The 576716-nt window shown below is 33.2% G+C and overlaps 1 protein-coding gene, 2 non-coding genes and 1 pseudogene across 3 annotated transcripts; all 4 read right to left on the bottom strand.

The window, feature by feature from the left end:
* Window positions 1-128445: 128445 nt before the first annotated feature.
* LOC149426144 (uncharacterized) lies at window positions 128446-129735 on the bottom strand (annotated as a pseudogene).
* A 7804-nt stretch (window positions 129736-137539) lies between these two features.
* Window positions 137540-395011, bottom strand: CCHa1-R (CCHamide-1 receptor). Its single transcript, XM_089639267.1, has 7 exons — window positions 394910-395011; window positions 268759-269154; window positions 215217-215443; window positions 160134-160264; window positions 158579-158767; window positions 139284-139387; window positions 137540-137681 (listed from the first exon to the last, which is right to left on the bottom strand). The coding sequence occupies exons 2-7, from the start codon at window positions 269022-269024 to the stop codon at window positions 137540-137542; spliced, it is 1059 nt and encodes a 352-aa protein (XP_089495393.1). The 5' UTR covers window positions 269025-269154; window positions 394910-395011.
* A 143770-nt stretch (window positions 395012-538781) lies between these two features.
* Window positions 538782-538900, bottom strand: LOC149426142 (5S ribosomal RNA). The gene has a single exon (XR_016303230.1). It is a non-coding gene; the product is annotated as a 5S ribosomal RNA (ribosomal RNA).
* A 322-nt stretch (window positions 538901-539222) lies between these two features.
* LOC149426141 (5S ribosomal RNA) lies at window positions 539223-539341 on the bottom strand. The gene has a single exon (XR_016303266.1). It is a non-coding gene; the product is annotated as a 5S ribosomal RNA (ribosomal RNA).
* Between the last annotated feature and the right edge of the window lie 37375 nt (window positions 539342-576716).

Genomic DNA, 576716 nt, shown 5'->3' with positions numbered 1-576716 from the left:
AGTGAAAGTTCATGTATAAGTATATAAATTAAAATTTCGACCCCAAAAAACGTTTTATATGATTTAAAATACAAGTAATTAAAACAGTTCACATGCTTAGTGGATATTTTCCACATACTTTGATTATCTCGAATTATTTTGTTGCGTATTTTGGCCTCAAATTCAAAATTAAGTTTTGTATGAAAAAGTTGGCGCAGCTTTACCTTTTAACTTTCATAGTCATTTTTGGGTTGTTAGATGGTGATATTTTGTGAAGAAATATTTAAAACGGTCATTTTGAACGTACGAATCCACAATATCAGTCTCGTTTAAAAAATAATTCTTTTTAGCTTTAAATACGGTCACCGTTTTAGACAGGACCATTTGTAAGTTTTAGATATAACGAAAAACATATTTAACGAAATTTTAAATTTAGAACTCGTAGCTTTAAACGAAATGATTTTTGGTAATGGGTGATGTTTTTGGAAATGAATTTACCGCTAATGGCCAAAGTGCTCCAATTTAGTGCGGAAATCTAACCTTAGGCAAAGGAAATTAATATTGATTTTCCTACGTCTTCGAAATTCGCTTTTCGGTGTGGTTTTTTAATAGACTTTCTTCAAAATCGAGGAACATTCCAAGGTTACGAATAATATGACAGTTTTTGAGCTCATTCTATGAACATTTAATGACCTGAAAATGTTGCAGTAAATATACAGAAAATAGGATATGGATAATACGAACATTTACTAGAAAAACTACCATGCATCAGTTAGATAACGATGATAAGTTAGTATTTAAGTTTCCGAAAATGGAACATTGTGAATTTTAGTAAGAGAAAAACGAACAATTTGACGTCTCTTCTTGACTCAATATTTGAACTGTTTTTTTAGGCTAGTATTTTGTTTATTATTTATTTATATTTTAATTTAACCCAAACTGACAACCTAAGAACCTTTTTTAGGGTTATAGGTTCATCGTTTTGTTTATAAAGATAAAAAAATCTTAAAACTTTCACATCAAAAACAATGGCCGCCAAGTAAAAGTCTATTAAAATATTTTATTTTCCATTTCAGGAAACTGAAATACTTATTTCTCATTATTATCTTTATACTACAAAGTATTTAAAAAAATGTGCTAATTGTATTCCAGTTTTCTGTATATTTATCAATGTTGCTTGTGCAGTGATGAAGGACGTAGCTAGCAGATGATTGAACCCACGATCAGGACGAGTAAAGTTTCGTAATGCTTTTCATAACTCTTTTGAATACACGCGCAATAACAATGTCCACTGTCCATCATCACGGTATTTATATGCTGTGTCTTCACGTTCTGCCTATACAGAACTATGTGGCTGACACAAAGAGAGAAATTACAATGGAGCTTAAAGTGGCATCACCATATTATGAAGGCATAGTTACACACCAGTAAACATTATCAGTCTTTCTAAAAAAAACGTGGTATAAATATTATGCGCCGCTTACAGTAAAAACAATAAAAAAAAATTAGGGCGTTGGTTTGTTTAAATCGGTCTTAAAACATGCTCGAAGCAGGCTTTACCACACCAACGTTGAATGGACGTGAAAGAATCTAATTAGTAAGATGGTAAGTGCGGAAAAACTAAAACAAGCAGGCATATTTCGTCTTTAGTATCGTAAACCATGTCACGTTCATTATCTTTTTAGCATTTAGTATTCTAAACTGTGCCAAGTTCACTATTGTTTTTGTTCTTTAGTCTTTGGTTTCCTACACCGTGTCACGTTTATTAAGTTTTTAGACCAAAACTCACGGATGGTTAGTAAAAATAACGATATTGAATGTAGTTTTTAAATACATCTCTTTCAATATCACTTTTGTTTTTGTGAATGAACGTAAATCTTGGAAGTGATAATTAACCCACTTCCTGACATCCGATCGAGATGAAACTCAATTGATAAACTCGTTGGTTTTTTTGGTTGCAATCACGCGTACACACGCGGACATATACATATTGTTACGAAATTGGATGACATAACAGTAGTCGATGTACGAAATAATAGTTAGTCCTACTCGATAGGGATTTGGTGTAGTTGTTATCGCGGTTGATAATAAGAGATGACATTTCATCTTTTTTATGAAGACGAAAGATTTACTTTACCTAAAATAAAGATCAGATGAGAATATATAATATTTATATGCAATGAAGTGTGATGTTTACGAAAAGTACCCAATAGGCACTCTAGGAAATCCTGAAAGGATTATGTTACCTTTGACAAGTTATTAAGAAGGGTCGATAAATACCGAGTCCTAAAAAACAAGTATGTCGATTTCCTCGACGGTGTTATTAGGCATTGCGCAACTGCTATTTTATAAATATAATAAAACAAGATCTTTTCAATCAGCCAACTTCAACATCGATGTGTATAGTAACACTCACAAATAATGTACGTATTTAACCTTTAAGTACCGACGTATAGTCTGACAGACACCTCGACCAGAGAAATAATTATTTTATTAAACTAAAGATATATAGACATCACGTGAGAAGAAAATTTATTGAGATATACTGGAAAATCACTGCCACTGGTTATTAAGCTGGGGTAGACTTTCAGACTTACGTTACTCAAATAGCACGTCGGTATTTAAAGGTTAAATGTACCTAAGCAACTCTGAAGATGCAGGATGTAGACTGTGAAATCAAATGAGATTAAAGAAAAACAGACAAAGTAATGAAATGTACACCAAATATAAAGTTATTTGACCAAATAGCTCATATAATTAATTATTAGTAGAAAAAGACGGTTGAAAGTTGGCAGAGAGATGCGATGATTTGACACATCTCATAATGTTATTTATTTACAAATACTTCTAAATACAGCATGAAACATATTTTACAAAAAAATATACTGTAGAACTAATATTATTCAAATTTAAAAAAAAATTACAATCTATAGGAAACAAAATACTACAACTAATAGCTTATAAGCAATAATTATTAGCCGGAAACACACATACAAATTCAAAAATCTTGAGAAATGAACCCGCAGCCATTCTGATTGCGGGTCAATGTGTTGGGCTAATAATAATTTGTAATACTTTGCACTATATCTCGTCTTGAAAATTGTAAAAATTCGTTTATCATTAAAAAATAATAATATATTGAGTTTTCAAAAATTTTGTAAAATTTTTTTTTGTATGTTTTTTCAGTACTATCAAACATATCAGCTATTTCTGCATATTGGTTACCTCAGCTGTATATGAGTGGTTAGTCCCAGCGAAAGCTCGTAAGGACGTTATCGATGTTCGTCGTTTTCCTTCTCATGCGTCTTGTTTGGAAACGAAAAAAGACAGAAGATACTAGAATGATTACTCGCGTACGATATTTTGCTGGGACTAGCTTGTAAGGGCGTTTATTAGTTTATTGGGAAATAACTAAAATAACATTAAACTTGTTTATGCAGTAACTTAAGGATTAAAATAACATTAAACTTGTTTATGCAGTAACTTAAGGATTAAAATTTCAAATTGTAATATTTAATTATTGATGGTATTGTAATTTTTAAAACGAAAATTTGACACAGAAATAGGATCATACATAAAAATAGCGGCCAGTAAAATGTGCGGTAGTAAAATAAAGATAATGTTGGTAGTCCTTATTCTAAGTATGATACAGTTAAATATGACGGTACGATATAGGGTCCCATTAACTCAGTTGGTAGAGCAGCGCGGCGCCCCGAAAAGGCCAAAGTCCTGGGTTCATGTCTTAGATGCTACCTATCTTTTCACAATTTTTCTGTTTCAAATTTTCTCTAAATAGTATAAAACAAAATCGCTATCCGCGTCGGTCTGTTTGTACGCTTAGTTTTTCTAAATTACTCAACGGATTTTGATAGGTTTTTCATTATCTTTTAGAAAATTTCCTCGAAATGGTTTATACTCGCATATTATATTTACAGAAAGTAAAAGTCAATGTTTTTTAATCAAGCCGTTAAAAAAATATTTTCGGGCGATTACATTGTTAATTTATTGTTATTAAGTTTAATTTGTAGAACTCCATTTTAATTTTAATTTTTTATATATTCAATAATATTGTTATTGTATTAACAGCTGTCACGCGTAATAATAATTACACAGCAGAACTTGTTTAAAAATAAACTGTTTTTATAAACCCAATAACAATATTATTGAATATATAAAAAAAAAGATTACATTGTTAACGCTGGCTAAACCTTAAACAAATCAAAATAATATACGTATTTCTTAAAGAGGCCTATTAAAAATATTTGATTTATGTATTTTTACAAATCAAAATATCACAGATTTTACCTATTCATATTTGTAAATTAATTCACCATGTTATCAAATTTTCATAATTTTTTTAGTAACTTGTTTATAAATTTCCTTAGACTTTCACGTCAATAATCGACATTTGTAGGGGAGATAAAAAAAGGATTTGGACATACTTTATAAAAATGTTAATCAAGCTACTTGGTAAATGTTTCGTTATTGGATCGCGTCAGAAGCAGCCACACATGTGGCAAAAATCCTTAAAGTTCTATTCAAATAAAGGTAATAAAATTCCCGGAGAGATAACTACCAATCTGCTATTCAAATCTCTTATTTTACTATCTCTAATTCTATTTTTATGTACTTTAACTTCTGCTATAATATTACAAAATGCTATTCAACGTAGAGCTCCACCATAAAGGAAATAATGCAGTTTGACGTGGACGTAGGTATACCAAATTCAAATGTGTAAATGTTGCTGGGACTGTCATATAGTTATAATATGGTTTGAAGCAGCTTCTAGATGTAAATGATACTCCGAGATAGATGACTTCGTTTATTATTAATCTATTTAAAGGCGAGTTTGGATACCGTCTTCCCGGGAACCATTTATTGTATAAGCAACACCTCTACTATGTCCTGGTGCCATGGTTCACTACGTTTAATGATTTAGTAGGGGTGCCCGGGTTCATCGGGTGAGGTGTTTAGGATGCGGCTGGGCACCATGGCGTGTCAGATTGGGAGAGGCTGATTTGGGGAGACCCTCTGACCTCTCCAACTGGTCTCTCGATCCATCGCCTTGCGCCGTAGTAGGAGTGATATATTCGTATGTCCATCCCTCCTGGATACACTGATCCCTAGATTCCTACCCAATCCTCATACCATTAACCTTCCCAGAACTTTTTCTCCTTCGTTTCTTTTACAAAGGCCCTACACACAGCATCCTTAAGATGACATCATTCAAGAATTTTATGAATTTTTCAAATTATGTGAATCAACCCTTCCTTACTTTTCTTATTATCTTTCGCGACAATTTTATCAGTAATAATTAAATTAATCTTAAAACGTACTTGTAATACGTTCAGATTCAAAAATATTATGTTTATAATAAAAATATATGTTATAGGATCATGAAATAACCTTTTTGCATTAAATGAGATTATTGGTATTAAAATTAAATAAATTCATTCTTTGAACAAGTGCTCAAGTTTATGATGGGTTGATGGAAAACAAAATGAAAACTTGCTGATGTTAAAACAAAACTTAGTATTTATTATTTTCGACATTTGCCCAATACGAACTGTTAAAGAACGACAACATTGATAAACTTATAGAACAACAACAAAACTAAATAAGTTCTCAATAAAAACATTTTATTTTTAAATTTTACAGTCTTCGGAATAATAATACCTATAAGTTTCCAATTATATCATTTACAAAATACTCAATTCTAACCTCCTACTGATTTTAAGCCTTTCTTGAACTCTTTATTTATATATATTCCCCGTAACCCCCATCCCGCCAATAATCCACCTGTCAAAATCACTTAGCAATGTACAAGCTTAACTGTCAGGTATGACTGAATTTTGTGATTTCAGTTAAAAATAAGTTTTCCTTTCGTTAATTCCTTTTTTCACCTGACCAGGCATGATAAATTTTTACCATACAGATGTGGGTAGCTGCATATACAGAAAAATTGAAATTACGATAGGTAAAAGTCTTTTATAAAAGCACCTACCCATATTTCAAAAGAAACCTTATATATATATATATATATGTGGGAAGCATAGAATGAGGACAGTTTTTCGAGCGCGCCCATACTTCGGGGACATTTGTATAGTTTGGGGACAGGCCCAAAGTATCTGTCCCCAAACTAACACTTTGCATTATATACGCAACGCATAGATTGAAGCCAATTTTAAAATTATGCAGAAGGCATGCTTTGAGCCATACATTACTAAAATATCCATAGATGCCACTAACGTATCGTTCTCAGATTTTTGAAATTTTCTATTGTGAATTTTCGAATTAGCAAAGGCTCGGTACCTATTTACCTAATTTATGTTTGTATTCTTTTTCGCTTGCTTTTGTCGGAGATTGTCGCATTTTTAAACCCGGTGTCCGCAAATATTTTATTTATTTAATTGTTGGTATTATGTTTTCTCATTAGATAATAATAAAATTAATATGCTCGTACATAATATGATGGTGTATTAAAAAATGATTTTAAAATAATCTAATAAAAATAATTACAAATTATTTAAATTATTTGTGCAAACATAAAAAAAAAACTTTCATATTTTTTAATCATATTACAGATACATGTATTTTCAAAATAAATTTATTTTCATACTTTGACAATGTGGGCTTCACTACCCGTACTGAGTTTTATACTTTTTATTTTTATAGTTTTTTTTCTAGTTACCTATTTAAAAGTATAAATTAATGTATGTAAAATAATAATGAGAGGTACATACTTCCTACTCTCATGTAACGTGAATAATGCAATAATAATATAACTATAAAAAAATAATTCTGAAATCGCGGGTTCAAATTACGGCGTGCAATTTGCATAATTTCACAATATTTATTTGTTTAAATAATACGTTAGTCTATATGGTATATTATAAATAATTGAGATTACGATCCTAGGCTACGAATTCGGAGGTCGCGGGTTCAAATTACGGCGTGCGCAAGTAAATTTTATTTGATAAATTTCTATAATTTCACAATATTTATTTGTTTAAATAATACGTTAGTACCTATATGGTATATTTGCGGCAAGTTCAAGAATGGTAGATAGGTACTTTCAGTATCGCCATGTTACGTGAAAAATGCAATATTTTAAATAACTACAAAATAATTGTTATTTTTTTAGCCGTTGAGATTGAGATTACGATCCTTGACTACGAATTAGGAGGTCGCGGGTTCAAATTAGGGCGTGCGCAAGTAAATTTTAATTGATAAATTTCTATAATTACACAATATTTATTAGTTTTAAATAATTCATTCGTACCTATATGGTATATTTGCGGCAAGTTCAAGAATGGTAGATAGGTACTTTCAGTATCTCCATGTTACGTGAAAAATGCAATATTTTAAATAACTATAGTTTTTCATTGTTTCGCCGTTGAGATTGAGATTACGATCCTTGGCTACGAATTCGGAGGTCGCGGGTTCAAATTACGGCGTGCGCAAGTAAATTTTATTTGATAAATTTCTATAATTTCACAATATTTATTTGTTTAAATAATACGTTAGTACCTATATGGTATATTTGCGGCAAGTTCAAGAATGGTAGATAGGTACTTTCAGTATCGCCATGTTACGTGAAAAATGCAATATTTTAAATAACTACAAAATAATTGTTATTTTTTTAGCCGTTGAGATTGAGATTACGATCCTTGACTACGAATTAGGAGGTCGCGGGTTCAAATTAGGGCGTGCGCAAGTAAATTTCATTTGATAAATTTCTATAATTACACAATATTTATTAGTTTTAAATAATTCATTCGTACCTATATGGTATATTTGCGGCAAGTTCAAGAATGGTAGATAGGTACTTTCAGTATCGCCATGTTACGTGAATAATGCAATATTTTAAATAACTACAAAATAGTTTTTCATTGTTTCACCGTTGAGATTGAGATTACGATCCTTGGCTACGAATTCGGAGGTCGCGGGTTCAAATTACGTCGTGCGCAAGTAAATTTTATCTGATAAATTTGTATAATTTCACAATATTTATTTGTTTAAATAATACGTTAGTACCTATATGGTATATTTGCGGCAAGTTCAAGAATGGTAGATAGGTACTTTCAGTATCGCCATGTTACGTGAATAATGCAATATTTTAAATAACTACAAAATAGTTGTTCATTGTTTCACCGTTGAGATTTAGATTACGATCCTTGGCTATGAATTCGGAGGTCGCGGGATCAAATTACGGCGTGCGCAAGAAAAAAATATTTGCTAAATTGGTGTAATTAACAGTTTATTAAGTTTACTTAATACGTTGGTACCTATACTATAATATATTTCCGGCACTTTCACTTTGCACTGGCACTTTCGGAACATTTGTAAATGTGTACCTACTTTCAGTGTCGCCAGAGGGTTAGAGCAGACTGATTGATTGAGACGAGTGATTTTTTTTTGAATACCACCTATCTTTCACAAAAACAGCGCAATATAAATAAAATGATTCATATTTTATTACCATGATGCGCTCCGCTCAGACTTGTTGGGAGGCCCCGAGGAAAATATTTTCTCTCATGGTTTATGACATCTTTGAGAGGAAGGATTGAACAAGGCACTGGAAGAGACCCATGTTGTAGGAGGGAGGAAACACAGAGGCCGGCAAATCGTCCCACAGCCGAGCTGTTGAACTCAAGAACCAGTCGTAGATACGAAACGAGAAGGTACCGAAGAGATCAATGATGCTGGTTCTTCAGAGCATCTTTCATTGTAATACCGGTAGATCAATAAGAGCACACATACTTCACGGCTGTGCTCTAAAGATAGTTTTCTGCACAGGGGAAAAGGTCTTTTCAATTATTTTGGGGCTCTTGGCTATTTGGCTAGCGATTTGTACAACAGTGGGGCCCACGTAATATTTTAAACAGAGACAATCATACCCAGGTGACGAATAACTTGACAATCTTTAAATATATCCCACTACTATCACAGTAAGCGGAAAATGTTGCTTGTGTCATGATGGAGGACTTAGCCAGCCGAGGAATTGAATTCACTAAGCCTAGGTAGGAACCAGACGCGATGTCAACTCAGCCTCTGACCGGTCTGAAATGACTCGTTACGAATAAAAATAATATTGTAATAGACAAATGTATTATAAAAATTACTGCCACCTAACTTTTTGTTGATTCATAATGAATCGTTTTAGGAGAGGAAGATCTAGGACGGAAAAAGGTATGAGGGTTTGTTTGGTAGTAATCTGGGGGTCAGTGTGTCCAGGAGTGACAGATGTTTAAACTCATTACTCCCAATTCGGTACAAGGCAATGGGTCGAGAGAGTTAAACAGAGAGGTAAATAGATCTCCTTCAACCGGTCTCTCTAAATCCGGCCCCTCACACAGAACGACAGATGCATCCGCAGCCAAGACCTAAACAATGGTGTCTCTGCTAAGTCACCAAACTTAGCGAACCACGTGACCTACGGCAGAGGTGTTGGTTATCCAATAAATGGTACCCATACCCACCTCCCAAATACCAAGTTGGCTCGACTCTACAGATGTTGTGGCGGGCATCTCTACAGTTAATAATTGGCCTTCAAAACAAGAGTATAATATATTAGATTTCGGAAACTAATACCCGGGCAACGCTGGGGACTCCAGGTAATCTAAAATATTCACACAAAGCAATTAAATATAGATTTCCCCGTAAAACCGTAATACCTAAAGGGTAATTATTACATACATAGATAGATCTATTTTAATAAGAAGCAGATACTTTGTGTTTTGACATTATAATTAAAAATATAATAGTGCCAGATGTATCAATAGTCTGGTACTTCTTTACCTTCCTCTTTCTCATCTCCTTCCCTTCCCCGTACCTGGTACTAGTAAACGTTCGTAACATAACTACATTCCTACAAATTGTCGTAAAATATATAATCTAAATTCTAAATCATGAAACAATCGGACCATGAGAAATGCACCTATCAATAGGTACTTATGGTAATATAATATTATCATTTCTATAATTTGGTAAAAATGTCCGATCCCGAATTTGTTTAGCATCGACTTGTAACTACATGTCCCAACCAAATATGTAGGTACATGTAGATAGGTACTTTCAGCCAGCCCTAGCGATCACGCATGGATCACGCGCCTAAAACGTGTTATAGGATGGTTCACATATTAACCTAGCTCACTTAAAAATAATTCATTGCTTCTTATATCCTATCTACTAACTTTACTTCACCTCCCCGCAGTGTTAGAGCGAGGTTTAAGTATTTTTTGCATTCAGATACGATATAGATTGTGTATTTGTTTGGTCCGTACAAATTTAGTATATAACATAGGTACTTTTTGCTATTTCTCGAAATTCCCCTATCTTTCTGTACTTTGTATTTATGGAGTTTGTGTAAGTTGGGGGGTAAATGGATATAAAAAAAACATTCTAAGTATAGTTATTGTTATTGTTATGGCCTAAAACATGAAGGTTTCTTTTAAGAAAATCAACATACCTGTAGATTAGATCAAATTAGATTAAATCATGACATAACACCCTTACAACATACTGCAATCCGCCTCGGAACAAGAATACCCAGTGAGGAGGTCTTTGAATAAAATTCGTTGCCTTGTGTTTTTAATATAGCGATTACTAAAAATAAAATAATAATGAAATGGATGCGACCACTTTTGGTAATAGGCCTAACCCCGAGGTTCGTAAGAAAGAAAAATATTTTAAATCTTGTTTTATTTAAATTTGGAACAAAAAATAAAATTACTGCTAAACCAGTGCATTTCTGAACATTTTAGATGGATACAGAAAGTGTTCTATTTGGCCCATTTGTTATAATGTTTGAATTTTTATTATTTAGCCATGTAAACCTTTTTTACTGTTAACTTTTCGGCTTCGGCCAAATCTGAACTTGACTCGATGCTAGTTTCTTATTAGATTAAAAATATTTATTTTTTATTTTAAAGAAAAGTAAATATTGTGTACTAAAAAATATAAAATGAGGCTTTTATAATAATAATAATAAAAGAAATCATAAGAATTTATTTCATAAAAGATATTATTTGTTTCGGTTATCTCAATATTTCGTGAACATTTGTAAATGATTAAAACATTTCATTAGTAAAAGTTTAGTAAACATTTTTAAATACTAACAAAATTATTAATTTTAATATTAAAATAAAAACAGAAAAAATCAAATAAAATTACATATTGAAGATCTCTTTGTATGTTTGGAAACACCCAGTGCAACAGTGCCGATGTAGAGAGGATTGCAAACACATCCTGGGTTGCAAACTCTTCGGTTTCTCAACTCAACTCAAGTTTTTTCTGAATTGGTTATTTTGCGGGAAGAACTTATATTTTGTGTATAGAATGCGGGGGTCTAGACATTTCTCGATTATCCAACAACATTAAAAATAATATTAACAATAATTGTGAGAATGTATAATTTGGTTTTCTTTAGCAGTAAATATTCAAAGAAATTTCTACTTTTAAAGCCTGAACGAAAGAAAAAAGCCGAAAATGACTAGATGGTAAAAAAAAAACTAATTTCGTAGAATTTCGTTTGTAAAATTATTTTATTTAAACATTTGAACTAATATTGTTGGTTTTTAATGCATTTGCATCGGCAACCCTGCACAAAGTATTATGTGCTATTATGCCAACATGGCCTTTTTAGGTTCATGTTGTGCGTGCACAAAGGTCATTGCCCATAAAACCGGCCCTATAGAAATTTTCCAAATATTATTATTAACTTCTTCAAATTTTGCAAATAAAAATAATAATTAATATTTTTCATTATTATTATTAAAATTACATACCCAATGTAACCCGCGCAGTATGCATATGGCATACGCTCGTCGACGGTCGGCACGCTTCCATGCCATACCTCCATTACTTCTATTGTATAAATACTTATAAAACAGTTAAATTACACATAAATGGAAACAAGAAATACAGGCCATGAACCGTTGAAAAGTCGATGAATAGTTTGTGGGTCGTGTCTAGTACTGGGCGTTGACGATAATTCCATCCAACGCCAACGTCGTTATCGTTAGCGATTTTCAACTGTTGAAAATAACGCCGACGTTAACGCAACTATAATTGATTATTTGTAATGATTTATTAGCTCAGGTCTGTTTTCAGTGCTTAATTCTCCATACTCGATGAAACCTCATTCATCACATATGTTATTATATTTTTATAGATAATTTAGTAATTACGGTTTTTAAATTATTTTAATTTAGAAACGGTTCCGTGTTGACCACATTCGCTGGATATATGAGCTCCAAGCAAAGAAAATTCAATCGGGTGCTTTTGCTTTAAATGGCATTTTAGATTGGAAATTGTTGATTTGTGTGAGAGTGCACGCTTACAAACGTTACATTTTGCAGTTTTTGTCTTTCCATCAGATTATAAATACTTCCACAAATCACTCTGATTATTGTTCGCCATTGATATTTGATATCTATTTAGGAAAGCACTTCAACTGTTTAGTATATAACGTTATACGCAGCGCTAAGGAACAATCAAATTTATCAACGACAAGCAAAATATATCTTCAATGTCTTTAATATTTCAATAGGGTAATGTTTTCAACACCGAAATGAATGTCTTCCAACAGTTTCAACTTTTAACTTTATTATAGGATTATTATTACGTGTATAGAGATAATCATAATGGATCAATTATCTGGGGAACAACCCGTTAATAGGGATTCTAATACGATTTTGATCTATTTTTTGTTTGTTTTTTTGTTAGTATCGTTTCGATCTCTTATACGTTTAGTTTGATTGTACTGGCTTGTCGCGCGTCTATTCAATCTGTTTTTGTTAATTGTTTTACTTATAAAGTAAAAATACAAGTGTATGTATGAAGTGACGCCAACATAGTTCACTTATATATTAATTCTATGCAAATCGCATCTTCGCCCCTATATACCAAACTTATAACCTGTGCAGTATAGCCTATACTCGATGACAGTTATTCTAATGTTTCTAATATATATGAATAAAACCATGTAGGTACCTATAATAAAGCTAAATTAAACATGGACGGAAATAATGAAGATAGGCCACAAACTGTTTTTTTTTGTTTGTGTGTAGTGTCGCCAAAATCTAATATGCATTTATAAAAATATTATGTTTATGTTATATTTCTCAGTCAGATATAAAGCATCCTTAGAGTGGTGTACGCAAAATCGGCGCTATAAAAATACTGTTCACAAGAAATGACACAGTAAGTTTTCGAAGCGAAATTACAAACGCTACTGTTTAGATACTTTCTAATTCAGCCATCGGAAATATGAGAACGTAAAAGATGTTCCAAGCTCACCTATGATAATTTTTTTGTGAAACCAAGTGACACGCAAAATACGCGTGATTATTTTTTGCTATAGAATGCGCTCACGGGCGCACAGTGATTTTATTTTGAAAATTACTGGCCTATACTTTCATGTCTTCATTTTTATGGTTACTATTATTATTGTTTACAACGCAAATAAAATAAAATAAAAATGATTTGACAGACAAGGAAATAATTTTTATCGCATTTTAAATAAATAAAAAATATCATATTTTGTATAAGTAGGTCTACAAAGAGTAATTAATGAAAATATTTGAATAGGAAGCAGATACTTTGTGATGTGACATTATAATTCAAAATATAACAATTCGCCAGTGAATACATAGCCGCTCTGTGATTCAATCACCTCAATGGCGCTTACAGTATTATTTATTGGTAGCCTCTTCTAGTATTTTTATTATCTTTTTCAAACCAGATGGCTTCTGAACTTTCCAGAGTGGAAAATACTCTCAGTATCACCCTTGTGTAAGACCACCAGTCTTGAAACGTGGCTTGAAATGGCTTTAACTGTATTTGGTTACCAGATCTGAATAGCCAAGTACTTCCCCACCTTCCTCTTCCCCTCCCCAGTATTATCAGCCTCGCAACATACCCCAATTGGGGATTTCATAGTCTCACCGGCTACAGATGGTTTGGAGCAGTTGGGGCTCTTATGCGGGTTAATATTAACATAAATAAAAAATAGATTAAATGGCAGGCCATTTCAAGAATTTGAAAAACGTTAAAAATTAATGAAAAAATTATTTACATTACACCAAGAAAAAATGTTTCGATCTGCAGTTTACAGTTTGCAGTTTACAGTGGTAATTACTGCAAAAGATAAATTTAAAAAAAAAATGCTTGGAAGCTAATGCTGCTGCAACATAAATCAGTTTGTGTGGTAAAACCATGAATGCTCGTGTGAGAAATGTGGAGATCCGCAAATAGCGCAAAGCTGATGTGTAATGAGTAAAATCAAGAAATGGACGCTTAAATGGTTTGGGCATTAGAGCGAATGAGCGAAGATAGGAGTGTAAGGAGAATATATGATACAAATGTGAATGGTAGCAGAAGTCGGGGACGCCCGAGGAAGATGTGGCACGATCGAGTGAATCAGATACTAGAGTCGGGCAATGTAAAGATTCAGAATAATAGAAGAGTATGTATGAATGTGAATGAGGCAAGAAGTGTGTGCCAAGAACGAGTTGTTTTGCGGTCCGCCCTCTCTGCCTACCCCTGCGGTAAAACGGCGAGATGGTTGGTAAGTTAGTTTAGCAATAGAAAAGCAAAACACCAAAATATAAATAGGTACCTACTAAACATTTTATACATTGTTTATAAATATGTTTCCAAGCAAGGTGCTTTTCGGTCCTGGAAAGTATAGTTGATTCTTCAAAAAATTGCCTGGAATCATAGACACTATGTCTGTGCCTGGAATGGACGCTAAAAATATTTTCGTTCTTACCTCTTCCGTATTTTTTTGATATAGTGACATACGAGCTTCTGTTTCCGTGCGTATGGTTTGTCTAGTCTGCGCGGGGCAAGTAATTTTAAAATTATAAAGTAGTCATCTGCAATAAGTAAAAAGCGCCAGGCGGGATCTCCCGTCGAACACTAACTGAAACTAACTCTTTTTAACAGGTGGACTTTTTAACTACCGGTGGTTTTTGACAACTCGCGGTCGAGAACGCGTCAACTTTTAACTGCCGATAATTCTGCAACTTTAAGGATTACTGATTAATATCAATTTTTTTATAAAATTAAATTTTGGAAATTTATTTTAATACGGAAAACCAACATTTATTATATTTTACAATGTATAGTAAAAGGGTGCGTATAAACAGGCAAAGCTTTATCGAGTCGAACCACGAATTAGGGAAAGGAACGAAAATACCGCAATTGGCATCAATCTTTTAATAGCTCTTTTTTATCTTATCTTCGGATATATATTTTGTTTTCTAAATTTTTGAAATAATCTATTATCTTTTTGAACTATACAACGGTTACAATTTTATTTAAATCATATATTAAACCAAAATCAGGTAAAAAATGAAAACGGAGGTAGGTAGGTATCAAAGATATTAGAAACTCTACTATTAGAACTTATACTTACAAAGATATTAGAAATTCTACTATTTGAAATTATATTTACCAAAGATATTAGAAATTATACTTATCAAATATATTAGAAATTCTTATATCTTTGGTAAGTATAGTGTGGCTTCTGGAAATTAAAAAAAAATGCAATTTAATATTTTATTTGCGTAGTGCGGGCGCAACAACAATATTTAAATAAATATGGTCAGCAAACTTTCATCAAATTAAATGAACTAGTTATTAAAAACAAAACAAAACCAAAAATTGGATTATACGCATATAACGCGGGTCTACTATTCCTTCGAATATTTTATCGTGTTCTTTCTTGCTTACATGGATATTTGTTTTTATTTTACTATATATCTCATTATACTATAAAAACTCATTATTAGACCATAAATGCAAACGTAAGGTATATTTTCTATAAGAAATAAATCATTAAACAGCTAATAAGCAATAAACCTAACGGTTCCGGTATTTTGAAATAGAAAAATCAACCCGTAAAAAGTTCGTCTACTAAATATATGAAACATCTGTTTTTATCAAAAGATGTATTTGAAAATATTTTTTTTGGTTTGATTAAGGATTGAATCTTCCTCTCCAAGGACTGGAATTTATATTAACTGCTGTAATGTCATTCAATTTCAGAAAAATGCAAATATGTCCGCGTGTATTCACGTGATTGCCGCCAGTTCATTGTAATCAACAACGAGTCTATCTGCCGAATTTCAGCTTTATTGGATATTGGAAAATGGGTGAATTTCCACTTCATTCATACATTAATTTAAGAAAACGCATGTGAAATTCAAGAAGGTGTATTTAAAAGTATAAAAAAATAATATTTAAAAAAAAACACACGAACATATCTTCACAGTTTGAGAACTAATAATAATTGTACACAAAAAATGTCAACAACGAAAAAAACAGTAAAAAAAACATCTGCACATCCGGTCATCGCGCATCGGCAGTGTAACCGTATTATTATTCAAAAAGTAATATTATCTCATTTGTGTTTCTTTTGCGGCAATTTTTGAAACAAATAATGTCTATTATTAAAGCCCGAACGAAACAGAAAATACAAAAATGACTATTACCAGTTTCTACTTTGAGATTGAGATAACAATCCTTGGCTATGAATTCGGAGGTCGCGGGTTCAAATTACGGCGTGCAATTGTGAATTTTAATTGATAAATTTGTATAATTTCACAATATTTATTAGTTTAAAATAATACGTTAATAACTATATTTGCGGCATGTTGAAGAATGAAAATGGGTACTTTCAGTATCGCCATGTTAAATTAATAATGCAATATTTTAAAAACTACAAAATATTGTTAATAGTATGAGGTTGAGATTACGATCCTTGGGTACGCATTTTGAGGTCGCGGATTCGAATTCCGGCGTGCGCAAGTAAATTTGTTTTGATAAAATCGTTCCACAGCCGAGCTGTTGAACTCAAGAACCAGTGGTAAAACGAAACGACAAGGTGCCGAAGGGATCAATGATGCTGGTTCCTCGGCGCATCTTTTAAGAAAGAAAAAAAGTTAATTTTTGTCACAGAAATCTTAGCCATAATTATGTGTGTTTTTCTAGTTACTCATGTGCGTTCTTATGATAAAATACAGTTTTTAGTATTTTACAATTATATTTTAAAATTATACAATGATACAAAGTAATTGAACAAATATATGTTAATTCCACTCAAGCAAAAGGATAGGAAAAACTTTATCAAAAGCATATTTATTGGTGTTCACCTTGTAAACCGAGTCGAATAATAGAGATACTTACATCACTGATTCGTAGTAAAGATACATTTACAGATGGTCGCTATGGTAGAACGATGGTATAATAGTAATTTATGTGAATACATCACAAGAGTCCCGAGTGCTCCCAACCGCCTGGAGCCAGTGAGATTGCAGTGAGGGCATCCACAATAATTGGGGTATGTTTTTATATACATATATGTGACACCTCACAAGAGCGTCCCTGCCTGTGCAGGGTACAGACAGGGGAACTATGTCACCACCCGGTTGGGCGGCGTTGTGAGGCGGAAAAAGTTAGGGGCTGTAGGAAGGGATTTGTTAATGCGGGCCTTGAAGAGGCTCGGATTATAGGAGGGAGGAAAAACAGATGCCGGTAGCTCGAAATTGCTTGTTGAAAAGCTAAAAGTATTGGAGAGAGGAAGGAGATGTGGAAGAGAAAGGTGGGGAAGTACCTGGTCACCAAACACGGCTAAAGCCATTTCAATCAAAATTTCAATTCTGAATGATGGTATTACACCAGGGCAATACTGAGAGTACCCTCCAATCTGGAACGTATCGCAAATATACCTTATATTATTTTTAAAGATAAATTGTGAAAAAATACAATGCCATATCTGCTTTGTTACTTTTATCTATGGGTAAAACCATCTAGGTGCCTACCTAACACAAAAGTTAAAATGTGTAACGGAACAACGAAGATAGGCCATTAATCGTTGATAGTTTGTGTGTAGTGTCGCCAACATCATATAACCTAACAATGCCCTGCATCTACACTCCTACATAGTCACCAAACGTACAACCCGTGCAGTATGGTCCAAGCTCGATGACAGTTCGCAAGCTTCCATGCCATATCTGCTTTGTTTCAATTATCTATGGGTAAAGCCATTTAGGTACCTACCTAACACATAAGTCAAAATGTGTAACGGAACAGGGAAGATAGGCCATTAATCGTTGATAGTTTGTGTGTAGTGTCGCCAACATCATATAACCTTACAATGCCCTGCATCTACACTCCTACATAGTCACCAAACGTACAACCCGTGCAGTATGGTCCAAGCTCGATGACAGTTCGCAAGCTTCCATGCCATATCTGCTTTGTTTCAATTATCTATGGGTAAAGCCATTTAGGTACCTACCTAACACATAAGTCAAAATGTGTAACGGAACAGGGAAGATAGGCCATTAATCGTTGATAGTTTGTGTGTAGTGTCGCCAACATCATATAACCTAACAATACCCTGCATCTACACTCCTACATAGTCACCAAACGTACAACCCGTGCAGTATGGTCCAAGCTCGATGACAGTTCGCAAGCTTCCATGCCATATCTGCTTTGTTTCAATTATCTATGGGTAAAGCCATTTAGGTACCTACCTAACACATAAGTCAAAATGTGTAACGGAACAGGGAAGATAGGCCATTAATCGTTGATAGTTTGTGTGTAGTGTCGCCAACATCACATAACCTTACAATGCCCTGCATCTACACTCCTACATAGTCACCAAACGTACAACCCGTGCAGTATGGTCTAAGCTCGATGACAGTTGGCAAGCTTCCATGCCATATCCGCTTTGTTTCTATTATCTATGGGTAAAACCATGTAGGTACCTACCCAACACATAAGTTAAAATGTGTAACGGAACAGGGAAGATAGCCCATTAATCGTTGATAGTTTGTGTGTAGTGTCGCCAACATCATATAACCTAACAATACCCTGCATCTACACTCCTACATAGTCACCAAACGTACAACCCGTGCAGTATGGTCCAAGCTCGATGACAGTTCGCAAGCTTCCATGCCATATCTGCTTTGTTTCAATTATCTATGGGTAAAGCCATTTAGGTACCTACCTAACACATAAGTCAAAATGTGTAACGGAACAGGGAAGATAGGCCATTAATCGTTGATAGTTTGTGTGTAGTGTCGCCAACATCACATAACCTTACAATGCCCTGCATCTACACTCCTACATAGTCACCAAACGTACAACCCGTGCAGTATGGTCTAAGCTCGATGACAGTTGGCAAGCTTCCATGCCATATCCGCTTTGTTTCTATTATCTATGGGTAAAACCATGTAGGTACCTACCCAACACATAAGTTAAAATGTGTAACGGAACAGGGAAGATAGCCCATTAATCGTTGATAGTTTGTGTGTAGTGTCGCCAACATCATATAACCTTACAATGCCCTGCATCTACACTCCTACATAGTCACCAAACGTACAACCCGTGCAGTATGGTCTAAGCTCGATGACAGTAGGCAAGCTTCCATGCCATATCCGCTTTGTTTCTATTATCTATGGGTAAAACCATGTAGGTACCTACCCAACACATAAGTTAAAATGTGTAACGGAACAGGGAAGATAGCCCATTAATCGTTGATAGTTTGTGTGTAGTGTCGCCAACATCATATAACCTTACAATGCCCTGCATCTACACTCCTACATAGTCACCAAACGTACAACCCGTGCAGTATGGTCTAAGCTCGATGACAGTTGGCAAGCTTCCATGCCATATCCGCTTTGTTTCTATTATCTATGGGTAAAACCATGTAGGTACCTACCCAACACATAAGTTAAAATGTGTAACGGAACAGGGAAGATAGCCCATTAATCGTTGATAGTTTGTGTGTAGTGTCGCCAACATCATATAACCTTACAATGCCCTGCATCTACACTCCTACATAGTCACCAAACGTACAACCCGTGCAGTATGGTCTAAGCTCGATGACAGTAGGCAAGCTTCCATGCCATATCCGCTTTGTTTCTATTATCTATGGGTAAAACCATGTAGGTACCTACCCAACACATAAGTTAAAATGTGTAACGGAACAGGGAAGATAGCCCATTAATCGTTGATAGTTTGTGTGTAGTGTCGCCAACATCATATAACCTTACAATGCCCTGCATCTACACTCCTACATAGTCACCAAACGTACAACCCGTGCAGTATGGTCTAAGCTCGATGACAGTTGGCAAGCTTCCATGCCATATCCGCTTTGTTTCTATTATCTATGGGTAAAACCATGTAGGTACCTACCCAACACATAAGTTAAAATGTGTAACGGAACAGGGATGATAGGCCATTAATCGTTCTTAGTTTGTGTGTAGTGTCGCCAACATCATATAACTTAACAATGCCCTGCATCTAAACTCCTACATAGTCACCAAACGTACAACCCGTGCAGTATGATCTAAGCTCGATGACAGTTGGCACGCTTCCATGCCATATCCGCTTTGTTTCTATTATCTATGGGTAAAAGTTTGTTGGTACCTATAAAAAAGCTAAAATTAACAACAAGTATTGAAAATTATTTTTTTCGAGATGGATGAAATTTTTCACTCTTTTATCTTTCGAAAAACTCAGCGAAAAAGTTTCGATTTGACTTGAAGACGAAACATTACTTTATCATAATGTACCAAATTCACAGCGCGTAAATATCTACATATTTGATATTATTATTTGTGCCATCTGGCGTCAAAAATATTAATAATTACACATTATTCCAATGGAAGTTTCCTACTTACCATAGGTCCAAAGTATGCTTTATGTACACGAAACACCTCTCTGTGAAAAGCATTATTTGAGACCACGACGGGAAATTATATATAACGCATACATTGAGGACTGTCTTCAAACTATTGTCTGTACAGAATAAAAATATGTCTTCAAAGTATGCTCTAGATGTATGTATCGATATATATATTAAACGGTACATCATAGACGTATATAGCTGTGAGGGGGTAGTTTTTAAGGGTTGATTAAACAAAATGGCATTAAAAAAAAAGTGTATTTAATGTGGCTCAAAGTATGCTTTATACAAATATATATATATATATATATATATACCTACGAGCTACGAGTACGAAATGATTGGAAATAACTTTGTTTAACATTAAACACTGTTTTTGATTTTATATTGCAAGCCTTAGGTATAACTTAAATACATCAAAAAATAGAGTTAGTGAGCTGTAAGTATCGAACTTGATACCCGACTGTTGACTCACCATTTTTACTTCTTCTTCTTCGTTCATGTGGTGGGAGGTCAGAGGAGAACATCTATATCAGTGAGCCAGTCTAATGCCTCAGGCGTCTGCTGACTTTGTCAATCCCGCCGGGGAATGAATAAAGTGGGCTTCGTTGACTACATGTTCAGTGATCTGCACCGCACCGCATTCACATATCGTCGACTCTTTAAGGCCCCACATCTGCATCATGTGGAGGACCTTATCCTATTGATGACGGACCAGAGTTTTACGAGGCAGCAATAATCAAGGCTGTTTCTCAGTGAGGTAGTGCACGAGAAGGGCTTTTCTAACGTCGGCCGATTGCCACTCAAGTTTTCACCTATCTTCTGGAGTAAGATGTAATCCGAGGAACCACTCTACTTCCATCCAGAGGGTTTTTCGGGGCTTCAAGCTGTAATGGACCTGTTTGGGGTAAAGGAACGTAAAGATTTTTTTTATATAAATTAAAATACGTTCAGAGAATAGGGAGAAACGAACAGACTATGGACATCTTTGGGACATACTAGAAGCTTTATTATAGAAACCTACGTCGGTAATAGGTGTTAACCACGTAATAATTGAAAAGAGGCGTGATGGAGCTCAACGAATCAGATCATTCCCAAAATCAATTAAATAATTTTTCGCCAATCACGGAGACTAAGGGCGGTCTAAAGACACGAAACACTCTAGGTTGATTTACTGTTGAGCTAACCTTGGGATCCGGTCTCACGATGCGTGTAAGGGCACTTGGAGAACGACGATAAATTTGCATTCTAAGGTAGAAACGAAGCGATACCCAACCATCGATAACGAAACAGGGGGGTGACGGTTTGGCGAAAGAAGATGGTTTTTTAGAATGTTTTGGTCCAGAAGACATATTACGAGGTGATCCTCATAGCGAGAATTGTTTACGATCGCTGAAGTTCTGAGTGCTATTTCAAGTGTTGACAATGGACATGAATTTTAACTTAAGATAGGACGTTTGGCCGAAATTGCCTAATTATATTAACACGGAGGAGATGCAAGTTGGGTAATTAAGAAAAGACATAAAAGTTAATGGGTCACGAAGTCTTTGATTAACGATCAAAATTTTACGACCTTTTTTGCGCGTAAACAAAGTTACGAGGATAATATATTGAAATTCCTGGATGAAGCGAGAAAAGAGTATATGGGTTGGGCTAAAACTAGACGCAAAAAACTGTAAAAACAGGGATGTACTGGGCGTAGATCACCGAAAAGAAAGGACCAGGAATCAAAAAGAAACCCGAAAGGTAGTTTAGCTCGTGATGGAAGAGGTGTCACCGACTCGGGTAGTGGACAGCGATGGGTTACGAAAAATTACCAGAAGATATGCGGCGGATATCACGAAAAGAGTCAAAACAGGTAGGCGAAATTACAAAAAACGTGTCGAATCAAATTTTGGAACGAATGCCTACGTATGTCATCACCGAGAGGAAGGTATATGTGTCCTGGGATCACCCACGGATCGTGTAGACACCAATCAAATGCTAGAAGGCAGCACACAAGGAAGGATACTGGATTGCGCAAGCGCTGGACATAATAGGTGAAAAGCTTCCGTTAGTTGGGATAATTTATCGATTATATTATCGATATCAATAGCGAATTTCTCGGAAAGATTTCGAAAACAACGATATAGAAATGAGCTACACCTAGTCTATAGGCCGGAAATCAACCAATATTACGGACACAACACGCGTACGAGAAAAAATAATCAAATAATTTTGCGCAATAATCAACATCGCCGAAAATCATTTACGGGAGGGCGCCCGGAAGTCAGGTCACCGAGTACACGCCTGTACCCGTCTCGGCAGGGGGGTAGGTGTTTACCTCAACTCGGCAGGCGGGAACAAAAAAAAAACTGAAACGGGGTTATGCAATTCTAAACTTAACGGGGAGTGAAACCTCGAATTCATGAAGGCGAAAGTCGCACAAATTTTAAGTCGATTTATTCGAAAGAACATTATTAAATAGCGTTGTTTGGAGGAAATCAGGGCTTTTTTCGTTTTAACTTGGTAGGAGTCGGTCTTCGAGAACTTAACGTCGCGACAGTTTGGTGTGCTATCTTTAAACTAAACTGATAGAGTTTTAAATATAGTGAAGTTGTGGTTTTAATATTAATTGAAATAATTGAAGTGTTTTAAAATTTAATTAGATTCAACCAAAAAAAAAGGGTAAACACATAATTAGACGATACTAAATTCACGGGTTGGAGTCTCTTGGTTCAGACTAATATAGAACGATGAAACTCAACTGCAGTAATGTTTAATAATAACGCGTGTGCCATTAGAGGAGAAAAAAATAGAGAACCATAATAATTATCAAATGACCTGACGAAAACGGCTAAGACAAAGTTCTAACCTTATTGTGAAATTGAAGAGACAGTGTTTTTCTTGCGAGCACGGGAAGGATTTTAACGGTTTACACGATATAAGAATTTAGTGAAAAAAATCGAAGTGAACGTGGCAAATAATATATGAAAGGTTCTAGGGAGGGGGAGGGAGTTTGGGTAGATCTCGGCAAATGCTTACTTAGATGCTCTAAAATAGTCGTTAGGGGGAGATATCTAGATTAGGTACAGTGGAGGCCAACAGATACCGATGCATGTCAACTATCAACTTACGGTTAGGGAGGAAGAGATATTCTATTGAAAGAAATGATCCGCTTAAACATTCCGAAATCTAGTATTCGGTAATTTATGTGCTATCTACGGGGCGGCGTATGAAAGTAGAAATTTTAGCTAGAAAATTAGATCCAATACGGTTATAGTTCCTACTGGCGAGTAGACGGGTGACATAGATAATCGATTTCGAATTTAATACGAACCTTTAACGGCTGAGGGGCTTCTACTCATACCTACAGTTCCTGGACGCGGATTAATGTACATGTCGTCGATATCCCGACTGGACTGGTAATATAACGATTTTGGGTGAGTGATCTTGCATGAATATATATTTCCAGAACGTTAAAATTGCGACGAAGATGGGGCTGCAACTGATAAAATAGTATCACATTTAGAACTGTTTGCTTGCTTCTAACAGCTGTGTTTAGCACGAGGCCAATGACCTACTTATTTGTAAGCAGTTAGTGGCGACACACGACCCAAAAGGAAGAAAAGGGACCCCATAAATCACTCGACGTCCGTGCCTGACGACAAAAGTCGTACACTCTACCGAGTTGGCGGCCGCGCAGAGGCACCTCAAATCAACATGGAAGCGACTAGCTGCAACCAACTCATGCTCAAAACAAATACAAAAATAAAATTAATAATATTTGTATAACCTTATATGTTCACTAACAAATTCCTAAATACCTTTGGCCTCGGCTTAGAACTCACCGTTGGAGTATGTTGTTCGTAAGCTGTCTTGGGAAGCGCACAACTTCCCCAGCTCAGAAGATTTTCTACTTTCCTCATCACGCGATTTCGGGGCGTCAACGTTGTATGGAGAATCACGAAGAGTTTGGAAGGTCATCCCTTTTCGCGGGACCGGGTCGGATGAGAGGACACGAGAGGCAGTATGAAAATTAATGTCAAGTTGGAATGTTTGGGCCTTGGTTCGCTGCGAAGGCGTTTAATTGAACGGGCTCCAAGTCTTTCAAAATCGCGTGGAGGGGACGTCGGCGTGATGAACGAGGGTTCAAAATCGGAGGACGAACACATACTAAAGCGGGGTTTACCCGGAGGTTGATGCAACTCGACTGGAAAACCCTCGAGATCCTTTGCAGCAACCTTCGTGAGGTGGATAGTAGGCCTGGCGGCTAGTGGACGTTGAAAGCCTCACCAGAACAAACCTATTTGAAACATGCACGCGTTTAGCATCATGACAAGGGACGCAATGAAAAATTCCCCTTTTACAGTCAGTAAAGTAGTCCGTTGGAGGAAGCGGGGCGGGGTGATTTGGGATATTCCAACAGGTGCATTATCTCTCCCTCTGACGTGAGCGGTCCGGAGGTATCAAGGCGACTATAAGAAGAAGTTAGACCAGACCTCGGGGAAAGCCAGACACGTATTGGTTCTTGGGGTTTTGCATTTGGAAGAATAGCGACCATTTCATTTGGGGCAGTGAGGTGCCGACCCAGTTTGCAAAAAAAAAACCTTTTTCTCGTCATTCAATTCGTTCCCATCTCCTTTTCTCTCGTTTCCACTTCCATCCGCAACACCCAAAGTTTACTAACCACAGCTAAATCCATTTATCTAGTTTCAGTACGTCGTTACAGAGGTCGACGAGAGAGTCCCAGTACTTATGCGGAAACAGCACACTATTCAACGAAGGGTTTAATAGCCCGTACACAAGAGGGGGGGGGGGGGTACGGTTCTATGTCACAATCTAGAATTTATAAACACGGGGACATTAGGTAAGGGCGGGGATACAAGGAAATTGTAAAGATATGATATAAGCTGTTAGGTCGATTAGTAATAGGGTCCAGTATTCGAAAGTTAGGTGAGACACGTACTCGTTCCTTGTAGAACTCGCTGAGGGTCGATGGACGTTTTCCCCACGCTTTGGCTAAAAAGAACCGGGAGTTACCACAGAAAGGAGACATTAAATACCTACCACCCCATAGCGGGGGGGCTTCGAATTAACAAATCACACAACGTGAAGTTAAGGGATTTATTGTAGATCAACCCCAAAGCGAAGGCCTTATTTTACTGTGTCCAATATCGCAGGGGCGGGGGATGTTCAGAGTTAGCTAGGCTCAGCACGATATCATTTTGCAAAAGCGAACTGAACGCTGGGGATAAAGAGGTATAAAAACCTCATTCAAGCGAGTTAGGACAATTAGGAGGTCGAGTCAACACATTTGGTGCCTTGAGAACCAGGAGCCGAGAGTTTTACAAGTTGGGGTGGCTTCATTGACCTTATAAGCGATAGAGGTACGAGTATGGTGTCTCAAGAAAAAAAAAACATGTCAGGAGCGAATAGAAAAAAATAGGTCGAAACGAATGTGGGTCAGTTGTAAAATAGTCTAGACAGGTGAACAAAAATTAAGCTGGACGCACTGTTAGACTCTAGTGTCATTTATGATTTAATTACTTACGATGGAGACGGCGAGGCGCCGGACAATAGTGGAAAAAAAAAGGTTACCTACTCTTACGTATCTACAGCCGGTGGTAGATTTATCGCTCTGAACACGGCAGGGATGTCGGTCGGCTGTTTGTTGGGACTCGTGTGGCGCCGTTTTGGGTAAAGTCGCCTCAGGCGCGCCGTACAAATGAATAAAGAGAATTAATACACAATACGGTAGTTAGTAATGAATAATATAAGTTGAGTACTTTCACGAGACTAATAATAAAAGGGAAAGGTTACACAGTTAAAAGGAAAAAAAAAAACGTAAGCTGATGTTAATCAACATTTCATGAGAAAAAAAAAGAGAAAATAAATAAATAGACAAGTTAATTACGGAATCTTTATTTGAGGGAGAAAGTGTGAGATGGTAATAATAATAATGTAAACCGAAGACTAGGGAGATTTGACTTGGTTACGAATCGGGACAGCCGGGATTGTGAGAGAGGGAAGATAATAATTATTTTGTTATGTTTTCGAAAAGGTTTAAATTAAACGTAGTGAGTACAAGCAGGGATACAATACGTTTGCGTACCACGACGAGTTCATTGAACCTACAGTGAACATTACCGGTGATTACTATTACATGTTTTTCGGTGAAATAAATGCAGTGTTCTTGTGAAGTGAATAGTTACAACCATTGGATATAATCTAACTTATTATTTGAATAAAGTGAAAACAGTGATATTATGAGAAAACTACAGCGTGAAATAGTGACTAAATTCTGTGAATAAGAATAAATAAATCCGTTTCAATTAGTTCAACAAGTAAACAAAACACGTTCGGTACAATACGAATATTAAAACAAAAGATAGGTAGTCTCGCAAAGCTACTACTTGGATGACTTAGTCATATATTTGTGCGGAAATTTCGATGAACATCTAGGACACGTAAGTGCAGTTTTAGGGAGGTTGCGTGTCCAATTCAATAAACCAGATTTAATCCAATTCAAGTTTTATCAAGGCTTATTGATAACCGGCCACACATACGGATTATTATTTATTAAAGAAAACGAAAAAATTATAGTCACGCGAGAATTCAAAAAAAAAAACAGGAAAAAAAAACCACATGCAAAATAGCTACGCGTTTTAAATAGATTCATGTTGCGTGCATACCATCATGGAAAAAAAAAACATACAACCGAGACTTCAGTCAGGTACCCATAGAACTTTGCTTCGACCCTTTGGGGGTGCAACCTTAAAAACTTAGCCATAAATGTGTAGTTAAGAGGAAACACGTCTACTGACGAAGCGCCTAGAATATAAAGCAAAGTTACGAGTTTTGTGACAAATGAAACCGTGTTTCGTCTTAATGAAATCACGAGTGGTAGGAGGCGGCAGATTTATGAATGGCATTGTGCCTTACGTTTTGTTTAAAGGCATTTGAGTTAAGACACGTACAGGGGCGAACTTCGTGAGTAGCAGATAAGCCAAAAATTAACGGAAGATTGGAAAGAAAAAAAAAAGGAAAAGACCCATTCTAGAATTTATTTTGCATTTAGGGAAAATAGGAACATCTCCTCTTAGGGAGGTAAGGGGTACGCAACCTTTGGAGTACGAAAAAAAAATTTGAAAAAGGAAGAAAAATGAGTCATCTAAAACTATTGTTAGTAATGATTTCACCAACTAAACACCAAAACGTGTCTATCCGCTGTAATCCTTACTAAAGGGAGGCTGTAATGGACCTGTTTGGGGTAAAGGAACGTAAAGATTTTTTTTTATATAAATTAAAATACGTTCAGAGAATAGGGAGAAACGAACAGACTATGGACATCTTTGGGACATACTAGAAGCTTTATTATAGAAACCTACGTCGGTAATAGGTGTTAACCACGTAATAATTGAAAAGAGGCGTGATGGAGCTCAACGAATCAGATCATTCCCAAAATCAATTAAATAATTTTTCGCCAATCACGGAGACTAAGGGCGGTCTAAAGACACGAAACACTCTAGGTTGATTTACTGTTGAGCTAACCTTGGGATCCGGTCTCACGATGCGTGTAAGGGCACTTGGAGAACGACGATAAATTTGCATTCTAAGGTAGAAACGAAGCGATACCCAACCATCGATAACGAAACAGGGGGGTGACGGTTTGGCGAAAGAAGATGGTTTTTTAGAATGTTTTGGTCCAGAAGACATATTACGAGGTGATCCTCATAGCGAGAATTGTTTACGATCGCTGAAGTTCTGAGTGCTATTTCAAGTGTTGACAATGGACATGAATTTTAACTTAAGATAGGACGTTTGGCCGAAATTGCCTAATTATATTAACACGGAGGAGATGCAAGTTGGGTAATTAAGAAAAGACATAAAAGTTAATGGGTCACGAAGTCTTTGATTAACGATCAAAATTTTACGACCTTTTTTGCGCGTAAACAAAGTTACGAGGATAATATATTGAAATTCCTGGATGAAGCGAGAAAAGAGTATATGGGTTGGGCTAAAACTAGACGCAAAAAACTGTAAAAACAGGGATGTACTGGGCGTAGATCACCGAAAAGAAAGGACCAGGAATCAAAAAGAAACCCGAAAGGTAGTTTAGCTCGTGATGGAAGAGGTGTCACCGACTCGGGTAGTGGACAGCGATGGGTTACGAAAAATTACCAGAAGATATGCGGCGGATATCACGAAAAGAGTCAAAACAGGTAGGCGAAATTACAAAAAACGTGTCGAATCAAATTTTGGAACGAATGCCTACGTATGTCATCACCGAGAGGAAGGTATATGTGTCCTGGGATCACCCACGGATCGTGTAGACACCAATCAAATGCTAGAAGGCAGCACACAAGGAAGGATACTGGATTGCGCAAGCGCTGGACATAATAGGTGAAAAGCTTCCGTTAGTTGGGATAATTTATCGATTATATTATCGATATCAATAGCGAATTTCTCGGAAAGATTTCGAAAACAACGATATAGAAATGAGCTACACCTAGTCTATAGGCCGGAAATCAACCAATATTACGGACACAACACGCGTACGAGAAAAAATAATCAAATAATTTTGCGCAATAATCAACATCGCCGAAAATCATTTACGGGAGGGCGCCCGGAAGTCAGGTCACCGAGTACACGCCTGTACCCGTCTCGGCAGGGGGGTAGGTGTTTACCTCAACTCGGCAGGCGGGAACAAAAAAAAAACTGAAACGGGGTTATGCAATTCTAAACTTAACGGGGAGTGAAACCTCGAATTCATGAAGGCGAAAGTCGCACAAATTTTAAGTCGATTTATTCGAAAGAACATTATTAAATAGCGTTGTTTGGAGGAAATCAGGGCTTTTTTCGTTTTAACTTGGTAGGAGTCGGTCTTCGAGAACTTAACGTCGCGACAGTTTGGTGTGCTATCTTTAAACTAAACTGATAGAGTTTTAAATATAGTGAAGTTGTGGTTTTAATATTAATTGAAATAATTGAAGTGTTTTAAAATTTAATTAGATTCAACCAAAAAAAAAGGGTAAACTCATAATTAGACGATACTAAATTCACGGGTTGGAGTCTCTTGGTTCAGACTAATATAGAACGATGAAACTCAACTGCAGTAATGTTTAATAATAACGCGTGTGCCATTAGAGGAGAAAAAAATAGAGAACCATAATAATTATCAAATGACCTGACGAAAACGGCTAAGACAAAGTTCTAACCTTATTGTGAAATTGAAGAGACAGTGTTTTTCTTGCGAGCACGGGAAGGATTTTAACGGTTTACACGATATAAGAATTTAGTGAAAAAAATCGAAGTGAACGTGGCAAATAATATATGAAAGGTTCTAGGGAGGGGGAGGGAGTTTGGGTAGATCTCGGCAAATGCTTACTTAGATGCTCTAAAATAGTCGTTAGGGGGAGATATCTAGATTAGGTACAGTGGAGGCCAACAGATACCGATGCATGTCAACTATCAACTTACGGTTAGGGAGGAAGAGATATTCTATTGAAAGAAATGATCCGCTTAAACATTCCGAAATCTAGTATTCGGTAATTTATGTGCTATCTACGGGGCGGCGTATGAAAGTAGAAATTTTAGCTAGAAAATTAGATCCAATACGGTTATAGTTCCTACTGGCGAGTAGACGGGTGACATAGATAATCGATTTCGAATTTAATACGAACCTTTAACGGCTGAGGGGCTTCTACTCATACCTACAGTTCCTGGACGCGGATTAATGTACATGTCGTCGATATCCCGACTGGACTGGTAATATAACGATTTTGGGTGAGTGATCTTGCATGAATATATATTTCCAGAACGTTAAAATTGCGACGAAGATGGGGCTGCAACTGATAAAATAGTATCACATTTAGAACTGTTTGCTTGCTTCTAACAGCTGTGTTTAGCACGAGGCCAATGACCTACTTATTTGTAAGCAGTTAGTGGCGACACACGACCCAAAAGGAAGAAAAGGGACCCCATAAATCACTCGACGTCCGTGCCTGACGACAAAAGTCGTACACTCTACCGAGTTGGCGGCCGCGCAGAGGCACCTCAAATCAACATGGAAGCGACTAGCTGCAACCAACTCATGCTCAAAACAAATACAAAAATAAAATTAATAATATTTGTATAACCTTATATGTTCACTAACAAATTCCTAAATACCTTTGGCCTCGGCTTAGAACTCACCGTTGGAGTATGTTGTTCGTAAGCTGTCTTGGGAAGCGCACAACTTCCCCAGCTCAGAAGATTTTCTACTTTCCTCATCACGCGATTTCGGGGCGTCAACGTTGTATGGAGAATCACGAAGAGTTTGGAAGGTCATCCCTTTTCGCGGGACCGGGTCGGATGAGAGGACACGAGAGGCAGTATGAAAATTAATGTCAAGTTGGAATGTTTGGGCCTTGGTTCGCTGCGAAGGCGTTTAATTGAACGGGCTCCAAGTCTTTCAAAATCGCGTGGAGGGGACGTCGGCGTGATGAACGAGGGTTCAAAATCGGAGGACGAACACATACTAAAGCGGGGTTTACCCGGAGGTTGATGCAACTCGACTGGAAAACCCTCGAGATCCTTTGCAGCAACCTTCGTGAGGTGGATAGTAGGCCTGGCGGCTAGTGGACGTTGAAAGCCTCACCAGAACAAACCTATTTGAAACATGCACGCGTTTAGCATCATGACAAGGGACGCAATGAAAAATTCCCCTTTTACAGTCAGTAAAGTAGTCCGTTGGAGGAAGCGGGGCGGGGTGATTTGGGATATTCCAACAGGTGCATTATCTCTCCCTCTGACGTGAGCGGTCCGGAGGTATCAAGGCGACTATAAGAAGAAGTTAGACCAGACCTCGGGGAAAGCCAGACACGTATTGGTTCTTGGGGTTTTGCATTTGGAAGAATAGCGACCATTTCATTTGGGGCAGTGAGGTGCCGACCCAGTTTGCAAAAAAAAAACCTTTTTCTCGTCATTCAATTCGTTCCCATCTCCTTTTCTCTCGTTTCCACTTCCATCCGCAACACCCAAAGTTTACTAACCACAGCTAAATCCATTTATCTAGTTTCAGTACGTCGTTACAGAGGTCGACGAGAGAGTCCCAGTACTTATGCGGAAACAGCACACTATTCAACGAAGGGTTTAATAGCCCGTACACAAGAGGGGGGGGGGGTACGGTTCTATGTCACAATCTAGAATTTATAAACACGGGGACATTAGGTAAGGGCGGGGATACAAGGAAATTGTAAAGATATGATATAAGCTGTTAGGTCGATTAGTAATAGGGTCCAGTATTCGAAAGTTAGGTGAGACACGTACTCGTTCCTTGTAGAACTCGCTGAGGGTCGATGGACGTTTTCCCCACGCTTTGGCTAAAAAGAACCGGGAGTTACCACAGAAAGGAGACATTAAATACCTACCACCCCATAGCGGGGGGGCTTCGAATTAACAAATCACACAACGTGAAGTTAAGGGATTTATTGTAGATCAACCCCAAAGCGAAGGCCTTATTTTACTGTGTCCAATATCGCAGGGGCGGGGGATGTTCAGAGTTAGCTAGGCTCAGCACGATATCATTTTGCAAAAGCGAACTGAACGCTGGGGATAAAGAGGTATAAAAACCTCATTCAAGCGAGTTAGGACAATTAGGAGGTCGAGTCAACACATTTGGTGCCTTGAGAACCAGGAGCCGAGAGTTTTACAAGTTGGGGTGGCTTCATTGACCTTATAAGCGATAGAGGTACGAGTATGGTGTCTCAAGAAAAAAAAAACATGTCAGGAGCGAATAGAAAAAAATAGGTCGAAACGAATGTGGGTCAGTTGTAAAATAGTCTAGACAGGTGAACAAAAATTAAGCTGGACGCACTGTTAGACTCTAGTGTCATTTATGATTTAATTACTTACGATGGAGACGGCGAGGCGCCGGACAATAGTGGAAAAAAAAAGGTTACCTACTCTTACGTATCTACAGCCGGTGGTAGATTTATCGCTCTGAACACGGCAGGGATGTCGGTCGGCTGTTTGTTGGGACTCGTGTGGCGCCGTTTTGGGTAAAGTCGCCTCAGGCGCGCCGTACAAATGAATAAAGAGAATTAATACACAATACGGTAGTTAGTAATGAATAATATAAGTTGAGTACTTTCACGAGACTAATAATAAAAGGGAAAGGTTACACAGTTAAATGGAAAAAAAAAAACGTAAGCTGATGTTAATCAACATTTCATGAGAAAAAAAAAGAGAAAATAAATAAATAGACAAGTTAATTACGGAATCTTTATTTGAGGGAGAAAGTGTGAGATGGTAATAATAATAATGTAAACCGAAGACTAGGGAGATTTGACTTGGTTACGAATCGGGACAGCCGGGATTGTGAGAGAGGGAAGATAATAATTATTTTGTTATGTTTTCGAAAAGGTTTAAATTAAACGTAGTGAGTACAAGCAGGGATACAATACGTTTGCGTACCACGACGAGTTCATTGAACCTACAGTGAACATTACCGGTGATTACTATTACATGTTTTTCGGTGAAATAAATGCAGTGTTCTTGTGAAGTGAATAGTTACAACCATTGGATATAATCTAACTTATTATTTGAATAAAGTGAAAACAGTGATATTATGAGAAAACTACAGCGTGAAATAGTGACTAAATTCTGTGAATAAGAATAAATAAATCCGTTTCAATTAGTTCAACAAGTAAACAAAACACGTTCGGTACAATACGAATATTAAAACAAAAGATAGGTAGTCTCGCAAAGCTACTACTTGGATGACTTAGTCATATATTTGTGCGGAAATTTCGATGAACATCTAGGACACGTAAGTGCAGTTTTAGGGAGGTTGCGTGTCCAATTCAATAAACCAGATTTAATCCAATTCAAGTTTTATCAAGGCTTATTGATAACCGGCCACACATACGGATTATTATTTATTAAAGAAAACGAAAAAATTATAGTCACGCGAGAATTCAAAAAAAAAAACAGGAAAAAAAAACCACATGCAAAATAGCTACGCGTTTTAAATAGATTCATGTTGCGTGCATACCATCATGGAAAAAAAAAACATACAACCGAGACTTCAGTCAGGTACCCATAGAACTTTGCTTCGACCCTTTGGGGGTGCAACCTTAAAAACTTAGCCATAAATGTGTAGTTAAGAGGAAACACGTCTACTGACGAAGCGCCTAGAATATAAAGCAAAGTTACGAGTTTTGTGACAAATGAAACCGTGTTTCGTCTTAATGAAATCACGAGTGGTAGGAGGCGGCAGATTTATGAATGGCATTGTGCCTTACGTTTTGTTTAAAGGCATTTGAGTTAAGACACGTACAGGGGCGAACTTCGTGAGTAGCAGATAAGCCAAAAATTAACGGAAGATTGGAAAGAAAAAAAAAAGGAAAAGACCCATTCTAGAATTTATTTTGCATTTAGGGAAAATAGGAACATCTCCTCTTAGGGAGGTAAGGGGTACGCAACCTTTGGAGTACGAAAAAAAAATTTGAAAAAGGAAGAAAAATGAGTCATCTAAAACTATTGTTAGTAATGATTTCACCAACTAAACACCAAAACGTGTCTATCCGCTGTAATCCTTACTAAAGGGAGGCTGTAATGGACCTGTTTGGGGTAAAGGAACGTAAAGATTTTTTTTTATATAAATTAAAATACGTTCAGAGAATAGGGAGAAACGAACAGACTATGGACATCTTTGGGACATACTAGAAGCTTTATTATAGAAACCTACGTCGGTAATAGGTGTTAACCACGTAATAATTGAAAAGAGGCGTGATGGAGCTCAACGAATCAGATCATTCCCAAAATCAATTAAATAATTTTTCGCCAATCACGGAGACTAAGGGCGGTCTAAAGACACGAAACACTCTAGGTTGATTTACTGTTGAGCTAACCTTGGGATCCGGTCTCACGATGCGTGTAAGGGCACTTGGAGAACGACGATAAATTTGCATTCTAAGGTAGAAACGAAGCGATACCCAACCATCGATAACGAAACAGGGGGGTGACGGTTTGGCGAAAGAAGATGGTTTTTTAGAATGTTTTGGTCCAGAAGACATATTACGAGGTGATCCTCATAGCGAGAATTGTTTACGATCGCTGAAGTTCTGAGTGCTATTTCAAGTGTTGACAATGGACATGAATTTTAACTTAAGATAGGACGTTTGGCCGAAATTGCCTAATTATATTAACACGGAGGAGATGCAAGTTGGGTAATTAAGAAAAGACATAAAAGTTAATGGGTCACGAAGTCTTTGATTAACGATCAAAATTTTACGACCTTTTTTGCGCGTAAACAAAGTTACGAGGATAATATATTGAAATTCCTGGATGAAGCGAGAAAAGAGTATATGGGTTGGGCTAAAACTAGACGCAAAAAACTGTAAAAACAGGGATGTACTGGGCGTAGATCACCGAAAAGAAAGGACCAGGAATCAAAAAGAAACCCGAAAGGTAGTTTAGCTCGTGATGGAAGAGGTGTCACCGACTCGGGTAGTGGACAGCGATGGGTTACGAAAAATTACCAGAAGATATGCGGCGGATATCACGAAAAGAGTCAAAACAGGTAGGCGAAATTACAAAAAACGTGTCGAATCAAATTTTGGAACGAATGCCTACGTATGTCATCACCGAGAGGAAGGTATATGTGTCCTGGGATCACCCACGGATCGTGTAGACACCAATCAAATGCTAGAAGGCAGCACACAAGGAAGGATACTGGATTGCGCAAGCGCTGGACATAATAGGTGAAAAGCTTCCGTTAGTTGGGATAATTTATCGATTATATTATCGATATCAATAGCGAATTTCTCGGAAAGATTTCGAAAACAACGATATAGAAATGAGCTACACCTAGTCTATAGGCCGGAAATCAACCAATATTACGGACACAACACGCGTACGAGAAAAAATAATCAAATAATTTTGCGCAATAATCAACATCGCCGAAAATCATTTACGGGAGGGCGCCCGGAAGTCAGGTCACCGAGTACACGCCTGTACCCGTCTCGGCAGGGGGGTAGGTGTTTACCTCAACTCGGCAGGCGGGAACAAAAAAAAAACTGAAACGGGGTTATGCAATTCTAAACTTAACGGGGAGTGAAACCTCGAATTCATGAAGGCGAAAGTCGCACAAATTTTAAGTCGATTTATTCGAAAGAACATTATTAAATAGCGTTGTTTGGAGGAAATCAGGGCTTTTTTCGTTTTAACTTGGTAGGAGTCGGTCTTCGAGAACTTAACGTCGCGACAGTTTGGTGTGCTATCTTTAAACTAAACTGATAGAGTTTTAAATATAGTGAAGTTGTGGTTTTAATATTAATTGAAATAATTGAAGTGTTTTAAAATTTAATTAGATTCAACCAAAAAAAAAGGGTAAACTCATAATTAGACGATACTAAATTCACGGGTTGGAGTCTCTTGGTTCAGACTAATATAGAACGATGAAACTCAACTGCAGTAATGTTTAATAATAACGCGTGTGCCATTAGAGGAGAAAAAAATAGAGAACCATAATAATTATCAAATGACCTGACGAAAACGGCTAAGACAAAGTTCTAACCTTATTGTGAAATTGAAGAGACAGTGTTTTTCTTGCGAGCACGGGAAGGATTTTAACGGTTTACACGATATAAGAATTTAGTGAAAAAAATCGAAGTGAACGTGGCAAATAATATATGAAAGGTTCTAGGGAGGGGGAGGGAGTTTGGGTAGATCTCGGCAAATGCTTACTTAGATGCTCTAAAATAGTCGTTAGGGGGAGATATCTTTTTTTTTTTTTTTTTTTTTTTTATAGTTAATACCTCACAAGAGTCCCAACTGCTCCCGTCTGGAGCCAGTGAGACTATGGCATCCCCAATTGGGGGATGTTGTGAGGCTGAAGGTAAGTGGGGAAGGGGAAGAGGAAGGTGGGGAAGTACCTGGCTATTCAGATCTAGTCACTAAACACGGCTAAAGCCATTTGGAGCAACGTTTCAATTCTGAATGGTGGTCTTACACCAGGGCGATACTGGTAGTATCTTCCACTCTGGAACGTGCCGCAAATATACTATATATTATTTTAATTAATTAATTGTGAAATAACACAAATTAATCAAATAAAATTTATTTGCGCACGCCGGGTTTGAACCCGCGACCTTCGGAATGGCAGTCCAATGCGTTACCACTGGACTATGCCGGCCGTCAAAGATTAGGTACAAATCTAGATTAGGTACAGTGGAGGCCAACAGATACCGATGCATGTCAACTATCAACTTACGGTTAGGGAGGAAGAGATATTCTATTGAAAGAAATGACCCGCTTAAACATTCCGAAATCTAGTATTCGGTAATTTATGTGCTATCTACGGGGCGGCGTATGAAAGTAGAAATTTTAGCTAGAAAATTAGATCCAATACGGTTATAGTTCCTACTGGCGAGTAGACGGGTGACATAGATAATCGATTTCGAATTTAATACGAACCTTTAACGGCTGAGGGGCTTCTACTCATACCTACAGTTCCTGGACGCGGATTAATGTACATGTCGTCGATATCCCGACTGGACTGGTAATATAACGATTTTGGGTGAGTGATCTTGCATGAATATATATTTCCAGAACGTTAAAATTGCGACGAAGATGGGGCTGCAACTGATAAAATAGTATCACATTTAGAACTGTTTGCTTGCTTCTAACAGCTGTGTTTAGCACGAGGCCAATGACCTACTTATTTGTAAGCAGTTAGTGGCGACACACGACCCAAAAGGAAGAAAAGGGACCCCATAAATCACTCGACGTCCGTGCCTGACGACAAAAGTCGTACACTCTACCGAGTTGGCGGCCGCGCAGAGGCACCTCAAATCAACATGGAAGCGACTAGCTGCAACCAACTCATGCTCAAAACAAATACAAAAATAAAATTAATAATATTTGTATAACCTTATATGTTCACTAACAAATTCCTAAATACCTTTGGCCTCGGCTTAGAACTCACCGTTGGAGTATGTTGTTCGTAAGCTGTCTTGGGAAGCGCACAACTTCCCCAGCTCAGAAGATTTTCTACTTTCCTCATCACGCGATTTCGGGGCGTCAACGTTGTATGGAGAATCACGAAGAGTTTGGAAGGTCATCCCTTTTCGCGGGACCGGGTCGGATGAGAGGACACGAGAGGCAGTATGAAAATTAATGTCAAGTTGGAATGTTTGGGCCTTGGTTCGCTGCGAAGGCGTTTAATTGAACGGGCTCCAAGTCTTTCAAAATCGCGTGGAGGGGACGTCGGCGTGATGAACGAGGGTTCAAAATCGGAGGACGAACACATACTAAAGCGGGGTTTACCCGGAGGTTGATGCAACTCGACTGGAAAACCCTCGAGATCCTTTGCAGCAACCTTCGTGAGGTGGATAGTAGGCCTGGCGGCTAGTGGACGTTGAAAGCCTCACCAGAACAAACCTATTTGAAACATGCACGCGTTTAGCATCATGACAAGGGACGCAATGAAAAATTCCCCTTTTACAGTCAGTAAAGTAGTCCGTTGGAGGAAGCGGGGCGGGGTGATTTGGGATATTCCAACAGGTGCATTATCTCTCCCTCTGACGTGAGCGGTCCGGAGGTATCAAGGCGACTATAAGAAGAAGTTAGACCAGACCTCGGGGAAAGCCAGACACGTATTGGTTCTTGGGGTTTTGCATTTGGAAGAATAGCGACCATTTCATTTGGGGCAGTGAGGTGCCGACCCAGTTTGCAAAAAAAAAACCTTTTTCTCGTCATTCAATTCGTTCCCATCTCCTTTTCTCTCGTTTCCACTTCCATCCGCAACACCCAAAGTTTACTAACCACAGCTAAATCCATTTATCTAGTTTCAGTACGTCGTTACAGAGGTCGACGAGAGAGTCCCAGTACTTATGCGGAAACAGCACACTATTCAACGAAGGGTTTAATAGCCCGTACACAAGAGGGGGGGGGGGGTACGGTTCTATGTCACAATCTAGAATTTATAAACACGGGGACATTAGGTAAGGGCGGGGATACAAGGAAATTGTAAAGATATGATATAAGCTGTTAGGTCGATTAGTAATAGGGTCCAGTATTCGAAAGTTAGGTGAGACACGTACTCGTTCCTTGTAGAACTCGCTGAGGGTCGATGGACGTTTTCCCCACGCTTTGGCTTAAAAGAACCGGGAGTTACCACAGAAAGGAGACATTAAATACCTACCACCCCATAGCGGGGGGGCTTCGAATTAACAAATCACACAACGTGAAGTTAAGGGATTTATTGTAGATCAACCCCAAAGCGAAGGCCTTATTTTACTGTGTCCAATATCGCAGGGGCGGGGGATGTTCAGAGTTAGCTAGGCTCAGCACGATATCATTTTGCAAAAGCGAACTGAACGCTGGGGATAAAGAGGTATAAAAACCTCATTCAAGCGAGTTAGGATAATTAGGAGGTCGAGTCAACACAAAGCGGCATGGAGAGTGAGAGACGATATGATCGTGAACAAGTACTATTCTTGTATTCCCTCAGTATTGCGATCTCTCGCCTTATATTTGGCGGGGTTATGTTTGCAAGTGTGGAGAGCCAAGGAAGAAGTATAGACTTAAGTCCCGATGATGGTTTGCATCATAGCATTACGTTGAACATCGACCATGGAAGTGTTGACGAATCAAGCCAATACTGGAGCACAGTATTCAGGTTGTTGATAAAACCAGGGTGATGGATGCCGTTATTAGGATGTTGGTACCGCATCCCTAGCGAGTTACAGCTACCTTGTTGACTTCAGCCTTGTCCTGGTTTTTTCAGACTCCTGTCCAAAGTAACTCCATCAAAATGAATCCAGAGTTTGTTATTCCTGTGAATTTGGCTTTAGTCGCCAATTGAGAAAATTCGCATTAATTGTATGTGGTGATCGTGTATTTGCGGATATGGAAGAGACCACTAGCCTGAGGGAGACACAATGAATGGTAGTATAAATGGGACGTGTGTCTTTTGTGTCTCTCTTGTCTTGGATTTCAACGTGACAATAACTTTGCATTGTACACCTTGCAGAATAAACGAACGTATAAAGTACCTACGTGTGATTATTATCTCGAAGACTAAATCTGAGTTGTTCGTCGGCCACTACTCACAATTAATTCATTGTATTTTATCAATATCCCGGCAAGACTTAAGGATCTGGTTTCGTGTCCCAGTTATTATTTTCTATGTATTTGTCTCTTTTATATGTATACATTGAGAATTGTTGATATTCTCTACTTCAATGATTAAATTTAACATTACAGTGAGGTTTATAAGCTTCAATAAGTTAATCCTAATAAATTATTTTTTTAAATAGCATGCAAAATGAATAATTACAAAATAATCAAACGTTTGTGGAAATTTCCCTTTTCTCTTGGAAGAAACTTTAACAAGATTTTCAACTCTTCAAGAGGCAGAATTAATCGAAGATTTGTTATGCGTGTAAAAGGATGAATTATATTATATCTTCGCACCCCGGTGAAATCGCTGGGAATATAATAAACCATTTAAAGTAATTCCAGATTATTTTTACGGTCATTTGCATATTAAAAAGCCTAAAAAACCGCTTATTTCCACCAAGATTTTTAGGTTCTTAACTTTTTTTTTAAATCGCGTATTTAAGTTTTGAGAAACTGCTAAAATTTGTATGTAATTCACTCATAAAAAAAGTATTATAAAAGGTATTTATTTGTATTATTTTATCACATTATTTGTATTGCAGGGAAATAAAAAATGATGACTTATCGCTTTTTTTAAACTCAGTCTTGGTGAATATCCATTTCTTTGATACTAGAAATAAACCAGTTTCTCGTGTTTCAAAAAATACGCCAACGAATAAATAACATCCAATGTTTACTATTTTGTCGCTATTCCTAGTAAGACCTACTAAAACAATAAAACAATAAACCCTTAAAACAATACTAATTGACCTAAGGATCGATATATTTATATATATAGGTCATATATATATATATAGGTCCCACAACATTTATTGCGTCCGTGCGTAAATCCGTCTTTGGGCGTCCAGCACTTCTAGTTCTTTTTTTTAGATTGTTTTTGTGAATATTGCACTATGTTTTACTCACGATAATCGCTAGTATCATATTTTTTTAATATTCATAATAATGCAGGTTTTGATGTTTATTACACTCTCATGCATTTCTAGCGTCACGTACATACTCACGTCCGGGTGTATATTTTTTGTATATTGAGGGTTCCTTTTAATATAGGTTTCACGTCCGTTCACTCTAATTTAATTGTTACGTCTGCCGTATATTGCTGACTATTCTAATAAAGGTTTCACGTCCATACTGAATAATATATTCTTGCGTCCGAGTGTATATTATTTGTTTGTTACATGGCGTTTTGAAGGTCGATTTAATTTTTACGTCTTCCGTATATACGGCCCTTAAGACTCTTGGATTTGTTTTGAGAGTTTCAAAAGGTAAATTTAGGCCGTTGTTATGCCCCTTATATTATTAAACCCCTTAGGATTACATGACTTATTCTGATATGGGAGATATATTTCACCTTAAAAATAATCAATATAAATATTGTTTATTTTAATTCTTTTATATATCGAGACAAATAGACATCTATAATTTTTGCAATCTTTTCTTTATTTTGAATATCTACTTATGTGAGACTTCTTATCATTTTTACCAATGTATCTTATTTTATTATACGCTTTTGTTGTAACATTTTATTTTTTTTCATTCTATTTTGTTTTCTCTATTGTTTTAATTTTGAAGAATTTATAATAACTGCGATACTCAACTATTAAACTAGAATGTAAACGTCTATTAGGTGTAATAAATAAATTAACAAATAAATAAACAACACAAAATATTTCTTACTTTTATAGTGAAGTTTTCACGTTCATAGTGAATTAATTAATTAATTACAGCATCTGTGGTTGAGAGATAAGACTCTCGACTCGCAATCCGAAGCCCGTAATCTGACGGTCAAACCCGGCGTGCGCAAATAAATTTTTATTTGTTTGTGTTATTTCACAATTAATACATTAAACATAATATAAAGTGTGTTTGCAGCACGTTCCAGAGTGAAATATACTCTCAGTATCGCCCTGGTGTGTGACCACCATTCCGAATGGAAACGTTATTTCCAAGCTTTTGCCGTGTTTGGTGACCAGATATAAATAGCCAGGTACTTTTCTACATTTATCTTCCTCATCTTCTTCCCCTCCCCAATACCTTCACCCTAGTACTCAGATTGGGGATGCCACAGTCTCGCTGTTCCAGACGGGAGCGGTTGAGACTCTTGTGCGGTATATAAAAAATATATGTATATATATTTATGTTTTATTTTTTTGACATCCAGAAACACACCAGACCCGACAACAAACTGTCTATTGATAGTGAGAAGTTTGAATGAATATCTTGTTGCACCTTGTATACAAACGTACCTACTGGGCGCAGGCGTGCGACAATTTTTTTTACAACGATACCCTTAGTAAAAATGTATCATTTCATAACGCGCCAGTTCGCTCCATTGCAGAGGGCGGTCGGACATTTTTAGGTCGGGATATCAATTTACCGTCCACTGTAAACCATCTTACAAAAATGTCCACCCGCGCAAGGCGCTTTTTAGTTCTGAGTGCTAAGTGGCAACGTTGTAAATGAACTTAATGTTGCCAAATCTGGGGTTTTGCTTCACCAAGGACTCAAACAATACATAAAAATGTACAAATTCGCCAACGGCCATGGGGACGCAATACTATCGACGAAATTCGTGGACGCAGCACGGCCGTCGTTATGTATACAAAATAATATCTACTCGTGATTGGTTACGAGGATACAATACCATCGACGCAGAACTTCTGTCGTTACGTATTCAATATAATAATATCTGTTTTTATATTTAACTTAATTAGTTCAACCTCAAATTGCAATATTTTAATTAATGAGTTAAACTTATTAATACCATTAAGTTCAAAATAAAAATATTTTTTTATTTTTATTTCTTAACATCTTTAGTGTTACAATATTTACAACATAATATTAAATAATATTTAAATCACTTTTCTGATAAGTAAGATGCTTGTGCTTAGGAGAGGACAACAATATATTTTTACATATTTATATTGCAAATATTATTACAAAAACTATTAATAGCCTTACAAGAAAATACAATAAACGTAATAAAAACAGGTTAGTTATAAATAATACCAAGGAATGATAAGCAGAAACATAATATGTGGAGTTTATTAAGCAGAATTGATTTGAAAGTACCTACACGGCACACACGCTCATGTAATCTTGTAAAATAAAAATGCTTGTCTTAGAAAAATATGTTCAACATATGTATAATAACATTCTCTCTGATTCTATCTTCAATGTAACCAAAATAAATATAAAAACTATATTAAAAATGTATTAAACGTGTACCAAACTGCATAAAATGTTATTATATTATGTAATGACATATATTATGTAGTATTACGTTATGATAATCTTCTGTTTTAATAATCTCCTGTTATAATAATCTCCAGTTAAAATAATCTCCCTCTTGAATAACGTTATATTTTTTACAAAATGAAACAATACTATGTTTTAAACCACTTTATATTTATTTTATACAATATTTGGGTTCAATCCAAGCCGGTCGACGAAATATAAATAAAAATAAAGTGGTTTAAAACAAAGTATTTGTTTCATTTTGTATAATGTCAAGCCACTAAGTGTTTGCTTTATTCGACAAATTTAATATTTTTTAGTTCTTGTAAGTATAGTTTTTAAATTTTTACATACATAATAGAATAGAATATTGCGGAAATCTGCAATTGGTTTCTCAGTTAGGTAAATTACACGTGTATAAATGAACCACATTGTAAACTGTTGATTTCCCTGAAATAAAATAAATAAATAAATAATTTAAAACAATAAGAAAATTTATTAGGTGGTATTAGAGAATTTTAAATTGTTTTTTTTTGTAACTGTCATAATTTTCCTCAGATATATCCAGGAGTAATTTATTGAATAATTTTATACCGTTAAATAAATAATGATGTTTTGCTGTTGTAGTTCGAACTAGTGGTACGGTTAGTCCTCCAATATAAATAATTATTTAGCTTAAAATTAATTATGGAATATTATTTTTATCAAATAAATCTTTATGTAATGATTTTTTAAATATGATTTTTATTAATATTTTTTGAATTGTCACAAGTGGACGTAGGTATGATTTATACGCACCCCCCCCCCCCCCCCCCCGCAAACCACGATTTCATATTGTAGTAGTGTAGAATGTGCAAGTGCAAAATAAATACCTTTAAGTATTTTTAATGATACAGTATTTCTAAGTCTAAAAAACATAAAGATGAGTTTTCTCATTCTGTCTACTGTGGAGTTTATTTGACTTTTCCATTTGATGTTATTATCGATTATTATTCCAAGATGTTCACACCCTAAGCACCCTGATCAAGTTTCTGAAGGAATCGCTAAGGTACCTGCTCACGCACTCTACACCTCTTTCCTTGACTGGACTATAAGGGTATAACGAGCTATGTATTCGATACATGCGATTATATTAATTGGCTAATTATTTAGATTCATTAATTGACAAACAGTTTGCGTTACATATTGGTATTTCGTTAACATTGATATCAGTAAATTTTTCTTTAGCATAGACTACAATTCCACTACTTTTATTTTTGTGATAATTTGTGACATATTGTTTGTAGTTTGGAATACTTGGTATATTTTTATGTATTGCATGCGAGTGTGCCTCGGATAGTATTAAAAAATCTGGTTGTGGACATAATGTTAAATACATAGGTATACCAGAAGTTCGTCCATGTTTCAAATTATACTCCTTATGTTTAAGTGCAAGATTGTTAGTAGATTTATTATATTGTTCTAGATTTTAGTGCATTCGCTGTATGTTTCACATACGTATTCTTCTATATTTTGATTTTTTGTTGATTTCATTTAAGTTAAGGTTTTCATTGCATTTATGAAGTTGTGATAAAATATATAGTTATAATTCTATGAATATATTAATAATAATCCTCACAATTTGTGTTACGATATTCTTGCTAGATTTCAATTTATATCTTGAGGTTTTTATTTTATTCTATAAGATTTATTTTATATTCAGATAATATTCGGGAACTTATAAATTGTTTGTTTAATTGACAACTATTTAATTTAAAATAAAACAATAACTTTGTAAACACCACTTTTATTTTTTATACTTTGTGCCGACCGGGTTTCGCTCCCAAAAAAACGCTTTTTCTTTAAAAAAAAACAACAACTGACGCAATACTACCAACGTAATGCGTAAACGCATCACAATCGTCGTTATGCATTAAAAACTACGCAGGATGCTTCTTAGTTCTTAGTGTCAAGCGGCATCGTTGTAAATTAACCCAACGTTGCCAAATCTGATGATTTACTCAACCAAACGCTCAAATAATTTATAAAAATGTACTCGTGAATGGCCATGGGGACGCAGTACTATCGAAGTAATGCGTGGACGCAGCAAAATCGTCGTTATGCATTAAAAACCACGCAAGACGATTCTTAGTTCTGAGTATCAAGCGGCATCGTTGTAAATTAACCAAATGTTGCCAAATCTGATGATTTACTCAACCAAACGCTCAAATAATATTTAACAATGTACTCCGAATGGCCACGAGGACGCAGTACTATCGACGTAATGCGCAGACGCAGCAAGACCGTCGTTATGTATTCATAATAATATTTCAACGTGATCGGCCAGGGGGACGCAATACTATCAAAGTAATGCGTGGATGCAGCATGACCGTCGTTGTATATTCAAAATAATATCTACTCGTGATCGTTCACTGGGACGCAATACTATCGACGTGATGCATGGAAGCATCATGATTGTCATTATGAGTTAAAAATAGTATATTCTCATGAGCGGCTACGGGGACGCAGTACTATCGACGTAATGCGTGGACGCAGCACGACCGTCGTTATGTATATAAAATAATATCTACTCGTAATCGGTCTTGAGGACGCAATACTAACGATGTAATGCATAGACGCAGCATGATCGTCGTTATGTATCGAAAATTATATTACTTCGTGGACGCGGCAAGATCGTAGAAATGAATAAAAACATACACTGTTCGATATATACATCGTGTAGCGAACCTGTCGGCAAAATGTCAAACGTTCAATATTCGTTTCCAGACATTCTGAGACATTTTTTGCTTCCACAAAAATTTTTGCCATACGATTCTACATGGGGTAAGCATCGTTCTGGCCAATTTTAAGGTCAAAACATTGCAGCGTCCGTATATCGGACGCTGTAAGTCGGTGGACGCTGCAATGCTATGCAGTTTTTAGGGGTCGGACGCAACAAATGTAGCGGGATATATATATATATATATATATATATGACCTGAGGCAAAGCTTTATGCAAAACAGACTGGCTGTAAAAACAATGTTTCTTTAAAAATAAATAAAAGCTCATATCTGAAGCCGGTTGGATTAAACCATGAAATAGGTGCTGTCTACAATCTATTCTAATATATGGAAAAATTACAGAGAATTTAAGATTTAAGGATATTAAAATGTCGCTGTGAATACTTTTAATCGACAAACAACATAAATAATTTGCAAGTTAACGAGATACACTTTTGACTGGACGCTGTTGGGATTCAACCAAAAACGCACAATTTATTGATATTATTGGGTGTTACTACTAAACGTGTTTTAAAATTTACACTACTAATAAATTTTTATTTATGTTGGTTGAATGATTGTTCTTCAGATATATAAAATTTAAAACACGTTTATTAGTAAGTGTGTTTATTCGAAGAACTCCTGTTTTATTTATTATTTAAGAAAATCGAATTTAACAATCTTCAAGTTCTGTACAATTTTTTTTTACTATTATGAAACCGTTTCGGCTTTCAAAGTCATTATAAAATTTTTGTTATGCCACATTGAAACGATTTATTGTCATGATATTTAATTTTTCCTACCCTCTTTTATTTGCACGACGCTTGAAGTGTTTTCCATATTATTTGCGGTAAAATTACTTTCTAAGATAATCTTTGTCACGAATTCTATTTAAGTCAATAGCCATTATTTATTATTCGGTTTTTAATAAAAATGGCAGTGTTTGTTAAGTAACTCAATAAAAAATTAAGTAACACATAAAAATGGTGTAAACTATCCCACAGTGGAAAAATACAGTACAGTAATAATTGTGGCATTTTTCAATTTTTTTTAGTTCATTGGAGAAAAAAACAGTTATTTATATTTATTAGCAATCATTAATACATAATTATAATCAAATTTAGTGTTTTTACAACAAATGCCTATATCATTGAAATACAAAATACAAGAGAGGTCTGAGATGTAATCCTTGTGGAACTCCGGAATTTTATGGAAACGTGCTTTACTTCTGTTTGTGAGATATGATTTGATCCATCTTAGAAGGTCCCCAATAATTCCAATGACATAAAATAAAGATAAAGCTTACCTGAAAACATAATATACTCTGAGTAAGTGGAATGAAAGAACAATAGTGCGAATCTGATCTATTTGTGTCTGTGAATGTATAGATATTGGGTTCGGCGCTCCCATCAAACAAACAATAACTAATTAACTAGCTGGAACAGTCTCATAATTGATTTGAGATGGGGGCGATGGACGAACAAGTTTCGGTATAAATACATTTTCGGGAAAAATGGATGAAATGATCAACTATTTTATCTTTGTAGAAGAAAATAATACTAAAAAATCCAAACGAAATATGAAACAAAATAAAGAGATAACGGTCAAATCTAGGAACCTATGTTGCCTTACCGGGACAGCGTCTTAATCACTCCCATTGGGACTTAGTTATTAAACGTCATATTTGTCGATCTCATATTTCAAATTCAGAATAAACAATATCATTTTGCAGTTAATTTTTCCCACATTTTGACAGCTACCTTTTCAAATGATCACAAAGTTCTAATGAATTGGTTTGAAATCTAGATAGTATTACTATAAATCGATTATTTTCTATTTAATTATGATGATTACATGATGAACGTAATTTAAAATTTGAATGGAATAACTTTTTTGGTAGCCTTTAAAGGTAGTATCAACCAATTAAATATTTAATCATTGAAGAAGAAGATTATTTATTGTTTTGGTGTTTAATTCGTAGAACTCCATTTATTTTTTTAAATAAATTTAAAATAAATCAAATTTAATAATGTTATAATAATTATTAAGTTCTGCAAGTATTTCTGTTATTTTTACAGTTTTTAATGTGACAGCTGTTTCGGCTTTTGAGGCCATTATCAAACTGTGGATATGTCCACACGGCGACGACTTATATATTTGATTTTTAAATTTCTATAATGGTCAAAAAAGATTCATTAAGAATTCGAATAACCAAAATATTTGGTAATCCAGCAGTGCGTGCACACCTGTTAAAATTAATGACCTAAGGGTTTTCTTAATTGTTGGTACGTGGGTTGCTATAATACACAGAGCTCAGTGCTATAATATGGTTATAACCCATCGGGACTTGAACCCGTGTTGTAAATTGGCTAGCTCAGTGAAAGGGTAAGCAGATGAGAACTCGGATACAATCAGGGGTGAGGAACTCCTTTATCCATTAGTTTGTCCGTTGGTCGGGAGTTTGGAAAAGGCCATCACAATAATAACACATGAGTAAAAGGCACAAGGTATATTAATCATCTTCTAAAGAAAACACAGGGTTGAATTGGATCTCTACTCTCTTCTCTCTCTGTAACGACCGGATGAAACGAGGATTTCACATGTATTAATGATTTGAACACAAGAAAGAGGTGTAACGGAAGCTTACAGGTTTCCAGGTTCTGGTGATGGGTAGCGGCATGGCGTGTCGAGTCGTAGATTTACTGCGTCTCCGGGGTACGCAACGGTCAATCGTTATTGCGTCACACTTGGAATTTACCGGAAGCAAGGCTCCGACGGTGAAGCTGGAGTGGAGATGTCGGCACATGTTTGTGACTTGGGTGTGTGATATTAATTATAAACTAGAACAAGATCACGTCTGTTTCTAATAATGCATAATTTGCGCGGCAATCAATGCGAGCGTTGCTGAATTTGTTCCGCGAGCGGCCACGCTGTTGAGGGGACCGGGGTCAAAATTAGACTGCCGGCTCGGCGGGCAGCGATGGGTCTCGAGCCGCGGACTCTGTGGGTGGTCCATCACGTATGCCGCGACCGTTTGCATGGGGAAAGTGGGGTTAAAGTGAGCATCCTTTTAATGTAGGGTGACTTGTATTACGTAACAGGGTGATTATGCTAAGGAATTATATTGTTTGGGTTTTTTGAAAATATTAAGCAGGGGAGAATTGATCATTTTTGTTTGATTATTAATTAGGGTTATGTTTGGATCATTAGTTATTTTATTTATCTCTAATTGTTCTAGTAAATTTAATCTAAAACACTTTCTTTCTATGTGTAAAGGTTTAGGCTCGTTGTTGTCAAGTGGGACGTGGTTTTTCTCCAAGAGGTGAGCTGCGAATTTTGAATCAATTTTATTATTTTTATAGCAACGCATATGTTCTTTGAATCTAGTTGAAAAGGCTCTCCCAGTCTTTCCAATATAAACGGCATCACAGTCTATATGGTCGCATTTTAATTCATAAATGCCGCTATTTTTAAGTTTAGGGATTTTACTTTTAGAGTTTTTGAGGTTAGTTCCCATATTATTATTAGTTTTAAAAGCAATATTTAGACCACTTTTTTTAATTTCTTTCGCTATTTTTAAAGATATTGGACCGAAAAATTATAAACATGTAAATTTATCTAACTTATTATTACGCACCGGATAAATTAAATTGATTTTATTTTTTCTTTCTTATAATTTTGTCGGTGTTATTTGCTTCGTAGCCGTTACTAACCGCGATTGTTTTGATTGTTTATTTTTCTTTTTGATATTATGCTTTATTTTCTAAGGGAATTTTAATTAATCTATGTACCATTGAATGGTAAGCTGATAATTTATGGGACCAAGGGTGAGTTGAGTTTGCATTTATTGTTGTGTCGGTAAATGTTGGTTTTCTAAATATTTCGAAGGTATGTTTATTATTATTTTTACCGATTGTTAAATCCAAAAAATTTATTTTACCTTCGATCTCGTGTTCTACTGTGAAGCAGATTTTATTATTAATGGTGTTGGCCCAATTCGTAAAAATATCTAACTGTCGGTTGGTGCCTTTCCAACATATGAGAATATCATCTACATATCTGACATAGTATATAATATGTTTTGCTAAGGGGGATTGAAGAATTATGTTTTCAACATAATCCATAAATATCTCCGCTAGAAGCGGGCTTAACGGTGATCCCATGGGAAAACCATAATTTTGTCGGTAATAGGTATCGTTGAAAAGAAAGTAATTTGTTTCAACACAAATTTTTATGAGTTGGAATAACACTTTTCTTATTATCGGGTTAATATTGCATTTTTCAAGGATTTTATCGATTATTACAAGGCATTCTTCAATGGGGATATTAGTAAAAAGGCTTTTTACATCTAGGGAAATAAATCGACAGTTATGTGGAAGATTAATGTTTTTGATTTTGTTAACTAGCTCTATCGAGTTTTTTACGCTATAACGCGGTGAAAAATTTGTGAATTTTTTGAAGAAGAAGTTAAGTTTTTTTGCTAAGTTTGCTGTATGCGCATTTATAAATGATACTACGGATCTTATTGGAATATTCTCTTTATGGATTTTAGGTTGGCCATACAGAGCTGGGGCTCTCGGGTTCATAACCCTGGCACTTTTCTTTGACCATTCGGTGGGAAAAATGGCGTTACAACTGTTTATTAAGCTGTTAACATTTTTGACAATATTATTAGTGGGATCTTTGTTTAAAATTTTAAAATCTTCTGGTACCAAGAAGTCTTCCACCTTATTTATATACTCTTTTCTATCAAGTATTACAATAGAGTTTCCTTTGTCAGCTTTTGTGATAGTTAAATCATTATTTTTAATTTTATCTTTAATATTGCTTAATATTTTAGTTTCTGAGTCGACAAAATATTTATTTTTAGTGTTAACCGTTTTGAGTTTTTTATTTAAGATATCTGCTGTGACGTGTTTTGTTAAGTTGCTATTTTTAACTTTATGCAGAGAAATTTCCGTGTCAATGGCTAATGATTCTATTTTTTTGCGAGTTACATCACTAGAAATTTTATATTTAAAGCCCTTATCCAATAGATTTTTTTCTTCCGTTTCAAATGTTGTATTTGTCAAATTCAAAGTTTTTTTATAAAATTCAATGTTTTCCGTGACTGGAATCTCGGTTATTTTCTTAGTTTTATTTTTATTGTCTATTAGATTTTTAAGTTTATTTTGTTGCCTTTTAAATTTTTTAAATATAATTCCGTTAATATGTTCACGGGTCTCAAAATCGAGAGTATCAAATTCACACGGGTGAAGTTTAAAAGTTAATTCTGAGTGGATAACCTTGATGTAGTAAAGTAGTGTGTCCCGTTTCCGACAGCACTCCTTAGTCTCTTCCTTCAGCCATATCCTCTGTGCTCTTAGCACAGTGGAGATGGCTGCCGCAGACTTACTTTTGGTGGAGATCTGCACGAACTTCGGAATCACATTACACTTCAAACCCTTTTGGTTATAATAAAACAAACACTTTTGGTTATAATAAAATAACAGAAATACTTGCAGAACTTAATAATAATTATAACATTATTAAATTTGATTTATTTTAAATTTATTTAAAAAAAAAAAAATAGAAGAAGAAGATAATACAAATAAATTGAAAAGAAACATGAAACAGAACAAGTCATAATTTAGTCGAAGATAATGTCGTTAATTCTGAATTTAAATGATAAGATCCACAATGGAGTGCTGGTACCTACCCTGATGTATGGCTTTGTGGCATGGAACTGGCAGAGGAAAGATGAAAGTATAATGAATGCTGTAGAAATGAGATCCCTGAGTCGTATTTGGGCTAAAACATGTATGATCGTGAAATGCGGAGATCTGAAAAGAATATAAGGCTAATGTAAGCGTAATGAGTTCAACGTTTATCATTTCTCTTAAACAATTCAAAGTTCTCTTTTGATCCCTAACAAAGTTGACGGCGACAAATCAAGTTTTGGCAGGATGTTTAGTTTTGCGTAGAAACAAATGAAAATTCTTACGTCTCTCAATGCTTTCTACTTAACTGTTTTCAGAGCGCTTATAATAGACCTCTTCGAGTCTGTATAGATGCAGAAAATAACAAAAGTGTTTACATTGTTTCGATTCAGTATTGTGAAATTTGATACATCTAAAATAATCTATTCATTGGTTCTGTAATACTACGCTCGAGAAACTAAACTGCCATAATTTATTCTCAGTGGTGAAATGATTCCCTTTGATTTTCGTCTGGTGCTGATCTAATTGTATCAATGGCTTATTAAATAAAATCAACAGATAATCGATTCAATCACATCGAGCTTAGTGTAAAATTAAATGTACCTTCAAACTCTAAAAGTAGGTACCTTGTTGTTTGTTTGAATAAAATAGTTTAAACTCGAGTTTGTGGAATTTAACACAGTACCAATGTGTTTTTTCGGGGGAAATTTTATGAAATCCGCAAGTTATCTCATGAATTAACCCAATTTTCTACCCTACACAATTATATGATATTAAAGTGGTTCTATCATTTGGCGTACAATATATTTAAAATATTTGCAGTATTCGTAAATATATATGTAGTTTAAATACCGATCAAAACATGTCACCAAAGTGTGTAGTTTCAAGTTAGGATATTAAATTTATATAGTTTTAAGGTGTCTCCATAGTTGTCAGTAGTAATAACAGATGGCAGAGATAACATGTCGGACATTTTGGTCTAATACCCGAATGATTACGAAGAAGGCTGATGTTAGCCTGTACAGGCGAGCATCTTCAGTAAGCGATCTTCCCGCTTCAGAGCATTCTATCGAAGGAACGTGAGACTAATTGAGTAATTATTGAAATCTCCCGATTGTTTCAATTATTGGAGAGGAAATTATCTGTACACTACGGTATTCAAAACTATACAAGTATATTATCAAAATATTATTACATATGTAATGGCCTCTAGGTACACTAGGAGTTCATCTTTAGAAACTATTTCGACGCCCTTGGAATAGATACCGGGCTGAGTACCTTTAACGTGAATGCAAATTTCTTGAGCTAGTATGTAATTTATATATAATTAGTGAACCCCGCTGTTTGTGAATTAGATGTCTTAAACCTTTCTATATTGGATTTAAGATGACACTAATCGGCAGGAGCATGAGATTCGAATTAAGATATTGCCAATTAAAACCATACTGTAAACGATTTAAATTTATATGGATTTTTAATAAACATTAATTTAAATATAAGTAGAGGTTTTGAAAAAAGAAGTCATCGGATTCAAAATTTTCTTTATATTTTTACCTCCAAATAATGTCAGGAACCACTGTTAAAGTATGTAAAGAACGTTCCTTAACACAATGTATATTATTTTTAATAAATAACATAAATTCGCTAAACAAACAAACAATATGAAATGACACATATTCATCAAATAAAATTTACTTGCGCACACCGGGATTTGATTCGGCGTCCTTCGGATGACTAGTCAAAAGCCTTAACCCTCGACCGCGGAGGCCGTCAGTGATGAAAACTAAAATACGTTTTGAATAAAAACATGAAAACTAAGAATTTTTAATTAGTGAAAGTTCCCACAGTACGTTTTGTATCAAGCAGATGTTTTACTTTAAACGACGAGTAAATAAGATAAATATGAATTCTTAATTTTCTACCCAAACCCACTTATGTTTACAGTTCTATACAGAAAAAAAACTTAACTAACCAACTAAATTGCTTGTCGTTCAACAAACATTTAATATATTTTGTTCTGCTTTCATTTCCGTATTTTTTTTTCTTTTAAAGTAGATTGATCACATTTTGAAATCACGTTTGTTGGTGCTCTCTTGCTAATGATTGATGTTCTGTTTTAATTGATATTGATTTCCTTTCATCGAAGGTTGTGTGTTCACATTAAGCTATGCTGAACAAATTGATTACGTCATCATTCCTAATTTGTTTTTTAATTGAATTTAGTCGAAGTGGTTGATTTGTAAAAGCCTTTTGAAAACCTCCGTATGAGTATTACAAGTGTTAATATTGATTGCTTTTTTTTATTTTTTCATTGAAATATTGTGTTGTGATATCTTATAAAACCACGCACACAACTCTCAACACAGAGTTTCCCAACGAGATAAGCACAGTACATTCCAATTAATATGATAATCCACAGAAAAATACTTATTACATTAAAGTTCTATCTTACCGGCTAGGCTATTTTTTTTTTAAATTAATCAGTATAACTTAAATCAATGCTAAGAATTGTCTATACAATATTATACCAAGAACAAGTGGAGTTTAAGTGAATTGACCGCTTTCCCCCCCTGGTAAAAGTAACAGACGGTTACTGCTTTAGGGCTCTTAAAGGGACTTTTTTGTGTAAATGAAGCTACACATAATTTAACTAATTTGGAACCGTAGTGATCCTGCATAGAAGAGACTACTATAAGTGTGATGAGAAATCAAATTATACTTATTATAATTATAGTAATAAAATTAAATTCAGAATGAAAAACTAATCTTTTAATGAAGACAACAAAATGAATAAAAATAATTGCTAATAAATAAATTAAAAGAAAATAATAGTTCAATGGAGTAAAACGTAATAATAAATATAAATCCTTGGTCGTACGCCGGGTCAATGGTCTAACCACCACCAAAAAGGGGAGGTCAATGGTACAGAATATATAATGAATTTAAGGATTATCTGTTCAGTACAATCCATTTCTACGAACCCACAAAACAAAATCACAAAAATATATTTTAGTTTAATCCATCCAAATTAATTAATTGAGAGGTACCAAATAGTACCTACAATTAACTCTCGGCCACCTTTGTAGCCGCAACGTTGGAGCGTGATTTTAGTCAAATTAATTACAATTCAGAGGTCACTTAGTTCGATTGATCACTGATGCCCCTAAGCCCTGAATCACACATTGCAGCGGTATTGCTGTGGTAAACTGTATCTATTGATTAATCGTTACATATAATATAACATGAAATCCCACGCAGCACTGCCAGACAAAATTTGTTCTTCGAAATTTATTATAAGTTTTAAATTATGTTTTAAAAACGCCATTGAAAATTACGATTTTTTTTTCTAATTTTTATCAAGTATAATTCGTAGTCCATGTTAATTTTAAATATCCTTTAAAATATTAAATAATATTATTATTCAATTTTTATTAATTTAAAAAAAAAAGTTAATTTGTAAGCAAGATTTGACGTGTACGGTGACAACTGTTTCGCCTTCTGAAACCATTTCATAATGACTTTGGAGACATTTTTATAACATAGTGAAACAACTTTTACGTGTAATAATGATGACTCATCAGAATTTTTTTATAAATAGAAAAATTAAATGATTTTCTGTTATAAGTTTAAAATATCAATTTGTTTTTTTAATCAATTCACTTTTCACACTTTCTTTCACTTTCTAGAATCCAATACTAACGTTATACAATATACGTATTCTTCTTCCAATAGCTTTGAGTGAGGTTCTTTCAGACCAACAGGGAGGAACGAGCCACTTTTAAGTGTAGATATTAAAATCATCACACGATTGTTCCATTCCATGTCTTGTTCTTTATTGTTCTTCATTGAAGAGACCTTAAAAAATTCTACCTTTATTATGTTCTATTAGGACGTTTTGTTAAACATACTTAAGACAAGACAATACCCTAAAATAAGTTCAGAATCGACGAAGTAAGTGTAGCAGCCGTGCACAAAAATATGCGAAGCGCGGTGTATTGGACAGACCTGCTGCGGTTGGATTTTCCGTATTAAATCGCTAAAATAAAGTGGGAATTTTATCTAAGTGATAAAGTCGTGTAAAAAAAATATTTGGCTTGCGGCCCAGCGTAATGGATGGACCTAAGGTCGACGTTGCCCTTGCTGGCCCAGAAAATCGATCTTTTCATGTGGTTTATTTTAATTATATCTGATGAACGTATTACTAAATTCTAAAAAAATCTAGAGGAATCCCTCAGGAAGTTACTAATTCATCGTCTAGACTCTAGAATAATAAAATCTTGCATTTACCGCTAATGTTATAGTTGAAAAACTTAAAACCGTTTTACATAAAATATTTTAATGGTAAGGTCCTGTTTTTAAAAATCTTACATAAGTGGGGATACCTCTATAATACGTTCATCAGAAATAATTAAAATAAACACCACAAATTTTTGAATTAGTTATAATTTTCTGAATGGATTTCATTCAGTTCAAGTAACAATTATGGCAAAATAATACTTAAATTAAGTACAGGTATTTTTTGTCATATCAATGCTTAGTGTATGGGCTTACTAGAAAACAAGGGTTTATTGGACTTCAAAATAAAATGCCTTTCATGTGACCTTTTCAACCATTTTCTAAACATGAAAAGCTGTCGGTCGAGAAAAATGAAAGGTTTTATTTTATAACCAGGCCATGAACAGAATTATAATGTTACGTTATTTTTATGAAAAGCTCCTTAGATCTAAGATCAAAACAAATAATGATTGGTTCTTCGTTATTTTTTGTTTTAATTTCAGTTTTCCAGCTTCTAAACTATTCAAACCTCAGGGAGAATGATTGACCAAGGCTTTTTAATTTAATTAAAAGCTCTTAAAGTGATTATGAAAAAAAGGTAATTTTGATATCAAAATGTAAAACCTTTGATGTTTTTGAAATTGCTGTACTTCAACATGTATCAAATAAAGTGACTCGTTTGGCTAATTAATTTTAAAGGACTAAAAAATATGCTTTTTTCTTCCGGTTCCGTATTCAAATGGCGGTTAAATAATATCGAGAAACCTTCATTTTTCAGAATGTACCCCAAAGCTATATAAGCCACTAAACGTTCATTATGATTTTTTTATAGATTTCCATCTACACCCCACCCCTTATAACGAGAAAAAATGAAATTTCTCTCTTCCGAAAAAACGAATCATTAAATATCTATCTACAAATAACTAAACACGGCGAATTCATATTTGAATACGAATTTTATGAAGATTTTTTGAAAATTGGCTTTCTTTACATTAACTCCAAATACACGAAGAAACCTTCCCGATATAAAATATTGCTAATTTATTTCAAATTTCTTCAAAGTATTTGTATTCCTAGTAAAATATCAGTAAAACACGAGTGTGTTATGGCGACTTCGGAACACGTGTTCATAAAAGTACCATTTTATGAACACGTTACCAGCCCCACGAAAAGGCGCTTAACAAATTATCCAATAATTATTATTATTATTCCTCCATGGATGTTAATTTAGGATTTGAAAACGTATCAGCACCTTAACAGGTGCTTGATATTAATAACTTGGTTTTAAAGATAAAAATATTTTACATTAATTCGGCTAATGGAATGCACTAACACACTAACACACAGTGTGACACCCCATATGACACCCCATGCATTACTCAGTGGGTGGTGAAAATTTAACATATTTGGTAAAAAAAACGTATAAATGAAAACCTTACTCATAGCTCAGAAATGCACAAAATAATTTGCAAGGCAGATAGAAATATTACACCTTTAAATTTATACGATGAGAATGCCAACATTTTTATAAATCCCAACCAGGAATTATTAGATTCCTGGTCAAATAAAATTTTACACGCAAAACACTTCAATTATCTCAACCAAACGTATGTTGACAAAATTAAGTCAAACAAATGGTTGCGTATTGGAGAGTTGATCGCAGAAATAGAAGGATTTATGCTTGCAATTCAGGATAGAGTCATTAATACTAAAAATTATAGAAAACATATAATCAAAGATACAAATCAAATTGATGATTTGTGTAGAAAATGTTTGGCTTTTCCGGAAACTATAGAACATATTATATAGGGATGTTCTATATTAGCACCGTCCGAGTATACATTTAGGCACAATCAAGTTTTAAAAATAATTCACCAAAATTTGGTAATTAAACATAACTTGATTGACTGCCGTAATGTAGTACCATATTATGAATACGAACCAAATTCATTTTTAGAAAACGAATTTTATAAAATATATTATGATAAAACTTTACTAACATACCGAGCGATTAGTCATAATAGACCCGATATAGTTTTACATGACAAAATTAAAAAAATAACTTATATCATTGATGTTGCTATTCCAAATTCCTGTAATATTCAAAAATCTGTTAGTGAAAAAATAAGAAAATACACAGATTTAGGAAATGAAATAAAAAGAATTTGGCATTCTCAGACTATAAAAATATTACCATTCGTTATTTCGGCTACTGGCATTATACCTAGCTCTTTAATTAAAAATTTTGGCGTATTAGATCTATCAAAAAATTTATATATAAAGATGCAAAAGTCGGTCATTTTGAATACATGTAGGATAACAAAAGATTTTTTAAATATTTATGTTGAGGGATCAGTAGGAATTATAGGCCCTGTTAGAAGTTCTACCGAGCCGAACCCTCTGATATGAAAATATCTGGAGACGGTGATTTTTTTTTCCCATTTGATATCTGGTGATTTGACGTGTTGTTGTTCTTGTATTGTTTTGTATTTATTTTACTTATATAATGCACTTACATAGTGTTGATTGACTAGCTGATCATTTGTGGAAAAGTGAGTGGAAGGGTTAAGTTTTTCCTTTGGGGAAGACTTAACCCGGACAACTAAATCGGAAGTTTAAAAAAAAAAAAAAAAAAAAGTAAAGTTATCTAAACTAGAGATTTGATTATTTGTTGCATAAACTTTAAATTTCTCAGCTAATTTCAGGATATTTATTAGGTATGTTTCTTACTTTTGAAGACGTAGTAAAAACAAATACCATTTTTAACAACTAGATAAAATAGAATTTTTGTTTAAGGAACAAAAAAATACATTCTGGATTCATTGTTAGTGCAATATTAATATTGATTTCTGAAATTTATATTTACCTACACATGCATAAGGAATTTATGTTACCAAAAAACATCACTTTCTTGGAATTCTTGTTCAATTCACGTGCTTTTTTGTAATATTATAAATGTCTTTATAAAATGTGTAACTAACGTTAACTAAACACTCGCCACAGCGGTGGTGTGTGGACGTATACGTAAATACTTTCGTCTTTACAATATTAGAGTATTGTTACACCGTCACTAGTATTTTGCCGCGATTGAGGTGACTGCGGTCACTAAACCCAACCCATTATGGACGTGCTACAAATAATAGAACATATTAAACTAGAAATCTCAAATATTTCTACCAAACAGGACTCCAAGGCCAAAACTAATCTGGAAACAAACATCAAACTTCTAGAAGAAAAGTGGATGCACGAAAAAACTTCATTTCAAAACGAGATTGTTTCTCTGCAAACCAAACTAATAGAAAAATTAGAAAAAAAAAATGAAAATTCAAGTTATATGGAAAAAATAACCTATGCAAGTCGACTAAAAGAAATCCCGGAATCGAAATATTCATTGATTATTAAAAGTGAAAATTCAAATATGACATCAGACGCAATAAAAGAACAAATTGTCAAAAAAATAAAAATAGCAAATTTAGGCATTGCAGTAAATGGAGTTCGTAAAGCCGCCCAAAATAATCTGATAATATCTTGCCCTACTAAAGAGCATGCAGAAAAATTGACGGATGAAATTAACAAAACGCTCAAAAAAATTATGGTTGCGGAAGAACTAAAAAAGAAAAACCCAAAAATTTTCATAAGAAATCTACAGGCAGATCTGACAGAAGAAGATATAATCGAGGCTTTGAAAACCCAAAATGAAGGTATCAAAGATAAATTGGAAAATGATACAAAAAACACTGTAAAACTAATAAAAATGTTTAAACCTAAATTACAAAATGGACTCACTAACTATATACTAGAAACCAGCGGAGCACTGAGGTCCTACCTCATTGAAAAGGAAAAAAATCAATATAGGATTCAGCAGAGTACGAGTACAAGATGCCAACCCCATGACGCAGTGCTACCACTGCTTGAAATTTGGACACACTGCACTGAAATGTTTGAGCAAAGACAAAAGCGCGACCTGCTTACATTGTGCTAAGGATCACGAATGGAAGGAATGCCCAAACAAAAATTCGGAAGAAACATGTAGCAACTGTATTTACCAAAACAATACATTTAAGATGACCCTTAACACTAATCATAAAGCAAACAACACAAACTGCACTTATTTATTTATTTATTGGACAATTTGTCTAGCGCCGCTTTTGTGAGATATCACCTCAGGGGCGCTTTACAGTTGATGCAGGTATTACAAAAAATATAAATATTACAAAAATAAACTGAATTTGAGTTAAGTAAAATGAAGTACAGAAACAGGGGACACGAAGATAGAAGATGGAGACTCTGCAGCAAGAATCCCAGGTGGTGATGAAACTGGTCCAGCTGCTGCAGCGAAAGAGTCCACCGCGTCCACCAACAGTGCCAGCACGAGGTTCGTCATCCGTTCAGGTATGTGTCTGCTGCTAACAAAGCGCTGACACAATATCCTCTCACAGATGCTAGACCTTGGCAGCACCGCTGTGACGTTCGACGAAGATATAAAATGGAGACTCTGCAGCAAGAATCTTTGGTGGTGAAGAAACTGGACCAGCTGCTGCAGCGATAGAGTCCACCGCATCCACCAACAGTGCCAGCACGAGGTTTGTCATCCGTCCAGGTGTGTGTCTGCTGCTAATAAAGAGCTGACACCTCAGATAGATAAGAGACCCTGGCAGCACTGCGGTGACGTTCGGCGAGTCCATCATTCATCTCCATGTGATCCTGTTCCTGGTGATTGTTGAAGTGGTGCATTCTGCCCGCAATAAAAAGCGACGGGATAATAAATTACCCTGGGCTTGGCAAAACACTTGCCTTCAGAGTTTCCGAGAATTCCGTTGAAAACATCTGGGGTGCATTTACCGATCGACGTTCGTTTCGAATATCGAATATTTATGAGCAAAATTTCCGAATATTCACTTTTAAAACACTGCACTCAAATCACATATTATAAAGTTCTAATAACTGGTTGTTAAGTTTATTTTTATTTAAGTTAAAATGTTATTTGATTGATTTTTAAAATAAATGAAAGGATAATTTAAGGGATTTTGACTCATTTCCCTTGAAAATACAAAAAAAAACACAAAGCGGTTGGAGGACGCGTTGGGACGCGTCCTGCTGCCACGAAGGGCGCTATACAACTAAACTAAACTAAACTTACTTTAAAAAGATGATGCATATCGCGCAAAGTCGCATAGACTATGATTAGGTATGTTTATATGTATTATTATTCTAAAAAATCAATGCTTCTAACCAAAACTTTATTTAAATACCCAACATCTTCTTCTGATAAGCACAATAATGTATATCTTTTACTTCCGAAATATGAGTATCTCATATCTTTGATATTTTTTTCTTCTTTAAATATATTATATTCTAATTTATTGTTCGGTATCTATAGTGTTAACACGGGAGTATTGAAATGTATATTGATATTAGTTTATCCTAGGTATACTCATACATGTAGAAAAAATATTTATTGTTGTCAATTATTTAATCAAAAACTTTCTGAACAAAGCAAAAATCTAACTAGGAATATATTGGTAATGTTTACTTCCGTAAAAATATTCATACAATTTATTTGCCTTGATAAATCCTCACACTTTTTTTACATACTATTGCCGCCTTTTAAAATATTATTCAATATGGGTGATTTGAACGTAGATTTTGACACCTCAGAAATTGATTATGAACGTACTCACAATTTTGAAAACTGGTCCAATAAACATGTATTAGGAAATAATAATATAACTGCCATTAACCTAAATATTCGATCCTTATCTAAATATTGGGATACTTTCCTCCTAATTATTTCTAGTTCCTTGTGAAATATTGACATAATCACGCTATGTGAAACGTCGATAAATGAAAATAATGTAAATCTCTACAAAATATCGGGTTTTAACTCTCACTACTTTTGTCGTACTAAAAGATCGGGAGGCGGAATTATTGTATACGTGAAGGATCATCTTACATTTGAAAAAATAAATATAGTAACAACTAAATTTGAATGCGTTTACGGAACTATTTATATCTACAAACATAAACGTATACATCTATTGGCAATGTATAGACCACCAAATACAAATAAAAAATAATTTCTCCATGAGCTGGAAACTGTATTGGGCAATATTGACATTAAAGAATCCATTTTAATACTTGGTGATATGAACATAAACATATTAAATGAACTCGAACCGATAGTAATCCAATATGAAAACCTAATGGCTCATTTCGGAATGATTAAAACTATAAACGATGTGACACGAGAAGCAGTATTGTCAAACTATGTAACGGCGTCTTGTCTAGATCATATCTATATAAGAGAGAGGGAGACCGTTGAAATCAGTTCATGCGTATGTGAATCAATAATAGCTGACCACTACCTAATTGCGACGACGATTTATTTCTCTACCTACGATAAACACACTTCAGACAAATCGCACGCTGAGTACTATACTGCACTCTCCGAAAAAAATGTTGAACTATTTATCTCATTCACCGACTGGAATGAAATGCTTAAATTATCAGAACTAAACGTTTTGTATGAAGTAATTAAATCAAAATTTAAAAAAATTTATGAAATAAGTAGCTTCACAAAATTAAAAACTAATAACCATCGGAATTACCAAAAAAAATGGATGAATGGAAAAAAAACTCACCTAACAACAAAAAGTATGAAATCGAATTCAAGAAATACAAAAATAAATTAAATAAACTAATATTAAATACTATAACAATAAGTTTAATCACTGTTTCAAAGACATTAAAAAAACATGGAATGAAATTAATAAAATTTTAGGAAAGAAAGATAAATCCGGTTGTGATGAAGTCATATCAAAATATTTCTTAAAGTCTAATTCGACAGATGTAGTGGCAGAAAATTTTGCAGACTTCTTTGATGAGGTAGTAAATAAGTTAGTACTGTAATGTAATGTCCGAGCGTCTAAATACGTGCAAGAATATTTACCTCATTCAATGTACCTACCTAATGCAAAGCAAATTGAATTAATAATCGGAGGTATGAAAATTTCCAAGACACCAGGCGTAGATTTAATTCGTATGTATGATTTTAAAAAGTATGTAAAATTACTTAGTCCTGTAATTACCCACTTAATTAACAGAATAATTGACACGAACCACATTCCTGATGAATTAAAATATAGCATTGTAAGGCCTATCTTTAAAACTGGAAATCACTCGTTAATAAATAATTACAGACCGATTTCTATACTACTTGAATTAGAAAAAATTTTGGAAAAATATATTTCTATAAATTTAGATAAATATTTAAAAAATCTGAGTATTATTGATGAATGCCAGTATGGTTTTCAAAAAAAAAAGTTGCGATAAATTGCTTGAAAATTTTTCTAATTATATAAATTCACAACTTAACTCTAAACAACATGTACTGGTTCTATTTATTGATTTCTCAAAAGCTTTCGATACACTCAGCCATATACAAATAATTAAAGTACTTGAAATTATAGGAATCCGGGGTAAACTCCTCTTATTCTTCAAAAACTATTTATCAAATAGAAAAATGAGTGTGAAAATTTTAAATATAATTAGTAAATCAAGACATATCAAATCAGGAGTACCGCAAGGTAAATTCTAGGTCGAAAATTATATATTATACACGGTGTCCGGAAACTCGTAGTACAAGGGGGAAACTGGAGAATCTACACCACATGGGGAACCCAAAAAAACATAAAGTTTTTTGATTTGAACATTTTCAAAAAAAAAAAAAAAACCAAAAAAAAATATTTTTCGGCTATTTTAGGGTTAAAGTTTTTTCTGGTGTTTAGGGTTGAATAACAGATGTTTTAACCCTGCAGAGCAGAAATATTTTATGATTACACCGGGTTAAATGAAGGGTGATTTCAAAATAATGCTTCAAATCCGAGTTTCTTCATTTGTTTTACTTTCAAATAGTTTTAATTAGTTGGGTACTTTGATCTTCAGTAATAATTTATAAGAATTTGATTAAAAAAAAAAAAAAAAAAAAAAAAAAATCAACTTCAAACTCGATTTACTCGATAACGAAAGCTCAAATAAAAAAAAAAAATATACTACAAAATCGACTCCAAATGTGATGTAGATTCACCAGTTTCCCGCTTGTACTACGAATTTCCGGACACCCTGTATATGTTATTGCCTCGTGTAAGATTTTCAAAAAAGCTCGTAGATTCATTTTTGATGATGATACTGCTCTTGTAGTATCAAATGAAAACCCCTTAATAGCTATACAAGAATTACAAAGAGACTTTAACGAGCTTCTCAAATGGACCCATGATGTAGGATTAATTATTAATGTTAAAAAAACTAAATGCATGTACATATATAAGATCACCGAGTTTGAAAATGTGGAATATACCTAAAATAACCGCTCTTAGCTTTGACTGTATACATAGAGAAATTGTTAATATTTGCGACTGTGAAAAAATTGATTTCATAAATTAATATACTTATCTGGGAATAATTGTTGATAATAGTTTTAAGTGGAATAAACAAGTGGCAAAAATTTGTAACCAGCTCAGATCCTTAGCTTGTAACTTTTACAATTTAAAATTTATTTTACCTCATTGCACTCTTAAACTCTTATATTTTTCTATGTTCGAATCCATCCTAAGATACGGAATTCGAACTTGGGGACACGCAAGCACTATTTACATTAAATATATTCAAAATTTACAAACTGCCATAGTAAAAAACATTGTCACATCTAATATTTACAATCAGAGACATAACTTAAAAGTACTATATGGATCAGAGAGCATGCTTACAATAAAAGGTCTCTTATGGTTCACTTTTATTATGGATAACATGGGGGAAAGCTCATACAAACACCCTCTGGTACACAAACATACCACAAGATTTAAAGGAGGAAAGAGTCTAATAACTCCTCGAATATTAAATAAATATGGAAGCCGTACTCTTTAATATGTAATTCCAGTGATTTTTAATAAAATCAATAAAAATCTTAAATTTAAAAAAAAATGAGAAATTATGTCCAAAAATGGTAAAGCTGTAGCTAATGTATGAAAATTTCATGTATCCTTGAATTTTTTTTGATGTATCTTCCTATATGTATAACTTGTTTTTAGTAGAATGTTTAATTGGTAAAACCTACAGACAAGCTGCCATATGACAGCTTTGTGGGACTACCTTAATTTTGTACAAAAATTGTTTCTATTTACTTATAAAAAAAAATAAAAAAATAAACTAAATAACAATGTCTAACGGTTGGGAAATGGTTGGGAAGTGTTCTCTATGTAACTAGGTCACTATGGTGACTAGAGATCTGGTGCTGCCATGGTGAACAATATGTATTATTTGGACATTGTTATTTGCATTTTTTCAAAATTATAGTTATTATATTTCATAATATGAAAAAATTAAAATAGAATTGTTATTGAGATAGTGACGCTTCTTTAAACACATTGTATAATTTCTCAATTAAAATAAAAAAGAAATGTAAAACACATTGTTTATAATTAAGTGGGTAGGTGTTTTTTTGGACCTGAAGTCTAATTTTACAGAACTAATGAATATTTTGTGCCGTATTTTAAAAGAATTCAACAAATCACAATAGAATGGCAAAAAGCAAGTTTGTAAAATTTAGCATTATCATTAATTTGTACGCAGAGCACTATTTGCCTAAGCGCAAAATATTACTTGCAGAAATAAAAACATTTCTAAGATCTGGACAAGATATGAAAATATTTCAAACTGCAAGGGGCGAGCAGGTGTCACGGGAACCTGCAATATTCATACGTACGGCTCACTTACCCTCCTGTCTTTTTTGAAAAAAAAAATTATTTGTAGCTTCGTGGTGGAACATAATTAAAAATTATTTTTTTTTCTATTACACCTCTCAAAAGCGCCCCTGTCTGTATAGTGTAAATACATGGGAAATATATCGCCACTGGGTTGTGCAGCGTTGTGAGGCGGGTTAAGGTTGAGGTTGTAGAAATAAATTAAATTCACCGATAGCAATACAATATACCCCGATTAGGGGTGCCGCAGTACCAATAGGTCAAGACAACCGAACAACGTACCCCCATTTATACAAAGTAGTACAAAGTTATGTTTTCAAATAGTTCGACCGCACCACGTACTGCTGATATAGAAAATGCAATCGAAATGTAATTGGGTTCTGGCGTAAGACAATAGGAAAACCTTTGTATGTGCTGACAAAGCTTATAAATAAAGCTAGCAATAAAGTTAGTCTTCTGTCGTGTTTTACCGTTGTCAAGTTTTACGACCTCTACCGTTTTCTCAGGTTTTCCTCGAATCAGGTAACGCGAACGTTTTCAGAAAATATATTCGTAAATAAAATTTTGTTTTCTTCGTAAAAAATATGGAAGACTGATTTGGTTTTTACTCAAGATATTGAGTAATAATTTATTAAGAATAATTTCTTCTAGAACATCAGCCAGATCAAATAATCTTCCAAATATTGTAGAAGCACTATTTTATATGGGTGCCGCAGGTCCAAAATACGGCACGGGAATTATAAATCTGATCTTGTAATAATAATTGTATTTTGTGTAATTGTTAATAATTGAATTATGTGTAATAAAATTTCATTGGATGTTTGAGTTTTTTTGTGAAGAATTATTGACGTGCCTGTCACGTGGGCGCTGGGTGGATACCAATGGGAGTTTGATCATAGAATAAAGAAAAGCACAGTTAATGCAATGTGAGTGTGTTTCGTGATCCAAAAGTTAGCAAAAGACTTCTTTGCTTAAATTTCAAATACAGAACAATATTTCATCATCATAAAAAAAAATAATTTTGATCAAATGTGATATGCGATGTCGCACGATGATAATGATATGAGATGTCCAGATGTGCTAGAAACAAAAGGCATAAAAGCATTGGCGACATTCGATTCCATTAAAATCTACAAGGAAGTCATTTGTAGTATGTATTATGTTTTATTCAGTGGGTTAATTTAATAGAGGCTACAATAATGTTTTCGCCCACAGGAAAAGAAGGAGGAGACAAGTTAAGTACTCAAAATTATTTATGAAAATTATCTGGCTTTAATTTGATAAATTAAATAACTGTTTTACCGCCTAACAGGCATGTTCCTTGTGTTTTTTTTTAACCCCATACAGGAGGCCCTGAGGAAAATAATTTCCCGCGGGCCCAACATCATCTTTCGGGGTGCTGTGTGGTGGTTCTTTTTTTAAAGAATGTGAGAAAGTTCTGGGAATCTAGGGATCAGTGTGGCCAGGAGTGACAAACATATGAATATATCCCCTCCAATGTGGCACAAGGGTATGGGTCGAGAGACCAGTTGGAGAGGTGAAAGGGTCTCCACAAACCAGCCTCTCCTGTTCTGGCACGCAACGCAGCTGATGGACAGGGGCATCTTGAACACACCTGAATTATGAACTCGGGCACTCCTGCTAAGCCGCTAAACTTACTGAACCACTTAGGGTTACCTATCGCAGAAGTCTTGGTTATTCAAAACCCACCTGTCAAATAAAATTAATATAATACGTGCTTTATTTTATTTTTTATGTGATTCCTCACAAGAGCGCCCTTGGCTGTACAGTGTAAAGGCAAGGGAGCTATGTCGCCTCCCGGTTGGGCATCGTTGTTAGGCGGGTTAAGGAAGGGGCTGTAGGAAGGGATTTATTATTGCAGATCTTGAAGTGGCCCGAATTATATGAACGAGGAAAAGCATCAGTTATTGGATAGAGAAACAATTTTTTTTTTCAAAGATACCTGCTAACAAAGGTTTATGTTGATTTTAAATTTAATATTTAATTATATAAAATTTTAAAAATCTATAATGAATACAAATAAAAAAAATTTCTTGCCGGTAAGCAAAACATCTTAACCTTTACATACCTACAGGAAAGATATAGTATTTTAAAATACAAACATGTATGTACGTAACAAGAACATTAAAACTAAAACACACTATAAAACAGGAGGCAGTTTGTGCTCAGAAATGAGAATCTTCTGAGCACACATTTAAAAAAGATACAATAAGGAGGCAACCGCAATCATACAATTACTGGTAGTTTGAGAATATGGCTAATAATAAAATATTGAAAAGAAGTATGAATGAAGTATCAAGATTTATGTATGGTAAAATTTTATAAATAATTTTGTTTTTAAATTCATCCAAATTCTGGAGATAAGTAAGAGCTGATGGAAGTTTTTTTTCAGATGAGCGGGCCTGTTACACAAAAAGAGCGATCATAAATGAACATTTTCATATTTGTATAATTTTGAATAATGTATTAGTTACATAATTCAACCATTTGCAAGTTTGGCCATTAAATCTGAAGGCAATACATTTTAATGCAACATAACCTAAGCTTTTCGAAATGATTACTCGATACATATTTAAGTAACAAAAAGCGCTGTGAAAGTGATCCAAAAATCATCTGTTTGTTTAGGTGAATTATGGTAGTGTGAAAAGGAACATCAATCCCAGGATAAAGCGGAAACTAATATTTACCGCCTTTTTTCCTCACTCCAAGGGATCCCAGTCCCTTGAATATCTACCCACTTAACTTAACTATAAGCAGAAGACGCGAGGTTTTTCTAAAAGAAAAAAATACAAACACTTTATGCTTATTCCAACAATCCGGTTCGTACCTAAATTGCCCTCTCCCTTGTTTTTATTCAATTTCCTAGATGTGTGCGAAAGCCTAATTTAAGAGTGATAAAAATGTACATCTATATTATGCCCATACAATATTGAAGACCAACATCAGAACTTCCAATTGAAGCAACAACATTTGTAAGGTTTCCTCCTTTCCTACTCCTATTTTTCCCTGTGATAAACAAGATTGTTTAATCTTATTTTCTTTTTGAAGTGAAACTTCTTTAGGCGCGTAATGGATTTTCGGGGACGGAGTAAAACCGAGTCAGAATCGACACGAAAATGCGGGTACTCCCACCACCGCTCACCGTTCACTGTCCCTCTCTCACCATATGCGCTTGTTGAGGTGGGGGAGCCGCTCACAAACGTTCTCTCTCTTCTCTTCTTTCCTCTCTCTCAGACACCAGCGAACTGCGCCACGCCAAGCATCAGCTGCTTGGTTAGTATACTGCGTCGTGAGTGTAATACGAGTGAAATACGTAATTGATTGTGGTTCATACGGTTAATTTGAAAATAGAGAGAGAGGAATAAATTAAATTTGAAAATAGAGAGAGAGGAATACTAGAAGTTTCACTTCTGTCTTGCGTAGGCTTGACACACCCACTTTTTAAAAATTACAGCCCATCCGTCGAGTACCAATCGATTTGGTACGCATCAGTTTGCTTTAATCAAAAATAACACCAACGTCTTTACGACCTTTGAATACGATAACAATATAAATAGAACAGTAATATAAACAGGTCATTAAAACATTTTTTTTCATGTGTGTAAATGTATTTTTGTTCAATAAATATACAAATTATTTTTACATTTTAAGGTACACAGAGAAATCTTAAACATACAATTTTGTGTTTTGTGATGGAATTGAAGGTTAAATAATAAAATTGCATAAGTAAGTCATGAAATATTGTAAATAATTATAATACAAATTTAAAAAAACCTAATATTCAACGATAACTGATTTTTAAGTGAAAATGTGTACTCTTACAGTTTTAGGTGATTTTTCAAATAAATTCACTATATCAAACTGGAAACCTTTTGATATAATGAATTTATTTGTAAGATAACACAATATTACCTAACTGTAAATCACACTATAATTATTTACTCTCATCTTATTCATATGTGAGTTTTTTTAAATATAATATCGGAAATGGTATTGATTCAAAATATGCAAAAATCAGTTTTAAGCCAGAAGTGGAGAGAAGATAAAATAAAGATCATCTGATAATAATTAATCTAGATAACGGTAGTCCTCGTTAATGTCAACCGCAATACTCAATCAATCTCAAATTGAGGTTAATCAGAGCTCAAAAAGTACTATATCTTTCTTTTAAAATACTTAATCTTGGAAGCTTAAATTAACCCACTTCCCGACATCCGATTGAGCTGAAACTCAGCCGATAGACTCTTTACAATGATTTCTATCAAATTTCGGTGCCAATCACATACACACGCAGACATAGAAACTGGATGGCAGTTAATCCATTAAATAAATATCGGTCCTACCCAATCAGCTTTTGGATAGGTTCACAATACATCCATGTTTAAATGTTTTAATAATTATTTTAAAATAGATGCTTAAAAAAAATTGTGCGGGTTGATTTTTTCTAATACGTATTAGCAAAAAATCACTATTGTCTTAATAACATTTTCTTAACATTTAACGCTAAGGAGAACTGCTCCAAATGACTATTTTTATACAGAGATAGGCACGTACCTTACACTATCACCATACGAGAAAACAGTTTATCTGTAGGTGCGGTCGAGGTTCCGCTCATATGTGCTGATATTCCATATTCCGTTCGAAATTGCTACTCGCTCCTTGTAAAACCGCGACTGCACTTAAGCAGGACTATCCATACTATGCTATTCTTGTGCCACTGCTAAAATTACACTATCGATAAACAGGCATAACTTTTACAAACTCCACACGGCTTATAATCCATTACAATAGTTTTGTAATACCTGTGGTAGTCTCTATAAAAGCGTTTCTTATTAAAATGTACATGATAAACTCACGTTTAAACTAGGAAGCATCTTTTCAGTTTATTTCGCGGGATAGTAAGTTTTTGCAAAGCCTCTAAAACAATTTTCAGGCTATACGAGTTAGTCCGAATACTAATATCTGTATTGCGTTGAAATAAATTCCTTTCTCAAAATTAATAGAATTAAGGCTATACTATCTGTTTTATTGTCCTGTTCAGGTTTATGGAACAAATAATCTCAATCTTCCAGCGTTATTTTCCCAGATGTAGACTAAGTGAGTGACATTTCACGAAGAAAAACTGACATACAAATTCCTCGAAATAAGAAAACCAGCGGGACAAGATGCCTAAGGCCTGAAATGTGAAAAGTTTTCTGAGCTTCAGACCCACGATGGTTTTTTAATGCGGTTTTTATCTGCAGTACTGGAGAAGGAGAAGCTTAAAAAACCGGAGTAACAGACTTAATTTTACAAAAGGGACCCAAAAGTATGTTTACCGGATGATATTCGAGTTTGAATGAATCGTTATTTTTACGAATATTTTGATTCGAGTAAAAATGAAAACCTCTATAGTAAATATCTCCATTCTGAGAACGCACTTTTTTTCGGTGCCGATAAATAAATTATTGACGAATAATATGTTTGATAGATTTTATTAACGTTTTTACATGTTATTATTTAAATTTGAAGATAAAGCCAAATAAATTTTGAAATATTTTTCAGATTTTGAAATATTACGTAAAGATTTTTCATGTTGAGTTTTTCTAATAACACTACCCAGAAAATAAACTCTGAATGCTTTACCTTGGTGTTTGGTCCCTTTTTCTAAATTTAATTCTTATTATATCCTTTATTTTGAATAAAATTATTATCTAAATCAAAAATTACAGCCTTACTAATAAAGTAGTAAAATTTTTATTCAATTGATAAAATACCGTGTATGTGAAAATCTTACTAATTAAAACGTTAAATTGAAACTGACATAAAATAGTTGATGGAAAGAAACAAGAAATTTACATGGCTTATCTAGTCAAAGGGGGTTGTTTATCTGTTGTATTAACTTGAAATAATTATATATATTCTCATCGAATTTCTGAACTTTTCCAAGGTATTTTAAATGTTCTATATATTTGTTCATTATTAAGATGTCGTTAAAATAAAACCATTTTCAAAACTAGATAAAATTACCTCTAAGATTTTTGCTCAATTTAAAAAATATTTAAGTATTAAAAATGTACAATATTTTAATTTAAAATTTAAGTAATTTATTTCATTTGTAAATATAATATTTTCAAATTGAACAAAAGTTTGAAAAAATCAAATCATTTTTGACCAAATATAAATATATTGAAAAATATTAATGTTATAGTAAAATTGTCATAAGAATAAGAATTTTATGCCCATTTTTTTCAAAAATGTGTTTTAAATTGCACATTACGAATCACAGATCGAAGCTGTCGTTTTTCCGAGAAAAAATAGCATTGTGGGTAACGAGCATGCATAAGGCGCATGTGCCATTTGCCAAAAGGCAATGTTGGCAGATCTTAAGCAGCCCGTTAAAGATAACTATACAAATTGTACAGTGCGTGACAAAAACACTTGTAAAGTTGTAAAGTGATTTTTTTTGGTAAGACCGTTAGAATAGGTACAGTTATGGATGGTTCAAAAAATGTAGAACATTGGAAACAAAAGCCTCAAGGTTGTACGTTTTTCTTTACCAAATATGTGTCTATCATTTCATGTCATCACTTAATATTTGCATCCCTTTGAATACGGATCCTAGAAAGGATAAAAAGTGCACGCATGGATAAATAGATCCATTCAAAGTCTCTAAAAAAATAGTATGCCTGGGAAACCTTGATGTTTGCGATTAATTTTCCTTGGCTGAAAGCTGGCACAAATGAGTAGGTTCGAAAATAATCTAAAAGGTCGCTTGTATAGTTTTTATTACATGCACCTGCAGCGGAGAACGTCAAAAATTGTTTTAGAATTATGATAATATGGTATAATAGTATAGCTTTTTAATACCTATATGACGCCCAAGTCATTTAGCGACCAATTTAATTTAATATTATAAGTAAGGCCCTTCTTCCATACGGATACGTAAGTATCCGATACTCATATTGTGTACTCACATCGTAAACAAATTATCGCGCACAGTCCGTTACGTGTCTACTGAATTTACAAGACCTGCGTCCCGTCACAACCAATCATTATTAAATTCTCGAAACATTTGTTTCGTTCCCAACTAATGTCCGACATAAGTGATGCCATGCTTAAAGTCTCGACGATGCAATAACCTTTCCCGGCTGGTCGCGGGAGACTGACAGTAAAATTTTGACGCCCTCTGTCAAATTCAGTAGACGCCTGGTAGGTGATCACTGATCGCTGTCAACAATAATATTCGAATTATTTGTGTAATTTGACTGCTCCAACTGCGCCCGAACAGATCTGACCCTTGCGTTATTTTATATATACCAACATTTAGGAGATACCACGGGATTTATTTTCATTTTATGTTTTATTTCCCCCAATCACCAATTTTTCAGTAAAAAAATATTTTTTCAAGAACATCATCACAGTATCAGTGGAAATTAATGTTTCTGTTTTATTTAAATTTCCAGTAAAGAAAAGAGACGTGCCTAGGCAAAGTAAGACATACTTTCAAGTTTCGGAAAGCTCTGGGGCAATTGCGTCAGTTAAAATCAGTTCCCTATCGGATGTTATCCCAGGTACAAAAACGCCGGACGTATTCTTTCAATTCCGTTATACATTATTAATTTAAAAAATCGCGTCTTGGGTATTAGGCAAGTTTAAATATAGATCTGAAAAATAATTGCAATGGACACACTGAGAAACATTTTAAAATACCCTTATTAAAAAAAGACAGACTGACATTTGAGAAAATGAGAAACATTTTAAAATACCTTTATTAAAATTGAAATATTTATTACATTTTAAAAAGATGCATATATTTTAAAGTTGTTTGTAACAATGTTGTTTCTACATAAATGTAAAAAAGCTGTTTGACAGTTAACGCTTTCGCCAGTTCTATCTGAGCTAACAAAACACCTATTAGACAAAAATATTAACCATCTTAGTTTTAATGTCTTAGTGTAAGAAGAGTATCCGAAAAATATATACGTTATTTTTTACATTAGCCCCAAAAAGGAGGCCTTGAAGAAAAAAAATTCCCACAGGCATTAATGTTATCACATAAATAGTTCCCGGGCGGTGGTACACCCGCCTCCCAAATTTAAAGTTCTACTGACAGAAAAGAATGGGCGCTGTTCAGTTATTCTAAAGTACGAATGTTGATTTGTTAAAACATGTTTTAAGTTATATCAGTCATTTTGCAAATGCAATAAATTTAACGCTTTCTAGATACCTGTGTATTATAAAACATAAAAAACCTTTTATATATTTGTCTTAAGACCCCGTAGTAAGCGTTTAAAGATGCTTTGAAAGGGAGATATGTAAATACGAATATTAGAGGGAGCGCGCTTATATAAAAAAACGATAATAATTAAGTGAAAATGGTGAAAATATTTAATAATACATAACTCGTTTGAAATAGATCAAAAATCTCTCGACAAATGCTTTAGTTGCATTTAAAGATACTTTTTGAATTTTTTCAGGCCCATAATATATCAAATAACAGAACAAAACATGTTTTTAATTATTTTCGGAGCTTACTTTGCGATTTTTTTTCCATCGAGGGAATTTCATATTATTAACATTTCGGCCAAACAAAGGTATAGATATTATCATTAAAAAAAACATTGTTTTTGAACTTAAAAACTTAAAGATTTAACTAGAAACTTGTTATAAATCGGTAGAAATTGGGTATGCGGGGGCACAACTACATTTTCAACTCTCCTGAACAATAAAATAATTGGTATCTATTCAAAATAATTTGTTTTCGTCAGAATATTATATTGTCCCTCAACGGTATTAACTTTAGCAAGGAATTATTGTAAATTTAATTTCCACGTAGTTATACCATTCTAAATTGACTGAAAAATAATATTTACTCGATAATAAGTTTTGAACAACGCGTTCCATTTTATAAATTGCTTTTTAATCATATTTTTTTATTAAGGATGCCTTACTGGAAAGAAAAATTCATAATAAATAGCGGCCGAAACATAATTTTGAAAATTCTGTTGTTATTGAGGTTGTTTCACAGAATTTGACCCATTTATCAAATTTCAAAGTTGATTTGGCCAGTTGTTTTACAAAACTGACATGATGACAGAACTTTAATATAACCCTCAAAGAACTTGAAAACCAACTTCTAAAATTGATGAAATGTTCAAATTCTGTGAAATAACCGGTCCTTAGAATGGTAAAGTTTTCCTAGACTATAATAATAAGACATTATTTTCCAAAAGTAAATGTTTTTAAATTTTTCTTGTCCTTTTTTTAACACAGCACAAGAGTCCCTACTGCTCCCGTTTGAAACCAGTAAGACTGGCATCATTAATTACTGAAACCTATTAAACAGTTGACCTATTGTAATTTCAGTTGGGGTAATTTATGCAAGTTAAATTATCTCCATGTGTAAATCGGTAAAAGAAAAATTGTTAAATACATTTTTTTTTTAAATATTAGAACTAAACAAGAGTCCCAACGGCCCCTGCCGTCTGGAGCCAGTTGGAAAATGGCATCCCCACTTAAGGTATACTGTGAGGCTAAAGGTAGTGATAAGGAAAATTAATGGAGAAGAGGATGATGGATAAGTAACTGTTGAGATCTGGTCACCAAACACGGCTAAAGCTATTTCACGCAACACCTCAAAATTGATTGGTAATCTTTCATAAGGGCGATATTGGGAGTATATGCCGCAAATATGGGTGAAATATTTATATCATTTCAAATTTATTTGCGCATTGCGGAATTTGCACCTGAAACTTCCAGATTGCTTTACGAGAATCTTACTCCTCGACATTCTCATAAGTATCATGTAATAGCACTTATAGTAAATTACTCCCTTTAATGACTCGAGTAAGCAAAAAAATTAACGGCGATCAACAATTTAAGTGTGTGAAAGATTGGCCTTGTTATATATTTATGGTTCTATACTTGAGATCTAGTGACTCTCAATCCACATAAAATGATCGCTATTTTTTTCATTGATCATGCCTGTGTATCACGATCGTCTTGATAAATGTAAATCTCTAATAGTTTTTTCAATCTTATTTCTTGCTGATTAATTCATCGAAGACTTAATTATGCAGTAAGTTTTTTTTATTTTTTATAGTGAATACCTCACAAGAGTCCCAACTGCTCCCGTCTGGAGCCAGTGAGACTATGGCATCCCCAATTGGGGGATGTTGTGAGGCTGAAGGTAAGTGGGGAAGGGAAAGAGGAAGGTGGGGAAGTACCTGGCTATTCAGATCTAGTCACTAAACACGACTAAAGCCATTTGGAGCAACGTTTCAATTCTGAATGGTGGTCTTACACCAGGGCGATACTGGTAGTATCTTCCACTCTGGAACGTGCCGCAAATATACTATATATTATTTTAATTAATTAATTGTGAAATAACACAAATTAATCAAATAAAATTTATTTGCGCACGCCGGGTTCGAACCCGCGACCTTCGGAATGGCAGTCCAATGCGTTACCACTGGACTATGCCGGCCGTCAGTAAGTAATAATTATAATTTTTCACTTGTAGCAAACACTTTGTGGGTATACATAATTATAATAATTAAAATAAAATAACTTTGTTTAAATACCACTTTATTGTATATATTTATAACCAACCGGTTTCAGTTCAGCCCGAACTTTCATCAGGTAAGTAAATAAACAATTAGATTTAACAAACAGCCCCATTTTAAATATATTTCCATTTCCTGCACCTATGTTTACCCCCTCTCTCCTACCTAAGTCTTCCACCCCCACCAAAGTTGATGTTCTCTCTCCCTCTTCCAGCTTAACTATAAGTACCCATACACCTCTGTAATTAATTTAATATGTTTTTATTAACCCTGATGAAGGTTCGGGCTGAACTGAAACCGGTTGGTTATAAATATATACAATAAAGTGGTATTTAAACCAACTTATTTTATTTTAATTATTATAATAATTATAAGCCTGAAACACAATAATAATTACTTTAAAAAATTTGTTATCCTCTGTGTTTTGCCTAATTGTGCCTTGTCATAAAAAAATATGGTCACAATAAAAAAATAAAAAAATACTGTTTGGTCTACGTAATGTAAGGGTGCATTGAGTAGGGAGGCTGAGTAACTAATTACCACAGATTCCATATTGCAACTGAGTATACTCGGAAACGGTTGGAATTAAATGCATTATAATATTTTTATGTCGATGGAAAGGAGGCGTGAACAATTTTGTTGAAAATGTATTTAAACTTTCGGCATCCACAATTAATTCAAAGTAATATTTTATTTTTATTTCAATAATTTCAGTGGGTGAAACAAAATATAATTATTAATAATTTTACAATGATAAATTAAAATCAATTCATTTTTTCATTTTTTAAACTATCATATTAACTCACTATTGTAATTTCCCCACCAAAGTAAATCAAGAGCAATGAGATCCCTTCTTTTTTAAATGAGAAAGAAAACCTGATAAACTAAATCGTTTATCATTGAAGACGAGGATAATATTAATAAATCAAAACGAAACATCAAACAGAACAAGACACAGAAAACAAAAAAAAGATAACGGTCACAAAAAATAAAAAGTTGTTTTTGCATGAATTTTATTACTATTGTTATTTATGAATTTTATTCATTTAGACTTTAAAAAAAGTCAATATTTATCCTGTATAAATAAAAATCGGATATTTTTATCCGAGACACTACCTAGGTTACACACCAATTCATTAGAACGTTGTGGCCGTTTATAAAGGTAGATGCCAAAAATATGGGGAAAAACTGTTTAAAGGTGATGTTGTTAATTCTGAATTTAAATTATCAGATCGACAAATATATGACTTACTTACAACTAGGTCCCAATGGTCGAGTTTTTAAGACGCTGTCCGGTAAGAAAAGAGATCCTGGGTTTGATACCTAGTTGTGACCGCTATCTTTTTTAAAATTTTCTGTGTCTAGTTCTGTTTCATGTTTAGTTTAGATTTATTAGTATTATCTTCTTCTGCAATGATATATTACATTGATGGGTATAACGTTAAAAGTTTAAAAAAAAGTTTTTGCTTAAACGGTTTTTTTCTATTTGCTTTCAAAACACAAGCTATTTAAACTATGTTCAAACCTTGATTATAAAAAAATATATTTAATAAATATTTTTATTTTAATAATGGAATCTCAATCCACAAGTTTGGAATTTAAGTTTTCAGAAAATTCAGAGAGAAAATATCGATTCTGTTCAATATCCACCGAACTAATATTTTTTAGTAAAACTATTTTAATTAGTACTTGCACAACTGTCCAAAAATATTGCAATGTAATACGCCAATAGTTTCATCAAGACGGGTCGCAAAATGTCATGAGCCCCTACCGACTAGCAAATTAAAAGCCATGAATAATATTTATTATTATTTTTGCTTCACCAAATCAGTAACACAGTAGTTTTTTATTTAACCAGACTCACATAAAAGTATATACACCCATATACACACACATACGCACTTCAAAATAAGATATAGGTACTTCAATTAATGTTCCTGAAAGCAATAATAATTGTCCTCTACCAACTCAAAAATAGTCTTACCTTGATTCATTTTGTTAAAATGCTAAATGAATTGTACGGGACATGTTTGCCTGAACAAGAAAAGACTGTAAATAATAAGCACCGGCACACATCAGTCCTCAATCTGGGTAATGATTTAAGTAAAACACCGTGAGGTGTTCTATCCAAACCATCATAAAAGAAAGACGATTCGAATCAAAATTCACATTTTAATTACAAGTATTGCACTGGTATACAGAACGTACAAAAGTGTAGCTTATAGGTAATTCCAATTTTTTACAGTCAACCCAATTCACGAGAAATAGTTATATGTATTTCAATATAACTGGGATTTAAAACACAGATAGAAAACTGATACAACCGGAATTCTTTCAGCGATAATTTCAGATTGGAGCACATTGTGCATCATCGCGCCATACGATACAGCAAATGGCGTAGGCGACTTCTGGAGCAGTGGCAATTCAAGCAGTTCAATTGGTAGCCAGCAGGAATTGGCCAGCCTCTAGGCTTCAGCATCAATGGCTAATTCAGTCGGTAGCCAGGAAGAATTGGCCAGCCTCTAGGTTTTCAGCATCAATGGCTAATTCAGTTGGTAGCCAGGAAGCATTGGCCGGCTTCTAGGTTTTCAGCATCAATGGCTAATTCAGTTGGTAGCCAGGAAGAATTGGCCGGCTTCTAGGTTGTCAGCATCAATGCAGCAGGGATTGGCCAGCCTCTAGGTGATCAGTGGCAGTAGGCAGTTCAGTCGGTAGCCAGCAGGAATTCATCAGCCTCTAGGTTGTCAGCATCAATGCAGCAGGGATTGGCCAGCCTCTAGGTGATCACCGGCAGTGGGCAGTTCAGTCGTTTGATTATAAGAGCCGGCACACGGTGACGCCCCATTATTATAATGATTACAGATGCGTCTGATTCAGCTGATAGAGTGCCGGCCGTAAACAGCTCGTTAGAAATAGTTGTAATCTTTAAAATGATTGTGCCGTGATGGAGGATTCAGTTGACACTCAGGAATTTATAATTTTTAATTATAATTAACAGATCGCAATTTAACTGGAGGTTTTCCGTCCACTCGTGTTAATTTTTAAATTTTGACGGCCGAATATTGTGGTGTTTTTAGCTATTTATAAATTCTCTACACTGAAAAAAATGAGTTAGCTAAAGTGTTAAGCTAATTGAAGTTGTGTAACCATCGCCTAAAGTTCAGCTACTTTACCTAAAATACTTTATGTGCAGATACCGTCGTTGTTTAGTAAAATGTGCTTGAGCTATTACAACTAAACTTTAATAATAGCACACTAAAAGCATACTTACCTAAACAAAATAATCGGTTTGGTTAATCAAGCTAAAGTAATTTACTAAACCTATTTCACTTTAGTAACTCAAGTTTATGTGTTACTTCCCAAAGTATTTAGCTAAATTTAACTAAACATCTAGTTTGGTTAAATGTTTTGTTCATTTAGCAAAACTGAGGTTGGAATATCTAAATTTGGTATTTTTACATAACAATTAGTTGCTTTGCACAAACTTAGGCAAAGTGCAACAAAACTTTAGTTAAAATCTCCCGAACTTTGGTAGATCTGTTTATCGCGCAGGTGTTCATTTACGACGCAGTTATCAGATCGCCACAGTTCGCACCATACGTGAATTGACGTTCGTTGCGCGCGTTGCGAATTTATTTTTGAATTGAATTGAATTTATGTTAACCGCTGTTCCTAGTTCCTAGTGATAATGGCAGACAAAACCGTGGAGGATTATTTAATTTCTTGGAATCTGGAGGCTTACATAGAAACATTTAAAGGTGAGTTTTCTTTTTTTCATTTTTTTATTGATTTAGAATTTAGATCATGGAACTATGATATTATATATTATGATAATATCCATTGATTTAGAAACTGGCACCTTCATTATTCCATGACTCAAGTACCTACGCAATAGATTTAGAAGATTTGTATTTATTATGTACCTAGTTTGAAGAGTGCGTGTTGACGCTACAACCAAGATTGTGTCAGGAGTCATGACACAAGTTACAGAGAGTGGTATATAAAAAAAAAAATAATTGGATCACTTGTATAGCGCCGTTTTTGTGCAAAATCACCTCAAGGGCGCCTTTATTTCTTTGTTTGTTTCCGCCAGTATTATTTTGTATTGAACGAATGTTGTTTGAAACTGTAGTATTTTCTAAGTTACAATTTTACCCTAGCCAGAAACTAGAACCAACCAAACTAGTTTTGAAATCGTATATATTATATTTTAATAAATGTGTATTGCAAATTATTAATTCGGACATAACATTTTGAACATTGAATTCTGTTGTTTTTTTTTTGGGAGGGATATTTTTTTTAAATACAGGGTGACCTGTATGTATATACCTGTGACCCGGTGTGTTAATGTTTACATTTGAAATTTTCATATAAATGAAATAATTTCATTATTAAAACTATTTTATCTCCGCTTGATTCATGATACAGGGTGTTCGGTATCTGCTGTTGTATAAATATACATTTTTTTAATGAATAATTTTCATTCCTTTGAAAAATAAAAATTTTATTTTCTTGTTTTGAAATTTTTTGTATTATCTCGTCGTTTTTTTTCTTTATTTCAGACTCAAGCCATAGACTCGAAAACACTCCTGATAATATCTCAAGATGATATTAAAGAATTGATTCCGACTGTAGAGCACCGGGCACTGCCTACAGCACACATTAATGCGCTCAAGGATGTTATTAATCCACCTGTCACAAGTGTAAGTTTTTAAAAGCAGTAATGATGACATATTGTTTACCTAGGCCTTTTTTGGCTAACCATTTGGAAATAGTTGTACCGGACGCGATTTTGATACAAAAATAATAGTATTTAAAATAATAATTCCTGTAATTAATGAATAAATCGACTGCCGGGGGGGTCAAGCAATTCCAAAAGGATAAAAACAAAGCTTGACCCCTTCACCCTTTCTTTCCCCTTTGTGTACATACCCGCTTTTTGTTTCAGATTGAAGATATACCTTCAACTTCCAAACAAACAACGCCCATATATTATCAACACGATGACTTCCTTGTAAATGACATTTCCTTGTTGGAAAATAAAAACAAATCACAAAGAATAACGCAAGAAGCTTTTGAAGAGCAAATTTCGAATGTAAGTTAAATAATTTTAGTAAGTTTCAGATACCTAAGTAACTTAGGTTAATTGTTTTATACATTCCGATATATGTATTTTAGTAGTGGCAGCGTAGAATAGCCATCCTGTGACTGATATTATGATGATTATAGAAGTGGTTATTAGTTATGTAATCAATATGCAATTTAATTTTGTTTTCCAGGACTTACGCAATCATCTCCTATCAATCAATGAACGGCAAGCACTTTTAATGCAGTTTGAGTCAAAGGGTCTGTTGGACAATTCTGCCAGACTGTGCAGTACTATTATAAGTAAGGAATTGCAGGGTAATCCAGATAGATCCATTACAAGCAAGAGATTTTATGAATTTGCTTTTCAAATCACCAAAGTCTTTAATAAAGAAAGCGCAGCTGTATATTTCACCCCATATGTGTGTTTTGGGCCTACCCAAAAAATTGCTGCTAAAGGTAAATTACTAGACACATACAGGCAGCGCCGAAAAGAATTTGCCAAATCAGGACACAAACATCTTTTACTATATTTAAAAAAAATTATAATAAAAAATGATAATATAAATGTGTGTATGATCAAACGTGTTTTCTTTTTTGAGGCTTTGCTGGTAGCTGTAAACGATATTTTGAAAGACGATTCTTAACAAAATAACTTTTATATGAATGAGGTTTTTAATAAGTACTTTCTAGTCTTACAAAACATAATATTTATTTATTTAGGTTTCATCTCTCAAAAGGGTTGTAATAAACTACCTGCAACTCAAAGTATTTAACCCATGATTCTGAATTATGGGTATAATCCTTCGAGTTGATGGTGGTTACATTTACCTACACCCTGTATTGTTTTCAGCTAAACTGCACTTCCTATTTAATTTAGATAATCTAACCAAAAAGCTAAGCTACAGTACCTAAAGCTAGCTAGCAGTAGAGAGCTAAAACACCTATATCGGTAGGGCTATTCCAACCGAAGTTTAGTTAATCAACCTAACCATTTTGTAATATTAACTAAATAATAAGGTTACTACATCTAAACAGTTCAGTTTTTCTAACCGAACACTACAAAATAGTTTAGGTATATAATTTTTAGTTTAGGTAACACAACTAAACACAAAGCTGTCTCAGCCGATTAGTTTAGCTAGAATACCTGAATCGTTAAGCTGTCATAAATACAGTTTAGGTAACACAACTAAACACAAAGCTGTCTCAACCGATTAGTTTAGCTAGAATATCTGAATCGTTAAGCTATCATAAATACAGTTTAGGTAACACAACTAAACACAAAGCTGTCTCAACCGATTAGTTTAGCTAGAATATCTTAATCGTTAAGCTGTCATAAATACAGTTTAGGTAACACAACTAAACACAGAAAGCTGTCTCAACCGATTAGTTTAGCTAGAATATCTGAATCGTTAAGCTGTCATAAATAAACTGCTGTTTAGCAAACAGTAGCTAAAAGTTCGGCAGTCACCACAGCAACTAAACTGTTTAGTAGATAATTACTGAAAATTTGGTAAATCGTACCTAAACATTTCTTTCAGTGTAGCAAGCCCTCTTGTGACGTCAATATCTTTACCACAACTTGTTTTCGTTTCAGACGCAGGTGTTTTTAGGTGAGAATAATAATTTCGCACAGCGACTGGTTTGTCAATATTTTGATTTTTCTCCGGCTCGATTCGCTTAGTAACGATTATTGTGGTGCATTTTTCAACTCGTAAACATTATGGTTTAGAAAAAGGAGTCATCAAACTTGCCAGGTGTTCAACCTTAGTCGCAATCGAGTCAAATGCAGTAAATCTTGTTTTCACGTTCGATACATGAATATATGTTTAGATTGTTACATAAGGGAATTATAACAAGGTTTATGGATCCGTCTACATATATTATATTATATCTATGGTTTTGGTGTGTGGCACTTTCAGCATTTACGCAATAACCGTTTTGCATCGGTTAGACTGCTGACCCTGAATTTTTTTTGGTTCACAACGGTTGCCAAACCTACGATGAGTTCACAAAACCTCAAGATTTAAATAGGAGCAACAAACCATTCCTTGTCAACAGTCTAGAGCAGCGGTCACTTTTTTGACTGGGGACCCACGAATCCACTCACTAATTGCGTCATGATATTGTATATAAAATCTGAAGCATTCATCCTTGGACTATGAGAATCCAAAAACATAATTCGATTCTGGACTTTGAGTGGCTTTAGTCTTGCGGACAACACTTAAAAGGTCAATCCAAAACTATCAAGAGGAATATTACTGTGGAAATTAAGCTGAGATGATTTGCTGTGTACAAGCTACCTACGATTAAAACATAAAACGGTATCAAACCATTCCATAAATAACACTATTACGACCGGATACTGCTCTATACCTATAAAGACCAAGACCGTCGTATTGACGGCTGATCACATGTGAGTGTAATATTTGGTATAAAATAAATAATAAAAGCTTTATCCGAAAAAATTGCTTAATTTATTTAATTATGTACACTTTTAATAGAACATAATCTATATAAACGAAACTAATATCAGTATGACATGTTTTGTATATCTTGGGTATTAACTATGTAACAATTTTTAGACATTTTTTTTTTGTTGGGTTTAATTTGACAATTAACATTTGTTACTTAAATTTTGTTTACTTTGTTTCCGGTTTCAGAACAAACGTATCCCTTCATGTAGCAAAGTAAACAAAATGTAAGTAACAAATGTGCATTGGAAAATCAAACTCAATAAAACAAAAATATCAATATTAGATACTACTAACAACTGACACCAAAGGACAGTGACCAATCATCGTACAGATCGAGCTAGAATGATACGATATACTGAAATAAAGAGATAGTCAGATTAGTACCATCATTTTGCGAGGTGGTTTTGGTATGCAGTAAACTTTAAGGAAAAAGGTTGTAAAAAACCTCAACACAATGGCCCTAACCGTCACATTGTAGTTATAGGTATAATTCATTATATTTCAAAAAGTAAATAAGATACATACCTGTTTTTCACCATAATCATTCAACAGTTTAAATAGAGGATGCAATATTTTTCAATATAAATCTTGATTACTAAAACCCCATTGTTTGACGGACAGATGCTAATATTTTGCATTGGAGCAGTCATGGCTTCTTTTTGGCAAATCTTGAAACATTAGCTTGCATTTTTAAAATTAAATGTATTTATAGTTGTTGCCCCCTAATTACACTCTAACATTATGAATTAATATGGTGATGATATGTCACCGAGACATCGGGCGTGGTTTCACTGAAGTAGGTCCAGTTGACATACATACTTTAGCGGCCCGTTTTTTGAACGCTATCTTCTCATAAGCTAACCCGTGCTACATTTTTCGTTCGATTAGCTATATAAAGGCTTTATAATTACCTTAATTACTCATAGTTGTTGCAATTACCTTCATTATCTATAGGTGTTGTAATTATTTATAGGTGTTGTAATGACTGTAATTATTTAGTGGTGTTGTAATTACTGTAATTATTTATAGGTGTTGCAATTACCTTAATTATTTATTGGCGTTGTAATTACATTAATTATTTATTTGTCTTGTAATTATCCTTATTATATATAGGTCTTGTAATTACCAAGCAAATGATGCGATGAAAGTAAACATTATGATAAAAATATATCCACAATGTTGATGGCATGGCGCCAAATAGATTACATATATTAATTACCGCTTACTTACCCAAGTTTTATTGAGATATTTAACTGCCTCAAAGGCATCACAATCATTACAGAACCTCTTCGGTATTAAACAACAAGAAAGTTGTACAAGGAAACTAACAAACCAAAAAATTCAGGCAAACTCAAAATTATTTCTACAACAAAAAACATACCTTATTATGAAATTTATCCAGATCCTTAAAATCCTTAAAAAATGCTTATGTTAAAATAATATTACTATTCAAATTATTAAATTCAGCTTCACATTTGCACCAATGTATTATTTTTATTAAATCTTTATTATTTTTACTTAACTTTAATCTTATTTGCGTAAACCAAGATATTTTTTAACATGTATTAAATGTTTGATCGTCACTTGTGTAATTTTAATTTTAAAGTGTGTGATTTATTGAGTCCCACAATGTTGCACAAACAATTGATCACCAAAGATCAACAAAATAAGATAACTTCAAGTCAGGCACACCCTTGCCGAAGTTAGTTAACTTGCGTGTCCAGACAATACTGAGCGTAAGTTTGGCGCTCACGTACGACTATATGCGGCGAAAGCGCGTTGAAAACTGAAGAAGATCGTACTCTCTGCTACGAGTGTCAGCCGGCTCTATGATTCTGCTACGAGAATCAGCCGGCTCTACAACTCTACGCCTTGCTGCTACGAGTGTGGGAAAACTCAAACAGAGAGTTCATCTGTTGAATGATAATATCACACCGGCTATTTCATCATAAATATATTCAAAATGATAATTTACGTTAAATTACACATAATTATGTACATTATTTTTTATCTCTCTTCTATAAAAGTTGACGATTGTGTTTAGGACACGATTAAACAGAATGATGCTTAGGTTTGACTCTACAATCCGAAAAATCATTTTTTAATGGCACGTATTAAACACATTTACTTATCCTTTCGAATAAAAAAATTTCACATTTTGGTTGGGTATTTTGGCCTCAAATTCAAATTTAAAGATTTTTTAATATGAAAAAGGCCGCGCAACCGCTCCCCATAACGATAGTTGATAATTCCGTAGGCTAATAACTTATTTTAGACCAAATTGACGGCTTCCGTGGTCGAGAGGTAAGGCTTTTGACCTTAACTGAAAAGCCGGAGGTTGCGGTTCAAATCAATGTTTTTTTTTAAGAATTTGTGTTGTTTCAGAATTTACTCATTTAAAACGATATATATATAGTATATTTTCGCTACGTTCCATATTGTTGTGGTGTAAGACCAGCATTCAGAATTGAAACGTTCCTTTAAATGGCTTTGGCCGTGTTTGGTGACCAGCTCTGACTAGCCAGGTACTCCCCACTACATCCAGCTCACAACATATCCCGTTTGATGGCATGTAGCAGTCAATATACGAAAAAAATGACGGTGCTATCCAACAAGGGTTTGGTATAAGTTTTAGCGTTGTTTTCTCCAGTCCCTGCAATTAAGAGTCAGTCCTTTGAGAAAAAGGTTCAATTCTCAGTCGAACAAAAAAAATGTACATTTAAATGCACATATCAACACAAATAGATGAAATGTAAAATGTGCTAAAATTATTAAATATTTAGTCATTATAATTGACAATAAACGCAATTGGAAACACCAAATTAAAGACACAAAAAATACATTTTCGCTTTCTAACTCAATCACAACCTACGGTTGAATTTAAGTGAAGGGATGTGGGAAAAACCACAATAAATCCACTATCGAAGGCATTGAAATCTATTTTAAGTGTTATTATGAATAAACCTTCCAGATATTGACGAGACGCTTTCTTCAAGGAATTCAATGTACTGCTGAATATTTGAAAAAATTACATAAAAACTATCATAATGTATGATTTAGGCAGGATAGTTTCATAAATATTATTTAAAATCTGATGATTTATTAGGAGATCCTAGTTATACAGGGTGCCGGGCAAAGTATTTTTTTTTTTCAATTTTTTAACAAATTTTTTTCCACGTTTTTCTCCTGTTCACCTTTAGTATGTTACCTTTACAAATAAATTAAATCTAAAATGGTATTTAAAAAATTTTATTGATAATAAATACCACACAATAAAAATTGATTTCATGCGTAGTGATTCTATTAGAATTTTCGATGTTCACCTAATATATATATATATATTTTTTTTTTTTAAGATAAACTTATGTTTACAAGATGAGGTTTTCAAGGAAAGCACAAATGATAACAAATTATTATAAGCAATATTTATTAGCCTAAAACTCAAATATAAATTAAAAAAACTTCCGAGAAAAAATAAATTCCGCCGAATGAACCCGCAGCCTTCTGATTGCCGGTCTTTATTTTATTGAATTATTTGTCAGTTAAAAATAATCCGACGTTGCACAGTGGCTTAGTACACCTGACCGGCAGTCAGAAGGGTGCGGGTTCGATTTCAGTCGGCTGCATTTATTTTTTCTCACATGATTTGTGTTTCAGGCTAATAATTATTTTTTCTTAAAATAAAATGATTTTTATTGTATACATTTTTTTATGCTTGGCTTAAAATATTTAAGAAGCAAATGTCAAACTGCGGTGAAGACTCTTAGATTTAAAAGCGAATGTGACTAATAAAAAAAACTGGAAGGAACATACAGGTGAAATAATTTGGAATTATTTTCAAATTAAATGGTTTGCCACATGAAAAGAGAAGAAAAGTTCAAAAAAATGAAATTTTTTATTATTAGACTAAAATTAATAATTTTTTAAAATATACTCACAATGGTATTAGTTATATGTCTTTTGAATAGGTACCTATTTATAACAACACAGCGTTTGTATGCATGATAGCACTTGTTAATAGAATTTAAGTCTTTGCGGAACTAAATTTCTTCGTCACAGTAAGAAAAATGAATTCAATTATTTTTAACCATAAGATCGCTATAATAATAACATATTGTCCTATATCAAAACCTCGGTACGAGATCAAAACAATAGTTGAATCAATACATTTAAAATGAAGTAACAATACAGTTTTCCCACTTAAATTACATTAAGACACACTGCACTGCCTTAAGCACATCTGAGCTGAGAGCAAGAGCCAAGCTGAACAACAATGCATACAGATAAGCCAGCTTCTGGAGTAGGTGATGCACGGATGTCAACCAAAGTATTTGTCGTATGGCTCAGATGTCTACTCGATTAAAGACGGATGCAGATAATGCGGCGTCCTCCCTAAGGACTTAAGGAAGGAAGGTTTATATATCTATCGTGTTTTAATTTTATTTTATTGTTTGTGTTTCTCTTCAAATTTAATAAATAATGTTTATATCTCACGCAACGTTGCAGACTTAGATTACATTATACTACCAGTCACGCTGAATAAAAAACAAAAAAATAAAAATAAAAAGAAACAAAATAGTCATGTACTACTAACTTTAGTTACCCCATTTATTCATTCATCTTCATTTATCAATTAACAACAGCAAAAACCATGATTTAAAAAGGTCCAGCCTAAACGGCACGTATCATGTTCGTTAAAATAAGATATTTATTAGAATGTAACCTATCATCCGGAAATGTGTCATATTATCTAAGAAAATGGCCAAATAATCTGCTGTGCTTACAGACTGCTTTTCCACAGAAAAAAAATAATTTCCAAAATACGTTACGTTGAAATACGTTACGTTGAAATACGTGTTAGAAACAGTTGCTTAATTTATTCCCACTTGCAAAGTTTCAAATCCGTACTTGATATTTTCGAAAAAATGTGTGCATAAATTTGCGACAAATTCACAGTTTCAATCGCAAAATCAAATTTTATCTGGAATTTCTGAATATAAAATGCGGTTTTAAATCGGCATACGGTAGCTTAATTTATTTCCATTTAACGAATTTCAAGTCCATTATACCGCATTTCAAAATAAAAAATGTGAAGACTTTGTGCGAAAAACCAAAACTTTCAAATGGTTTTTAATTAAGTTTTAATTTTCAGAATTTTCGGTTCAATTATACCAAATTTGTGAAAAAACTGAATTGACCGTATCTAGATTTATCATAACTATCTTTTCCTCTATTTCGAAGTATTATCCTTCAATTATCGCATTTAGCTATAAATTGGACACATGTGTGGAATTACATTATTTTATAAGGTTTTCAAAGTCATTCCCGAACTTTCATAAGCGAGTTTATTATCGTCTCGCAAGCTTAAATTTAATCCAGTGGGTAGATAAAGCTCCAGTTATTTAATAAAGTTACGAGTTCGACGACCATAATGTTTTTTACACTAACAGCTTTAGACTGTTGATTGTTATTATGTTGGCGGCCTATACTAAACACTCTGAACATCATCGTATGACGGAATATTATTTATAAATACCTTTTAACGACGTATCAGTTATGTGGGTTATTTTCAGGGTACATTTGAGATTGTGTCACTCAACCGGAAAACGTAGAGGGTAGAGTGCTTTTATCTACCAATATGCATTAATGATATTGTACGATATTGTATAAACTTTATCGTAATATAAATGCAACTCTACTATGAGGCCCAATCATAAAGGTAAAATTGGTATGTATTAAACTGTTTATTTTTGAGAGCAAAGATTAACCCTAGATCACTTTAGATTTGTAAGCGTTTGTCAAAATGACGAGTATTGAGGCGATGCACTACGTCGTGTAATATTTTGAATCGAGCCGCCATCAATAACACTCCTTACGTAGATGGCGATAAGTTAAACAACTTAAATTTCCGCTAAACACCATCCAGATGTTTTGATTTAGGCAAGAAAAAAACATGGCCAAAAACTGCCTTTTATTTTATTTTGTGGATGTTCAGGCATAAATATTTAATTGTTTTCTGATCATTTTATAAATAACTTAATTTTCCACATAATACAATAATACCATAACCGAAAATGGGTTCGTAAGTAGGAAATTTTGAACTTTAAAGCAGTTTTCATAGGCTTTATAAATTATGGTTTTCTGGGCTTATAAAAAGAGTTATGTAAAAAATACTGAATTATTTCAAAGGCCAAGATGTATTATACTCGCGGCATCTGAAATTTAAAGCATCTGAAAATTTAAAGCATCTGAAAGATTTCTAGGCGAACATATTTTCAAACCAAAAACACATGATTTCGCATTCCTACGTAACGTAGTGCATCGCCTTAATAAAAATCTATCGGCCTCTCTACTTCAGGGGTGGGAAACCTTTTTATCATTGGGGGCCATTTTGATTGTTGTAGTATCACCCGTGGGCCATACATACATTTTCAGAAGAAGGGTTAGTTGGGGGGGATGAAATGGATAAATACGTGACCAAGAGTAATGTTTAAAAACGAGTCTGCTACTATTAACTTAAAATTGAACTTTAATCAAATAATATTAACAATACCTCCAATTTCTGAGGTTTCCCATATATTCTGATAGCAGCGTGCTACATAGTGCCTCTCCAGCGGCAGAGGTTTTCTTCCATTCATTTAATGGATTTTATGTGAAATAATCATATTTTTTATTTTACATTAATAAAATAATAGAAATCGAAAAAGAATTTAAAAATTAGATTACCCACGTACGACCTGAAAAAATTGCATACAAAAGATCATACAATAGGCATAAGTAACAAGCACGCAGATGTAACGAATGTATTTAATTGATCATAACGTACGTACAAAAGATCATACAATAGGCATAAGTAACAAGCACGCAGAGGTAACGAATGTATTTAATTGATCATAACGTACGTACAAAAGATCATACAATAGGCATAAGTAACAAGCACGCAGAGGTAACGAATGTATTTTATTGATCATAACATACGTATAAAAGATCATACAATATGCATAAGTAACATGCACGCAGAGGTAACGAATGTATTTAATTGATCATAACGCACGTACAAAAGATCATACAATAGGCATAAGTATCAAGCACGCAGGGGTAACGAATGTATTTAATTGATCATAACGTACTTACAAAAGAGCTCTTACTGCTTTATATGGAATCATAAAAATGCTTGTTGAATCAACTATTACGGTCACCATTAAAAACCACTGCTGATTCCTACATAAATATTATTATCTAATTTTAACTACTACAATTAATAAATTGCTGACAGTTTCAATCTAAAATTTGATCTCTCAATAACTTTTATAAGCTGCAAATTATGATTTTATTTCTCAGTTCTGAATGAGATCTATTCCGATTATTTTAAAATTATTAAATATACTACAAGTAATTACATGTCTTATATTATGAGATAAGTTTTGCAAAGAAAATTCTCTCTGGGATTAAATTGACCAGAAAATTGAACTACTTGGAAAATTTACCGCCAGATGGTGCTGAAGAAAATGTCAAACAAACTCTTCGTTCAGAAATCACTCAAATTCCACTATACGGTACATTAAGACATTATTATTTTAGAATTGGAGACTGAATTTTAATGTTTAAAGATTATAATATATAATAACTATATAACGTGTTTTACAACCAAATAAAATGCAATGCTAAAATTGCTATAATAAACATAATGCAATTGAAATGATTTTGAAAGGGGTCAAATAATTTTCAAAGGGTCAGAATAACCTGGCGGACTTTTATCAAAGCTTCTCCTAAAGCCCTCTGTTAAAAATATAGTTTGTGTGAATTTGTGCTTTCATATAATGCCGTATTGCTTTTGTATCATTTGGAAAATTGTACTTTCCTCTTCATTAGTAAAACTTTTTTTTAATACAACATTATGTCAATCTAGAACGTGAAATTAAGGCTAGATGTAATAATTTTAATTGTATAATCTGCGCGTTCATAGATGGCATTAATCATATTTCTAACAAAAATAAGAAATACTCCTTCGCAAGTTATGCTTAAAATATTAAGACAAATTATTTCATCGCGCCCGTATATAACAATATGAATAAATAGATTTGTCCTTGTACAAACTCGATTATTTCAAGAAAAACATACAAGTACAATATTGGATTTAATTACCGATACGAGTATAATATTGTGTTTGCTTGTCTTTCTTGAATGGAGTTTTTATACGGACAAAACTATTAATTCATATTAATATTACTTATGTACGGGTACAAACAAATATTTCATATGTATATTATGTTTATATGTATATTTTTTAGCATAACTTGAAGAAAATATATTTGTATCAAATAAATGAATAAAAACGTCATCTGTGAGCGCGTAGATTATTACTTACGTCGCGGTTAACTTTAAGAGTTGTTTTTCTTTTTCGGTAAAACGAAGAGTTATTTCAACAATAATTTAAATTGTTGAATGAAGCTGTATACATAGGCAATTTTATCGATTTTTTAAACTTTTTTTGTAATGTATTACATATTTAACTCTCAATGGAACAAAGGTAGAGAGAGAAGCCATGTCAATATTGTAAAAGTTTTCCAGAATATATCATAGATGTCTGGACGGTAGATAGTTTTGACGAGTTATTTTAAGAAATTTTCGAAAAGTGGAATAAAGTATAATTAATTTGTTTCGAAACATATTTAAAAAACTTACATTATGAATATTATACCTACCCTTATTACCTACTTATTTTAAGTTTATTTATTCGAATTTTCTCAATTTTTATAAAAAAAAACTATTTTAATCAAATTTGAGAATATTATTATTAAGTTTCGACATTAATTATTACATTACGACAGCTGTTCCTCGTTCAAGGCCATTTTCAAACTGTAGTTAAAGGTTAGGTTTAGACGACTTAATTATATGATTCTACGTATTTCAATTTCAAATTTTATGATGTCTAAAATGAATTATTACCGGTTAAAAATATTTATTGAGAAAGTATTTGTGACAAAAAATTTTCCATTCTTTGGGGTATTTTGAAATCTTTTTTCCCCACGTTAAATGGCATTGTTTTCTTAATTGTTTAGTAATTATGTGACTGAAATTTATTTGATTGCGTTATACTGTTTAGATCTTGTGAACAAACTAAAAATAAATTAATACTTTTCCTATATTAATTAATGTTATATTAGGATCGTTTGTTCCTTTATTGATTTCCAATTATTAAAGTTAATTGAATCTAAAACCCTTTATTTATATATATACATATATAAAGGGTAATAGGCTTATTGTTGTCAAGCGGATCATGATTATTCAATAAAAAAATATTCTGCAAATTTTGAAGAAGTGCTTTTATTTTTGTAATATCGTAAATGTTCTTTAAATCTAGAGTTCAGTTTTCGTTCTGTTTGAATATTTGTATATCCCACTAAGATTACCATTAAGCTTTACACGAACTTTATCTTAGAATAACATTCTTCTGCTATTTTGTAAGATAGTAAATCTCTTTTAAACTCCCAAATATTCAATCCAGAAGCTTTATCGAATTTATTGAAATTTGTAGTTTTGAATAAACTTTTATTACAAGCCAACTAGCTTAGAAAATTAATTTTAGTGCCTAAAATGATAAGAAGCTATTTTGCTTATTCACAATTGACGGTCTACGTGGTTGAGTGGTTAAAATCACCGGTTGGGAATCTAGAGGTCTCGGATTCAGATTTCAGTATGCTGTTAGCATATTATGTGTACAGCTTCAACTAGCCAAGAACTCTCTATCTTCATTTTTTCCATAATGTCCATCAGGGCCTACGTCATCTTTGGGGATGTTGTGTGAAGAAGAAAGGTAGGAGTAGTGGGTAGGAATCTGAGGGTCAGTGTATCCCGTAAAGATTAAAGGGTACCTCAACCGGCCTCTCCCGAACCAATCCGCCACGTCCGTGGGCAGACGCATCCGGCGCTAAGACCTGGACAAAAACCACCCCATAAATCCAAACAACCCTTTTAACTCACCAAACGCAGCTAACGGCTTGAAGTGACTCAATAAATAGTTCCCGAGGAGGCGGCACCCATATGCACCTCTTAAAATGGAGAACCTTTCCCTCTTCATCCCTTTCAGCCTCACAGCACACCTCAATAATTGTAGATGCCGACGTCCCTCTGACTACGGGAGTTAGAAGTCGTGCATGGTTTTTACATTAATGTATTAAATAAAACAAAAGTATAAAAAATATTCTATGATCAGTTTATTTGTATCTAATTGTTTTCAGCTATTTACAAAAATTCGAATAATTTTTGAAAACTTATGAAATAACTTACACCTAGATATTTAAAAATATTAAAGATTTGTGAACTTAACTTAATGAAGTGAAACTTCTATTTACATATTAAATTACTAAGCGTAAAATCCCGCTTTTTTAATGTACACTTAATCACAAATAATTTGTGTATAACTCATTTAAACAATGGTCAACATTTAATATTTATAAAAGCATTAACAATATTTACATTCATGCATAATAGCACTAAACTATAAAAAATCGCTTTAAAAAATAATGTAAGGGTAAACATAACTACATTATAATCTATAAGTTCATAGATGGCATTTAATGCGACATAGGACTCAAATAAAGGGGGTTTGCTCGACGCTCACATTTGATTTATTTCTGATGAACGTATTACTAAAATCTCAAATGTTTCTAGAGGAATCACTACGGATGTAAGTTATTTATATTTAAGGTTAGTAAAAACAGGATATTATTTTATGTAAAACGGTTTGAAAAATTTATAAAATGATTTTCAACTATAAAATAAGCGGTAATCACCAGATTTTTTACTATACGATTAATTAGTAACTCCCCGAGGGATCCCTTTAGAAACATTTGACATTTTAGTAATACGTTCATCAGAAATAATTTAAAAAAACTCCACGGAAAGATCGATTTTCCAAGCCTGCTAAGGCAAAATCGACTATAAGTCCGTCCATTACGCCGGGCCGCTGGCCGAATATTGTTTTTTACTTGACTTCATCACTTATGGCGAAGATTTCCACTTTATTTAAGAGATTTGATGGAGCTAATTCAACCGCAGGTCTATCCAATAAACAGCTGCTTCACTTACATGTTTAATATATAGCTTTATTTTAAGGTATTTTCTCGTTTTCTCTCATCGTCATTTACAAAACAATTCATATAACATATATACGGGCGCAAACAAATAATCTTAAGATTTGAAAGCATAACTTGCAAAAAGTGCAAATTTATAAAATAGTTAAATTCACACTATCTGTTAAAGTGTAGATTATAACGTTTGTTGCGTTTAACTCTAGAATACAAAAAAAAATAATTAAAATGTCTGGGCAAATCGCCCCATAAACAAAAATCCCGAAATGCCGATATAATTGAAATGTCGAGAGCTAATGCATAATTTTGATAGCGCCATTTTAGTGAAATATCACTTTACAAAGCTAGAAAATACCTTAAAACGATAGATAATTACCTTAAAATATGACTTTTTGCCCGAAACTTATGTTTGATATGAAATATTATTATGTAAATTATGTTGGAGAATGAATCATTTTGTATATATATATAATAATAATAATAATAAGCCTTTTATTCTGAACTTCTAATCATTTTAAATTTCTTATTCTGAATCATTTTGTAAATAGGTTTAAAAAAACTTGGATCTTGCAAATTTGTTATTCATGAATTTGGTCATTCGGAATTTCAGCTTTTGGGAAATTGACTTTCGGAGTCGGGGATAAACTCGGATATTGGTGGAACAGTTATTAAATACGTGTGGTTTCTTTTTAACGCCGACTTATGGGTATCTATTAATTCAATTATTCTAACGTTACGCAAGTTTTGACAGTTGTCTGATGTTGTTTCTGCTTTCTGTATAAACTTATCAACTGAGAAAAGGAAAATATTTTTTTTCATAATAATTCGTTTTTAAGAACTTACATCTAATTAAAAAAAAGAGTTGTTTTATTTATCCAATTGATTTCACTTATATTTTTTCCGCTAGGTGTGAAGCTAATAATAAATAGAATATATTAGTGGGCAAACGAAATAATTTAACCGGCGATACCTGAACATGAGCATATTTGGAGTAAAAATAATAATATCAATGATGTTGTGCGATGATTTAAAAAGAAAAAATATAAAATGAAAATATTTATTTATCACACGTCGTCACTGGCTACAACCTAACGCATCACGTGATTTTTCTCCATCTCGTTCCAGAAACTACATACAGAAGAAAAAAACAGAGACGTTTGATAAAATAAGTGTTTTTAATTGAATAAAAATATCATTAATGACATCTAGAATTTTGCTCCCAACATGCTCTGGAAAAGCTGGTTAAAATCGTCGATGCGTTCTAATACACACTGTATATAGCATAAGCCATAGAAAGGTTGATGTAATGGATTTTTTTACAAAATAGAAATTTGCGTCATTCTGCAAATAGAAACCATGGAACCAAAATATCAATTTTGTGAAATCATTCACCTCGTTTCAGAAAAATGCTATTTCCAATACAATCAGATTTACGCCCATCAAAATTATCAATACCTCACCGTTTCAACGATGTGATTAATAATATGAATACATATTAATAAGAGAATGGAATAGCAAAACCTTTCTTGGCATACCTAAACCATTCTGTAGTAGGACATCAGTATGAAACATTTGCTCCATCACTGTACAGCAATTAACACCTACCAATATATTATTATTTTATGTTTCATTGTAAAATGAATTGTTTATTATTATGTACAAGCACTTAATTCTAAAACACAGCAAATTCAATAAAGGCATAAAAAACATTCCGATAAATATGATTAACAACCTAAACATAGTAATGTTTTTCATCGATATTTTTGTATGCTTCTTATATTTTACAAATATACTATATAAATTATACTGTTTCCATAAAATGTTTTTTCAAAACAGTTTAACCTCTCTATATATGCGAAAAAAAGAGCACGCCATGAATATTTACAGTAACAGATGTGACTGAATCAGTTTTTAAAAATATACGCCTCTGCAGACCTGTAAAAAAACCACGGGATAATTATTACGGGGTAATTGTTGGATTTCTTAGGCTAAAAGTTGAATCCGAAGACACATCCGAACAGGTACAATTTCTGAAGAGGAACTAAAAACACAGTCTTCTTGAGGTTCTCAAGGAAGACACTGGGTGTTTTATGTACCACGAAAGAGATGCAGAATGATCAAGAAAAACATTTACGAAAATGTACTAATTTATATTTAGGTGATTTATCACTGGTTTATTCTAGACATATCAGATCCAATTTTAAAAATGGCAATTAAAATATTTTTCTTTTAAAATATTATATTATATTTGCTTCACTCAATCAGTTACTTTCGATTTTGAAAATGACTTTTAACTTTTCTAAGTAAATCCGAGTTCCAGGGTTCATAGAACAGAATTATTTACATGACAGACACACAAATTAAATTGGTATTTTGATATAGCGCAGACTCGTGAAAAATCACGAAATAGTCTGAATTCTTGACAAATCAGTTCCAATTTTGAAAATGGAAATTGAACTATTTTACTGTTAAATGTATTATATTTGGTATATGGAGGTACTTTATCGCTTGTCTGGATTCTTTACACAATCAGTTCCAGTTTTAAAAAATATATTTAAATTCAAAACAAATTCCAGAGTTCATTGAACCATAGTTAAGCAGAAAATTCACGCAACTGAAATTAGCATTATTGATAGTATAATTTCAAATATTTATTTGTATTTCATTTGAAAAAATCATTTTCTTACACACCCATGTAGGAATAAATTTAGTTGACGCTTCGAAGAAACAAAAAAAGGTGTAAATTCGAGGGATACCTCTGCTGGAAAGTATAAATTTATATTTTATTACTATGTGAAAAAGTTATATGAAAATAATAATAAATAAGCACTTGTCCAAAATGTTCACATTTTGCTGCAAACGATGTCGTTACTAAAGTGAACAGGAAGGTTTCCATTTCCAAGTGTGGTCACTGAGGTCTCTGGACCCCCTCTGAAAAACAAAAACAAAATACAGTTAGAAAAACGTGATTTGTTAAAATTGATAACAATATATCTAGGTATGTACTTTAATGTTTGAATTAATATTCAGTAGACTTTACAAACTTGTATTCAATTCAAATTCCATTTAAAAAAAACAAAATAGGTTAGCGTGCAATGAGAACGATCAACACCATAAAAAAAAAATTGGACTTATTTAACCACCCTATAATATTAATAATGCCCACTTTTGACATTTCCCATACATTCTGATGGCAAAGTGCGACACAAGCGCATCCTAGCGGCATGAGTTGTGCGCTTGGTTTTTGTTTAATATATTTTAATGGGTTTTATTTGAAATATTATATTACTTATTTTACGTTAGTAACATAAAGAAATAAAAAAAAATATTTACCTACATTGCTTGCTTTTGCATGCAAAAATTTGAAGCGGCTAATAACTCTGTCTTTGGTTTGGGTAGTAAAATACTTACATAATTATAAGAAATGTTTCTAAATAGTTCAACTATTGAATAATACAAATACAAAACAATTTATTTTTTTGATGGAAACACATTTTACAAAAAAATCAACATTGACGATGATTTAAAACTTCAAATGGAACACAGGATGGTACAAGGAACAATCACAGCTTTGCTGAATTAACCTAACAAAATTTATAATGATATTTTTCATGGTATAATCCACTTTTTGGGTAATTAAGAATATTTTATTTACTAAGATTTAATAAACTCAGATCTTTTACGAATTAATCTCTAACATAACTACAGTCTAGGTCTTTCACCAACGAACTAAGCATCATTTTTGGGCATCCTGATGTTATTGGCTTTTGTACATTTTTTATAGGAATACCGTCCCAAGTGCTCCCAATCATCTGGAGTCTATGACATCCCCAAATGGGGTATGTTTTGAGGCTGAAAGTTATGGGGAAGGGAAGAATATGGAGAAAAGGAAGGTAGAGGAGTACCTGGCTATTCAGATATGGTCATAAAGCCATTTCAAGAAACGTTTCAATTCTGATTGGTGGTCTTACACTGAGAGTATATTCTACTCTAAAACGTGCCGCAAGTATACTATATATAATTTTTCAATTAACAAAAATAAAGTGAAATAAAACAAATTAATGAAATAAAATTTACTTTGCGCACGCCGGGATTTGATCCCGCTACCTTCGGCTTACTAGTAAAGAGATTTACCCCTCGTCCACGGAGGCCAAACATCCATTAAAAAAATAATATATATATTCAAGGACTATTGGCAGATGAAAATTATTACATTATTTCGCTGTGGTATTTCAAATCCATCAATTAAGTTGCCCGACCACTATTGGTAATCGAACACCTCAATTAATTTCGTAACTAGACCTGAATTACTTCCGTCACCTTTTCAATCCGTTCTACTTTCGTTTACCTTTTTTCTTCCAACACGTACTATAATTATACCTCCCTTCTCTCTTTCATTCCCATCTTGACTAGTAATTTTCCAGAGGTTTAGAATTTCAAACCCAAATTCATCATCTTCTCAAAGCTAAGCTTAATAATGAATACGATCGGTCGTAAGCTGAGCTTATCTTAGAGATCCGTATTTCAATCAATTATTTCTTGTACTACAACATACAATCGGAACATAAAGCAGTCAGTGAACCTTTTATAACAAAACGTTTTTAATGGAGCTTAACAGAGTTTTAACCTTTGAGGAGTGTGGAAAATAGGAATTCATGAAAAAATATTGTAGTTGGGAATGCGTAGTAATATAATAATCTTTTACTTTAAATGCCTAATACATTAGAAATAATTAGTTCAATAAAAAAAATACTGCGTAGATGTGAAGATGCGAAACGTCCTGATTAAAAATAAGGCTAATTTATTAAAAATCTATTCAAATTATTTTTATTCTGGTTAAAAAGAGGGTTGTAGACCATTAACGAATGAATTGATAGATATCCTGATAAATTTTAAGTAAAATGCCAATGTTTTAGCATGACTTCCGAATAATTTCATAAAAATCCTAACATTTTTGCATTTCGTCATGATATATTATTAAAACCAACGAAGGGGGATTAATATGTGTTCTGATATAATAACGAATTTACCATCAATACTTTATCGGTAAATAGCTTGCAGTTCCGTTTATAACAGGATGACTAATAGTTAGAGATATTAAATAAATCAACATTACTATTTTTTCTCAGTGTATTTACAAATTCATAAGGGTAAAACTAAACGCTGACGCACGATAGTCCATATCCAAGGATATTTGTTTCAGAAACAATATAATCACCAAAAGAACCATTGGCAGGTTGGTTCTAAAGACAGGAATATAGAATAACTTACGATCATGCTATTGTGTCTTCGATAGTCATCGGTAATCGGGAACGTAGCGTTCCAAAATAGCTGAATTTTCTGTACAGCCCCGCAACAATCTAAAAAAAATGGGTAGCGACATACCAACCCCTCTCTTTTGAGCTGAGAGAGCTCTTTTCTTGAAAGTGGAATCCAAGTATGCATAGAAGAAAGTTCGTTGGATATAGCCGGATGGAATCCGCGCTCCTCATGTAGAGAAATCTCAAAAACTTTTTTCTGAACCCTCTCCAACAAGGTGGAGCATCCCACTTTATGAAGATTCCAAATAACCGAGCCACACTCCAGCCTATTGCCGGCTAAAGAGAATTACAATATTCTTAGAGTTTGTGTGTCCCAAAAGACCCTGACGCTTCGGATGACAAATACTAACATTTTTAAATGTAAAATTATGCAAATTTACTTTCATTCGCAATTACAAGATATCTCATAGTAGTTATGAGTAGTTATGTGGTTATTACCGACCATACTGTACCAGCGTTAGGTGAGACTAAATACTCTAGTAAAAGACTGGACTAAGCATTTTGAGATATTGAAATGAAACTGATTTCGTAGACTCTATTCACGTACGTGGTGTGCCTCTCGGATTAGTATCGGTGACGTAATTATCATTGGCGGGGATTCTTAGTTGTCCCCAGTACATTTCATTGAATTACCGATAGAATACGAACATCATGCCACCTGAAATCTTTTAATCGGTCCATTAAGATGAAGCAGCATTCTCTAAACCTTATCCTTTCTGGATATATTCAATATCAATCGGAAAATAATGTTCAGTGAATATATTAGGTATAAACATTATGCCAAAGCTGTTCGTCATTGATTTTTGCATTATAAATTTGTTGAATTTTCGAAGTTGATTAACTAACACATAAAAATAATTATAAGGGACAACAAACATGCTGCAGACTTGCTGACTGCTGTTCAGTATGAATTGATTCAGTGAATTTTCCAGTTAATCAATGCAAATTCCATTAATTCCATTGTGTTTTCTCTCTACAGAGGTGAGAATTGATTCACATGAGAGATACGCATTGGTTTATTTTGCACGGAAAATACGTTAGTGTGATTACAATCCCTACGGCCAATAATATTGATGCTTGATTGTTGGAGAGCGTTAGTAAAGTAATAAATAAATAAAAAATCACTTTGCTGATTGACAGCGCAGGGCTGTACAAAAAAGAATAGCATTGAGACATGAACTGGTAACACCACCCATGAAACTATTCATTGGATAACCAAAATCTCTGAATCTCTGTCCTGTGTGGTTCGCTACATTTGCTGACCGATGGGTAGTCTATCGCTCCTGGTCACAACCCTAATAGCATTTTTTTCTCAGAACATCCTCTCCCTCCTTTCCTTGAAAAGACGGATGAAAAGAGACCTAGGGATCAATGTATCCAGAAGTGGCGGACTTATGAATCAACCCGTCCCGCTGTGGTGCAAGGCGATAGGTCAAAAGACCAGTTGGAGAGGTTAAAGGGTCTCCCCAAACCATTCTCTCTGGCACGCCACGCAGCTGGTGGGTTGGTTAATTCTTAACCTACCTCACTCAAGACCGGGCACCCCAGCTAAATCACCTCACGAATTGAATTACTTGGAGTGACCTAAGGCAGTGGTATTGATTATCCAATATATGGTTCTCGGGGCAGCGGTACCAAAACCACCTCCCAAATTGAAAAGAGGTAATAAGTGGTGCAATTTTGGGTATAAAAAAAATTTCTACTATCCAGAACTCTTTTTTTATATAATAATCCTCACAAAGAGTTCTAAGAATATTATCCAATATTATTTCAAACACTGATAAACCCACTTTCCACACAGTTACAAAACAAAATTTTCACCATAAAACTATTTAATACAGAATTAAAGTTTTTCGTTTCTAACACAGTTATTATTAATACTAGTAGCTTTGTGAATAGCTATGTAAACCTCGCCTATAAAAACGCATGTTTCTAATTTTCTCTTATTTAATAAAAAAAACCTAAATTTCCACTAATTTAATAATAATTGAAATCATTGGTAGGTAGGCACTTAAATACTTACCGACTTAGTAATAAACCTTAAACCTTATACGCAACATTTAAAAATAAAAAAATAGGAAACTATACAATTGGTCCAAAGAAATGAAACCATCTCAATGACAATTCTGTTTTTAAACAGTAGGTATGTCCCGTAATTTAGAAAAAAAATGCTAATAACAAGCTCAAATAAACATGACGATTTAACATTTGTAAAAAATAATCTTAGCGAACCACTGTCAAAGTTAGCCATCTAGTCAAAGTAAGGCTATTTTAAATCTAAGTATATTTTCATATTATAAAATGAAGGCCTCAGCACGCGAAAAGCCACCCAGTGAGGCCTACATTACTGGAAAACATCAATTGTAAAAAATAATGTACCAAATAAAATAAATAAAAAGGCTTGATTGAATAATAAATTCGACTAGCAGTTAAAAACCCGCTCTGCGGGTTTTTTTCTGCTAGGCCCTGCGGGCGGCTCTAAGTTAGGCTTCGCCCATTTTAAGTGATATTAACAACAGTTATATTTAATAGATAGATATTAAGACATTCACAGAGAGAGGGTGAGTATATATATTGTTAAAACACGGAACAGGAAGGAGTTAATTAATAATAATATGCTAAATTTACGCACGATAAATCGCACTAACGACGCTCACAACGCTGAGTGGCAGACAATTAAACGTAAGCCGCGTAAACGTCTTCCCATCGTTACGGGTACCAAAACGGATTCAACATTACGAGCCGTAGCTCGTAAGTTCTATATTCACGCGTGGCGATTTACCGCGGGAACAGAGGTGCCAGTTATAGAGGAATACCTAAAAACGATAGTCTCTACCGAATTTGAGGTAGTTAAATTAAACGCTCGAGGAAACTACAGCTCATTTAAGATAGGCGTCTCGGAAGAGAACCGAGAAATCTTTCTTAACCCATCAGTCTGGCCAACAGGTATTGCTGTAAGTAAATATAAATTTTTGCAAGCAGCTAATAAGGAACGTATCTAATTAAATGGCAAGCTTAGATATACTTTACCAAAATGTTCGTGGACTAAATACCAAGACGGAAGAATTTTCGAGGAATTTACTACTACAAAACTACGAAATTATCTGCCTGACGGAAACATGGTTGACCTCCTCTGTCTTCGACTCGGAACTATTCGACAAGCGCTATACAGTCTACAGGCGGGACAGAGATAACGATGCACGCGGAGGCGGTGTATGCATAGCGGTTAATAATACACTAACGTCCCAGAGAATGCAAATCCTTGAAACGGAAGGCGAACACATCTGGCTGAAGGTGACAAAAAATAAATTAACAGCGTACATATGTGTTGTATATTTCTATTGCACGGATGATTCAGAGAATCGAATAAAATTCTACGATTATGTTGATCAAGAATATCAATCGAAAATATTAAAGGATAGAAACATCATTATAATGAGCGACTTCAATTTCACTAACAAATCCGATGAGGTTATGTTAGAGCATTTATATTTTTTGAATTCTAATAATCTTAAACAACAAAATGTGATAAAAAATCATTTTGGCAATATGCTTGATTTAGTATTGAGTAACACGAATAGATGTGACGTCAGTCGATGTGATGAACCCTTGGTCCTTGAAGATAAATTTCATCCGACCTTATCAATTCTTATAAAGTTATTCAGGACAAAGTGCAACCGACGTAAGTTGCGAAATAGTACTAAACGCCCGGCACTATCTACCTACAACCATCAGTTCCAGTACAAACGAGCAAACATGCCGTTAATAAATGACATACTCTCAGAATTTAACTGGAACTACCTATACACGATATCGGATGCAAATGACGCAGTCAAGTACTTAAACAATGTTTTATTCAGTGTTTTTGGATTTGTATCCCTACTAGAAAATATGTATGTTAAAATGTTAATTATCCAGCGTGGTTCTCTAAAACAATTATAGATAAATTAAAAAGCAAAGAATCGCATCGAAGAAGGCACAAACTGCGTGGGGATCACTCAGATTACTTGTTATTTTCTGCGATGCGATCCGAGCTTAAAAAAGATATTGCAATTGCAAAACGCCAATATTTAGAAAAAGTTCAGTTTGGGATCAAAGATGATGTTAAATATTTTTGGGATTTTATTAAATCTCAAAAAGCAAATCCTCATACCCAAATAAACTTAAGCGACGGAACGGCGACTATTTCCGATCCCGAAATAGTTAGCCAAAAATTTGCTGACTATTTCAAATCAGTGTACAGCCAGACAGCCCCTCTACTAAATCTAGACTTTACTCGAACAGAGGAGCCCTGAAATATCGGAAAAATCAGTCTTGGGCTAACCTGTGCAGAGGAAGTAGATGCCTGTACTCGGACTTTAAAGCTCGATAAGGCGGCAGGCCCAGACGGAATACCCCCTAATACAATTGCTTATATGTCAAAAATCATAAGTCATCCACTGAGTTATATATATAATCTAAGCATTTCTACTGGTTGTTTCCCCCATTCCTGGAAACTCACGCGTGTGAGCCCAATTTTCAAAGCTGGAGACAAGGCTGATATTAAGAATTACAGACCTGTTGCCATTCTGTCAACTATACCCAAAATATTTGAAATGATTATTTATAAGAAATTACATCACCAAATTATGCCGTTTCTAGGAGAAAACCAACACGGTTTCATGCCAAGAAAATCCACGGTATCAAATTTGTTAACATTTTCGCGATTGGTGGCCATCGGACTGGACTCGAGACACCAAACCGATGTAGTGTATAAGGATTTTTCCAAGGCTTTTTATCGAGTTGATCATGATATTTTATTACTTAAAATGTTTAAACTTGGCTTCGATAAACTGACACTTATCTTCTTCGCGTCATATCTAAAATCCAGAAGACAATATGTATCAATAAATGGACAGGAATCTAAACAATTCCCCGCCTTGTCAGGTATTCCCCAAGGGTCAAACCTTGGTCCTCTGTTGTTCCTAATACTTATAGACGACATCCAGGTCTGTGTAAAATATAGCAGATGTCTTTTATTTGCGGATGATCTCAAACTTTTGATGGAAATAATATTTTACGAAGACTGCTTAAAAATGCAATCTGACCTTGATGCTATAGCAGAATGGTCAGATAAAAACAAACTAGAATTTAATATAAAAAAATGCGTAACAATGACATATACCCGCTCTCAGAAGCCCGTAGTTTTTGATTACACCATTAAAGGGAAAAAATTATGCCGAGTCAATAGCTATAAAGATCTCGGTATCGTCTTTGATCCCAAACTAACATTCTCGGACCACATATCACGACTTACTACAGCATACTACAAACTCATGGGATTTATCACCAGAACATGTAAACAATTTCACGACCCAGATGCAATGATAGCCATGTTTGATGGCGTCATACGAAGTAAGCTGGAGTATGCTAGTGGTGTGTGGACTCCGCACCAAACTAAGTATATTAATATGCTGGAACAAATCCAGAAAAAAATCCTCAGGTATGTCTATATGCGGATGCGTGGAACTTATCCAAGGTTCATGCACCATGTGGACTTACTTGAGGCAACAAATAGATTTAGCTTGGAAACTAGACGTAATGCAAATCTTGCAATACTTAGTTTTAACATAATCCATAACTATATTGATAGCCCGTTCCTCTTGGAATGCTATGGTTTATACGTGCCCGAAAACTTCAGCCGTAGTCGTCGACACGACTTATTCAAAATACCATACGGCAGAACAGTTATTCTAGCACAACATAGCATGACAAGAGGAATGGTGCTATTGAATGAAATCTCAGAAGCACTAGATATATATAATTCTTCTTTAAATAGCCTAAAGTTTTTTTTGTATAATAATTATCTTCATAGGTGTTAAGATTGTCAAATTGAGAATTGTACAGTAATTGGATAATCTATCTGTTGTGCAATAAATAAAATAAAAAAATAAAATAAAATAATAAGAATGACAGTTGTTTGAATAAATAAAATTTTACGTATTTGTGATGGATTATTTCAAATTAAACACTATTATTGACTACATCTCTACAACTGATATTAACTGTTATCTTAGGTACCTAATATGATTAGCTCATAGGAGACTTGCAGTGCTTAAATATGTGTTACAACCGTCAATGTCTATAAGTTGAATCAATATCGTTTAGTTTGTCACAATTAAAGATAGTTATAACAAAGTTGACTTAAATAATAGATTATTACATATTGATTAATTGTACCCGTGTTTATGAATAAAAGCAGGGTAATTGGGCGATGAGATTGGCAGTCGGTTTAATTAAAAGGTGTTAATTTTACTCCAACTGGTGGTAATTCTTTACCTACAACTGTTACTGTATCTAATAAAGTTTAAAGTTAGATTATATATACACCTTCATCAGGAAAGTAAAAATCTATATATAAAGGTAGATTATTAGAATATAGCGCCCCTGAGGTGATATCTCACAAAAGCAGCGCTATGCACATTGTCCAATAAATAAATAAATATAATGTTTACATTTTATTGTGTATACACCGAAGTCAAAAATTAAATATAGATTGCAATTGGGAAAAAAGAAGTGGAAGGAGGGGGGAGGGGTAAGAGTAGGCTGGGTTTATAATAATTAGGAATTACAATATCGTTTGACGGGAAAGACCAGTTGAGTGGGAAAATATTTAAAAGAGAGTTTATAAAAAAGTTCTTGTTAATTATATCTGCTTTTATATTAACATGTTTCCTCATTTCTAAAATTTCAAAATTATTTATTGTGAAGTATTTTAAGACCTGAAAAAAACAAATAGCATATAACCATAAAACAATATATTCATAAGACAAATAGCATTTAATAACGGTTATTCTAAGAAATTGATAGTTGAAATACTAAATAAAAAATTAAACATATTTTCTTCAAACGGTCTTTCTAAAAATAGAAATAAACAATGGCGTAGAATTCTGTTTGTGGATAACGATACTTCTAAAATTATATATAAAAACTATCCTGGTACTATTCAACTCGCGTTTTACACTAATAACAATGAAGAAATATATTCAATAAAGATAGCAAAATTCAAACAAAAAAATCAGGAGTTTAAAAACTCAATTGGGATGATTGTAATTTCTTTTACAAAGGTAGAACCAATATAAACTTTGAAGTCAGAACTAAAGAATATCTCGGGGTTCTAAATGGAAATAGTGAATCTGAGTTTGCAAATCATCTTTTGAATAATGATCACTCTTTCGATAAAAAATTCAGGTCTTAAAATACTTCACTCAGGATATAAAGCATCGCAAATAAATAATTTTGAAATTTTAGAAATTAGAAAACATGTCAATATAAAATCAGATATAATTAATAAACAAAAAAATATAATTTTTTGTATTTCTTTGGCATTCCACTATGTAACAATTTCTAGACATTTTTTGTTTTTTAATGAGTTTTATTATTCACAATGTACATTTGTTACGTATAAATTTTAATAATTAGCGACCGGTTTCGACACGTTCGTGTCATTAACTATTAAATTAAAAATTTTGTTTTTTTTTAAATAGCTATTTAATGACACGAACGTGTCGAAACCGGTCGCTAATTAATAAAATTTATACGTAACAAATGTACATTGTGAATAATAAAACTCATTAAAAAACAAAAAATGTGTTAAAAAAATATAAATAATAATGAAAAATGCCGATAAGCTTCCAGACGAAATCTTCTTTTAAACGCTTGTTAATCGTAAGTAGTCAAATATTGTGAGCTGCATATTTAAATATTCGCGCCATTCATTTGGTTCGTTTTTATACCGTCAGAGGTGCGCTCTGTCGGCCATCTAATCTATAGCCGTGCGTATCGGCCATTGAAGGAACGCGTGATTTTTTTATAAACGTCAAACATAATCACGTAACTGTGGATAATTTTCACTGTAATGTAATTAATCCAATGGATTATGAACTTTCTAAAACATATTTTCTTCGATATTATCCAAAAATTATATGAGTAGAAACGATGCTTTTGAAGAAATCTCGTATTATTATGAGGCGATCCTATTTTAGTATGAAATCGTGTCTTAATTTTGAACATATTTTCAAGTTAGCGGAATTTAACCGAAACAGACAATTTAAATTTGACCAATCAGAGGGCCTACATCGTCCAAATGCAAGAGTATTAATACTATCAGATGCAGCAGATTATCAAAACCGGAAACAGACCACATAAATAATTTTCCAGGATGAAATAGAAACTGCACAGGACTTCGCTAGGCTCAAGAAATTTCTCATTTTTTTAAATATCTCTCGGCTACGCATCTCTCAATGCAATACCCATAACAAATTACGTTAGACAGACTATAAATCAAAGTCCTACGTTTTACGTACAAGCGCTGAACTGCCAATAGCAAAAAGTGTGTGTGTGTGTGTTTTTTATTAAATACAAACACATTACAATAATTTACAAATGTACATATTTCGAGGCTGATTGCGAAAAAATTATATATTTTTTAACGAAACTGCCCACCTCAATTGAGAAATTATTTCTCGTGTTTGAGTTGGGGAGTGGCGTCATTATGGTTTATAAGATGTAAAATTTCATTGATTGATGTATATAAAAATTAACAAATAGTTTTAAATCTAGATGATTAACTTAATAGCACAATATAAATAAGAAAATAATAAAGTTAATTACAAACTTTTAGAAAATATAATTTAAATAATGTAATAGTTATTAAACTTAGAAAACATAAAATATAAACAAAAAAATGCACTTATTAGGTAAGAAATCATAGAAGGTAGGAATAGAACTGGTTGTAAATTGTTCAAAGACCGAGCTGGCAATCTTGTATGAAATGGGTACTTAATGGGTACGTAATAAAATGCAACAACAATAAACGTATATAGCTCATAAAATAAATTAAATTAATATATAGCGTTTTTTTTTTAAATATAATATTTTGTTTATATTTTTTTAACTAATCATTAATTAATTATCCGTAAATTCATAACACGATTCAATCAATAAAATTAAAAAATGGCTTATACACGGTGTCCGGAAACTCGTAGTACAAGCGGGAAACTGGAGAATCTACACCACATGGGGAAACCAAATAAACATAAAGTTTTTTGATTTGAGCATTTTCACAAAAAAAAAAAAAGCCAAAAAAATATATTTTTCGGCTATTTTAGGATTAAAGTTTTTTCTGATGTTTAGGGTTGAACAACAGATGTTTTAACCCTGCAGAGCAGAAATATTTTATGATTACACCGGATTAAATGAAGGGTGCTTTTAAAATAATGCTTCAAATCCGAGATTCTTCATTTGTTTTACTTTCAAATAGTTTTAATTAGTTGGTCACTTTGATCTTCAGTAATAATTTATAAGAATTTGATTAAAAAAAAAAAAAAAATTAAAAAAAAAAATCAACTTCTAACTCGATTTACTCGATAACGAAAGCTCAAATCAAAAAAAAATATACCACAAAATCGACTCCAAATGTGATGTAGATTCACCAGTTTCCCGCTTGTACTACGAGTTTCCGGACACCCTGTATAATCAATTATGTGAAAAATGTATCCAATGAAATTAAAATTTGTGATTACTGTTGGGTTTATCTAAAAGTTATATGATTTGTGATTTTAATGTTTTATAATTTTTTCAGTTTTGATTTTTATCCGGGAGGGAATTTTATACCCTAAAGTATAATGGTGTTGACAAGCACAAGTTTTGCATTTAGGGATTTCCAAGTTACCACGTGATTTTGATCGGTTACTTATTTTTGTATAAATTGTTTAATTGAAATGGTCTTAATGAATTTGTAACAGCGCATTCTTTTTGAAAATATTGTTTAAGCTAAGAACCCTATAAGAGTTTGATAGCTGCGTGATTGGAAAGATCGATGGTTTTCTTAGGATGACTTTCAAAATTAACCTCTGAACTTTTTCTTAATTATATCGATTTACAAGACACCTAACTGACACCGTCAAATTTACACAAGACCCCTCGACTCGTATGCCCTAGACAAACCGATCAAAATAATTATTATTACCATCAAGAAAAAATTTCAATACGTGAAAATCAAGTTTGATCAATTTTATTTCATAGTGAAATATTCTCTCTGTATCGCAGTGGTGAAGTTCACAATTCAGAATTGAAAAGTTACTTCTTATGTCTTTAGCCGTGTTTGGTGACCAGATCTTAATAGCCAGGTACTTATTCCTTCCTCTTCTCGTCTCCTTCCCTTCCCCAGTACCTTCAGCCTTGCTTACCCTATTACACCCCAATTATCTGGGATGTAATGGTCCCGTAGGCTTCATCCAGAGCAGTTAGAACTCTTTTTCAAAAAAGCTGTAAAGATAATTTTTACTTTTTTTTTGCATACAGACACACCTACAATACACCTTTATCGGTTAAATTCGCTGGTACTAAGGTACTTTGTTATTGCGTAGAAATAGTATACTTTTCATTGCGTAGACAAATATTTCGAAGCTTCCCTTTTCTAATATAGTGTTATTTTGATTCGAGACAATATTATGTTACATTTGAGGAAATAATATGTTAGTGTTCACGGAAGGAGAAAGGTTTATTATTAGGGTGAAATAATAATACATACCGTCGGCGAAGAATTCACCCACTGCCGATTAGAGGAACATACAAGGCTTACCCTCGTGCCAATTACGACTCTATTTACATGAAAGACGTTAGATAATTTGAATGTGAGGGTATGAATTGAGCGAATGAGAATGAAGATAATACTTACCCAGATCCTATTTCCAGAATTGTAAGGATGTCAACTATGACAAAGCCGAATGGAGCTACCCACACTATTTTGTAAAAATCACACGATTAGCAATCTTTTTTGGCTTTGATGCATGTTCTGGTAAAAGGAAATAAGTTGCAATTACCATCCAGTAGGGTTTAAAATTTTGTTGTGACATTTCCTGTTATGGATTGGTTTAAACAGTTTTTTATAACATATACTAGAAAAGAGACAACCATCCCTGTCGAATTCTTCTAGTTTTTAAAATCGTAAAACTTAACTAATAATGTTTGTCAAACGCAGCACGTCTTATACAAATTACATTACTTCTTTTAGTAAATATTACTGCTCAGGTGCTAAGGGAGAACTTGACTTATTTTGACCAATGATACCTGATATCATTTGGATTAAAAAATTTGAACAAAATTGTGTCTTCGGTGAAATATTTGATTTTGTTTTTCAACGAGAAAAAATAAATTCATTGACATGTTTTCACTGGTCACTAAGTAACGGGTAACCGCCCAAACCTTTTATGTGAAAAACCAAACCAAAAAACCAAACTACCCTTTTTATGTGAAAAGTCCCAACTGCTCCAAGCCGTCATATGACATTCCCAATTGGGGTATGTTATAACGCTGAACTTAGTTTGGAGGGAAAAGAATAAGGGAAGAGGAAGGTAGGGAAGTACCTAGCCATTCAGATATGGTCACATGGCCAAAGATATTTAGAGCAACCTTTCAATTCTGAATTGTGGTGAACACCAGGGCGATACTAAGAGTATCTTACGCCGGGGAGATACTGAGAGTAGGTATCTTCCACTCTAGAACGTGCCGCAAATATCCTGTGTATTATTTTAATTGAGTAAATTGTTGCTACGTTTGGTGACTTAGAAGGGTAAGGCTCTCGACTGGCAAGCCCATTTTTACGTACGTCATCTCGGCTCCATTATATTTACCAAAGACACTGTATAGAGAAGCCAGAAATGCGATGTGGGCGTTTATTCTCACTTTATTGCGACATCAAGACGTTTTAGAGCTTTCTGTGGATACTTGGCTTTTGTTTACATTTTAAAGTTCAAGCATCCAGGTACTTCCCTCCCTTCCTCTCCACTTTCTGTGATTGTACCAAAATCAGCTGAAATACTAAAATTACTTCAAACGTTGGCCTAAAATAGAAATATTATTAAAACTAATGTTTTACTTTAAATAGTATAAAATATCGGCAGAGAGGGCGGACCGCCACACAGCTAACACATATTACTCAAATAAAATGCATTATTGCTCGCTGGAATTTGAACTGGAGATCTCCGGCTTGCTAGCCGAGAGCCTTACCTCTCAAACATGGAGGCTCTAACCCAAACTCTCCAATAACTACTGATTTTTTAAACTTTCAGTTGAAAAAACAAAAATGTCAGCGATGACCTAAATTTCATTTAAAATTACCATGAGGAAAAAAATGTGTATTTGTGAAGCAATCGGGTAGCGACATTCATGCATAACCTACCTATTTTATAGAATAAATAATTAATTAAATCACCCCGAACATCCACATAAACGTTCCTCGTTTTATATGAACGTGAAATTGCTCATCAAATAGCCGTGGAAAAGCACGTAATCTACCAGGAATTTATTTTAGGGTGTATCATGTTAAATTAATTATTACAACAGAATTTTCTTTCAATTTAAAAAAATATATTTATATTTCACCAGCTAAAAACCCGTCAATAAAGATGAGATAAAAAATATCAGGTAACAAAGTATGATATCCACTCAAATTTTGAAAAATGATACAAAATAACAAAAATTTGCTTCTTAATGCAACAAAATTCTCGAACAGAAAGCTCTCCTGATGAAATTTAAACATTTTTTTTTGCTTGGAATACCACTCACTCAAGGTATACTATCGTAATTTCTATCATTATCCTTGGAGCATTAACACATGTACATTTTAATTATTTAAAAAAATATATACATTATATACAAGAAAACATGTCGAAGCTGGGTAGTAACACTACTAATTTATGGAATGAACTTTTTTTTTGAAAACCAAAATATACCTTTAATTCAATAAACGGAAGAATTTTATTAAAGCTTGACGTTGAAACTCCGTCAACGGGCAAAATAAAAAATTTCTTCACGTAACAAAATTTAAGCGTAAGACCGAAATTTTAATAAGATCTCTTCTTATTGAACTTTTCAAATTCGTAAAATATTTCCACGGCATTTAACACTTCCCAATTCCTTAAGACGAGAAAATACCATAAAATAAATCCAAAATCTTATCGACGTAAGTGAAACAGTCGTGCGCACAAATTTGCGACGTGCGGCTTGTGTATTGGATAAGACTTGCAGTTGAATTTTCCCTATCTCTATAAAATAATGTGACAATCTTAACGACGTAAGTAATGAAGAAGTGTAAAAACAATATTCGGCGAGCGGCCCAGCATAATGGACGAACCTACGGTCAAGTTTGACCGACAGGCCTGGAAAATCGATATTTCCGTCGTGTATATTTTAATCATTTCTGATTAATGTATTACTAGAATTTCAAATATTTCTATGGGGAAATAAATTCTCAGGAAATTACAATTTCTTCGCCTAGAAAAATGAAATCTGGTGTTTCACATAAAAGATTTTAATGGTAAGGTCCTGTTTTTATTAACCTTAAATATAAATTACTTACATCAATAGGGATCATTGTATAAACATTTGAGATTTAAGTAATGCGTTCATCAGAAATAACTAAATGTGAGCGTCGAGCAAACGCCGTTATCAAAGTTTTATGTCGCCTTAAATCGAACTTCTTACCATCAAATTTAAATTTTTTATTTATTTATTTATGTCTATTCTTGAATACACATTTTACAAATGATTACAGTGGTTTATATTGAAGTACAGAAAAAAGGTATAAAAATAAAGAACATAGGTTGATATAGGTAAAACTGTATGTGGGTGATATTGTATGTTACGTGAACACCTCACTAGGAGAACCTGTGCTGAGGTGTTAACGTGTTTGTGAGTGTGACAGGTATTTATGTGTAGTGTAGTAGAATTTTTTTTTTTTCACAGACGTATATTGAAACATGAAAACACACATTTATATGTGAGTGTATGTATTTTTGGATAATTCTTGAAGCACGTGTATAATATTTATTTTATTTATTATATTTTGGTTATGTTTGGTTTGGAATTATAATCTTTTGAATAAAGTGAATATCTTGATTTTTTATCCAGGTTACGATATTTTTTTGAGAAAGTTTGTAGATGTATTTGTAGTCATTAATTGTTTCAAAGTAATGGGCATACTGCTACAGAGTTTGGCTGCGTAGTATTGAAAGTGTCTTTGTCCGTGTGTGGTGTGCGTTATCGGAATGTTCAGTGTTTTATTTGTTGAGGACCTGGTTTTTATTATGGCTTTTGGTTGATTTGTAATATGAAGATTATTATGGATGAGGTGTAGGAGAGCAGTTTTAGCGTAAAATTGTCTTATAGACACGTCTATATACTGACGTCTAGTGTTTTGAAGATTTTGTTTGAGTCTGTGTAGAATGGTACTTGCAGTATGAGTTTTATTATTGCCTTTTGAATTTTTTAAATTGGGTCAATTGTTGTCTTTGTTGCGCTTACCCAAGCTAATATTCCATAAGTGGCAATGGATTGACACAGTGCAAAATATATTGATCTCAGTATTGTTAGTGGAAAAATGTTTTTAATGGATTTTATTAGGTGCAAGACTCGTTTTAGTTTATTAGTGATGAAAGTAATGTGTTCAGTCCATTGTAAGTGTGTATCAACAATAACTCCTAGGTATTTTATTTGTTTTACCCTTTTGATGTTTTCGCATTGGCAATTGGATGATGTTTGTTTACAGCCATACAAAAACAAGTCCAAGTTAGAAGGAGGTTGACCTCTTTGTGTAATACTATGTGTGATGTATTTTGTTTTGACTGTGTTAACGGTAAGAGTTTTTCTGTTTAGCCATTTTATGACAATTGACAAACATTTTTCAGCTGTTATGAATAAATTTTTCCATATGACTTCTTGACACAGAAGAAATGTATCATCAGCGAAGGTCACGATTTTACCATCAATTTCAATGTCACATAATTTGTTTATGTATATGAGGAATATTAGTGTGCCAAGTACACATTGTACATAGTATACATATTGTATTGATCCTTTTAATATAAATATTATTCATCCATCAGAACTCAAAAAATTCGGTTAAATCGTTCACTAATTGCTTTTTTGGACAGGTATAAATAATAATATTACTGTGCGACATCTCGGATAAAAGAATATGTTGACATCAAATCAACACTTTCTTTACAATTTTTCTACTGCTTAAATTATACCAAACTTCTGACATTTCCATATATTCTGGTGACAACATGCCATACTAGCGCCTCCTAGCAGCTTGAGTTGGCGCCTTGGTTTTCTTTTATACATTTTATTGGATTTTATATGTATGTAATAAATTCTTTTTTTTACGTTTACAAATAAAAAAATAAAATAAAAATGTAACCTATGAACGATTTTACCGTATTTTTTATACGTAAAAATATTTAAGCTGCTATAAACTCTGTATTTGATGGATGTAAGAGAGATTTAAGAAAATACTTATATAACTAAACCTTTTTATTTTAAATTTTTTAATTGCAGATTCGACTTTTTACGTAAGACAGAACATTCTATTTGCTAGGATTTAATGAACTATTATATTTCACCAACTATGCTGTCAATGCTTTTTGGCATCCAGAAACCAGCGATTTTATTTTATTTTTAAGAACATTTTTTAATATTTTTATTAATGTTGATCACAATACAATTTAGAAAGCGCGACATACTTCCGCCAAGTACTAAATAAATTCAATTTGCCGCCATTGAAAATAATCAAAATCAATATGCTACAATGGCACCTCTAGTGGTTACAGTCGTTGATATTGCCACTATTTCACTGGAGTTGGACGTATCATTAATATTATAAGGTATTTGATAATAAATGCGCGTATATACTCGAAATATGTGTATCATAAGTACCATGTACAATGTGACCTTAGAACGGGTTGCCCCACAAATAATAAATAATAATAATTGGATGACTTGTATAGCGCCGTTTTTGTGCAAAATCACCTCAAGGGCGCTGTACAAATTTATAATATATTTCTACAGTGATCTATGTTATTACATAACTATTTATGGAGATAATATACAGTACAATACTTACCTGGTAGGTCACTTGAGAATAACACTTAATTAACATTAACTAATTGTTTATTGGCGAAATTTGGATATAGGATTAAGGACATAATTGGAAAATTGAATATAACTGGACTTTCTCTTAGGAATTGTATATTTAATTTAAGGGTACGACAGTTTAAAATGGTAAGTTTTTAGTTAAGACCTGAATTCTGTTGAACTTGTTATGGATCTTAGTTCCGGAGGGAGTTTTTTCCAAGCCTTCGGCCCAGATATTAAACTTAGTATTTGGCCTGCGCTTAGGTTCCATCAGTCTGCCTACAGCAGATAATGTTACTGATCTAAGAGTTAACTGCCTCAGACCAGTGTTGGGTGGGGCCATTTCATTGATGGATTTAAACACCATCCAGCACAGTTTGTACTGGATTCTTCCAGGGCACTTAAGCCAGTGAAGGTAACGAAGGTGTTTTGAAATGTGCGAATATGTATAAACCCCGGTTATGAGCCGTGCTGCTGCATTAAACACTGATTGAAGTTTGTCAATTTGATATTTTGTAAGGCTGGCATAAATGCCGTTGCAGTAATCGAGACGTGAGACTACGTAAGAGTTGATAAGTAGTTTTTTTGCTTCTGTAGAAAAGTTTTTTCAGACAGACTTGAGTTGTCTTAGGTGAAAAAAAACGGTGCTTACAGTCCTATTTGACTTTTAAACGAAAAGTCTGTAGGTATCTAAATTGACACCGAGAAGTTTGACTGTTGTTTTTGGGATGATATCGCTGCTGGAAATAGTAATAGGTGAATCGTCTATGGAATGTTGACGTTTGTTTGTGGCTGCCCAGAGAAACCCACTCTTAGATGGATTGAGCTTCAGCTTGTTTAAAGACATCCAACGAGTTATTGCTTCTAGACATTCAGTTATACGGTTCTTGAGACTATTGTATTCATTTCATTTGGAGCGCAGTAAAAATAAACGTGCTGATCGTCAGCGTAGCAGTGAGACAAGAGATCAAATGACTCGATTATTTTGGCGACATCATTTGTAAAAAGGATGAAGTGAAGTAGACCCAAAACGGATCCCTTCGGTACCCCTGAAGAAAGTGTTGCGAAGTTGGAAAATTTATTTCCAACCCTCACGACTTGTAAGTGATTGGATAAATAGGATACCAGCCAATTTTTTTTATGTCGGAATTCAAATCAAATGTTTCCTCTAATCTCCTAATGAAGAATTCATGATCAATCGTGTCAAACGCTGCACTCATGTCTAGGAGTTCGATAAGCGATAACTAACCTGACTCTACGGCAAGAGTTATGTCTGATAGCATCCGAAGTAGTCCGGTTTCAGTTGAGTGGAAATTTCTGTACGCAGATTGACGTTTTGCGAATAATTTATTTGAATTCAAGTGACTGGATATTTGTGCGGCAGCAATTTTCTCCAGGATTTTTGAAATAAATGGTAAATTTGAAACGGGTCGATAATTACCTAAGTTATCGGCATCTAGTTATGAATTTCACATTCTTTTCAACAGATGTAAAAAAATATAAAAAACAAATAAATAAATTAAACGGAGTGTTTGCAATTTGGACACGGGTGTTATCATATAATTAGAAAATTAATGCAGAGCAGATTTTCTCTTTCCATGAAAGCTGATCTTCTGCCAGTAAAACTTTTAACGATATCTCCCCATTCTCATAACGGCCGCATGGAGAAGTGAATTTGGGAACTTTATTTCATAGATTATGGTGCTTCTGGGAAACATTCATTAAGCTTGCTCGATTGGAAATTAATGACGAAATTAGCAAAGATCTGTTCATGATAAGAATTTGTAAGGTACAAAACGCGTTAAGATAATTTTAGTATATACAACGGTGATGTGTTGTCACTTTTCCAGGTTTTCCAGAGAAAAAAAATTGTATTTTTATGTAATACCATATCACACTGAGATTATTTATATCAGAATACACACAAAAGATCATGATGAAAATAATTTCCCTCAAGGCCTATGTTATCTTTGAAGATGCTGTGTGGGGGGAATTTTTAAGGAAAGGAAAGAAAAACTGTTATAAGAACGGTAAAAGGTATGATGGGTAAAGAGACATCAGTTGGAGACGTCAAAAGGTCTCCCTAAACTAGGCCTCGAGGCACCCCTGCTAAATCAAAAAACGTAGCTAACTACTAGGCAGAGATGTTGGTTATCCAATAAATGGTTTCTGGGGCGGCGGTACTCAAAAATTGACTGGACTTGGCAATACGGTATCACATACATAAGCACACACTTCACCAGAATCTTTACACATCTTCCCTAATGATGGACAATGTAATGCTGCCCGAAACATAGCTAAAAAAGAATATAGTCACGGCATAATATCCCAAAAATAATACTATCATACTTTCCCTTGATTATTTTGGGCTTTTTTGTGATAACGTCTTGATTAAAATTACATCTGTCAAAAAATAATGTTTCTATTTTCTTATCTTCACTTAATTTGATGTTGACAATTTAAAAATCGGAGTATAAATAAAGTGTGGAGATTATGTAGCGAGCGTAGTAATATATACTTAAGTAGCAATATTTACATACATGGGATTCGAGCTTTTACCGACAATTTCCGGCAATTCATATTATCACTCTCATTAATGAGAAGACGATGAAACTTTTGCTCTTACGTAAGTGATGTAATTTAATTAAGCGTTTATAATAGATGATGTGAGATATTTCAATTTTATTTTTGGAATACCTTAATGATTAAAACCTGGAAGTGTAATATTTCATCAGTGAAGACAATATAAGCGATTCTTAAACGAATATTTGAAAAAGATATAAAAATGTATAGCGGCGCCCCGACAAGGCGAGCATCCTGGGTTCGAGTCCTAGATGTGACCGTATCCTTTTCTGTTTTTTCTGTTTCAAATATTCGTTTAAGAATCCCAAATATTGTCTTCAATAAGTAAACATTATATATATCATGGCTTGTCGCAACTTAATTATTATAAATGAAGTTAAATATTGAGAAGAATTGTTAATATGTGTGGGGTAAATAAATCCCAAATTTAATATCTTTATTCAAATAATTTAGACAATTCTTCATTAACTTTTTATTGACCTTTTGTCAAAAGTATCATTTAATCACTGGTTTGACAATGCTGTATTTTTGCAAATGATGCGATGTAACGAGTAGATATTATTTGTCAAATAATTACAAGCTTGACAAACTTTTATATGTAAACAATTTTCTATTTCCAATTTTAAATTACTCTTTTTTGGAAGACAATCAACATAGCTTGCCCAAACTCTCAAAACAGGTTTCCAAAATGACTACCAACACTACTGGGCAAGCCATTTTGGGGATTTGGGGAGTATTGTCAGACCGAAGCACTATGGAAACCACGATTTGGGAAGTTTTTTAGGCCGAACGATTTGGGGAGTATTACGAGGCCGAAGGACTATGCGAAGCTATTATTGCGACGAAGAAGTTTCGGAACGCAATTAGGAATGTAAGAATTTTTTTTTTCCTTTTGCATTTTTATATTTTCTTACACTTTATACTTTGTAATTATCACTTTTTACCCATGTTTATATATAATAAACTATAATACCTGCATATGTTGTGCCTTGTGTTTCTTAAATAAATAATCCCATCTTAAATTATAAAATATTTCTCTACTAACTGGGTAATTGAAATGTTCAATGAATATCATGTATTACTAAAAATTATCTTGTATTTACTTTAAAAATTATCTTGTTTTTCTTTTAAATAAATAATCCCATCTTAAATTATTAAGTATTTCTCTTCTATAATGTATACTAAAAATTATCTTGTATTTACTTTATGTATACAAAATAAAAAATACATGTACCTTCGTATTGAAGTCGCCATATTCCTCCTGTTTGATGCCCTCGAGAAGGTGCGACGAGTGTTGGTCAGCGAGAGGGAGTTTGCTCTTCTGGCTGTACTCAAATCCCTTCCTGATTTTCTACAGAGGAGATACCTGGATATAAAAAAATTATAATATATATTAATATATGAGTACCAAAACTTGTCTAATTATTTGAATAATTACGTAATTTTTTTAATCAAAAAATATATTAAGGCAAAAAAGTTTTATCACGGTAAATTCTTTCGTAATAATTATCTTCCTTCTTAAGCAGCAAACAATATTTATTTTCCATAGTTACGTCAATTTCCGTCATTGATGCGACCGACAATTGTTAATTGATTGTTTACAGAGTCAGTTGAAGCAATTGACGAGAGAATCATGGGTATTTTGATCGCGCATAGTTTAAAAAGAAGCTACAAGCCAAAAATGTGTATATTCTTGGTATACGAGTACCTTATATTGTAAGTAATATAAATCAAAATCGCTTGAAAAACGGAATCTAGAAACGTTCGATTTCAAGCAAAACACTGGTTTTTATTTATTTTGTAAATAATTTTATAAGAAAACAAAAAAGTTAATCAAGTGAAACTCTCACAGACAATCTTAACTATAATAATGTTTTTTTAAATTTGTTCCCTTTACGCTTTAATACATTTCTATTGGAAAAAAATATTTTTTAGCAGTTTACATTTATATTTTTTACTGCGTAATTTTTTATTTTTTTGTATTCTAAGGAAAGCGATAGGAAAACCTTCAATTTATCTAAAACTTATTTTTTGGTATTCATAATGTACACAAATTCGTTATAAAGATTAATCAAAATAGTGATTTAGCATTAAACTTTGCCCTAACTATGCGATTGGCAGTATGTTCAATAATGGCTCTATCTATCGAGCCCTTCGGAATTCAATTTTGTAAACGAGATTTTGTTTTGCTAATAATAGCATTATTTATATTTCAGGAGGCGGGCATGGGCACCGCCGCCCTTAAATTCATTCATTAGATAACATATAACATAAAAAAAGTTAATGTTAATACACCACAAGAGTCCAAACTGATCCCAACCGTCTGGAGCCAGTGAGACTATGGCATCCCCAATTGGGGTATCTTGTGAAGCTAAAGGTAGTGGGGAGAGAAGGAATAAAGGAATAGGAAGGTGGGAGAGTACCTGTCAATCTATCTATCTTCCATTCTGGAACGTTATGCAAGTATACTATATATTATTTTTAATGAACACATTGTGTTAATAACAAAAATTTATCAAATAAAATTTACTTGCACATGCCGGGAATCAACCGGCGACCTTTGTATTGCTAGTCGAGAGCCTTTCCTCGTGAAGTGATTCTGTACATTTGGTGACTTACCAGAGGTGCCCGGGCTCATGGGGTGAGGTTTGTCTATACCTTGGCGGTGGATGCATCTGCCCACCTATGCAAGTGGGTGGCGGGCTGGATCGAGAGAAACTGGTTGAGGGAGGTATTTTGATCTCTCTAGCCGGACTCTCTCAACCCATTGTTTTACACCGTAGTTAGAGGGATGGATTCCTACCTCTGTAACTCCTTGAAGCACTGACCTCCAGATTCTTACCCACCCTTCATAACTTTTTCCTTCTCGAAAATTCCTCTCATTCCGTTCCTTAAAAATACCCCCCACACAGCATCCCCAAGACGACGTAGGCCCTGAAGATAATAATTTTTCCCAATTTTTTTTTTTTTAATTTCAAAAAAAGTATATTCATATATTGCGATTGTATAGAGCGATGGAAAGTAAAATCAAAAGATTATTACCGTATTCGCACATTTGAGGTACTCTTTCAGGAGTTCATAAAGAAACTGGTGCTGGTGTAATGTCAGTGACGTAAGCTGTATGACAATTGACATCGATCGTCTCCGGATCCCTTTACGCGACAAGTCTGATCACAATAGATCAAGATAGTTTTGTGATGCAAGATCACAAAAATATCAGCCTGACTAATAGATTCAATCAAATTCGCGTAAAACCTAAGGAACGTGCATTATTTCCGAATTAAAAACCACATATTTCAGTGTGTCGATTAATAGAGTACAGTAGCTTAAAGATGGTCGGGGAAAATTGACATTAATCAAGATGCTCGCAATGGCTTGCGATGGATCTCTCGTGAGTTCTGCCATACCTACCTGCAATGTTTATAGTTTTTTTTTGTTTCTTTCTTACCAATAATAATTAGGTGTTATTGTTTGAAAATAAACTTTACCATGAAATATTACACTAATCTTTTTTTCTCAACTCAATTAAAATGAGATGAATATAGAAGGTTATTTCCTCAAAATTGAGCGGAAACTAGAAACATTCCGTAGATCATTCTGTAAACATTTAATTACGCTGCATTTCATTTGCCCGTTTTTAGTTGGACAGCATTTCTATTGATAATTTTTGTATAAAATATTCTATTGCACTTTGGTCCATTGTTTATTAAAACTCCGGGGAAATTGCAAATACTACAAACAGCATGCTGGAAACCGTAGATTTTAATAAAACTGGGTCGGCTCCGTTGGAAGGACACAGGTCTATATTATTCTTTATAATAACTAAAGTTTTTTTAATAATTCTGAAACTTGCATTGAAAGGAGATAAATCCAGTTTTTTAAATTTCACCAGCCCCATATAATAATTTTCTGTTTAGCAAGTTTTAATTTTAAGAAAGGCTTTTCTAGTGTAGATACCTAACGTTGGCCCCAGAAAAACGAAAAATCATTTCTCGAAATCGATAGTTTCTTTAAATTACCAAATTTTCATGCAAAATTGCAAAAAAATCTTAAGTATCGAAAAATTGACATGGGCTGTTTTTGAAGCAAGCCACAGAATTATCTAACCAATTTATCTTCCTCAATTTTTCTGTCCTAATAAACTTACATCGGTCCGTGTTACATTCTAGATTTAATTGGTTTTAGATTCAATTAAGACGTGAAGTTTGTTGATCTAAGTCCTTGTGGATATTCGTACCCACCAGAGAGAATAAACATGATGGGGTTTGCCAACTTTCCAGCGTTTAATTTAATAAAATGAAAGAATGATTTTGATAACTGATTTAATTTGACTAAAGATCATACCTAATCAATAGCTTCCATAACAAAATTTGTAGCAGAGCGGTAATATATTGCTTTAAATCCAGTTGTCATGCGGTCAAAACCTTATAATATTTAACATCCTAAACTAGCAAAAAAGGCAAGAGATGTCGCACATTATAATAAAAATGGACATATTTATCCCAAACACTATCCAGATTGCATTTAGTTCAGTAAGAATCTTGCGATCACACATACCACACAATCTTAGATCCGATGGATTTCCGTGCTTCTCTGCCTTAACTTAATTTCATTTTCTATTTAATTTTTAATTTTTTTTTTATCTCTTTTTATTTATTTTACTTTATGTAAATATTATTTGTACTTATATCCTCTATGGGATGTGTGGGATTGCACTAACCTCCCCACATCCTGGAATAAAGAATTTATTATTATTATTATAAAGATAAGAGCCAATAAAAATAGTTGATTTGAAAATTAATAAAATATTGATAGTTCTAGTCGAAGTATGATAAGTTAAATATGACCGAAAGAAATAGGGTCGGATTAGCTCAGTGGTAGAGCAGAGCCCCAGCAAAACTAATGTCCTTGGTGAATTGCCAATTGCCAAATGAACGTATATTTTTTATAATTTTTCAGTTTCAAATATTCGTTTTAGATTCATTAATATCAATGATTACATAAAAAAAGTGTATTAATTTTGAAAGGAGATACAATCCATTCAAAATCTAAATTTTAATAAATGAGTTAGCCCTAGCTCTGTTACTAGATAGGAACAACCGTATTCTTAGATAAAATTACTTATATTTCTCCAACTTTAGACTTCTTTTACTCACCCCCAAATCAGATGTGCAATAGTTCTACGGGCGGCTCCGGGTTCAATATACAATAATTACCATTCTGAAATCATTAATTACTTTTTTTTTAATGTTTTTATTTTAGTAATAGCTGAAGTCCCCGATTTTTTAAGAATGTAATGCAGAATATCAAGTAATCAAAATGTTCAATTTCGGAATAAAACTGTTGATTTGTATAAATATCCAATCAACACTGCCTGTCCTGTACACGCCCGCCATAGTGTTATTTATATAAATGGAGTTGTTAAAAAAAATGTATTTTGCAAACACAAAACAGACCGTATAATGTACCCACCGCTGTTTAGTATATAAACTTAAGAAAAATGGACACAAGAGGTAAAAAAAACAAACAGAATTAAATTATAATATGCGTTATACTTCTATCTATATAATGAAAGGTAATGCAGCGCCCTTAAGGTGATTTTTCACAAAAACTGCTATATCCAAATCATCAAATATAAAATTATTATTATTATTAATCAACCATAAAAAAAAGCGCTGAAATCATAAAGTTCTTAAAATTTCTGTATTGTTTCATGAAAACCTCGAAAAAAGGACTAAGAAATAAATTTATTATCTATGACGCAATGTTTTTTACAAGTGTGCTTCAACCTACAATAACCTCTTTCAATAAAAAAATAATATTCACATTATTTATAACAGGAAACTCCGTATAAAATATATTTTAGTATGTGGAATTACTTATACGTAGAATAAATCGTTTTGTTAAAACAATTAAAATCAAGAGATATGGCAGAATTAAGGCCTCTCTCTCACGAGTCGGTAAGCCGCATACATTTTACGTGATGTCACGCTGCCTGGACTCGCACGCGGGTGTGTGATAAATGCGGTTTACGATTTATAACAAATTATTAGTAAAAATATTTTTTTTGTATTTCAAAATTATTCATTTTGGGATTTGTAGATTTCAAACCGACCCGTGTGGGAATTACCAACTGTTAACCGACTGGGCCGAGGTACTTAAGATATCACACGTTTTTCGCAAGTTTTTGTGGGCTTTGAAAAAAAACAAACGTTTGAATATTTTTATCTATGAAAACGACAGGTATTTTCACACCTACTGGTATTTACGTTAGAAGATGAATATTTCTGAAAAGAATAAATAATCGTAGTTATTATTATATCGAAGTATAGTAGATGGCGTTGACAGATTCTGTCTTCAGTGGGTCTGCGTGAAACAAAGAGATCCAAATGTTAGTCGGACAGTCTTTACAGCAATATTCACATTTAATGTCAGCTGTCAGTGATGAAGTTACACACCTACATCGGTCCCAAACAATGGTTTCAGTATTTGATTGGTAGATGTCAAGGTTTTATAAATATTCAATATTATTTTCGTTAGTACATTTTATTCTAATAATTTGTTTAGTTTCACAGTTAATACATTAAAACAGAGATTTGAGGAATACGAGTATACGAAGACAACTGAACTTCCAGAAATGGTGCACAACTAAAGTTTATTTAATCAATTCGGGTTTATTTCAAAATTTATTTATTCGTTTTAAATAATAAATAAGATATTACGTATTATTATGGCATGTTCCAGAGTGGAATAGATACTTGGGATGGGTTGTTTCGCAAAATTTGAACAATTCATCAAATTTCAATGTTTGTTTTCGGATTATGTGAAAGTTTTATTCAAGTTTGTTATTATTTCATTATAGGCTAGTTGCTTGAAAAAACTAAAATGATAACGGAAATTGAAAAAAAAAATTCCAGAGCTCGAATATTAACTTTTAAATTTGAAGAATTGTTCACATTTCAAAATATTAGTAATCCGGTTGCAAATGGGACTGCAGGCCGCTTCCTGATAAACTTTTAGTAAGTTCGCAATAAAATCGGAAAACGTGTTCATGCAGCTGCGTTTGTCTTAATAATGAAATACAAAATTTACCAATTTTTATGAACACGTGTTCCGACATCGTGACAAAATATTGGTATTTTAAAGTTTATCAGGATACCTATTAATTCATTCATTAATGGTCTGCAATCCCGTTTTCATTTGAATTTAAAGAGATTATGTTATGATCAGTATGTTTTCACCGTGCACCATTCACAATACGGGTTTGGTGTGTATATTTATTAAATTAAATAAATTATTCGTAGGTTTGCAAGTACATGAACATTTATTTATTTATTTATTTGGTTCATTATTCATAGGTTCACGATCACTTGTTACTAGATTACCATCTCTCGGTGTCTGAAATGGAAGTCTGGGTTGGTAAAGATTTGAATTAATTAATGATGAGTTAGTACCTACTTGGGATAAATTCATTTTGAACGGAAATTTCTGCAAAATATAGGACTGTCAACGCTTTTCTACAAGGAGAAAAAATAGTATTGTTGATTTTTAATGCCCGGTTAAAAACGGGACTGCCGGCTATTTCCTGTTAAACTTTTAGTATATTGATATTATGTTTATCAAAACACGTGTTCGCATCTGCATTTGCCCTGATAATATATAATGACAAAATATAATGATATTTAAAAACACGTGCTGCATCATCGTAATAATACATTCCTTTTTTTAAATATTTTTTTACAGGAAACTTATCAATTTATTCGTTATGTGACTGCAGTCCCATTTTTAACCGGATTACAAATTATTCTTATATTACATAAGAAATTCTTAATAAATTATCAAAATTATAAAGTATTCTCCGTGTACCTTGAAAACTTAACAAATTACAACAAATAAAAATTGTGAAAAGACATAATTTAGTTTTAATTATTTCTTTTATACATACAATAATATGACTATTCAATTATTTATAAAACACAGTCTTAAAAAGTTCTGTTGTATAATTATTACTACGCGTGACAGCTGTTTCGCCTTCTGAAGGCATTATCAAATTGTGATGAAGCCACTTACGGACAATATATTTATATTATTTCCGTAAAGGTACTTATAATGTAAACCAAATTTCTTTATTTTTATTACCTTATGTATGTCATTGTCTTTTATAACTTGATAATATATATTTATCGAAATGAATTTATGCAAAGGACATGTAACTACTATAATAATAAATTTGCAAATATAGACACTCATGCTGACATATTCACTGCTAGTTACCACTACAGAATTTCATTGTATCACATTCTAACTCATATTCACGACTGTTAAATTGATTGTACCTAATATTTTAATATTAATTGCGTGGCAACTTTTCCTTATCCCTCTGCTCCCTTTTCCCGTTCCAACCTAAGTATATTTAAGTATAGGTAGTTATAATCACTTTTATTTATTGCTGTTTATGGTAGGCATATTATAGGTTTATCGTTTCTTGAATTTATATTCTTATTATTATTTTTCTTATTTGCTGCTTTATTCTGTTTTTTTTTCTATTTTTATTAAATATTCTAGTTTACAGGTTATTTTTGTGTTTCTGAATATTTATCTGTGAACATTAATAATTGCTCTCGTTTTTGTTATCCTCTTATTTATATTGTATTACTAAGACTGTTTATGTTCCTCAAATAAATAAATAGATAAATAACAATAAAGCAAACTTATTATTATTGACGAATTGCACATCTTGATAATATATGTTATAATAAATTACTAATGGCCACTATGTGATATGTATATGTATTCCCTATAGTTTTTCTCATATAAAAATACATTAGTAATTTTCATATGTTTTATATTTTTTTAAATTAAGGATTCGGTTATGGATACTGCCACCACACCTCTGCGATTCATAGGTTACCCCAAGTGGCTCGCTACGTTTGGTGACTTGAGCAGGGTTACCCTGCGAGGTGTATCCAGGGCTTGGTGACAGATGTGTCTGCCTTTGCGGGGACCGTTTGACCTCTGCAGCTTCACTTTGCATCGCCGTGGCAATGAGGTAACGTCAATCCTGGATAATAACTTTACACAGGAGGTGTATTTGTGGTAGAATGAGACGTACGTGATTAACGAAGAATGAGGTGTAAAGACAATATTTGGCTTGGAAGTGAGTGGTGGGAGAGGTCGAGGACGCCCGAGGAAGACATGGCACAATTAATGGGTTATATACAGTCAGGAGGCCCAAAAAAGGGATTTTTGAAGAATTTTTCCCGATAAGACTTTTTTATTTATTAAAGTAAAAATTCGTACACATATTATGGCAATTTTAAATAGTATTTTAAGAATTTGTATTTGTAAAAATAATTATTTTGAAAGCTGCTATAGCTGTTTTCCAGAAGCTCCTCTCAAAAAAGGCATTTTGCGAGGACCATCATATCTCTGGACTGGATTATCTAAAATGAAAAAACCAAACGGATTTCTTTATAATAATAAATATTACTCTTATTGATAGAAGGATAGAGCAAAATATTTTTTTTTTGACAAAATGGCTGGTCTCAAAAAAAAATCAACTTTTCACCAAAATTTTGGCCTTTTATTGTTTATAAAAAAAATATTTATCAGTGAGAACAGGAATTCGATTAATAACTTAAAAATATACCTAAGAAGTTTGTGTTAAAATTTGAGAATGATCGGTTGAACCGTTTCCGAGTAATCTTGGTCACCAACTTTAAAAACACACTTTTGAGAAAAACGCATAAAAATTTTGAAAAGTACTTTACATGGAGTAAAAAAAATAGTTTTTCAACTTACATCGAGTCGTCTATTCCAGAGCCATATATTACACTATATAATACACCCTCCGCCCTTTCGGCAGCTTCTTATAACTCGAGTTGGTGTTGTCTGCTGAACATTTTTCCCTTTCGTGTGCTATAATGTGCTCTGCGGTCGGAAACGGCCACGCGCTGTTTATCCTCTCTTTCGGCGTATGAATGCGCTTTGGGCCCAAGTAAAACCCCTATTACATTCATGTAATATAATAATGATGTTGTAAATTCATTAAATATGCCGGCAGCTATGTATACAGCCATTTCTACAGTTTTGGAACCGGCCTGAACTATTTTTGGAGAGATTTTCCATATCAGTTGATTGTAGCTCTCGTTGTTGTTTTGGGTGAAACCACCCACACATCTTTCTTATAATTTCTCATTGCTGAGATCTGTATAAATGGGAAGTATAGTCTCATCAAAATCTTGTGGTTATGACGAATGATGATGCTTGAAAGTGGGTAATTCATTGGCAGCTACTGCCCGTTGCCAACTGCACCATGACTCTGGTCTGATAGGGCACTTCTCGTGTTGAGGTTTTTGTCCGTTGAGCAATAATGATAATATGTGGCCCAGATAACATTATACATTTTTTTTCACGGGATCCCAATTTCTCCTAATTGCTAAGCCATAATAAACTGTCAACTTGTTGATAATTTTACCACAAAGTTTGCCTTTTCCACCAAAAGTTTTTTTTTTTTTTTTCATTTTTATTATCAACTGTTTCCACATTTTTATTCACACAATCTCGATGTCACGTGCCCATTCTCTTCTGTACGTGTCCAATACATTATTTCTTCATAACTTCTTGATCGCCGTCAGGTGCAACTTTTAAAACCCCTGAATACGTTTTGGAGTCACCGTCTCCGCTCTGACACGTCTACAAATATGCGTGTAACTACGAAAATAATAACCGGATTGACTTGAAATTTTCTGTGTGTGTACTTAAATAAATTTTTATTACGAAAATGTAATAAAAATATCGTTTTTTTGAAAATTCTAACCGTATATAACCCTTTATGTGAAACGAATACTTATTACAATGCAATATTATTATTTCCAGCTTAAGAATATACCCAGCTGTCAAGTACTCTAGAACTCATAACCTTAAAAATTTACCCCAAACCTTTTATAAGTCACCAACCAACGCCGGGTATACGTCAACTAGTATTTAATAAACCACGACTTTAAATTGATTGAAAACCTCTTACCATGTGAGTTAAGTAAGTAAAATTAAACAAACACTGTGAATTTTATTCATACCTGTAACATGTTAAATAACAAAACAGAATACACTGTGGTTTTTTTCTAGGAGGGAATTTCATATAATTAACTTTTCAAAATGGCATCGGAATAAAGATTATATAAAAAATAGCTTTTATTTTTCCAAGAGCTAACAAACTTCAAGTTTTCAAGGGAAATATGTTTTATTTCGGGGAGTCCATGTCCTGTCAACTGTGGATGGGACACTGGTGTCCTTCACACAAAAATCTAAGATTGTTTTTAAAGCGATGTTAATCTTAATGTACTAAAAAGAGTCGTTTGCGATAAATATTCTTTCAGAAAATACTTTTTATTTCATGTATGCAGGTTTTTTGACTGCTTTGAAATAAATTATTTACGATTTTCAGCGTGTCATTTTTTTCCAAGGTCACGGACGTCACAACAGTCAACTGGTTAAGGATATTCAACCCCAGTGGAAGAATAATCAACCAAGGTATAGGAAATTACATGGAGATACTTACAAGTGACTCGACTTTCATGCGGGCTTGACGCCAGTTGCATGCTAATGAGCGTGCTTACCAGCAAGCTACGCGAGTTGCTTTCGTATCGACTACTCGTTTGACAGAAATGACGTCTAAACTCGATTTGAATGTTTCATTTATTCTAGATGTGGGGAAAATTACAGATTTATAAAACGATAATTTTCCGGAATACGTAATAAAGGATTTAGCGAAAAAGGCATGGAAAGGTGTGAGGTTGGAAAGAAAATCCCATTTTAAATCATTCTCATATAGTTCCTTGGCGACAATGAATGTTCTATAATAAACATTCGCTGTATAGGTGAATGCAAAAACTTACGTTAAATAGTTTTAATGCTTGTAAATATAAAGTAGAACTATTTTTTTGTCTTCGTCGCTAGAGTCACTTGACATCGTATTAACTTGACGGCTTCACATGAAAAAATGCTCAAGACTCGGCATATTTCGGGTAGCGCCGTGCACGGAAAACAGCATTAAAGAGTAGCATATCGATAGGCTACTTGTGGTTGCGTCACAATCATGAAGATTGTAAGAAGGGACTAAGAAGTCGGTAGCTACCTACTGATAACAAGTAATTATTTTAAATAAAGTTTCCCTGTAATAAATATATTATAAAGTATCTTTTTTTCGACGACATTTTGTTTTGACTAAAAAACAAATGCTTATAACATCACTCTACGGTTATCGTTATTTAAAACCTACTGAAAACCGCCACAAAACAAGTTTTCATCACTTTGATCAAATAAAAAAAGTTTTTTTGGTTTCTTTATCAAATTGCATGAATGAATTGTAAAATAATTAATTCAGATGTCTGAAATGAGATAAAGCGTACCGACATAATACAATTATCAGTATTTTTTTTTTATTTGAGACACAAACAGGACATTTAAAGTACATTCTTAGTATAATATATATAGTATAAAATAAATTGATATACAAATATAAATGTCTCTAGACTAAAAAAATATGATTTAAGATTTTCACGGCCAAAAGTATTTTTGTTATTTGTTTTTGGGGTGTTATGCCGTGTCGCGCTAACTCCTTCTTTAGCCAACGTTTCGGACAGCATTGCAGTGTCCATCATCAGGGCAGATGTGTTATTTAAACAAAAAAAGTCTCTAGACTATGTTAGCCAAAGAACAATGAAACAGAATGTAGTTACATATAATCACACTTTGAACATGAACAAAGAACTTAATCAAATCACATATGAACTTTATTACTCGCTTTTTTTAAATTCACGTATCTCTTTTAGAAATACGAACGAATAAAAAAATATGTCATCCGTTTTGGTGGGTGAAATATGTGCGGTATATTAACATAGATATGTCTCATAAAACGAGAATATATCTATTCCCTTTCAGGTTTTCACAATCAACCCTTTCTATTTCCTTTATGTTTTTGGTTTCAAATTATTGTTTTTTCAGGGAAAATTTCTGAATAATAAAATACGAAAATCGTTTTAGAGTATAAAGCCATTTTACTTTTATTTCGACAACTTTGTTTTTTTTTCGCCAAGTAGGCTATTAATTTATAAACGTGGTAAATAAGTTTTATGAGGACTTTTATATCATTTTGAAGTCCCTTAGCTGTAAGTTTCGCATTTTTTGTATTAACAGAAGGGTACAAAATGCTTTCTTATGGTAGTTTACGTAAAGTAAGGTAAGGCCTTCTCACTAATCACAATTTAACACTGAGTTTTCGCAAAGCTTTGTTCGTGCAGAGTGATTTATGCGAATTTGAGTGGTTTTAAGCAGTTTGCATTTGAAAGAAAAGTTTATTTTCGAAATTTCATATTGCTCGTGAAAGAAAATAAAATAATTTCAGCGTCTTTTTTGAGAGTTGAATTTTTAAACCACCTTACGGAGCTTCGCAATCAGCCTCGTATTTTTTCTTATCGAAAGATTACTCAACTAGCCACCATATAATTAACCTCAAGCAACTTAGTTTAATGCAAAACATATTGTATCACTATATAATAAAGTATGAAAAATGTCTATGAATATTTATAGACTTAAAAAAAGGCATTTTACAGTATTTCACATAAAAAACTAATAAATAAATTAAAATCCTTCGGAATAAATGGAGAAGTTTTGGAATTACTTACTTAAATAAAAGACCCCAAGAATTTGAATCAATATACTTTTTAGGCCGTTTGCTATTTATCGTGTATGTTAACAATATATTTAATGTCTCTAAATATGGCAAAATTATTTCACATACAGACGCCACAGTATTGCTAATAACAAAATGGCTAATGCAGATATAAACAAACTAAAAAAAATGTGTGATGTAAATATATTGACACTAAATTCGAAAAAACTTACTATATACCATTTAACAATCCACTCTAAGATTAAGAGTCTAAGAGTCTGAGTCTAAGACATATGTATACGAAATAAATATTTACTCAGAAAAACATACTTTGCTTTCTTCAAAGGATGGGGTGGATCTTACAAAAAACACACACAACTCCTTTATATAGCACAAAATATTCTATTTAAACCATATACATATTCATCGGAACTTTTACTTAAAGTCAGAAAACTCAATACATTATACTTCTAACAATCTAACAATAGATTACTCAGAGAAACGTCAATACAACTAAATGTAGTATTTTTTACAGAAAGTATCCGAAATATAAATAACAACAAAGACTTGAAACTTCACGTTAAAAAGCACCCGTAAATATATACTGAATACTTTGGCATATTGCATAAATAACTAACAAAATGACACATCCCCCATACACACAAGCCTAGCTTTATTATGGTGGTACTTTTTATATATAAAACTAGGTGAAATAACTACTTCTTTTTTCTGTAAATTATTTAATATTATTTTTTTAATGAATATTTAATACAAACAAATAAAAAAAACTCCTATTACAAAAATCGATCGCAGACTCAAAAGTACATATTGAAGTCCTACTCTATAATTGGTGAAGCATAACGAAGCCATTGGTGTGACGTAACTACAAGAATGACAATCGCCGTGATGGAACAATAGATATGATTTAAGATTTTCACGGCCAAAAGTATTTTTTGGTTATTATTTTTTTATTCATTTATATTATACGCCCATACGAGCTTTTACAAACGTGTAGCATAGATAAAAATCTAGTTGGACAGTAATTATGAAGTAAAATTTGACTTTTAAATTATAAAGAACCCATAGAGAAGAATAAATCTATTCTTATATAAATTATTATTATTGAGGAACGTTATTATAGCCATCTTGTAATATATTCCGTACATTTGAACGCATCTACTATTTCTGCGAAAGTATTGGCAACATTATGCAATCTAGGTACAAGTTAATATCTAAATGACTCAGTCCTGATATTGTTGTTGCAATCAAAAATAACTTTGATCGATTAGTTTTGTTTGGCATGGAAGGTAATAAGGCTGAATAAATCAGGTCTGTCTATAAGTCCATTTACAAATTCAAATATAAAAGTTAAGTCGGAAACAAGTCTTCTATGTGAGTTTTAATAATATGACAGAGTCCATCATCTAGACAGATGTATATATGCGTTAACGTTTGTGAAGTAATACCGTTATGCGTGCGTTAATCCTCTATTTCAATAACATGATTATTTAAATTAATACCACCACCGTCTAGTGCTGGATTCCGGAAATGTGTATTATGTAGTTCTGAAATCCGATTTACCTACTTCGGAATAAAAGAGCATTGCGCGCCACTGGTTCGAATGTAGTACCCACTGTTAGTGTTCAAAATAACTATGCGATCAACACTAGAAAGAAAATTGATAAAAAAACGATTATAATCAGTAGGATTTTAAAATATTCAATAATACCCACAACTATCTGAATCTAATTATTTGACATCTGTCACCTGTCATTGATTTACCTATATTACGTGGAAATGTTTCGTTTCGTCATTTGGTTTTATATTCAAAATATTAATGAAAAACACTTACTGTATGTTTATTACTGATTGTGAACGTATATCTCTGTTAAGTTTTGTGAATTTTGCGTGATTTTTTTCATGATTTGTTGACGGCAACAACATACGAATGCTTTCAGGTGATCTTTGGTTATTTTCAATTTGTTGCCATTTATAGGCGTTTCCCAGTCCAAAAATTTAATTTCTTTTGCAATGGCAACTATCTGTGTACAATTATAAGTATGAACATAATTATCGTGTAAAACAAACATTTTTTATATAGATCCCGATACAGTTTCCATAATATAGGAATCGTGATGAAAAAATCCGTATGTAAAACGCCCATTACACACTTCTATTGATGCATCTCTTCAGTGGTGAGCCAGATTTTACATCACCTATTAAGAGGAACGTCTACGCGGCCTTTTCTATGCAAAATTTTAATTTGAGGCCTTAATACCCAACACAATTTTTTTTTATTGTCTAAAGCAAGGCCGTGGCCCGCGAACGAATTATAAGTGGCCCGCGTGAACCATTTTCAAAAAACCCGCCAATCCGCCAATTTGAAAAAGAACGAGAATCAGCGACGAAAAAATATAACCTGTTGAACTCATTTTTTAAACAAAAATACACCGGTTTTTGACCCCTCCCCCCCCATGGAAATCGAAAAATTGTTGTGGGGAATCACATATGATGTTTTTGGGTGCGCGGAATTTTTTCTCAGCGAAGTTCCGTAACAACCCCCCCCCCCCCATGGATTTCAAATATTTTGTGGGGAGCACTCATTTTGATTTTTTTTTGTGGGGAATTATGTTTTATAGAAATTCTCTAACAACCCCCCCCCCCCCCCCCATGTAAATAGGAACCGTCAGGTATTCAGTGGCCCGCCAGTGATTCAAAATCGTCAATTTCGCCCAACTGTTAAAAAGGTTGGGCAGCCTTGGTCTAAAGCAATCACTTTTTGGTTTGACATATTTAATAAAATAAAATACTTTTTGTTTTACAACCACGAGTTTTTAATAATTTTTAGAACCGACCGGTTTCGCTTTACTCAAGCATCTTCAGGGTACAAATTATAACTAATACCTTATTACCTAATAATTTATTTTTTGGTGTTCTAAATTTAAGAAATATGATCTATCAAAGATTACAAAACAAATATTATGAAATATAATACTAAAGAAAGTGTTTTTAATGAGCATAAATTCTAATTACAACTAACCGATTTATGTCGGAACACAAATTTTTACGTAAAAAAAGGTTTTTCATCAGCTTAAATTCTAATTGAAACCAACCGATTTATGTTGGAACACAATTTTTTACGTAAATAAAGGTTTTTCACGAGCATAAATTCTGATTGCAAGTAACCGATTTATGTTGGAACACAAATTTTGCCGTAAATAAAGATTTTTAAAGGCCAATAGATCATTATTTAAAAAAACAAATAAATTAATTATAATATATCCGAACTAGATATTTGCTATACCTTTTGATTAAAAAAAATACTGTTCACTTTGGTTGAGTATTTCGGCCTCAAATCCATAGTTAAACTTTGTATGAAAGCAGCCGTTCCACTTAAGGTATCCTTTATTGGTAAAAACCTTCTTAGCTTTTCAGAAAGCGCAAGGAGAGACAATAATATTATTCGGGCCACAATAACCGTAAATCGACTAGCATACGAAAGTTCACGACTTCCGTAATGTTTATTGGACACTTTTCCTAGCAATATAAACATATTTCGCCTCGTATTGCTGACACAGCCTGCTTAGAGACATACATACGTTTTATGGTTCCGTTCTAAAGTTGGGTACTTGGGCAAAGGAAATAATAAAATTTGTGGCATAATGCGAAATTTGAGTGCGCCATTTCGAATCTTGTTGGAATTGTCCTGTTCTCTCGTAATTTTCATAAGATATCTAACCGAATATTTTTTTGTTTTGTTCATAAAATGTGTTATATATACTTTGAGTATCGCCCTGGTGAATGACCACCATCCGAAAAGATACTTTAAATGCCATCAGACGTGTTTAATGACCAGATCTGAATAGCAAGTAGATACTTCCACACTGAGGGAATACAAGAAGGCGCTGCAAAAATGCGCAATACCTTTACACGAAAATGTCGTCTCCCACCCGGCATGCCGCTTGAAGTCCAGAAAGCCCTTCTGGGCGGAAGGAGAGAGGCTCCTCCGATTACCTCTCACCCCAAAAGATAGCTGGAAACTTGAGTGGCAAACGGCCAACGTGGGAAATGCCCATCTCATACAGGACCCCACCGAAAGACAGCCTGGGTTCTCATTGCCTCGCAAAACCTGGTCCGCCATCAATAGGTTAAGGTGCTCCCATAGCCGCTGTGCTCACATGATGCACAGATGGAGCCTTAAAGAGTCAGCGATGTGTGGATGTGGTCAACGAATGCCCGCTCCATTCATTCCCCGGCGGGATTGATGAGGTTCACATGGCGACGCCTGAGGCCCTAGAATGGCTCGCAGACATAGATGTCCCCCTCTGATCCCACCACCATACGAAGGAAGAAGACTTTCTACCCTTTCTCGTCATCATCTCTTTCCGTTCCCCAAATCCTTTACACTCACAACGTTGCCCCACTGGAGATGCCATAATCCCATTGATTCCGGACAGTTGATATTTAGTATTCACACAAACATATAAGGTTAAATTCTACTTTCGACTCTTCTACTTTTTGCAAAAAAAAACCAAACTATGAATTTTAAACTTATTTTACAGAAAATGTTCTTAGTTTGGGTTTAATTAAAAGAGAAAAAATAAATACCATAAAATCAATAACATGCTTCGTATTGAGTGTGATAGTTGAAAAAAATTACCAAATAGATATCTTTATCGGTTTTTAAACATTTTTGAGCGTTTTTGCTCGACGACAAGATTTGAATAGCCAAGTATGATCCAACCTTTATTTTTTCCTTCTCAGCCTAACAACATATTCGAATTGTTGATTACTCAGTCCTTGGGCAGTTGGGACTCTTCACAAAATAAATATTTGAAGTACCAAAAACGGTAATTCAAAACCAAAAACATTATTGGGATTGAAAAAATAAAGCTGCGTTCGCACTCACCGATTAAAGTGTTTTTTGAAGGCGCTGCTGACGCAGTAAAAAGCCACCGGGTTGATGCAACTGTTCATGAAATAGAGACAAAATAAAGTTGCGTTCGCACTCACCGATTAAAGTGTTTTCTGAAGGCGCTGCTGACGCAGTACAAGGCCACCGGGTTTATGCGACTGTTCATGAAGTAGAGACAAAATAAAGTTGCGTTCCCACTCACCGATTAAAGTGTTTTTTGAAGGCGCTGCTGACGCAGTACAAAGTCACACCGGGTTGATGCAACTGTTAATGAAGTAGAGACAAAATAAAGCTGCGTTTGCACTCACCGATTAAAGTGTTTTCTGAAGGCACCGCTGACGCAGTACAAAGCTACCGGGTTGACGCAACTGTTCATGAAGGAGAGACAAAATCCCACGATGCGGAAGATGTGCCAGAATGCGTTGTAATCTTCTTGAGCTGTTGGACTGAAATTCACAAAAAAACCATTAATTTTTTATTTGCTTACGATAAAATGAGACAAAATGTTTGTCAGTGCTGTAAGCCAAATTTATAGGTATGTGCCATTCACGTCCGAGTATGCGCTAATAAACTTTTAGAGTCTTCTCATGATCTGTATAATTACAATTAGCTATATAATGATTAACGTGAACGATGAATTTTAAAAGTTTGCGTGCATCATTCCTTCAAATATCTACAGCCGCGTACACTCATCTATGAGCTGTAACCATAAACGTAACCATTACCATTACAAGATATTATAGTATGTTCATGGCTCGCGAGCCTGCTGCCGTCGGTTTTCTCCGTGAATCAAAGGGCGCTCAACGCGCACCGGCTTACCATTACGGTGATGTGGAAAACGCGTACATACTACATCCTGGTTACTTTGTCTGCAACGGTTACAGTAACAGATCGCAGATGAATACGCGGCTTAACATTTAACACATTCCACCTCCACCTAACCGTAGAAAATAAAATTTAAAAAAGCCTTTTATTATTACAATGAATGTAAAATTCCCTCGTATAATTAATTCTCCTAACTCTGGAAAGATTGAAAAGGGTTTTTATTTTGCGACTCAAAAACTTTCTTTTTCTAATTCTCATTTTAGACCATTACTTATGTCGGGTATAAAATGTTTGAAATATAACATTTGAGTGATTTATCACATTTTGGAGCGGACTTCCTTAAAATTATTAAGACAAAACCTTTTTTAAGTTGAAGTTAAATTAGCCGAAAAGATAATGCTGCCTTAATTTTCACCTCTCTTGTCAGGAAACCTAAATTATATTTTTCTGAAATTATTTTTATCGTTATAAAATATAATTATTTTCACTGATTTCGCTTAGCAAAAAAGGGTAATTTGAATATTTACTGGATAAAAAATCATTTTATAATCTCAAATAATTATAATTTATAAAGGTCTTGTGTTCTTCCCAAACATTCCCCTTCTTTTTTCCACTCCATTCGGCTTCATAACACACCCCAATAGGGGATGACGTAGTTTTACTGGCTCCTACAGTCAGTTAAATGATTTCAGTCTCTTTTAAATGATTTACCTGTAATTGTTTAGGCCATGTTCTATAGAAAGCATTAATACTGAGAAAATTTAATTTTTTTTTTCTAAAATGTATCATTTATACTGTCAAGCTTAATTTGTAGAACTCTATTTCAATTTTTTATTTATTTTAAAACAAACAGTTTATTTATAAGCATGAACAGTGATGAAACAAAAACTTGGTAACTACGTTACGTGGTTAGCTTAGGTTTGAAGTTTTATTTTTCTTTATCGCTTTTAATGAGTTTATATCACATTTTAAAGGTATTTTGAATAGTTATTGGGTTGTGTTATCATGGAACCCGCGTTATCTTACTAAAAAAATAGTTCCAGTTCTCAAGTTTCGAGAATGTCGGCAAGAAAATGTTTCTTAGATTTACAGTAACATAAAATCTAAAAAACATTTCTTCATTTATTTAATTTGGTTAAAAGTTTAGTTACAAAAGGGGGTTTTGATTGTTGGTGTCTTGCCCGGAATTAGAGACCCGGTTTAAATAATTATTAAAAACTCACCTGTAGTAAAACCACATCATCGTAATGTGGTAAGGAAGGAAGCATATGGCGAATATCAGCACGAATGCTAATACTGTTACGGCCACCTTTCTCCTTGCTCGCACCTAGAAATATAAAGGAGATTCATACTTTCAAAAATGGGAATATACTAACAATGTAGATGTATTATGATGTATACTATATATAGTCTCCTTATATTGCATACAATTGGTAATTTACGATGTGACTGCCCTGACGCTATAAGTTTACTATCACTATATGTACCTCCGAAACATACTAGATGGTATATATTATTTAACAAAAATTTCTTCGTTTTTTTTATTTGTTTTTGGGGTGTTATGCCGTGTTGCGCTAACTCTTTCTTTAGCCAACGTTTCGGACAGCACTGCAGTGTCCATCATCATGCGCTGGGTGGTGGTGCGAATCAGCGTGTAAGTACCGATTCGTATGGAAAAAGATAGAGTGTATAAACTCAGCTGTTCCGGATGTGACAAGGTCTATGTAGGCCAGACAGAGCGGAGTATCTCCAAAAGGATCTCAGAACACTTCAGAGCTTGTAAACTCAGCCACCCTGACAAGTCGGCAATTGCCGAGCATTTGATTGACACCGGGCATTACTTTGGATTTGTTCCTGAAGTCCTGGGGAGACCCAAAACTTATAGAGCACGGCTGATTACGGAGGCCATTGAAATCCATAAAAATCCCGTAAACATTAATAGAGACGATGGAGCTAAGCTCAATAGTTCCTGGTATCCGGTAATTGACGGCTACACCAGAGCTAAACGAAGAAAACCACTTTAAATAAAAAAAAGATACGTTAATGTTAGTTCTGTACTGATGTACTGATTCGACTTTGTAGCTTGTGGATTTTGCGCAGTTTGAGGATTTTTCGTGGCTTGTAATATAGCCACAAAACTGCTTCCGTCTGGCTTGTGTTCACACAGCCAGGCCCCAACACCTTACAGCCGGCCGGAGAAATTTAGCCGGCCTGGAGCAGGCGCACGCGCCCCAACTGCCCTTTTCAAGGCAATCTTCGCAATTCACATACGTCGTCCCAACTGCCTTTCTCAAAGCATTTTGCAAATTACGCAACTAATTCAAATTTTTCTCGTTTCAGAATAAACCAACTCCAAAATGCCTTACCACCGCACACCAAGAGGAACAGCGACTTTCAAGAGAAACAAGCCCCTGCCTATGTTATTCCCGGAGGGAGCCACTGGCTGGAGAATAAACCCAGACACTCATGAGCCTGAGTTCAAGTTTGGATCGTCGCAGACCAGCTCCGGCTCGGCAACCGGTTCACCAAGAGCCACATCACCCATGGTAGAGGAATGGACGAGGGCTACGGCTTCAAAGCGCCCCCATTCCCCCCCAAAGCCCATTTTTCGTCTGGTTCACGAAAATAAATATGAACCCTTACATAAAGTAAGCGAACCAGCAGAAGAAATATCGTCGCCACCGACGAAGAAACGCCCGACGCCACCAGGACCAGTGGCATCCTCAAGCCGAGACCAGGCGCCCACCAGACAAAGACCAACGACTACAGCGACTCTTGGGAAGAGTACTCGAGTCCCGCCCGTAATCATGGCCATAGGGTCAATGACGCACGGCGACATCACGAAGGAAGTACAGAGGCACATTGGAAGTGCCAACTTCAACTTCCGGTATGCCAAAGGAGGCAAAATCAGCGTTGTGGTGAGCTCAGTAGAAGCCCACAAAAAACTGACAGCAGCCCTACGTGGAGAGGAGAAGCCGTTCCACACCTACACCACAGAAGCGGATAAATTGAAGAAAACCGTCATCAGAGGACTCCCGAAGTTGTCACCAGAGGAGATAATGCAAGACCTTGAGGATCAAGGCTTCCCGGCAAGGACTGTGGTCAAGATGACCACCCCGGGAACAGAATACCCGCTTTACCTGGCACACTTTGGCCAGGAAACAAACATGGGCCACCTGAGAGCCGCAGTGGTCTACCTGTGCCACTGCAGGATTACTTTGAGAAAGTATAGAAGCAACCACCTCCAACACGGAACACAGTGCCACAGATGCCAAAATTTCGGACATGGGTCCCGAAATTGCGCACACGTTGCCCGCTGCGTCAAATGCGAAGGCAGTCACGCCACACCGGAGTGCCCCAAAACCGATCGAGAAGAGCCGGCCGTCTGCTGCAATTGCGGCGGAGCCCATCCCGCAAACTACGGCAAATGCCCCAACAGGGTGGCATACGTAGCTGCTCTCCAGCGCAGACAGGAGCAATCCAACGCCCAGAGGCACAAAGAGGCAGAGCCCCGGGCACAGAGACCCGCGGCCCGAGTTGACGGCCGGTCCTGGGCGGACGTAGCGGGCCGAAGCAACCACCAGCAACAGGCACCTGAACAACAGGAACCACCAAGAGCCACACCGGAACAACGCCAAGCGCCAAACACCGGATCCTCTGATGACGAGGACATAATGATCCTACTGCGAGGCCTCATCAGGGTACGCGAAAAACTGGCCTCCTGCTCATCAAAGACAGAGAAACTGATTATCCTAATGGAGCTCCTCAAGGAGATCACACCGTGAAGCTCCATGAGAAAAATAACAGCGATGACGAAGAAATAGTATCCTTTTTTTAATATAACAAAATGTGTTTTTTCTCCAACAGGAATTCTCTCACAAACTTTTTTGCAGGACCACCGAAGCGAAAAGGACGCAGCCAAAACATGAAAAAATGAAATACTTAAATTCAGTAAATCACAAAGTCAAACAGCGTAAAAAGTTCAGAACTTATTGTTTTTTATTTCTTGTCATTTGTATGAGGTTTTTTATCCAGTTAAGAATTTTTCCTCATAAAACTTATTAATGTAACATAAATTCAGTCAATTAAATACAACCATCAGATGGTAATAGTAATAAGGCTAATCAGCCGCAGTACTAGTTAGTTAGAAACATGAAGGGTATTGTTATAAGCCCTAGCTAGTTAGAGGATTACGAAAGAATCCATAAAATCAAAAAAAAAAAAAAAAAAAAAACAACCTCAAATAACACATCTGCCCTGATGATGGGCACTGCAATGCTGTCCGAAACGTTGGCTAAAGAAGGAGTTTTCGCCAACACGGCATTACACCCCAAAAACAAATAACAAAAATACTTTTGGCCGTGAAAATCTTAAATCAAAATTTCTTCGTGTTCAGCTTTTCTATGGAGAGTATACATAGACTGGGCAATGTGCTTATTTAAATCTTGTTACATTCAAAGCCAAATTAGTAAAGCACTTTTGAGTCAATGTAAATAACCATATCAAGTAATCATAATTTTTGCATATGCTTAAGTATTCAAATATATTTTTTTATTACTTTTTTTTTTTTTTTTTTTTAACTTCCGATTTAGTTGTCCGGGTTAAGTCTTCCCCAAAGGAAAAACTTAACCCTTCCACTCACTTTTCCACAAATGATCAGCTAGTCAATCAACACTATGTAAGTGCATTATATAAGTAAAATAAATACAAAACAATACAAGAACAACAACACGTCAAATCACCAGATATCAAATGGGAAAAAAAAATTCACCGTCTCCAGATATTTTCATATCAGAGGGTTCGGCTCGGTAGAACTTCTAACAGGGCCTATAAATCCTACTGATCCCTCAACATAAATATTTAAAAAATCTTTTGTTATCCTACATGTATTCAAAATGACCGACTTTTGCATCTTTATATATAAATTTTTTGATAGATCTAATACGCCTAAATTTTTAATTAGAGAGCTAGGTATAATGCCAGTAGCCGAAATAACGAATGGTAATATTTTTATAGTCTGAGAATGCCAAATTCTTTTTATTTCATTTCCTAAATCTGTGTATTTTCTTATTTTTTCACTAACAGATTTTTGAATATTACAGGAATTTGGAATAGCAACATCAATGATATAAGTTATTTTTTTAATTTTGTCATGTAAAACTATATCGGGTCTATTATGACTAATCGCTCGGTCTGTTAGTATAGTTTTATCATAATATATTTTATAAAATTCGTTTTCTAAAAATGAATTTGGTTAATTAATTTAAATTTCAATTACTGCTTATAATATTATTTTTACCTGTAAACAACCGAATTTATTTTTGTAGGAAAGGCTTTGTAAGTGCTGAATTTCCTACTAAACGGCGTCGAGATATACCTATTATATCTACATTTGTTGGTGAAATATTTTGAAAAAAATATAATTACAAATTTAGTAATTGTCGATTGAAGTACTTGTAAATATTGAATTTTTTTGGCGGGTTGGGAATAAGCCGACGTAACTGAGTGGTCCAGAGATATTTCAGGAGATTAATTAATGCTTATAATATTTTTTATGAAATTATCTGTCAAAAACAGCTTTAAAAATTTGGTCTGAAAATATTTGTGAAATTTTCTTAATTATAAATTAGATATGCTTACATGGAAATCAATGGGATACTATATTTTTGCTAAGGTTGTGGAGCTGTTAAAAATATTATAAAGAAAATACGAATTTATAATTTTTGTTGATTAATTCAAATGAACAAAATATTTTATAAATTATTGTATTTTTAAATTTGATTTTTTTCATTAAATTTAATAAATCTTTAAATAATTCCAGTAACTAATTTTCAGCGATAAGGGTGATCAACTTTCGGAGATTTGAGATCTTGGACAAACGAACATTTACATTTTTATTTTTTATATTATATTTAATATAGATTGATAGATAATAAATATTTTCATCATTTTTAATTGCGGTTTTATTATTTGTGGACTAAATGCCCGCGTTTAATGCCTCATCGGTCACTTTTTCCCTTTAAGCAGGCGCTTCCTAATGCGCAATTAACTTCAGAGGCAAGAGCGCGATGATGCTGCTCTTAAAAGCTTCATAAAGGCGTAAAATTTTGAAACTCTACCAAACCGACCCTTAAAGTGTGTTATTACGACATAACACCCAAGAGTCTTCTTCCTCCTAATGTCTTGATATTAGTTCAACACGTGACATACAGTTTTTAGGTGACACGTAAAAAGCACCCAGTTATGAAATGTTATATCTACTGTGTAAAAATGCTTTGAGATTTCATTTTATTTTGTCATTTGTTTTTTTTTCCAAAATTTATTTTTAATTTGTGTGCTTCTCACACTCTTGGAGGAGTTATTTCCTCAATACACCTTAAATACATTGTGACGAATTGAATATCGTAACAAGTAAAATTGAATACATAAGAAAACTGAAGGTAGTTCTTATTTGAAGTATGATACAGCTAAACATGACCGAAGGAAATAGTGTCCCATGAGGGCAGTTGTTAGAGCAGTTGCCCTTGCAATACGCGACCGTATCTTCTCCTGATTTTAATATCAAAACTTTGTTTAAAAATCGGTTATAGTATCTTCAATAATCACTAAAAATTATAAAATAATTTCGCTATTCGCGTCTGTCTGTTGTTGTCTGTTGGGTTTAGTTCTTCTAAACTACGCAACGGATTTTAAAGAATTTTCACTATAATTTAGAGAATTTCTTCCGAAAGTCTTATGGATATAATACATTTATTATATATTTATAAATAGTAGAAAAAAGTACATGTTATATAATCAAGTCGTAAAAAAATATAATCGGACACTTACATTGCTAATGCTGGCTGAACGTTATGGGATTCAGCAAAATATCTTAAAAAAGCCTACAGAAAATTCCACGACTTTATATGTCTATCTCCCAAGGATAACACTCAGCAGCGCGGGGTACACTTCAGCTAGTTGAAAATAAGTTAAAGTTATGAAAGAGCATCTCTCGCATTGTGCATTCAAATGAAGTATTGACAGACATGGGTCGCAAGAAGTTAAGAAGGGAGAACTGCGGAGTAGAGTCCTACGAGTTCATAAAGCACGGACAGTCAAGACCGAGAGAGGAGAAAGTCAAGACCTAGACTGGAGTGGTGGTGAAACACCTTCCCCGCCCTGCGGCGTGATGCCAGGAGCTGGATGAAGAAGTTGCAGTCGAGTTCGAGAAAGTGATTCTCAAGATATGTGTTTCTCCCGGCGACCTAGAGTGGAAGTAAAGCCAAAGTGCGAAGTTCAAAGGAGTTCATAAGGAGACTCGACTAGGAGGGCTTGAGTTCAGAACTGCAGAAGCTACCATCGAGGACCTCAGCCTTATTAAGACCCACGCAGAGAACTCAGTGACAACAAGGTAGTAGCGGTTAATAATATTGTGCGTTTATTTAACATTCACGATGGAAGCAATGGAAATGCAACCCCAAACCACATGAAAACTAGTTAAGCTTTGTTAAGTACACTTAAGATTATGTATTAAAACTTGCCAAACCTCTTTAAAATCCATATTCATAATATGTAAACGGTACTTTAAAACTAAAATTCATCCTTTTTCGAACCTAAGCGACCCAAATTGGTGAGAAAGCAGAGTGGAGAAAGTACACGACTGAAAGAGTTAAGTTTAAAATTGAATTTATTTAAATATACATCATTTATTCTAAACTAGTTACCGGAGGCAATATGGAGTGTTACAATATTCCTAACATATTATTGTAATCCTTAGATATATTTCGTATATCATAAACTACTCAATACAATAATATGAAGGGTATTCCTGTGTTTTATAAGTTTTCAGAAATAAGTGAATGTGATAATGTCACGTCATATTTCAGACAAAGCAATTTGAGCGTAGGACGTTGGTTTAATTCAGTTAACCTTCAATGTATTTGTTATTTTTCCTACTAATTTCTCACGTGGGAACTCAAAGCACAGCTCTCAACCGTAAGATATGGTAATCATTTTCGTTTTTGCAGTAATCCCTTATGCCACGCACACACAGTTTAAGTAGCAGATATTTTTAATAGCACCGAAAGAACTAACAAAAAGCATTTCACCTATTTAAAAAAAAAATACTTGTAAACATTTTATTTCCTATAGCTTGATTGTAAATATATTATCATACCAATATGTTTTACGAAGTTTGAGAAATATCTATACACATAATTAAACCTATTATAAATATTGCTAGCTGACGTATATCCGGCTTTCCTGAGGGTTATTCTTAGGAGATAGACATATTCCATTGCAGCCTTATCTGTAGGCTTTTTTATGATATACAATTCTGTAGATTTGTAGAACATTATTTTGATTTATCTTTGAAGGTTTATTCAGCGCTAGTAATTTAAGCACACGAAAATATTTTTTTTACGGCTGGATTACAAAACAACGACTTTTTTCTACTTATTACTTTCAAAAACATAAAATGAATTTATATGGATAAACCTTCCGGAAAAATTTTTCTAAATGATAGTATAAACCATATCATTTATTTATTGTTTTTGTGTTTAATTCGTAGAACTCCATTTAATTTTTTTATAAATTTAATTTAGATTAAATTTGATAATATTATTATTAAGTTCTGCAAGTGTTTTAGTTTTTTATTATTGTGACAGCTGTTTCGGCTTACAAGGCCATTTTCAAACTGTATCAAACCATAAACCATATCAAAATCCGTTGCGTAGTTTGACAGACGCGGACAGTGACTTTATTTTATACAATTTAGAGATCAGTATGTTTACACTGTGTAAAATTATTTTGAAATAGTTTTTTAGGAACAAAAAAAAAATTCTATATTTAAAGGTAAATAAATACCGTTGAATTGTAGAAAATGTTCGTATTTTCTTTGATTGAAAGATTCAGGCAAGTATTATTGTATTAAATTTTCTAAATTAGTCTAAATGTGTACTGCGATTGTCATGCCAGCTTTGATAGGGGTCACAAATAATAACTCACTGCAAACTTTATTCTCATTACTAATCTTGTTCAGAACAGGTAAACCTGCAAGAACTCTGAATTACTTTAAAACTTATCTTTTCACTCCTTGCTTCATTGTAAAATATTTGACGTTAAATTTAATCCAATAATAGAAAATTGTTGCTTTATAGATATAAATAAGGGTTCTTATGCAAAATTATAAATGATTGTTTAGACTTATAAATTTTTGCAAGAACGCATAGCTTTTTTCCAAACGTATGTTGAGACTGCTACATAAAATCAGAGTAAAGATTCAATTATAGTAATATTGTTTGTTTATTTCAGCTGAACAGTGATATTAAGTTGAAAATAAAAGAAAACATATTTAGCACTTGTAATACGATAGTTTGAGGCAATCTCAATCTTCCCCATCTATGGTGTAGGGGCGTGCCCTGTCACTGGGCGACGGCCTGGACAAGAGTGTTTTCCGATCTCCGGTAGCGCTGACTCGTCATAACGTATTTCATGAATGAATCATTATTCAAATCCTTCCACCAATGATAAAATACCATAACTGAATGCCAATTTTTAAGGGAACAAAAACACATAGGTTAATGCACAGTAATTGCCAAATTATTCATATCGATTCTCACAATGATAATATCCTCTTTTAGTTATTTGATAAAAATCGCTAATAAAACAACCTGAAGATGGAGCACACTTGTTTTTTTTTAATATTTATTATGGGTTAAATAAGACAATATTAGAAATACCTGCAAAATGGAAAAAAAAACTTCGATTTGCTTCACAAATCTTTACTTTTCCACAGCGTGCCTATTTCGATCGATACGACAGTTTGTCAATTCATATTGAACAAATTGAGTTTAAGCACAAGTGATTATTACCTTTATGTTCGTTCACTCAAATGTAGTTCTAGTGATATTGATTATTATGTGGAAAATTATACTTTTATGTTCTGTGAGAAACAATAAATAAATAAACCCGTTAAAAAGGAATCTGACGAAATAATACTGGAAAAAAATTATCAGTTACGGGCATTTTCGCAAAGTGGGCGGAGTAAGAGACCGAACCATTTCATATTTTGAATATCAAGTTTCATTTCGCTGCGCCGGCCAAAATATTGCACGGTGTCACGTGGTTTAATTTCACACGGACAATTTTTATAAAATATAAACTTCAGTTATTATTAGTAAAAATAATAATTATTATTGTTAGCGTAAGTTAGTTAGTTGCAAAATTTGCATCGTGTTTGGAAACTCTTGGTATATACGTACAGTGAAAAAATATATTCATCTGCAGCATGTAAGGGATTCCAAATAATTATGAATCACAAATCGTTTTTTGGTTAGTAAATGTATATTTATTTGGTGGAAACTTTTGATAGGGGCCAAATAATTTTTATTTTTTTAATACTTCTTGCTAGCGCAATCCCGATGAGTTACAAAACTCATTGTAGGACGGGAGGAACTTATAAAACATAGGTTGGAGTTAATAGTTACAACTTTACATTGGTATCTTGATATCAAAAGTTTCACATAGGAAATAGTACAAATAAAGAAAAATATTATATTTAAGTAATGAAACTTCTACATACAAAATAGTTTTATATATATCAGATTGTATATACTACGCTTCCATTATAAGCATAATTATTTCACCGGGCTGGAATCCGCCGATTTTAGCGAGGTACTCTTCAATTTTCATGGCCATAGATATCATGACTCAGCGATCACTGTACGAGTCGGTTGTGCGCTCGAATATTGAATGTTATTTTTTCTTTTTACAGAATAAGGAACTCTCATCCATTTTTTAAATCAATATTCACACCAAAATGATTTATTAAATAAATATTCACACCAAAATGATTTATTGAATAAATATTCACACCAAAATGATGTTTTAATGCTATCTAAACACCAACATTACAACATTTGTTTTAAATGCTTATTTTTTTAATGAAGTCCCCTACCTGAGTTTTATGTATTCAATTATTATTATAGATTTGATTCAGAGAATTTATAAGTAACGCATTTAGCCAAATAATGTAATAGGATATTGGATATGTGCATAAACCATGTAATAAAATAATAAAAAGTACAAAGTACTTAGAGGATAAGCTTCAATGCAGACGTGAATACAACCTTTATGGCCTCGTCAACATTAATTTATAACTAGGCAGTGCCTGTTCTAAGAAACTAATCATGACAGGTTGGGAGCAGTTAGGACTCTTGCAAGGAGCACAACAAAATATTTTTTCAAGAAAATTCAAGATCTTATCATCCTTTTCCGCATATTAATATTATTTATAGCTCAGCAAAAATTTTATTAAGCTTTCAATAGTCTCTTTGGATTTATTATACCTCAATTACCATAAAATATGTCTAACTTACTCACCCAAATAATGCAGGTCGACAATTTAAAACCTGCTTAACATTGCAAAATATTTTACAACCCCTTTGAATGACTCCCAATAGTGTAGTTCGTTCATTACAATATGTCAATATTTCGATCCGCGTAAGAAATTACCCGTAAAAGGATATAAATTTTACCCATAAACCTTATTGATTATAATTATTATCAACATGCTTATTACAATTTTACGACAATCAGTTAAGTTCAAATTAAACAATGTTGTTTTCATTGGCCGACTTTGGTAGAAAGCGTGAGATGTCTGACATTCTGGAAAAAGAGAGATTGGTTGACGGAGACCTTTCGACCTCTCCTGCAGGACTCTTTCGGAACATCGCCTTGCACTGTGATGGAATCATACATCCGTCACTCCTGACACATTGACCCCAGATTCGTACCCACCATTCTTCCCTTTTCGTTCCCAGAATTTCCTCTCCTTCCCTTCTCAAAAAAACCTTCCACGCAGCATCAATTAATTAATGAAAATATTGGAAGCGCAAATTTACACACTTCCCGACATCCGATTGTGACAAATTCTGTCAATGGTGGCTATCATGCTAATAGCAGTTCAAACGATATAAATGTCAGTCCTACCCAATCGCGATTCAATTCAAAAGCGATCAAATTTTTTTTATTACTTTTACATAGGTAGGTAAATAAATTATAAACGGAAATAATGTTTCCAATTCCATCACTTTACTCTTATTGATTTTTTATAAGTTATCAAAGATATTATATTATTCAACTTTGTGTTATACTATGCACGTAAACGGGAAAAGAAAAAAATTCATTGGACAGTTCTGCGTGTGTGCAAATGAAAAATTTAGTTTGTCGGGTTGGTTTTGTACGTGGATTTTTTTTAAATTGGTAAACTTAAGCGAGTCCAGGTAATACAAAATGGATATTTCTATCAAAAACCTAATGTAGTCCAAGTAGTCTTGCAAACACATATGAAGACAGCAGCCAAATAACGATATGGTTGGTAGTTCGTGGATAGTAACTAATTAACAAACTAACCATCACGCCGTGCCCCTACAGGAGTTGGCAGAGAGTACAAACCGCCAAACAACTTGGCCTTGGCACACACTCCTTGCATCATGTGATGGACTCGCCCTGGGATAAATTTTTTTTATTGTTGATTTATTATGGTTAGAAAGAATTTTTCAGTTGATTTCACGAAGTAAGGGTTTACCAGATGTTGGCCTTAAAGCTGCTTTAGAAACAAGTGTTTAGATTTATTAGGGTAGAGAAAAAAATAGGAACATGCACTGTATCGTCACAGACCTCCGTGATGGTCGTTTGAATTCTTAGATTTTATTCAGTGGGGTAGTAATGGATTTGCCAGAGTAGGGGGGGGATAGGAAAAAAAAACCTAACGAGATCGATAAGAAACAATTCAACTAGGTTGAGCAATGCTACTAAGTGGCTTTCTAAGTATGAAATACGCCGTTAAATATAGTTACGTAATTTTCTAAGGATTCAGACGAATTATAATTATGAATAGCGAGGTAAATAACATTTTAACAGGACGAGTTTGGAATTTGCCTAATTAAATTAAAATCTCGCAAGAAGATTAAAAAAATAAAACTATCACATCATAATTATTTACTACATTCTAGAATTAGGTTGGTAATTTGAAAAGAGGCTAAAAACTGGTGGGCCAACACGCCACTGGACTGGGGGTAGTCAAGTTTCATCCTTTGAACAAAGAATTAGACATTTTACTGGAGAAGTAACAATTTATTGGTTTTGAAACGATTTAAAATTAATGTGACAGGTTCTAGGGCCATAATTGATGTGTTCCTTTAGTGCATTTCTGTCTTTTGAAAACAAAAAGCATTCAGAATTCAAAAGAACATAAATTAGAAATCGCATAATATGGTGATTTGGGGGGGGTTGGTTTGGGGAGGGGGGTCTGGATTTGAAAGCGCGGGGAGACGGTCGGGAGAGTCAGCGTTGAAGATCGGAAGGAGGAAGTCGATAGTCGTGGTTAAGGAGCCCGGGCGGATAGACAGTTAGCGTTGAAGAACGGGGGAAGAAAGTCGATAGTCGTGGTTAGAAAGAGCGGTTCAAGATAGTCAGGTTTTGAAAACGTTGGGAGACGATCAAATACAGTCAAGGGGGTCAGAGTTTCAAGGTCTGGGAGACGGTCAGGAATAATCAGGATCGGTCAGCGTTTTAAGATAGTCGAGTTAGTAGAAACTAGGAAGCGCGTCAACAAGAATTAATCGTCGGGACGCGAACACGGCTAAAATCATTTAGTGTAGAAGGTGCGGTTTTCTAACAGCATGAGTATTTTACTGCATGTGACTGTGTTTGTTTTTTTATAATTATTTGGATTGTTGACACTAAGATGTATCGGTAAGTCTATTATAATCTAATTATTAACACTTATTTCCCTAATGTAAACCAAATAATCCAATTGTATTTTGAAGTAAGGGTATTTAACTTGAGTACTATAGGTAATTATGTTGAAGTCTTGAACGGAAGAACTTGGGACAATGGTCCGGACCTGTTAGCAAGGGAGGCCATAAATCACCTATTGCATTGAAGTGACCGGGTCTTGGCTATTAAAAAAGGGACGAAGAGCGGTTACCCTGAAGCCGCTATAGATCATTCGACAATAGACATTGTTTATGAGTTAGACAATTTTTTTTCTGCAATTTAAAATGATTTAAAAATTCTCCAGTAATAATATTTAACGATTAGGTTATACGGAATTTATAAAATATATTTAATTAAATATAACTTATTCAAACATCACTCTTTTCATTCATTTTTCAATCGGGATAACGCAGCGGATTGAAACTAGCCGCCGAGAGAATGCATCTGTCTGGCATTCCTATTCTATCAAGTGAGATTTTCATCTTTCATAAGTTTGGCGGGGACAAGGTGTACGAATTTTCCGTAGGCTATCCTATCTTACCAAAGCGACAAAAGCGAAGGGAACGAAATTTGTAATTGGCTTGCCTAATAGGGACTTTTGTGTTAGCAAAGTCGATAACCCTGGATACCGAGATAAAGTCTATTTTCAGTAGAGTAGCGCCGGTTTTTACCCTGCTCAGGTGTGGTTGAGTTATTCCCGTAAAAAGCACCGGTTTCTGTCGAAGGTGTTGGCGGACCAGCCTTAGATAGTCACCCTGAATGGACCCCTGTTTCGAGTATTTTCAGCTGGTGAGAGGACGCTTTCACGGAGTTCAAATCGAAGGGAACGAATATTGCTAATGGGCTTTCCTACTTGAGTTAGCTGGTAGACGAAGGAACAAAGCGGATAAGGGCTATGCTATTCTTGTCTGGCGTGTGGGAAGGATTTTCTCGCTGACAGAACGAAGGGATCGTGACGAATATGAAGTTGTCTCGGCGCTCTCTGACGTCCTTCCTGTCAAATTCAATAAGTACTTACCCCACTATAGGAGGAGAAGTCATCCAGAATTAGGTTGGAAATTGACTCCGACTGAAACCGTTTGAGCTGACGGAGATCGGATGATTTCAGATTCACGACCTGATGATTCCAGTATCCCTGATCCTTAGCGCCGGAAGTCGAGGATATCAATTTCTACCATTCTTTGATATTTGAAGCGAACGGAGGGTAACAAACGATAGAGCGAATGACCATGACTTTGAAGTGGGGTAAAATCTCCCGTCTAGGAAACATTCGTTATGTCGGATGGACGCCCCGTTCAAATTAAATATTGACATGACTATTTTGAGTGTGGACGAAAGACTTGAAGTATGTTCTGTATTGTACATATGATAAATATGTGTCATTACCTCTACTGGAACGAGAAGCTGTATGGACTGGAGCCAGGAGCTATTTGGAGTAGCGTGACTGCAGAGGCGAAGTCGAACAAACTGAAGCTGAATTCATCATTATCCTTACGAGCGTAAACCAGAGGGGTGTTCACGGGACTCCCGAACTCCTGACGTTGCTGATGCAAACCACTTCAGTATATGTTTATGTTTGAGGTTAGTAGAGTGGACTCCTAATTTTCGGCATGCTGGCGAAGCTTAACTCATCATCGATTTGGGGGAGGTTGACGCGACCTAGACCTCGCGCTACCCACGTGACCCAAATGGTTCCCGACACCAGGCTATCATGCCACCGGACCGGAGCAGCCCCTTGTACCTAACGGTATAAGATGAATCTTCATCATTCATCATCAACATCAACATCAACAGTTACCACCAAGGACCCACATTCCACCTTCACCACCCTCCGGCAGGAGGCAAAACATGTCATTATTTCATCTGTCGCTGAGCGATATTCAATTCATTTCTGGAGGTGTTGGGATTGGACCATCAACTTGGCTGCTCTCGAGCTGGTCACGTTGATGGATGGGATTTGGACGGAGACCAATCGAAAGCAACACATGTTTTGTCTCTAGCTATTCCCGAAAATACCTACTCATAGAAATAACTCACAAACTAACAATCCCTAGTCAAATCATTGACTTAGAATTTTGTGCATCTTGAATTGAATTGTCTATAGCGAATTTCATGTACTTGTAATTAATTGTCTCATTATATTAGCACTTTATCGACTGCAGCATCCGGAAACGTTTGGACGAGCAAACAAGGTAGGAAAAGGTAGTTAAAATCAGGGTAGTCGGTCATTGTCTTATTTTCAAACCATACAGAATGTAACACGCCTCATCTAAAAAGAACCAAAGTTACCACAACCAATTAAAAGGATCCTTCAATGAATTAATCCCTGTCGAAACAAAAAACTGACACAACGTGACATATTAATTCGTTAAGATTGAAGGGTTGATAAACCGCGAGGAGAAGTTGCAAATCAAACGTAACAAAATATTAATCCGTTAGTAAGAACCTAGGGGAGACGGTGAAAACATTACAATCAATCACTTCATATTCTATACAGAATACTTAAACTTATGTTATTCCGACTTGACATGGCCGGACTCAAGAATCTGGTTCACTTGAGCATGCAATGTTTTCTTCGGGCATTCCCCACTTCTTCCACCATTTACATTGTATATTACCAAACCATATAAGCATCCCTTTCTTAATCTGACTTATTTCGCTTACATCAGCTTGTAACAGTTATATTTGCCACGCCTGCAACTTTATAAGAAAGAACTGTTACTGGTCCTCGACTGGCCACAAACACTTACACTAGGCTCTTTGCGCCACTCGGTTATTGTTAAATTAAAAGAAGAAGTAAGGAACGCGTGGCCCGATGGTTTTGACCGGAACCGGGAGAACTCAGTTCTCAGCTAATTTATAGTCTCATGCTAGTTTGCTTGATAATAAATATTTGTTCAACTTTATCATTCTTTTATTTGAATTCCATAGTTGGTTTATTCTAAAGATTGGTTGGCGATTATTTTTATCATATCTAATAGCTAAAACTTTTCCTTTCAATGGCGTTTAAAGCGTATTTTATTTGCTTATTAAACAACTCTCATTACAAGCTTTGCATTCTTTGCAAATCTCCACATTTCTCACACGATCATATACGGTTTTACCACACACACGTTTGAAGGATTTCATTTCTCCATTATTCAACTGTTTACATTCGTCCATCCTCTGCCAGTTCCATTGTGATACAGTTAAATATGACGGACATTGGCAGGGACAAATCAGTTCAGTTGTAAAGCAATGCCCCGGCAATGCTGGGGTCCTGGGTTCAATTCCTAGATGCGATCTAATCTTTTTCTGATTTTTCGGTTTCAAATTTTTTTTTGGAGAAATGTCAATATTTTCTTCGAAGATTAAATATCACAGCTTGAGGTTTTACAAAATAAGTTTTTCTAATGTAAAATATTAATGCAACTTATTATTTTCCTGTCGCACGTTTAGCGATTGCCTAAACCTTGATATAATATCTTAGAATGTCGATCTAGCAAGGAAACAAAAAAGTGAGAACCTTATTTTCTTAGCTCTATCAGATCACTTAGTCTAAGTAAACACTAACCCTTGTAAATTTCAAATTGTATTATTAACCTTACTTGTGAAAATGTTTATTTTTCCAAACTAATAAACCCTTTGATGTAAAGCCTACAGAATAGATCATTAGCTTTGTATTCCAGAAGTCTACAAACTATCTCCAATGAACTAATGATGCCTAGAAGTGCGATCTAAAACAAACTTTAAAAAACCTGACTAATTTATACAGGCTGTTCGGGGGTGAAGTGCACATACCACGGACAAAGTTAAAATTCTATGGATTTTTTGCATGTAAACGTATATTTTTTCCATAGAAGAATATTGTTTTTTTCCATTAAAACTTTTCAACTTTTGTACCTTTAAACTACCTTAAAACGTGAAAATTTCGAAATAAGGAATTTAAAATTTACATTGTACTATCAAGTAAAATCACCTCCAAATTTTGTGCATCTTACCCCTAGACGCCCTAGTTTTCAATCAAGCACCCTGTATAAGATATTTATTACACTTATTACCAATCCAAGTCAACGGAATTATTGTTAGTCTGCTCCAGAAATGTTTCTTATATTTACAAAAATTACAAATTGGTACTTTCTCACCTTTCTCCCCCAATCTCCTTCCCACCCCCACCATTAGATTCAGCCTCACAACATACCCCAATTAGTAATGCCACCGTCTCACTTGATCCACGCGGTTGGGGACAGTTGGGATTCCAATGCATAAATAAAAACGCCTCTATCGGTTTATATCTTCAGTGACTATTAACTAAACTAAATCAATAAATTTAACGAGAACCTTCTAGGCAGAATTATAATCTATTTTATTCAAATCGTTTTCCACTACAAATAGATTATGTAATACGATCAAATAATTAATCTTAATCAACTAATCTAACGTACAATTCTGCTCTCTAAAGCAATTTTTCTCTTATACAGTTAAGGAATTAGGCAGTGTTTGTTAAACAGTCTTAATCGTATAAAAGCTCTCTAAAACTTCGAATGCCTAGATAATATCATCACTTTAGTAATGTTTCTATTATCTCAAAAATCACACAAGGGATGTCTAAACAATAAGCGTAAACCATAGAATAAAGAAGAAAACTGAAATGCCATCCAAAGAAAAGTATCATTTAGCTCTTTTGAAAAGCCCTCAGTCTTACATACGCTCAGTCTTACATACTAAATTTTGATATTCTATGAAAATATGTAATGCTTAGAGTTCCCACCTATTTTATTAAATTCTATTTTTTATAGAACAAAAGATGAAGTCGATTAAACTTTTGGATTCTATAAACATATTTTTCTCACTGATCTATTAAATAGAGTCTATGAAATAGAACAAAGAATAGATTAGGTGAGATCCCAATCCTTACTTGAAAATCTTGTGCAGAAGCGAAATACGTTTTGGATGGAAAGATTTCGGTGATTTTTATAGTTCAACATCAAGATTTTGGGGAGAGTATTTTCAGCAACTTCTGAGTCTGAGTTTACTGTGTAACTTTACAGCTAAAAATTAAAGCATCTTTCTCCAATGGTTGTATTTCACTTAGGTATATTTAGCTTTTCTACTTGCTTTTTTCTAGTTTTATGACTCTGCGCGATGATGTAAAATAATATCTTTAATGTAGTTATTTTTGTGGACTTCCGATATTGACGTCTTTATGAACCATTAGAGTATTCATTTCTTAGTTACAGTTGCTTTATGTGATTTGGTGTTGCAGATTCCCCTCCTACTACTATCCCCATACAATTCCGCTACGGAGAGATTACCGTAAAAATCTCCGAACGGTGAACAAACTGAATGTTAAACGCAGATGGCATAAAATTGATGTCTTTGGGAAGATCATTAGTTCATCATTCACCGAAACACAAAATAATGCTTAGAATGCAGTTTTCGAAATGCAGTGTTAAAAATGTTAATACCAAAATAAACTCGGATTCAATCTTAATTAGCTTTGATAATTTAGAACTAATATATTTATGTTTATAAGTTATTCATAGTATTCTGGAATATGCATCTCAGGTATGGAACCCATTACAAAAAAATAAGAGAAAGAGTCTAAATATTCCGCCCTTTTCGATCTCGTGTTAGTAATGAAGACTTTGCAAAGTTCTTCAATATATAGATATTAATTTTCCAAAGAAATATTGCGGTAATGTTATTTAAAGATGCAAATAACTTACGGATGTAGTTGGAACTAACAAAAATAAATTGTACAAAGAAGCCAAGTTAGCAGTTCACAATGGAGTGTTGGTATCTACCCTGATGTATGGAAGTGAGGCATGGACTGGCAGAGAAAGGATGAAAGTAGACTGAATACTGTAGAAATGAGATCCCTGAGGCGTATGTGTGCTAAAACCATGTTTGATCGTGTGAGAAATGTGAAGATCCGCAAAGAGTGCAAGGCTAATTTAAGCGTAACGAATAAGATTAAGAAAGGGACGCTTAGATGGATTGGGCATTTAAAGCAAATGAGCAAAGAAAGGAGTGAAAGGAGAATATATGACGCAAATGCGAATGGTAGCAGAAGTCGGGGACGCCCGAGAAAGACATTACATGGCATTCAAATTCTGAATTTGAAATATTGTAATGACTAAAATAATTAGTTCCCAATGGTCTAGTGGATAAAGACGTTTTTCCGGTAACACGGAGATCTTGGGTTCAAATCCCAGTTGAGACCGTTATATTTTAATTTTTTTGTTTCTTGTTCACACTTCTATCATTCAATATCATCAAATAGTTAACTATTTTAAATTATAATGTCATGCCAAAAGTATCTGCTTCATATGAAAAAATGTTACATGTAATTTTAAGCAAATATGATGTGAACATTCCAAAAAACATAAATAAATAATTATTATTTTTTGGTAAACTAATGTTTAAGACAAGATTTTTTATGCATAGCACAAATTATTTTATAAGCAATAATTATAAGCCTGAAACACTCATCCACATTGAAAAATCTCCTGATAAAAGATACATGACGCCAACGGGACAAAGTTGGTTGTTTCAGGTGAAAAAATGTAACAAGCAGTAATTGTTGAATGAAACACTAGTATATATTGAATTGTTTCGCGGATAAGAGATAAGCCGCCATAGCTCAGTGGTCAGAGCTGTCGACCGGAAATCGAAAGTCCCGTTGGCGTCATGTATCTTTTATCAGGAGATTTTTCAATGTGGATGAGTGTGTCAGGCTAATAATTATTGCTAATAAAATAATAAATAACGTCACCTGTCGTGCCGCTCCGCGCAGCTCACCCGGCACGTTGCGCGCGCTGAGCACGAGGTGACGGGCCATGAGCGCGTAGAACACTCCTATGACGGCCAGGGGCAGCGCGTAGTACAGCAGAAAGCGGAGCAGTACCATCAGGCGAGGGTAACCGGGGCCCCTCTCCTCAGGGAATGGGTAACACACCAGGATCTAAACAAAACAAATAATAATATTATGACTGTATAACCTGACAAGAAAATGTACATATTTATTTTGGGTTGTTTCTATCTCTCGTCACGTTTGATAACTGATTTTTTGGCAAATGCAATATTTCAAACTCAGATTCTCATTCCGTGTTATCTTTTGATCAAATTGTTATCAGCTTCCAAGTTGGTTTAGTGGTCATGTTGTAATTGCCACGATCATAATGCGGAGATTTTCCCAACTTACCTACGTTATCGGGTTGACCTGGAACACTCGCGCGAAGGAGCCATGATCGTAATAAAAGTATTGTGCCAACTTACTTGCAATGCAACTGGTTGTCCTATTACACTCAGGCGTAAGAACCATTATCGTATTGCGTGAATTGTTCGTTGTTCCATTGACCTGGATCACTTACGCACAGGAGCCATGATCGTAAGGCAGGGATAGTACCAATTTATTTGCGTTAACCTAGAATACTCTCACATAGGAGCCATGATCGTTATACAGGTATTCTGCCAACTTACTTTCGTTAACAAGTTGACCTATTACACTCGCGCATACGAGTCATTATCGTAATGCTGGATTGTACGTTGTCGCATTGACTTGGATCACTTTCCCACAGGAGCCATAATCGTAATGTGCCAACTTACTTGCGTTGTCGGGTTGACCTGGATCACTTGTGCACAGGAGCCAAGATCGTAGTGCGGGGATTGTTTGTGCCAACTTACTTGCGTTGTCGGGTTGACCTGGATCACTTGTGCACAGGAGCCAAGATCGTAGTGCGGGGATTGTTTGTGCCAACTTACTTGCGTTGTCGGGTTGATTTGGATCACTTGCGCACTGGAGCCATCGTCGTAATGAAGGATTATGCGTTGTCGGGTTGACATGGATCATTTGCCCAAAGGAGCCATAATCCTGATTTTATTTTATTTATTTATTTGTTAAGACATACACAGTACAATAAGATACAGTTAAATATTTTTAGTTATTACATAGTTGTAGTACCTATTACGTATGTCCATAAAATATCATTACGTAATTTCGCCTGAGATTGTTATAAAAGGAAGGAAGTGTGTGGATAGATAATAATAAATTAATTGAAAACAAGAATTATAATAAGCTCACGAATTGTAATTGACTGTTAATGTTAATGAGTTTTGAAAAATGATGTGAAATTATTTTTGAAATATGTCATGCTAGGAAATTTAATAAGTTAGTTTTGTATGTTAGAAAGGAATCATGAAAGATGTCTAAATGTAGTAATTTTTCGTAATGGGTGTATGTTGTGATTGCGCCAGTAATTACTGAGTTGTTTGCTGCATTGGTATTGTTGGCTTCAATATTGGCTGATGCGAGGATAATGCTAACTTACTTGCGTTGTCGGGTTGACCTGGAACACTCGAACATAGGAGCCGGTGGCGGCAGGAGCAGCACACAGCATTGCGAGCAACCATATACACACGGCCGCCATGATCGTAATGCGGGTTGCCCTCTTCCCACCACCTGTATAAATAAAACACACACCATCATTAACCTTGATATTAAGGTATTTCATATGTGTGCAAAATTTAGTCGTTCTTTTAACCAACACCGGTACTTTTATATCTTCCGAAACTCATACCTGCACATGAAAAATATTATTTAGGTTTGCGTATTTGTTAACTTATTGCACCATGTTTACCAAACACGTACAGTATCAATAATGTTTTGTTTGTCATACCACGACCATTTGAAGTAAAATCGAAAGTAATTTTTACTTATTTTATGTCTAATCACGTGTTGAAAAGAAAATGGTTTATTCGATTAAATAACTCTAATCTTAGATTGTAAAACGATTTACGACTATTTTTATTATGTTCGTTTAAGTACCACACTGTTTTTAGCTACAACTCCATGATTATAACCACAATCTGCAATAATAAACACATTTCACGGGCAATGTGAAGTAAACGTGATAAGAATACTTTTTTACTACTGAAGTTATCCTTAGAAACTCATTAGTTTATTATGACAACTTACCCCACACTTCTTACCACTCATTTTCCTTTGTATTATGTAGTTTCCTTGAAGTGAAGCCCACATTATCAAAGAATGTTTGAACATACATAATTTTAAAAAAAACTCTTTGAATATTATAAAACTTATCATTTCTTATACATAATACGTTTTTTTTAGTTATTAATTTTATTTTATCCATTTGCACCTCGAAGTTTACAAATGTTTAATTAATTATTAATTAAACACATAATTTTTACATTTTTACTATTCATTGCATTTTATTTTTATTAATACGGCTCATATAACCAGCTTGAATCTATTAATTAGTGCAGACTTTATAGTTTCCGGTAGCGCAATTAGCAGCCTAGCAAAAATATAAGACGGTGGAGATTAACAAATAGACCCTAACTTGTACAGAAAAAGCAATTAGAATCAATTGCTAAGTTTCCGCTTTTGTATACATTATAATTTTCAAAATAATTTCGAAATTAGAATATGAATTTAGTTAACTTAATGACCATTCTTACTCCAATGTAAACATTTATCCCTTCAAAAATATATATTAAAAAATCCATATATCATAAATATAATAACGATTTGACAGTAAAATTAGGTCATTAATAATTCAAAACACTTGTAAGGTTTTTCCCTGAACAATATTGAAGTGAGCTACAAACCCAAGGAAATTAGCCCACTGGAATTACAAAAATAATCATAAATTCGACAGTCTAAAACGACTTTGTAACAAATGTAATTAATATAATTGATTAAAAACCCTTGTAGACCACCACCTTTTCCATATGTTATGTATACAAACCGTAGAATAAGAATAATTTGTACCAGTCTGACGGTGGCTTAAACGAGATGAAACCGGTTACGGTTAATAAAATTGAAGTGGAAAATGTTTTATATTTGTTTTATTATAATATATTAGACAAAAGAAGGTTTCCAGTTACAATTTCAACACTTTTTACGCCTATCCCCATCAATGTGATGATGTTTGAATCATCATCAATAAACAGTTATACACAGATTTGCAGGCTATTATTAGACATTCTACTGCATAATAACATTACAGAAAGTGTTAAAATTGTATTCATTTGTACAGTAAGCTATTTTGTGCATTGGCTTTGTCCTTTTTTGCTAGTGTAATTTCTTTGCTCTTTCTTGTATTATGTTTGTGAATATGTTGTATGTACTTTTCTTTAAGAAGTATTTTGGTAAAAGGTTGTTTATTATTTTATATATAAATATCATCGTGTTTAAGGTGATAATCTGTTCCACTCTTAGCCAATTTAGAACATTTTATTTACTGGTTATGATTGACGTGACAAGGCAAATCGTTTTCCGAAAACTGGTGCAACAAAAATGGAAAGAAAATAAAAATACAAAATAATTCTAATAATAAAGACGCACCCCCTACTATAGTGTTTCATTCAAAATCATTTTCAGTTGGAATCAGTAAAAATCTTCAAAGTAATTTATTATTGTTTTCTTATTACACCTCTGTTCTTCAAAAACTAACTAGAAAATAGGTATAAATACAAGTTTTCATTTAAAAAAAACTCCACTAACAGTATCAAAAATGTTTTACAGTGTTTATCCGTTCTTATTTTGCATTCTAAGCTTTGGAAAACTGCATGGTAATACATATCAATTGATTACTATTTTTTAAATTTATATATATACAATATAACGTCTTAGTGCCTATAAGAGTGCGCCGTCCATAAAAATTATCAGAGAAAAAAAGTAAAATACGAATTGATAAGTGTTTCAAATGCTATTGAAACATATCTCCAATGTAGTTGTAAGTTTCAGAATAAAAGTTAAAATTAAACTGAAAATTAAGACATATGAGAATAGACAAATAATGTTTTATTTAATCTTAAGTGTTGTACGAGACAATTTACCGTCCGTACAATAACTGTAAATACGAAAGAAGCTGGGTACACTTGTCAGCGTTTCAGTCTTGGTGGATGTTGCAAAGGTTTGTAGTGAAGTTTAAAGCCAAGTTCAGAAAGGAATTTATTTCCAAATCTGAGCTGACGAAAAGAATTTATTACTGGCAAAAACTGAATTTAATACTAAATAAAACACATGAAAATATTTTTTGGAGACTTGGAGATGGTTCTTCAGGAGAGAGGATTCTCTTTCAGAGGTAGTTGTTGAACTGACTTTGTTTGGAATTTGATTCTCTATTTATAGAACAAATTCAAATCGAGCCCTCTCGGAGGAGATTTTCCTCTTTAGTGAGGAGTAAATTGGTCAGGTATTTTTCCTCTCCGTAATTAGTTTACTGAGAGAAAAGTAATATCTTGATCTGATACCTTTAACCATGTCAGTTCAATCTACCAAAACCATCTCCCCAAGTCTCGTTTATTTATTTTATAATAAATTATAAAAATTTTATTTTGGGTTTGAAGTTAAATATCTTTGGTTTGAACATTTCCCAAAGAGTAACAAATATATTTAGGTATAATTTTTCATGTTATTATGTTAGCATTTAATCATTTCTTGATGGTGATATTTATTCCGTGGTTATATTTTCAATAATTTTCCCGTAAATTGAGTCTGATGTTATCACAAAGAGTCACATTTGAATTTGTAATCATTGTTTGATTAAAATCGCAATGGAATATGCTGTGCTGTGATTGGTTGAAGACGGCGGCCATCGTGGAATTCCATCCAGTGAGTAGTGGAGGGGGATCAACGTAAATACTGAGTCAGTTCCTTAGCGGTGGTCATTTCGTGGATTGGTGGCTCCGAGTGAGGTGGTGGATGGTTATTATTATATCACTATATAATTATTTTGATTAATCACATATAGCACATCATTTGATTGAGTAATTATGATGTAAAGATTTCCGATTGTATCAGCGACACGGTATCAAGCGGTTTCGGGGTTTGAGTTCTTGCAGTTTTTACGTAAATATGAATTTTCTTGAAAAATCCTGGATGTCTGGATACGTATGAGACAAGTGTCTTAATTTTCAGTAAACTAATTTCAATTTTTCTTTGTATTCTGATGAAGCAATTTTTAGTTCTGAAACAAGTCAATTTTACACGGTTTGGGTACCGCCACCCATAAATCATTTATTGGATACTATTCTGCCATAGGTCCGATCTTGCATGCCAAGCTGCGTGGCATGCAAGATTAGAAGAGGCAGGTTTAAGGAAACCTTTTGACCTCTCTAACTGATCTATCTTGACCCATCGCCTTGCGCCGCAGCATGAACGATAGATCACACGTCCATCACTCCTGAACATACCGATTCCTAGATTCCTACCTATCTCTAATACCTTTTTCCTTCACGGAACATCTTCTCCTTCCTTTCATTAAAAAAACCCTCCCCACAGCATTTCCAAAGATGACATAGGCCATAAGGGAAATTATTTTCTCGAAAGCCTCCTGTATGATAAATTTTTAGATTCTCACGGCCAAAAGCATTTTTGTTGTTTGTTTTTGGGGTGTTATGCCGTGTTGCGCTAACTCCTTCTTTAGCCGACGTTTCGGACATATACACATCTTCGGATCTACCGGATCTGCCCTGATGATGGACCCTCCTGTATGAGGTTAATTAAAATAAAAAGTTGATATTTTAAATCGAAATAGTGGATTTAAGAAATTTAACTATTTACATTTATTTTAAATTATTCCACAAAGTTAATTTACAAAAAATATTGAAGAATTAAGGAAGTTTTTTATAATTTTTTTCAATTCTAAAAATGGGATTAAAAATTAAATTATATTTGGCCCCTTTCATAGAATTTTGCTTTTTCATTTGTTTTTTATTGCTATCTAAGGAGTACCCGGCGTTGCTCGGTGTGATGAATGTTTTAGAGTAAATTTTTCAGGTTGCGAATTCTAGTGTTCATGTAAACTGGCTGCTTTCTTAAGGTGGCAATAATATTATCGTACAAATTGAAAAAGCTTACATTTTCGAAGTGTTTTTTTCACTTAAATCGTGCCAATTCTGCCTTGGGCATCCCCGACTTCTTCTACTATTCTAATCCTCGATTCTTACACTCCTGGCACTAATAAGAACGACCTTTGCAATTATCTGCGAAATCAGTCCAGTAGTTTTTCAGTCTATAGGGCACAAACAAAAAACATTTCTGTATATACATATACATAATGTAAATATAATATAATATACAATATACATTTATGTAATACATATACATAATGTATATATAATACAATATACATTCATGTATAAAAATATATATATAATTTATATATGTATAAATTTCAAATTGCAAGACCACATTTTTATGATAAGATGCAATTTGAAAGCTTGTATTTAGTAAGCTTACAGATATGTTAAAGATCATAAAGTTTTGTAAGTAAGTTCCCTTCTTCGGTACGGGAAGGTTATAGATATGTTTCGGTTTTCCATCAAATGGCCACTTCCATTCCGAAATTGCTATAATGTCCCGAGACGCGAGCATATCTCGCCTTACCTCTATCGGCATCGAATACTGAATATGTCGAACAGAAGGAAGTTACATCAAATGTGTCAACTGTTCAACTTGATGAATTCAAAGGTTCCTTCCTATCTGTTTGACAGACTGCAGTGGTCCCGTGACTCACATGCACATAGTACACGCCAAAGAGACCATTTACTTGTTCTCCCCAAACATAAAACTGCTGTTTTTGAGGGTAGTTTTAGCTACTCATCGTCAAAACTTTGGAATAAAATACCACTGCCTATTCGAACAACAACATCGTTGCAGTGCTTTAAGAAGCTCTGCAGCGAATGGTTGCTGACAGCACAGTCAACCGCACAACATCATAATTGATCGAATTTAAAATGAAAGGGACACCTACTTGTGATTATTATTATTTTTTTATTTTATCTATGTATTTTATGTTAATTTAATCCTGAATTTATATTTTATTTTATTTTAAAGAAATTTGTATTTATCGATTTATAACACATTATATTAAAGGCACTGCTGAAAACCAGCTACATTCCCGGAGAAATCCGGAATGTACAGCTGAGCAGTTGCCCTTTTGGCAATATAATCATCTAAATGTATGTGTACAAACTATATGCAAACATGTAAAAAATTATTGTCAAATAAACGTTTTTATTATTATTATTATTATTATTCCTTTCTATATTGACTTGGAAAAATAAGTGTTGATTGATCTTTCTACTTATACTTCGAACTGTCAATATCACTTAAAAAATTAAAAATGTACTTATATACCCGAGAGAATAAGTGCGATAACGGAACGTAGTTCTTGTCTAAGCCGAAGATTTGAATAAAATCTTTACCGTTGATAGACGATTCTACTGTCATACCAGTTCTCTGCCATGTTTACATTTCTATCTTGTTACCGATACCCAACCAAACAATTTTCATTTTCTATGAAGTGGTGAATCATTTTAATTTACTGATTTTAATGATAATGTTCTTTATACGAATACAATGGCGTCACAATTTTTACCTCATATGGGGGTTTAAAATGTTATCTGGCTATTATAGACTTGCATCATCATCAACCTAAGCGTCAGCACCAGCAGCCAACATAACATTTATTACATACTAGATTTTTTCCCGTTGCAGGCAACTAATGGGTAAAAGTTATTCGAGTAAGTGGATGTAAAAAATAAAAAATTACATGTATTTTGGTGTTAAATGTGGATGAAGCAAAGAATGTGTTTCGACACTTTTGCTTTTTGCCCGAAACTAATGGGTAAATATTTGTTGCGTGGTGTAGTATTTGAATGTGGATGAGGAGAGGGTGTAGGACTACAAAATTAAAGAAAAAAATGGATATTTTAAGAAAAAAAAGTGCCAAGGAGCTTACTGATCATTTTTTCACCGAGCCGTTCGGGTTTTGTAGGTCAAGACGCGTAATTTGATACTCAAAGCATTGCTCAATAAAGACGCAAAATTTTAAATATTTAAATAAAAAAATGTTAATATATGTAATATGTATGTTTGCATGTGAATGAAGCAATGAATGTGTGACCACAAATGTATTTAAATATTTGTTTGTTTAGAAAGAAATGAATATTTTGAGAAAAAAGTGCCAAGGAGTTTACTGATCATTTTTTCACCGAGCCATTCGGGTTGTGTAGGTCGAGACGCGTAATTTGATACCCATATCGTATGTACGGTTTTTGTCAGCAACACTCTTGAAAAGTCCCAGGGAGTTTTATTTTGGAAAAAGCATTGCTCAACTAACACGCAAAATTTAAAAACTTTTAAATAAAAAATGTTTATAAATTTAACATGTATGTTTGCATATGAATGAAACAATGAGTGTATGACCACAAATGTATTAAAATATATGTTTGTTTAGAAAGAAATGAATATTTTGAGATAAAATGTGCCAAGGAGCTTACTGATCATTTTTTCACCAAGCCATTCGGATTCTGTAAGTCGAGACGCGTAATTTGATACCCATATCGTATGTACGGTTTTTGTCACTGACATTCTTCAAAAGTCCCAGCGAGTTTTATTTTGGAAAAAAAACATTGCTCTATAAACACACGTAAAATGTAAAAACTTTTATTGGAAAAAATTAAATAAAAAAAAACAATTAAATAATCCGTTTTTAATAGTAAATAACTTTCTCAAACTTCTGTGCTCCTGGTAGATTACAGCGTCCTCGAGGTAATTTTTGGCAGAAATCGCTTTAAAAGAATTATCATTATGGAGGAAAAAAGTTGTTATTTCAAACATAATTTAATTTTAAAAAAATTACTGAAAAAGTATTTTCATAACGCAATTAGATACCTACTCGTTGAAAAATAAAGAGATAAAAACTTTAAATATGAACAGCTCCCAGGCTAACCTTACCCAACTTCTGCGCTCCTGGTATAACTTATAAATTTGCGGGACGCTATTGATGTTGTTTTTCACTACGGGGCGACGGTACCCATGCCAAATTATTTTTATCTGACGTTATTTTATTTCGTTCAAAAGTGTAAGAAAGGTTTTAGGTGGTACGCCTGCTTTTTGAATGTGTAAGAGCGAGATGACAGATCGATGTATAAAAGATGATGGATGCATCTGCTCGCTCTCTTTTCCCAACCGACAGCTAAGAAGATAGTAGTAAACAATCACTTCTATATTGTTAATAAACGTTCAATCCGCATACGCGTTCTATTATTGAGTACCCCCACAGACATAGGAATTAATAGACGAGAAGATAAAGGCGAGGGGTAAAATCAACTGTTGAAGAACGAAGGGAGTGAAGATGACTGTGATTCGTCAATAAATCAATCTGACAGTAAATAGGCATCTCGCATTATAATATCACCATTTACTTCTTAAAAGTAAAATCTGCTTTGAATGAATAGACATTTTTACATGGGAGCGCAAATTACTCGCCACGTTATGAACAAATTTGCGAAGTCCAAATTCGGCAAAGTAAGGCAGCTTCTATATTCAGAATCGTAGTTAGTTTCAGAGTATTTAGTTAAGACACTTTTATAAATGTTCATAATTTACTTCCCAGCAACCAACCAGCTTTGTGTTTCGCGTCCAGACGTTTCTCGATGTGATAGTAACAACTGATTCATATTATACGATGTGAATATGCTTAAAATAAAATAAAAATAATGCTTATATATGGAATGTAATACGACAATTGGGTTTATTCTCTTTTTTCGCATCTATTTTTACCAGTTTTCATAGTACAAGTAAACATTTTGCCGTGTTATTTCGTAAAATGAACCGATGATGCCTTGACCATAGTTCGCACAAGAATGATGACGTCACGTTTTCAAATATCACTTGAGGCCGTACGCGAGCCCAGCCGGCTCAATGGAACCGGTATGGGGAGTGGGGATAATACGCTTTTAATCACTTAGGGCAGGTCTACTAATATTCATATGTCTATGAGTACCCCCAAGTCTGTACATAACAAAAAGCATTATCGATTTTAAAAAGATGAACTACCAAAGTAAGTACATGAACATATTTGATCGTTTTTTTTTTTTTAAATTTTAAATCCATACGTTATTTAACAACACTACGAACCTAACCTAGAAAACGGGCTAAAACACGCTCTCAGTACCTGCCTACCTAAGACCTCTACCCGGTACCATCTGTGTAGGCACCTGCACCTACTTTTAAAATTTTACCGAAAAAATATATACATAACGCAATCAAGTACCTACATGTTAAAAAATAAAGAGATAACAACTTTAAATATGAATGGCTCCCAGGCAAACCTTACCCAACTTCCGCGCTCCTGGTATAAATTATAAATTTGCGTGACGCTATTGATGTAGTTTTTCACTACGGGGCGACGGTACCCGCGCCAAATTATTTTTATAAAACTTCATTTTATTTTGTTCAAAAGCATTGTCGATTTTAAAAAGATAAACTGCCAAAGTAACTACCTGCACAGATTTTATCGTTTCTTTGAATTCACAACACTAAAATAATAGTACAACACTTCGCTGCTAGTCTATGATTGGCTGATTTCTGATTGGCCAAAAGCCCGACTGTTTTCTTTTTTAAAATAGCATTTTTTGGTTCAAATCGCCAATGTCAAAACTTTAGCCGGTTATTGTGAGACATTTTGAACCGAGCGCCATTTGTAAGACGGTCGATTAACGTTTCTAAACCTTTGGACGACGATTTTTTTCGAAAATTTTATCCGCAGACTACGCCATTTCGACGGAATTCAATCATCAGGTTGACCATGTAGATTTGATAAAAAAAAAAGCGTACCACGTGGTTTTGAGTGACCACGTGACTAATATTTAATCCAATAATACCATTATGCAAAGAAAAACATTTCCACTTAAATTAAACCTCTTTCCCGATAAATGGGGAAATTTCGTAAAACTTTTTGTGAAATTTAAAAAAAAAATCAACGATACCTGATTAAATCAGACCCGACGCTCGATCAAAATCAATCGTCTTTTTAATTTACGTTTGAGTAATGCAAAAAACAAAACATTTTCGAGCAAAAGAGGCGAATGAAAAAAAAATAATCGCGTTCGGGGTGCGTTCGAAATTGAATAAAAATAAAACGGTGAAGGAGAAAAAGTTTTACAGATCCATAGTGATCGATGAAAACGAAACATTGCGAAAATGCATCAAAATTTAGCCGTTTCGAAACCGTGCGTGTGGCAACACTCGCGGGGAAACGTTGATTTGTCGCCGGGAAGCTGTGCCAATTAAACAGTGAAAAGTGAACGTCTCGTGTGTAGGCCATCCTGGCCTCCGAAGAGCGAACTGCGGCGCTTTTGTATGGCGCGCCGCGAGCGCTTCCAGTTTCCGCCGCCAGAGTTTCCTCAAATTTTTGTCGACATCTAGCCCCGAACGAATCCGGTCGAGTTGGTCGGGAAATATTTCCATAGAAACTCGCAACTGACTCGTTTTTTCGGTTTTTACAGACCGAATTGAACCTCGGATTCTATACGGACGGGAAGGCGTCTCGGTCGACTTTCGCCTGAAGCCCGAAACAAATGAGATCGAGTTTTTTTCGAAAAACGGGGCGCGCGAAAACAAACCTCGAGTCGAAACGACTCTAGGGAAACGGCGGGCGCTTTTCGCCTGAAGCCCGAAACAATTGAATGCGACTTTTTTCTAAACGCCGTGCAAGCGAAAACGAACCTCGAGTCGTATCGACTTAAGGGGGAGAGTGGTCGCTTTTTGCCTAAATTCCCCCGAAAAAAAACAAAGAAACTGAGTATTAATATATAGTATATATCTGTTTGTGTTGTATTGGGAGTATGAAGGAGTCAGTCATGGCCTATTTTTAGGATTTTCTCCGCATTTGTCTGTTTAATTCTATAAAAAACCTAAATAAAGAGCCAGCCAAGCAATAACAAGGAGAAACCTTTCATTTGCATTGCAAAGATCTGTATTTTTTTGTCAGAATTATTATTCCAAGATGCTGCATTAGCAGTAAAAAAGTCGTGATGGTATATTTCGCCTTCACGCAAAAAAGCCTGAACTTGTAATCGGATAACGATACAGCATAATGAGATAATAATAAAATAAATTATTATTTTCTTTTTGACTTAAGTTTGGTGATGTTTGCAGTTGCTGCTGAATTTAGGCACGACTACTCATATGAAAAAGACACTGATACGTACTACAAAGCTCACCTCCCGAAGGCTTGGATGGACGCTGTGATGATTTGTGCTGCAGAAGGGGCAGTACTCGGATCTCCATCTAATTACCTCGAAGCAAGGATCATGGAACAAGTATTCTTAAGCTACGGTTTGGTCGCACCACTCTTTTGGATTGGAATATCATCTTTGTACGCGGATGTAAATAATGGCACGTACCAAAGCGTAGACGGTAAGTAAAAATAATGAGACTTTCTTGGTTTAAATGGCTTTAGCCATACTAGGGTAGTAAGGTTATTAACAAGCCAATTACGTAGGAAGGTTCCAAGAGCCACTGAAAACCTGTTTTCATAAGTTTTCAGTAAGCTGAAGTATGCTACTGTGTATGGACACTGCACCAAACTAAGCATACAGGTTGTCCGAGGTAAAGTGTGGTAACTTCGGGAATTAACACTACATGATAGTTGAAGTAAAAAGAAAAAAAACTTTTTTTTTTCTAATTCAAAAATATTTTCCCAGAGAAGAATATTTATTTACCCATACAAACAATTATTTTTTTTACCTAAAAACTACCTTAAAATTTTGGACATCAAAAAGGCAATTTTATTCTTTTTACTCGTTCTATCATGTAGAATCACCCCCCGAAGTTAGCGCACTTTATCCCTGGACACTCTTAGTGCCAATAAGTAATTAATAATCAATAAATAGTACCAATATGCTGAAACACGTCCAGAAAAACAATACTCTGGTGCGTCTTTATGCGGACGCATGAAACTTATAAGAGGTTAATGCACCATGTAGACATACTTGAGGCAACAAATAGATTTAGCCTACAAACCAAACGCTACGCAAATCTTGAAAAACTTAGTTTTAACATAATTCATAACCCTATTGATAGCCCATTCCTCTTGGAATGACAGCCCTTTCCCCTTGGAATGATAGGCCATTCCCCTTGGAATGATAGGCCATTCCCCTTAGAATGATAGCTCATTCCCCTTGGAATGATAGACCTTTCCCCTTGGAATAATAGCCCGTTTCCCTTAGAATGATAGCCCATTCCCCCTAGTCCCGAAAACTTCAGCCGTAGTCGTCGCCACCACTTCTCAAGATACAACACGACAGTGCTTTTATAAAACCAACCTACATAAAATAGTTCATAAAAAAAATTGCTAACAGGCACACCAATGACGGATATTCTTCAAACTTGGAAAAAGGGTTATCCATCTAGTACATCAATGAACCTATGCGTCGTACTGCGTACAAGAAGCTTGGAATTGGAAAATGTAGCATGCGATATGACGAATAATTTTGTCTGCCAACACCGCAAAACAACAAGTATGTATGAAGTTTGAATACCTTAATTTTATATTTTTCTCCCTCAAAAGTTTTTAAAAAATCTTTTTCGAAATGATTTAAAAATATAGACAAATTAATAAAATGGTTTCCACATATTTTGTTACACTCCTCAAATCACTTAAAAACTTAATTCTAACTGCATTACGGCGTTAGTATCAAAGCGCGCGTACATTCTTATACACACGTGGTTCACTAACCAATCTCACCAGTCGTGTCATAATTTTTCTTATACAGAGAGTCGTAATGAAGTAATATTTCTTATTGTTATGCATGTGCGCGTTTAGAAGAGGCGTTAAAATATCGTGATACGATTAACCATCGTTCTGTACTCAAAAAGCGTAAGGATGCAACTCCAAAACACGATATGTTCAGGTGAGCCGAAAACTTATATGTTTATAGCAAAACTCTAGTTATTTTCACAAAAATTTTGAATTATGATCGAAGAAAACAATATTTCTTTCAATATTTGAATACTTATTTGCTAAAACCACATAGATTTTCGGCTCTCTAGAACATTTCATGTTTTGGAGTTTTATTTTCTCGGGTACAGAGTTATTAGCCCAATTGGTCCGGCTGTAAGTTTCAAGTACAAGCGGTAAATCTTCCTAAGATTAATCAATTCATCAACTCTTAAATAAACAATTTGTTATGCATTAATTAATTGCATAACAAGGAATTGTTTGACTGCGACTTAAATTAATTGTACGATTGATTTCGTTTCGCAAATTGGTGTTTTTTTTATATATATTTTTTTTTAATTATTAGCAACACCGGATCCAGAGCAGAGATCCGCAGGGAAGTTAAGATTTTGGTTCCGTTTCCGCTCACTGAGGAAGCGCAGAATGGACGGTTGTGCTTCAACGATTTGTCATATTTCATTTTTATTAATTTCATTATCATAATCCTGGCGGTTTAAATAATCGTGGGTTATGGTTTAATTAAACATCCCGCAATGCACTGTTTGCCAACCAGTCAATAGTTGGAATTAGAGATTCATGCTTGTGTTGAAAGAGACAAAAAATAATGGTGGGTCCTTTGAAATCACTTGTCTTGTTTTTGACTATCCGATCTTAGCGGCTGATATCGCTGTAATACAAGACGAGTTTTTGCATTACAGATACAGGAAAGTCGTTGGATCTCATCAACGTGACTTCAACGTATGTTGGTTACACAAGTGTGACGGGATCTATGGATAGCATGATCAAGGTTCATAATACCAAGACTGATTTTCTTACGGCGATGCAGACCTGCGCTAGAGAGGGATCCAAACTGGGAGGGCCACTAAATGCCATTGAACTTGACATTTACAAGCTTCTGTTAAATGAAGACGCCTGGGTTGGAGTATATAACCAAAAATTTAAATCCACAGAGATGAGTTTTCAATATATTGATGGTAAGGCTAAGCTATAAATGTTTTTTTTTCAATTTTTATGATTTATTGTAAAACTTCTGTCACGACAGGTTATTTATAAATATCGATCAAAAGAGCTATCTCCAAATTGCACTATCACGAAATTACCTTCCCTCACCCACCTTGCTTCTAGGTACAAGCCTGAGAATCTGGGACGACATTTATCTAACATGAGTTAAGCATGCCAAATTGCAGAGCATTTAGCTCTATTCTTATGTGGCTTCCTAATTGAGTTTGCTGAGAAAACCATGAAAATATGTGTTGTAATTCAATATATTTCACTGTTTTAAATTGATCAATAACAGAAATATTATTACCTGCCTTTAATTTTTCCAATAATGAATATTAAAAATATGTCGGTGCTTCGTCACGTGAATGGTTTTTTTCTGATTTTAGAAAACTTGGGTCCAAATCCCTACTTCAGTTGGCTTCAAGGTTACCCAGTTGCCGAATCTCTGAAATGGTTTGTCGCCCTTTCAAAAGAATGTCTACATTTTAATGACCTGGGTGGTGTATCTCGTTCGTTCATCTGCGCGAAGGATAAATTAATTGCTTTTCACAATAACCCACTTAATTTTCCACTTTTTAATGCTTCCGCTTCTGCCAACAGGTTTACTTGCCAATGTTTTTAAAATAAAAAATAGCACCTTTAATCTGTAAGTGAATAGTGCGAATTGATACAGTATCCTGGCATGAGTTGGTGTGGTTGTTGGTTTAACTTCTGTTTTTTTAATAATTTTTCAAGATCAATTTTTTGTCTATATGATTAACAATTTACAATAAAAATTACATGTTAAAATTACATAAATGACTTTTTTTTCAATGTTATAATTTATTACTTCGATGGCTTGAATTCATCCTAAAAAAATAAGTAAGCAAATTACACAAATGTTTCAAATTTTAACAACCGTTTTCTCTATGTATCATTTAATTAAATTAATTTAAAAAAAAACATTGTTTAAAGTTTTTTATTCTTGTTTTTATTTTTATTTCAAACAGGTTTTTTAAATTATTATTATTACGCGTCATAGCTGTTTCTCGAGGCATTATAAAACTGTCAAATACCTTCGGAAGGTGAAACAGCTGTCATCCTTAAAAATTAAACAGAAAAACTTGTTTATAAATAAATAATTACACAACTGATAAATAGCCATTAATGTAGGGTTGTTTAAAATTTGAAGCACGTTTATTAATTAATAATGAGGAAATTTTATATTGTTATTAATGAAACAGTAATATTATTGAACATATTAATAAAACGAATTAAACTTGCTAACACTAATCACATTAGTTTCTACTATCGTAGTGTTAAAACACCAAGGGAAAGCAGGAAAACACTATAGTTTACCATAAAAATGCATACGGTCTGGGTATCGATTCTCCAATTCAAGCCGCTCGCAATCGCCGTCAAAAGTACCTACAATGGTAGACACTCTTATTCTTAAGTCTCGCTAAACGTCTAAAGTCATTCGACTCGAACAACGTTCGAACGATCGAAGTGGATCGAACCTCTCGTTGTTCGAGTGGAATGACTTCGTCGAGAATCGAGGCCCTGGTTTCTCTTCGTCTTGAGCTTAGGTACGTGTATAATCTCCACGATCATTGCCCTCTAAATACTATACATTTACCTTATAACATTAGATATTTCAATATTTCCTGGTTCAATGCATTGTCACCTGTGTCCATAACAGCACCTCTAAAAAAATGTTAAATGTGAAAAAAACGTTTGATTAACGGAAGTTCTCTCTTACCCAGTTTAGATCAAATATTAAAAAACATATTTTTTAACCTTTTTACTGTCAATAATAAACAAGTTGAAAAAAGTATTTTACAAAAAAGAAAACATCTTTAAATGTATTACTCAGTTTATATATTTCTATAAAATATCTAAATTACGATAGTAGTAATAATAATAACATGGCATTTATATGGCGCAGTTTTGTTTCATTTCACTTCAAATGCGCTTTACTATGGCAAACTTAAAAATAGTAATTTAGTGTTGTGTTCATGTTTCTTAGAATTATTCCTACAGTGCGCTTTACCCGATACAGATTAAATAATATAACACAAAATGTACAGTATTTACAAAGCGATGTCAAAATAAAGAATAACAATAAAAGTGCTATAATAGCACAGGATAATAACTAGCATGACATAAAAATGTACTGTACACACAAAGTGATGATATGAGAACAAATAATTAGCAACAACAGTGCTATTAGGTATAGCACAACACAAAACAAGAATATTAAAACTAAGACATAATATAAAACAGGAGGAAGGTTTTGCTCAGAAATGAGAATATACTGAGTAGACATTTAAAAAAGTAACAATAAGAAGGAAACAATAAGGAGGCTTATTATTAAACATTGAAAAGATATTACGGATTATAAATAATAATAATATATTTCACAAAAAAATATACAATAAAACAAATGCGGAAACTTTGACTAGCCAACAAAAATAATATCTTAAAATACAAAAAAATAGTATCGAATGCTTAGGTTTAACAATGTTTGGTTATTTAAATCGCTTGCAAAAATCGAAAAACAAAACATTCTTCAAGCGTGTTTACAAAATATTATACTCAGAATGAATGACTTGAAAAAAAAAACTCAAAAGGATGCTACTCGAAAAGGATGCAGCAGATGATTAATAACAGATTGATAATTATCTTAAGTAATAACAGATTAGTATTTAGCTAGAGTAAGTGTATAAAAAGCGACATGAGAAAATGGTTGAAAAAAAATGGTTGGTTTATTTTAATAATTTTGTTTAGCCCGTATAAATTCAGCCAAATTCTGGATATTAGTAAGAGCTGAGGCAAGTGTATTCCAAATGAGCGGGCCTGTTACGCTGAAAGAGCGATCATAGTAAATGGCTCGATTTGATCTAGAAAGTTCGATTAGACGATTACTAGCATCTAGATCTGTTGACCTAGACCAGAAGTTCCCAAACTTTTTTGCCCCGTAGACCACTTGCCAAAATTTTTTTTTTTCATAGACCCTCTGCCTGCCGAATATTGAATTTTCTTAAAACTATTAACGTCCCATGTGATAATCATTTATTTTTTTCATTAAAAGATTCCCTTCCCTTGCCTGTCCAACAACCGGGTGGCGGTATAGTTCCTCTGTCTTTACTTACTTTGAATGAAGCAGAATAAGCAATGGGAATTTCTTTCTGTAGCTGTCCCTACAGAACTGCCCCTTAAGTTCTTTGTCAGTGCTTATTCCGGTCAGTTCTTCTTGTCACATGATATCCGATTCTTCAAACTTAGTATTGAAGTCTGTGTGAAGTGCATTTAAATGTTGAACATCATTATTACTGTGGACGTTTTCCAAAAACAAGTTGGGGAACTAGGAAAATTTGTGGCTTCCAATGTGCAATGTTTTGCTCGAATATAATTCTGACGAGAAAAGGAACGTAGACTCTATTTATATACCTCAATTAACAACTTAACGAAATATAAAAAAAATTGAATAAGTAATTTCTCAGTCTATTATATTTGTGTTAGATCTATTGTGTCATTTACGGAACTCCTAAATGTTGACTTGAGGTAAATGGGGGTCCGCTCGTATGTACCCCCATTTGAATCTCTGGACCCCCAAATTTTTTTCTCACTGACATAGACCCCCAGCAAGCCGATATCGACCCTTGGGGGTCCATATAGACCACTTTGGGAACCTCTGACCTAGACCATCTCAGTACGATGTGGTGTTATGTTTTATACGATCTTTAAAATCATTTTCATGTACTAAAAAACAGATAAGTCTCTAAAATAAAATAAAAACATCCAATAAAACAGTGTTTTAACCACCCCAAATAAATTAATAAATTTTATAAATTGAATTATTTATTTGGAAATATTCAATTTTTCAATATACACACAAAATGCATAAAAACGCTGCATCTTCGTCTGCCGTTCGGCAGACGACAAAACGGACGTTTCGTGACGGTGTGTTCCGTAAAGTATTGTTTAAAAATTTAATTTTATTTAATTTAATATATATAAAAATTATATATATTATTAGTGCATTTGACACAATACCTTCACTCTATAGGAAAGAATTTACACCGTGGAGTATGTTCGTGTAACTTGAAGGAAGCGTATCAATAGTAATACTATTGTGTAATTATTAAAATTTATTAATCAAACTTAAGTGAAGACTATTTTAATATATTTGTTTTTATTTCGCTTGTATTCGTTATTATTTATATAGTATTTAATGTGACTTATATTAAATTTAAAAAATATATACGGTTGAAATGTTGAATTGTCTTTGTAACATTGTCCTGTCCTACGCGGTCGAGGCTGTTCAGAACAGGTTCTGTTGTGACAGGACAATACTGTCGTTCCTTCTGTAGTGTCCTCGTGTGAAATCGTGTATACTTTTTAGTTGTATTTTGAATTCTAATCATATTTCAACGAATACAAGCGAAATAAAAAAAAAAATTAAAATACTAAATTTTAATAATTACACAATAGTATTACTTTAAATTGATACGCTTCCTTTAAGTTATAAAACATATGGGATGTAAAGAACAATTAATTATTGATTTTGTAATTCTAAAACGGATTCACTGTTCGAAAGCGTAATTAACGTACTTGCTATATAGACAACCAAAAGGTTTTCGACAGGGTCCCGCACTCGTGGCAGATCAAAATATTAAATATATATAAAATTAACCCCATTATTATTAGCTTTTTGGAAAATATTATGTTCTTTTGGAATACCAATTAACTTACCAATTTTAAAGGTGGGAAAATAGTAGAACCGGGCATTTCAATTAAAAGAGGGATTTTTTAAGGAGACTAACTGAGTCCTCTTTGGTTTTGCTTAGCATCGAATTCTCTACCTAAAATATTAATTAAAAGCAAGTTTGGAATAAAAATTAAGTTGGAATAAAATTACAAGGGAGAGTAGTGGAATTTCGAATTTATTATTTATGGATGATAGGGTAGTTCCGGGGGAGATGGCCCTGGTAACTTCAAGACTGTATTGTGAAGGAATTATGATGAATAAAACATTTAATCACTAAAGAACATAAACTTTATTTATTAATCTTATCAAATATTAAAGATAAATCACTTCAACTAATGAAAACAATATAATTTTAAACTTTAAAAAAAAACTAGGACTGGCCATCTCTCCCAGAGTGTCCGGGGGTGATGGCCATAGTGGTTGGGGGGAGATGGCCAGTACTTTTTTTGCCTTTCCCTTTGCCCTTGTGACATTTTAACTTTATTATTTTCTTTTTGCCGCAATAAGAACACATGTCCTCAAACTCGGTGCAATTTTCATGCACCCAAAGCATGCAAATATTGCATTGTATCCAATCTTCAACTAATTGTGTCCTGTAATAATTATCACCGCAACCTCTACAATTATATTTTTCTCTATCTTCAGATTCACTTTCAGAGGTATCGTTGAAAACGATGGGAATTTCTTCACAACTGCTATCAGACAACCTACGAATTGCCTTTCGTTTCTTAACAGTATTTTTTTCTTAGGTCTTTCAGTCTTAATTTCCGTTTTTATTATTTTTGTTTTTTTTTTATCTTTCTTCCCTTTTTTCCTTTTCATTTTCTTTCATTTTTCGTTTTTCCATATGCTCTTCAGACGTCAAGAGAATGCTTACTTGTTTGGCTTGTTTCCGAACCTGGTTTAGTTTTACAGGCAGTGGAGATACTCCAGGTTTTTTTTTTTTTTTTACAGTAATACCGCACAAGAGTCCCAACTGCTCCCGTCTGGAGCGAGTGAGACTATGGCATCCCCAATTGGGGTATGTTGTGAGGCTGAGGGTATTGGGGTGGGGAGGGAGATGGGGAAGAGGAAGGTGGGGAAGTACCTGGCTATTCAGATCTGGTCACCAAACACGGCTAAAGCCATTTCAAGCAACGTTTCAATTCTGAATGGTGGTCTTACACCAGGGCGATACTGAGAGTATCTTCCACTCTGGAACGTGCCGCAAATATACTATATATTATTTTTAATTTTTAATTAATTAATTGTGAAATAACACAAATTAATCAAATAAAATTTATTTGCGCACGCCGGGTTCGAACCCGCGACCTTCGGATCTGTAGTCAAAAGCGTATACCACTAGACCACGCCGGCCGTGGTTTATTTATTAGGTTATTATCACTGAGAAGGTTTATTTATTAGGTTATTATCACTGAGAATCCTCTCAAGCATTTCAAAATAGGCGTTTACTTCTGCTTTATTCATCCCTTGACTTCTAGCATATGACACCCCTTCTGATTTTCTTAATGAAATATTGGAATTCCTTCTCAAAAACAATTGAACCCAATCATAGCCCACCTTCTCAGATTTCATATTGAATCTGTGTTTAATTCCTAATTTCTCAGCATACCTACTTGAATGAAATTCTTCTTAAATCATCTTCTTAAATCAATGGAAAGCCTCTCGATTGCATGTCTTTTATATGCTTGCTCAGTCTTTTTTCGTTATCTGCACCAAAGGTTGATGATGGTCCCATAGATCCCTCTGTGTAGTTGTTTTGTTTTAACCTTCTTTCTAGTGTTTTTCTTGGGATATGGTAGACAAAAGAGGCCCTATAAACAGTCATCCCTCCACTTTGTACTTCTTCCATAGCATTTTTTAAGTCTTCTTGGCTCCAGGCACCTTGTCCAGCAGCTGCCTTCCGTATGTATTGGTTAGGCATCGGTAGAAAATATTAAATATTAAAAATAAATTAAAATTAGGACATTAAATTTGATGGCTATCTCTCCCGTAAATAGTATGGCCATCTTTGCCGATTGTCCGGGTGAGATGGCCACATGGCATAATAAAAGCAACTTCTCAATTTATTAGTTAATTTTGAGGTTAGAACACGAGAAATTTTTTTAGTTCACAAAGAAATCACGAAAACGGGCAAAAATTTGAAAACTTTAACGTAAGTATGTTAATATCTTAACCCCTTTAGTTTAAATCGAATGTGTTATTAAAAAACAATGTCAAATTACTCACCTTTCCATAATTTTTACGCACAAAACTCCGCTAATACTTGTTGCCCGTGCCGAAACGAAGCGAACTGAGTTAAAAGAAGCGCCATCTATGAATTATTCCTAGAACTTTTTTTCTATTGGCCATCTCTCCCGTACGGCCATCTCCCCCGGAATTACCCTATAAAATTATTTTCGAATTCTGAACAAAATTTAGAAAAAATGATCAAGGTAGTTTAAAATTTTTGAAATGTTTTAAAATGACTTTTGGTTTAGAACGATCCATATAGAGAAAGGCAAAATTGTAGATGGGGACGAGAATATATTAAGAAATTTCCAAATTACTAGTACGAAAAAGGATGATCCTAATCAAGTTTAAAAAATAATTCACCAAAGTTTGGTAATCAAACATAACTTGATTGACTGCCGTAATATAGTACCATATTATGAATACGAACCAAAATCATTTTAAGAAAATGAATTTTATAAAATATATTATGATAAAACTATATTAACAGACGAGAACGATTAGTCATAATAGACCCGATATAGTTTTACATGAAAAATTAAAAAAAAACTTATATCATTAATGTCGCTATTCCAAATTCCTGTAATATTGAAAAATCTGTTTCCGAAAAAATAAGAAAACCCACAGATTTGGGAAATGAGATTAAAAGAATTTGGCATTCTCAGACCATAAAAATATTACCATTTGTTATTCGGCTACTGGCATTATACCTAGCTCTCCCATTCAAAATTTTGGCTTATTAGATCTGTCAAACAATTCATATATAAAAGTGCAAAAATCAGTCATTTTCAACACATTTAGGATTACGAAAGATTTTTTAAATATTTATTTTGAGGGATCAGTAGGATTTATAGGTCAAGTTAGAAGTTTTACCGAGCCGAACCCTCGACCCCTATGAAGTCGGTGAATTATTTTCCCATTTGATCTCTGGTGAGTTGACGTATTGTTCTTGTATTTATTATGCTTATATAATTCACTTGCATAATGTGGATTGACTAGATGATCATTTGTGGAAAAGTGTGAGAAAGGGTTTACCTTTTTCTGTGGGGAATATTTAACCCAGACATAAAGTCGGAAAAACAAAACAAAATATAATTTGAAGTTCTGCAGGTTTTTATTGTTGTTACAGCTATTTCGGCTTTCATGACCATTTTTAAACTGTGGTCATTTATATGATTCTATGGTGCCCCCTTTTAATTTAAATGTTATAATGTCTAAAATGATTTATTATCGGTTAAACCGATTTACCAATAAATTAATTGTGACAATAAATATTTTAATCTGTGGAGTATTTTGAAGTCAGTTTTCCATTTGACATTTTGATAATATATTCATTTTCTTAACAAGAATTTTTTTTCCGTGAAGCAAATTAGTGAAAAATCACGGGAAAGCCTGAATTCTTAAAAAATCTGTCTATTTTTAAAAGTGGTAACTAAAATCATTTTCAGTTTAAAATATTAAATTATAGTTAATAAAATATCAAAAAGTTCTTTGAACCAAAGTTGCCCGAGACACGCCGACAACTGAAATAAGGTTATTTCAACAGTATTTTATTATTTTTTTTCCATTGTAATGTTTCTTGAAAGAGGTCGGATACAAAAGACCGATTTTTGTGATTATAAAAATTATTCTTAGTCCGCCCCTGAAAAAATTAAAATCAAACAGTGTGATTAACATTATGCAAAAGAAAACATGAAAGAAAATCAGTCAGTTAAGAAAAACGCCATTCGTTTAAAACAATGTACTGGAGCGGGTTTCTTTTGTTTTTTATTGGAATTTTAATGAGCAAGCAGTTAAAAGGTTAAATTTTTGCGTTTGACTTATTTTATTTATTTATTTATTTATTCCTTTAGATTTACACACAGTACAATATGATGCAAGATATTATTAAAATATTTTTAGTGATTATAGATTATTGTACCTTATCAGGTCGAAATTATTGGTTCCTAACTAGGCAAATTGCCCGTTCCAAGGAACCAAAATATGTGAAAGTAAGTGTGTGATTTGTCTATGTCTATAATATAAATCATTAATATTATAATTTGTGATGTTTAATCGTTAAAATCTTATGATAGAATCGAACTTGAGCTGTTGTGTATGTTTCAATTGTGTATGAGCAATAGTTACAATAGTGGAAGATACATACAGTGTGTGATTAGTCTTTGTCTATTTATTACTTGTACTTATGTGTATAAATAATTAATTTCCGTTTTGTACTTATCTACTAACACGTTTAACTCATACGTATTTAACGTGACATTGTTACATCGTTGTATCTTATATTTGTTTTTAACATATCTTGACAGTAAACGATATTTATATTACGGCTGTATTCAATATTTATAATCTGCCAGCGCATGCAATTGTTCTTAATGCCAGATTCGTGAAATTGTTACAACAAAATGGCTAAATGAGCATTACATCACAAAAAAACGCTGTACATGTATTATGGATATATATATTTTTAAGTTGTGATGATATACGCTGTAATGCTGTCAGAAACATTCAAATATTGGAAGATACTGTCAGATTTTTTACTCATAAAAATCCCGTGATATTTAATTACTACATCGATATCAATACTCTTCAAAAATTAAAGACTTAACCATCACTTTTCAATCAAATCTTTCTTTTTTAACGATATAACGGAAATTTCCAGCAAAGGCTTAAAACTGTTTGTATTTATAAATGGGTTAACTAAGTGTCAACTTGAGTAAAATTCTCGTGTCTCGAACCCACAATAATATCGTCATGTTCATTTACAAGCTATTGAAAGAATAAAAAATAAATTCTTGCTTTTTATAAATTTTAAAATGGGTATTCCAGCAATTTTTTAAACTACAACAGTCCCTTAAATGAAATGAATATGCTTAAATTGTCTGACAGAAGAATTTTCACTGACTTAGAATTTCTATATAAACTTCTAAATTATCCATTTGATAGTCCAGAATTGCTTGCATTGATAAGTTTTCGGATTTCACTACGTAATACTAGAAAATTTAACTTATTTCAGTGCAGAAATTATGGTATTCACTACCATATCGCTGCCTTAGTGCTTGTATGTTCAATAGACCACTTAGCAAATTTTACAGGAGACGTTTGTTTTGTTTTTACAGGCGAATTCTAAAAAATTCTCGATTATGGTCGTTTCGTTTTATACATATGCGTAACAGAAAATGTTTAAATACCATTTTTTGAAGATTGAAGCTATAATATGCCCATATTATGACTTTAAAGGTGGACGTTGAACATGGCTTGAAAATGATGAATGATTATTTTGGATATTGAACATATCGTCTGGAGATTGAACAATTTGGCTCCCATTAGTTTGAACTATTTTTTTTTTCAATTAGCCAATTAGTGGTTAATTCTATATACAGGGTTATTATAGGGTGCAAATGTAAAATCCCCTAAAAAGGGCCTTAGTAAAGTAATAAATAAATAAATTAATACGTTGTCATTGACAACAAAGTTAAGTTTAGTTTAGTCTGTATGTTTGGTTACGTTAGCCAAAACATAAGCTTATCTATTGCTTACTGTCGTCAATATGACTGAAATGGTAGTTTAGACTTTGTAAATAATTTTCGCAAACAAACCCATTCTGTTACAGTCTTCACCATGACTGAAATGGAGTACTATGGGCTTTGTAAATACGCACTCATGACTGTCCCTATAAATGTTGTCACATGTGACGTCACTTTTCACGTTTCAGAGGCTGCTGCTTTTAGACATGATTACAAATATGAAAACGCTACGAACACATATTACAAAGCGCACCAACAGGAGACTTGGCTGACCGCGGTTCAGATTTGCGCAGCGGAAGGAGCGTTTCTCGCATCTCCGGATAGTTTCTCGGAAGCTTCGCTGATGGTTAAAGTATTTCAAAACTTCGGATTGGATGTATCTGAATTTTGGACTGGAAGTTCGTCTATTTATTCAAATAATGCTGAAGGACCCTTTCTCACTGTTGAAGGTAATACATTTCACAATATTATTTTTTTTTATTAAATCACTTACGCCGATCTCCATGACGTACTCATTATCTCGTTACATTTTCAGGTAGGGTAAGAAATATGCACTGAAAAGATAACCGAATAGATGTTTTTTGTGGGCGTGGCGAGATGAGACGTGTGTTGATGAGACATTGGTTTTGCAATTTGATGGAAATTAATTAATTAAATTATTATTAATTCGGCACATTATTCACAATTAATTATTTATCAATTAATAATGAATAGCGCGCCGTTTCTTGCAATCAATCAACTCAAGGCCACTTGAGGGTTGATAGAAGATAAAAACAATTTAGTATCTCCCTGGTGAAAGACCACAAGTGTTTGGTGACCACTTCTGAATATCCAGCTTTTTCTCAAGCTTTCCCTTACGCATTCCCATTAAAACTATTTATTGTATTAAAAAAAATTGTTCATCACATTTCGTTTTTAAATACATATGAAAATAAGAATTATTTAATAAATATAAACAGTGGGTATATTAACTATTCAAGTACTAACCGTTGTCGCCTTGTTTAGGCAGCTTCATTGATGCTAAATGTGTCGATGTCCGATTTAATAATGTTGCAAGATTGCTGTCTCTACCGGCATGACAATTGGCAAGTTAGTCCTGCAGGCTGTTAGATAGAACAGTCAATGCTTTCGATGACGGAAAAAACTATCAGGAATATAGAAATGAATGATCCTCATGATAACCGAGTTTTCAAACCATTAACGAATCGGTTAAATGTGTAGCAATGTGTACATCCCTCCTGACTATTGATGTATACTTAGTCAATACTTCTGACCCATAAATGATTCATAAATACAAAAGAAAGTCAGTAGAATATGGCCATGGGTAGTAGACATACTCCCTTATGTAAACAATGCTCAAAAAATTTTCTGAACTCTCTCCAACATTAGAGATTACTTTACCTGGAGTGAACACCTCCACCTACAACAAATTACCGACGTGTTTTCAAGTCTACCCCTTAATAATGAATTGAAGAAAACTATAAGAATCCGGCTACCTCTAAAATTCCTTGCAGCGCATTGAACACAACCCAGCATCATCAATGAAGTGCTACAAGCCAACTCATTATGAACATGAAATCTCAGCTTACTATCAACGCACCCCAATTTGGCATGTTATGTCTCCGAATAGTAGGAAAATATTCGGACTATTTATTGTGCGGTACTAACGCAAAAAATTAAAAGCGCTAAGACGAAATCATTGTAGCGTCTGAAATCACTAATAATAATACACATACTATACATAAAATTGTACAGCTATAAATTATTATTTTATATGTGGGTTGTTATATTATTTTCTCTTGAAATGAAAACATTAATAACAGTCGTTATCGTAGAACGGTTGGAACATTTAATCGAAACAAAAATAATATGTTTAGTTATAATATGTAATCGGTTTGGGTTGTTTTACGAATTTGTTTAACAGATTTTTTCGATTTAGACTGTATATATTTATATATAAAGTCTAAATCGAAACATTTTTTTGCTGTTTGTCGTTTATCGATCTTTGAAATGAGAGATGAAATTATTTTTGACTGATAAAAATATAGTAACTCGACCGCTTGGCATTTTATCTGTCTATAAATTTATTAGTACGTTCCTTTTTTGGTTTAGAATTTTGTAGCATCCACTTTATTACTTAATCAAGCCTTACTTTGACTACTTGGCTAACTTGGAGCCTACCTACCTGAAGAAAGTTTCAAAAAGAATTGTCTTTGAAAAGGTAACGGTTCTTCGAAAAAGTTGTATCATTAATTTTTTTGAAATAAAAAATGTTCCATATAATATTCGGTGCCTGGTTCATAATAAAGCAGATAGGAATTTAAGTTTCCACTTACAAATCTTATGATTTCAAAGAAAATTTTGATTTATTGAATAAGAGAAAAACGTACTTTTTTACAGAATTACTAGTAATTTGCTTTTAATTGTGTTTGTGGTTACAGGTAAATCCATGGATAAGGTGCTCACTAATTGGGAAAAAGGGTATCCAATAAATGTTAACGTTAGTCGCTGCGTTACATTACAATCCACAACTTTGAAGATGAAAAACGTTCAATACAACAAGACGTACCCATTTATATGTCTAAAGCGCAACTATATCGGTATGTTAAATGCCTTGACTGATTATAGTATTTTCTCCGTTTCACTTTTAAAAATAGCATTACTTCGAGACTCAATGAAAACCAGCAAGAGCATATCGATAACGAAGCAATTTCGGTAGGATACATCGCTGTCGATGTTTGGTTTTCGACAGGACCGGACTTGGGTCTAGACAGGTCGAGGCCCCATGGCTAACGAATTTTGAAAAAAAATAAATAACCTTTCTTTCAATGAGTACCATTTTGGCAGCCATCCGGGACCCTTCCGAAGTCAGGAGTCTAGTAAAAAGTATGTGTCGATTTTTTGATCCAAGGTCCGCAGTGTGTATCATTTTGGCGCCTTGCCTGAGTTCCTTCCGAAGTGTTCATCTTACGCGGAGAAAAATAAGTATTGCTAATTGATTAAGAATCTGATTACATGTAAATTAATACGAATCTCTTAAAACTTATGAAAATCGGGTTAAAAACGGGATTGAATTCACATGTTTTCAGTTAAACTTTTAGTGAATGACGAATATATTATCACCATGTCAAAACGTGTGTTCATGAAAATCCTAATATATTCACATTTCGTCATAATACATTATCAAACATATTTTCCTACATATTAGAAATTAACTAAAAGTTTATCAGGAAACGGTCCTCCAATTCCGTTTTCAACCGGATTACCAAAATTGCGATACTATTTTTGTTCTGTGTAGGTAAAATTTAAATACTCCTTTCCGAATTCTGTTTCTTCACTGGGTACCATTTTCACATCATTCACAAATATGAGATTTCCAGGGAAGATTGGTTTGTATTGAAAAATAATTAAAAAGAACGACACCTGGCCGGGACACCCTCCAAGGTTTGAGCCCAAGGCACGGGCCTTGTGGGCCTAGGCGTAAGTCAGGCCCTAGTTATCGACGTCCCGAAGTGGACGATATTTGATTTTGATTGCTAGGCGAGTGGGCCAAGAGATTTTTGTTTGGCGTTTAATCCTAAAATGGCATTTTTTGATGAATGTGAGAAATAAATATCATATGTACGTTTGTTTACTTTAGAGCCAGAAAACAATTTGACTAATTACAACGTTACCACGGCGTACCTTGGATACATCGATGGCAACACTGTCAAGTCTAGTATTGACGTTTTTCTGTATCTCCTTCAAATTATCAAAAAATTAACAAAATCAACAATAGAAAATAGCTAAAAAGTGGTCAATTCATCTAAATCGAAGATTGCGCACTGTCCAGTGTATTTCTTTTCACAAAAAGTGTGTTTTTTGCACCAAAAAGAGTTTTTTGTTTTTCCTCGAGAGCTTGTGTCATAAACTCAAAAATCGGTGCCATAGTTCTTGAATATTAAAGAGTGAAGATCTCAAGTGTAGCAAAGTTATCCATCCTTAAAGGAAACAATTATTCAATAGTGCTCTTTTAGTGTGAATTTCACGCTCAGCGAATTTAGAATGAATACTCAATGTACTGCATGCGAAAAAAACATTGAAGTTCCGGCCGACTTTATAGCATGTTCTGTATGTGAAGATGGATATCACATTTTGTGTGCGGATATAGTGGAAACTTCTCGCCGAGGTGCAAAAAATCAATCTCAATCGCAACAATGGAAATGTAAGAAGTGCATTAAAATTCCAAAATCAACTAAACAGAAACTTATCGATAATAACATGAATGAACTCAATCAAGACCTGACACCTGTTGCCAAAAATCAAAAACGAATTGCACAAACAGCGAAGCTTACAACCACACCTACAATAACCAGTGAAAATCTAGCTTCATCATTCACAGATGGCTCTAATCAGCCGTTAACATTGGAAATATTCTTGAAGGAACTTGAAAAATTTAAAACAACAATGATTTCTTTTGTAGACAATAAACTAAGCATCTATGATCAAAAATATGAAGAAATATTAAAACAAAACAATGATCTACTAAAGTCATTCCAATTCATGGCGGATCAACAGGAAGATCTAAAAAAGCGTGTGACTTCTATGGAAAAATTACAGGTTAAAGATAATGCTGATCTAATCGAATTAAAAAACCAAAACAACATTTTAATTAATACAATCTCACAACAAGACGTCAAAATCGACAGACTAGAATATATGTCTCAAATATGTAATATTGAAATAAGAGGCATTCCAGAATCCATCTCTAATAACTATTTAGAAATTCTCAATAAAATAACAAAAATTATCAACTTTGAGGACTCTTCAGGAAATGTGAACTCGGTAATAAAAAAAATCTATAGAATGGGACCTAAAATTGCTGAAAAGAATCCCAGATCAATCATTGCGACCTTTAATAACACACTAGATCGAGATAATTTCTTATGCAAAATAAAAACATACACAAAGGCCACAACTCCCAGCACAAATAAATTAAATACATACATTTTCATTGCAAATACCTACGCACTATTTTGGCCACATCACTGTGTATTTCAAATGTTTTTGTATGTATTTATTTTATGTCAACATATTCTTTGCAACATCTTTACAACTTAAGTACGCTCCATGCTCTGAGCTATATTTTTTTGTTAATATCATTTAATAATTGTTGTTTTGTTAATATCATAAAATCATTGCAAATACCTGCGCACTATTTTAGTCACATTCTGTGTATTTCTAATGTTATTGAATGTATTTGTCATTTTAGTTGCGTTCTTGATGTTAACTTATTTATCTTACCAATCTATTACCACCAAAAGATCTACTACCACTCTATAACCACTTTTATTGCTATTATTCACTTTATTATAAATATTTACTTTAAGATTGATAATTATGTAAACATAATTTCCTTCGTTTGTACCTTCACGGGATATACCTACATTTTCGACAAGTTTTCACGGGCTCAAATTAATATACACCCATTATTATTCTTATTATTATTATTAATTACATCGCATATTATTTGCTTATGTTTTATGAGTCACACCACCAACAGCAACATGTATAAAAAAGTATTAATATGGATTCTATATTCGATGAAGAACTAAATGACGACAAGGAAATCAATATCAACATAGATGACCCATCAGTATGTAATGAATTTCTTAACCATTCTGCTCTCTCTATATATTGTATGAATATAAGATGCATAAAAAAAAAATTCGATGATACTATAGCTGTTCTCGACGCAATACAACATAGATTTGGCATTATCGTGTTTAGTGAGGCTTGGTTGAAAGATTCAATCTATATCCCAAGTATTATTGGATATTCATCACATAGCACCAAAATAAATTATTTACAAAATGATGGAGTTGTCGTTTACACTCGGAATGATGTCATAGTTTCTGTTGAAGAAATAACTATTCCACATGCCAACTGTCTTAAATTACAACTACCTTATAATGTATGTGTTTTAGCAGTTTATAGATCTCCTTCTCAAGCACACATTGATACCTTTCTTGACCACCTAAATGACTTACTACGTTCTGTATCAACACATAACCATGAAGTGATTTTATGTGGTGATATAAATATAAATATTCTGGATATGAACAGCATAAAAAGTGAACAATATCTTTCACTTTTGATTTACCACGGTCTAAAACCATTAATTATTTCACCGACTAGAGTAACATCAAGTACTGAGAGTTGTATTGATCACATTATGGTTAAGTCAAAAGACGATCCTCAGAGTGCTGTATTCAGGACCAGTATTACAAACCATTTTGCTACATTATTGAAATATCCTAAATCCAGAGTAACAAAATCAAAAAAAATAGACGTAAAGCTTAGACTAACTGTGGATAATGACCTACTAAATTCGACACTGAAAGAGGAAACATGGGATACAGTCTTATCCACCAGTGATGTCAATACTGCAGCTGATAATTTCATAAGACGTCTAAAATTACATATTGGAAATTGCTCATATACTAAGAGAATCCATTGTAATAAAAAGCACTTGAAACCATGGATAACTTCTGGAATTGTTAACTGCCTCATTAAACGTGACAAATTACACAAGAGTTGTCGTAAAGAACCAAATAATATCGAACTGTTTGCACATTATAAAAGATACAGAAATTGGTGTTCTAAAATTATAAAAACGACCAAACAGACATATTATAAAGGGAAGCTTCACGAGGTAAAAGGAAACATAAAGCAAGAATGGAAAATAATAAAACAAGCATTGGATTTGCAAAAGGAATCAGTGCCCATAAATAAACTGAAAGTAAATAATAACATTGTATCCATAAATGATAATCCAACAGTCATTACTAACCATGTGAATAATTTTTTTAGTGATATAGGTCAAAATTTTGCTAATCTTTTGTGTAGTGCAAATAACACCAGTGAAGAATCTTTAGTAAAAAATTATAATCCAACACAATCTATGCAAAATGCCTGCTTTGAATTCAAACCAACGAATTGTAATGAAGTTTTAAATGTGATTAATGAGCTAAAATCAGGTTTTTCGAGTGGAAATGACAATATAAGTGCAATGGTCTACAAACAAAATGCTTCTGAACTAGTAATACCTATTACACACATTGTAAATGTTAGTTTTGAGAATGGCTTGTTCCCTAATCATTGCAAAAATTCCAAAGTTATTCCTTTATTTAAAGGAGGAGATAACAAAGATGTAAATAACTATCGACCTATCTCCTTGCTAAATACGTTATCAAAAATAATAGAGAAATTAGCTAAAATTAGGTTGATGTCTTATGTAAAAAGATATGAAATTCTCTCAGATAATCAATTTGGCTTCCGAGAGAACATGGGAACAAGTGAGGCTGCATTAAAAATGATCACCACAATCGTAGAAGCTCTTGATACTGGCAAGAAAGCAATGGCCGTCTTTTTAGACTTGTCTAAGGCATTTGATACCGTATCCCACGGTTTACTCTTAAAAAAACTCAGTTCAATGGGTATTGTTAGTAAATCTTTAGATTGGTTCAGATCATATCTTGAAAATAGAACACAGAGAGTAATAATTAATGATCACATTAGCTCAAATAAATCAATTGTATATGGTGTTCCTCAAGGTAGTGTTCTGGGTCCAATTCTATTTTTGTTATACATTAACGACCTCTGTAAACTGAAATTTTCTGGATCTTCAATTGTATTTGCAGATGACACTGTCTTGGTGTTTGCTGCTGACACGTGGAACGAAACGTATGCTAAGTGCGAGGCAGGATTAAGGGCAGTCAAAAATTGGCTTGATCAAAACTTGTTAACCTTAAACATGAACAAAACTAAATATATTACTTTTAGCATTTCCTCTGTAAATCAACCATCTTTGGAACGTTCATTAAAAATACATTGTTGTGTGCAGGAGTGTAACTGTCAATCTTTGGAAAGAGTAGACAACATCAAATACCTGGGTTTAATTATTGATAAAAATTTAAAATGGAACAATCACATTACTACATTAAGAAACAAAATAAGAAGGCTAGCCTACATTTTCAAAAATCTAAGAAACATATTGGACAAAGTTACATTAAAAACTGTATATTATGCTCTAGTTCAATCAATGCTTTCATATAATGTTGTCTGTTGGGGTTCTTGTAACAAGACTACCTTAGAGCCTTTGAATGTTGCGCAAAAATTAATTTTAAAAATAATGTATAGGAGAAATTTTATGTATCCATCAAAGTTATTATATAGTGAAAGCAAAATTATGACAATAAGGCAGTTGTACATAATACAGGTTCTCTGTAAATTTTTCAACAACACTATTACTGCTAAAAGATCTCAACAAGTGCGCAGCACTAGAATGGGTTCTTCTTTAATGTATCAGCCGGTGTATACCAGAACATCCTTCGGACAAAGGAGTTTTTCATATAAAGCTCCGTTGCTATATAATATGCTTGGAGAAAATATAAAAACTATAGGTTCGTTAAATTCATTCAAGAAAATGGTCAAAATCTCCGTACTAGCTGAGAATGATGATTTTGGATCACCCATGTTGTCGCTTATATCATAATTCCTTGTGGAAGCTCTGTTTCGATACAATCCTTATTTACTTACTGCGCATGCACTTATTTACTTCTAAAATAACTTTTGGTTATTTATTATTATGTTACTTATTATTATTATTATCTACTTAATTATCGTATTAATATTTACTTTAATTATTGTCTAGCTAAAATATTTACTTACTTACTTTTTATTATAATATTATCTACTTACCTATCGGTTATTATTTACCTTTTTTTATTTAGTTATGTTTATTTTTTCTTATAATCTATTATTCATACTATCCATGTTGTAATTGTTAGTATGGTTACCCTATGCTTGTGTCTGATAAGCCAGCACAGGTACCTTGTACTTTAGTTAACAGAAGAATATTATTGTTGCCAACTTACTTAATAATGCTTCTTTTGTTGACTTTTTTTGTTTTTTGTTTTTATTTTTTTCATACATTTTTTTCATACATTTGTTAATAAAATTTTGTTTATTTTTGTCTACCGGTCTCGAAACGTCCGTGTCATAATCTTTTCTTTTTTTGTTTAAATTTAATTTAATGTTGTTATTATTTTAAATTTACATATATGTATTTTTTTAAATGATTTTATTGTAAAGCTGCACATCTTGATACAGGAATGCCCTAGTGAGATGTGCAGAGTATGCTTTTTATGTAAAAACTGTTTTTTGAATTAAATAAATAAATAAATAAATAAAATACACCAGTATATCGGATTCATTAGAATCTTTGATCAAAATATATAGGGAAAATGTAGATTTCCTGACTGCGATGCAGATCTGTGCAAGAAAGGGAAGCAAACTTGGGGCGCCCTTGAATGAAAACGAACATAAAGTGTACAAGAGTCTCATCAAGGAGGAACTATATCACTGGTTGGGCCTGGCGGATGGTTTTGGCTCTAGATATTTTAACTACATTGATGGTAAGCGTTAACATTACTCAATATTTGCAATTCATTCTGTTCAAAGGTAAATTCAATCACTTGCATAGATAATACCAGCGCCCCAGAAGCATACGGTGCTAATCTAAATCACGATATGTCCAGGAGAGCCGAAAAACAAGTATTTTAGCAAATCTCTCGTAACTTGCATAAATAAAGATAAAAATAAAATTATTGTCATTTTATATGTTCTACTTTAAAACTGAATCCTAGTAAACCTTTTCAGAAAGGATTTGCATTTCTCTACCTCTGGTGAACACCATCATCAAAAAAAATCCATCATTAACTTATTTCCTCGAAATTTGGACTAATCTGAATATGTAGTCACAATGAATAACTTATTAAGAAATGAAATTTGGACTAGCATATGTGTATATAGTGACGACGAATAACTTATTAAGAAATGAAATTTGGACCAGCTTCTGTATATGTAGTCACGATCAGAGATGTGCTTTATTTCAAATAAATCCATTTCAAATGGAAATGCAAAACGGGTATTTTCCATTTTGCATTTTAAATGCTTTTCTAAAAACCATTTTGCATTTTGCATTTTAAATTCTCTTGCTCCCTGGTAGGAGCCCTGGCAAATGAGTGATACCATGACAAAAAATACCGATTCAAATAGGTACTGAACATGGGGCCATGACGCTGTAATATTAAATGTTAGATAGCAGTTTCTATGTTTTTACGATGGCAACATTAGTCCCGCGCAAATTTATTGTGGTTTCATAATCTGTAGTTGATTTATGGTCGTGATGTTTTTGGATTTACCATCATGTAATATGTTTGTTCTACATTGATGTCCATTATTAAATGACAAAATTGTTTAAATATTCTATATTTATTTTAATTGTTTGACCTGAGAAACCATTTTGCATTTTCAATGCATTTTGAAAATAGGTATTTTGCATTTTGCATTTGAAATGCTTTTCTAAAACCCATTTTGCATTTTCAAATGGAAAAGTTTTGACCCATTTCCATTTTGCATTTCAAATGGTTTTGGGTACCCATTTTGCACATCTCTGGTCACGATGATTAACTTATTAAGAAATGAAATTTGGACTAGCATCTGTGTATGTAGTGACGACGAATTACTTATTCAGAAATGCAATTTGGACTAGCATCTGTATATGTAGTCACGCTGAATAACGTATTAAGAAGTGTAATTTGGACTAGCATCTGTTTATCTATTTAATTAAGAAATTAAAATTTTATGTAATTTTTTTTTTGGTTAAATATACCATTTTGATAAATGTGATACATCCGCGGTGAATGTAATTACATAAAAAAATCACTGTGACCATTACACAGTGTTAGTTATTCTCAGTATCGCCCTGTTTAAGGATCACTAATCAAATCATTGTTTGATATGGCTTCAGCCGTGTTTAGAGATCAAATGTAAATAGCCAATTGTTTCCTCACCTTCCATGTTTTTTTTCCTTACATTCAGCTTCTTAACATACTCCCACTGGCTCCAGTTAGCAGGGAACAGTTGAAACTTAATTTTTAGACTAGCTTCTGGCATTAGGCCCTGAGGAAAAAAAATCCTCCGAGCCAATGTCATCTTCAGGAATGCTGTATGGAGGGTTTTTGTAAGTATATGAAGGAGAGGAAGTTCTGGGAAGGAAAAAGGTATGAGACGGTGGGAATCTGGGGACAATGTGTCCAGGAGGGACGGACTTATGAATCCGTCCCTCCCATTGAGTTGCGAGGCGATGGGTCGAGAGAATTCGGCTCGTGCTGCGAATTGTGTGGAACCTATCCAAATGAAATCTTTTATTTATAAGTTTTATCGCCCATTATTGAGAAATTCAAACCTTGTAGGCTTACGTTGTGGCTTAAAAAACCCATATTCATTTACTTAGACCAATACATACTGATTCCGAATATATAAACTTCATTATATATTATTATCCGTAGAGTTTTGAATCGTCATTCAAAAACACATAAAACACACTATTTGGTTGGTACGACTGAATTTGTTAATTCTGGCATCACAACCAGTACGTGAGTAATATATCTATATTTTACAGTATCTTTTCTTTCGTAGTAATGCAGGTTTTTAAACACCCATAAATTGTTTACCGGGTGCGGTCATGCGTGTATTTTTGCACTTTGGTTCAATACAATAGCATCAATGTCGAGATGCTAATATTTTACTTGGTGTTCTTCAATGTTAAAAGCGGGTAATCTTAAAAATAAAACCGCAACGTCTCCCATAAAAATACGGCACCGGTTGAAAAAAAAGGCTTTTGGAGACCGGTGATTGGTAAAACGTCACTTCCATAAATTTGGTGCGATTTTGAGAGTCGAAAAATTAAAGCTTTTAAAAATATTTTAAGTATTAAAACTTCTCATGGCAATCAAAAATACTGGTATTTAAGTTAGAATTCTATTATGGATAATAAAATGAACAATATTTTTTAATTAGAATTTTTCTGCTTCAGATGGTGTAACTCCAAAACCGTTTTTAAATTGGAATAAAGGAGAACCAAACAACCGGAGGCATAGAAATTGGTTTGCTGCAATTAACAAAAAAGGAGGGTATGCTGATTATGCCGGAGATACACTGATGTATTTTTTTTGTGCTAAACACAGAAGCATGACCTACTACAACAATCCGAAGAATTTTGCGCCATTTTATGCAAGAGTTGACGAGAACTCCTCCAAATAGATTACGTTACGTAAAATACATTTTTTAACACTAAATTTACTACATTATACATAGTTTTATGTTTAAAGTTCTTCCGATTAAATTTCTTAAATGAATATAAAATAAAATTGGATGATAAAACGAAGATTATTCTGTTATAAGCTCGTTTCAGTGCGTATTTGAATAGACTAACAGCGTCGTACGTCGCCCCTTCCTCCATCCACTATTTCATTTTTCGTGTTCAATATGAGGCAGTCCTGCCTTGGAACACGCACGGGTTTGTTACGCTAATTCACTTTTTAAACTCGTGTTCAATTGAAGGCGCGCATCCTCGTATTTTGCACAGATTTCCAACGCACACTGCATCGTGCTCAATCAATGAGCATGTTAATTAAACGCCCGTGCTTGATTAGAGAATGCTCGCCAGAAATTGTAAATTATGCAGGGCGCTTACTAAAACCGTGTTTTTACCCACAACATCATTACATTGGATTTAGTACACATGGAACAAAAGCGTTCAGTACCCATGTGCAAAGGTATGATTTGAGATTTTCACGGCCAAAAGTATTATAGTGATTTGTTTTTGTGGTATTATGCCGTGTTGCGCATAATCAGGGCAGATCATTCAATCAACCAGATTACACATGGTTTTAGATTAGCCCTGATGATGGACATTGCAATGCTGTCCGAAACGTTGGCTAAAGAAGGAGATAGCGCAACACGGCATAATACCCCAAAACAAATCACTATTGCAACACTACAAATTTTCTAAATAAAAATGCACAATTTAAAAATAATAGAAAACTTAGACAAACTTCAATTCTCACAACTCAAAAAATGTTATAAAAACAATGGGGCAATTCAACTATAAATATATTGGAGTAAAGCTTTTTAGTACATTACAAGAAAATATCAGAAATTTAAATAACAATAAGGATTTTAAATTTCACACTGAAAATAAATTAAATACTTTAATATTAAATAAATAAATAACGAACATAATAACACATCCCCGATACACGCAAGTCCAGCTTCATGATGGTAGTGCATCTATATATCTAAAATGTGTGAAATGACTACAATGTCCATTGTGACCATTGACATAAATAAAAAGACGTATTATGTTCATACTAACAAAAGATATAGCACGATCCAGTTGCTAGCAAAATAACAAAACGAGTAAGAAAAGAATAGCCAATAACAATGCGTTAATAAATTAAATATCTACATATAACAGCCTGCCCAGCATACAACGGAACGCATTTGAAAGGTATAGCCATTCAAAGAATATCTGTGTACGAGTGAAACAGCTATATTATTATGAACGACCGTCATTTCTGTGTGCGACGGCCCACTATATACACCCACCCTATAAAAAAAATTCATGTGAATCATTGATTTTATTGAAATAATAAGTGATTTTTGAACACATACGACTGGAAATAAATTTCATCAGATTAGGTTTCTTGTCTAGAATGATTTATGCACCATGTTTCTTATGTATAAAGCGCGAGAAAGCAGTTTTTTCTGTGTAGCCTAGAATGACTTATTTTTGGCAGCTGGTGACGGCTTGTCTGACCAACGAACTTATATTCGATACTAAACGCAGTAAATTTCAAATATGTCCACTGGACCTAGTTCAGTGAAACTGCGCGCGTTGTATCAGTCACCTATCTTGCCTTTTAATTAGTAAGATTGTAACATATTTTCTGTAAATAAGGAAATATTATAATTTTTTTGAATAAACGTTTTAAATATATGTTTATGAGTATATTGCCTTGTTGGTCAAAGATCAGATCATTAGAGAAGATTTTCATTTGTCAGTGGATCTTCTTTTGGGGATTTTAGTCATTTATTTTTCAAACCTTATACAAACGACATAATTCATGCGTTACAACTCTATGTTTCTTTTAGGTCGTCTTAAGAAATTTCAATATCATAATGACCGATTTGGACAACAGAATTGAAGTTTTATTTATGTAAATATAATATAAATCTGTCAAATAAGGGTTCCGTGGCAACTCGGGTAGGTGCAATTCAACAGACTTAAAAAATGACTTATCGTCATTAAAGGCGATGTAAACAAAATGGCCGATAAACCTAATCCAACTTAACTTATCTAACCAGATTTTTATTTACCGTTAACGTTAACCACTGGCATGAGTTGCCCGGTTACCCAGATAAGAGACACAGAATTACAATTTTGCGGAAAATCAAGTTTGCGGATTATGTTTTACTAACAAACTAACCATCATGAATTTTCCCCGCAGGGGTGGTAGACAGAGAAGACGGGCCACCCAAACATGTTGATCTTGACACGCACTGCGTGTTTCATTCACATTCATACATCGTCTCATACATACTCTTCTATTATTCCGACTCTTGACAAGGCCTTGGTATGGACAAGAATTTTTGGTACACTTGATAGTGATATGTATTATCGGATGTCCCCGATGTCTTCATCATTCTTATTCGCTTTAGAAATATGTTTTCCTTACACTCCTTTCTTCGTAAATTTTCCTTACATGCCCACACAATCAAAGCGTCATTTTATCAATTTTACTCATCATTTCTTTTTTTTTATTTATGTTCTTGTTACTTTTAATTTTGTTTCTTGCACATATTATTTTTTAATGTTTTTTTTATCTTTATTATTTCTTTCTCATGTTTCAAAACTGTCTGTCATTAAAATTGTACCACCTACATGTAAAAGCCCTCTGGGCGTTAAATAGATAAATAAATAAATAAATAAATAAATTAATGAATAAATTACGCTTACATCAGCCTTTGCATTATTTGCCAATCTCTACATGTCTATCACGACCATACGTGGTTTTACTACACATACGCCTCAGGGATTTCATTTATACACCCTTCAGTCTGCTGTCATCCTTCCTCTGTCAGTTCCATGCCAAACTGGCATACATCAGGCACGTGCACGCACACCAATTCAGAATGATGATTGCAGTGACCAGATAACTCGTCAAAATGACAATTCAACACACCTTTTAAAAGTGATTGTAAGTCATGAAAAGTGATAGTTAAATCAGTCACATAGGTTTGGTTTATATGTTAGTTTTTTTCATCGCTTTTAATATCAATTTTTAAAGGTTTTTGATTATGGGAACCGATGATGACCTACTTGAAAAAAAAGGTACCCACCGGCCGCGACTGACGAAGTTATCCCGCGGAGTGTTACACCGAGAGAAATGAGTATTTCTGATTTATTGAAAATCTCTTCAAATTATTGGTAATCCGGTAAAGACCAACGGGACTGCAGACACGAGTGCCTCCGTCCCGTGTTAATGGGCAGAAGTTTCGTTGATAACAGCTCAATAACAGCGATGTTTTCAGGTTCCCAAGGATGAAACCTGCCGAGCCACCAGAGTTATTGTCTATTGAATTCACTAGGCTCCTATATGGTAAAGCCTCGCCGCACCACCATAGGCCGGTTACGCCGGTCAGTGATCGCTGAAACGATCGCTGACACCCTGGATTGCCACCCCCGCTAAACCTTAGCATAACACTAGCGAAGAAATTATCAAAATTAGAAAATTAAATATTAAATTGATGTAGTTAAGATTGAGCCCATTGTATGTGTATCTTAATGAATACAATCTTATTACCAAATCAAACGTTTAATTTCTTACACTAGAAAACAAACTCAAATAGTTATTTCAAATCCATGGACGATACGATATTGAGGAAATCCGTCATCTGGGATCAGTTAGCAATATTTGCGATTACGGTCAGAATATGATTCCTACAGGCGCGTCGTTAGAAGAAACCGCCCACCAAGGTGTCAGATAAATTATCGAAATACACAACTTTTTTAATAATGTCGTTCGTTATGCAAAATAACTGACTTATTAATGAATGCAGATGAACTAACGAAGTTCTTATAATATAAAATAAATCGTATATACGGTCCATAGACTTAATTAATTAATCTAAGATGCAATCAATTGATTCCATTCCAGCTTAGAGAAACAAAGTGGTTGAGTAAATTCCTCATTAACTTATTAACTCCTTTTTCAGTGTCACATGTGGACTGCCAATATTTCAATTCGACAATGTCGATTTACCTTTTTTTTTTGACGTTAAGGAATTTCAATTCATAGTCAGATGCGCCAGTGTTGCTATAACCATTATACTACTCGTATAACAATTTCGTACTATATTTCGTGTCAAGATCGGTTTGGATATTGATAGCGCAACCGTGCTCAAAATATTGATACTTTTGATCCGATATTGTTGGGTTATCAATTTGATCGTGTTTGATTGTGATAGACCCCTGACCTGCTTCCCGTTTAAACCAGAAACCAGATTGGTAGGTACTTGTATAAAGTTTATATTCCACATAATACAGATTGAATATAATACCTGCACATTGCATATATTATGAATTATTACTCTGCAACAATTATTATTAAATATCAACATCACGAAAAATATTCAACATAGCGATTGTTAGAAAAGTTTTTCAACGCAATAAAATTGCTTTAAATATATATATATTTTTTTATATTTATATTTGTTATGAATTTATTTTAACAAAACTATATGTATTGGAACTGTTTCACGTGATGTTATGTTCTAATCTAGCTACAAACTTAGTTCACTTTTATTATAAAACCTGTGAAAAATCATGAGATAATCTGAATTTTTTCAATGAGGTGGGTAGACAGATAGGAGGGGATGCGTGAAGTCGGAGGTGGGCTTCACTCAGCGTTGCCAGGTCTAGGGAAATTTCCCTAGATCTAGGGGAGAAAAAAAAAATCTAGGGAAAAGGGAAATTTTCACGAAATCAGCACAAATTTAGGGAAATTTCGTACTTTTTAGAAAAAAAAATTTTTTATGACAATATTATTGGGATTGCCAGTGAACATAAATGTATTTTCATTTTTTTATTTTTGGGAATTCCAGGAATCTTAAATAATGTTGATGTACATAAATGAAGCAATGTTATTTTTAACACTGACAACTCAAAATTATATTTATTTTCCTAAAAATATTAAAACCGGGGACTTCTTAAAAGTTTCAGATTACGACTTTGTCTATGATCATTACAATAAGAAATTATCTTCTCTCAGCTTTTCACTTTTGGCTTTCCACTTTCGGCAATTTCGGTTGGTTTACAGTGATTTTTATTAAGATTTCTGTTTTGAATTCAGTGGCAAGTACTTTGAAATTACTATTATCTCTTTCCAATTAATTAACATGTAAAACGGGGTTAGTGTAACACAAAGTTCAGCGTTCAGCTACTAAGTTTAAAATTTTTATAAGCTTCTTTCCAATACTACAATTTTGGTTGAGAATCAGTCAAACTAAATTGGGCGACGACACCCTTAAATTTCCTAGGCTTTATTTTTAACAATCCTGTGTTTGCCACACTCAAGTGCAACAGTGGAGAGATTGTTTTCAGCAATTAATCTAAATAAAACTAAAATCCGAAACCGTTTGTCAACCAAAACATTATCCGGAATATTGCATTCCAAAAAATTAATGTCTTCAAGTACTTGCTTGAACTTTAAAATAGAGAAAACATTGGTTGACAAATTGGATAATACTATTTATGATTTTTAACTAAACTTCTGGGTTTTGTTCGGCATGTAATAGTGTCATTTCCCTTCTGTTCTTCTGAATCATCTCAAGTGCCAAACTGATAAACTTCAGTCTTCAACCTGTAGTAATAATTCAAAGCGCCCTTGAGGTAATATTTCACTGAAACGGCGCTATACAAATAATTCATTATTCCAAATCTTCTTGTTCCTTGCTATAATCTAAATTAAAATCTTCGGCGAATGACTAGAAGTCATAATCACAGAAGCCAATATCAATGAATACAGTCCATCGATGCCTTAATCTGCAAAGCGTACATTTCCAAAGTTTGGAGGTGTTGTGTTTTTTCACAAAAACAGCGCCTTATAAATTATCCAAATATTATTATCATTAAAATATGTTATTTGACAAATTATTATTGGCGTTGTAATCTTCTACTTACCCGGTAAAACACAAAATTTCAGATTAAGGCATAACTATGTTATGTATTGCTTTTATTTGACCTTAACAATTTACTCCATGCACATGTATTTTCGTAAATATTACCTATTCCGTCACACTTATCGAAAACAATACTTCGATTCAATTGAATTAAGAAATAATGAATATGTGAATGGGATAATTAATAAATTCATGTGAAATAGTAGGTATTTTGTGTGTCGGAATAGTCCATAGTTACCTGATCTTTGTAAATATCATGTAAATGTTATGTATTTTATAATCATAATTTTTTTTTTATTTATTCCTTAATATATTTGTTAAACAATGGTATAGTATATTGTCCTCCACGCTAGGAGTTCACCTGTGTTTGAAATTGAAAATTGAAATTTTGACAGTTGCCACTGTCGGCCACTGTTGCCATATAAGAAAAATAATTGCCATATAAGAAAGAGAATAAAAAAACAGTGACTACGTACTGGTGTATATGTGGCGTATTTGTATATTCGTGTATTTTTATTACTACAAATAATATATGAAAGTTATCAACAAAAACCAAGTACTTTTTTTCAAAGCTCCCCCCCCCCTCCCCCCGGACGGACAGACGTTTTTAACTTGCCAAGGTGGTACCCCCGGAATCTAGGGAAATCTAGGGAAATTTCGACTCCCAATCTAGGGAAATATTGCAATCTGGACCTGGCAACGCTGGCTTCACTTCAGTTCTGAGAGACCGAGAGACAGGATCGTGCAGACGCGAGACCAGTCGCTGTCCGCGGTGCGTGGGATCAACCAAGCAGAAGTGGCGAGGCCGAACGCAGAGTTATTTTAGATTTACTTTACCTCTGGAGAGATAGAGACACGCTATGAAGACCTGAACAGTAACCAAAACGTCCCATCGATTCCACGCGCTTTCCATAAATTGTACCTTTGAAATAATCACTTAGACCCCGTAACTTTTAGTAAAGTATTGTTCCATGCATAAGGTTTAACATTTTATCCCAAATTAACATCAATATTCCATAAAAGAAAATCAAAAAGAAGGATGTACGTCATTTTCTATATTAAAGCCTACCACACAAATACAGGATATTTTTCCCCTGTACCACGAACATTAAGAAATTATAACATTATACATGGCTCTAATAATGAAATAGACATTTTTAATGACCAATTTAAACACTTCAAAAAAAATATATTACCTTTAATCATATTAAGCTGATATTGTGATGAAACCCTTTATTTAAAGAGAAGCAACATTGTACCTACCTAATCAGTGTCTCACCAGTATAGGTGTGACAATAAAAAATCGTTTATGAACATATTTGTATTTACCTTTTACCCATTCTTATTTGTTATTTACTTCTGCATATTTAGATTATTCATTTTGTTACTATTTTTTATTATCATTTTGTTATTATTATGTATTTAAACATTCATGTATGTAAATTTTTGGGCACCATGCCTGTTTTATGTACTTAAATAAAAATAAAAAAAATAAATAAAAAAATTTAAAAAAAGATAATCTCGTAATTATATACATAACTTTGTTACTAATAAATGGTACACTGTTATGAAGCAATGTTAAATTGTTATTTACTCACAGCAGTAAAATAAACACTGCTTTATAACATAATCCGCCGCAGTACAATCTGCATCAGTTAATTACTAGTTAATAATAATTTCCTTATGGGTTTTCAGTGGGATGACTAAAGGAACACTAGAGGAAAAAGGCGGGCACAGTCAACTAGATTATGAATTAATTAGACAAATTTAATGTCTTGATTCGGGCGGAAATCGTGATTTTAAAGTTCTCTTATCTCTAATATGAATAATGGTTATTCAATTCAGAGTAAATACTCTAAACATGTCAGTAGTTGTGATGTAAATGTAAAGGCGTTAAAAACGTAAAGATCGTGAATGAAAAGTGACCGGTATCGAGGTCATCGGTAGTGTATCCGCAGCGTTCGGATAATGCCGCTCATAATATTCATTGGTGTAAAGTAAATTACGATTCTTTTGTCATCCAATACGATAAAGCCACGCGCTTCTGCTAAACCAGATAAGGTGAAGAATGAAGTATTATCCGCGTCTCCGGTACCCCTCTTCCAACTGATGAAAGTACGGCCTGATCGGACCACGCTACTCAGCAAAGACAGCAACCGTTCTTTGATGATTTTCTCCGTTACAATCTTTGACATTAGTGATTTATAGATTAGATTAACTTCACCAGTCGGTCCATGGGTAAATCAACTTGTAACCTATTGTAATCTATTATCAACTTTAACCTTTCTACATTTGGTAACAATATATGATCTATCTAAATTCAATACGAATTCATTGTTTTTATTTTCTGCTTTACAAGTACGAATTTGCATGACTATGCCCACGCTCTGAGAACACATTTTCATGTCCCACCTTCCACGAACATAATCTGGCAAGAGATTGAAGATTTCGGCGCTCAGTGAAACACTGTAAAGTCCGTGGAAATGCTCGATATACCCTGACAAATCTCTCTTTACAATAAACCTTTTCTACTTTTGTGCCCAAATGTGATTCAATATGAATAACTACATATCAACACCAGTTACAACTGTAAATAGTGTTTTGAATTGAAATGAATCCTTGAGATATGGCCTGAGCCCAAAACCCCTAGAGTCTACATAATGGTTGCCGGCAATCAGAGGAGCGAGAGGGTAGCCGAGGTAAATTTTAATATGTTTATTATGTTTGATTTTTCCTATCAAAAGAGAGAACGCTCACAATAATGTATCTTTCTCGAAAATAGCTCAATTAAGTCTGATTTGATATAAGTGTTATTTATTATAATACTAAATAATAAAAAAAGATCATAAAAAAGGTTCTTAGTCAGCCCCTGAATTTTTTTTAATCGAACAGTGTGATTAACATTATGTATAAAAAATATCAGTTAGTTAAGAAAAACGCCATTCGCTTAAAACAATGTACTGGAGCGGGACTCTTTTGTTGTTCGTTGGAATTTTAATGAGTAAGCAGTTTAAAGGTAAAATTTAAGGTTTTGATTTTTGTTTGCAAATAATTTGATTTAAGTTTCATGTGTATCTACTAATACGGTTAACTTCCAACATTTAACTTGGCATTGTTACACCTCTGCCGCTAGTATTGGTTTTTAATATATCTTGAAAAAATGCTTAGTAACGTGACATATATACTTGACATGCTTTCAATTATTTTTTTATTCAGAAGTCTAAAAATATACAATTGATTATCAATATAATCATTATTATTTGAGTATCATCTTCTTCTTCGATGATATATAACATAGATCGTTATAAACTTCAAAACTTAACAAAATTTCTTTCAAAAAAAATTGCACATTCATTTAGACTTTTGGAAAAAGGAAATATGTATCCCATTTAAATATAAATCTGATATGTTTATCCGAGACAATATCTAAGTTACAAACCAAATCTTCAAAACTTTGATATCAATCAAAAAGACAGTTGCCAAAAATAGGATAAAAGTTAGTTGGAAGATAATATTGTTAATAATTTTTGAAATATGAGATCGATAAATATTATTATAATAATTAGGTCCCAATGGTCGAGTGGATAAAAACGTTGCACCTGTAAGACAGAGATCCTGGGTACGATTCTCAGTTGAGAACAATATTCTTTTATTTTCTTTGACTTGTACTGTTTTATGTTTCGTTTAGATTTGTTAATATTATGTTCCTCTTCAATGATAGTTAAGGAACTAAAATTTTGCAAATTAATTTTCAAATCTAAACAGCAATTACCTACACGCCATTAACTACTCGTAGCTGCCACAAGAACCTGGGTCGCGTTTTCACAAAGCATGTACAATGTCAGTCAGGAATGCTTCTTTATTAATTATATTAGAATAATTCATTTGGATAGCACCGTCTGGTAATGTTGTCTTTAGGTAAGGTAAGGTTTGCATAAACAAAAGCTAATCCATTGGCCTGGTTCATATTACTTCGGACCGACACTCTTGTCGTTGATCGGTTGTCGGCTCTAGCTCTAATTAACACATGTCGTGCTGATACTTGTATTATTATTTTCCTCAGGGCCTCCTGTGTGGAGTTAATATAAAAAAAAAATCTTTCACCGGATGTCATTTCGCTGGCATTTCTAAATTGGCAGGTAATATCCGACCCGACAGTGAAATCGTCACAGAATGTCGGGTAAATGTGTCGTCGCCGACAGTTTTACCGGATACCAATAATATGAAGGGTGCTTTCAATACAAATGTCAATATACTTTCAATACATTTATAGGGCGTATAGATTCTCCTTTCTTAACATACGGATTGCAATCTTTAGAGCACAGGCATCGGGTGGGAATGGTGTCTTTGTTTACCGGTATTTCAATGAAAGTTGCTCTGAAGAAATAATTTCATTGATCCATTCGGCACCGGTGCATAGTCAGGAACTCGCCAAACACCCGCCAAAAATTTACACATTGTCGACATTAATCCCATAAGATCGGGTCGTTTCTACGACTCGTCCTTGAGTTCAACACCTCGGCTGTGAAACGATTTTTGCATTCCTCTTCTCAAAAATATCCTCCATAAAGCGACATCCAAAAGACGACATAGTCCGGAGGGAAATGATTTTCCTCAAGGCCAAGGTGTGGAATCAACGTAAAAAATAAGATTTTGTACAAATAAAACCTAATCTAATACAATTGTCACCAAAAATGAAATGTTGTCGGCTTCGGCCTTTTTAAATTGGTTCGGACCGACATTTTTGTCGTTGATCTAGCTGTTCACACTATGTCGTGCCGATACGGCGCAAAACAAGTTGTCATGCCAATAATCTTTCAACCCGACAGTAAAATCGTGACAAAACGTCCGGTAAATGCGTCGTCACCAACAATTTTATCGGATTCGACTAATATGAATGGTACTATTAATAGTAATGCCAATATACGTCCGACACATTTTTATTTTATTTTGACCTAATCTAAGCCTGCCCTTTGTAAAACAATTATAAATATATATTACAGCCTTGCATCATCGTGACATAAATTATAGGCTTTGTAAATATGCACCCAGTATATCCTTACAAATTTAGTGTCACAAACGCCCTTCTCACGAACATATCGTCTTGGTGTCAATTCAAAATTGGTATATTTTAAATCGTTATAGAAAATCTATTCATTACTTTTTTTAGTGGCTGTTTCTTTTAGACACGATTACAAATATGAAAACGCTACGGACACCTATTATAAAGCGCACCAGCAGGAGACTTGGCTGACCGCGGTTCAGATTTGCGCAGCGGAAGGAGCGTTTTTCGCATCTCCGTACAGTTTATTTGAAGCTACGCTCATGGGGAAAGTATTTCAAAACTACGGATTGGATATATCTGAATTTTGGATTGGGAGTTCGTCTATTTATTCAAAAGATGCTAAAGGACCCTTTCTTACTATCGAAGGTAATACATTTTACAACATTACAGCCAATAGTCCTGACGGAATACCTGCCCTGGTATTGCATAGGTGCACTGCAGAAATAGCTCCAATTTTGACGAAGTTTTTCCAAATGTTCCTGAAGTCTTGTTATGTACCCTGCGGATGGAAAAAGGCGGCCATTCATCATATTCCAAATAAGAGTGACCGCCTCAACCCGGCCAACTACCGCCCGATAGTCACATCTATTCCATCCGAGGTGATGGAACGTGTGATCAATGGCAAACTGCTCACATCCCTCGAGAAGAACAATATTATTAATGACCGTCAATACGGTTTCCGGCGAAACCACTCGTGCGGTGATCTTCTCGTGTAGTTGACTCATATTTGGGGGTGGTACCTAGAACGTTACGGTGAGACCCAAATGGTTGCACTGAACATTTCCAAGGCCTAAGATTGGGTTTGGCACCGAGGATTTATCAACAAACTGCCTTGTTACGGACTTCCCACATCCCATTGCCAACTTTTTGAGGGAAATTTCGTTTCAGACGGTGTCTGATGGTTTCACCTTTTCCTCACACTATATAAATTCTGGCGTCCCACAGGGATCGGTTCTGTCTTAGATTTGTTTTTTTGCTGCACATCAATGATCTTTTGTTGTGTGCACTAACTCACTGCTACGCGGATGGTAAAGTCCAAGAAAACTGTTTGTTTGACAATCTTCCAGAGGATACACAAACTCCAACAGCTCGGAGGGCTTTGTAGCAGAGTATGGATGGTATCCTAGAGATGATTGCCGCTTAGGGTAAGAATAACATAGTCAAATTTAATGTTTAAAAGACTAAATCATGTCTGATTACGTCTAAAAGGGATCGAAATGACTATCAAGTCTCCTTTAACTGAAGCAATCTTCCTAACATGCCTTCCATTGATATGCTTGGTTACGTTAGCCTCACAGAAGCTGGGTTTACTTTACAGGGCCAGCAGATACTTTAATATTACACAACTGCTGACCCTGTACAAATTGCAATTATGCCCCATTGTTGAAATTGGCAGCCACCTGTGGTCCGGAGCCCCAAAATACTTGAAAAACTCTTGACTTTGTGCAGAAACGGTCGGTCTGTTTGATAGATTCCCCTATCTTAACAAGGGCATCGCAATCTTTAGAGCACAGGCGTCACGTAAGTATGCTGTCTTGTTCTACTAGTATTACAATGGAAGATGCTCCGAGGATTTAGCATCATTGATCCCTTCGGCACCGGTGCACAATCGGGTAACACGCTAAACCCACGCCCAACATTTGTACACGGTTTACATTTGTCACATCAGAACGGGTCGCTTCTACGACTTGTTTCCTCAAAAATACCCTCTACACATCATACACAGAGATGACAAAGGCCCTAAGGGGAATTATTCTCCCCAGGGACTCCTGTGTTGAGAATTGTTTTTTGTTTTGTTTTTAATTTAACGCCTTTCGCGAATAAACTAATGAGTTTGGTAATATGTACGTCTATTTATATATAAAGATGTTCGAAGCGGACGGAATGGCTTTGGTTTTTATACAAATCTGAAGTCGTTAAAATTTTCGACACTTGACTATCAAAACAAGAGAAAGGTCACTTTCTATCATATTAAAAAAAACTTTCCTGTTTTTCAATCCCTTAAATCAGAATTTTGATAGCTCTCTATAAAATTGTGCATACTTGACGTTCAGAATACGAAAAAAATAATTAATGTCCATATCTGATTTCAAAAAACCTCTGCGTAAGACCCGGACAATGCCGGTAACTTAGGCAAGTTTGCTTATAATTTTGTGTTTGTAATTCCAGGCAAATCCATGGATGAGGTGCTCACTGATTGGGAAAAAGGTTATCCGATAAATGTTAACGTCAGTCGCTGCGCTATATTCAATTCCATAACTTTGAAGATGAAAAACGTTCAATACAACAAGACGTACCCATTTATGTGTCTAAAGCGCAACTATACCGGTTTGTTAAATGCGTTGCTGATTAATACCTACTTACCTTCCTTCTTTTTTCCATGGCATTTTCAAATAAAGCATAACTTCGAGAGCAATGGAATCTTGCATGACCATAAATATAGATAACTATGCAATTTTGGTAGATTCCCAATTTTTTTCAGTCATGTTTCCTCAGAGTGAACCATCTTCATATCATTACAATAACATGCCATGAGAAAATTATACCTATGTCATTAAGCCCCTCTTAGGTTAGGCCTCTAGGCATTGTCCTTGTGGACCTAGGCGCATGTCCGGCCCTGGCTATCGATGTCCCGAGGATGATCTGCAAATCATACGACGTAAGATTTTGATTAAACTAAAAGTGTGTGTACCAAGACATACACGTAAATCAAATAATACGGCTTTTTAAATTAAAATACTGTGTGACTGCATGACTATTTCCTCATTAAAAATATTAGTCATTCAGAATATATCCGAACATCTGTTCAACTCAGGTGGCCTTGTCCGAATAAATTCAATGAATAAGATGCGAAAATATTATTATTTTGACGAACACTTGTTCCGACTTCCTCATTACCTTATCGTGCTTTACTGGTAGTTTGTTATGAAATTTGTCAAATCATTTGTTTTAAGCCTCCATTCTCGTTTTTAAACGTATAATTCGTCTTGATTTTTAATAAATTAACAATATTTCAAATCAGCAACTATTCTCTGTGTACTTACTTGTGCGGCGTAAACCTTGCTGAGAAATTGCTGGTATTTTAGTTACATAAAAAACAAAACCATAAACTTAATTCAAAACCATAAATAAATGAAATAAGATGTAACAAATGGTACTTTTTTATTTTAGAGCCAGAAAACATTTTTATGAATTACAACATCACCGCGACATTCCTCGGATACACCAGTGTAACGGATTCAATAGAGACTTTGGTAAAATCATTCAGGGAAAAGGAAAATTTCCTGACTGCGATGCAGGTCTGTGCAAGAGACGGTGGTAAACTTGGAGCGCCCTTGAATGAAAAGGAACTAGAAGTGTACAAGACTCTTCTCAAGGATGAACGCGAGTTTTACTGGTTGGGCCTTACGGATGGTTTCGGCACAAGATATTTTAACTATATTGATGGTAAGTGTAAAAAAAATTACAAGATATTCCCTTCAAGACGCAAAACTATTAAATTTCGTTGTACTTTAAGGTATGTCTGCGCAAGACTGTAAATTTGTAGGTGGAGATTCACAAACGTTTTCACCCACTGCCAGTGCTTGACATGGGGGTGGTGCGGCAGTAAGTGGCGAGGCCTTTCAACGTAGTAAATAGTTAAGGACATTTTTTCTTCCGTAAAAAATTGTTATGATAAGAAAAGGATTTATCACTGGTATTTTTGAGATAGTTATATTATCGAAAGCGAGCAGATAGGAAAGATTTAACACATTTATCTCGGCTATTCTCTGATTGCCGGTAGCCATTTTGTAGACTCTTAATTTCAGGATTCGGGTATAGGCCATCTTTTAAGGAATCATCTGAATTGAAAATATTTTTTTACAGATATTACTGATGAACAATTTATTGATAAAATAGTTTTGCATATTGTCTCTAATTTGTAATTCTAATAGTATAAAATAAAGACGCTTTTCACGTCTATCTGTTTGTGAGCTTAGTTCTCCTAAACTACGCAACAGATTTTGACAAAGTTTTTATTATCATTTGAAGAATTTATTCTTAAATGTTTATATATTTGTGTATATTATATTTATAAAAAAAGTGTAGAAGAGTCGATGTTTTGTAATCAAATCCTAAAAATATTTAATCGGGCGCTCGCATTGCTAACGCTGGCTAAACCTTATGAGATGCATCAGAATAATTTATAGCTTAAAAGGGCCTACAGAAAATTCTTGAATGGTATATGCCTATATCCTAAAGATAACCCACACTAATCATTATTATCTTTGAAGTATATGTATTATTTACGAAGCTATTTTGACCAATATAATATTAATTCTAATCCAATTAAATATGTTAGTTTCGTTGAAAATTTAATTTAAATTAGAATTGCACTTTTCAGTATATCATTTACATGAAAATGTTAGAAGATATCATCGATTTAAAATTATGCGAAACAAAAAAAGGCACGAAACTTATTTGACCGATATAGTTTTAATTCTGATCCAATTACTCAAATTAGCAACTTAAATGTTGATAAAAATTGTTTATCTTAGAAGATATCCCAATTTGAATAATCACTTGAAACGAAACTATTTGCCACACGCACAAAAGCCGCCGCGGCAAATACCTATAAATGGAGCAAGCTTTGTCGCAATATGAAGTATTTCGGAGCTCTCCGTGTTGGGTTGATTAGGTTGATTTGCGGATTTAAAAAATATTATTTGGTTTTCAAGGATGAAACACAAGTTTTTTTTGTTTCAGTATTGTTAATTTGTGTATGTTGCAAGTATCAGTTCTTTTGTTATTAATTTTTCTGATCACAGTTTTGTATTTAAATTATGGCTCCAAAACGTAGAAGTTTGAGTATAGGTCTGTACAAGGAATGCAAAACGAATGTTTTTGGTACATCTGTCAGTTAAATTGGGTTATCAAATAGCAGTGAAAGTACTTCTTTGCGAAGAGATAGAGAATCGTCTGTTGTTTCAGAGAATTTGAACGATTCTTCATATTTCAAAGTAAATTTTCGAGTTTTTTTTAGGTTCAGTTTTTATTTCAGTTCTGTCAAGTAACTGGCCGATGATGATATAATAACAGAACTTGCATAGGACATTCACAAAACTTGCAAATGAACGTTTACATTTGATAAATTGTTCGAACTCAATGGAACAACCCATTCTTAGATATTGAATATTAACGAACCAATACAGGGTCAATAATATGCAAAAAGAACACATTAGCGTCATTGTACAGTTGGTTATACTACTTTCATCGTTCACTGGTGGGCCTCGATATTAGCATGAAAAATCGCAGGATGCAATGACTTATGTCAGATATCACGGTTAACCTGATCTCTTTTTAACCTCAATATGTAACCCAAACTTGACAGAAATAACGGAAAATAAAAAATCAAATTAACTCCACAATACAGATATGATATATTAAATAGAGTATTCCATGTAAGAGTACAGTAACTCCTTTACCTCATAAACAAGCCTCATATGCATATAGAAAACTTTATTTCAGCGGAGTTATCGAATAAAAGCACGTAATTGTTAAAAAAAAACACATGGTCCACGGCCATTGCGAAATCTTAAATCCTAATTCTGCGTGTATGCGGGAAGGCAAATGCTCTAAAAAAATTCCGAAATCATCTAGAGCCAAACACCTCATGATGCCGCATTAGTACATTGAGTTACGAAATAATCTTATACCTATTGCATGAATAAATTTTATGCTGGAAGATTCAGCTACTATCTATCCATATCCTTGTCGGTAGCTGCGTGGACTCTTTCGATTCCATCGGCGAGCGTGTTTGCCTTTTCTTCAAGTGACAAGCGTCAGTCCTGAACCGTCTAGCGGCTCTAGCTGTATCAGCCAGCGCTTTTACCATTCTCCTGAGGGAGTTGTCCTTTTTGTGCGAGTGACGTCATTTTCTTCGTACAAAGTTGGCATCTGAGGTCCGTGATTTTGGCTGGTAGATATTCTCAGGATCGCCCCAGTGAAAGAACATCATTCAGAAACGACACTTTGCTCAACATGACTTGGGTATTTGGTTCGAATCTGATGGCCTCCGTGTTCGAGGGGTGGAGCTCTTGACTAGCAAGCCGGATATTATATTTCATGGATGATTTGTACAGCGCCGCTTTTGTGAGATATCACCTCAGGGGCTTCAGGGGATGTCGAGGGTTCAAAAACGTCGTGCGTAAATTGTGTCGTCGTGTAAATTTTATTTGACTTATTTGTGTTATTTAAATTTTTTACTATTTAATATAACACATAGCATATTTGCAGCACGTTTCAGAGTGGAAGATACTCTTAGTATCGCCCTGGTGTAAGACCACCATTCAGAATTGAAATGTCACTTGAAACGGCTTTGGCCGTGTTTGGTGACCAGATTTGAATAGCCAGGTACTTTCCAATCTTCTTCCCTATCTCCTTCCTCTCACAGTTACTTTCAGCCTTACAATCCTCAATTGGGGATGCTATAGTCTCACTGGCTCCAGATGCTTGGGAGCGGTTGGGAGTGCGGTTTCACATAAAATAATAAAAATAAATTTTGTATGGCCAGGTACTCCCGCACCTTCTTTCGTCTTCTTCCCTTTCCTTCAGCCTCACAACATACTCTTACTGTCGTTGGTTAGTAGAAAGCAGTTGGGAATAGTGCTGGGAATTGTGTGCAATACACAACAAAAACTTATCTGCAAATCTTTAAATCTAATAATGTTTTGAATGAGGTAAATTTAATTCTTATGTTGTGTATATTGTAATCGCAGCGGCCAAAGTAACGTCGTCCATTTTTAACAAATTTAACAAATTTATGCTTTTTAACAATGAGAACTTTTCTAATTTAGGAAGTGTAACTACTAAACCCTTTTTGAATTGGGCTCCAGAGAATCCGGACAACAAACAAACTAGAAACTGGTTTGTTGCAATGAACAGAAATAGAGAGTATCAAGATTTTACAGGAAATGTTCATAGAAAATACATGTTTTTTTGTGCTAAACACAGAAATATGACGTACTACAATAATCCAAAGAATTTTTTAATTTGTGCTCTCTTGAATGAATTCTAAAATATGGCTACAATAAACCACAGAAAAGCCACGCATTAGTACCTAAATTTGATTTCATTTGTTATCCAAAGCATATATTGACATTTTAAATGTCTCATTATTCTATTCCACTTCAATATTGCTAAATGCACATGCTTGTGTTAAATATTTTATGTACCGTATTTTATGTTGACCTTCCTTCGTTGTTCCCAAAAGCAAAATATTGACTTTACAATGAGTAGGTATATAATTTCTTTTGCGAATTAATATAAAACATTACATAACAAGAATTCTCTGACGTATATATGATAAAGAGAATACTAAGGCAACGAGTGAAGCTAATACCAAATATTATCATTTTTGGTGGAAGAAAAAAACATTTAATTTTTTTTTTAAATCTTTGGAGTAAATTAGGGTTAAAGGCTTTTACCAAACCACTTTATATTTGTATTCTGTTTTTTTTTTTTTTTTTTTTAAATTTGTTTGACAGAAAATTTGCATATTTGTTATTAAATATATCACTGTTTTTAAATTTCCTCTTGTCATTTTATGCTGCTGTGCCAGAACATCTATTATGCTATGTGGTACAAGTCGTGACGATGACTGTATAAGTAATCTCATTTGTGATATTGTTTCCATACAATCTATGTGAGTTTTCCCTCCTAGTTCCTTATTTTGGTTTAACATCTAATAAAAGTGTTGTTGAAATAAGCAATATTTTAATAATAAAATACCGGTCACATGTTTCAAGCGGATATTTCTCAATCTTTCACATCTTCTCCTACTCCTCACTTCCTTCACCCTCTCAACATCACAAAATATGGATTCCATAGTCTCCTGGCTCCGGGAAAAAAAAAACCGAAAAAATATTACGAAAAATTACCTGAAGTGTGCAGTTTCCTCAAAGGGTCCACAATGGCGAAGAACCTGTCGGCGGAGAGCGCAGTGAGAGTAAAGACGGACACGCCGATGGACACGTCCTTGGCCGTCTCAGAGATGGTGCACAGTGACTCGCCCCACGGCCACGACTCCACGGTATACACGGTGGAAGTGAATGGCACGCACGTGATGATGACCAGCAGGTCTGCGAGGGCCAGAGACAAGATGTACCTGGAACGAAGCACCGTCTTAAATCCAAATTTGTGATAGTTTGAGCTACAAGACATAGATGGCTCTAGTATAGATAAATGATTATAAAGACTTTTCGACAGTTGTCGGTAGTGTGTAGGTTTGCCTCTCCATGTGGGCGTTAACCCGTAATGGGAGCATGAAAATGTGTTTTTATTCGTTTGTTTTCTTATTATGAAAATCAGATTTTTGTCCATTTTACATCGTTATTACAGATTCGTGATGGTATTTTAATAATGCTTCATCAGATTTGTAATTTATTATAATTAATTCACTTAAATAACTGAAATACGAATCTTTAGAATTTTTATTCAAAAAGTCTAACACATGTAAATTATGTTAAAAATGAAAAAAAATATACGATGGTAAATAATAATTATTTATAATCGATATAACTCTATTAATCGATGTTATTCGTGCGTGTTGATTAAACAACAAGCTTTATGAGTACCTACGCAGTCGTTAAAAATATGTTTTGTTATATTATGTTCAATATTTCAATTCAAACAACCACAAGTACCGATATATTTTTTGATTCTCTCCCTCTATTTAAGAAAAACTTTTTTAGCACACTAAATTCGCCAACATAACACATACAACCACACACAGACACACACGCACACGTACACACACACAAACACTCACACACACCTCTCTCCTTCCCCAGCACACTAATTAACTTAACTTAAAAATGTAACTTAACCGTAAATGTATAAAATACCTCCTATGTATATATGTCAGCGACATGTCATTGGTACCAATTATTATACTAACTTTTATAACTTTGTAACTATTGTCATCCATGTAATTATGTACTGTTTGTTTCTGCAATAAACAAAAATAAAATAAAATAAAATAAAATAAATAGCTTTTCACTAACAAGTCAAGATAAGAAAGAAAACACCATTCTTAAAAAAATAACATTTGTAACAAGATTAAAGCTAGTGACTGACAACTAAAAATCTGACAAACTTCGTATCAGAATTTGTGAGGCGGTTATGCCAATAACACCCCTGCCATAGGTCACCCCAAGTGGCTTAATACGTTTGGTCACTTTGGAGGGGTGTTCGGGTTACTGGTGTGAAGTATGTCTAGGTTTTGGCGGTGGATGGCTTTACCTTCCTACTGCTTGGTGGATTGGATAGAGACTGATTTAGAGAGATCTTTTGAACCCTTCAGCCGGAATCTCTCTACCCATCGCCTTGCACCGCAATGGGAAGGTTGGATTCATACGCCCGTCACTCCTGGACGAATTGACTCCTGTATTCCTACTTCCCTTCATACCTTTTTCCTTCACAGAACTTTCACTCCTTTCTTTCCCTTAAAAAACCCCGACACAACATCCCCAAAGATGACGTATGCCCTGAGAGATTTTTTTTCTTCGGGGTCTACTATGTAGAGGAAATGAAAAATAATTTCAGAGAGGCTAAGATTCTTGACTCTGAATCTTTTTGAAATTATTGCTTTTACATTAATTCATATAGTTTTTGAAAACGTATTTAAAAAAACACATACAAAATATACAAAGTATGACACTGATGAAAAACTACCATTCAGAAATATATCTTCTTCTGTTCCCACTTCTTTCAGCCTCACAAAACGAAGATGCTATATCTGCATATTAAAAATAAAGAAAAAAAGACAATCGAAGTGATTTATTCGTAAACAGGGTGTCCATAAATACGCCCATTTTCATAACACTTTTTTTCATAGCTCATTATAAGATTCAAGATTTGCCTCTCTTATTGATATTGAATCTGAGTTACTTCTTTGAGTAACGTTGTACCTACTGAGTGATCAGAAAAAACGCTTGTATTGATTTACTTTTTGTATAGAAGAGATGATCCAAAGAGTTTTTTTTTATGTATACGAAAACAAAATTTGCAGGTTACAAGTAATCGGATAATATCATATCTGAATACTCAACTGCTCAACGTAAATACTACCAGGTAAATAATCCAAAATATACTGGTTATTTCCAGTTTGAATACATCCATTGGAAAGGAAGATACTAAATTTAATGCCACGAAACTACATAATGGTCTGCAAAATCAAAAAAATATGAATAATAGTTTAAAACTGAAGTACAAACATGGCTGAGAGAACAGTTAATCAACTTGTCAACATTACGAAGACAATGCAAAAACAACTAGAAACTAAATAAATATACTACAGGTCGCCTCGGGACAGGAAATTCTAGTCTCTAGTGAGGGGAGGACTGTTTACACTTTCATTTTATTCTAATATTATGCTTTAAACTTAGTCATATACAAACTTTCCCATAGAAACTCATAAATTTAAAAAAAAAGTAATATTCCTTTTACCATCACAATGGTAAGACAAGTGGAAGACTTAGCTAGCAGAAGATTGAAACCACGACGTCTGGGGGGTAAGCCGACGCTTTGGACCGCTCAACCAACTAAACGAATAAGTTGTTCAATTATCTTCCACAATCCACTGGCAGATAACATTGATTTATTGATTTAGAGTGAAGTCTTAGAATAAATGACAAGTGGATCAATGAAGTCAGGGATGTTCCCGGACAACATGGGACGATAAATAAATTAATAAATAGTCTGGGAGAGTGGGCACTATTATAATAATACAGTACTAGCAGTTAAAAACCCGCTCCGCGGGTTTTTTTCTGCTAGGCCCTGCGGGCGGCACTTCGTTGGGCTTCGCCCATTTTGAGTGATATTAACAACAGTTACATTTAATAGATAGATATTAGGACATTCACATAGAGAGGGTGAGTATATATATTGTTAAAACACGGAACAGGAAGGAGTTAATTAATAATAACATGCTAAATTTACGCATAATAAGAATGACAGTTGTTTGAATAAATGAAATTTTACGTATTTGTGATGGATTATTTCAAATGAAACACTATTATTGACTACATGTCTACAACTGATATTAACTGTTATCTTAGGTACCTAATATAATTAGCTCATAGGAGACTTGCAGTGCTTAAATATGTGTTACAACCGTCAATGTCTATAAGTTGAATCAATATCGTTTAGTTTGTCACCATTAAAGATAGTTATAAAAAATTTGACTTAAATAATAGATTATTACATAATATTTATTAATTGTACCAGTGTTTATGAATAAAAGGAGGGGAATTGTGCGATGAGATTAGCAGTCGGTTTAATTAAAAGGTGTTAATTTTACTCCAACTGGTGGTAATTCTTTACCTACAACTTTTACTGTATCTAATAAAGTTTAAAGTTAGATTATATATACAACATCATCAGGAGAATAAAAATTTATATATAAAGGTAGATTATTACAATATAGTGCCCCTGAGGTGATATCTCACAAAAGCGGCGCTATGCAAATTGTCCAATAAATGAAAAAATATAATGTTTACATTTTATTGTGTATACACCGAAGTCAAAAATTAAATATAGATTGCAATTGGGAAAGAAGAAGTGGAAGGAGGGGGAGGGGTAACAGTAGGCTGGGTTTATAATAATTAGGAATTACAATATCGTTAGACGGGAAAGACCAGTTGAGTGGGAAAATATTTAAAAGAGAGTTTATAAAAAAATTCTTGTTAATTATATCTGCTTTTATATTAACATGTTTCCTCATTTCTAAAATTTCAAAATTATTTACAGTGAAGTATTTTAAGACCTGAAAAAAACAAATAGCATATAGGTAACCATAAAACAATATATTCATAAGACAAATAGCATTTAATAACGGTTATTCTAATAAATTGATAGTTGAAATACTAAATAAAAAAATTAAACATATTCTCTTCAAACGGTCTTTGAAATAGTGAATCTGAGTTTGCAAATCATCTTTTGAATAATGATCACACTTTCGATAAAAAAAATCAGGTCTTAAAATACTTCACTCAGGATATAAAGCACCGCAAATAAATAATTTTGAAATTTTAGAAATTAGAAAACATGTCAATATAAAATCAGTTATAATTAATAAACAAAAAAAATATAAATAATAATGAAAAATGCCATTACAAAGTGATAAGCTTCCAGAAGAAATCTTCTTAGTAAACGCTTGTTAATCGTAAGTAGTCAAATATTGTGAGCTGCATATTTAAATATTCGCGCCATTCATTTGGTTCGTTTTTAAACCGCCAGAGGTGCACTCTCTGTCGGCCATCTATAGCCGTGCGTATCGGCCATTGAAGGGACGCGTGATTTTTTTTATAAACGTCAAGCATAATCACGTAACTGTGGATAATTTTCATTGTAATGTAATTAATCCAATGGATTATGAACTTTCTAAAACATATTTTCTTCGATATTATCCAAAAATTATATGAGCAGAAACGTTGCTTTTGAAGAAATCTCGTATTATTATGAGGCGATCCTATTTTAGTATGAAATCGTGTCTTAACTTTCAAGTTAGCGGAATTTAACCGAAACAGACAATTTAAATTTGACCAATCAGAGGGCCTACACCGTCCAGACGCTGGAGTATTAATATTATCAGATACCGAGATGTGGGAGTCAAGCACTGTAAAATATACTATGGTAATATTTTGAGCACGGTCAAAATATAATTCCGACAGTCGGTAGGCAAAAGCCACTTTTAGCGAGGCCTTCAAGGTGTTGGATAAGATGTCAATAAGCTCGACTATTTTTGATAATGTCGTTCGTTATGCAATAAACTGCATAAAGAAATAAAGTAATTAATGGAGGTGAACTAACGAAGCTCTTAGAATTGAAAGAAATCGTATACGTATGTGATTCCGTTCCATCTTGGAGGAACAAAAGTTTTTAGTTAGAACCAAAACCTCGCGAACTATTTTTTTAATTTCATTTTTGGATGTTTTTGTTTAGCTATAAAAAATTTCATTTTTAAATCTAGTATAAAAATTTAGTATAACTTCCATCTACATCTATTTTCTAGGACATTTAGGCACACTTCACACCATTTTTTTCATACAAACTTATTATTTATAGCATTTGGGCATAACGAACAAAAGCTGCAACCTTCTTTAACATCCGTTGGTAGTTCGTTAATCCTTTAAAATAAAGATTATTTTGGGTTCTGGACTAATTTGTGATCGGAAGTCTAAAATCTCCACAGCTTCTCGTGGGGTATTTCGAAATAAAAATGTACATTCAACATGTACTTCGGGATCATCTTGTCATTAGCATAAATATAAATATTATGGTATTGTAAATTATACGCTCTCTCACACTTAACATACCTAGTTGTTTCTGCATATTACTTATCTTTGAATACCTACTACAATTCAATACTGCTCGCATGTCTCCATTTAAAATTATTCATCTGTATTTGATAGCACAGGAAAAATCACCAGAGCAGTAATTTAAACTAGCATTTAAAAACCCGCTCGAGAAACCAGAAGCATAAGATTTGAATTCGACTAATCAGATTGCCGAAACCGTCCAGACGCTGGCGTAACAATACTATCAGATGAAATACTACAATGCTTTTATAAACAAATTTCTACTTCCTTTATTTCTTTGCTGTCTAAGATAATTTTATTGGTTGATTTTTTTTTTACCATGCATTTACTAGTTTTTATTTGTTTGTCTTTAACCACATAGATATTTGATCCAGGGGTCCTACTCTATATCTTTCGGATTAACAAACCAGTAAGTTCGTGGTTTAGCCTTTCCTTGCCGGTGCTGTCAACTGAGTGAACATCGTCTCAGATTAATAAAATATCTCTATAAATACACTAAACACGAGGTTAATTTTTTTTTTAAATTTAAGTATTGCATTAAGTAATAAAAATATATAAATATTTACCGAGTGTATAGCACCGGAGGTATATAGTACCGTAAGGGATGGGTTAATACGGGTTTGTGACGTGGCTATTCAGCGTTTACAGCTTAACCAGCTATACAGCCTAGGCCTCCCAGGTTTTACTGTATTAACTCCCTGTTTAGCGTCAAAAAGTACACGCGGACCGCCAATGTATATTAAAGTTATTATTTTAATTCGACATTGTCAATTTATTAGTATTTTTAACGTTTACCTAGCCTCTGATGTTAATTCATATATATACGCGACAGTATTGCCAGCGTATGTCGATTTGGATTACCAATATCCATCTGCGTTATATCAAATAGTGCAAACGTGCAATGGAAATTGGTACAAAATCATCGGCAGTTCCGCCTATCGGTCCGATATTGTAAATTTATCTATATACGCCGGCGACAATGGAGGTATTTGATATTCCGAAACGGCAAACGTCTTACAGTTACGTAAACATATTAATAAATTGGCAATGTTTAATTTCCAAATCTCTGAAATCCGTCTCTCCAAGTTCGAACAGATTCAATTGATCGCGTAAATGACGTCTTTCAATCCTACAATCTTTATTATGTGCTAACTGCTTCCATTGATTAAAAAAACATTATTTTTTTCGTAAAGAACGACTTTGAAAGTTGCGTAAAACAATAGTTAATCGAAATATAAGTGAAAACTGCGTCAGATTTGGTGGTCTTTTCTCTATCGTAGGTTTTTATATTTCTCAATCGTCAACTGTGCTCGCAATTATTGCTAACTGTCCATAGATGACAAATTTAGTCAATATCGTATTGACATAGGGCTTTATAGATTGTCTGTACCCAAACCTCAAGTAAATCCTTGGCTACGAATTCGGAGGTGGCGGGTTCAAATCCCATTTCACAATTTATTCATTTTAAATAATATACCTGTACAGGGTGATTTGATTGTTGACTAGGAATCAACAATTAAAGTAAGTCAAGTAATTCCCTTAAAACCCTGTACAGTATGGGTATTTGAGGCACCTTCCAGAGTGGTATACATTTTTAGTTCTGCCGGTGAAAGTTCACCATTCAGAATCGAAACTTTGCTTGAAATAGCTTAAGCCATGTTTGGTGACTGGGTCTGAATAGCCAGGTACTTCCCCTACCTTTCTCTTCCCATCGACTTTCCAAACTGTTGAGAACAGGCGATTAAAAAAAATGTCGCTGTAGTTGGTGAATTAGTTAGTTGATGTTTGACTAGCAGTCGGTCGGATGGAGATACTCACAGCGGGTATCGATTTATTCTTTTTTCAGTACAAGTTTATTTTTCACAAATTTTCGATTAGCAAAATAAAATAAAACTGTTCTCCCTCTTTATAATAAAAACATGCTTTTCTAAACTGATTCTAACACATCTTTTTTTACTTGATACTTTTCTGTCAATTTTATTTTATCTAGATATTCGACAGCTGAAATTGTAAAAAACGAAGGACCCACCTTTTAGCCCCACCTGGCATCTGGCGCCCTCATCGTTCAGACCTCCCCCCTCCTTAACCTTCCTAACCAAAAAATGATACATCAACCATCCCTGATGTTCTGGCATGTTCAAAAATAAATCTTTGAAAAATGATCTCTAATCTGTAAAAAGTTTTTCTTTCGCAATATCCACTCTCTTTTGCATTAACCTTCTGGCGCTTGTGGTGTTTGGACAGCACGTTAAAAATATAAAATTAGCATAGCGATCTATCAAAGATGAATATCAAATTAGTCCTCTGGTAGATCGCTAGTTACACATTGGCCCTCTACTAATAAACTTTTTTTAAATTTTACATAACTTACTAATAAACAACCATTTACCCAACATTATTGATTGTTTATCGGTTGTGTAAATTTTAAAACGTTTTTATTAGTAAAACCCTGATTCGCTAAATAGCGGATGTATCGTACTTCTCCACCCGGACAAATCAGTCGCTAAAGGCAGTCATCGTGTTTTTAAATCACATTTTGCAAATTATTTGTTTGTTATCTACGAAAATTGTAACAAAGTCCAACCAAATTAACAAAGACTAAGGACGGATTGTTTCGGAGAATTAAACAATTATTCAAATTTCAAAGTTAATTTTCAAGTTCAGGACCTCAGCCTTGCCTAACCTTTGAAATGCGTTAAGAAAATGAAGATAATGTTGGCAATTCTTAGTCGAAGTATGCATGATACTGTAAAATGTGACCGAAGGGGAAAGGGTCGAATAGCTCAGTGGTAGAGCAATGCCCCGGCAAGACTGAGGTTCCGGATTCAATTCTTAGATGCGACCGAATCTTTTCAGATTTTTTTTGTTTCAAATAATCGTTTTAGAGTCTCTAATATTGCCTATGATGATTAAATTTAAGTAGTATTTATCATTTAGTTTCTGTTATAAGGTTATATTTGTATTATCTTTGTTTTGTTGTGGAGAATATCTTAATCTTGTGTTAAGAGTTTATCAACAAAATTATAAGTTAAAAATATTTGTATAAATTGTTTAAATTAATTTCGCAATTTATGCAATGAAAAAAATTTATTTTACAAAAATGAAGTCGAATTGAAGTGCTGTGTAGACACCGCTGAACGACCGCCGATAGTTGAGGTTGTATATTGAAGAGGTACTCGATTAGAGGTGGTCGTTTAAAGAGGTCGTCAATAAAGAGGTGGTGCATTAAATAAGTGGTCGATCAAAGATATGATCGATTAAAAATAAGGTTAATAAAAGAGGTTATCGATTAAAGCGGTAGATTAAAGAAGTTGTCCAGTAGATAGACACTTGGCTAGCAGTTCGATGGATTGTGTTCGATCCTCTCTAAGGGTATCTACTGATTCCTTATTCAGTAGGAGTTTTGTGAAATAATAATACGGAGTATAAATTTTTTTGTTAATCTTCTCTCGTAAGATAAATTCCTCAATGTTTTTTTCGTTTTTCTGTCTTTCGGTGGCCTTTTAGTAACTTAATTTAATTTTAAGAATTTTAAATCAATTTCCAATACTTCAGTAGAGTTTTGTGAAACAATATTACATGGTAAGTTTAAAAACATCTTTTCGCGTAAGATAAATTCCTTGATGTTTTCTTCGTAATGTTATCTTTACGTGGGCTTGTATTAATTTAACCTTCTCAAACCCGAGGGATTGTTCCTTTTTTATTTAGGGAAAAATAGATAAATTTATTTTTCTTTAAAAAAACGTGCCGATTAGGGCAGGGGGGAGGGTATCAAGTATGATACTTGAGGTCTGAGTAAAATAAAAAAAATATAGGAACACTTTGCATGGTGAACAAAAAATAAAGATCAGGGTATTATACCTTTAACCATTTTTCTGGTCATCATTCTTCATGAATGGCAAGTGCATTGCCTTTTTGTCATGAAGATCTCTATGCAACAAAAAGGTACCATGCCGCATCCTGATTGCTGGAGTTCCGTTTGCTTCATCGCCATGATGTCTATTTTCATTTTCGTCTCTCCATCCTGACACTAAAGTTTCCAAATTTCCGCTCAAAAGTCCTTTCTGGGAGGTAAAACCTTGTTAGCTTTCAAATGATATTCAAACCATGATGCTGTAATAGCAAATCAAAAATTGATTACATTTACTTCCATTTGTTGATATGTTTTCACATAGTCCACATTGTGGATAAGGCTCTGTCTAGCAAATAAACCCCCATCCCATGTATTTAATAATTTATTGTTTTTGACGTAGGCCGGTTGAGCTACCGTTATGTTCAGTTTGTCTGATTATGAACATCTCTTACATTCGTTAAATGGTTCGATGGCTCGTGATAAAAATGAAAAAGAATTAATCTGCTCTCTAGCCATTTTACCATTACTTATATCAGCGCTTGTCATTATAGAGTCACAAAGGTCAATGATCAGTTCATTTTAGCTGAGAATTGGTTACAAAATATGCAGTTTTGTAAAAATACTGTTCCTTATGATACCAAGATTACTTATTTTTTAGAGATTTTAACAGTGGCATTGACGTTTAAAATCTGCTTACAAACAGTCAGCAACCTTAAGCACATAACATCTTCCAATATCTATCTGCTCGGATGAAGGATAATTGGGTCTCCAAGAACCATGGTAACCCGCAATAAGAATACTTATTTCTTAGAGATTTTATAACAGTGGCATTGACGTTTAATACTTGTCGACGAACAGTTAGCTATCTTTAACACATAGCATCTTCCAAATTCTATCAGTTCAGATGAAGGATAATTGGATCTCCAAGAGCTATTATGATGGTGACCATGTTTTGTCTTGTAACTGGAGATTATCAGTACCTCCAGTCATCATCTGATTCCACATCTATAGTGTCCAGACTCAAACGATCTATTTGTTGGCATATCATCATCATTATCACGTCCCCAACCATGGCTGTATTCCATATCTGAATAATTTAGAATCGTGGGCAGTTGCAGCTCTTATTCAATTTTATGTAATTTATCTCTGAAAAGATGTTAACCTAAGGACCTTAAGTGTCTAAATGATAATTCAAAGAAAAACATTTAAACATTCAAGAAAATTATGAGATTCATCATTTTATATCAATACAATAAAGTATGTTAAAATTGAACATGTCAAAACCAAAACATCGCGAACTTTATCCGTCATTAGATCATATTCAAAGTAGTTGTTAAAGTCAAATAAACGCCTTCGATTACACATTTTTTTCTTTAAGCTGACACCCCGAGCCTGCATTACCCCGACAGCATAATCAGTCAATATACGTTTAAAAAACGTCAACTATCAAATATGAAACCGTAGATTTGAGGAGGTTAATTTAATTATAAGAATTTTAAATCAATTTATACTTGAAAAACTTTTATTAGTTTCTTCTCTCTAACTCTTGATAGAGATCAAAGGAATAAAAAAAGTCTTATAAAAACCCTTTTCCCTCCCAGCCTATCGATCTTGATTTTTTATTGTCATCATTCATTTAAATTCCTTAGCATATTAGCATCTCGAAAACCAATTTCATCCCGGTAAAGTCTAAAGGATCTTTTACTATCATCGGAGAAAGAGCCCCACGAATAAGTTCATACGATATTATATTGGTATAGTATAATTGGCAATATTGTAAGAACCGATTTGTTCCTTTAAAAATATATTTTGGAAGTGAAATCAAGTTATTTATGTTTGAACCATTAAAAATACGCGTATATTTATGATGTGCTTGTTAAATATTATTCTACAATAATAGTAATATTTTTCTGGTTTATAAAGCGCCGTTTTCGTGAAAAATCACCTCAAGGGTGCTATGTGTTTTTGATTGTTACTTTGTAGAAATATGTTTTTTTTCTGTTTTTTGTGTTCGTTAATTTTATTTTTGTTCTAAAACTGCTAAAATCAACGCTTTTCATAGTCAATGAATAACAAAAATTATAATAAAATTTTGGTAAAAACCTTCAAGCTACATTTTTTGGGATTAGTCTTTGAGAACGGTCCTAAAATTACAAGAAAGTAATTTTTGCTGATTAAGGCACTTTTAACCAATAATTTATTTGTACAACTTTCAAAATAAATTAGACTTCTGCCAACCTTACACGTTTTTGGCTGAGCGTAGCAATGTTCTGCTTTAAAGTGAACGTTTAGCTCAAAGGATGTATTATATTTAGATGAAACATGAAGCGAAAATATGGGTTTCGCTTTATTACCTCCAACTGACTTCCAACTCTCAACTCCAACTAGATATTAATACGCAGTAGCGTCTCCAATAATAACTCTATGTTTGGCTCTAATTAATTAATTGATTAAGTTGTTTTCCTACCAATTGCTTAGAATTTTTAAAATCAAAGCGAATCCTACTTCTAGAGGTCATTGAACCGGAATTACACAGAGACACACCTCCCAAATAATTACAGTTACAGTTATGAAACAATTTATATCAAGTATTAGAATAATAAACAAGTATTAAATATTGTTTCATAATGTCTACCTATAACTAAATATGTCAAAAATGTTAATATTTTTTGTAAACTTTTTAAGGTTATTTCATTAAAATTCTCCAGTCCTAAAGAATCCTAAATTCTCCAGCCTCTTAAATGAAATATCATCTCTATTTTTGCCACATATCTTTTTATAAATGAAAAACCAATGTCCAGTTTTTTTACTATAGTGTCCTCTGCGTGCAAAGTCATGAACTTTTTTTAATAAAGGTGTGTTTATCTGAAGTGACCATTCAGGTGAGTATATTTTTTTTAAATCTGTTTGTAATTTAAAAAAAATAGATAGCGACTAGGAATTTGTAATAAATTGTACAGCCCCTTGAGGAGATTTTCCACAAAAACGGCGCTATAAAAGTTATCCAATTATTATTATAAAACAAGGAAACTTGTGTATTAAGTTGTGTGTTGTTGTTATTTTACATGTTAATATTTACAACAGATATGTGTATATTTATCGCTGTTATGGAAGCCTCTGTCGTCAGTGATTTTGATTGTGTGTCCGAAAATTGCAAAACTTATACTCACAACACACTGGTATCAGTTTATTTCTTCAGTAGTTGAGATGAAGATAAATTGATACAGCTGCTGTCGTAATTTTTTTTTCATTGAAGAAGAAGATAATACTAATAAATCCAAATTAAACATGAAACAGTACAAGACACAAAAAAATAAAAACATAACGGTCTCACAAATAGGATCTTGACTATGGGGACCTATTTATTAAACGTCAAATTTTTGGAAATCCCATTTCAAATCCATAATTAACAATTTCATCTTGCAACTAATTTTTCCCATATTTTTGACATTTATCTTTGTAAAGGAATACAAAGTTTCTAATTAAATTAGTTTTTAACCTAGATAGTGTCTGGATAAACATTTACGTTTTTTTTTATTTAAATGGGATACCTTGACTCTTTAAAAGTCTAAATGACTATACAGGAACCATTTTTTTCACTTAACTTATGAAGGATATACTCATTTATGTGCATGATTGAAGAAAAAGATAATATTAATTCATTTAAACGAAATATGAAACAGAACAAGACACAGAAATATAAAAAAGATAACGGTCACAACTAATCCTAGTGAGACAGATGCCGAAAAACACCTGTAAAACAACTTTATATTGGCAATAAAAAATTTAAAAAAATTATAAAAATAAAAACTAGAAATCACAAATAATATATCTTGATCAGAAACAGCTTGCTTATTGACCCAAATTATTGTGCGTGATTTTTCTTGGGTGTGAGATATTATGTTTTATTACACCCATGAGCATATTAGCGAGGATTTATTATATGAAATCGCTTTTGTTTGCACGTATCTCGTCCATAGAGTATTAACGACGGTCGACAGACCATCATAAATATCACGAATCGAGGCTGGCTTCTGGCCACCGGCTACTGTGGATTTCACGACCTATTTACTTGAAAATTATGATCGTTGAAGGGTATATTCATATAAAATTTAAATATCCCTGTTTGTGTAATCATTAACCCTTTACCATAATAAAATTTTAAAAAAACTATTGACATACGATGACATCTTCAGGTGGCGCGGTAAAGCAAATTACAAACGTACACATGTTACGATGTTACATGAGCTCTTTACAAAGGGCAATTCAAGTAAATTTTATTATAATTATTTATAGTGGCGCGAGTTGGACAATAGTTTCTCGGCCTTGCAACTTTTTCTAGTGTTTCGTTAAAACAAACAGCCGCAAATTTTACTAGACGCAAAATGCGTAAAACTAAAAATCAATCCCGTGCATCGATTTCTTGATTCCACACTTATTTACTAAAAAAATGCCCAGCAAAAAAAAGGTTCGTTATGTCCTATATTTGGTCGACCAAAACAGCCAATGAATAAATATGAAACAAAAACAAAAAAATCATTTCAGCCTTATATTTCTTTTTTAAATCATATAAGTTTTAGTACTGCTTGTTCAATAATAATACAGGGCAATTATTATTGTCCTTCCATTTGACTTTCTACTGAAGAAGTCACATTAACGGAAAGATCGCCATTTTTTTTAATTTTACCGAAAAAAAATTGTTATGTTTTCCCTCGGGGCCTATGTCATCTTTGGGGATGATGTGTGGATGATTTTTTAAGGAAATGAAGGAGAAGAAGATCTGGGAAGGAAAAATGTATGAGGGTTGAGTAATCTGAGGGTCTGGGGGAAGCGACGGATGTTTGAGTTCATTCCTCACACTGCAGTGAAAGGCCATCGCCTTGATTTGGAGAGGAGAGACCGGTTAGGGAGATCTTTTTACCTCTCCAGTTCGTACGCTGGTAGGAGAGAGTCCAGAGAGGTAAAAAAACTCCCTCAACCGGTATCTCTTCTTCAAATCGAGTCCGCCACACAGTAGTGGGGCAGATGCATCCTCCGCCAAGACCTAGACATGAATCCGGGCACCCCTGCTAAGTCACCAAACGTAGCGAACCACTTTGGATGACCTATGGCAGAGGTGTTGGTTATTCAATTAATCGTTCTCGGGGCGGCGCTATTCATACCCGTCTCCCAAATTGTTAACTGGAAATATATTTTTAACGTTGCATTTAAATAATAATATTATTGTACTGTATGTAATTATGTTGGGGTTCACAACGTCCATCGCCAAGTGTGAGATTCCTAAAATTTAATAGAAAATACAAAAGTTTCAATAAATGAGTCATCTAAATTGTGATTTGATATTTATAAATTGACACGTAACTTATGTTACGATGACACGAAAATCCTTTCAACAAATTCTGGAGTTTAGTGTCGTCACTAAAAAACTGCGCTGTTTATTATTTACAAATCAAAATTTAAATAATTCACAAGACGACAGAGGTGGCAATATTCCGCTCAATATCCTAATTTCCCCAGTTCATAAATAAATGTAATATTAATAGTAATGGAGAGTAAAAATAGCAAATGTTAAATCAATGTCTAGTGTTTTAACATAAAAGTGTATTTATCTGAAATGACCAGCCAGGTAAGTATGTTTTTCTCTATCTGTTTGTAAATAATAAGTACCTATGTGTTTTCTGAATTTGTTTGTAAATAATAAAATTAGATAGTGACTATTAATTCGTAATAAATTGTACAGCGCCCTTGAGATGATTTTTCACAAAAACGGCGCTATCGAGTTATCCAACTATTATTCTCATTATTATTAACGAGAATGGAAGTTTTTTTAATGAACAGTATCAACACTATGATGATAAGAACAGTTATAAATATGCATCTGGAAAAAATATATTTCGCGGTTAAGTAGTAATTCTAATAATAAGTCTAATAATACACGCAGCTGTTGTTGTTTTGAAGATAGTAACATAAAGCACGTGATAAATAACTCGCTCCAATAAATAATGTGGGTAACGTTACTTTTTCCCTGTCTTCTATTTTTACCTGAAACGTTTTCATAATAGCGACATAAAACGGCTTTCTTAAGCCAGACTTAAGCTGGCTTTATCACATCAACGTTGAACGAGTGTATAAGAATCTAATTAGTAATTATTCACTAGTTCATTTTATATGTAATTACAATTGTCTATTTTGAATGGTTAAAAGGTATAGTTTCTTACTTTGGTATTTTGGTGGGCATCTACTGGTACATATAGTGTAAAAATTATTTAATTTGTATTTGTTTTTTTGTTGTTTGTTTTTGGGGTGTCATGCCGTGTTGCGCTAACTCCTTCTTTAGCCGACGTTTCGGACAGCGTTGCAGTGTCCATCATCAGGGCAAATCCGGTAGATCCGAAGATGTGTATTTGTAATTTGTATTTGGTTTAAAATCATCGTACAAATACATAATTTCTTTATCATTATAATAAAGGCACTAAATTAAGCGAAGATATATTTGATTTCGTTTTGCCGACCCACCGTTTATGGTGAGTACGAAAATTGAAGTCATAAAATGATGTTTTCATACTTAAATAATTCCAATACATGTACGGGGTGCGTTTTATGTTCCAGGTCGATGTTGTTTGGCGGCCATTTTGGTTTGGATGACATTTTTCAGTTGGCATGTGAGTGGTTATTTATGGTTGACATTTGACAGTCGTAGAGAGTGATCGATAACATTTTTTAAGGAGCATGTAACGCCGCAACAAATTATTAAAACATTTAATGCAAATAATTGTTCAATTGTGAACGCGGACAAAATTACGTGACAAACCGAATAATGTCAACAAGTTGTGATAAAGACTAGTTCGGTCTGGATTTCTGACTATGGGGGAAAGGGTGTACACCAATAACCCAGCAATACTCCATAGTCAAACCAGGGGATCGTGGGGGCCAGTCGATTGAACCATTATGTAAATAAAATGTTTTAATCACTTCAACGCGTTGTTGCAGCGTTAGATGCTCCGTAATAAATTGTTATCGACAAACCAAATCGACCTGGAACATAAAACGCATCCTGTATAACGAGAATTATTATTAGGGAAGGATTTTTTATGAACTTACTCACCCTTATTTTCTGTTATTCCGAATGCGGCATCGGGTGGTAATTTACAATCGATCCCACTAGAAGGTCGTGCTAATGTTCTCTCTGTGATGTTCATAATCTTTTTTTGGGGAACGTTTATTCATTTTGTAATTTTTACGACGGGAAAGCACGTATTCTAGAACTTTACTCGCACGCAGAGCTGAACCTACGGAACTGTGCCTATTTGCACTACACTTGATTATGAGATAATGTAATGTTATAAATTTACAACTTTGTGAGCTTGTCTGGCCTCCGTGGTCGAGAGCCAAGGTCCTGGGCTTGTAAGCCAGAGTTAGCGGGTTTAAATCCCGACGTGCGGCAAGTTAATTTTATTTGATGAATTTGTATTCTTTCGCCCTGTTGTAAGGCCACCATTTAGGATAGAAACGTTGCTTGAAATAGCTTTGGTCGTGCTTGGTGACTGGATATGAATTTTCAGATACTTCCCCGCCTTTCTCTTCCCCATCTCCTTACCCTCCTATTACCTTCAGCCTTACCCACCCCAATTGGGGATGCTGTAATCTCACTGGCTCCAGGCGGTTGGAAGTAGTTAGGACTCTTTTACGGTTTCACATAATAAAAGATAATTTTTATTAAATTATTTATGAATTTTGTTAATTTTTGACATATATTGTCAAATAAATTGTCTAAACTTTTTACGTGGCGTCAAAATACTTACTTATGAAGTTTTATCGAATAATGAATCCAAAAATTTTGGATTATTCCAATGTTAATATTTCGTTAAGATATGAAAATTTTTGAGTTTATTGGTTTCAATTCCTAGAGAATGCCTAGATTACGGCTTCCTACTTTACTCATTAAATTTATTATAAATATCTGAACCAATATTCGATGCCAGGACAGGACCTACGGCATTATTGTAACAATTCTTCTTCAACGTCGCAATATTATACGCCTAAGAGACGAACCCGAAATTTGGGAAACATATACACCGATTTTGTAGAAATATTTAGCTCAACAATATTGCATCAAAATGTGTGTGAATTGTGTAAAGTGTTGGCTTTAATACGTTATTTGTCTTCAAATAAATTTGATTTATATTATAGTTAAATAGTTTAATTCTGGAGTTGCAAGATAAAGTTGGTTTGATGTCTGATAAAATTTAAAAATTTACCTATTTTTTTCTCGTTTATGTTTGTGAATTTATTTTTATAAAATATACAAATAAATTTATTTAAACTTTCGACTTGTATTATGTTACATGAATAAATTAAACTACTGGTTTACCATTTTATGATATTTTAATTGCTAATATCGTCTCAACGAACTTCTGTAATAATAATTAACCATCAACAATATAGCTGTGAGTGATGGGTGGAAGACTACCATTTGGAATCAAAACGTTGCTTGAAATGGCTTTAGACGTGTTTGGAGACCAATCAGAAGAGCCAGATACTTTCCAACTTTTTTCTCCTTATAGTCTTCCCTTTTCCACATCATCCAGTCATAACGCTCCTCTATTGGAGATGCCATAGTTCCACTGGATCCGGAGAGTTCTGAGCAGTTGAAACTTTTGTGCAATATTCATAAAAAACTAATAAATATCAAAATCTAAAATTCAAAAAAAAAAGTTTGAGGGCTCTTTTAAACTGAAGCATTGAAGGTATTTATTTCTCATGTTTTTTCTCGACTCGTTTTTTTTTCGTCTGTCTGTAAATTTGTTCATATATTCCATAAAAATGGTGATCGTTTTAACGGTTCAGCAAAGATTTTTTTGTCAAAAGTGCAATAGTCGTATTTATTTAGACACCGTCATTCGCATTTTACCTACCTGACTGAAGAGAGTTTGATAAAAGAATTTTCATAAAGATTGTTCCTTTTCTTTGGACAAATTGCTTTCCTGATTCCTTTTTTTATTTTTATTTTAAATAGTACGTAATATTTTGTGGTTTTTAATATAAATCTAACAATTTGAGAGGAAATTTTGGTTTTGATTTATGAGGTTTACTAAAAACTAGTATTTGGCAAGTATATTTTCTGTGGGTACCTGAATAAAACAATAAATACATTTAATTAGCATTCAACATTTACCTTCTTAGAAATTTAAGAACACCGTTCCTGAAAATGAAGAACAAACCGCTTCGCAAACATAAGCGGCAATTGATTAACGATGTTCGTCTTAATTCTTGAATTCACCTCATTTCGTATGTTTATTTTGGCAGTATTCCTCCGATAGAAGCAAGTGCAGTAATCAAATTGCATCTTAAAGCACGTTAGATTTACCAGATGCCAATAATATCAGTTCAATGATAGTGAGATTTGTACATGAATATTAAATACATACAGGATAACTGTGTTAAAATAAGCAGATTTTCTATTTTTGGAGGTATCGCGAGAGAAGAATGTTGTTAATGCGTATTTCACTTATTAATGATATGGAGCGTATAGCACATTGTTTCATTAAAAACAGGCTTCAATTTGCTGTAATTCGATTTGACTGAAAATAAAAGTTTTTGAATGGCTCAATATTATGTATATCGTGAAATTTGCATTATCAACTAACTAACTAACTAACCATCACGCCGTTTCTCCGCAGGGGTAGGCAGAGATGACGGACCGCCAAACAACTCGGTCTTGGCACACACTTCTTGCCTCATTCACATTCATACATCGTCTCAATGGAACGTGATCAATGTCGAATTGGCACATGGAACATTATAGGAGGAATGTAAAGAAAGATGAATGAACTTGCATTATCAAGTCACTTTTATTTCTTCCCCGGAATTGTTATTTTTTATATTGTATGACCGAGCGGTCAAAATGCTCAGCTCTTAATCAGATTCAAATTTTTGTGTAATTTCATGCTGTAACAGGACGAAATTACACTTTCTCGCTCTCACCTAAGACTGCATGCTTATCTACAAAAGGAATGAGTGAATCTTCTATTGGACATACAGCTCACAGTTAACCAATTAGTGGCTCCTCTTCCTGCCAACTACCGAAGGGTGTACCGCCGGCGGCCTACACAAGCGAGTACACGGCCTTGAACCAAGCAGAGGTCACGAGCCGGTAAGCTCAAGCCGTAAGCTCAAGACTTGATACTGGTAGCAAGATGTTTTGTTTCTTCCAGCGAGGTCTTAGTGAAATCCCATGTTGAATACCTGATTCTGATAGCTAAATGTATCTTCTCTTTCTGTAAGGATGAATAGCACCAATAGAATTTGTTATCTTAGCATGTAGTCGGAGATGCGCGCGTGTCACCTTCACCGCGATGTTTACTATATTTATTTTAGCTGCTTACTATTATTTTATTGTACACAATTAATATGAAATAATGTATAATATATTTACGGGTATGTTGTTTGAATCATTTTTAATAGGTGTATTAAGTAAAAAAATAATATAATTTTAAAATTAAATCATACCCGCAAATATATTATATGAATCGAGTGGGCACGGTATTACAATCACGTGGTAAGCAAGAATTTTTTCTTTTTACTTTGATTAATTTGTGTAATTTCTGAATGTATCCATTAAAAATGAAAGTATTGTTGCAGTGCGTTCCAGATAGTAGATACCTACGTCCTCATCACCGTGTTGAAAAAACTACCTTTCAGAATCGAAAGCTTAAACTGTTTTGTGACCAGATCTGAAAAGCCAAGTAAGTATTTCCCCACTTTATTTTTCCTCATCTCCTTGCCTTCCCTCCTTCCTTCAGCCTCACAACATACCCCGATCGGTGATGCCATTGTTACACTGGCCCCAGACGGTTGGGAGAAGTTGAGACAAAAAAAATATAATGATAAGTTTCCATTCTTCCAATATGTGACGCTTACTCAAAATAAATGGTTATTTCAACCCAAACAGTTACTAGTTAGTGCACGATTTGTTCTTCACATGAAAAGGCGCTATTAATTTTATTTATTTTATTTATTTATTTAATACATGTTACATTGTTTTGAAATTTACATAAAGTAGATATAATGAATCACCATACTAGGCGGCTGCCTGTTTCATGGTGACCAATTGAGTGTAATTACTTTGTATGAAAATGAAATCTAGTGTAAACATATGAAATTAGTAACTATAGATGAAGCTAAAATTTTGGAAAAATTGTAATAAAAAGTAGAAGATAGAAATTAGAAAGGAGAAAGAAGTAAATTAGCATTAGATTGTAAAAATGTACATAATTATATATATAATTTTTAATATGTGTGCATGCAAGCACACATGTGTATATAGCAGCAGACATACCTATATACATATAACAACACATGTATACATACACCCATATGACGCATCCTCACGCATATAAACAATATATACACCTCTATCTGAGTACTTGGAATAGGCTACTAACACTATAACAATCACACATCAAAAAATCCCCGAGCGCTTTCCTGAAACTGTCGTATTTGGCTATTGATTTTATTTCTAACGTTAAATTATTGAATAGTTTTGGAGCAAGAAAGTTAAATTGTCTTTGTGCCATTGAGGTTTTTATTGGGGGAATATTATAATTGGATTTGTTGGAATATCTTGTATTATGGGTGGATTCAAAAATATTTTTTTTCGTATGTTTGAATTTATAGTAGGAGGATATGTTTTTGACGTATAAGGATTTTATGTTGAGTACTTTGAAGTCGTTAAATAAGTCCTTCGTGGGGTGAATATAGTGTACTTTGTAAATAGTCCGCATTATCAATTTTTGAGCTTTAATTAATGGATCTAATATCGTGTTAGAGCATCCTCCCCAGACTACTATACCGTAAGATATAATTGATTGGCATAAAGAAAAGTATACCGTTTTTAGTGTATTTTTATTTAGAATATTTCGTAATGACCTGAAGATATATGCCAGTTTCCGTATACGGTTTGTAACATTTATTACGTGATCTTCCCATCGTAGTTTATTGTCAATTATTACACCCAAATATTTAATGGAATCTACTCGTTCTAGTGGATTGCACAGACAACTAGAGTTATCTCTACAAGAATGTATTTTTAGTGTACGATTGATTGAAGGCTGACTCGGAACATTAAGACTAAACGTTATATATTTCGTTTTAGTTATGTTTAGGGTGAGTAGATTATCATCCAACCACTCTTTAATAATTTGCAATGTTAGATCCGCTCTATGAAATGTTTCTTCCCATGTCTTACTTTTTAGTACTAGGGCAGTGTCATCGGCGAAAGTGATTATATTGCCATCAATAATAGATAGTTTACATAAGTCATTGATATAAATGAGAAAAAGTGTGGGACCGAGTACACTGCCCTGTGGCACACCAAAGTAAATGCTAGTTGAGTGGGATGGTTTATGCGATGGTAGCTTAACACATTGCTTTCTGTCTGTGAGGTACGATTTGAACCAATCAAATGCCTTATTCTTTATCCCGATTTTTTTGAGCTTGGCTAGAAGGATTGGATGAGATACTGTATCAAATGCCTTAGCTAAATCCAGAAATACTGCCAAACATTTATCACCTTTGTCTAAGGCTTGTGTTATATGTGATGTTAGTTCTAAAATAGCTGAATCTGTATTTAGTCCTTCTCTAAAGCCATACTGGTTTGACGAGAGTATGTTATATTTTGTAAGATGGTCGATAAGTCTTTTTTTTACTATTTTTTCAATAATTTTTGATAGTGATGATAATATAGAAATTGGTCTGTAGTTTGTTATGTCAGTAGGATTACCGGACTTAAAAATTGGTTGAACTAGGGCAAGTTTGAGTTTGTTTAATTATGTAGTTTGTTCGAAAACAGAACTACAATGACAGACATTGTACATTTAAGGCTCTACAAACCAAGTAGCTGTATGAATTCTCTGAATTTTAAAAACTAAGCCATAAACAAGTTTAGTATGAATTAAAAAGAAGTAATGCATAGTGTTTCTTGATCCAATTGTACAGGGTGGGGCAAAAGTAATCACCCGATGTTATTTTACTGTAATTTTTTTTAATATAATAAACTTTGGTACTGCTTGTGAAATTTGTTTATTTAATCATAAAATCATTTATTTAATTATCAAATGTCAAAACCGAATTGACATTTGGCGCCATTTGCAAAAGTTATAGCGTTTTCCAATAGGGTGATTACTTTTGCCCTACCCTGTATAAACTGCTCCTAACCGTCCGGACTATTGACGGTTATTGAGACTATTGCATCCCCATTTGGGGTATGTTGCAAAACTGAAGGTAGTGGAGAGGGAAAAGAGATGAGAAGAGGAAGGTGGTAAACAAACTAGCTATTCAGATCTGGTAGTCTTTCACCAAGTTGACACTGGGAGTATCATCCACTCTGGAACTTGCCGCAAATACTATTAATTTATTCGTGAAACAATATAAAATAAATCTGGCCGAGAACCTTACCACTCCACGACGAAGACCGTAAAACGTATCTAATAAAAATAACTTTATTTTTTCTCGATTCCAAATTTCGTAAAATATTTTGTTTTCTTAAAAACAGCCCGATACAACCAGCCTCCTCGCGGATCAGGTATTCTTTAAATAGTGTGGGCACATACGACGTACAACGCACTTCCATTTCTTAGTGTGAATTGAGAATTTTTTTCTTTCCCAAGAAAATTCTGGGGCTGCCGGCTATATTAAATCTAACAGAAATTTTCATTATTCAAGTAATTACATTACCTGAATTCTCAACGTTAGTAGTTTAGTTTGTATAAATAATTCAGGCATTTTCCCTTTGCTTTATCTAAAATTCTCGTAACCGAGAGAGCTTTGGTTGTTACGTTATATATTTATTTTTTTATAGAATAGGTTTAAATGCTACTGTAATTACTTACATGAATCTGGTTTTTATGTAAAAAATGGTGGTCAGGATTCAATACTCAATAATAAAGATCGCAATCCTGGTGAATGAAAGTGGTGATTGAAATAATAATGTTTTTACAGTTATCATACGCAAATGAAGGACAAAAGATTATTTTTGTGGTGTTGAGGAAGAGTTGTAGTTTTAATACCGCTCGTATATGTCAGTAAAATGTGTATATTTCACTTATTGATATTTAATTTATGTGTTTTTCAGATATTTCCGTAGGCGGCAATAGTAACGCCACACCATAGACATATTCATATGTCTGTGCGCCACACGAAAGAAATACCAGCTATACTCGAATGGTTACGAGTACATCCGATGCTAGCCGATCTCCAGGCCGGCAGCTCAGTACAAGTTCTTATCTCGCCAGAATATCTCAGAGTCTCATATAGAACGGACGTACCTACTACTAGATATTCACTGTGATTATCGTACAAAAAAAAACTCGTAATCTTAGACGTACCAACATATTCCCAAAGTCCCAAAAGTTTTTATATATTTTTATTGGGGAAAGAAATAAAAGCTACTGTAACCATTTATCCAATTAGCCGTGCGTGCAACATGTAAATAAATTTTCATATCAAATCGAGTAGGTACTTCGTACTCGTAATTGTAAATAAATTGGAAATTATACAGTACCTACAATATACAACAACATTAAAGAGTTGGTAAAAAGAATCGTAATCATTAAAAAAATATATATATTATTTAATAATCTGAGAGCTTTAACCACACGAACGCACATTTTAAATAAAATTTATCGTTTGGCAAAAAAATAGTATTTTCACTCTCTGGAAGAAATTTATATCACAATATGTTCAATTGTTATGGAGCTGCATGCTAAAATCCTCCGCGAAACCTCATTCATACGTTCTTGAGATGAAAAGTAAAAAAATAATTATTTTATTTTGTGCTTGGCATGTCGATAAAGCTTGAAGAAAATGAGAAGAAATCGAAGTGAAATATTGTTTTAGATTTTCCGACTGCTTCTGTGAATTTCGCTTTTTTTCTGTTAACCATTTATTTTGTTCTGATCCAAGCCATTAAAGTCGCAATAAAAAATTTCTTCCTTAGAGTGGGGCTTTATTTTCAGTGACTTCATTAATAAATCTGGAATCTAAAATTTTCTCGTCCTTAAAAAGAGTAGCCCTTTATTATTTAATAGACGTAAGTTTTTGGAAAAAACCACAAAATACATTCAGAATCTATTAACACCTTTTACCCACAGTTTTAAAATGATTTTTCAGCAGATAAACGAATACCGAACTCAAACATTTCATACGATAATAGTTGATATCGGTAGAATAGAACGATTAATTTATCTTACTGATTCTATTAGAAAGATGCTCTGTGTGGAACGAGCTGCATTCATCTTCCTACTTCAATTTATCATTTCCTTAATCCGCCTCACAGTGTTGCAGCTTAGAACCTCAACAATTGCACTCGTTGCACTTGAGCACACGGCTATTGGAACAAGCGATTGATGATTTTTGTTGAAATGCACTGTCAGTTTGACGTTTCATTTTAAGTGCAGCGCCACCTTCTGATGACTGATGAATTTTTATAAAACATTTATTGAAAAAAGAGGGTACTACGTTTACACAAGTGCCATGTCTTTGGCTAGAACGGTTATCATTTTTCGTGAAATTAAAAATAAGGACGCATTAAAATTAATTTTAGTCATTCACCCAGCTTTTTCTAGTCTTACGTTGTTTTTACCTCCTGTCTCGGCAGACATAACACTGAGATATAATGAGATTATTTATTCAAATGTATAAAGGCACAATTATTGAAATTATTATATATTAATTATTGCCGGTGGCAAGTCAGTGTTTGTTGTTAGTGAAAGTTTATCCGATATTTACAAATGAAATACTAGCTTTATTTATAATTAAAACACATCTTTGGGTTGCATCTTGAATCTTAAGCAAGAGGTGGAAATTTGTTTGCGAAGCAGAACAAACAACTGAATGAAATTGAAATTTGATCATCTGTTGTTTCTCGAGTTCCAATGTTTATGCATCTATTTTAATTTTGGAACGTAAAATCCAATTCTCACAACGAAATTAAATATGAAAATAGCTTCCCCAATAAATTTATTAACAGCATATTTATATTTATATTTCACTGATAGTTTCATTTATAAGAACATCAGTCTCAATAATTTAATTTAAATTTTTGCTGAAAATTTTTAATCAATTTATTGAAATTATTATTTTCCATTTATAAATTGGTTTGGTCGGTAATCATCTCGTTTGATTTATTCGAAATTCAAATTCACTTTTTCTTTAATCACAGAAAACACTTTAAAGGCTTTGTTTTATTTTCATTTAATTCACAACATAGATGTATCAATGCGGTATACCTAAGTAGGGAAATTCAATTGCTATAATTAAACAGTTGAGACCGGTTGGTGGCTAAGTTGACATCGAGTTTGGGTTCTAGCCAGGAGTGGTGTGTTCAATCAAAACCTCGTGATCTAGGAGGTCTTGATTCAATTCTTCGGCTGGCTAAGTCTTCTATCACAACACAAGCAATATTTTCCGCTTACTGTGGTGGTGGTAGGAGATTTTCAAATATTGTCAAGTTATTCGTATCCCGTGAATGTTTGTCTTTTTTATAAAAAAAGGCTAACCGAATAAAAAGTTTGGATGTAATTGTTTGAAACCCGTCCGGTCGGAGATAAATAAAAGTGGAATAAAGTTTTTAAATAATTTGTTTGGTTTTATTAATTGAATGTTAATGTCTAATTTGTAATAACTTACGTGCATACACTATAACATTTTTACTAGTTATATGGCTCCTATAATCCAACTTGAATCTATCAGTTGGTGCGTGCCTAAGCTGTTGAGGGGTAAGGCTCTCGACTGACAAGACGAAGGTCGCGGGTTCAAATCCCGGGGCACGCAAGTAGATTATATTTGATTAATTAGTGTAATTTCAAAATTAATTCATTTAAAATAATATAAAGTATACTTGCGGCAGGTTACGGAGTGGAAGATACTCTCAGTATCACCATGGTGTAAGACCACCATTCAGAATTGAAACGTTGCTTTGAATGGCTTTAGCCATGTTTGGTGACCAGATATGAATAGCCAGGTACTCCCTCACCTTCCTCTTACTCATCTCCTTCCCCAACCAACTGTACACAGCCTCACAACATACCCGAATTGGGGATGCCATAGTCTCACTGGCACGTGCGGTATTCGAATAAAAAAGCGCATTTTAATATTTTATTCCTTTGGAAAAAGTATAACCGTTGTGTCCATTATACTTTATTAATAGTGAGTACTTTTTTGAAAACTGTTTTACGGATTCATAACATTTTACTCAAAGGTTAAAAGATTAAAAGGAAAAGTTAGTATTTCAAAAATATGGATATTTCTAAACTAGGAAAAAAAATTTCTCTATTAAAAATAATAAACTGGATTTTCAATAAACAATTCGTCATGTTTTTTGACGGAGAAATATTAAATTCAATGCTCGGAAATTTCCCGCTCCACGCGCTCTTCTGTCCAGTTCAAAGTAGATCAATACAAAACAAACTATAAACAAAATTCTTGCTTGAACAGACTGTGTAATAATTACAATAACTTAATAACAAAAGTGAACATTTGAAATAGCGAGCTTAACAAATATAAAAAATTCGTAAAAGGATATTTCATGAGTGCGTAAGATTTATTTTTTTATATTTATAATTCTGTTACAAGTTGTATTTTCCTATGCACATCCTATCTTTTCTTATTATCTTATCTTATTAAATGACAAAAAAACGAGATATTGGTACTTTTGTGAATTTTGAGAAAATAGATAGTTTTTTTTGTCTTAGTTTTTCCAGTGAGACACACCTACAAAAATTTTCTATTTTTAGATTCTCTTGTTTTTTACGCAACCCTGAATCCTTGTTATTGATCACAGTCCAAAATAAAACAAAAGTGCCTTTATATTTGGAAAATTTAAGAAATATTAGTTCTAATTATTTTCGGTTATTTTATTTTATTTGCTAACTTTTACTCCTAAAAGAAATAGAATTTAAGGGTGCATATAAAAAGGACATAATTTCAGTGAGCCGAACAACGAATAACAGGAAAGGAACAAACCCAAAAAGCAAACAAAGCGTTTTTCACCGTTTGCGGTTTGCTTCGTTCTTTTCCCATAATTCGTGGCTCGGTTCCCGCAAATTTTGTCCCGTTTATACGCAGCATTAGAATATGCGTTTCATGGCTTTTGCGGTTTCTTAGTTCATTTCCCGTGATTCGGGACTCGGCTCGCGGAAATGTTGTCCTGTTTATACGCAGCATTCACACAAACAAACACTCACACACACACCTCTCTCCTTCCCCAGCACACTAATTAATTTAACTTAAAAATGTAACTTAACTTAAATACGTAACTTAACCGTAAAATGTATAATATACCTCATATGTATATATGTCAGCGAGATGTCATTGATACCAATTATTGTACTTACTTTTATAACTTTGTAACTAGTGTCATCTATGTAATTATGTACTGTTTGTTTCTGCAATAAACAAAAAATAAAATAAAATTAGAATAATAATTTTTGTAGCTGTGGCACTCAGGAACATAATATAAATAATATCTCTTAAACTAACAACTTTTCGCCAAAGTCAAGTTTGATATTCTTGTACGTCATGATTTGGCTTATCAGCCCACCAAGAGATAATGTACAGTTTTGGGACATCCTTTGCGTTTGAATCGAACCAATTACTTCAAAACTATGTTCATCTATTATATTATTAGCAAATCAATTAATCATTTAGGTTACAACAGAATTTTATCATATTATTCTGAAATTTGGTAATTCATTAATACAATATGGTACTTAACAGATTGATTTAGTGAGAAAACTACAAAATGGAACTTTTATCTTCCGGGTTGAGTTTATTGTCAGTATATTTGAAAAACATATATATTATGTGTATGTGTAAAGAGAATGATGTTAAACTTTTACAATAATTCAGTATTTGTTCACCGTAATAACTTGCCAACTTCAAACATTCACGTAACTTCCTACCCTTCGCCGAAAATCAAAGTGTACTAGTTTCGAACTACTCGTACAACAAGTTACTACGTATGAGAATCTAGTCATTTCTTTTAAAGGCTTGTGATATTAATCGTACGTTAACATTTTTTTCTTCTTCTTTTTTTTTTTTTTTTTTAAATTCATTAACGAGGCTTCTGACTCACATAATGTTGTCATTTTTTGCCTCATCTGTTATTAAAATTACAATATTAAAATATTTTAATTATAATTTATAAGTTCTTTAAAAGGTACCTTTTGTCCAAGATTACACTTTCAAATATTTTCCAATTTACATGATCGAATAAATTTCATGATTCTTGATATGGCATAGAACTCTGTTGAGGCTATTAAATTCTGAACTTCCGATGGGTCCGAGGTCATCAATATTGTCACTCTCTGTTGTTCATACTTAATGCACTTTGTTAATGTATGTTGGACATCTTCAATTTCTTCACATATTGAGCACATTGGAGAATCAGAGAGGCCTATCAAACACCCATTAGTGCATGTCCGGATCTTAATCTAAAAATTATTCTCATTTCTGATCTTTTCAGATTAACCTCAGTGAACCATTTTCTTCTTCTTTGGACTGTGATATTTTGAATATATTGGGGACCATTCTTCGAAACTTCTCCCCGTCCTACACCAACTGGGATAATAGCCTTGCACACCTTGGAACACGAACCTGCTCTTTAATTGGATCTTGAACTTGGAAAGTCTCTCTACGTCCTTTAATATTATTCAAAATTTGGGAGGCGGGTATAGGTACCGCCACCACGGGAGCCATTTATTGGATAACCAATACCTCCAGTGGTTCGCTAAGTTTGGTTACTTAGCAGGAGTACGCGGGATCACGGGAGAGAGGTTTGTCTAAGTCTGGGAGGCGGATATGTCTGCCCACTTGCTGCATGGCGGGCCGCTTCGAGAGATACTGTTTGAGAGAGACCTCTTGCCACTCTAATGTAAAAAAAACCTCTTTCACTCGTTCTGATTTCAGCCTCTCTTTCAAGACTGATTTTGACAGGTATCACGTGATCACTGGAGAAATATACCGATAGACGTGTATTGTGAGAGTTTCTGTCTGCCTGAAATAAGGTCTATTTTATTTTATTTTTTCATAAATTGGATGATTTCCAACGTCAAAATTCTTTTATGTTTGAATAATAAATTTCAAAAGCTTTTCTACTATTAGATCTCAGGAGATAAAATGTTTAGTGAAAATGATACCATCGGTTTTCTTTCAAATCATTCTTCAACAATTTCTAGAGTATAGTTTTGCACAATTATTTTTGATATTAAATAGAAAAGTTAGTATTAAGTCTGTTGTTTGTTATAAAACGTAGAATAATTAATATCTCCGAGACGATAAGTAATCTCGTAAAACGATCAAAATGGGAAGAGGACAATGAATACTGAACACGCGTACCGGACTTTTATACTTACGTTTGCGTTGTACATTCATCAAAGACATACGTTCTCAATTATTCTAATTAAGTTTTAATTAATTATTTTATTAAGCTCCGAGATATTCTCTTACAAAACTTCCACAGCTAATTTTATGTTGAATTATGCGATAAATTAATTTTAACACTAACGATTTCAGGGAGGTATTGGAATTAATATAACTTTGCTATAAATTATCTTAACCCTTTGGTACCATACGTAAAATGCGTAGACTTTTTTCCTTCCTATCTAAAGTGATTAAAAACTGACAGTTTTCGTTTTCCAATATAATTATTGATTCACCATTTTGTCATTAAATTTAAGCCACTCGTTCCAATGATAGCCATTTAAATATTTTGAAAAGTGATTTTGTATTATTTTCGACCGGATTTTTCATCTCGATTGTTTTTAATGTAAAATTTCGACTGTACGCCCTTATTGTATATTTTTTATGTAGTTTTTATCATATTAATTAAATGTTATATTTTTTAATAGTTAATAGTTTACTTGTGTACGTTTTGTCATTTTATGTGAAACACGCCCTTTGGAACCTTATGTTCTTGTTCTTTCAAACAAAAATAGCATATAGCTTAGCCATTTTTCCGTCACTCCTGGACTTACTGATTCCTAGATTTCTACCGAACCCTCATATCTTTTATCTTCCCAGAACTTCCTCTCCTAAAAGACCCTCCAAACTACATCCCATGGGATGACATAGGCCCTGAGAAATTATATTTTTCTCAGAGCCTTCTTTGTGGGGTTATATTAAAAAAGTAACATTTGGTTACAGTATGTTAATATGAAACGATTAGTATTGTTGCAGTACTCTAGCAAAATATTAACATTTTGCGGTCATTAGTAAAATATGTACTAATTTTATGATTAATATTAAAATTAATTAATTACGTTAACCAATTTAAAGAACAAAAAGAATAACATCAACTATATAACTAATAAGGCTTTAAAGGTGCTTGGCTTTCTTTGCAGAACTTTTACTGATTTTAAGACTTTAGATTGTATGAGAACCCTCTATATTTCATTAGTCAGAAGTCAGGTGGAATTAATTTACCTATTTGGTCCCCTTTATATAAAGTTTACTCTTGCAATATAGAAAGAGTTCTGCACAAATTTCTTAGGTACGTAAATTTTATGCTGAGAATTCCAATTCATTACATTAATTATGTCAGTTTGGTGAATCAATTGCAACTAATAACGCTATCTCACAGGAGAATTATGTCAGACCTAGTTATGTCACACACTGTCATTAACAACTTAATTGATAGTCCTGCCATCGTTGCCACTTTATTCCATGTGCCGACTAAGAATACAAGATAAAATATTACATTATTCTGCGATACATACAAAACCAACTATCAGACACACTCAATGGCCAATAGGATGCATGATCTGGGCAACAAGTATGAGGGTACTATTGATATATTTATTGACTCCTTTTATAAGCGTAATCTATACCAGCAATTTATTGATTACTACAAATTATAGTAGTATCGGTAATGTAGTCTTATTGATTTGTCTTATATGTAGTATTGTTCTAGTCTCTATAATATTTTTGTTACTTTACATGTTTTACTAATATTATTTTACATTAATCAGCTTTAATTTTTTGTTTGTTCAATTTTAGATAGCTTACTATAATATTCTGATTTAAAATGCATGTAAAAGCCCGGCTGGGCGTAAAACTAAGTAAAATAACATTAAAAAACCAACTATGTACACATAAGCATCCATTTTTAATGTTTTACATACACAAATACAACAGAAAAAATCCAATTTTAATATGCTCGAATATTATAAATGAGACTTTAAAACAGGAGAAAAATAACTAAAGTTGTACGTAAAAAGACTAAAAAAGAAGAAAGTTATTAGAAAATATAATCTATATTATGTGCTACAACTGTCAGTTTTAACGAAGGTTTGAAAGGGTTAAGGATTTCACTAATATCCTAGAAACGACGGTTTAAGCTCTGATTTATTACCGTCTATTCGAGAGGGTTGATTACGATGTCTGCCGCTGATATGTAAATTTGATAACAATGATTTAGGTGTACCTGCTCAGCGGTAGCCTGGTAACGTGAACTGATGCCTTTCCGTGTATTTGCACCACAGGAGATTAAGCCTTGAAATCCGTTCCATCTTCTGCTCCCCCAGGACTCGACATATTTATCTCCATAAACTCCTTAACTAACTTATAGGAAAATCGATGGAATGTGTCAACACGCAGTTACCCAGTAATTAGCGTAGATCAATACGTGTATGTGGATTTACATTACAAGTATAAAAGTGAGAATTTATTGAGTATTAGTTTTTTATACGTATTTAATGTAAACAAATTTAATTTATAATGAAAGGCTTAGTTGAAATCACCGTTTATTGATAGAATTCAACAATTTAGACATACCGTAATAAAATTAATAAAAATAAAACTCTTATGTTAAGCATAATAATATTATGTTTAGTATTATGTATAAAGTATTAAATTATTATGTATTGAGTATTTTTATTAAGTATTATGTATTAAGTATTATAATATTGAGAATTATGTATTAAGTATGGTGTATTAAAAACTATAAAGTTTTATAATATTAAGTTAAGATTTTTTTATCTTCGACAAATAAATATTAAAAATTTAAGATTTCAATCAAACTGATTTGTGTAAGAAAGCTTAAATATATTATTCATAAAACAACTGAACGTACATTTAAAAATTTAAAAAGAAGAATTAAAATTTTAAGTGGTTCAGCTCTGTCATTAAAATATGATAATTTTTGAAACTGTAATCAGACGATATTCTATGAATCTGGCCTGATACATAGACAACATAAAATATTCCTCTAAAACAATATTAAAATATCCGTAAAAGTAGGAAAAAATGGATTTGAACATGTCTATTATTCAAAATAAAATAGAATTTTAAATTCTATTTTATTCTTTATTTCTTAATTACCCTAAACAGTTATGGTTGGACGTAAATATCTAACCTTTTTTAGTTTAATTATAATTAAATTAAATTCTGTAAACCTCTAAACATCCGTTCGCTCCAGTTCGTTCAATCACAACCACAACCACGCTCAATCACAACCAACACAAAAACATTACAGATTCCAGGCTATAAAACTATACAATTCACTTCCAACACAATATAAAAATCTTATCTTGCAGAATACAAAAAACACATATCAAACTGGCTACAATCCTTTTAATATTGTTATATTTCACTTTTGTTTTTGTTAAAACTATGTAAAAACGGATATTATATTTTAATTTTTATTGTTTCTCTGTGCAAATAATCTCCACTGTATTTTTAATTATTTACAATTATATAATTTTACATTTGAAAAATTACTCCACAACACATGTAAAATTCTAGCGTGGAGGACAATATACTATACCTATGTAATACTAATATATTTAAGAATAGATAAAAAAAATGTTCCTTTATCTTATTGCACGCAGTCAGTGTGTCAGATACGAGTATGGCGGTCTTATTTTACACAGATATAAATACATATCACAAAAGAAATGGCAATTAACATCGGCTATGATAATTAATTTATAATACAAGAAAAAATATTACTATTATTCTATCCACCAATATAAACCAATGGTTTGAAACCAATGACTAAATAAAATAATAAAATAAGGTATGAAACAGTCTAGAAAATAAATGTTAATATGTAATAATAATCAAAAACCATACAACCAACTTTTTTGTACTAACATCTATAAAAGATAAAAAAAATTTGAGCATCTTTGGAAAGTACAGATTAATATTTACGTCGATACAACAAAAATATGGAAATAAATAAGAGATATTCGGAGAGCAAAATAAATAATTGAACATTAATTTAAAACATCCATCTCTAATATTCATTTTATCAGATGATATTAGGTACTTCTATGGATTTTACGGTATATTTAGTGTTGTCTTTAATTATCATTGGCAGGCTATTGAAAATCATGGGTACACCATAGTTCAGAGTACTTTGAACATTGGCACGTTTAGTTACAACTGCCGATCGTTAATTATGATTGAATCTTGTGTTATGGTACGGTTAAGCTACAGATATAAACAAAGGGCCTTTAGGGTGATAATGGAACACAGAAAATATAGTCACTGTAGTATGAACGTGGTGAGAAGGGCTGGAGGGATAAAATTAAGAAAAATGATAATGCAATAACCCTTAGTAGGATTAGAATCAATGCATGTGATGAGTACGTAAGCATTTGCCTTTTAAATTCTTTGAATCATTTATTAACTAACCTATATTTTTATTACTTTTATTGTTATTTTTTGTGTTATTTTTTGTTTTATTACTAATATTTTTTGTTTAATTTAAACAAATGTAAAAATATTTTTGTTGTCCTCTCCTAAACACAAGCAGCTGCTTTATTAGGAGAGTGATTGATATATTTTTGTTTATATTGTTAAAAAAATTGTAACCTTGTTTATATGTTTCAATAAATATAAAAAAAAAAAAAAAAAAAAAAAAAAAAAAAAAAAAAAAAAGAAAAAAAAAAAAAAAAAAAAAAAAAAAAATTTATTAAAAATATTTTTGGAAAAAGTGCGACAAGTCGATTAATTCATTTGTATTAGTTCACCGTGTTAATATGTGTGTTCGATTCACATGAATCGGTGAGATTAATTTTCGAGTATAAAAAAGATTTAAATTAAAAAAAAGAATCGAATAGAAGTCATCCAGTTTTACACAACATAACTTAAATATCAAGCCGCGTATCATGCATCCCAAAAGGTGCTATTTATGTGTGTGTTGAATTCAATGTGTTATATATTATGTCTGCAGGGTGTCTATGTTTGTTTGAAATGAAATTTTAAAAAACTCTGAATTAAATCTGCCTTACGACACGTAAAAACACTCAATTTGACGAGACTTTTCGCAGACGAAGGCACATAATATAAAAATAAAGTTATACTAGTTCTGTTTTATTCGAAGTCGTTATCTCACTTGGTAGGAAATGGTTTTCAACGCATAAAAATCTTCTTCCATCATGAAAAATACTGAACAGAAAAGGCAAATTTTCTTTTTCGTGTTTTGCTACTAACGGACTAATGACGTCAACAACACCTGAACGCTCGAAATTGCAACCCTGGAATGATATTTATTTAACGTTGTTGTAAAACCATTCATCGGCCATGAGGTTAGTAGACCTCTGATCGCACTCCGTTTGCTATTTTATTTGAAAAAAAATGAACTCGTAAGTAGCCACTCGAGCGATTTGTTGTATATATTGTATGTATGTTGTATGTTGTATATATTGTATGTATGTTGTATATATTGTATATATTGTACATTTGCCATACTATTTAAATAATATTATTCCTCAAAATATTAATATGAAAACATAAGAACTTTTACTACAGTTTAAAGCCAATGAATCTACTTGAATTTGTTTAGGTTCTATATATTTGGCACATTATTTACATTTGGAAGAGATCGCTCAAAACGTTTTTGCAAACTAGTGATAATATACCAAAAATCGATCGAGTGGATTAAGTTTATTTTTATCATTTAATTATGTTAGCATTATGATTGAAAGCCAGTCACTATTTGAGCAGAAGCTAAAATGGGTCAAGAATTAGCGTTTTTCTGGGGCCATTCAAAGATCATAATTTAAAATAGCAATATTAGACAAATGTTTAGTCATAAAATGTGATTCAACTTGAAATACCACAGCATAAGTTATGGAAGTTGATTGTTGAACGCTGATGTTTGTAATACGCTGTTTGCATAGTGATTAATTTATCTTCTATGTCAAATCATTAGAGCCAATGTGCAAAGTTTGCATATTTACCCACTTACTAATAAGCGTGTTTTTTTATTTTATTTTACAGAACTGATGAACAACCAATCATTTGCGTAAAATTAAAAATACGTTTATTAGTTTAGCCTTTAGTGCTTGTGATGAAATTAAGACAAGGATGCTCCCTCAGACCAAGGGATCTAGCACAATATCAGATAGATTGGCGTAACTATCGATGATTTTTTACCGATTTTCCAAGTACGATCGCACTATTGGTATCCAAAGTGATGTTGAAGACACAATAAATCAGAATTTGATATCCGCTCTCAACACTGGCGCAATCTTTCTATGATTTGAAATTCCTAAACGTCAGAGGACTAAGTAAAAGTTTAAAATGCTTTTATTTAAATATTAACTTTAATATGCATTGGCAATCCGCATGTACTTTTTGATACTAGTCATAACTAACAACTATTTTTCACCAAGTTGGAACGGAATCATTTGCCGTGTCTTTAATGGTGAATTGATTAAGTCTATGAATCGTAAATACGATTTCTTTCATTTTTAAGAGCAAAGTTAGTTTACCCCAATTCATTAATAAACCAGTTAATTTGCATAACGAACGACGTTATCCTAACAGTTGAACATTTTAATAGCTTATCCGACACCTCGGAAGCCGCGCTAGTGCTTGTGTTAATCGACTGGCGTAATCATATTCTGACCGTGCTCGCAAATATCGCTAACTGACGGATTTTGTCAATTTCGTATAGACATGGTGCTTTATCGATCGTCCATGCCACACCTCCTGGGAGTAATTTCCGAATGGGGACTATACATTTTTATGCACGACTAAAGACTGAAAACCAAAACCATGACAAGGTTCCTCCAGGTGTAACAAATGAATAATATTTTCTGGCTTAACAGTTGCCTGACCTCAACCCAATAGAAAACGTAAAGAAAATGATGAAATAGGATATTTCTGAAATAATGATCATAAACAAGCGCCAACTAATCGAAAGCTTGATAGATTTCTGGCATAAAAGCGAAAAAAAAATGTGTTAATATCACAATGAGTTCAATGTTGAATAGTTGCTTTAATAATTTGATCATTGTAAATGTAATAAAAAAAATTAAGCTACATTATAATACATTACTGTCTGGAGTCTACACAAGGCTCTACAGGCCTGAGCGCGCGTCAGCTAAATTACGAAGACAGTGTTATCGCTAAGTGGATTTCAGTGTTTATTATGGTCTTATCACTCGCGGTAAATGAACACACAAATTAGCAGTAACAACAAGTATCAACCATAATCATTTCCATTTGCAAACTGTCGTTGCTCGATGGCACTGACTTGACCAAGTGACACTTCAAAAACCGTCGCGCTATAGTCGGCCATACATTAACAACTTACATTTATTGTTGTATTTTACTTGGAAGCCATTTCATTCTGTAGGAGTGAAGTGTGTTTGCCTTTATTATACATAAGAGTCACTCCATTAACAGTGATTATTTACAAAAGGGGGCTGTCATAGTCACATGTGTACATGAATACTGTATTTTTTTGACATTTGCACAATTTTGCGAATTAATATTTTTATGTACATATTCAGTTAATTTATTTATTATAATTTAAAAAGAATTTATATTGTTCACTATAATTATGAAGGACTAAGTAATAGAAGTAGGCCTAAAGGTTGAACTCACTGTTATGCGACTGTGCAAATAATTTAAAAAAGGAATAGTAAAAAATTTGACTGCCTCAAAACCGTTAAAAAATTATTAATGGTTGCATCTAATTTGATCATATTAACCAGTCTTGTTCAATGACATTATTTTATTATTTTCATTTACATTAAAATAAGAATGAACAGTACAACGACATAAAGAATAAAAGTAAAAAGTAAAAAGTAAAAAGTAAAAAGTAAAAAGTAAAAAGTAAAAAGTAAAAAGTAAAAAGTAAAAAGTAAAAAGTAAAAAGTAAAAAGTAAAAAGTAAAAAGTAAAAAGTAAAAAGTAAAAAGTAAAAAGTAAAAAGTAAAAAGTAAAAAGTAAAAAGTAAAAAGTAAAAAGTAAAAAGTAAAAAGTAAAAAGTAAAAAGTAAAAAGTAAAAAGTAAAAAGTAAAAATAAAAAGTAAAAATTAAAAAGTAAAAAGCAAAAAGCAAAAAGTAAAAAGTAAAAAGTAAAAAGTAAAAAGTAAAAAGTAAAAAGTGAAAAGTGAAAAGTGAAAAGTGAAAAGGTAAAAGTGAAAAGTCCAAAGTAAAAGGTAAAAGGTAAAAAGTAAAAGGTAAAAATTAAAAAGTTAAAAAAAGTAAACAGTTAAAGGTAAAAAGTAAAACGTAAGAAGTAAAAGGTAAAAAGTTAAGTTAAAAGTACGTAAAGAGAGTAAGAGAGTAGATCTGCCTATTTTCAGTTTGATCCGATTTTGTCAAGTGGGTTAATTGTCGCTTCCAGGATTTGCATTTATCCATAGACATATGAATATTAATAGACCTGCCCTTAGTGATTAAAAGCGTATTATTCCCCACTCCCCATACCGGTTCCCGTGAATATAGAAAATGTGACGTCATCATTCTTGTGCGAACTAGCGTCGAGCTATTGTCGAGGCATTTTACGAAATAACACGGCAAAATGGTGACTTGTGCTATGAATCTTGTAAAAATAGATGTGAAAAAGAGAATAAACCCAATTGTAGTATTACATTCCATATGTTAGCATTATTTTACTTTATTTTAGGGTTATTCACATTGTATAGTATGGATCAGTTGTAGAAACATATACTATTACATCTTACAGCCGTTTACATAAGAATCAGGAATGTGCCTTCGCCTTTTGCGCTTTGATAAGATACATAATCGTATCATTGTATTTTTTCATCTGTTATATCTTGCTGGAATTCCGTCATATTAATAAAGGATAATAAATCAATCATTTTTAAATTTATTCCACTTTAATGGCGTTATTACTAAACGAGATTTGAATTTTACACAACTCATAAACAACGCTTAATATAGGATAAATGGTTGGTTATCAATTGTGAAAAATTGGTATGTTTGGAAGTAAATGTAGATACAGTGAGCATGTTTCGAATGAAAAATGTACGTGTCATTTTGCTGTCCGATGATATTTTTTTATCTATTAAAATTAAAAATATTATATTTTTCTATCGCACGTCGCCACCGATCATATATTATCGGATCATACTTTTACACGTCGCAAAGGACCACGTGTTAGGTACGCGCTTGTTTCGTATCTACGGTACTGCTGGAACGAGAAGGAGTGCATATCATGTAATGCGCCAGGTTATACCGAATGATGTCCAAATTTTTACTCCAAATACTCTTAGGAATCGCTGGTAAAAGCTGTGTGTATATAATTTCATTTGTTTTTTTAGTTGTTTTACATTTCTATTATCTTCTTAAAAGTGAAATGTTATATATTTTCTTAAAGATTTCATTATTTTATTATTAATAGGAACAGAGCGGTCGTGACAACCCTCGAACATTGGTCGAATGTAGCGATTCTCAAGTGTGCTAATCGTTATTTACTGGGAAGTAAATTATGAAACATTTATAAAAGTGTCTAAAAGTGACTAAATATGTCAACAAAATATTCGACTCTGAAAATAGAAGAAATTTACTATTGCGAATTTGGACTTCGCAAATTTGTTCATAACGTGGCGAGTAATTTGCGCTCCAAAATCAGATTTTACTTATAAGAACTAAATGGTGATATTATAATGCGAGATGCCTATATACTGTCAGATTGATTTATTGACGAATCACAGTTAGCTTTTCCCTCTGCGTTCTTCAACAGTTGATTTTACCCCTCACCTTTAGGTTCTAGTCTATTAATATTCACATGTCTGTGCATTTATCCATTCCCGAAAATAAAAGTGAAATTGAAATACATGTATTTAAAAAGTAATCAGTTGAATGTTTATTTAAAAATGAATAAGTAAAATAAAAAAGTATCGATCATTATCCTAAATAAATCCTAAATATTATGAATTGTATGACAATGCGAAAATATGTATGAATTGTGGATTGATATTCTAATAAAAATACTTGGCTAATTTACATAGTGCCGTTTTCGTGAAAAATTACCGTAAGGGCGCTGTACAAATATATTCATTAAATTATAGGTTATTTATTTGAAATTACCATTTCTTAACACTGCTCTGATTTTTTGAATCTCTTAAATTGAGTGCGAAAGGAAATCTCAGCTGGAAAATAAATTCTAAGCCTATATCAGTGAGCCGTGAAAATAGGATCGGATGAAACTATCCCTTCCCGTTGAATTTAGAATACATAAAGTAACCCTTGAAAAGGTTTTTCGTCTTTACAATGATCATCCTTTTCCTATAAATAGAATTCTCGCACTGTTAAGCTTACAATGAAATGATATTTATTTATTTATTTACACATATACGGCACAACACGTGCCATTAACATAATTGACATACTTATAATAGTACAACAACATGAAGAATAACAGTATAAATGTTAGTAAAATTTAAGAAAATAGGTAAAAAGTAAGGTAATAAGTAGTGTATAAAAACTATAATGTATAAAAGTAAATTGTAAAGTGAATAGTTTAAAATATAAAGTATTAAAGTACAAACCATAATTTATTAGGAAAAAGTAAAAATAAAAATAAAAATTTAAAGATTGAAATAAAACAATAAAATGAACCAATAAGATACCTATCTCAAGGTACCGACAATGATTTAAATATAAAAAGTAATAAATCCTGGATTATGTTAACCGATATGATAAATTTTACAAGTACTTATGATTTCAAGTGCGTTAATAGTTTTAGAAGTACTGGTAGGCATATTATGTTTACATGATGTATTTACGTGGTACTAGCAAACAAATTTAGTTTAACGCATCTTTTGTATGAAGACAGATTACCGGCAGCGTGATCAATATTAGCATATTCATTGCCTAAAATATGCAAGCGATTTATGGTTGAGTTTTGTTCTGCGTTCGTCATAGTATTGTCACAGTGGAAAGGTGTTTTGAGTCGAGTCGGTCTACTAGGTACATGGTAATTTATTAATGAGACCAATTCAGGGGAGTCAAACCAGTTATTGTTTATTTTAAATAAAAAAATAAGATCATTGAGTATTCTTCTATCTTTTAACGATAAGAGTCTCATTTTTTGTAATAAAGATTCATAGTTTATGTCAACCGCGGGAATACCTAATTTGAAATTAATTGATCTGAGAAATTTGCGTTGGATTCTTTCAATGGAGTTTGCATGGCTTTTGTAGAAAGGGTTCCATATGGGGGAATTGTATTCTAAATGACTCCTAACCAGAGTTGTATATAGTATTTTAAATGTTTGGATATTTTTAAAATCTTTACAAATTCTTACAATGAAGCCCAGAATTTTCATTGCTTTACCCGTTATTATATCAATGTGATTGGTAAATAGTAGTTTAGAGTCGAAGGTTATTCCAAGGTCCCTTATTACAGGTACTGACAATAAACTGTGATTGTTAAAAGAGTAACTATATTTGATAGGGTTTTTAATTCTAAAGAAACTCATGATTTGACATTTTTTTATGTTAAGTGTAAGTTTGTTAATGGTACACCATTCTACGAATTTTATAAAATTGGATTGGAGGGACAAGCAGTCGTATATATTTTTTATGATTTTATATATTTTCATGTCATCAGCAAATAATAATATGTTAACATCAGTGAATATGGAAGTGACATCGTTTATGAATAGTATAAACAATATTGGACCAAGGTGCGAACCCTGAGGCACACCACTAGTGGCTTCAAATTCGTAAGATAAGTGTTCTTTAATACAGACAGTTAGTACACGTTTTGATAAATAATTCTTAATCCAACATAATAAATTACCACTTATTCCTAATTTAGACAATTTATTTATAAGAATTTTAACGCAAACCTTATCAAAAGCTTTACTAAAATCCGTGTAAATTGAATCAACTTGTTCTCTATTAGCAAGAGCACCAGAGATAAAATGTTCATCACTGTATGAAGGTTAGTTAAGGTAGATCGTCCAGAGATAAAACCATGTTGAAATGATGAGATATTAAATTTTATGCAAGAACATATTTTTTGGAGAATTAACTTTTCAAAAATTTTTGGTATTGACGATTGTATGCATATTGGTCTGTAATTTTCAACTAAAGACTTATCTCCGCTTTTAAATATAGGAGTGAGAAAGCTATTTTTCCATATTTGTGGGAACTTGCCTGTTAAAAGTGATTGATTAAATAGTAGGTACAGAGGGTTAGAGACACTACTCCCACAGTTTTTTAGAAATACGGGGGGAATTTTATCTGGCCCTGAGCACGATTTAGGTTCCAGTAGTTTGATACATGCTGCAATTTCTTTAATCTCAATATGTATCTGAGATAGTTGTAAATTTATATCGGACTCAAAGTTTGGAATGTCTTCATCAGGGATATCTGTTTCATATACATTCTTAAAAAAATCTGCAAACAAATTGACAATATCTTTGATTTTACAGGAAGTTTTCAGTTTATAGTGCATAGTTTCAGGTATGCCAAGGTTGTTGTTATTTTGAGCTTTACAATAGTTGAAAAAATGTTTTACATTGTTACCAATCGAAAATTCCACATTCTTAATGTAATTATTATAACAAATGTTTGATAATTTATTACAATCTTTTCGCAGCTTGCTGAAAATTATAAAATCAGAAAGATTTGTTGTTTCTTTGTAAATTTTATGCGCTTTTTTCTTCTCAATTACTATGTTAATGAGGTCCTTGCTAAACCAGCGAGGGAAATTTGAAGATAGTTTATAACTAATTGGGACAAAGTTTTCTATGGTTTTATATAGATGATCGTAAAAGGCTTTAATATTCTCATCGAGATTACCTCCTTCTAGTATAGACCAGTCAGTGTTATATAGATAATTGCGTATTGCAACATAATTGGCTTTATTAAAGTTAGGATATTGTGTCTGGTTTTTAATTTGGCATTTTATAGGGTTACATAAAACAGTAATATCTAAAGGTGGGTGATGAGAATCAGGGGGAAGAACTGAATCGAGTGACTTTTCAACCGCAGTTGACAAGTCGGTATAAAGAACAAGATCTAGTAATCTATTATTGTCATTTTTTACATTGTTTAATTGAACTAGGTTAAGGAAATCACATAATTCAACTATTTCTTTTTCTGTGTCAGTTAAGCTAGAGTTTTGAGATAATGTAGAATTGTCGCGGGTACCCCAGTTGATTTTTGGTAAATTGTAATCACCGATGATAGTGATTTTACTATTTGGAAATTTAAACGACAGTTGTTCAATATCCTCGAAATGACTTTTGTATACACTTATATCTGATGATGGCGGAATATAAACACTGCCTATGATATTTTTTTGATTTTTGCCGTTTAGTAAAATGTAAACTTGCTCCACATTAGAATTTTTGGTTTTCAGAAGTTTTGAAGGATGTATCTTGTTGACAGCTATCATGACGCCACCGTCTCTAGATTTAGCGCTGGTTTGTTGACTTCTGTCAGACCGGTAAATATGATGGTGGGGTAGACCAAGCTCAGCAGAGTTGATGGATGGTTCCAGCCAGGTTTCCGTAAGAATGAGGATGTCATGTGGCAGTGTTGGGGCATGTATTTTAAAGTCCTTAAGTTTAGTTTTCATGCCTCTGACATTTTGGTAATAGCACTTCAGTTTGTTTACATTGGGTCGTTTTTTGGAAGGGTTGTAACAATAGTTGGTTTGGAGTTTATGTACTTTATGGTAAGGTTTGGTTCACCATTCTCTTGACAGAACAATAACTGCTTTATAAGCTCCACCAATTGATTCCTTTGGAGGATGGTTAAGTCATTACTTGCTTTGATTCCGTCTTTAAATTTGATGCTATTACGTAGGAGAGTTCTCGGTGCGATATTGTTTGTAAATTCCAATTTAATTGGACGATTTTTGTTGGCAATTTTCTTGGCACCCAGTCGGAATACTTTGACGTTGATTAGATCTAATGACGGGTCGATAGCTTTTATAGCCGAAGAAACTTTGTCTCTATCTTCCGTAATGATGACTGCCTTTTCATCAGACAAGCTCTCGGGAACGTTATATAATATGACGTTGTTAGATCTGATGGCCCTATCTTCCATTTCGGTGACAATATCACCCATATTAATGTCAATCGGGTTGGTCCTGCTGAGTTGCGTATTATTTTTCATTGAATTTAATTCTCCTTGCATTACTCCAAAATCGACTACCAATTCTGCAATCGTAGCCATAAGTTCGGTTGTTTTTGGTATTATTTTTACGATATTTTCCTTAGAGAATTTATTGCTAGGCTCATGAACGATTGAGATCAATCCACTGATTATCGCATTTACTTTGGTAATATACTGCAAAGCTTTATCACTCAGAGCCATTGTTATTTTTTTTTTTTAAACAGTTGTGAACCCCTGGATTTTTGGTAGGGCGTGTAAGTACTACCGCTGGCGGCGTGGGCGGTGTAGGTGCGGGCGCGGGGGGCTTATAACAACTGTCACTTGATTACACTAATCCTTGTTTTATACACTTTTAACGCACTATAACTTTTCTGACAATTAGTAAACTTTAAGCCAGTGTTAATTTAATATAATTAGGTGAAACACTTTGAATTTAATACTTTTTATGACTTTAGATGATTTTGTTAGGATAAAAATAATGCGTGTGCACTCTCCGTATTGTTGTTGTTGTATATATACATTAGCATAAATATTTTTAAAAATTCTTGAAAGGAATTTGTGTTTTGGAATGTATTTTTGGGGTTGAATTGAAGTTGAAGCTTGTTTTATGTTCTATGACATTATCTTATTTTGATCAGCTTCTTAGTATGGAAACATGACCTGACCATATCGATAGAATTGCGTATGTTTTCTCAAACGGATTTTCTTGCTACTAAAAAGTACATGAATATTTAATTTCTTTTTTAAAAACATTTTTAATAACTGAAGACAATATTACTGATTCTCAAATGAAAATTTGAAAGAGAAAAATTATAAAAAGATACGTTATGTAGATAGATTTAGGCTAAGGTCCTGGGTTAAATTATTAGATGCGACAGTATTTTTTTAAACTTAAAATTACTGCCGACTTAAATAGTTCTCATCATTAGATGGAGGAGTTCAAATCAGGCGTTTTTCTTTTAAAGAGCCTTTGCATGCAGCGGAAATCGACAAGTTTAATCGAAAATCGCTAGTTTTTTTTTTTTTTTTTTTTTTAATTTTTATTCCAGATCTCGGGGATATTGTATTCAATGATTAAATTTTACAATTTGAGTATTTGCTCATTTGGCTATTCCAAAATAATTTATTTTTTTACAAATCTCGGGGTGATTCGGGTAAACCAATGACTAAATAAAATACCCGTAAACTCAGCGAAAGTTTTCTGTATTTTTGAACAATAAATTATTTCACTTCGTCTATTTAGCAGAATGTAACAGAACTAATCAGTATTGATATTCGGCATCCCAAAATTGAGTACGTTGTGAGGCTGAAGGTTATGGGGAAGGGTTGGAGGTGAGAAAGTACCAGGCTATTCAGATCTGGTCACCAAAAACGGCTTAAGACATTTAAAACAACGTTTCAATTCTGAATGGTAGTCGTCCACCAGGTCGTTACTGAGAGTATTTTCGCTATGGAAATTACTGCAAATACACCATATTGTATTATTTTGAATTAATTAATGCTGAAACAACACAATTTAATTAAATAATATTTACTTGCGCATGCCAGGTTTTGATCCTGCAACCTTCGAATTGCCATTCGAAAGCCTTACCCCTCAACGACGGAGGATATTTCTTCCCCAACCCCATGTCTTCAGCTTTCAGCCTTACTAAACGCAATCTCACGATTGTATAACATCGACCAAAATTTTTACATCCGAATTGATATGTAATGTTCAATCAGTTCAAAATTCACTAGTTAAATTATTAGCTCATAAAATTTTATACGAACAAAGGCATAATGTTCCATACCTTTATCAGAATCTTAAAATTTTCTCAGTAAGATCAATTCTGTGGTATAAAATTATATTTCAGCATATGGATAGCCCTATATACATAAATAGACTGGACCACACTTACAATACTCGTTTTACGATAAATAAAGGACTAATTGTACCTAAGCATTTAAACAAATATGGACAAAGAACACTGGACTATATGATACCTAGTTGCTTAAATATGTTACTTGCGGAAATAAAAAAAATGTACAAATGTAAAAACAAATATTATGTTGAAAAATTGGCTCGCTGAAAGAAATAGTTTGTATTAGAGTCTAATACAAACTATAGGTAGATACTATCACTGTTGTGTATATGTTTTTATATTTTTAAAACTAATTGTTATTTTTTTATTGTTATCTCTGTTGTCATTAAGTAAAATAAGTTTTTATCTTTTTTTTTATATTTTTATGTGAAAAGTTGCCATCGACAAACTACTGAAAAGTAGTTAATTGGAACTTTTCTGTTTTTTTTTCTGTATTTTATTTTATTATTTACTGTAATATATATTTTTGTCTTGCTTTCTTTAAATAATAAAAAAAAATCATTTGTTTTTCACGATTTTACCTACTTTAACTATGAGAAACCAATAGTGCCTTATTAATTATAGTATTTCCAGGCAGAACTTGTTTCCACGTCATCATGGAGCGTTCGAAAGGAACGTACGTCCTAACTTGCTCCTTATAAGTCCACCCGCTCACGGGGCAACTGAAAAAAAACAGTTGGCAACTCAAGTTGCTATCCTTATTTTTATTATTTATTTCAACGGCCAGTTCCAATCAACTAGTTTTCAACGGCGGCGCAACCAGTCACTCGCAAATCGTCTGTGCGTTTCAGTTGCCCATAGATATGTCAGTTTTCAAGAAACTTGTCATTTGTCCATACCTCAAGAGCTATCAGATTACGATATGTCCGAGCAGGAAAATATTATATTTATTGTGGAGGTTGAAAAATTCCGATGTATTTACGACTTCAGACTTCCTGATTTTTAACATTATGTGATAATGACAGAAGAGAAGTTCGATTGCCAACTAGTTTGCAACCGACAGAAGCCAACAAGTTTCAGTTGCCCCGTGAGCATTTGGACTAATGTTGACAAATGAACAGCTTTTAGGACGATGGTAAATGTTGTGCATATGGTCCATAAATAAACCACTCACATATGATTTCTCCCTAAGACAAGCATACGAAAGGTTTTTGGATATTTCTAGACTGCAAAAGTAAGGTACATGGACGCACATTTCAAATAAACATAGAATAAATGTAACAAATTTCAAGATCCAAAAAATATATATTCTTGTTCTTACCCAATATAAATCATTTTGTGTTTACAACGTGCGAAGCGCTAATAAACCCAAGTTCGAAAACATCCTTAGCCACGTGAAGTGAGGAAAAAAAACTCGTAAGATAAAAGTGTCCTGACTCGAATAACAGTGCTTTATTTATGTGCTGATTTGTGAATGTTAAAATGTGTGGTAAACCAGTAGAAAAAAAATGGAAAATAATGCATTTACACAAATTAATCAATTAACATTCGCACGCCGAGATTTGAACACGTGACCTTTAGCTTGCTAGACCCTTACCTTCGGTCAAGGAGGCCGTCTAAAAGTTGTTAAGTTAAGGTTTGTTGTAGCTCTGATCTTATTCTTCACTTATCTGTACTGTTCTTCAAAGTTCTATTATATCGCTGTTCTGTTTTGTCACGGAACAGTGAGAATTATACATCTTAATATCGCCCTAGCGACCAGAGAGCTAAGCAAACATTCAACTAATATTTTTTCCCCAGATCGGTGGCGGGTAAATATAATTAGACCGACGTGTAGCCAGCATTGCTCGGAGACTTTTATCTTCTTTTTTAAACGCAATTTGCGTACGTTATATATTTTATTAGTCATAAACGCCGTGATGGAAGTCACATGATTCAACAGGGGTTTTTAAATGTTTAATTAACAACAACAACAAAAATGACAAAAAACTTAACATAAGACACGGTACATATAATTTTAAATATACATAGCACATGAAAAGAGAAAAAAGTGTAGAATAACAAGTTTAGAAATTGTATAAAAATATAATATATTTTTATATATAATATAAATTGCATGCTTTAAAAATAATAAACAACAATTTTACGGGTCCATAATATGTAATTTTCAAGTGAATACAAGTAATTTGCAATAAGAAAAATATGAAATAAAAAAGATGCTCCTAAGTAATAATATAAAACATTCAAGTATGTCTAATATACTGATAAACTTAAATTAAATACCAATGTAAAATTAAACCTATTAACTCCCACCTATGTATTGTAAGTTCCTCCCGTCCTACAATGAGTTTTTTAAACTCATCGGGATTGATCTAGGAAGAAAAAAACTTTTCTTTTTTTTTTCTTTTTCATATTTGGGGTGAATTTATTTCCAAGTGTATGAAGGCGAGAAATATGTGCGTGTGTGTGGTAGTTAGACCCGGAGTTATAAAATATATTTTGCCTGGTTGATTGATTTGGTACTTTTTCTTTGATTTTCTAGGGTATGTATTTAAAGCGTATTTGGTAAGAATGTAAAGTTTATGTGTTAAATATGTACTTGAAGTTTGATGTTAATAAATCGTAAAAGTTTGTGCTGCACGCGTTTTGATTGTATGGAGACCACACTCTTGAATTGTATTCTAACAAGCTGCGTATTAGAGACTACTACTTCGACTGCATATTTAAACCTCCTTAAAAAAATATCTAAATAAAAGTGAAAACCCTATTACAATCCGTTGTTTCGTTTAGAAGAACTAAGCGCACAGACAAACGCGAATAGCGACTTTGTTTTTAGCGAGAAAATTTTAATATCTCGGTTTGTTTACTTGATAAATATGGTACATTCACCCTCGGTTGTGCACATAATTTCCCTTGGGCTTACCATCAAAAAGGATCACAAAGAGATATTGACAATATAATGTCAACAAATGTGGAGCAAAATCTCCACTATTAACCTTTCGACCTTTAAGCTTCCGAAGAAAAGTAATATCTAATATTTATTTTCCAAAGGGTATTTGATTAAGTTTACATAGCAAAACTTTATTGATATGTGATTGGGTGCTGATAAAAAAGATATCGCAATAATCCGTAACCATCTCAAAAGCAATATTTTTACATTCATTTCAAACAGAAAAATAATTTCACTAAGAACCTGTCATTTTTGGAGATGTGTAAGAAAAATTTATGAGGGGTAGGTAGGAATCTGGGGGTTAGTGGGTCCAGGAGTGACGGAATACAAATCCATTCCTCCCACTACGGTGTAAAGCGATGGGACGAAGGAGTTTGACTGGAAAGGTTAAGAAGTCTCCCTTAACCAGCCTCTCCAATCCAGCCCGCCATGCAGCTGGTGGGCAGGCGCATCGCTGCTAAGACCAAGATAAAACCTCACCCCATGAATCTAGGCACCCTTGCTAAGTAACCAAACGTAGTGAACCAATTGAGGTAATCTACAGCAAAGGGGTTGGTTTTCAAGTAAATGGTTCCCGGGGCGGCCGCACTGCTCCCAACTGCTCCTCACCATCAGAAGCCAGTGAGTCTAAGGTATCCTAATTGAGGTATGTTGTGACACTGAGGATTTAATGATTAGGGAAAAGAGATGGTGAAGAGTAGGATGTGAAATTACCTGGCCATTAAGATCTTATCTCCATGCACAGCTAATGTCATTTAAGCAACATATCGATTTTGAATGGAGGTCTTCCACAAGGTGATACTGAAAGTATGTATGTACGTTATTTGCTCTAATGTATCGCAAATGTACTTTTTATTATTTTTAATAAATAAATTAATCTCTTAAAGCAAAGAAAAAAACTGGGTGTGTCAAGCCTACGCAAGACAGAAGTGAAACTTCTAGTATTCCTCTCTCTCTATTTTCATTTCATCATCTCTATTTTCTCTCTTAGGTTAGTTTGAAAATTAGAGGTTAAATAATTCAACGACGAAGCATGGATTTGCTTTTTCTAATATTTTCTTATAGATGAATGACGTTCGATTAATGTATAGTTCCAAAAATTTTTTTTCTGTAAATTATTACATATTATCAAAATAAATAAATTAATTAAATAAATGTAATACAATTATCATAATATACGGATTAGATAATAATTTTAATCCAACACAATAACGCAAAGCGCGCTCTAGCGGAGTAATGTTTTATCACAGTGAGATAAGTGTTTTTATTATTTTGCAATATTATTTTCTTTTAAAAAATGTTCTGACCTACTAAAAAATAAGATATTGAATGAAAAAGGCGTTAAAAACAAAAAAATAATGTGCGATGGCCGAGAATCGAACTCGGATCAACTGCTTGGAAGGCAACTATGCTGACCATTACACCACCAACGCCAGTTGTCGGGATGAGCTAAGAAGCATTTATATGTTACTTCAAAACTTTGAAAATTATTACATATTATCAAAATAAATAAATTAATTAAATAAATGTAATACAATTATCATAATATACGGATTAGATAATAATTTTAATCCAACACAATAACGCAAAGCGCGCTCTAGCGGAGTAATGTTTTATCACAGTGAGATAAGTGTTTTTATTATTTTGCAATATTATTTTCTTTTAAAAAATGTTCTGACCTACTAAAAAATAAGATATTGAATGAAAAAGGCGTTAAAAACAAAAAAATAATGTGCGATGGCCGAGAATCGAACTCGGATCAACTGCTTGGAAGGCAACTATGCTGACCATTACACCACCAACGCCAGTTGTCGGGATGAGCTAAGAAGCATTTATATGTTACTTCAAAACTTTGACTAGATCAAATGAACTTTAATCGGTGGTGGGGGTACCCGCATTTTCGTTTCGATCGTGACTCGGTTTTACTCCGTCCCCGAAAATTCATTACGCGCCTAAAGAAGTTTCACTTCAAAAATAAAATGATTTTCGTAATTGTAAAAAGCATTCACTTTGTGGCTCATCATAATTTACAATAAAAACACATAAATTTGTTTTTGACCACTATAGTTTTATTTTCACTCTACCGGTTTCGGAAGAACCCTTCCTTTGTCAGGAGAATATTAAAAACTGATCTACTACACAAAATATTGACATATATACACAAAAATGTTAAGTGTTTGAGGGAGGGGTGGACAAAGTGGAAGGGGTAATTACGGGAATTCCAGGAAGAACAGAGCGGTTAACTGGAAATATGAAACCGGTAGAGTGAAAATAAAACTATAGTGGTCAAAAACAAATTTATGTGTTTTTATTGTAAAATGATTTTCATTGATAGCCGGTCATGCAAGGTATCTTTGGTATACCGTTATGTTAAATCCAAATCATTTCAAAAAATACAAAAAAAAAAAAAAATTTAATGATATAGATTGAAGATTGAGATTCCATGTGCGGCTCGTATTTTTTGTTGTTTTACGTACATAAAATAGCTTTTGTCTGAAAACAAATTATTTTGGAGATGTGTCGTATTTATATATATATATTTATCTGGGATTATTAGTTTCTCAATATAAAACAAAGATATTTCGAAAGGCAAAAGCTCAGACAAGTGATGGAGGTTTCACAAGATGCTCATATTTGTAGCTGTTGGATCAAACGGACTTTAACTTCAAAGCAGCAGCACACTTAGCAGCGATATTCTGTTTTACATTGAATCCATCAAAGTGAGATAGATCTCAGCTGGGATTTAGCGTATACGATGTAGTCAGGTTTTCTTTGTAAAATCTTAAAATTGTATAAATTAAAAAGCTCATGTACTTTTTTTTTTGTTTTAAACATTCTTCGTGATCAAATATAAATCACGAGATTCATTTAATATTTGCTATACTCTTAGCTTCTTTCAAAGCCTACGCCATCATCTCTGGGGATGACGTGTGGAGGGTCTCAAAGAAATAAAGGAGAGGAGGTTCTGGGAAGGATAAGGGGATGAGTTGTGGGTAGGAATCTAGAGATCAATGTGTCCAGGAGTGAAAAACATATGAATCCATCACTCCCAAGGCGATGGGTCGAGATAGTCCGGCTAGAGAAGTGAAAAGGGCTCAACTGGCGTCTCTCAATCGGCCATCCATGCATTTGGTGGGCAGACACTTCCGATGCCATTACATAGACAGACCTTATCCCATAAACCCGGGTACTCCTGCTAAGATGTTAAACATAGCGAACCACTTGGCTTACCATATAAAAGTTATGATTTTTTTTCACATTTGTTTTCATAGAATTAAAATCGGAAAAAAATCGTACAATATAATAAACATATCTGAATCTTTATTTCAGTGCCGAGTGTATTTAGAGCCTAAATTTAAAATAACCTTTTCGAAGGTACTATACACCCACGATATTATACAAATAATTTTCATTTTTGAGATTTTTCTTTCACGGTAAATAATCATTATCTTGTTATATATGTGATCGTACACTCCATTTCTAGCCCCGAAAGTGTCTAGTATTTACTCAACAGGTATAGAAAAGTAAACTGAAGAAGGTTGTAGAACAAATTTTTAACAGGATGGGTACTGATTCAAAACATATTGCAAATGTTGGAAGTCGAAAAATAGAGTTAAATAAATATCAAGAAATTAAAATTTATTCAAGTTTTAACGTTGCCACTATTCCATCTGGTGTGGAGGGAACCTTAAATGACTTAGGAATGATGCTGCGTTAAACATACGCAGATGCAGATGACTTAGGGGTCATATTGTGACAGCGCTAAATATCCAAAAAAAATCACGTTTCACGTTATGAGATCAGGAGACAGCGCTAAAGATTCAAAGAGAACCAGACAACTTAGGAGTCACGTTGTGAAATCGGGAGACTGCGCTAAACGTCCAAAGAGAATCACGTGACTTAGGAGTCACGACGTGAAATCAGGAGACAGATCTAAATGTTCATTGAGAACCCAGGTGAACTTATTTAAAAGGAAATCAACTATTAAGTGCCAGAGTAACCAAGTAAAATAAAATGTAAGGCCTTTGAAATGAGTTCTTACGAGAGCTATACAATATATTTCCATTTCAAATCAACCAAACAGCACTATTAAAAACGCACTAATTCCTAACTCTACATACAATGTATGTGTTTAAAGTTAGGAATTAGTTTTTAATATTTCCAATTTTGATACTGGTAATTTATGTGATATTGAAACAATTTGAAACATTTTCTACATATTTTATAATTGATCGTTACCAGTTTTAGTCAATTGACGATCAGTCAGACAGTCTGGATCGCCATAATAGGATAAAATTGGTAACGGTTAAAATAAAATAGGTCGAATATTTTTTAATTGTTTTCTTTAAACCGAAAGAATTTTGTTAATACTTTAACGATATTAAAAAGGGATATTAAAGTTTATTTTAATTCAACAGTACATTTCTAGATAGATTTTGGGGTTTTAACATCGAAATAAATTAAATAACGTATCTAAATACATATTCAACGTCAAAACTCGCGGTGCCAGAAGAATGATAGAATTACAATGAGAGTAGGTAAGTTGAAAATCTTACTATTCCTACTGTCACACCTGCTTTTTTTACGGTTAAGATATTCTTAATTTGACATTCACAGCGAAGACTTTGAATTTGCTTAGATGGAATAACTGATTTCGCTTTTCTTTTATTTGAGCATATTTTTCCGTCTTTCCATCACAGAGTTGAAGGTATTCATTAACTACCGAGTAATATTCGCACCACAAAGAAGAATTTTGTCTCATCCCATCTGCAGACTTAGGCCCAATTGTTTTACAGAATTTGAACACTTCATCAAATTTATTAGTTAATTTTCAAGTTTTGTAAAGGTTGAATATTAACTTTAAAATTTTTCAAATTTTGTAATACAACTGGCCCTTAAAGCACGCAAAAGTAAAAACAATGCCAATTGACAATTTTCTGATACTTCGTAAAAGATTTGCTGAAGGCCAAAACAAATGAATACGGTATATTTGAAAAAAATCTCATTTCTGAAAAGCTGAACCTGTTTTTCGCAGAATCGACTGGTTATTTATAATTAATATTAATTAATAAAAAATAAATAAAAACTGTACTTACGTATTTGGGACATTCCTCATGGCCCTGTGCCTCAGAAACACAACGACTAAAGTTCCATTTCCAACTACACCGACCACAAATATGATGGCAAAAACAACAGGAACAATGTACGTCTCGGGCCTGGTGTAATAAGGCGTATAATCCTCTACCATAGGTCCACTGAAATTGTTGGGGAAGCCGGAGTCCAGGATTGACCTGGTGATATTCTGGTCACCATCAGTAGTCATGTTGCCGATGCCCATTGTCTGGAGGTCAACAGGACCCATTGTGAAAGTCAATCAATGAAGAGGTTCAATGTCAAATCATTTTTGATATTCTTTTCTTCAAATCCTCCATTTTGAAGTCCAGTTATCAATACTAACGCATCGTTTTTGGCACTGATATTTGCAGAAAATCCTGTAACAATAGAAGAAAAAAAACATTATTAGCTTTTTTTAAATTAATTTAAAAAGTCTAAATTTTTCTGAAAAATCCAAGACTCATGCATTGATTCTGTACAGAAATTTTATATAAGGGTCCAATTTAATAACTTTTTGAAGATAGAACAGCACAATTTTCAACTAACAATAATGATGTTTCCCGCAATGCTTTTGACTGACCCACAACATTCTGAAGGTTGCGGGTTCAAATCCCGGCATGCGCAAGTCAATTTTATTAGATTGATTTTTGTTAATTCACAATTTCATCATTTAAACTTACAAATACCTACAATAACACGACAAAATACATTATTCTACTACAACACACATAAGCGCAATTGCATTACGAACTCCCCAATACAACGGTTACACGCTATAGGAAACCAATACTTAGGTGATGTCGATATATTTAATATTAACTTTGCGTATTTTGTGGATTACGTAAAAGACTTATTATTTCAACACTATTCCTAAATGGAAGTTATATTTTTGTAAACCAGTCAAATCGCTGTATTTTTTAATTTATGTTATTGTTATTTTTAATTTTGTTTCTTGTATATATTATTTTTTAATGTAATTTTATTTTTATTATTTCTTTCTCATGTTTCAAAACTATCTGACATTAAAATTGTACCACCTACATCTAAAAGCTCTCTGAGCGTTAAATAAATGAATAAAAAAATAAACATTTAAATAATATAAGGTATATTTGCAGCACATTCCAGAATTAAATATACTGTTAGCATCACCCTGGTGTAAGACCACCCTTTAGAATTAAAACCTTGCTTGAAATGGATTTAGCCGTGTTTGGTGACCAGTTTTGAATAGCCAGGTACTCTTCCACCTTCCTCTCCCCGATCTCCTTCTCCTCCCCAGTACCTTCAGCCTTACAACATACCCCCAATTGGGGATTCCATAATCTCACTGGCTCCAGATGGATGGGAGTAGTTGGGACTCTTGTTAGGTATTCACATACAAGCGAGACTTTTGGTACCGAGATATACGACAGCTTTTTCTCAAAGACATCACATGTATACACCGTATTATGCATACTGCTATTACAGAACATAACAATAACTAATATTCGTTCAACAAAAACATCAGTGAATGGCAAATGAGAAAAGATCACAAGGAATTGGAAGACCTTATGAAATAGAACTTGTTATTCTTGCATTGCTAATAATACTGTCATGTATTGTTACTTTATATAATTGTATTTCTTTATAAATTATACATCTCAAAAATGTACTTACAAGTTTTACGACATAGGGTAACTAATTAGGAATGAGAAGATTGGGAAAATTTAATGACAAATTTAGTAGGTGGCTCATAGTAAAAGGATTTGGTTATTATTAATATTTAGTTCACCATGAAAACTCTTTCTCATTACTAATATTGTAAACTCCAGTTATTTATCCAAATTTCCTAACCCCTATTTAAACCAAAATAAAGATTTGTTTCCTAAGCAACGATGGCGAATTCAGAAAAGTGATTATTGAGAACAACTTAGGTGCTCTTTGCATCTAAAGTTTAAATTTTGACAATTTTTTCTTGAAAAGATAGTTGCTATCGTCACAAATTAATTTGTGCCCCCCCCCAATTTGGTGATATTCCTTATCCTTGTTATTTAATAAATAAATACAAAAAATTTTTGGACCCCAATTTGATTAATTTATCTTACCCATGTTATTTAATAAATAAATACACATAATTTGTGGACCCCAATTTGTTTAATATATCTTACCCATGTTATTTAATAAATAAATACACATAGTTTGTGGACCCCAATTTGTTTAATATATCTTACCCATATTATATAAATAAATGAATACACATAATTTATGGACCCCCATTTCTTTAATATTAGTTATCCTTATTATTTATAATAAATACAAATAATTTGTGGAAGCCATTTGTTTAATTTTCCTTATCCTTCTTATGTAATGAATAAATAAAAATATTATGTTGTTGTATAAAGTTGGATACAAAATATTGTATTAGCTAAATTTAAAATGTGAGTATGACTATTTAAAAAAAAAAATTCACCTTGACGTCTTCACGTTTTCTACCGTCAATTGTTGTAAACTTATTTAAAAATGGTACAACAAAGTACTTTACATATTTTAAAAAAAGGTGAATATATTTGTATAGTAATTAAAATAAAATAACTTTGTTTGAATACCACTTTATTGTATTTATTTATATACAACCGGTTTCAGTTCAACCCGAACCTTCATCAGTTCTTATAAAAAAATATTAAACCACTATGAATGTTCGGGTTGAACTGAAACCATTGTATATATCAGAAATATAAACAATAAAGTACTATTCGAACAAAGATATTTTTTTAAATTATTATAATTATGTATACCCACAAAGTGTTTGCTACAAGATAAAAATTAATATGTTAGTGTTAAAAATATCTCGATGGAACCTTTCGAGGGTTTAAATCAATAACTCAGAAAAGGGTCAAACCCAACTAGTTCTAAATACGTCAGTAGAAAGTACTTAATTTAGATTGGAATGAACTATGGACAGCTAATAAGACAGTAGAATGCTTCTCATTAAAACAAAAACAATAAATTAGAGCAAGAATGTAGTCACGCTTGGCTAGCGCTTAAAAGGATCGAGTTATAAACTCAAAACGGATACTGGGCACCCATTTCAAATAAGGTAAGCTGACTGAAATTGTCTCCTTTTTATTTCCTCAATTGTTCAGTTTTCAATTGTTCACAGAAATATTTTCTCGTTTTTACATAAAGCTTCCTTTTATCATATTTTTATATGCCACCACTTAGCGATTGATTAATTGGTGTTAGATCAATACGTTCAATTCCAATTATTTTTATAAGCAAAAATTATTAGCCTGAAACACTCATCCACATTGAAAAATCTCCTGATAAAAGATACATGGCGCCGACGGGACATGAACCCGTGTCCTTTCGATTTCCGGTCGACAGCTCTGACCACTGAGCTATGGCGGCTTATCTCTAATCCGCGAAATAATTCAATATATACTAGTGTTTCATTCAACAATTACTGCTTATTACATTTCCGTCCAGTCCCGTTGGCGTCATGTATCTTTTATCAGGAGATTTTTCAATGTGGATGAGTGTTTCAGGCTAATAATTATTGCTTATAAAAATAATTTTTACCCTTTGTGCTATGCATAAAATTTTTTGTCTTAAACATTAGTTTACCAAAAAAAATAATAACGTTCAATTCCATTAGCCTATTTGTAAAATTTCTTGTTTCAATATAACTTTACATGACCCGTAAATTTTGTGAAATACAAAGCAGCCGAGTTTTAAGAAAAATATTCAAATTTCAATTTTTTTTAAGTTGCTCGAAAGACACAGTTTTCATCAATTAATTGCAGGTGCTAGTAAAAGAAAACTGTTCTTGCAACAGAAAACCATGTCACATCCGACAGAATGATTACGCATTTGTAGGGACGCCCACAAACAGATTGTATTCGAAGAGGAATACTGAGTGGAGAATTATAACTACAACGCGTTATTTCAGTTTGTCACAGGGGCTCTTCTCAAAGTAATCAGCACTAAGATCAAAAATATTTTAAAAATTGAGTAAAAAGATGCACTATGTCAAATATCGAACCTTGAAATGGTGGGATAGTTCTGAGTATTTTATTTATGTCTAGAAATAGAATTAAGGGCCAAATAATGTAGAAATTGTTCCCTGTATGCATAATTTTCTGTTATAAATTTTATTTCTAGCGTATGTGTCAATAATAATTACAATAATTTACGATTTATGAAGTGTTTCCAATTAGGTACTTTGAAAATAAAATGTTCATCTTAGGCACACATTACTAAAATTCACCACACATAAATGGTATGCAAATATTTACCGTTAGTTCCTTAACGAAAGTTGAGAAAACTAAAAGAGTAGAGGTGTTTGATATGAGAGTATCAGTTCCTACCGGGATGTCATTTATCCAATTCCTACCTATCCCTAATAATCTCCTTGCTGGAAAAGTGTTTTAAATTTGGAACAATGACAAAAACATGGTGCAAATTCGAGTGCATTTGTTTTGAAAACAGAAGAAGGATTGGGACTAACTTGCAAGCAAGCTATTGGTGTTTTTCCTGTACATAATCTCGATGAAAAGTAAAAGAAGGAAAATTTTTAATATTGTGGATAATATTAATTAAACGAAAGCCTCATCCATCCGGTTTCACAAATTTTGATGGTATTTTTTTATATTTTAATTTTTGTGTATTTTATTATTACAAGTTTACTTATATATTATATATAAAGCAGTGATGAATATATCCCAATTTGTGTTTAGTTTTTAATGATTCCACGAATGGTTGAAGGCTAATGGATCAAAATTACTAACAACGAGAATTATATGAAAGATGCGAGTCCTTATTGAATCTAAGACATTATTCAATTAACCGTTCAATGACAATACTCTGTAATTTTCAATGCATGAATGAATAGGCAATACATCTTGGGAATACTCTTGCATCGTCAACTACAGGCTAAATATAAACTATCTATTTCAGGAGAATACTTAAAGTTATGAATTTCTTAGTAAATAAACTCTACTTAAATGGAACATATTACATGAATGGTTCGTTTGATGTCTTTAACAAACAAGATTGAACAATGAAATTAGAAAACTCTACACACCTACATATTCTAAAATTCTATGAATTCAATAAAAAAATCGTCAAAAAAGCCATGGCTGATGATTTTTATTTTTCTATTCGTAGTAATTTGGTGAGCTTCTTCCGGGAACATCGCCAGATGCCAGGGTCGGGACCAGTAACGGCCGGTGGTCGAAATATGTGTGGGTTCACCAGAGTACACAGAATTAAGTCCGATAGTAAATTTAACATTAGATACATACATACTTATAAAGAACCTCTATTCTCCGCTCCTTTTTTAACGAAAACCTGTACGACCATCTGGTTGATATATGACCACTGAATACTCTCAGGGGGTCCAGCACAGTAAAATTAACAATATCGGATTGATAGGCGTAACTATCGATGATTTTATATCGGTTTCCCGGGCACAGTCTCACTGTTGATACCCAGACCGATGTTGATAACGCAATAAATCAGAATTCGATATATGCTGAAAACACTGGCGCATATCTCTATTAATTGACATTCCTTAACCGCAGAAGTCTGCTGATGTTTAATTGAAATATTAATTTTAACATGCATTGGTTCTTTTTTGAGAACAAAAAAAGGAGTGTGTCTCGAAGCTGGAAAGGAACCAATTTCTCGCGTCTTAGATGAATTAATTAAGACTATGGATGAGTATACGACTTATTTTAGTTCTAATAGCTTAGTTAGTTTGCCCCCATTCATTAATAAGCCCATTATTTTGAACAAAAAACGATATTATCCAAAAATCTTTTGTCTACCGACCATTGGAATCGTATTCTGACCGTGCTCGCAAATATCGCAAATTGACCATAGATGACGGACTTTGTCAATATCGTATTGACATAGCGCTCTATAGACTATCCGTGTCTATACCTCCAGGTAGAACTGCAAACAGCTGTTTATATTTCAACCCTATCTTTTGACGCACGCCAGTTATGTCCCCCATCCCTCCTACCTGATTCTTTGTTATGTTATTGATTAATTTAATTTCCTTTTATTTTATTAATTTAACCTGCATCATCACTATCTACGTACTAAATTATTATCGTATAATTAAAAAGAAAAAATATATAATGCTGCTCCTCCCAACTACTTTCACCACACTCGAGCGATTGGTTATTGGTTGATATGTATATTGTTTACAATAAACATTTACCATATTATTTAATTAATATCATTCTTCAAAATATAAAGACGGAGATATGCAATATACTTACCACAGTTTAGCCAATGAATTCACCTGGATTTCAGCGTTTATACCATATTTTTAGGCTATATAAATTTTGAAAATCAAGCCAAAAATCACTCGAATGGATATAAACATTTTGAGTGATAATTTAAAACAATATTTTGCTATAATAAATTTAATACAATATTTTGCTATAATAAATTTAATACAATATTTTGCTATAATAAAGAAAATAAAATTTACCGTTTTTACTAGAGGAGACTAATTAAATTAATTAATATAAATTATTCATGGATTTAAATAAACCTTATCCCCTCAAACTCTATCTTAGCAAATTTACTCACCAAGATCACTTTGACAGATATACAAAATATTTTTTTCCAATCAAGGGGTGGATAACAACGAAAAAAAGTTGGCAGTATTGAAAATGATCACAAAAACATTTCTAATGCTAATAATTTCTCCATTAGCGAAAAAAAATATCTGAGAAATTTGTAAGTATAAACCAAATGAGTTTCTCGCAAACAATAATATTATTGAAATATGATTTTTACTAAAAATTAAGGTGGTAAGTATAAACCAAATGAGTTTCTCGTAAATAATAATTCTATTATAATATAATTTCCACTAAAAATTTACATGGTAAGTAAGTTAAAAATTTCTCGTAAACAATGAGACTATCATAATATGATTTCCACTAAAACCATATTCTTCAACAGAAAGTTTATTTTTTTTAGGGAATCATGTTGCATTCCTGGAAGTTTTAAAAATACTTTCAGAAATGTGCTAAGACAACGAGTAGCTTCAACATTCTTGATAAACGAATCTCCTACGGCAAAAATTTAGTTGAAGTAATTTAGCAATTTCAAAATAATTTAAAAATGTTGAAATGGTGATGTTATAAATATCTTAAATACTGTGATGAAATCTCCAAAGTTTACCAAATTCCAAGAAGTCAAATATAGCACAATTTTTTTAATACTTTTATATAAATATTAAAATATTTTTTTTAAATATAATTCATCTGTTTTTATTGAAATATATATTCAAAAGTATTTTTGTTTGCTGGGGATTGAACCTTCCTCTTGACTTCCTTATTACATAATATGATGTCATAAAATTTCAGAAACATTGGACGTGTGCGCATGAGTGCCACCAAATGTTGATAAAACGCATTGTCATCGACAATGTATTCAATCTGCCGTGTTTCAGCTTGATCGGATCGGACGGAGGTGAGTTAATCTCGACTTCCAAGATTCCACTTCATTCATTCATTTAATCAAGAAAACAATGTCTTAAATCTTTTTTTTTTTTTTTTGTTATTTGTTTTTGGGGTATTATGCCGTGTTGCGCTAACTCCTTCTTTAGCCAACGTTTCGGACAGCATTGCAGTGTCCATCATCAGGGCAGATGTGTTATTGAATAACACATCTGCCCTGATGATGGACACTGCAATGCTGTCCGAAACGTTGGCTAAAGAAGGAGTTAGCGCAACACGGCATAATACCCCAAAAACAAATAACAAAAATATTTTTGGCCGTGAAAATCTTAAATCATATTTAATGTCTTAAATCAATTACTAAAAAACGTGATGTAAATATTACTTTGCGCGTAGGGCCAGAACAATTAAGAACTTATTTCCACGGCTTTGTTTGGTAAAAACTGTCTTAAACCAGGCTCAAGGCCGGCTTTACCACACCTAAGCTGAACAGGTGTATAAGAATCTAATTAGTTATATTATTAATGATCCCTGAATAATATTATGCATCAAAATCGATTCAAAGTTTATGCGAGTTCAGCATTTTCATCTCGTTATGCGACAATGCCTTAATTTAAAATTTATAGCAGCCATAAATGTGCATATATATTCTCATAGTTCGCGGAAACAGATAATTTAAAATAAAGTTTTCTGTGCGGAAATACTTGGAAAGTCATCCGTTTTATGGTTTTTTATACACGTCCCATAAAACACGAGGAGAGGAGGGTTCATCACCATTTCTATTGCACGTGATGCTTTATCTCCCTCTATATTCGTGACTGAAGTAAAATATTGTTATCGAAGAAAGCAATCACTTAGTGGTTTGATAAGAAAATGAAAAATTATTTTGTTTTAAACCACTTCATTATAACTAGTTCCAAATATAAGTGATAACTTTGTGTCATTCTCTTATTGAATATAGAATTATAGGATGGGGATCTGCTTTATCTAAGTATATAAATAACCTGAACACAATTCATAAAAGAATTGTAAAGATCATATTGAAAGTATGTACAAGTACAAGAACGCCTTCGATTGAAATTTTCAATAGTTTTGATGTACAAAATGTACAACAAATATATGCTAAAAATTTACTATTGAAACTATTCAAAAATACTGAATCATCTTCAATCCCACGCATTTATCACAATGGATCAAATCACAATGATAAAACATTTCTAAATCGTAAAACAACATTCGGACAAAGAAACTATATTTATTTTACGTCAAAACTCCACAACATCTTTTACTTCAGATATAAAATGGATAGAAAATTCGAATGATTACAAATCGAGAATAAAAATCGGGCTGAAAGAGATTAATGAAAAAAACTCGAAATAAAAAAGAAATGAATAACTTTAGTCCGAATAAGCACATGTCACCCTAGTGAAGAGGGCTAAGAAATACAATATACTAAACATTTATTCACATATCATATTTTCATTCATCATGTTATGTATGTACAATGTTTAAATAGTCCCTATAATAAAAAAATAATATAAAACTAACCTTCTTCAGTATTATTATCAACTAACCTTAGTAGAGACAGTTACATTATAACTATAGAGAAATAAATCATATTAGAGGGGGACCGAGCATCTGTGTTTTTCCTACTTTATATAATCCGGGCCTCTTCGAGACCCGTGTTAATAAATCATTTCCTATAGCCCCTACCACAACCCGCCCCACAATGTTGCACAACTGGATGGTAACACAGCTCCCTTGCCTTTATAATGTACAGACAGGGGCACTTTTGCGTACAAAAAAATCATAATCAGAAAGGTAGTGGGATAAGGTCGAGGGTCCAATAGTCAAAACTTATAGTTTTTCTCATTCTCCCTATATAACGAGGAAATGAACTCACGACTACGCCCAGTAGGGAATCAAACGCGATGCCAAATCAGCCACTGAACGTTCACTTATGCGGCATTTTGTCTTTGGTACTAAAAAAAGATGTTTCACATTCAAAGTGGTGGTATTTGGTTGAAATCGATTAAAGAAAGGGTTTGTAAGCTTATAAAACACGTTAAAAAGCTTTCAGATAAGTCGATAAAGCCCTTTTTTGTAGTTAGATTCGATCCGAAAGGTCAACTATAAAAAATGATCCGACCCTCTTAAATTCAGTAGTTAATTGAATTGAATGTTTTCACGCATTTAATCCAAATAGGGAAGAACCAAATTGGATAATAAATCCCTAGCATTGGAGACAAGCGGACAAGCAGCAATGATTACACCGTTCGAAACATTGAACGGATTTTGTATTAAAATTTAGACTGCTATCAATAGAAAATCAACGCACCAAAAAATCACCGGTAAATTTGTTCACGATAATTTTGACCTTATTCAGAAATAACATTTTGCGAAACCGAACAATTTTGAGATGTTTTACTTGAATTTGTTATAGGAATTATTAACCTTTAATCCCTGATCATTTAATTTTGGATAAGATAAGCTGGGATATTTTTTTCTCTTAGAATGTCAGAAAGTTTTGTAACAGTTGTGGTTTAGTAATGAAATCAGGATCATAGCTTTTCATAAGAATAAAATGTTAATATACTTGAAAATTTACGACATCCATCGAATATTAATATAAATAAATGAATTAACGAACAGAAAATGTATCACTGCTTAAGAAACGGACATCCATTCAAAGAATATATTTATATGAACGGGCCACTAAAGTATGTCCACTGAACCTAGTTCATTGAAACAGTAATATTTCATCTAAACGTTTCTACAAAACCGATACCCATTTTGAATAAAGAATTTATGATTATGCTGGTACCTACTTAATCGATTGTTCGATAGTAAAAATAGTTCCAATTTTGAAAATAAAAATTTAATTGTTCAATGTTGCGCATCCCACCTTAGGAATACCTTACTTACTTACCCATGCACCAACAGCCGAAATTAGTATGTTAAATACTGTTTTTTTACGACTGATGGACGGGTTGATCCGCAGAATTTGAACAGTTCATCTAATTTCAAAGTTAATTTTCAAGTTCTGTAAAGGTTATATTGAAGTTCTGTTATTATATCATTGTTGGCCATTTGTTTCATAGAAATGAAATAATAACAGAACTTCAATAGAACTTTCACAGAACTTGAAAATTATTTTTTAAGTTAGATGAATTTTTCAAATTCTATAAAACAATACGTCTTAAGATTTACACGACAAACAAATAAATGAAAAGCATAGAAACTACCTATTATAATGCAACGGCTTTTTTTGGATAACACACAAAAGATAATCATTTTATTTACTCGTAGCATCACACATTTGAAGGTTGTCAAAAATCTTATCTACGCCAAAAGTTTTATTTGTGAGATAAAATGCCTTTTTAAGTCATGGTTGAAAATCTCAGCAACACAATACCTATATTTTATTTCAAGCAATGAGATGGATGAGAGCAAGGATAAGAAAGGCTTCTCTCACGTGGTTTTTACCAACAAAATATGTATGTGTACATATATCTTACTTTTATGTTGCATAAATTACATTTTGTAAGTCAATATTTTCGTGGCATTTAAAGTAATTGCTTAAATGCGGTATAAAAAAACTGCAACATTGAGAGAAATTGTATTTTTTTTATAAATATAAATATGATTTCGCTATAGTATATTTTAAAAGATGATTTTGAATCAACGTTTTAAGAATTGAATAGTCACATAACATCTGCATCCTCCGGCTTATTCTATATACAAAGATGATACAATAATAGAAATAAACTAGCCATCAAATTTTACAAATCTAAAGCGTAGAAATTGAAATTGTGAAAAATATAAACGTTTTAAAATAAATTTGTTTTTAAACACGTCTGGGCTCTCAAAGGTTTAAACACATAATACGCTAATTCTTTGAGGTTTTCAATTTTCAATACTTTTTCACGCTAAAACTAAATCTCGTATCTAATAATATCGTTTAATATTTTTTATATTAAAGCCTTTGGGTAAACTTCATACTATGGGTGCCAAAAAGTATGAACTCTCATAATAAAAATTTATATCCATTGGATGATGTATTTGTGGTAAGATCATATAATTAAAAAGACAATTGTGATAGAATTAGATGTCAAATTTTTAGCACAGCCTTCTTATTTAAAATGTTCAACATAAAGCTTGTAAATTTCGTACCAAAAGATACTTTAATGCATTCAGTAGTAACCTCATTAAGTAATTCCCTCTGAGTGTGGATCTTTTTTTTTCTTTAAGGATCACGTTCACATCCTTGCTCCCCTTCGTTACATGTTAGCGGTACGTTAACTTTGTTAGTGAACTTTGAACGTCCATTATTATCCTTACCAGAAGTGTTCAATGCTATGTATTAAAGACTGCATGTAGTACTTAAAAGCGTATGCTTATATCTAGTTTAATGCTTTGTTTCGAAAATTACTGAATACCCAAAGGTTATTTCTCAATAAAGCACTTTGTGTTGTCTGCTATATTTATGTACCCTTCAACCATTTTATAAACATATAGCACGTTAGGTTACAAAAGCGAAATGTTATTAATCTAACATTTACAATGAAAATGTGAGAAATTAGAGGATTGGAAATCATTTTTATTGAAAATGTGAGAAATTAGAAGATTGGAAATCATTTTTATTGAAAATGTGAGAAATTTGAAGATTAGAAAGAGTAAATTAGTAACAACCCTAATAGCACCACTAGTTTGAAAATTGAAAATAGACGGATCATAGTAAAAAACTTTTTTTTACGGGTTGACTTTTATTTAGTCTTGCAAACTCAATAATTTTTCAGTAAATTCAATGCATAAACCATTTACAATTTTTCCTGTAAAAACTAGTTTCGCGGTAGTAAGGGCACTTCGTAAATATAAAAATAAAATATTTTTGATAATTCGGTGGTTATAACGTTTGTATGTCAATCGAACTGTACAGGTGCTAAACGTGTTTAAATTTTATGAAATATGAAAAAATGTGATGAAAAATGATGGAATATAATGAAATATGTTGAAATATTATGAAATGTGATGAAATGTTAGGAAGTATGATGAAATATTACGAAATATTATGTGGTGGAATTAAAAATTCTGAGATATGTCTAAGAAAATACATGGCATCACTTACAAACATCAATTCAGGGGACACATGAATATGAGTATTTGAGTTGCGTCCAAGTTTTTTAATTACAAATATCAGTGTTGCTATCTATTAAGCTAAATGCTTAAATAAAACGTTTATCAGTTATTCACCCGTGGAATTCAAACTACACAGAAACACACAGCGTGTCAACAAACATAAAACATCGCAATGCAGAAGCTCACAAAAATATCACAAAAGGAAATTGAATGTCAGAGTGAAACGCAAACTGAACATTTCACTAAAAGCACCAAGTCAAAAACATGTATTATTACCTTTGGTTCGGATAAGACCACAAAGTAGAGAAAAGCAATTTAATTTTCTGATTCTCAACATTTTCGCTTAGATTTTACATTTTTTTCTAAAAAATGTACCGCTTCATTTTTAAAGTAACCACGAAAGCTTTTGTACTTTAAAGTTATATTTATTTTAAACATTCTTTAAATCAAACTTTTTATCATCAGTAACGATGGAATTTTTTCCAACCATTGCTAAAAATATTCATGAACAATTTATATAATTATTGAAAAAATTAGTAACTCATAGTGATATTATATTATTATTTGATAATTTATTTATTTATTCACGCCTTGAAGGCTTTTACATGTAAACATTGTTAGTGGTTAGTTGTTCAGGAGTACAATGATAACTGTATAGCACATAACATAATATACTGAGTATCAACGATATACGAAGGTAAAATACAAGTGATCATAGAGAGTTCTGCTGTACAAAGTCGGAAGCTTAACGACGTAAGTGAAGAAGCCGTGCACAAAAATATGCGCCGCGCGGTCCTATGTAATGGACAGACCTATGGTTGAATTTTCCGTAGCAAATATCTAAAATATGGTGGGAACCTAAATAAGTAGATATAAGTAAGTGATGAAGTCATGTAAAAACTGGTCGAACCTACCGCTGAAATTGCCCTATCAGGCCTGGAAAATTGGTGTTTCCGTGGGGTTTATTTTAATTATTTCTGTTGAACTTATTACTAATATGGCGAATTTTTTTGAAGGAATCTTCATGAAAGTTACTAATTTATCGTCTAGAAAAATAAAAGCTGGTGTTTACCGCTAATTTTATAGTTGAAAAATATTTTACAAAATTTTCAAACAGTTTTACATAAAATATTTTAATCGCGAGGTACTGTTTTCATTAATCTTTAATATAAATAACTTATATCCATAGGGAACCGTCTAAAAAAAATATTTTTTTTTTGTTAAATAGTTCGTAGATATCCCTACTAATATATTAATTTTCGTAATATTAAAATTATTAACCAAATAAAACATACTGTGATGGAGTACACACTTTCATTATGATATTATGTCAAAATAATGCAAAAAAGTTTTAAAATTCGCCAAGGAAAAAGGTCGAGTTTTTTATGTCACCGTGAAAAAACCCCAAAGTAATAAAATTTGCGGCCGAATAGTAAATTATGAGCTCAGTAAAGAATATCCCAAGAGGAGAAAATGGGTATGAATTAGGTGTTAGAAAAATGGGAAAAGTTTGGGAAGGATTAGGGTTCGACATCTGCCGATGATTAGTCGAAATGGTTCCATGATAACTCAACACAGTGACAATTCAACACACTTTTAAAAAGTGATATAAAGTCGTTAGAAACGATGATTTTTTTTTTAACCTAACCTACTTAATCCAGTTAATAAAGTTTTTGTTTCATCACTTTCCATGACTTTATATAACTTTTTAAAGGTGTGACGAATTATCATTGTGATGATTTGTCCGGTCACCAGTCGAAATATGCATCCTTTTTCCGATGACCTTCGCGGCACAGTGGTAAGCTCGTTAGCTCCGGAACCATGGGTCGTCCTCCAGTTCATAGATGTCAGTCGTAGTGCCTACCACATGAGACATCTATCGGACGTTTGGCACTAATACCCGAATGATTTTCCTTTTTTAATAGTAGAATTAATTGCTAAGATCGGTTTGACCGATTTTTAAATAAATTCGTTTTCTGAAAGGAAGGTGCAACTTTTTAAACTTGAAAACAGGATGCCCCGAAAAAATAATATTTCCTCTTGGCCTATGTCATATTTGGGGATGCTGTGTAGGGGATCTTTTTAAGGAGAGGAAGTTCTGCCAAGAAAAGGGGATATATGGCGTATAGGTATCTGGTGGTCAGTGTCCAGGTGTTTTTTTGTTGTCCTTACAACCACCATACTAGGCTCATGCCCGTATTATGGTAGTGGTAATGTATAGGTAGGTAATGTTTTTTTTAAAAAAAAATTATTTATTCAATGAATTTTATGAATTACAATTTTAGTGTACTTAATAACTCCCACACTAGGCTTATGCCCGTGTTGTGGTAGTCACAATTCTATAAATTACAATAAAACCATATGTTGTAGTAATAAAAAATAAAAAATAATATAGAAGGAAAAAAATATAAACATATTTAAGGAAAATATAAAACAAAATATTTGTTTTTTATACATGCAAACATACATACATACACATATATAGATGCTCAGATATATATACATATACATACATAGGTACATAGACATACATACATGCATACATAAATACATTCATATAAAAAAAAAAAATATATATATATATATACACATACATATACATACATACATACATGCATATATAAATACATTCATACACATCTATATATGAACACACACAAACGTAATGTGTATTCACATATTATATACATAAATATACAGATACATGGTTAATTTTATTATAATGGTTTAAAAGTTAGGAACTCATGTATTCTTTAAAAAAGGCTCGTCCCCTTTCAAATATCCAGTTTTGGACACGTATAATAAAAAGGGATATAGTATTAGTTGATTTTATGTCCCTGTCCAACGCGTTGTATATTTTAGCGGCGATGAACCAGAATTGTCTTTGAGCGAATGTGGTTCTAGTTTTTGGGACCACGCATCCCAGATTTGATGAAAATTACAATATTAAGATGTACAGAATAGCATGTTGTAAAACAAAAAGTAATTAAATAAATAAAAAATAAAATAAAATATACAAAATTATTTACAATATTAGGATGTAGAAAAATTGCATGTTGTAAAACAAAATATAATAGGTGTAATTAAACATAAGAAATATATTGGTTTATAGTTATTCACGGATGATCTGTCCTCTGATTTAAAGATAGGAATAATCGTTGAATGTTTTAGTGTGTTTGGAAAAAGACCAGTTTGAAAACTTATTTGTGATTTGTTCAAGAGGTTTAGCGATGATTGGTTTGAGATGTTTGATTAGTTTTGTGGAAATGTTGTCAATTCCCGTGGAGTGTGTATTTTTGAGTGACGTGATAATTTCTTTTGCCACCAAGACCTGGACAAAACCCCTTCTCTTGAACCCGGGCATTCATGCCATGCTCCCTGAGGGGTTGGTTGGTTACTCAATTAATTGTTCCCGAGGTGGCGGTACCTATACCGGCATCTCGAATTGGAGCATTTATATTAATGTTTCCCCATTTTATTAACGCCATTACTCGTTTACAAATGGTAGCTTCATTTTAATTGCTACATCATGTATTTACTACTAAAGATAAATTAAGTTAATGAAATGTAGCAATTAATGTTAGTTTTCGTTGTTCCCATAAACTTAATTTTATGTACCTACCCGAGTAACACTTTGTTTGATTATTTTAATATATGGTTTTACTACCTAAATTCTATCGAGAATCAGAAATCCTTTACAATGTTGTTTTATTTTACTGCTTTTTGACGCATTTGTTGTTCTTCAAACAAATGGTTTTTAAAATTTTCCCAATTGGATAAACCGATGGATGATAACGTCGATAGATATAGGAAGTGTAAAGTCATTGGTGTATAATATATGTATAGGTAGAAGGCTCAAACAGCCTCCGGTGTGGAAGGTTAAGGCTCTCAACTAGCAAGCGGGAAGTCTCGACTTCAAATCCCGGCGTGGCATTTAAACTTTGTTTGATTAATTTATGTTATTTTACATATAACTCATTTAAAAATAATAAAGAAAATATTTGTAGCGCATTTAAGAGTAGAAGGTACTCTCGGGATCGCCCTGGTTTAAGAACACCATTCAGAATTGAAATGTTGTTTGAAACGTGGCTTTGGCCGCGTTTGGTGACCAGATTTGAATAGCCAGGTACTTTTCCACCTTCCTCTCGGCGGTTGGGAGCAGTTGGGACTATTTCGCAGTTCCACGCATTAAAACAATCTCACTCTCTCGGGCTATTACAAAAGTTACGCGATAGCGCAAGGTAACGTCAATATTTTTGTTTCCAAATTCCGTCCACATTACATTTTTATCAGTTTACTTCTTCAGTGCTGCCTATCCAACAGAAGTGTTAGAATCGTTATCGAATTTATATCTAGGTAGGTATACATCAGTTAATTATTAAAATTAACTACAATTATTTCAGCAACAATATTACGTATCAAGTTAAATAAATCGCATTCAAGAGATGTGCTTCTGCATCCCATATAAAACAGTGTTAAATCCGTAGACATATGAATATTATCATATGTCTATGGTTAAATCCATCAGCTGTAATAAAATCTGCACTCGCCGTGGAAGCACCCACTTGTTATCTACAAACGGAGATGCTGCCATCTCTTATAAACAAAGAGAGAATCGGCGGCAGCGCATTTTTATATGCCAGTTTTCATTACTCCTATGATAAAGATAGGTACCCGCTGTAATATCTATTCTCACGGCTAAGAAATAATATCTGAATTAGACGCGTGTTTCTTTCTTCATTGTTCTACTACAAATATTGATGTACCTACCCCATGTTATTCTACTAATTAATTAATTAGTACCACCGCGTAATAACGCCGCAGTTATTGATATGAGGGTGCGCCGGCATGACTAAACTCAGTTAAGTGTGTCCATTATCAAGGGTCATATTTCCTAATGATAAAGACGTCACCTTATATAAGTTCCGGTCCACTTCACTTCGCGTAATATGATATAGAGATGTTACATTGACAACCATGTGGAAACAAACTAACTCTTGCAGAATTTTGTTTTTATTTTTCGTTTTATCCAACAATTCGCACGCCGTTGAAAGAGACAACCATATTTTGTATACAATTTTTCAAAATACTGAATTTGTTGTTTTCAAAATACTATATCTTTTATTTTTTGGCTACCTTCTTAATCATTTTTCTTTTTCTCGTTTTTGTAGGATTCATAAATCGTGTTATTCAGTGGCGCACATGAGAAACCAAATAGGCTCAACACCTTTCTAAGACCCGCTGTATTGAAAAGATAACCAAATTGCTTGTAGAAAGCGCTATGTCGTAACAGTATGCTTGGGAGGTATGATATGAAAATTGGAAGCGGTGGCAGGTGATGACAATGAATAATGAATATCCATTAGGTCGCTACTAAAAACAAAAACTTGCTTATCATACAGGCGGTAGAGCTAAAAGTTTATTGGTTCTGTATCATGAGCGCATGTTCACGGAGACAAATGAATATGGCTAATTTATTAAGAATCTCTTCAAAGAAAAGAATTTATTCAGACAATCGTTTCTATGTATTGTTTAATAATTAAAACTGAAATGTTTTTGAATTACCATTCTCAAAATTGGAACTGACTTTTCGAGAATTCAGACATTCCTGTAATTTTTTACGAATTTGCTACACGGAGAAAAATGGCTATTGCTAATTTATTAAGAAGCTCTTCTAATTATTAGTAATTCCTGGACGGTATTGCAGGCCTGACGGACGAATAAACCGGTTTCCTGATAAACTTTTAATAAATTACGAATATATTATCATGATATTGGAACACGTGTTCATGTAAATCCGAATATTTTTGAATTACAACAATAGTAAATTGATAAAACATTTTTTAATTGATGTCCCGTTAAAAATTTTACTACTTAAAATTTAGATAATTGATTAAGCCAAATTGATTATTATTCATTTACTTAGACGACGCATTATAAGGTTCTCAATTTTAAGACATAAATAATATTAAATTTTTTTTTTTAATTCTGACATTATTTCCGGGTTAAATCTTCCCCACAGGAAAAACTCTTCTACACACTTTTCCAAAAATGATCATCTAGTCAATTCACATTACGCAAGTGCATTTATATAAGCATAATAAATACAAAATAATACAAAAACAACACGTCAACTCACAAGAGATCAAAGAGAAAAATAATTCAGCGACTCCAGATATTTTAGTATCAGAAGGTTCGGCTCGGTAGAACTTCTAATTAGACCTATAAATCCTTCTGATCCCTCAATATACATATTTTAAAAATCTTTGACAGATCTAATACGCCTAAATTTTGAATGAGAGAGCGTATAATGCCAGTAGCCGAAATAACAATATAATAAAATATTACTAAAACTACTATTTGGTGACAAATCTTAAATTAATGAAACTCTCGGACAGAAAATAGGTATCCGATGTCACTTTTATTTTAAAAATCACATTGAGAATTTATTGAAAATCTTGACAAATTATTCGTTTTCCTGTTAAAAATTGAATTGAAGACCTATAACGAATGATTTGACAATTTTTCTTACAAACTCTCGGTCTTTTTAAGTCTTTTGTAATATATCTACATTACTATTGCTCTGAAAAAGAGAGATTCCAAACAAAAATAAATAGTCAAGAGATAAAAGTCTCCACGAGTGTAAGCTCTTTTAATAAAAAGTGGTTTGGTGAAGAATTATCAGATCCACGAGCAAAAGCATAAAACAAATACCGATTCAAACTTTTCACTTAAATAATTAAAAATTCATAGTTTTTCAACAGTGAAAACTTTAGCCCTATTTCGTATATTTTTCCGTAAAGCCACAGCCTGTTTTTGTTAGTGCTTGAAAACTAATTTTGGTAGAATCGTTAACTAAACACTTTAATGAAAAATAGTTACCTACCAAAGTAAAACAGCTTAGAAGCATTAAAAAATATGTTAAAAACATATATTTATTTACATTTACATTTATATTTATATACGTTTTCCATTTAAAAAAAACTGGACGAAAATTAATAGTATTTTCTTTTCGAGTAATAAAGCTTTTTATGAAAGTTCTTAGTTAAAATTATTAAACAAAAAAATGTCCACAATTTCTTCAAATTTTCGTCAAAGTTTTTAAATTATATTCTATCACATAGTTTTTCTTGAACCTATTTACGAATACTTATCAACCCGTAATCAAACTGATAAGAGTAATCAGCCTTTTTGAGATTTAACGAGTCTGAAATTTAATCCTTAATATTTTGGAAAATATTGAATTCTTTAATTTCGTTTTTCCTAAGGCGTGCGCGAACCACGAGTCATGAACACATAAAACGTTATTAATGATTGTGAAATAGTGTTCTTTTTAACAGGTATCTCTGCAAACAGAACTAAATAGCTGAAATTTTCGCCTTGTCTTAAAAAAGACATTAGAGTTAAAATTTCCCGCTCTATCAGCATGATAGCATGAACGTATAGGTAAAATTATTATCACTATTGCTTCACTTATTTAAATCATCCTATTCCTCGGGTTTACTAAAATGAAATCAGATCTTTTTATATTATTCAATATTATTGACTTTCCTTGTTATCCGTTATCACTCCGCCACGGGCCTACCCAAAGGATAGGTGATGAGGTGTAGGTAGTCTCAGGGGTTGTTAATCGTGGCTATTAACTTAATCCTAATTAATTTTATTTCCTAACTCATTTCGGCGTCTTAGAAAAGCCATTATTTTAATTTAACACTTAACCTATCACACATTACTGATAATCGAATACCACCAACTTTCATCTGTAATTAATGTGCTTCATAAAGTCAAAAGGTTACGGAAATCTTACAAAACTGAGATATTACGTTGGTCTCATTTCAATAAATTCTAAGTTACTTCTACGAAATATCTCAAACGAGGAGTTGAAATCGATTACTTTATTTATTTAGAAATTGACTATATCAGTGTGACAATAAATAAACAAAAGGGGTACATAAAGCCGAAGAAATCTTCATTCAGCCCTCAAAACGTATGTTGTTTCATAGAATTTTAACAATTCGTCAAATTTCAACGTTCATTTTCGGGTTCTGTGAATGTCCAATTCAATTTATGTTATTGTATTATTATATGCCACAGTTTCACAAAACTTGAAAATTAACTTTGAAATTTGAAGAATTGTTAAAATTCTCTGAAACAACCCGTCCTAAGGGTTTTTAAATACTTGAATATTATTTCTTCTAAGGAGAAAATCCAGAATAGGGCATTATGAAGCAAAAAGTAGGAAAAGACCCGGAGAACCAATAAGAGTCAAGAAGAAGCACAAAGGAACAAGAAAAACCCAGAATAATCAAGACATTGCAAGACGATCCAAGAAAAACCAAGACGAGACAAGAAAAGACAAGAAGAGCCAAGAAAAGACAAGAAGATCCAACGAGAGATAGGAAAAAACATGGACACCCAATAAGAACCAAAAAGTGACAAGAAGATGGAATACGCCTTGAGTTTAAAAAAGACGAAAACAACGCTCAGTCAATACTTTATTCCTATCAATTCTAATATTTACGTATTAGGTTGCCTTTTTTGTGTACCGGTCGTTTGAACTCTAACCTCCTTCCCTTCCACAGAGCGCGTATTTCAAGACCTGACAAACGAGTGTCCTCTGGTGTACTGGTCGCACTTGGGCAGGACTGCTCCTAGTTTAGATGATACAGTCGTATCGTCTTTCATCTATGTATTTTAGAAATGGTCCTGATGCTTGATCTTTTCAGAATATAAATAAAGATAAGTATCGAATACAATCGATGAAAACTTCAAGTCTACCCTTCTGATACAACGGTAACTAAAAACAGCTTGACATCAAAACTTGATCGGAAGAGGGTTAATTTAATTATTTGCCCCTTCAGACGAAGTTCGTAGCAACTCCTAACGCAATTAAGAATACGTGCGTTACATCGGTGCTTTGTTTTATATTTGTATAGTTGAGAATGTAGCTTTTCGCTGTTATATATATTTATTTATTAAATAATAACTGATAAAAACCAACACGACAACTTTACAGTAGTAAAATAAAAATTTGTTCAAAAATAAAAGACAAGAAGGGGAAAACATTCTCTAAAAATACGTTAGTGGGACGCTCACTTAATGGTATTAAAAGAAAACTTTCTAAGTTTTTTAATTAGAAATGTTTTGTTAAAATTACATAAGTTCACTATGCCCAATGCCACCATCATCAAGAATATAGTGTACTTGAATTGAGATCTGCGACATCAAATCACATGAACCAACTATCTTAAACTCAAAAAGGTATTATAAAGATCATAAGGACGCCAATAAAAAACTTCAAGTGTTTTGCTCTCTCTGATTTCGGCAAAGAGGGAGATCAATGACTGTCTGGTGCAATTTGATGGGAGCACTCTCCCCAATAAAGACTCCATTGAAATGCTTGGAGTTACTATATCAGACCAGCTCAAGTATCGGGGATCCATAGAAGCCCGAGTAAATCAGGCCTCCAAAAAGTTGGGCGTCTTGTACAGGGCTAGGAGATTCTTCAACAGTGACCAGCTGCTGACCCTGTACAAGTCTCAAGTCCGCCCAACTATTGAATTTGGGAGCCACCTTTGGGCTGGTGCCCCAAAATACTTAATAAACCTGCTTGAATCTGTGCAAAGGAGAGCGATCCGTCTGATTGACAATCCGTTGTTAACAGATCGATTGCCTTCTCTAATGCATAGACGCAATGTAGGCATACTGTGTCTGTAGCAGCATTGATTCCTGTTGCACCGGTGCACGTGCGCGAAACTCGACGGACACGAACTGAACACCCGTTCACGGTTGACGTTGTCTTCATGAGAACGGGCCGTTTTTACGACTCGTTTTTGTGTAAGTCGGCCCGTATGTGGAACGAGCTACCGGCATCTGTTTTTCCTCCCTCCTATAATCCGAGCCTCTTCAAGGCCCGCATTAAAAAATCCCTTCCTACAGCCCTTACCTTATTCCGCCTCACAACGCCGCCCAACTGGGTGGTGACATAGTTCCCCTGTCTGTACACTGCACAGGCAGGGACACTCTTGTGAGGTGTCACATAAAAAAAATAAAAAAAACATTCAAAATATCTACGGTAAGAAACTTTAGATCAAATACTTCAAAACACAAAAGCTATAACCAAAATTACAATATACCCAGTATATCCAATTTTCAGACTGCTTTCGGACGAATAAATTACAAAGACTAAGCTCTGTAATCCAGTTCCAAGATCAATAAAGAAAACCAATGATACAAATGATTTCAAAAAACAAATGTAGACCTTTTTTTTTTTTTTTTTTGTTATTTTTGTTATTTGTTTTTGGGGTGTTATGCCGTGTTGCGCTAACTCCTTCTTTGGCTAAAGAAGGAGTTAGCGCAACACGGCATAACACCCCAAAAACAAATAACAAAAATACTTTTGGCCGTGAAAATCTCAAATCATATTTTAAATCAAGACCTGGCTTAAAAAAATCAAAGAAGCGGAGTTATAGTCAACATTTTGAAAAAAACCGTCGTAGTATCTGTAATATTTTAAAAATAAAAAGTCCAGAACCCATATTGAGGAAAACTGAGAAAAAATTATGAATTATCTTTTATACTTATGATTTGTTATTATGTGATAAAAAATATAAGTTTTAATATGTATTTAAAAAAATCTCATTAGCGACGCGTAGATAAAATTGCCAACTGAAAATGATTTCTTTGGCTGAGGAATTCTAGGGAGATCTACTAATATAACACAAACTGGTATTTCGGAGTTCAGATTTTCCTGAATTTCTGTCGATTATCAATGGGATACCGGTGTCCTCCTGTTATGCCTGGGCGACAAGTAGTTGAGCTCATAGCGTAACCTGGGGGTGATCTGGTCCCCGCGGTAATGGCAAGAAGTAAGCACGGTGTCTGCGAGTTGACCACACACGTTGCCGCTGTGCAAGCGCTTGTCCCGAGACGAGGCGATGCCGTTACGGAGCTGATTAGTGTGCGTTGCAGTGTGAAGTTTCATACATCCTGTTGAATGGCTCAAGTCGAGGCGATGCCGTTACGGAGATGATCAGTGAACGTTGCAGTGTGAAGTTTCATACATTCTGCTGAGTGACACAAAGCGAGGCGATGCCGTTACGGAGCTGATTAGTGTGCGTTGCTGTGTAAAGTTATATACATCCTGCTGAATGGCTCAAGGCGAGGCGATGCCGTTACGGAGCTGATCAGTGTACGTTGCAGTGTAAAATTTCGTACATCCTGCTGAATAGCTCAAGGCCGTTAATTAATGCAAATGCTAAAATACCTACTTATGTTTCTAATGGTCTATTTGAACCTCAGCCACTCTCCAACATTAAAAACAGGACAAACAGCAAGACTGCCCAGGCTGCTAAGAATGAAGCCACTGGTAAGAATAATTAAATATTTGTATTAATTTTGAATGCTTTAGCAATTATCGGTTTACTAACGAAAATGCTAAAATGCAATAATTTCTCATTATGTTCGTAAATTTTGAAAATTTATACAATCAGTTCACGCAAAGTTAATTATTTGCGCCAGCGGAATTATCATATTTATCATGTGCCATCCATGTTTAAAATTTAATTCTGCCTGCTGACTAACCATACTCATTTTTATCTGTTATGAATTCTTAATCCGTGTTCCCAACCAATTTGGTAACAAAGGTCATAGCGGGAGCGACCAAATAGAGAGATGTTGGAACATAACAAAAACAATGACTCGGATTCTGAATATGTATTGAGAAACAATATTTTAAGAAACGCTTTGGTTGTATCGGTGTTTCAATCTAATATTTTATTTGTATGCCTTTCTCGAAAGAATTGATTTTTTATAGGGACAAAACTAATTAAGCCTTAGACCAATTGCGCTATATTATGCGCTCATAATTTGGGCGTGGCATATAAGTATTTAATGTTGGGTGACACGCTGTACAGGTTATAATCTTACTCAGGAGAGGGGATTAGGTCAATTGGGGAACTGCCACGGAATAACATTTCTTTGTATGGAATCTGTCACTTTGACAGATGACAACCACGTAATTAAGGCGGTGCTGTGGTAGGAGAGGGAGTCGCATAATTTTCAAATAGCTCACGGCGCATATCGTCGCCACGCCCACACTTACAACACATCATATTTTTATGTGTGACAGGTATATATGAGATTGTATGGCCAGCAATATGGCGAGCAATATGGCGAGCAACACGGAGATATATAAAACGCGTTGAAATTATAGAGTAATCTGCGCAAACAAGTGTATTTTTCTAAATTAATTAAATTAGCGCCATCTATAAACAACCAGATAATGAATAATTTTAATTTTACCCACAAGCCTTTTTAGGTTTCTGGTTAACCTACTTGCCACTTGTCTATGTAATTCCACAAATGCTCCCTTTAAAGGTGTAGTTGCAATATTTTATGGAATCAGTTTTGTGGTTTTATTGTGGATTGTAATCAATATTTGACACAACTATTGGGGTAGCTGTTGTTAACAGTTAGAATTGGAAAAGATTCTGACTTACCCTTTGAATACCGATATTATGAACTTGAGGGACACTGCGTGGTCCTCGCTGCATAGCTTTCGTAATACACGAAATAAACGAACTGAGGGAACATTTAGCGTGTGCACTGCACAGGTTTTCTTTACAGACTGGTGTTGCATGAAATTTTTTTTCAAATGTCACTGATGCTGATGTAGGAACTCTACACTGTCAGATAGGGACGGGTAATTGGGTGAGGGAAAGTAGGAACATATGTTAGAGGGAGATTTATATAGTTGCGTCAGCAAAAGGGTTAACTCGGATGAAGAAAATTTCTAGATCAGTTTGGTCATAACACATAGCTCTTGCTGCATTTTCCAACCTCCGATAAGAAAACACTGTGAACACGTAGAAAACATGAATATATTTATTAAATTACGGGTAAATGATTAACCACTATTTTCCAGAAGAAAACTGCATAGAAAACTCTCCTACGATAACGCATTATTGTAAAACGTCCTGCTTTCTGTATATTCCACTTCAATCCGATAGTTTTCTCACTTATTTACAAAGTTTTCTTATTGAGCAATCTGCACAGTAAAAATATTTGTCATAAACTTTATTCCAGGCATCAAAGAACTGTTTGAACTAAATTCTTTCCCACGTTATTGAAAAAGTTTCACCACAGAAACAATTTACAAAATGCAACGAATTTCGTTTCAAGTGAAATTTATTGTATTACCACGTTTTTTGTGAGATGATGTCTATCATTCGTCAATCCAACTAATTTCTATAGTCTGTTAAGTGCATTAATCCTTTGTGAAATGTTTCGTGTTCAACTAACTCAAATAAGCTTTGAATTTAAATGTTATTTTCAAGTTTGGAAAGATCGTATGAAGAATATTAAATTTCATACCGGAGATAAAATACTTAACTATACCTAAGTATTTTAACAGGAAATTACTTTTATTGTCTTTATCAAAATTGGAATTGAACTACTAATAAAATGATATAACTTCGGTTGTCTGTGATGTGCATTATTTCTGCGAGAAATCTGGTTCAAGGAAATCTAATTTGATTTGAATTCAAGTGTAATTTTTTTTTGTAAATTTTATCAATCTCTTAAGTTTTATATTGTATATCTAAGGTACATCTATTCTAAAACTACTATGGTAAAATTCTATTACCTACGTATGATATTTGTGCTTCACAACATTGAGACAACTCACTAAATAACAAATTATTAAATTGAACTGCTTTAGTGCATGTATTAGGAAAAATTCAAATTAGCGATAAAGTAGGTACCTACCTATAAAACAATATTTTAACAGAAATTATTTTAATTGTCTATTTTGAAATTGGAATTGTGATATCCTGTGATTTTTCGAAAATGTAATATTTTTTTAAGAAAGAAAATCTTTCCTAGGTTACGAATAACCTGACAATATTAAAAAAAATCTCCTACTACCGCCACAGCGAGCGGAAAATGTTGCTTATGATGTGAAGAAGGACTTAGCCAGCCGAAGTGAGATCTAAACGCAATACCAGTCACAATATATTATTATAATGAATTCAGTTTTATTTTACCTCTTTTTTCAGATTGATAATATAATGTGGTTTTGAAAGTGACATGTTTAAAACTTCAATGTATCCACCTTTGAATGTCCATTCTTCTCGGGCGTGAAATCTGACAATGAACCTTCCTGGAATCTCTTTTATGAGAGTCCTCATTGTGCCACTCAGTATCATCTTTGTGTTGTTACTGTATATTCTCATTCTCAGTGTGTGGTTTTTATTTTCCACTGCAAAGGAAGTACACACACACACCCCTTTAGAATGGAAATCGGTGATCTCTGTAGCAGCCACACTCTGTGGATACTGTGAACCATGTTATGTTAGATGTGTTTTGTATGTATCGACAATAATCACTTCTTTGCTTTACTTAACTTTCTGTTGCAAAAATCCTATCGAATTGAAATAGCTCTCAAAGGAATATTTGGTGGTCAGAAGCCATTTTGAGAAGATATTTTTCAATAAAGTTTGATGACCTCTATAGTCGAGGGGTAATACTCCCCAGCAAACCGAATATTGTCGATTTGAGTCCGGGGGTTCGCAAGTAATTTTCTATTTTACTAATTTCAAACTTGTTGTTTGGAAGACCACTATTCAGATTTGAAACGTTGCCTTCAGTGTCATTGGCGATGTATGGTTTCCATGGTTCACTATTGCCTTCCAATATTCCTACATTACCATCATCTCCACACTACTTCAGCCATACGGTTTGGAGAAAAAGTTGGGACTGTTGTGGAGTTTTCACATAAAAAAGTTTAAAAAAAATTATCTACACTAAGTTGGATTAAAAAAAATTAAATTTTGACTTTCAAACGTGTCACAAGGTTATAAACATTACACATAGACATATAAATTGATAGACTTGCCCCATCATGAAATCTGGATTTTGACGAGCTGGAGGCAAACCAGGTGACTATATTTTGACACCGGGAGGATTCGAGAATACTTTGAATGAACTACAACATCAGACGTACATTGACAGATGAAAAGCGCGCATTAAATAACTAGACCCTGCGCAGAAAATTAAAGTTCGCTAAAGTATGCCAAAGGTTTTGCAGTTAATTCTTTTACGCAGTCAGCAATTTGCGCGCCATTGTAAAAAAGACTAGTAATTCGTAAGCAGATTTTATTTTAGTGGACTGAATAGTGATATTACAATATGAGTTGCCTGTATTCTGTCAGATTCATTTATTGACGAATCGCAGAAAGAGAGACGGTCACGTGGTCTCCCACGCTCCGCGCTTATTTTTTTGTTTCCCTTTCTCTGATTGGCTGATCTATTAATTTTATCATTGTCCTTGACTTTGCAGCATTTTTGGTTGCGAAGTTCTTCAAACCACAGAACAATATTCTGTGTACTTACCTCCCTAGTTGGTGTTTTTTTAATCTTAAATTAGTGTTCCACAAACTTACATAGTTGGGCACCATTGGTTGGTTGTGTTGAAAATTGCCCTTTCGTTAACATTAACGCTTATTACTAATCTTTGAAGAATAAAATAGAGTTGTGACACTCTCACCCGTCCATTTGTTGCCAGATATTTAAGATTTGTTTGAGGAATACCCTCATTACGCCACTAATTGAGGTTTACACAAACCATATTATTTTACAAACCATGTCTAAAATTCTCACATTTATTTATTAAAAAGTAACTTTTGCTTTGTGCTTCGGATCAAACCAGGTATAATAATATTAAATTAGGTATGTAATCATTAGAAGGAAATAATGTAATCTCTTTTGATGTTATAATAATCCCCTTACCCTAACAACAAAACTCTAATTGTGTTTAAAATTTTACGTAAATGAAAAACAACCATTAATTAAGGATACCTGGTTGTTCTTCAGTTGTTTAAAATTTAAAACACGTTTATTAGAAAGGGGGGGTTATCTTTATTTGGACTAGAAACTTTTATGACCGGGAACATGTGTGTAGGACTATTCTTTCAAAATCTCTCTTTTGATAGAAACCTTACTGCTAACTCTGGACTGAATTGGAGGGGCAAACCTTTATACTAAAGACATATATCGGTTGACTCTGTGAAGTACTAGAACTACTGCCATCTATGCTACGTAGCTCGATCTATCACAAAATCTTCTTCAACTCTTTCTCTAAGGCGAAGCTTAATGCTAAATCACTATTTTGATTAAACTTTATAACGTATTGGTGTACTTAATGAATACCAAAAAAATACGCTTTAGTTAAATTGGAGGTTTTCATATAGTTTCGCTTGAGAAGAATACAAATAAAAATTTTAAAAAAACACTCAATAAAAATATAAATTTTAACTACTAAAAATTTTTTTTTTCAATAGAAATGTATGAACGCGTAAAGGAAAGAACTTAAAAAAATACAAAATTTATACACAAATGAAATAATATCTTTTTTTAAACCACTTTATTACATTTATATACGTCGACCGGTTTCGGTTGAACTCAACCTTCATCAGGACAGTACAAATATAAACTAAAATATAATACAGAGGAAGATTATTAAGTAAACAATAAAGAAAGAGAAAGTATATAAATGTGAGGGAGAGAGCATCAGGGCAGCGGAGTAGGTAGTGGGGTCGGGGAGGGGTGGGGATTACCCAGGGAGAAAGGAAACATCTTTAAAATAGGGCTTTTAGTTAGTTCTATCTGTTTGTTTAAAATTGGGTAATTATTTTTGTTATTTGTTTTTGGGGTATTATGCCGTGTTGCGCTAACTCCTTATTTAGCCAACGTTTCGGACAGCATTGCAGTGTCCATCATCAGGGCAGATGTCTTATTATCAAATAAGACATCTGCCCTGATGATGGACACTGCAATGCTGTCCGAAACGTTGGCTAAAGAAGGAGTTAGCGCAACACGGCATAATACCCCAAAAACAAATAACAAAAATACTTTTGGCCGTGAAAATCTTAAATCATATTTGGGTAATTATTTTTATTTTTATTTGCTTTTGAGATTTCCAATGATTCTAAATTATTGAGACATATTCCTATTTTATTTTTATGTAGTATTTGAACTCCTGTCGTTCTATTAAATGTATGATTAGTATTAATTAGGTGTTCGGCGAATTCTGAAAAACCGGTATTTGTTAAACACCTGACATGTTCTTTTACTCTAATATTTACATTACGCGCGGTTTTACCAATATATATTGCCGGGCAATCGTTGCAATTAAGTTTGTAGATCCCAGAGTGGCTAAACGTATCTTCTTTATCTTTACAATTATTTAAAAATTTGGCTAAGTTATTATTAGTATATAAGGCCGGCCTAATTTCTGATGGAAGTTTAGATGTGCAAAGGGAAGAAAATTTACTTATGAACAAAATTCTACGCCATTGGGTAGTTAAATTATTATTATTAATAGTTGGTAGAGAATTATATAGAAATTTATTTGTTGCGATTCGGCGAAGTTTTTTTGGAAGGATTTTATCAATAAGATCAGAGTGATAACCGTTGTTATTAGCTATTTGTTTTATTGTAAGGAGTTCGTTAGAAAAATTATTATTAGATAATGGGATGGTGACTAGCCGGTGGATCATGCTGTGAAAGGAGGAATGTTTATGTGAGATAGGGTGATTGGAGGTATTATGGATTACGGTGTCAGTAAAAGTAGGTTTTCTAAAAATGTTGAAGTTAATTCTATTTTTAACGATAGACAAAGAAAGATCTAGAAAGTTTAAGCTGGAATTTATGCCCATCTCTAATGTGAACTGGATTTGTGAGTGGAAGGAATTAAGGAGTGTCAGGAAAGTGTTTAACTGGCGCTCTGTCCCCGTCCAAATACAAAAAATGTCATCCACATAACGTTTCCACAAGAGAATATTTTTTAATAATGGGGATTTACATGCAAATATTTTATTTTCTATATTATTCATAAAGATATCAGCTAGTACAGGGCTACTAGGAGCGCCCATTGATAGACCAGATCGTTGCTGGAAAACAACATCATTAAATTAAAAATAATTTTGGTTTAAACACAGGTTAAAAAGGCGAGTAAGATCGTTAGAGAAGTCATTAGGTTAATTGGAACTATTTAGTAAGTTAGCTATTAAAGATTTACATTCTATTATAGGTATATTAGGGAACAAATTGACAACATCAAAAGAAATAAGTTTAGAATTAGCTGGGAGTACTAGATCCTTCAAATCGTTCACTAGTTCCATAGAGTTCTTAATTGTGTATTTGGGGAAAAACACATTGGCATTATTGAATACATTGGTTACAAATGAGGCTAATTTAAAAGTAGGGGAATTACAGCAGGAAACAACGGGTCTAATGGGGGCTATTGTGTTTATGAGTTTTTAGGAATCCATATAGTCTAGGTATTTTAGGATTTTTAGTCTGAAATTTAACTTGATCATATGATGAATCCACGAATATTGGGTTTTTACAGTCTTTCAAAGCATTTTTTACATTTTGTTGGAATTTATTAGTGGGGTCTGAAGGCAATATTTCAAAAACATCATTATTTAAAAAGTCTTCAATTTTGCAGTTATATTCTGCTCTGGGCATAATTATTACAGTACTGCCTTTATCTGCCCTTGTTATCACTAGGTTATCATTCTTTAACTTATTTCGAACAGCTCTTGCGTGGAGGGTTTCCGAAATAAAAGAAGGGAGATTTGTGGGTATCAATTCCTTTAGCCTTTCTGCACTTTTGTATAGGAATGTACTTGGAGCCTTGTGTAGCGCGGTTTCGACATCTACTGCAACATTTTCAATGGCGTCATTATAGTCACGTTTGGTATAGTGAAGGTTGTATTTCAATCCCTTTGCCAAGAGAGACATCTCCTGTGGGTGAAACTGTGTGGACGAAAGATTTTTCACAAAATTATAGCTTAGATTATCTGTGACATTTTCACTTAATTAACTTTTTTGCTTTCTTATAAAATTATTCACAAAATAAATAAAAACCAGTTTTTTGCTGGAAATCTACCTTTTCTAGACTCAGTTTGTCAAGCGATTTTAATGCCTGTTACTTACAATATAAGGTATACCAAGAATATAAAAAATTTTGGCTTGTAGCTTCTTCTTAAGATGAATGTTTGTTTCTGAAATTAGAGGGATTGAATTGTTTTATAATTTTTTAATACTTTTATATCTGTGCATTTAATTACTCATGATAAGCACGCTTATTAGAGAGATACGTTTATGACTACGTTACCTTTGTAATAGTATATTTTGCGTTGCATTGTGATAGCAAACTAGTGACCGGTCCACCTTACGAGTTAGGTTTCATCATCAAAAATACTAATTTCGTTAGTGCGTCCGTTTGTGACTGTTGAAAAATGAACCTTAAAACTCGGATTTACTATGAATTTACGTTACATTTTCAAAATCGTAACTGATTTTTCGAAAACAAGGTTGTTTCTTACATGGTAATTTCATGCTTTTTACAACAGTAACATATTTATTAATAAGTAGAGTATCGATAGTACCGAACACACAAGCCGTTAAAAATGTTGATATTTGCGGCCGGTTAAAAACATTGTGACATCAGACATCAGATATTACCGTACGTACACGGCGGTAATGCAGCACAACAGATTAATAGACATTCTAATAACAAATTTTATTGAATCGTGTGTAATGTTCACTTTGAAAGCTCATATCTTCGTCCTTTTTCCTTTTTTGGATATATCGAAAAACAATTTTAATAGTCATTATTGACTCTTTAAATGTGACGACGAAATATGAGACGACTACATCAGATTATGCCGTGATTATTCATGGGTCTGCGCTAGTATATTTCATAAAATATATAAGTTATAATAATGTAATCTTTTGGATATACTATTGATCTTAGGCCAAACTGGCCCTAAATCATGCATAAAATAGTATTAAAGTTACTATATGGTTTTAAATCTTTATGACGACCGGCATTCAATAATAATGTTGATAACCAATACCGTTAGCTTCATTGGCCATTAAAGTGGTGATAAACTAGCCATTATACCGTACGGCTGACCATAGCAAAACCACCCGATGGTGTTTCTATAGGATTATAGCTTCAGGTTGCTAGACTTAGGAAAAATGAAGTCAAGCAAGTTTTGAATCCTGGCCGAGTAAAAAAAAGCTGGTGATACTGGTACTTGATATGAAATTATGTTTTATTGCATTAATACAATTTTTCAAAGTTAATGTTTTGCAACTAACTAATAAAGCAAAATAAAAAGCAACCTGTGTTCAATCAATGATCCAAGGACCTAAGGCAAACCTTTAGCATTTAATGTTTAAAATGTATGTACATGCGTCCACAAATTCAAACCATTGTAGCCAACGACATTGGTACTTCTTTATTGTATGTGCAGTACCCTCATTGCAAAACTAGAATAGCCCAAATACATAAATGCCTTAAAATGCCTTAAAATGCCCTACAATGTACAATTCACTACATACAACCTTTGAAGATAAAGAGACCATGTTGCGTCGGATTATAAAATTATGAAAAAAATAAATTATTTCAAATCTTGGCTAAAAAATGCACTGAATTGGACATATTTCATATTGCACCAATAGCAAAATATTTATACTATTTTTAAAACATTAGAAGGTTACAATATATTTTATAATAATTAAAATAAAATAACTTTGTTTAAATACCACTTTATTGTATATATTTATAACCAACCGGTTTCAGTTCAGCCCGAACCTTCATCAGGGTTAATAAAAACATATTAAATTAATTACAGAGGTGTATGGGTACTTATAGTTAAGCTGGAAGAGGGAGAGAGAACATCAACTTTGGTGGGGGTGGAAGACTTAGGTAGGAGAGAGGGGGTAAACATAGGTGCAGGAAATGGAAATATATTTAAAATGGGGCTGTTTGTTAAATCTAATTGTTTATTTAGTAAATTGATTTTATTGACTTTAAGGGATTTTTTTATCTCGAGTGCTTCTAAATTGTTGAGGCGTAGACCTATCCCGTTTCTATGTAATACTTCTACACCTGAAGGCTTATCAAATGAGTGATCTTTATCTATTAAATGTGTTGCAAATTCCGAAAAACCTATGTTGTTTAAGCATCTCAAGTGCTCAACTACCCGCGTTTGAACATTTCTTGCAGTTTTACCAATGTAAAATGCTTCGCAGTCGTTACATTTAAGTTTATAGATGCCAGAATGGCTTAAATTATTTTCTTTATCTTTTGAGTTAATTAAAAGTTTACTTAGGTTATTATTGGTATAAAAAGCGGCTTTAATTTCTGTTGGAAATTTTAAAACACATGAGGACGAGAAATTATTAATGTATAAAATTCTACGCCAACCATGGTTTTTATTTACTGCGATGTTGGGGATACTATTGTACAGGAATTTATTACAAAATATGAGTCGTTGTTTTTTTGCAAGGATTTTATCAATTAAGGTATGGGTATATCCGTTATTTATGGCGATAGATTTGATTATAGAGAGTTCAATGTTGAAGTTAACTTTAGATAGCGGAATAGTGACAAGTCTGTGGACCATAGAATGGAAGGCAGAATGTTTATGGGAAATGGGATGGTTAGAAGTACTATGAATGACTGTATCGGTAAAAGTAGGTTTTCTATAAATATTAAAATTAAATTTATTATTAATAATGGAAAGGGATAGGTCTAGAAAATTTAAACTGTAATTAGTACCTATTTCTACTGTAAACTGAATATTTTTATGGAACGAATTAAGGAGGGACAAGAAGGAATTAAGTTGACGTTCTGTACCTTTCCATATGCAAAAAATGTCATCAACATAACGTTTCCACATAAAAACGTTATTTAAAAGAGGTGAGTTAGAACTAAAAATATTTTTTTCCAAGTTATCCATGAAGATGTCAGCAAATAGAGGACTCGTAGGAAGACCCATGGGTAGTCCGTATTTTTGTTGGACTATAGCGTCATTAAATTTAAAGTAGTTTTGGTTAAGACAGATGTTAAACATTCGGGCAAGATCGTCAGAAAGATCTTTTGGTAGGTTTGAATTTGTTAATAAATTAGACAGTATAGTTCTACATTCGGGTACAGGTACATTTGGGAATAAATTTACAACATCGAAAGAAACTAATTTACAGTTATTGGGTAGAGACAAATCTTTTAAAGTATTGACTAATTCATAAGAATTCTTAATTGTATACACAGGGGAAAATACATTTGAATTATTAAATAAGTGAGTCACAAAGGAAGCTAATTTGTAATTTGGGGAATTACAGCATGATACTACAGGTCTAATGGGGCTATTAGTTTTGTGGATTTTTAAGAATCCATATAGTCTTGGGATTTTTGGGTTTTTCGTGAGGAATTTGACATTATCATATGACAGATCTTGAAAAACTGGGGATTTACAAACTTTTAATGCGTTTTTGATGTGTTGTTGAAACTTATTAGTAGGGTCAGTTCGTAGAGTTTCGAAATTGTCATTACTGATGAAGTTGTGCACTTTAGAGTTGTATTCCGAACGGTTCATTATTATTATTGTATTGCCTTTGTCGGCTTTTGTTAAAACTAAATTTTCATTAGTTAACTTTTTACGAATATTGTTTGCTTGTTGATTTTCTGGATAAAACTTTGGAATATATTTAGGGATTAAATCTTGAAGAATTTCAGCACTCTTATATTGGTATGTAGTTGGAAAGAATTGTAAGGCTGTCTGCATGTCCACTGCTACATTTTCAATCGCACTGTTAACATTATTTTTAGTATAGTGAAGGTTGTGTTTTAAACCTTTTGAGAGTAATGTAATCTCTTTTGGGGTAAACTGTACAGAAGATAAATTTTGTACCCGATCATAAAATGTATGTTGTGAAGATGGTGGTTGGTTATCACTAGTTTTAGAATTACAGAGATTTTTTAGTTTTTTTTCCAGGATTAAACGTTTTTTGAATGATTCTATTGAAACATAATTCCTAATTTTATCGTCAAAGAGATCCCATTCAACTGGGTGGAGATTATGCACTAATTCAATATGTAAAATTTTGACTTTTAATTTAATGTTATTTCTTTGTTTATATGCATTAATTAAATCTTGTTTTAACCACGCCATTTTAGCTTTATGAATTGAAGAGGACACTGGTAAATTATTGTTAAAACTTGAAGTCAAATAATTGGGGAACACTTTCATTTTAATACACTGTTTATAAAAGTTGATATTGATACACATAATTCTGTATTTAATTGAATATTTTTTATACATTATTGCTTGTTTGGCCGTACTCGCCGATATTAATTTTTCACTTGTAGCAAACACTTTGTGGGTATACATAATTATAATAATTAAAATAAAATATATTTTATGTTTAGTTAATCTTCCACTGAAAATGTTAAACTTTACGTTTTTTGTTGGTTGTCACACTCATTGTTTTTTTTTTTATCTTGAAAGAAAATGTACCTATATCTTAATTTAATGCTTATTCTTAAACCATAGAAATGTGATAATAATTTATGACTAATACCCACGCACAGGCTTTGCCTTCGTGATTTTTTTTCTACATACTACGCAGTATTTTTTATCTTCATAACTTTTCTAATGACATGTTGAAATAAAACTTTCAATAATTTTTATAAATTATAAATCAAATATCGGGACGTCCAGTGTGAAGCAGCATAATTTTTCGAAGCCATCTGGAACTTAATCTTTTTCAAAATATTTTTTTTCGTATTGTATATATATTGTTTTAATATAGGCACTGACATGGTCATACTTACTTTATACAGAACACACACATGGCTTTATCTTATTTTTTAATGTAAAATTGATCTGAAACTTTCTTCCTTTCTGATGGATTGACGTTGCCAGCTCAAAATAATTGCGTTGAGCTAGAAAATTTGCAGGAAAGACAGGGTGCAAATTATATATCGCTTAACGCTTATTCGATATCGCTGTTTGAAATTCCGACAAGAATTCAGATTTTTGAAAAGGTACTATTTTTAATACTAGCTGAAGTACCCGGCGTCACCATGGTTTTACACATTGTTTTCGAAATTAGATTTACACCGTAATTTTCCTCTTGTTTTGAATGTCAAGTGTGCAAAATGTGTTCAAAAAGTAGCAATATTCTGTTTTAAGAGGTGAAAAATGAAGGGGTGGGGGCGGGGGGTTTTAAGAACTCAAGCACCTCGTAAACCTTCGTCCTGTTTTGAAGTTCAAGTGCAAAAATATTGTTTAAAAACAAATTAAACGTGACATACACAACCCCGCGACACTTTTCTTTATATATAGATAGATGGATAAAATGAATGCGTTACGATTTTCCAGGCATGGAATAGAGGCAGACATTCAATACTAACCAAAAATAATTTTACTTTTTACATCCAAAAGTATTATCGTGATTTGTTTTTGGGGTATTATGCCATGTTGTTCTGTCTCCTTCTTTAGGTAACGTTTTGTTAAGCATTACAATGTCCATCAGAGGGCATATGTGTATTTGCCCTGATGATGGACACTGTATTGCTTTCTGAAACGCTGGATAAAGAAGGAGGTGGCAAAACACCACACAACACCCAAATATGAATCAAGATAACTAATCTAGTAAGTTTTTTTATTCATTGGCTTAACAGAATAACAATCAATTCTTAAGAATTGAATCCGATCCATTGCCTTAGGTTTTTCAGCCAAGATAACTTTTTCCTACTAATGAAAACCTTCCCCTCAATTGTTCATAATTGCAAGACGAAGCACTTCGTATTCATTCACCGGAGATATTTAATTCCAGTTCAATAGCGTTTTGATTAGTCAAATTTCCCAGCGGGACCACTTTATACGAATTCTCATTACGGCCATTATTTCAGAGGACAGGTCTTAATTTTATTTTATCTTCCAACGTAGTAATGCAGAACAAAAAATTCATACCTTAACAAATCAATGATAATTTAAAATGGTTATTTTTAATCCGTTTTTGCAAAAAACACCCCTATTCTTGTTAAATTTGGCAGGGTCGGTAATGATCTGACCACCCTACAAAAGTCCTAAGAAGTAAGACTTTGGGAAATCGTAAAAAATCATTTATGACTATGGATAAAATTTAAAGGTTCTTGTTTCCTTTAAATAATTTTGAATGTAAGTACCTACCTACCTACCTCTCAACACTAGATAGTTTTTTGTTTATATGTTAGTACCGCACAAGAGTATCAACTGCTCCCAATCGTCTGGAGTCAGTGAGATTAAGGCATTTCCAGTTGGTGTATGTTGGGAGGCTGAAGTATGTTGAAAAGGAGATGGGGAGAAGTAAGAGGGAAAGTACCTGGCTATTCAGATCTGGTCACCAAACATGCTGTTTCAAGCAATGTTTTGATTCTAAGTTTAGGTCTTTCGCCAGAGCGATGCTGAAAGTATATACTCTGCAAAGTCCCGCAAATATACTACATATAATTTTAATTTAATAAATAAGTAACTTAAAGTAGTCAAGTAAAATAAACCTGCAATTATTACTTATTAATTCAAACAGTAGAGATTTCATTTTACATTATGTACATATGTGAGGCCTTTACAGAATTTATAGTTTAATTCGTAGGTACCTTACTCACGTTTCACGAATGTTTTTTTAAAGCTTTCACGATTATATTACTGGCGTGTTGTTACATTCCTTCAACGCCAAATGGGACTTGTTTGACGATCTCAGAAAATATTAAAAAAATATGTAAGCATGTGTTTTATAAACATTAAATTGCCTAAAATATGTGCATTATTTTAAACACAAAACTTAGACTGTATAATGTACGATGAATTTAAATCTTTCTTGGGAAAAGGGGAGATTCTTTATTTTAAATCTTACAATATTATTTATGTAGAAAACTTTGAAGTAAAGATTTGGCTAAGTACTAGCGAGATTACTTTAGGGTCAGATATTTTAGTAAAATAATTAAAGCGTTACAAAAACCGTAAATTCATTTTTTTATGTAAATTAATATTTGAAAGTATGTATACATTTGTTTGGTTCGACTTAGAATTGGACTGTTCTCTCCAGGGACTGGCTCTTAACTGCTTTGAACTTTTAAAACATTTTTTTTTTCATTTGACTGAGGATTAAACCCTCCTCCCCTGGGATTTGGAGTCAACCGTGTTAATGACTGAGCCAAATTAAAACATTTAAAAATTTAGCAAAAATCCCGATTGGGGAGGACCGACATTTATTTCGTATATGAACTTCTGTAATGTCTTCTAATTCCAGAAAAATGAGTGTTCGTGTGTGTTTATGCGTGATTACAACAAGTCTATCTGCTGAGTTTCAGCTTGATCGGATGTCAGGAAGTTGGTTGATCGAAAACAAAAGTGAAATATTAAAAAAAAATGGCATTATATATTGGGATAGCAAGAAATAACATCTATTGAATCATTTGGACATTAAACCATGTTTTAAAAACAATCTGACTCCATACGTAGTTATGTTAGGTTAGGATAGGTAAGGGACATGATGTGTTGACCATTCTTGTTCTATTTGCTGACCACTAGTGGTTGCTCAACTGACCGTATTTGCCATCAGAAAACATTTTAGAGTTATGCTGACCGTTCAGATTTAAATGATATGATATGCCTTAAAAACATTATTTTGGATTGAATTCAAAAATATTCTTAAAACTCCAATTAGTAGAAAAAAAAATTACCGTTCATGTCTTTCAAAATGAACATTTATAAATACATAACTACCCCACATTAATTCCCCTAATTCTTGTTTCGTCAACACTTACAGAAGTCGGCGGAAGGATCTGAATTACACCCCCTCCCCCACTTTTGCCTTTTCTTTGTTGTTACAATTTCGGAGAACCGCGGAAGATAATAACGCTAACAGGGTGAAAATAAATCATGACCCAAAGTGGCCCCATTCATAAACGCGCGCCCTTGAAATAAACTCTAAATAAATTGTGGACAAAGGTAATAAAAGCACAACGGTTGTTTTTAATACTCAGTTTAGAATAAGAGCACTGTCTCTTATATTTTTCTTCATTGAAATTATTATTCCTATGAACTCATAAGCGTGTCACAACTAATGATGTATGTTTTTTTCACTGTAATAATGAATTATTCGATATAATGGTTTTTTATTTAGTTCATTTTTATTATCATGATGAAGAAGCCATTGGCTTTGAAACATGTAGATTATTATTGATTAAAAGTGGTGAATACAAAGTATTTCACTTTCGTATAATTTATTATTTATTTTGGCTTTATTCCTATTAATATCTTCACTTTTATTTTGTGATAAAATCTTTAATTGTCTTTTTTACCATGTTAATATTATTAAGTGAGTTGTTAGCATTCATTTATCCACATTTTTCTGGCCCCTGGCATACTGACAGATATATTTCTTATGACGCTGGCAGAAAGTCTGAGAATTTGTGCTTTTTTCCGCTTGTCAACAAAATCCAAATTGATGGATTATTTCTGAACGTATCCGAAAACTAAAAACTGTTTTTTAAAGGTGATGGAATAAGCTTTCTTTCAATTTTTTCCATGAGATTCGACCTATTCTCTACAGTTATAAAATGGATATTTTGAATCATAACTCATCTTATTTATGGCTTCAGTATAATTATGTACTATTTCTTTTACCAGAAAACATTACTAAGTACCAACAAACACTTAACGAGCTTTCCCTCATAAAAATTTCTATTAAAAATCGCTTTTGAAAGATAAAGCAATTATAGCACCTTTTGCACTTCAATCATAAGAATAATGTTTTTTTTATTGCTCATCAAATAACTTCCAAGTAACATCACGCGCAAGGTTAATAATTTGTGAAAGCCCGAACATTAAAAAAATATGGCGCAAATTCACGACAACATTACGCCAAATGTCGCTAAAAGGAAATAAAATAATAATGTCTTTATTATTATAATAATTTGCTAAAAACATTTTTTGCAGAACATCACATTATGGGAACATTAAAAAATAAATTAAATGAATATGTTCTAGGGCGTAATTATTACTTACTACTATTAATCGATGTGAACGTTAGTATTATTGTGTAAAATGAAATAAATATCAGATAACTTTTTTTACATTGAGGCCCTAAATAATTTCCCTGAGGCCCTTTCCTTGTCATCTTTGTGGATGGTCTTTTTAGTGAGAGAAAGGACATAAAGTTCTGGGAAGGAAGAAGATATGAGGGGTGGATATCTTAGGGTCAGTGTATCCTTTAGTGACGGACGTGCGAACCCATCCCTCCCGGTGTGATACAAGACGAAGGATCGAAAGAGACAAGCTGGAGAGGTGAAAGGTTATCCCTAAATCGGCATATCCCGATCCAGCCCACCACGTGGCAGGTAAGCAGGTGCATTCGCCACAAACACCTGAAAACATCTTATCCAATGAACCCTGCCACTCCTGCTAAGTCACCAAAAGTAGCGAACCACTTGGGTTGACCTAAGGCTCTTAAACTCGTACACACATTAAGGTGGAATACAGATTCGACAAAATTTACGCATTCGAAATAATACACACTCTTTTTTTCTGTACCAAAATCTTAAAGTATTCAAAATCATTGTTTTGTTATATCTCGAATACCCTGAACTATCTTCTTTGGTTAAATATTAATTTGATCCTTTCAATTTATTTGATTAAAATTCTTTAAGTCTAAGGAAAAAAAATTCACCATGACATTTAATATAAAAATGAAAAAACACGCAAATTGTTCATTAATCACTAAAAATTATACATCTATTACTTAGCTACATTAAACATGCTAATCAATTAACCATATTTTAATATTGTACGTAATTTGTTTGAATTGTGTCAATCCAAAGTTAATGGATACTAAACTATTTATAAAGTTTCCATTTCCCTCTTCGGGGTTTTTAAAGGATAACAGCTTAATTAAGTGTGTTTGAAAATTGGGAATTTAAAAGGAATATTTTAATAATACATGAGCAGAACAAGAACAGTCACGAAGAGCCAAGAAGATACCAGAAGCTTCAAAGCGTTCCAAGAAGAGACCAGAAGATTCAAAGCGTTCCAAGATGAGACCAGAAGATTAAAGGGGTCCCTAGAAGACATCAGAAGATTCATGGCGTCCCAAGAAGAGACCAGAAGATTCAAGGTGTCCCAAGAAGAGTTAAGATGAGCCAAGAAAGGCAAGTAGAAGGAAAACAGGCAGAAAAAAAACAACGCCCAATCTATTCCTTTATTCCTAACCATCCTAAAGTTCAATATTGGCTTATTAGTTTGCCATATATACTTGTATTCCGATCGGTTAAACTCCATCCGCATTCTCATCCTTATTGCACGTATTCTTTGTACTGAAAAATCTGTCCCTTCTGGTGTACCGTTCGCACCGGGACAGGAGTGCTTCTCGCGGGGATGGTACTATCGTTTTATAATATATATTGATATAACACGTCATTATTACCTAATTTGTCTTTTTTAACACCGATTTATAATATTTGTATATATTCGTGTAAATATTTTAGTATAAATACATTATCTAAGCCTCTGCCAACGTTTTTTTATTTATTTATTTCACGCCTATTAAGGCTTTTACATACATATATATAAAAAATATTTACGAAATTATACATGAAAATAGTGCAGGAAACGACTATTTAAAACAATTGCAGAAAAATAAATATAAAGTCAAAATATCACTGAACTTGATCTACACAGCATGCAGGCACAAAACATAAAAAATCCAAAATATTTTTTTCTGTTTCAGTTGACAAAATTATTATGTGTTAGTCAAATCAAATTAAATACCTTTATTAAATTTTCCCCTACTTGATGAAAAAAACTTCAATAGGGTATGCTTATATATTCAAATTGATGTACTAAATATATCAACAACATCTTAGTATTTGTTTCCTAGCTGTTGAATCCGTCGCATGGGAGTGTGATATTGGGACGTTGACATAGAATTGCTACAATAATATGGTAGGTACTGTCTTGTAACCGACCTGCTTGGAGTATGAAAAGAGATTACATTTAATAAATCAGGGGTATCAAACATTGAATTAATAATTTTTTATAAACAGGTTAAATCGGAAATAATTCTGCGATCAGATAATTTTATTAAATTTAATGAACAAAGTACGTTATCGTAATTTAGGTTTTCTCTAGGAATGCCCATTTTAAAATTTACATATCTTAAAAAAATATTTTGGATTCTTTCAAACGCATGTGAATGAACCTGATAATTTGGGGACCGAACCGTGGAATTGTATTCTACATGACTCCTTACTAGTGACATATATAATGTTTCTACAGTATTTACATTATTGAAATCACTAGATACCCTAAAAATAAATCCCAACATTTTCAAAGCTTTAATGGTTTTTATTTCAATATGCTTTATAAAGTTAAGTTTCGTGTCAAACCAAATGCCTAAGTCATTAATTTCCGAGACAGACACTAACGACATATTGTTAATGGAATAATCAAAAAATATTGGATTCTTTATTCGATGAAACCTCATAATTTGGCATTTGCTTGTGTTAAGTTGCAAGCGGTTATCACGATACCATATAACTAACTTCTTGACAAGTTATTTGATAATAAATGGCAATCGTTAATGTTTCTGATTGCTTTGAATAATTTCAGGTCATCTGCATACATTAACACTTGAACATCATTGAAAATATACAATACATCATTGACAAATAATAAAAACAGGATTGGACCTAAGTGTGACCCCTTGGGAACACCACTCGTAGCAGTGAATTTGTATGAAAATGTACCATAAACTTTAACAGCCAGTAATCTTTTGGTCAAGTAACTATTAAACCACTTATATAGTGAACCACCTATTCCGAATTTATGGAGTTTATTCAGCAATAACTCATGATTGACTTTATCGAACGCCTTGCTAAAATCGGTATAAATAGAGTCAACTTGACATTTACTAGACATGGAATCAGATATATAGTTTTGAGAGGTTAACAAGTTAGTAAGGGTAGATTTGCGATTTGTTATTAGGTAGTGGAGTTTAATTTCAAACTTGTTTATAAAAAAAGGTTTTTGTATAATTTTTTTGATAAGACAATGTCCACTTGTTCCAAATTACTTAAGATTCACATCCTATAACAATTAGCTCATGACCAATATATTTTATGACGAAATATATGTTAATAAAAATATAATTTTCTTTAATTCTATATATATCAAGTTTTACATGTAATATATCAATTTGTTTAATCAAAATAATGTTTGTTAGTACAAACCGTCACTTTCTTATCTTTCGATTAATCTGTTTTACAAAAGCATATAAATATTGTTATAACTATCAAACATTACAGACGACGTTACAGAATATTATATAATTACTAAAACATACTCGTGAAAAATCATGGGACAGTCTGAATTTTTGATTCTCGAATAATCAATTCCAATTTATGAAATTATTAAATTTATTTTTACTATAGATAGGTACTTTACAGCTGGTATAATTTCTTGACACAATCAGTACCAATAATTTTGAATATGACACTTAACCCCTTGTAGTGTTTGGTGTTTGCGCTCGGGTAGCTTCGAGTTCTACCGAAGATAACCGAACGCTACTACAGGCCTTGTATGACATCGTCGGCTGGCGCGAAGTCATTCTCTCGCTAGACGGCCGTTAGGCTACTTGTTACTTGTATTGTCAGTATATTATATTACGATTAAAACAACCTCCGTATATCAGAATCTACGACTTTTAATAGAGATAATACCAGATCCCTATCCTCGATAGAATACTGGAGATTGAGGGCCCAGTATTCTATAACCTGTAAACATCAATACGTTACAGTGGCGCAGCTTAAAAAGGAGTATACGGAAACAGTTTTTCGGATTGCCGGCAAGTCGGATTATTTCACACCAGTGACTTGCGAAAAAAAATCTCCGGGATTTTATTGTCGAGGTGACAATAAATGGAGATAAACTGGGCATAATAAGGACAATTGGAAGTAAATAACGTGGCTCTGGGTAACAAAGACCAGACGAAGAATCCAGCGAAGAATCAATAATTTCGTGGTTCTGGGTAACAAAGACCAGACGAAGAATCCAGCGAAGAATAAATAACCACGTGGTCCTGGGTAACAAAGACCAGATCGGTGGTCCTGGGTAACAAAGACCAGATCGGTGGCCCTGGGTAACAAAGACCAGACAAGTTTTACAGAAGAAGAAGATTTCGAATTCCGGGAAGCGGCTGGGCGCTGGACTGCATCGGCGCCGGTTCCTGGAGTCAGGTTGTCTTGTTTCTTGTTTGTTTCTGGAAGGTGTTATTGTTGCCGGGTGGGTTTTTTTTTTTTTTTTGTGTTGTTGTCGTTGCAATCATGGAATCGGGCGGAATTTCCAGGTTCTCCCACGTTAATGGAGATTGGAGTCTATTCCGCTTGAGGTTAGAACAGTTCCTTCTAATTCGTGATGACATTAAAACGACTAAGTTAGATGCTTCACAGAAACGCGCTTATTTGCTGAATCTTCTGGAAGCGGAGACATTAACTCTTTTGATCAACTTATGTTTCCCTGCTAAAGTTACAGACGTGGCATTCGATCAGTTAATAGAATTAATTGAGAAACATTGTTCCAGACCGCGATCGGTATTCAAGGAACGAGAAAAATTTTATCTAGCCAAGCAATCGCATGGGGAATCGGTTAGAGATTTCGCGGTCCGTCTAAGGGGTTTATCTTCTTTTTGCGAATTTGGAACGCGCTTGCCAGAAAGCTTAGCGGATGCCTTTGCAATCGGTATTTTACCAGGCCGGGCTAAGGAGAAAATTTTTCTAGAGGGAACTAAATTAACATTTAACAAGATGGAAGAGTTAGCAATAACGGTTTCAGTTTTAGACAATCTGGTTCCGGAAATTAAATCTGAATTTTCCGCAGAGAATTCGGATGTGAACGCCATTTCGATTCGTTCAAATTCGCCCGGGAGACATTCATCGCGTTTGGGAGAAACTCAAGGTTTTTCAAGGTTATCTCGTTCAAAGAGCCCCGAACCGAGGAATAAAAAATGTACGATTTGCGGTGAATATCATGTAGAAAAATATTGTAAATTCAAGAACGCAAAATGTTTTAATTGTCACAAGGTAGGGCATTTGAAGAAATTTTGTAGGAATAACAAGGTTAATCCGATTTTTGAACAATCCCAGAATAATAGTATTTCATACATTAATCCGTTTAGGGCTAATGTGGTAATTAACGAAGTGAAATGTGCTGCTATGATTGATTCAGGGGCAAGCATGTCGGTCATGCCGGATTTTATTTTCAATCGTTATTTTAGAAATGTAACATTGTCACCAGATAAGCGTACTTTATCAGGATACGATGGCAAACCACTTAATATTGTAGGTAGTGCCTGTTTTACCGTAGAATACAATAATCTTAAAAATAATTTATTATTTACTGTTGTGGTTAATGGCACGGAATTGATAGTGGGTAGGGATTTTATGGAGATTTTTAATCTGAAGATAGTTCCTGTGATGAATAATTCGGTTTCTTCAATCAAGGACAAAATTTGTTTTATTAAAAATTGTGAGCATGTAAATTTTCAAGCAGTTGTGGTAGCCACCGCAGCGGACAGCGAATTACAGCTGGTATTTAGGTATTTGCGGCAGGGCTGGCCCAAACGAGTAAATCGTGACAGCAGTATATGGAAATATTGGCTAAAAAGGAACGAACTTTCTATCGTAGGAGATTGTTTGTTTTGGCAACACAGAATAGTTATACCTTTTTCTCTCCAAAAGCAAGTGTTAGATTCATTACACAGGTCACATTTTGGTATTGTTAAAATGAAAGGAATAGCTAGAGCATATTTTTGGTGGACAGCTCTGAACAAAGACTTGGAGGAAGTCGTTCAATCATGTTCAGATTGTGCGTTGTCAAAACAGTCAGCACCGAAAAGTCAATTGACGGTTTGGCCAAATCCAGGTAAAGCTTGGAGTAGGGTACACGTAGATTACTGTGGGCCTTTAGCGGGGAAGATGTTCCTTGTGGTGTGTGACTCATTCTCCAAATGGTTGGACTGTATTGAAGTACAGAAGGCAGATTCAACTCATACGATTTTAGAATTGAGGAAAATTTTTTCTAATTTTGGCAACCCTGACTTAATTGTGTCTGACAATGGCTCAGTTTTTACAAGTGAGGAATTTAGAGGGTTCTTAAAGGAGAACAATATTAAACTTATGACTTCTCCTGTGAAACACCCCCAGTCAAACGGATTGGCGGAAAACGCTGTTAAAACTTCGAAAACGTTCCTCAAGAAACTGTTAGTAAACGGTAAATTCCCACTAAATTTTAATGTCAAGTTATTAAATTTTTTAATGGACTATAGAAATTCTTTGCATTGCTCGACAGGTATTGAACCAGCGGTACTGTTATTAGGAAGGAGTTCTACTTTCGACAATTTAATTCCAGTGAAAAATGGTGATGAGTTTTCGGAAAAAGTCAAGCAAGCAAACGTTAACATTTCTAAAGCTCAATCTGATCAGGTTAAGTTTTACAAAGGGGTTAAAACCAGGGTTTTTAAAGTTGGACAAAAGTGTTTAACAAAAGATTATCGTCAGGATAATAAAGTAGTTTGGGCTAAGGGAGTAGTCTCTAGGAAGCTAGGTAAAAAAGTTTATATTATTAAGATAGGGAACACAGATGTGACATGGAAGAGACATGTTGATCAAATGAGGGAAGTGTCAGTGAGCTGGAAGGAAGATGGCAATAGTGCACAGCATCCCGCGTCTGAAATTTCGAGGAATGAGCCTCATGAGTTAGAGACTTCAACCTTATTGCGTGGATTCACTGGTTTTCCTCCTGATTTCAGGTTGGCGGCAGAGGAGGTGGTGTCGGAGCAGACACAGGCCCGGCAACAGAGACCATGGTCGGGGAGATTGCGGCCAAGACGCGAGACACCCACATCTTCCAGAGGAAACGGGGCAACTTGACCCAGGCACCGCGGTTATTAGTCTTAGGATTATTTGTTAGCAAATGTAATAACTTCAATTGATGATTTAATCGTGTTTGGTGCTTAATATTTTAAATTTCTAAGTTGTCTATCTTTAAGAGTTATTTGTTAAAACCAAATGTAATATAAAATGAATATCTATGTTGTGATTTATATATATGTGAAATATTTATGTTGGTTTGTAAGTAGCTTCAGAATTGAAGGAGGGAAGGTGTAGTGTTTGGTGTTTGCGCTCGGGTAGCTTCGAGTTCTACCGAAGATAACCGAACGCTACTACAGGCCTTGTATGACATCGTCGGCTGGCGCGAAGTCATTCTCTCGCTAGACGGCCGTTAGGCTACTTGTTACTTGTATTGTCAGTATATTATATTACGATTAAAACAACCGCCGTATATCAGAATCTACGACTTTTAATAGAGATAATACCAGATCCCTATCCTCGATAGAATACTGGAGATTGAGGGCCCAGTATTCTATAACCTGTAAACATCAATACGTTACACCCCTCAAGCTAATTTGTTCGCTTTTTGGAACAGATCAAACGGTTTCATAGAAATCATTGTGTCTCCCTTCGGTGTTAGAAAGATCAAACACCACGCTTTATATTAAAATCTATAAGTTAACCACAATTGACCGAGTACCTGACAGAATGTGTCAGATGCCTGAGGGGTTTAATTCAAAACAAGTTTTAATTCAAAACGAGAGTTCATTGACCCAGAGTTACTTGCAGACCCAGTCGAAATTAATATGTTTGATGATAATTCAACACCATTTTTTAAGAAAACTTTTGACTCTACACTATACAGCGCAAAATAAGTTTATTTTCCGGAAATGCTTGATTTTTTCAAGCGTCTGAATTTTACAGCATTTCCTACAAGAAATGTTTAGGTCTATGGAACAATTTTGAAATTTTGAACTTTTTCCTTGATGATATGTGGTAGACACTTGCGTTCTTAGTGCTTCACTAGGTTTTGACGCGTAAATACGGGTTTAACCAAGGAGGAATGAATCGATTGATGTTAGTTGATCTAATTAACTATTTGCACACCCGCAGAATAGTTTGAAACTGTCAGTAGTTGTCTATGTATTTCTAATTAACCACAAATTCGCCATACAAAGAGGTTTTAATCTAATCTTCAACATTCCCATTTAGGGAATTTTATTCTGTGTCTCGCTTCATCCTTCTTTGGCCACCGTTTCGGGAAGGATAACAGCGTCTATCATAAGGGTAGATTTGTAGATGGGTGGTGAAATATGTGTTAATGAATGTAGAAGGGATAACTTGTTGCGCTCATCTATCTTCTTAGGACCGGAATTTCAGGATATTAATTAGTTTAATTAATGTGGTTTTTGGCGTTTAGTTTTGGTATAATATCCCAAAAATAAACCAAGATGGTACTTTTGGCAGTGAAAACCTCATTCTCATTTCGAAGTTATTTTTTAATTAGTTCGTTTTAATGACATTATAATTCCTTTTTGGTTGAAAAACGAAAAACGTTATTAAAATTCTTTCCAGAAGATGGAGCCCGACACGTTTCGTAAGAAACTGCGGTTTTTCCGGTAATTAAAATGTATTCACGTTGGCAAACGAATTTCTTAAAAGCAAACGCAATTTATAGGAGGCTTTAGAAAATAAAACTCAGCGAGAGCTTCAGCTCGCTCGGGGAAATATAAATAATTATTAGAATTGTCTGAACTTGAAGACCATGTTTTTGTTGCTGGTGAAATGGTGTCACGTTTTCTTTAAATAATAACGTGGAAGTTTTTAAATAATATCGCTGTAAAGTTCCCTCAAGGGGATATTATTTTACGAAAGTGGAACACAGAAATTTTCCGAAAATTTGCAAACATTTCCTTTAGAATCGAGATTTATTATTTATTATTTATATATTATTTAATTCTTTCCGAAGCTTTCGGTAGCGGCATGACTTAAGGCGAAGAAGCTTTATGCCAGATCAATATTTTGATGAATCTTTATAGCGATTTGGTGTATTTGGTGAACACCAAAAAATATGCTTTAGATAAATTGAAGGTTTTCCTATTTTTTCGCTTGAGTAGAATACAAATAAAAAAATAAATAACTCAACAAAAAATATAAATGTAAACTACTAGAAAATATATTTTTTCAAAGAAACAAATTTTAAAAAATACAGTATTTTAGCTAAGATTATCTGTGACAGTTTCACTTGATTAACTTTTTTGCTTTCTTATAACAAAATAAATAAAAAATAGTTTTGTGGTTGAAATCGATTGTTTCTATACTCTATTTTTCAAGCGATTATAATGACTATTATCTACAATATAAGATATACCAATAATATACACATATTTGGCTTGTAGTTTCCTCTTAAGCAACGTTACTTTTTTCCGATTTTACTATTACTTTCTGATAAATGTTTATGTTAAAGAAATTTAAAAGCTGACATAACCATTACTGAAGCGCACATTGTACTTCGAATTCCTAAAAAAAAATAAACAAAGAACTGTTTATTTGTGAATCTCAAAATATCTGACGAAGATAAACTTGTATTGCCTTAACATAAAGTCTGTTTTCATTTGAACATTTTATGATAATAACAAAGGTTGACTCTGGCAATACTGAGTGGTCAATTATACAGTATAAATTGTATTAAAGTAGGTAGTTTGGTCTAAATTACATTCGAACTGCCCCAGAGTCAAGATCGTTATCAGCAAGTCACCCTCCTCAGCGCCAACACCTGATAAAATAATTGCCACAAAGTGTAACAGTAAACAACAAACATCAACGATTCTATGCGTGCAACATTTCGCACAACTTGGTATAGGTATATTTATTTGGAAAGATAAAGAAATAATATTCCAGTGTGGTGAAAACGACCTTGCAGGATTTTTTATTTTTTTTTATTTTTTTTATTGAAAAATATAAACAAGGTTACAATTTTATAACAATATAAACACCAATATTTCAATCACTCTCCTAATAAAGCAGCTGCTTGTGTTTAGGAGAGGACAACAAAATATTTTTACATTTGTTTAAATTAAACAAAAAATATTAGTAATTTAACAAAAAATAACAATAAAAGTAATAAAAATATATTTTCTCTTCATATGAAGCGGTTACTTTGTGATGTGACATTATAATTTAAAATTAAGCAATAACTTTGTAAACATCATTAGTTTATAAATGATTCAAAGAATTGAAAAGGCAAAAACATATTTCTAAACAATAAGTAAACTTATGAGGTGGTACAAGAGTATTTTAATTTAATTTTTTTTTATATTTTTCGTAGTTTTCTTCCGATCGTATATCAAGGGGTAATTTATTAAATAATTTTACACTCTTGAATAGGATGTTAATAATAATTACCGTAAATACATATTGATTTATTTACCATTAGCATTTATAGATTAGCTCCACCTGAAGGAGGCCCCGAGGAATAAAAATCCCTCAAGTCACATGTCATATTTGGGGATGCTGTGTGGAGGGTCTTTTTAAAGAAAGGCGAGGAAGTCCATCTCTCCCACAGCGGTGGAAGGCATAAGGTCTCTCAACCAGTCTCTCCCGATCCTCGCAGCGGGTGGGGAAAACGCATTTGCCGCCAAGACCTATACAAACCTCACCCCATCAAACAGGGCGCTAGGTCAACACACGTAGTGAACCAGATGGTGGTGACCTATGGCAGAGGTGTTGATTATCTTATGCATGATGCAGAACAAGATATGTTTTATTACTAAAACAAATAATATAAGCACACTAGCATCATTACCAATAAATTATCGTGAAATCAGAAAAAAACATACTGATTTTAGGAAACAATAAACTCCTTTGTCTCATATTACTAACTGCTATTTGTTTTGGACAGAAGAAAATCATTCATAAATAATAATAAATATCAATACGAAAACAATTTAAGTTCAATTTAGTCAAAAGTAGTATATTGCGGAAACCTACTGCAGATACCTGATATTAATCCTCAAACAACATCAGTGAAACTTTTAACCTGAATCGTTACTGTCATTAAACTTTGCGTTCAGTCAGGTTTCAAAGTACTATTTTAGTAAAAGTAACTCGAATTTCGCGGCTCTGCGCGAGGGGATAAGATTTCACACTGAAAACATGATTCTAATTAGAGGTGACTTTCTGATGGATTATTTTGATAAAGTTCTAATTATTTTGGTATCAATCCTTAGCGAGTCACAAGACTCGAAGTTCGGGATTTTCAATTAGTCAGCTGAGCTTTTATCACAATGATAAAACTGAATTTCATCATTCTAAACCCAAGGAGAACTAAATATTGGGCTTTTCTAATCTTGTAATGAATTTCAACTTCTTGTTCACTGAGAAAATGTATTTTCTTCTCGTTTTCTTGTTTACGGATGAATGAGATATTTTTTTATGATAGTATAGTTAACACTACACTTACACTCACTAACCAATAGGATGCACGATCTGGGCAACAAGTTTGTGGATACTATTGATATATTTATTGACTCCATAGAATTAAGGGTAATCTTTACCAGCAATTTGTTGAATCCTACAAATTATAGTAGTGTTTGTAATATAGTTTTAGTGATTTGTCTTATTTGTAGTATTGTTCTACTTTCTTTGTTATTTTGTGTTACTATTACATGTTTTACTAATATTATTTTATATTCATGTGCTTTTATTTTTTTTTAATAATTTTCGATAGCTTTCTGTTCTTAAAATCCATTTAAAAGTCCGGCTGGGCGTAAAACAAATAACATAACATTTTCAAGTTTTCTTTGTTCGGCTTGAAGGGCACGAATAAGTTTGTCAATTTTAATACACAACTTGTGGTCATAAATTGTATGCAAATCAGTATATCTGTAATCAAAATATATCTTTTTTAATTGGGATAGCTGGTTAACAGTCTGTTAGAATTGGGAAGGAATTCTGATTAAATACATCTTGTTGCAAATCGTTATTCAGTTTTAATAACAGACTTGATACTATACGCACTGAGGGTCTTAACAAACTTAGCCCTTTCAGAACCGATCTTTATTGTAAAGAGTTTTAATTTTTTTAAATAATAATATGAATAAGCGTCCTAAAATAAGAAAAAAATATTTTATTCATTTTTTTGGAAAAGCAATTCTCACAATTGTGAATACTACGTCTCATTAGTGCACTCATAGGTTAATAAAAATCTTTTATTTTTGCAATTAAATTTGACATTTGGTGACACAGATATGACATTTTATGCATTTGGTGCGAAATCGCTTTGAACATTCATCTAGTCATATATCATTTAATTTACCTAGCTAAATAATATTTCTCAAGTAGTTAACCACGTTCACAATCGATTGAGTACGGTCTCAAACCTGTAGAAGCATTTGCACCATCCGAAATGAAATATTTAACTTACCCTCACAATTGTGAATACAGGGTCTGAAAAGGTTAAAGTGTACACTGCAGAGGTTTTCTTAATACAGTGATTAGATGTTAAAATAAATTGTTCCAAATATCACTTATGTAGGTAATCCACACTGTCATACAGGGACAGATAATTGGGTAACAGGTTGGGTGAGGGAATGCATGAACATATTTTTGATGGAGAAGTATATAATTTCTTCAATACAACCCATTAAGAATCGAAGGTATTAGAATTACATATTTGCAAGCCTATTACTATGTTTCAACGCCTTATTGTCGGAGTAAAACAATGATTATTATTAAAAAATGTACATACATGAAAACAGCCCAACAGAAGGCTTTCGCACCCGTTTGAGAAAAATACGTAAGAATGTGTAAATTAATAATATAGAGGAATTTTGTATATATTTACATTCTATGTATAGTGAATAAATAAAACATCACCCTATGTCATAATTGCATCTCAGAACAAACCAAACCAAAAGTTGCGAAGAACTAACAAAATGAATTCAAAAATAATCATGACAATTCTTTTGGCCGAGAAAATCTCGAATAATAAATATTAAACTGTACCTAACATTATTTTTTATGAAAGTCTTAATGAATAGAAGTTTCTATTTGTAACCTGCGTTCTTTTAGTACCTTGAGTGGCAGATAGTTTTCAAATTAGTTTGATTAATGATCAATATTTTACACACTTCAAAATTTTTTTTTTTGGAAAATCTTATTTTAACGTTTTGGCCGAATATCTTCAGAAAATAATATTTAGATAAAAGCTAATTTAAAATTTGTCAAGAGTGACAAAGAAGACAAAAATATTTTCTTCCGCATTTCAAATTGAAATTCTTTTCTAAAAAATATTTTTGTGAAATTCATTATTTTTCCACATCTTTCAATGATCTCCAAATTTCCATCAAAAATTTCATCAAAACATCAAATTTTCAACCACAAATTATAATTTGTAATGCTTCTCATCAATCATCTTCAACAAGTCGTGGGAATCAAGACTTAAGCTTTAATATTTTTTTTTATCAATTTTATTTATTTTTTATTAATAAATATAGCTATATAGGTAGGAATATAATATGGTTAATTTATTAAAAAATAATTATTATATCTGTACAAAAAAACCACGAGATAAATTTACGAGTACATAAAATCATTTTTATTTGTTATCCAGTCTTGCCTCAAAGGTGTGAATATGATAACTTTAAGCAGAAATGTACCAGTTGGAAAATGCACGTGACTGTTGGTAACCTGTCATTTAAATAGTGCTTATATTTCATCATCGAAAAAATTTTCAATTTAAACATGGTGATTTAGCTGGGGTGCCCGGATTCGTCGGGTGAGGATGCACCTGTCCATCACCAGCGTGGCGTGCCAGATCGGGAGAGGCTGATTTGGGGAGACCCTTTAACCTCTTCATCTGGTCTCTCGACACATCGCCTTACACCGCAGTGGGAGGAATATATGTCACTAATGGACATACTGACCCCTAGATTTTTACTGAACCCTCATACCTTTTACCTTCCCAGAACTTCCTTTTCTTAAAAAAAACCCTCCACACAGAATCCCAAAAGATGACATTGACTCACTGGGAAATTATTTTCCACACCGAGGAAAATAGTCAGTGTAATGAAAAAAATACATAAAAAGGTTTTCATAATTGTGCATATATTTATCTATTAATGAATATTTGGAAAATAACAGTAGAATTTATATCATTTTTAACATTACAGATTTCCTTCATTTGCTAAGACATGAAGGTAAGTCTTTTATTTTTATATTTATTCACAGAATATAATGTAACATAATTTACAGAATATAAAGTATTATTAAAAAATTTAATTAACACCTCCCTAATTGAAAATAACTCGTGTTTAGGGAGGGAGTGTGGGAATACTACTATTCATTTGAACCTTGAAATTATGAACATATGTGTACAGAATTTGTTTATACGCTAGATTTTGAAAAAAAAAAATTTATATACATTTACAGAATTTCCATGTATATGTGTACAAATAGTTTTAACACTAATTTTTATTAAAATAAATATGTATACTAAATAACTAAAGTATTCTGAGATAAGGTGTATTTAAGGTTTAATCTTAAAATTCTCATTTTTTTTCTGCTTGTATTTCTTTAGGGAGTATGTGCAATGGTGTTGTGCCGGATTATATTAATATTGATTGCACATTACAGGTCTGACAATTTTTTTCTCATCTCATGTTTTAATTGGTTTTTGGTAGCAACACTAGTAATACATTTTATTATTTTGATAAATAAAATTAATTTAGCAAATCAGGTACTTTGTAATTTTCTCTTCTTCTCTTCCCGTAATGTCTGAACGCGAATGTTATATATTTGAATCCTCGAAAATGTCATCTTGTCACGTATTCCATTGGGTAAGGTAAAGAATATAAAATACATTTTCACTCAACTTCTGAATAATTGACAGAGCGTAGCGAAGTCCTGTTTTATTATTTTTTACTGTTTTACTATTTGACATTTCATCTGTATGTGAATATGTTTGTTACGTTTCAGTTTCGTTTCAAGATGGTGGCCTTGTTGGATACTACCTTTTTTTCCAACCAGAGTTCGCATTATTGTGTTTCCTACTACGAGTTGTCAAACTGAAATAATCAATATTATAGTCTTTATCGGCGTAAAGAAAGCTTGAAAAATAATTATAGTCATTAAGATGGTGACATTTCTTTGGACAAATTGTATAATTCCTTACATGAATAATATTTTTGCTTATAATTTTGTAGGTAGGTATTTAAGGGTAATTGTAACGTAAATTATATTCTACGGGTTCATAGATGGCGTTAATTTAATTATTTTATGAAATAAAATAAAATGCGCTTTGTGCAAGTTATGCTTTAAAATATCATTACCAATTATTTATTTGCGCCCGTAAATGCTCAATATGAATATGAATAAATAGTTGTGTCCGTATAAAAACTAAATTTTTTCAGGTAAGGCATACAGATACAATACAATATTGTATTTGCATGCCTTTTTTTACACGGCTAAAACTATTTATTAATATTCTCACAGCTCTTCACGAAACTACTTCTTGTAGAATAATAAATAATTACATACTATGGGAACAATTATTGATAAAAAACATTTCTAATTGTTTAATGGTGTAATATTATTTTGACATTCATCTTACTTACAAATCAGAAAATCAGTAAATCTGACAAAAACGAAGCAAACGTTGAGAATTAAAATGAAAAGAACTTTTCTGTCTGTGGTCGCCGAAGAGTTCAAGACAAATTCTTTGTTTCGCATGTATTGGTGCATATGTATACACTTCCTTCAGAGATTTTCTAGTGAATTGTCAGTGAGAAACACCTTTTTGTCTCGCACGTGCCTACTTATCATCGGAAAACAGGCGTTAATTATCGAAATATATAAATTCTTTGAATATATATAAATCAATTTTGAATAACAAATTATATTTTTTTTTAAGAAATTAAAATCAAATGCTTAATTTTTGTATTCGCTGGTGATTTTTCACGAAAACGGCACTATACAAATTATTTTGATTTTTTAAATATATTTTTTTTGTAATTATAAGACACCACATCATATTGATCCATATTCATTTATTGTATAATTGAGCGATGTGATTCAGAACGAAACCGGTCAGCTAGTTTATTCAGCATTCGCCATCCTTTGGTGAAGTATTCACTTCATCCTAATGTACGAAATGGAATTTAAGAGACTAGAAAAAATATAATGAGGTCAAAATTGGATTCCTTTGAAATGTGAACCTTCCTGAATAAACGGTTTACTAGCGAGGAAAGATATTTACAAATAAATTTGTGGTTGGTAAATTGCTTGACAACTTATCCGGTGATTCAGAAATAATGATGTTCCTCTCTTTTTAGGAAATTCAGGAAAATCGGATTGGAACTTAGCCTAACCTGAAATGCAAGAAGCCAGATGGCTGTTATCTACTTCGCGCTGTAGAAAGTCATAATCACTATAAATATAACCTTATAAAGCCCGTAGTAAAGCAATCCTCGTTTAGCCAAATGATTTGCAGAAACATAAAATGTTTCTGCAAATTTATTTCTTATATCATGAGCGATGGTTAATAAAAAAATGTTTGTAGTATGTAGCATTTTAAACAACTTATACTTTTTGTTACAAAATCCGTATTTTTATTTTAAATCTGAAATGGTTTTTTTTCCAAAATCTATTGTATTGAGTGATTATTAAAACCTTTTATTGCCTGGTATTTGTGGTGTCTTTGTCCAAAGCTTGTGTTTACCGTCGGAGTTCTTATGTTTTTCGCGACTATATATAAATCATAAGACGGTCTTCAAATATTTTGCGCCAGAAGAAAAAGTATTTAATGTGTTCTTTTTAATAAAAATTTGCTAACTAAACTATGTCAATGCATACTTTACATCTGACAGCGGGCGCTGAGATTAAAGAACAAACTTTGTTTTCGCAATCATAAATTTTTTCATTGCAACAAAGGGCTTTTTTAATATTATTTTTATCAATCCTTTTTAGTGGACTTCAAAGCCTGCTTTTATGACGTTAATGTTTGTATTAAATTATTATTTTTTTGATTTAAAAAAAATATTGCCTTGCCTTAAAACCTTTTTTCGTTGCCAATTAAAATTGTTGCTTTCTAACAATTTGATTTCAAGCAGGCGTTTGTTGTTTAACTAATGGAAAATCTTTTACAATATCAAATATAATCGTTTCACAAAATTGTGAAATTTTGAAAATTTTAAATTTTATTATAATAATAACATTTTTATAAATCCCAACCAGGAATTATTAGATTCCTGGTCAAATAAAATTTTACACGCAAAACACTTCCATTATCTCAACCAAACGTATGTTGACAAATTTTTGTCAAACAAATGGTTGAGTATTGGAGAGTTGAGCGCAGAAATAGAAGGATTTATGCTTGCCATTCAGGATAGAGTCATTAAGGACGGGTTGTTTCGGAGAATTTGAAAAATTCATCAAATTTCAACGTTCATTTACGGGTTCTGTGAAAGTCCTATTCAAGTTATGTTATTATATCATTATAGGCTGGTTCCTTGACAAAACTTAAATAAAAACAGAACTTGATAAAATCTTTCACAGAACTTGAAAATGAACGTTGAAATTTGATGAATTGTTCAAATTTTCCGAAACAACCCGTCCTAATACTAAAAGTTATAGAAAGCATATAATCAAAGATACAAATCAAATTGATGATTTGTGTAGAAAATATTTGGCTTTTCCGGAAACTATAGAACATATTATACCGGGATGTTCTATATTAGCACCATCCGAGTATACATTTAGGCACAATCAAGTTTTAAAAATAATTCACCAAAATTTGGTAATCAAACATAACTTGATTGACTGCCGTAATATGGTACCATATTATGAATACGAACCAAATTCATTTTTAGAAAACGAATTTTATAAAATATATTATGATAAAACTATACTAACAGACCGAACGATTATTCATAATAGACCCGATATAGTTTTACATGAAAATTATATCATTGATGTCGCTATTCCAAATTCCTGTAATATTCAAAAATCTGTTAATGAAAAAATATGAAAATACACAGATTTAGGAAATGAAATAAAAAGAATTTGGCATTCTCAGACTATAAAAATATTACCATTCGTTATTTCGGCTACTGGCATTATACCTAGCTCTCTCATTAAAAATTTAGACGTATTAGATCTATCAAAAAATTTATATATAAAAATGCAAAAGTCGGTCATTTTGAATACATGTAGAATAACGAAAGATTTTTTAAATATTTATGTTGAGGGATCAGTAGGATTTATAGGCCCTGTTAGAAGTTCTACCGAGCCGAACCCTCTGATATGAAAATATCTGGAGTCGGTGAATTATTTCCCCATTTGATTTCTGGTGAGTTGACGTGTTGTTCTTGTATTGTTTTGTATTTATTTTGCTTATATAATTAACTTACATAGTGTTGATTGACTAGATGATCATATGTGGAAGGGTTTAGTTTTTCCTTTGGGGAAGATTTAACCCGGACAACAAAATCGGAAGTTTAAAAAAAAAAGAGACATAAAATTATTCACAAACCATCAGAGAAATATTATTTTATGGTCCTCTTGCATTTGATAAGTTCGCAACTGAAAATATGCACCCTGGATAATACGATACTGTAATTATTGCATAGTCTATTCAGGCAAGAATTCTGATTAGAGTTCGTTTTGCATTGATCCACCCTGAACAAGACAGAAGAGCTTAGAACCCTATAATGTGCAAAGTTTTTTAGGCTTGTTTTACAATATCAAAACTTTTAGCAATCATATATAAAGCTAAATCAGCCTTTGTCAGTCTTGCAAAACTTATAACTAAAAAAAGGGTTATCCTTCCAACCAAAAAAAGCAAGCAACTAATGTGATATGTAGAGCAAACTACTATCTTTAAACTATGGCGTCCCTCAAGGAAGTGTACTGGGACCGATCCTATTCATTATCTATATCAACGATTTAACTAACCTTACCATTAAAGGAAACATAATCAGTTTTGCTGATGATAATGTTTTATTATTTCAAGAAGAAAATTGGACGGATACATTTAATGAGGCTGAAAAGGGGCTTAGTGCACTTCAAAATTGGCTTAAAATCAACTCGCTTACCCTTAATATAAGCAAAACAAAATATATAACATTTTCAATAAACGCAAGGAGCCAACCAATAAAATCACTAGAACTAAAACTACACGAATGCCATGGAAATAATATACAATGTTACTGCCCCGTCATCGAAAAAACACAAAACATAAAATATCTCGGAGTAATAATCGACGAAAATCTTAGATGGGACCTACACATCAAAGGTATTACGGAAAAACTCACAAGCCTTATATATTTCTTTAAAAATCTAAGAAACGTATTAAATAAAAAGGATATGAAAAAGGTCTACTACGCATTATGTCATTCTCGAATTGAATATGGAATCATAGGATGGGGATCTGCTACACATACGTACCTACACAACCTGAATACGATTCAAAAAGGAATCATAAAGACCATATTGAAAGTACCAATTAGAACGCCTTCAATTGAAATATTCAATTCTTTTGACGTACCAAATGTACAGCAAATATATGCCAAAAATATATTATTGAAGCTCTTCAAAAATAACAAATCCTCTACTAGACTGTGTATGCATAACACTAGATCGAACAAAAATGATATAAAAAATATTCCAAGTTATAAAACCACATTCGGACAAAGAAACTATACATACTTTGCAACAAAACTCCATAACATCCTTCCCCAAGACATAAAACTAATAAAAAATCCTAATGAATACAAATCATTAATAAAAACATGGCTGAAAGAGGTCAATGAAAAAACCCTAATGAAAACACTAAAAACGATATAGAAGACACTAAAAACGACATAGAAGACAAATAAACCATATTTAAATAACTTTAGTCCGCCTCGGCACAGGACCCCCTAGTGAGGAGGACTAAGAAATACAATATTTTATACTTAATTTCACCATTATATTTTGTATGTAACAATTATTTTATATAGTCGCTAAAATAAAAATAAAAAATAAAAAAAAAATAAAATAAAATAAAAATGTGCAGGTTGGCACTACATGCTTTAGACACAAATATTTATTGCAATAGTAGCAAATATATTTTGTATTACGGTTTAATTATAATCACAATAATCATACTAATATAATAAAACCAAAAATAAATTTACTGGCTTATAATTTTTTTTAAATTAAAATATTTTACAATGACTTAGGTACCTAGTCTCAAAACTCCAAGACGGCCGTTCGCGTGGACTAACGGTGGGGGACGCGCAATTCTATGGCGGGTAAAATAGTTATTCGATTTCAATCACCCAGTCTTACGCAAATTTACGTCACCGATGGCGGGTTAATCTTTGAATTCAAAGGAACCCTTAAAATATTCGTAGAATGTCCTTTTTCTGGAACAGATCCTTTCAAGCTATGGCCATGACTTTGATGGTAATCCTTTTGAATGTCATAGTCCCTCATTTACAGCATAATACGTATTTTAAGATCGTGCTTACCATTTTTATTTTTCCCTCTTACGTTTGCTTTTCAACATTTTTGGCATAAAACTTTTTTAAATCCATACATCTGCAAATTTTTAATGCCACATCCATCGTGAACCACAAAATTTTCGTACTGCTAGTCAAAAAACACCCGGGCTAAATCGTAACGACACCATTTTTCTAAAAAGTTTATAAATGCCACTTAAAATAATCTCACGTCCATTTGTGAAAGGTTGAGTGAAACAAAGAATAATGGGCTCATGCACGAAGAAAACAAAAAGCCTCAAACAAAACACAATAAGATTGAAGCTGTGTTTACTTGAAGCCTTATTTCTAACCGATTAACTGTAGTAGGATTACAGTAGGAGGTTGTTTAGCACCCTATCTAGAACAAATAAAATGCTTTATGAATCGCAGTTCACTGGATAAATGTGAAAACGTGATTTATCTTTTGTCAAGTGTAGTCACACTATCTTTTTAAAATGTTTAGTATTATTTAGACGGGGATATAATATAAACTGACGTAACAGCGAACCTATACTTGCCTTAATTTAGTTTTTGATTTAGTCTGAACCATTGTGTAGACTGCGGTGATTGGTCGAGAAAATAATTATTAAGCCATAGTATTAGATATTTAGTTGAGGCTAATTTGCTTAAGTCAAATATTTTTTACCAAAAATTTCTCCACAATTTGAGGAAAAAATGATTAAGGTTCAATATTAAGCCATCGGTAATCGCCAGTTAATGGACAAAGATGAATATAAAAATTTGCACGAAAGGAACATAAATTAAAAAATTAGATTTATATATTTGTACCCATCACAGGTGTTGATAAAAATTGTTTTTTAATAGATAAACTTACGTTTAGAAGACAAAGTTTTTGTGCAAAGCAGAAAGAATAACTATTAATATAAACATTAATTATTAGCCAGAAACACCTACAAATTGAAAAAAAAAAAAATTTTGTGGAAAATATTTTTAATTGATAAAGAACAATAAAGGTGTTTCGGGAAAATAATTATTGAATATAATAATTTGTTATCTTCTAATAATGAATTGTATATTTAGAAGAGATTAATCAAAGATCTAAGTTCAGAGATTTTGTTTCCTATACGTATTAACCCAAGGATGTTACATACGTCTGTCTCGACACAGGTTTATCCTAGTGAGACAGACATCGAAAAAAAAACCTGTAAAAAAACTTTATATTGATAATAAAAAAAAATAAAAAAAGCTTATGTGTCTTCTTTTTGTGGGTATATCTTAAGTACCGAGTATTTGTTGACAAGACAGACTGCCTTGTTGATCTCAAGATGAAATTCTAGAAGGAGACGTTCGAATTCCACGTAAGATGTTAATTAACGTTACTAAAAGTTTTCGGGACCGGCTACAATCATGCATACATGTCAATGGCCAACATCCGAGCGACACCGACATGATCTTCAAAACATAAACTGCCGACAACATACACTATGTAATTTTTTTTTTTAATTTTTTAAGCCAAACTGACTGAGTACTTTTTATTTGATAACCATCCGATTCCCGTGTCGAACCCTGTATTATCAATGATAATTTATCATTATTCTCTCCATTATATATACATATATATATACTTTGCATATTATTATCAAAGCGGTCATAAGCCCCTGAAGGTAACCATTAACATTTTATGGTTTTGCTTTGCGCAGGCACTTCTATAAAAAGTAAAACGGAAAACATCGCAAGTATTTATAATATTTCAAGCATGATAATGTGACGTATGAGAGAATTGAAATATTATTTTTTTCTCTAGCGACACATTACGTGATCTCTTAGTCTTTGAAGTCAAGTGAAACATCTTTATTTTTTCTTCTAAATTTTCAAGAGAGTTTTCTACATTGAAGTCAAATTTTAAATATTATAAAAAACGTGGTGCTTTGGAATAGAACTGTTTCGCTACGGTAAATGTTTCTCAAAAGTTGCCAAGTCATAAAAAAAAGTATTTTAAATACACCACATTATAAAATACAAAAAATACATATTCATTTACAATGTCTATAAATTATATTTACACGTTCTAGAGTTCAAGAAATCACATTTTGAAATAGGGATGCCGTATGAAATGGCTTTAGGTATATTCAGTAAACAGATCTGATAAGTAATTTACTTTCCAACCTTCTTCTCACCCTACGCTTATTTCCGGAATATCAAGTAACGTTGTTTGCTATGGTGGAAATCTTGTGGGGTGTTATATTATATATTTTTGTTACTGGAATGATGCATTGATTCCGACAAACATACCCAATACCCAGGTAACGAATAACAATATACTACTAACCGATCATTGCATTGTGTTGGTTACAGTTGACTATTATTCCACCATCCCAAGATCATTAATAACAACCCAGTGAAATTTCAATTGTAAAATGTGATTACACAAAAGACAAAACATTACAATACCTAATATCCTATATGCGTCAGCGGTAATTGTCGCCACGACTAAAACACACTGAAAAACAGATATTCTAGCACAGTAAAGCTTGAAAAGAGGAATTCTGCTATATTTTACTACTCTTTAAATAATAACGAAAAACCTTAAAACTAAGAATGAATAACCTTAATTGTTAAGAATGATAAAATAAGAACTATTGTGCTGTAAATGGATAAATAATCTTTCACACAGTAAATAAATAAAAATTAAACATGTGGTCCGATAATAATCTCTTTCCAAATTATTTTTCCTTTATTATCTCTTTCCCAAGCGCACGTACCTTTTTATATATTATTTGGGTTTTATCTATATTATTATGAAAAATAGAATACCGTATCCATCGTACGGACTGTTGGCATCCAGGGTATCGATTCTCCAATCCAGGCCGCTCGCAATCGACGTCATAAGTATATACATTGCTCGACATTCTTATTCTTGAGTCTCGTCGGAGGCACATACTTACGCCAAACGTCAAAAGTCGGTCCTTCGAACAACGAGTTGACCAAACCACTAATTGAGAATAGAGAATCGAGGCCCTGGGTATCTATTCCAGAGTCTCTACTACGAATTACTCGCTATGCGCCATCTACGAACGAAAATCTTTACAATTTTTGTCATTAGTTCTATATTTATACATTCTTGAGTGTTGCACGGTTGAAGAGATGACTGTTGGCAACCCTGTGAATATTGTCTATGTTTCTGATGCGTTTGAGATGTGTTTGAGGTTTCTACGGAGTTAATTTGAAATGTCAAAAACAAACCGTTGCCGCGTCGTTTTGTCAACGTTTTTATTTGCTACCGCACTTTTTCTGAAATTAATGGCGGTGGTGGATACATATCGAAATGCCAGAAAAATGGTTAAAACAACTTTGCAGAACTAAACGAATCCGATACCAACTTCGAAAAGAGCGCGGGAGACGATTTTTTTTGGTATAAGGCAATTCACCAGGATGCAATGAGATTTTGTGAGTTTTGCCGATCTCTACTGCTTCGACCCACTCGTTGTTTAAGTCGAATGAATTTTGACGTATGGCGTGTAGTATGTACTTTTGGTGAGACTCAAGAATAACAAACTCTACCAGTGTATGTACTTTCGGCGGAAATTGCGAGCGATCGAGACTGGGGAATTGATACCCTGGTCAAGCAGCCAGAATCCGGAGCTTTCGACGATGATGTTGGTCCATTTGTTACAACGTACTTTTCACGGGATTTAACTTGTTTCAATACCGAAAATATAATCTTTACAAATTAAAATGAAAATGTTCGTTTGTTAAAAATCTTAAATCTCCGAAAGTTTTTCACCGATTGTTTTGAAATTTTTACACAATGTTGCATTCAAATATGCGTGTGTTTTTATATACATCGTATATATCATACATATGTCACCTGTAAGAATGCAGATAGTTATTATTTTATGAAAAATAATCAAAAAAATCTATGAAACATGCTAAAATTCATCTTTTGAGTAAATATAATTAATTTGTGCCGGCGCGGCGCGCGCGGCGTTCTGAAAACAGTTAGTTGATTGCGCAATATTCAGCATAGTTGCCTTCCAAGCGGTTGACCGAGATAAGATTCTCGGTGGTGTTATTTTTTTTAACTATCATTTTTTTTTATGTGGTTTTTCAAAGGTCTGCTCTAGTATATTATATTTCGTCCTTTTACGGGATTTAACATGTTTACAGAAATTTTGATCCCTGGCGAATAAAGTAAATTGAACGTGAATACGTAGGCATAAAACGTAATGTTTTGCTTAATGTGGGAAATGGAATGCTTTGAAAGCTCTGAGTGCTCCCAGAATCATGTAAGGAACATGAAACCAAACGATAATTGCCTCAATGTGCCATAAAATCTCTTCAAATGAAATAAACAACATTTAAAATCTTTGGTTTCTAGAAATGGCCCGACAAGATTGTGATTTGAGTGTAATCTCTCCGACGATGGTGGTACATTTTATTAAATAAAGTCTTACGTAGTATTATTCTTCATTTTGGCTGATGTGGAATTATTTTTAAGCGAATTTTAGAAAACTCTCTATTATTCAGTTTCTTTTGGATTTTTCCACCAAGTTACAAGACAATTGTGACGAACTATCGAAATCTACAAACAGTGGTGATAATCTCATTTTGACGTGATGAATATGAAATAGCCAGACAGATCGCTGTAATCATCCCGAAAAGTTAAAAATATAAGTTTTTTTTCACTATAATACATCTATTTTCAAAATTCGATCTAGTGGCCGGCTCGTAACCAATTTCAAAGATTTTTCTTTTGTTTTGAATGTCTATTGAACCTTCCTTCTTGTGGACTCAACCACGATTACCGCTTCACAAAATGATGATCGGGTGGGACTGATATTTATTTCGTATATTAACTGCTGAATTTCAGAGAAATAAGAATGCGAATATGTCGGCATGCGTGTACGCGATTGACACCAAAACTTGATAGAATGCATCGTCATCGAGAACAACTCTATCTGCCAAGTTTCAGTTCGGTCGAATGCCAGAAAGTTTGAGATTGGCATTCATTCATTCCCGAAAACAAAATTAAAATTCAAATAGATTTATTTCAAAATAGCTGTAAAAGTAAAATAAAAATGTAGGATATGATTGGCGACTCATAGTATATTCGATTTGCTTTTTTTATAAATGCGTGAATATTTGCATAAATATAATAGAATAAATTGTATTGTTAACGCAGCTGGAATTTTTAAACGGAAATAATAACATGTAATGTAATGCAATGTCAAGAGGCCTAATAATATGATTAAGGTCCTATTATACTATTTTGCATCCAAACAGCATCCCCAAAGATGACGAATGAAATTGTTTTCAGGTTTCTACTATGTAAAGTAAATATAAAAACATTTAAATTCTCTTTTGATTCGGTGAGTTGCGTGCATAACGAAGGAAGAAGACAGTGAATTTATCATAATTGTATGTGCATATTTCTACAAGATGGATTTATTAAGGTAATAATTAGCTGTGAAGTTCTGCCTGTTTAGCTTGGGTTATAACGTAGTAGGTTGGATTACAATCAAGATTCTTGTTTTAATGATGATGCTTTTTGCACGTGCACAGAATTCATATTCGGATTCAAATATTTTTATTCCTCTCACGTGAAAGCATTTTAGTATACGTGACGTTAAACCCTGTTGCTAGACACTAATAACTTATGACAACTGTCTCGCTTTTTGGAATAAAATACAATATTACCCATTGGATGTAGACCGTCGCAATGATTATCCACTTGTCTTTGTTAAGTCATCATAAATACAGTCTAATCCAACAACACGTCTGATTAAAGCTACCCACTCTATAGTCAAATCATTTTAAAGAGAACGCGTTTTGATGTCTTTGTGTACATCGATAGTATTAGATTTTTGTTTAGCATGAAGATAAATATTATTGGAGAAGCAGTAAACTAAAACTTAGGTAACTTAATTTTAAACTTAAAATTAAAAATAGTGGACAGGATAGACCTCTCTGGGAATTCTCGCATAGATTTCGCTCTGCAGGTGAAGTGATAATGAATTACAGTGCATTAAACAGCTAGATCTATTCGAATTATATTGTTTGACAAAAGAGGTACCACTATTCCTGTTTTGTCGATTTAAGACTAAAAGATTAAAATACTTTTGTCACAATAAAGCGACACTACTTTAGAATTACAATGTGTTAATTCTTTATTATTCTAAATCCTGCTCTCTTGAGAGCTTGTCATGAGAGATAGTTTCGTGGTGCGAATGCAAGTGTTATTGTGCTGATAGCCGTCCGCTGCCGAATTTGGAGATTAAGGATTCGCTGCAAAATTCAATGCGAGTGATATATTCGGTGAGTCTTCTGTTTTTATGTATTTGGTGGCTGGATTATAATTTGTTACGTTTCCTGCGAGTTTCCTTCTCTGAGTGAATTTTGTAATAAATCAATTTTTTCATAGGGAATTAATTATTCCCTGATGGTGTGTGTGGCTTACAAGCCAGATCATCACCAATTATTGTTAGGGAGATGCGATACATATGATCATAAAATCGTCGCCTAGATTTTACTTAATATATTTAAATATATTTAAATAATATTTAATTTTTCGTTTTGTAATTATTTATTCTTTATAATGTCATTATTTATTTTATTAAAACGACAAATAACTTATTTTGCATGATTTTATAATATCTGTTTATATTTTTGTGATGGTAGGTGAGATGCAATATATGAAATCAAAACATAACCAAAATATAATAAGTAAAATTAAATATTATACACGTTCTTTAAGAATTATCCAAAAATACATACACTCACATATAATTGTGTGTTTTCATGTTTCAATATATGTCTGTGAAAAAAAATTTACTTTCTACTACAACACATAAATACCTGTCACACTTGATCACAAACACGTTAACACCTCAGCACAGGTTCTCCTAGTGAGGTGTTCACGTAACATACAATATCACCCACACACAGTTTTACCTATATTAACCTATGTTCTTTATTTTTTATACCTTTTTTCTGAATTTTTTCTCTGTACTACAATATAAACCACTGTAATCGTTTGTAAAATGTTTATTCGATATTTCAATTTTTGTTGACTGCGTTCTTTATTTTGATGTCATTTCGTGGCCTTGAAATGCTTGTTTTATTGTCCGTCAATCTAAACAGAGGTCACAATGGGACACTAAGTCGCCAAGTCTGCGTCTCATCTGACCCCAATGGTGCATTGTTCGCTCCACAATGGGACAGTTAATCACCGTACACAGTCGCGATTAGTTGCAACAATCCACTCAGAAAGGATCAATGCGATTATACATCTAATTGTAGCTAGTTACTCAAATTTATTTATATGAAACGGAATTGATTGATAAGGTCACTCACTTCCATCAATTTTATAGTCATGTTTTTGTGTGTAGAATAAATATTGTGATTTATTTTCGATTCTGATTAGTGTTTTTATAGACCTCCTATTATTACTGTTGTTTTGCACATGCATTTAAGGACAGCAAGGTTAACTTTACTTCTGTAAGTTCCTGATCAGTGTTTTCATATACTTCCCATTAGTATTGTTGTTTTGCACATACATTTATGGATAGCAAGGTTAACTTTACTTCTGTAAGTTCTTGAACAGTGTTTTTATAGACCTCCCATTATTACTGTTGTTTTGCACATGCATTTATGGACAGAAGGTTAACTTTACTTCTGTAAGTTCCTGATCAGTGTTTTTATAGACCTCCCATTATTACTGTTGTTTTGCACATGCATTTAAGAACAGCAAGGTTAACTTTACTTCTGTAAGTTCTTGATCAGTTTTTGTATAGACCTCCCACTATCACTTTTGTTGTGCACATGCATTTAAGGACAGAATTGTATTTTTATTTGGGACATAACTCTGGATAGCACATCAGCTAACAAAGTTAATCTTTCGATTGAAATATGAACTGTGTTTTATAGAATTTCATTTATTACTATTAACTATTCCTACAAAGCCACAAGTTGAAGATTATTTTGCACCACGCGTGTCGGTGGCCATAAGGCAATCTCGTTTCCATTACAGAGGACGTTAGCTCGGAAAGTCAAAATTGTTATTCAATCATTTACATTTATTTTGATAGAAATTTTACGGCCTAATGGCACGAGTATGATTTTATTTTCGTGCGTCATGACCATATAATTTATTTTAGTTTTAAATTTTCCGCCGAAATTTAATTAACTTCATTAATCCTTTCTGGCGAATTAGTCAAATCTTTGGAACAGAACGCAAGTATCTAAATGCATGTTGCTTTTTGAAATTTGGTTGTAATTTTATGTTGAATCTAATGTGACCTTTGAGTAATTGTGATGTGATATTTTTACTATTTTTGACGACGTTCTGCGAAGGTGATCATTCGTTGCTCAAAAACACAATGATTTTTTCTCTCAGATCCAGCGCTGGAAGAACGCCAAATACTTACCATTGATGACCTATGTGGTTGAGTGGTAAAAATCCTCCACAAAGTTTTGAATTTCGGCGTGTTTAATTTTTTTTTCATTATTTTTAATATATTTAAACACCATTAAATGTATGTTACAAAAAAAATATTTTTTTTTTATAAAGCGAATAGATAAAAAATCATATTTGCATAAGTTTGATTTCCATCCAAAAAACGTATCAAACTGAATGCATTTGCCGTCGGATGTAAATCTTACTAAGCAAGATTCTGCTCCCAGGCTAGTTTGGGCATCACAAGTCTCTGATAACGGTGGTTAGCTCGAGGCACACATTTTAAGCTTGGGAAGGGGTATGGGTACCGTCACCCCGGGAAACATTTATTGGATAACCAACATCCCTGCCATAGGTCAACCCAAGTGGTCCGCTACGTTTGTTGACTTAGCAGAGGTGCCCGGGTTCATGAGGTGGGGTTTGTTTAGGTCTTGGCGGCGGATACATCTGCCCACCTACCGCGCGGTGGGCCGGATCTAGAGTGACTGGTTGAGGAAGACCATTTGACTGCTCTTGCCGGACTTTATCTCAATCTATTTGGATGAATTCAAACGTCGCGTAGGCCGTCATTCCTGGACACACCGACCCCCTCTGGTTCCTATCTAACCCTCACACATTTTTCCTTCCAGATTTTCCTCTACTTTATTTCCTTAAAAAACCCTCCACATAGCATCCCCAAAGATGACGTATGCCCTGAGGAAAATCATTTTCCTCAGGGCCTACTGTGTGGAGCTAATGAAAAAATAAAAATAAAGCGATGTGATAAGCGACAAATAACTTACATCGATAGAATGTAAGTTATTTATATTTTTTATTTGGTTTCCATTCTATGATGTTCACATTGATCATATTGAATCCGTACCACATCACTTCTTAAAGGGAATTACTTGGAGGTTAGGGCAAGAAAGAGGCAATTACTCAATACTCTTAGATTAACTTGAAGTAAAAATAAATCTTTCTTCTTTATAAAAACGTAGGAAGGACGTTTATCTCATCTGCATTTTCAAAATAATTGATAGCATGAACGACTCACCTACTTTGTTAAAACTCATCCTTTTCAATATTCCTTCCCGTAGACTCAGAAAAAATTATTTCCTTTTCCCAATCAACACTCCACAAATAATGGATACCATTCACCAATGTCAAGAATGGCCAGACTTTTCAACTCAAGTCAAGACCTTGAATTTTTTTGTGTAAGCCTAAATGATTTTTGTCAGTCATTACGAAAGAAATATTTTCTATTGATAAGGCAGAAGTTGTGAACTCCATCAAAACCTTATGCCTGTCTTGACTTGACATTTGACACTTGACATCTCTATTTTGTGTCCAATTTTTGTCATAGCAACTTTTATTGTAACATTTCTCCTTTTATTAACTTTCGGTAATATCTGATATGTTAATTGGACTGGTCCTTTAGTAAATAAATGAATATTTAAGATTAAATACAATACCTTAGCATTAAAATGTTTGATGTAAAACGATTTGAAAAATTTTATAGAACGTTTTTCAAGTATAAAATTAGGAGTAGGCACCAGATTTTATATTTCTAGACGATGAATTAGTAACTTCCCGGGAGCTTCCTCTAGAAGCATTTGAGATTACAGTATTACATTCATCAGAAATAATTAGAATAAACTTCACGGAAAGATCATCGATGAGTGATTTTTTATTGCGAAACCATTATTTATCAATGGTAAATGGGCATTGTCTCCGAGGCAACTTTCTAGGCCTACTAGGGCAAAGACGACCGTAGGTCCATCCATTGCGACTGGCCGCACGCCGAATATTGTGTCCAACTTTATTTTAGAGATTTGCTCGGACAAATTCAACCGTAGGTCTGTCCAATACACCAAGGCCGCGCATCGCAAATTTGTGTGCATGGCTTCTTCACTTACGTCTTTAAGATTCTGACTTTATTTAATCTTGTCTTGTAGACGTCTGATAATTTAGATCCCCGTGACGTAGTGTATTATTATCTCCGATATTGTTAGTTAGGTTAACACACCAATGGTAGCATGGGGTTATATCGACCCCATATAACTAATTGCGCTAATTAATGCACTAGACGGTAATTAATGGAAATGTATCAGCCTCGAGCACTGTTGTCTCATTAGCTTTAAATACGAAATGCCTACAGTCATATGTCTAGTAATTAAGCAATATAATTACACTTTACTTTTTATTTCGTCTATATGCATAAGCAAATGATGAACATTTATTGTGAACAAAGAGTTGTTGACATTTTTTTCTGCAAATCTTAATCTTCACATCCCGCAATGAGTTGATACTCAACGATATCCTTAGATTAATTGAGATCCTCTCCTCCGGGAGGTGTACTGACGTTCAATAAAGCGCTTTTTCAAGTCATGAATATGAATTCCAACAGTCGGTAGGCAAAAGTCACTGCTTTTAGCGCGACCTTCAAGGTTGGATAAACTGTCAATATGAACAACTATTTGGATAATATCGTTCGTTATGAAACATTACTGACTAAATGACAAATGGGGTGAACTAACTAAGCTCTAAGAACTGAGAGAAATCGTATACACGATCCAAAGACTTTATTGATTAATCTAAGACGCGATCAATTGATTCCGTTCCAGCTTCGAGAAATAACAAATGAACTCCTTTTGTAGTTTCAAAAAGTACATGCGGAGTGCCAATATATATTTACGTTAATATTTCAATTTGACGCTGTCAATTTATTATTATTTTTAACTGTTACATAGAGAGATGCGCCAGTGTGAATTCTGATTTATTGCGTTATCAACATCTGTTTTGGTATCAACAGTGCAACCGTGTTCGGAAATAAAATCCGGAAATGTTTCATCCATATGATAAATAAAAACACAAGAAACGCCACGTGGAACACAGAATTAATAAATACGTCATACATCTAACATGTGGGCGTGATTAGTAATCCAAAAGTCTGACCATTCTTTAGTTAAATTGCGTCTGCCGTTTTTCACCAATAGACTGTTTCACCATGACTATGTGATTCAAATGGTAATGCTAAATGGACAGCCAATGCACTATCACTTAAACAAATGTTTTTTAATAAAAAATATAAAATACCACCATTCATAATTGCTACAGCGATTAAAATGGCTTTAGTCGTCTTTAGTTAGCAGATATGTGCAGCCAGATAGGTACTTCCCAACCTTCATATACCCCATCCCCTTCACTTCCTACCCCTTTAGCCTATGGCTTCGGGCAGTTCAGACTCAGTTGCGTTAATCATATGAATTGTAAATGTTTTCTTAGAAAAACACATTTTATTTTTTTCACAACGCCACGTTTAATCCAAGGAGTTGTATTTTGAATTGTTTTTCTAGATTTGTAAAAATGTAAGTTGCACTTGAGATGTTATGTCATTACAAAAGTAACGTAAAAATAAACCTTGTTCTGATATTTTTAAGGTAAAGGAATACGATTTACTTAAAAAAATATCCAATATTAATGGTGGCTAACAGAAGCTGTCACAACAAATATCTAAAAATAAACCACAACAATATTTTTGTTGTGCTATGAATGAAAACATTTTCCTTTACAAATATCAATAGGTTCCACGAGAAGACAAACAGTTAGCTAACGCTCTGTAAATATATTTGTAGTTTACATTTTGTGTGTGATGTATTTTCAGGATCTGACAACGGATTTGCCTTTATGTGAAAGGATTACCGACATTACGAATCAGTTTTCATCATTATATGTGCTTTCAAAACTACTTATCGAGGTTTGTGTATTCTATGTAGTTATGTAAATAAAAGTGTCTGTAGAGGTCGGGAAGGCGGCGTGACTTTGATGTTTTATGCATATCTACAGTTTTATTCCGAGTTTGATGAAATTTTGCAAATTTGACTTTCAAAACAAGAAAAAATTCACTGTCAACTTGAGAAAAAAACACCCCCTTCCCCTTTCCTCAACCCTTAAAGCAACATTTTAATTATTTTTGATGAAAATTACGGTTCACATCTAATTTTGAAAAATTCTGCGTAAAGCCCGGGCAACGCCGGCCGCGGACTTCAGCTAGTACTGGTTATGATAGGAATCATGATATGAAATAGAATATTTTAAACAATTATGAAACAAATAGGTAGGTACTGTTAAGTGTTCTAAAAAATGTGTCTTATTCTCTTATGCGCTTCTAGTACCTATACTAGTGCAGGCCCGTGACAAATCACGGGATAGTTTGAACAAGGTCGTCTCTAATATTTTAAATTTATTTACTTATTAACGCCCTTTTTTAGGGCTTTTAAATATCAATATTAAGAAATATACATTATTTATTAAACATAGCTGAATTACTTCATTAACGACATTTTATATTTGTTTAAAGATAAATTGAAGATATCCACTGACTTAGTAAAACTGTTTCCATCCATTAGTATTCTGGGAAAAGAGGAATACATATGGTAGTTAGTCCCAGAATTTCTGCATTGAAATAAATCATGACTTCTAGTATTAATACATGTGAAATACACCATATTCAAAGAGTTAATAACGACAGTTAGATTAGTTTTTGTATGCTGTGGTGTTTCGTGACGTTAAACGAGACACAAATTAGAACAATTCATAGTTTGAATAGCATTGCTGCAGTACATCCTCGAATGTACAATTGTACAGTGATGTCACACGATTTTTGACTGGTCGTAAATATCAAAATTTTGACAACTCATGTCTTCAGTATTTTCTAAAAATCAATTCTCGGTATCAATAAATAACTGTTGTTCTATATTCAATGCTCAGCATACGAAAATCAATAAAAACCACTTTTGCACTTACATTGACCTACTAGACTCCGCTTGCCAAGCAATTAAATGCATGTTTTTACCAACTATATTCGTGGTGATATAAAACACTGATAAAATAAATACCTACTCTTAAAAAAACGTAACATTAACACACATTAAAATAGATACCAGAACAATACTACATATAAGACAAATCACTAAAGCTACATTATCAACTTTGTTATAATTTTTAAGATTCAACAAAGTGCTGGTATATATTAAGCTTAATTCTATAAATGGTGTCATTTAATATATAAATAGTATCCTCAAACATGTTGCCCAGATCATGCAACGTATTGGTTAGTGAGTGTGTCCGATAGTTGGTTCTGTATGTATTACAGAAGAATGTTACATTTTGTCTTGTGTTCCTAGTAAGTAGATGGAATTTTACAGTGGCGACTATGGCAGGGCTGGCAATTAAACTATTAATGACTCCTGTCAGAAGGCGTTATTAGGTGCAATTGATTCATCAAACTGACATAATTTATGTATCCAATTGGAATTTCAAGCGTAACATTTATGTACCTTAGAAATTTGTGCTGGGCTTGTTCTATATTGATAGAAGGGATTCAAATAGTGTTGATTAAATATTAATTCTAATTAAATATAACATGTTCATAAGTACCGTTTATAACGCGATTGTTTGAATGCTTTAGTTATTCCTCCATTCATTCATAAGTAAGTGGAAGGTTTAGTTCAATAAGGATAAGTGTTATGTCAAGAGAGATCCCAACTAAATTCAATCTTCAATCCCAGATGGATTCCCAAATGTCTGAGACCGATTATTAATTGACAAAGGGAAAACATGAAACAATAGGGACCGTGGATACAGCACAGGATTTATGGAACAGATTGGTAACATAATGGGGTTTATAGGTACAGAGCGGGATCGATTGGATTTGGGCTTCTAAGATTTGAGTTGGCACGTAATAATGTGTTTAATTTAGCAGAATGATCTGTTGTTATTTGTAAACTGGTCAAAGGAAGTTTAGATACAAACTCCAAGGTTCTAGAGGAAGGACGACATTAAAATTATTGCAGTGGAAATGAAATCACTGAAGTGTACCTATTATTATTTGCGCTGAAGCTGAGAACCATTGTAATATTATTAAACGTGAAATCCTTAAATGATGCAATATAGTCTGAACAAGATTAAAAATGGAACTAAATGTTTAAACAAAGTGTAAGGGATGGAAGCAGAAAAGAATATTCATAGAATACACGATGAGCAAGAGGAAAGTGGGAGACACCTCAAAAGACATGGCAGAAATATGCAAGTGAGTGAAGCATGGAGTGTGTTCGAACAGAGTAATGTAGCGTTCAATCCTAACTGCCTACGCCTTAAAATATGATTAGAGTCGTAAATACTTATGATTAGCTGCAGGACCTGGCGTTGCCCGAACTTTACACAGATTTTTTCGAAATATAAAGAAGACATAGAACTTCTACTTGTTTTAAAGATTAAATTTGGTAAATTAAACAATCGATTTGAATATAAAAAAACAGCGCCGACCGCCACAGACACTCTTCTTTATATTAATAGATGATAGATACTTGTACTATTGATTTTTTAATACTAAATCTAAATTCTATAGAAAATGCTGAATAGAGAAAGTTCTTTTGGAAAGTTTTTTTTTTATTTTTTTAATGTATATTTTATTTAGTTATAAGAGTTTACATCTTATACCTAATATATTATTTTCTATGACTACTACAATATTATTTACTTCTTACATACTAAAATTTAGATTTAACAACACTGAGACATAATCCACGAAAAACTGCAAGACTTTTAGCTTCCTTAACAATTACCGGGAGTTCATTGAACATTTTAAAACCTTTATAATAAATATTGTTTTGTGTTTCTGATAAGTGTGTTTTAGGAAGCCTAAAATCGTTGCAGTTTCTCGTAGGATATAAATGAACTGCACTATTAATTCTAACATTCTTTGACATATAAGTTAACATTTTAAAGTTATTTCGTAGAAATTGTATTTGTCAATTAAAATACTTAAAGGGTTCCGCTTTAGAAAAATCACTCTGAAATATTTTCAATGTTTCATTGAAATGAATATTAAGAGATAAAAAGGAGAATATTTGAGTTTATGATCGGGACATGCAAAGCCTATATAATTTAGTAGAGGACAAAACATTGCTGGTTTACCATACAAAACAATGACAGATTTAAAATGGCGTGATTAAAATTACTTTCGGATAGGGTTTTTTAAAGGTAAAATCTATATTAGACATCCACTCTAAAGTGTGCCCATGATGGGCTAGTTAATTAGACAGTCAACCGAAGTATCATTGGCCATATCTTGATTTTGCTCAGAAATGTAAGTTTTAACTATTTTTTTGTAACTTCACTGTTTTTATTTGATGGATTTTAAGGTGTACTGTTAATTGTCTTTTTAAATTACAATACATTTGATGATCGAAAAAATTCAGTAATTAGTTCGGTTCGTCAGATTTCGAGTATAATTATTATTATGATATATTTTCAATGATTGCTTATGCGGTATTATCAATGTTTATCAGGATCTGAGTTATTTTGAAGCTGTAGGGAACTCTGACTGGGATGCTCGCCTGTAGATCGGCTAGCATCGGTTGTATTCGTAATCACTCGGGTATTCTAAACGCCCAACATGTTTATTTATTTTATTTATTTATTTGTTAAGACATACACAGTACAATTAGATACAATTAGATATTTTTAGTTATTACATAGTAAGGAAGTTGAGTCCATTTTTTTTATTTTTTTTTATCAATGTTCGCATTCAAACTTAAATACTGGTATTTTTTTTTTTTTTTTTAAAGTTTGTTTTCATAGTTAAATTAATTCTCAAAGTTTAAATTTTATTAAGCCCGCCAAAACGAGCGGAATCCGAGCGGTAACAGGCGGGGTGTAGTGTGACGTCATTAGAACTGTGAAAACCACGTCGCTTAAGCATTATGTATGGAAAAAAATTTAATTCTTCAACAAGGAATTCCAGTAATTTTTTTACCAATGTTAACCGTCTATTATAATTGATGTTATTAAAAAAAAAGAAAATTGATTAAGATTTCATAGTTAAATTAATATTTTAAGTTAGAATATTTGCTTTTCACGCCCGATACGGTACTTGTACGGTATCGCCGTCGCTACTTGTTGACGTTCCCCGCGCGAATTCAGGACCACCGCGCAGAAAAGTAAAGACCAAAAGTAAAATAACGGTTTACAGCCCAGTTCACTGTGAGACTTTTCTGAGCGGCCGGCGGCCTGAAGTGTATCACATGCTTTGTGACATGTATAATAATAAAAACATCTAAGTTATGCAATAAACAACATATTATTATAAAGCACTATACGAATATGTATCTTTAGAAATCCATTTCATATAATAATAATAACAAATACGTACATATATTTGACAAACCCAAATAAACCTTTGGCCTATACACCTCTCTCATCTAAATCGACCATCTCTCATGTAATAGAAAGAGATGCACCATAGGTGTTCCGTTGTACGTACAAGTCACGACACATGTGACGACAGAATTCTTTCGACCAATCGTGGAGCGTATACAGTATATTGCTATTGAATGCTTTTTCAAGAACGTTTAACTAATTGTAAGAATAATAATATAGAAATATATTTATATATTTAGAATCGATATTTTTTGATCTACATGAACATATTTTTTATAAGTCAAAATATTTTTCACTCAACTTCCTTGTTGTAGTACCTATTACGTACATCCATAAAATATCATTACGTAATTTCGCCTGAGATTGTTATAAAAGGAAGGAAGTGTGTGGATAATAATAAAAATAATAAATGAATTGAAAACAAGAATTATAATAAGCTCACGAATTGTAATTGACTGTTAATAAATAGGAGTTTTGAAAAATGATGTGAAAATATTTTTGATATATGTCATGCTAAGAAATTTAATAAGTTAGTTTTGTATGTTAGAAAGGAATCATGAAAGATGTCTAAATGTAGTAATTTTTCGTAATGGGTGTATGTTGTGATTGCGCGAGTAATAACTGAATTGTTTGCTGCATTGGTATTGTTGGCTTCAATATGAAATAGTGTAGTGTGCCTGGTACGCCTCGTTGGAACATTTAAACCAATGACGGATAGTAATTCGGGACTATCTATTTTATTATTAAGCAGATTATGTAGAAACAACAGGTCTGACAATGTGCGTCTTTTTTGTAAAGTTAACATATTATTTGTAGTATTGTTGTATTTCTTGAGTAAATGTTTCGAAAATTTATTCTGTATACTTTCTACTAAATCTATGTATACCTTATATTGAGGATTCCATATTGTGGAAGCATACTCCAGTGGACTTCTGACCAATGAACAAAACAACATTTTCAGAGTCTTAGCACTTTTGAAAACTTTGCATATTCTTAATAAGAAACCTAGCATTCTGTAGGATTTTGAAATAATGTGTTCAATGTGCTTGTCAAAAATTAATTTGCTATCTAGGTAAACACCTAGATGTTTACACGTAGACATAGGTTGTAAAGGTTTGTTATTCAAGTTGTATGGATAGATGATTTTGTTTTTATTTCTAGTAACTGTAATCGAGTGACACTTAGATATGTTTAAGGACAATAAATTTGATTCACAATATATGCACAAATTATCAAGATCGCTTTGCAATTCCATACAATCGGATAACTTTTATCGTACTACACTGTATAGCTTTTATCTTTTTTATCTTTTTTATCTTTTTTATGTTGTCTCTGCCATGTGGTATTACTTCTGCCACCTATATATATACATCTTCAAACTATATAAAATAAATATAATGGAACTACTTATATTTACCAGCAAAACAAATCGTAATTGATAAATTACAAGTACACTTCATACTAATAGCTTAACCAGGTAATCGGTTATGAAGTGAAATTTTACCTATTTGTCAAGACATTGGTCAGATCTTGAGCTTTTACTATTATATTGTAATCTCCCTGTTTTTGCTTGATGGATTGTAATCGACAAAGTATGTCGACACTTCATCCCAAGTACGCTTAACCCTAATAGCTTAACCTTTATTATATAACAAATTTATTCAAATTATCCATTCAGGGCTTGAAATTGTTCCTTTAGTGGTCTCACCATCCCATTAATTACAAGAAGCCTTACTTACAGCTTTGTAATTAAATATTAATATAAATCAAACCATGAAGTGTGTCAAAGTTAAACTATATAGTACCCAAAATGTTTAACTTATTACCAATGACAATTAAAAATAATAACATGTATACTGCTAATGTTAAATATAATCTAAGGAAATGGTTATTGGATAATAATGATCTATACTGATGCCCCTGAAATGGAATTCATATTCTTAGAAAATGGAAAAACAATTATTTTGTAATACCTGACTACCTACCTCTATTTATGAAACTATTGATGTACTTGTTGATAATACTAATTTGTTCATACATTTATTTTTACTTGCTTATTATATAAGGCTTTTATGCTACTATTTAAACTTTTCTGCAATGTAACCAATTTATGTAATTATGTACCGTTCAAATTGTATCTTATGAATGTATAAATGTTGTCTCTATGTCCCTGCTGACAAACTACATAAGTAGTTTAGCGGGTTTAAATGTGAATAAATAAAAAAAAAAAAAAAAAAAAAAACATTCAATGTCAATATTCTGAAGCCAAATTAATATAATAAATGAGCAAGGAATAAGATACATTTTAGATTAACCAACGGAGAATATTTTAAAGTTTATTTTAAGTTGATAGATGTAAATCTATTTTTATAGACAAAATAATGACAAGGTCTTTAATTAGTCGACAGGGTATATCGTAATATGTGCTGGCAGATGGAAATATACATTTTAATTGTCTGTAGCCAGCAAATTAGTATATTGTCAAAATCCAGCAAATATAAAAAAGAGTGGAAACAATGTACGAAGAATTTAATATTTGAGTATTTCTCAAAATAAATGTACGTAACGAAAATGTAGTTACGAAATAGTGTTACGAAATAGTCATAAGACGTAACTAAATAGTAAACATAAGGCTTGTTTACACAATGGCAAATTTTATTTTACTTTTTTTATTATTTATTAAATTTAATTTGTTGTCGTCTTTTTTAAATGTAAGTAATTATCCTTTACTTTTTTATTTATTGTACATACTACAAACATACATAAACTCACGACCCAAATACTTGTATTTTGTTATACCCGTTGTAAGGGGCTTAAAAAAAACAAGGGAGTACAAATATTTTTTTTTTAATCAAATTATCAGCTCCCAAATTTAAGTACCTAACACGATATTCAACAAATCTTAAGAAGTTAAAGAACAGGCACTGTTTAAACTATTAAAAATTTAATAACATACAATTATTTAGTTTGAATCACTATCCATTAGCGTTTTATAAATTTCTTCCTCATCTTTATAATAATTGAAATCTTTCCAAGACACATTTGGTTTCACAGTCAGTTTTTCAGTCTTTGGTTTATCACTCCGCTTTGGCGCATGAATATAGTCATTTAGTGATAGAGATTTAGAGATAAGGCCCTTACGAACCACTTTCTTTTTTGTATGGATATTTTCCAGTTTTTCGTTTTTAAGAATAGTCACTCCACATGGTTTATCTTTGATTTTGTGAGAATCTTCAATTTCATTTTCATTATTCATATTTTCAATATCAGTGTTATTTTCTATGGCATTATTATTTCCTATTATAACATCTCCGATGTTGTCATCAAAATTATTGAAATTAAATTCTGCTTCATTAAATGTTATTGCATCCGACAAATATTTATCAACTGTAATTATAACTTCGTCAGTTACTAAATCGTCGAAAAAAATTATTGGCATTGAATTTAAATCAGTGGTTAACCCTTCTATCATATGACTTTTTATTTCTTTACTTTGTTTTTCTGTGTCATCTGTTTGTATTATATCAATGGGATATTTTTGTTCTTCTATAACTTGTTGGTGTTTTACTGTTGTTTTTCCTTTTCCTTTTCCTTTATTTTTTATTTTTTCTTCATCGTGTTGTGTAGAATATGTTTCGTCTTCAGTTATTAATCCTTCTTCTTTGAGGCATTTTATTTCAGTATCATAGAAAGTACGGTTTGCAGATATAAGTTTTGATGAAGATGACATTGTTGCTTTTTCTTTTTCTGTGGGTTTTCGTTTCTTGCCTTTTTCCTTATTTGATGAGTCCTAAAAATTAAAAAAATAATCATTGAAGTGTATTTTATTAATAATCCCATTGATACTATTCGAAATTTCAGAATTCTAAGGGGTATTATTAGATTTTTACCTGCGTTTCCTTGTCTTTGATCCTAAAATGCGTTTTCTCTTTAATATCTAATCTCAAATCAACTTTCACTCCTATGTTTTTAAAACTCTCTCCGTCATCTGTTATCTTTAAATGACCTTCATTCTCAAATTCCATATCTATTAGATTTGAATCACTACGTAAAATTAAACTGATATCACTTTCGGTCGTAGTAGAACTATTTGTTCTTTTGAATCTTTTAGCTGGTGGGTATTGTTTTTTCAAGGCTTGACGTATGTAACTACATTGTGCTTTTGGTTCTGATAGGGTGTTGGATAGAAGTTCGTGTTCTTTTGTGTAGTAACAATTGCAACAGATATTTTTATTGCAATCAAAGCAGCTCAGCAATTTATATTTAATTGACGTGTTGCCATCCGTTGAAATTTGATGCAGCTTCATTGTACCTTTTATAGGAACAATGTTTTCAGGTATCATTTTGGTCATCTTTTGAATGTCGTTTTCATTTATATAAAACATTTTTACTTTGCTATTAACCATTAAATAGTCATATGCTTCTTTTGCGTTGGTTATATCATTGCCGTGTGAAATATGATTGTCAAGTTGTCGTTTCAATGCTCCACCAACCCCATCAGCTGGGCCTTTTCCATGAGAGGCTTCAAAGAAATTCCAAGTTGCATATTTAAATCCGTAATCTTTTATATTTTTTTGGAACAAAAAGAAATTATGTTTTTGGCGGTACTGAGTTGCAGGACTATCAGAAAAGATATGAATCTTTTTAATGTTAAAGTATTTGCATAGTTTCATTATTGGATCCAAATGAGCCCAGATTGCTCCAGGACCATGTTCATTATTTGGGGATATGGAGCATATGGATTTGGGATTCACATTTTTTCTGTAAAGTACGCAAGTGTGCAATGTGACCTGATTCCTGGATCCTCCGAAGTGTACAGCCTGAATTTCTTCCGACTGCTTGCATGAAAAGTTTTCTGAAAAATCACAAATCAATGCAGCTTCGTCTTCATCAAGGTTTTCAATACACTTTTTCCATGCTAGGTACTGATGCAAAACATTGAAGTAATGAGTTTTAAATTTTTGTACATCATCTTGAAATTCTTTAACTAATGTAATCACAGTTCCTTTCACTACTTGTTTTGAATACTTCTTTGTCTGCTTTTCTTCAGATTTCTTTATTCCAATTTTAGTATAGATATGTATTCCCATTTTCCATTGAAGCCACTGCACGGGACTATCTTCATTTATGGTCAAATCAATATCTGGTTTCTTATCTTTGCATTCAGAACACTCGGAGTACATGCATTTGAAACATTTGCTGCAAGTGACATTTTTCATAAGTTCATCAATGTCAGATGTTTGAAGCAAACCTAGCTTCTTCAACGATTTTGCTTTGAAAGATAAATTGCAATGCTTTATGCAAGCACAAGTATTCCTATCTTGAAGTCTTGGTTTCACAACGGAGAACGGTCGGAACCGATAAAAAGTTTGTATAGATGCTTTACCACCTTCTGTCCTGTATTTTCTGTAGAGCTTGTATATTGGTTCAATTAAATATCGCTTTTGTACTTTTTCTTTGTTTCTCGTTATGCACTCGTTTTTTCCCGCGCTAGATCTACTTACATCTTCTCTTTCAAAGAAATCTTTGATTTCTTTCTGGTATTTCTTTTTAATTTGGTTACTTGATTTCGTCATTCTAATTCTTCCTTTCAGCCCAAGAACATTAGAAATAGCTGTTTTTAATTTGTGTTTATTTACTATTTGGTTTGTAGCTACTTTTTTTAGTACTTTCTTTTCTCTGGGATCTGCTTTATTGAACTCTGTCTTTAAAGAATCTGTAATTGTATTTAGCAAAATTAGCTTTCTTTTCACCTTATCTTTTTCTGGCGTGGACACATTTGGTAAAGTTTCTTCTAAAAAACTATTTGATTTCGTTAATGGTGTATCGTCACACCGTGGAGTTTCAGTAGTTTCAATGGAAATAGCATCATTATTAGTTTTAGTTTGTTTATGCAATAATATTTTCAGAATGTTCACTTGCCTTTTCATCCGATTACAGCACTGTCTTAAATTCTTATTTCGACTTTTTAATCGAGTATTTTCTTCAGTCAGCTTTTGTAGTCTTTCCTTTAGGATTTTTTTATCATTTTTTCTATCTTCAAATGTATTATTGTCTTGTGTCATAGGATTAGCCATTTTCTTTCTTTCAGCTCTTTTATCATTGGCTTGTCTCCACTTTGCTCGTAGCTCTTCTTTTTCTTCTTCTGTAAGAATTTCTTTTTTCTTTTTGATATTTTCTTTAACTTTTGTTAAATGCTTAATTCGGATTTCCTCATATTTATTTGGCTTTTCCTTTTTCAGTCTTTCTCTGTAAGCTTTTTGCCTTTCGGCATTCGTTTTTGGGGGCATTCCTAAAAAAAAGTTATGCTGTAGTTATGGTTTTATCAGAGTAAATAAAAATAAATTTATATTTAAATAAGCTTTTATAAAAAACTTAAGGCACTTATAAATATTGTATAGAGCGCCTGTAGAACGGATAGTGTGTATGAGTGCCTAAAGCTTATTTAAAATAAAACCAGTATTGGACGGCTCAGCTTGATCTTCAAGTACTTGTCATTATGTATAATGCCATATAATCGCGATGATAAAACATACAAGTCCGACGAAACCTGCTCTGCCATTGACCATCAGGAATTTCCAGCGCATCCTATGTATTACAACCTACCTACTTTCCAGCGCCATCAACAGATCTGCTCTATGGTATAATAAATTTTATTTTTTTCCTATTATATCTAAATACATATGTATATTTGTGCATTGTGCATAATATATTACATTATTACCAAACTTAGATAAGACTTTCATAAAAATGCTAGACACACTAACAATATACTTACGTTTTCTTAATCACGTTGTAACTGTGTACACTCAGCTTTACATTGAACTTTTTCGTTACGTTACGAAATTCATAACAAACGTTACGAAATTGTAATAAGAATTTATGTTATAAAAAGTCAATGGTTTGATAAAATTTAAAAGTGTTAATATGTAAGCTTAGCAATGTTCGTTCCGCACATATTACAAAAAGATGAGTAGAAAAAGACTTACCGTTTTGTGAAAAAAGGCTATAATATTTCCTGTTACGAAATAGTGGTCCCACTAAAGAAACACGTTGTTACTGATTTTAACAATTAATGTTATGGCGGAGAAGTCAGACCAACAACTAATCAGAAAGAGGCTAGTGTTGCCCATGTTAAATTTTACAAATGGGTTCAAAAATTACGGTGGAAGTACTAATAAAACGTAACTAAAGAGTAGTTACTAAAAAGTAAATGACTATGTCTCATTTTGTTTTTTGTGCATAAATTATTAATTTATTATGAAACCCCATAGAAAATTACTTTGTACAGAAACTACATTTAATTAAGACCCTAAAACTTACAAAAAATCACAAATTATAACGTTATTATCGCATTTTATGAAGTATAAACAAATGAGGTGGGTAGGGTGGCAATTTTATTTTGTATGGAAGGTAAAAATCGATATTTTTTAAAAAATTAAAATATTTGCGAATTAATACGATTGTAATGTTTATTCTTCGATATGTTAAAGTGTAATATTTATTCTACAAAATGGTGCATATTTTTTTTGTATGATTAATTAAAAACATGTGTAATTTTTGAACTGTTTCTAGGCACACTTTATTTTTCCAAAATGTACACTTTTTTTGAGAAATACTCACTTTGGGTTTTGCTCGGGGCTCGATTTTAATTAAAACCGACAAATTCTGAACGATTATACCTTTTTCAGACCGATACCCACGTATGTAAATTTTTCATAGATTTATAAAAAATAATAATTTACTATTAAAATATTTACGTGAAACGGTTTGAAAAAAAATAAAAAATATACGTTTTTCACCTATTAAATTAGCGGTAAGAACTACACATCTACAACTACAAACATCTAAGATAAAAATAATAAGTTTATAAGAATGAAACCTGACCGGTCCGTGGCTGAGTTGACATCGCGTTTGGGTCCCACCCAGGCGTAGTGTGTTCAATTCGTCGGCTGGCTCTTCCATCACAACACAAGCAACATTTTCCGCTTACTGTGGTGGTAGTAGGGGATTTTAAAATATCTTCAGGTGATTCGTAACGCGGGAGTTTTTGTATTTCTTAAAAAATAAATAATAATTATTATTAAATTAATCCCGCAGAAAAGTGATTATTCTTGGCCTGCGATGGCAAATTCAACTACTGGTCCGTTCAATATGCTGGGCCGTTATTTTAGCTATGGCGTCTTAAACAATAGGAATTTTGAAGATTTATTTCAATATTTCTAAGACATAATGTAGTATCAAGAAGACCTTTAATTATTTTATGTAAACATATTAGATCAGTCAATTAATTGACTTATAATTTAATTTGCATTAATCTTGAAGTATTCAAGAAATACGTCGGTGAACAAATATAATGAGACCATTATTAGTTAATTATGAAATGAATCAGAAAATAAATAGACATGGTCTTGAATCTCTGGAGGCAAAATGGTTAATAAATCTGGTATTTATATCAAACAAATTTAATTTCAACAATAATTTAAATTTTTAAGACTATTTTGAATTTAGCAATACTAAGGACGGGTTATTTCGAAGAATTTGAACAGTTCATCAAATTTCAGCGTTCATTTTCGTGTTCTGTGAAAGTTCGGTTATTATATCCTCATGGGCTAGTTGCTTGACAAAACTGAAATAGTAACAGAACTTTAAAAAAATCTTCCACAGAACATTAAAATTAACATTTAATTTTGAAGAATTGTTCAAATTTTCCGAAACAACCCGTCCTTAGATGTTAACAATGGTTTTGGAAAGTATATTCCATATAAACAGAAATTCTGAAAAGACATATTTTCATTACTTTGGAATATTCTGTTTTCAACTATAATAGCTCGCTGCGACTCCTCGATTCGGCTTAGCCCGTTTTATCAAGGCGGTCTGCTTTCTGATGTTTCCATTCTCGGATGTACAGAAAATAATCCGGCCGTCTTTGTTGGCTCGAACCATTGTTGGTATATTTCTGTACTGGAACGTGAAATAAAATGTAATGTAACCATTAAACTAAAGGGATGTGATGTGAATCAGATATATAAATTGATAACTTAGATGAATTAAATGTCATACTAAGCAGATGAATTTAAAAAAATTCTGAAGGATCTTCTTTATAAATGTATTCACTGAAGACTATAATATGTACACTGTGAATATTAAAAAAAACTTACTTTACATTCTACAAATAACACTAGGCCGATATAAGCGTATTAAGTAAGAATAGGGAATGATGAGACCGAGTTGTTTAGCGGTCCATCCTCTCTGTCTTCCTTTGCGGGGTAGTGGGGTGATGATTAGTTAGAAAACTATGTTACACTGAGTCCAGTTAATATTTGAAAATATCCTACTACCACCATAGTAAACGTAAAATTTTGCTTGTGTTGTGATGGAAAACTTAGCCAGCCGAGGAATTGAACACACTACGCCTGGGTGAGTCCCAAACGCGATGCCAACTCAGCCACTGACTGACAGGTATATTCTTGAACAATACGTATCTACTCCTAATTTGTAAGTTTTTTTTTCATAGTAAAAGAAAGAGTTCCAGAGTAAAATATTTCTGTTTTGCAAATAACATCACAATGCTTAAATTTCGTGTCTTCCATCATTCATAACAGAAAAATTGGCTTGTGCAGTGATGGATATATTCTTTGGGTTTCTAAATGTGTGTAGATTAAGTAGTATCCAAATATTTTTATAGCTACAGCACGCTTGTTAATAGCATACATTTTAATGTTTATTTAAAAAGCATTGTCAAATTTCAACACGTGATTATTTTATTTAACCGTTCGAAATAAAATCAAGAGTTTACCAAACTTGTCTTCTCTCTGGTTTTGATGTGCTAATTGCTTTGCTAAACTGTTAATGATCTTAAACAGTTCATTAAGCCCGATTTAACGGAATGACGAGGGAATTAAGTTAATCCAAGTTTTGTCGTCTGGCGAAAACTTGGTTCAAGCATTAAATATTTTTAAAGGCAGTAAAAAGTGTGAATATTTTAAAATTTTTACCATGGAATTTTAAATTTGTAAAAATTAAAGAATATTCATTATAAAACAAGCGTAGACTCGTGAAAAATTACGGAATACTGTAATTGTGGGATCTGTGAATCTCATTGCCATTCAAAAATAAATATAATAGCAACTGTAAATAGTGCAATATGTAGTGTCTTTTGGGTGCAAAATCGTTTGGTCTCAAAGCTTAAACTTTCAAATAAAAGTGTGTATGTCTGGATTGATTTGCCTGGTAAAACTGTCAAAAATGTTAACAAAACAATTACGCATTTCAAATGATGAATTTATCTACCTCCTTTATATAGCTTGTCTCATATGATTAATACTTCTCAGTTCCTATTAAAAAAATGAAAAGTTGACTGAACTTGAATTTGAATTTTACGCATTACGCGGGAATACAATTTGAAATTGTAAATACTATTAAATACGTGCAATGAATATTCACTTATTCTGTACTTTTTTATTTATGCTGTCTCAGTAGAGGTAAAGTCATGAGGAAATCCATTATTGGTTCTAATTTGGCCATATAATACTTATGTACAAACTGATTAAATTTAAACTGTCGCTTTCCCGAAAATAAAAATAAAATAATAATAAAAAAGATGCCAATGCATATAAATAGTGAATTAAATTTTAACACTGAACTCAAAAAAATCTGAAAAACTGTTAAATACGTCAAGATTTTTTATATTGATTTACCCCAAGTTCAACTTTAGATATAATATCAAAGTAGAAAAAAATATCATTTTCTTATTGTAAAAGAGTTAGGTAGGTACTGAAATGGATCTTTTACCAAATTTCTTTCTCCGACTATAAAACGTCTTTTTAAAATGTTTTTAAATAATTAAAAACAGCTCGTTTGATGTCTACAAGTCGAAAAGACTTTGATTGAGGACGACCGTTTTTTTTCAAATCGGTAACTAGTTATAGATGATACATTTCAGTTGTTATACTCGTAGTACCCGATTTCGTTTGGTTTTCAGTAAGCGATGTCGGAATATCTTCTAAACCATTTTATTTAATATTAACGGTGTAAAATATATTTGGGGATCAGGAGAGAGGCACGAAATGAAAGAAAGTTGTGAAGGTCACATGTGTTTATTGGTGAGTCAGTTGCCGTGACGAGGAGGTGATGTAGGACAGAAGAATACACCGGATGCTGGCTGTGATGGCAGGTCAAGCGCGGGTCGGTGAGTCGACGCCGGGCGCTGGTGACCGGGACTCGATAAAGGTCAGGCACTGGCGAAGAACGTAGGTCTTCAGGCACTCCAGTGCTGACGAGACGGCCGAAGGTGCGACGGACCTTGTAGGCGGTTGAACGGGAACGGTGTGACCAGTGAGGATGCTGCGTGTCCTCGTGGTGGTCATGGTAGCGTGGAAGAAGCGCTAGTCAGAGACACTGGAACCAGGGCGCTTGTAATCCGAGTAGCGCTGGCCACGGACGTGGCCGAGGCGCTATGATGGTGTCCCGATAGAGTCCATTGTGATACGGGCAAAGCCGGGTACGTTGTCCTTCGCGCTAGTAAGATTAGCGCGGGTTAACACTCGTTGATCCTTGTAGACTGACGGCGGAATGATGACTGACTGACTGACTGACTCGCTGCGTCGGGCTTATTTATACTACACGGCCGGTGGCGACAGCAGGTAGTAAATTGCAATTAAATCGAGACCACTCGCTCGGACTGTGTGTTTCGGGAACCTTCGACATTGCGGCGATTATGCATAGGCCGTAGACTCGAACCTTCTGGCGAGTTCTCGTAGTATCCCAGACGGACTGCAGTATTATTGTCGTCGATAGACAGGTAGGCACTTGAAGTACGTAGGTTGCTCTGTTTACGAGGCGAATTGGAATGCAGGTACATAATTCGGGAGTAGGTACTAAGTATGTCGAGTGGTTTATTATTAATTGGTTAATATAGATTTTTCTCGACGCTACATATGCAATAAAAAATAATTGCACATCACCGTCACAGGAATATGAAATTTAAAAAAAAAATCAAGTAAGAATTAAAGCTCTAGAGGCATTTTAAAGAAAGAGATACAAGTATACACAAAACAAATGTAATTAGAAATAAATTTTCTTAGTATTTATTAAAATTATATATGATAGTGTAGCCTTCTAGTATCTACCGTCGGTGTAGTTAAATAGATCCGCCACTATTAAACTATTACTTAACTTCGTTTAAAATAGGTGCAAATTTAGTAGTTGGAATTCTCATGGCTCAGCTCTGGCATTGTTCCATTTAAACAGGATTTTCGAACGAGTAGTTCTAAAAGGATAATTAAATTTAACGATTTTAATTTACACAAATTAGGGCTATATATAGTACCAAGCAGTTACAATTTTTAGCATTAAGTCGGAAAAGATTAACAATGGAAAATATGACGATAATACAATGGTGTCATTTTTTATGTTTAGGCAGTCAAAATGATATTAGATGCAAACAGTGGCGTGTACAGTAAAGTTTTTAGTCAGGGTAGACGGTATGAAAATAGCGAAATGAATGATATTTTGGAATACACTAATACGTGGTAAGTTTTCGCTGAGATAGCTAAGCTGCTGGCTTTAGCTGGAGTTAGTCAGGATTATCTAAGCCATTTCAAATATCCAAATAACCCCTTCATAATACAAACCAATTGCTGGAAAGAATGCCAACATAATTTAAAAATTATTTCATTCGTAAAGCTGTACTAATTGACAGAGGTACCTTCAGATGTCACTGATTACCATTTAATTTGTTATCACTAATAAAAAAACTAACACAAACGCATCATCACTTGAATGTACACATGTACATAACATTCTACATAGTACGTAAACATAAAATGATCTACTCTGACGTTGGCGGCACTTGGGTACCCGTAATTAAGGTTTATTTTATTTTATTTTATTTTATTTTTGTTTATTGCAGAAACAAACAGTACATAATTACATAGATGACAATAGTTACAAAGTTATAAAAGTTAGTATAATAATTGGTACCAATGACATGTCGCTGACATATATACATAGAAGGTATATTATACATTTACGGTTAAGTTACATTTTTAAGTTAAGTCAATTAGTGTGCTGGGGAAGGAGAGTGGTGTGTGTGAGTGTTTGTGTGTGTGTACGTGTGAGGGTGTGTCTGTGTGTGGTTGTATGTGTTATGTTGGCGAATTTAGTGTGCTAAAAAAGTTTTTCTTAAATAGAGGGAGAGAATCAAAAAATATATCGGTACTTGTGCTTGTTTGAATTGAGTTGAATGTTTGAAGGATGCGAGAAATAGAGGAATTGGCTGCAGCGTTTGTATTATTACTAGTTGTGTAAAAAAGGTTGGTGTGTCGAGTTTTTTTAGATGGGGTGTTAAAATTTATTTGAGATAGAAGTTCTGAGCAGTCTATTTCGTTGTGTATTATTTTATGGAGAAACGTCATGTCAGCTACCGTTCGCCTGGATTTCAGGGATTGGAGAGTGCAGATATAATTATTGTTGTATTTATAACCTAGGTACTTAATAAATTTATTTTGTATGCGCTCTATATTATTGACATAGTAAGTGTATTTGGGATTTCAGACAGGCGATGCATATTCCAGTGTACTTCTGACTAGTGAGGAATAAAGCATTACTAGCGTACGTGGATTTTTAAATAATTTACTCAGACGCAGTATGAAACCTAACATTTTGTAAGATCTAGCAGTGATTGAAGAAATGTGCGTATTAAATATAAGTTTACTATTTACGTAGACTCCAAGGTCCTTACATTCGGTTTTTGAGATCACGGGTTCATCGCGGAGTGAATAGGGAAAGTTAATTATATGCTTATTTCTGGTGAAGGACATAGTGTGGCATTTTGAAACATTGAGGTCCAAATAATTAGCTGTGCAGTAGTTGCAGAGCCTATCTAAGTCACTTTGTAGCTCTCTACAGTCCGATAGAGAGATGACCGTTTTATAAATTTTCATGTCATCTGCAAACATTAAAAATTTTGAGTGTTGGAAACATGAGCCTATGTCGTTTAAGTATATATTAAAGAAAAGCGGACCAAGATGGGAACCCTGAGGAACGCCCGAGGTTGCGTTTATTATTTTGGATAAGACACCATTTATTGAGATAACTTGACTACGATTACTAATGTATGACTTAATCCATCTAAATAAATCACCGTGTATTCCAAGACGAGTAAGTTTATTTAAAAGAATTGATTGAATAACGCGGTCGAAGGCCTTTGAAAAATCGGTGTACATAGCATCGACCTGTACCCTTTCGTCCATATTGCTGTGCAAATAATTGACAAATAGGACCAGGTTAGATGTAGTAGACCGGTTTTTTCATGAATCCGTGTTGGTTGTGTGTAATTGCTGTAGCGATAGTCGGGTAGAGTTGGTCGTAAACGATTTTTTCAAGAATTTTACTTAAGATAGGAAGTTGAGAGATAGGTCTATAATTTGTAACGTCATGTTTATCGCCTTTTTTATAAATGGGAGTTATTACGGCAGATTTCCACTTATGAGGAAACGTTCCTTCACTTAATGATTTTTTGAAAATTGCGCTGACCGGAATAGTGATATATTTACTACAGTTACGTATGAAGATACTAGGCAAACTATCTAAACTAGGTCTTTTGTTAATGTCAATGGATGAAAGATATTTGTAGGTGATGTCTTCATTGATTTTAATTGAATTTATGGCTATATTATTTAGCGGATCAGGTTTGTTAACATCAGGTGCTAAATTTGGGGTATGATCAGTGAAGACGGTAGAGAAATAGTCAGCAAACAGGTCAGTGATCTCTTTACTGTTGTGTGCAATTTTAGAGCCGTATATTAGGTGTTCCGCATGTAGGGAGATTTTCTTTGCGTTTTGACAAAGCTCCATATTTTTTTGTATTATTTTGTATGGCGTGTTCTAAGTGTGAAATATAATTGTGGTATGTGAGAGTAGCGATTTTCTTTTGTCTTTTTCGGAGCAGTGAAAAGGTTTGGTAATCTAGTGGGTTCTTGTGGCGTTTCCAGGCTCGAAAGAACTTCAGCTTTTCTTTTGTAATGTTTATAAGAGCCGATGAGTACCACGCTGGGAAATTGGTTGGTTTCAGAACTTTCTTTGGAACAAAGTCATCTATCAAGGCGTCGATGATTAGGTAAAAGCTGTTAACCGCCGTGTTAACGTCCTGTGCGTTTAAAACAGAAGACCAGTCAGTTTTTGACAGAGCGTCATTGACTAGGTCATAGTTGACTTTATTGAATAACTTGATCGTCTGGGGTGAGGAAGTGGTTGTGGGGGCGTAAATATTGAGTTCAATTATTAAGGATGTGTGATGTGCATCTTCCGGAACCAGAGGAGAGTCAGCAGGAGAGACGCAGACTGTGGTGTTACAGAGCACTAGGTCAAGTGTTCTACCGTACCTGTATGTATGTATTTATAGTTGTATGTACGTATGTACGCAGTTGGCAGGGAGCGTGGGTAGCTGCAATTCACAGCGGAATTTCACGCGTATTTTTTAAAGTGTTTGTTTATTTTTCGAATAATTGAATGAATTTCAATATTACGTGCATTTTTATGATATGCGAATACGGTAGGGTAGGCGGTGCTTACGTGTGTATTTTGAATGCACACCCCTGGTCAAAAAGCTTTATGAAAACTCTTCATGTTTGTTGAGAATGAAGTGAGCTAGCGGAAGAGTTACACTGATCTGAAAAGATAAAGCTACATAAATGTATTTACGCTAAGCTATTACTAACCGTGAGAGAGTTTTTGTTTCTGAAATGTAAACGAATAACACGTTATATAATATAAAAATATGGTAACATGTATACGAAAGAACAGATTTTTTGCTTTATTGTTAAGATGTCAAAAGTTACCCTTTTCAAAATAATGAATGTTTCAGCAACAATGGTAATAATGCCAATCACGAGTTAGCTGAGAACACACATTATATTTTATTTCGAAATCAGTGAACTATGTGAAAATGACGAGTGGCAGGTATCGTGGTTATTTAAAGAAAGACTATTATTACATTATGTACAAACGTTATTATCAAGCGGGTCGTAAACCATTATAAAGAGGCTAGGTGAACAATTTTGCTAGTAAGTTCATTTATCATGGTCTTGAAGCGTTTTAAAATCTTTTGGATACAAATTAATGTAATGAATTCGTTTAAAAAAATGTTGGATTTAATTGAAAATGATAAATATTTTAACTTTTTCCCAGTGTGAAAAATACATATCGCCATGGAAAAAAGCAATAATAAGGCTGAAACTTTGCTTAACATTGTCATAGCTGTGTTTAGTTAATAAATCTAAGTAGTTAGCCAGATATTTAACAACCTCCTATCTTCCCTTCAACACTTCAAAGCTGTACACGGGTACAAAAGCTTAGTATTTACCTGGTGAAAGATAACCATTGAGAATCGAAATGTTGCTTGAACCGCTAGTAAGCAGCCAAATAATATCCAGGTAATGTCGAACCCCTCTCTTCTCTATTTACATCCCCTCCCTACTACCTTCGGCATCACAACATACTAAAATGGGCAAGCAATAGTCGCACTGGCTCTGGACAGCTGCAATAATTCCCGTTTTTATTTTTCATAGCCTCAAAATATTTTTTGTAATGGAGAAGACATATATAAGACACAAAAAAAAATCACTAATCGTAATATTTCATTTCATCTCTCAACTCAACTATGTTAAGTAATATGTTTATTTTTGTTCTAATTTCCTCTCAATTACTGTAATTTTATTTACATAATTTAAGGTTCTTAATTCTTGTTTGCCAATGATCATTGTTTATTTTGTATTATTTCTATTCAATTGTAAAATTGTTAACCTCGATACAAGCTTGGTCAATAATTATTACTGTATCGAAAACTATTAATTTTAATTATGAAGAAACAATGAACAAACAGTCACACTGTCTTCGGATTGTTACAAATCTTACACATTAGATACTAAAAAAAAAAATCTATCTGGAAGCATCCATAATTCTCACAACTTGTTGTCAACTATCTGTGGAATGTTGAAGCTGACATTATTGATAAATGGAAACCCTCTATCCATGAATTTTATCACTTTTAGTTGAAATGAATGAAATTGATAGGTCGTCTACTTCAGTGAAGTGTGAACCATTGTTTCTAGTTGACACCAGTTCATCAGGCGAGAACAGCTTATTTCAACTTCAATATTATTATTTACTTCGATTTTTCTGGTTGAATAGAGCCACATAAATTTACCCTGTTTTACAAAATGAGTAACCTATGTATTTATAAATCCATCTTTAATTAGATCAGATCATTTCGTGTTTATATAATATGTAATGTATAAACTTAAACATAATCAGCGCCGTTGAGATAATTTTTCACGAAATGCGAAACGGCGATAAGTAGATTTTTATTATATATGTGGATATTCAAATGTGACAAAGCTATTTATGACGATAATATGTATGTTTTAATAGGTAATAGTTTAATTGGGAATGAACAATAAAATGTTTAAAAGAAACACAAATGAAAGTTCTATAACTCTATAAGAATGTTAAGGGATGTACTTGAATTACTTTGACCAGTGATTCATGACATTATATGGAGTAAAAAAATTAAGTGATATTTTTGTCTCCAGTGACATTTTTGGTGTTTTTTTAACAAGAACGTAGAAAATCGATCTGAGTGTTTGGGCGGTTGTGAAGTGAATAGTTACGCTACGAGTAAGATTTTTTTTAATTGTTTGTGGAAAAAAATGTCTTTTAAAAATAAAAAATTTCATACACTTTTTTATTCAAAAAAATGTCAGGAATCACTTGTTAAAGTTAGTCAAGTACGTCAATTCACTTCTTAATTTTGTTTTTAAGCAATTTATTTATTACGACTAGCTGAAGTCCTAGGTTGCCAATTTTTTTTCGAGGGTGGTTTTAAAAATGTTCTCTTATTTTGAACGTGCAAAATCTTCATTTTCAGAATAGGTAAACCTGTTGATTTGTATAAGCCACCAGCCCGGCTTCCACAAAAACTCTTCTATTTTGTCGTGTAAATTTTATTCAATTTTTCAATTTTTCAATTAAGTCCTAAATCTTGTATCTAAATTTCGCCAATAAACAATTAGATAATGTTAATTAAGTGTTAATCTCAAGTGACCTATCAGGTAAGTATTGAACTGTATATTTTCTCCATAAATAGTTAAGTAATAACATAGACCACTGTACAAATGTATTATAAGTTTGTACAGCGCCCTTGAGGTGTTTTTGCACAAAAACGGCGCTATACAAGTCATCCAAGTATTATTATTTATTATATTAAAGAAAGACAAATAAATAGATAGATTTTCCCAAAAATATAAATTAAAAACAGACCGAACCGAAATTTTTTTTTTTTGTTATATCTGTTATAAACCATAAAAGGAAAAGCAACATATTAAGTCATATCTCAAAATATTTTATTGAACAAATACTACTTGAAAATGTTCTCTTAAAGTACAATCCCTTATCTTAAATGCATATTTTCCTGTCCAAAAATGTACATTTTACGTCCTTTTAATTAAAATTCTCTTTCTTTCGTCCTTAAAAATTAACACCCAGGCCTAAGAATTTCACATGCCTTAATATGTTTATTCCAAAACGGTTCACTTTTAAAAGCTGAACACTTGTTACACCGTGTTCAATTTATTTTTTCGTTCAATTAAATAAATAGTGGTCTATAAAAATTGAATCAATCATTCTATAGCTGCCAAATTGGGATTGATAATTTTGATTGATAAGTTAGATCGATCTTACAAAAATGTAACTCTGTCATATGGAACAGTGGATATGATCAATGATGGTCTCTCCGGGGCCCCTTAAAACGATTGAAAACATTATCCACTTTATAAAAAGGCTAGTTTTTTCACCGTTCTTAAATTAATAATATTATTTGAGGCAGTTAACTAGCAAAGAATGGAAGGAAGTAAAGTTTTTTTTTTTTTTTTTTTTCCTTTATTCATGAAATATTAATGTGTACAGTTTTTACATGCTTTTCGACTACCACACTAGACACACGCCCGTATTATGGTAGTCGCTGTGCTGGAATGCGAAGTAAGTGCTGGAATGCGATGATTGGGCGATCTAAAACCATGTAGGTATAATTGGATATGATTTGAAATTTTCACAGCCAAAAGTAGCAGCGTGATTAATTTTAGGTTATTATACCTGCATTTTCTTCTTCTTTAGACAAAATTTCGGACAATGTTATAGTGTCCGTTATGAGATAAGATGAGCAGATGATGGACAATATAAAGCTATCCGAAACATTGACTAAAGGAGAAGTAGGAAGAAGCGAAACACTGCGAAACCGGAACAGTATGATGGCCCAAAAATTAATCACGATAGATGTGATCGTATTACAAATGCGGGGATCCGGAAGATTGGCACGAGGGCACCATGCATAATGGACACGATAAAAGAGATGTTATTTGTGTGGTGTGTGAGGTTTGGTGTGTGGTGTGTGGTATGATCAGGAAGGCTTCAAGTAATAATCCGAGATAGATTATTACCTTTACGAGTACGATATTGCGGATACGTCTTTACTATCTAGCAACTGGGACATGAGAGAGCAATTTCCCTACTACATTCTTATTTATACTGCGTCACCTATCTGTCTCGCGCTTTACTGACAGAGTTAACCTCACTGCTTATTTATCCCGCATCTTCCCCTACTTAAATTAGAGGTAACCTTAAATACATAACAATTATGCTGACGAAACAACACCCTAAAATAACGTCGGAATCTTAACATAGGAATCAATGCACAACAATATGCAACGCTAGGCCCTGAGTATTGGATAGAGCTACGGTTGAATTTTACATTGCAAAATTAACGATATAAGCGTTGAAGTCATTCAAAAATAACATTCGGCGCGCCCCAGCCTAATGGACGGACCTTTGGTCGAATTTGCCATAGTAGGCCTAGATAATTGGTCTCTTCGTGGGGTTTATTTAAATTATATCTGATGAACGTATTACTAAATACTCATCCGAGTTTCTAAAGAGATCCCTCGGAAAGTTACTAATTCATAATTTAAAAAAAAATAAAAAAATTATAATTATTGAAGACAATATTAGCGATTTCTAAACGAAAATCTGAAACAGAAAAATCAGAAAAGGATAATAAATAAGGATCGCTAATATTGTCTTAAATAATTAAATATTACTATTTGAGGTTTTACTCAATAAAGTTATTCCGAAAAATAAATAAAAAATTATAGTTGAAAACTTTTTAAATAAAATACTTTGATGATTTATTAATAACCGTAAGTATCTGTTTTCAAATCTTAAATATAAATAACTCGCTCTCTCGATCTCTCTAAATATAATTATCTAATCGTTACAAATTCGTCGAAATTAATTCAAATGTGAGCCTTGAGCGACCCCCGTTATTAGAGTCTTGTGTCGCCTTAAACATTTTACAATAGGTATGATCGTGTTATAAATACGGGGATTCAAAAGAAAACAAGGTATAAATCAGGTATTGAACACCAGAATTTTGACCAAGAACCCAGAAAGAAATTTCTTAAAGGATTCTTAAAAATGTAAAAGAAAGCCCATCCAAAGATAATACAGATACTTTATTAAGGGTTTTGGCATAATCGCAGTTTAAGGGTTTGAGCCATTTTTGGATTCAGGTCATCTGGAGAACCTTGGAGTATCCTCTTCAACTGCTTACGGTCGTTAAGCTCACGTGGCCCACGATCATGCAGATTTATGTGAACGCCAAATTGCTTACAAGATTTATTATCATGGCAACAGTGACGTGCGTATGTTGATTTTATGTTAGGATTGAACTAGATTTATTACAAGAGTTACCTTATTGTAAAAACATGTTGGTCCAAGATTTTTTTCTCATGGTTTTTTATTTGTTTAGTCATATTAGACAAAATAACTATTAATCGTGTAAAATAATTTGTAGTTTATACCGGTGTGTGAGTGGGGTTAGTGAATTCCAAATGCAGGGTATGACTTGTCGAAGAGCAAGGTTAATAAAAATATATTATTTTATCACTTCATAATTCTATGAATGGCGCAAATATGAAATGCTTCAATGAAATCTGAACTGGAAAAGGATTCTCAAATGAGGGTTAAACCAACTCATATCTTTTGAACTGCTTGGATCTCGATAGTTGTAAATATTTTTTTCTAAAACCTTTTAATTAGGGTCGAGTTTTTTGGCAATACAAAAATTTTGTTTTTCCTCTTAAGTTTCCTATTTAAATGTTTCGTTTATTTATTTTGGTGTTTATTTTCGTTAAAGCCTCACCATATAAAGCTTGGATGTAACTGCACGAGCTTGATGTTTGAACAAATTAGCATCCAAATTTTGGAAAACATTGTGAGAAAAATGGAATCACATTAAAGGATTTTAGTTAACGTATTTAAATTGTGTTATTTATACGCATTCTCGTATTTGTGTACATAGAAAAACGTGTTCATTTTTATTTAATCAAAATTACGATAAAAATATGTTCCTTTTCTGGATGTCGCTGCACACCAATGTAATCATTTTTATAATTCCAAATTCACAAATTGTACCAGAACCATTATTTTTTTATGGACAAAATGATTTTCCTTTCTGGCCGCCTATGTTATCAGCTTATTTTGGTTAATATTCAAATTAATTCAAAAAAATATTTCACCATTTTGGTCGATATTCAATGAATAACAATTCTTATGGTAATGGAAATTTCAGAGCAAATTCGTATAATTTTTATAAAATATTATATCAGGGAATTGCCTAATACGTATTTTAATTTAAATATGTTGACACTTTAGTGAAATCAATTTATATGCGAAAATCTGCTCGTTGAGGACGAAATTCAAATTAACTTTGATTGCTAATTACACACATAAAGTATTTCGTAATTTATAAAAATACGTCGTGGGATTTTTAGAACCGTATCAAACAAGAGACATTTATAAAAAAATACCAGTCAATATAAACGGTTACCTTTACATAAATTATAATAAAAAGTAAAAAGATGTTTCAATTTGATGTTATGGCGGGGATTTTTATTCAGGATTACAAAATGAATCCTCAATTTTTGAGGATTCGTTTTGTTCAAACGGCTTCAAAATTTTATTTCTAGTTTAACAAAACAATATATTTTGGAAATTGAATGCTCTTTTGGATTTATAAACATTTTAATAACTACTAGTTCTGTGGACAGTAAACCTCGCATCCAAAAAAATATGTTTCTAATTTTCACTTGTTTTATGAATCATAATTCTTCTGAAATCGTAAGATTTGTAAATACCTTCCTACAAATATTATAAACCATATATTTCATGAAACATTTCTTTATTTAAAAAAAAAATGAAATATACAATTTGTCCATTTTTTTATTTTATCACTAACCCACAACACCCTCTGTCATATTTTGGAATGCTGTGTGGAGGGTCCTTTTCAAAGAAAGGAAAGAGGGGAAGTTATGATAAGGTTAAATGTATGAGGGTTGGATAGGAATCTAGGGATCAGTGGGTCCAGGAATGACGGACGTAAGAATATATCCTTCCCACTGCGGCGCAAGGTGATGGGTCAAGAGACCAGTTGGAGAGGTAAAAGGGGTCTCTCTAAACCAGCCTCTTCCGATCTGGCTCACGACGCAGCTAGTGGGCGGGTGCATCCAGAATACACGTCACCCGATGAACCCAGGCATCCCTGCTAAATCACCAAACGTAGCGAATCACTTGGAGTAACCTATCGCAGAGGAGTTGGTTATCAAATAACATTAGGTCGGCGGTACCCGAACCCGCCTCCCAAATTGCTACTCTCTCAATGACGATATTAAAAAAATGCGATTTACTAATTAAAACGACCACCATCTTGAACCGGAAACAGAACGTACGTACAAATTTATAGACGGATAAAATGCAAAACGGTCGAATTAAAACAGGATTTCGCTGTGATCAGTAAAAAAATAAATTATTTCCTAATTTTCATTTAAATTATTTGATGTAACCATTACCTCTTTATTTGGGAACTTTACTGCTCTTTAGAAATACTATATTACGCTATTCGCATCACAGCTTAGCCTAGTTCAGCTTATCTTTCGCCGTTCTAGCTGAAATAGGCCAAGCGACAAAAATATAGCTCGCCTATAACTTGGTAATAGGCATAAAGCGTAGGTTCATAAAACAATGGTTGCAGTATAAAGTTGTATGAAAGATCGCTATAGACAGTTTTGGATGTGTGTTTAATAAATATCAAAATAGCCAATAAGAATAGTAAATATTTCATAACCCCCTCACTTACCCTTCTGCTCCTCGTTAGTTTAAATTGTATATTAACTTTAGTGTTTTTTTGCAATAAGGTTTCATTTTGCTGAAGTTATTAGCCATACCAAATTCCGGCAACATTTAAATTTATTTTTCATAGATGATATCATTGAAGAAGAAAATAATACTAATAAATCTTAACGAAACATGAAACAGAATAAGACATAGAAAAATAAAAAGGTAACGGTCTCAACTAGGAATGGATCCCAGGATCTCTGTCTTACCGGGGCAACCCTTCTAATCACTCGGCCATTTGGAACTAATTATTTTACCGACCCGTGTGGTTAGAGGCGTGTCCCGTCACGAGCCTGGGTTCGATTGCCAGTTGAGACCGCTTTTTACTAGTAATCATTTTCCTAACCGCCGCACTTTTAGGCACAGATTATGGAAATTACACTTATTTCAATAATTACTTCAAGAAACAACTTATTACACGCACAAAATAGGTTATAAGGTTCTTGATTTGGGTAAATCAAGTAATTAATGCTTATTCGGATTAAATGAAGTTATCGCAAGTGTTATTCCATACAAAAGAACGTCCAAAATGGCAAAGAATTGTTTTAAATTGTGAATTTTGAACACTGAATAAAAATGTAATTTTAGTGAATCTTTTGCCATCATCTATGGTCAGTTAGGAATATACAGAATATGATTCCGGCAGTTAGTAGAAAAAAACCGCTGCTTTTAGCGCGGCCTTCAAGTTCTAATTTATTGCATTATCAATATCGGTATGGCTATCCACAGCGCTACCGTGCTCGATAAATCAGTATAAAATCATTGGTAGCTAATCCGATATTGTATAAGTTATTGATTTTACTGTGCAAGACTCTTTAGTAGGTTTACCTAAAACAACCGATAGTTTAGGAAGAGAATAACAGTTTTATATGGTCCACAAATTTCACCACATTAATGTTAAAACAACATAAGTGTGCAGCCGCTTAGCTGTACAAATTACTAAAATATATATTTTCAAATAAGTAAAACTAAAAATCTCTGAAAAGGTACAAATCAGATAAAAATTAATTATCGTTACTGCTAATACTTCACCACATAATATACGATATGCATGTCACATCACCGTGAAAGTGATTTGGAAATGCCATACGCAGGCAATTGAGAGTCCTCGTCAGAAATATCATCAATTTTTTTCATTCTTTGAGAATGGTTCTTCGACGATAATGTGCTATGAATACGTAAAATCTGCGCGTGATTTTGTCTACTGATATGGGGAGACTGGCAATATAAAGCAAAAAAATACAAATATACCAGCATATGTCACACTTTTAGTGTTATTTTTTCTTGATTTTCATTGTAATACATTAGATTATTATAAGCATGAGATAATTTGAAGATTTACTAGGAGAAAATAAGGGATACGTGCACAATAATTAAAAAAAAGTGAATTATTTAGATGTCCTAAATCATAGAACGAGCAAAAGTTTCCGCTCATTTCCCTGATTTAAGGGAATTTAATTATGTACCTATGTACATCCAGGCTTTTATTTTCCCGGGATTGTTTTTCTTTAAAAAAATAAATTCATAGGAATTTTTCTAATATTAATGTAATGTCCTTTTATTACGTCTGATATTTTGTATTTGTATTTTGTTGTGATCGTGTGCATCTTCAATTATATACACATAGTTCGTCGAAATTACAAGTTGCTTTATTTACGATAAGGTATACATATATATGTTTTAGGGACTGAAGTCCTGTGCTTATGAGTCTCTTAGTGATTTTACCAGCTGTCGCCAAGCAAGTTGAGGCTGGTAGCCACGATCGGCTATGTCCGGAAAAGGTCGGAACCATTCGAATGTCCCCGCACTCATTCGCATGTTAATACTTAGGAGCTACATAACAATTAATAATAAAAGCAAATACCATCTTAATCGGCACTACTAGGAAATACAAGGTAGACTGGTGTTGCGTCCCTTTCATTCCTACATCCTCCTTTTTCCCTAACCATTAATCACACTCCCCTAATCCTTCAGAGATATTATTTTCTTTCCGATTGTTAAGCCATCATCTTTTTGCCCACAAGTATTTTGGGTATTTAATAATCTATTGGTTTTGAAAGTTCTTAAAATTGAAATCATTATTCCGAACCATTAATTTACGAGTTTCAGGAGCGCAATTACTTATTTGAAAATGAATTTTAATTCAGACCCTTGAATCCATTAAGGAAGAGATCAATATGGACGAAAAATTAATGTCCGTTAAGACAGGACAAAATTGAAAAGAGGATAATTTATGTAATTTAAATCTATGGTAATTTAATTAAAATATATATATTGTATCGTGAAAACTGTTTGAAAATAACTACATTTTACGGAACTTTAATGAAGACTTTGTGAAGAGTGTTCATACTCAAATTTGCCAACCTTTTTAGAAATCTGCATTTGTCTCTAAAATTTTTATTTTTAATTGAGTAACACCCAAGAGTCCCAACTGATCCCGTCTGGAGCAGTCAGACTATGACATCCCCAATTGCGGCCAATTGTACGGAGGGGAAGGAGATAGGGAAGACGAAGGTGAGGAAGGAATAGTCGAAAGTAGATTGAGTAGACTCTACATATTGTGTTGAAAGGTTATATTTGGTGGATTGTAAATGTAGGTACCTATATCTCTGAAATCTGTGTAGACACATATTTATACTAAAATGTTTCGACCATAGTTGACATCGATAGAATTCAAAAATCGGATACATGCTAGTTGTTTCTTTTTTTTCGCATAAAAACCTACGAACTGATTTATAAAATAATAATCTTTTTTGACAGAACCCTTGTCAAGTATTTTATTCACTTGTTCGTGCTATATCTTCATCCAACGTCCCACGCTCTTGCTTCATTCTATTCATACGACATATTTTTTCTCCAAACACTCGTGTTTAAATTATCTTAGGGACCAGTGGCGTATTGACCGCTTGGGCAGTCTCACAGGCCTGGGGCTAGACCTCTCATGGGACTGTGATAAGATATTCAAGTGAATATGGAAACACGGTTTGATGATGAATTTGAACGTTGAAACAGCTGTCAGAATAATAGAAATTAAAAAAATACCAGCAAAACTTAACAGTAATAATATAGAACTTGGTTACTTTAAATTCTAATAAAAAATCTTTCCTATCTCCGCCATTAAGTAAATTCTGGTTGTGTAAATTATGTATAAACTTACAAAATGCATCCATGAAAAAAAATAATAATTAAAGTGTGCGTTGTTCGGAAATAGTTTTTATTTTATTTATTTATTTATCAAAAGAAATTACAGTATTTGTGCATACACTCCCTTCAGAGGCGGTCTACATCCTTGAGCCGAGAGTTTTTTTTGTTGGTAAGGATGTATGAAACATTTACGGATACGAACATTATGAACTAAATCTTCGATGGAAACGTCTATAATCCTTGCCGAGTTGCAGTTTATGTAGAAAAAATTTTAAACTTCAAAAACTCAACTAAAAATAGACATAGTGCTCCTATAAGTCTAGAAAGAAAATGTTGAAATTTTGCGCTAAAACTTGTGATGAAAGGCTTTAAATCACAGTGAAAGAAAAAACAGATAAACCATAGCTGCAAGAAAATATGCAAATTATTTATGAAAACGGACATGCTAACGACATCTGGCGGAGAAAGAATTGATCCAGCTTGCTTGCAGTAGACACCTGTAATAGTTGAAATTAAATCAAGATTCCGGGACGAAAGCAGAGAGGTCGTAAAATCGTCTAGGACGACTGGTACTTCCCCTTTCTAGGCCTAAAAATAAATATTGAAGGTTGTCGACCAATTAGATCTGAACAAAGAGCTATAAAATTTTGAGTAACCAATCAGTGAGCGGAGGGGAGTGTGTCTACGACAGACAAAGGAATAAACTTTGGATCGGGCAATAAAATAGATAATTAACGACATTTCGATTCTCACAGAAATTAGAGGTGAACGCACTTTAGGATCAACATCGACTTTCAAGGTGACAAACTCCTGGGAATGTTTACAATGACTGAGACATTCATGAGATAGCGAACCATAGAAAATCGAGTGCTTTGAAGATTTTACAAATTGAAAAACACACGCACGAAAATGCAATGGAAAATTTATAAACGTGATAGTATAAAAAAGGACGGGAAAAGCGAAGGAAAGTTACTGGCAGAATTTTCAACTGTAGTACAATTATTTATGATAGAAGTAGGGTGTCGAGTTCGAAAAAATCGTACTAAAGAGAGGAGTGAGTGTTGGAAACAATGGAAATTAATCGTTATCAATTTAAGATGAAACGGACATATTGGTAAATCAATCTTGAATGAAAATCTCGCAAAAAAAATAGACATTTAAGAAAAGTGCGGCGACCGAATGGAAAGATAATACAGAGATTTTAGCTGCTACAAAGGTCCTAGGGACATGAAAATTGAGTATCAGAAGAAGACAGTAAAACTAAACATATAGCGATAGATTAGATTCAGAAAAAGTAGACATTTTACATGATTATCAGGGTAGATATATATTAGAGTTACCCAATATTACGGAGGGATCGAAACAAGATAAAAGGTTGGCGGTCTCATGTATATTTTGAAGGATAAACAATCGAAATTTGAACATGATTTTTATTTACGTTAAGGTAATAAACGATTGGAGAGACGATTAACTTTAACGTGGACCTTATGGAATATTTAGATTAGGCAAAAGAGATTAAAATTAATAGGTTTGAAATAAAATAAAATTTACGACCATAGTACATAAAATCTGAGGCGTAAACATATGTCCAGACGTATAATTTATGTGAAATCTTGTAAGTGAGGGATGGAGAATGGGCGGAGATTGGGTCAGGCAATAAAAATGACAGATATCCCAGAGTCTAATTAGGTATATCTCCCATAGAAGTGTGGAAAACTATATATTAATTAATAATAAATGAAGTATGAAATTTCCCAGCAGACCACACACATCGGGAAAAGTGAAGAAAAGATAAAAGGAAGGGTAAAGAACGGAGATAGGAAATGATCCATGTGGAGAAAAGCGATACAATTCGAATTTATCCGTGAAATTAATAAATACGACTTGGAAAATGAGTAATTATAAGAGTTATGAGAAATGACATAAGAATTAAGAAGAAATTGTGCAAGAAAACGTCGCGGATAAAAATAAAATTCAAAGATAAAGGAAAAACTCAAATCTGCGACAGGGAGATAGAAAGTACGGGTGGAAATGGAAAAGCTCATATAAGTAACAATAAAATTAAGTAGAATTTAAACAAATCGAAATTCAAAAATGCGTAGTAAAGATTTCGACATGGATTTAAACAATTTTCGCACGAGATGCATAAAATTGAGATCTGTATATATGTTATTGAGGACGGACCTATCGCGAATTGAGAAAAAAAAAGGAACGCAAAATCATGAGATCTTAACTACATTTTGTATGAACAGAGGACAAAGGGAGCTTGGGCGATTAACACAGACTTACCCGATTCGGACCCTATCGATTTAGATTTGTGAGATGGAAACTGACCACCGCCTTGAGCCGGAAAGCAGAACATCTTATGGAAGCACAATCGATATTGATGGGAGGGATGTTCGGATTTGCGAGTTGGTAAAAGATAGAATTGATTACCAAAGGAAATTCAGATACGTCTTTTGGAATCTGAGAAGGGTATAAAGTGACGGTACACACCAGTTTTGGGACAGTCGCGCCGAGGATTTGAAAAGTTGTTACGTGGCAGTACTACGTTTTTTGGTAGGATTAACAGTGAAAAATCTTTAAGTGTTAAATTTTGAATAAGCCCCTGGACTTAGAGAATTTCGGAAAGAGTACAAGTGCTAAAATCAATGAAATTTTAATAAGTCTGTTTAATTTAATCAAACAGTGTTAAAAAAAAGATAGATATTAAATTCAGTGCTTAAAAGTGTAAAGTGAGAAGTGCAAAAAGTGAATTGTGAATTAATTAAATTCTAAAAATAATTATTCCATTCAAGTGAAATTAAAAATTCGATTGAGAGTTTTGTCGTTCATCTAGAGTGGATGTGCTCGTGAATTGATATTTAAAAATAGATTATAATTTAACATCAATTTGGTTAAAAAAATTATTAATAGTAAATACTTCATCTTAGGTTAAAAGAAACACAAAAACAAAAAAAGGATTCGATAATAATAAACGTTTAAACCTTTGTTCTAAAATTAATAGTAAGAGAAAAAATTTAATTTATTAAGAGTCGAGTTAATTAAAAGTTTGCACAATTTGGAATAAATTTTCTTATCAATTTATATAAAAAGAAATTTAGAATTAATAAATTGTTCAATTAAAATCCATCGTGCGTATAGCGACAGTGTTAAAAGTGTTTGTCGTTTTAACCGGAATTTTAATCATCAGTCTATCATTTCAAAAAAGAATTTGAAACAGCTATCATCCAAAAGCCTAAACTAGAAAGGTGTTATTAAATCAACGGGTTTTCTGGATTAGGATTTTGTTCGGAAGAAAATTAAATATCAGCTAATTTATATGATTCAAGCGAGAATAAAATATTAAATAGGAATAAATAGTCGAAAAGATTTATTTTGAAATTAGTTGGAAAATTCAGTTAATTAGGTAGTTTTCTTCATCAAGGTTGTTGTGTACACCCAGCCGGAAATACCTTGATTGGGGTGAGTTTTCCTTTTATAAATAATTTTCAGGTCCCAGGAGACACAGAAGGTTTGTGAAGTGGAAGTATGCCAATTGAATATTAAAGTAAAAACAACAAAAAGGAATTACACATTGATATATATATATATATATATATTGTGTATTTATCTATATAAAAGTAAAGTAAAATATTGTATATAAAGAATATATATATGAGTAATGTAATTATATATATGTATTTTATTTATTAATCGAAGCATCGAAATGGTAGCGATTTTTAATACCTACCCGAGGACATATCTATATTATTGAAAAAGAAAATATGTATTTATTAATATTCCAGACTATGTAGAATCATATATTTTATATTTATTTATTAATATATGTACTCTTATTTAACATATTTTGACAATAGAGATATGTGTCCTTAAATATATATTTATATTTATTCTTCATTTAACCTAGTAAATTTACTAAATTCGGAAAATGAAAAATAGTTTAACTTCAATAATGGAATTAAAAATATTTAAATTAACTATGCACAATAAACGGTATCATAACTGAATCACAAGGAGAGCGCGAGATATTTTAAAATAAACAATCTCACATCTGGGTTAGTGGGTCAGATGAGATGTTTACCTTGTTAAATTTGTTGATAAAACAAGGGATTACTGGAGAATTGGGTCAACCGCATAGTTTGAAAACGACCTTGGCCATAATTAGTTAGTCACAAAGGATTTTATTAATTACCCGAAACAGCTGGAAGATGCGTGTTCTCAAATACCTATCAATCACAAACGACAATTGAAAAATCACGGGTTAGCAAGATTTATATCGAAAAATTACATGAAACATTTAAATACCATTGATTAGATAATCGCATAGATTTTTATTAATTACCCGAAACAGCTGGAAGAAACGTGCTCACAAATACTTATCATTCTCAATCGACAATTGGAAAATCACGGGTTAGCAAGATTTATATCGAAAAATTATACGAAACATTTGAATTTTATTGATTGGGTGCTCATACAAAACCCCATCAGTTGCCTGAGACATTTGAGAGTCGAGTACTCTCTAATGTGGCAATCAACTACTTGAAACAATTGGAAAATCACGGGATAGGATGAACAAAAATTAATGTTGAACCCTGGAGGTAAAATTTAAAACAAATACAGTTCATCAATAGGAGGCAGTGGTCGCTCCTATAACAAGACCATTAACCAAATCAAATAGAGATGGCGATTCTCTTAAATAAAAACGTCAAAACCAAACAAACAAAAGCCTGGAGTTCGATAGCTCTCCAAAACAAACTATCAAATAAGACCTTATTCTACTAGTATTTATTAGTATAACCTTATTCTTACGTATATATTCGGTTACCAATCCTAGAGTTTCGCAGAACTCTTCGTGCGAGATCCGAGCTCGGAATTCGAGGTAGATAGCCTCGTATTGCGAGTTATAAACCTTTCCCAAACTGTATGTATACATATATTTATTCGTATGTACTGTTTACTGGAGAATGCGGACCTGCATACAGCTTGCATTTTAGGTCTTATAGACCACTCTCGCATTTTCTTTTAAACGTGGAATGAGGATTCACGACCCGTAAGTCCACACCAACCGTGAGTATATGATTGTATATAGGACGAAACCGGTTCGCCCTAAGTAAATTGTAGTCCAAGGAGGAGTCGGAATTTGGGGGTTTCGAGACCCGAGGGGAAACTTGAAGGCAGTACATGATGACGTGGAAGGCTTTTTGGGACGCGATAACTTAGGTATCAATCAAAGAGCCGTGTCAAAGGATTGTGCAAATTTCTTGTTGACTCACGATCATCTCGTTTACTTGCAGGAGGATTTGGAGCCAAATTATGCCAGCAAATGGGCTATTCCGAGTTCGTCAAATATGCAATTAACTAATTACATTTACCTACTAAATCAATCTTTACATGTACCTTATAGCAGCAGAATCATAAAGGAGTGGCGCCACACAGACACAAGAGTTTACCAAAATCAAATTTACTAACAATTAACCATTTGAGTTATATCAAATTACCTGTCCAAATAAACATGTATAATATCTTTTATCAGCGTTTAACTACGATTTTGTTAGGGTGCAGGGAATCAGAATAATTACATTAGGAAAGTTAGCTCATTCAGGGAATTCATTTAAGTCTAGGTTTGCAATGGAAAGACCAATTAAATTGTGAAACTCAACACCTCGATCAGAACCAAGGGGGTTACCACAAAAATGAAGGTAATTAAAATCCTATATCATAAATCAAAAAATTACACAACGTTTGATGGAATTTAATTACAATGTAAATACGGAAATATTTGCGTTCAAGTTCGTAAATAACGTATTAATTAGTTAAGTACATATGCCTATAAAGATATATAGTACAAGAGAGCTTTAAGTAGCTTTCTGTAGATATCAAAGAAAAGGGTCCAATTTTCATGGAGGCTTATGTGTTGTAGGGGAGGAATTTTCCATCCCTGCGAACACATATGCAAAGCCTTAGAAAAAAAAATTTAAATATCGGTCGTACTAAAGAGAGAAGAAAATTTTATATTGTTTTAAACAAATAAAAGAAAATGGTGAAAAGGCGAAAATATTACAAACTGTTCCGATATATGTGGCGACTGGACATCGTGAACTACGCACGTGCAAAGTAAACCCACGGCTTTCCGGATTCGAGACGTGTCCATAAACGGGATTATATCTTAGAAACTAAATGTTGTATATATTAACCAAGCGTTGTTTTAAAGAGAAGTTATTGTATTAGACTCAGAGAGGTACAAACATCATAGTGATCTCAGGGAAACTATTATCCATAGTTGGTGTAGAAGCGATCCATACAATATCACAATTCTCGGAAACTTGCAATAGTTACATAACCAGTCGACATATACGTAACAATATTTAAGAATATTAATGTATCAATTTATTATTTTATCTATACAAATACAATCCTTCAACGATGTACGATATGAGATATGTGACTTAGCCTGTTGTGTTTTTAAATGTCGTTGTTGTCTATTACTCGTGTTACGCTAAAGATGTTTTCATCATACAAAAGAGATGCATAAGAAAAATTACAAACTCTGATCGTTTAGATTCATGTAGACCTATGTTTAAAAATCTGAAAATTCTGACAGTCACGGACATATATATAATAGAGTTATGCATGTTAGTGCGATCATCTACAGACAATTTCCCACTAAAAAACTCAACACATAAATACGCTACAAGGCTCACAGAAAACTTACTAATACCAAAAGCAAACAAAACAATATTCCAAAAAGGACCATACTACATGGCCATTAAAGTATATAACAACCTTCCACATAACATTGAGGTGATTTTGCACAAAAACGGCGCTATACAAGTCATCCAATTATTATTATTATTATTAACATTAAACAAATACAAGATACACACAAATTCAAATCGTTACTAAACACTTTCCTTGTTAATAAATGTCACTACACGTTGAGTAAATACCTCACCTAAATGAAACGCCTATTTTTATTGGTATATATATTTGTATTTTTTTTATTTTTTCATTGGTATATTGTTATTTTATCTGTATAAACATTGCAATTATTATAATAAAACAAATAATATTATATAAACATTGTAATTAAATAAATGTGGTTAGCTGGAAGAAATGGGGTCTACCCATAAGCTACACCTTTTGTAATTTTTATTTTACAATAAATAATTTTTGATTTGATTTGATTTGATTTGATTCGATTTGATTTGATTTGATTTGATTTGATTTGATATGTCTTCTTGTAACCGCAGTAAATTTGTTACAAAGGATTTTCCAATAAGAGGTGTTATTTTGAATAGCCCGCTATTTCAGTAAATGTTACTTTTGAAGCTGTCAATTTTTGACATTTGACGAGTAGAAACTACGCAATTGATTAAAATGGAACGATACACGTATCAACTTATTAAAAATTTAACTTATACAAAATTATTTAAATTCACTTGAGTGAATCAAATGCAAATCATCTTGAGTGATGAGGCCCATTTCCACCTCGGTGGAACAAGCAAAATTGTCGCATCTGGGGCTCGGAAAACCCAAGAGTTACTGTTGAAAAGCCTCTCTATCCTCAAGGAGTGACTGTTTGGTGCGGTTAATGGTCCGGCGGAGTCATTGGACCTTACTTTTTTGAAAATGAGGCTAGAGCAACAGTTATGGTGAATGGGTTGCGCTATCGGGAGATGATTAATGATTTTTTATGGCCGGAATTGGATGGTATTGATCTGAACAACGTTTTCTTTCAACAAAATGGCGCTACGTGCTGCACAAGCAACAAAACCATTGATATTTTACGATTGAATATCAAAATAACACCTTTTATTGGAAAAACCTGTATAATATGTCTTAAAACCGAAGGCTGCTCCAACATGTATTTTCTTGAATAACTAGTATGTGTATTTTTCAGATGAAAATTTAATTAAGTGAGTCTTCAATAACTTGCTCGGTTAGTCAAGATTACAAGAGATTTATTCGCATAACTGATTACATATATGAGTCATACTGGACATACGTTCTTACCGTTTGAGTTTTTTTAAAATTATTCTGTCGAAGCCAATAGAGATGACTGAACTCTGCACCTAAGATCGGCTAGGCTCGGGTTCCAATCGGAACCATTCGGAGCTCGACTTGCTTATTAACTCATAACTATGTATCTAACAAGATATTACTAACATTACAGATATACGTATATTATTCTTGGTCTAAAGGAGCGCTTTCTAACAAAAACGGTGCTATACATATTATCCCATTATTATTTTCCTCTTGTTAAATGCAAAATTGTTTAACGATATTTATCTTCGCTATTTCTCGTCAGCTTCACAATTTCACCAAACAGACACTGGTGACTGAGAAATTTTTATTTCAAACATAGTTTTACAAACTAAAAACTACCACCATCCATTTTTAGAAAACAATAAATTTATGCTAAAACATCATAATTGTAGCCGTTGAAAAATAATTATATGTTTCGTTTCAGTAAAAAGTTTGTCTTGGTATATTATAAAGACGAAATAATACCCTTAAAAAATAGTTATAGACGTTGTTGCTACTGAACAGTGGGATGAGTAACAGACGGAACCATTTCGTATTTCAAGAATCGAGTTTAATTTTTAATAAATAACTTTTAACGACTAATACATTAAAACGTACTCACCAGCCGGTTTTGCTTGACGTAAGCATCATTTGCGTTACGAGTTCTACTACTATATTTATCCTGTTATACTTACATACTGTAATCGAATGTTAAATTCCTTACAAAAACCTATTAGGGTATTAATAGAAAGAGTAAAATAAATTTTAAAATTATCTTTTTGTTTGGACCTTAAATTCCTTAATATATACAATGAAAGCCTGTGCCTACAAGCTGAGTGGCGGACTGGATCGGGAAAAGCCAGTTGAGAGAGTCGATTGTGGTTGACACCTCACTCATGGTCACACTCACCCACAGATTCCTACCCAACCCTTATACATTTTTCCTTCCTAGAATTTCCTATCCATCTTTCCTTTGTTTAAAAACCCACCACACAGCATCTTCAAAGATGTCATAGGAAAGCCAACAATTTTCCTCGGAGCCTCATGTGTGAAGTTAATTTTAAAATCCCTAAATATCGTGAACTTTGAAAGCGAGTTATAAATTTTCTAAAAACTTTTCTCATCGCACAGTTTGGGAAACTCTATTGAAGACCCGTTAGATAATTGAATTAAACCTGGTAAATCAACGTTAATGAACAATGAATGCACAATTCGAATAACAATGTATGCAAATGATTTCAACTGCAATTCAACTAAATCCTTCGGACGTGCCCGAAAGGCACCCACAATATCACGAACGATAAACGCGAACAATGAATGTGATAATAATACTTATATTCATTTTCCTTCTTTGACGTCATTCACATTACGTAACGAACAATCATTCTGTAATTAAGTTCATAAATTAAAGCTCCATATTCAAACGCGACAGCAACTATATGTAAATAACCTAACCCTAACCCACCATAATACTTTTGGTCGTGAAAATCTCAAATCATATCAGATATAATATATCCTAACCAACGAAGAGATGTAATATATACTAAACAATGAACAGATATAATATATCCTAACCAACGAACAGATGTAATATATTCTAACCAACGAACAGATGTAATATTTCCTAACCAATGAGCGGATGTAATATATCTTAACCATTGAACAGATGTAATATAGTGTTTAATTTTTGAGATATTATGCCGTTTTGCGCTACCTCCTTCTTTAGTCATCGTTTTTGACAGCATTGCGGTGTCCATCATCAGGTCAATTTTGGATTACATGTAATGCTGTCCAAAACGTTGGCTAGAGAAGAAGGTAGCGCAATACGGCATAATACCCCAAAAATAAATCAAAATCATAAGCCGTTATAACTGCATTAAACAATACACAAATAAAATTATAATGGTTCATTATCTACCACTTGGCATACATCACTTGAAAAGTTTGTCATACTAGGAAATTTCCGCTCACCCTATATTTGACTTCAATGCCAATCGTACAAAATGGCCATGGCTTTTAGGTCCATGCGCACGTACACAGTACACGTGATTCCACTAATATCCCATGACAACATCAACTTTACAATATCGGCATAATCTATAATACAGCAAGATTTTTCAGAAATGTTGATTTCAAATCGATAAAACGAGGCGTTACTAAAACTTAACTGGATACTGGTGGCTGAATAATTTGTGATCTCGTAAAAAATGTCGACGTGCGTGGCGTCTAATTCCATATTACCCTGGAGACTATATTATTATTAGCCTGTGATCCGATACGGTTCATTGGGTTTATGCATTCATCACTATCTGTATCTGCTCTCCCAGCAAAACATTCGCCAGATATGAATGAACGCTCATACAAATTTATAAATGTATCATTTTAATTTGAATGTGTTTATTGCAGACTCTTTATTTATATTATCTAAGCAACATGATAAATAATTGATTTAAATTGTGTTTTTTTTTTCAATTAGCAATTAATTTTCATTTTTTTACCGATTGTCTTACTAAGAAAATGAAGGAAATAATAATTAGACTAGAAATAAAGTTAATTCGTTAATAATTGATTGAAACCTGAAAAGAGATAATTTATGTTATGTACCCCATCTTGAAAATAAGATACTGGAATGAGATTTTTGGGAATCAAAACATTTGTTTTGCCCAAAAACTAGTGCCCGTAAAATAGTGCGTTTCTGAATTTAAGTCACTAAACACTAATTATATAAAATTGATAAGGAATTCAACATTAATAAAGATAATTTTAAAAACTCTTGAAATAACATAAAACAAATAACGTGAAACAGAAAAAAAATACATGAAAAGTTTTGGTCGCATCTAGAAATTAAGCCCAGGATATCAGCCTTGCCAGGGCTTCGCTTTACCACTGAGCTAGTTCGACCATATCAATTTCGGTCATTCTTAACTGTATCATACTTCGAGTAAGAACTACTAATATTATCTTAATTTTCTTAACGCATTGTAAGATATTACCTTAATAAAAATGCCATCTATATAGTTGTAGTCACTATGGTGACTTGTAGATACTCTATTTTGGGTTGCAGGAAATAAGTCTTTTTGTAAAATTAGAGCCAGTCTAATCAGACTTTACCTCGAGGATTACAATACCAGAATGCCTCTACTATCAAGCCATATACAGTGACCGCTCGCCGCCTATCTATTTGGAGGTAGGTACCGCTACCACAATATTGTCAAAATGTTCATTTTTATTTTTAACTTGCGAAATCTATTGGCTTTGTTACGAGTCTACGATGAATAGTAAACATTTAAATTGTGCGAATTGTTAATTGTTGGTGGACTCTCTCGCTGCAGCAGTTGGTCTAGTTTCTTCACCACCTAGGATTCTTGCTGCAGAATCTCCATCTTCTATCTTCATGTCACCTGTTCCTGTTCTTCATTTTACTTTACTTACCTTCACTTCATTTTGGTAATATTTATATTTTTGTAATACCTGCATCAACTGTAAAGCGCCCCTGAGGTAATAACTCACAAAAGTGGCGCTTTAAAATTTGTCTAGTATTATTATTATTATTTTTATAATTCAATGAATAAATATTACAATTTGAGGTTTTACTAAATAAGTTATTCCAATACAAAAATACCAATATTTTTTATAGCGCACAAAAAAAATGTCGATAGAAAACATGTGTTCTGATAACCCTCCGCGAACTTAAAAGGCTTTCAATTTCTTTCAGCTAACCATGAAAATATGGCAAACAGAATTCTGCTGTCCGCAAGTGTTGAATGGGAAATAAAGTGACACGAAGGAAATGAATACGACACAAAGAACACGAGGTGCATGCCCTGCTGTTGAATTTGACAGCTAAGTTCTGGAAGTGACAACTGAGGTCTGATAAAAGCTTTTCGCGGCTTTAAGATATTTCAATCTTGCGATGGATATCTAATAAATTTATTGCAATTGCGTTTAACAGTAAATAATATCAGTCTTCGATTTTAATGAGTTTTTATTTTTGTTGAAAAGAAATTATATCCAATTGAGAATTTCTACAATAGGAATCTACAAAGAAACGTCAAATAACGTTTAAAATATTTGAATATTTCAACTTTTCCATTAAAAAAATATGCGCTTGGAAGCTTTGTGAGGAGGTTTGTTTGTTCAGTAGAAAATTAAATATTTTTTAAGATACCCCCTACGTGAAAAGCCTTTTAGAAAATTATGAAATCGTTGCTTTATAATAGTACTTTTAATGTAAACGCCAGTCGTCACAAATTTTTAACAGTGCCATTATTTTGTTAATTTGAATAATCCCCAAATTCAGATATGGCGCTGATCCGATTATATCAGTAACATAGCTATTTTAGATCGAGCAAATCATCTAAAAACAAGAATTTGATGTAATAACGACTGGATATCAAATATTTTATGTAGGAGGCTTGTGAATTTGTTTTTAACGTAAAATTAGTTTTTCAAAATCTCCAAAAATGTCGAATTTATAAGCTTTCAAAGTGAACTTTTTTGAAAAGTTTGCAATGGTGTATCTTGACGTCACCTAAGCCATGAATCAGTACAATTAATATATTGACTCGAGTGAGTGGTGTGAATATATATATATATATATATATATATATATATATATATATATATATATATTTACCAATAAATCATAATTCAAATAATATTTTGAAGAATTATATTAATTAAGTCATATGGCAATTTGATAGTAATTAAATCATACGTTCTTCAAAATATTACTATAGAAACATATGAAACTACTTACTGCGGCTTAAAGCCAATGAACTTGTCTAGATTTCAACGCTTATCCCATATTTTTAGGTTCTATAAATTTATTGTGACAAGCGATTGCTTAAAACAATATGCCAAAAATCGCTCGAATAAAAATCGCTCGGGTAAAATCCGGTATTATTCAAAAGTTCTAAAGGTTGGTCCTCAGTGATAACTGACGTTTTGATCGAAACCAAATGATCTATGTAAAAATATCGTAATTTTTACTTGATTGTAAATAATTATTTGATCGTAAACTGTACATTATCTCACAAAATAAATGATTTCACGTAAAATATATCCAAACACTTTTAATTGCATTTTATTATTATTATGTATTCGATCATTTTGCTTGCGATCATTTAAGAGTTACGATCATTTGATTACGATCGTTTTGTTTACGATAATTTTAGCTATAACCATCCTTAGCATGCTCGAACTACTCTGATACATTTGTAAAAAAACAAGAGAGTTCGTTATACCTCATTAGAATTCGGACAAAAATTATTTTAGAAATGTTATCAAAAGTTGTGTATATAACTAAGTTTTATCTATTGGTCGTGCCAAGCGTCAGATAATTCAAGTTGTATATATAACTACGTTTTATCTATTGGTCATGCCAAGAATAAGATAGTAAAAGTGGTGTTTATAGCTACGTTTTATCTATTGGTCATGCTAAGCTTCAGATAATTAGATCTTGCATTGTGAAAAGTAACCCTAATAAATCTACTTTAAATAAGAAAAGATTGTTATGGGAATATTGAATGTTAAATATTGTAAAGCTGGGAAAGGGTTATTTTTGCACCTTTTATTTGAGATAAAATATTCATTACCACGTATGAAGGATAAAATTTCAGTGTGTAGGAATTTTCTACCTGGCTTTCAGAAAGGATAGGAATTTTGCAATCTCAGAACACTGACCCCATAAACATAGGGTGCAATCTGTTACTTTCTCGCATAACCACCATAGATATTTTTATAGACCTGACATTACCATGAATTTGGGTTAATACATCTATTGGGAACTATTTATACCGATATTTTAAAATGAAATACGAGTGGAAACCAACCCTGATATTGACAATAAAATAAATATATCTTTCGACCTAAATGTTAATCCAGGTGTATTAGGAAATTGAAATACATGAAATTGGTAAATTGACATTTCCACCTTCATAGAATGGTAGAATTAATGCGTGGCTGAGTTTATTTAAAGGAGAATCGGAATTAGGTGTCCCAGAATTAGCAATCCTGCGGTCAGTAGGTATCTCGATTCTCTGCCCTTCAAATTTTATGCCACTCATTCAATTAAATGAATCGACCCAGAACCCAGCTTAGTTTAATTTAAAGACCAATAAATTAAGGAGTCGAATTCGAAAAGAGAGGGGGGGGGGAAAGCAGGGACTAAAAAGTTTCGAAAGAAAGATTTTTCGTCGATAATTTTAGTACGATCTCTTTGGAAATACCGTAACTGCCTGAAACGAGTGAGACATCAACAACTGGTGATTTTTTTTTAATACCAGTTACGCGCAAGAATCGCAACTGATCCCAATCGTCTAAAACCAGTAAGACTATAATATCCCCAATTGGGATACGTTGTGAGGCTGAAGGTAGTGGAAAATTGTTTGGGATGTACCTGGCTATTCAGATCTCGTCCCGAACACGACTAAAGTCATTTCAGCAACATTTCAGTTCAGAATGGTGGTCTTTCACCAGGGAATGTTATGAGGCTGATCGGTGTGGGGGGGAAAGTGGAGAGGGGAAGGGGGTGGAGAAGCATCTGGCTATTCAGATCTCATCACCATGTTTCTAATCTTAATAATGGTCTTACTCCAGGGCGATACTGATATTACCCACCACTCCGTTACTTAACGGCTCGAGCTATTTTAAACATGCTTTTGACTCTGGTAGTTTTCCACTAAACCATACTGAAAATCTCTTCAAATCAATATAGTTCTAACAACACATATATTATAATACTGAACGTCATCCGCATGATGGTAACAAGTCAAGCAAAATCTGTGGAGTGTCGTGTAGTCACCACTTCCTCGCTTACGGAAGCACCAACCAGCTAGACAACACTAGTGTGATACACGTAACAAATCTCTGTAAAACACGCGAAGGCACACTCCAAAAACTGCACCCACTTCTGCACGTAACGCTTCAACCATTATTTAGTTAATTGACTAAAAAATCTCTTCATTAGTGGACCAAACGCGGCATATTCATTATCAGAGATGTGCAAAATGGGTACCCAAAACCATTTGAAATGCAAAATGGAAATGGGTCAAAACTTTTCCATTTGAAAATGCAAAATGCAAAATGGTTTTTAGAAAAGCATTTCAAATGCAAAATGCAAAATACCTATTTTCAAAATGCATTGAAAATGCAAAATGGTTTCTCAGGTCAAACAATCAAAATAATTAGAGAATTTTTAAACAGTTTTGTCATTTAATAATGGACATCAATGTAGAACAAACATATTACATGATGGTAAATCAAAAAATGCCACGACTACGGATTATGAACCACAAAAAATTTGCGCGGGACAAATGTTGCCAACGTAAAAACATAGAAACTGCTATCTAACATTTAATATTACAGCGTCATGGCCCCATGTTCAGTATTTGAATCATTATTTTTTGTAATGGTATCACTCAATTGAAAGGGCTCCTACCAGGGAGCAACGTGATAAATGTAAATTATCTCTCATAACGAGGTTGAGGACCGACTGATATTTGGGGCTTATGAAAAAAAGATGAGTGGAGATAGTAGGAAGAATGTTGCAAAAAAGCATTTAAAATGGAAATGCATTGAGAAAAGCATTTAAAATGCAAAATGGTTTTTAGAAAAGCATTTAAAATGCAAAATGGAAAATACCCATTTTGCATTTTGCATTTCCATTTGAAATGGATTTATTTTAAATAAAGTACATCTCTGTTCATTATATATTTTTTAATACTAACGATTTTCTCATTTTATCATTTTTTCCTGGCCCTGCTTCCCAAGATCTAACTTACTATAAACAGTTCCGACTGCCTGGAGCCAGTGATGTACGTTGAATGGCTGAAGGGATTGAGGAGGAGAAGGAGATTAGACCAAGGCAACTTTGTAGGTACCGGGTTAATCAGATCTGATCACTAAACATGACTAAAGTCAAATTCAAGCACCGTTCCGATAATGAATGGATGCCAATGCAGAGTAATTCGATCAAACTGTATGTAACTTATCGATTATATTATTGGCTCGATTAAATTTTTCTCATTTCTAATTATGTATTTAATTGTTTTGCTTCATTTCACCGTGATAGCAAAGATTATATTTTATAATTATTACATGTGACAGCTTGACAGAACTTGTTTATAAATAAACTGTTTTTATAAATTGAATAATAATATTATAGAGTATATAAAAGAAATATATAATGGAGTTGTACAAATTAAACTTGAAAACAATAAATAAATTATACTATATATTTGAACATTAAAAATGTCATACTCTTCTTTAATTTAAAGTAAAGACGAATATAATTCTTTTATCTGGTCCTCTCACTTTAAAATCCACTCTGATTTTATAAAAAAGAAATCTCATAAATTTCTAAGAAACATCAACTCGGTTTGCCTATGGAAACCATAAATCACAACCTTTTGATGATAGAATTTAAAAAAAAACTATTAAATAGAAGACTTGTTTCGGACTTGAGTTTGTGAATGGGATTATACTCCTAGACATCTCTGATTTACTTAGCCAAATTACCTTCCATTTACAAACTAGGAAAACTCGATAAAAAATATTTTTAAATGTATCAATATCGGGAATCATTTATATACCTAGATTGCATGCGGTTGGCAATACTTTCTCAGAAATAGTAGATGTGTTCAACTGCACGGAATTTAGTTACAAGAAGACTATAATAACGTAAATCAAAAAAAAATATTGATGTTAGCTTTTGCATGTGTTCTATTTTATAATTTCTTTAACAAATTTTACTACATAATTTTCCACTATATATCACGTATTTGTAACATTTCGTGAGGGCGTATAATATAAATGAATTAATAACCTAAGCTATTATGCTTTTACTAAACTTTAATCGTTCTCCATGTATTATTTTTATTCCAGAAACCCTTTATTTATCGTTGTAAAAAATATGTTTTTTTCTAAAAAGGTTTAGTATCTCTCACAAATAAACCTACTCCCGATAAGTATCTACACAGTTTAAAAAAAACTTATATTTTAATAGTGTATTTCACTGAAAAGTTTTATTTCACATCGTTAATGTAAAAAAAAAACAAACTGAGGAGTATTCTGGTTTTTCAAGGCAAAATATAAAAACAGATGTCGTGAATGCGATGAACGTAATGTACGGAATATTATTTTTTTAAATTTCGCTAAACGATTTCATCTCACAATAAACACTGTTTCTTCAGTAGTTAAAACACTACTTAATGGAGCTATTGTGAGAATTATTATCAACGTTTTGAAGGCACTTTCATAATGTTTCAAAGTTTTAAACTATAACCAACCAATAACAAATTTCGAAGTATTTACTCTTCGCTAATGGTACACGTAAATACGACCAATTATTTAGATAATACGTTGATTTCCAGCGCTGCTTGAACTATTTAAAGGTAAAATAAATACGAAAGTTAAATTAATTCAAAGTTCGCTAAAGTTTCAGCTCAACGCATCAAACATATTATATTCTTTACGAGCTCAATTATGAAACCCAACGCAGGTTCTACGCAATATGCCTTTTGAACACAGCTTTTAAGGGACGCAAATGAAGAGAAACTAGCACCGCATCATCAGCATTCAATTATAGGAAACCTGCATCTACATTTCTCATTTTCGCACCCAAGCCCACCTCTTTCAAATCTTGCGCATAATTTGTATTATTTTAGCTTGGGCATGTAAATAGCCCCAAACAAGGAGTGCATCGAAAAAATAAAAGTAATTTATTAAAGATTGTACTCAAGTATTGTAATAAGAAAATTGCTTAAACTTAAAAGTAATGCCTTCCTGCAAATATTAAGGCTCTTAAGCATCTAAATTGTTTTCAGATTAATCCATCAGAGCAATGGGCACCTTTCACAGTTATGAAGATTTTTTAGATTAGACCCGAAGAAAACCAAATGAATCGCAGGTTTTTGACATTCATAAATATGTACATGCAGATCATGATTTTCAATTTTGAATTTCTTTGTCCAAAAGGATACTGCAATGTACGTTTGAGCAAGCACTAAACATTTTATTGTTCCTTTAAATACATAGAAGCATCAAACAATCCTTTTAAGATTAATATTAGCTCCACACAGGAGATAAATAATTCCTCTTGGGGTCTATGTCATCTTTGGAGATGTTGTATAGAAGATCGTTTTAAGAAAGGAATTTCTAGGAAGAAGAAAAAAAGTATCAGGGGTGGATAAGAATTCGGGGTCAGTGTGTCACAACTGCCAACTGTGACAACTGTGTGTCACAACTGCCATAAATCAGGGTCGGCACTAGTACTCCATTGTGGACAGCTAGCTACGCTTCTTTTGACAATGTTTGTTAGCTCCAACCGCATTCAGTCCTCCATTAATGGGGTTTCCTGCATGTATTGTTCTTTCAACATCTCTATCAGCCCTTACCCCAAATACACACACTCATCCACCTGCTCCAAGTTTTTATCATTCACACCTATATTGCACATAATTTTCGTACTCTCTCTTTCAAACACCTTTAGACTTACTTACAACAATCATTAACTCATTCTTCATACATACTTCGTTCATCCTAGACATGAAAGACCATAGATCTTTCATTCTGTTAGAATTCAACACCGCATCATCAAACTATAACAGTCAACATACTTTCAGATTACTCAATTTCGCGCCCAATCTCTTTTCTTTCAATTCTTACGTACAATTATCCAAGTATATATTGAATAACCACGGCGAAATTACAGTCTTGTTTAACACTTTTTATGATGTCAAACCACCGTTTACCTAAACACATACAATGCTCCCCTCGTACAAAGATACAATCGCATGTATTAGATTCGTATTTACTCCATACAACACCGTCCACCTCCTATTTTTATTAATTATTTTCAAATAATTAATCCTCTATTTGGCAGCCTTTCATAAAAATATGTACAAGCTCCCAGTAATAATTGTTTATTGATGCGATGCTTTCAGGTATTTTTTTTTTAATATACACAAGAAAATTAGAGATAGCACAGCCAACACCAAATAGAAATAAACACTTCTTTTTAAAAACATGGTGACCGGATAAATCATCAAAATGATAATTCATCACATCTTTAAAAAGTTATATAAAGTCATGGAAAGTGATGAAACAAAAACTTTACTAACTGGGTTAAGTAGGATAGGTTAGGTTAGGTTAGGTTAAAAAAAAATTTCATCGTTTTTAATGACTTTATATCACTTTTTATAGATGTGTTGAATAGTCACTGTGTTGAGTTTTCATGGAACTTTTAGTATAATATAAAAGGAATTTAATAATTTAGTAAAATATAAAAGTTTAAAAAAAAATTAATCATAAGGTATGGAATAATATTATGAGAGAGAAGAATTAATAAAATAATGTTTGATTAGTTAATAAATTAAAAGACGAAAGAATTATATATGTTGAGCCAATAGAAAAACAAATATGAATATTTTATTTAATTTAATATGTAAAGCAAGTATATTCGTACATGCATACAATTATAATATATTTTAACACATATATTATGATTATATGCTGGTACGAATATACTTGCTCTATATATTATACTTATATTCATTTAATATTTCACAATTATTAAAATACTTTTATCTTTTAAGACTAAGTAAAATATAAAAGTAAACAGAATTAAAATAATAATACTAAAATGAATTTGATGTTTGATTTGATCTTTGGTGATTTAACGTGTTGTTTTTGTATTATTTTGTATTTATTATATAATGCACTTGCATAATATGGATTGACTAGATGATAATTTGTGGAAAAGTGTGTGGAAGGGCTAATTTTTTCCTGTGGGGAAGATTTAAAGTCGGAAAATGATAAACATATGAATATTAAATTTAAATAATAGGTCCTGAAATAGTAAATAAATCAAACTATAATATGTAAGGGAAGTATATCCGTAAATGTATGCAATCAAAATATGTATGTTGAAAACAAATTAAACTGATAAAATTGAATGTGATGTACTCGTACGTACGGGATAGACTATTAATAGACAAGAATTAAAAAAGACGAGAAATAATAAAAGTTAACTACCAACAAGCAGATCTGAAATAAGTTGTTAAATTTGAATTACTTATCAATTAATTAATTATTTTTTACTTATTCTTTGTCTTAACGGGAAAATATTCTATCAATTGAGGTATTGCGAGACAATTATTTTTTAAATGTTTTATGAAGAAAATATAATCTCGACCGAAAGCATTAATAATAGTTTTTTTCTAAAGTGGTAAATTCCTTACCCCCTAAAATAGTTTTATTAACTTTCAAAAAGTGGTCACACCAACTAATTTTAGTCCAAATTAGAATTCAGTCACCTGATTATTTTTACTGTCGTCTACGATTCACAATTCCAATAACAAAAAAATGCTACATCACTAATCCCATAGTTTTCCCGTACATAAGATGATATGGATTTGACCACATATTTGTTCCTACATTTTCTTTTAGCAAAATCAAAATCGATGTAAATTAATCACGAAAATCGTTTTAAGCTTAGGTGTAGGCATTCCACTTTTTTATGTTCTTGTTGAATTTGCGGTAATTTAACAACATGAATTAATATAGCTTCGGTATACACACGCCAACATCGAAAGTTTCTTCATGAGCGCTGGACAGTCGTTAATTTGAAAGTGCTGTATAAGTTTGACTAAACTAATAACTCATTTTTTAACTAAATATGTCTTAAGCAATTACACTGTCTACTGTATTACTTTTTAGCACGCAACGTTACTAGTTTTAGATTCAATTTAATATTGATTTGAATTAGTTTAAAAATATTGCTGAAATATTTAATATTTGAAAAAAAATTTTTTTTTACATAAATAAATACAGGATATTAACAAGATATAAAACAATAGAAATTAAAATAGCCTTTCTTCACCATAAAGAGACAATGCTTTTGTGTTTGGTGAGGGAATTCTAGTTCAATTATGTACATGTTAGTTATGGTAAATAAATTATTGAGAAAAAACACAAGATTTAAACAATATTACTTCTAGATGTAAGTAGTGAACGTATTTTGGACTTATAATAGTTTAAGGTAATTTTTTAATTTAAGGTGAAATTCCTGAATGTTTTTGATATTTTTCAATTTAATGGAAGTTTATTAAAATAAATTATGCCTAGATAAAGATAGGTATTTTGAATGAGCCTAGTGTTAAATTTTGGGATTTTAATAGTTTTCTGGTATCTTGCTGATGTATTGAATTGCAATATTTATACATATTTCTTGTTTCTTTTTTCCCATAAATATGAAATTTCTTTTGCCAAAGTCGGTATTTATTTTTTATTTACTAATTTATTAACACTCTGTTAAGGGGCTTTTACACATGAGTAGTAAAAATTATACATTTCAAATTTATTATACATAAATAAACTGCCTCGGTAACAACCTTTTGTATTTATTAAGTGATAAATTTAAAGATGTCCACTGACTCGGTATAATTATTTCCCTCTATAAGAATTCTGTGCACTGAGAAATACTTTGGTATTTAATCCCAGAATTTTTGCACTGAAGTGAACCCCGACTTCTAGTATTATGTGGTCGAATCCGAAAGGTTACCAATGCATACAGTTATGGAATATCAATGGAATTTCTTTTAGAATTTTATACAGAAAAACTAAGTAAAAAAAATACCTATTCGAAAAATAATACATATTCATTTTAGTGTGTAGTTCAAAAAATTGCTGGAATTCCCATTTTAAGACTTAGAAAACGTAAGAATTTATTTGGTTTTCTTTCATTAGCTTGCACATGAATATTGTAATGTGGGTTCCAGACGAGGGAACTTTTCTCAAGTTAACTTCGAACAAAAGCAAAACATAACAGTTTAATACACATTTTTTAATTATATATTATTCGTAAATGGATAATTTGACTGCTTTCTCAAATTATTCGAGACAAGAACGAGGAATTGATGGAGTAGATATAAAAATTAAAAAAAACACAATCAAAAATATAACGTCATTGTAATGTGTATTATTGAAAATATGGAATAGATGTTCATGAAACTTATTCAGTTATCTGCACAAATGTGCAAACATAATTTTACTTGTGACTTCATATACTTACTATAATGTTCTGAAAGAATACATGGAATTAAAAATAACAAGAAGAATCACATGAAAATCTTTTGAACATCCTACCTTTTGAATCTTTGCAACGATCTTCGGCCTTTTCACTTTACTGTAGTTTTCACTTTTAATACTATATTAAACAATGCACTTTACATGCTTACTTACTTACATCACTTATATTTGAAATCAAAAACTTTATTTAATTAATTATTATTGGATTAAATATGATTTATTGGAGACATCTACACAATAAATATTATATTCTATTGAAAGAATGGAGTTAAAAGCACTTGCGAAAAGCTATAAAGTTTTGGATTGGCGCGCGAAACGCACAGTGGCGTCGTTGTGTTGGGCACTACGCCGCGACGCTACGTTGGCAGTACTAAGCGAGCGTCGACGGAGTTGGGATCGCAGCACCAGCGGGGCCCGACGCTCGGCGCTCGCTACCGTGGACCGGTGCCGCGGTGCGCAAGCGTGTGGGACCGGAAAAGGAAGATTGCATTCAGTCTTCAATGAAAGGTCGTTACCTACTTTTCACTCGCTGCTTGCGAACTTTCAAGGGGATATTAATAATCAACTGCAGTGGAGGCTGTTTACTATCAAATAATAAGATACGTTGGTAATCTAAATTTTTCATGATATTAAAATTTAATCATTTATACGTTTATATTTATAAATGCTAATATTATATGTCGCTACACGGCTATCCCGACGATTTATTAAAACTCTTTTTTTAGATTTTCTTTTTTTGAATAATAGCATTCAAACAGGCCAATCATCTTCAAAAATCTGATACATATTTCGGAGTTTGAGTATTAAAGTTCGGAGTATTTCCGCTTGAAAAATTCTGAACGTATCTATTAGTATCGGAAAACTAAAAACTGTTTTTGAAAGGTAATGAAAGAATCCTTTAAATTTAATTATTATCAATAAACATTTAATTTTTGAAAAGTTAAAATTTTGAATGCAAACATTTTATTAGACAAATGTTATATTAACATTATTGTCACCTCATTTTTTTTCATTTCATTCATATAAAAGTACTTATTAAAATTTTACAAAGTTTCAGAATTTTTTCTCAAATTGCGGTTGGAACCTTTGGTTTACAGAGCTGTAAATTTAAATTTGTCTTCTTAATTTGAGTATAAAGCTTGTTTTTGTCTCTTAACACTGTTTAGATCATATTTATTAGCATGGCAGTAAGTGAGATAGACACAATGATTTATACAAGACCCCTGAAGAACGAAATGCGATGTTCCCAATATTCAATCCTGCAACCTTGTAAATAAGAACAGAAAACAAGGGCGTTACGACTAATGACTAAAACCTTCCAAATTATAGCTTTTAAGTTGTAAATTTCGTTGATTGATTGGTTGAGAATTTCATTCCCGATAAATATCTTGTAACATTTAGTCCTTAAAATTGCGTGTTTATTACTAATTACTTATAGAATATTACCATTCAATTCCATCAAATTATAATAACATGGTTTCCCTAAAACTAATAACATAAAACTTAGATTAACTAACATCAGCTAATAAGTAACTCAACATAAAATACAGATCTATAAAAATACGTACATTAACTACTAATAACACCTCTTGCATCGTGTCTAAAATTCATGGTATATTACGTAGATTTTGATTTCAGGATTAAAATCCCTAAAGAGTTTTTCGATTTTTTTTCACTGAGAAACCACACAAAAGTCCCAACTGCTCCCAACTATCTGGAGCCAGTGAGACTATGTCATCCTCAATTTGGGGTATTTTATGAGGCTAAGGGTAGTGGGGAAGGGAAGGAGATAAGGGAGGTAAATAATGTTAGGAATCACTGATTACAGTTGCACTTAACATTAGATTAACACTTTTATACACAATGCTTATTGCCAACTATTTCGCCTACCGAGATATTGCTGTGCTACGAAAATGTTCCTGGAGGGACGAGTTCACTATTACGAGAGTATTTCTCCGCCACCGCATGAGAAGCTTGTAGCGCACACTACACTCATCGAAGAATACCATCATCACTGCCATCGTTGCCTGGACATAGTCCATGTAAAGCAAAATTATCCATGTAAAAATTGAACAGATACCAAGCTTTGAATTGTCACCGCAGTCAAAAATCAATTACCTCCTGGATAGTAAGTAGGCAATAATGATAATTTTGCACCTGCAATATTTTTAAAATTCTTATAAGGGTTTGTAAATAAACCTTTCTGTTGTTACAGAAGTAAATAGACCTTAGAACTTTCAATGCTCTAGCGCAGAGGTTCCCAAAGAGGTCTATATGGACCCCCAGGGGTCGATATCGGCATGCTGGGGGTCTATGCCACGAGATTCAAATGGTGGTATATATGAGCGGACCCCCATTTACCTCAAGTCAACATTTATAAGTTCCGTAAATGACACAAAAGACATAACACAAATATAATAGACTGAGAAATTACTTATTTGACATTTGTATTTTTATATTTCGTAAAGTTGTTAATTGAGGTATATAAATAAATTCTACGTTCCTTTTCTCGTCAGAATTAATATATTCAAGCAAAACATTGCACATTGGAAGCCGCGAATTCTCCTAGTTCCCCAACTTGTTTTTGAAAAACGTCCAGGGTAATAATGACGTTCAACATTTAAATGCACTTCATACAGACTTCAAAACTAAGTTTGAGGACATTTTTACTATGGAAATGCAACGTTGAAGAATCGGACATCATGTGACAAGAAGAACTGACCGGAATAAGCACTTATAAGGAACTTAAGGGGCAGTTCTGTAGGGCCAGCTACAGAAAGAAATTTCCGTTGTTTATCCTGCTTCATTTTAATTTGGTGTAATACCTCACAAGGGTGCCCCTGTCTGCACAATGTTGTTGTTATTGGGCAGGCAAGGGAAGGGAATATGTTGACTAAAAAAATAAACGATTATCACATGGGACGTTAATAGTTTTAGGAACATTCAATATTCGGCAGGCAAGTGGTCTACTGGGCAAAAAGTTTGGGAACCTCTGCTCCATCGATCTTAAGAATTCCTTCGGTGTTACGAAAGTAGCCTGCCCCTGAAACTCTAAAATCCTTTGTCGAAGTTATATTGCTTGGATATTTGTAATGTTTCTCTATGTTCCTACAACTTAATGCGTCTCTACCAGATTTAAGCAAGGCACGCCCGAGGAACGCTCCGTTTCAGGGAATCAATCGGTCTTAACAATTCTGTAGGTACATTAAATGTTTAATCAAAATTATTACAGCTCCGGTACGGAGTCATAGACCTTGCTTTTAAGCAGGTATTTCACTTTACTGCCATTAAAAATCAGCCAAGGGGATGAAATGAGCTTTTTTAGGTCTATGTTTCTCTTCTTACGCGTTTCGTTATTCGCTTTTAATCTAGAAACTGGAAGGTGCTATATTTTTTATTAGATGAGTATCAGTTTGTATTTATGTCAATGGAGAGAACTCAAATTAACTCAGAACTTGTTATTTAAGAGGTTCAACTTTTTTACAAGTCTACATGTCGCCCACACAGTGGTGTTCTTTGATACCTGTAAAGTACCTACTTACCACCCACATGATATTCCAAATCTTTTACTGTTTAACAATTTTCGTTTACTGTATATCTGATTTCATCAAACGTGAATCATCGACGGTAGAAGTATGAACCACTGAATTCATGTAAATATTTATTTATAGTATTATATCATTACATCTAGCTTGTCGTTTCACGGTTTTATGAGATGGCTTCCGACATACTTCATACTTGTTTTTAGGTGTTCAGTTTTGTTATTCTATTTTTTTATTATTTGAAGTTAAAACAAACATCATATTCACATATTGAAAAAAAATTCAAGTCATAGTAAATGTATTTAATTTCACCGTCTATCGAATATCATTAAAAAAACGCATATTTATATGTTTTCGGTTTCTTTGAATTTTCAGGGGCATAATATTCAACGCCTGTTGAGGAATTTATATATTATGAAAGTAGGTAAGTTCCTGTTGCAGAATATCTATTTTTTATTGCATATCTAAAGAAGGGTTTACACATATTTTTGGTAGTGCTGTGCCAATCTGTAGTGATCTTCTGCACGATCTGATGTAGTGATCTGCTTTGGAGGACGGGATCTTTGTATAAACCTAGTATTCTTCTGGGTTTATGATAATACTCGAGTGTGGGTACACTTTTTACACTTTATTGTCGCACAACTGGTTCATGTTACTTAGAAGTGTAGCGTCAAGAAGAATCCAGATTAACTCATTAATAATAGGCAGCTCGATCTACTTAGGTACGCACTTGCAGGTACGTACTTGCAGCCGAAATCGTAAACAAAATAAAGCAACCTACCTGTTTCAAGTATCTACTCGCCTACCTACGACAATACGTCGCAGTCGGTCTGGCACATTACGACAACTCGCCAGAAGGTTTGAACCTATTGCCTATACGTTAACACAGTGCGACTAAAACTTCCCGAAAGGCCCAGACTGAGCGAGTGGCTCCGATTTAGTTGCAATTCATCTACTTACTGTTGCCGTCAGCTAAACAGTATAAATAAACCCGACGCAGCGAGCAGTCAGTCAGTCAGTCAGTCATCAATCTGCCGTCAGTGGACAAATCTCGCGAGTGACAAAACGCCCCCCGCGAAGGACAATACACCCGGCTTCGCCCGTACAATCGCGGACTCCATCGGGACATTATCTTAGCGCCTTGGACACGTCCCTGGCCAGCGCTATACGGATTACAGCGCCCTGGTTCCAGCGTCTCTGACCAGCGCTTCATCCACGCATCATGACCACCACGAGGACACGCAGCATCCTCACTGGTCTGCGCAGCTCCCGCTCAACCGCCTACAAGGTCCACCGCACCTTCGGCCTTCCCGTCAGCAATGGAGTACTGATTCCCAAAATCGCCAGTGCCTGACAGTCATCGAGTCCCGGTCACCAGCGCCCGGCGTCGACTCACTGACCCGCGCTTGACCAGCACATCACTGCAGCGTCCGGAGAATACCACATCTGTCCTACGTCATCTCTTCATCACGGTAACTGACTCAATGACTGCTCAACTGTGTATTTGAATGTACTTATTTTTATACATAAAATTAACATAGGGATGATGTCTAAGGAACTGAAAAGAAAAATAAATTTCAATAACGAGATACACGGACACGGGACGAGAAATTCTAAGCAAATTAGATTGCCAACAAGAAAAAAAAACAAGCACCCAAAAATCTCTGATGTACCAGGCCGTTCAACTCTATAACAAAATCCCGAAGGAAATTGCTGTGATAGAAAATATTAATAAGTTCAAAAATGAATTAAGAAAATATGTCTATCTCAATTATTATTGTTTCTTTTTTGTGACTTTATTGAAATATTTAAAGAAAGATTATGTTTGCCAAACAATGTACATGTTTATATGTTTATAAAACTATTAGCACACACGAAGATGTGAGCTAACTTAAGATTAATAAATAATAAATAAATAATAATAAGAACTGTGACCTTCACGACACGACTTTTATTTCGTGCCTCTCACCTGATCCCCAAAGAAGGAAGCTAATGGTAAAAGACATGAAACATCGAAAACCTACCCATTTATACTAGTAGGCCTAATTATGCTTTCTATTCGATACATTTACACACTTTTTTTAACATTTCTTATTACGCTTAGGATATGACAGGCTAGTTTGAAAATGTTTTATTTTAACATTAGGTACCTATATTTAAGGTTAATTTATACAGGTAAATATTTATGATAAGTCAGGTGAGTGACAATTATAGGATTACAGATTATTTCACTTCTTCTATTTTCGGATTGTGGGATATTTTTCTTGACTTACCTACTGGATGTAATGTTAACGAAATATTATTATAAAAGTTAATTTTTCATGGTCACCAAATTATTGCTACCAAATCAGTCTCTGAAAATGTACAGCTTTACCTTTATCCAAAGATCAAAGCACGCCACTGTGGAACATATCGCATTATAAGCCCAAATCAAACGTCCGACCGTTCCTAATTATAAATTAATGCATTTGACTTATTTAGTGTTTTAAAAGGGAAAATATTTACCCACCCCTAGTCGATGTCATTTGATTTTTTGATGAAATAAAAAGTCTATTTTTGAAATTTGAGTTTTCAATTGAGGGATATCTTAACTTTTGTGCGTACGTGCCGGTTAGCAAATTCTATTTAAAATATTGCGTCTATGTTAATTACGTAGGTTTTAGAAAAAGGTTTTATGCTGGAATTTATGTGTTATTCAAAAACAAAAATATTGGCGCAGACTCTTGAAAAATCCCCGAGTAGATGCGCTATTGCATACTTATATCACTCAACGTGTTCCACTACTATCATATAGAATAAATTCAGTAGTTTCTGGTCATTTGGCGTTAGAACGTGGTGGGTAAAAATTCGACTAATCGGAGGTAAAAAAGTTGAACCAATATTCTCGCTTCGCGTCTCATCTAAATAGGATAATCTAAATTATCGACAAATCAGTTCGAATTTTGAAAATGAAACTTAATTTTTAATAATATTTTGAGATATGTTAAATTTTCAGGTAGTGGTGCAGATTGCGTCAATGAAGAGTGATTCTTTATAATAATCTCTTTTTTTCCTTTTGACTCTGTCCTCACTGACCCAAAATATATGTGGTAAGAGATTTGGTTCAGGAGCAATAATCTCCTCCCCACTGGTACAACCATAGGCAGATTGGCCGGACAGAGAGTAATAATAATAAGTGATGATGCTAAGGGTACGTATACAAATTACGGGAAAGGAACGAATAAACTGCAAGCGGCGTTTCGCGCCATTTGCGGTTGCTTCGATTCTTTTCCATAAATTGAGGTTCATAAAGAAAATAAGATAGTCATCAAAGGCATAGAGACTAAAAGTGAGTCGTTCAACGATTCGTCGATAGTCGATCAGTCGTTCGAACGACTTGGCTCAGTGATCCAGATCTTCATACGAATCATTAAAAAGATCCGGTTCCCAATGACCGATCTTCACTGCTTCTTGTTCCGCCGAAAAAAAAGATAGGTGTTTTTCTTTATGATGGCAGAATTAATATATTAGTAGATTATTTAGTTCGTTGTGTGTTTCGATAATTTGTCAAAATGTTAGGCGCAATAAGGCATTGTCAAATAAATTAGCGAAAGGCTCTCCTTGTCATGATTGTTCGTCAATAGAATTAATTCGAGTGCTTAGGAGGACCCTTTTTCCACGAATCGACTAAATATTATCAGCCACCCTCAGGAATTATTGAGAAAATGTAAATTTTTTGTCAGATGTTGAAGTACCCACTTTTGAAAATTCAACAACTTGGAATGTAAAATTGGCATAAAATCTGCAGAAACGTATTCCAGCGCTTAATAATACTCAAGACGATTGATAAAACACGTGAGTTGCGACATATGAATATTAGTTTAAAAACTTTTTCTATTGAAAAATTATCATTTTTTCAGATATTAAAAAAAACCTTTGTATTTACTTTTGTTTCCTCGTTTGATTGGTTATAGATAAAGCCAATTAATATTTGGCAAATAATAAGCAAATCATTGTAACCAAATAATTACGTCTATGTGTCATGTTTTAGTAAAAATATTTGATATAATTTACGTATAATCGTTTATTTTATGAGATAATGTACCGTATACTGCAGTGCATACTAAACAATAAATATTAATACTTGTTGTTATCATATTAAATGCTGGGTTTACATAGTTCATATTACGCATATCTAAATAAAAGTTAACAATCAATATATCTAGGTAATATACGTAAATAAAATAATGCACGTACAGTACCTAAACACTATTTTACTCTGTTCTTGAACATAACTGTTTGATTTGAGTGATGACGATCATTTTCTAATTCATGATAATTTTTATGATGAATTAGAAAATGATCGTCATCACAATTCTAGATCATTTAAGTAAAATTACAATCATATTATAATTACGATCATTACAAGATCGAGTATTTAACAAATATATTTTTTTATTTAGTACATTTTTAAAATAACGATCAATTAAAATTTACGATCTTTTAATCTTATATACGATATTTTTGCTTACGATAGGTTACCGTGTATTTATTCAAATACATTAAGAAATATGCGATTGTGTTCTTCCAAAATGTTAAAATGTAAAATAAAATTAAGGAAACGCAATGTTACCTGCTCAAAGATCTTTTTATTGTTTTTTTTTGTAAATACCGCACACGAGTCCCAACCGCTCTCAATCGTTTGGAGTCAGTGAGAACCCAATCGGTGTTTATTGTGATGCTTAAGGTAATGGGGAGGGGAAAGATGGGAAGAAAGAAGGAGGGAAAGTACCTGGCTATTCAGTTATGATCACTTAACACGGCTAAAGCCATTTATGAGATCAGTATCTGCAACTCTATTATGTATAATTTATTATTTCAATATTATATTTGAGGAAGATAGGTTAATATGCAAAAAAAAATTAATTGTTATTTTAAGATTAATTAAATATATCCAGTGTTTTAGAAATTTCATGTAATGGCACCATTCCTCTTTTCATGCTACGCTGTGCTAGAACATCTGAGCCGTGTGGTATCCTGAACGAATCGTGAGGATAGCTCAGATGCAATAATTTTTATTCCGGGGCACCGGCAAGGCAAGGGTCCTGGGTTCGAGTCCCAGATGTGACCGTGTCCTTTTCTGATTTTTCTGTTTCAGATTTTCGTTTAATAATCGCTAATATTGTCTTCAATAATTAAATATTACAATTTGAGGTTTTACTCAATAAAGTTATTCCTAAAAGTAAATTTTTTTTCCGGTCGAGTAAATTGAAAATGAGAGACAACTGTTGAGTGTTTTCATATTCACGAGGCATTTAATTCGCTTTTCGCTTTACAATTTACTTTTCATACTAAATAGCACATTTACGTTTATTATGTTCATCACGCGTATATTTGGTAGGTAGCTCTATATAGTGAGTACATTTTAATTATCGTGCATTGCAACTAGAAGTCTATTTGTATTCTTTTTGTTTTATTTTGTCTCTCTGCCTGGAATGGGAACAATTATAGTAATGGAATTGGAAATGACTATTGAAAAGGGAATGAACACAGGGAAGAAAGAGGTGACTTTCTATGTGAATACCGCAGAAGGGTCCCAACTGCTCCCAAACGTCAAGAGCCAGTAAGACTATGGCATCCCCAATTGGGGTATGTTGTGAGGCTGATGATAGTGTGCAGGGGGGAGATAAGGAAGAGGAAGGTGGGGGAGTATCTGGCTATTCAGATCTGGACATCAAATACGGCTGAAGCTATTTCACCCAACGTTTTAATTATGGATGGTGATCTCACACCGGGTGATAATGAGAGTATCTTAAAACATTATTATTTTAAATTAATTGCTTGTGAAACGACACAAATTCATCAAACAAAATTTACTTGCCTACGCCAGAATTTGAATACGCGACCTTCGGATTGCTAGTCGAGAGCTTTACCTCTCGACGATGGAGATTTTGTTGTTGTACTGAGTAATTAAAAATTTTAGGTGACGTTTCGATTTTGATTGTGTATTAATCATAATGTAATTTATTTAATTTTAAATTCAACTTTTTTAAAGAAAAATATGACTCGTTCGGTACTAGAACTATTATAACGTAAATAATCAAAGAAACGAACTTGGACACAAATTAAAAATTATTTGTGATAAAGAAACATATAATTATACAATATCTTTACCTCGCCGACGTTTGAACCTACCACTTCTGAAGAAATCGAGAATTTCACAATAAGTTGATTTCTAAATTCATTTAAAAGCTATCGTGTAATCCTTTATTTTACAAGTTTTCTTGTAAAATAAAGGATTCTATTGAAAAAAGGCCTACGGTCTGAATGAAAAGTCCGGACAGTTTTTTCGATGTTACATACAGAAGAGTTAATGATAGAACGTCCAGCGTCCTGCCAGCAGGACTTTACGTACTACCGGTAGGACGTAAGTTTTTTGTTTATATGCGGCTTTGTAGGCCTGCTAGCAGGATGCCGTTAACTGCATTGCATAGTGCGTCTCTTTCTGATTCAGCGAGTTTTTGAATCGTATTTCTGCGATCAGTCTGGCCAAAATGGCGGCGAGTATAAGACGTGGGGTCCGCGTTCGCGTCAAAGCCACGTATTTCGACGAAAATGATGGCCTAAACACATGGAGTCGCAAACATTTTGGTGATAATTACGACATTAGTTATTGTTGGGGCACTGTAAAAAAGTTAGAAAACAATTATGCAAGGGTATATTGGGAAATTGACAAAAAAATATCAACCGTGCCCGTTGGAGTTCTAATTGCTGAAACCGAAAATGACAATTTAGTGGAAGCAAATACAAATGAAGAACATTGTAAGTACAAACTTTCTTATTTTATTCATAGGCTTACGTTTATAGTAAGCCTAGTATATTCCCATAGAAAAAATAGTACTTGGAGGTTGCTTGTTCGTTTCCATTATTTACGTGATTGACAATTTTTTTTTGACAGGCACAACATAAATTAACTTTGCTAAGTTTGACTTGTATGGGTATGTATGCGTATGTATTTGCGTGTCTGTGTGTGTGGGCGCGTGCTTGCCTGTGTGTCTGTGCCTGGGTGTGTGTGTATTAAAAATATTTTTATTATTTTTTAACTGATAAACTTTATTAATGTTTATAAGACAAGGTTTTTATGCATATCACAAAGGATTACAAATTATTATAAGCAATAATTATTAGCCAGAAACACCCATACAAATTGAAAAAATCTTCCGAGAAGATATAATAACTGCCGACGACGAAAAATAATAATATTTGACAATTCTAAGTATTCACCAATAAAATGTAGACATAATTTGTCGCGACGCTATCTAGTGGGGAATTTAGCAAGTAAAATTGCCTTCCCTACTATAATAAAGTATGTTGTTCTTAGGTGAAATAATAAAATAAGCAATAGTTGTTGAACGAAATATTTCTAATACATATTGAATAATTTGACGGGACAGGAGATAGGCCGGCGTAGCTCAATGGATCGATCACCTGACCGGAAATCAGGAGGGTGTGAGTACCGTCGCGACGCGTCGGCGGTTATTATTTCTTCTCGGAAGATTTTTTCAATTTGTATGGGTGTTTCTGGCTAATAATTATTGCTTATATTTATTTGGAAAATAATTTTAAGTTTAAATATATTGAGTACCTACACCCCTTTGCGTCTGTTGATCACTAATAATGGATTTTTTTTCAGCATCGTCTGAATCGGGTTCTTCTTCTTCGAGCGAAGATGACGAGACAAGTATTTCAGTACATCCGAATTCAAGTACAAGCAACGTAAATTCTGCTCGAAATACAACAGTTGCAAAGGGTGTTACCTGGACTTTTCATGAAGCAATACGTGTCGATCAACGACAACAAGGCTATTTCAAAGCTACCTTGCTAGTACCATTGGGGCCCGCACGAAGTATCAAGGATGCATTTTTCATGATATTTCCGAGAGAGAAGCTTAGTTACATAGTCCATTGCACCAACTATTCGTTTCCAGCAAGACAAAAACTGTTGAACGAGAAGGAATTATTAACTGTTTTTGGCATATTATATGCTATGACTCTTCAAGAACTTCCAGATCGACGATCCTATTGGAATACCACCTCTGATGGAATATATCCCCCTGCAAATTTTGGACAAAGATTTGGTATGAGCCGCCAAAGATTTGAGATCATTCTCATGGCATTGCGCTTCACACAATCCTCAGACCTTGATTTTTCTGATAAATGGCGTAACACTAGAACATTAGTAACGATGGTGAATGATAAACTAAAAGATACCATCCATCCTGGGTCAAAAATAACTGTAGATGAATCCATGTTCGCCTGGTATGGAAGGGGTGCGTACTTCAAAAACGGAATGCCAGCAGTTATGAAGATTAAAAGAAAACCAAAAGGAGTCGGTTGTGAAGTAAAAACAGCGTGTGATAGTGACACAAACATTATGATCAGAATGGAAATTAATGAGGGCAAAGAAGCAATGAGTACGAAGAAATGGCAAAGAGAATTTGGCGCAGGAACTGCAACTACTTTGAGATTGACAGAGCCATGGTATGGTTCTGGCAGAGTTATAGTTGGTGACTCTTGGTTTGCTTCAGTCAAAACAGCTGTGGAGTTATTCAAAGTTGGATTGTATTTTATTGGACTGGTAAAGACAGCACATAGTTTCTATCCTGTGTCTGAGATGGCAGCTCAGTGTCCTACGCATAAGGGGGCATCTGTTGTGAGTACAGCAGAAAAAGACTCTGTGCAGCTCACTGCCTGTGCCTGGAGAGACAAAAAGATTCATACATTTGTAGCCACTTGCGAAACGACACTGCCTGGCCTGCCATCACGCAAAAGAAGGTGGGACGATGAAGGAAATTTATTTTACCGAGAAGTCGATCGGCCTAAATTAGTCCAGCAATATTTTGACGGGGCTGCGGCTATCGATATTCACAATCACATTAGGCAGGATGGATTGGCATTGGAGAAAGCTTGGGGCACACAAAAATGGGAACATAGAATATATGCCTCAGTTCTGGGCATTATAGAAACGAATGCGTATTTGGTTTTTAATAATTTCTTTCGCTCCGAACATGATCAGGTGTCTCACAGGTGGTTTACTACCAACCTGGTATTAGCTCTAACTATTAATGACGATGATAACCTACAAGAGAATGAGCCGCCACCACACGAGAACATCGCTCACAGCGGAGAACACATTCTTGAGGCCCTGTCAAAATCAGATGACAGAAAGAGAGTTCAACGCAAATGTATAGTTTGCTCCAGAGTCAACAAAAAACAGCAGAAGGCGAGCTTTTTTTGCAAGACATGTGGTCCGCGATGTGTTTTATGCTCTCCACAGACAGGAAGAAACTGCTTCACCTACCATATCGCGAATGGAATTCCAGCATAATCCTTTTTTTAATTTTCTCAAAGTAAATACAATTTTCACTTACGTTTTTTTTTCTTCATTTTCTTGTTTATTTTCTACCCTGTTATATTAATAAGCGCCCATGTCTTATTTTATTATACCTTTTTTTAATTTTCTCAAAATAAATACAATTTTCACTTTCGTTTTTTTTTTCATTTTCTTGTTTATTTTCTACCCTGTTATGTTAATAAGCGCCCATATCTAATTTTATTAAATAAAATACAGAAAGTTTGTCACCTCTGCCTATTTTTAACATGCATAAAAGTCGAGTACTGCTAGAAGGACAGCCTCTTATATTCATACAAAAACCGCAAAAAATTGCGTACTGCTGGCAGGACGCACACTCGTCGAATTGTCCTTCCGGAAGCTCCTTCCGGCAGGACAAGGGTTTGGACGTTCTATCATTAAGTGATTGAGTGCTCACTTGTAAAAAGGTAGAAGAAAGCTATTGTTAAGGCACAAAAGACAAAATCCAGTCACAAAACACAAAGAGATGTTTGCAAGCTACTGTTTTTTTTAAGAAATTGTTTCTTAGTGTCAAATAAATGATGAAAATATTTTTTATCGGTGCTTGAAGTACTTTATACCTGCGTAAGGTGGTGGGTGGTAGGTGTCGAAACGTTATACTATCGCTTTATTCAGCCTCACAACATTCCCAACATTGGGAGTTTCATCGACCCACTGGCTTCGAGCAGTTTTGGCATAATATGGTATTCACGAATAATAATGCATACCAAAATAATCTTAATATTCTCAAATATCAAAACATTTCAAAAAACTTCACTGGCTCAAATCTTCTAGATCAAAATCAAGTTAAAGTTTTACTGGATGGTGTGTAAGTCACCAACGAAATACCTCCACCTTATTCACGAAATTTACAATTCTCGACCGTCAACTTTTAGATCAGCGAAGTCATCAGTTATCGGAAAGTTGAAGGATTCAAATCGCAATCCAAATACTATGTTTGGTGAGCGTGGTTTTGAAGTGTGAAGCGTTGCAAGCAGATTATTTTGTTTACTTCTGAGCGAATGGTACTAACTCTATTTGTAACTTAAACTGTTTTGATTACGTGTATTTTCTTGCAAAGTTTCCATTTTGGCCGAGGGCTTAGTTCTAAAAAGCACGTGTGTTCAATTGTTTTCTTTGAGCACGCTCATTCACTACTGTACTTAAAAGCAGGCCATGCGCAAGAAAATGTGTACAGTTTAAGAACATGCTAACAAGTATTCTCATTTATGAGCATGTGTGACTGTACCTTAAAGCATGCTCACTAGAGCATGCTCAAAAATCATCAGCCGGTTGTTTTGTGAGCATGCTACCTGAGGTACGGGTGGAATGGGTGTGCTCTGGTATCGATTATTATAGGGAACTGACGTTGTTTTGATTACTTTATTTTCTTGCAAAGCTTCCATTTTGGCCGTGAGCTTACTGTTAAATAGCACGTGTGTTCAATTGTTTGCCTTCAACGCTTATTCCAAAGTATTCTTAAAACAAATATGCCTGACACAAGCAAATGTGTACAGTTGAGTGCGTGATAGTTTCAAGTATTCTTCCGAGCATGATTATACGATGAGCATGTGTAACCTTAACTTTAAACATTTTTTTTTTAGTTTTGTTACTAATGTTACTTATACCAAACAATTTTAAATATGTTGTGATTATATTTCGAATTAAACACCATTACAATTATTTGGGTAGATACGTATTGTTTGTATTATTTTACTACTTTTCTCGCAGTAGTACGATATTTTTTCAGTAAATTTCACTGTGTTTTCGCAGTATAACGAAGATATTTTATTAAATATATGACTGCCCGTCATTTTGAGTGTGATCAAATTGTATTTTTAGGCAAAGAGACTAACAGAAGTGTGAAAACCTTTTTTATCTGAATTTAAAATAAAGTAATCTAAAATTTTTTCAAAGCAAACCCAGTTTTGCGCAAAATACTTTCATACTAAGCAATTTGAAAAGGGAACACTATTGTATTACAATATCGGAATATTTTACCCTTTTCAAAACGAATTTATTTGATGTGCAATCTTTCAGTTTTGAAATGAAATATTTCGAACATAAAATAAACAAGTCCATTTCTACTGTGAAAAATAATTCTATGTATTGAAATCCTGTTCTTACTGTTAGTTTTTGAAAGCATGTTATATTATGGCTTTATTTTCTATATGACTATTAGTTAAGATTCTGGGATTATTATTATTATTTTTTTTTAATATTAAGGTACAGTTTTTTTTTTTAATCTTAAATATATATATTTTTTTTGAAGTAAAACTTCTTTACGCGCGTCATGCATTTTCGAGGACCGGAGTAAAACCGACTCGACCGTCACGAAAAACTGTGATCATTTGGTGGTGGGGGTACGGGACCCCCACCACCGCTCACCGTTCACTGTCGCTCTCTCACCGTAGTCGCTTACTGAGGTGAGGGAGCCACTGACGAACGTTTTCTCTCTCTCTTCTCTCTTTTCCTCTCTCTCTAGCCAAAGACGTGACGATATAGAAGTGAGAAAAACATTCGTGGCACAAGAGGAAATATCCCCTTAAAATCACCAAAGAAGAAGAGAGTCTGATTCACACAGTGATGACATTAACGTAAGGTAAACATAACCAAGAAGAGTAGATAAATATCTAACAAAATAGTATTGTTGTTGTAATAGCATGATAGGATTGTTTAACATATTGGCGAGATTATACTAACAGTGAAATATGATGTAGGGATGTCGTGCCTACAACCGAAGCGTGTAGAGAGAATGAAATGAAAAGAGAGAGAGAAGAATACTAAAAGTTTCACTTCCGTCGTGTGTAGGCTTGCCACACACTGTATTTTTTATTAATAACAAAAAGATACACGAATTACATTACACAATATAATACAGTTATTAATTACATAATATAGGAATATGATGTGCCCCTATAAATAAGCAGGGCTTGTGTGTATGGGGGGGGGTATGGGGGTATTCATATACCTAATGATACTCCGAGATTGAACACTTAATTTATTGTTAACGATGCTTTTTTCGTTGCGATCTGCAATGTGAGAGGGAGATCAAACTAATACATGGGTTTTTATACTACTATAATATAATCTCGCTCTTTTTAGCAGAATTTGATTCTTATAAACTTTTCATTGGCTATGTACAGACTAAAGCGCACAACGCTTCCAACTGGAAAATAAATAATTAAACCAGGCTGAAAATGACTAGGACAGTCTGAAAATATCCGTAGTAGGATGAAACCGGTCCTGGTGAAAAGAAATAAGTAGAACAATGGGCAAAAGTTGTTTACATTTCAAATTTAATTCAATGGAATTCCACCACGAATTACACCATTAAACAATTAAACAGTCAAATGCATTGATTATATCTATTTTCTGAAGGAATAAATAAATAGTATTAAATCAATTATTGTGAATAACAGTTTATTCTCATCAAAGTATTAGCCCTTTTGACTGTATCACTCAGTTTCACAATATATAAAAAAAACCCCAACGGCCTTCGCGGCTTCAATTCCCAGCGTGCCCAAGTTAATTTTATTTGATGTATTTTTTGTAATTTTCATAATTTATTCATTTAATTATATATGGTATAGTTGCTCAACGTTCTAGAGTGGAAGTTACTCTCAGTCTCGCCCTGGTGTAAGACCACCATTCTTAATTGAAACGTTGCTTGAAATGGCTTTAGCCGTGTGTAGTGACCAGATATGAATAGCCAGGTATTTCCCGATCTTTCTCTTCCCCATCTCTTTCTCCTTCCACTTCCTTTAGCCTCACAACATATCCCCATTATATATAAATATACTATGCCTCACTGGTTCCAGACGGTTGGGAGCTTAAGATTAAGAGGGAGCTTTTGATTACTTAAGGTGACACATGAATACGGATGTAATTGATTTATATTTAAGAATAATAAAAAGTCTACCTCATCAATAAAATATTATTATATGATGTATGTAAAACGGTTCGGAACGTTTTTCAACTGCGACATTATCGGTAAAACCAGATTTTACTTTACTACTTTTCTCGCAGTAGTACGATATTTTTTCAGTAAATTTCACTGTGTTTTCGCAGTATAACGAAGATATTTTATTAAATATATGACTGCCCGTCATTTTGAGTGTGATCAAATTGTATTTTTAGGCAAAGAGACTAACAGAAGTGTGAAAACCTTTTTTATCTGAATTTAAAATAAAGTAATCTAAAATTTTTTCAAAGCAAACCCAGTTTTGCGCAAAATACTTTCATACTAAGCAATTTGAAAAGGGAACACTATTGTATTACAATATCGGAATATTTTACCCTTTTCAAAACGAATTTATTTGATGTGCAATCTTTCAGTTTTGAAATGAAATATTTCGAACATAAAATAAACAAGTCCATTTCTACTGTGAAAAATAATTCTATGTATTGAAATCCTGTTCTTACTGTTAGTTTTTGAAAGCATGTTATATTATGGCTTTATTTTCTATATGACTATTAGTTAAGATTCTGGGATTATTATTATTATTTTTTTTTAATATTAAGGTACAGTTTTTTTTTTTAATCTTAAATATATATATTTTTTTTGAAGTAAAACTTCTTTACGCGCGTCATGCATTTTCGAGGACCGGAGTAAAACCGACTCGACCGTCACGAAAAACTGTGATCATTTGGTGGTGGGGGTACGGGACCCCCACCACCGCTCACCGTTCACTGTCGCTCTCTCACCGTAGTCGCTTACTGAGGTGAGGGAGCCACTGACGAACGTTTTCTCTCTCTCTTCTCTCTTTTCCTCTCTCTCTAGCCAAAGACGTGACGATATAGAAGTGAGAAAAACATTCGTGGCACAAGAGGAAATATCCCCTTAAAATCACCAAAGAAGAAGAGAGTCTGATTCACACAGTGATGACATTAACGTAAGGTAAACATAACCAAGAAGAGTAGATAAATATCTAACAAAATAGTATTGTTGTTGTAATAGCATGATAGGATTGTTTAACATATTGGCGAGATTATACTAACAGTGAAATATGATGTAGGGATGTCGTGCCTACAACCGAAGCGTGTAGAGAGAATGAAATGAAAAGAGAGAGAGAAGAATACTAAAAGTTTCACTTCCGTCGTGTGTAGGCTTGCCACACACTGTATTTTTTATTAATAACAAAAAGATACACGAATTACATTACACAATATAATACAGTTATTAATTACATAATATAGGAATATGATGTGCCCCTATAAATAAGCAGGGCTTGTGTGTATGGGGGGGGGTATGGGGGTATTCATATACCTAATGATACTCCGAGATTGAACACTTAATTTATTGTTAACGATGCTTTTTTCGTTGCGATCTGCAATGTGAGAGGGAGATCAAACTAATACATGGGTTTTTATACTACTATAATATAATCTCGCTCTTTTTAGCAGAATTTGATTCTTATAAACTTTTCATTGGCTATGTACAGACTAAAGCGCACAACGCTTCCAACTGGAAAATAAATAATTAAACCAGGCTGAAAATGACTAGGACAGTCTGAAAATATCCGTAGTAGGATGAAACCGGTCCTGGTGAAAAGAAATAAGTAGAACAATGGGCAAAAGTTGTTTACATTTCAAATTTAATTCAATGGAATTCCACCACGAATTACACCATTAAACAATTAAACAGTCAAATGCATTGATTATATCTATTTTCTGAAGGAATAAATAAATAGTATTAAATCAATTATTGTGAATAACAGTTTATTCTCATCAAAGTATTAGCCCTTTTGACTGTATCACTCAGTTTCACAATATATAAAAAAAACCCCAACGGCCTTCGCGGCTTCAATTCCCAGCGTGCCCAAGTTAATTTTATTTGATGTATTTTTTGTAATTTTCATAATTTATTCATTTAATTATATATGGTATAGTTGCTCAACGTTCTAGAGTGGAAGTTACTCTCAGTCTCGCCCTGGTGTAAGACCACCATTCTTAATTGAAACGTTGCTTGAAATGGCTTTAGCCGTGTGTAGTGACCAGATATGAATAGCCAGGTATTTCCCGATCTTTCTCTTCCCCATCTCTTTCTCCTTCCACTTCCTTTAGCCTCACAACATATCCCCATTATATATAAATATACTATGCCTCACTGGTTCCAGACGGTTGGGAGCTTAAGATTAAGAGGGAGCTTTTGATTACTTAAGGTGACACATGAATACGGATGTAATTGATTTATATTTAAGAATAATAAAAAGTCTACCTCATCAATAAAATATTATTATATGATGTATGTAAAACGGTTCGGAACGTTTTTCAACTGCGACATTATCGGTAAAACCAGATTTTACTTTTCTAGACGATGAATTAGTAACTTCTCGAGTGATTCCTTTTGATATATCTGAGATTTTAATAATACGTTCATCAGAAATAATTTAAATAAACCCCACGGAAAGATCAATTTTCTAGGCCTGCTAGGGCAAATTCAACTGTAGGTCGGTCCATTACACCGAGTCGCGCGCCGAATATTGTTTTTACACGACTTCATCACAATTGTTAAGATTTACGCTTTTTTTTAGAGATTTGCTAGGTCGAATTCAACTTTAGATCTGTCCAATATACCAGGGCCGCGCATGTATTTGTGCCTCATCGTATATAATTAAGGCCTCTTCACTTACGTTATTTTAGGGTTTTGTCCCAGCTTAAGTTTAGTATTATTAATTTGCTATTTGAGAACGGCTCAGTAAGTTGTGCGGCTTAATTTGGACGTGGACATTGATATCAAAGAATCTTACGTGGTAAACAATTTTGTATAGTGTTAATTTTTTTATTTCAGAATGTGTTCGCAAAAATTGTAAAGTAAATTAAACTATCAAAAAATGTAATCTGTTCCTAAGTACATGATCCTCGTTTTATTTAAAAAGAGAAACAAAATTTATAAAATCTTATGTGTTTATATTGCACACCATTGAAAATGAAATAAAAAAAATTATTCTTAGAGTTGTAATCATGAAATATCACGTAATAAAACATGTTTCACAGCTTGCAATATGAAAAAGCAACATGCTCAAGAATATTTAGAGTGTGAAGTGAATGTACCGAGAAAGATTTGAACCAAGAAGACATAAAGAGAACGGTAATACTGATGACGAATGACGAGTAATATGTGGGATGAGCAATATTGGATAAGATAAATAAATATTGTACAAAAATCGAAAGACAACAATCGCTTTACTTTATACGATTTTTATTCCAAAGAAGTTTCGTGTCTTTTAGGGCATTAAAACAACTAACTTTTACGCCGTTTCCCCGCAGGTGTAAGTAAAGAGGATAGACCGCCAAACAAGTCGGTCTTTGCAGATACTCCTTGATTCATTCATATTCATACATTGTCTCATAAATACCTGCTTTTCTATTATTCTGACTCTTGACATTGCCTGACTCATTTGGTTCCTCCTCGTGTCTTCCTTGGGCATCCGGCGTCCGAAATTTCTATCATTCACATTCGCGTCATACATTCTGCATATGCCCAAACCATATAAGCTTCCCTTAAAAAATAAACATGTGGTTGCTGGCAACGAAACTAAATATTATTTTTTTCATAACAATGAAATGAATTTTTCAAATAACGGAACATTTTCAGCTATAAAACTTTAGACTGCAGTTCTTGGTATAAAGTGCGACTAGCAAATAGAATTTCGTTTTGAGGCGGTATAAAATAATATAACGTACAGTTCAGACTTCTTGCCATTCACATAAATTGGGGAGTGGGTGCTTTTCCTTCCAGTTAAAAATTATAAAAATAGCTCTTGCTGACTTAACTTCAAATGCTCTTTACTCCGAATAAACATGTTATATTATTATAAGTGTTCATGCTTCTCTTATGAAGACGTTTTGATGAGTGGCGGTTCGTGGTCTTTTCCCCTGGAGTTCAGAATTTCAAGAGAAGATTATATTATATTTTTATACCTATTTTATCAAATTTTTATGGATTACAAGTCCCTCTCCACGCCAATTCGCACATTTTTTTTATGTGAACAATACTATATTTCTTCATTAGATATCTAATAAGAATAACTGCAAAAAATCAATAAATGCAACAGCTTTCTAGTTAAAAGCTGAAACCAAACTAAAGAAAGGATTCGTTATATCATTTCTCGTAACACAAGGTTTCCAGAGTTCTTTTTTGTTTATTTGTCGAAAATTAATGTCATCCATTCTGCAGTCCAAAGTCTGGAAATAAATGTAGTTTCGTTGATATTGAGTTACTAGCGACTTAAGACATTTAAGACATAATCTGTTAATTTTAAGTTACTAATTAATTTACTAAATATGTAGTACATGGCATTTATGTAATGGCTCGGCCTATCTTGGTGACACTCGTCAAAGTTCCAGGTCAAGTTGTAACAAACATTCTTTATCGCGGTGCACAAAGATCGTTTTGTTTAGGCGTTAGATTTAACTGTCAGAGGGATTGTGTTGTATGAAATATTTTGAGTTGATTCCATAACACACTGCACGGGAAGATTGAGTTCCTCTTTGATCGTATTTTTTGGTCGCGTCAATTTGAAAGTCAGAATTTGAATGGCGCGCCGTTTATAATGTGCTAATATTATTATCAAGTAAGCTTGACTCTTAATCTCATATTTTTAATGGGAAGTTCCCTGCACAAAATCACTTAAGAGAAAACCGCCACTGGTTTTGATACATGTACAAAGGAGACCAATGCAATGAACTCTTTATAAAAACATACATTCATTTCACTTTGAAGTTAACACATGGGAAATTAGTTCGTTTCAATGAGAGATTTGATTATTAATTTTGTTGAGGATATTTATTTCTTCTCGGCAATGAGTGAACTTTTTGAAAAATCAGTTAAGATTATTTCAACTGCCGAGAGCCAGTACAAAAGTGACGTGGTCACTTTTGGGAAATGTTATAAGACTGAAGGAAGTGCGAAAAAATATGTACCGTAAAATGGGGTGACAATACTGACAATATAAACTTTCAACTTTGAAACTCAATAACCTTTTTATTAAATCATGGTTATTGAATATGATAAACGAAGGTAGGAGCCTCGAAGCCTGGAATGCTTGTGCAAGAGAAATGCAATGAGGTACGGTCTGTTGCTACATTCCGATGTCACGTTGTGATGTTTACAATCTAATCGCTACTATAGTGGTGCCTTTTTTTCCATTTCCAACACGCAAAATAATTAAATGTGTACTAGTACTTCAATCAACAATTACTGCTTATTATATTTTTTCTCACCTGCAAACAACCAACTAATGCGGGTACATATTGAATTATATGGCATGTTGGAAATAAGCCGACATGGCTCAGTGGTCTAGAGCGTCTGACCGGATATCAGAAGGCGCGGGTTCAATTCCCGTCGGTGGCATTTATTTTTACTCGGTAGATACTTTCAATTTGTATTGATATTGCTTATAATAATTTATTATCTTTTGTGCTATGCATAAAAACCTTGTCTTATAAGCATTAGTTAATCATTAAAAAAAATCAATTTTTCTGTTTATAACATGACGAATTTAAACTCGAAGTCGATTGCTATCATAAGGATAAAATTAAAGAACTCCGTTCAATTACGCGGTTAATGGAAGAAAAGCGCGTTTAGAATTGTTTTTTTTTTTTTTTTTTTTATGTTCTTTATTCAGTAAAGTTTATACATTACAGTAAACGGGTAAATTTTTGGCCACCACACTAGGCACATGCCCGTGTTGTAGTGGTCAATTTTAGTCAGTTTCTCCCAAGCCAACTTCGAAATCCCGTAAATTCGACTGAGGCAAATCGTTGTTGACAAGAAGCCATCTTACCGTCCTTCCGCCATCCTTGCGTAAGTGATATTTCCGAACAACTTCCGTGAGCATTAATTATCATTAGTTGAATGCTTATGTAACCTCTCCTGTAAGAAACTTATCCAAAACTTACGTAAGTCGTAAATTTTACTTACGAGTGTAAGGGTAGCTTTGCAACGATATCTACGCCAATACCCAAAAATTGTAAAAAAAATACACAATACTATATCGATGGACACTTACTTTAAAATTAAAATGACCCAAAATTATTACAGTCGTTGAGCAATTTATAAAATGCGTTTTGGTTGTTCTCTTTCCCAAAATATCTAAATAAAACAGCTTCACAATAAAATTCAACCACCAATAAGTTTGAATATAACTACAAACCAACTAATTAGATATGATTTAAGATTTTCACGGATATTTAGATAAATAAATTTATATGAATAACACATCTGCCCTGATGATGGACACTGCAATGCTGTTCGAAACGTTGGCTAAAGAAGGAGTTAGCGCAACACGGCATAAAATCCGAAAAACAAATAACAAAAAAACTAATTAGATACTTATTTTCAAAGCGTCATTGTATCCACATTGCACATGACTCAAGTTGCCCCCCGATTCAAAAATCGCTCCATATTATGGTACCTACCTTGCTATTCAAATTTGATCAATAAACCTGCGTAACCTAAATAACTCTAGCCAGGACGATCAACTGGTAATCTTAGGAGCAGAAGTACCTAACTTATGAAGAAAAATGAGTTTCAAATTTATGCAGAAAAATCTCACTTGGGGTAATTTTAGAACTATTCGTTTTATAAAAGGAATTTGAATTAAATCATCTACGGCGCAATTTCTGTCGCAATTGTCACCACATATTGGATTTCGAGTAGGGTTTTCAATACGCTTGAAAACGGTGGAAGGGTCTGGTTATTAAGGGCCTTTACTTTTTCCCAATAATGGTTCGATTTAAATTCTATTATGCGGTTATTCATGGTCATTAAAGCAAAATATTTCAGAAAGTTTTTTTTCACAAGTCATCTTGGAAGATTCTGTGTTGAAGGTCTTTCGTAGAAAGAAAGTAAACGAACGAAGGAATGAAAAAGGTATACGGAACGGTAAGGATTCTGGCGGTCAGTGTGTCCGGGAGTGACGGATGTATAAATCCATCCCTTCGATTCCGATGTAACGCGATTCGTCGAGATTACAGCTGGAGAAGCCAAGAGTACTCCCTCAACCAGCCTCTCCCGATCCGGTCCACCATGTAGTAGATGGGCTGACGCATCTGCTACCTGACTGACCTCTGACTGACCTGACTGACCTGACTGGACTGACCTCTCCTCGTGAACCCGGACACCCCTGCTGAGTCACCAAATGTAACGAGTCACTTGGGATAACGTATGGCAGAGGTGTTGATTATTCAACGAATGGTTCCCGGGGTGGAAGTACCCATACCCGCCTCCAAAATTGAAAACATCAACAGCATCCGTGAAGGGATTTTTAAAAATGCTTAAAAAATATTTTTTTTTATCAAATTTTAAATTTATATTGTTTCAAAAGCAAGATTTAGCACATTCACAAAAATATTTTTTTAATTGCCACCGGAATTGAATAGCGAAAGCTGTGTCGTCAACCTTTGTTTTACTGTCAACTTTGATTGCACGTGGTTTATAAGTTCAAAACTTAAATCTGTTCACAAAATTAATACTATACTCGTAAGCCAATAAACAATTCTATGTATGGGGTCATTTATCACAAGTGGCAGAACCGTTTTCATTTCAAGTGTACGGTACCTGCGGTTCCTACGTAATAGGATATATTTTATTTTATTTTATTTATTTATTTATTGGACAATTTGTATAGCGCCGCTTTTGTGAGATATCACCTCAGGGACGCTTTATAGTTGATGCAGGAATTAAAAAAATATATAAATATTACAAAAATAAATTGAAGTTAAGTTAAGTAAAATGAAGTACAGGAACACGTGACACGAAGATAGAAGATGGAGACTCTGCAGCAAGAATCCTAAGTGGTGAGGAAACTGGACCAGCTGCTACAGCGAAAGAGGGCACCGCGTACTCCAACAGTGCCAGCACGAGGTTCGTTATCCGTCCAGGTATATGTCTGCTGCTAATAAAGCGCTGACAGAATATCCTCTCACAGATACCAGACCTTGGCAGCACCGCTGTGACGTTCGACGAAGATAGAAGATGGAGACTCTGCAGCATGAATCCTAGTTGGTGAAGAAACTGGACCAGCTGCTGCAGCGAGAGGGTCCACCGCGTCCACCAACAGTGCCAGCACGAGGTTCGTCATCCGTTGAGGTATTTTTATGCTTCTAATAAAGAGCTGACACCTCTCATACACGTTCGGCGAGTCCAAGTAGCAAGTCCATCCTGGTGATTATTGAAGCAGTGCATTCTGCCCGCAATAAAAGGCGACGGTCGGGATAATAAATTACCCTGGGCTTTGCTTACTAACACTTGCTAGGCTGTTCAGAGTTTCCGAGAATTCGAATTTTACGATCGACGTTCGTTTCAAATGTCGAATTTTTGAGTAAAATATCCGAATATTCACTTTTAACACACTGCACTCAAATCACATATTATAAAGTTCTAATAAATAGTTGATAAGTTTATTTAAAATGTTGATTGATTGATTTTAATATAATTTCAAAGGGATGTTGCTTCATTTCCCTTGAAAATACTAAAAAAACACAAAGCGGTTGACGCTTAGGACGCGTTAAGACGCTTCCAGCTGCCACGAAAGGCGCTACACTACTGCTCGCTATTGTCTCTTTAGTTTAAGTTCAGTCTTTATTTGGCTTCAACTTATTCTTAATTCTTTTCCTCCTTAATTCAGTTTCCACTCGAATAATTTAATAATAATTTTTCTCTCTTTATTTCTTCATTTAAATTTTAATAATAAAAAATATAGTGTGTGGCAAGCCTACGCATGACGGAAGTGAAACTTTAAGTATTCTTCTCTCTCTCTTTTCATTTCATTATTCTTGTGCCACGAATGTTTTTCTCACTTCTATCTCGTCACTACTCATTTTTGACACTAAAACTCTGTTCCAAATCGAATAAACCACAATCAATTACGTATTTCACTCGTATTACACTCACCGCGCAGTACACGCAGCAAGCAGCTGATGCCTGGTGTGGCGTCATTGGCTAGAGAGAGAGGAAAAGAGAGAAGAGAGAGAGAACGCAGTAGCTCCCTCACCTCAGAAAGCGACTACGGTGAGAGAGCGACAGTGAACGGTGAGCGGTGGTGGGGGGCCCGTACCCCCACCACCAAATGATCACTGTTTTTCGTGACGGTCATGAGTCGCTTTTACTCCGGTCCTCGAAAATGCATGACGCGCGTAAAGAAGTTTCACTTCAATAACAATACTTCTATATAAATAAAACACTTATTTTCTTTAAAACCGCGAGTTTTAATTTAACAAATATTAATTTTTACCCTTATTAAATACCTAAAAAAATATTTTGTTTAATGTAAAACCGCGCAAGAGTCCCAACTGCTCCCAATCGTCTGGTGCCAGTGAGACAATGACATCCTCAATTGGCGTATGTTGTGAGGCTAAAGGTAGTGGGGAGGGGAAATAGATGGTGTGGTGATGGTGGGAAAGTACCTGACTATTCAGATATGATCACCAAACAGGGCCAAATCTATTTCAAGCAGCGTTCAAATTCTGAATGGTGGTCATACTGAGAGTATCTTCCACTCTGGAACTTGCCGCAAATGTACTATTTTATTTTTTAGTGAGTAAATTGTGAAATAACACAAGTAAATCAATAAAATTTACTTGCGCTTGCCGAGATTTGAGCCCGCAACCTCTGGCTTGCTAGTCGGGAGCCTTACCATTCAACAACGGAAGCTATTTCAATTATTGTTGTAATAATTAAGTTTTTCAAAAGTGCGATATCCACCGGAAAGGAAGCTAAGCTAGCACAACTAAGTTCAGCTTAGCTTGCATCGTAAGGAATCTTTTTCATACTTTTATGTTCGCTAGTGGTGGAAACGAATGCATGAAAAAGACTCGACTATGTTAATAATAGCGTAGCTTCTTGGTGGATATCGTGATTAACGCTATGAAGAACATTCAAAATTAAATGAAAAAACAAACGGTAAGGGACTACTCAAAGCAAAATTCATTGTAACAATAATATCAGGATTGATTGATTTATAAACTCGCTTATTCCTATCTACCTTCACTGGCTCACGTGCCCTGAAAGAATCTAGTACAAAATGTGCTGGATGGTGTTTAAATCCTCAATGAAATGGCCCCACCCTACATCTCTGAACTATGCGTCTCGGAAAACACTGGTCTGAGGCAGTCAACTTTTAGATCAGCAACATCATCAGCTGTAGGCAGACTGATAGAACCTATGCGCAAGCCAAATACTAAGTTTGGTGATCGCGCTTTCGGAGTATCTGTACCGAAGGCTTGGAATAAACTCCTTTCGGAACTAAGATCCATAACAAGTCCAACAGAATTTAGGTCTAAACTAAAAACTTACCTTTTAAGCTGTTGTACTCTTAAATTAAATATACCATTCCTTAGAGAAAGTCCAGTTATATTCAATTTTCCAATTAAGTCCTAAATCCTGTATCTAAATTTCGCTAATAAACAATTAGATAATGTTAATTAAGTGTTAATCTCAAGTGACCTACCAGGTAAGTATTGTACTGTATATTATCTCCATAAATAGTTAAGTAATAACATAGATCACTGTAGAAATGTATTATAAGTTTGTACAGCGCCCTTGAGGTGATTTTGCACAAAAACGGCGCTATACAAGTCATCCAATTATTATTATTATTTATTATTAATTTGAACCAAGAACTAGAAGTCTTGTGGTATTCGTTGTAAAAAAAATACTACCATTGGTTCTGTTTTTGCGAGCTATTCGTTTACTCCATGTTTATTCCTGTTTCATTGTTATTTTACGTACTCTTATCATCATTAATTATGTAATAAATATTATGGGCGTGTATTTATTTTATATTATTGTAGAAAGCAATCACTTTGTGGTTTGACATATTTAAAATGAAATAAAATAATTTTTGTTTTAAAACCACGAGTTTTTAATAATTTTTTGAACCGACCGGTTTCGCTTTACTCAAGCATCTTCAGGGTACAAATTATTACTAAACAAGAAGTACAAAGTGTGCGCTTATATATAAAAAAATTTTGAGGGAGACAACATGATATAAATATAACAAATACAGAGAAATCATACAATACATTTACACAAGTACAAAAGACATGGGAAAAACCGAACGATAATTATGTAGACTAATGGATTATAATAATGTATATGGAGAAACAAAGCATCAACTAACATGGGGTGATAAGGAGAACTTGGACATTTTTAATGGTTTATTGGGAACAAACTTAATATTGGACTACTTGATATATCTAATTGATTATTAAGAATAGGACTTTTGGTTTTTACAGCTTTTTTTATTTCCAGTGCTTCTAGATTATTGAGTCTGTTACCATGCCCGTTTGTATGCAAAATATTAGCGCCTGTGTTATGACAGAAAGAATGATCTTTGCTAATCAGATGATTGGCAAATTCAGAGAAACCGTTATTATTGAGACAACGAAGATGCTCTTTAATCCTAATGTTAACATTACGTGTTGTCTTACCGATATAAAATGCCGCACAATTATTACAATTTAATTTATAAATACCTGAATGGCTTAGTTTGTCGTCTTTATCTTCTGAATTGATTAGAAATTTACCTAGATTATTATTGGTATAAAAAGCCGGTCTGACTTCAGAAGGAAGGTTTTTTACACTTAAGTTAGAAAAGTTATTAATAAATAAAATACGACGCCATTGATAAGTAATATTATCATTGATTTTTGTACAAGGACTAGCGAATAAGAAGCGATTACTGGCGATTTGCTTTAGTTTTTTATTTAAGATTATATCTATAAAAGATGATTCGTAGCCATTATTTACCGCAATTTTTTAATTATTTTTAGTTCATTAGCAAAATTAATATCTGACATTGGAATTGTGACCAAACGATGGACCATTGAATGGAATCCGGAGTGCTTATCTGCAAATGGATGATTCGATGTATTGTGGATTACAATATCAGTATAGGAGGCTTTACGAAATATGTTAAAATCAATTTTGTTATAAACGATCGATAAGGTAAGGTCTAAAAAATCTAAGGTTGAATTATTGCCTATCTCTAATGTGAATTTAATCTGATTATGATAAGAGTTAATAAGATTGAGGAAGGAATTCAGTTGACGCTCTGTCCCTGTCCAATTGTCCATATACAAAAAACATCATCAACATATCTTTTCCAAAATAAGACATTTTTAACAAGAGCTATCCATGAATATATCAGTAATCAAGGGGCTGGTAGGACTACCCATAGCTAGGCCATCCCGTTGTTGATATATAATATTATTAAATTTAAAATAATTTTGATTCAAGCATATATTAAATAAGGAAATCAAATCTTTTATGAAGTCTTGAGAGAGATCCGCACTATTTAACAAATCGGAAATTAAACATTTACTCTCTTCTATGGGAACGTAAGGAAATAAATTTACCACGTCAAAAGAAATTAGTTTAGAATTACTAGGGAGAATCATGTCTTTCAATTCTTCCACTAACGAAAAAGAGTTTTTAATAGTATGCTTAGGTGAAAAAACATTGGTATTTTGCAACACATTAGTAATAGCAGACGATATTTTAAAATTAGGGGAATTACAACACGAAACCACAGGTGTGATGGGGCTATTAACCTTGTGTATTTTAAGGAACCCATATAATTTGGGGGTTTTGGGATTTTTAGTCAAAAATTTAACTTTGTGATACGAATCATCTTGGAATATTTTACTTTTACAGGTTTGAAGTGTTTGTTTCACATTTTCTTGGAACTTATTAGTTGGTTATTACTACTATTATTACTTTTTTTTTTTTTTTAAAAAAACTTCCGATTTAGTTGTCCGGGTTAAATCTTCCCCAAAGGAAAAACTTAACCCTTCCACTCACTTTTCCACAAATGATCATCTAGTCAATCAACATTATGTAAGTGCATTATATAAGCAAAATAAATACAAAACAATACAAGAACAACAACACGTCAACTCATCAGAGATCAAATGGGAAAAAAAATTCACCGTCTCCAGATATTTTCATATCAGAGGGTTCGGCTCGGTAGTACTTCTAACAGGGCCTATAAATCCTACTGATCCCTCAACATAAATATTAAAAAAATCTTTCGTTATCCTACATGTATTCAAAATGACCGACTTTTGCATCTTTATATATAAATTTTTTGATAGATCTAATACGCCTAAATTTTTAATGAGAGAGCTAGGTATAATGCCAGTAGCCGAAATAACGAATGGTAATATTTTTATAGTCTGAGAATGCCAAATTCTTTTTATTTCGTTTCCTAAATCTGTGTATTTTCTAATTTTTTCATTAACAGATTTTTGAATGTTACAGGAATTTGGAATAGCGACATCAATGATATAAGTTATTTTTTTAATTTTGTCATGTAAAACTATATCGGGTCTATTATGACTAATCGCTCGGTCTGTTAGTATAGTTTTATCATAATATATTTTATAAAATTCGTTTTCTAAAAATGAATTTGGTTCGTATTCATAGTATGGTACTATATTACGGCAGTCAATCAAGTTATGTTTAATCACCAAATTTTGGTGAATTATTTTTAAGACTTGATTGTGCCTAAATGTATACTCGGACGGTGCTAATATAGAACATCCAGATATAATATATATATAATTATTATTACTACTATGTTACTTATTATTATTTCTCTGTGTTTGTTATATTTATATCATGTTGTCTCCCTCAAAAAAATAATTATATATAAGCTCACACTTTGTACTTCTTGTCTAGTAATAATTTGTACCCTGAAGATGCTTGAGTAAAGCGAAACCGGTCGGTTCAAAAAAATATTAAAAACTCGTGTATTTATTTATTTATTTATTTGAGGAACATCAACAGTCTTAGTAATAAAATAAACATAAGAGGATAACAAAAAAACAGACCAATTATTAATGTTCACAGATAGATACAGATACAGTGTATAATAAATACATACATACAAAATAATGTGAATATATGGGGCTGAATGCTCTTTGCTACCACTGAAGCGATGTGAGAAAATTACTCTGAGTTGTGGACACAATACCCAGCATTGCAATGTTATAGGGTGAGAACGTGCTACAAGCATTCAGACAACTTTATCAAGTACCAAGGTTCTCCAGTGCCTCCACGATGTTCATATAAGGAATGGTGAACTCATTCCCCACCCTACTTAGCCACCGACTAGCTAACTTCTGGGGCAGGATACGGAATTCAACCAACATCATTGTGTGACATTGAGTGGCTCAGCTCTCCACTAAATGAGTGATGAATGCAGATGATGCGACCTCCCTGATAGACGACCCTGTAATTTTAATTTAATTTCATTTCATTTTTAACTTCAAGCCGAAACAGCTGTAACAATAACAAAAACCTTTTTTTTAACTAAATAAAAAAAAAATTATATTTTTATTTCATGTTATCACTAGGTACGAGTACCCACTATTATGTTTTCTCGTTTTATAATTGTAATTTTTTTTTAAATGTAATTTTTGTTTAAATCTCATATAATATGGCAGACTGATATCGCACTATCCTCCCATTATTGCTGGATTAAAAACTAATAGTTAAAATAAGACATGTGAAAAAGGAGTGTAAAAAACTTCGAATATCTGAATTTTACGAAGAGGCATGATAACAGATTATGTAAATAATATAAAGTTGTTGGGAAAAGCTAACTTTTGTGCTGTAATGTTATGATTAAATTCCTGAAAAACGTCAAAGTAAAATTTTATTTCAAAACTTATAAAATAAATATATATACATATTTTTTTTGTGACGTGCGTCGATATCAAACAGGCAATCAAGATGGTTTTTGTATAAAACTTTATTCACCTATAAATAGTTATATGTTGAAACCAATAATAAAAAGTTTATCGAAAAACATTATTTCTCTCCGTATTTTAAAACAGTTAATTTTTCTTTAAAGATATTTGCAATACCAAATAAAACTAGTCTTTTTCATAAGAAGTAATTATTTTGTGGTTCGGTATTATTTTTTTTAATAAATCAAACACAGGTTCAAAGTTGATGATTGCTTCATGAGAACGGGCTGTTTCTTTGACTCGTTTTTGTTTCTCGGCTCGTATGTGGAATGAGCAATCGGCTTCTGTTTTTTCTTCATATATATAACAATATATATGAAGTATTCATATATATAAAATAATATAATATAACCGGACTTCATAGTGTTATCCGAAACATTTAAGAACGCTGAATCACCGTCTTATCACTTACCTGAGTACAACTATATTTCTACCAAAGTGGACATCAATAAAAATTCGGGAATAATAATATTTGCAAGCAATAAATTTAGTATTGTTAACATAATAGAACATCCAATACACTTAGTAAACTGCATCGAAGTACATTTCAAACTCGGCAAATCAATATACTATCTAATAGCTATCTATAGAACGCATGGCTCGAGTATTATTACGTTTATAAATGACCTCAAATACATATTATTAAAATTAAAAAATAAACTTTGCTTCGTCGTAGGAGATTTTAACGTTAATATTAATGAAAAAATAGAAAATAATAACAAAAATGAATACATCAATTGTATGACTGAACAAAATTTTATATCTTGCATAAATAAAAATACTAGGGAAATAAAAGAACATACTCCATCTTGTTTAGACCACATTTGGACAAATGTAAACATTAAAGATCTTCACAAAATAAAATCAATTGTTTGGAAAACTAACATAACTGATCATCACTCATGCTTACTTCTGTATAATAATAATATTAAACATAAAAAACATAATTTAATAACCAAAAAATCAACAATAGATATGACTATTCTCTCTGAAAAATTAAAAAAAGAGGATTGAAATAATGTTTTAAACAGTGATGATACTGAAATTTGTTCGACTAACTTCGAAAATATTATGTCACAACATATTATAAATTCGAAAACTGAGATAACAACACACATAAAATCAAAATTAAGATGTTTAAAGCCCTGGATTACCAAAGGATTATATATATCAGAAATAAAGAAAAACTTTACAAAATAACTTTAAAAAACCCCAAGATGAAAAAGCATATATTTTCTATAAAAAATATAAAAATAAATTAACATCTTATATTAAAAAAAGTAAAGAAGAGTATTTTAAAAATAAAATATTATCTTCAGAAAATAACCATAAACAAATGTGGAAAACTGTTAATTTCGCCATAGAAAATACAAAAAAAACACAAAACATTAAGTACATTGAACATGATAAAAAAAATATAGATGCCAATATACAGCCTAAACAATGCGCAAACATATTTAATTCCTTCTTTGCAAATGTTGGGAAAAATTTGCGAAAAATATTCATAAGCCTTCAAACCAAGAAAACCATAAAAATAAAAATATACAGAAACGTAATATACTTTCAATGTTTGAAACAACAACAGAATGTGAAATTTCGAAAATAATAGAAAATATGAAAGGAGGTTCGTCTCCCGGTTTTGATTCTATTACAACACACATGTTAAAAACTATGAAACCTCACTTAATAAAACCTATCACTCATTTAATAAACTTAAGTTTAACAAATGGAATTTTTCCAATGAACGAATTTCATAATAATCTCACCTATTTACAAATCTGGAGATCCACATCAAGCAACGAATTATCGCCCAATATGTCTAATTTCTAATATAGGAAAGATCTTTGAAAAAATAGTTAAAAAACAATTGGTAAATTTTCTAGATAATAATAAAATATTACACAAAAACCAGTTTGGCTCTATAAAATCTCTCAGCACACAAGATGCTATTGCTAACGTAACTTCATACATTTATGAATCATTAGATAAAGGTAAAAAATGTGCGGGTATATTTATTGACCTTAGAAAGGCATTCGATAGCATATCCCATGAGATGCTATTAAAAAAATTGAATAATATCGGCATAAAAGGCAACGCGATTAAATGGATCACCGACTACTTAAAAAACCGTCCTCAAGTAGTAAAAATCAATCGTGTTAATAGTGATCAAGAGATTACAAGCTTTGGAATCCCCCAAGGTACAGTTCTTGGACCAATTCTATTTACTATATATGTAAACGATATTTTTTTTCAACCTTTACATGGTCAAATTACGTCATACGCTGATGATAAAGTATTAATAATAAGTGATAAGACTTGGGAAAAAGTAGAACTAAAGGCCACAGAAGACATCAACACGCTCAAGAATTTTTTCGACACTAATTTACTGTCACTAAATAATGAAAAGACATTTGTAATTCCATTTGCAATCCATACAAATGATACTCCTAAAAATTTTAACATTTTCATACATAATAATACTAAAATTCACAGCCAAAACTATTGCAAATCAAATTGTACAGTACTAAAAACAACAAATAAAATTAAATATCTAGGAGTAATTATTGATAAAAATCTGAAATGGAAGGAACAAATATGTCAAGTAGTAAACAAAATTAGAAAATTAATATATATATTTTTAAGAATTAGAAATTTTCTGTCGATAAAAAAATTATATTTAATTTAATATGCCTTAGTTCAATCCACTTTACAATACGCTATTATTAGTTGGGGATCCGCGTATAAATGTAACCTTCTTCCAATTGAAATTATACAAAGAACAATTATTAAAATTATATTAAAAAAATCCTTTGACTACCCAACAGAACGCCTGTTTGAAGAATTTCAAGTACCTACATTTAAAGACCTATATATTAAAAACTCACTAATCCAAATTATAAAAGAAAAAGATAAATATCAATTTTTAAATGAAAACAGAACGCGACTTAGACATGTATTTCTATTCCCAAAACAAAATACGTCTTTTGCACAACATCATTATACTTACCAAAGAAGAACTTTTTTCAATCGTCTACCAGAAGAAATCAGAAGCATTAATGATAAAACCCGAATACTACTCTCTGTCAAGAGACACTTTAAAAATATTCTAAAAAAAAAAAACTACTGTCACTTAATTAATCTCACAAATATCCTTAGTTTTCCATAACTTCCTCTCTTTTAAAAAAATTTATTATATTAATATATTATCCTTCACTACTATCAAAAAAATACTACAGCAAACATACATTTATGTACAATGAATTATTTAAATACTAACTAACAAGTACATTTATGTACACTCCCCTTCCATACACAAGCAAATGCTTTCAATGGAAGAGTAGTAAAAAGACCCAAGATGTAAAATGAATTATGTACCATGTAAGCATATTATTAAAAATAAAAAATAATTACAAAAAAAAAATATATATATATCCTGGGGCTCTTACCTTACTCGCCTCAGAACGTTGTCCAATCGGGTGGTGACATAGTCCCCTACCTTTACGCTGTACAGACATGGGCGCTCTTGTCAGATATCATCATAAAATAAAAAAGTTCACCTCAAGAACATTTATTATTAATTAAAATATCTTAAGTCCCCGGCATTGCCCGGGCTTTCAACAGAGTTTTTCGAAATCTAACTTAAACAGTGACTTTCCCCTTCTCTTGAAGGTCAAGTGTGCAAAATTTCATCAATTTCGGAATAAATTTGTAGATTTGCATAAAAATCAAACAAACGCCGTCTGCCCGTTGTTGCCATACGTCTGCCCGCCACAGACATATATGTTTTTTTTTTAATAAATAGACAATATTATTATTTTTTACAATGATAAACTAATATTTATAAGACAAGGTTTTTTATGCATGGCACAAAGGATAACAAATTATTATAAGCAATAATTAGTAACTGTAAATAAATAGTAAATAATAAGTAAATAATAGTAATTACTAATTATTGCCTATAATAATTGATTATCCTTTGTGCTATGCATAAAAAACCTTGTCTTATAAACATTAGTTTATCATTGTAAAAAAATAATAATATTTGACAAGTCAGAATATTTCACCAACAAATGTAGATATAATATGTCTCGACGCCATCTAGTTTAAAATTTAGCACTAACAAAGCCTTTTCTACAAAAATAAAGTTGGTTGTTTACAGGTAAAAAAATATAAAAGTTGTTAAAAGTAATTGTAGATCGAAGTATATAATAATAATAATATTTGGATGATTTGTTTAGCGCCGTTTTTGTGCAAAATCACTTCAAGGGCGCGGAAAGTACTAGTATATATTGAATTATTTGGCGTGCTGGAAATAAGCCGACGTAGCTCGGTGGTTTAGAGCTCCTAACCGGACATGAGAAGGTGCGGGTTCAATTCCCATCGGCGGCATTTATTTTTACTCGGGAGATATTTTCAATTTGTACGGATATTTCAGGCGACTAATTATTGGTTATAATAATTTGTTATAAATAGACAACATGAATTGAACCCGGTGTAGCTCCGGGTTATGAATGATTTTAAATAAATGTTTGAGCTTGTGAATTCTAGGAAACCGAGTGTAGTTTTAAAGTGAAAATAAATATATCGTAAATAATTAAAAAAAATGTTAAAACTTGCTGTTTTATCTTTCTAAAACTGTCTACATCATAATATGACATATTTTGTCTGATCGTATGGTAGGCGACATATTACGCTATACGCATCATGGCTTCATTTCAGCATAGGAATGTATGGCGAGTGATATGCTGAAATACGCATCATGGCTTCATTTCAGCATAGGAATGTATGGCGAGTGATATGCTGAAATACGCATCATGGCTTCATTTCAGCATAGGAATGTATGGCGAGTGATATGCTGAAATACGCATCATGGCTTCATTTCAGCATAGGAATGTATGGCGAGTGATATGCTGAAATAGGCCAAGCCACGAAAATATATCAGAGAAAGTAAAAACAAAAATAACAACTTGGACGCATTATAGTGAGGTGGATCTCTTTTAAGTGTAATAAATAAATAAAATAATGAAAAATACCATAAATAGACGTTATTAATTGCTTGCGGAAACCTTAACTTTATTTAATTTAAACAAACAAACGCAGCGAGTACCAAAGATTATTGGATTTTCGGATCACCAATCATCTTATTTAACTATGTGGAAAAACGTGATGGGTTTTACATCACTGGTAACGAGATTCCTATTTGAGGTTGATATTTTTTCTTTTAGTCTTTCGGGAAAATCATTATTTTTATCTGGTTAAGTTAACACTAAGTACACGACCTAAAAATATGTTTTCTCATTTTTCTTTTTATGGTTTCAGTCAACTTTACGTTTAATTAATGTATAAACGTTTAATGACATAGTGATGTGGGAGCACTTTTGAAAAAAAAAACAAAATATGAAATTCTTTGAAATTGGAGGTATTTTACGAAGATTTATTGGCGTATTGTATCGTGTAATGAAAGACGAAGAAAATCAAAGTGAACATTTTGTTTAAACATCGTTCTTCTCAAAAGTCAAACATAAACCATTTTTATTACATTTCTAAGAGAGCAATTTTCTTTTTATATCTTTTAGTTGTTTATTGGACCCGTTGTCTTCAAACGATCTTGAAGAAAACTGCTTGCTGTCAATTCTATTATATCTTACTTTTCTAATTGCCAACATGTTTACTGAGCAAGAAATGAAAATTAGTTTTCACATAAAGCATACTATTTAACGATCCATTTACTGAGTGAGACATCCAGTTTTCAAATTTGAATTACTGGGTAATCTAATTTTAAATTAGACTATTATTTGCGGAGCGAGTTTATGTATCAAAGTAAAAAAATTCACATTCTGTTTTTATTCACATTAAAGACTGTTTCAATTTTTAGTCAAGAGACTATTTTTTTTATAAAAATGCTGAAATTTTTGCTCATCTTCTTCGGTACCTTGTAAAAGAAATAGCTCCCAACTTGCAAATAAATAATTAAATTATTCAATCAAAAGGGGAAATCACATACCTACACGAAATGAATTGTGTATTGTATTGATGATGATCGCATCACCCGGTTCCCAATAATGATATTGTGATAATAATATTGGAAATAGTTATAAACTTTGCGTCCATTCAATCGAGCTGCGTCACAAACAAAATAAATTCCCCCCGCCAAGTAGTAACTTGCGCATTTATAAAAAAGGCAAAACTATTCGCTTACGATTCATCTCATACATTCCTTCGATTGCAAACGCATGGCTATTAATGAAACAAAAACTTGCTTCTTCGGACCGATCCAGGCCTTCGGTGTTGAGGCGAGCGTGCAGAAGACAAAGTATATTCACTTCCCCAAAGCAACTGCACTCGTTTGCGGGAAAGGGCCAAAGCAATGAAATATCTATACATTTTTAGTAGAAAGCCTAATTATTTATTCATTTATAAATGTGTATGGTTATAACTTAAACATACACATGTCGATTTTTTAAAAAATCGTATTCATTGATATTCTTTTGTTATTTCATTATTGTGAAAGAAAGCCGTTTCTTTTTACAAAAGCATTATCAATATATGGCTAACGCATTGAGCGAAAGAGGTTTCGAGGTGTTTGGCTTTCGATTCGACCGAGCTAATTACAAAAATCATGCCACCAAATATTAATTCGGAAACATATTAACTGTTTACAAGCCGTAGCCAATCTGTAAACTTCACTCACCATAACATAGGGGCAACCCTACATCATACGTTCAAAATATATTATCCAATGTAAATTTTCTTTGAGATAAAAAAAAGTATAACGTGTTATCTAGCCGAATTAGAAAGTTTTGTTTGTATATACAATAGTCAAAATAGTTCCACTTGCACCATTATCAAATTAACTTCTTTGTTTGTAAATATCTCCTTTATATACTTAGAGACAAGTCCACTTTTTGTGTACAATTTTGTAAAAGATAATTTTTGAGCAAAGTAAAAAAAGGGCTTGTGAATTGATAGAAGTTCTATCTGTTGGATAGTGTCAGCAAGTGCAATACCAAATAGCAATGTTTATTCGAATTTTAATCCATGAAAACAAGTTTTTCTTTGAGTGTTGCCATAAATCTGAGTGCCATTTAGTAAAGCGATATAAAATGAAGATAGACGACCGGCGGGAAATTGAAATATAAACAATAATCTCGGAGCAATTACGATTCAGAGATTTTCATTTTAGTGCTTGTCTTATTTACTTTATTTTGTGAATCTTGTTGAATTCAATTCCCAATTCAATTCTCCAAGAAGGTTTTTCTCTAATAACAGATCTGGACTCAAAATGGATTAAAAGGCGAAATGACAAACAAGGTCCTTTGTAAGTTAAGGTCGATTATATAGATTGAATTGTATATTGCGATGAAGAATGCCTGCTTGTACCAGTCACTTCTCTATGTATTGGGTAAAATTGTACACTTCCTACTAGAGGTGGGTCCTATGAGTACTTTTCGTTACTGGGTACAATGAGTACAGGTACAAAAAAATACCGGTGACAAAATACTCAAAAGTATTTAATGCCGACCTGAGGATTGATTCAGAATAAGTAATTCTAATAAATTTAATAATTTCTGCCCACAAATATCTACGGGAGCTTGATTCCCCGTTTTATTATTCGAGATGTGTGGGGGGGGGGGTTGTTACAGAATTTCTGAAAAACGTTATTCCCCACAAAAAAAATTCAAAATGAACTCTCCCCACGAAATATTTGAAATCCATGGGGAGGGGGGGTTGTTAGAGAATTTTTCCCGTCGCTAAATATCAGATCGCAGATCAAATACCAGTCACAAATACCGTCAAGAAAATACCTATCATAAATACCTAATAAAAATAGCCAACAAAAATACTCATCAAAAATACCCATCCAAAATACCCATCAAAAATACCCATCGAAAATACCTATCAAAAATACTTACTGAAAATACCCATCAAAAATACCTACTAAAAATAACCATCAAAAATACCTATTAAAAATACTTGTCAAAAATACCTACCACAAATACCTGGTAAAAGTACCTATTAAAAATATTTAGTCCCGGTATAAAATACTCATGAGTATTTTGGAACCAGTTATTTTAGAGATCTGTCACAAGTACAAAGTATCGCATGGAAATACCCGGTACTTTTACTGGGTACAATAAATACGCCTCACCTCTACTTCCTAAATGTGTTTAATGGGGGCAATTATGTTATATAATGGAGATCATCATTAAATCTTTACGGGATGCATGAGATAGTAGAGTTGAACAAACGACATTATTTTTAAATGCCTGTTAAGAAATTTCATTAAAATTAATGCATTGGTCTCAGCTTGAGGAAACGTGATATGATAAACATTTTATGTAAGAAAATCATTCGTAAAAATGTGAGATGAGCAACTATGTCGATCACGTCCAATATAGATTTTTTCAGCGCTGAAAATATGTGAAAGACACAATCTACAATCGAATACGTTGATTGACTTGACCGTGGCCTGATTAAGTTACTAGTTCTCAGAAGCCAGGTTTCAATTTGGGAGGCGGGTAAGGGTACCATCGCCTCGAACCAAAGTGGTTCGCTACGTTTGGTGATTTAGCAGGAGTGCTCGGGTTGATGGATTGATGTTCTTCCTGGCCTTGGCGGCGGATGAGTATGGTGGAGTTATGTATATTTCTTATAATACATTTTTCAAAGTGGGACTGACTCCGCGCAGTTGGACCAGATAAATCTTTCATAAAATCCCATGGAAACTGTTTATTTTATCTTCACTGCCTTAGATGTAAATAGACGTTATAACTTCGTGAGCGAAATTATATTTTTAATATCCAAAATGTTTTGATGGATATGACTTTGAAAGTAATTTATTAAGTTAGTAAGTTTAGCGGTCCCTCCACTATGCTTATCCCTTACAAACGGCGTAATGGTTTGTTAGTTTTCGATCTAAGGATATAGATTCAGTATATAATCCATCTGGTGTAAATAAATCAACAGAACAAAATTAAAAAATTTAGTCATTTATTACATATTATATTCTATTATATACTAATTACTTGAAAGGCAAGTAGAGTTGGTTTGAGTTACAACAGGATTTTAAACGAATTACCGATGAATGGTAATTAATTTTTAAGATACCTACCTAGAACTAATTAAAATAAGAATAAGAGCTTTTTTTTCTTTATTCATAAAAATATATTTAGAGACAGGTTTTTACATGCTTTTCGACTACCTCACTAGACACATGTCCGTATTATGGTAAAAATAGAAAACTATACTAATTTAAGTGGTTTACACTCGCTTTGCTAACTAACTAACTTACGGACCAACACCATCATGCCCCTTTCAGCAGGGGTAGGCACACACCTCTTGCTTCATTCGTATTTATACATCGTCTCATGCATACCCATCTTCAATTCTGACTCTTGACATGGTCAAAAATATTAGTTAACTTGATGTGTTTCGTCATCGGGCGTCATGTCTTTATCAGGCGTCCCCGACTTCTTCTAAAATTCACATTCGCTTAATATATTTTTCTTACCCTCCTTTCTTCGTTGACGTACTCCACATTTCCAAACCATCTAAACGCCTCTTTCTTAATCTCACTCATTACGCTTCCATCAGCCTTGTTGTCTTTTTGAATCTCCACATTTCTCACATCCTACAGCACACGGCATACTTTAATTCTTCTTCTACCAGTTCCATACCATACTGTTATACATCTGGTTAGGTACCAGCACTCCATTGTGGTCTGCTAGCGTCGCCTCTTTGGAGGTGTTTTGCTAATGTCAACCGCGTTCAGTCATCTCTCATTTGATCTCTCGTAAATATATTTCCCAAATATACAAACTCATCCACCTCCTCCAAATGTTTATCATTCACAACTTTATTGCACACTGTTTTCATAGTCTCTGTTTTCGTTTTACCAATTTATCACTTGATAATCTGGTCCCAGGCGTCTATGTGAGCCTCAATTATTAATAGTCAGCAAGTATAACAAGTGGATACGCCCTGATCATTATGTTATACAAGTAGTTCGCTCTCAGTGTTAAGAAAATGACACTAAAATGGCCCCACAATTCTGCTGGCTAAGCATGAAGTGGTAAAAAAGTCAAGCCTGCGACGTTTTATAGTTTTTGTTCCAATGCTCTTGAGATTCAACGTGTTAAAGTTTTTTTTTTCTAACTCGTTAAATTAAATAATATTGCCTCTCATGTTAGGAATTGCTGACATTTGATTTTTTTCCACCAGATCCATCGGGACCCTCCAACGTAGTTATTTAAATATATTTTTTTAAATATTCTTTTATTTTTATTTTATTACCAAGGACAGATTTATTTACTAAACTTGAAAAAATCAACAAAAATCCAAGTAACATGCAAATGCAATAAAATCAAATGACATTTCACAAAATGTTGACATAATTATACATGATAATTTAAAAAAAAACATTAAAAATAACTGTACAATCAACTGTTCCACATTGAACATTTCAAATAAAATTGAATAGGTAGGTACTTAGGAATAATAATAGATAAAAACCTGAACTGGAAGGATCAAATCAACCTAACCGTCAACAAAATAAGAAAATTAATTTATTTATTTTTGAAAATTTGAAATATTCTCTCATTGAAAAATCTAACATCGGTCTACCAGGCTTTAGTTCAATCAAACCTCCAATATGCTGTAGTCAGCATACAAAACAAATCTACTCCCTGTTAAAATTGTACATCGTAATTACGTTAATGGTCGTGTCCGATAAAACATAATAATTCGAATAATAAAAGAAGAACAAAATAACAACTTTAAACTAACAACCGTACTCGTCAAAAACATATATTTGTAACACCAAATTGTAACACTGTAAACCACAATCTAGAAAAAAAATACTTCAATAGTCTACCTGAAAACATCAGATCAATCGAAAATGATAAATACCTTCTAAAAGCAATTAAAGAGAAGTTCAGTGTAAAAATACCACAATGACGAAACTATCTTCTTAATTAATTATAAATTTTAATTTTTGTTCATTTACATATATTATTTAATATTCAAATATCCTTGAATCATAATTATAAACATTAAATATTCTTCATCCTGATGCTCAACACTCTTTTAAACACAAGCGCCAGCTTCTATAGAAGAGAAACATTAAGAAAACAACAAAAGCAGTGAAAACTAGTTTTATGGATTATCTCAATTAATATATATTATTTTACTCTGTAAATTGATTGATTATATTATTTAATAAAGAAAAAAATTATAAGGCGTTAGTTGTTCACAGAACTGAAATAAAACAAAACATGGATAGCATTTTCACTGAACTTAAATCAAAGTGTTTGAAAATGGAGTTGAACGAAACACTGGTCAAAAATAATATTAAAATTTTTTTCGCAGAACTTAATTTTTATTTTTATAGTGAATACCTCACAAGAGTCCCAACTGCTCCCGTCTGGAGCCAGTGAGACTATGGCATCCCCAATTGGGGGATGTTGTGAGGCTGAAGGTAAGTGGGGAAGGGAAAAAGGAAGGTGGGGAAGTACCTGGCTATTCAGATCTAGTCACTAAACACGGCTAAAGCCATTTGGAGCAACGTTTCAAATCTGAATGGTGGTCTTACACCAGGGCGATACTGGTAGTATCTTCCACTCTGGAACGTGCCGCAAATATACTTTATATTATTTTAATTCGGTCCGTGGTTGAGTGGGCATAGCGCTTGGGTCTCACCCGAGCGTCGCGTGTTCGATTCCACGGCTGGCTAAGTCCTCCATCACAACACAAGCAACATTTTCGGCTTTCTGTGATGGTAGTAGGAGATTTTCAAACATTGTTGGGTTATTCGTAACCCGGGAATGTATGTCTTTCTTTTTGAAAAAAAAAAAAAAAAATTAATTTTGAAATAACACAAATTAATCAAATAAAATTTATTTGCGCACGCCGGGTTCGAACCCGCGACCTTCGGAATGGCAGTCCAATGCGTTACCACTGGACTATGCCGGCCGTCGAAACATTATTAAATTTGATTTACAAAATAAAAAAATAAAACGTTTCGTTGAATTAGTTTGTTAAGCAACCATTGAAATTTGCAACAAATAATGCTCGACCAGAGTTAAAAAGCACCTTTTTTTCAAAAGGTATCCCCATCCTTCGAAAAAAACTTTACTTTAAAAAAAATTTACTCAGCTATTTCTACAAATAACCTTAAAACTATTCGTAGTTATCGGAAAGTTATCACATTTATAAAATTATGAATAGCTCATCATCGAAATAAATATATTGAATAATGTGAACGCGATAATTTTTTCTTTCTGGATATTTCTCAATTAACTTATTAACGTATTTAGTTAGTCACACACACACTTTAATGCCTATTTGTTAACGACTTAAACTAGTAATACACGACAGATATAACCACGTTTTATTTACCTTCCACTCTGGATTAAGATAAAATTTCTTTAAAACGTTAACCTTTAAGGGTGTCCGGGGGTAAAGTGCACAATATTCGGAAGGTGATTCTACATGATGGTAGAAGTTAAAAAGATTTATAACTTTTTTTAAAATACCTTGTTTTTTTACAAAGGAGAATATTACTTTGTCCATACGAACAATTCAACTTTTGTACCTGAAAACTACCTTAAAAAGTTAATCTTGTAGAATCAACTCCCGAAGTACGTGCAGCTTACTTCTGAACACCCTGAATGATGAGGTTAAATCTCTCGTGTGTGACCAGCAATGTATGTCATATTCTAAATAGTCTCTGTAGTATGTGCTATGTTTCTTTTACAAATTTCAGTGTTTTCTGAATTTTTGTATAATTTATTGTGTTGTCTGGTTTAGTTTTAATGTATTTGTGATATTTTGACAAAAAGTTGTGTTCGTGTCTATAAATCGATTTTCTATTTTGTTGATTAATAGTCATATTATGTAGAATTCGTACAGTTTTCTGATTTTGGTTAAGATCTTTTCTATGTTTGCTTTCCTGGGGGTATTTGTAGGTCTTATAAATACTTGGTGTGTGTATTGAATTTGGCAGCCATCTCTGGTCCGGAGCCCCTAAATACCTGAAAAAAACCCTCGACTCTGTGCAAAAACGGGCGGTCCGTTTGATAGATTCCCCAATCTTAACAAACGGACTGCAATCTTTAGAGCACAGGCGTCAGGTAGGTATGCTGTCCTTGTTCTATCGGTATTACAATGGAAGATGCTCTGAGGAACTAGCGTCATTGATCCCTTCGGCACCGGTGCGTAGTCGGGATACACGCCAAACGCGCGCCCAACATTTGTACACAGTTGACATTTGTCACATGAGAACGGGTCGCTTCTACGATTCGTTCTTAAGTTCAACAGCTCGGCTGTGGAACGAACTGCCGGCCTCTGTGTTTCCTCCCTCCTACAATATAGGACTCTTCAAGACCCATGTTCACTCCTTCCTCTCCACAAAAAGACCCTCCACACAACATCCCCAAAGATGACATAGGCCCTGAGGGAAATTATTTTCTTCAGGGCCTCCTGTGTGGTGTTAATATAAAAAATAAAAAAAATTGTATTATCTCGTATATTTATTGTTATTAAGTTTAATTTGTAGAACTCCATTTTATTTTTTTATATATACAATAATATCATTATTGGGTTTATAAAAAACAGTTTATATTTAAACAAGTTCTGACAGTTTGATAATGCCTTTAGAGGGCGAAACAGCTGTCACGCGTAATAATAATTACACAGCAGAACTTGTTTAAATATAAACTGTTTTTATAAACCCAATAATAATATTATTGCATATATAAAAAAAAAAAAAATAAAAAAAAATAAAAAAAAAGTATTATCTCGTCTTCACTTGTGCTGGTAAAAGACGAACTATTCTACCAAATACAGCTTATGTTTACTTTTTTGTGTATGTGCTATTTAAATGACAAGTTTTTATCGATATAAAGTCCCGGGTATTTTCACCATACGATGTGTAGGCTTTTTCACTATATTTTCAATGATTTATGAGATGGTTATAATGCTGACCCTATAAAATGTGAGATAAAAGATGTGAAACAATACAGCAATGCAGTGTTTTGTTTTTACAGGAAGTTGGTAATACGGAGTAGAAAAATTCTAGCATCTATTGATTTATAAAATAGATAGTCTGCTGGTTTTATTTCGTTCTAAAACCTTTTCTGATTTAGGAGACTGTCGCTTCAAGAGTAACACTCGGGTTTTATTTACGTGGTGTTTTTTTTAACATAAATCAAATTACGTCAAGTCGCGAGTATTTCATAGGTCAAGGGTGTGCGCCGTGTGGTGTACGAGGTTGTGAATGTGTGGAGATACCACTTGAAACCCTCTCACGGCCTCCATTGAGCCCAAATTGCGGCCTCAAGGGTCACGCAGGAGGGTTAATGAGCACAAACATGTTTCACCCCTAAAAGCTAAACGAGGTGTTTATGTGGGTCACTGCTTCCGTCGAGGTCTGCCACAGTCAAGAGTTTAGTATCTCCTTTGTATTCAAACACTGATAAGAAACCAACAATCGGATCCCAGAAAACCTAGATGACAGGTGAGCTCTGCGGCACTGTGTTAAATAATTTTCTTATCAAAGCTGTGAAGTCGCCCTAAATTCGGTCACTGAAAAAATGTGTTTCTTACTTATTAAAATTTATAAAAAGGTAGCAGTAAAATAATTTCTTTAAGTTCGTTCTGTTGAAAAAATACGTTTAGTGGGAAAAAGTGGTTGGTATTTTATCTTTTCTAAATCTGTAAAGAATTGACGTCTAACTTTACATGTAAAATTTGTTAAAAATCCTTCTCAAAATTATTAATCGAACTCGCTCCCACCCATTGCAGATTAAAACGCTAAATACCACATAACTTTAACCGCAAGGCTGCATTTTTTTAAACTATGGTAGTACAGGAAGGCTGCATACTTTAGTAACTAATAATTTAACATTTTTTTGCTAGAAAATATAAATTCCTGTTAGAATTCCGAAAAGTAATGAAATTGTCGTATAATTTTATTAATCATGGAAAGATCTTCTAAGTTCGAATAAAATATCAGGCAGTTTTGTAGAAATTTTTATCCGTCAGCAGGGTAACATTTTTTTATTATATTCAACTACCATACTACGCTCATTCCCGTATTATGGTAGAAGTACATGAATTTTGTAAGAATAAGAAAATAATATTTTGTAGAACAAATAACAAAACATAAGAGAAAAAGACGTGTTATAGTAAAACAAAAATCAAAATAAACTTTTCAGTTAAAGTTTCAGATAGCCAATGTTGGAAACGAAAAAGGATAAAGAATTATTTGACTTTATGTCGGTGTTCAATTCATTGTATATTTTAGGAGTGATGAACCAGAATTGTCGCTGAGCAAATTTGGTTCTAGTTTTAAGGACCACGCATCTCAGGTTTGATGAAAAGCAGGTGCTTGATGTTGTGGAGACACGAGCAGGTTATTTTTTCCGTATGAAGTTTGTCTTAGTAAATAACTGGCGAATATATGATAGACTAATTTTAGCAAATAGTTAGTTTAAGGGGTGGCTGGTTTGACATTTAAGCATAATTATAAAATTAATTTCTTGCACTGTAATAACTTGATTGATAATAGATTTAGCACAACCACCGCATCCCACAATATCCTATCGCAAAATAGAAGCTTCTCGTAGTCTCCAAGACTAACTTGGACCCAAGAGAGCAGAATAAACAGTTTGATAATGCCTTCAGAGGGTGAAACAGCTGTCACGCGTAATAATAATTACACAGCAGAACTTGTTCAAAAATAAACTGTTTTTATAAACCCAATAACAATATTATTGAATATATAAAAAAATAAAAAATATATCAACAAACTTACTACAATTGTTCTGTAACCACTTTGATAGTACATAAAGTACTTATTTTATACTATTATTATTGTATAAAATAATTATTGAACTTCTTTGTACAATATAACTCTCTATATAAACTTGGATTTTACATGCTTATATTGTTAAAACTCTGATTTTTATGGTATGTACACCCTTATTATTGTACTCCTGAACAACTTTCCTATAATAATGCAAACACTTAAAATATTGTAAAAGCCTTTAAGGCGTGAACAAATTAAAAGGCCTACATAACAGTCAACGATGGTGTATGCCTATCTCCTAAGGATATGCCCCAGCAGCTCCCGGTACACGTCAGCCAGTACCTGCATAAAATAAAAACAGAAAAGAATTGAAAACAAATATATAAGCAAATAATTGTCTATGAGATATATTTGACCATCTTTCGTCTCCAGAGGGCCATCAGTGGTACTTTATCATAATAAATAACTAAATAAATCTCTATAATACTAAAATTCAGTCGCTTTCCGTGTCAGCTAGACATTAGCTACACGTTAGCTAGTAACACTTAAATGAGCAGCCAGGAAAGTGCAGTTTTGAATTAAAAATTGGAACTGATTGTATGAAAATTTCCGACAAGCCTTAGAGTAAGAATTAATTGTTATTTTCAAAATTGGTACTGATGTTGCAAGGATTCCGACGAGCGGTAAACTACCTACTTAAAATATAACATTTTTTACCAGTAAATTTTCGTAAATAAATGAATGAAATACGTATTTCTTTTGTTTAAATTTCTTATTTTTTATCTTCACAAGTTAAGTCAGATTTTATGATTTTTCATGGGCCTGCAATTTTCAGCCAATACGCAATTATTAATCCCATAATTATAATAGTAGTGAAGTGTTTATGGAAATTAAGAAAAAAATTGTTAGCCGACAGTTAGAACAAAAGCAGTAATTACTCTAAATCTCAAAACAGAATCTGCTGGCGGTCAGGTGAGGGAGAAAACAAAATTTATCTGAGGGAGAAGTAAGTGGAACCTAAAGTCCCTCTTTAATTTTGCCTTGAAAGTTGCGTCTGAGTAGGGTTCCTGTATGTCAGAGGGCAGCTTGTTTTAAAGACAAAACTTTCAAATAAAGGACACAATAAAATGTAACAAAGCTTTCGTTTGTTCATCTTAAGTCAAGGACTGAATTTATTGGTTGAGCCTGTCTGAGCATCTTTTAATATGAAATGTTTTGACAAGGAATTATAGCGCTCACTTGTACGACACGAGTGTTTAAATCGAACATGAAAGTAACATTCTTTGGCAGGGAATGTACTGACTGCCAAAACCTGTCAATATTGATAGCTGCAAGCAATGACTGCGCATTGATTTGCGGTTTGCAGAAAAAAACTTTTCAAAATACGATGACTGCCGTGTGATAAATTTAATAAAAATTACTTGGCACGAACATTAGAGATACAATGCGCTTTATCCAGAAAAGTGCCTGTATGAGCAAACCTTGTTAAATACATTTTGTACGAACCTTACAACGGGCCTACTATGTAGGTATCGCATATCTTTATGGGGGCTGGATATTATATTACACTGACAGCCAAGTACATTCCATGGAATTCTCTAAACTGGAATTTATGAAAGGGTACTTTTACTGGACGTGCTTGGAATACTTTGATGGCATTGTTTCACCGTCTGGTAATGCTGTGAGATATTATTTGAAATATGTCAATCGTTTAATAAACTGCTATAAAATTTCGGGTAGGTTCCATCTTTCATATTTCAATTGACAAGTGAGTGTTAAAAGAAATAAATCAAGGGATTCTAAAATATGTGAGATTTATTGACATTTAACGAATTAGAGTTATTTATTCTTATAATAAATCTGCTGATACAATCTGAAATTCACAATATACTACTCGCAATTATTATCTAAATATTCTCTAGCTTAACGACACCTAATATTTGCCTACAAAATAATAATCCTACAAGTCTCATAATGCGTGAATGCTTTCACAATACCTAACAAACATTTAATTTATGTTGAATCAGTTTCACCGAATGCTTACATAATATTACTTTTAAAATATCATGTTTCTGTAATTTTCAATATATCTTACCTTTTAAAAATATCTGTGAGGTAGTTATAAAGTTTATACAAATAGATTAGAAAAGTTATGATTTTAGGAATCTTTAATATCTACTTGATTGAAAGGTCACGAGTGAAATTATATGTAATATTATTTATAATTACAAAGGAGAAATCTATAAATATGATTAGTTATTTATGGTTAATTTATACGCAGATTCGATAACAAAGAATTTTTTTCAGATGTTACAAAAGAAAAATAATCAATTAACAGTTATACATGAACAATGAACTACTATTGCGGGAGAGATGATAGGGCGAATTATCTCTGACTATATTTGAAATCTAAAAAGAATTTCTGTATGCACTCTTCAACCTTCCTAAAAAGGACGATACATCCCACAATCAGTTATCAGGTATTGCGCTTAGAACTTCATTAGAACCTTGCTGGAAGGGACGACACATCACGCTACCAGTTTCGGGTCTTGAGCCTACATGGTGACGGGATCTTTTCTTAGTTCAAGGCCATGCACTTGCTTTTATAGGCTACTAGCGGTACATCCTTCGGTAGGTAGTGGAAGGGCGAGCCACTGATCGGTAAACTGTAGAGAGAACTTTGAGGAGATCTACGATGACCTCCGTTTGTAGATAAGGTTTTAATATTAAATGGGAGAAACAGGTAAGATTAAATAAATAAATATATTACTTACTTGATGTACTTACGATGTTGGGACATATTATAATAAAATAAATTAAATATGTGTAATTGAATTGTATGAAGTTCTTTCCGCTCTTCCAACCCAGGAGAAAAATTTCTTTGGCTGTTGATGACATTTTACTAAATAACGTGTGCACAGTTTCGGCGCACCGTGTATTATAATACGTAAGTGAATGTAATTTGAACGCATTTGTAAATTCCCCAAGCAGGCGTACAGCCATGTGTTTTCAGTCGAAAATTGGGCGACATCGCGCTAGTGGAATACCCCTCGCACCCACCGTTTTACTGCGCCAGAGCCGTGGCAGAACGATCAGGTTGCTACCTTGCTCCATATTATTGAAGAGGTATTCTAATAGTTTATTTTAAAACAGTTTAATTCTATTTTTCCTTTGTGTGTAGCTATACCAAATCTACTCTTGTTTTCAGTAGCTATGATTGTTTGCTGTGATGACTGTATGAAAATAATACAGCATTATAAAAATATAAAGGTTAAACTTATAAAGAAATATGAAATTATATTAAGAGTCAGTATCTATCGGATAATTGCCTAGAAGTCAGAAGATACTTGGATAATCAAAAATCGTTTTAATTTCCAAAAAAATTTCAAACCAAAGACCTCCATTCATAACGTTATATTTTGCGTATTTTACTTTGAGTGGAGATGTATTTGACTTTGAGCTATATTAATGCACATTATATTTTAAAATCAACACATATATAAACAAACTTATACTACTGTTTTAGCAAAATTTGTGGCAGTGAAAATAATTCAATAAAGAGATCGGAGGATATACAGGTTGCAGCACAGCACAGTGGTTAGAGCTATTTTACTTGGATAGTTGATTTCTCTCCCTGTTTTCAAAATGCCGGTTAAGATTATACTCTTTTCCCTCGTGTTTTTGAACGTATACTTGATTGAGTATTTTTAATTAATTTGATGGATATGCTTTAGAAAAAATATCAACAAAAGTGAAGATTTTATTTCTATTCTTTTTTTAAATAAATAATTAAATACGAAGTAGTAAAACAAAATTGAAAGACCCTCCCGTAATAATGAGTTTGATGTTTTATGTAAAATGTTCCCGAATGCTGGCAAATCGAAAAGTGATTAAATTATGGTACCTACCTAGTTACCTCTTATTAGTGCATTCACGCATTATTATTATTATTGTTAACAACCTAATCTGAAATATATACGTGGGCGTTTATTCGAGTCGGATTATAAATAATATTCAATAGGCAATAGCAATATCTGACGGCATCCGTGGTCGAGGGGCAAGGTTCTCGACTTGCGAGCTGAAGGTCGCGGGTTTAAATCCCCGCGTGCCCAAGTAAATTTTATTTGATTAATATGTATTATTTCATAATTTACTCATATAATATAATATATTATATATTTGCAGCACTTTGTTTGGTGACCTGATCTGAAAAGCCAGGTATTTTTCAAACTTCTTCTTCCCTATCTCCTTCCCCACTACCTTTAACTTCGCAACATAATCCAATTTAGTATGCTATTGTCTCACTGGCTACAGACGTTTGTGAGCAGTTGAGACTCTAGTGCGGTTTCACACATAAACAAATTATATTGATTAAAATTAGGAATTTTTTATTATTACCAGCGTGATATTACTTTTAGTTGGTCAAAACAAAGATTCTTGTTTTAAAATGACATTCAGAAGAAACAGAAAACAGCAATAATTAAAGAATTATCCACGGAATCCGGAAACTTCTGGTAAAAGGGGGAAACTGGTGAATGTATGGTGTCACATTTTGAGTCGATTTGTTGTGGAACTTTTTATGATTTGATCAACGGTTGGTTCTTTGTGTGATGTAGATTCGCCAGTTGGTATCCGTGTGATGTAGATTCACCATTTAGTATCTGTGTAATGTAGATTCACCATTTGGTATCTGTGTGATGTAGATTCACCAGTTGGTATCTGTGTGATGTAGATTCACCATTTAGTATCTGTGTGATGTAGATTCACCAGTTGGTTTCTGTGTGATGTAGATTCACCATTTAGTATCTGTGTGATGTAGATTCACCATTTGATATCTGTGTGATGTAGATTCAGCGATTGGTTCTCTGTGTGATGTAGATTCACCAGTTGGTTCTCTTTGCTATGTAGATTCACAAGTTTTTCGTTTATATTACGAGTTTAGGATTCTAAAAACTACAGTTACAACAATGGTGCGATTTTTCTGCCCAAAAACATATTTTTTTTGCCATTATAAATTTATTTCAATAAATTGATGTCAAATTCTGTTACATACCTTGCTATTTAAAAAAAAAATGCTTATTTTTTATTATAATAATTGCATAACATACCTACTATACAAAATAAAAGTGTTTGTATGTTTGGCATTTGTAAATTTGTTTGTTTGTTACGTTTCTGTTTCCGAAATTGTGCAGCATCCTCTTTATTATTCAAGCAAGCCTTACTTTAACTGAATGCCTAAATATTCCAACATCGATCACGCTAATTGTCTATTATCATATAAAAGATGCATAAAACCAAAATTGTCGAGTAATACCATACCATCATAATGTTTATGTACTTCAGATTAAAAACTACTAGTACTCGATAGGTAGAAGCTGATATCAGTGCATTATATATCATAGTCATCATAGGTACTATGTAAAACTTTATCGGACTGTCAAGCAGTGTCGCACATTATTATTATACACGCGATTCTCCCATTTAATTATTTTGTTTCCTTTTCATATAATAATAGTATATATTTTATTCTTTTCATTTTCTAATAGTATATACCTTTCTAAAAATTTTTATTTTATTTTTTACAAACTCTTAATGCCTTTCAGACATTTTATAAGCACTTCATTCTTGCCTACACTACTTTATTGTATATTATTGAATATAATTTCTTACTTTATATTGTTGCATTCCTTATGTTGCTGTACTATTATCTGTAATTTAGTATGTTAATGGCACATATTGTGCCGTATATGTGAAAAAATAAAATAAATAAATAAAGAATAATAAAGACAGCAAAGATTATTTTTTCATAATTGAAAACGTTTGTTTATTGGGACATTCTTATTAGCATTTTTATAGTACCTACCTACCCGGAGAGAGACTGAAAAGGGATTTTTTGTTGAGATTGTGACGTTTGATTTGACAAATTGTATAATTTCTTATTTTACCTGTCCGGGTAAAGTGTGAAACATTAATTTTCAATGAGATGTGACGTTTTTTTGGATGAATTGTATAATTACTTATTTGAAATAAAACAAATTCGTCGATAAATAATTCATAATTAAGTCGGTAGTTATTTTTTAATCATAAACATGTTTATAAGACAAGGTTATTATGCATAGCACAAAGGATAACAAATTCAAAAAAAGCATTAATTATCCATAAAATTTTAAAATATATTTCCGTTGGTGGCATTGATTTTTACTCGGGAGATATTTTCATTTTGTGTGGATATTTCAGGCAAGTAATTATTTTTTATAAGAAGTCGGTAGTTATTTAAGCACCTTTACTTACTTACAAATCTTGCGATTTCAGAGAAAATTTTGGTATTAAATATGAAAAATATACATTTTTTTATACAATTTGAGAGTTATTCACAGAATTACTAGTAAATAATTTTTTTTCCGTATCTAAGTGCGTTTAATTTGAAATGTAGTCGTGTAACCAATTATGAAAATCAGGATTATCAATTTCTTAGTTTAAAAAACGTTGTTATTTTATTTAGCAGCATTAGAGTAGTTTGCAGTTTTTGGACTCACAGTCGCTAATATTCCAAACGGATTTTTTTTTTTTTAATTCCTTTATTTTTCCCAATTTTTACATTAATTACATACAATATTGTATAAATCGATACGAATAATGGGAACCCACTAAAGCGCAGCCTGTGCGTGGGTAATATATTTAAGTTATTATTTTATTGTACCTAGAAATAAACAAATTGTGGGCATATAAAATAAAAACAAGATTACATTTTGTCTAAGCGGTTTGTATAAAAAGTTTTTATAATAGTGTATAGTGAAGTTATAAGTGTTTAGTGTAATATATGGTGAATAATTTATGAGAAACATAAATTGATACAAATTAAATAAAAAAAGTTTCAACTGCTGTATCGAAAAACCATAATTTTAATTCTTTTAAATATTGAGGAAGTTTAGTAATCACTTGAATATTTTTCGGTAAAAGATTGAAAGTACGAGGTCCAATGAAACTGCAGTGTGTTTGCATTTGTTTTGTGTTCGTTTTGGGGGTATGAAATACATTATTATTTCTAATGTTGGTTCTGTTTTCATTTATTTCGAATTTATTTTTGTTTTTGAAGATGTATTTCATAGTTTGCAAAATAAATAGTTTACGGAGACAGAATAGTTTAGATTCTTTGTATAACTCATCTGTTGAAAATGTTCTTTTCCGACTATACATAACTTTGATGATATAATTTTGAATTATTTGTAAAGGTTTGATATGTGCATGAAGCGCACCGCCCCATCCTATTATTCCGTATATGAGTGAAGATTGCACCAAAGAAAAATAAATAATTTTCAGTTTTTCAACATTTATTTATTTATTAAAAAAACAGTTTTTACATAAAAAACATACTCTGCACATCTCACTAGGGCATTCCTGTATCAAGATGTGCAGTTTTACAATAATAAAATAAAATAAAATAATAATAGGCCCCGAGGGAAATTATTTTCTTCAGGGCCTCCTGTGTGGAGTAAATATAAAAAAAAAAAAAAAAATTAAAAAAAAATACATATATGTAAACTTAAAATAATAACAACATTAAATTTAAACCAAAAACAAGAAAAGTTTATGACACGGTCGTTTCGAGACCGGTAGACAAAAATAAACAAAATTTTAGTAACAAATGTATGAAAGAATAAAAACAAAAATGTCAACAAAAGAAGCATTAGTAAGTAAGTTGGCAACAATAATATTCTTCTGTTAAGGCGAAATAGGTAGACTTGACCAGAAATTTGGCATTTTTGAGGCCAGTTTTAGACGTATGGACACTTTTCTAGAGAAAAACACAAATTGATTTCGAAAGATCGTTATTTTATCTATTAAAGTAAGATGTTAAATTTTGAAAAATAATATTATTTTCATACCATAATAAAGTGTTACCGTTGGACGATGCGCAGATTTGTTGCACTTTCAAAGGCGAAGTTGTATTATACAACAAATATTTCAAATCATATAATAATACAGTATAAACAATCAATACATTATCTATCATATGTATGTATAAGAATTTTGCTTTTATTTCAAATAAAATTATTAATAAATAAATCCGAGGACGCGTTTTGTGACGAAAATACCTCAATTTGACTATTTATTTATGACCTTACAAATTGGTATAGTTGAGATTTTTTTACAAAAATAATTTACTATGATATTATTGAAACATTAAAAATAATTTATGACCAAGAAATATATTCTTAAAGTATATAATAGTAATTAATTTCGATTCGCGTTTATTGTTTGTTCGTTGTTTCTGATTACCACGGCGCAAGCCGAAATTTTATCATTCCCCGCTGCGACAGGGCGGCGAGCGGACGTCTATTCCACGCCAGTCTACTTGATAACATTTTAACGAAATTCCTCGTTTAAAAATGGGGAGAAAAATACTATCGGACAAAAGTTTTATAAGAAAACAAAAATTTCGTCATCAAAAACGTACATGGGAGAAATATTTGCAGAAAAAAAGGGTTAGTCATATTTAATTATCCTTGTACATTGTACGTACTCTATATGCTACAGGGTCGTTCAAACGAATCAGTCAGAATACGCATATATTTTTTATAACATTTAGCGATAATTTTGTGTTGCTTAATTTTCAGGGAAAATAATCACCTACCGACGAATGATTGAGATTCTGAAGCAAATATTGTCTCTAAAATTCCGTCGGTATGTGTAATTTACATTAATATTATTATTATTTTATTATGTAAATAGGTAATAAGAATATATTGTGAATCATGGATATTATGGTGACCGAAACCGTCAATATCGGGGTATTTATAAACTAGCAATTATTCCCGGCGTTACGCTAGTTACACGCACAAAACCATACCCTTGTATACATGGTGTCGGGAAACGCGTAGTATATTACTGTGACCGATTCAACTCTAATTACCGCGGTAATTATAAACAAGCATTTACTACCCGGTGTTGAGCGATTTACGCGCATGCAACATTACCACGTGTACACGGTGTCGGGAAACTCGTGGTGAAACTACGGTGACTGAAACCGTGAATATCGCGGTAATTATAAAATATCAATAATTCTCGGCATTACGCGAGTTACACGCACAAAACCATACCCTTGTATACATGGTGTCGGGAAATGCATGGTATATTACGGTGACCGATTCAACTGTAATTACTGCAATAATCATAAACCATAATTTACTACCCGGCGTTGCGCGAGCAACACGTATGCAACAGTACCTTGTACACACGGTGTCACATTGAGCACTTCTTTTAGTCTGTAAAATGTGTATGTAAGATATCTTAATTTACAGACGGTATTATTAATTTGTGACTGCCAATTTAATTTTGTATCAATAACAATACCTAAATATTTAATCTTTTCAACTTTTCCGAGTTCAAAGCAAGATGAGCATATTTCTTGATTACAGTTAACGTTATGTATTCGAATTTTAAGGTTATTGCTGGGTTTATTTTTAATATTTTTACAAAAGGTTAGGTAAAATGTTTTACTATAGTTTAAGAAGAGTCTATTACTTTTTAGCCATGATGAGACATATTTAATGCTTTTTGTTGCCTTCAAAAAAGTTTCAGGCCAGGATTTTCCATTCACTATTATTACTCTATCATCAGCGTAAGATACAATTTTACCAGGGATTATAACATCATGTAAATCGTTTATGTATATTAGAAAGAGAATTGGGCCAAGCACAATTCCCTGTGGTACTCCATTTTTTATTCCTGTTTCGGTACTATAAATATCCCCTATTTTTGTTTTTTGTTTTCTATCTTTGAGATAGCTAGTAAGAATTTTAAGTGTATCATTTTTTAAACCTATTTGATTCGTTTTTTTTATAAGTAGATTGTGATTTACCGTATCAAAAGCTTTTCTTAAGTCTAGAAATATAGCTAAACTCTTTTTATTTTGATCAACAGATGTGTATAATTTTTTAGTCAGATCAAATATTGCATCTTCAGTGCTTAGTTTTGTTCTGAAGCCATATTGATTTTGGGAAAGAATTTTGTTTTGTTCTAGGTAATTCATTATTCTATTTTTGATACATTTTTCAAATATTTTTGAGAGGTTTGAGACCAAGGAAATGGGTCTATAGTTGTCTAATATGTGCGTTTCTCCCGATTGGTGGATTGGTATTATGATAGAGGTTTTTAATTGTTCGGGAAAATGTCCCTCCTTTAAGGATATATTAAAAATATGTAGCAATGGAGTTAAAATGTAATGTTTTTTATTATTTTTTTATTTTTATTTTTTTTAGTGTGTTACCTGATAAATCATCAATTCTTGTAGAATTTGTTGATTTTAGACCGTCAATGTGTTTATCAATTTCATCTGTTGTGATGGGTAAAAAATATTCTAAGGAGTTATTGAATCGTTAGTTGAGTCTAAGTGTAAAGATGAGTCTACGGGTGTTGTATTATCAATTTTACTAGAAGATTCAAGTACTTGATCTACTTCATTTGTAAAAAAGTTGTTAAAGTTTTCTGCAATGGCCGATTTGTCAGTTATAATATTTTCATTTATTATAATCTCATTGACATTGGTTGATACTTTTTTTTTGTTCGTGATTTCGTTAAGAATATTCCACGTTTTTTTGGTATCATTTTTTGCTCTATCAATTTGTTCACAATAATACTTCTTTTTGCAATTTCTTATTAACCTATTTAGTAAATTTCTATACATTAAATATTTCGTTTTCATGAAAGGCATAATTCTTGTGTTATTTTTTTGACAGGCTTTTTGATAATTTAACATCTCTTTGTATAATTTATCTCTTTGTTTAATAGAGACTATTAGTCCTACAGTTATCCAAGGCTTAATTTTTTTACAATTTCTCTTAGCGATGACAATTTTATTTGTAATCTTCGAAATATAAGCTTCTAGAGTTTTATAAAATAATTCTAATGCTGAATTTGGGTTAGCTATTGATAGTATGTTGTCCCATTTTTCTGAATGAAGTAAATTGTTTAATGTGATGTAATTAATTTCATTTATTTCAACAGTGTTAGAGTATACTTTTGAATTTGTGGTTAAGATGTTGTGTCCGTAGAATGTTGGGTAGTGGTCAGTAATGTTTGTTTTTAGAGTTGAAGATTTAGTTATAACGTGTTTGTGTGTTTTGATAAATATGTGATCTAGAGTCGTGGAATTATTTATATTTTCTCTTGTTGGTGAATTTATGTATGATTGATATCCTGCATGTGACAAACAATCTAAGTATTCGGGTAAGTTTTTAGATTCTCACGGCCAAAAGCATTTTTGTTGTTTGTTTTTCGGGTGTTATGCCGTGTTGCGCTAACTCCTTCTTTAGCCGACGTTTCGGACAGCGTTGCAGTGTCCATCATCAGGGCAGATCCGGTAGATCCGAAGATGTGTAAATTTTGGCTGTCGAGTTTGTGCTTATTTGTTTGTGGCCTGGGCCCGTCCAAGTGTGAAATGCCAACGGAAGTGGTGACATCTTGTGGCGAATTCTAGAATTAGAAAACCGATTGACAGCGGTTAAAGTAGATGTACCCAATATCAAGGTATAAATACAATGGTTTTATATTGTATTTTTATATGGTATTGGAGTATACTTAGACATGTTATTTGCGTTTAGCTTTGGTGTAGCCGTCAATTACCGGATACCAAGAGCTGTTGAGCTTAGCTCCGTCGTCTCTATTGATATTAAATGGATTTTTGTAGATTTCAATTGCCTCCATAATCAGGTGTGATCTATAAGTTTTGGGTCTTCCCAGGACCTCAGGAGCAAATCCAAAGTAATGGCCGGTTTCAATTAAGTGTTCGGCGATTGCCGATTTATCAGGGTGGCCAAGTTTACAAGCACGAAAATTTTTTGCTATCCTTTTGGAAATCGTTTGCTCTGTCTGGCCTATATAAACCTTGTCACAACCAGAGCAGCTGAGTTTGTACACTCCATCTGCTTCCAGAGGAAACTTAGTCTTTGCAGACCTCAGTAGGTCTTGGATTTTGATGGTGGTTCCGAAGACAGTTTTGATGTTTTCTTTTCTCAACAGCCTGGCAATTCTGTCTGTCACATTGTGAATGAAAGGCAGGAAAGCACAGCCTTTTGAGTCTTGTTCAACTCTGTCTTCGTTTGTTGTAGATTTGGCTCTTAAAATTTGCCTTGTCTGACTTGCCGAGTAACCGTTGCGCTCCAGTGCATCGGTCAGTTTTATAAGTTCTGCTCCAAGTTTTGTTTCTTCACATATTCTGGTCGCTCGGGTCACCAACGTATGGATAAGTCCTCTTTTCTGCGCTGGGTGGTGGTGCGAATAAGCGTGTAAGTATCGATTCGTATGAGTTGGTTTCCTATATACGGTCGCATCACCTCGCATCACCTCCACATCTAGAAAAGGCAGGATTTTATCTTGGTTTTCCAGCTCCATTGTGAACTTAATTTTGCTGTGGAGAGAATTAAGATGGTCCAGGAATTCGTTAAGTTTCTCCGTTCCTTGAGGCCAAATGGCGAAGACATCGTCGACGTAGCGCCACCATACTTTAGGGACAGCTGAAGCTGTATCGAGTGCCACTTTCTCAAACTTCTCCATAAAGAAGTTGGCTATCACTGGCGATAACGGACTGCCCATTGCAACTCCCTCCACTTGCTCAAAAAGTTCACCCTGAAACGCAAAATATCCCGTTTTGAGGCAGTGTTCAAAAAGTTTGCAGATGTCTTCCTCATATATCTCACTGAGCATTGTCATTGAGTCTTCTAGAGGCACATTTGTGAAAAAAGACACGACGTCAAAGCTGACCAAAATATCTCCTTCCTCAGTCTTAACCTGCTTAAGCTTACTGATCAGATCTGTTGAATCCTTAATCAACGATTCGGTTTTTCCAGTTTGAATCTGCAGTAATCTCGAGAGGTGTTGGGACAGTTTGTATGTAGGTGCACCAATAGCGCTGACAATCGGTCTCATTGGGATTCCCTTTTTGTGTATTTTTGGGAGACCGTACAGGGCAGGAGTTCTAGAGGCCTTTACAAAAAGCTTAGACCAATCCTCTTTTCTGATGCTAGATGCTTTGACTAGTTCCCTTGTCTTTAAGTCAATCTTGCTGCTCTGGTTGTGACAAGGTTTATTTAGGCCAGACAGAGCGGACGATTTCCAAAAGGATAGCAGAACATTTTCGTGCTTGTAAACTTGGCCACCCTGATAAATCGGCAATCGCCGAACACTTAATTGAAACCGGCCATTACTTTGGATTTGCTCCTGAGGTCCTGGGAAGACCCAAAACTTATAGATCACGCCTGATTATGGAGGCAATTGAAATCTACAAAAATCCATTTAATATCAATAGAGACGACGGAGCTAAGCTCAACAGCTCTTGGTATCCGGTAATTGACGGCTACACCAAAGCTAAACGCAAATAACATGTCTAAGTATACTCCAATACCATAAAATAATACTATATAAAACCATTGTATTTATACCTTGATACTGGGTACATCTACTTTAACCGCTGTCAATCGGTTTTCTAATTCTAAAATTCGCCACAAGATGTCGCCATTTCCGTTAGCATTTCGCACTTGGACGGGCCTCAGGCTAACATAAATACTGTGCTTTCAGAATTCGCCACAAGATGTCGCCACTTCCGTTGGCATTTCGCACTTGTACGGGCCCAGGCCACAAACAAATAAGCACAAACTCGACAACCAAAATTTACACATCTTCGGATCTACCGGATCTGCCCTGATGATGGACACTGCAACGCTGTCCAAAACGTCGGCTAAAGAAGGAGTTAGCGCAACACGGCATAACACTCCAAAAACAAACAACAAAAATCTAAGTATTCATTTATACATTTTGTTCTTTTGTTGTTTTCATTTATGTTTATATTAATATCACCAGTTAATATTGCAAAGTCAAAGTTATTTCTGTTAGTCATTTTTATAAGTGAATTAAGTTCATTATTGAATAGAGATTCATTTTAGGAAGGTGATCTATAGATAGCTAATAGCAAATAAGTACAATTACTATGGGTAAATGTTAATTTAATTGCGTTAGCTGTTTTAAAGTCGAGAATTTCGAAGGCAGGTTTTTTAAGACAATATTTAATAACTTTCTGATACAAGAACTCTCGATAATATAATTATTACAGGTTATTTTTAATGGGAACCTTTTAACTGTAAAAAAAAAAAAAAAAAAATGGCGCTGAATGGCCATTTGATAACTTTGTCACATGGGAATTTCCGCGAAACAACTGGACCTAAATCTTCCCTCCAATATGAGATGAAGGGGAAAGTTGAATTGATTTGCATCGGTGATCGGTAAGATAACAGCATGATCGAAAATTTATTATAATCGTACATTGTGCATTGTACAGGTTCATTGGGCACCCTAAATTATGTTTGTGTAGGTATTACATTCACCTACTAGGTAATAATAATCAAAATAGTACTCAGTTTACAGAAATATGCACGTGACAAATTCAATTAGTACCTACATTGTAAACGGTTGAACGGTTGCGTGGTAACTCAACGCATTGACAATTCAATACAGCTTTAAAAAGTGATGAAATTATTAAAAGCGATGAAAAAAACTAACCCAACCTACATTATGTAAAACCTAGTTTTTGTTCCATAACTTTCAAGGCTTTACAGCATTTTTTGAAGGTGTGTTGAACTGTCACTGTGTTGAGTTGTCCGGTTACAATTGTACAATTGTTGAACAGTGAAACAAAAAGCAAAACAACTTGCAGAAACGCTCATAAAGCAAAGTGTTTTCAATTTAATATTAATTAAAGAAGTCGAGTTACCGTAAATAAGTAGAACAACAAATTTTGAACAAAAATGTCAAAATTAAGGGCATTTTAAATATCACTTCTTCATTAATTTAACATGTTTTAACATTTTTTATGTTAGGTCTGAAGAGGAAAGATAAAACGCTCATTTTATGGGTATTAAAACCTTTTTCACTTTTCAACCTTCTTGTTTTTTTTACAGGCTCTCTTAAGCTGTTCTAAACTTCTTCTCTAAACCCCACAATATTCATTTTAACTTTTGATTTTTCACTACTTTTACGAGGTTTTACGATTTAAGTAAGACAAAATAGGAAGTATAAAGCAGTTAATTTTGTTGGAACATCGCAGGGGAAATTCCGAATTTTATAAGGTTTTTTTGAAAATTTGTATATATCTTTACATTCCTCATATCTAAAAGCTACAAAATTAATTCACAAGAGACACATTTTTTGCGTCAACGAACATTTTTAGAAAGCACAGCTATTTATTATTTTCACTAACCCATAAACATTTTATAATTTATTTTTCAACTAACGTTTACATTTCGTAATTGTGGAACAAATACTATCAAGTTCAATAATACATGAATCGTTTTAATTATTCCGATTTAAAATATAATACAGCATGTAACATATATGTAACATGTATGTTTAATGTTTATTAATTATTTTATTATTCACATTGCAAAATCTCTCCATTGATACAACATTGGAATAGTTACACAAATAAAAATGCACTGAAGTAGGTAGCAAAATCCCACAAAGTCAAAGCCAGTGCGTGGTTATTATAGTATTAATTGTTTTTCTGATCAATTCGCGGAACTCCATTTAATTATTATAAAAAAATGATAGTGTTATTATTAATTTCTGAATTTTTAGTTTTTTATTGGTGTCAAAGGTCATTTTTATTGGTGTCCAAGGTCATTTTTATTGGTGTTCAAGGTTATTTTATGTTTTATTTTTTTATATTAACTCCACACAGGAGGCCCTGAAGAAAATAATTTCCCTCAGGGCCTATGTCATCTTTGAGGATGCTGTGTGGAGGTGTTCAATGTCATTTTTATTGGTGTTCAAGTTCATTTTTAATGGTGTTCAAGGTCATTTTCAAACTTAATTATTTATATGATTCTATTTCAATTTGAATTCTTATGATGTATTATTTAAATGTTTCATATTGTTTATATCTTGTGAACATACTGATAAATGGGGCATAAATATTTTTTCTTGCTTTATTTATTAATGTAATATTTGAATAATTATTTCTTTAATTGATTTTTAATTGTTAAAATAAATTAAATCCAAGACCCTTTCTTTATATATGTAAGGATTTAGGCTAGTTTTTCTCAAGTGGAACATGATTTTTCACTAAGAGATGTTCTGCAAATTTTGAAGATGTGCGTTTTATTATTTTTAGAACATGTCCTTAGAAAGGGGAGTTTGAATAAATGCAGGGGTTTAATGGTAGGTTAAGGTAGGCTCCACAACAACCAATTATTCCATGGGAAAGGGTTAAATTAGCTAGTGATTTTTCTATATTTAAATGATAATATCCCATGATTTTTTACGGTTTCTGCACTAGTTTTTTTATACTTTTTACGGTTATTTTCAGTTTTATTTCAAATTTTATGGAGTTCTCAAAATTTTTGCAAAATTATTTTACAAAACCAATGAAAATCTTCAAAGTAAAAATTCATGGAATTAAACACCCAAAGGATAAAATTCTTTACAACTTTATAAACATTCATTCGAATGTTAAAAATACATTTACAAAGTAAAACGAGTTAAATTACTCCAAAATTGTTTTTTCTCGTGCTAATCAAAGAGAAATCATTTTACCAATCGGGAGCTTCCGTCGAATGATTTTACGACTTTAGAACACCTCGAAGTAAGTTTATTTTTGTAAGTTATATAAATAAGAATATAAAAAATGCTTAAATTCACAAGGTTGCTCCACAAAATTAAAACTAATTATATACGTTCAATATTGACTTTATATATTTGAGTTTTTTATTTATTTAAATGATTATAATTAAAGAGACCAGACTATCATATTTATTTATTGTTTCATTATTTATTGTTTTAAGAATTTTTAACCTCACTAGGACAAGCCTGTAATGAGGTTAATAATTTTATTAAAAAAAAAAAATGTTGAAAAATTTTATAGAGAATAATATTGCTACACTAACGTTTCTACGAAATGGGTACCTACATGGTACCTATTAATCTAATTCCAGCCAATTCATTTCAGAATAATATAGTCAACGTGTTAGGTAACTATGATATACATCGATTGCAAGAAAAAAATTAAAAAACTTTTATTTTAAAAAAGAGAGAAGAAAGAAAGAAAAGAAAAATAATAAAGTAAAATAAATATTTATATATCTAGAGTTAAAGAAATATTTCAAACAGAGGGAACACTAAACTTGAGTGATTCAACAAATCATCATCTATGAGTTCAACCACTTTTTAGTAATTCAGTCAATGGGAGTCGAGTGTATAAAATTTTATGGAATCTATGTACCGATTCTGTTTTTAATTACGTAATATATAACGTAGCGTAAGATAACTCTAGATTTCGCAGGTAGATCTGAGCGCTTTCGTCGCGTCTAGAAGCTTCCAGGTGTAATACGCATTGTCCGTACGAAGTCGCAAACATTCAATGTAGCTTGCCACTACAGCTTGTATATATATGTATAATGTATATCTCTCAGCAAATAACGCGCTGAATAGTATTTTTATAGAGATTGTCGCTCAACGATAATTTGCGTTGATTGGCGATGGCAAATGTTGGATCAGAAATCTCTAAATTATTGGCTGGCTGTATTGATTTCAGGAATAATTCTGTTTGCGAATGAAAGAAGAAGGGTTGACTGAATACGCAAAATACGCGTTTGGAGTAAAATATTCACAGTCGCCAATTAGAAAAATTGCGTGCGTCAAAAAAAAGTAAAATTAGAAGAAATTAAATGGTTAGCCATTTAAATTTTGATTTAGCAAGAAAATATATCTATCAAATCATTTGGTCATACATAAGTTTTTGCTGGCAGTAAAAAATACCAAAATACTTATTCAGGTGACGCTAGATTAGGTTAGGTTGATATTATTTTCTGATTGACCACAATTGCTTGCTCAACTAACTTCTGGGAAAAGAAAATTTTGAGCTGACGAAAATCTCAGTATTATGCTCACCATTTATGATAGCCTAGAAACATATGTTATACATGTACATAGCAAAGGATATGCAAGTATAAAGTATATAAAATATATAAAGTTTCTAAACCGCGGTTAGCGTTTTGTATTTAAGAGTGCCTATATACTAATCTTCGCTAGATAAATATATAAGAATACAGTTTAGCCTGCTTTTTAATCCATTTATTTCACAACTCGGCTTAAAAACTTTATTTTAAAGCACCCCTTTTCCCGAGATATGAAATCAGGAGAATTTTCCACAAAGACGTGAAATTTGTTTTTAAAAATCTTCTGAGCTCAATTCCGCCTACCTAATCTGAAAAGACGATCTTAAAATATGAGAAAGTTTTCGTCTTATTGAACAATTTTAAAATTACTTATAATTTGGATTCAGCTTTCGGAAACATAGTTAAAAAACGTTTTACCAAACATCATGGCTTTTTGTCTTTCAAGGCAGTGTTTAATAAATATGCGTTAACATTAGCTATGGATATTGTCGAATAAATAAATTTAAATACAAGTTTATTCTAATAAATCGTATCCATTGAATACAATACATACTACCAATGCTTTCCATGTAGATTTTAATGGAAATCAATGTCGCCACTGACTTTATTACCTTTTGTTTCTAGCCCATTTGGCACGCGCTCTCTTATATTTGCCTAAGAGCGAATATTGCTATCCCGTTTAATCGAAAAAAAAAATTCATACTTACGATGATACACAGTATGTGCATGTTAGGAAATTTAATGAAATAATCGTCACACTTTTGGATAAAGAAACACGCACAAAGCATTAATTTGAGTCTGCTTTATTCTATGATCTAGAGCAGGGGTTGTCAAACTTGAACTGCTGACGAGCTACCTCAATATTATTAGATTCCGATCGATCGACTCTGAGAGGGCTGCAAGTATGTGTGATGCAGGATTGTCGTCTTTGTAGGTAGGGTGTATCGTGGCGCAGGTATAAGTGTATATATAGGGACGTTGCATAATTGCATGGCCACGAATCCATATAGAATTTGGAGGAACGACAGAAATTAGTTCGCAATACGCATTTTTTTTAGTCAAGGTAGGTGGAGGTCTGCACTAAAAAGTCAATGAAAAAACTTATATTTATTCAAAATTGCAAGTTTATTGGTTCTTGCAAAAAACAAACGAGTTCTAGTTTCTAAACTCAACTAAATAATGACTTTGGATGTTGAAGCGTGGCACTGCATGTCCTCAGCATACTTTTCATACGATGGTACGTAATTACCGAGTGCTAGTCGCAAGCACGATGAAATATGTTCGTCAGTTAGTCGATTGCGATATTTTGACTTAATTATCTTCATTTCAGAAAATGCAGACTCGCACAAGTAAGTTGACCCAAACATTGCGAATACGAAATTTGCCAGCTGTTCCAGAACACTCCGTTCAGTAACTCAGTCTGCTACAAGCTACAAATAAATAATAAACAAGAAGTCATGAAAAATGGGAAATTTTTCTCGAGATCGACTCAAAAAGCACTCGCGATCGACCGGTCGATCGCGATCGACCGTTTGAGCACCCCTGATCTAGAGTATCTAGACTATTTTGGTAAAAAAATACTGTGATTTTCAATTTAATGATTTATGATTTTTAATTAATCGACTGACATTATTTATGATAAAGTACTCAGATTCGACCGGTTCAATCCAAGATTAAATTCTTCCAATACTTCCTTTTAGACCTGCAAGCTCTATAAAGAGGTTTCTGTATACAATGCGATGGATATAATCAATTCGTTTCCTAAAAAAATGATTGGAGAACTTGTAATAATAGGAGAGTAACGGCCGCTATTCCCAATCCTACTGATCAATAGTTGAGCCGAAATTTTGGCTCAACACTGTTCAAACGCACAACTACGCTCTTTCCAACGGAAAGGTTACGACTGAGCCATCAACCAATTTAAAGAAGCCAAACTACTGGATTAAGATTGCCTTACTAAATGATTATTTATAAAAAGTATTTTAGCTATTCAAATTGACGTGATTAATTGTTTTTCTTATCCAGTAAAGTGAAATCATTCGAAAAATCACCCAATTCGTTAAATTTTTCTAAAATGTTTAAATTATTCTATCAACGTTATTTCGTTATTTTGCTATTTCCAATGAGGTGGTGAAATTTGAATAGTTAGAGCTAATTTAGTTTGTTTTATTTCAATGTCATTCGAAGACAAACTGTTCCGTTTCTGGGTTCACGCAGTGATTTTATTTTCCGAATGAATCTGATTATTTTCCTTTTCTCTGAATAAATAGCCAAGAGCCGAATAGAAATCTGTTTAGCACCCGTAAACACTTTTTATGTGGACTCACTTTGACCAGGAAATGCCGGCTTTACGCGTTACCGATGGTCTGTTAGAGGCGCGGAGAGGAAGGCCGAGAACAAACAATATAGAATTACACAACTATTTACTTAAGGAATTGTTGGGAATAACTCAAGAAGTGCCTCTTTAACCGAAGAAAAAATAGAAATCTCTTTTGCAAAATACGCTACTGCATATAAAAATGTGTACCTACTTTATTTATGGACTAGTTTTTGTACATTATGGCGACTTCGCGAAAATTTTGTTACAACTTATTCGTGTTGTACTTTTTCATAAACTTTATACCAATATGATTATTTCTATTGAATTATTTTCATCCATCCCTACGTGTTTCGATGCTCTACTTTTGAAATTACTCAAAAAAACTACATTTACTCCACATACAAGATGCTGAAAAAAAAAATTATATACCCTGATATATTTGGGGATGCTGTGTGGTGGGTGACTTTGAGGAGAGGAAGAAGTGAACAAACGAAACACACTGAGCAATCTGAGCATTCTCCGGGTTGGCCACCCTTGATTTAGAACCTTCTTTAACTTTCTCCTTTCAGAACCTTCTAGAGCATTCAAGAACCTTCATGAACTTTCTGGAACCCTCCTGACTTACCGGCACAGTCAGGGCCCATTCTGAAATAATCTGAAGCATTCGCGCCCTTCCCATAACAAAGCACATTTTCTTCACCCACTCCCACCCACCAAACTCTTTACTTTCGATGTGACACCGAGAGCTATCTAACACCATAACCACCGGTGGGTGGCAGTCACTGGTTGTGAAGAAAATTAGGTGGGTGGGGAAACGCGGGTTTCTTTTTATAATATATATTAGGTTATATTAACATACATAATCTATGTCTCCGAAAGTTCTTCGCCGATTTTTTTGAATTTTTACACAACGTTGAATTCTTATTTAAATTATATAAATGTCACCTGTGACAGGTAAAAACATGTTTTTTAAAACAGCGCCATCTGTGGGATGTAAAAGCAACACGCACTATTGTTTCTCTTTTTGCACAAACAGACTGAGATACAACAACGCGTGGCGGTGTACAGCTATAAGAAATTTTCAATGATTTGTGGTTTTGATCGCATAAAATAAAGTTTTAAAAGTGGAAAATGTTATTACAATATGCAGTGGGTAAAAAGTGTTCTTCAGCGTATTATTTACCTCATTGATTTGTAGCTTCTCGCTGGTTATTTAACTGTGCACGGTAAAAATGCGGTGAATGCTTCGAGAAGAAAGGAATACTCTTTGAAAAAGGACAGCACACTGGCGAGACGCCTTCAGGTAAGCTGCTTCAATTACACGGTGACGTTTCTGTCTACCCTCATTTTTCTGTTCTACCTGGTTGCAGCAGTCCACGTTCCAATTATAAATCGTTCTGGATTAAAAATAATATTGCCATTAGTTCCATTGAAGTGATAGGAAACATTTTGATAAGACAAATATTTTTTTTTTACTTATATCACTGACGAAGAAGTTAATACTCATAATTCTAAGCGAAACATGAAACAGAACAAGGCACAAATAGGTAACGGCCTCAACTACGAAAGGGACCAAGAATCTTTGTCTTACCGGTACAACGCCTCTGACCACTCGGCCATTGTGACTTAATCATTTTACGATATTTTTGTCGATAGATAGGGAACATAGCAACAAATAAGTATAAGAAGGACAACCTGATAGCAGTGGGTCGTCTCCTTAGAGTTCCTTCTCTCTCTCATACGGTATTCCGTGCTCATCTTATAGTGAAAGCGAGTAAGCGTATCTTGTTATCTCAGTCACACCCGTGATGTAGAAAGCAGTATTAAACGTAAATACAAAAACGCCGCCCGTTATCGTTTATTTGGTTCATACGCACATATATTCTTTGAATGTCTGTCTTTGTCATGCATTAACAACTTTTGAACTAAGGATCTACAGGAAACCTAAGAGTGTCTCTTTCTTGCCACATTTTATGTTGAGTATTTGAGGCAACAGCAAGTCTAGATTTATTTTAGCGTCTTTGCTATGTGTTTAAATAATATGCACCGAGAAAATCTAATTATAGTAGGTTCTAGATTTTCAGGAAAGTACCTGCCCATGAAGATTATTTTAAATTTAAAGCAAATCTAACTAAAAATATTTCTTGTGTTGAATTACTGCTAAAAGTATTTTTTGTGAAATCTGTTTCGAAGTTTAAGGCCGTTATCAAACTTCACAATAAAAAAATATTTTATAAAAATATGTAGAAAAACAGTTTTGTTCAATTGAAATGTGCCGTTAAAAGTGTTATTTTAATTATCTACATAACGTATCCCATTTTAACGTATAAAAGCATTCGTTTACGCGTTTACACAACGTAAAACAATGCTCTTTTTTTAGCAAATATTTTTTCCTCCTGAAAATGAGATTCAAAAGTCAATATTCATTATTTTAACAACGTGTGCATTCTGCAGCTCTGAATTTTGTATTCTTTACCAAAAACACACATTTGAAATAATATGTTTTTTGAACTTCTATTATTTTTAAACATTCCTTGGATAAATTTTTGTAATTTTCCTAAAATAATTAATTTTGACGAAACCATTTACAAGAGCACAAAATGTAGCCTTGTTATCTTTTCTTTCAAAGGGGATTTTAATCTCTCAAAATGAGAGGTTATCTCATGAGAGATGAAGAGGCTGGGCTTTAATTAAGAAATTGTTCGCCCACTAGATATATTTTCTTCGTTTTTGTTTGTAAATTATAAACAATTTAAAAATAGAATACTCCATGATAAATATCTTTCCTCGGTTATTAGAAGAATTTCATCAAATGGTTGTTCTAATTACATTCATGAATTATCCTTATTTGATGTCTCATTAAATAACATATCACATTTTCTTAATAACGTTGCGATTTTACTTAAACATATGTACATAATATATATTTGTATAAGAAAAAAATAAAAGATATCGAAGACATATTCTGCATTTGGTTAGGTACAGAAAGACAATAATTCAACATGTTCTTAAACTTTCTAAATAATAATTTACATTATACTAGTATTTCGGTAGGCGGGTTTGGGCACTAAGCCCCCCGGGAACCATTTATTGGATAACCAACACCTCTGCCATAATTCACCCCAAGTGGTTCGTTACGATTTGTGATTTAGCAGGGGTGGCCAAGTTCATCGGATGAATGTGTTCAGGATGAGCCTGCCCAGCAGCTGTGTGGCTTGCCAGATCGGGAGAGATTGCTTTAGACTCTGTGAGAAAATATTTTCCTCAGGGCTTCCTGTGTAAATTTCTTAGATTTAAAAGATACACATACCGATTTTGTCATACATAATTAATCTAATGATCATTTTTCTTAAAAACTCACGGCTTTACACTATTATTTATTTTTTCTTTGTATGTTATTAATTATATGAACTTCTGAAATAATTCTCGTAAAAGAATTAGCAATTGATAATGGTTATTCTTCTAAATTGGTATATGAAATACTTTGTAAAAAAATTAAGAAAATTTATTTTTACTGGATGAGTATTTATTGTTTTTTGTGTTTAATTCGTTGTTCTGCAAGATTTTTTGGTTTTTGTTATTATTAAAGCTGTTTCGGCTTTCAATGCCATTTTCAAACTGTAATACTAACAAAAACCAAAAAAATCTTGCAGAACTTAATAATTATACTACTAAATTTGATTTTAATTAAATAAACAAAGGGTAAGTATTTACCTAAAGTCTAAGGAGGATTCTCAATCAACACTATCCTAATTTTGGGTAACATTTTAGATTATACGGAATGTCGAGACTTGTAAACTCAAGTCAGGACCTTGGAATGTTTGACGCCAGTCTAGTCTTTATCAAAACCTTGTTCCGGTTTCGACATGAATATTTTCCATAATATGTAATTATTACATGCATAGTATATGTCTTAATATGTATTTACTGGTCCTTTTCTGTAACATTTATTTGTATCATTTGGTGTATTATGTAACATCAATGATTACGTATTATATACTTGGACAGTAGTCCGTTAATAAAATGAATAAAAAATCTCAAGTGCGGTAAAGAGTTTTTTTTTTGGCGAATAACCAGACAATTTTTTTAATATCTCGTACTTCCATGGTGTGTATCCAATGGTGAAGGAATTAGCTAACATGTGATTGAACCAGTGAAACCTGGATGGGAACCTGACGCATTTATCTACTCGCCTACGAAATGCTGAATAATATCGGTTACTAATTATTTGTTGTTTTACTATGTAAGGCACCTTATAAAAAACATTCTATTATGACCTTTTGTTTATTTGTTAAAAACATCTCTAGCCATAATGTTCCGATAACGAGCATGCTATCGTTTTATTTATACTTATTAAGGAGCAGATTTATTTCCCAACCCAAAAATACTTTCATCTGATATGATTTCCCTTGTTTACTATTTTCTCAGAGGATCTCTTGTCTTTTGTTCCTTTCATTGATAGAACAAAGTGAACATTATAACGAAGTTATGCCTAGGGCTCTTTTGTTAGTCAATTAATTGTTGAGACAGAAAAGCTCAACGTTAAATGTTATGGCTTTTACATTTGACCATAAAATAAAACTATTTTGTAAATTGACCAAATTGACCCTAGTAATAAATTAGATCTTTGCGATTCTTTCAAGGATAAAGAAACCATCCTGTCACTTCGAATGCAATCAACAATGTTCTCAAAATTTGTTTTGACAGCATCGCCATTCCATTGTTAGAATATTATGTAATAAATACACATTATTATTTTTTTGGTAAACTAATGTTTTAAGACAAGGTTTTTTATGCATAGCACAAAGGGTAACAATTATTTTACAAGCAATAATTATTCGCCTGAAACACTCATCCACATTGAAAAATCTCCTGATAAAAGATACATGACGCCAACGGGACTCGAACCCGTGTCCCTTCGATTTCCGGTCGACAGCTCTGACCACTGAGCTATGGCGGCTTAGTTATAGTGTTTCAGGCGAATAATTATTGCTTGTAAAATAATAAATACACAATTCGGTTGTCCTGAAACGGGAATCCTTCCCAGTTGGACAGACAAAGGTTCATTTTGTTTTGTATTGTTTGTAATTTATAAATAAATATCATAATCATATATAAATAAAAAAAAAATAAACATAAAGTTAATATAAAATATATCTCGGATAATTTTAAATAATAGCATTTATTTGAATTAAAAGTGTTAAACGCTAGGCTTAAAACCAATACATTTCATTTTTGATAGGTATTTCGGAGCCATTAGCCGGAGAGATACAATTAGGGGTGCTACTGCGTACTAATATCTCGTAGAAACTTGTTCCACTATTAGAAAGCGGTTTGCGTAGACCGTATTCGGTAATTTTAGTTAGAGCTTTGGGAGAGTTGGAAGTCAGGAGATAAAAAAGCGGAATCTATTTTTTTCGCTTTATGTCTCATCTAAATAAAATACATCAATGGATTAAATCAGCTACGAACCAAAAAAACCTAAAGCTAGCACCTTGATTGGTAGCAGAATGAACTTATTTTAAGGATTTAATTTTATATTTTATAGGATTATTGTATAAATGTATTATATATTTGTACAACGCCCTTGAGGTGATTTTGCACAAAAACGGCGCTATACAAATCATCCAAATATTATAATTATTATTAAATCGCACAAGACTTCCAACTGCTCCCAACCGGTTGGAGCCAGTGAGACTATGACAACCTCAATCGGGGTATATTGTGGGGCTGACGGTAGTGGGGAGGCGAAGGAGATGGGGGAGAGGAAGGTGGGGAAGTATCTGGTTCTTTTTCTCGATGTTTTTCAATGCGTTAAAAAAATAATGACCTTTTGATTTTGTGATATCCAAGAGAGTAGTTTAAAGGGTTACTAATAGATCGCACTAGAGAGTAGTTTATGAGGTTACCCGTATATGACATATAGCTGTCAATAATGCAGGAATTGAGGCTATAATAAATACTATTCCAACCTCAAGGTCAGGGCCCAGAATAATTCTTACCGTCTGCTAAATAATTCATCAGAGCACATTATTATCTATCACAAACAAAGTTCATAGTATATTTTTTTCACCCGAACATATTTTAAATTTAGTTTCAATTTCAAAAAAATTAAATATTCGTTTGGAGAATTCAGACAAGCGATAAAGTACCTAGGTAGATCTGAGTACTTTTTTTTAATTTTCCGTTTTAAAAATTGGAACTGATTTTTCAAAAATTCAGACTCCCTGTGATTTTTTAGAGGTCTGCGGTTCTGCGCTAGGTATTTAAAACGTGAAGCTGTTGAACGAACAAAATGGAACAACGAAGGAAAATAACAGGAGCAAAGAAATGTCAACAGTAATTTCTGTTAATTTCCGCAGTGACGCTTATTTCACAATGTATACCTACCAACAATAACACAATATAAGGAGCACAGAGATATGATTGGGTATTTTCCATTCGATTATTATTTTAAACATATATGACTCACTGACAGTAAGTCACATAAAGGAAACATCACAAGAAAACCATTCTCATTGTTAAAAATACTCTTATATAAATTTCATTTAACTTTCTCGTAATTTTAATTGTTAATTTAATTTAGTTTTAATTAACTTTATTTAGGAATATGGTGTGTAAGTAAGTCTAAGTAGATATTATTGCAGTCCACAACAGTCATTTCGTGCAAACATTTTTTTTGCAGAAATTGAAAAAGCGCAAAGCCAAGTGTAATTATCTTGACACGAAGACAAATCAAATACTAAACACAGCAATTAAAATAATTGGATAAAAATTTTCCAGCAACTTTCATCCAAAATAAGTCGCGACATTTCCCACCCTCCATTCCGCTCTAGCCTTCTAATTTCCTTTTTAATTTGAAACATAACTGAAAAGAGTATAAAAAGTGGACGTCTCACAGATAGAGATATAATTAAAAATTCTTTGGTAAGTAAAATTTTGGGGTGGTTAATGATAATATTACAGGAGTTAGCAGTGGTGTAGCTGATAGCTCTGGGGGTGCTATTCGGTGTTTACCTTCACCCCTGTTAATTAGTGTCAATAGAACCTTCTCTGTTTCTGTATCGCACAGTTAATCTTGGAGACTTTGACGCATTAATCATTAACTAAGCAAGTGACGGATCAACACTTTTGTGATTATTTTAAATTATTGAATAAACGAGTCATTTAAAACATTATTTTTGTAGTGACCTAATAAATAATTTTTGTTTATAAATTTATTTTCGTGTTCAATTATTGAACGTTTTTCGAAGATGAATAATTAGGGTAAGGTTTCTAACAAAATTTTTATTGAAAAATTAAAATTTTTCTATTTTCTTCCTCTTTGCAGCATTCCGACGGCCACCTTTTGACGGCCGTTTTTAGGTTCAAATCCCGGGGTGCGCAATAAAATTTTATTTATTATCATTTAAAAATAATATAAGGTAAAAAACGTTCAAGAGAGAAATGGCTTTAGCCATGTTTTGTGACCAGATTCCAATAGCCAGGTAATTTTCCACCATCCTCTTCCGATCTCCTTCCCCTCCCCACTGCCTTCAGCCTTACAATATACCCCAATTGGAAATGCTATAGTATAGTTCCAGATGGTTGCGAGCAGTTGGGGCTCTTGTGCGGTCTTGTGCGGTGTTGTAATGCCACGGTCCCAATGACTCCTGGAAATGAATTACTTGAGAAACTAAAAAAATTCTATCGTTACTCGAATGAAAAATAAGCATAATCCAACATTAAAATCCATTATTATTTAGATAGGAACCTACTCGACTATTTTTATAAGCGAGTGAATGAGATTACCTCTAAGGTGGATTTATTTTCGTCGATTTTTTTCAACTACTCTTTTTCATCTTTTTGACTGGCCAGTTCAAAATGAATACGGACAATGTGATATATATCTATTATGTATCTAAAAACCCTATCAAAATTTATCTTATAAACAATAAACATGTTAATCTCAAGTGACCTATCAGGTAAGTATGGTAGTGTATATTATCTGCCTGTACAAAATAAAATTAATATATGTATATTTAAGCATTATGTTCATTAATCAAATGCATTGCAAATGTAGTTTTGTATTAGTGATTGACTAAACGGTGAATGCAATCTGATTAACTAACTAACTAACCATCACGCCGTTTCCTCACAGGGGTGGGCAGAGAGGACGGAACGCCAAACAACTCGGTCTTGGCACACACTCCTTGCCTCATTCACATTCATACATACTCTTCAATTATTTTGACTCTTGACATGGCCCGACTCAAGTATCTGGTTCACTTGGTCGTGCCATATTTTCCTCGGGCGTCCCCGACTTCTGCTACCATTCCACTTTTATCGTATATTCTACTTACACTCCTTTCTTCATGTATTTAAAGCTCATTCGCTCTACATGCCCAAACCATCTAAGCGTCCCTTTCTTGATCTTACTCATTACGCTTACGCCTTGCACTCTTTGCGGATCTCCACATCACAGATGACATAGGCCCTGAGGGAAATTATTTTCTTCAGGGCCTCCTGTGTGGAGTTAATATCACACGATCATAAATGGTTTTACCACACATACGCCTCAGGGATCTCATTTTTACAGCATTCAGTCTACTTACATCCGTTCTCTGCCAGTTCCATACTCACTTCCGTACATCAGGGTAGGTACCAGCACTCCATTGTGGACTGCTAGCTTCGCTTCTTTGGACATATATTTGTAAGCGCCAACTACGTTCAGTTCTCAATTAATGAAGTTGGAGAATGCCATAAATCTCTAAATACTATAAAATAAAAAATAAAGGCTAAACCTTATGAGATACATTAAAATGATGTACTACGGAATTATATATCAAGGCCTACAGAAAAGTTCGCGACAGTATATGTCTCTCACATAAGCATAATCCCCAGTAACGCCGGGTACACGTCAGCTAGTCTTACAATAAAACCATTTTGATAGCCCTGTTAGCGATAGAAGTATGGTATTATGATGAGTAGCTTTAGCAATGTAAGGACCTGAAAATATTTTCATAGCCTTGTTAGCGATAGAAGTATGGTATTATGATGAGTAGCTTTAGCAAAGTAAGCACCCGAAAATATTTTCATAGCCTTGTTAGCGATAGAAGTATGGTATTATGATGAGTAGCTTTAGAAATGTAAGCACCCGAAAATATTTTCATAGCATTGTTAGCGATAGAAGTATGGTAATATGATGAGTAGCTTTAGCAAAGTAAGCACCCGAAAATATTTTCATAGCCTTGTTAGCGATAGAAGTATGGTATTATGATGAGTAGCTTTAGAAATGTAAGCACCCGAAAACATTTTCATAGCCTTGTTAGCGATAGAAGTATGGTATTATGATGAGTAGCTTTAGAAATGTAAGCACCCGAAAACATTTTTATAGCCTTGTTAGCGATAGAAGGATGGTATTATGATCAGTAGCTTTAGCAATGTAAGCACCCGAAAATATTTTCATAGCCTTGTTAGCGATAGAAGTATGGTATTATGATGAGTAGCTTTAGAAATGTAAGCACCCGAAAACATTTTTATAGCCTTGTTAGCGATAGAAGGATGGTATTATGATCAGTAGCTTTAGCAATGTAAGCACCCGAAAATATTTTCATAGCCTTGTTAGCGATAGAAGTATGGTATTATGATGAGTAGCTTTAGAAATGTAAGCACCCGAAAATATTTTCATAGCATTGTTAGCGATAGAAGTATGGTAATATGATGAGTAGCTTTAGCAATGTAAGCACCCGAAAATATTTTCATAGCCTTGTTAGCGATAGAAGTATGGTATTATGATGAGTAGCTTTAGAAATGTAAGCACCCGAAAATATTTTCAAACATTTTTTAATTTATTTATAAATTCAATAAGAAGAAATTAAGAAGGTTTATAACCTTCCGAAATAAATTCTCTAAACGATAGCAAAAATTCTATCGAAATCCGTTGCGTAGTTAAGAAGAAATAAGCGCACACACAGACAGACACGGATATCGACATTATTTTATACCTCTATTTAGAGTTTTCCAGCGATTGAAAAAATATTCACACGTTAAAAATTCTGTTCACATCTTTCGTTAGACGCATTCTAGAATATAACTAGGTACAATCAGGATACCTTATAATAATCATATTTTATATTAAATTGTAAATTATCAATCGGATAGCCCTAATATATTAACGTTCATTCACTTTCATATTTTTACCATTAAACCAAGGTTCCCAAGTATGTATTATTGTGACAATGATAATAATAATACGGTTCCAGGCTACAAATCTGTTACAAATAGATTACACGCCATTGGAAACTCTTAAGTTTTGTTAGCTGATGTTTTTTTTTATATTCCTCTTTTTAAATATAAAGTAGTAATAATTTCACATTTTAACGAGGTCAATACAAAACAGGTTTTATGTTTTTGTTTATTCTTCATTTCTTTCATTATATATAATTTTTTAATCTTGTTTACTTATTAATCTTTTTTTCCTCTTGTTTTTATATTTTACATTGACCGTCAATAACTGTCAAGTATGTTATTGGTTTTGTGCCGTTAATTCTAAAAAGAAATAGTTAAATATACGATAAGTTATTTTATATTATTATTTTCAAGAAGAAATAGGAAATAGGTCTTTATTTAATTATTTATCTAAAAAACTATTTTTTATCAGATTCAAGATACAACTTACCGAGGGAATGTACAACCTGGAGAGGATAGAGAATGTAGGTGGATATAGGAATTAAAAGAAATGAAACATGAGAAGAGGAGTAGCACTGCTCTATTGGAATCAAGGTACGTGCAAGTATTATATTCAGACATTTTTAAAAGTAGATAACAAAGAAAACTTCCCAACACGTCCCAGAAATAAACCTTACCTGAGTGTTATATATCTCCGAACGGCTGAATTGAAAGAAATTCCACTCCGCTGGATTGAATCTTGAAGTAACGCACAAAGAAAAAGGTCGTTATTACATCGGATAAAAAACTCAATGGATTTATTTAATTTTATTGACAGTATAAATATATACTTATATAAAGTTGAAATATTTAGAAATCACTTCATTTTGGCGAGAATTTAAAAATTATATATCTGTTAACGTTTTCATATCCAGTAGAATTTATTTGTGATTCTACGGCTATTATTGACTATTATATTATTTACTTAAGAGTAAAGTAAATTTACAAAACCATTCAATGCATGTTAAAATATCCGGAAGTCGGGGGGTCTAAGAATTCCAAAAAGTTGAAGGATATGGGAAGGAGATTGAGTAAAGTTGAAGGATATGGGAAGGAGATTGAGTAAAGTTGATGGATATCGGAAGGATATTGAGTAAAGGAATAGAATAATGAACTGTACCTGAATGGTTTACAAAATAATAAACTACTTGAAGTTTAGAAGAAGATATTTAATTATTTGTAACGTGATTTTCTTTCTCATTTCTTTTGTTAAATTATCAGCACAGGCTAGTCCTAGTAAGATTAAAAATTTAAATATTTAAACAAAAATAATAATAAAAAATTATAGTTACACCCACCAAAGGAGATAATTTTAATAAACCCTAACGAAACAGAAAAATGACCGATAAAATAAAAAAATGTAACATTCGCAACTGGGTACTGAACCCGGATCCTTTGTTTTTTTTTTAATTTTTTTTTTATTTCTATTTGACACCTCACAAGAGTGTCCCTGCCTGTGCAGTGTACAGACAGGGGAACTATGTCACCACCCGGTTGGGCGGCGTTGTGAGGCGGAATAAGGTAGGGGCTGTAGGAAGGGATTTGTTTATGCGGGCCTTGAAGAGGCTCGGATTATAGGAGGGAGGAAAAACAGATGCCGGTAGCTCGTTCCACATACGAGCCGACTTACATAAAAACGAGTCGTAAAAACGGCCCGTTCTCATGAAGCCAACGTCAACCGTGAACGGGTGTTCAGTTCGTGTCCGTCGAGTTTCGCGCAAGTGCACCGGTGCATCAGGAATCAATGCTGCTAGCTCCTTGGAGCAGGCTCCATTAAAATACCTGTAGAACAGACACAGCATGCCTACATTGCGTCTATACATTAGAGAAGGCAATCGGTCTGTTAATTGTCAATCAGACGGATCGCTCTCTTTTTCACAGATTCAAGCAGGTTTATTTTGGGGCACCAGCCCAAAGGTGGCTCCCGAATTCAATAGTTGGGCGGACTTGAGACTTGTACAGGGTCAGCAGCTGGTCACTGTTGAAGAATCTCCTAGCCCTGTACAAGACGCCCAACTTTTTGGAGGCCTGATTTACTCGGGCTTCTATGGATCCCTGTATTACCTATTGGAACAAAACTCGAACAAATTGAGCTACTGAGACCTAATTATTTTCCTTCAGCTTTAACGACCTGATATTTCAATTGAAAAAAATAAAACTATTATTTTTAACTATTTCTATAATAATTTGAAAAAAAATTGTTATGAAAAAATCTATTTATTTTTCCACCCCCCACTAAGATTTTAATCCTCATTCTATGGACCAATAGCTAAACTATTTATCGCTAGATGTTAGCAATATTGTATTAATAACATGATATACTACAGGATTACTTTGTTATTTACACATGTTCTTAAGCTCTGTTTTCTATTATTTGCTGTTTTGAATGCTTATAAGGGCTGTTTATGAGTTACACAATTCTAATTTACATATCTTTTCAATATAAAATACACTTTACGTATTATTTACCTACCCATAAGCATTTACTGTATAAGAATACCTCATCTTTGTCTTAAGTTAGTTGCGTATATTTTTTTACAAATATCTATATACATATTTTTTGGCATTCCGATGTTATATTACTTACAACAGGATCTCATTTTGCTTCGTTATTTACTTTTTATATTCCTAAGTTCAATTTACCATAATTTACTGTTTTACACGCTCATGATGGATTTTGTTAACAACGCAAATCTTGATTCTCACGTGTTGCCATAGTTTATTTATTATAAACTCAAGTGTTGCTATAGTTTATGTATTATACTACAAGTTATATCATGTAAAAGCCAAAAGGGGTTTTGATTAAATTAAATAATTATTAATGTCAACATTTAGCGTTACGTAACTTGCCAGGGTTATAATACTATTTATTGCAAATCAAAATTCCCCGGAGTATCGTGACGATTTCTGTAAACTTATGAATATTCCATTGTATTCAAAATATGATCTAACAGAACCCTGAATATAGTAGATACCAACATCGCATGACAAAATTCAGTTAAATCTAATGTTGCGGCAGAGTTGTCGTAAAGTTTAAAATAAAATCCCTAAATACGTTCTACCGCATACGTTTAAAGTTGATACGGCACACGCTAAATTAAAAACAGCGCCAAAGCATTTTCACGGTAGTCGTAAAGTTAAAATTTGACAAAATATGAACTTACCTTACCACAATGATAAAGTGTGTTCCCCCACGCGGCCCAATCTGATGGAAATAAACGACGAGCAACCCAGTTGCCCCCTTACTAATAAATTCGTTTAAAATTTTACACATCCGATGAACAGCCATTTTCCCTACATTAATGGTTGCTTATTAAATGTGTAAAATTAAAACACGTTTATTTGGGTTATAGGTTAAATTATCATAAATAAATTATCGTAACTCTCAAATGATCGTATGAAAATATTTCTAAGAAACTGGTATTTTACGATCATTTACGATTAAATACGTTTGCAATCCCATGACAAATACATTTTGCTTACAATCAATTGATTACAATCAGAATGTCGGTTTCCAATTGTTGTTGAGGCCCTATTGTTTAATGATACTATTCTTGCTTCATTCACATTTTAATTCGTAAATAATTGACTGAGCGTAGTTCGTAGACCTTTTTTAACAAGACCGTTTTGCATTTCGTCCGTCTTTAAATTTGTTTGTATGTTTTCTTTTCAAGATTATGGCCATTTGAATGGTTCATTAAAGATTCTTTTTTCAAATGTGAAATCTTCGTGTTTATTTTGACTTGCTTATTTGCATTTTTCCATATTATGGTACCGACATAAAGTCGGCCTGAATAAAGTTTGAAAAAAGAATGGATATTGAGGTTGAACATCAGATTTCTTTGGACAAATTGTTTAAACCCTTATTTGAAAATTTTCATAAAATATTGAGTCAGTAATATTAATTACTAGCGACCCGTTCGGTGCAATGCACTAATGTGGCATCATAATATTTCGAGCGACACATGTACAATCCGACCCGTTTTTGGCGCTTTGACATTAACAGTCAAAAAGTGTGTTTAACAATATTTTTACTTTTCGTAATGTGCTATAAATTTTCGATTAACATTTTTATTGGAAACATAGATTTTTTGCACAGCTTTTTTAGATAATATTAGCTGTAAATATCAATTTTTATCTTGAATCAGACTATACTGCCAGTAACTATATAATGTCTTTATCAACAATGTTTACAGCTGTTCGTTCACTAGATAGCACAAACTTAGCTTAGAAGTTACACGCGAAAGGGCTACACATAAATTATCCATGTGAAAAACACTCAACGCTCAAATCTAAACCTGCAACATTGAATGTTTGATCCTGTGGCTTGTTAATGGTCATAGAAAAAGACAGTTTCACTGGAAATTACAGTCGTTCAAATTGAAACGGTAAATCCATCGGTATTAAAGGAATCCGAGGAATTATAACAATTTTTTGATTCCACATCCAGTCAGTTGCACACTCTATTATAAATGTTTTAAAGATTTTACCTCCAAACGTGTACCATGTGATGTTTTGAATATCCACAAAAATAAACGATAAATAATAAACGAACGTGCTCAAAAAAATTTTTTGTTTAGACAACGACGGAAGATTTATTGACAGACAGGGCGCAGGGACGGACAGTCGAGTTTTGAACTTGGGTGCATTGACAGCCCCGAGGAATGGATACAAATCAGAAGTGTTGTTTGAAATTACAGTTAATTATTGAATTCAAATGGTATTAGAGAATATTGCGGAATATTGAATTAAAGTGAAAGATTATTGATCCGGTGTTTGTGTGAAGTGAAAGTGGTTCGACTCAGTGAGAAACAATTAGTAATAATGACAATAATAATAATTGGATAATTTGTAGAGCGCCGTTTTGTAAAAACCCACCTCAGGGGCGCCAGGTGTTGTGCAATCGCGATTGTGTTATAAAGTTGTGTTGATTTAAATGTGTAGTTCAAACTAAATTACTTGTCTTAAAAACATGAAAATAATAATAATAATGATTTCGTTTTAAAAACAGAGTGGCCGTATATAAAGGCAGCAAGTTTTAATCGGGCTAGGTTATTGATTTGGCGAGATGGCATTCTATCCACGGAGACCGAAAACCAGAGAATCAAATAGATTATTAACTGTGGGTTCGAATCCTAACAGATTAGGGAGGTACAATTTTATTTACAGGAATATTTAATTACCCTTTTATAAGCGTAGGGAGGAGGTCGAAAATTAAAGTGATTTAGCTATATAGTGTAACCAGGTAAGCTTCACGCTGAGAATGAGAGGTGCCTAACTGGGTGAGTTTTTTATATTATTTATTAAATTTCAGAGGACCTTTTTAAAAGACGGATACAACCGAGGTACAGGAACTAAGTTTACGACACCTGCCGCCCAAATAATGTTATCATTAACAGGGATGTGCTAGGCGAACCGTCAATCAGCTGTGAGCGAGAGACGAGTCAACGACCTTTTCATATATAGGACAAGGCGCGGTGTACAGTCAGTCAAAGGGGAAGTTTTGCTAGCGTATGCCGTCCCAAATTGAAAGCGATCGGATGCAACCAGACGGAACAAAATGAAAACTTTTCTTCTGTTATTTGACTTTCTAATTTAATACTTTTCATCTATTGTTTGACTTTCTAAGTTACGAATTGGGATGCACAAAAACAAATCTAAAGTCGAAAGAGGGAGATGGTAATCTCCGAAATAAAACTACCAACCGAACAACTTTTCTCAACAGGTACCTTTCGAGAGGTAGGCAGCCTCTTTAAATTAAATGCAAAAATCAAACCAATTATCCGTTTATACCTACCTGAGAGGATAGGTATTCAGTAGGAGTTACCCATACCTAATACACGAGGATGCTAGTAACCTCATAAAATAATTACTAGAACCGAATATTAAAATACAGACAGTCCTCATCCTAAATTTGGCATTTCGAGTAGACCTTACATATATCTCACATGATAATTGGCTGAATGGGTAGGCACACAACCTATCGTTAAAAAGCTGGCTAAATGTCGACAAGATCGTCGTGTGTTACCTATGTATTGACCTAGAAAGGGATGTAAATCCCCGACGGCGTGGGAGTTACAACGTTTTCTGGAGGTGGCACGTAACTTAGGACCTTGCGTGTCACATTTTCGCGACTAGATTCGTGACAAGGGATGTCATGGTTTTCCCCTTCTACACTCAGTAAAGTAGATTTTCCTGGAGGTGTTTGAGATTGGGGCAATTCTGAAATTGGTGATGAGACCTGGTTTTCTTTATTCTGGCGTGAAGGTTGCCGATTTGGAACAAGGGGAGACCCGGCCGGTTGTGATATCCAGACACGCAGATATCGATCGCCTTGCTCAAATTATCATCCATCAGTTTTGTTTGGTAAGAGGAGGAGTCAATCTTAGCTTGAAAAAATTTCATTTCCTTTCCTCTCCTTCCCCTTCCAAAATATATACATGGATGGCGCCGACAACTAACACCATAAATTTATCGTATGTATATCACATATATAAAATCTAACACTTTATTATACTCACATAACCCTATGACAGGTAGAATCACGTAGCTAGTTGGGGGAGCAGGCGACTTAGAAGATAGGGTTTATAAAATGGTTTTAAAACACAGCGGTAATGGATTCAACTCACTCTATCTCAAAAGAACCGAGGGGTACCACACATACATACATAACTAGGATTCTAAACCGAGAAACAAAAAACCAACACAACGTTCGGTGAAGCCTTTTTATACTTACCCGTCACGTGAAATGAGTACGTTCAAGGTCGTACGTCACGTAGACAATCTAGGATGTACACACTTGAAGGGGTGTGTAATAAATAGAGGAGCAAAGGCTTGAAAGACGGAAGGGAGGAATTTTCCATCCCTGCGAACACATATTCAAAGCCTTATGGAAAAGCTACCTATGGGACTTTAATGAAAAATTATCGTAGAAAGAAGTAGAAAGGGCAGATCATTACAACCATTGCACAATTTGGTTGAATTACGGTTCCGTAATAAAATAATAGGACACCTTACTTTCAACACCAATTTATGTGGAGTCCAGAGGGCTACAAGGAATTGAAAAATTCTATGAGAAAATGAACAGCTCCTTCAATATCGAGCACAGTGTCTACTGAGTAGAATGCTTGCATCGGTGCATCAATCATCAAGATAATCAAGTTATTTACCTTCTCTACTTCTTCATTAGTATGTGACAGAATTATTTGAACCAATGTATAGTCTCATAACTTACTCACAAACATTGTCGACCAATTCTTGAAGGTCATTAACGAAAACGCAAAGGTTCTCACTGTCGAGATTAATTCTCTCATTGTATTGTGGTAGCTGCACATTTCTAATTTTGAGTCCCTTACTTTGGTTTTAAGTTCCAATTTATTTACTTATGTGAGCCTTATTCATGAGGTATAGGAGTTTTTGTACTTTTATATGGAATACTCTATTCAATATTTCGTATCTATTTTGTGGAGTTAAATTGATGTTGATATTTTCAAATCACTATCCAGTTCGGGTTACATGGTGCAGTTATAAAGAGATTTATCGTGAAGTCTGGCATAAATCATTGCGTCCTGTGATTTTTCATACAAACATCGAGGCCCACTCGTGAACGATGAAGGTAGTATAACCAATTGTCCAATGTCGCTTTTGTGTTCATTCGACCGTAAAGCATGCTTAAGATGAACGTAATTTCCTGCTCTCGATTTATTTTGATAGTTACGGATGTAAGTTAATTGCTCTGATTCAATTTTTACATATTGATCAACCAAGTATTAGTTGGTTAACATCCCATATTTAAGTAAGGGTTTAAAATTATTGTCTTGTCATACGATGGCATTAGAAGTTCATGCATGAAACCGTTTTACGTAGAGATGTTCCACTAATCGGATGAACTTGAGAAACATTAATGGCGTATCCGTCTTCTCCCCACATGGCAACAAAGGGGGACCGGATAAATCATCAAAATGATAATTCATCACATTTTTAAAAAGTTATATAAAGTCATGGAAAGTGATGAAACAAAAAAAAATATTACCTGGGTTATGTAGGTTAGGTTGGGTTAGGTTTAATTTTTTTTTCATGGTTTGTAATGACTTTATATCACTTTTTAATTGTGAGTTGAAATGTCACTGTGTTGAGTTATCATGGAACCATTTTATTTATTTATTTTTGTATTGTATCTTTTTTTTAGTTAGAATTTTTTACCTCACTAGGACAAGCCTGTGTTGAGGTTAATAATTTTTACAAATATTTTAAAAAAATAGCTTAAAGATTATATATTAATACAACAATATTGTTACATTGACGTTTCTACGAATTGGATACCTTCGTGGTACCTATCAGCCTATTCATTACAGTATAATGTTGTAAACATGCAGGGTGACCATGATATTTAATTGCAAGAAAAATGTAATAAACCATTATTTTTTTAAATGGAGAAGAAAGAAAGAGAGAAAAAAAAATTACATTATAAAAAGAAAAAGATGAAAATATAATAGAAAATAAAATATTAAATATTATCCCACAATTTAAAAGGAAAAAGATAAAAGAATATGTTGGAAATCCTCGGATAGCAGAAATAATTTAACATTCTTTTTAAATGTACACAAGGAATTTCTGGAAGGATCTGGAAGGCTATTAAATAGAAGTGGAGCCTGGTACAAATAATGTCTCTGCCCAAATGAGGATTTAGGGTGAATTGCCATAAAGTTCAGACCAGAGCCAATTCTTGTGGTACGAATATGTTGCGTTCTTTTCGCAGAACTAATATTGTTAAAAAATCAGCATAGCGTTTGTATGATAAATAGTTGTTTTAAATTCATGATATTACATTCCTTATAAAGTAACTGTGTAGGATATGTAAATTTTTTCTTGTACATAACTTTGAGAATCAGTTTTTGGGCAATATTTGGTGGTTCTATTACAGTCTTTAGGCAGGAACCTCAGCACACTATATTATACGAAAGTAGACACTGAATTATAGCAAAATACACTGTTTTTAATTTTTAAGTCTCCTAATTTTATTTACTAACATTTTGACATGATCATTCCACCTCAAAAATTTATCAATTTTTACCCCCAGGTATTTGAGGCTGTCTACACTTTCCAAGGGGTTGCAGTTACACGTTTGCACACAATTGTGAATAATCAAATTATGAGCGGTAGATGGCTGACTTTTATTAGTCATGCTAAAAGTGATGTATTTGGTTTTTTTGTGTATTTAAAGTTAAAATATTATTACTCAGATAATTATTAACTACTCCTAAACCTGTATCACATTTTTAAAAAGTTTCACTCCAATTTTTACCCTCAAATATTAAGGCAGTGTCATCTCCAAACTAATTATGTTACCTGGAATTTTTAGACTTCATACATCGTTTATATACATGAGAAATAATATTAGTATATATAATAGAGTACACTACCTTGTGGTACTCCAAATGAGATAGATTTACTATTGCTTAAAATTTTATTTATTTCAACTTGCTGTGTTCTATCACTAAGGTAAGATCTGAACCAACCCAAAGCTGTATTATTAATGCCTAAAGATAATAATTTCTTAAGAAGCAACTCGTGGGAAACCGTATCGAAGGCCTTTGATAAGTCTAAAAATACCGCTATAGCTCTGTTGCCATAGTCCAGTGCGTTTATAACTTTGGTCAACACCTTTAATACAGCATCACTCGTACTTCTGTTCTCTCTGAAACCAAATTGGCTGTCGGTGAGTATTTTGTATTTTTCTAAGAATGATACTAATCTTGACTTAGCCAGTCTTTCTATTATTTTTGAGATTATATTATCTATTATATTATCTTTGATACTATAAAAAGAGGACATTTTAAACGCGTTGTTTTATCGGCGTATATTGCATATGAATTGTTTTAGGATGACCACCCCTCAAAAGAGAGTGTAGTGGTTCGGGTGGAGGAAGAATTTCCTCTAATTTAACTTTTCCCTGTAAGCAAATATACCTTATATAATATACCTTCAGATTCATCCTTCCATTTCAGAGTAGAGCAATGTTCAAAGACAACGGACATTGTACCTACTGAAACCACAGGATCATTCAATATTCGATCGGTCGGTGGCCGAGTTGACATCGCGTTTGGGTCCCACCCAGGCGTAGTGTTTTCAATTCCTCGGCTGGTTAAGTCCTCCATCACAACACAAGCAACATTTTCAGCTTACTGCGTTGGTAGTAGGAGATTTTCAAATAATGTCAGGTTATTCGTAACCCGGGAATGTTTGTCTTTATTTAAAAAAAAAATGAAGAATTGTAATTCACAGCAGCATTAACTTTATTTTAACACAAATTAGTAACCCTCATGGACTGGTGATTATTTCGTCTATTTCTATCGGTGAGTAATCGATTGTTTCTTTGTACAGAAGATTCTTTGGCCCTCTGGGATCTATGCCTATCCTGATCAAGACTAAGGCAAACCTAACGTTCAACAGACGATTATCTATGTCTTCGCGAAGAAGTACTTTATCTGCCGTCATCAAACGCATTTTTTTCATTCCGTTTAGCGGGTATAAATAATAAAAAAATAAAAAAATGACCTATATTTAAAACCATCACGATTCCGAGACATAATTTAAATACAAAACTGTGATCAGGAAAGTAAACGACAAATAACATAAGAACTAATAATATTCGCAATACTCACAAAATAACAACAACAAAATAAGAAAAAAGTTGTGACCAAATAATAATTTTAATAAACAACCCAACACGGAGAGCTCCGCTATTCTTGTTGTCGCGACAAAGATACGAGTAGGTACTCGCGGCGGCGGATTTTTTGCGTGCGGCAAATAGTTTTGTTGCAAGTGATTTTTTGCGATGTCTTCTAAGATATTGATTTAAATTATATGTTGTTGATGGCAATTTTAATATACATTAAATGCCCAACAAAACTAACATATTGTTATATACATATTTTAACCATATAATTTTATCGGTCAAAATAACAAATAATACATGTAAAAGATAAAAATGATTACTGTGGGTTTATCCTTAGGGTTTAAATATATGACAGATTAGACTTTGTTGTAGGCCTTTTAAATATATAAATAATTCCGTACTACATTATTTTGTTGTAGGTATATACTAAGATTTAGCCAGCGTTAGAAATGTTAGTCCGAAAATATATTTTTTTGACTTGAGTACAAAACGACGACTTTTCTATACTTTCTATAAATGTAATATGCATGTATTATGAAATATAAACCTTCGGGAAAAAATCTCTCACCAATAGTGAAAATTGTATTAATATCTGTTTATCTATTAATAGTTTAGGAGAACCAAGCGCACAAACAGACAGAAACGAAAAGCGACTTTATTGTATATACTATTTAGAAATAGTACATGACTATTTATCTGTGTTGCGTGGATAATAAACGTGTAATTTCATCGAATTTACATAAAAATAAACCTATAAGATTTTTCATATTCCTTTAAATCAGGGATATTGAAAAAAGTACACATCATTAAAACACGCCGCGGGAAGTCGAGCAAATGTAATTGTGCAACCAACCTTTAAAAGGGTACGGTGATAATAATGTTATAAGATAATAGACATAAAACGTCACCACTTCTAAAGGGCTCATATTTTAACGACCAAACCCTCAGGACTCAGTCAAGGACTTGTTTTGTTTTACGTTCTTAATTTTCTTTGTTACCAGTTTGTACGCACTAGTTCTAAATAGAATATTATTTTTTTCGATCCTGTTATATAATAGTAAGAAAAACTGTAGTCATGGACCGCAAGAGATGTGTTCTGGGCGATGTGAGATAATCTTTTGCTAATTTTGGGTGAAATTTATTAATATTTTTTGTTTTTTAGAATATCGTATCTAATTTAACCTGTCTGGGGCATTGGAGTTGAAAGGTCTTATATAAATTTGGCAACACCAGTTTTATACAAATAATTCAATTTTGATCCAGTGGCGGCTAGTGACTTTTGAGTGTGATTAGAGTGATTGTTTGAAAAATTTTACATTATAGTGTTTAGTACAAAACTATTTTTTTTGAAAATTCGTTTTTTTTTATGAATTTTTAACACGAAATTTCCGTTTAGCAGTGCGCCACACCGATTTCCCGATTCATAGAAATTAACTAAATTTTACAACAACATCAATAATGCCATATTTTTAATATTAGCACTCTAGTAAATCCAAAAGTCACGAGCCCTCACTGATTCGAGTGGTAATATCAAAAATCTACCAAATTGGACGAGGCAATTCAAATATACCTACATAGCAACATACAATAGATATTATTCACGAGATGCGTATTGAAAAAATTTTGAAAATACATTGAAATATATTGAAAATTTTATAAAAACATGTTGAATTTGTGTTGAAAATATATTGCATATTTAAAAATATTTTAAAAAAAACGGATAAATTGAAAAGATATTTAAGATACATTGAATATTCGCTGAGAACGTTTTGAAAATATATTATGAAAAACATATATGTATATATACGGTGTGGCGCACTGCTAAACTGAAATTTCTTGAAAACATTCCTAAAATATTGATAAACCAACAAACACTTCATGAAAAACTGTCTCACGAGACATGGGAATCTATACTCTGCACAGAAGATGTAAATATAAGTGCTTTAAAATTTCATGACAGCTTACAAAAGCAAAACTGGATTCAAGCTGTGAAATATACAAAAAATATATTTAAAAAAATTCCAAAAACTTAAACCATGGATTGATTACCCATGGTCTAGTGGTTTCCATTAGAGAAAAAAAATTATTTAAACTAACGAAAAAATTCCCACTAAATAATTCAATTACTTTACACTTTAAAAAATACAGAAATAAACTAACGGCACTAATTAAAATGACCAAAGAAGAATTCTATAAACAAAAGTTATTAAATTCTGGTAACAGTGGTAAAAAAATTTGGAAAACAATAAATGAAATAATTGATAAAAAAGAAAGACAAGTGACATTTTAAAGCTACACATTAACAATGATATGATGCAAGTTTCTGATAACCCAAAACTATGTGCGAATGCTTTCAATATTTTTTTTTCAAATGTCGGAAAAAATCTTGCAAAAGAAATAACTAACAACATAGATAATACCACCACATTAGGAATTCCAGTAGCTTCATCAAATAAAACGGTAAAAACATTCGTAATGATAACTGAACAAGAAACTGTTGTTATAATACAAAACCTAAAAACTGAGTCCGCACCAGGTTTTGATGGGATCACCGTTGAAATTCTGAAAAAAAATCTTTACTTTTTGAAAAAACCATAAATAATAGTCTTAAAAAGGGAATCTTTCCATCTATATATAAAAAAAACTATTATTTAACCGATTTTTAAATCAGGTGATGCTAAAGAAATTAATAACTACAGACCTATTTCAATATTATCAAATATCTCTAAAATTTTTGAAAAGGTAGCAAAAAAGCAACTACTAAAATTTATTGAAACTAATAATATATAGTGACCAACAATTTGGATTTCGCGCAAAAATAAGCACACAGGACGCAATCATAGATTTAACAACAAAAATACATCAAGCACTAGACAAAAGCAAAAAATCTCTTGCTATATTCATAGACCTCAAAAAAGCCTTCGACAGTCACAAAAAATTACTGTACAAGCTTAACAAAATAGGAATTATAGATAATGCTAAAATGTGGATAGAAAGTTTCCTGAACTCTAGAAATCAATATGTAAAAATAAATAACACTCTCAGTGAACCGAACACAAGTGACTTTGGAATACCACAAGGCACCATTTTGGGCCCTCTTCTATTCATATTCTATGTTAATAATATCATTAAAGTACCATTAACAGGAAAACTCATTTCATATGCAGATGATACTGCAATTATATTTCAAGCAAATTCATTGAATTAACTTGAAATAATTGCTAACAAAGATATCAATACGTTAAAAGAATGGTTTGATAAAACTTATTAAGATTAAATATTGAAAAAAAATATTATATAATTTTTAGTATAAACAAAAAAAAACCCTTTTATTTCCTTAAATATTAAAATACATTTAAAAAAATGAACATTAAAAAAATTTACTTGCCAAAATAATGACTGTTTTTGCATAACAAATTAAAATGAATTAAAATATTTAGGTGTAATAACCTTAAGTGGAAAACCCACATAAAAAATATCATAAATAGATTAAGAAAAGTAATTTACATATTTATTAGTCTAAGAAATATACTTAAGGCGATGCCATACGTAGTAATGCAAAATCATGTGTTTTTGGTTTGAAAATTTGGTCGCCTAGAAATATTTCAGATGCTTTTATTAAATACTGCGAGTAGAATACATCTTGTTCTTTGAAATAATTGAGTCTTTTTTAGATAAGTCTTTTTATAAACCCAGAAAAAAATAATGTATAAGGCCTATGAAAACTGCTTTAAAGATCAAAATCTCCTACTTACGAACCCATTTTCGGTTATGATTTTATTGCATAATGTGGCAAATTAAGTTATTTATAAAATTATCGAAAAAAAATTAAATATTTATGCCTGAACATCCACAAAATAAAATAAAAGGCACTTTTTGGCCATGTTTTTTTTCTTGCATAAATCAAAACAGGCGGATGGTGTTAAGCGGAAATTTAAACCTTATCGCCATCTACGTAAAGGGGTTGTTATTGATAGCGGCTCAATTTAAAATATTACACGACGTTGTGCATCGCCTTAACTTAAAAATTCTCTTCTCTAGCCCATTCAATAATACTGTATGGTATCGTTATATGGGGGGAAGCTTACAAATCATCACTTTTACCGCTGGAAATCACTCAAAGGCTGCTAATAATAATTTTAATACAAAAACTCTTTCAAGTCCCACCACTAAAAAAAGACTTTCAAGTCCCACCACTAAAAATACATATACAAAAAATACGCTGCTTCAAACCCACAAAGATCTGTATAAGAAGTCACACCATGCCATGGTTCGTGTCGAGAGCAGTAGGCAAAATACAATGGGTCGCTTATGCACACCATTAATGCACACCAGTTTTGCACAACACTATTACACGTACACTGGAGTGGTGTGGTTTAATCAACTAACGACAGAAATAAGGTTAGAACCGGACTATAATAAATTCAAAAATAAAATAAACTTCACTACCTTAAATAATTTTGCGAATTAGAATGACGATGACATCTCACTATTTTACTTTATATATTATTATTTGAAAAACAAAAATCTCTTCACTTGATATATTTTTATGATTTTTTTTCTTCTTTTATTATTCTATTCTTATGTAGGTAAATTTTTATTTTTTTCCCTTTACACACGAGTTTTTGACTCTTGTAAAGGAAAGTATGTTAATTTTTGTTTGAAATATGTTCTTTCTACGTAAATTTAAATATATATTTTTTTTAAATAAAAAAAAAAATAAATAAAAAAAAAAAATATTATAAATATTATATAAAAATATAAAAATTGAATAGAAATATTATGTATGTACTCGTATATTCAACATTATAAACGTTGCAAACTGAAATCAAAACTCACTCTCTTTTTAACAGTATTTGTGACAAAAGAAAACATAAATCTCTTTGTTTTAAAGATCCGAATCTGATGCGTAGATACGTAATTTAATAATGATGAACATTTTTCAAGAACTCAACATAGAGCAAACGCTGCGTGAGATATATTTTTACAAAAAAACACGAGACGGTAATCCAGATAAGAGAGATGGCTATTCATACCCAGGTTCTCTTATCTCCACGACTGAGTTTTAAGACCCTTAGAAAATTTACATCGTGAACACAAAAAAAATCAGTCGGAAATTTATCAAGCATTATTATCTTTCTGAAAATTGAGTCTTAAAAAACTTGTTAAATTAGAATTTGCAAAAATATACCTCATGTGCATGCGCACTGTAAAGAATACTAAATTGTACCTCATGTGCATGCGAACTGTACAGGGTGTATCGGCACGTACCCGACAAACTTTAACCAGCTATTCCTTAGCACATTTGGAGTAAAAAATGTTATGGGCACTTTGCTGTCCGGTAACATTTTTTTTAATAAAACTGTTTTATCCTTTGTCACAGTTTGAAAACCCATCTGGCAATATTTTATTCGAGTTTCGTTGAATAATATACGTACGTACCTACATTGGCGCGCTTTTACGATCACAACGAAATGGCATGGCACCATTCGTCTCATTTTTAACTATTATTATTTAGTGTTTATGAAAGAGCGAAGACGCTTTTTGACACACTTGCTAATAACAGCTGTTGAACACGAGAAACAATGCCAATGACAGTGACGGAGTGTGGATTTTTTTAATATTTTTTTGTTTTTAATTGAAAAAAAAGGTTACCGTACAGCAAAGTGCCCATAACATTTTTTACTCCAAATGTGCTAAGGAAAAGCTGCTTAAAGTTTGTCGGGTACGTGCCGATACACCCTGTATAGAACTCTTATTTATACCTCAAGTGCATGCGTACTGTATAGAACACTAAAATATACATCATTTGCATGCGCACTGTATAGAACACTAATTTATACCTCATGTGCATGCGCCCTGTATAGAACACTAATTTATACCTCATGTGCATGAGCACTGTATAGAACACTAAATTATACCTCAAGTGCATGCGCATTGTAGAGAACACTAATTTATACCTCATGTGCATGCGCACTGTAGAGAACACTAATTTATACCTCATGAGCATGCGCATTGTAGAGAACACAAAATTATACCTCATGTGCATGCGCACTGTATAGAACACTAATTTATACCTCATGTGCATGCGCACTGTAGAGAACACTAATTTATACCTCATGAGCATGCGCATTGTAGAGAACACAAAATTATACCTCATGTGCATGCGCACTGTATAGAACACTAATTTATACCTCATGTGCATGCGCACTGTATAGACCACTAGGGAGACCCTTTGGCCTCCCAATCGCCTTGCCCCACAGTGAGAACGATGATTAATAAGTGTTTCACTCCTGGACACATTGACCCTCAAATTCCCACCCACCCCTCTTACCTTGTTCCTTCCCAGAACTTTCTCCGTTCTCATTCCTTAAAATGACCCTCTACACTGCATCCCCAAAGATAATATAGACCCTGAGAAAAAAATATTTTCTTCAGGGCTTCTTGTGCCTTAAGGTTAAAAAAACAACACTTTTATTCTTAATGGAGATCTTCAGCTATACTGAGAGTATCAACCGCTCTGGTATTGCTAAAAAGTATTATATTGGTTTACACGTATTAAAAATGTTTAAGTTCTAGTTTATATAATATGGTTCAAGGCTAGGACTATTCTGGTCTTGCACAAAAAATTTCGCGGTTAAGCTAGTAATAAATTTTCATGTAAATAAATTGAAAACACAAATATTTACCGTTAAAAAATACTGGCTAACCAAATTAGAGAATAAATTCTAAAATCATTTCAAAATAAACATTTTTTAAAACCACACTAGTTTGATTGGCTGGAGCGCAAAAACACTTGGATAAACCTAATATTTGATTCTATGCAAAGGAAGGCGACAATCCTTTTTTAACAGATGGATTGCATCTCTTATACACAGACGCAATATGAGCATGCTGAGTCTGTTCTACAAGTGTTTCGATGGAGCTCGCTCTAAGAAGCCAACAGCTTTAATCTCCATTCTACCGGTGCACTTAAGCTAAACACGTGCACGGTATCGCGACACAATCAAAATAATTTCATCGTGATATTTTTGGAGTAATATTTCGCGAGTCGCGTTACGCTTCCTCCTTGTTTAGATTGTCCATCAGGGCAAATGTGATACCTCATACCCAAAAAAAAATTATAATAATTCTTTTAAGATTGAAATTTTCAAATCTTATTCAAAATAAATTTGATTTTTGTATTTAAATTTCATTTGAACTATATTTTAAGTTTCTTACCACGTGCTTTAAACCCGCGATCTCTAGGGAGGAAAAGGACCTCAGTTATCTGCCACGAAGGTCGTCTGTCGGTAACATTATTGAATATGTACTGCATAAACTTTAAAAAGCGTTAAAAGGGGATTAATATTTTAGAAAAAAATCTCTTTTTGGAGGTCGACTTAAAACATTTATAAACAAATTTGGTTATTTCAATTTAATTTTAAATGCCAGAAAGTAATTTTGAAATTATTTGAAAAAGTTATATTTTTATGTTATTTTTTTTTTATTAGAAAATATGTTTACAGGACATTCGTGAGCATTTGTGGATAAATTTTGGATATTTGTAAATATTTGTGGATATTTGTAGACATTTTAGGATATTTGTGGATATCATCATTTGACAATATTGTGAGCATTGGAAAATCGGAACAAAGATCCTTATTCAATTCTCTTTACCTTATTTTGTGTCTTTTTTTATATGAATACTGCACAAGACTTTCAACTGCTTCCAACCGTCTGGAACCAGTGAGACTATGCCATCCCAAATTGGGGTATTTTGTGAGGCTGAAGGTTATTGGGAGGGGAAGGAAATTAGGAAGAGGGTGGTGGGGAACATCTAGCTGATTAGATCTAGTCCAAACACGGCTAAAGCCATTTCAAGCACCATTTCAATTCGGAATGGTGGTCTAACGCCAGGGTAATACTAAGAGAATCAATCCTGAAATATTAATCCTAAACCTTTGTTGTACATGGTTTATTTTATTTGTTTAAGTCTCATTTCGAAAATAATAATATATTGTTTGCTTTTTTGTTTTGAAATATTTCTTGTTTTTAATCCCAAAAACAGACATCGCTTTGGTAGAGTCAATAAGCCTTTGGGGGTGGTAAGGAGACGAGTGAAAGAAGTGGAGTAGTATTGCAGTGTTTATTGAGGTCAGCATAGATGTAGCGATGACTTCGGACCGATAGTCAACGCATTTGGTGGACGTTATCGGTGGCGAATACCCAAGGCCAAAGATCGGCACCGCTTCGTTGGATATAGTCGACGGCGAATCCTCCAGGTCGATGATCAACACCAGATGAAGCGGAGACGATTGTGGTGTGGTCGTGGCGATGAAGTTGGTGGCTAGACACCGCGTTGGTGGAGATCGGACTTGTGGGTGCTTTTAACAACATTTTTACCCTTACACCAGGGCGATACTGAGAGTATGTTGTACTCTGGAACGTGTCGTAAGTATACCGTATATACTATATACTATATTTTAATTGAAAAATAGTGAAATAACATAAATTAATCAAATAAAATTTACTTGTGCATGCCGAGATTTGAATCCGCGACCTTCGCCTTTTTAGTCAAGAGCTTTACTCCTCGACCACGGAGGCAACATCTTGTTCTGTTTCACTTCTTATTGGGTGTTTGGAGTATGTGCCAAGACAGAATTATATTGTGGTCCAACCTCTCTGCCTACACTTGCGCAAAAAAGTGTGATAGTATGTTATGTTGGTAGATGTTTTTTTAGAAAGAAAAACGTTTCCTTACGAATAAACTGACAATATGAATTTCTACTATTTCCATAATTATAAGCAATATGTTTTGTTTGTGCAATGATGAAGGACTTATCCAGCAGAGGATTGAACTCAAGGTGTCCACGCGGTTACAACGGGTCATACTTTATAAGTATGAAATATCCTACCTCCAAATTCAAAAATAATTTATACATTTCAATCTTTGCAACAGAGGCCAGCAGCAGCTGATTTAACATTTACGCTTGAAATATTAAAGAATATCATCGACTGTACCAAAACTTCTGCCCCTAATTAATTTTAACGTAACTTTGAGAAGTACACGACATACAACGCAATTCCAAACGCTTAGTTACCAAAGGAATTGAGCATCTAATTCGCCAATTTATGTACTTTCAAAAACTCTATCATTAACATTTTTCGGATTCACTGTCCATATTTAAAAAGAGCATCACATCAATGATATAAAATTTTCAACGCGCATACTTGTACACACACTCACCTATGCAATACGCTCTTTAGCCAGTAATTACTAAATAAACCACGTATATTACAAGACATTTCAAGAAAACATATTATAGGTACAAACCATGAAATATCAGACATTTTAAGAAAACATATACCTAAACATATATTGGTACAAATCATGAAATACCTATCTGTAAATTGTTTCATCACTGTGTGACTGTAAACAATCTACTGTATGTTCCTTTAATATAAAATATAAAAAAATAAATGTACATAAATGGTAAAAAAATTATAATTTACAGTACAAAATATAATACTTTAACCTGATTTATTAATGTCTTGAGGATTGCGGGTGCTGGCCAACTCTCAAGGAACCATCAAAATGAAAACACTTTATACAGTTATACTGATATAGCATTTATTTGACAACAAGGTTATGCATAATTTTACCAAACTAGCTTAAACTATTGAATGGAACAATTGCACGCTGGAAGTTACTGGCTCTGTTTCATTACTTGTGTTAGAGGTTCCATATATTTCGAAAGGTCTTTCTGCCGTGCACTGATGTGGGACGTTTGTGTTGCTTCTCTCGTGTCATCATCGCGTCGTTCAATCCTCCAGAGTAAATCTGCATTCGGCCTTGTGGGTAATAACCATCCACACAGCGGACGGCGGGTCGCCTGATCTCCCATCTGAAGTCCACGTGCCAGTGCCCGTCTCGCTGTTCCCGTTACCCCTCCTGTTTCGTCTCTCCCCCTCTTCTGTGGTAATCATTTCTTTTATGGACATGATTTTTGCGTTAGCGCTTGCTGCTCTACCGCCGATCAACATATCTGATAATATTATTACTCCAGCGTCTGGACGGTGTAGGCCCTGTGATTGGTCAAATTCAAATTGTGTTTAAATAAGACTTTAAAGATTAAGACACCATTTCATACTGAAATAGAATCGCCACATGTAATACGATATTTCTTAAAAAATATCGTTTCTGCTCATACAATTTTTGGATAATATCGAAGAAAATATGTCTTAGAAAGTTCATAATCCATTGGATTAATTACATTACAGTGAAAATTATCCACAATTACGTGATTACGTTTGACGTTTGACGAAAAAAGCAGGCGTTAATTCAATATGGCCGATTCCCGATACGCATCGCGGCTAGGTGGCCGACAGAGCGCCCCTCTGGCGGTGAAGAAACGAATCAAATGACTGGCGCGTATATTTAAATATGCAAAATTACTTGAACATCAAGCATTTAATAATAAGATTTCTTCTGGAAGTTTAGTTCTACTTTGCAATGGCATTTTTCATTATTATTTATAATTTTTTTTTTGCTTATTAATTACATCTGATTTTATATTGACATGTTTTCTAATTTCTAAAATTTCTAAATTATTTATTTGCGATGCTTTAATCCTGAGTGAAGTATTTTAAGACCTGAATTTTTATCGAAAGTGTGATTCAAAAGATGATTTGCAAACTCATATTCACTATTTCCATTTAGAACCCTGAGATATTTTTTAGTTCTGACTTCAAAGTTTCTATTGGTTCTACCTTTGTAAAATAAATTACAAATCCAGCCCAATTGAGTTTATAAACTCCTGATTTTTTTGTTTGATTTTCGCAATCTATATTATTAAGAATATATTTATTCATTCTGTTATTAGTGTAAAACGCCGGTTGAATAGTACCAGGAATGTTTATATATATCATTTTAGAAGTGTCGTTATCCACAAACAGAATTCTACGCCATTGTTTATTTATATCTTAAGAACTAGGGTAAAAATACCGTTTGAAGATAATATGTTTAATTATTTTATTTAGTATTTCAACTATCAATTTATTAGAATAACCGTTATTAAATGTTATTTGTCTTATGAATATATTGTTTTATGGTTATATGCAAAAAAAAATTTCAGGTCTTAAAATACTTCACACAGGATATAAAGCATCACAAATAAATAATTTCGAAATTTTAGAAATAAGAGAACATGTTTATAAAAGTAGATGTAATAAACAAGAATTTTTTTTTATAAACTCTCTTTTAAATATTTTCCCACTTAACTGGTCTTTCATATTGTAATTCATAATTCTTATAAACCCAGCCTACTCTTACCCCTCCCCCCTCCTTCCACTTCTTTTTTCCAATTGTAATCTATATTTAATTTTTGACTTCGGTGTATACTTCGTTCATGAAACATGTATTGGTTGTATATAATAAAGTGAAGTTAAAAAAGTTATTTGTTTTTTAATAAAATAAAGTTTAATCGGATAACATTATTTTATCTATTTCCATTGTATATCAATGCATACGTACATAATAAAATGTAAACATTATATTTATTTATTAATTGGACAATTTGCATGGCGCCGCTTTTGTGAGATATTACCTCAGGGGCGCTATATTGTAATAATCTACCTTTATATATAGATTTTTACTCTCCTGATGAAGGTGTATATATAATGTAACTTTAAACTTTATTAGATACAGTAACAGTTTTAGGAAAAGAATTACCACCAGTTGGAGTAAAATTCACACCTTTTAATTAAACCGACTGCTAATCACATTGCACCATTACCCTCCTTTTATCCATAAACACGGGTACAATTAATCAATATGTAATAATGTATTATTTCAGTCAACTTTGTTGTAACTATCTTTAATTGTTGTGACAAACTATACGATATTGATTCAACTTATAGACATTGACGGTTGTAACACATATTTAAGCACTGCAAGTCTCCTATGAGCAAATTATATTAGGTACCATAACAGTTAATATCAGTTGTAGACATGTAGTCAATAATAGTGTTTCATTTGAAATAATCCATCACAAATACGTAAAATTTCATTTATTCAAACAACTGTCATTCTTATTATGCCTAAATTGAGCATGTTATTATTCATTAACTCCTTCCTGTTCCGTGTTTTAACAATATATACTCACCCTCTCTCTGTGAATGACCTAATATCTATCTATTAAATGTAACTGTTGTTAATATCACTTAAACTGGGCGCAGCCCAACCAAGTGCCGCCCGCAGGGCCTAGCAGCAAAAACCCGCGGAGCGGGTTTTTAACTGCTAGTTATGATAATTGCACGTAATTAAGGCTTACTTCTCACCATATTGCTGCGTGATCGATGTGATGGTGTATCCTATATGATTTTTAGTCGTACTTGATTAATTGAGGATATGGGCAACTCATTACAAAGAAGATTAATTTTGATATCGTTCAGTAATATTATAATATTTGCTTTCGCATGTAACTTATATTTAGTTCATTTTCCTATAAGAAGCTCTAAAATAAATATTAAATTCGATAAAGAATTTACAGGACGCAAATAGAATAAATCTTCACCCTTTTATCTTACTCCAGACACCAAATTGGGCAAAACTTCGATAGGAAATGTAAGCAAAATGCTTTTGGAATATTTATTCAAGCACTCCAGTCGATTTAGCCGGATGCTTTCTCAAACACTTCCAGAATACCTCCCATCTCGGCTTGCTCCCAAAACTTTCAACGCTCGAAATTCTTTCCCAACTACTCTACCCAACCTCAACGATTCTATGCTTTTAAACAGTCAATTTTTTCCCTTGCATGTCAGAGTTCAGCTGGACACGCTTCATACGAATATATTTTTTTAAATAACACTCCTTTCCAACTTACTCTAAAAGACAACTATGTACGTCGGGGGAGATAGTAAAAGATGCATTAAAATTCTATGTTGTGTTAATGAAGGCTTAAAAATTTCATGTGTTTTGATAGTTCCTGAAATATTTTATTTTTATTTTTGCGTATTCTTTATTAAGCATCAATCTTCAAATTTTACCGGTTATTTTAAAATTAAAACAAAACTAAAATGATTAAATGAGAATAAAATGTAGTATATTTGCGGCACGTTCCAGAGTGAAAGATACTCTCAGTATCGCCCTGGCGTAAGACCACCATTCCAGTGTGAATCTGAATAGCCAGATACTCCATCTTCCACATCTTCTTCCTCTCTTCGCTACCTTCAACCTCACAACATACCATATTATCACTGGCTCCATGCGGTTAGGAGCAGTTGGGATTCATGTGCGGTATTCTAAAGTAAAAAATTAAAATAACCATTAAAATATACCAAATTTTTTTACCATTGTTTTATGGTTATATGATATTTTTGTTTTCAGGTCTTAAAATACTTTACACAGTCAGATCAATAATTTATATTTTTAGAAATAAGAAAACATGTTAATATAAAAGCAGATATAATTAACAAGAATTTTTTTACTAAACCCTCTTTTAAATATTTTCCCACTCAACTGGTCTTTCCCGTATAACGATATTGTAATTCCTAATTCTGATAACCCCGCCCACTCTAACCCCTCCCCCCTCCTTCCACTTCTTCTTTCCAATTGTAATCTATATTTAATTTTTAACTTCGGAGTATACTAATTACTCCTGATGAGGTGAACTTCGTTCATGAAACATGAAGTGGTTGTACATAATAAAGTGATGTAAACAAAGTTATTTGTGTTTGAAATAAAGTTTAATAAGATTACATTATTTTATCTATTTCCGTTGTATGTCAATGCATATGTACGCAATAAAATATAAACATTATATTTATTTATTTATTGGACAATTTGTATAGCGCCACTTTTGTGAGATATCACCTCAGGGGCGCTATGTTCTAATAATCTATTTACAATATATACTCACCCTCTCTCTGTGAATGACCTAATATGTAACTATTAAATTTAACTGTTGTTAGTATCATTTAAACTGGGCGAAGCCCAACCAAGTGCCGCCCGCAGGGCCTAGCAGCAAAAAACCCGTGGGGCGGATTTTTAACTGCTAGTGTTGAATTATTTTGCGGGCTTGGAATAATTGGACGTAGCATAATGGTAGAGAAGCTGACCGGCAGTTAGAAGGCCGCGGGTTCAATTTTCGTCGGCGGCATGTTTTTTTTTTCTTTTTTAATGGGTTTTTTAGGCTAATAATTATAATAATTTATTATTCTTATTACTCTGTATAAAAAAAACATGTCTTCTAAACATTACTTTATCATTTAAAATAATAATATATAACAAGTCAAACATTTCATCATTAAGTGAAGATATAATATATAATTTACGCCATCTAGTAGGAAATTTAGCATGAACAATGCTTTTCCTATAAAAATAAAGCTGGTTGTTTTCAGGTGAATAATAAGCAATATTTGTTGAATTAAAAAAACAAGTACATATGGAATTATAAGGCGGGTTTTAAATAAGCCAACGTAGCGTAATGGTAGAGCAGCTGACCGGCAATCGGAAGGCTGTGGGTTTAATTTCCGTCGGCGGCGTGTATTTTTTTTGGAAATTTTTTTCAGGCTGTTAGGATGTTTCAGGCTAATAATTATTGCTTGTAATATTGTGTTACACTTTGTGCTGTGCATAAAAATCCTTGTTTTTTAAACATACGTTTATCATTGAAAATATTGGTGTTAAGTGATTGACTTTCCTTGTCTAATAGTCAAAAGTTTCTATGTCATGGTGACATTAGATTTCATTCAAGGCAACAAAGTGATTATAAGGTACTGGGCGAATATGGATTAGTAATTATTTCAAAGTGGAAATGAACGGAAATTATAATTTATATTTTATTGCTAATGTGGTTAACCGTCATACAGAAAATAAATTTCATTGACCTTTTCTCCAATAGGGCCCAAATCATCTTTGGGGCTGCTGTGTGGAGGGTATTTTTGAGGAGACGAAAGACTGCACATGGGTCTTGAAGAGACCGAAAGAGAGAGAGATGAAACACAGATACCCTACTCTATCTTTACATCGTACTGAGTAGGTACTGACAGGAGCATTCTCAAAATGCATGTCACAAAAAAGGTTGCTTTTGAAAATCATGCTTAAAGTAGGTGGGGGGATCAATAAATCGTTCCATGGTCAAGCTGTGTCGTAGAAATGACCCGTTATCATGTAACAAAATGTCAATCGTGTGCGAGCGTTTGGCGTATCGAAGGGATGAATGACGTTGGTACCTCTTAATTCCACATGAAATTCGGTGACATCCGTTTTCCTTATACCGGTAATGGTGTAGATTGCTCTTCTGGGAACGATCGTCTAGTGATTTTGACCTTTCGCACCATTAAACTTCAATGGTAATGTGTTTGGAACATTTTGCAACTACTTTCTGCCCGTTTCAATATAATTCCACATTGCTTGCCATGAAATTAGGCGAATTGAGTCGAATGCCGTAGTTACTGCACTCATAAAAGCAAACGAGTGTCGTAGAGTTTAAGGTCAATGGAGTAAGCGGAACTGAAACAGGTGAGCGGATGTGTATTACCTGTATCACTGGGGAAACTTTTAAAAGCTTTCGAAAATTTGTTTATCTTATCCGGCGGAAATTTTGATGGCTGTATCAAAAACTTCAATTAATAAAATAAGAAAATGAATTATTTTTTAATCATTACCAATCTATTAATATTAAAATAGTTTATATAAATAGTCCCAAACGTCTGGAGCCAGTGAGACTATGTCATTCACAATTGGGGTGTGTTGTGATGCTGAAGGTAGTAGGGAGGGGACGGAGATGGGAAAAAGGAAAGTAGGGAAGTACCTGACTATTCAGATCTGGTCGCCAAACATGGTCAAAGCCATTTCAAGCAACATTTCAATTCTGAATGGTGGTCTTACAACCGGACGATTCTGGTAGTATCTTCCACTCTGAAACATGCCACAAACATACTATATATATATATATATATATACATATTTTATTTATTAAGATGTGGTGTGGACCCCTTATTTCTGGCGACACTGATGAACAACTGTCCCAAGATTGCTGACAGAATGAGACTGGATTACACGGGTCTACGAAACAGTATTCTGGTGGCGGTGTTTGCAGTCAGACGTACGGAAGAAGGAACTTCGCGGGTTGACGTTCGTCACGGATACGTGAGATTCTTCCATCATGCATTCATTCCTTCAGATTTATTTTGAAATTGGTTTACAGTAATTTATTCATTTTTTTATCCTTATTATATGGAACTGGCGCCCAAATGAATAATCTCGTAATGATATGTAATGTTTATGATTATTATATGATCATTGGTTGATTAGTTCCCAGCATTTGCCCCGAGCGGAAACTCGCCATCGCAGCCCCCCGCTGACGGATATGGGGCCTGCAACCGAGCGGATGAGGCAGCGAGGCAGACACGAGACTGGGTGCATCAAGGGAGTGTCCCTCTCGCCCAGGTGACGGCCATGTTCGCCGACGCCCTCCGGCAGTCCCAGGCCGGTGGCACACCTCGCTACCATCCCGAAGATGAGCGGATGGCATCCCTCATCGCCCGGCAGTCCAGCGCAAAGGACTTGCCGCCCTACGCTGGCGACGCCATAGAGTGGCAAGCCTGGAAGGCGCAATTCCTCCGGTCGACGGCCACCTGCGGGATGACGGCGGCCGAGAACTTGATGCGGCTGCAGCGTGCCCTGAAGGGAAAGGCACGAGAAGCCGTCAGCCCTCTCCTCCTGGACCCGGCGCAGGTGCCGGAAATCATGGATGTCCTGGAGCACCGCTTTGGGGGCGCGCACTCTGTCGCGGCGGTCATGTTTGACCGGATAAAGCGGCTAACCCGACTGCAAGAGGACGCATCGACCGAGGCTCTGGTGGAGTTCTCGGGCACGGTGCAGAACATCGTGGCTTCGCTGGGGAACCTGCGGGGTGATTACCTCTCCAACCCGGCCCTCCTCAGCGAAATCGCCTCGAAGATGCCGTTAGCCCTACGCCTCTTGTGGTTGGGTAAGGTGGCCGACCAGACGCACGCGGCCACCGTGGTGCAGCTTGCCGCGTTCCTGAAGCGGCTGACCAACGCGGTACCGCGGTCGGGCCTTACCGACAATGGCCGAGCAGCGCGGCCGAGCAGCTCGGTCGAACATCAGCGGGCCGCCCGCCCGTATCGTGAAAATGTGTATATGACCGACGAGCGGCCGGAACCCCGCAGTGAAGTTTGGTGCACACTGTGCAAAGACGATTCACACAAGCTCTACAAGTGTCCCCGATTCGCCGAAGAAACAATCAGTGCGCGTTGGGAGCTTGTGAAAAGTGCACGGTTGTGTTTTAAGTGTCTGGAAGGTGTGCACCAGACGAAAAGGTGCGAGTACCGGACCAACTGCGGAGTGGGCACATGCCGGGCCCCGCATCATCGCTTGCTGCATGATGACGCATACACTCGTGGCCCCGAGGCGCACACAGTCACGAACACGTGGGAAAGTAGGGGAAACGTGCAACTGAAAGTGATTCCCGTGACATTGTGCGGCCCCGGGGGCCATGCGACCGTGCACGCGCTGCTTGACGAGGGCTCTGCAATAACCCTAGTCGAGGCAGATGTTGCAGACATCGTTGGAGCCGCGGGTACGGTACGCGGCCTGCGAATTCGGGGCGCTAATGGGATGTGCTCGTCCGATGCTACGTCCCGGCGGGTGAGACTGAGACGGAGACGCGTTCACGGTGACGGCCCACACTGTAACAGACCTAGACCTCCCGCGGCAAACAGTGGCCGGCCGTCGATCAGTAAAGCCGAGGCTGCTGATCGGCCAAGACAACGCGCCGCTTATCGTGTCGCGGGAGGTGCGGAAGGAAGTGAGCGGCCAAATGACGTCCCGGACAGCCCTCGGTTGGATTACGCATGAGGGCACCCGGCGCGACGCCGACGCCAGGACAACGCTGAGGATGGCTTGTCCGAACGCCGCCCCACCGGCCTCGCTGCCAACGCCCGGGACCATGCCACCGGGGACCATGCCACCGGGGACCATGCCACCGGGGACCATGCCACCGGGGACCATGCCACCGGGGACCATGCCACCGGGGACCATGCCGCCGGGGACCATGCCACCGGGGACCTGTCCCGACGCTGCCCCACCGAACTCGCCACCGAGACACACTCGCCAGAGGGGCCGGACGCCGGGGACCACGCCGCGCCCTGTGAGATTCTTCCATCATGCATTCATTCCTTCAGATTTATTTTGAAATTGGTTTACGATAATTTATTCATTTTTTTATCCTTATTATATGGAACTGGCGCCCAAATGAATAATCTCGTAATGATATGTAATGTTAATGATTATTATATGATCATTGGTTGATTATCCAAAAAAATTATTACTTTAATTCACCATGACTGGTTCCTTTTTAATATAAAAATAATACCATCCCATGAATTTTTTTTAGAGGTTATTCACCCTTTGGGTTTATTTATATTTATTAATTTTGAGTCTCATGCTGCTATGATGACGTTATATAATAAATTACATTTTCATTTTTTATGGATCTTTTATTTAATATTTACATCCTTTTTCTTTACACTTTAAATAGAATTAAATAAAAAGGTCACATTGGCATCCAACGTCTAATGTTCATAGATCCCTAAATTTAATTACGCTACACGGTTTTGAACTTGCGACATCCAGCTTGCTAGTCGAGAGCCCTTCCCCTCGACTACGGAGGTTGTGCATAATAACTTTTGCAATTTTTTTTTAATCGTGGGTCTATACATATGATTATTTATATGGCAACCCTGATGGGGGTATAATGTAAAGTTGAAGGGAGTGGAATAAATTGAAGAACAGGAGTAAGATGAAGACTTGGAAACTTCCTGGTTATTCATATCTTTTTTTTTTTTTAATTTTAATTTAATATTAGAAAAAATATTTTTTTTACAGAGATAAATACAGGATATTAACGAGATATAAAACAATAGAAATTATAGCCTTTCCTCACCATAAAGAGACAATGCTCTTGTGTTTGGTGAGGGAATTCTAGTTCAATTATGTACATGTTAGTATTAAAGTAAATAAATTATTTAGAAACAACACAAGATTTAAACAATATTACTTTTAGTTGTAAGTAGTGAACATATGTTGGACTTATAATAGTTGTAACGGACGTACTGCTCCGGGCTCGGCCGCGGTCGCCCCATATTAAAATTTGATATTTGCCCTGTTGTTAAATGTAAAATGCTGATGTGTGAAAAGATAAATTGTTATAACCCTCTGTTGTAAAATTATGTAAAATGTTTTTGTGATCTTATAATAAATGAACGTCGGAGCTTGGCTAGAGGTATAAGGGCAGAGAAGTATTGTGAGAGCTGGTAAAATCATAATCATATTTTAATTCGGGCACGATTGTTAGAACCATGCCAAAACGTAGTGGGAAGCCGTGCCGTGTGCCATGCGCCGTCATAGCGTCAAAAATGACCGGTGGTACGCCGTCATTACGTCCCACGGGCACGGTTCTGAGGATCGTGCCCAAACAAAGGAAGGCCGTGGTCACGTTCGACCACGGCCCGAAACTACCGGCCGAGTGGCGGTAGACGGCCCGGCGGGGCGCCGCGATAGCGTCGCAAACACGGCTCACGGATTCCAGGAATCAAAGAGAAAGTGGGCCCGTTTGCGCGTCGTGCGCCCGCTGGCGGCTATAAAACGGGCAACAGGCCCTCAAAACGTCAGATATCCAGCAACCACCACCAGCTCTACACCTCTCTCTCTGCTCTGCCCTCTACCTCGCTCCGACTTCTGACTCTGCTCGCCTTCTTTCACTCTGACCCCCGCCTCACCCTGGACCACGGACTTGCTTACCCCTTTGGACCAGACTCGGAATAAGCTCAAGAACAAGCGACAAGCGATGGACCAGCTCTACAGCGGCTACAGAGACGGCCCCGTTCTACCCCTCCACGCCACTGAAGGAAGACATCTCACGCCTCCACAGATTGGGATCACCGGCCCATTTACAGTCTTGTGTGTCACACGATTACGTCTGATACAATATTTTAAGGTAATTTTTTTAATTTAAGGTGAAATTCCTGAATGTTTTCGATATTTTTTAAATTTAATGGAAGGTTATTAAAATATATTATGCCTAGATAAAGATAGGTATTTTGAATGAGCTTAGTGTTAAATTTTGGGATTTTAATAGTTTTCTGGTATCTTGCTGATGTATTGAATTGCAAGTATGAGTATTTGACTGTATTTCTTTGTAAATTTGAAGTATTGAATATTTTTGATACATTTTGTCTACTGTAGGTACTTTGAAAATTGTAAAAAGAATTTTCTGGTCATCAAACACGGCTAATGCCAGTTCAAGCAACTTGTCTTGTGTTTTTTTATCGTTGAGTTACTTCCTAGTGCGGTGTTTTAATAATCGATTGAATATTTTAGCACTATCGTTGTACTCCGTGCAATATTAATTTTGCCCTAAGCACGATAAATTGGACAAGAAATTCATGATAATAGAATTTTACGTTACTTTAAACAACCACAAAGTTTATTGACCTCGGTGCAAATTGTAATTTCAGGAAATATTTTGTGCCAGGAAAATTTTGGCTCCATTACATTATTTACTAGGTTGGTTTGGCTTCTTTATTTGATATGCACTACTCAACCTGAAGATTGCGTAGCTTATGGCATATCTCCAATTTATCAAGAAATGGAAGTAAATCATTCTGAATTTTCTGGGAAATCTAAATGAGTTATCCAATTTAACTTTATTTTAAATTGTCCAACAATTATCTTGTTGACAATTCGCAGGGTGAGAATGTTCAATTACACTGTTAATAAATAAATACATAATATTATTTCTAATTATAAGTATAAATGATATTTTTACTCATTATAAAATATGCATATCATTATTATTGGCATGCATAATCTAAAATAACACTAAATCTACATGATAATAAATATCAACTATTGATTAATAGCGATGACTAGTATAAAGTATCTCTGCTTATGAGCCATGTTTACATCATATATCTGAATCTATGTGGGTATTTGCAATTTTTGATATTACTTGGTAACATGTTGAAAATTTTGGGCACGTTATATTCTAGGGTTCGCTGTCCGTATTTATTGCTATGTTTTGGAACAAGCATGCCTTCATTATTTGTGAACCTAGTGTTCTATTCATGTTCCACTTTCCTCCTATGTTCAAAGTCAGATATATGGAGAATCAATATTCTATCACATAGTAAGGCCTGCACATGCAAGATTTATAACTCAAAAAGAATAAAACTTTATCTCGCTCTAAAATTTATTTCCGATTCTGTAATTTCAAAACCTGCAAAGAAGTGCGACGATAAAACGTAAAGTCTCTGTTAAACCAACGGTTTTATATAAGCCATAGAAAGACGAATGGCGTTAGAAATACGATCTATTCCGATTTCAAAGAATATTGACGCAGCTAATTTACATAAAGAATTTAAAATCCTTGTCGGCAGACAAGCCAATAAAATTGATTATCAGTTCCTAAACGAATTTTGACTCTTGAAAATGTTTGCTCAATTTCTCTTTTGATTGAATAAAATTTAATTTTTAGACTTTTCTGCCACAAAGACACACCGCGGTATCGGATTATCTCGGTCATATTAGACTTATTAGCTATAAAAGCATTCTCATGATCGATAAATCATATTTTATCAGTCTTTTTTTCTTGCGACCTATTTAAATATATATTTAAAGTATTAAAGACAAAATATTAGCGTTCCTTAAACGAAAATCTTAAACAGAAAAATCAGAAAAAGATACGGTTACATTTAGGTCTTGAACCCAGGACCCTTGCCTTGCCGGGGCACCGCTCTACCAACTGAGCTAATGTGACCTCTTTCACTCTTATTTAACTGTATCATACATCGAATAAAAACTACCAACAATATATTCATTTTCTCAACGCACATTTTTAATTGGCTGCTATCTTAATGTATGATCGCAAGATATTTAAATATATGTTGCTAAAGTCAAATACTTTTTTTTTATATTGTCATGGTAACTAAGATGATAAATAAATTTCTAATAAAATACAATACATTTCTGAAGGTAGAGAAGTAACAAAATAGAATAAATAATAAAATGAACACTTTATAGCTCATGGCCACAATAGGCCTATTTTACGAATGAAGACAGTTTTGTTGTGGGGGTCTATTTCACGGTTTTTATTGATGACATATTAGTTATTGAAGCCCTGCCCAGTTTTTCGTCTGTTACCCTAGTATGTAGTTATTACAGGTAAGTATATTTTCCGTTTCAGTTTGTAACAACTAGATATTGTCTATGACTTCATATTTGTACAGCGTCCTTGAGGTAATTTTTCACAATTGTCCAATTATTATTATTATTCATACAGTCCTGATAAAGTATATTTGTTATTGAATAGGTTTTGAACAAAATATTGTCTTATTTAAATTAATTTCAAAAACTTCGTAGAATATTCGTGATGTCCCCGTTTCATTTCGAGTTTACAGTTTGCATTAAATTCTGTGGTTTGGCACTGAAAGTGTGAAGCCTTTTAGTAACATTACCCACCTAAACCCACCTACCTTTGCTCCTCCACCCCTCCTCCGCCCCTCTTCCCTGACCGTGAGTGGAGGTAAAAGGTTCTAGTATCGGAAGCGGAAATGCATCGTTCTTTCCAAGAACTCCATTAAGTAACAGAGGAAAATAACTGGCGCTTCCTACTCCACATCCAGCATCTTATTGGATTTCTTTATGTATATAGAAGCCGTTTTCCTTCACGGTTCGTTGATTTCTTTGAACAGCAGTTTCCCCGATGTTGTAATAGCTGTTGTATTGCAATTTAAATTTTACAATGGGAAATGGATGTACCTACCTAGTGGTTTTTATATCAGTTTTGGTCACTACAAATCTGTGATAATTGAAATATTGTTTTTCCACCTAAAAAATTATTAACAAATCCAATTGCGCATATTTAGTATTACTTTAAAAGAACCTTGACAATGTTCAGAGTGATATTAGACCTTACAGAATAGCACATACCCTTGAAAAACTACGAGAAATTTTATACACAAGATTAATCTTGTTGAATTACACTGCATGTTTAATACGCAAAAATATATAAACAGCACTCGGTTTCAACTTAATTACTACAAGAAACCTATTTATATGGTGGAAGGTGGTAAAAGATGCATTAAAGTTCCGTTTTCTTTTAATCACGTTATGTTTGATGGTTAGAAAATACGCACAAATTATTAAAATAACCCGAACTAAACCCTAAAAACTTATGTTGTGCATGTTTCCCGACAAGTATAAGTGAAGACAACTATTCAAGTCCCCGACTTGAATAGTTGTCTTCATTCAATATTTAAGTTGAAATCGAGTGTTGTTTTTTGAAAGAGCTTTTCAAATACCGCTGAATACGATTATTATGGCTAACTAAGAATTGTAGAATTGATAATTATTGAATGTTAGCCAAAGAATTCAGACCCTTGAAAATTTTGCAAATTTACTTGTCTATTTTTCAAATAAAAAATTTATGATTGAAGAAGAAGATAATATTAAGAAATCTAAATGAAACATGAAACAGAACAAAAGACACAGAAAAAAAAATAAGGGTCACGACTAAGAATTGAACCCAGGAACTAATATTTTACCGGGACAAGCGTCTATCTGAAACTCTTTTTTTCAGTATCATATTTAAAATTTTGATTTAAAAATATCATCTTGCAACTGTTCAGTGTTGTGTTGTCTGATTAAATATTTCATTTCAAGTTTTCGTATTTATCATTTAAAATTAACTTAATTTTTCTTATCTCGATGTATAGAATCCTTTACATCAAATTCGCGTATGTGTGTCACCTTTCCTGTCATCTTTTCAATGAATTGTCTATCTATGCTCAGTTTTGTCTATGTGTTTTTTATGTCAAAACAACGGGTTTGGGTTAAAATGTGCAAATCATCGTGATATTTCTTGTATCTTTACTTTTTACAAAATTCGCTTTCATTTGAGATCTAAAAGCCTTTGAGTTAACATTCGACACCTTTTAAAGGCTCTGAGCTAACAACTAGAATCATTGCATATTCATCTGAATTAAAACGCAATAAGTCAATCTTTCAAAACATAAGTGTTTTAATAACAACCATCTCGCAACATCCATCCATCTATCTATCTGTGCGTATACCTGTGCAAAGACACGAAGGACTTCAAGAAAAGCAGCTCGCCTTACAACCGACGGCAGAAGTTCTGGAGACATTTGCTAGTCGTAATGTATTACTTTATAGGTTGTAAAGGTTTGTTGTTCAAGTTATGTGTATGGATAGATGATTTTGTTTTTATTTCTAGTAAACGTAATCGAGTGACACTTAGATATGTTTAAGGACAATACATTTGATTCACGGTATGCGCACAATTTATCAAGATCGCTTTGCAATTCCATACAATCGGGTAAACACTGTATAGCTTTATAAATTTCATGTCATCCGCGTATAAAACGAAGAAATTATTTTTAAAGCATACGTAAATTTCATTCATATAAATATTTAATAAGAGTGGTCCGAGATGCAACCCCTGGGACACACTTGAGACGATTTCCTGTAAGCAAGATGCAAAACTATTGAAAACCGTGATTTGAGTTGTTTATCAACCTGTTTTTTGTTTCTGTTTACTTAACGAATGTCAAAGTCGTGATAACATACGACGCCAATTGAAAAAAATGAAAACATCGTCTGACGAAGTGATAACTTTGGGGCTAGCTTATTTTCATTTCTCGCTAGAGGCAACTGCGATAATTAAAAAAAAGTTTTAATATTAGTTTAACAAAAGCTTTTTACCCCTGAAATACAGCACTTCATCCCTTCATGTTGTTTATAAGTGCCACCTCTGTGCTGTATCACAATGTCACACTCCCCTGCGTCGCTTCGTACGCAAAATGTATGAACTGTTTGCAGAGATGTTGATATTTAATGCATCAATATGGTAAATATCGAAATATAAATATGCCCTTTTGTCGTAAAGCTAGTTTATTGGTAGTTCTTAGCTCAGCTTCGGGGTTGTTTTTCGATGCCTACCAGCTTAATCTTGCAAATATTATCGTTTGCCTTCTGAAAACTTGGAATAATTTTATGGAAGGTTTAAATATATTTACTATCTACCCCCCTTCATCACCGACTCTTCAAAACATCATCCACAACGTCGTCAACATCGTGATGAAACTAAACTTACGCATACTAAGCCCGCTTGGTGTTAATTTCAGGCTACACAGCAATTTTTCGATATTCGAATTAAAGTAAAGTTATATTTGATCTACAGTTTTCAATAAATACATTTTTTTATTTATCTGTGATAATTAAGAATGCATAAGCTGTCAATGACGAGTTATAAATGAAATAATTCTATTGATTTCGAATTCGAACCGATTGAGAATATATTTAATAATAAGAGGTACCGCTAACCATTTGTTCCTCAAAGTTAAACCAAAAAAATAACAGAAACACCCATGGTTAAAACCCAATCTCTAATGAAGATATTCTACGTTGCTCCTCTACAAAATCTAAGACCAAAACTTAGACATTTGGTAAGCTAGTTTTGAAATAAATATTGGGTATATGCCTTCGAAATCATGTCCACTGCTAATTTGCGAAAAAGCGTTCCGGATGCTCACTTTGAACACCTGAATAAGGAACTGAAAATTACCTTACACTCGATTTCTTTTATCCCATTCGATGAAAACCATTACGGATTTTTTTTTCGGAAAATAGTTTAATACACTGAATATATTTTATAATTATAATGCTATATTCTCTCTATATATGCATTTTATATATGCTCTGGCGCACGAGCTGACAAATCGCAAACAACCACATTACGTGAAGTTGATTGTTTACATAACTACTAGTAATACTCATGGTTTCAACTTATTCAATACTATTTGCTTCCGCATGTTTCTTACACTTGTATTTATATTTTTAATTTAATTGTTGCGTTACATAAACATAACCCAGATAACGATGCCTACAGATTTAGAACGAAATACTTTATATCGGTCAGCGTTAACTCCTATTTATTGCCACAAACATGTTATGAGAGAATATTTACTAATTTTATAAATATATCTTTAAAGATGTATTCTTTTTGTGCACAAATGAGAAGTAAGGAAGGATTTCAACACTATGTAAGAAAAGCGTAAACAAAAATATCTTCCAAAGTTTTCCATTTTCCAAAGGGTTCCAATTAGGTGACAGAAATAGAGGAAAAACCTTTGTATTTTATTCCAAAGCAATCCTCTGTCTTATGAAAAATTAAGTTTATGGAAAATTTTCTACTGAAGCGTGAGAGAATAAAATATTGATGGAGAGAAGAGTAATGAAAGATTCCACTAAAGTATGAACGATTAGAGAAGGAGCCATTGGCGAATGGGATTTAGCGATTCATGATAAAATTCTATTGAAGTGTTTTTAGGTGGAATAAACTGGATTCTAAATGAGCAATTTATATATTTAGTGCAGTAAGTTTATCTGTCGGTTCGTAATGCAGAGTTACGGGGATGAAAAGACGGGATAAGATGCTGAAACTGCGAGAGTAATCTCTTCACAACAGCCAAGTGCCAGATAGTGTTCAAAGATAAGTTAAGTGTAAAATATATCACATTTAAGTATATAACTACATTGTTCAGTCTATTTCATTCTAGTTTTTTAAAGGTCACCGATCAGAACTTCAAATATGCCCCTCTGAGGGATTTAGGAAAATACCGGTAATTTATGAAATATGCGATGTTATCGCATTTATTCACATTATCAAATTATATTCATGGATGTACTAGAGGCTGAAATTTTTTAAAGATATTTGGCTCGTAATCATTGCAGTTCAATAACAAAAAAATAAGACTATTAGAAATTTTCCGTTGAATGAACACCGTTAGTAAACTTGAAAAACCATGAAACTTGTCAATAATTAAAAAAAAAAATTAAGCACATTTCAAATGGAATTATTAGTCAAGAAAAAAAATCTGGTTGAAGATAACAGGTAGGTACTACTATATCGCTCTCTAAACTATCAGTTTGCAACAGTCAAAGTATCTAAACAGTTTGAATTGTTGGAGACGGAAGTGGCGCCCTCTGTTATTTTCAAAAAGGGACTCAACCAGGACCATGACCATGCTATTAACTACAAATTGTGTAATGTAATTTTTTTATATATTTAAACTGTTTTTCACAATAGAAATAAAAATTAAATTAAATAAAAAGAATCTTCGAAGTTTTCAAATACCATCCCGATGAGAAATTTAAAAAAGAAAATTAACAAAACTTTGAACTTTTTAGTTCCAACAACTTTAAACAATTTCCCGACCCATGGGTTTCCTGGATTTTTTTCACATGCAAAGGGGGGAAAAACTCTACTCTCAGAGAACTTTAATAAATCGGGCGAAGACCATCAAAAAGCCTGCGGTAGCAGACTAGTTGATAGGCTGCTAGACGGTATTAATATGTTTGATGATGAAGGTGGACTTATTACCTCGTGGAAATTTCTTTCAACCAAACCAGAGTAATGCCGATAAAAATATCACACTAATCTTATATGTAGACAAATGTTCTGATGACAAAATCACATACGTAACCGAAAATTATTTTTTTAGTACCGGAAAAATAGTGGAACAAATCCCGACCCCAAACTTACAAAACATCCATAAAAACTTATATAAACTCAAAGCAATTGGCTAAATATAAATGTACCTATTTCAATAAAATAATAAATAGATTTATGCAAATCACTCGGAAATCTAAATGTGGTTTCTAAACAATAACACACGATCTTACCATTTGAGATATTTACCTAATCCTGATTAAAACAGATCAGATAGTACCACATTAACGGATGATTCTTGTTTAAATATGTCATGCCAATTTATTTGTTTGTGTACCAAACCGTAAGTAATCTCACATTTCCAACGGTGGTTTGCCCTCTCACGGTTGTAGCGAAATGAGATTTATAAAAAAAATTAACAGTATCACCATTATTAGTATTTAAAGTTTCTTGTTATATATATTTACAATATATTTACCTAGGTATATAATAATTACATTGAATTTTGAATTTGAAACAATTATTGATGAAGTAATTATTTAAAACTTTCAAGTTTTCAAGCCATACAAAAAAAGCAATTAAAGCTGTCTAGTTTGGATAGATTTACTTGCCATACGTAAAATAAATATGAGTCTGCATGTTTAAAATTTTTATTCTCAAGTATTTAGTTTGGTTTTAAATTATCTTATATTTTATTACTGATATTAAAAGCTAGGTCAATCTTTTCACTTATTATTAATATCATAATATGACATTGTACAAAATATAGCTTTTATGTTTGCTCTTCTATAAAACACAGTTCTGAACATAAAGATGAAAAAGTGAAAAAGTGAAAAGGTAAACAAAATAAATTTCAATAAAAAATAGGAAAGATATAATACCGTACCGCATTTAAAGTGTTCACACATCATCACATGGGCACAACGGCTGAGAGAACATCTTTTCGGCTAGAGTTTACGAGGCAGTGAAAACCCGGTGACTGTAAAGCTCAATCGTGCACCATTTCCAAAGCATCTTCGGTATTAAATTCAAATAACCAGCGGACGGAAATTCAAATTTCGCCAAAAGACGTAAGGGTAATTTTAGAGCGAGATAGATACACCGTATTTATTCCGTTATAAGTCGCTTACCCTGCGCAGCTGGCCGCAACAGGCCCTGTCCACAGCATGGTTCAGAAGAAATTAATTATGATGAGTTCTCGGTTCCAGAATTTGACCGAATAAGTTGTTGAACAACGAAGTGAGTAAACATAAAAATGAAAATATATACAAATATTTAACATTTTTATAAATATATATTTTATTAATGTATTCTATCATCGAAAACATAACAGGATTATAAACAAACATTTTATTCAAGGTAACATTAGATGTTTTAGAACAATATTAGAAAACTAGCAGTTAAAAACCCGCTCCGCGGGTTTTTTTCTGCTAGGGCGGCACTTGGTTGGGCTTCGCCCAGTTTAAGTGATACTAACAACAGTTACATTTAATAGGTAGATATTAGGTCATTCACAGAGAGAGGGTGAGTATATATTGTTGAAACACGGAACAGGAAGGAGTTTAAGCATAATAAGAATGACAGTTGTTCGGGTAAAACTTTACCTTTCCCGAATAATTGCCTTAATGGGTAAAGGTAAATTAATATAGGTTAATATTCGGAATTGCTGGACACGGAAAATACGAAATATTTATAAATAATGCCTTCTGATTTACCTTAATTACTATAAAAAAAATCGAACGGTATTTGGTTATTTGTAATTTTAGCTTTTTAATTTTTAATTACGTAAAATAAAACTCGCTTTCGCTGTATGGGATGACAGCCTGAATAATTTCTGTTGATAACATTTTCTTTAGTGGGTATTCCTGAAATTAGCGGCTAGAGACAATTGAAAAACGTAAATTAAAAAAATATAATGTAATACAATATTCCGGCAAAATAGTGCCTACTTAAAAAGCACAAATGATTTATCTGGCTATTATTATCATTATTATTTTATTTATCCTCACCTATAATAACCTAACCTATAATCACCCAACCTAACCTAACCTATAAAAATCCACCCTAACCTATAATAATCCAACCTAACCTAAGCTATGTCCTAACTTTAGTTTTAATTATCTACATCCTTTCCTAACCTATAATAATCTAACCTGACCTAACCTTACCTCACCTATAATAATCCAACCTAACCTGACCTATATCCTAACCTAACCTATAATAATCCAACCGAACCTATAATAACACAACCTAACCTAACCCATAATAACCCCAACTAACGTTACCTAACCTAACATAACCTGACTTATCCTAACCTATAATAATCCAACTTAATATAACCTCACCTATAAACTAACTTGAACTATACTAATCCAACCTAACCTAACCTCACCTAGCACAACCTTTACCAAACCTAACCTAGCATAACCTAACCTAACTTATCCTAACCTATAATAACCTTTTTAATATTTCCTTACTTGTAAAACAAACATAAATACCTTTATTTTATTTTTTGAGCTTGGCTAAAATAGTACCACCTACCTAATATTTGCATAGAGTAAATGATAAAGATTCTAGCTACTCATATCAGGAATACCAAAAAAATAAAATGTCATCAATAGAAATTATTCCAGCTGTCATCCAAAACAACGAAAGCGAATTTTAATTTTACGTACTTAAAAAATAAAATGCTAAAATTAAAAATTTCCCAAATGCATTCAGATTCCTTTTATATTAATTAAGGTAAATCCGAAACTTTTTTTAAAAAATATTTCGTATTATCCTTGTCCAGCGATTCCGAATAATACCTTAATATATATAATATAAATATTTATACATATCAGATTAGAGATTTGTTGGCTAATTTGACAATCAACGAAGCGTTTCTATCTTCCGATTGTCTTTCATGTTATTTTATTTGGTTGGCAGTGCCTATACTTCCGCGTATATCGGTATATATTCGGTGTTCTGTCAAAATAGTGCGAAATTATTATTTACGTAAATAATATTAAATATCAATATTTTTCAAAATCGTACATGCAAAGAGTTGTTTATTGTCATTAAGTTGAATTAAATGTTTGTTTTATTTGTAAATGCGTATTAAAACGGTAGTTTCACGTAAAAAATTACCGTTGTTTGAATAAATTAAATTGTACGTATTTGTATTTTATGCGCTCTGTCGGCCAATAGGGAAACTACTCCAGCGGTCGGTAAAGGAGGGATTGACATTTTTAAGGAACCTTAGAATGTTTGATTCTTGACAGACGTCAAATATATAAAACGTAATTGTGGATAATTTTTGCTGTACTGTAATTAATCCAATGGATTGTGAACTATCTAAAACATATATTCTTCGATATTATCCAGAAAATTATATGAGCAGAAACGATGCTTTTGAAGAAATCTGGTGATCCTATTTTATTATGAAATTGGGTCTTAATTTTCAAGTTAGCGTAATTTACCCGAAACATATTATTTGAATTCGACCAATCAGAGGGCCCAGACCGTCCAGACGATGGCATAATAATATTATAGATGTATAATGGCACAGTAATAAAGAGACAATAATATTAGGTATATTTATGTTGGATTTAACATGCCTGACTACTCACCAGCACCAGTAGCAGTCACTAGACGAACCTGTATTGAGGCAGAATTTTGAGCAAAATTAATTGGTGCACTGCTATGGTTTACCAATACATACAGTGTGTCCGGGAGTAAAGTGCGCTTACTTCGGGAGGTGATTCTACATGATGGTAGAAGTAAAAAAAAATTAAAAACATTTTAGATATTTTGATGTTTATTTTCCCATACAAAAATATCTTATAAAAAAGTTATTTAACTTATCACCCCCCGCAGTAAGCGCACTTTACCCCCGGACACCCTGTATAACAAATGTGTATAAAACCTACAATATTACTAATTGTCCATCGTACAACCGTGTATGTTGAATGCTTGTAACTCGCACAACGTAGGGTGTTAATGATATTACTGTTTAAAATTACCTCGGTATTTACGGTTATATCGGTCACTTAAATATTACATAATAATACAAATTACACGTAGCGATGGAACATACTTAGCTTTAGAATAAAGATAATTTTTTGTTGGTTATTTCCCCTAGAAAATAAAAAAAACACAACATGTTTTAAAAATATATACATCTTACTGAATAACATTGGTTCGTTCAGACAATTCTATACCTTGTAATGTACGAGAATGTATTTGGAAAATCAAATTTCAGTAATCTTCTCAAAATATATTTTTCAGATGTTGTAACATTTATTTTCTAGTGAAACTTTTATTCGCAATTTTTTCAGCTCATTTTTAGTCGATGAATTACTTCAAAATATTATTACCGCAAGCGCCACGAACCACACGTCCATTCGCTGCCGTGTTTCTTCAGATAATGAAGAATTGTCACTGTAATACAAAATAATAAAAAACACTCTTTCCACTTTCACACTTTACGCGATTCGTAAATTCATTAGAATTATATGTTATTTTTTGGTCATAATTATTTTTAATTTTTCAATAATGTCTGGGTAAAATATGTGTACGATATATATAAGGCCCCTAGCATCTCTGCACACATGAGACTCCTCAGGCTGAGATGGGCTGGGCATGTACAGAGAATGCCGGATACACGCGTCCCAAAAAGAATTCTGACTGGTCACCCAGGTGGAAAGAGAAAAGTGGGAAGACCCAGACTGAGGTGGGAAGATGAGGTAAGAGGGGATGCAGCACAGCTTCTCCAGGTGACAAACTGGAAGTCAGCCGCTGAGGACAGGAGGAGTTGGAGGCGACTGTTGCAGGAGGCCAAAGCTCGATATGGGCTGTAGCGCCATCGAAGAAGAAAATATGTGTTTAAAAAATAATTTTATTGACTGTTAATAAATGGTCAAATTGAGAGACTTTCGTCACAAAATGCGTGCTAGAATTATTTTATTTGAATTGAAATTGAAATTCTGAAAAGCGCTTTTACGGGATAATTCAGTGATTTTTAAGAATATATTATTGTACGATATGAATTATGTGTGGTATAATACAACATTTCGGTTGAAATTTAAAAAAATCTGCGTAAATTTTTATAATAATAAAAAATTACATACTTTTTCATAATATGAAACGTGACTTTACTAGATAAAAGAACTATATTTCGAAATCAATTTTAAGTTTTTTGTAGAAAATAGTTTATACGTTTAGAATTCAATTTAAGATTACTGATTTTCGGTTGTATCTGGTAGTACCCTCCGTGAAGTACCATCTTAAGTGACCACTAAGGAGCGGTCGCAGTTTGATCGTATTCCCTCTTATCTTGTTTTTCTCCTCCGCCGGGTTGCATTGGATATATTTTAGCGATAATTCAATGTCATCAACAGTACGTTCCGACTCTAAATCTACCAACAGTATCGTGAAAGAAATATAAACGTCCAATTCAAACAGACTTCATTATCTTTATAATGGACACATTAAATGTTCGTTCATTTTCATCACCGATCAGGTTATTTATTAATTTTTTGGGAAATCGACAGTTTTCATTAAATAGTTTGTACATAAGTATTATATAGTAAAATAAAACCAATTATGGATTTTCTCCTTGTGACTTTACCTCTACTGAGACAGCATAATATGGAATAAGTAAATTAAATTTGTGAGAATGGAATATGAATTAAAAAAATTATACAAAACAAAAGATTATATAAAACGAAAAATTTACAAAACAATACATTTATTGCCATGGAGAGAGGTTGTAGGTATAAATCAAATCATAATAGAAATATAAACAATAGAGACATAAAATTATACCTACCAAAATACGGGCATGTGCCTTGTATGGTGGCTGTAGAAAAAAAACTGTAAACATTTAATTTTTTATGAATGTAAAATATATATTTATATTCAAAAACCAACAGAAATATTCTTTAGGACCGCTTGTATTTGGTAAATTCGCAACTGAAAATATCCACCTTGGATAATACGCTATTGTAATTATTGCATGGTCTGTTCAGTCAAGAATTCTGCTTAGAGTTCGTTTTGCTTTGATCAACCCTGAATAGGACACAAGAGCGTGTTGAACGCGCAGGTACATTGAATGGAATCTTATTTAGCAACTCTGGGTATTGAATATGATTGTTAACTACTTTATACAGGAATAGTACATCCTTATGATGCCTCTGTACACTCAGTGAATCGATTTTAAAGTATGAAGCTGCCTCTGCATAATTATTAAATCTTACAAATTACTTATAAGAAAAGTATTTTAGGAATTTGTTCTGTATTGCTTCGATTTTGTTTATGTGGATTTTGTAAATTGGAGACCAAACCATAAAATAGTGTTAGATTCTTTTTATTTTAAACGTGAAATTGCATTCTGTACTTCGTTTTCGCTATCGCTGAATATAGTTCTTTACTTGCGGAGAGTTCTCCTTGGCTTTTTTACTCAATAAATTTAAAGTCATCACTTTAATTTCATATATAAACATATAATATACAGGCAAATTTTACCAGTTAATATTATTCCATATTGTCAGAGCCAAAGGCCGCCAATATATTTCCTTAAATAATTTATCGACTACCCTTTCAATTGACTGGCAGGAACATGAGAGTGTGGAGTTGGAATAAAAATATCCTAGATAGGTGTAAAAGTAATGTGTTTTTTTACGTTTCTCGGAAAATATCATTTTTGTTCAGTATCTCCATTTTGCACGCATTAATGGGTATGAAAATAAGCGAAGGAAATGGAAACTGGGAATCCCCGAGACGCTTTCGTTAATATAACTCAATTCGATTTCATCAACTTTGTGGTATAAAGATTTTTTTTTCATTGAATCGTCGGAATTAACGTTCCAGAATCACAATCTTATTTATGGTTAAATCTTACCGTATTACGCCCTGTTTGGTAGAATTTGAATTAACGTGTTTTATTATTTTGTTAAAATTAAGAAAGAAATGGAAAGGAAACATGCGTTCATATTATTCAATTTCATAAAGCCCAAACACAATTCCAAATCGAAAAATGTTTTGTTGAAATCGAAATTTCTTAAAATGACATTAACTGTGTGACCAGATCTGAATAGCCAGGCACTTCCAAACCTATTTTTTACATTAGCTCCACACAGGAGGCTCTGAGGAAAATAATTTCTCTCAGGGCGTAGATCATCTTTGGGGATGCCGTGTGAGGGGTTTTTTAGGGAAAAGAAGGAGAAGAAGATCTGAGGAGGAAAAATGTATTAGGGATTGTAGGAATCTGGGGGTCAGTGAATCGAGGAGTGAGATAGTGCCAAGACCTAGACAATCCTCAATCCCGTGAACCCGGGAACCCCTGCTAAGTCACCAAACGTAGTCCACTTGGGGAACCAACACCTCTGTCACAACCTATGGGAGAGGTTTTGGTTATCCAATAAATGGTTCCCATGGCGACGGTACACATACCCGACATCCAAATTGAATCAATCAGTTCATTACTGCTGTTGCTTTCACATACTCAAATACTATTCAGGTACATCAGATGACGTAAGGCAGACGTAATTAGTCATATTTACAATAATGATTCCTCATTGGCGCACTAATTTCGTTATAAAACAGTAAAACATTTGAACAATTTCATTTAAAAAAAAATTAAAACTAATTTATAAAAATTCAATTTAAAATACGAGAGTATTTATTGTTTTTGTGTTTAATTCGTAGAACTCCATTTAATTTTTTTTATAAATTTAATTTAGATTAAATTTGATAATATTATTATTAAGTTCTGCAAGTGTTTTAGTTTTTTATTATTGTGACAGCTGTTTCGGCTTACAAGGCCATTTTCAAACTGTGGTTAGTCCACATTGAGACGACGTATTTATACTATTTCAAATGTAAATTTTGAAGGTGCATACATTGATTTATTACTGGTTAAACCGATGACATGATCTATTGTTGGTTAAACCAATCTATGTTTTCCCCTCAGTAAATGGTAATGAGTTCTTAATTATTTACTAATGACTTTATTGCTATGAATTATTTGGGTGCATTATACTGCTTGGGTTTTGTGAAAATACTGAGAAGTGGTGAGTAAATTATTTTCCGTACTTTATTAATTAGTGTTAAATTTGGGTCATTCGTTCGTTTATTGATTTCTAATTGTTCAAGTAAATTTAATCTAATGCCCTTTTTTTCCTATATGCAATGGTTTAGGACCCTTGTTGTTAAGTGGGGTATGATTATTCACCAAGAGATGTTCTGCGAATTTTGAGGATGTGTTTTTATTATTATAACATCGTATATGTTCTTTGAATCTAGTTGAGAATGCCCTCCCCGTTTGTCCGATGTAAGTGGCGTTACAATCGGCGTGGTCACATTTTAATTCATATATGCCACTGTTATTGAGTATAGGGATTTTACTTTTAGAGTTTTTAAGGCTTGTTCCTAAATTATTGTTTATTCGAAAAGCTATATTTTAGACGTGTGGACGTTGGACGTTGGTCCCGTTGGCGTCATGTATCTTTTATCAGGAGATTTTTCAATGTGGATGAGTGTTTCAGGCGAATATTTATTGCTTGTAAAATAATTGTTACCCTTTGTGCTATGCATAAAAAAATCTTGTCTTAAAAACATTAGTTTACCAAAAAAAATAACATAAATTTATTTTAAACAACTTTACTGTAAAACATTGCTCAACCGGTTTCACAAGTACCCATCATTCTCCCCCCTTGTTGACCTCCCACTCCAACACTTTAATATTTACGAGTATGTATATCGTATATCTGTCGGTTTTGTTGGCTGTTAGTTTTAATATTTTTCTGATAAAAAAAGACCGGAAGAGCAATGTATTTTAAAAAATGGGGTTTTAATCTAGTTTGGACTTATTTATTGTCATCACAATTTTCATTTTAGTTCAGTTCCAATATTTTTTTTTAAATTTATTATTTTTTGTGTTAGTTTATACAACATATGAATATAAACAAGACAATATTTCATTTTGTAACTTTAAATATTTTTACAATGAACATAACATTAATTTTTAAATTCATTCATTCTTCAGACTTTCAGGCATTTCATCATACATCTTTAGTCCTTTGTATATTAGGCAGTTCTGTGATTTTGATTTCTTCATATTTGGCAATCTAATTCTATTTGCATTTCTTGTTTCGTAATTATGAACATCTATCTCTATTAAAAATAATTTCATCCTTAAAATATTTTGGCATTTGGTTGTGCATTTTTTTTTTATATAACTCCACACAGGAGGCCCTGAAGAAAATAATTTCCCTCAGGGCCTATGTCATCTTTGGATATGCTGTGTGGAGGGTCTTTTTGTGGAGAGGAAGGAGTGAACATGGGTCTTGAAGAGTCCCATGTTGTAGGAGGGAGGAAACACAGAGGCCGGCAGCTCGTTCCACAGCCGAGCTGTTGAACTTAAGAACGAATCGTAGAAGCGACCCGTTCTCATGTGACAAATGTTAACCATTATGCACAAAAATTAACACATTTTATAACAGTCTCTTTTTTTATTGAAATCCAATTTAGCTGCTCTCTCATTTGATTAATGCTTGCGTATTTGCCTTTTCCCAGTATATATCTCATAGCTCTATTCTGTATAACATCTAGTTTGTTCAAATCTTTGTTCCTTTATTGGCAAATATAACATAGTAGAAAAATAATCTAAATATGGAGCAACTATAGTTTTATAAATGAGCTATGTAGTGTTTCCATTTAGTTTATTTCTTAATCTTCTACGAAAATTGACTTTTTTTAATACCTTCTTTAGCACATATTCAAAATTTGCTGTGAAAGTGAGTTTTGAATCGAGTATTCCACCAAGGTTCTTAATTTCATTTCATTTTTCATATTTTTGATTATTAATTATCTACGGTCAGTGATGGTATGCCGAAAAACTCCCCAGATTCGTAAGGTTTAATAATATTTTAAGTTTTCGTAATATTTTGGCTAACTATTTGATAATAGTTAATATTTACTATTAAACCTTTGATTGTGTAATATTTATACCTTCTCGTGATAAATAATAAGTGTTATGTAAAAGGAACAAAGAAAAATAACGACACTCAGTAAAAATAGTGCCGATATGTATTTATGTATCTTTTAAGCATTGTTTCACTAGGCTTATCTATCTTGCGTGGCTAATACCAAAGAACAACTTTACAGGCGTAATTATCTTTCAATCCAAGCTTAAAATGCAACTGATATGCATGCTCATTTAATGTTTGCTATGAGAGCGATTTACGACCACCAAAAATAAGCATATTGATACCACACAAGCATCATATTCTCATCAAGTTCTCCCTTTACTAGGTGATAGGTATATGTACAGTAAAATATTGAATTGAAATTTTATTTAGAGATTAGGCAGACTTAAAGGTAGAAGAGTGAAAGAGCAGAATATACTTGAATGAAATTCACACTTCACGTCAATTTATCGCAACCCTTTGTCAAATCGCGAAGAATGTATTTTATTAAGAACTTTATTTTTTCTCTGAGTTCTTGATGTGCAGACTGATTTGTAAAAAAATAGGCAAATAATTGGTTTTTAATCCAGATATATATAGGTATATGATTAATTTATTTTGCTCATTCAAATGAGATAATAAGATAAGATGGGGAGAAGATTGGTAAAAGATTTAAATGTTAGGTTACCGTGGCTGGTGGTGACAGAGAGCTTTAATTGAAAACAATTTTCAATTTAATTCGTCCAAGCTGATTTTTCGTTTTTTTCTGCTGGTTTTGAATTCTTTGATCTAATTTCTTTTTTTTTTCTTCAATCATTTTCTTAATTGGTAAATCAGAGATTTTAATTTTTCTTGTTCCTTTTATTTTCACAACAAACAGAGTGTTAACTTAAAAAATACAAAAGAATAAATACCAATCGACCAATAAAAGTGTTCAATACAGATGTACAAATGACATAAAACAATAAGAAAGTTAAACAACAGAAACAATAAAAATTCAAGAGACAATAAGTTTGGGAAGTGAAGTCAAATTAAAACAATGGTTAATCATTGAAGACGGCTCCTTAATATTTCATCAAAATGAAAATTCAACACACCTTTAAAAAGTAATATAGAGTCATTAAAAGTGATGAAAAAAAACTAGGTTTAATAGTTACATATGTAACCTATTTAACCTAGTTTTTGTTTCATCATTTTTCATTACTTTACGCCACTTTTTGTAGGTGTGTTGAATTGTCATTTTATGATTAACCCGGTCAACATTAAAAACAATATTAGCTATTCTCAAACGAAACAGAGAAATCAATACAATAGATTCGAGAAATATGTCCGGACTTTTGTCCCTTTTTTACAAAAAATCCCTCAGGGTTTATATCATCTTTGGGGATGCTGTGTGGAGGGTCTTTTTAGGGATAGAAAAAAGAGGAAGTTCTGAGAAGGAAAAAAAGGTATGAGGTGTGGTTTGGTATATGGGGGTCAATGTGTCCAGGAGTGACGGACATATGAATCCAACCCTCCCACTGCAGTGCAAGGCGATGGGTCGAGAGAGAGAGTCCGGCTAAAGAAGTCAAAAGGTCTCCGTCAACCAGTCTCACATAATCGGACCCGCCACGCAGTAGGTGGAGAAACGCATCCGCCGCCAAAACATAGAAAACCTCACCCAAAGAGCCCGGGCACCCATGCTAACTCACTAAACGTAGCGAACCACTTTGGTGACCTATGTCGAGAGTGTTCCCGGGGTGGCGGTACCCATCCCCGTATCCCAACAAGACATTCATACTAGACTTGAGAGAAAGTTTAGTTGGTTCTTTGGAAAGGAATATGGAAAGTTTCGGGATTTCTTAGTAGGCGGTGATTGATATTCATTTTGATTGTGGCCAAGAAGGAAAATTCTACGTGGTTATTATTTATTTATTTTGTTTAATTATAAGATCATTTCATTCAGTGTAATTTTTACAAGCATTGTGCAGTTTTAATAATGTACAAATTGCATGTCAGACCATAATTTCACTTCACACTTCAATAACAACTGTCAAAGTGAGTACACGTATCCCTTAACCTCTTCATAATAATATTATTAAATAGTGTTTATACTGATAATAGTGGCTTAAAACAGTTACCAGTATATGTTAAAGAAAGTGCTATTTAAAATTACGTAAACATACTACCTATTACAGTGTGGAATATCAATTTTATTATTAAAATTACATTCTTGAATATTGCTTAAAGCAAAAGGCGAAATTAATCATAAATGTGCCAATAATACAGTGTGAACTCTGCGGCAGGTACCTATATTAAACCTTACCTTTGCAGTACATATTCCAATATAAATCAGGGGTGTTGCACTGTGCGGTTCAAAAATATTAACGAAAAGTTTCAGATATCTAAATGAATATGGAATCCATTAATTTCGTCACAATTGCAAAGGAAGCAGTTGACAAATTAACAACTGTCACGATGAACTCTAATTATAAATTTAACAAAGAGCAGATTGCAAAAATAATACCGGAGTCCAACAACATCATGGCTTCAATTTCTCATATGGCGGCTATAATGGCGAAGTTGGAAGGTGAACTCGCCGTTTACAAAAACTTGTCTCAAAATCAACCGACTCAAAAAATTCCAGATCTTTGTGAAACCATAATGGAATTGGAAGAAAGGAAGGAAAAATCGAAGAATGCAATCTTTCTAAACGTACCGGAAAGTGAGTTGTCTCAAGAAGAAAATTTGACAAATGACTCAAAAATAATAATATCCACTATCAAAAAAATTGATGACATACCAACACAAAATCTAAAAATATACAGACTTGGTGCTAAAAAACCTGGAGTCATCAGACCAATTAAAGTGGAATTTGAAGATTCTTTCCAAGTAAAATACATTCTTCGGAATAAATTTAAAATTACCGATGGAATAAAGATAAAACCGGACTTGACAATAACTCAACGAAATCACATGAAGAATCTGATAATAGAATTAGAACAACGGAAAAATAGCGGTGAAACAAATCTCACGATAAAATATGTTCATTCTATTCCGAAAATCGTTCAACAGCATACACCAAAAAACTACACAATAAACTAAATCACTGTTACCTATATTATCAAAACGTCAGAGGAATTCGAACTAAACTGGACACTCTCAGACTAGAAATAACTACTTCAATATTTGATGTGTTGATTTTCACAGAAACTTGGTTACATCCGGATATTCACACTGCAGAACTAGGAATGTCAAGATACAACGTTTTCCGCCGGGATAAAAATCAATCTACAAACGATGACATTAAAAACAATAAAAGAAGAGGTGGTGGAGTTCTGATTGCAGTAGCGAAAAATATTGTCTCCAGACAGTTGAATATAAAAAACATTGAAATAGAGCAATTATTTGTTACTAGCAGTTAAAAACCCGCTCCGCGGGTTTTTGCTACTAGGCCCTGCGGGCGGCACTTGCTTGGGCTTCGCCCAGTTTATGTGATACTAACAGTTACATTTAATAGGTAGATATTAGATCATTGGGTAGATATATAATAGAAAGACATTCTGCACCACTAAACACCCCTCACCCCAACATAAATCTCGTCAATGAGAAAAAATTTTCCTCTTGCATACCACCGAAATGATTTAATTTTTAAATCGAAATTAAATTGCAAAATATTCATATGTAATTCGAAAATAAAAAAAATTTCAACATATTACAATATTACATATAACTTTGGTAAAATAATATACTCTTACCAAAAGACTGTCAAAGTAATTACATTTTTTTTAAATATATTAAGAATTATTTTATTGGGATAAGTCCTAAAAATCTACATATTTGGGTGAAATAATATTACGCTCTTACCTAACGATTGTCAAAGTAAATACACCAAAACTCTCTTAATTCGCGAAAACCTTACAGGTGGGATAAATTGAGTCATTTTCATTTCAAGGGACACAAAAAACAAAACTTTTTAAGCAAGTACAATTTATTATACGTTTATTTTTTACAATCTACAACATAATATTATACACTTTCATTAGGAAAAAATCTCTTTATAAACAATATTATCCGTATACCAATCAGTCAGAATTTGTATAAATAACGATGACTGCGCTCAAACTGTCCATAAGAAAATACTGGTTCAGGAAGTAATAGTCCACCCCGTTCAAAAGTTTGTCCTTGAGATTTATTTAATTTAATTTGACTGGAAACTGTTTTCTGAACATGTTGAATTATATTGTAACATCCGAAAAAGTGTTTTAAATTCTAGGAATGAAATGTACTGTACCTTTTCTGTTCCCTGTAATGATTTTGGCTTGAATTAAGTTACAGCTGAAATTTTTATAGCACCGCTTTTGTGAGATATCACCTCAGGGGCGCTTTCCGTTGAAGTACATCCTCATTGATTGCATAAACATGACTATTTTTAGGGCACAATATGGTACGTTGACTCAACCCTAAGGCATCAGCAGTTGTATGTGTCTCACCGTATATATAGTGAGTCTTGACAAATATTTACATTGGGAATAAGCACAGATGACTCTAATGTTCCTTCTACAAAAGGAAGTTTGCCATCTTCCAAGTCCAAAAGCCATTTAGAAAATATATTTTCACTTTCTAAAGCTCTGACATTTGTTTTTAATTGAAAAGTTTTGAAATGGTACCAAAGTGTGCTGCTTTTATGCAAGCGGCAATTAATTGTCCTCGTGAAGCACGTCGACACACTCGAAGGATTTGACGAAAGTCTCCGCCCAAAATAATAACTTTGTTACCAAAAACAGAATCACTTCCCATGATATCACGTATAGTACGCTCAATTACTTCTAAAGCTACACCTGCCATCGGTGCTTCATCCCATATTATAATATCTGCTTCCGTTATAATTTTCCGATTCTTTGATGTGACCTTACATGTTGTATTGTCCGGTAAATTGAGGGGTAAATTAAAAGCAGTATGACACGTTACCCCACCTGGAAACAAGAGTGCTGCAATGCCTGTCCAAGCGACTGATAAAACTCTTTTACCTTTTCGTCTTAGAGTGTGAATTAAAGTTTAGTAAAGGTATTTTTTCCCTGTTTCGCCTGGGCCATCAATAAAGAAAAATTTATTGTCATCATTTTCATGTGAAAAAAACTTATTCAAAATAGAATTATATGCTTGAAGTTGTACGTCATTGAGTTTGGCAGCCATCAATTCACCTAAAGTGTTTTCAGAAATTACATTAAAATCAGATACTTGTCCAAAACTGCAACTTTCATCAGGTTCAGGTAAGCCCTGCATTCTGCAAGATGAATTCTCCTTCATGAGAATATCCTGTATGTTTAAAAGACAAAGATTAATAGCTGTTTCTTCAGCAACACCATGATGAAAAAAATCTTCAGCCGAAGATCGAAGGGATACATTGTATTAAAATTAAAACAAATAGATGTCTAAGAATTTTAGGCGTCAAATACAATGAAGCCTCCGTCATACTGCGACCATTCTCGTATGTCATCAATGAGCTTCAGTTCACGCGCCGCATCATGAAAAGTAGCTACATAGTAAATTGCCATCAACAGTTCGCAAAGATTCAAAGGATATAGCTCCAGCCACCTTTATAAGAATCAGCCGTAAATGATACAGTTCTATATTTCTAGGAGAAATTGAAGGCATTCATCCAATGATGTTTCCGCCTCCCCGCTGTCGCCTCGTCCACTTTTTACCAGCTGTAAAGACATAGTTATTTGGTACATCTTGATAGAGAATAGAGCATCCCTCAATATCTTGAAGATTCAATTGGAACCACGCTGTTAAAGAGGTGTTCCTTGTAGATGCTTCCCTGAGAGCCTGTTCCTCCCGCCCAGAGGGGAGGGAGGAACAGGTTTATTTTGTAGAGACAAAATAAACAGATTGGCTGTCGGGTAAATGTAAAGCCAGAAGTAAAATTGAGTGAGATTGATCATGTATAGATAAATAAATACTATCCAAAGAGGAACAAATTTTAACATTAATATGAGCATCATATTTTTTGCTAAGGAATGCATTATATGGAACAACAAATCGATTGTCGATACGTATATCCCGAATAACGTGATTTTCAGAAAAATTATCACGTCTCCTGTAATCTGGGTAGCCTGCGGAATTATTATCAGTAGCGTCTTTAAATGATTTGGGGAATTTTTTAGAGCACTTACCGTCTACCATGCAGACTGACCTTGGATTAAGTACGCCACATGGTCCATGAATGTTATTTTTTTAAATAATACGGTACAAAGCCGAATTCTTCGGATGGGGTAGTTTTGCAGATACGGCATTATCAATATCAGAAGCTTTATACAACTTATCTTCGCTGCAAAGTGTAAACACACCATGTAGATGAGATAGTCCTCTTTTTTGCTGTTCAATTGAATACACCCAACAAATTACCTTTCCAAAAACATGTTTCTCAGTCATATCATGAATAAATTCCTTGACTTTTAGATGGAAAACCTTGGCTACTATATCAGGCCTATCCGCGGCCGATTGATAATGTTCCAATTCGGTTGGTATTTCTGGCCATTTGGGATTGCATGTAAAAGTTATGACGACGACAGGACGACCAAATTTACGTACCATAGCCATTGAAACTTGATAAAGTTTATTCATATGGCGTGGTCCACCAGTAAATGAAGATGGAAGAATGACTGTATTACTTGCACATACTCCTCTATCAGTGGCTAAATTTCTTACATGGTTTTGCAAACCTTGATAGCATTCCACTCTGAGGTGTCGTTGGTTTTTCCTAATGTAATCTAGGCGACCAGATTCATAAATAATGATAATAGATAAATAATGTAAGCATGAATTAAATACTGTTGAAAAAGTTTACCCGCATAATGGATTGGATTAAATATCTTTCTTCGCACTGCTAATTTACTTGCATAAAACTACATAGCAGTTACAGTATGACATTGAGCAGTACAGAAATCAGCATGATGCTTAAAGCCGGGGGTCCAACCACATTCACCTGATGGAAATAGTAGTGGGAAAACCAAAGGATCTAAATGCTTTGATAAAGTTGCCATCCTTTGAAGTCCTTAACATTTTTAGGTTAAACAGCGATATCTATACCCGATGGCAAATTCCCGTCTGTCTGCTACGTATACCATGGCAATATCGTGAGAACTGGTTGGAGCATTTTACCTCTGATGAACGTGTAAATAATAGACGTATATCTCTCACCTGCCCACCCTCAGCCGCAATGCGTATTTCTTCTTCCTCGACAGATTCTTTTAGTTTCTTATACTGATGAGGGCTTATTTGGCGTATTTCACTATCAATTATTTGCATTATATTTTTATAGCAATCGGCATTAGATGGATGACTCATACGCACTCTAACAGCCTCATCAGGATCGTATGGATAAAGCTGAGCATAGGAAGGTATTTCACCTGCAACTTGTATACTTCTGGAAGTGAGATGATAAACCTAACCAGAAATTTTTAAACAATATGGACCATTACCTGGGATATTAGCTATTTGCGCTCCAAATGAGGCAAATCTATTAGCACTCTTGTATTGACAAATAAAATTCCTAAAGTTTTTAGATTGACTACAATCTCCTGTCAATAATTCGGTGCTGGATAATAAGCTAAAATTTGTGGTATTATTTTTCCAGTATGACAGCAAGAATGTAACAGTTTACCTTTTTATATGACACTCTTTTGATATGACGCCGAAATAATTCTGTTCTAGAAGCACATAATTAGGATTATTGAGCACACTTCAAGAATACACTACTATCGCTTCGCTTGGTAAATTTCCCTCTCATTCGAACATTCCGAAATTCGACCAATTCTGGTAAAATATTGTCCACATTCCTTTTAGCCATAGTAATTAAATTGAAATAATAATCTGAAAACAAAATATTTCTTTTTAGCGATTCACAGGTAGTTTGTAAACAAATTTCTTGGTTATCACGTCAATAATTCTATAATTATCACATATGACACATATCAAACATTGACAGCGCATGGTGGCGCATGGGGTCGGTGTTGTAATATCAAAAAATAATTAATTACGTATTTAAGTATCGAGTGGAACTGGTTATTTTAGCAGCCGGCTTTTTAATGGTGGATTTATTATAATATATTATATTTATAATTATATATTTGTATATATATACATAACTTTAAAAAATTACACTGACATTGTACATTGCTTGAGTCTAACTGGCTATAAAGGCTTTTTGCATTGATTGGAAATCGATATACGCTGGCAGCACTGAACAATGTGTCTTTCGCGTGAAAAATGATAAACGTCAAATTTCAATACGTAATTGTGGATAATTTTTACTGTAATGTAATTAATCCAATGGATTGTGAACTTTCTAAAACATATTTTCTTCGATATTATTCAAAAATTATATGAGCATCGTGTCTTAATTTTCAAATCGTGTTAATTTTCAAGTTAGCGGAATTTAACCGAAACAGACAATTTAAATTTGACCAATCAGAGGGCCTACACCGTCCAGACGCTGGAGTATTAATACCATCAGATGATTAATACAGGTAAAAACAGAATTTTATTGGGTAATGTGTACATTCCGCCTAAATCGGATATTAGTATTTATACTAAGCATTTTGAAGATATTGAAATTTTACAATTAAAATATCCAAAAGTAAAAATAATTATAACTGGCGATTTTAATCTTCCGAACATCATTTGGAATCAAAACTTTATGGAATTGACAGGTATAGAAAACGCTGGCTTGTCAACTTTGTGATGAAAGGCTTAAATCACAGTGAAACCAGATAAACCATAGTTCCCACCTCGCGGATTAAAAATATACGAAGTATTTATGAAAACGGACATGCTAACGACATCTGGCGGAGAAAGAATTGATCCAGCTTGCTTGCAGTAGACACCTGTAATAGTTGGAATTATATCGAGGTTCCGGGACGAAAGCAGAGAGGTCGTAAAATCGTCTAAGACGAGAAAGGAACCCCCTATCTAGGCCTGAAAATAAATATTGAAGGGTGTCAGCCAATTAGATCTAAACGAAAGCTATAAAATTTTGAGTAACCAATCAGTGAACAGAAAGGCGTGTGTCTACGGAAGACAAAAGAAATGAACTTTGGACCCGGAGATAAAAAAGATAAGTAATGGCTTCTTCTTTCCCACAAAAATTAGAGGTAAATGCACTATAGAGTAAACATCGACGTTCAAGGGAACTAGTCCTGGGAATGTTTACAATAACTGAGACATTTATGAGGTATCGAACCATTGAAATCGAGGGCTTTGGAAGTTTTACAAGTTGTAAAGCACACACACAAAAATGCAATGAAAAAATTATAAACGTGATAGTATAAGAGAGGGCGGAAAAACTTAGGGAAATTACTGGCAGAATTTTCAACTGTAGTACAATTATTTATGATAGAAGGAGGGTGTCAAGTTTGATAAAAATCGTACTAAAGAGAGGTGAGAGTTTTGGAAACAATGGAAATTAATCGTTATCAATTTAAGATGAAACGGACATATTGGTAAATCAATTTTGAATGAAAATCTCGCAAAAAAAAAATAGACATTTTAGAAAAGTGCGGCGACCAAATGGAAGGATAATACAGAGATTTTGAGCTGCTACAAAGGTCCTAGGGACTTGAAAATTGAGTATCAGAGGAAGGCAATAAAACTAAACATATAGCGATAGATTAGATTCAGGAAAAGTAGACATTTTACATAATTATCAGGGTAGATAGATATTAGAGTTACACAAGATTACAGAGGGATCGAAACAAGATAAAAGGTTGACGGTCTCATGTGTATTTCAGAGGATAAACAATCGAAATTCGAACATGATTTTTGTTTACGTTAAGGTGATAAGCCATTAGAAAAGCGATTTACTTTAACGTTGGGCTTATGAGATATTTAGATAAGGCAAAAGAGATTAAAATTAATAGGTTTGAAATTAAATAAAATTTACGACCATAGTACCTAAAATCAGAGACGTAAACAGGTGTCCAGACATATAATTTATGTGAAATCTTGTATGACAAAGATAGAGGATGGGGCGGAGATTGGGTCAGGCAATAAAAGTGACAGATATTCCAGAGTCAAATTAGGTATATCTCCCATAGAAGTGTGGAAAACTATATATTAATTAATAATAAATGAAGTATGAAATTTTCCAGGAGACCACACACATCGGGAAAAGTGAAGAAAAGATAAAAAAAGGGTAAAGAACGGAGATAGGAAATGATCCATGTGGAGAAAAGCGATACAATTCGAATTTATCCGTGAAATTAATAAATACGACTTGGAAAATGAGTAATTATAGAGTTATGAGAAATAACATAAGAATAAAGAAGAAATTGTGCAAGAAAACGTCGCGGATAAAAATAAAATTCAAAGATAAAGGAAAAACTCAAATCTGCGACATAGAGATAGAAGGTACGGGTGGAAATGGAAAAGCTCATATAAGTGACAATAAAATTAAGTAGAATTTAGACAAATCGAAATTCAAAAATGCGTAGTAAAGATTTCAGCATGGATTTAAACAATTTTCGCACGAGATGCATAAAATTGAGATCTATATATATGTTATTGAGGATGGACCTATCGCGAATTGAGAAAAAAAAGGAACGCAAAATCATGAGATTTTAACTACATTTTGTATGAACGGAGGACAAAGGAAGCTTGGGCGACTAACGCAGACTTACCCGATTCGGACCCTATCGATTTAGAGTTGTGAGATAAAAATTAACCACCGCCCAGAGCCGGAAAACAGAAGATCGTATGTAGGGACAATTGAAATTGGGGGTAGGTATGTTCGGATTTGCGAGTTGGTAAAAGATAGAATCGATCATCAGAGGAAATTCAGATACGTCTTTTGGAATCTGAGAAAGGTATAAAATGGCGGTGCAGACCAGTTTTCGGGAGTCAGTCGAGATTTTTGAAAACGGAGTTTACGTCGCAGTGCTACGTCTTTTGGTAAAATTCTAGTGAAATAATCTAAGTGTTAAATTTTGAACAAGTCTAAGTATTAAATTTTGAACAATTCCCTGGACTTAGAAAGTTTTGTGAAAAGTTAGAAATTTTAAATTCAGTTTAAATTCCTTTGAAAATCCCATCAGTGAAGTTTTGTTGAGTCAGTTTAATTTGGTTAAACAGTGAAAATAAATATAATTTAAACTGAGTGCTTAAAAGTGTTAAGTGAAGTGCAAAAAGTGATTACTGAATTAAAAATTAAATCAAAATTTAAAAATAATTATTTCATTCAAAGTGAAATTTAAAATTCGATTGAGAGTTTTGTCGTTCATTTAGAGTGGATGTGCTCGTGAATTGATATTTAAAAATAGATTATAATTTAACATCAATTTGGATAAAAAAAAAATAATAATAATAGTAATAAAAATTTACATCTTAGTTTAAAATACTAAAAAATATTTAAATTTAAAACACAATTTAAACAGTTCGAAAAAGAAATAACAACAAATGCTCAAACCTTTGTTCTAAAAGTAACAGTTCGAAAAAAATTTAATTTATTAAGAATCGAGTTAATTAAAAGGTTGCGCAATTCGGAAAAATTTTCTTATAAATTTACATAAAAAGAAATTTAGAATCAATAAATTGATCGATCAAAACCCATCGTGCGCATAGCGACCGTGTTAAAAGTGTTTGTCGTTCTAATCGAAATTTTAAACATCAAGCCACTATTCGAAAAAGAATTTGAGATAGCTATCACTCAAAACCTAAACTAGAAAGGTGTTATTAAATCAACGGGTTTTCTAGATTAGGATTTCGTTCGGAAGAAAAATTAATTATCAGCTAATTTATATGATTCAAGCAAGAATAAAATATTACATAGGAATAAATAGTCAAAGGATTTATTTGAAATTAGTCGGAAAATACAGTTAATTAGGTAGTTTTCTTCATCAAGGTTGTTGTGTACCACCCAACCGGAAATACCTTGATTGGGGTAAGTTTTCCTTTTATAAATAATTTTCAGGTCCCAGGAGACACAGAAGGGCTGTGAAATGGAAGTATATCAATTGAATATTAAAGTAAAACAACAAAAAGGAATTACACACTAATAGATGTAATATTTGTATTTATCTATATAAAAAAATAAAGTAATATATTGTATATAAAGAATATATATATGAGTAATGTATGTGCCTACTGGTATATATATATTTATCATTTAATCAGAATATCGAAATGGTAGCGATCTTAGATACCTACCTGAGGACATATCTATTTCATTGAAAAGAAGAATATGTATTTATTAATATTCAAGACTATGTAGAATCATATATTTTATATTTATTTATTAATATATGTTATCTTATTTAACGTATTTTGACAATCGAGATATGTGTACTTATATATATATATATATTTATATTTATTTTCCACCTAACTTCTAGTAAATTTACTAAATTCGGGAAATGAAATAAATAGTTTAACTTCAAAAGGGAATTAAAAAATATATTTTAATTAATAATGCACAATAAAAGTAAAGAGGAACAAGTAACTTCTAAAGAATTTTAAAAATAAACAAATCTCACATTTAGGTTAGTGTGTCAGGAGATGTTTACATTATTTGTTTACAAATAAAAAACATACGGGGAACTGGGTCAACTGCATAGTTTGGAAACGACCTTGGCCGCAATTAGATAATCATCAGGATGTCATTGTGCAATGTGGAGCGATCTGGGTCATTCACAAATACCTATCATTCACAAACGACAATTGGAAACCACGGGTTAGCAAGAATTATATCGCATAATTACATGAAACATTTGAATACCATTGATCAGATAGTCGCATAGATTTTATTAGTTACGTGAAACAGCTGGAAGCTGCGTGCTTCCAAATACCTATCATTCACAATCGACAATTGAAAAATCACGGGTTAGTAAGATTTATATCGAATAATTATACGAAACATTTGAATATTATTGATTGGGTGCTCATACAGAACCCCATCAGTTGCCTGAGATATTTGAGAGTCAAGTACTCTCTAATGTGGCAACCAACTACTTGAAACAATTGGAAAATCACGGGATAGGATGAACAAAATTAATGTTGAAACCTGGAGGTAATATTTAAAACAAATACAGTTCATCAGATAGGAGGCAGTGGTCGCTCCTACAACAAGACCACTAACCAAACCAAATAGAGATGACGATTCTCTTAAATAAAAACGTCAAAACCAAACAAAAAGCCTGGAGTTTGATAGATCTCCAAAACAAACTATCAATAAGACCTTATTCTACTAGTATTTATTAGTATCACCCTATTAGTACGTATTTATTCGGTTACCAAACCTAGGACTTCGCAGAGTTCTTGGCACGAGATCCGAGCTTGGGATGCGAGGTAAATAGTCTTGTATTGCAAGTTATAAACCTTTCCCAAAAACGTATGTATACATATATATCTTCTTATGTAATGTTTACTGGAGAATGCGGACCTGCATACAGCTTGCATTTTAGATCTTCTGGACTATTCTCGCATTTTCTCTTAAACGTGGAATGAGGATTCACGACCCGTAAGTCCACACCAACCGTGAGTATATGATTGTATATAGGACGAAACCGGTTCGCCCTAAGTAAATTGTAGTCCAAGGAGGGGTCGGAATTTGGGGGTATCGGGACCCGAGGGGAAACTTGAAGGCAGTGCATGATGACGTGGAAGGTTCTTTGGGACGCGATAACTTAGGTATCAATCAAAGAACCGTGTCAAAAGATTGTGTTAATTTCTGGTTGACCCACGATCATCTCGTTTACTTGCAGGAGGAAGGAGCCAAGTTATGCCAGCAAATGGGCTATTCCGAGTTCGTCAAATATGCAATTAACTAATTACATTAACCTATTAAATCAATCTGTACTTGTACCTTATAGCAGCAGAATCATAAAGGAGTGGCGCCAAACAGACACAAGAGTTTACCAAAATCAAATTTACTAACAATTAACCATTTGAGTTTATATTAAATTACCTGTCCAAATAAACATGTATAATATCTTTTACTTGCGATTAACTACGACTTTGTTAGGGTGCAGGGAATCAGAATAGTTACAATAGGAAAGTTAGCTCATTCAGAGAATTCATTTAAGTCTAGGTTTGCAATGGAAAGATCAATTCAATTTTGAAACTCAACGCCTCGATCAGAACCAAGAGGGTTACCACAAAATGAAAGTAATTAAAATCCTATATCATAAATCAAAAAAATTACACAACGTTTGATGGAATTTAATTACAATATAAATACGGAAATATTTGCGTTCAAGTTCGTAAATAACGTATTAATTAGTTAAGTACATATGTCTATAAAGATATATAGTACAAGAGAGCTTTAAGTAGCTTTCTGTAGATATCAAAGAAAAGGGTCCAATTTTCATGGAGGCTTATGTGTTGTAGGGGAAGAATTTTCCATCCCTGCGAACACATATGCAAAGCCTTAGAAAAAAAATTAAATATCGGCCATAGCCAAGAGAGAAGAAAATTTTATATTGTTTTAAACAAATAAAAGAATGGCGAAAAGATGGAAAATATCACAACTTTAAACAAAGAAGTTATAAGCATGTCAAATTTTATAAATATAACACAATTAAATAAAATTGAAAATTGTAATAACAAAATACTGGACTTGGTATTTTCAAGTGATACTTCAGTAACTGTAGTAAAATCAAGTGAAATAATATTACCTGTAGATAACTATCATCCTCCATTAAATATTAGCGTATCACTAAATAAAATACCAAATCTACAGTGCAAAAAATCACTTCACAATTTTAATAAAGCTGATTTTAATCATATTAATGAATGCTTAAATGCTACTGATTGGACTTTTTTAAAACAAGAAAATTTTAACGAAAATATCAACGTATTCTATAAAATAATTCACAATATCATAGAAAAAAATGTGCCTTACATTAAATGTAAAATAATGTTTTCCCTCAGTGGTTCAATAAAGATTTAATTGACTTGACTCTATTGAAGAAGAAAATACATAAAAAGTACAAAAATTCTAAATCAATTAAAGATTATATTCAATTCAATTCAATTCGACGCCAATGTCACAATCTTTCTAAAAAATGTTACAAAGAATACTTAAATAATGTGGAAAATTCAATTGCAAATAACGACATCAACACTTTATGGAAGTACTCAAAGTCATTAAAAAGAAATGAAATAGATATACCTGCTAGCATGTATTATAACGGCATAAATGGAAATAATGCAGAAACTATTGTTAATTTATTTGCTTCATTTTTTAAAGATGTATATGACAACACAATTGATAATAGTGAAATTCCTTTTTTTTCATCTAACATCAATTTACAAATTTCTAACATTCACATAGATATAAATGAAATTAAAACCCATATTAACAAATTAGATATTAAAAAAAGTTCGGGTCCTGACAAAATACCACCAATTCTATTGAAACACTGTATACATGCCTTGTCGTATCCCCTCTATCTAATTTTTAATATGTCATTGTCATCGGGATATTTTTCAATTGCATGGAAAAATAGTTACATCACACCCATATTTAAAAAAGGTGACAAATGCGATATACGCAACTATAGACCTGTGTGTATACAGTCAACCATTCCAAAATTATTTGAAAAAATTATTTTGGATAAAATTAGTTTTAAATTAAATGGGATTATAACAAGGTTTCAACACGGTTTCATGAAGAATAGATCAACTCTGACAAATCTACTAATATATGAAAACTTTATAGCGAATGCCTTTGCAGATAAATGTCAAGTAGATTCGATATATACCGACTTCAGCAAGGCGTTCGATAAAGTTTGTCATAAAATATTGATAAATAAATTAAGGAGTATGGGTATAACCGGGAACTTTCTTAAATGGGTAGAGAGTTATTTAACAAATAGGCAACTTTTTGTAAAGTTAAATGACGTAATATCGGATGTCTTTTCTGCCACTAGTGGTGTGCCACAGGGCTCCCATTTAGGACCAATACTGTTTATTTTATTTATTAATGACATTGTAGACATTTTTTCCGATGTTGATATCCTGTTATTTGCTGATGATTAAAAAATTATATAAAAAAATTTTAAATATTTCAGATTGCATAATTTTACAAAAAAATTTAAACAACTTGTTTAATTGGTGTATATGCAATAAACTGGCACTTAACATTAGTAAATGTCAAATAATAAGATTTTATAAAATAAAGAAACCGACAATTTATGAATACAATCTTGACAAAATTATATTAAACTCAGTAGAAACAATAAATGATCTAGGTATTATTTTCAACTCAAAACTTACATTTATTAGCCATGTAACTAATATTATTAATAGATCAATGAAGATTTTAGGATTTATTATTAGAATAACCAAACAATTTTGTAACATTGATACTATTCGCATTTTATACATAACGCTAGTGAGAAGCATTTTGGAATATAACTCTACGATTTGGGCTCCACATTACAATATCCATATTCAAGCGATTGAAAAAGTCCAGCATAGATTCCTTAGGTATATTAATTTTAAATTAGGTATTCCAAGAGAATCCGTGGACTATATTTGTTATTGAACTGGACTTATCTCGTAAATTTATCAGATCGCAGAAAAATCTGTGATCTATTAATATTATATAAAATAATTCACTCGGTCCTGGATACCCCTGATTTAATGGAACTAATACGATTTCATTGCCCTGGTCGCGCTAACAATAGACTGACTCTACCGTTGTACCATAATAATACACATACATTATCACATTATTACTCACCAATCAGTCGATTACACATTTTGGGAAATGAACATGCCAACATCGGCGACATTTATTTCTTAAAATTAGCGCAATATAAACATGAACTCAAAAATTATTTTTCCATAATGTAATTTTATATACGCAATATGGACATGTTGAAATGAAATGATGATATTTCTCATTGTTCTTTTTTTGTTATTTTTGGTTGTGATACACAAAATAATTGTATGTTATTTTTAAGTTTAAAACTACTATAATGTAATAATATTATTTTTCTTACTTTGTACTCTATTATATGTTTATTTATAAAAGGCAGTATAGCCGTTTATGTATTTAAAATAAAAATAATAAAAATAATGGTAGCTATTTATTCTGCATTCGTGCAGTGTAATGTCCAGGCGTATATCACGTACTGAAATACTAGTTCAAACTCATTATTTTCTAAAAAGTATTCGTAAAAGCTCAACTCAAACCTTAATAATACGTGATACACGAATACTTCATATAAAATAGAACATTATTTTGTAGCTCGATTGCTGATATCTGATCGCTGAAGAAGGAGGTCAAAAATTTATGTTCTTAATAGTTGAAAATCAAAAAAAATACTCGACTTATAATAAATAACTTAACATTCAAAGGCTTCATGGCCTTGGAAAGAAATTCAGTTCCGTTGATATTTTGAAGTGAAACTTCTTTACGCGCGTCATGCAATTTCGAGGAGTAAAACCAACTCATGACCGAAACGAAAATGCGGGACCGATTAAAGTTCATTTGATGTAGTAAAAGTTTTGAAGTAAAATATAAATGCTTCTTAGCTCATCTCGACAACTGGCGTTGGTGGTGTAATGGTCAGCATAGTTGCTTTCGAAGCAGTTGATCCGAGTTCGATTCTCGGCCATGGAATATTATTTTTTTGTTTTTAAGGAATTTTTTTTTTTTAATGGTTGACCATAATATCAATCCACTAAGTAATATTTTAGGCCTGTAGCATAATTGAAAAGTTAAAGAATGATATAAAATTTTTTATGATGTTAACGATAAAAAAATGAAAAAAAACATAAAATTAAAATAAAAAATGGGCCAACGGCACGCGGTGTTCCCAAGCGGTCACCCATCCAAGTACTGACCGCGCCCAATGTTGCTTAACTTCGGTGATCGGACGAGAACCGGTGTGTTCAAAATGGTATGGTCGTTGGCAAAAGTTAAACAATATTAATTTCTATTCTACCTGCCAATAAATATATGAAAATTAGTATAAAAAAGCCCTAATAATATTGAAAAAATTAGCAAGGTGTGTGCGAGGTTGATAAAAATAATCATTACATACGCGCTTGAAAAAGATCGTAATTACATTAATAAGTTTGTAGGAATTTTTTTTTTCAATGGTTGACCATAATATCAATCCACTAAGTAATATTTTAGGCCTGTAGCATACTTGAAAAGTTAAAGAATTTTATGATATTATTAATTATAGTAATGATAAAAAAATAAAAAAAACATGAAATTAAAATAAAAAATAGGCCAACGGCACGCGGTGTTCCCAAGCGGTCACCCATCCAAGTACTGACCGCGCCCAATGTTGCTTAACTTCGGTGATCGGACGAGAACCGGTGTGTTCAACATGGTATGGTCGTTGGCAAACGCTAAACAATATTAATTTCTACTCTACCTGCCAATAAATATATGAAAATTAGTATAAAAAAGCCCTAATAATACTGAAAACATTAGCAAGGTGTAAATATTATATACCTAGTTTAACTCACTCTCCTAACTCATCTTCGCTGTCTACAGGCAGAGCGCACGACTGTGGTCGTGAAGAACCGAGGTTCGATCCCCGCTTTAACTAATTTTTTTTTTCTTTTTTTATAACTTTTAATTTTTTTTATCACATGCTACTTATAAATATGTCAATAGACAGAAAAAAAGAGAGAATGAAATGAAAAGAGAGAGAGAGAAGAATACTAGAAGTTTCACTTCTGTCTTGCGTAGGCTTGACACACCCATTTTTTTTTTATTTATTCCTTACTAAAATTTTAACCAGAATTTATGAACATTTTGTTCCAAAAACATTATGACAAACTTACTTTTTATTTCTATTTTTACTTCATGTAGCTGGGTAAACTATTAGTATTTTTTTTTAATTATTATTGTGTCAATTTTAATGCAGCTATGAAATTTTTTAATACTTATTTAACGTAAAAGCCCTCACGGCGTAAATAATTACTAATAAAAATATAAATCTCCGTGGACACTCAAAAAAAATTACCAAAACGCCTTTTGCATCTAATCCTAGAAAACACTTCCTTGCATATAGAGTAGTGGATGCTTGGAACAAACTCTCTCAACATGTCATCGATGCAACAAATATTAATCAATTCAAAGCTCTTTTGGATTCACATTTGGAGAGAAGAAAGGACTTAGTTCAAACTTAAAACAACTCAATTACTGACAAACTTGTGAAATCAGATATGAGCGCATCAGCAGAATGCTGCCTGCTCATTACATAATAATAATAATAATAAATTTTGAAGAATTTGGTCACTCTAGTTCGTTTTTGTCCAACAGACCATTTTTGGCGAGATTGAGTTAAGTATGCAGTTGTTCTCCGAAACCATTTATTTATACGATACAAATGAAAAATAATTTTAATGTTTTTTCAAGACGCAGTTTGTCTTAAGTCCACCAAAATTAAACAACATTCCGAGGGTTTTTAGTGTTTATCCAACACTTTGTCATACATCCAAATTAAAAACGTGTTTTCTGCGTAAACATTTGGAACGAATTTGACTTAAAACTAATAATTTCTATCACTCATTTAAGTAAGCTTAGAATTGAGCTAATTTCATTGTATATGCGTTTTTCGTAAAAAAATACTTTGAAGAGCTACTTCTCCCGATTTAGGTTTCGGTCTGTTGGACAAAAACGAACTAGAGCGACGATTTGTAGAACGGCAAGTATTTTTTCATTTAATGTAAAAGAAAATTGATTTTAACACTCAAATTATTAAGTTCTGCAAGAATTTTAGTTTTTATTATTATGTTTCGGCGTTCATATCCATTATCTAACTGTGGTTATGCTGTGAGAGTTCAGCGCAAAATGCCTACACACTTTAATGACATTATTACTTTATATATGTTATAAATTATTTATTATTATCAATTAATAATTTATGAATTCATTATTAAATCGTGAATGTTAAAGGGTTATAACAATCTTATTTCCAAAATTACAGAGAACCTGCCACCCAATAATATGAATAATTTATTTGATTTAATACAAATCAGAATTCCAAGATTCATCTGTCGAACACCGAACATGAAATAGGGATCAGACTTTGTAACTTGGAGGCACTAGAGTTACGGAAAGCCAAACACATTAATAGCAAAGTCATCATCAATCAAATCAAACAAAATCAAAGTCCAATACTTAGGTTGTTCCCTATTGACAAATAGCACTATCTTCACAATCCTCTGCCTACACTACCTCCTCCACTGGAGTTCAGCCCAATTTGATGCAAAACTCAATATAATTAATATATATATTAGTAAAACGCGTTACTTTTATTATTTTAGATTTTAGTTAAGTATTGTACTGCCCTGAAGAAACCCGATAGGCATGATGTAAATAAAAATATCGTCGTGTTAACTATTTAGTTTTTGTCATTGTTTTATTTTAAACAATAAGATTAGTTCATAATATAGCTTTCATTATTTCGAAAATCTCTCCAAATAACTAAAATACTTGTCACAATTTTGACTCTTCCTGCGTATAATAATTATTAGTTATTTTGTCTTCCTTCCTTTCGTGCTTGTTTATCCCAGCGCAGAACTTTGAAGTCTTGTTATAACTTTAGTTAGATTCAACTAAATTCTCCAGTGAACATTATCATTGGTTTACGACGAGATGCAGTGGCGGTTAAACTTGTTAGGATAACTATAGAAGTGTTGAAATGCTTCATAGACCAAGTTTAAATGCGGCAAGCATTGTTTTCAAATATATGGGGTTGTCTTAGTGGTACCTAAAATAACCTCGTTTTTATCAATCTATATTCTCGTATATATTATACATATAAAGGGCTATTGCATACTGACAGATTGATAACAACGAATAAAAATATAAATATGATAATATCTTCAATCACAGAAAATCTTTCATTACTGGGATTGCAGATACTTCTTGTCAGGTTGCTGTATGTCCGTACAAGTTATCTGCCAAGGTCTCACAATTTGGCAAAAATTTTATTTTCAATTTCTGGATAACATAAGTAAAAATAACGGCTTAAATAAATGTTTGATAACTTACTCAGAAAGTGCGTTTACATATGCGTTGAGCTTATGGTAATTAATGCTCATGGAAGTTTATCTTATGTAATAGTTCACAGCATCCGATACATCTGTTCGTTCATTTTTGGTTAAATGGCTTCATGTTAACAAAGATTTGTTGCTGTTAAATTAACGCAATTTTTTTAAAACGGTAGGCCCCAAAAAAGTTTACATTTTCCACACGCTTTTGTTCTGTTAACGGCAGAATTGAATCCAGGACCAATTCTTCAATTTCTTTAATTTTATCCGAATGACGGACAGATGACAGCAACCGACTTCCAATTCAAATTCGTCATGTAGAAATAGATTTATTGAGATTAGAAAGAATGGGACCCCTGAAACCATACTACTGAATTTATTACTGCCTGAACAATAAAAGATGATTCTATTCGGTTTATGGAATCTCAAAAATTTATTTCATTTTAAAACAAATGAATATTCGTTTTCGTAGGGCTTATTTATGTTTTATTTGGTGTTTTTTTATATTGTTTTCAAGAGTTATTTACGTACTTATCCTGATCAGATTTTAGTACAAATAATTAAAAATACTAGTTTTTATAAGAAATCTTATGTTAAAAATGTTGGCATATCGCATCAGAGCTCACTTATGTAAGCGACTTACAAGAAAAAATTACGTGTGTAAACGCTATTATGACAGATAACGAATTAACCTTGCACTTCGCTGATGTCTGAGACCTGTAATATTTGTTAAAGCGTCAAATTTTGAATATTAAATGAAGCTTAAAACCAAGTTATCATACTTACCTCATTGCTTCTTTGGGGATTGGAAATGAAAATAGGGTAGGTCCGTGGCCTGTATTAGCGCGGTGAGTAGGAAGCGGGGCATTTGTTACTGCTGATTAATGACTGACTAAGTGCATCTCGATGCTGCCGTTATATAGGCGCTGGTGCATCGAGAATCTTCGGGCGTGTAGGTAGATTCGCCGTACCTACGATGCTTCGCTGGAGGGTTCTAGATATAATGCGTTTTGCATGGGCAAACATTACCGAATATTCTAGTAGTCGCTACACTTCGTTCAAACACGAATTGGTTAAAAGTAGAGGGTTATTCTAGTATTTTCCATTTCAAATGAAGGAAAATTAGTTCTCAAAAACATGAGAAATCAATTGCATTGAAATGCAAGATACAACGCAGCTCACTGTAGTATAAATAAGCAAAACTGATTTAATTCCGGTAGATTTGAAGAAAGACAGAACTGAGAAATTATTATTGATTTCTCACAAATAAAGGTTTTCCCATCTATTTGGATAACATTTTCCTGTTTTTGGTCTCTGTTGTACACTAGATTAATATATAACAGAAATATCATTTTTCATTCGTATTATTATTGTTCGTTGTGGGCCATCACTTACATCATCAAATGGCCCACATCGGTTTCGCTAGTGTAAAAAATCTGTTGTATTTCTTTATTCGGCAGTTTTATTTTACAAATTTTTTATGTCTTCATCTCGCATTAATCGATTTAGCTCAACGTTATAAATTACACTTTGTTCTTCTTGTATTAGGTTTCAACACGCAAAATTTAACTAATTTTATTAATTACTAGTATTTTATATTACTAGCTTTTCGTATATTTGATACGAAATAAGATCGATTTCGTTGAAATATTACCATCCACTAACATATTTTGTATATAATATAGTTATTTTGGATGCTATGCTCTTTATTCCATCATTAAACATATCAATTTCGGTTGTCTGTAATGTACGTTATTTTAGCATGTAATTATTCACGTTCAATGAACTAAAATTTTCATTTTAAATATTGAACTGCTTGTGTTAAGTTAAAATCAGGCGAGCGATAAAGTAGGTACCGACCTACACGGAGAAGATTTAATTATTAAGAATTATTAGTTCATCCGGTTAAAAACACGTGTTCGTGCATCTGCATTTTCCTTGATAATAATATAATAAAGAAATTTGAAATATTAGGATTTGCATAAACACGTGTTCTAACATCGTGATAATATATTCGTATTTTTCTAAAAGTTTATGAGAAAACTTATTAATTAATTCTTATAAATTTTAGTTTTGTATAATATTATATTAGAAAAAAATTTAAATTATCTTTTTTAAAATTGGAATTATAATTTACCGTTTTTTTGCACGGGTGCACGATCCGATCAATTATTCTGTTAATGAAATCAGTTTTTTTTTATTATTGTCTTCGATTTTTTTCATAACATGTTTTACATAGCACCAAGCACAAAATATTCCATTTTGAATTATCGTATGTGAAAATGTTTTTTTTTTATTTGAAATTCCTGTGGGATGTTTATTGAAACTAGTTAAAATGATTTGTTTCTGTCAATAAGAAACACGGAATAGTGTACACAAAGTGATTAAATTTAAAAAACCTAACTGTTGTTCTTAATAGAAACATCAATGGAAAAAATATTTCGGATGTATAACACCCTGCGACCTAAAAACAGTTGCGTGGAAGACAAATATACAAGCAGAAGAAAAAGAGTTGAAGAATTTACAGATAAAGTTAACGAAATAATTACATTACTATAATTATTTTCAAGTATTTTGCACCTTAATATTTTTTTATTAAAAACTCATTGTCGGTACAATACGTTTAGACTTGCTATTTTCTCACAAACTCAAGATGATGATAACGGACGGCGTTTTGCTTGAGTGACTGAGATAACAAGACTCGCCTACTCGCTTACTCTATAAGATGAAAACGAAATACTGTATGAAACGATCTACTGCTTTTAAGTTGTTTTTCTTACGTGTTGCTACGTTCGCTATCTCACTTTCCTTAATAGCGCTGAAAATCATTATGAAATAATAATTATTTATTCATTTACGCCCGTCAAGCTTTTATACTAAACAAGTGTAAATTAATAACATAAATAGTGCATTCAAATTAACATAATAATAATATTTTTACAACATCATAATGTACATGTACAGCAATAAAAATAGGGAAAAGAATGTAGGAACAAAATGAATTAACGTAATACACAATACAACAAATACAATAAAGTGAATACAGAGAAGAGAGATAAAAGGTTAAAAAAATAAATATCCAAAATCACCATAAAAGAAAAAGTAAATCATAAGTTAAATAATTACATAAAAAAATTAAGTAACAAATTATATGATATAATAATGTTTTTTATTTATTTTTTTATTTATTAATCTTAAGTTAGCTCACATCTTCGTGTGTGCTAATAGTTTTATAAACATATAAACATGTACATTGTTTGGCAAACATAATCTTTCTTTAAATATTTCAATAAAGTCACAAAAAAAGAAACATTAATAATTGAGATAGAAATATTTTCTTAATTCATTTTTGAACTTATTAATATTTTCTATCACAGCAATTTGTTTCGGGATTTTGTTATAGAGTTGAACGGCCTGGTACATCAGAGATTTTTGGGTGCTTGTTTTTTTTCTTGTTGGCAATCTAATTTGCTTAGAATTTCTCGTCCCGTGTCCGTGTATCTCGTTATTGTAATTTATTTTTCTTTTCAGTTCCTTAGACATCATCCCTAAGTTAATTTTATGTATAAAAATAAGTACATTCAAATACACAGTTTGCTTCACCGTCAAAATATTCAGCTCCTTTAACATGTCTCTTATCCGTGTGTATATGTTGCGCTTAAGTATTATTCGCATTGCTTTATTTTGCAGTATTTGCATTTTTTTCATTTTCTCTTTATTGCAGAGAAAAAGAATACTTGAACAGTAATTAAAGTGTGGTGATATAATTGTATTTATATTATCTGGCATGTTTATTTATTTACTTTGTTTCTGATTCTACCAAGAAATGATATTTTTTTTGCAATTTTTTTAATTGTATAGTCTGCAATTTTTGAGAAGTTCAATTTTGAGTCTATAATAACACCTAGATATTTAATTTCTTCCACTTTTTTTATGATTTCTCCATTTATAGAAACCTTTGGTTCCTCATGTGTATTTGTTCTGCCTATATGCATGTATTTTGTCTTATTTACATTTAGTTTTAATTTATTTAGTTTGAGCCATTTTTTTATCATTTTGTTTGCGAAACAAAATGATAAAAATTTCTGATTTAAATTTTAGAATGGAATAAATTCAAATATCAACAGAACTTAATTTATTTATTTGATGAATTAACACTTAAAACTAACATTAACGAGGTACACATTGGCTTCATGAGAACGTTTTTGTGTAGGCCGGCTGGTATGTGGAACGAACTACCGGCATCTATTTTTCTTCCTTCATATAATCCAGATCTCTTCAAACCCTGATTAATAAATGCCTTCCTACAGCCCCTACCTAAACCCGCCTCACAACGCTGTCCAACCGGGTGGCCACATACACTGCCACTGTGCAGACAGGGGCGCTCTTGAGAGGTGTCACTTAAAAAAATAGATTTCCGGCATAGTCCAGTGGTAACGCATTGGACTGCCATTCCGAAGGTCGCGGGTTCGAACCCGGCGTGCGCAAATAAATTTTATTTGATTAATTTGTGTTATTTCACAATTAATTAATTAAAATAATAAATAGTATATTTGCGGCACTTTCCAGAGTGGAAGATACTACCAGTATCGCCCTGGTGTAAGACCACCATTCAGAATTGAAACGTTGCTCCAAATGGCTTTAGCCGTGTTTAGTGACTAGATCTGAATAGCCAGGTACTTCCCCACCTTCCTCTTTCCCTTCCCCACTTACCTTCAGCCTCACAACATCCCCCAATTGGGGATGCCATAGTCTCACTGGCTCCAGACGGGAGCAGTTGGGACTCTTGTGAGGTATTCACTATAAAAAAAATAATAAAAAAAGCCTTAATCTTACGTGGCTATGGCGTTACGTCTTCTTGATTATATTCTCATGGCTAAAATTCACGTTCCAGCAAAAAATATTAATATTTAACACAATTTATTACAAAATATTTAGCTCATGATAAATTGATGAGTAGGTAGTAGGTACCTACCCGCGAATTCGAATATATGGAAAACAAATTAATGATATTATTTACACTACTTCATTTCTTTAAATTCAAACATTTATGGTCGTTATTTATATATAAACAAAATTAAAAAGTTAATTTATTTTAACATTTTTATCATATTTAGTACACCTAGGTGTTTATTTTCTTCTGTTGCTGAGTTATTTTTTGTCAAATAAATGTAAAAAACAAATTTTGCAAAATACTTTTCAGTCGATATTTTTCTAAAGGCCGTCACACATTTGTAATATTTATTTATTTATTAAGACATACACAGTTCAATAAAATACAGTTAAGGATATTTTTCATTATTACATAGTCCATAAAATATCATAAAGTAATTTCGCCTGAGATTGTTCCGAAAACTAATGATTTTAAGTTAAAATCAATGAATTTTGTTAGTAGTTCACTTACATCGTGTTTAATTAGACCCGAAACCGCACAATAAAACCTGTTATATTAAGTTATCAGGTTATTGTTATTGTTAATTAAACCATGAACAATGCTTTATTATATTCCTTCTCACTCCCATAAAAACAAGTTATGAAATCTGATAAAATTGAGTTTCAAAAATGCTTTAGATGACCTCTTCACTTTATTGAGTTTCAGACAAACCAAGCTTCGCTTTGATCTGGGTAAGCTTTTTGATATTTGTAAGACGATATACGGCGAGAAACGAAATTAATGACCGGAGTAGAATAAATAAACAGTTGCAAACGTAAATAACAGTAGCTCACACCGATAATTGTTTTGTTTCGTTTATTTTTCTGGCAACGTTCGCCAGATTTAATTCGATAGCAATAAAACTGCCCCACGTGACTGCTTTGAACGCCGATTTTTCGGCTTTGAAATAATTTTTTTGAATTATTTTTTTAAACGCTTAACTCTGAACGAAATTATGAATATAAAAAGATTTCAAAGTGTAAATTTGAAGGGTTTTATTTCTTTCTCAGGATTTGGGATGATTTTTTTAATAGATTCCCCTTAGGAGCTGCTTTTTGATTTTTGTCAAATTATTATTTATTCCAAATACAGTTTGTTTGTTTGGTGAAAAACTTCAAAGAAAAATAAGGTCGTGATCATTATTTCAAAGACGAAAAAACCTGTCTTTGTATTTGTAGAAGCATGAAAATCTCATCATCTAAATTCGATGTTGAGTATTGCGAATAATTGCTGAGAAAAACAATTTCAGATATGTTGGATTGCCAATCTTTCGTACTGGAAAGAAAACACAAAGGGTTATTTTAGTTCCCAAAAGCTTAATTGCTTTCTAGGAGATAATAAAAACAATAAAAAACTATTTAGAAAGTCGTCTTACACCGTGCTTCCTTGCTCTACAACTTCTATACCCAGAAGATTAACAGCAGATGAGCCGGATCACTGGACCAAAATCGTCAAGTGATCTTATTGGTATTAGGTTCATTCACGTAGGTACACTGATAAGGGTTTCCAGAGTACCTCAATAAGGTTTAATATGTTAGAATCATTTAACCACTATCAATATTTTTATTTTATTTATTAATGTGGGCCTTGAAGAGACCCAGATTAAATGTAGGAATAAAAACAGATGCTGGTAGCTCGTTCTACATACCAGCCGGCTTACCGGCGGCCGTTTTTGGGCGTGTTTCTCAATACAAATACAAGCCCAATTTTGGTCTATATTTTTATGGAAAACTATGTTTTACCATGATTACGAAATGCAAATGGGATAGCTTTATACAAATTCAAGGGTAAGAGAGACAGACCGCATGCTCAATAGTCTAGAACCAAAAGGTACTTTTCATGGCACTTTTCTATCCATTCAAATTTATACGAAAGGCACTTTTAGCACTCTTCTTTATTCTATGCTTGGTGTTAAAGGTTACTTGCACAACCTACTTATAAAAAGTATTTTTTAAATGATAAATGTTTGATCTATCTTGATTGGTGATCAAGGACTTGGTAGCCAATAACCTAATAAAATAAGATTAAATGGTGAAATCTAGGTAGATTTATTGGCTCGGTAATTAGTTTCGTATTTTTCCATATTAATCATATGTGGAATGGTATTATTTAAATAATATGGTAAATGTTTAAATATGACACCAATCGCTTAAGTGGTTTAGCAGGTTTTACAAATTTATAAAATATTTTCGCAAAGATTAAGTGATTATCTTTGCTACAAAGGGTTATCAACAACAAAGCTATGACTTTTTTCTTGCGTCTCACAATAAACTTTGCCTGCTTAAACTTTTGTGTGTGAAAAACTGAAAAAATTATTATCATTCCTGAAAGATTAATCATCAGGCAGCTATTTTTTATAATATTAAAATAATAAACCTTTCTTTAATAAATTTCTGATTTTCTAGAAATTCACAAACAATTAAATGGTAATTTTAAAAAAAAGCTATGAAAGCGTTCACAAAAAAGGTGTCAAAAATTACTTTTGACATACATACCTACGAAAACAAAAATGTTAGGTTTTATAGAAAATGATTGCGCAATAAAATTAATATCGCTGTTATTTGTGTATATTATAACTGAGACCCGATCAACCCAGCGGTTGAGTTTATATTTTAATGTTTTGTTTGTGAAGTTAATTGGTTCGTATTTTTTGTTAAAGTGTTAATTGTTTTGCAATATTTTGTTCTCTGCCATAATACAATTCGAGGCAGCAAATGAATCCATTGTCACGTCGCGTAGTCTGGAAGCTTTCTTTTAATCGTAGAACGATGGTGGTCAGAGTCAGGGTCTTAAAGCTTTGTAGGTAAGAAAAACTGTATGAACCATCACAAAATGGAACATTAAATATCTGGTAATATTTTTACGAACAATATATGACATTATGAAAATTGAACAAAGACAACATCTTAAACAAAATAAACATGATGAAAATTGAACGATGACATCATCTTACAACAAATGAACATGGTGAAAATTGAACGAAGATAACATCTTACAACGAATGAACATGATGAAAATTGAACGAAGTAATAAGTAAGTAATGTTATTACATCAGGCGAAAAACACTAGGGTGATTAAGAATAAAATAGAATCTCACTTTCAGTAAAGTTGTTTGAAATTAACATTTTGGATTTCATTACAAAAAGATATAATGTTTAATGTTTGCATCATATGATGGGGAAGTGATTTTTCCTTTACTTAACTGGCTTTACAAACTGACGAATATGGTAGGAACATAATAAAATAATATTTAAGAGTCTCCGGAATACAGTTATAACTAACCGATATGTTCCTGCTAGGGATATGCGCAGAATTCACACGGGCGGATCTGCTTGAAGGACAGATCCGACCGTGTATCCCTGTGACGGACCATCGGTCCGCAGTCCATCTGTCCATCACGAGCCGAACCGTTTACGAATATGCGCAACGGATCGGTTCGCCGAGCATGACCTCATTCGCAGTCGATGAACATGAATGTGTGTGAATGTAGCGCGATAACCAGATATATCCAGAAGCATCCGAACTTCCTAATATATACATAGGTACCCAAGAAAATCCGGATATCCCTTCTTTGTGATTAGGGAGTGTTTCTTATCTCTTGCGTATGTCTCTTCAATAACAGAGCAACTTCCAAAACACTAGGTACAAAGCTATAATATAACCATCTCACGATCGCCATTTTCACCCGCGAAGATTTTTATATAATATTAAAACATCCCTTGAGGACCCCCGTATATATATGTTAGTTGAGATCGTCGACTATGAATCCTGAAGTCTTAATTTAATAATAATATCAAGGTTCCCTAGTATGTATTATTGTAACAATCATACTACGGTTTCAGGCTACAATTTTGTCATAAATAGATTACACACCACTGGTAACTTGTATGCAATGTTAGCTGGTGTTTTTATATGCCTCTGTCGAAATATAAATCTATTCTAATTAAACATTTTTGCAGTGTATATATTAATTAGATCACTGCATAACAGGTTATTTTGTCAATTTTATCGATCTCAAATTTCAAATTCAGAATTAACAATATTATCTTGCCACAATTTTATTTCCCATATTTTTATCATCTACAAAAGATCTGAGATCGACAAAAATGACCTATAATAATTAGATGCCAATGGCCGAGTGGTTAGAGGGGTTGTCCCGGTAAGACAAAGATTCTTTATTTAGTTCCCAGTTGACACTGTTATGTTTCGTGTGTCCTTTAAATTTATTAGAATTACCTTCTCCTACAAGGATATATCACATTAATGATAATAACATCTTAAAGTTATCAAAAGAAAAGTTGTTCCAATGAAAATTAAATAATGTAAATCTCACTTTTTAGTATAATTCTTTTGTTCTGTGAGTGAGATGACAATACAAGAGGGATGCTTTTAGTTTTCGTTGATATTACTGATTAAAGCTTAAAGCTGATTTCTTAGCTTTTCAAAGGCTTCTTTCATTGTTTTATCTTATGCCCGGTCAAGCCTAATGTAAATTTACATAAAGCTTTGTTTGGGTTGCGGGAAACTAGGTGGCAAAATAAACCTGGGGTATCCTTAAAGACATTCTATCGCCCCGGATAAAATGTACCTGCAATGGAATCCATTCAAAGTTCTCTCAACGTAATTGATATTTGATGCGGAAATTGATAGATAGTTGTACCTACAGGAGAAAGTTTAATGAATATTTATTCTACAACTCTCAAAGATAATATAGGTAAAATCTTGAGGCGAAATAGGTAACAGACCGGAAATAATCTATTATGTTGGCTTAAGACGTAACCGGGCGTTGATTTTTCCACACAAACGTAGTCCCCATTTATCTTTCTGGATTTTAACCCTAGAGCAAATATTTTTTTAACATAAAATAGATATCGGCGACTTGCGTGTTGGTACGTTTTGTTTTTTTTGATAAATTGCTTCTTATAGAAGTTATGACCTTCCAAAAATCAATAAAATTGCCTGATTTAAACGCAGTCAAAAGACGTTCAGTCTACAAACTAGACAATATATAATTTTTCGAAGAAAACTTCTTCTAACTGCTTTTCACTTTGTGATGGCATTATTTATTTTTTATTTAAACACAAATAACATTGTTTACATCACTTTATTTCGATACAAAATCTCAACATGTTTCATGAACCAAGTTCACTTCATCAGGAGCACAAGTATACTAAAGTTATAATTAAAATTAGGTCTAGAAAGAAGAGGTAGAAGGAGCGGGGAGGGGTAAGAGTGGGGGAGGGTTATTCAAAGTAGGAATTAAAATGTCATTAGACGGGAAAGACCGGGTAATTAGGAAAATATTTAAAATGGGGTTTATAAATTTTTTTTGTTTATTAATAATATCTGCTTTCATATTCACGTGTTTTCTTATTTCTAGAATTTCAAAATTATTGATTTGAGATACCTTGTAACCAGAATGTAGTATTTTAAAACCTGAATTAATATTTAAAAAAATATATATATTAAATTAAATTAAATTCATCTAACTTACAGAAAGACCTTATCCATGACCTTATTTTATTTTTCGAAGTTATTTTTAAACAAAATTATTTTCAATTTAACAATACAATTTTTAAACAAAAGGATGGCTTGGCCATGGGGAACAGTACGAGTCCTTTGATTGCAGATATTTTTATTAATAATTTAGAAAATAAGATTTTTAATAGCGGTGCTTTGTTACTTAAAAATGTATATTGTTGGAAGAGATATGTGGACGACATTTTTTGCATTTGGTTAGGAACAGAAAGACAATTGAACATGTTCTTAAACTTTTTAAATAAAATACACAAAAATATTCAATTTACATAAGAAATAGGTATAGATAAGAGTTTAAATTTCTTAGATTTAAATTTAACAATAATAGGTAATAAAATAGATTTTAATATTTTCCGTAAAGATACGTACACTGATATTGTCATACATAATTCATCAAATCATCCCTTTTCTCAAAAAGTCGCAGCTTTCCATTCTATGCTTAATAGATTAATTTCGATTCCTTTGTTGGATCCTAATTATATCTCAGAATTAAATATCACAAAACAAATAGCATCTAATAACGGCTATCCTAATAAATTGATAGATGAAATAATAAATAAAAAAAATTAAACATAAATTCTTTAAATTTATATTTATCCTATTTATAAAGATACAAACAAACAATGGCGTAGAATTCTATTTGTAGATAATGATACTTCCAAAATTATAAATAAAAACATCCCCTTCACTATTCAACCGGCGTTTTATACGAATAACAAATTAAAAAATATATTCTTAATAATAAATATATTGATAGTCAAACTAAAAAATCAGGTGTTTATAAACTCAACTGTAATGATTGTAATTCCTTTTATATAGGAAAAACTAATAGAAACTTTGAGATCAGAATTAAAGAACATCTTAGGGCTTTAAAGGGAAACTGTGAATCAGAATTTGCGGATCATTTATTAAATAACGACCATACTTTCGATATTAATTCAGGTTTTAAAATTCTACATTCTGGTTACAAGGTATCTCAAATCAATAATTTTGAAATTCTAGAAATAAGAAAACACGTGAATATGAAAGCAGATATTATTAATAAACAAAAAAATTTTATAAACCCCATTTTAAATATTTTCCCAATTACCCGGTCTTTCCCGTCTAATGATATTTTAATTCCTACTTTGAATAACCCTCCCCCACTCTTACCCCTCCCCGCTCCTTCTACCTCTTCTTTCTAGACCTAATTTTAATTATAACTTTAGTATACTTGTGCTCCTGATGAAGTGAACTTGGTTCATGAAACATGTTGAGATTTTGTATCGAAACAAAGTGATGTAAACAATGTTATTTGTGTGTTAATAAAAATAAAAAAAAAGACAATATATTTTGAAAAAACGCAAAACGGTCCGACATATAATAGTTTCTTTTTATGTAGTTGGTAAAAAAAAATTGAAAATCGGTTAACTTTTGGAGGAGAAAAATGGGAAATACAAAACCTCAATTTTGAAGATTTCATTTAGGTATTTGTAGCCCGAGATGCATGTGTCCCTTTCGCTCAGTATTCGGGAGGTAATGGTCGGGGGGACAGGGTTTAGATAAATACGTATGTATTTGTGCGAAGTGATGTCACGCAGTCATAAATCGATATTCGATATTCTAGTGTTGTGTTGTCCCGAGTAATCGATGTTTTTTTATTATTTTTTCCGTTTGGTCACTTTTGTGTTTGTTTGGTGAAGTATTCCGATATTCTTACTTTAATTTCATAATTTTACGTAAAATAATATCTGTAAAAAAAACATCCGTTACGGCCAGACCAACTCCGAGGTAATTTCGTTCCGTATTGCCAATATGGATACAAAACACTCAAATGGATAATTTTTTTTAAATAACTTTTGGGTAACTAGCATAATATTATAATTCTTCAATAACCTATAATGTATATTGTTATTTTATTTATTTAACTTCTATTTCGACAAATAAATATACAGCAAAGTGATGTAGCGTAGTATATCGAATTGTGTCGGTGCACTAGTGTTGTCTTTTCCCGAGTTATTGATATATTTTATTAGTTTTTTTTGGTTTAGTGACTTATTTCGAGCATACCATACTTGCCGATCTTACTAAAATTGGACCAAATTCAATTTGTATACGTCAAGTACTATAATAATTTTCAATTTGGGAGGTGGTTATGGGTACCGCCGCCCCGGGAACCATTTATTGGATAACCTTTGTCATAGGTCACCCCAAGTAGTTCGCTACGTTTGGTGACTTGAGCAGGGGTGCCCGGGTTCATGAGGGTGAGGATTGTCCGGGTCTTGGCGATATATGCATCGGTCCGCCAGTTGCGTGGCAGGCCGGATCGGGAGACCAGTCTAAACGCACGCTCACGTCGCGACGCGACTGAAGATGAGTTAGCAGCAAGAAGCCACCTGACTATTGTATGTGCGCGCTCAAGTTGAGACGCGACTTATTTGGACGAGTATTATAACAAAACCCTGTAGCAACCCGATATAGAATTTGGTCGTAACACGGACATGTACCAAGCATGAAAGTCAAAAAATCCTCAACTTAGAATAAATAAAGATTTTTTTTTAAATTTATATTTTTAAAAAGATGCCATTTGCGTGGTGATCTGTTATAACAAAACAAATTATGAAAAGTTGCTCCGTTTAGTCATGACATTTTCTATTATTTTCGAGTTACATGGATATTTAAATACTAGTTCATTTTTACTCATGATCCGATTTTCAGAACCCCGTCATGTCTGGAGGTAGAGTGGAAAAAAATGGAGGTTTCCTCCACACCATCCGATTTGCAGTGTGGTGATTGGCAAGGGTGTTATGGCTTTCATGTCATTTTCAAAATTTCAACGAATGGCTTTGGCGTTGGCTCTATTGAAAAAACACAATAATAAGATTCGTAAAACAAAATAGTGAACAAAAAATTGCAATATTATATCGAAAATTGGTCACTTGCGATGTTTATGTGGTAAAAATTGGTCATTTTGGTCAAATAAACATCGCAAGGGAATTAAAACCTGTTGATTTCAGGAATTTTACTAAAATAAAAAATAAATATTTTATTTTAATACTTTTCCCTGTCTCAAACAACTTGAATGGTTTAATTAAGTTTTGATAAACAAAAAAGATAACTATCTGTCCAAACAAGTATTTTATATTATTTTTTATGGATTAATTCAGCAAAACGACACAAATTAATTTGATAAAATTTACTTGCGCACGCCGCGACCTGCAGATTCGTAGCCAAGAGCCTTAACCTTCAACCACGGAGCCAGTTCAAATGTACGCACCTACATCTTTTAGTAGGTGTACCTATATGGGTAGTAAGATTTTTTTTAATTTTTAAAAGAAAGACAAACATTCCCTTGTTTCGAATAACCTAACATTTGAAAAACTCCTACTACCACCACACTAAGCGGAAGGTATTGCTTGTTTTGTGATGGAGAACTTAGCCAGCCGAGGAATCGAACATGGGACGCCCGGGTGGGACCCAAACGCAATGCCCCCTCAGCCACTGACCGGTCAAGTAAGTAAGAGCAATACAATTAATTAGTAGTACATTATTTTGATGTATCTCACAAGGTTTAGCCAGCGTTAGCAATTTAAGCGCCCAAAAATATATTGTAAATCACTTGATTACACAATGACTTTCCTCTACTTTTTATAAATATAATACATATTTATAAATTACGTGTGTAAACCTTTCGGAAGAAAATCTTTAAATGATAGTGAAAATCCTATCAAAATCCATTTCGTCGAGATTATACGCCGAGACAAAATCAGTAACGGAGAAATAAGTTGGAAAGATAACCAGATATATGACGAAGGACGGAAGACGGGAGATGCGGGAGGCGGAGGAGGCGGGGTGCGGGAGAGGCGGGAGTCAAGCGTAACATGCACACACACACACTCTTAGTTGGGTGGGTACCTACACATCGATAGCGCGCTCGCTGAGCAGAGTGAAATAGCAAGTGATTTTTAAAATACCTATTGTTCAAATTTCTCAGCGCCCGGGTTTCCTCTTAAAGTCCAGTGAGTACAAATATAAACATGATTAGTCTTACTTATAAAGATTCCCTAATACACCTGCTATGGGTTATTGCTATGGGTTGCTGCTACTGTTTTTTACATTTGCGCAATCAATCGATATTTGTTAAATCAACCGGATTATTAACTAATTCCGCTATCTCCGTTTTAATTCGATGGTAATACGCCACTAATACTGCGGGATTACGGCCGGTATACGCAATACGATTGCGGGTGATTATGAGAACGTTTTCTACTAACCTGTTCTTATCCCTCCGTATTATCTATTACGAGTAAGACGGTTTAGGTTTCTTCTTTGCATCAACATATTAGTATTGATATTGTTGGTCGCTGAAATTCGGGTATTTTAAAAAAGTTTGTGCAGTTGCGTTTTTGTAATGCAACCATTTTTTTGATTGTTTTCTTCATATTTGCTCTATTTATGTCGAATATTGGAAAGACATATGTTTTTAATAGGCAAATTTATTAATTTAGTCAGTTAAGCCAACGTGATACTCTAATAAGGGAGGTTTGCTCGACGATTTTAGAGATTTGATAAAGCAAATTCAACCAAAGGTCTGTTCAACACACAGGGCCGCGCGTCGCATATTCTTGTACACGACTTCTACACTTACATCGTTAAGATTCAAACGTTATTTTAGGGTATTGTCTCGTCTTAGACACAACTGTCGAACACCGTCCCGTATCTATATTTAATTAAAGAAATTCTGATATCGTCATTAATTGGGAAAGATTATTTGTGGTGTCTATAGCTTATATTATGCATTTTTGGAAAATATACAAACAAACATAAAAAGTACAAACATTTTTAAAAACACTTTTTTATGTATTATACATTTTCATTTATTTCCAATCTGAAACTACATTGGTTGAAACTTGTGTAAAAGAGGAATTTAAATGCATTAGAACATGTACAAAGATTTGCGAGATTGCGAAAAGTCGATACAAAATATATTTAGTGACTAAATATGAATGCCAGGTATTTTCTGAAGTAACATTGCTTTTAACCCTTTTCCTTTTATTTATTTTTCCTATTTCAAGTAGATAATTATAAAACATTCTAAAAAAAGATTCTCAAATTATCAGTACATACCTACACAAGTTCCCGTTTCTTTCGTTCGTTATTAATGTTATTCCGAGAATTTTTCCGTTGAATAGTCCGGACGTGAATAATACTGTGATCTAGTTTTGTCTTCCTTCTTTGCTCATAAATCTACTTATGTTCCCAGTTTTTCAGGAAATTATTAAATTTTTAACCCTTCAGGTTTTAAAATATTTCCCAACGACATGGTGAAATTTATTTTGGAATGATCCCGAGGTATTTAAAATGTGTTACATATTTCTTATTTTTTTAATTTGTCGTCAAAATAAATACTATTTTAGAAATTTAATAAAATTACCTTCGAAATGTTTGTATTTTTAAAAAACATTAATGTTTAAAAAAAATATTTTTTTAATATCAATCATGAAAATTCTAAATGAAAAACTTATCGGGACATTTTGACTTCATAATTTGAAAGAATTCGATATTTATAAAACACAATTCTTTTGTATGGGTAATAGAAATAAAATCGTTACTTCACTTTCTATACATTTTATACAATAAAAAAATATAAATGTTTTTTTTTAACTTTCAACTGTCACTGAAAAAATCCCGCTAATTTGTAATCATGCACTTTGACAATTTTTATTTTATCCATGTAATATTGTATAAATGTTTTATACAAACTGAGCAGAATAATTATTTATATTTCCAATGACGAAAAAATTACATATCTACGCATTATAGAAAAAAAATATAAAAGTTCTTTTATAATGTATGGACGCCCCGGTCAGTTCTGTCCTTCAGAGTCTCTAATGGAATATCATGTTTGTGGGTAGTGATGTCCTTCAGAGACTATAATGGTACATGATGTTTGTGGCTAGTGATGTCCTTCAGAGACTATAATGGTACATGATGTTTGTGGCTAGTGATGTCCTTCAGAGACTATAATGGTACATGATGTTTGTGGCTAGTGATGTCTTTCAGAGACTATAATGGTACATGAAGTTTGTGGCTAGTGATGTCCTTCAGAGACTATAATGCTACATGATGTTTGTGGCTAGTGATGTCCTTCCGAGGCCTGAAGGGAAGAGATGGTGAAATATATATCTTTTTGTGCGACAGTTTCGTGAATATATTTAGTAATATACGAATAAAAATGCTATGATTTTATTACTAAATAATAATATTACTGTAAAATCAACACGTAGATAAATGGTGAGGTCTGTGAGCATATGGTTCTTTAGATTACATATCATTAATATTTCTTCATTTACACCCTTTATCGCTGTAATAACCCTCATAACTAAAATAATAAATTATTATTTTTTTGTAAACTAATGTTTAAGACAAGATTTTTTATGCATAGCACAAAGGGTAACAATTATTTTATAAGCAATAATTATTAGCCTGAAACACTCATCCACATTGAAAAATCTCCTGATAAAAGATACATGACGCCAACGGGACGTGAACCCGTGTCCTTTCGATTTCCGGTCGACAGCTCTGACCACTGAGCTATGGCGGCTTATCTCTTATCCGCGAAATAATTCAATACTAGCAGTTAAAAACCCGCTCCGCGGGTTTTTAACTGCTAGGCCCTGCGGGCGGCACTACGTTAGGCTTCGCCCATTTTAAGTGATATTAACAACAGTTACATTTAATAGATAGATATTAGGACATTCACATAGAGAGGGTGAGTATATATATTGTTAAAACACGGAACAGGAAGGAGTTAATTAATAATAACCTGCTAAATTTACGCATAATAAGAATGACAGTTGTTTGAATAAATGAAATTTTACGTATTTGTGATGGATTATTTCAAATGAAACACTATTATTGACTACATGTCTACAACTGATATTAACTGTTATCTTAGGTACCTAATATAATTAGCTCATAGGAGACTTGCAGTGCTTAAATATGTGTTACAACCGTCAATGTCTATAAGTTGAATCAATATCGTTTAGTTTGTCACCATTAAAGATATTTATAAAAAAGTTGACTTAAATAATAGATTATTACATATTTATTAATTGTACCAGTGTTTATGAATAAAAGGAGGGGAATTGTGCGATGAGATTAGCAGTCGGTTTAATTAAAAGGTGTTAATTTTACTCCAACTGGTGGTAATTCTTTACCTACAACTTTTACTGTATCTAATAAAGTTTAAAGTTAGATTATATATACAACATCATCAGGAGAGTAAAAATTTATATATAAAGGTAGATTATTACAATATAGCGCCCCTGAGGTGATATCTCACAAAAGCGGCGCTATGCAAATTGTCCAATAAATGAAAAAATATAATGTTTACATTTTATTGTGTATACACCGAAATCAAAAATTAAATATAGATTGCAATTGGGAAAGAAGAAGTGGAAGGAGGGGGAGGGGTAACAGTAGGCTGGGTTTATAATAATTAGGAATTACAATATCGTTAGACGGGAAAGACCAGTTGAGTGGGAAAATATTTAAAAGAGAGTTTGTAAAAAAATTCTTGTTAATTATATCTGCTTTTATATTAACATGTTTCCTCATTTCTAAAATTTCAAAATTATTTATAGTGAAGTATTTTAAGACCTGAAAAAAACAAATAGCATATAACCATAAAACAATATATTCATAAGACAAATAGCATTTAATAACGGTTATTCAAATAAATTGATAGTTGAAATACTAAATAAAAAAATTAAACATATTCTCTTCAAACGGTCTTTGAAATAGTGAATCTGAGTTTGCAAATCATCTTTTGAATAATGATCACACTTTCGATAAAAAAAATCAGGTCTTAAAATACTTCACTCAGGATATAAAGCACCGCAAATAAATAATTTTGAAATTTTAGAAATTAGAAAACATGTCAATATAAAATCAGTTATAATTAATAAACAAAAAATATATAAATAATAATGAAAAATGCCATTACAAAGTGATAAGCTTCCAGAAGAAATCTTCTTAGTAAACGCTTGTTAATCGTAAGTAGTCAAATATTGTGAGCTGCATATTTAAATATTCGCGCCATTCATTTGGTTCGTTTTTAAACCGCCAGAGGTGCGCTCTCTGTCGACCATCTATAGCCGTGCGTATCGGCCATTGAAGGGACGCGTATTTTTTTTATAAACGTCAAGCATAATCACGTAACTGTGGATAATTTTCATTGTAATGTAATTAATCCAATGGATTATGAACTTTCTAAAACATATTTTCTTCGATATTATCCAAAAATTATATGAGCAGAAACGTTGCTTTTGAAGAAATCTCGTATTATTATGAGGCGATCCTATTTTAGTATGAAATCGTGTCTTAACTTTCAAGTTAGCGGAATTTAGCCGAAACAGACAATTTAAATTTGACCAATCAGAGGGCCTACACCGTCCAGACGCTGGAGTATTAATATTATCAGATATACTAGTGTTTCATTCAACAATTACTGCTTGTTACATTTTTTCACCTGAAAACAACCAACTTTATTTTATATGAGAAAGGCATTGTAAGTGCTAACTCTCTCACTAGATGGCGTCGAGACAAATTGTCTACATTTTTTGGTGAAGATACTAGAACTTGTCAAATATTAATCATTATTTTTTTGGTAAACTAATGTTTAAGACAAGATTTCCCGTTGGCGTCATGTATCTTTTATCAGGGGATTTTTCAATGTGGATGAGTGTTTCAGGCTAATAATTATTTCTTGTAAAATAATTGTTAAAATAATAAAGCCAAACTATGTCTTAAATAAACAATAAGATATGTGCGGAATATATTTGCCAAATCTCCGCTCCAATTTCCATTGTAACTTTTATCACATGTTCTAGATATATATTAACTTTATATCGAGTATATTAAAATATCATGTCTACACCTATGTGAAATATGTGCCCTTTTAAATATAACTTTACTTCACCAAGTGAAATTTCTAGGAAACCGTAATTATAATAAAGATAGTAATAGATACCCACTTGACAACAGTAAAATAAGTAAGTATTTCAAATAAGGTATTTCACAAATAAATATTATATCTACAAATATTATGTTAGTTGAAAAGCAAGAAACAACAATGAAGACAGGAAAATCCAAATAATTAGAATAAACACATTGTATGACACCCCCTGCTTTGGTACACTTACTTACAACAATGATACTCCTGAACAACTTTCTTACAGCAATGTTAACAATTTTTATTTTATTTATTTTAATATTACATTTTTAGTTACAATAGTGACGTATTGCCCATCTCACTAGGTGTGGAACGCCTGTGTTGAGATGGCAATTTACAGAGTGGTTGTTAACTAGGTTTTAGTTTATACAATATTGTGAAAATGTCAGATTAAACTAAAATCATTATTTTTTTTGTATACAATTCAATCAACGGAAGCAATCTTCCGAACAGGCCTTCCATTGATATGCTTGGTGTAACTATAAGTGACCAGCTCAGGTACGGGGGCTCCATCGAAGCCAGAGTAAAGTTGGCCTCTCAGAAGCTGGGCGTACTGTACAGGGCCCGCAGATACTTTAATAGTACACAACTGCTCACCCTGTACAAATCGTGAGTGCGCCCTACTGTCGAATTTGGCAGCCATCTCTGGTCTGGAGCCCCAAAATACCTGAAAAAAACCCTTGACTCTGTGCAGAAACGGGCGGTCCGTTTGATAGATTCCCCAATCTTAACAAACGGACTGCAATCTTTAGAGCACAGGCGTCAGGTAGGTATGCTGTCCTTGTTCTATCGGTATTACAATGGAAGATGCTCTGAGGAACTAGCGTCATTGATCCCTTCGGCACCGGTGCGTAGTCGGGATACACGCCAAACGCGCGCCCAACATTTGTACACAGTTGACACTTGTCACATGAGAACGGGTCGCTTCTACGATTCGTTCTTAAGTTCAACAGCTCGGCTGTGGAACGAACTGCCGGCCTCTGTGTTTCCTCCCTCCTACAACATGGGACTCTTCAAGACCCATGTTCACTCCTTCCTCTCCAAAAAAAGACCCTCCACACAGCATCCCCAAAGATGACATAGGCCCCGAGGGAAATTATTTTCTTCAGGGCCTCCTGTGTGGAGTAAATATAAAAAAAAAAAAAAAAAAATAATGTAGAAGATGAAGGTGAAGCGATAATAATTTTAAGTAATTAATTAATAAGGTTTCAGTTTGACCAAAAGGCATTTTATATATATACACAGTAGGCATAATTTTTAGTATGTTATGAAATACTTCTAATGTATATTTTTATTGGAGGTAATCAATGATTTAATTTTTAAAGAAAATTTTGGTTTTTGTGTTTCTAATGTCAATAGGAAGAGAATTGAATAGCTTAATAGCATTGTATTTAAAGATTTTTTTCCATAGGTTTGACTAACTGGGATGTTAAAAGATTTTACATGTAAATGTCTCAAGGCTCTAGTGCTTATTCGTTCTTCATACATATGGGTATTTTCAATGCTTTCAAGTCGTGAATAAATAAGTACATAAATGACGCTGTCCCGGTAATACAAGAAATCCTTGGCTCGATTCCTTGTTGCGACAGTAACATTTTTTTTTATTTCCTGTGTTTTGGTTCACGTTTTGTTTAGGTTTATTGGTATAATCTTCTTCGATGATAAAATACATAATAATTTATTTCAGAAAGAAGAACATCAAAATTAATATAATTTAATTATATAAACTACGTAGCTCTGTTTATCGTGTCCATGTATTGTAATTTTCTTAGTGTTAAATTTTTCCATCTTACATGGTGGAGTACTTAGTTTCGATTTTATTTAGTGTTTGACTTTATTTTTATTTTAGAGGTTGTTTTTTTATGTTGTCTTCTATTTTCATTTTGATTTTGTTTTTTGATTTTGCTTTGATCTTGCTTTGATTTTGTTGTGCTTATTTAGATGTTTTTTGTAAAAAATAAAAGATTATATATGTAAAAGCCCAGCCGGGCGTGAAATTATAAATAAATAAATATTCAGTTAATTTTAAATGAGTGCGAAGACATTTCCCAGTAGAGGTGACTAAGTTTCTAGTCACGCCATATGTTGTTTGGTTGTTTCACGTCTAAATAATAGTTACGGATCACGGAATATATAATTAGTAAGCTTCGTTCAGAGCAGCTGCACGAGTCTTCGCCTCACCTTTCTCAATATTCTTATACTACAGAATAACTGTCTCTAACTTCCAGAATAGAATTTGCTGGATGGTTTGTTTAACAATTTACAGAACATAACAATGTTAAGGAATGTCTCCATCTTACTTATTCAAACTTTGCATTCCTGAAAATACCGAAATCAGAAGTTCATCGGAAAATTAAACAGCCTTATTTTATTTGGGTATTTTAAATAAATGCACTAGGGTCATTACTTACTCTTATTTCACAAAAATAACAATTTAAAAAAATGCATAGTATTCGTATAATTTTACAATATATTTTGTATGTAAGTTGAAAGTTTATGCTCGTATGCTGGTAGTACCTCGGTAGGTAGCTATTTTTAAACTAGTTGACTGAGATTGGAAAAAATGTTCGTATTCCGATTGTTATAAAATTAAATACGAATGCCACGAATAACGCTGGTGGCATTTTCAGGTGGAAGGATTCCTCAGATAGGACAAAAGGCATTTATTTTAAAACTATTCAGCAGTTGAAAACATGCTCAGTCCGACCGAAGCTGCTAAAATCTTCAAACGCAAATGAAATTCTTGAATGGTTGATTCTACGATCCATCTGGTAAAACAATTAATAATTTTGTGAAATATTTATTTCAGATATAAGAGAGGGTGGTGCAGTCCTTTAAAATATATGAAATGTAGTAAGAGGAATGTACTTCAATGTTTTAATTGTTTTCTGACAGAATATAAATATTTTTCACGCTTCCATTGCATGAAAATTACAATATCAATATGAAAGAATGTCATGCTTTTTCATTTATTTCTTTCTCGGAAGTTGTCAGCAAATCTTAAAATTAGCGTGCATTAAAGTGGTCGACACAGGCAATTATGAACTTTCACTTTTATTGAGTGTTAAAATATAAGAGTTTTTTGCCACAATATATGGAGAGGGGCGAGGGGGGAAATAGGCTTAGGATAAATAGACGAAGGAATGGAATAAATGGGAAGGTAGATGAATTTGAATAATATAATATTTTCAAAGAAATAAAATATTTTATTAGTTCTTCTCGCTGGGAGAGAGTGTACTGAGTCGAATTCGGTTTTTAACAGAGGGTTTTTAGCTACGTCTGAGGTTTAAGGATTGGGTAACGTATTATCAGTTATTCTGTGATGTTGTAAAAAATATCAAATATTTATGTTTCTGATAATTCCTTCAGATTCAAGATTTGCTAGACTTAATGTAGTTATAATTGTTTTAATTTATTTAATACTGGGTGAGAGTTCGTTGTGTTTATTTTATGTAATTATACAGATAAAAATTCAGATCTTCTTTGTCCCAAGGCAGTACCAATTCCAAAGTGTAATCAGCTTGTCTATTTGTTGATTATTATGATATCATAATTAAGAGAGATATTTCGTCTTGAGATGATAAACTAGAATATTTTGGCATATAATAATAATTAAGGGTATAGTAATTTTACCCACGTAAAATTGTGAATTTTGATATATAAAATCTTCCATTGTTCTTCCGAAATGCGAAAATGAGTTGCGTAACTGTCGATATCTAATTACCCCACAAAATGTTCGGTGGTGTGCCGTTCCGTAAAAATATTATTTTTCCTGCTTTATTATATCCGCTCATTATGCTTTAATTTAAAAATAAGAAACATTTATGCAGTAATGTAGCACCCTTCGTGGCAGCCGGACGCGTCCTCTAACGCGTCCTCCAACCGCTGTGCGATTTATTTTGTATTTTCAAGGTAAATGAGGCTACATTCCTTTGAAATTATTTTTGAAATTAGTCAATAAACATTTTAAATAAACTTAACAACCAGTAATCAGAACTTTATAGTAATGTGATTAGAGTGCAGTGTGTTAAAGGTGAATAATCGATAATTCTGCCAAAAAATATTCGAAATTCGACGAGGATCCGTAACTGTTGGTACGCCAGACGTTTTCAACGGAATTTTCGGAAACTCTAAAGGCCCTAACAAGTGTTTCGCTAAACCCAGGGTAATTTATGATCCCGACCGTCGCTTTTTATTGCGGGCACAATGTACCACAAACTAAAACAATCACCAGGAACAGAATTACGTGTAGATGAATGATGGACTCGCCGAATGTCACAGCGGTGCTGCCAAGGTCTGTTATCTATGTGAGGATATTGTGTCAGCGCTTTATTAGCAGCTGACACATACCTGGACGGATGAAAAACCTCGTTCTGGCACTGTTGGTGGACGCAATGGACTCTCTCGCTGCAGCAGCTGGTCCAGTTTCTTCACCACCTAGGATTCTTGCTGCAGAGTCTCCATCTTCTTTCTTCGTGTCTGTTCCTGTACTCCATTTTATTTAATTTTTTATATTTTTTATTTATTTATTTTTTATATTTTTATTTATTTATATTTTTTGTAATACCTGCATCAACTGTAAAGCGCCCCTGAGGTGATATCTCACAAAAGCGGCGCTATACAAATTTTCCAATAAATAATTTAATAAAATTTAATAAAATTTTTTCTTTTAAAAGTATATTTTGTTGATTTAGTTTTCAAATGTAGATTCTTATTGCGGGTATGAACTGACAATCGCAGTCACTAATTATCAAGCCAGTTTTCCACGTGAGTAGGCTGTGGGTAGTGAGCAGTTTCTTTCTCTCTCCTTTTCTATCACCTGTATTTGTAATCGAGCATTATCTATTTTTATCAATGTATTATTGGGTAAGTACCTTCTTCTAAATTCCTACCTTATGTGTATATATCGCTGTTGTTTCCTTTTTTGTTTGCTCTTATTTGCTCCCTTCTTCTATTTTTGTACTGTTTCGAATGTGAAACTTATTTTGATATCGAAATACCAATATAAAATTGTACCTATTAACTTCCACCTATGTATTGTAAGTTCCTCTCGTCCTACATTGAGTTTTGTAAATCATTTGGATTGCTCAAGCAAGAAATAAAAAAAATACAAATAAAAAATATGGGATACGGGTTCGGGTACCGCCGCCCCGGGAACCATTTATTGGATAACATTTGCTTTTGGTCACCCCAAGTGGTTTACCACGTTTGGTGAATTAGCAGGGGTGCCCAGGTTCATCGGGTGAGATGTGTTCAGGATGCGCCTACCCACCAGCAGCGTGGCGTGCCAGATCGGGAGATGCTGGTTTGGGTAGTGCTTATTTGGGGAAACCCTTTGACCTCTCCACAGATCTCTCGACCCATCACCTCACGCCAAAATGGGAGGGATATTTTGATATGTTCGTCACTCCTGGATACACTGATCCCTAGATTTCTACCCAACCCCCATACTTTTTACCTTCCCAAAACTTCCTTTTCTTCCTTTCCTTGAAGAAAACCCTCCATACAGCATCCCAAAAGATGACATAGGCCCTGAGGGAAATTATTTTTCTCAGGACCTCCTGCGTGGTGTTAAAAATAAACGACCAAAGTTAGTCTTTCTCCAAGTTCGGGTATAAATTATATTGGTGTGGATTGGTCAAACAGATACCATTTGCTGGTGAAGAACGAATGTGACATTTAAATATTCCCAACTTTATGGAAAAAATCATTTACAGTAATTAACCATATTTTTGATACTATTGAATATTTTCAAATTGTTTTAATGGTTTGTTTTTCTTGGGGTAGGCAAGGGTTTTCAGCGTTTATTACAGCACGCCACTGGTAGGTGAAATAAATTGCAACACAACTCTGTCTTCATACGTACATTTTTTTCTACATTTGTGCTCCGTTATTCCTATTCATTTATTATTTCGAATACATAGTTTTGAACACATATGTCTCCAGGATCTCATTTCTACGAAAAGAAGTCAACATTTGTCTTTTCAAACCTCGCTGTCGGACATCGGGATTAGTATTGAAACTCCATTGAGGACTGTTAATTATTCTCACTTACATTCTCAAATTTGCTATGTAGAACTCTGTGCTCAAATGTTTTTAATCAAAATCTTCGTTCGTTATACTTAGTTATAATCACTGAGGTATACAGAAAGAGCTTGCTTTGGCGTTCGAAGTATGGGCAACGCATATCGATTCATTGTTACAAGCGCTCGCCGGACGCAGGTCTCTGGCGATAACTTCAAAATGCCTACATGCCCACTGAGATATTGCCTAAGTCGTGCTTGAAAATATGGAGAAAGCAACCTTTCACCATTAAGTAGGGTTTTTCCATAATCAGTAGTCGTATAAATTGACGCATTAATGTTAAAAACTCGTACTCAAGTATTTGCGAGGTCGCCAGTCACCTTCGGTCGATCGTTGAGTTCGTTCGCGGTCGGAAGGATTCGGGTGACATCGACAGCCACCACACCCTTTCCTACTTCCCGCACGGGAACAATATTTCACAATGATATTGCAAGGAATGAATACTCTATTCATGCATAACTCAATGGTTATAATAACATTAAATTGGTTGCTAGATTCTATATTAATAAAACATCACTAATTATTTTACATAATCGACTAGGCAATGAACCCTTGAATATTGATTTTTCAAAAGGCAATTTATAAATTCTAACTACGCACACATTACTCTAACATAAATTCATACAGGAAAACACTTGATGAAACAACAACCGTTTCATCAGGAGAACGCTAATTACCCTACTGTGTATACATCTAACGTACAGCGCTGTACTTGAGATTGCGGAAAACATTTTACGTAGGCGTTTTCGTGTTTTCGTTGTACTGTTTGTAAATCTGAAGCACTTTACAAATTTCATTTAAATTCCTGGAATTTATGTAGATGATGTCATGATAGTTAAAAATACCTTACAAGTTTAACGTTTTAATTAAAAGTAGAGGCATTTTAAATGTGTGGGCCTTTAAAAGTAAATTCATGGCAAGAGACATTTTTCATGAAAGCCCGCCACAAGGAATGTGATGATTATTATTTACTTATTTATTATTTCATAAAATGGTACATTACAATATAATCCTTCCCCCGCTCATCTCATTAAGGAAATCCTGTGTCGAGATGAGCATTTAAAAAAAAAAAAAATAATAATAATCAAATAAGAAAAGTACATAATACATCCATAGATATGGATTATATAGAATATGGGTTACTACGGTAATTTATGACAAAAGCCGCGATATGGGTAGTCCAAAATCACCACTCTCAGCTAGTATAGAATTTTTTACCATTTCTTTAATAGATTTAACGAACCTACGATTTTTTTATATTTTTACTACGCATATTGTAAAGCAACGGAGCTTTATAAGAAAAACTCCTTTGTCCAAAAGATGTTCTGGTATTCACCTTCTAAAACATTAAAGAAGAACCCAATCTAGTGTTGCTCACTTTTTGTGATATTGTGTTGTTGAAAAATGTACAGAGAGCCCGTTTTATGTACAACTGCCTTACTGACATAATTTTACTTCCACTATATAAAAACTGTGACAACTACAAAAAAACTTTTCTTATTCATATATTTTTAAATTATAAAGGCTTTAAGGTAGTCTTGTGACCTGAACCCCAACAGATAACATTATATGAAAGCATTGATTGAAGAAGCGCATAATATACCGTGTCTTATGTAACTGTCCAAAATATTTCTTAGAGTCTTGAAAATATAGGCTAACTTTCTTATTTTGTTTTTAAATATAATAATATGATTGTTCCATTTTAGATTTCTATCAATTATTAAGCCAAGATATTCGATATTGTCTACTCTTTCCAAAGGTTGACAATTATACTCCTTCACACAACAACGTATTTTTAAGGAACGGTCCAAATATGGCTGATTTATATAAATAATAATAATAAATAAATAATAAATTCTTTATTCCAGGATGTTGGGAGGTTAGTGCAATCCCACACATCCCATAGATGAGATAAGTACAAATAATATTTACATAGAGTAACATAAATAAAATAAATAAAAAGAGATTAAAAAATTAAAAATGAAATTAAGTTAAAGCAGAGAAGCACGGGAATCCAACGGATCTAAGATTGTGGGAGCAAGTATCTTTCTCCAATGGTCTTCAATGCTCGATCCTGAAGTCAGACGCGATTCTATGATAATAGTGTTTCTGGAATGGTTTATCCTTTCCCTCAGTCCTGCAATCCTGGTTCTTAACAGAGCTGTAAATCCTGGAACTCGCCCTTCTGTTAACATCGAGGAGGCACTGCAGTGCCTGGGGAGTCCGAACATCAATCGGTAAGCGTTATTATATTGAACCCGAAGCCTTTCCATTGTTCTTTTCTTGAAATTAGCCCAGAGCTCGCATGTGTACAGGGTGGTGCAAAAGGCTAAGAAGAGCGTCCTTTTCACTCGTGGACTACAGAGCCGGAATCTTCTACTGAGCATGTTACATTTTATACTCAGTACACGCCTCTGCCTGTCAATATCTTCATCATCCGTTAACTTGTTGTTGATGATATGTCCTAGATATTTTGTGGTTTCTACTGTTTTCAGAATCTCACCATTCAAAAAGACTGGGGGAATGTTTTTTGGGCCTTCCCCGTGTTTTATGACCAACAGTGCTGTTTTTTTCGCATTATAGATCATGTTGGTTTCGTGAGCAAATTCCTCACAGATTTTCAGGAGAATTCTTAATCCCCGTATTGACGGTGCCATCAGAACCATATCATCTGCGTAGCTCATATTGTTAACACATAGACCTCCGATGTGGCAGCCCACTCCAGCATTGTTTAACCTGTGGGTTAATTCGTCCATGTATAAGTTGAACAGTACTGGGGACATACATCCACCCTGTCTGACCCCGCTTTTCAAGAAATAGGGTTCTGAGAAACCATCTTTCCACTTTACAAGGTTTTCCTGTTGGCGATGCCATGATTCGAGAATTTTTACCACTTTCCATGGTATCCCTCTTTCCTTTAGTTTTTTCCATAGTAGGGGGTGGGAAACTCTGTCGAATGCCTTACTAAGATCCAAAAAGCATGCGTAAGTTGTTGTTTTTCTTTTCCTGTAGTATTCCAGCGTCCGTTTTACGCAGAATATGGCTGAGTCCGTGGAGCATTCTGTTTTGAAACCCATCTGATTGTCTTTCGTTTTCAATTGGGGTCCGACTTGGTCTAAGAGAACTCGTTCAAATATTCTGGCGGTCGCTGTGGCGATGGATATCGGTCTGTAATTTTCCTGTAAAGTTCTGTCTGTCAGTTTAGATTTTACTATCGGTATTATGATTGTCTTTGTCATGTCTTTGGGTAGATAACCACTCTTTATGATATCGGTAAACAATGTTGCCAGTAGTTTCAGAATCGCTACCCCTGCATTTTTGACGTGTTCGATACTTAAGCCGTCATGTCCTGCTGATGTTCCGGATTTCATGTTTTTAATGGCGGTTTTCACCATGTTTGCAGTGACTATGGGGTCAATATCATCATAGGCGTTCAAATGCGTTTCGTTTGAGGAGATGGTCGGCGTAGTAGTCGCGAAATGTTTTTTGAAAATATTGGCAATTACTTCAGGATTTGTTTCTCCGTTTATGTTGCACGAAACTTTGGAACGCATGTTCAACATTTTATTAGACTTGTTCCAAAATGATTTGAAGTCCCGATTATCTAAGTCCGCTGCTATTTTATCCATCTGGAGTTGTGTCGAATTCTTTTGGCATTGTTTTAGAGCTGTTTTGAAGGCGGCACGCTTTGTCCTTCTATCCTCGGCGATGGGACCATTGTGCGGTCTCCCATTATCAATCCAGGTGAGCATCGCTTGTCTTGATTTTTCGTATTTGTCTGCGACAAATTCATTCCATCCACAAACTTGCTTATATTTTGGTGTAGTAGTATTTCTAAATATACTAGTGGCACTGTCTCGTAATGCTTGTACTATACATCCGTAGAGGTGTTTTATTTTGGCACGTTCAGGGTTGCCACCGTCCTCAAGAGATGTATTTTTTGGGTTGATTTTAGCTAGATAAGTTTGCGAACATGAGTTGTAAATTTCGATATCACGTATATTTTTCGGATTCCATAATGCTGGATCCCTTAATATAGATGAAAATACTTCCGATGTTACTATTCCATTCGTATTTAAAGTTATTTCGAGGGGTCGGTGGTCAGTCCAATCAACATCGTAATGTATTTTCATATCGATAATTTGTTTGTAAATATTTTTTGTAACTAGACAGTGGTCTAACCACCTGGTAGTACTATGCGCGTCACTGACGTATGTGTAAGAATTCTCAGGTAAAATTTCGGTGTCGGCACAAATGTATTCGAATTCTCGACAAAAAGATTTTAGCTCTATTCCAAAGAGTGAGTCGGGATTAGCGTTGAAGTCTCCGATAATAATTGAATTGATATAATCTTTGTCATCAATGATCGTTTGTAAGGAGGCCAGGCAGTTGGTAAACTCCACAAAGTTGTCAGTTAAGCAAGTCGGCATATAGATTGTGAAGATGGTTAAATTTTCAGTATTTAGACTCACCTCGATTCCGGCCATACGACAATTGTCCATCGGGATTGTGGTAACCCTTAAGTTTTGCTTGTAAATTATTCCCACTCCGCCGTACGGCCGACCTAGTAGGGGACCGTTAGCTATATTGACGGCAGAGGTGCCCAAGCTATTGAAATGCGGGTGAATATTAGATAAAAATTCAATCTCGGTTGGGAGTAGCCACGTTTCTTGGACTAGTATAATGTCATATGATTCGCAGAGATCGTGAATAAATTTTTCGGAGCTACGGACCGATCTGCAGTTAATCGAAATAATTCTTAATTTATCGGTTGTCATTTTGATTTTTGGTTGATGTACGCGATTCTATATATTTACGGAATACAATTCCTTCCGGCCATAGTTCTTCCACCAGGTATTTCGGCCCTTCAGTTGCTTTTACAGAAAGTTTAAAGGTGTTAAATGGCGTGGGACGGTAAGGCTTAATTTTTTCGATCTTAGTATTTTCGAGACCATTATCTGCAAGGTAGGTCTTTACGTCGTTCTCTGTAGTTTCCAATGTAAACCGTGAAATATAAATTGACGTAATTAAATCTGCCGACTTCAGTGTCGTAGAGGTTGCTTTTCCTCTCAAGTTGCGTTTGGGTTTTCTAGTTACTAATGTAAATCCTTTCTCATCTTCCGCAGGAGGCCGAGGCCGCGGACCGCGGTCACGCGATACCTGTTTATTATTTTGTTTTAAAGCGTGTGCGAAGTTCATTCCCGGCTGCACTGGACTATTTGGAGTGTGTTCGTTCATTGTCTTTGTGTGTGTGGTTGACACTGTATTACTAGAACCAGTCGATAAGCAGGATGCGCCGCCCGTCGGTATTTGTTTACTATCTGAAAATCGTGACTTACCCACAATTGAGTGGTTAATAATTACTTCCGAATTCCCAGTTAAGTCACTTTCTTTGTTTGGTACCTGAATATTTGCAATTTGTTCTCTTATTAGTGCCAGTTCTTGTTTTATGTCTTCATTTTTTGTGGTCGATGAATCTTTTAGTTCGGTTTTTATATGCGTTATTTCCGTTTTCAGTGCATTGAGTTCCTTAAGGAGTTTGGACACATCTATGCTGTCGAAGTTGATGGGAGGCAATTTATGTAATTGTTTAGCAGCGAACACTGGTAGCTTATCAGGATCGGTCTCCTTCAATGCTCTCAGGATGTCCTGGAGGTCTCGGCTGATTCTGCCATCTCCTTTCCGCAAAGTACGTTTATCCGGAAGCTTTTCAAACAGGATAGTTTTCGCCTCCTTTATTTCCTCTTCGGAGTAAGTAGAGATGCATAATAGGAGATGCTAAAAGCAATATATTTAGTTTAAGTTATGTTTAAGGTTAGAAGTTTTTGATCAAGCCAAATGTTTCTGTCCTTAATCCCGCCTCGTACTTAGCATAAGTTTCATTCCATGTATAACCAGCAAATCCCAAAACAGTTTCATCAACAAATACAAATGAAGTACCAGAAAACGGTAGCTAACAAAAGTCTTTTATTGACGACATCAAAAATAAAATTAGATCTATAACAGTACCCTGAGGAACACCATTTACAAGGCCACCTGCGTGAAGATATGTTGAGAAATATTCCGAATGGCATGTAGTCACATTTTTAACGGTATCTTGATAAATCTTATTCATTTACGTTTTACTGTTGTTTTCGATTGAATTTATTCTCGTATTATAAGAGCCCAATAGGACGTTTATAATCAAAAAATAAATTGAGTTCTTAATTACTAACAAAATCTACTTCCGAACATATTTATTTGCACACTCATTCATCAGTAACACAATACTTCATGATGATTTCTGATGATTTCATAAATAATGAATTAGAAAAAAATATTAAAATTCAAGAATATGAATGCATATCCAGTGATTCATGTAACAAAATTATTTCTAAAAACAACAATGATATAATTATTATGCACCTAAACATTCGTAGTGTTCAAAAAAATTTTGAAGAGCTAATTCTAAAAATAAATAATTTAATAAAAAAACCGGACTTCATAGTATTATCCGAAACATTTACAAATGCTGAGTCACCTTCTTATTGCTTACCCGAATACAATTATATTTCTACCAAAATAGATATCAATAAAAATAGTGGAATAGTAATATTTGCAAGTAATAAATTTAGTATTATTAAAATAATTGAACACCCAATACATTTAGTAAACTGCATCGAAATACATTTCAAACTCAGCAAATCAATGTACCATCTAATAGCTATCTATAGAACGCACGGCTCGAATATAATTACGTTTATTAATGACCTTAAATGCATATTATCGAAATTTAAAAATAAGCTTTGCTTCATTGTAGGTGATTTTAACTTAAACATTAATGAAAAAATTGAAAATGGTTGCAAAAATGAATACATTAACTGTATGACTGAACAAAACTTCATATCTTGCATAAATAAAAACACAAGAGAAATAAAAGAACATACTCCATCCTGCTTAGATCATATCTGGACAAACGTAAATATTAAAGATCTTCACAAATTAAAATCAATTGTTTGGAAAACTAACATAACTGACCACCATTCATGCTTACTTCTATATAATAACAATATTAAACAAAAAAAACATAAAATAATAACTAAAACATCCACCATTAATATGACCATTCTCACTGAAAAGCTAAAAAAAGAGGATTGGAACAATGTTTTAAACAGTGATGACACTGAAACATGTTCGACTAACTTTGAAAATACCCTGTCGCAACACATTAAAAATTCAACAAATGAAACAACAACACACATAAAATCTAAATTAAGATGTTTAAAGCCTTGGATTACCCAAGGACTTATAATATCTATTAGAAACAAAGAAAAACTTTACAAGACAACTTTAAAAAATCCCCAAAATGAAAATGCATATATTTTATATAAAAAATATAAAAATAAATTAACAGCCTATATTAAAAGAAGTAAAGAAGATTTTTTTTTAAATAAAATATTATCTTCAGAAAATAACCAAAAACAAATGTGGAAAACAGTTAATTTGGCTATTGACAATACAAAAAAAACACAAAACGTAAAATATATTGAGCATGATAACAAAATTATAGATGCCAATATGCAACCTAAACAATGTGCAAACATATTTAACTCTTTTTTTTCTAATGTCGGAAAAAATCTTGCGAAAAATATCCAAAAATCTTTTATCCCGGAAAATCATAATAATGAAAACTTACAGGAACGTAATATACTCTCAACGTTTGAAACGACAACAGAATGTGAAATCATAAAAATAATAGATAATATGAAAGGAGGTTCGTCTCCCGGTTTTGATTCTATTACGGCACATATGTTAAAATCTATGAAACCTTATTTAATAAAACCAATCACTCATTTAATAAACTTAAGTTTAACAAAAGGAATATTTCCAACGAACTACAAAAATACAATAATCTCACCTATTTACAAATCTGGAGATCCACATTAAGTAATAAATTATCGACCAATCTGTTTAATTTCAAATATAGGAAAAATCTTTGAAAAAATAGTAAAAAAACAATTAGTAAATTTCCTAGATAATAATAAAATACTACATAAAAACCAGTTTGGATTTATAAAATCTCTCAGCACACAAGATGCTATTGCTAACGTAACTTCATACATTTACGAATCTTTAGATAAAGGTAAAAAATGTGCAGGTATATTTATTGATCTTAGGAAAGCTTTTGATAGCATATCGCATAAGATTCTACTAAAAAAATTGAATAATATAGGCATAAAAGACAACGCGATTAAATGGATTTCAAACTACCTAAAAAATCGACCACAAGTCGTAAAAATAAATAATGTTAATAGCGATAAAGAACATTCTGACTTTGGAATCCCGCAAGGTAAAGTGCTTGGACCAATTCTTTTCACCATATATGTCAACGACATTTTTTTTCAACCACTACATGGCCAAATTACTTCGTATGCCGACGAAACAGTTCTAATAATAAGCGAAAAAACTTGGGAAAACGTAATACTTAAAGCCACTGAAGACATAAATACTCTTAAGAATTTCTTCGACATTAATTTGCTATCACTAAATAGCGATAAAACATATGTAATTCCATTTGCAATACACACAAAAGACATCCCTAAAAATTTTAACATTATCATTCATGACAATTCCAAAATACATAATAAAAATTACTGTCTCCAAAACTGCACAATACTAAAAAACACAAACACAATCAAATATCTAGGAGTAATTATCGATAAAAATTTGAATTGGAAGGAACAAATATGTCAAATTGTAAAAAAATCAGAAAACTGATATATGTATTTTTAAGAATCAGAATTTTTTTGTCCTTAAAAAACCTATATTTAATATATTATGCCTTGGTCCAATCAACTCTACAATATGGTATCATTAGTTGGGGATCCACATACAAAACTAACCTTACTCCAATAGAAGTGATACAAAGGTTAATAATTAAAATAATATTACGAAAACCTTCCGATTACCCAACGGATCGATTATTCGAAGAATTTCAAGTGCCTTCATTTAAAGATCTTTATACTAAAAATGCATTAATTCAAATCATAAAAGAAAAAGACAAGTATCAATTTCTAACTGAAAACCGTACTCGACTTAAATATATTTTTCCATGCCCAAAATTAAACACTTCCTTTGCACAAAATTATTACACTTACCGAGCAAGAATTTTTTTCAATCGAC

This window comes from Hesperophylax consimilis, chromosome 1 (genome assembly GCF_061612785.1).
Source record: "Hesperophylax consimilis isolate HC1 chromosome 1, BYU_Hcon_1.0, whole genome shotgun sequence".
Classification (NCBI taxonomy): Eukaryota; Metazoa; Arthropoda; class Insecta; order Trichoptera; family Limnephilidae; genus Hesperophylax; species Hesperophylax consimilis.
This window is presented reverse-complemented; position numbering and strand designations above follow the sequence as displayed.

What these genes read in the sequence shown, in the direction of transcription:
- CCHa1-R (XM_089639267.1), bottom strand. Translation starts at nt 269,024, where the DNA reads ATGGGTCCTGTTGACCTCCAGACAATGGGCATCGGCAACATGACTACT. An exon ending in AGGTCAACCCGACAACGCAA is followed by an intron (nt 158,768 to 160,133) that starts GTAAGTTAGCAT and finishes TGTTTTGTTTAG; the next exon opens with ATCCTGGTGTGTTACCCATT. An exon ending in ATGATGTGGTTTTACTACAG is followed by an intron (nt 137,682 to 139,283) that starts GTGAGTTTTTAA and finishes TGTGAATTTCAG; the next exon opens with TCCAACAGCTCAAGAAGATT.